This window comes from Narcine bancroftii, chromosome 2 (assembly GCF_036971445.1).
Source record: "Narcine bancroftii isolate sNarBan1 chromosome 2, sNarBan1.hap1, whole genome shotgun sequence".
NCBI lineage: Eukaryota > Metazoa > Chordata > Chondrichthyes > Torpediniformes > Narcinidae > Narcine > Narcine bancroftii.
This window is the reverse complement of record NC_091470.1, coordinates 369,873,765-370,438,860: the sequence shown is the minus strand read 5'-3', so window position 1 is coordinate 370,438,860 and position 565,096 is coordinate 369,873,765. Positions and strand designations below refer to the sequence as shown.

General features: G+C 48.0%; 2 protein-coding genes and 1 long non-coding RNA gene across 6 annotated transcripts in view; 2 read left to right on the top strand and 1 right to left on the bottom strand.

Moving 5' to 3' along the window:
- impact (impact RWD domain protein) overlaps positions 1–66,420 on the top strand; it is a 92,726-nt gene extending 26,306 nt beyond the window's left edge. The window contains exons 5-11 of one of the 2 annotated variants that reach the window (XM_069922588.1): positions 5,888–5,973; positions 9,876–9,995; positions 14,132–14,226; positions 47,341–47,414; positions 49,774–49,864; positions 52,838–52,972; positions 65,936–66,420. In XM_069922588.1, the coding sequence (XP_069778689.1) occupies positions 5,888–5,973; positions 9,876–9,995; positions 14,132–14,226; positions 47,341–47,414; positions 49,774–49,864; positions 52,838–52,972; positions 65,936–66,178 (844 nt within the window). In that variant the 3' untranslated portion in view covers positions 66,179–66,420. Of the gene's footprint in view, positions 1–5,887; positions 5,974–9,875; positions 9,996–14,131; positions 14,227–47,340; positions 47,415–49,773; positions 49,865–52,837; positions 52,973–54,792; positions 54,963–65,935 lie in introns of those variants that run through there. The other variant, XM_069922589.1, reaches the window with a different exon arrangement.
- Positions 66,421–128,531: 62,111 nt separating this feature from the next.
- Positions 128,532–550,193, bottom strand: LOC138755856 (zinc finger protein 521-like). Of its 3 annotated transcripts, XM_069922587.1 has the most exons (6): positions 550,137–550,193; positions 346,047–349,045; positions 310,763–310,847; positions 168,649–168,780; positions 159,609–159,724; positions 128,532–129,162 (listed from the first exon to the last, which is right to left on the bottom strand). In XM_069922587.1, the coding sequence occupies exons 2-6, from the start codon at positions 348,612–348,614 to the stop codon at positions 129,133–129,135; spliced, it is 2,931 nt and encodes a 976-aa protein (XP_069778688.1). In that variant the 5' UTR covers positions 348,615–349,045; positions 550,137–550,193; the 3' UTR covers positions 128,532–129,132. The 3 variants fall into 3 exon arrangements, with proteins under 3 accessions (XP_069778688.1, XP_069778686.1, XP_069778687.1); XM_069922585.1 differs by lacking the exon at positions 550,137–550,193 and having other exon boundaries at positions 310,763–310,844; positions 346,047–348,698; XM_069922586.1 differs by lacking the exons at positions 128,532–129,162; positions 159,609–159,724; positions 168,649–168,780; positions 310,763–310,847; positions 550,137–550,193 and adding an exon at positions 330,314–330,604 and having other exon boundaries at positions 346,047–348,698.
- Positions 160,928–187,813, top strand: LOC138755857 (uncharacterized). Its single transcript, XR_011352590.1, has 3 exons — positions 160,928–161,005; positions 163,930–164,036; positions 187,585–187,813. It is a non-coding gene; the product is annotated as an uncharacterized lncRNA (long non-coding RNA).
- Positions 550,194–565,096: the final 14,903 nt, after the last annotated feature.

The window sequence follows — 565,096 nt, the reverse complement described above, 5'->3', positions numbered from 1 at the left end:
TGGGTTAAGTTAGGTAAAGTGAGTTAATAGAGATAAGTTCAAGTTTGATTCTATTTTCATGTTTAAAAATAATTAAAGGTAACTTTTGTTTAAGTAACCATTTGTCTTGGTGAAGATCTATTGCTGCTGGGTTTTGGGGTCCTCTGGGCTCATTCATGCTAATCAAGAAGTTCCCGTAACTTACAAAATCTAAATCTTGTCACTGACACTGTGACAACGTTGTGCTAGTTACTAACACTAGTTGTGCCACTGACATAATTCACTCCCTCTCCCCCAAGTTTACAGATAAAGCCTCACCGCTATACTTAATAATATACTAATAAAGATAAAGACTCTTACCAGGCAGGGGATAGGGAGACACTTTGGGAGAGTTGCCCCAGCAGTGAACAGCATCAGCTAGTTCTTCATCCTGGGCACTGCCATTTTATACAAACACAACTTTATTCAAACACACATCCTCTCCCCTCCATCGACTTCATCGCACACCCCTCTCCCCTCCATCGACTCCCACACACACCTCCTCCCTTCCATCGACTCCCACACACACCTCCTCCCTTCCATCGACTCCCACACACACCTCCTCCCTTCCATCAACTCCCACACACACCCCCTCCCCTCCATCGACTCCTACACACCCCCCACCCCTCCATCGACTCCTACACACCCCCCACCCCTCCGTCGACTCCTACACACCCCCCACCCCTCCGTCGACTCCTACACACCCCCCACCCCTCCGTCGACTCCTACACACCCCCCACCCCTCCATCAACTCTCACACACCCCTCCCCTCCATTGACTCCATCACACACACCCCCTCCCCTCCATCGATTCCATTACACACACCCCCTCCCCTCCATCGACTCCATCACACACACCGCCTCCCCTCCATCGACTCCATCACACACACCCCCTCCCCTCCATCGACTCCATCACACACACCCCCTCCCTTCCATCGACTCCATCACACACACCCCCTCCCCTCCATCGACTCCATCACACACACCCCCTCCCCTCCATCGACTCCATCACACACACCCCCTCCCCTCCATCGACTCCATCACACACACCCCCTCCCCTCCATCGACTCCATCACACACACCCCCTCCCCTCCATTGACTCCATCACACACCCCCTCCCCTCCATCGACTCCATCACACACACCCCCTCCCCTCCATCGACTCCATCACACACACCCCCTCCCCTCCATCGACTCCATCACACACCCCCTCCCCTCCATCGACTCCATCACACACACCCCCTCCCCTCCATTGACTCCATCACACACACCCCCTCCCCTCCATCGACTCCATCACACACACCCCCTCCCCTCCATCGACTCCATCACACACACCCCCTCCCCTCCATCGACTCCATCACACACACCCCCTCCCCTCCATCGACTCCATCACACACACCCCCTCCCCTCCATTGACTCCATCACACACACCCCCTCCCCTCCATCGACTCCATCACACATACCCCCTCCCCTCCATCGACTCCATCACACACACCCCCTCCCCTCCATCGACTCCATCACACACACCCCCTCCCCTCCATTGACTCCATCACACACACCCCCTCCCCTCCATCGACTCCATCACACACACCCCCTCCCCTCCATCGACTCCATCACACACACCCCCTCCCCTCCATTGACTCCATCACACACCCCCTCCCCTCCATCGACTCCATCACACACACCCCCTCCCTCCATCGACTCCATCACACACACCCCCTCCCCCCATCGACTCCATCACACACACCCCCTCCCCTCCATGGACTCCATCACACACACCCCCTCCCCTCCATCGACTCCATCACACACACCCCCTCCCCTCCATCGACTCCATCACACACACCCCCTCCCCTCCATTGCTACCATGTATAACTCTGCTGCCTTAGTAAACAGCCAACATATTAAAAGACTCGTCACACCCCACTCACACTCTCAAAATGGCCAAATTCTGCTCCTGTCTCTTATGGCCCAGGACAGACATTCTCAACAGGAGGCACAACACATTAAAGTAGAAGCATTAGGTCCAAAGAGAGAGCATTTCAATTGGCCAAAAAAAGTACCACAACCGAAGACTGGGAGCAGTTCAAGATGCACCAAAGGAGGACAAAGGGATTAATCAAGAGAGCAAAAATAAATTACGAAAGTAAGCTTGCGGCAAATATAAAAACCGACTGCAAAAGTTTTTATAAATATGTCAAGAGGAAAAGACTGGTGAAATCCAGAGTAGGTCCTTTGCAGTCAGAATCAGGGGAATATATAATGGGGAATAAGGAAATGGCAGACCAATTAAATTCTTACTTTAGTTCTGTTTTCACAAGAGAGGATACAAATAACCTCCCAAGGATGTTGGGAAACATAGAGACTAATGCAAGGGAGGAACTGAAAGAAATCAGTATCTCTAAGGACATGGTCTTGGGGAAATTGATGGGATTGAAGGCAGATAAATCCCAAGGGCCTGATAATCTACATCCTAGGGTACTCAAGGAAGTGGCCATTCAGATAGCAGATGCTTTAAGAATTATTTTCCAGAACTTGATAGACTCAGGATCAGTACCCATGGATTGGAGGGTAGCTAATGTTATCCCACTATTTAAAAAGGGGGGTAGAGAAAAAGTGGGGAATTATCGGCCTGTGAGCCTTACATCAGTAGTGGGCAAAATGAGGGAATCCATTATTAAGGATGTAATAGCGGAGCATATGACTAGCAGAGAAGGGATCGGACGGAGTCAACATGGATTTACAAAAGGTAAATCGTGCTTGACAAATCTATTGGAATTCTTTGAGATGGTGACAGGTAAAATAGATGGGGGAGAGCCAGTGGATGTGGTGTATTACCCTGGACTTCCAAAAGGCCTTCGATAAGGACCCGCATAAACGACTGGCTTCCAAAATCAAGGCTCATGGGATTGGGGGCAAAGTATTGATGTGGATTGAAAACTGGCTGGCAGGTAGAAGACAGAGAGTTGGGATAAATGGCTCGTTTTCTGAGTGGCAGGCGGTGACCAGTGGGGTGCCGCAGGGATCTGTACTGGGACCACAGCTGTTCACAATGTACATTAATGATCTGGATGAGGGGATTGTATGTAATATCTCCAAATTTGCAGATGACACTAAGCTAGGAGGGGTTGTGTGCACGGAAGAGGGGGTCAGGAAGCTCCAGTGTGATTTGCATAAATTGAAGGACTGGGCAGATCCATGGCAAATGCACTACAATGTGGATCAATGTGAGGTTATCCACTTTGGTAATACAAACCGGAGGGCAGATTACTATTTGAATGGCAATAGATTAAGAGATGGAGAAATGCAGAGAGACCTAGGGATACTTGTACACCAGTCTCTGAAGGCGAGCATGCAGGTACAGCAGGCGGTTAAAAAGGCAAATGGTATGTTGGCCTTCATAGCAAGAGGGTTTGAGTCTAGGAACAAGGATACCTTACTGCAGCTGTACAGGGCCTTGGTGAGACAACACCTGGAGTATTGTGTGCAGTTTTGGTCACCTTATCTAAGGAAGGATGTTCTTGCAATGGAGGGAGTGCAGAGGCGATTCACCAGGCTGATACCTGGAATGGCAGGAATGACTTAGGAGGAAAGATTGCGCTAATTGGGATTGTACTCACTGGAGTTGAGAAGATTGAGAGGGGATCTCATAGAGACCTATAAAATTCAGGCAGGACTGGACAGAGTGGATGCAGATGGGATGTTTCCCATGATGGGAAAATCCAGAACCCGGGGCCATGGTTTGAGGATAATAGGCAAACCATTTAGGACCGAGATGAGGAGGAATTTCTTGACCCAGAGGGTGGTGAATCTGTAGAATTCATTGCCACAGAGGGCAGTAGAGGCAGGTTCATTAAATATATTTAAGAGAGAATTAGATCTATTTCTTCAGTATAAGTGTATTAAAGGTTACGGAGAGAAGGCGGGGACGGGGTACTGAACTTTAAGATCAGTCATGATCTCGTTGAATGGCGGAGCAGGCTCGAAGGGTTGAATGACCTACTCCTGCTCCTATCTTCTATGTTTCTATGTTAAGCCTTTTTTTTTTCATTTCGCGAAGTAGGGAAGAAACTAAAATGTGACTGCTTCACGGGGAAGGGGAGCCCATAAACTTTGAGCAGCATCCCAGAGATTGAGAATGCTCGTCCAGGAGACTGCAGATTTCGGAATTTGGAGTAAAAAGCACAGAAAATGCTGGAAAATTGAGGCTTGAATGGCAGCTCTGCCGCCAGAGGGTCGTGGAGTTACAGTGCTCACGTGGGGTCCAACTGTCCAGTCCGAGGGCCGTCGGTCACAACAGGCTTTAAAGGGCCTGTTAATGGAGCCGACGGTGGTTTTATTTGAAATACTGCGACCGTGGGGTCTACACTCAAGGTGGTGGTGCCTCAGCAGCCATAAGAGGTTGCAGAATCTGGGGAAGTGGAGGACTGGAGCAGGGCACCAGAAACCGAGGAGACCATCTCCCCCTTCTGAGAAGGGGAAGCAGAGGAGATGACCAGGGGACGATGACCACGGCGGCTGACCAGTGAGGGGGCTCTGCGGCTGAAGGGCGCACAGGCAGTGGGCTACTGGCTACTTAGGGCGAGGAAACACCACAGGCTGCTGGAGATGGGCTGGAGACTGGCTGAAGGGGTAGCAGGTATCGATACTGGGATACGAGAAGGGATCAAGGGCACTGAAGGGTTCCCAATTGTATCAGAGGTTTGGATCTGGAGCTCAGGTTACCAGTGGTTTGGACTAGACTCTGTGTGGCTGCAGAGGCTGTGGGAGCACTGGGGGCGATTCCACGGCAACTCGGTGATTTGGGGGGTGGGGGGAGCTCTCTTTTGCTCTCTTTCTCTGACTGTAAGATGCCTCAGGCAATTTCTGCCAATGGCGAATCTGTCTATTTTGTGTAATATCTCCCTGTTGTTATTACATGACAATAAATTGAATCGTGAATCAGAGTTGCTAGAGAAATTCAGTGTCTCAGAACCCTTGATTGGAACTGAACATGAAGGGGAAAGGTATCCAGTATAAAGAGGAGAGATGGTAAGGTCGGGTAGATGATTGATGGTCTGAGGAGAGGTGATGGATGATGAACATTGGATGCTATAGTAAGGTGGTGTGTGAGTGGTGAAATAAAAAGCTTTAGAATCACTGTTCCAGGGCAAGAGGGCACAATGACAGCATCAAAGCAATCCTTTTCCGCCATTGCTACATGATTCTACCACTAGACACATAATCCCCTCCCCTCCGTGACTCCCTCGTCCACTTCTCCCTCCCCACCAATTGCCCCATGTCACCTACCCCTGTGACCGCAGGAGATGCTCCATTTGTACCCACACCTCCTCCCTCACGAACCATTTGGAGCCCCAAACAGTCGTTCCAATTGAATCAACTTGTGAATTCACTTGTGAATCTGCAGGGGTCATCTACTGCATTCAGTGGTCCCATTGTAGTCTCCTCTACATCAGAGAGACTGGGTACAGACTGGGAGATCGCTTTGTTGAGCATCTTAGCTCTGTTTGATGTCAACCTCAATAGCGTGGATCTGCCAGTGGCCATCCATTCAATTCCCTGTCCCATTCCTTTGCCAACATATCTGTCCATGTTCTCATGGACATTGGCATAGATTCTGGATTACCCAATATAATACAATTGGTAAAAATTGCCTTTGTGGCAATGGGAATGGTTCCGATTTGGACCTGTGGCATGAATCTGTGCCAGCTGTAGATTCAAGGGCACCTTTCATTGGGAAGGGGTTTGTCAGGGGAAGAGGTTGGAGGGATATGGGATGGGATGCAGTGGCCCCAATTAGATTGCATAACAGAAGGGGCAGGGAATGAATAATGAGCACATGGCCATGTCTTTGATTCAATGCATCTGTTTAAGGAAAAATTCTGGAGATTGTATCCTGTTTCTTTGGGCCCAGAAGATCCAGGACTTCCTGCAAGTGAAATCCCAGTCTGTTGGAGCAGGTAATTCTGGTCTCCTTTGATGCTTTGCTGTTCAGATGTTATGATGATTGTTCCAGATTCATTATAGTGTTTTAGTTTACACAACTAAAATCTTCCTTTAATTTCATATCTCTTGCAATAGTGAAGAGGCCATTTGGCCCAACAAGTCAATGTCAACGAAATCCAATGCTCCCTCAAAATTCACTTGGTCCATCTCTGGCAGCATTCTTCCCTTCCTAGATCGCTCAGTCTCCATCTCAGACCAACTCTCTATCTCAACCCTTCTCAGCCTTTCTTTTTGGCTATGGCCCCCTTAGGGCCCAGCTTAAGGTTTATGGGCTCCCTTCCCTGTGAAGCAGTCAAGTTTTGGTTTCTTCTGTACTTCTCTCCTACCAACTACATAAAAAGAAAACAGTAAAAATGACTGTGGCCCCTTAATGTGTCGTGATCCCCATTGACAACGGCTGCGCTAGAGATATTTTCCACAAACCTACCAGCTCCCACTGTTACCTCGACTACACCTCTTCTATTCCTCTCTCTCAATTCCTCCTGCCTCCAATGCATCTGCTCCCAGGACAAGGCCTTACAGTTCAGAACATCTGAGATGCCCCCCTTCTAAAGTAAAAGCAGGCTTCCCCTCTACTGCCATTAACTCAGCCCTTTACCCTCATCTCCTCTATTTCCTGCACATCTGCCCTGGCCCCCTCCTCCCAAATCCACAGCAAGGTCAGGATTCCACTTGTCGTCACCTACCACCACCACACCCTCTGCATTCAACATATTAACCTTCGCAATTCCCGCCACCTACAATGTGATCCTACCACCAGACACATCATACCCTTTCCCCCTTTCACAGGGTCCACTCCCTCTGTCATTCCCTTGTCTGCATCCCTTCCCACCAATCACCCCCACCTTGTACCTTCCCCTGTGACCACAAGAAATACTACGCTTGTGCCATCATCTCCACCCTCACCACCACTTGAGGCCCCAGACAGTCCTTCCAAGTTCCACAACACTTCACTTGTGAATCTGCAGAGGTCATATACTGCATCCGTTGCTCCCATTATGGCCTTCTCTACTTTGGGGAGACTGGAAACAGGCTGGGAGAATGTTTTGTTGAGCACCTTTGCTCTGTTTGCTGAAATAACAGGGATCTCCCCAGTGACCAACCATTTCAATTCCACACCCCATTCCCACACCAACATGTCTGTCCATGGCTGGTGCCTTGCCAAACCGATGCCACCCACAAATTGAAGGAACTAATGTTCCTTCTGGGCACTATCCAACCAGATGGCATTAAGATGGGCTTCCCTTCCCTCTCCATTCAGAGAGCCTCTCCCTATCTCTTTCCAGCTTCCTTCTTCTTCTCCCCTCCCATCTATATCCACAGATTATACAGATATAGCCTTTTACCTGTTACCCCATACTCCTCTTCCTTTCCTCCCCTTGTGGTTTTATTTGGGCACCTGCCTGTGTTTTACTCACACCTTGACGAAGGGCACAGGCCCAAAACTTTGGATATCCTTTACTTCCTTGGATGCTGTGTGACCTGCTGAGTTTCTCCAGCACAGTTTGTGGCACCGTTTTCTGAGCCAAAATCAATGTGGAATGGTCAAACTATCTAGCAGGTCGGGAAGCAACTGAAGAGTGGAATAACGTTAGCATTCTGGGTAGATCATTGGTTTATAATCAGGAGTTTATTGTCATACACATGTACAAAGTACAGATGCACTGAAGTTACTGCAGCTGGGCAGATACTTTGTGAAGTAGTCAGAAGTAAATCACAAAATCCAGCAGACGTCGTGGTTGAAGTAAATAACACACAAAATGCTGGAGAAGCTCAACAGGTCAAACAGTGTCCTCATGTAGCAAAGGGAAAGACACCTAATCAATATTTGATTGGACAAGTACAACCTGATGAAACAGCGTTCTCTGGTCCTCGGTGCAAAACACACGGACACACAACCAGACATAACACTCATACAGACGAACAATACATATGTAGGACAAGTATTCATACTTCAAGTAAATATTGTTTCATGAGTATGAGAGTCTCGGAGGGTCAGTGGGAGCATTTCACCGTTCTCACTGCCCGTAGGAAGAAGCTGTTCCTCAGCCTGGTGGGGCTGGTTCTGATCCTCCTGGATCTTATCCCTGATGGGAGCAGCCATCAGGCTTCTCGAACCTCTGCCAGAAGGGAGCAGTGAGAAGCAGTTGTGACCAGGGAGATGGGGGTCCTTTATGATGTTGGCTGCCTTCTTGAGCAGTCTGTAATGGATGGGAGGTCAGAACCTGTGATGGATCTGGCTGTATTCACTCCCTCTGCGTTCTTTACCTGGTCTATAACAGGTTTGCGGTTAGCATGGCGCTATTACAATGCCAGTGACCCGAGTTCTAATCTGACGCTGTCTGTAAGGAATTTATATTTAGACATGCAGCACGGTAACAGGCCCTTCTGGCCCACAAGCCTGTGCTAATAACCCCTGTATGTTTTTGAAGGGAAGGGGGATATGGGAAGAATGTCCACTCCTTACAGATAGCACCAGATTCAAGATTTATTGTCATAGAAATAAAACAGTGTCGCATTACATGAAATTTTTTTTTCCCTGCTGCAAGGCAGACAGATTCACCTCCATCAGGAATTGCCTGTGCCCCTTACAGAGAGAGAGAGAAGAGAGAGAGAGAGAGGAGAGAGAGAAAGAGAGAGAGAGAGAGAAGAGAGAGAGAGAGAAGAGAGAGAGAGAGAAGAGAGAAAGAGAGAGAGGAGAGAGAGAAGAGAGAGAAGAGAGAGAGAAGAGAGAGAAGAGAGAGAGAAGAGAGAGAGGAGAGAAGAGAGAGAGGAGAGAAGAGAGAGAGGAGAGAGAGAGAGGAGAGAGAGAGGGGAGAGAGAGAGAGAGAGAGAAGCAAAAGAGAGCCGCCCCCCCACTCCCCCACAAGTCACTGAGTGTCCATAGATTCACCTCCAGCACTGCCGCAGTCCCCGCAGCCACAGAGTCCAGTCCAGATCATTGGAGACCTGAGCTCCAGATCTGAACCTCCGACACAGTCACGGACCCTCCAGTGCCCTCAGTACCTCCTCACATCCCAGTTCCGATACCAGTACCCCACCAGCCAGTTTGAGCCAGTCTCCAGCAGCCTAAAGCCTGGCGCGAGTCTCCTGACAGCGGTCTCCAGCAGCCCACACCTTCCACGGGTTCCTTGCCTCGAGTCACCAGCAGCCCACCGCATGCCTCGGCCACAGAACCCCCTCTCTGGTCACTGTCCCCGTGGGTCATCTCCACCTCTCCCTCTCAGGTGGTATGTGATCTTCCCGTCCTCTGGCTCCCTGCTCCAGTCCTCCACTTCTCCAGAATCTGCAGCCCCCTTGTGGCCTGCTTCTGATTAATAGGCACCGCTATCTGGCACAGACCCGCAGTCACGGGATTTCAAATAAAAACCCCGTCAGCTCCCTTAACAGGCCGATCAAAGACCACTCAGAGCAGATGGCAGTTGACTGGGTGGCCTGACCCCGTGGGAGCACTGCATCTCTACTCCCTCACTCCCCGCAGGTCAGCACCAGTGGCAGCGCTGCTGCTACACTGGCTCCATTAGGGCTGCCATCGAGCCCAAGTCACTGCCGCTCTAAGAATGTTGCACTAACCATTACACTCATCCCTTGTATGTCTGTAAGAATTTGTGCATTCTCCCCATGTTTCCTTGGGTTTCCTCCGGGTGCTCCAGTTTCCTCCCACGTCCAAACGGTGTATGGGGTTAGTAGGTTCATTGAGGGTATTTGGATGGCACAGGTTCGTGGCTGGAAGGGCCCTCTTATCATGCTGAATGTCGATATTTAAATTCTTAAGCAAATTAAGCACTGCAAGGCTGTGCTACTTAGGAGTCTTCCTTTAGTACGAGTTGTTTTAGATGCGATCTGTTTCCCTCAGCTCAAGATGCAGGGTGGGTAGCAGAGGAGCTTGAAGTGGATCATTTTGGATGCTCCCTTTCCAACCAGTCACCTCTTCAACAAGTTGCCCTGAAGGAGAGTTCTTCCAGAAATTCGGATGGTGAGTGTCCAAGAAGCCTTTGCTTCCAACGGCTTTGGGATAAGAAACTCCTGACTTTCAGTTGCAGTGCACTTGGAATGTAGTGTATCCGATCGGAGAAATGATCACGAACTCTGTGGTTAACAGGAGAGCAGGTTGTAAGAAGCAGTCCGAAGGAGGAATAGATCCTTCCTGCCTCTGTTACCATTGAAACACTGATCCAGGGCCTTGTTACAGCTGGATCTCACCACCCCACTGCACTCTTTAGTCATCTTTCTCCCTAAACTCATCGTAAAATCCCTCATCCCAGTATGCATTGATTATCTTTCTGCTGTGGACCACCCGGTGCTCACCGAATGGAGATGTCTGCTGTTTAGATCAGTTGTTCCCAAACTTGTTTAGGTTGCCACCTGGCTTCCAGGCCACATCCCTAGTGTCCACCCCCCCACCCACAACAACACACATACAACGAACACACATCTCTCTCTTGGTATTAGGTCAACCACAAATTTCAAATAGCAACTAATCTAACACTTTTTTTTCTTTTTTTCTTTGGCTTGGCTTCGCGGACGAAGATTTATGGAGGGGGTAAAAAGTCCACGTCAGCTGCAGGCTCGTTTGTGGCTGACGAGTCCGATGCGGGACAGGCAGACACGATTGCAGCGGTTGCAAGGGAAAATTGGTTGGTTGGGGTTGGGTGTTGGGTTTTTCCTCCTTTGCCTTTTGTCAGTGAGGTAGGCTCTGCGGTCTTCTTCAAAGGAGGCTGCTGCCCGCCAAACTGTGAGGCGCCAAGATGCACGGTTTGAGGCGTTATCAGCCCACTGGCGGTGGTCAATGTGGCAGGCACCAAGAGATTTCTTTAGGCAGTCCTTGTACCTTTTCTTTGGTGCACCTCTGTCACGGTGGCCAGTGGAGAGCTCGCCATATAATACGATCTTGGGAAGGCGATGGTCCTCCATTCTGGAGACGTGACCCATCCAGCGCAGCTGGATCTTCAGCAGCGTGGACTCGATGCTGTCGACCTCTGCCATCTCGAGTACCTCGACGTTAGGGGTGTGAGCGCTCCAATGGATGTTGAGGATGGAGCGGAGATAACGCTGGTGGAAGCGTTCTAGGAGATATATATAGAAGCAAATGTATTTCACAAATAAAACTTTTTGTAAACCAATATGAAAGGGTAAATTTACATCTCAACTGTAACTACATTGTCTTCGAGCCATCAGGTGCTCAATGGGCAAGTGGACGGGGCGAGGGACAGCTGTCGGGGGCTGAATGGGCAGACAGGGTGAGGATCAGCTGTTGGGACCTTAATGGGCGGGTTCTTGGGGTCAAAAATTGGGGGGGGGGGTGAATGTATTTATACGTCATTTAAATATACATTACAATCTGACTGCCTAAAGAAATCTCTTGGTGCCTGCCACATTGACCACCGCCAGTGGGCTGATAACGCCTCAAACCGTGCATCTTGGCGCCTCACAGTTTGGCGGGCAGCAACCTCCTTTGAAGAATACCGCAGAGCCCACCTCACTGACAAAAGGCAAAGGAGGAAAAACCCAACACCCAACCCCAACCCACCAATTTTCCCCTGCAACCTCTGCAACCGTGTCTGCCTGTCCCGCATCGGACTTGTCAGCCACAAACGAGCCTGCAGCTGACGTGGACTTTTTACCCCCTCCATAAATCTTCGTCCGCGAAGCCAAGCCAAAGAAAAGAAACAATCTGATATAATTTGACATCCTTACAAACCTGGAGCCTTGGCCCTCGCAGATGTGAATGTGGCGAGTGTCATGTACAGAGCATATCATCAAGAAACAAACAAACATTCACCGCCCCCTTTCTCCTCACTGCCCCCTTGGATCTTTCCCCTGCCCCCAGAGGGGCAGCAGAGCCCACTTTGGGAACTACTAGTTCAGATCAAACCTCAGCTTGAAGATTCTAATTGTGGTTTTCAAATTTCCTCGTGGTCTGGCCAAACTCTGCAACCTCCTCCCGCCCTGTCGGTAGGAAGAGAGCAGGAGGGTGGTGTCAAGATAATGCTGCAGCAGGTTCAAAGGGCTGAGTGCCCTTCTGCTCTCCATGTTTTCTAAGCCTTGTGTTGCCGCCCAAAGTCTCCGTGGACCTTTGGGGGTGCCCAGCTCCCGTACTCCACACTGGCAGCTGGGTCTTCAGCTCCAGGGTCTCCTCCCTCAACCATAGAATCATGGAACACTACAGCACAGAAAAAGGCCATTTGGCCCATCCTGTCTAAACCGGACTATTACTCTACCTAGTCCCACTGTCCTGCACCCAGTCCTTAGCCCTCCATACCCCTCCCATCCATGAACCTGTCCAAATCTTTCTTAATTATCAAAATCAAGTCCGCATTCACCACTTCAGCTGGCAACTCATTCCATACTCCCACTGCTCTATGTGAAGGAATTCAACAGAGACATTAGGGCCAAAGGCCCTGTCCTTGTACTGCACTGTTCTATGTTCCAGAACAAGTTGCAGGGATATGGGGCACGGGATCAATGGGACTTCTCTGAGCTGGCACTGACTGTGGTTCTCCAGAGGTGAAAGAAAATGTCAAATAAAATATGGTTAATTCTCCAGAACTACCTTCCAGATCTGACTCATCAACTGGATAGAACATTACAGCACCAAAACAGGCCCATTGACCCTTCTAGTCTATGCCAAATTATTATTAAGCCTAGTCCAACTGATCTGCTCCTAGACCATAATCCCTCCTCTCCCCCCATCCATCTACCTATTCAAATCTTTCTTCAATATCATAATCGAGCCCACATTCACCACTTCAGCTGGCAGCTCATTCCACACTCCCACCACTCTCTGTGTGAAGAAGTTCCCTCCAGTGTTCTCCCCAAACATCTCACCTTTCATCCTTCACCTATGTCCTTTGGTTCTTGTCTTACCCAACTTCAGTGAAAAAAGCTCTATCTATACCCATTATAATTTTAAATCCCTCAATCAAATCTCCCCTCATTCTTCTACGGTCCAGGGAGTAAAGTCCTAACCTGTTTAACCTTTCCATGTAACTCATTCCTCAAGTCCAGGTAGCATCTTTCTAAATCTACTCTACACTCTTTCATTTGTATTGATATCTTTCCCATAATTATGGATTGAAGGCCCCCATTTCCCTGCTGTGTTACTCTGTGACTCTATCAAGCCTCTGGCACCCTATCTAATTGTCTGCTTGTGATGTGAAGAACAAGTTCAATGGGTCTGAGAAGCAACGAGTGTGGACACCAATGGATTAAAACAAAAAATCCCTATTTACTCGTGAGGGAAAGTCACCATAGGGACCTCTTGGGCCCTCTCGCACACACACATTCTCATTTACACACACGCGCGCTCTCCCCTGCCCGCCCTCTCCCCCCCGCCCGCCCACCCTCTCTCCCCCCAGCTCGCACCATCTCTCCCCCGCCCGCCCTCTCCCCCACTCAGATACAGGTAGTGCAGCTGCACAGGCGATACAGACCCAGCAACCCCTGGGGCCGGTCAGTGCAGATATTGCACTCTGATTAACTCCTCTAATAGTTGGTTAGTAGGCAATGCAATAAGCCCCGCCCCCCAAACTAACTGGCACACAAACTGGGATTGATTGTCCATTGTCGTCTCTGGCTCATTACCTGGTGTGGAGCTTGGGTTCGTTCCATAGGAAGAAGAGACCAAGCTGCTCCCCCTGTTGGTCAGTGGGGCCAGTCCAGGTCAGTGGGGCCAGTCCAGGTCAGTGGGGCCAGTCCAGGTCAGTGGGGCCAGTCCAGGTCAGTGGGGCCAGTCCAGGTCAGTGGGGCCAGTCCAGGTCAGTGGGGCCAGTCCAGGTCAATGGGGCCAGTCCAGGTCAGTGGGGCCAGTCCAGGTATGCCCAAGCTAGGACAGGTGATTAAAGGAGCTAGTGGCGAGGGCAAGGTGAGCGGTCTCGACCTTGATTGACAGATGTGGAAGATTCCGACCAGGTTCCACCCGGAGGGTTCACATGACCCTCCACACTACACAACTACATCTGTATGTTTGCTTTAGTGACTTATACAAGGGCACCCAGGTTGCTTGGAATACTGTTCCCCAACCTTGTATCATTGAGGAAGTTTCCAGTGTTCCTGTTGTGATCTGCCAGCATGGTTGTATACCTGTGTCTCATCAGTTCTGTCCTCTTTCAGACATGGAACTCCCACCAATGGCTCACGGCGAGCCAATCACAGATCGGAGGAGTACGTTCCAAGCACACCTTGCTCCTGTGGTGACGGTGAACCAGGTTTGTCCTGGGGGATATTGGCCCCATGCATTTTCATAGAGTGGGAGGGACAAATTCCTTTTTGCCCCAGGCTCTTTGTCTTGGTAGACACACTTGGGTTATTTGGGGATAAATACTTTGAAAATTGGATTCGGACAAGAATACTGATGGGAAGGCAAATAATACTTGCGGGAACCATCATTTCAGGAATAAACTTCAGAAATGGCCAAAGTTTCAGCGTTTGAACATGTCTCACAGTTTTATAAATTGGACACATCTCTACACAAAAATGGGACAAATATCTAGGTTTCTTGTGGGGAGCTGATGAGAATGGTGGATTAATGAACAGCAGGTTTTTTCTCTTATTTAAATAGACTCAAGGTTATATATTGATTTTTTTTGCTGCCATATTTGTTTCTGTTTTATGGATAAGTTTATGTTTTGTAACCTTATGATTTACATAACTTTTAACACTGACTCAAGGGTTTGGGGAAACTTTTTAAGAACTCAATAAAATTTAAATCATTAAAAAATGGGAGGGAAATCTCGGTATCCAACAGGTCTGTTAGAGTTGAAGATTCAGCTGTACGAGGTGTCACTGGGACCACCCTTGGAGAAATGGGTGCAATTCCATAATTCAAAGTGCATTTTGGTCAGGAAGGGTTTGGAAAGAAGTGGACCAAAATGCAGGTGAATGAAACTAGCACAGAATGCCAACTGGGTTGCCATGGATGAGTTGGGCCGAAGGCCTATTAGAACACCCTGGCACAGAAAACTGGGCATTCGGCCCTTCTAGTCTGTGCTGACCATTATTCAGCTAATGCCATTAACCTCCAGGCGTCTCCCATCCTTGTATCTATCCAACTTATTCTTAAAATTCAAATTTGAGCCCGAATTCACCACACTAATGATCTGACACAAAGTTAGGAGTCCTTGTGGACAGAGAGGAAAATTTTCAACGCTTGCAAAGGGATCTGGACCCACTGAGAGAATGGGCCAAAAAATGGCAGATGGAGTTTAATGCAGACGAATGTGAGGTATTGCACTATGGAAGGGCAAACCAAGGTAGGGCATACATAGTAAATGGTCGGGCACTGAGGAGTGCAGAGGAGCAAAGAGACCTGAGGATACAGGTACATTGTTCCCTGAAGGTGGTGTCGCAGGTGGACAGGGTTGTAAAGAAAGCTTTTGGCATCTTAGCCTTTATAAATCGAAATATTGAGTACAGGAGGTGGGATGTTATGTTGAAGTTGTTTAAGATATTGGTGAGGCCAAATTTGGAATATCTGTGTGCAGTCCTGGTCACCTACGACAGGAAAGATGTCAATAAGAATAATTGGATGTTGCCAGGTCTTCACGACCTGAGTCACAGGGAAAGATTAAACAGGTTAGGACTTTATTATTTGGAGTGAAGAAGAATGAGGGGAGGTTTGATAGAGGTTTACAAGATTATGAGAGGTATAGACAGAGTGGGATGAGAGTAGGGAGAGTGATAAGAGAGTGGACAGGGTTGGATGGGGCTTTTGGGTGCTTTTCTGAGACAGTGGGAGGTGTAGATGGAGTTGATGGAAGGGAGGGGTGTGTGATAGAGTAGATGGAGGGGTGGAGTGTGTGTGATGGAGTGAATGGAGGGGAGGGGGGTGATGGAGGGGAGGGGGGTGATGGAGGGGAGGGGGGTGATGGAGGGGAAGGGGTGATGGGGGGAGGGGGGTGATGGAGAGGAGGGGGTGATGGAGGGGAGGGGGTGATGGAGGGGAGGGGGGTGATGGAGGGGAGGGGGGTGATGGAGGGGAGGGGGGTGATGGAGGGGAGGGGGGTGATGGAGGGGAGGGGGTATGATGATGGGGTGGAGTGTGTGTGATGGAGGGGAGGGGGGTGTGATGGAGGGGTGGAGTTTGTGATGGAGTGTATGGAGGGGAGGGGGATGTGATGGAGGGGTGGAGTGTGTGGTGGAGGGGGAGGGGGATGTGATGGAGGGGTGGAGTGTGTGGTGGAGGGGAGGGTGTGATGGAGGGGTGGAGGGTGTGATGGAGTGGATGGAGCAGAGGGGGTGTGATGGAAGGGGGAGTGTGATAGAGTGGATGGAGCGGAGGGGTTGTGATGGAGGGGAGGGGGTGTGAAACAAATACTTCATTTTTTTCTTAAAAATTAATTCAAACCACAGCCAGTTAATTTTAACTATTGTTTTCCTGTAGCCACAGTTTTCGAAAGTTGAAGAGCTTTGTTGACCAACAATTGGCCTATGACTGAATTCACACAGTAAAACACAAGGCATTTTCTGCTCTAGTTAAAAGACCAACTGAATAAATATTTAATTATAAATAAAAATTAAAAGAGTTTTTGAACCATTTGCTTCTTGCGGTCTTGCCAGCCACTTTTCTAATCTTATTTTAATTTTCTTTGCATGAATTCATGAAGGGGAAAAGGGAATATTTTATTTATTGCATTGAGTTGTGATTTGGGACGCACCTGCTTAAAAAAGGTAAGAGCTTCAGGGAAAGCTTTCAAAAGATCAAAAATCGAAGGGAAAAAAAAGCAGGCGGCTTGGGAGCAATTGGCAGGTACTCACGAAAGGGCAAGCACACAGACAGTGGGCTGAATGGCCTCTTCGGGTGCCATTTCAGCCACTGGCCTGGGACTCGAGGCTTTTGACCCCCTTCAATAAACTCATCAAAGCTTTCTGACAGCCTTAATGTTTTTCTGATGAGTTTAATAATAATGAGTTGTGAGATGCTGGAAAATATTTATTATGAAGAGAAGATCTTTGTTTATTAGCACATCTCCAAAGAGAATTTAATTGAAATTTTATGAGCTCTTTAAGAAATTTTTGATATGAAAAGAGGTTTTAATTTCTCTTCACTTAGCACAGCCCCCACTGCATTAACCTGACATTTGCATTTCTTGTCATCGTATTGATTGATAATTGGGCATAAGATCGAATGAAGCCTTGGAAATCAAAGGAGCAACATGATTAAATCGGATTTGAAGCTTCATGAATACTTTCATGTCCATTTAGAATTGAGACCCGTATATAATTTATTGTGAGCTGGCAACAAATTGCTTTGAAAAGTAAGGACAACAGCCAATTAAAAAGTCCACTGCAAAATATTTAATATTGGAGACTGGAAAGAAGACCGTGCCAAGTACAGTAAAACCCTCGGTATCCAGCATGTTTGGGGGGGTGGAATCATTAAATGCCGGATAAATGAATTTTCCAGTTGCTTGAGTTTGTGTGTGGCATGATTGGAGAACTAATGGCAAGGAGCGCCAATTTTAGACGCGTATTTTTAACTACGGTATTTATTTTCCGCAATTTTTTTTTGCCAGTTGCTTGAGGCTGAATTCCAGACATGGGTTTTTTACTGTATATGGTTAACTCTTTGTGGTGGTTTGATCACATGCAGGTGCAAATTTACAAAGACTTTCTTCTGAATTTGCCTTCCAGCAGATTGGTTGAGGTAATAGTGAAATTGGGTCATTTTTAACGCAAGGGCAGGACCATAGGACCCGGATGAGCCCCCAGGCGCCACTTTATTTTCCATTGCATGTCAATGAGTTGGATTGCAGAATAAAGCAGCTTTGTGGCTAAATTTGCACATGGTGCAAAGATAGGTGCAAGGTCAGGTAGTGATGAGGAAACGGAGACTTCAGAGAGCTAGGTAGATCAGGAGAATGGGAAGAGAAGTGACAAGTTAAATACCATGTGGGAAAGTATACGGTCATGCACTTTGGTAAAAGGCCAGACTATTATTTGGATGGGGAGAAAATTCAAAACTCGGAGTTGTGAAGGGACTTGGGAGTCCTGGTATAGGATATGCTAAAGGTTAACGTCCGGGTTGAGTAGGTGGTGAAGAAGGCGAATGCAATGTTGGGATACATATCTAGAGGAATAGGTATAAGAGCTGGGATGTGACATTGAGACTTTTTAAGGCACTGGTGAGGCCTCACTTGGAGTACAGGGTACACTTTTGGGCTCCTTATTTAAGAAAGGATGTGCTGGCATTGGACAAGATTCAGAGATGATTCACAAGAATGATTCCTGGAATGAAGGGATTAGCAAGTGAGGAACGTTTGACGGCTCTGGGACTGTACTCCTTGGAGTTGAGAATGAGGGGGGACCTCATAGAAGTATTTTGAATCTTTAAAGGCCTAGACAGAGTAGATGTGACAAACTTGTTTCCCATGGAAGGAGGTCAAGGAAAAGAAGGCACAACTTCAGGATTGAAGTGTACCCATTTAAATCAGATGCGGAAAAATTTCTTTAACCAAAGAGCCGTGAACCTCTGGAATTTGCTGCCACGGGCGGGTGTGGAGGTCAGGTCATTGGGTGTATTTGAGGCAGAGATTGACAGGGATCTGAGTATTCAAGGTATCAAATGATATGGGGAGAAGGCGGGGGAGTGGGGCTGAGTGGGAGAATGGATCAGCTCATGTTAAAATGGTGAGGCAGAGTCAATGGGCTGAATGGCCTAGTTCTGGAATTGTATCTTATGGTTAAGACATATTCAGATACCTGCCTCTCCCTTAAATGCACAGGGAGACATGGGATAGTGTGGCCCATACCAGATTTTCTGCTCAAGGTGAGCATCTTGCTGTCCACTCCTTCCATCCTCACAAACTCATCCAACTTCCTTTTAAATCCAGCTGTGTCCAAATAACTCCAGCTCCCTGTCCCATGGCAAGTTTGTGTAGATATATCTTGGGCCTTCCTTTTTGGCCTCCTTCCCACAATTGGAAAGGTGAGATGTGAGTTTATTGTCATATACCTAAGTACAATGTACCAATGCACTGACATTCTTACTTGGTGTTGTCATACTCGGGGTCGGAGGAGACAGTGAGTCAGTGCCTGGTGTTGGGTGAGAGGAGGAGGAGCCAAGAGACAGCATCAGAGGGTGAGTAGAATAAATAGCTGGAGTTACTAATTTGGTTAGTCCAATCTATATGTTAATTCAAGCTGGGAGTCGAAGGAGGAGAAGCTCGGAGAGAGTGATGTGGAGGTAAGCAGTTAAATACAAGGGCTTACTGGGGCTTGGGCCTACTCAAATTGGGCTGGGAGTCAGAGGAGGCAACAGCTGGAGTTTGAGCTGTGAGTCAGAGGAGCAGGAGCTTGGAGAGAGTGACTGGGTTAATTGGTCAAGGGGCCAGTAAAAGGAGTAAAAGGGGAGGGAGCGGCCAGCGAGGAGCGGCGCAATGAGTGAGTGGGGCACTGAAGGAGTGGGACTTCCAGCCTTTGGCTCAACAGGCTTAGGCAAAAGTGGGCGAGGAGAAGGGTAAGTGGCATTATTTTAGCTCAGTCATGCCTATGGGGTTAGTGCTTTGTACTGGATGTCAGATGTGGGAACCATGGGTGAGTCCCACCCTTCCAAATAGCCACATCTGCGTCAGGTGCACCGAGATGCAGTTCCTTAAGGACCGAGTTGGGGAACTGGAGCTGCAACTTGAGGACCTACGGCTGGTAAGGGAGAGTGAGGAGTTGATAGATTCAACTTTCAGGGACATAGTTACCCCAAGACCAGATGTGTCAGGTAAGTGGGTAACTGTCAGGGGAGGGAAGAAAAATACCAGGAAAATGGAGAGCACACCTGTGAATATCCCTCTCAGTAACACGTATATTTTGTTGGATGCTGTTGAGGGAGATGACCTGACAGAAGCTGGCAGCAGTGACCAGGTCGCTGGCACTGAGCCTGGCGTGGTGGACCAAAAGGTAAAGAGGAATGCAGTGGTCATTGGGGACTCCATTGTCAGAAATACAGACAGGAGATTCTGTGAGCCAGATAGGTATGCCCGCATGGTGTGCTGCCTCCCTGGTGCAAGGGTGCGAGATATCTCAAATGGGGTCCAGGGTATTCTAAAAGGGGAAGGTGAACAGCCTGATGTCTTGGTACATGTGGGTACCAATGACATAGATAAAAAGGAGGAAGTACTGAAAAAGGATTACAGAGAGCTAGGACAGAAACTAAGAAATAGGACAGCCAGGGTGGTCATCTCTGGTTTGCTACCTGTGCCAAGTGCAAATGAGGACAAAAATGGAAGGTTAAGAAAAATGAATGTGTGCCTGAGGGGCTGGTGTAAAGGACAGGGTTTTGGCTTCTTGGATCATTGGGATCTCTTTTGGGGAAGGCATGACCTTTACAAGAAGGATGGGTTACACCTAAACCCAAAAGGGGTCAATAAATTGGCAGCTAGGTTTGGTACAGCCGTCGCGTGCGGTTTAAACTAATTTGGCAGGGGGGTGGGAACCTGTATGATAGGGCAAAGGACAGAAAAGATAAAACAGGAAAAGTTAGGTTAGGCAGCGAATGTAAAAACTCAGAAAGAGCAAGGAGAGTGAGAAAAGCAAATCTAAAGGCTTTATATGTTAATGCAAGAAGCATTCGGAACAAGGTAGATGAATTGGCTGTGGAAATTGAGATAAACAAATATGATTTGATTGGGATTACAGAAACATGGCTGCAGGGTGGGCAAGCCTGGGAACTTAACATCCCGAGGTATACGATATTTAGGAGGGATCGGCAAGAAAGAAAAGGGGGTGGGGTAGTATTGATGGTGAGAGAAGGGACCGACATGATTGACAGGAAGGATATTAACTCATAAGATGCAGAATCTATATGGGTAGAACTGAGGAATAGCAAGGGGCGGAAAACGTTAGTGGGGGTGGTATATAGGCCTCCAAATAGTAGTGTAGAGGTGAGGGAAGGCATTAGAAAAGCGTGCAATAAGGGAACAGCTGTTATCATGGGAGACTTTAATTTACATATAGATTGGACTAGTCAAATTGGTAAAAATACAGAGGAGGAGGAATTCCTTGAATGTTTACGGGACGGTTATCTAGACCAATATGTCGAGGAACCAACTCGGGAGCAGGCCATTTTAGACTGGGTATTATGCAATGATAAGGGGCTAATCAACAATCTTGTTGTGCGAGGCTCTTTGGGTAGGAACGATCACAATATGATCGAATTCTCACTCGACATGGAGAGTGAAGAAATTAAAACCGAGACTAAGGTCCTGAATTTAAATAAAGGGAATTATGATGGTATGAGACGGGAGTTGAGTAAGATTGATTGGGTGGTGTTTATGGGGGAGTTGACTGTGGATAGACAATGGAAAGCATTCACAGATCTAATGGAGAAATTGCAAAAATCGTTTATACCGGTTTGGCATAAAAATAAACCAAAAAAGGTGACTCAACCGTGGATAACAAGGGAAATTAGAGACAGCATTAGGTCCAAAGAGAGAGCATATCAATTGGCCAAAAAAAGTACCACAACCGAAGACTGGGAGCAGTTCAAGATGCACCAAAGGAGGACAAAGGGATTAATCAAGAGAGCAAAAATAAATTACGAAAGTAAGCTTGCGGAAAATATAAAAACCAACTGCAAAAGCTTTTATAAATATGTCAAGAGGAAAAGATTGGTGAAATCCAGAGTAGGTCCCTTGCATTCGGAATCAGGGGAATATATAATGGGGAATAAGGAAATGGCAGACCTATTAAATTCTTACTTTAGTTCTGTTTTCACAAGAGAGGATACAAATAACCTCCCAAGGATGTTGGGAAACATAGAGACTAATGCAAGGGAGGAACTGAAAGAAATCAGTATCTCTAAGGACATGGTCTTGGGGAAATTGATGGGATTGAAGGCAGATAAATCCCAAGGGCCTGATAATCTACATCCTAGGGTACTCAAGGAAATGGCCATTCAGATAGCAGATGCTTTAAGAATTATTTTCCAGAACTTGATAGACTCAGGATCAGTACCCATGGATTGGAGGGTAGCTAATGTTATCCCACTATTTAAAAAGGGGGGTAGAGAAAAAGTGGGGAATTATAGGACGGTGAGCCTTACATCAGTAGTGGGCAAAATGATGGAATCCATTATTAAGGATGTAATAGCAGAGCATATGAGTAGCAGAGAAGGGATCAGACGGAGTCAACGTGGAATTTTAAATCGTGCTTGACAAATCTATTGGAATTCTTTGAGATGGTGACAGGTAAAATAGATGGGGGAGAGCCAGTGGATGTGGTGTACCTGGACTTCCAAAAGTCCTTTGATTAGTTCCCGCATAAACAACTGGCTTCCAAAATCAAGGCTCGTAGGATTGGGGTCAAAGTATTGATGTGGATTGAGAACTGGCTGGTAGGTAGTAGACAGAGAGTTGGGATAAATGGCTCGTTTTCTGAGTGGCAGGCGGTGACCAGTGGGGTGCCACAGGGATCTGTACTGGGACCCTAGCTGTTCACAATTTACATTAATGATTTGGATGAGGGGATTGTATGTAATATCTCCAAATTTGCAGATGACACTAAGCTAGGAGGGGTTGTGTGCACGGAAGAGGGGGTCAGGAAGCTCCATTGTGATTTGGATAAATTGAGGGACTGGGCAGATCCATGGCAAATGCACTACAATGTGGATAAATGTGAGGCTATCCACTTTGGTAATACAAACCGGAGGGCAGATTACTATTTGAATGGCAATAGATTAAGAGATGGAGAAATGCAGAGAGACCTAGGGATACTTGTACACCAGTCTCTGAAGGCGAGCATGCAGGTACAGCAGGCGGTTAAAAAGGCAAATGGTATGTTGGCCTTCATAGCAAGAGGGTTTGAGTCTAGGAACAAGGATACCTTACTGCAGCTGTACAGGGCCTTGGTGCGACCCCACCTGGAGTATTGTGTGCAGTTTTGGTCACCTTATCTAAGGAAGGATGTTCTTGCAATGGAGGGAGTGCAGAGGCGATTCACCAGGCTGATACCTGGAATGGCAGGAATTGGGATTGTACTCGCTGGAGTTTAGAAGATTGAGAGAGGATCTCATAGAGACCTATAAAATTATGGCAGGACTGGACAGAATGGATGCAGATGGGATGTTTCCAAGGATGGGAAAATCCAGAACCCGGGGCCATGGTTTGAGGATAATAGGCAAACCATTTAGAACTGAGATGAGGAGGAATTTCTTGACCCAGAGGATGGTGAATCTGTGGAAGTCATTGCCACAGAGGGCAGTAGAGGCAGGTTCATTAAATCTATTTAAGAGGGAATTAGATCTATTTCTTCAGTATAAGGGTATTAAAGGTTACGGAGAGAAGGCGGGGAAGGGGTACTGAACTTTAAGATCAGCAATTATCTCGTTGAATGGCGGAGCAGGCTCGAACGGTCGAATGACCTACTCCTGCTCCTATCTTCTATGTTTCTATGTTTCATACTGTGACTACAAATACTACAATATGTCCTAGAGTAGTTTATGGTTAGAGTTGAAAGAAGACGTTCAATGATAATTGGGTATAATTGAGCAGCATGGATCTAAAATGCCTGGAATCGGCTTATAAGTAAAATAAAATTTCCAAAAATTAAAGAGCCTGGGAGCTCTTGGATAAAACCTGTTCTTGAACCTGGAGGTGCTGGTTTTCAGGCTTCCGAAACTTTTGACCGAAGGCAGCAGTGAGAAGAGGTTGTGACCAGGGTGATGGGGGTCCTTTATGATGTTGGCTGCCTCCTTGAGGCAGCACCTCACAAAGATCCCAACATCTTCCAATCACATCTATGATCCATGGAACGTTGGCTTTGTGGATTCAGAATTAGGTTGCCTGCAGAAAGCAGAGGGTGGTAGCGGATGGAATGTATTCTGCCTGGAGGTCAGTGACTAGTGGACTTTCACAGAGATCTGTCCTGGGACCTTTTTGTCTTCATGATTTTTATAAACGACTTGGATGAAGAATTAGGATGGGTCATTAAGTTTGCGGTTAATACAAAGGTTGGAGGAGTTGTGGATAGGGTGAACAGTTGCTGACATTACCACAGGATCTAGACAGGATGCAGAGTTGGGCAGAGAAATGGCAGATGGAGTTCAATCCAGATAAGTGTGAACTGATATATTTTTGAAGGTCGAACCTGAAGGTGGAGTATATAGTCTATGGCAGGATTCTTAATAGTGTGGAAGAACAGAGGTATGAAAATCCACTAATCTTTTAGAGTTGCCGTGCAGGTTGATTGGGTAGTTAAGAAGGCTTATGGCTTTCTTAAGTGAGGGATTGAGTTCAAGCATTGAGAGGTAATGTTTGCTGCTCTGCAAATCTCTGGTTAGAGTAGACTTGGAATATTGGTCACCTCATTACAGAAGGATGTGGAAGCTTTAGAGAGGGTGCAGAGGAGATTCACCAGGATGTTGACTGGGTCGGAGAATGTGTCTTTGGAGCGAAGAAGAATGAGAGGTGGCTTAATAGAGTCTACAAGATTATGAGATGCATAGTTAGGGTGGGCAGCCAGTGGCTTTTTTTCCCAGGGCAACAATAGCAATGAGAATAATCTGTGTAAGGTGAACAGAGGAAAGTTTAGGGGAGATGTCAGAGCTAAGTTTTTTTTACACAGGGAATGATGGGTGCCTGGAATGCATTACTGGGGTTAGTCGTGGAGGCTGGTAAAATAGGGTCATTCAAAAGACTCTTGTTGGACAGGCATATGGATGCAAGAAAAATAGAAGGTTATGGGTGTGAGGTAGGGGAGGTTTAGATTGTTGAGTAGGTTTATATAGATTGTCGCAACATCATGGGCCAAAGGGCCTGTACTGCACTGGAATGTTCTATATTCTGTTTGACCCACTGTGTTCTTCCAGCATGGCGTTTGTTCTGAGTTCCAGCATCCGCGGTCTCTTTCGTCTTCTTCGTGTTTTCCTCTCCTTTCACACCCCGAGGACGTTTGAGTGGGTGGGTAAGTCTGCCAATGTAGACTACACCAAATGCTGGTGAGTGGAAGGCGAGTCGAAATGGGAAAGAATGGGTTGCTGGGAAAGGAATTGTTCCAAGAGATAGCAGAGGCTTGATGGGCCAAGCATCCTCCACTGCCTCGAAGGAAAGGAAACAGTAACATGATCATGACTAATTTGACAATAACGTTAATTAAAAAAAGTAAACCTGGACTATATTCAACAAACAGTCCAAATTTGTAGTCAGAAATGTGATTCAGAGGTTGTGTAAAACTTTCGCCAGGATGTTACCAGGACTGGAGGGCTTGAGTTATTGGGAGAGGTTAGGATTATTTAATTTTAATTTTAGACATATATCACAGTAACAGGCCTTTCTGGCCTATACACCCTTGCCACCAAGTACCCCAGTGACCTACAACCCCATACGTTTTGATTGGGTGGGAGGAAACTGAAGCGCCTGGAGGAAGAGTGTAAACATTCCTTACAGACAGCACAGGAATCGAACTTGGGACGCTGGCACTGTAGCATCGCACTAACCACTACACTAAGCATTGCCATCCCTATTCTCTGGAGCGAAGGAGATAAGGGGGTGGGCGGGGGGGGAGGGCAGCCTTGTAGAGGTTTATAAAAATCCATTAGGGACATGTAATAGTGCAACGCCCTTACAACGTCAGCAATCCAGGTTCAAATCCGGCACTGTCTGTAAGGAATTTATCCGTTGTCTGTGTTGGTTTCATCCTGATGCTCTGGATTCTTCCTACCGTTCAAAACGTGTGAGGGTTGGAGGTTAATTGGTGGTATTTGGGCAGCACGATCTCATGGGTCGGAAGGGCCTGTTACCCCTGTACATCTAAAAAAAATAAATTTAAAAGTAGATGGGTTGATAGTCACAGTTTTGATTCCAGAATAGAGCTTATTAAAAACTGGAGGGCATAGGTTTAGGGGTGGGGGGAGATTTAAAGGAGATCTGAAGGTCATTTCTCATGGAGGGTGGTGGGTGTGTGGAATGAGTATACCAGAAGAAGTAGTAGAGGCGGGAACAGATACAGTGCTTCAAAAATGTTGGCACGAAATTCATTCAGATTTATCGTCATGTCACAAGATGCAGGGATAGTGGTTGTTTTGCAGCAGGTCAAGCGAGACATCTCATACAGAGTACAATAAGTAAGGCATGGTGCAGAGTTACTGAGAGGGATCTGTTGGGATGGAGGAAAGGCAATGTCATTTTGCTTGTGAGGTTCATTCAGGAGTCTGATAACAGCGGGAATTAAACTGTCCTTGAATCTCGGGGTGTGTGATCCCGATCTAATGAATCCTCTTCCTACTGGGGGGGGGGGGCGCGGAGAGGGTGAAGCGAATGTGGCTGGGATGGGGATGAGTCTTATCCATGTTGGCTGCTTTTCCAAGGATGCAGGAGTTGTAGGCGGAGTTGATGGAAGGGAGAGGGGTGTGGGTGATGGTCTGAGTTGCATATCCAAGTTGGGCTGAACGGCCTGTTTCTGTGACTCTTGGTGCGGCCAAGCTGAGGTGGCTTTTCCAGTAACTTCCACCAGGAATCTGCTGAAAGACAAAGACCGTCCAAGTGTATGTTCAAACTCTTTATGTTGCCCTGGATGGAGCATGTTCTGCCAGAACTTCTGTAATGGCAGCTGGGCAGACTCGAGAGTAGGGAGCAGAGTTACAGCACTCCCACAGGGTCCAACTGCCCAGTCCTACTGCCGTCAGCTCTGTTCAGACTAATCAACCTGTTAATGGAGCTGACGATGGTTCTATTTAAAAATTCTGCAACCGCTGGGACCTGCGCCCAAGATGGCAGCACCTACAATGGGCAACAACCACGAGGGGTCGCAGACTCTGGGGAAGCAGAGGATTGGAGCAGGGCACCAGAAAAGGAGATCACCTACCCCACCCCTGTCCGAGAAGAAGCAACAGAGGAGACAACTTCTATGATGGTGACCACGGCAGTGGACCATTAGGGGTTTCTGCAGTGGAAGAACACACAGGTGGCGGGTTGTTAGCGACTCAAGGTGAGGAACCCACGGAGGTTGCGGACCGCTGGAGACTGTAGTTAAGGGTCTCACATCAGGTGGTGGACTGCTGGAGACTGACTCGAGCACCAGGTATCTGAACCGGGATTTGCTGAGGAGATCAGATCTGGAGCTCGGGCTGCTGATGGTTTGCACTGGACCCTGTGTGGCTGTGGGAGCGCTGGAGGCGAATCCATGGGTACTTGGGGACTCTCTCTTATTTCTCTTTCTCTGACTGTAGGAGGCCCTTCAGGCAATTTCTGCCGCTGGCAAATCTGTCTGCCTTACAGTAAATTAAAGCAAATTCAGTTTAATATTACACTGCTTTTATTTCAGGACAATAAAGGATTCTTGAATCTTAATTTTTAATTTTGAACATACAGCACAGTAACAGGCCATTTTGGCCCACAAGCCCATGTCGCCCAATTTAACCCAATTAATCTACACCCACTGTACATTTTGAACAGTGGGAGGAAACCGGAGCCTCCGGGGAAAACCCATGCAGACACGGGGAGAACGTACAAACTCCTTACAGACAGTGTGGGATTCAACCCCCAGTCTCGATTGTTGGGGCTGTAATGGCGCGCTAACCCCCACGCCAACCGTGCTGCCCAAATGAATCTTCTCCCAGGAGGAGATAATCAGGAAAGAACTGAGCTCCACAAAATTGTAAGGGTTGTTTTGGGATAAATTACAGGGAACTTTGCGCCACATCCCTGGAGTGTGGGGTGGAAGGTGGGACCTCAGATAAAAATACCTATCAATCTCTGCCTTAAAAACACCCAACTACCTGGCCCCCACAGCCACCCGTGGTAGCAAATTCCAGAGGTTCACCACTCTCTGGCTGTAGAAATTCCTCTGCATCTCAATTTTAAATGGACGCCCTTTAAACCTGAAGTTATGCCCTCTTGTCCTTATGTCTCCATTTCCTGTATAACCATTTGTCTCTAAAACACCACCATTGTATCTGCTTCCACCACCACCCTTGGCAGGCTCTTCCAGGCACCCACCACCACTCACTATATACAAAAAGAATATCTGCATATCTTCTTTAAAGCTCATTCCACTCTCACCACTTCACCTTTTGTTTTATTTTTTATTTTTCACACTATAAACCACATTGATCAAGATACATACATTTTCCTTCTTAAATATATACAGTGTCGTTTTCTCACCCCCCCTCCTCCCCTCCCTCCCTCACCTCCCCTCCCATTTATTTAAAGTTCAGAATCTAAGATACATTAAACCAGTCAAACAATGTTGTCACTCAATAAAAATAAACAAGAAATTCCACTGAGTCAATTCTTTTCATTTCCTTCTCCTTCTGTCATTTTAGGTGGTAGATGTCCATGGTAGGTTTTCTCTATTGTGTTTCATGTATGGCTCCCATATTTGTTCAAATATTGTAATGTTATTTCTTAAATTATAGGTTATTTTTTCTAATGGAATACATTTATTCATTTCTATATACCATTGTTGTATTCTCAAGTTATCTTCTAATTTCCAGGCTGACATAATACATTTTTTTGCTACGGCTAGGGCTATCCTAACAAATCTTTTTTGTGCACCATCCAAATCAAGTCCAAATTCTCTGTTTTTTATGTTACTTAGGAGGAAGATCTCTGGGTTTTTTGGTATATTGCTTTTTGTGATTTTATTTAATATCTAGTATAGATCTTCCCAAAATTTTTTCACTTTCTCACATGTCCAGATTGCATGAATTGTTGTCCCCATTTCCTTTTTTCAGCGAAAACATCTGTCAGATACTGTTGGGTTATCTATTGTAAAAGGGATTAGCTGATTTTGCGTCAGTATTAGTTTTGGTAGTTGGTAATTTGTTTTATTCCTTTCTACATGAATCTCTCTGAGCCCACCTCACTGACAAAAGGCAAAGGAGGAAAAACCCAACACCCAACCCCAACCAACCAATTTTCCCCTGCAACCGCTGCAATCGTGTCTGCCTGTCCCGCATCGGACTTGTCAGCCACAAACGAGCCTGCAGCTGACGTGGACTTTTTACCCCCTTCATAAATCTTCGTCCGCGAAGCCAAGCCAAAGAAAGACATGAATCTTCTTCCAAATGTTGAGCAGATGATGCAATACCGGAGAATTCCTACGTTGTACCAATTTTTCATCCCATTTATATAATATATGTTCAGGTATCTTCTCCCCTATTTTATCTAGTTCTAATCTAGTCCAATCTGGCTTTTCCCTTGTTTGATAAAAATCTGATAGGTATCTTAATTGTGCGGCTCTATACTAATTTTTAAAGTTTGGCAGTTATAAGCCTCCTTGTTTATACCATTCTGTTAATTTATCTAGTGCTATCCTCGGTTTCCCCCCTTTCCATAAAAATTTCCTTATTATTTTCTTTAACTCCTTGAAGAATTTCTCTGTTAAATGTATTGGTAATGCCTGAAATAGGTATAATATCCTTGGGAAAATGTTCATTTTAATACAGTTTATCCTTCCTATCAGTGTTAGTGGTAAGTCTTTCCAAAGCTCTAAGTCGTCTTGTAATTTTTTCATTAGTGGATAATAATTGAGTTTATATAGATGGCCGAGGTTTTTATTTATTTGTATACCTAGATATCGCATTGCTTGCGTTTGCCATCTGAATGGTGATTCTTTCTTAAATTTTGAGAAATCCGCATTATTCATTGGCATTGCTTCACTTTTATTTGCGTTAATCTTGTACCCCGACACTTCTCCATATTCCTTCAATTTCCTATGTAATTCTTTTATTGATATTTCTGGTTCTGCTAAGTATACTATAATGTCATCTGCAAATAGACTGATTTTATATTCCTTATCTTTTATTTTTATCCCTTTTATTTTATTTTCTGTTCTTATCAGTTCTGCTAGTGGTTCTATGACTAACGCGAACAATAGGGCGATAGTGGGCATCCCTGCCGTGTTGATCTGCTTAAGTTAAATTGTTTTGATATATATCCATTTACTGTCACTTTCACCAATGGTCCCTTATATAATGCTTTAATCCAATTAATATATTTCTCCTGGTGTTTTATTATTTGGTAGTTTTTTTATTATCTCTTGTATTTCTTCTATTTCAAATGGTTCTGTTAATTTATTTTGTTCCTCTGTTTGTAATTTCGGTAGTTCAATTTTAGTTAAAAATTCATCTATTTTGCCTTCTTTCCCTTCGTTTTCAGTTTGGTATAATTGTTCGTAGAATTCTCTGAAGTTTTCATTAATCTCCGTTGGATTATATGTGATTTGTTTGTCTTTTTTCCTTGATGCCAATACCATTTTCTTAGTTTGTTCTGTCTTAAGCTGCCATGCTAGAATTTTGTGCATTTTTTCCCCTAGTTCATAATATTTCTGTTTTGTCTTCATTATGTTCTTTTCCACCTTATATGTTTGTAATGTTTCATATTTTATTTTTTTATCTGCCAATTTTCTTCTTTTAGTTGTGTCTTCCTTCATTGCTAATTCTTTTTCTATATTTGCTATTTCCCTTTCCAACTGCTCTGTTTCCTGATTGTAGTCCTTCTTCATCTTGGTTACATAACTTATTATTTGCCCTCTGATGAACGCTTTCATTGCGTCCCATAGCATAAACTTATCTTTCATTGATTCCGTATTTATTTCAAAGTACATTTTAATTTGTCGTTCAATGAATTCTCTAAAATCCTGCCTTTTAAGTAGCATGGAGTTTAATCTCCATCTATACATTCTTGATGGGATGTCCTCTAACTTTATTGTCAATATCAGGGGTGAGTGGTCTGATAATAGTCTAGCTTTATATTCTGTTTTCCTAACTCTGTCTTGCATGCGAGCTGATAACAGGAATAGGTCTATTCTTGAGTATGTTTTATGTCTACCCGAATAATATGAATATTCCTTTTCCTTTGGGTGTTGTTTCCTCCATATATCCAAAAGTTGCATTTCTTGCATCGATTTAATTATAAATTTGGTTACTTTGTTCTTTCTGTTAATTTTTTTTCCCAGTTTTATCCATGTTTGAATCCAAATTAAGGTTGAAATCCCCTCCTATTAGTATGTTCCCTTGCGTGTCTGCTATCTTCAAAAAAAATCTTGCATAAATTTTTGATCTTCTTCGTTAGGTGAATATACATTGAGTAAATTCCAAAACTCCGAATATATCTGACATTTTATCATTTCATATCTCCCTGCTGGATCTATTATTTCCTCTTCTATTTTGATTGGTACATTTTTACTGATTAATATAGCTACTCCTCTAGCTTTTGAATTATATGACGCTGCTGTTACATGTCCTATCCAATCTCTCTTTAATTTCTTGTGTTCCACTTCAGTTAAATGTGTTTCTTGTACGAATGCTATATCAATTTTTTCTTTTTTCAGTAAATTTAGCAGTTTCTTCCTTTTGATTTGGTTATGTATTCCATTAATATTTAGTCATATAGTTAAACATAGCCATTTCATACTTTGTTTATCTTTCCTTTCTGTTTCCTCATCATCATCTTTCCTTCTTATCCATTTCTGCTTTCTTTTTTTGAACACTTTGTAAGACAACATTTCTAAAACATAAAACATTTCCCTTATTCTCCTATCTAAAGTTCCTTTAACCCCACTATCCCTTCCCCTTCCTGAGTTGCCCTTTGTCCCTTGTCGGGCAACCACATCTCCCCTCTCCATTTGAATTTGCGAATTCACTCGCAAGCGTCAACTGATTTCGCAGTGACCGTAACTCTTCCCCACCCAGCCCCCCCCAGAAAAGATTTTAATTTTCATATACCACAAAGGTTACTCTCTTAATTCCCCCCATACTTCCTTTCTTCCCTTTCTTTCCCTTCTTAGTTCTTACCTATATTCTATTTTTTTTTATATATACATACACACATTCACACATACATATGGTTTGTGGTCATTTTTGTTCTCGTTACATGTCTTCATCTCTCTGTCTGTTTTGTAGTTGTTCTGCAAATTTTCTTGCTTCCTCCGGATCCAAGAATAGTCTGTTTTGTTGCCCTGGAATAACTATTTTAAGTACCGCTGGATACTTTAGCATAAATTTATATCCTTTTTTCCATAGGATCGTTTTTGCTGCATTAAACTCCTTCCTCTTCTTCAGTTCAAAACTTATATCTGGATAGAAAAAAATTTTTTGACCTTTGTATTCCAGTGGTTTTTTATCTTCTCTTATTTTCCTCATTGTTTTCTCCAATATATTTTCTCTTGTTGTATATCTTAGGAATTTTACTAGAATGGATCTTGGTTTTTGTTGTAGTTGTGGTTTAGGGGCTAATGTTCTGTGTGCCCTTTCTATTTCCATTTCTTCCTGTAATTCTGGTCTTCCTAGGACCCTGGGGATCCATTCTTTTATAAATTCTCTCATATTCTTGCCTTCTTCATCTTCCTTAAGGCCCACTATCTTTATATTATTTCTTCTATTATAATTTTCCATTATATCTATCTTCTGAGCTAACAGCTCTTGTGTCTCTTTAACTTTTTTATTAGATTCTTCTAATTTCTTTTTTAAGTCCTCTACTTCCATTTCTACGGCTGTTTCTCGTTCTTCCACCTTGTCTACTCTTTTTCCTATATCTGACATGATCATCTCTAATCTATTCATTTTTTCTTCTGTACTTTTTATTCTTCTTTTTATTTCACTGAATTCTTGTGACTGCCATTCATTTACTGTTTCCATATATTCTTTAAAATATATATCCATGTATTTGCCCTTCCCTTCTTCTTCCATTTCTCTGTGTTCTTCCTCTTCTTCTTCTGAGTCCACTCCAGGATCTGTGTCCTTTACCTCTGTCTCTTCTGGTTTTCTTGTTGGGTTGTTTGTTTTATTTTGTTGGGTATTTTTGGTCTTCTTATTTTTACTAGAAGTGTCTTGCTACTGGTCTTTTTCCTCTGGGTTGGTCATCTGTTGTTTCTTTGATTTCTTTTTACTCTCTTCTTTCTTGTTCTCGTTATTTTCTATGTTCTCCTCTTGCTGCTTTGTTGTGGTTGTCAATTTCAGCTGTGGAGATCGACTCCTCAGCTGATCCCCCCTCCCGTCAGTGTTATTTTTGTCTTGCTCGGTTGCGCACTTTTGTTTGGCTTCGCGAGCCATTTTTGTAGTCCCGAGTTTGGGGCTTCCACTGACCTTAGGGAGCGGGCTTCTCTCTCCACGGCAGGCCTCCTCGTACAGGTAAGGCCTTCACCTTCTTCTTCCGACGTCTTTTCTTCTTCTCTTCTTCCCGTTGCTTTTGGCTTTTCTTATTTCGCTGCCATTTTCTCCACACCTTTACTTTCACTTTATTTTGGTTTTTGTGTTTGTGCCTTTGTTTTTTCACTGTCTTTTTTTTACTTTTCCGGAGGGGGCTGGAGTTCCGCGACCGGCCACTACTCCATCACATGACTCCTCCCTCCCCACTTCACCTTAAACGCATGTTCTATAGGACATTTTTAATCTGGGGAAAAGATTCTGACTCAGTTAGCACAACGCTATTACATCCGCAGCTGTCTGTAAGGAGTTTGCACATTCTCACCATGTCTACATGGAGTTCGTCCCACCCTCCAAAATGTACTTGGGTTGTAGGTTAATTGGGCGACATGGGCTGGAGGGCCAGAAGGGCCTGTTACTGTGCTGTATGTCTACAAAATAAACCCAGCCAATCTCCACCTTTTTTCGGCTATGATCCCCTCAGGACTATGGGCCCCTTCCCTGTGAAGCAGTCAAGTTTAGTTAGTTTCTTCTATACTTCTGTCGTACTGACTACATAAAATACTCTTTATGATTTCAGTCCGTGAGAGAGGCTGTATGGCCCTCCCCACTGAATATGACTGCTCTAACCTTTCAATGTCTGTCATGATTTTATCAGGTCTCCCCTCAGCCTCTGACATTCCAGAGAAAACAACCCATATTTCTCCAATCTCTCCCCTTTATCTTTGCGTCCTCTCATCCAGGCCACACCTTGATAAACCTCTTCTGGACCCTTTTCAAAGCCCCCACATCTGGAGCAAGTATTATGCAAGGTGTTAAGACAGTGCCGGCATCTGGGGTTCGAATCTGGCACGACCTGTAAGGAGTTTGTACATTCTCCCCGTGTCTGCTTGGGGTGTAAGTTAATTGGGGTATTTTGAATGGCACAGGCTCATGGGCCGGAAATGCTTGTACTGTGTTGCATCCCAAAATTAAATTTAAAAATTTTAATTAACTTAATATTTTGCAGATTCACAACTTATGAACAATTAAGAGAACCCGTTTGTCTGCTCACAGACTAACAGGTTATCTCTATTTTATCTGTTTCACGACAAATAAACTTAACACCTTATATCGTAAATTTAAGCTTTGACTGGCTGAACTGCTTGCAAAAGTAACTTTGTCACGTTGTACCGAGTTACAGTGAGAATAAACGAACTTTAAGTTTGTCCGGGTCAGTAGGAGGATATTGAGCACCGACACGCTCAGCACTGGCGCACCTCAGAGTTGTGGGCTCAGCCCACTCCTGTTCACGCTACTGACCCACGACTGCATCACCAGATCCAGCTCCAACAGGGTCATTAAGTTTGCAGATGATACGACAAGATGAAGGAGATGGTCGTGGGCTTCAGGAGGACCAGGAATGACCACCCTCCAATATCCATTAACAACTCTGTAGTAGAGAGTGGAGAGAACCAAGTTCCTTAACTAGTGACCTATCCTGGACCCTGAACACCTCCTCACTTGTCAGGAAGGCACTTCAGCGACTGCACTTCCTGAGAAGACTGAGACGGGCAAGGCTGCTGGCCAGCATCATGTCACCTTCTATAGGAGCTCTATCGAGAGTGTCCTGACTGGCTGCATCACAGTGTGATACGGTTGCTGCAGAGAAATGGATTGGAGGTCAATCCATAGGATAATAAGAGTGGCAGAGAGGATCGCTGGAGTCTCCCTCCCCCTCCATCGACATGATCTACCTGGATCGTTGTCTGAAGAGGGCACACAAAATCATTGAGGACCCCTTCCGCCCCGCACACAGCATCTTTCAGCTGCTCCTTTCGGGGAAGAGATACAGGAGGATCAGAGCCAGCCCCACCAGGCTGAGGAACAGCTTCTTCTCACAGACAGTGAGAATACTGAACGACCAAAGGAATTGCTCCCACTGACCCTCCGAGACTCTCATATTCATGAAACAAAATATACTTATTTATTTGAACAGATAAATACTTGTCCTGCATATGTATTATTTGTCAAGTTTATTGTCATCTGATTGCATGATGAAACAATGTTCTCTGGTCCTTGGTACAAAACACATACAGACAAACCATATAAGTGCAGTTCATGTGTACATAAAATTCCAGTAAATGAGTCTCAGAGGGTCAATGGGAGCACTTCCTTTGGTCGTTCACCGTTCTCACTGCCTGTTGGAAGAAGCTGTTCCTCAGCCTGGTGGGGCTGGCTCTGATCCTCCTGGATCTCTTCCCCGACGGGAGTAGCAGGGTGGTGGGGGGGTCCTCGACGATTTCAGTGCAAAGAGTCAATGCACAAAGGTGCTAGAGAAACACAGCCCAAAGGAGTTAAAGATATTTAGTGCAGTACTAGGAGGAGCCCTTGAGGTACTATATAAACGTAGGATCACTGCTTTTGAAGGTCACAATTGGTGGGTGGACGCTGACCTTTGCTTCTTTTTGGTCCTGGTTTTCTGGACTCACCCTGACACATGTCGGCAATAGGAAACATGAGGGGGAATTTCTTCACTCAGAGGGTGGTGGGAGTGTGGAATGAGCAGACAAAGATTCACCATCAGTAGAAATTGTCCAGGGTCCCTTATAGTCAGAGAAAGAGAAGAAAAAGAGAGCCCCCACCACCACCATTGAATCACCGAGTGTTCGTGGATTTGCCTCCAGCGCTCCCGCAGTCTCTGAAGTTGTCCAAACCGTTGGCAACCCGAGCTCCAGATCCAAACCTCCGATTGTGATCAGGGAGTCTTCAATACCCGAGGCCCTTCAGGAGTCCCTCGGCGCACTCTCACGTCCTGGTTCCGATACCTGCCGCCCCTTCAGCCAGTCCCAAGCCAGTCTCTAGCAGTCCCACAGCCCTCCAGTCGCAAGCGAGGGGTTCCTCATTGGATCTGTTCAAGACCCAAACCGTTTTACTCTTTGTGTTAATGGATAATGATTCCATTTTAGCACAAAGTAAATCGTGTTAACCAGACCTTATAAGTGTGATATTTGAATGTTATGCCATTTCTTGTAATTAACTACAATTGTTTCTCAAAGAAACTTGCTGTGGAAATATATCCTTGGGAATAATTCTGCCTGCATTCAGATAGCAGTGGTAAAATGCAGAAGCTTTAGGGAATGCGTTGAGCTCCATTTACGATTATCAGTCTGTAATTGCTCTGAAATATCTGTTGTTCTTGGTTTAAATTGACACATTAGAACATAACATGGCAAAAAGAACTCGTAATAACCTCCTCGGAGATCGACTTCATATGGTCTTCCGATACAGTTTAGGTTCTGGCTCGTTAAAATAGTTAATGCTAATGAGGCGAAAGCAATTTGTATCTAGAGGAATAGGATACAAGAGCAGGGATGTGACGTTGAGACTTTAAAAGGCACTGGTGAGGTCTCACGCGGAGTAGGGGGTAGAGTTGTAGGTTCCTTATTGAAGGAAGGATGTGCTGGCGTTGGGGAGGGTTCAGCGAAGATCCACAAGAACAATTCCTGGAATGAAGGGATTAGCAAATTAGCCCTTGGTCTGGACTCCTTGGAGTTCAGAAGAATGAAGGGGAAACCTCATAGAACCATTTTGAATGTTGAGAGGTCTGGACACGGTCAATGTGATAAAGTTGTTTCCCATGGTAGGGGAGTCGAGGACAAATGGGCACAACTTCAGGATTGAAGGGCGCCCGTTTAAAACAGATGTAGAGAAATTTCTTTAGCCAGAGAGCGGCAAACCTCTGGAATTTGTTACCACGGGTGGCTGTGGAGGCCAGGTCATTGGTTGTATATAAGGCAGGGATCAATAGGGATCTGAATAGTCAGGGCATCAAAGGTTGTGGGGAGAAGACCGGGGAATGGGGCTGAGTGGGAGAATGGATCAGCTCATGATGGAATGGCAGAGTGGACTCGACGGGCTGAATGGCCTATGTCTGCTCCTATAAATCATGATTTAATTTTTTTTTAAATTCAGACACAGCACAGTCATGGGGGTTTCTGGCCTACAAGCCTGTGCCACCCAAATACCCCAATTAACTCACACCTTGTTTGTCCCATGTACTGAGGTGCAGTAATAATAAACGTGACACGCAAAAATGCTGGAGAAACTCAGCAGGACATGAGGCAAAGATATTTATTCAAAATGCCTTTATTGTCAAGTAATAGAAGAGAACATATTATTGCCTTCTGCCTACCGTAAGGCAGACAAAGTGACGCCTAGCTCCCCTTAGAGTACGAGAGAAAGAGAAGCAAAAGAGGGTCCCTTCAGAAGGCCTTTGTAAAATGAAGATTCTCAGGAAATTTTCCCTGGAACCCTCCTGTGAACCTGCAGTGTGAAAAGGTGGGCCTGGGAATTTTAAACGGGCCCACCGCCCGACACCGACCTGAGTCACAAGGTGAAGAGGGAAATGGCCAAGCAGGAGAAGCCTCATGAAGTCAGTGGGCTGCTTCAGCCCATCGCGATAGCAGCACAATGTGGGATGAATGGCCGTCCTTGTTAAACATAATCCCTCACGCAGCTGGATTTCCCAGAGCGGTTCCAGCTGTATGAGGGATAATGGCAAAAGAAGCGCGGGCCAGGGTGAGGGAGATAGCAGGCTGGCAGGTGAGCGATCAACACATGGATGGAGGGGGGCAGGGTCAGCTTACTCTTACTCCCGTGAGTCCTGTCAGTTGGGAGAGGGACCCTCCTAAATTGACGAGGAGGGCAAGTTCTTGGGAATTTGGACTGCGGTATGAAATGCCCGGGAGATCCTGAATTCCTGGGAATTTCATTGCAACAAAGTAGGGTCACCGTTCGTCTGCGATGTGAAAATGGCTAGAGACACTAAGTGCCCGTGGATTCACTTCCAGCACTCCCGCGGCCTCACAAACCCCCGTTTGATCCATCAGCAACCCGAGCTCCAGATCCAAACCTCCGACACGATCAGGAAGCCTTCAGCACCCAAGGCCCTTCGGAAGCCTTTCTTGACCACAGCATCCTCTCGAATTCCAGCTCTGGTACCTGGTTCCCATGATCCAGTCTCCAGCAGCGGGTCCCCTGACCTCAAGTCTCCCACAGCCTGTGCAGATCCCTCAGCTGCTGAGCCCCTCTCTGGTCTGCTGCCATGATCACCTTCCCTGTGGGGTCGTCTCCTGCTTCTCTTTAATGGGGGATGTTCTCCCCATTTCCGATGCCCTGCACTGCTCCCTGGAGTCTGCAACCCCCTCAGCAGACAGAAGATGCTTTCCTGTAATGTTCTGCCTATTACATGACAGAAAGTCATCTTAAATCTTGAATATCAGTTGAAGGTTACAGGCACATGGAATAGACAACACTTTCTAAGTTCTAGTATTTCCCAACTTCAAAACGCGTCATCTTCAAAGAAACGTGCAGACGATATTCTGAGTTAACTATCTTATTAATCCAATAAATCAAACTTCGTAGATGCAGCTTTAAATAGCTTTAATTTGTTGATAAAACAGATAAACATATTGCATAACTTTGCATTGAGATTTTCATAATGATTATATTCAACTTTAAACAGATAGAAGAAATAGAAAAAAATAAGATGAATTCAAAGAAAAGTATCTCGAGCTAACGTCCCCTTCATAATTCTTCAAAGAATGAGATGCAAGCTCTAGGTCCGCTCAGATATTACAATATATGATGTCATAGTCACTATGGTAACACTACAAACAATACTTTTTTCTTTAGCAAACGGGCATAAAATTAACTACAAATCAAAAACACAAGGTTTTTGTTATTTTTATTATTGGACGACTATTTCAAACACAATATTTCGATCTCACACAATACTGTCCGAAGATTGTCATCATTCAGTATTTGACTGTTCAAAATGGAATTAAGAATTTTCTTGATTGATCTAATCATTCTTTCCCATACACCTCGATAATGTGATCCTGCAGATGGGTTAAATATCCAACTAATTTCTTTTTGAAGTAATGTGTCATGAATTTGATATTGATTCCAATTTTGAATTGCTTTTCGTAACTCTAATTGAGCTCCAGTAAAGTTAGATCCATTATCAGAACCCGTAACTCTTTTACTTGACCGTGTCTGGTAATAAAACTTTGAAGAACATTGATAAAACAGTCTGTATCAAGCCATGACCCTACTTCAATATGAATTGGTCTCGTAGTCAAACAGGTAAAATTAGCTCCGTATCGTTTTTCAACACTTCTTCCTCGTTTCACTTGCAAAGGACCAAAATAATCAATTCCCATGTATGTAAATGGGGGTTCATCAGGTGAAACTGTCTTGTGGCAAATCCGCCACTTGTTGTTGTCTAGGTTTAGGATTTGCACGTCAACAATTAACACATTTTGATATAATTCATTTGATCAATGTTGAAGCACCAAGTATCCAATATTTCTGGCGTAATTCTGATAACGCGTGATTACAACCACCATGACCTGTTTTTTTATGTATATGTCAAACAATCAATTCCAAAACATGAAATTCCTTCGCTAATATAATTGAATGTTTCACTTCTTCTGGCATTATTGCTTTTTCCAATCTTCCTCCTATTCTCAATACATCATTTACTAGAATAGGATTCAGCCTGTAAACACAACTTTCTTTTGTAACATTCAGATTCTTCTTCAATTTTGATATCTTATTACCAAACGCCTTTCTCCTGACAAAAACTAATTATCTCCAATTCAGCATTCACCAATTCATCAACTGTTAGGTAACGGCTCTTTCGAGACTTCAGATTCTCTTTCTTGATATGATGTAAAAACATAGTTTTTAATCTAAGAATCCATGCTACTGCTCTTTTCAAACAAAACCATGAATAATAGCAAATTAATTGAATGATAAGATCATTCTCATTAGATATTTTGATAATATTCACATTAGTGTTTTGGATTTCTGGATCCTCCATTGAAAATTCTTTTAACTCTTCTGGATTTTGAAGCCATTTTTCTTGAGATTGCGAAAGAAATGGAGGATTGAACACCCAAGTGTTGGTTCTTTTCAGAAACTATTAAACTTACGATCCTCGTGAAGCCATGTCACCTGGATTATCCACTGTTTTAATATATCTCCATTGATTAGCAGGCGAAACCTTCTCAATCTCATTAATTCTGTTGGTCACAAAGGTACAAAACCTCATGTATTATCACTCCAAAAAAAATCTGCGAACTCCACGTGGCAGTCAATTCCATTCGAGGTATGGTGACTGGCTTTAATGGAGCCACTCTGGCTTTTCCCATTATAAATCCACAATGATTCACTCTTGGTTATTCTGTAGTAATAAATAACTGACAGGACTAAACCCACCTTCGCTTGCATCAGGAAAATGGTGTAACTGAGCAAATGTGGCAATTCCAAAGTCTGTAGGTTTAAAACATCTGTTGACTTTAAAACTTTCTAACATTTCAAGTCTCTCAATCCAATTCATCCAATCTTGTGCAATGGAATTTGATATAGTTTCATCCCATCCAAATTTTCTTCTGCACAATTCCTGCAGAATTTTCTTGGCTATTAATACTACTGGTGCCAATATTCCCAAAGGATCATATATTGAGCTTATGATTGAAAGAATACTTCTTCTTGTCAAAGGCTGTTCTTTCAAAACAATTTTGAATTTGAAAACATTGCACCCCTAGAATTCTTTCAACAGGAAGAACGTCACAATCCAAGTCAAGATGTTTTATCTCCTTCTGGTAACTCATGCTCTTCAGTCACTTGTTGTAATACCTCCTCAGACACAGAAGATAAATTTTCATAAAAGGTTTTATTAAATTCCACTGAGAATCCGTCGTCGCCTGGTGACTTCCCATTTGGCATCTCCAACATAGCCATCTTAATCTCAAATTCTGTAAATGGAGCTTCCAAATCCATAACATCCTCCTCTCCTAATGCTGGTAACGTTAACTTAGATAAATAAGAATCAATAGAAACCACTATCCTGTTTCCCCTCTGAAGTATTTAATTTTTTATAAAACTGATCATTAATTTCCTGTGGTTTATAGGTAACTGTTGAATTCTTTTTTACAGCATTAATAGTCCGTGAAACCTGTTCCGTCTTTAACTGCCATGCAAGTACCTTATGTGCCCTATCACCCAACTCATAATAACGCTGCTTAGATCGATTAATTAAACGTTCAAATTGATAAGTCTGCAACGTATTATAACGCAATTTCAAATTAGCCAAAGCCACTTCCTTCTGAAATTCCTTCTCCAATTCATCAATTTGCTTTTATAATTCTAAACTTTCTGCCATATACTGCTTCCTAACTTTAGTAGTATAACTAATAATCTGTCCTCTTAAATAAGCTTTTAATGCATCCCATAACACAAAACGATTTTCTACTGAATTAACATTCTCAGTCAAGAACAAAGTAATCTGTTCTTTAACAAAGGTAACAAACACTGGATTTTTCAACGACATTGTGTTAATTCTCCATCTATAAGATGAACGTACCACTTCTGGACTTACATAAGAAAAAAATAAGAAAGAATGGTCTGTTATAACCCTGATTTTATATTCTGCCTGTAATACTCTTCCATGTAAAGGATACTAAAAAAAAATCTGTTCTAGAAAATAAATCATGTCAAAACAAATAAAAAGAGAAATCCTTCTCTGTAGGATTGACCCTTCTCCAAATATCCATCAAATTTAAATCCTTCATCAAGGCCCCAATTTGTGACACCATCTTTGATTTCTTTATACTTTTTGGAGATCTATCCAGCAAAGGGTCCAAGACACGATTAAAATCTCCCCCAACTAAAATATTTTCATTAGCTTGATTTAACAACAAAAAAGCATCTGAAATAAAACACTCATCGTCCACGTTAGGTGAGTAAATACTGAGCAAAGTCCAAGCAAAAATTTTACAATTCACCCTTCCAGCATTTCCTTCCGTAGTTTGCAATTCAAAAGGCAAATTTTTTATGAATTAAAATTGCTCCACCTCTTGCCTTAGAATTAAATGAAAAAAAAAATCACATGTCCAATCCAATCTCTCTTCAATTTCAAATGTTCTTTTTCAGTCAAATGTGGTTGTTGTAAAACGGCAATATCAATTTTCATTTTCTTGATATAAGCCAAAATTTACTTTCGCTTAATCAGATTATTTAACCCCTGAACATTAAAAGTTGTAAATTTCAAATTAGACATCCTTACAAACTAACAATATAATCACTTACTACAGAATGTCGCTCCCCTTCTAGTAACTTAAGACCACTAGGCCTCACCTAAATATTTTTAGAAAAAAATGTTGATTATCCCAAAAAAAAACTAACCAAAGGTTTTATGTCTGGGTGTGGTAAACCCCACTAGTGGCGGATGACTATCAAAGATTTCACTGCTATCCACCTTCCCCAGCCAGAAATACATTATTCACATCAACACAATCCAGTACTGTAAATATATTCAACCCAATGACTCCATTCCCAAAGATTATTCCGGATCTTCAATGTCAATAAGATTTTGTGTTAAAACTTCTTTCTTTCCATTCTTTCCATTTTTCCCGTACTTCCCATTCCCATGCCCATTTCCATTTCCTTTTGCCCTCTTTTTAGGCGACGGTGGCGAAGATCTTCCATGTCCTCGCAAATCCGTAATGAATTAGCAAAAATTAATGCATGATGGTCATTCCAAAAAAATTGAGATTGAAAGTTACCATAAAAGACTTTTAACATGGCAGGGTATCGAAAAGCAAATTTATAACCCTTCCGCCACAATACTTCTTTAGCTGAATTAAATTCCCGTCGTCGCCTAATAATCTCTTGACTCAGATCTGCGTAAAAAAAAATACTCTGTTATTTTGGATCATCATTGGAGATTGACTTTGTCACGCCTTCTGTCCCACCAACTGTAATATCATTTCCCTGTCCTGGTAGTTCAGACAACGAACTAAAACCGCCCATGGCGGTTGTCCCGGTAACGGTTTCTTTCGTAATGCTGTATGTGGCCTCTCCAGTACTAAATCTTCCAAAAAAAACTCCTTGCCTGACACCTCGGGAATCCAATTCTTGAAAAATTTTATTGGATCAGGCCCTTCAATGTCTTCTGGGAGACCCACAATTTTCACATTATTTCTCCGACTTTGATTTTCCAATGAATCAATTTTTTTCAGTAAGTCTTTCTTCTGGATTCCCCAATCCACAAAAGAATCGTCCACTTTCTCCATTTTTTCCTTATTAGGTTCAACTTGATTTTTGCATTCAAGAAAAGCTGTTTCAATTTTTTTTTAAATTTTCTTGCACTGTATCCACTGATTTAATACATTTATTAACATCACTCTTAACTGTAGATATATCTTCAGCCATATTAGATATTTTAGTTGTCACATCCAGAAATCCTTGAGTCATTTGTTTAAACATATTGTCCATTTGGTAAGCAATCCCTTCCAGGACTGTAGAAACAGACTCCATTCCAGATTCCAGTTCCACGTTTTGAGGCCTACCTTCTCTAATCTCCACCTCCAATTGTTTCTGTGAGCTGCTCGTTAAAGGTAAGTCTTCCTCTTCTTCCAGCGTTTTCGGGCCCCTCCCGGTGCGGCTGCGGGTTTGTACACCCGGCAGCAGCATCCCAACCATGTTGGGACACCGCTGCACGGGCCCCTCACAGCCCACACGCGATCCAATAACTCGCAGACCCTTAGAGCGCCGCGCATGCCCGGTAAGGCCAGGGACTGCACAGAGGCGACTTCCGACGCCATTCTGCGCGTCCCCAGCCCAACCGACGGCAGCCCAGGCTCAAGGGCTCTTCTCACAGCTGGGTCGCACACGCGACCGACATCGCGGACGCGGGGTTCGACCTCGGCCAAGCTCGTCATCATGCCGGCGCCATCTTGTGGAGGCAAGATCGGCGCCGGTGTAATACTTAGCCTAGCAGGAGTTCATTCACTGTGCCTTGGAGGTTCCAAACATCGAGTCCGTGGCTTCAGTTGAACAGGTAGGCCTCAATTCTTCAGCACTTTTAAAAGGTCATTTCTTCTGTAGTTGAGTTTTCATTTTTTTTTTACATGAGCAGCCATTATGACCCACTAATGTTCCCAAAAGTAAAAGTACAACTTTTAGTTACTTTTATAAACTTTAAAGATGGGTGCTTAAAAAATTGGCTGAGTCTGCCCTCTACGCAATCTTGCCACGCCCCCTGACTCCTTATTACTTCTAGAGGTTCGTGAGCTTATGGTACATCTAATCCGATTAACATCTCGATCTTAGTATCATTCTTGGGTAAGCAAATGTCTTTTAGATGATCCCACTGTTTGATATTATCCTGATAGGGAATATTCTCCTTATTCACAGGCATAGTCTTTTGAGTATAATACACTTGGAAGATCACAAAATTGATTGGTATTCAATCCAGCAATCTGTAAACCTGAAACTATATTAGTTTTGATCTTCTTTTCATCGTTCTTTGTCTTCAACAAGATCTGTGATCTTTTACTGTGAAGATTAAGTTTATTCATTAATTCAACAGTACCAAGCGATGCCTTACTTCCTGGATCAAGAAATGTGTAAGTCTTCAGTAAGAGGTTTTATTTTTTAGCTTTAATCTGCACAGGAACGATTGAGAGCTTTGTCACTGGCTCCAGTAAGACTGTTTGCCATTCCAAGAATTGTACAACATCCTCAAAAGTGGCGTCCCTTCCGGAAAGCATCTTAAGCTCTGCAGCTTTGGTTCTCCGTAATTCCCTCAGCTTACAAGGCGATTTATTGACAATAATCGACAAATTAGCAACCTAATTCAGCTCTCGCAAATGTACACTATTTCCTATTATGTTACAACATCCTCTCAGAAAGGGCGAAAATGCTTGTAAAGCCTTTGTGTCCTCTGGCCAAGAAAGAACCTTGTCTATGAGGGCCCTTGCGATTTTATGTTCATCGCCATAATGTTGATGTAATAATTCTTTTGCCCTTTTAAAGCCGTGCTATGGATCCATATATTGGCATCTTTTGACTAACTCTGTCACCTGTCCTCCAGTTAACTGTTCCAGGTAATACAGACAATCTTTGGAATTGTTGGTATTATTTTCAATGTGATGATCAAAGGATTTCATGAACGTCAGATATTGTAATGGATCTCCATTAAAATTGGAATTTCATTCTTAGGTAAACTGTATGAATCTTGTTGCTGCGCTAACATAGCAGAAATTTCATTTTGTTTTGCTAGAGTCTTGTCTCCGTGGCTTGCAATTGGTTGTCTTGTGAATGGAGCATATGAAACTTAAACTGGTGCCATAGGACCTTGAGTTGCAAGTGATGGCATTGGTGGGGATTCTTGACTTGTCGCTGGTACTTCAGCAACATGAAGAGACATCAATTGTTGAGTATAATCAACTCTCATGGTTGAACCTGGTTGAAATGCTCTCCTTTCGGGAAGGTCCATATATTGTGCGCTCAGAAGAGCTTGAATATTACAAGCCCTTTCCACAGGGTTGGCCATTGTCATTGGAGCACTAGCACTGCCACCCGTGGCTCCTTGCTCGCGTAGACTCATTTCTTGAGTTCTGCTGGAACGTTAGGGGCGGGCCCTTTGGGTACGTCACTCTGAGTGACAGATCTTACAGAAGCCTGAGCTAATGCTTTTGCATTAGCACGTTGTTCCTCAAGCTCTTGTCTTTTTTCTCTTCAATAATCTTTTTTGTTCTTCTTGCTGGAACTGTTGTTTCTTGATTTCATCTTCCATATCTTCTAGAGCATGTCTTTTCTCCAACCACTCACGTTGTGCACAGACAGTAGCTAAGTCTGCTTGTGCCTTAGCAAGCGTAGCTGATATGCTTGAAGCACACGAAGCTGTACTTGCTCTAGATGCCTTTGAGGACTTTGAAGATTTTCCTGCGCTCATAACCTATCTTCAGGATTCACATCTGAACTTTCAGATACTGCTGGTTGAGTCTCTATCTTCAATATTTCGCTCAGTACAGCACCAGTGGCCTTTGCAATGTACATTCATCCGTTCCAGTTCCACTAACCTTTAAGTCAGGTAGTGAGGTTTGCATGGTGCCTTGATGGTGTCCTCTTCTTGCTTGGTAGTTGAATCTGCTTCTTCTTTGGTGGCTGGCTCCAACCTCCTGCCAAGTGTTGTCAGTCCATCTTGCTGGCTCAACTCACAACCAAACAGTTCTTTAAGACGAGCTGTTTGCTTGAGGTCTTTAGCTCACCGCGACTTCTTCTTATCCATCTTGGATTCTTCCCACTGCAGCCTACCTTCTCCTGGCCTATCCTAGTTTCTGAGAACTGTAAACAAATTTGTAACTTGCTTGGTCCCTTTAAGAGGATTTCTTTGCTTGGCTTGGATCTGTGAATATGCACACAAACTTTCTTATCAGGTGTTTTTATAACTTTTCAAAACATTCTTCTGGGCTTCCTGTCAGATTCTGCAAACCAGAGCTCTATTTTATCTCTCCAAGGTCTCAGGTGTCTGGCCAGACCTTGGCTCAATTTCAAACTGCACAATCAGACATGCTCTCATAGAGACTTCTGCAATATTCTAACAGAAAACCAGACATTTTGTTAAAGATTAAATGCTTCTTGCTTTAAATCAAGTTGTAATTCTTTCAGACAACTTTTACGAGCCTTTCCTCAAAACAAAGTTCACAATTATTACTTTTCTTTGTATCAAAATATAGACGACACTTTCCAAGTTCTAGTATTTCCCACTTCAAAATGTGTCATCTTCAAAGAAACATGAAGACGACATTCCAAATTACTATCTTATTAATCCAATAAATCAAACTTTGTAGATCCAGCTTTATGTAGCTTTAACAGATAAACATTTTGCATAATAGACAAAATAAGATGAATTCAAAGAGAAGTATCTCAATCCTAATGTCCCCTTCATAATTCTTTGAAGCTTTCAGTCCCCTCGGAGATTACGACATATGACGTCATAGTCACCATGGGAACACTGCTAGCAATACTTTTTCTTAAAGGGACAGGCACAAAATTAACTACGAATCAAAAGCATAAGGTTTTAACCTTTACACATTTCTCTGCAAGTGGACGAGATGGTGAAAATCAGTGAATGCGGGCTCATTTTTAACATTCAAGAAACATTTAGACAGGTACGTGGATGGGAGGAATGTGGAGTGGATGCTGGTCAGTGGGACGAGTTCCGCATAGGCTAGAGGGGCTGAAGCGTCTTTCTGTGATGTAATGTTCCTTGGTTCTAAGAAGCCATTTGGCAAACTTGCACTCAACCCCAGCGTCTTCAGATTTTAACTGCAAATTTTGCCATTTTACTCTGATTTCTGCAGGGGAGCTGAGAATCAGTGGAGTTACTTGCTTTGTTGTTTCCCTTCAGGTGAAGCTGCATCTTCAAAAGTTTTATGAAAACAAGAAGATTGCCAATGCAACACATAACATCTACGCTTACCGGTAGGGCAAACCCAGTCAGAATGACATCATCATCACTCACCTCAACGGGGTGGACAAGGATCTGCCAGTGGCCACCCATTTCAACTCCCTGCGCCATTCCCATGCCGGCTTGTCTGGACATGTCTCATGCACTGCCAGACCGAGACCACGCTCCAACTCCTCATCTTCCGTCTGGGCACCCTCCAACCAGACGGCATTAACACCGTTTTCTCTGGTTTCCATTAAACCCCTCTCCCTCCCATCTTTCCCTAGGCCTCCTTTCTCCATCTCCCTCTCTCCTTTCACAGAGCCAAAAACAGCGACCCTCCCTATAGACGACACTTTCCTTATTCTAATATATCTTAATTTTAAAGTCTCATCTTCCAAAGCGTGAGCTGCGATATCCCAAATTTCAATCTCTTTAATCCAACAAATCAAACTCTGGCTGTTACCTTATGTAGTTTTAATTCGTTGATAGAACAGAAAAACGTTTTGCACAGCTTTGCGGCAAGGCTTTCATAATGATGAATAACAAAGCACTTACTGTATAATGATACAAAGATATATTGAGATATAAAATGTATATGAAGATACAAATGATATAAAAAGCTTTTAAAGAGATACACAAGTTTAAAGAAAAATTTCTCATGCTCACGCTTCCTTCACATCTTGTAGAATGAGAGCAAGCAGTTAGCCTGGGCGGATATTACGACATATTACATCTTAGTCACTATGGTAACACTACAAACAATAGTTCTCTTAAAGAGACAGCCACAATATTAACTAAGAATCAAAAGCGCAAGGTTTTAACTTTTACACTCCCTCACCTTTCTTTGAAGTTACAATGGTACGATAGCGATATGCATTCTAATGAAAATATCTATGCGTAGTCACTTGGTTCTGTAGTTTCTCAGTTCGCCGCGTGATGGTGTTGGTGCGACAGCTGATGGATGCTTCACTGGCACTATATTTTCTGTTTAAAAATTGTTTTTTTCAGTGTGGAATAAAAGGTATTCAACATTCATTTCTAAAATAGGCTTTATTTTAGATCAATTTGCCTAGCTGTAGGCTACGGTAGGTGGTCTGAACACATTTAAGGTAGTGTAGTCTATGATGTCCAGTCGGTATTCTTTTTTGACTTACGATTTTTCCACTTACAATAGGTTTATGAGAACACAACCCCATTGTAAGTGGAGAAGCATCTATACTCCTCTCCCTCCCAGTTGGCCCTTTTCACCAGCTTTTTTAATTCAGACACCTGGCTGCTCTTTGCTTGCACCTTGACGAAGGGCTTCAGGCCTGAAGCGTCGGTAATATACCTTTACCTCCTATGGACGCTGTGAGACCAGCGGAGTTCCTCCAGCATTCTGTGCATTTTTATTACAATCACAGCGTCTGTAAACTCTCGTGTTTCATTCCCAATTTTCTTCGATCGATTCCTGTAACCCTGGTCTTGCAGTACATTCGGCCCAACTTGTCTATTCTGACCAAGTTGCCCACATGAGCTTGTCCACTTTGCCAGCATTTGGCCCAGATCCCCCAGCATCCTGCCCAAGCAGCTTTTAAATGTTGTAATTCATAAAACATGTCTTATCAAGCAAGGTTGAGCAATCTATGCTTTTCCCTTTGCAGCAACGAAGAGCAAGAGGTGACAATAGAGATGTATAAGATAATGAGAGGCATAGATAGGGCGGACAGTCAGCAAATTTTTCTCAGGGCGGCCATAGCAAGTACCAGAGGACATCGGTTTAAGGTGAGGGAAGGAAAGTTTATGAGAGACATCAGGTCAATTTTCAACATTTCAAGATTTCTTTGTTGTCGTGTAATAGTACAAAACATGTAATATTCCCCAAAATTGCCGTAAGGCAGAGAAATGATCACTATTAGTGTTGCCTGGTGCCTCTTACACTGAGAGAGAGAAAAACAAGTGCCCATGGATTCACCTTCAGCGCTCCTGAAGCCTCTGCAGCCATACAATCTATCGACAAGCCAACCTCCAGATCCAAACCTTTGACACAATCAGGAAGCCTTCAGCGTCCGAGGCCCTTCAGAAGCCCTTCTTGCCCTCAGCATCCTCTCGAATCCCAATTCTGATTCCTGATTCCCAGTAGCCAGTCTCCACAGAGAGTGGTGGGTGGGAGGAATGTGTTGCTGGGAGGGGTGGTGGTGGAGGCTGGTATAATAGGGGCATTCAAAAGACTCTCAGACAAGCATATGGATGAAAGAGGAATAGAGGGTGTGAGGGAAGGAAGGGTTAGATTGTTGTGGGGTTGGTTTACATGGGCCAGCACAACATCAGGGGCTGAAGGGCCTGTTCTGTGCTGTAATGTTTGGTGCTGTGATTAAAGGATGACTTATAACAGGAGCATTATTTATTTAGGATTTATTGTGAAGACAAACAGACGTTCCTTCAGGACTGTGAGGACGATGGTGAGACTGCGGCTGGAGGTCGGTTGCTTCATCTCATGCAGGTAACAGAAGTTATCATTTGTACCTCTTTTCATAGGCCAATCTGTGGAGAGTGGCTTTGCCGATGGCCCTACCATTTTCTCACTCACTCCATAACAAAATGTTTGATCCTTGGGAGATTCCAATAAAAAAACTCCCTCTGTCCACAGTCTTGAGATCAATCCTGAAGTGTGGCACCCAGTATTCTGGATTTGGTCCATAACCCCCAAGACACTGTCCAGGTGTAAAGCACGAGAGTCTGCAGACTGTGTGGTTGAAGTAAAAGCATAACACAGGAGAAACTTAGCAGGTCACACAGTGTCCCTTATAGACCAAAGATAAAGATACACTTGTATAATCAACGTTTCAGGCTTGAAGAAATATAGCCAGGCACTCAAGTGAAAAGGTGGTGGAGGGGGGGCTGGGGGAAGAGCACAATCCCACAGGTGGGAGGTAATAGGTGGAGAAGGGAGGGAGGGCACACTAACAAACAGGGGAAGGAGGGATGGCTCTGTGAATGCTGAGGAAAGAGGATGGAGAGCTGGAAGAAAGAAGACAAGGGGAAAGGGAGGGAGAACGGGGAGTGGGCTAGCAGATGCCAGAGGAGTTGGTGTTAATGCCACCGAGTTGGAAAGTTGACCAGACAGAAAATCAGGTGTTGTTCCTCCAATTTACGGGTGGTCTTGGTGGGATAGCACATGAGCCATGGACAGACATGTGAGTATGGGAGTGGGACGCAGAATTGAAATGTTGGCCACTGGGAGATCCCTGTTACTGATGAAGACAGAGCAAAGGTGCTCAGCGAAGCCATCTCCCAGTCTATGGCCATGAGAAGAAATAGGAGGCCATGGACAGTCACTTCTCAGCACTTCACTTGTGTATCTGCAGGAGTAATCTGCTGCATCCAGTGCTCCTGCTGTGGCCTTCTCTACATCAGAGAGACTGGGCGCAGACTGGGAGATTGTCGGCAGAGCACCTTTGCGCTGACCTCATCAGTGACAGGGATCCCCCAGTGGCCAATCATTTCATTCGGCGCCACACTCCCATGCTCACATATCTGTCCATGGCCTCATGTATTGTCCCACCAAGACCACCCATAAGTTGGAGGAGCAACATTTAATTTTCCTTCTGGGCACTCTCCAACCAGATGGCATTAACATGGAACTCTCCGTTTTCTGCTGGCCCACTCCCTGTTCCCCCTCCCCCATCCCTCTCTTCTTTCCTCCAACTCTTCACCCTCTTCCCTCTTCATTCACTGAGCCATCCCCCTCCCTCTGCTTCTTGGTGTGCCCTCCCTCCCTTATCCACCTATTACCTCCTGCCTTGTGGGCCTGTGCTCCTCCCCTACACCCCTCCTCCCCTCCCGTTTTGTTCGGGCAACTGCCATCATTTTGCTCATACCTTGATGAAGGGCTCAAGCTCGAAATGTTGGTTATTTATCTTTATCTTTACCCTGCTTGACCTACTGAGTTTCTCCAGCCTTGTGCTTTTACTTTAACCACGATGTCTGCAGATTATTATGTTTTACATACTTTTAAAATCATTGATTGTCTCCATTTGATCTTCCACCCTCAAGAACAGCAGGTGCCACGTCTATTTCTGCATGGTTTTTCGTCTGTCATGGAGTCCCATGGAACAGAAACTGGCCCAACTTGCCTGTTACTGGCTGAGATGTCTGTCTGAGCAGGTCGCATTTGCCCCTGTCCCTCTAAACCAGTGGTTCTCAACCTTTTTCTTTCCACTCACATCCCACTTTAAGTAATCCCTATGCCATCAGTGCTCTGTGATTAGTAAGGGATTGCTTAAGGTGGGATGTGGGTGGAAAGAAAAAGTTTGAAAACCACTGTTTTAATCGTACCTCATTGACTCGTTATGTGCACGATTTCAGAGCTCCAAAGGAAATGGGCCACTGACAATTTTTCTCAAACAAAATATTTCAGTAACAATTGAGTCGAGAGCAGTGGTTCTCAACCTCCCCTTCCCACCCACATCCCACCCTAAGCAATCCCTTACTAATCACAGAGCACCGATGGCATAGGGATTACTTAAAGTGGGATGTGGGTGGGAAGGGAAGGTTGAGAACCTCTGCTCTAAACCTTTCCTATTCATGCACCCTGTCCAATGTCTTAAATGTTCCATTGTCCCCACCTCAATCATCTCCTCTGGCAGCTCATTCCACATACACCCACCACACTCAGTGTGAGAAACTTTCCCCCTCTGGTCCCTTTTAAATCTTTAAATCTTAAACCTGTGCCCTCTAGTTCTACTCTCCCCTGCCCTGTCTTCATCCACTTTATCCATACCCTTTATGATTGTATAAACTTCTATAAGGTCCCCTCTCAGCCTCCTACTACTACAGCATCAGTGACCTGGTTTCAAATCCCCCGCTGGCTGTAAGGAGTTTGTACCTTCTCGCCATGTCTACGAGGGTTTCCTCCAGGTGCTTAGGTTTCCTCCCACATTCCAAAGCTGTACGGGGTTAGTAGGTGTAACTGGGCACCACAGGCTGTGGGCCAGAAGGGCCTGTCACTGTGCTGTACATCTAAAAACCTTATGGGGAAAAAAACTGAAGCCCACCATTCCTGGTAACATCCTCCTGCACCACTTCCCTCTCCATTCACTGGGCACTTTCCAACTGATCCGCATTAACATCGATTTCTCCAGTTTCCATTTACCCCCTCCCACTCCCCGAGTCTCTCTCATTCCCCATCCCTCTGTCTCCTTTCCTCCAGCTCCCCTCCCCCTTCCCTGCCCTCTCCTTTCAGTGAAAAACTTACTCTGTCTGGACACTGCCTGCCCTGCCGAGTTTCTCCAGCACTTTTGTCTCCCTGCAGACTTTCCTGTTTCATTCTGGTTTAATGACCTCCTGTAGTCAGGTGACCAGAAACTACACACTGTACCACAGATAGGGCCTTCCCGACGTCCCAACTCGTGTCATTGTCATTTCTTCCCCGTTATCGGTGGGGTTTGAAGGAGTGTGTGCCTTGTTTTGACAGATATTGGATGTCTGTAATGTGATGGTGGTGGTCTCTCGTTGGTATGGTGGCATTCAGCTTGGCCCAGACCGATTCAAGCACATCAATAATTGTGCAAGGAACTTGCTCGTTGAACAAGGTTATCCCGGCATGAGGGTAAGACCAGCTCTTGAGTGTAGTAACGTAGAACCAGGATGAGGCCACCCAGCCGTACCCTACCTATATGGCTACTTTCAAGTAGTCATGGGTTTGTACCTCAAGGTTTAAGACTCCTTTTATTGTCCGTGATAATACATAAAAATGTAACATACATGATATACTTTAACTTCAGTTTGCCGTAAAGCAAACAGAGTCACCATGAGCATTTCCCAGCTCCCCAATAGGAGAAGCAAAAGAGAGTCCCTCAGAGTCACTGAGTGTCCATGGATTCTCCTCCAGCCCTCCCGCAGCCTCTGCAGCTGCACAGGTTCCTGTTCGATCCATCGACCACCTGATCAAAACCTCTGGCACAACCAAGAAGCCTTCAGTGCCCAAGGCCCTTTGGGAGCCCTTCTTTCCCTCAGCACCTTCTCAAATTCCAGTCTCCTGCAGCCTGTGTGGGTCCTTCAGCCACTAAGCCCCTCATGGGTCCACCACCATGGCCACTGTCCTGTAGGGTTGTCTCCTCTACTCCTTCTAAATGGGGAAGGGTGGGATCATTCTCCCTGTTTCTGGTGCCCTGCACTGGTCCGCTGCTCCCCCAGAGTCTGCAAACCCTCGAGGTTTGCTGCTGAGCACAGTCGCTGCCATCTTGGGCCCAGACCCTGTGGTTCCAGGGCTTTTACTTACAAACACCGTCAACTCTTCTATTAAGCTGTTTGATAGAGCTATATACAATTATGAGAGGGGACAGACAGAGTAAATGTCGATAGGTTTTTCCACTGAGGGTAGGTGAGATACAAGCCAGGGGACGTGAGTTAACATTGAAAGGGGAAAAGTTTATGGGAAACTTCTTCCACAGAGAATGGAGGGGGTGTGAAACGAGCTGCCAAGTGAACTTGGGCTCAATTTTAACATTGAAGAAGAATTTGGACAGGTACATGGATGGAAGGGGTACGGGGAGCAATGGACTGGGCGCAGGACCGTGGGACAAGGCAGAATAATAGTTTAGCACAGACTAGAAGGGCCAAAGGGGCTTGTTTCTGTGCTGTAGTATTCTATTAACTCTATCCAGTCAAATGTGGAAGGTAGAATTAACCAAATTTTATTCTCGAGAACACACAGTCAGTGCCTGCTCAGAGAAGTCCCATCAAACCCACGTCCTTTGTCACTGCAGCCTGTTCTGGAACGTAGAACAGTGCAGCACAGGAACAAGCCCTTTGCCCACGTGTCTGCATCAAGCGCAATGTCTGAATCAGACTAAAACTCTGCTGCTTTCCCTGTTGGATACCCTCCGCCCCGTTCACGTGGGCATGCTGGGTGTCATTGAGTATAAAACCTTGAGTATAAAACCTTGCAGCTATACAAAACATTGGTTCGGCTGCACTTGGCATACTATGCAATTCTGGTTGCCTCATCATAGGAGGTTGTGGAAAGGGTGCGGAAGAGGTTTGTCCGCATGTAGGCTGGATGAGGGTACCAGTCATGGCGAGAGGTCAGTCCCTTCCCCTTGTCAGCTGTCCCTTCACCCAGCCATCTCTCGTCCCCCTGATGGCTGCTGTGCCCTCCCTCCCTTCTCCATCTATTACCTCCCGTCTTTGCGACCGTGTTCCTCCCCATTTCCCCCCCCCCCCCGCCCTTTCTTTTAGTTTGGTGGCCTGCCGACATTTTTCCATACATTGATGAAGAGTTCAAGCCCGAAACGTTGGTTATGCATTTTTTATCTTTGCTGAGTTCCTCCAGCATTATGTTTTGACTTTATCGCACATCAACCTCTCTGACTGCAAGTGGGAATTAACCTGCACTCCTCACTCAAAACATTTGTGTCAATGTTGCAGAGGGAAATGTCCAAAACAACATCAAAGAGCAAAAAGCCAAAGAACAAAAAGGGGAAATGACTGGGCAGCAAACCATCGGGTGAGCGTGGAATCAACTAACGCGCCTGTGTCCAGCACGAACCAACTGAAAGCAGAGGAGTTTGACAAAATAAATGGACTGAATTCACTCACTCACTGCACTGTCGCACTTCAGGAACACCGCTCTTTGCTCTTGTGCAGTGAGACCCTGGGAGGGCTGGTGCATGAATCGCTAAAAGTTGGTTTGCAGGTGCCACAGGCAACTAAGGAGGCAAATGGGTCATTGGCCTTCATTGCTGGAGGGATTGGATGTAAGAGCAGGAAGATTCTGCTGTAACTGGTGGGTCCCACTTGGAGGACTGCGTGCAGTTGTGGTCTCCAGACTTGAGGAAGGATGTGCTGGCTTTGGAGGCGGGGCAGTGGAGGTTCACCAGGCTTGTGCCAGAGATTGGGGGAGTTAGTCTATGAGGAGAGATTGAGTAGCATGAGGCTATACTCGCTAGAGTTTAGAACAGGGGTCCCCAAACATTTTAGACCATTGACCCCTTCATGGAATACTGGTTCCCTCATCGACCTCCAAGCATGGAATTCCTGCACTGGACTGGGGGAGGGTGGTGTGGTGCTGAATGGGGGTGGTGGGGTGGCAGCGTTGGCAGCGCCCATACATACATCTTTTTCCTACCCTCGGTCTGTCCTCCCATTTGCTCTCAACGTATTCAATGGATGAAGCCAAATACAACATGGCAGGGATTCACCACATCCTGCTTTCCACCACAAAAGTTCAATTAACACCTCACCCCCTGGCGTTATCAGCCCCTTTCAGTCCTCTGGCATTTATTGACCCCTCGACCACTTTGGAGACCCCTAGTTAAGAAGGATGGTTGAGGGTTGGGGGGGTGGGGGGTTGGTGGGGAGTTAGGATAGAACTAGACATCATCTCCTCAAGGTTGAGGGGAGTAGATTTAGGACAGAGATGAGGAGGAACTGCTTCTCCCACATCTGTGGAATTCCCTGCCCAAGGAAGCAGCATAAGACATAGGAGCAGAAATAGCCCATTCAGCCCATTGCGTCCGCTCCACCATTCAATCATGAGCTGATCCATTCCTCCACTCAGCCCCACTACCCGGCTTTCTCCCCATAACCTATGATTCCCTGGTAGCAATCTCTGCCTTAAATCTACCCAATGACCTGGCCTCCACAACTGCCACCCTCTGGCTAAAGAATTTAAGAGCAGAAATTGGGAATTAAAGGTTCGAGGGAACAAGTGGGTAAGTGGAGGTGAGTCCACGGCTCGATTAGCCGTGATCACGTCGAATGGCGGAACAGGCTCAATGGGCCAGATGGCCAACTCCTGCTCCTCATTCTTACATTATTGGTGCAGTCATGCTCTCTGCAGGGGATTTGTTTTAGATGCCTAGAGCAAGCATCCATTTCCATGGAAGCGTTGCCCTTTAAAAAGAAGACATTATAAGTCTCGGGCAGCATTTTCATTTTAAGCTGCAGCATTTTGTTAGATTGCCACATCGAGGCTCATAGACCATGGGAAAAGTGGCTGTTTGACCCATCATGCCTGTGCCAGTTTTTTTTTCAAACTTTCCAATAAGTCCCATTTCCCTGTTCTTGTCCCACAACTTTGCCACTTTTCCTCGCTTCAGGAATTCTCAATTCCTTTTTGAACCTGCTTCCACTGCTCTGCACGGCCAGATATTCCAGACAACAGCTGGCTCCTCATCCCCCTGCTGTCCAGATGCCGATTGTCTTTGACAATGTTGCCTGCCGTCGACTGTTTCTTCACCAGAGGCTTTCTCCTTAGAGTTTCAGTGAAATTGAGTTGTTTGTTGCCAGGCCTGCTGAGGGAGAGACAAAAGCTCAGTGCTGCGTGCTACCCAGACAGCTCAGAAAAAGTCCAGCTCTATTTTTGATCCAGAAAACATATTCATAGAGAACAGTAATAATCATCCTAGAGGTGGCATTGACATTTTGAACTTTAGATTTAAATCACAAGTAAAACCAGTAACATCTCAGTGGGAATCTCCCATCGTTCCTGACCCGGAACAGGTCAGGTCTCCCCGTTGCTCTAGTCCCAGAACTTTGTCAATCTGGTTCGATAACGTCTTGATCTGGTCTGGTCCCCCCTCTCCCTGTCACTCCGGTCCTAGAACTGTTGCGATCCAGTTTGTTCTTGATCTGGTCTGTTCCCCTCTCCCTATCACTCTGGTCCTGGAACTATCCTGATCTGGTCTGGTTCCCCCCTCCCTGTTGCTCCAGTCCTGGAACTGTCCTGATCTGGTCTGGACCCTCCTCTCCTTGTCACTCCAGTCCCAGAGCTGTGTCGATCCAGTTCGGTCCCATCTTGATCCAGTCCAGTCCCCTCTCCCTGTTACTCCAGTCCTGGAACTGTCCTGATCTGGTCCGGACCCTCCTCTCCCTGTCACTCCAGTCCCAGAGCTGTGTCGATCCAGTTTGGTCCCATCTTGTTCCAGTCCAGTCCCCTCTCCCTGTTACTCCAGTCCTGGAACTGTCCTGATCTGGTCCGGACCCTCCTCTCCCTGTTACTCCAGTCCCAGAGCTGTGTCGATCCAGTTCAGTCCTCTCTCCCTGTCATTCTGGTCATAGTCCCAGTCTGGTCTCTTTCTCCCTGTCTTTGAGATCTTACTGTGCTCACAGGCATTCCACCCTCCCCCCCCAACAACCCTCTCCTCTTGCTCTCTGTATTTGCCCCCACTTCCCCCAGCACTCTTGCTGTGGACCCCTGGAGATACTCCCCTCTCACTACTCAGTGTGATTCCATCGATAGACCCAGCCTCCCCCAGCACTCTCGGGGTGTTCCCCTGGAGATTCTCTCCTCTCACCACTCAGTGAGGTTCCATCAGTAGAGCCCTCATCCCCAGCATTCTTGGAGTGGTCTCCTAGATACACACTCCCTCTGCCCATTACGCTGTAATCCCTGAGTGATACCCTAGAATCTATGTGGTCCCCTCAATTGATCCCCCTCCCGTGAAATCATGGAACAACGTGGGTGCTCCACATAGTCAACCTCAGAATCTGGTTTGAACTTGGGGGTCAAAGGGGCTCTGAGGCTCCTCAGGGAATATATTTCCACCACCTCTCTGTTCCAATGCAAACTATCACAGGCTGACTAGCCTCTTGTCTCCAGCGCGAGGTCTTGGTAGCACATGTTAGAAACGGTGACCATTTTCTTCCTCCCACTCTGCTGCTCAACCTGCTGACATTTTCCAGCAGACGGTGTTCAGCTCATTAGTACTGAAGAGGTCTTTTCTCTCTCTGACTGGAGAATGAACAATGACATTGACTTGATCCTATGAGGATCTGGATCAAGATGTGGTGTCCAGGTCATTACAACTGAAACAATTCACTTCCTGCCGCTGTATGACCAAGATGCCAATAATGTCCAAAGTGGAGGAGGTAGGCAGTCGAGAGCAGACGTGCTGGGTGCATCGCAGCATGGGAAGGGAGCTGCTCCACTCACGGTCGGAAGAATCTGCATAAGGTGGTGAATGCAGCACAGGGCAAACGCAAACTCCCCTCCCCTCCACGGACTCCCATCTACATATCCCGCTGCCCAGGAAAGGCAGCTGACACACTGAAGGGCCCATCACACCCCAGACACACTCTCTTCTCCCTCCTCCCATCAGGGAGAAGGTTCAAGAGGGTGAAAGTGCTCTCCAACAGGATCTTCCCTGCAGCCATCAGGCTCCTGAATGAGCCCCACACCAGTGCTCTCATGCTGCCCTCACTTGGTGTTAATTGATCGCCCTTTTCCATTATAATCCTAGAGTCTGTACACGACTATGTTCATGTAAGAGAAACATGCTGGATTGCTCGCAGAAGTACCCTCATTGTACTAGTTACAATATGTCAAATAAACTTAAAGTTAACATCTGAAGTTAAAAGTTCAAGTTTATAATCATCTGACTGTACAACTCGATAAGACAGCGGTTCTCTGGACCATGGTGTGAAACAAGAAAGTTTGTAGACACTGTGTATACAATAAAAACACACAGAAATGGTGGAGAAACTCAGCCGGCCTCATAAGTTGGGCCAAAGGGCCTGTTTCTGTGTGGGAGATCTCTGACTCTGAGATCCTGAGCAGTGATATCAAGGTTGGTGTGGGACGGATGTGGGAGAATCTAGAACTGGTGGGGGCGTGATTTATTGTCATATACACAAGTACAACATACAGAAGCGAAGATTTTGCCTGCAATGGAGAGCAAACTACAGGGGAATCACGTTGCTCTCCATTGCAGGCAAAATCTTCGCTAGGATTCTACTAAATAGAATAATACCTAGTGTCGCCGAGAATATTCTCCCAGAATCACAGTGCGGCTTTCGCGCAAACAGAGGAACCACTGACATGGTCTTTGCCCTCAGACAGCTCCAAGAAAAATGCAGAGAACAAAACAAAGGACTCTACATCACCTTTGTTGACCTCACCAAAGCCTTCGACACCGTGAGCAGGAAAGGGCTTTGGCAAATACTAGAGCGCATCGGATGTCCCCCAAAGTTCCTCAACATGATTATCCAACTGCACGAAAACCAACAAGGTCGGGTCAGATACAGCAATGAGCTCTCCGAACCCTTCTCCATTAACAATGGCGTGAAGCAAGGCTGTGTTCTCGCACCAACCCTCTTTTCAATCTTCTTCAGCATGATGCTGAACCAAGCCATGAAAGACCCCAACAATGAAGACGCTGTTTACATCCGGTACCGCACGGATGGCAGTCTCTTCAATCTGAGGCGCCTGCAAGCTCACACCAAGACACAAGAGAAACTTGTCCGTGAACTACTCTTTGCAGATGATGCCGCTTTAGTTGCCCATTCAGAGCCAGCTCTTCAGCGCTTGACGTCCTGCTTTGCGGAAACTGCCAAAATGTTTGGCCTGGAAGTCAGCCTGAAGAAAACTGAGGTCCTCCATCAGCCAGCTCCCCACCATGACTACCAGCCCCCCCACATCTCCATCGGGCACACAAAACTCAAAACGGTCAACCAGTTTACCTATCTCGGCTGCACCATTTCATCAGATGCAAGGATCGACAATGAGATAGACAACAGACTCGCCAAGGCAAATAGCGCCTTTGGAAGACTACACAAAAGAGTCTGGAAAAACAACCAACTGAAAAACCTCACAAAGATAAGCGTATACAGAGCCGTTGTCATACCCACACTCCTGTTCGGCTCCGAATCATGGGTCCTCTACCGGCACCACCTACGGCTCCTAGAACGCTTCCACCAGCGTTTTCTCCGCTCCATCCTCAACATCCATTGGAGCGCTTACACCCCTAACGTCGAAGTACTCGAGATGGCAGAGGTCGACAGCATCGAGTCCACGCTGCTGAAGATCCAGCTGCGCTGGATGGGTCACGTCTCCAGAATGGAGGACCATCGCCTTCCCAAGATCGTGTTATATGGCGAGCTCTCCACTGGCCACCGTGACAGAGGTGCACCAAAGAAAAGGTACAAGGACTGCCTAAAGAAATCTCTTGGTGCCTGCCACATTGACCACCGCCAGTGGGCTGATAACGCCTCAAACCGTGCATCTTGGCACCTCACAGTTTGGCGGGCAGCAACCTCCTTTGAAGAAGACCGCAGAGCCCACCTCACTGACAAAAGGCAAAGGAGGAAAAACCCAACACCCAACCCCAACCAACCAATTTTCCCTTGCAACCGCTGCAATCGTGTCTGCCTGTCCCGCATCGGACTTGTCAGCCACAAACGAGCCTGCAGCTGACGTGGACTTTTTACCCCCTCCATAAATCTTCGTCCGCGAAGCCAAGCCAAAGAAGACATACAGAAGCAGGGAACAAAACACAACAGCACAGTACAGGCCCTTGGGCACATGATGTTGTGCCCACCCATGTAAACTGGCTCCACAACATTCTAATATTTCCCTCCCTCATGCCCATAACTGTCTATTTTTCTTACATCCATGTGTCTGTCTCGAGAGTCTTTTGTAAAATCACGATGTGAGAGAAACTCAGCAGGTCAAACGGTGAAATCTATGCAGTAAAGATAAAGATACAGAATCAACGTTTTGGGCTTGAGCTCTTCAAGGTGTGAGCGAATTGTAGGCAGATGCCTGAATAAAATGGTGGGGGGAGGAGCACGGTCCCAAAGGTGGCCACCTGCCGACATATTGCTCATCCCTTGAAGGCCTCAAGCCCGAAACGTTGGTTCTGTATCTTTATCTTTGCTCTAAAATGGACACTGACCTGCTGAGTTTCTCCAGTGTCATGTTTTAACTTCAATCACAGTGTCTACAGACTTTTCAGTTTTACTTCGAGACTTTTGAATGTCTCAAGTGTTCCAGCCTCCACCACTACCCTCAGCCATGCATTCCAGGCACCCACCACCCACTGAGTAAGAAAAATGTACCCCTGATGTCTCCCCTGAACTTTCCTCCCCTCACCTTAAACAGATGTCCTCCGATATTTGTTACTGTCACCCCAGGAAGGACTTTTTTTAAATTTTTAAATTAAATTTTAAAATGTAGACATACACCACGATAACAGGCCATTTCGGCCAACGAGCCCATGCCGCCCAATTGACCTACTACCCCGGTACAGTTTCCCAGGTTCTGAGGGAAGGGTGGAGGATGGGGAAGAATCCCTGGTTCACCCATCCACTACTGGCCTGTGTCCACCTCTGCCCACCATGTCCACACCACACTGCCTGTCTCTGTCAGTCCGATGAAGGGTCCCAGCCCGAAACATCAACCGTTCGTTCCCTCGGATGCTGTTCGGCCTGCTGAGTTCCTCCAATGCGATGCGTTTAGTTTCACATTCCAGCGTCTGCAGTCTCTCCTGTGTGTCTCATGCTTAGAAGCCATTTGGGAAGGTACATGGATAGGAAAGCTCTCCCACTAGCCTGCTTTTGGCCTACGTCCATATATATGGGTCCACCCAGCTGTTGAAGTCACCCCACGCTGCAAAAATACCACAGAACCAAGTGAACGGCTTCTTTATTAACCCTTTGTTATGCTAGCGGGAGTGAGGAGGATTTCAGAAAGTGTTCCATGACTCTTCTCGACTCTGAGCCCAGCACTCAAAAGTACCAGAATGTTCGCCGTACATTTATGCAGAAGTTGGGCAGGGGTCCTTACACCAGCTGCATTTTGTGTTTACCATTACGTGTTACCTTGTAATGTCTAGAATTGTCTGGGAAGATAAGAGTGTACCTTATCTTGAGACATACATACTGATATTCTTGTTCTTCCACACAGCAACCTGGTCAGCATGGATGAGTTGCATTAAAGGGTCTTGCATGCTGTGAAACTATTAATGATTTTATATTTAAGTTTAGGCCATTTCAGCCCACGAGCCTGTGCCACCCAAATAACCAACACCACCCCAGTGTGTTTCGAGCGTTTGGAGGAAACTGGAGCCCCTGGAGTAAACTTGCGCAGACACAGTTTACAGACAGTGCGAGATTTGGACCCCAGTCGCTGGCACTGGAAAGGCATTGCGCTAAACATTATGCCAACTGTGTTGCCCTGTGACTACCTCCTCGCTCCCCATATCTCAAATCCCAACAAACCACCCCCATAACTCAGTTCTTCCACCCCCTCGCACCCCTGCCCCAATTGGTCACATCACCCAGGTCTGGTTTCCTCATCAGATGAGACGGTACAGTTGGCCTAGTGGATAGCACAATGTTGTTTCTGCCCCAGTGACCCAGGTTCAAATCCGCCGCTGTCCGCTGTTACGCCGCCAATGACCGGGTTCAAATTAGCCACTGTCCGCTGTTTCAGCCCCAGTGAGCCGGGTTCAAATCCTCCGCTGTTTCAGCCCCAGTGACCCGTGTTCAAATCCTCCGCTGTTTCAGCCCCAGTGACCCGGGTTCAAATCCTCCGCTGTTTCAGCCCCAGTGACCCGGGTTCAAATCCTCCGCTGTTTCAGCCCCAGTGACCCGGGTTCAAATCCACTGCTGTCTGTAAGGAGTTTGTACGTTCTTCCTGTGTCTGTGTGGGTTTCCTCCGGGTGCTCCAGTTTCCTCCCACCATTCAAAAACATACGTGGTTCATAGGTTAATTGAGGTATTTGGGCAGCATGGGCTCGTGGACCGGAAGGGCCTGTTACCGTGGGCCGGAAGGGCCTGTTACCGTGGGCCGGAAGGGCCTGTTACCGTGGGCCGGAAGGGCCTGTTACCGTGGGCCGGAAGGGCCTGTTACCGTGGGTCGGAAGGGCCTGTTACCGTGCTGTGACTGAATTTTAATTATTTTTAAAAACTCCAAACCTGCTGGAGGAATTCAACAGGGGGAGCAGCATGAGTGGGAGAGAAGGGTCAACATTTCAGGCTGGAACCCCTCACGGCTCTCACACCAACGCCGAGTTCCTCCAGCACCTGGTGTCTTGCTGCCAACTCCAGAATTACATCGTCTTGTGTCCAACCCCCTCCTCTGCCAGCAGGGCCACCCCCAGAGATGTCCAGGCCTTACGCTCCTGTGCCAACCTTAGCCACGAGGTTCTGTGTCCTGACAGGGTGGCGGGAGAAGATTGCTGGACTTTCCAAAGGGAATGGAGCAAATAGAATGAATAATTTCCAGAGGAAAGATGAAGGGATTGGTGCAGGGGCGTAGTGAACTGGGATTTACAAGAGATGTGCTGAACTCCAGTTCACTATAGGGGGGCTTTGCCACTGTCCTGTAATGTTCCAAAGCAAATCCCTGGAGTTCAGCAAAGTCTGTAGGCGCTGGGCTCGAGTGCAAAACACAAACATGCTGGAGAAACTCAGCAGGTCACACACACTGCGTCCATGGTCCAAGTAACAGGTCGCCATTTTGGGCTTGGGTCCTTTGTCCGGAAAACGTGGAATAACAGGCAGGTGCCTGAATAAAAAGATGAGGGAGAGGGGGAGGAGCGGAGGCTAAGAGGTAAGGGGAAATAGGAGAGGAGAAGCTGAGTAGTGTAAGGGGGAGAGGGCACAGGGCTAAGAAGGGTAGCACTCTGATTGGAGCAGGGAGGGAAGGGGTGGGGAGCCCACAACATCACCAGATGTAGCGGCAGAAGCAGGCCATTTGGCCCATCGAATCTTCTTTGCCATTCTAATCATGAGCTGATTGTAGAGCTCGTCGAAAGAATCAAAGACTCGTTGATCCAAACCAAGGATTTTATTAGCAAAAGACAGGAGCTGTTCACAGGTGGCCGACCAGTCCGGAATGATCCGACCTGGCTAGGGACACAACCCTTTAAGGCCCAGACAATAGGCGTGGCTTAGCTCTCAGCCAATCGCTGTAAGCACAGTCTAGATACTGTAACTATATACACTATATACATTGGTGATAGATCTGTACGATCACACTGATCCATCCTCCCACTCAGCCCCACTTCCTGGCCTCCCCATAACCCATGATGTCCTGACTTATCAAATAGCTGTCCATCTCTGCCTGTGGTTGCAAGTTCCCCAGAGCTGGAGTAAAGGAGATGGGCAGGGAAAGAGAGAGAGGATCAGAGGAAATCGCCCTCCAATTTTCCATTAAACTCCTCTCTGGGTCTCTCTCAGCCCCGAAACGTTGGTTACCCTTTCCTTCCTACGGACGCTGTGTGACCTGCTGAGTTTCTCCAGCACGTCTGTGTGTTGCATAAACCTCTCGCGGGAGGAACTCACCCAAACTTGCAGTGTCCATGGAGGATAATGATATATTGTGGACGTTTTGGCCCTTCGAGGAAGGGCTCAGGCCCAAAACGTCTGTTGTATGTCGTTACCTCCTGCGAGTCTGGCTGGGTTCCTCCAGCATTTTTACGCTTTTACTTCAACCACAGCGTCTGCAGACTATTGTGTTTCACTGGGTACTGGCTCCCCCAGGTGGATCAGTAAAATGTACCAGGCAGTAAATTCCCTTCAATGACCATCCTTGCTGTTATGGAGTTGACAGCAGAGATACAGGCCTAACTGCTTTCTAATAAAAGTTTACACAAAACAACATGACAGGACACAAAACAAACACTGAGCGACATCTAAAACCCATTAACAACGTTGGAAATTCTCGAGAAGTAATAAACCATCACTGTCTCTGCCACACACATTATTCACATTTTCAAATTAAAAGCCCATAGAACATCACAGCACAGAAACAGTCCCTTCTAGTCTGTGCTGAACCATTTTATTTGCCCGGTCCCGCTGACCTGCGCCCGGTCCTGCTGTCCTGCGCCCGGTCCGTGTTCCCCGCGCCCCTCCCACCTATGTGCCTGTCCAGGTTCCTCTCAGGTGTTGGAGTTGAGGCCGCATTCACCACTTCATCCGGCAGCTCGTTCCACACTCCCACCACTCTGTGAAGAGGTTCCCCCTCATGTTCCCCCTAAACTTTCACCCTTAATCCATGTCCTCTGGTTTGTATCTCACTGACCCTCAGAGGGAAAAGCCTGTCGACATTTACTCTGTCTGTCCCCCTCATACAGCAGGAGGTTTGAGCTAGTGGAGTTGTTCTAGTGAATCGGTGCGAACTTGAAAGGCCGACGTGGCCTGTTTCCGCTCTGTAAATGGTTATATGGTTATTTAGTTATAATTTTAAATCACTCTATCAAATCTCCCCTCATTCTTCTACGCTCCCGGGAATAAAGTCCTAACCTGTTTAACCTTTCCCTGTAACTCAGTTCCTGAAGTCCGGGCAACATCCCAGTAAAGCTTCTCTGCACTCTTTCTATCTATTGATATCTTTCCTAAGATACTCGATCTCCTGGGGAGTCCAGCCGTTTCCAGACCTCGCCCACCATCTTGTTGGATGCCATATGCTCTCATTCTAACAATACATGGGCCTGGACATAACCCCAAATGAAGGGCAGGCAGCCAGCTTGCCCCACCCCCTCAACCACCCACCTCCTCAACCCATGAAAGGCCAGCTTGGCCAGGCCCAGCAACAACCCCTCAAATAGATCCTTCCACCTCCTGATCCCCTCCACACCGGGCGGCTGTAGATCAGGAGCGTGGGGCCTGAACTTGAGGAGCAGTCTCTTCAGGTAGGCAAAGAGGGGCTATGACCTCTCACACTCCACATACATGTGGTATACAATCTCCTCCCGGCTGCAGAAGAGACGGGCGGATGGGGCATTGGTGAACTGATTCAGGAAGCAGTTACACAACACCAATCTGTGCAACCACTCCACCCCAGGTTCCCGATGTAAAAGGGGAGAAAGCCGGTGTACAGAGACCTCCGCTGGGGACCTCCCTCACAGCCAGTTGTAAAACAGAACTCCACCACATGTCTGGACGGCTGACGAGGGCGAGGAAGTGGAAAAGTGTGCAGGGGAAGCCCGTACAGGAACTGCTTTGGAGCGTCACAGAACAGCAAGGCATGAATCACCGCGAGGTGGCTTGCGTTGTGTCCTTGGGTCCAACAAGCAATTTTATCTGATGGGGGATCAGCACAGCTGGGCTCGCTCCACCCCCTCCCTGACACCCATCACTACAGGACGGGGTCCATCCCCTTCAACAGCAACTATGCCTCAGACCCATAACAGCTCCTGATAAAGCACCAGCAGCTCCCGTAGAGCATCAGAGCTGACGTTCGCCACCAGGAGCCCCATGCCCTCCAAAGCCAGCGTTCCCATTAAAAGAAGTAGATGACTAGTATGTCCCATCATGAAGGGTGCTCAGTGAATACGTACAGGGCCCTCCATAATGTTTGGGACAAAGACACTTTTTTCCTTTATTTCCCCCTGTGCCTCACAGTTTTAAATTTGTAATCAAACAATTCATGTGATTAAAGTGCTCATTCCAGATTTTATTCAAGGTTATTTGTCTACATTTTGGTTTGATCGTGTAGAAATTACAGCACTGTTTATACATAGTCCCTCATTTCAGGGCACCATGATGTTTGGGACATTTGGCTTCCCAGGTGTTTGTGATTCCTCAGGTATGTTTAATTGCTTCATTCGTGCAGGTATAAGAGAGCTGGGCTTGCTTCTAAACTTTTGATCACCTTCTGAGTCTGGAGTTGCCATTTTTCAACGTGAGGACCAGGGTTGTGCCCAATGAAAGTCAAAGAAACCTAAATGAGGCTGAAAAACAAGAATAGAACAGTAAGAGACATCGCCCAAAATCAACATTTTGGAACATCATTGAGAAGAAAGAGCGTCCTGGTGAGCTCAGTAATCGCAAAGGGACTGGTATTCCAAGGAAGACCTCCACTGCTGAACAGAAGAATTCTCATCATCTTGAAGAAAAATCCCCCAGCCGCCTGTCCGACCAATCTGAAACAGGTGGGGATGTGCAAGATGCCAACCCTGACCAAGGTGATCTGCTTTGGATCTTGGGCAGTTCCTTTACACTTCCATACTTTGCTCTTGCTGTCACTCTGGTACAGGTTCTTCTGTCCACAAGACCTTTCTCCAGAATTCTGCAGGCTCTTTTAAATACTTCTTGGCAAACTGTAATCTGGCCGTCCTTCCTGGGGTTGCATCTTGCAGTGTAGCCTCTGTATTTCTGCTCATTAAGTCTTCCGCGGACCTGCCTGTTGGATGGTGGCATAGCTCTTACCTTCGATGAAATTCAGAGCATCGCACAAACTTCCTTCCCTCCCACAGATTCCATTTACACTCCTGCTGCTTGGGAAAGGCACTGTCGGACCCATCACAGCCCAGACACACTCTCTCCTCCCTCCTCCCATCGGGAAGAAGGCTCACGAGTGTGAAAGCGGGCACTAACAGGCTTCACTCCCTTGGGGAAGGTCAAGGTAAAGGTTCCATGGTTGTCATGAGTCGCCACTTTGTCCAGTGCCCCTCACAGAAACCTACGGCACCTGGTGTTCCTAGGCGGTTTCCCCTCCAAGAGCTGACCAGTCCTGAATCCGCTTAGCTCTGAGATCAGACCATCTCATGCGTATTTAGGCTTCTGTACAGGAGAGAGAGAGAGGAGGGCGAAGCAGGAGAAACCGGCGGGGGCGAAAGGGATGGAGGGACACAGTGAGGGGGATGGGTGAAGACTGGGTTTGAGTGGAAAAACTCACACTCCCTTTACTGTTTAAATTCGCTGCCATGCAGTCTTTAAAATCGAGTTGGGACCTCCCAATGAGCGGTAAACGTGAGCTGTTGAAATCTGGGTCTATCTTTTCACCAGGACTGACGGCTGGTAGCATTGGGAACACTAAGAAATGTAAACTGTGCGGAATGCTTTAGCAGTTGTGATTTGTTTTGGAATTTTTTATGCAGACATTTAAATTGAAAGAAGGATGGACAGGTTTGTGAATTTACACAGTGATAAGTTATTGTCCCAGTATTTAACAAGTCTGGATCGAGTTCATTCACCTGATATTTTAATCTGCTTGAAATTAATGAGTAAGACATGCAGAAAAACGTAGCAGAACTGGAACCTGAGACCAATGCGTTCACCACATGTCTGAACACAATGCACAGAGTAAATTTCAGCCTCTCCCTCCTTCCTCTCCCATGTCTGAGACCCAACACCTCCCACCATACCTGCAAACTACACAAAAACCAACAAGGTCGGGTCAGATACAGCAATGAGCTCTCTGAACCCTTCTCCATTAACAATGGCGTGAAGCAAGGCTGCGTTCTCCCACCAACCCTCTTTTCAATCTTCTTCAGCATGATGCTGAACCAAGCCATGAAAGACCCCAACAATGAAGATGCTGTTTACATCCGGTACCGCACGGATGGCAGTCTCTTCAAGCTCACACCAAGACACAAGAGAAACTTGTCCGTGAACTACTCTTTGCAGACGATGCCGCTTTAGTTGCCCATTCAGAGCCAGCTCTTCAGCGCTTGACGTCCTGTTTTGCGGAAACTACCAAAATGTTTGGCCTGGAAGTCAGCCTGAAGAAAACTGAGGTCCCCACCATGACTACCAGCCCCCCCACGTCTCCATCGGGCACACAAAACTCAAAACGGTCAACCAGTTTACCTATCTCGGCTGCACCATTTCATCGGATGCAAGGATCGGCAATGAGATAGACAACAGACTCGCCAAGGCAAATAGCGCCTTTGGAAGACTACACAAAAGAATCTGGAAAAACAACCAACTGAAAAACCTCACAAAGATTAGCGTATACAGAGCTGTTGTCTTACCCACACTCCTGTTCGGCTCTGAATCATGGGTCCTCTACTGGCATCACCTACGGCTCCTAGAACGCTTCCACCAGCGTTGTCTCCGCTCCATCCTCAACATTCATTGGAGCGACTTCATCCCTAACATCAAAGTACTCGAGATGGCAGAGGTCGACAGCATCGAATCCACGCTGCTGAAGATCCAACTGCACTGGGTCGGTCACGTCTCCAGAATGGAGGACCATCGCCTTCCCAAGATCGTGTTATATGGCGAGCTCTCCACTGGCCACCGTGACAGAGGTGCACCAAAGAAGAGGTACAAGGACTGCCTAAAGAAATCTCTTGGTGCCTGCCACATTGACCACCACCAGTGGGCTGATATCGCCTCAAACCGTGCATCTTGGCGTCTCACAGTTCGGCGGGCAGCAATCTCCTTTGAAGAAGACCGCAGAGCCCACCTCACTGACAAAAGACAAAGGAGGAAAAACCCAACACCCAACCCCAACCAACCAAGTTTCCCTTGCAACCGCTGCAACCGTGTCTGCCTGTCCCGCATCGGACTTGTCAGCCACAAACGAGCCTGCAGCTGACGTGGACATTACCCCTCCATAAATCTTCATCCGCGAAGCCAAGCCAAAGAAGAAAGTGGAGCTGTGTCCATGGCCAGAGTAGCCGTGATTTTAGCACAGGAACTAGCACGACAGGCCAAATGGCCAATTCCTGCTCCTGTTCCTTGTAATTAAAAGAACAATAATTACCAAATCTGTCTGTCACAGTGGATTAGACCATAAGACATAGGAGCAGAAATAGGCTATTCAGCCCATCGAGTCTGCCCCACCATTCAATCATGAGCTGATCCATTTTTCCACTTAGCCCCACTGCCTGGCCTTGTCCCCATAACCTTTGATGGCCTGGCTAGAACCTATCAATCTCTGCCTTAAATACACCCAATGACCCGGCCTCCACAACCGCCCGTGGCAACAAATTCCACAGATTCACCACCTTCTGGCAGAAGAAATTCCTCCGCATCTCTGTTCTAAATGGACGCCCTTCAATCCTGTTGTGCCCTCTTGTCCTGGACTCTCCCACCATGGGAAACAACCTTTCTCTATCTGCTTTGTCCTTGCCTTTCAACATTCCAAATGAGATCCCCCCCCCCCCCCCATTCTCCTAAATTCCAACGAGTCCAGGCCAAGAGCCGTCAAACATATGATAAGCCTTTCATTCCCAAAATCATCCTTGTGAACCTCCTCTAAACCATCTCCAACATCACATCCCTGCTCTTCTATTCAATTCCTCACGAAATGAACGCCAGGGTTCCATTTGCCTTCTTCACCTCAGTTCGTTTAGAACAGTTGGAGGAAACCAGAGCCCCCGGGGAAAACCCACGCAGACAAGGGGAGAACGTACAAACTCCTTACAGACAGCGTGGGATTCGAACCCCAGCCCCGATCACTGGTGCTGAAACGATATTGCCGTAACCACTGCCCCAACCGTGCTGCCCTAAAGAGCCTTTTATTGTACCAGCCTTCACCACCACCACTGGCAATGCATTCCCGGCACCCACCACTCTATGGTGTAAGAAACCTATCTTGGACGTCTCCCCTAAGCTTTCTCCCACTCACCTTAAACACATGTCCTCTGGTATTTGCTATTGTCGCTCTGGGGAAAAGGTGCTGGCCGTCCACCCTATCGAAGCCCCTCATAATCTTATACAGCTCTATTTAGCCACCTCTCATCAGTCCAAAGGGAAAAAACCCTGCTCACTCAACCTTTCAGATAGGATTGATATCAATGTCTGTTTGATGGTTATTATGGGCTGAGGGGCCTGTTTCTGTGGTATCTTTCCTTTGACACAAAACACTATCATTTAACTTTGGAAGCTGAGTGGTTAATATTCTTTTCTCGTCCTCTCCAGTGGTCTGGGCTTTTATAACAAAGGTCTGGTCTAACATTTATTATTTGTGTCTGTTTTACGTACAGACTTTATTACGTCGTTGGGACATGCCTGGTACTCAGTCCAGGTATTGTAGAACTTGGCAAGACTGGCGACTGGCCCAGTTACATTCCCCAGTCTAGATGTTTTTAACCCCTTAACTCCCAACATTTCGAAGTCCTTTTGTTCGACTGCTTTGAGCTGAGTAACTCTTTTATGGCTCCACAATTGATGGAAGATAAAACACTCACAAAGGTTTCCAGACGACATGTCAACATTGGGATGGTGGGGGGGGAGGTGGAGGGGGGGGAGGAGTGACCAAAGTTGTCTTGGAGGCTGCAGTGGTTTGAAATAACTGTAATTTTTTTTCTTTACCGCGCAGTAGAAGCTGATTCCATGTCACCCAATGACACCTAAATTAACTTACAATTTCAAAGCTCGCAACTGGAAAAATGGGCCAGTAGGTGGCAGATGCAGTTTAATGGAGACAAGTGGGAGGTGTTGCATTTTGGAAGGAGAAACCAAGGTAGGACATACACAGTAAATGGTCGGGTGTGGAGGAACAAAGGGATCTGGGGGGGGGTGGGGGAATAGAGATACATAATTGCATGAAAGTGTTCACAGGTGGACAGGGTTGCAAAGAGAGCTTTTGGCATCTTAGCCTTTATAAATCAAAGTATTGAGTTTAGGAGTTGGGATGTTATGTTGAAGTTGTTTAAGACATTGGTGAGGCCAAATTTGGAATATTGTGTGCAGTTCTGGTTGCCTAACTGCAGAAAATAGCAGGAAGGCAGAAAGAGTGCAGAGAAGATTTACTAGGATGTTACCAGGTCTTCAGGAGTTGAGCTACAGGGTAAGATTAAACAGATTAGGACTTTATTCCTTGGAGTGAAGAAGAATGAGGGGAGATTTGATAGAGGTTTACAAGATTGTGAGGGGTAGAGATGCAAAAAGGCTTTTTCCACTTAGTTTAGGAGAGATGGATTAGGGTGAAAAGGGAAAGGTTTAGAGGGAACGTTAGGGGGATCTTTTTCACTTAGAGTGGTGGGAATGTGGAACGAGCTGTCATCTTACGTGGTAAATGGGGGCTCACTCATAAGTCTTATTTAAACTGGATAGATACATAGATGGGAGAGGTTTGGAGGATGATGGACTGGGACTAGTGGTGTGATGTTTTCAGCCCAGAATTGAATGGCCGAATGGCCTGTTTTCTGTGCTGTAGTGTTCTATGGTGGGAGGAAACTGGAGAACCATGAGGAAACCCACGCAGACACAGGGAGAACTTGCAAACTCCTTAGAGACAGCGCTGGATTTGAACACAGGTCGCTGGCGCTGTGATAGCAAGGTGCCAACTGCTACACTAGCCATTACTGAGGTACGAATGTGGTATCTTCCACGAGCTTGCATAATAATAAATTAAGCTGTCAAATTACAGCAAAGTTTCAGTAATTTAATTTAAAAATCCAGAAATTAAGGCAGTTATCTCTAAATACAAGAATGTCCTATTGTGGATTAGCAAAGACCCACAGAGCAGTGAAGTACACAGGACGGACAGGTCGATTGACTGATTGGGGAGCTGAGGGAGTCGCTATCATTTCTGTGACAACCATACATTTTTCTAACCATGGCATTTGTCTTGGATCCCCAGGACAATCTGCATCGCTTATACCAGATCCCCCAATGGATTTCACATTCCCAAAATGGCCAGCATTTATTGTCTATCCCTTCAGGAGGTTGGTGGCAGGTGAGGGTGGGGGGGTAGGGAGGTGAACCCCTCCGGCCTCTGGTGAAGGTGCTGCCACGGTGCCCTGGTGAGAAGGGAGTCACAAGGTTTAGACATCAACGCACGTCAAAGAGCCTCTTAAATGTCCCTAATGTTTCAGCCTCCACCACCACCCAGGCCCCCACAACTCTCTGTGTAAAATAAAACTTACCCTTGACGTCTCCCCTGAACTTCCCTCCCTTCACTTTGTACGTAAGGTGACTTAGCAGTTAATGCAATGACATTACAGCGCCAGTGGTCAGGAACGGGTTTCGAGACCCACACTGTCTGCAAGGAGTATGTACGTTCTCCCCACGTCTGCATGGGTTTTCCCCGGAGGCTCCGATTTCCTCCCACTGTTCAAAACATCTACAGATTTTTTTTGCACTTCTATTTAGTGGTCATTGTAGGTTGTAGGGCTAGTAGAGTCTGGGTGCCAAAGCATGACCAAAAGCTGTAGGAGCAGAATTAGGCTATGAGGCCCATCGAATTGAATGGAATTGAATATTTATTTATATAGCACATTTTAAACACAACGGAATGTTGCTCCCAGGTGCTGAACACCAATTAATAAAAGGATACATCATGGCTGATGTGTTTTCCCTTCAATCCTGGAACACTATAGCACAGAAACAGGCCCTTCTAGTCTGTGCCAAACTATTATTTTGCCTTGTCTCACTGACCTGCATCCAGTCCATATCCCTCCATACCCCTCCCATGTCCAAATTCTTCTTCAATGTTGAAATTGAGCCCCCATTCACCATCTCAGCTGGCAGCTCGTTCCACACCCCCACCACTCTCTGTATGAAGAAGTTCCCCCTAAACCTTTCCCCTTTCACCCTTAACCCATGTCCTCTGGTTTGTACCTCACCTACCCTCAGTGGAAGATGCCAATGTATTTACTCTCTCTACACCCCTCATACACATCCACAACTGTCCAACACTGGGAACACTTTGGAACATAGAACAATACACGTCAGTACAGGCCCTTCAGTGCACGATGTTGTGCCAAGCTATAGTAGTATGTAAACCTAATTCACAATCTAACCCAGTGGCTCCCAACCTTTTTCTTTCCGCTCACATCCCACTTTAAGTAATCCCTATGCCATCAGTGCTCTGTAATTAGTAAGGGATTGCTTAAGGTAGGATGTGGGTGGAAAGAAAAAGTTTGAAAACCACTGTTTTAATCGTCCATCATTAACTTGTTATGTGCACGGTTTCAGAACTCCAAAGGAAATGGGCCAATGACAATTTTTCCATATAACCATATAACCACTTACAGCACAGAACAGGCCAGTTCGGCCCTACTAGTCCATGCCGTAGCAAATCCCCACCCTCCTAGTCCTACTGACCAGCACCCGGTCCATACCCCTCTAGTCCCCTCCTATCCATGTAACGATCCAGTCTTTCCTTTAATGTAACCAATGATCCCGCCTCGACCACGTCTGCCGGAAGCTCATTCCACATCCCTACCACCCTCTGCGTAAAGAAATTTTCCCTCATGTTCCCCTTATAATTTTCCCCCTTCAATCTTAAACCATGCCCTCTAGTTTGAATCTCCCCCACTCTTAATTGAAAAAAGCCTATCCACATTTACTCTGTCTGTCCCTTTTAAAATCTTAAACACCTCTATCAAGTCTCCCCTCAATCTTCTACGCTCCAGAGAAAAAAAGCCCCAGTCTGCACAACCTTTCCCTGTAACTCAGACCCTGAAATCCTGTCAACATTCTCGTGAACCTTCTCTGCACTCTCACTATTTTGTTTATATCTTTCCTATAATTTGGTGACCAAAACTGTACACAGTACTCCAAAGTTGGCCTCACCAATGCCTTGTACAATTTCATCATAACCTCCCTACTCTTGAATTCAATACTCCGATTTATGAAGGCCAGCATTCCAAATGCCTTCTTCACCACACCATCTACCTGAGTATCAGCCTTGAGGGTACTATTTACCACAACTCCTAAATCCCTTTGTTGCTCTGCACTCCTCAATTGTCTACCATTTAATGTATATGACCTATTTAAATTTGCCTTTCCAAAATGTAACACCTCACACTTATCTGTATTAAATTCCATCAGCCTTTTCTCAGCCCACACCTCCAGCCTTCCTAAATCACCTTTTAATCTACGGTAATCTTCCTCACTGTCCACAACACCACCAATCTTTGTGTCATCCGCAAACTTGCTTATCCAATTCTCCACCCCTGCTTCCAGATCGTTAATATATATAACAAATAATAGTGGACCCAGGACCGATCCCTGAGGAACTCCACTAGTCACCGGCCTCCAATTGGACAAACAATTTTCTACCACTACTCTCTGACACCTCCCATCCAACCATTGCTGAATCCATTTCACTACCTCCTCATTTATACCCAAGCAAAATATTTCAGTAACAACTGGGTCTAGAGCAGAGATACTCAACCTTCCCTTTCCACTCACATCCCACTTTAAGCAACCCCTTACTAATCACAGAACACTGTTGGCATATCACTTAAAGTGGGATGTGAGTGGAAAGAAAAAGGTTGAGAACCACTGCCCCTCTATCCAATGCACCCATTAACCCTCAATTTTTCTTTCATTCACACCCCTGTCTCAGAGACTTTTAAGTGTTCTCTAATGTACCAGCCTCCACCACCACTCCTGGCAATGCACTGCAGACACCACCACTCTCATGTAAAAAAAAAATTACCCTGACATCTCCTTTAAACTTACCTCCCCTCACTTTAAACATATGTCCTCTGGTATTTGCTATTATCACTTTGAACATAAAGACACTGGCCGTCCACACTATGTATACCTCTCGTAATGTTATACCCCTCTGTTAAGTCATCTCTCACTCTTCTTTTCTTCAAAGAGAAAAGCCCTATTCTTGCCCAGCTTTCTCTGACACGTTGTGCTAGTTTGCAACCTCAAATTACATTTGCCTGAGACCCACTGCCTCCACAATTGATTCTTGCTGGCTGTAACCTGGCTGGTGAGTGAAGTTCATAGAGCAGACCAGTCTCCCAGTAAATCGCAAGTTCCTTTTGAGTAATTAGTCTTGGGGCCAGAAGTTTATAATTTTAATTTTACTGATATGTAACGCTAGAAGCTCCTTCCTGTGCATGAAACTCATGCCTCCCAATCACACTCGATTTGCCGGCCAGCCCCGAAAGTTTTTGGAGGGTGGAAGGAAACTGGAGCACCCGGAGGAAACCCACGCAGACACGGGGTAAAAACTCCTTACAGCACGGCATGAACAGAAAGGCAATGGGATTTCACCTGGTTGTATCCGCGACAAGCCTCTTCAAAACCAGATGTAGTGACAGGAGCAAGATCACAGCACCAGCAAGAAGCCTCCCAAAACAGCAACTTGAACACCACCCGAGAGAGTTGATCAAAGTCTTGCCACAGTGAGCGAGGGTTTGAAATTAGGTCTTAAGGCAGGAGAGAGGCTGAGGGGTTGGTGGGGCCTGAAGGCAGGAACTCCAGAACTCTGTCTTCAGGCTGTCAATGCGCCAACTTCAGCAGTGGTTGGATGGAAGGTGTCAGAGAGTAGTGGTAGACAATTGTTTGTCCAATTGGAGGCCGGTGACTAGTGGAGTTCCTCAGGGTTCGGTCCTGGGTCCACTATTATTTGTTATATATATTAACGATCTGGACGTAGGGGTAGAGAATTGGATAAGCAAGTTTGCGGTGACACAAAGATTGGTGGTGTTGTGGACAGTGAGGTAGATTACCGTAGATTAAAAGGTGATTTAGGAAGGCTGGAGGTGTGGGCTGAGAAATGGCTGATGGAATTTAATACAGAGAAATGTGAAGTGCTGCATTTTGGAAAGGCAAATTTAAATAGGTCATATGCATTGAATGGTAGACAATTGAGGAGTGCAGAGCAACAAAGGGATTTAGGAGTTGTGGTAAATAGTACCCTCAAGGCTGATACTCAGGTAGATGGTGTGGTGAAGAAGGCATTTGGAATGCTGGCCTTCATAAATCGGAGTATTGAATTCAAGAGTAGGGAGGTTATGATGAAATTGTACAAGGCATTGGTGAGGCCAAATTTGGAGTACTGTGTACAGTTTTGGTCACCAAATTATAGGAAAGATAGAAACAAAATAGAGAGAGTGCAGAGAAGGTTCACGAGAATGTTGACAGGATTTCAGGGTCTGAGTTACCGGGAAAGGTTGTGCAGACTGGGGCTTTTTTCTCTGGAGCGTAGAAGATTGAGAGGGGACTTGATAGAGGTGTTTAAGATTTTAAAAGGGACAGACAGAGTAAATGTGGATAGGCTTTTTCAATTAAGAAAGGGGGAGATTCAAACTAGAGGACATGGTTTAAGATTGAAGGGGGAAAATTATAAGGGGAACATGAGGGGAAATTTCTTTACGCAGAGGGTGGTGGGGATGTGGAATGAGCTTCCGGCAGACGTGGTCGAGGCGGGATCATTGGTTACATTTAAGGAAAGACTGGATCGTTACATGGAGAGGAGGGGACTAGAGGGGTATGGACCGGGTGCTGGTCAGTGGGACTAGGAGGGTGGGGATTTGTTACGGCATGGACTAGTAGGGCCGAACTGGCCTGTTCTGTGCTGTAAGTGGTTATATGGTTAAATTAGAAATCAAAGGTGACTCAAACATCTGAATGCCTAGACTTGGCCATTTTCCCCATAAACTGGCATGGGTCTGTAAAAATGTCAAATAAAATAAATTAGATAAAGATGTGTTTTCCACAGAGCTGCTTTTGACTTGGAAATATTGCTCCATCATTGCCTCTGTTGGGCCATGGCATGTTAAGCCTTTGACCGAAAAAGGTTGAGAACCACTGCCCTAAACCTTCACTATCAGTTCACCAGCTCAAATGTCTATTAAATGTTACATTGTCCCCACCTCTACCACCTCCTGTGGCAGCTTGTTCCACACACTCACCACCCTCTGTGTGAAGAAGGTCCCCCCTCAGGTCCCCTTTAAATCTCTCCCCTCTCACCTTAAACCAAGACCCTCCAGAGGAAAGTCCCGGTAACATCCTCGCGAATATTTCCCCCGCCCCAGTTTAATGCCATACTGAGCTGAACTGTGAGCTAGGTCTCTCTCTTCCTTCCTCCACAGTCACTGTTTGACCTGCTGAGTTTTACTGGCATAAAAGTCACCAGACCGACCCCTGGGACAGTAGGACTGACAGAGAAGGAAGACTGGATATACCAAGAGTATACTCACTGGGTAGAAGAATGAGAGGGAATCTCATTGAGGCACACAATTCTGACGGGTTAGGTGTAGGAAGAATGTTCTTGATTTAAATTTTTTTTAATTTTAATTTTTAGAAAATTTAGACACACGGCCCATGAGCCTGTGCCCCCCCAATTATACCCAATTGACCTACAGCCCCTCGGATATGTTTTGAATGGTGAGAAAACTCACACAGCCTTGAGGAGAACGTACAAACTCCTTACAGAGAGCGTGAGATTCGAACCACAGGCCAAATAGCTGGCGCTGTAACAATGTTGCGCTAACCACTACGCCACTGTGTCACCCTTGATGTTGGGGAAGTCCAGAACAATGAGGTCACAGTCTAAGGAGAAGGGAAAAGGCATTTTGGATTGACATGAGGAGAAATTTCTTCACTCAGAGAGTTTTGTGAACTTGTGGAACTCTCAGCCACAAGTTTGTTAGATGTATTGAGAAGGGAGTTGGATGTGGCCTTTATGGCTAAAGGAATCAAGGGGGCTGGAGAGAAAGCAGGAATAGGGGACTGAGGTCACATGATTATCCATAATGGTGTTGAATGGTGGGGCAGCCATGAAGGGCTGAATGGCCTCTTGCACCCATGTTCTTTGAGCCGATCTCTGCCTCTATCTCAGGTTAACTGGAGGGGTGATGGAAATAATGAGAATGACCCCAGGGGAGCATGGAGCAGAGACGCAGAGCTCCCCCACGGGGTTCTACCACCTAGTCCTACCATCAACGACCCCCTACAGCAGGGGTGTCAAACTCAAATTCACGGAGGGCCAAAATTAAAAACTTGGACTAAGTCGAGGGCCAAACTAAATATTTATTGAAAATTTTCAACAACATCTGCATGTTTTCTCTTCTTTCAACATATGTAATGTTAAACTTTTTCTTATTAAAATAAATGTTTAATAATAGTTTTGGATAAACTCTTTCATTGTCATTGTCACTGGCCCATTTCCTTTGGAGCTCTGAAACCGTGCATATGACGAGTCAATGAGGGATGATTAAAGCAGTGGTCTTCAAACTTTTTCTTTCCACCCACAGACCACCTTAAACAATCCCTTACTAATCACAGAGCACCAATGGCACAGGGACGCGAGTGGAAAGAAAAAGGTTGAGAACTGTTGTATTGTGGTAACTCCACATCTGATTAGGTTAATTGTTAGGCAAGTGGTCAGAGAAGGACCCCCCCCCCACCCCAAGAAAGGCTTAAATCACAGGAACAAAATAAGCTTCCGTCTAACTGCTCCCAATCTTACACACAGTCCTGATGTGGAATGAGGGGTCGCAGCTCCACGTTCACCCGAGTTCAGGTGTTGTCTGTGTGGAGTTTGTACGCTCTCCCCTTGTCTTGGACCAACAGGTCGGTCGCCTGATGAAGGTACCCGAACCCCCCGTTGAAACGCCGGCGTCCGGGGCGGTGGAGGAATTGGCTGAGAAGAGCACGTTGCTCCCACCCCCCTCCCATGGTTGGAGAGGGATTAAACTGCGATCTCACGGCGCCGGGCTCGTCTCCAGCAAAAGGAGCGGGAGGCAGGGTCCGCCGCGCACGGAGCGAGGGGGAAGGCATCGCCAACGAGACGTTCGGATCCGGCGTCGCTACTGAAGCGCAGACCCAGCGAGGATGGTCCCCAACTCCAGCTGCGTCTGTGTGTCCGGGAGCCGGGCGGTCTGAGTGCGGCGCTCCGATCCCCGGGATTCGGGACTCTGAGATCCCTCCACACCTCCGGCGTCTTCATTTTCACCTTCAGTGTGCATGCGCTATACTGGCGCGGCGGCCAGCGGGCCAACTCTAATATATATTTAATATGATCTTGCGGGCCAAATATAATTATATCGCAGGCCAAATTTGGCCCGCGGGCCAGAGTTTGACATGTGTGCCCTACAGGCTTTAAACAGCCTGATAAAGCACCGGAAGGGTCTGGGCCCAAGATGGCGGTGCCCGTGTTCAGCAGCGGCATCAAGACTCTGGTGAAGCAGTGGATATGATGTTTCTTTTTATTGTAATAAAGAAACTTGTTTTTTTTAAAAAAAAAACACAACTCTATTAACTATAGACTCAAGACCACTTTTACCCTGGGAAAAAGATTCTGACTGTCCCCCACTATCGATGCTGTTCATAATTTTACAAACCTCTATCAGTTCTCCCCCAGCCTCCGATGCTCCAAAGAAAACAAACCGATTTGTCCGTAAGCCTAAAACTGAAATCAGGAAACAGTTCCTCACTCTGAAATGTTACAGAGGGTCAAGGTTAATTGAAAATTGTACATCTGGGCCTTTTCATTTCCGACTTCACACAAGGAAGTGTTTCGTAAGCTGTGAAATCTTCTCTGAGCTAACCCCAACATCCTGGGGGTACCCACTAGCCAGACTCTGAGCTGGAGCAGCCAGGTGTTATGCTTGTTTCAAGAAGAACAACTTTGTGTGGGTTTAACACTTAACCAACTTTATTTTCCTTGAGCTGCTTCAACCCCCATCATATGTCACTTTTAATTTCACAGCACCACCCCCGTCCAGTGCAGGGATTCCATGCCTGGGGGTCGAAGGAGGATCCAGTGATGAAGGATCCAGTATTCCATGAAGTGGTCAATGGTCTAAAACATTTGGGGATCCCTGTTCTAAATAAATGTTGAATCACTGAAGCATTTCCAATTATGAGCTAAATTGCCGGTAAACTGCATCGGTGTTGGAGGACTTAACTTAACCATGCATATAAACTCAGACACTTCTGACACCATGTTATGCTTGTTCTTTCAAGAAGAACGACTTAACGTGGGTTTAACCCTGAACTGACTTTTGATCGTTGGGTCAATTGAAGCAGTGCAAGGAAAATAAAGTTCAGGGTTAAACCCACCTTGAAAGAACAAGCATAGCACCAGGTACACAGCATTGTTACCAGAGCAGGTATGAGGGTCTTGTAATCGTCCATAGATAAGAGATTCGCCTGGGATCCAGTGTCAAGCTTAAGTGGAATTATTGTCTCATTCACTGTCACTGGAACAATCCATTCCGGTTTGCCAGCAGTAGTCTGTAGTGAATCCACAAAGAATTCCTCCCTTTCTTTATCCATTGTGTTCACCTTTCTCTGGTTATCCCCTGCTTTGCTGCAAAATGATTCTTCTTCCCACATTTATAGCAGGACCTTCCAGAGTTAGGGCACATCTTTGGAATATGTCTGCCTCCGCACCTGCTGCATTTGCTATTTGACCCTACCACTTTGCTTCGTTATTGCTTTGGGAAGCTCCTGGTGTTCTGCTTCTCTGTTTTCACTATTGTGTCTATCCTGTGCAGCTCCTTAGCCTGTGCTCATGTGATCTCTGCTGCCCTACACATATTCACAGCCTTTTCCAGAGTCAAATCTTTTCCATGCAACAGCCTTTCTCTAAGCCAATTATCTGGGATTCTGCAAACTATTCTGTCTCTAATGAGTGAGTTTTTCAAATCTCCATATTCACAGGACTTACTCTGTGTGTGAAACTCGGCTAAGTATTGATAAAATCTCATACCTTGTTTCTGGTCACAGGAGAAAAAATTGAATCTCTCAAAAGTGATGTTTTTACTTGGAACAAAATACTCCTCAAATTTTGTCATCAGAGCGTCCAACATGTGTCTCATCAATTTGAAATCTGTTCTAGACGTCCAAGGCATCTCCACCCATCGCGTGCAGAAACATAGACTCTTTCCGTTTTCCATCTGTCTCTTCCATTCCACCAGCTTCTAAATCAGGGGTCTCCAAAGTGGTGGATAGGATTCTCCAAGGAGTCAATAAAGGGGGGTTGATAACACCAGGAGGTGGGGGTCGATTGAAGTTTTGCGGCGGAAAGCAGGGGCAGATCAACAGAAAATAGCATCTATGGCCATCTATGAGGATACCCATCCTCTCGCGAGAGCGGGCCTTGGTGGCCGCCGTGTTGTATATTGCTTTGCCCATTGAATAAGTTGAGAGCAAAGGGGAGGATGGACTAAGCGTAGAAGAAAGATATATGTATGGGCACTGTCCTCCATCCAATGCCGCCACCCACCACAATTTACTAACCTACAGCATCTGCACACTTTGTGTTTCACTGTGTAGAACATTCCAGCACTGTACCAGGCCCTTCGGACCACAATGTTGTGCTGACTCACTCCACAACAATCTAACCCTTCCCTCCTTCACATACCCCTCTATTTTTCTTACATCCACATGCCTAAGAATTTTTTTGGATGTCTCTATTGTACGAGCCTCCACCACCCAGGCCCCCACCACTCTCAGTGTAAAAAAACAAATACCCCTGATGTCTCCCCTAATCTTTCTTAAACTGATGTCTTCTGGTAGGAAGGTAGCTCCCCACTAACTTCTCAAGGGCAATTAGGGAGGGGTAATTAATTACTACCGAAGCCCACACCTCTTAAACCAGTGGTTCTCAGCCTTCTTCTTCCCACTCATGTCCCACTTTAAGTAATCCCTTTGCCATCGGTGCTCTGTGATTAGTAAGGGGTTGCTTAAGGTGGGATGTGGGTGGGAAGAAAAAGTTTGAAAACCATTGTATTAATCATCCCCTAATTGACTCGTTATGTGCACCGTTTCAGATCTCCAAAGGAAATGGGCCAATGACCATTTTTCTCTAGCTAAATATTTCAGTAATAATTAGATCTAGAGCAGGGATTGTCAACCTTCCCCTTCCCACCCACATCCTCCTTAATCATTCCCTTACTAATCACAGAGCACTGATGGCATACTGGGATGTGAGTGAAAAGAAAAAGGTTGAGAATGAATAAATTAAAAAAGGTGCTTTAAAACATTGTGGAATGGATGTAAAAGGTTTTACAGTAACATGCCTGGAAAAAGGGCTCAGGCCTGAAACGTTTACCCCCTATGGACGCTACGAGACCTGCTGAGTTCCTCCAGCATCTGGCCGTTTATACTCGTGCCACCCAATTACATCCAATTAACCTACAACCCCGTACGTTTTGAAGGACATGAGGAAACCTGAATGTCCAGGGAAAATCCATGCAGGACATGGGGAGAACGTACAAATTGCATGCAGACTGTGCCAGAATTGAACGTGGGATTGCTGGAGCTGTAACAGTGTTGCAGTCTCCACTAGTCTAACCGTGCTACCCGTGGTTTACTGTGTTTTTATTACGGTAACATAGGCCTAATTTGTTCTAACATGGCAAGTATGAGGGTAGGACCGGTTAATGGGACAGTGTCACGCATCAGACGTGACCTGTCTCCCAGGTGGAGGCTCCAAAGCCTCCTGTTCCTGCCACCAAGAAGCGGGAAGCAGCTGGACTCTCTATGGACAAGGCGGATATGAAGGGAGGAGGGGTGTGGGAAGAGGAGACATCCTGACTCTGTTAGAAGGAAGTGTGGATCAGGAAAATAAGGTTGCCTCACACTTATTGATAGCACCATAGAACACTACAGCACACAAACAGGCCCCTTCGGCCCTTCTAGTCTGTGCTGAATCATTTTTTTTGCCTAGTCCCACTGACCTGCACCCTCTAATCCCACTTGCTAGCACTCTGTCCATATCCCTCCATCCCCCTCCCATCCATATACTTACCCAACTCTTTCTTAAATGACAAAATTGACCTTGCCTCCACCACCTTTCCCAGAAGCCCATTCCACACAGTAACCACTCTCTGAGTAAAGAAGTTCCCCCTCATTTTACTCCTAAACCTTTACCTGTCAACTCTCAACCCATGACCTCCTGTATCCATCTCTCCTACTCTCAATGGGAAAAGCCTTTCCACATCAACTCTATCTATCCTTCTCATTATCTTAAACACCTCTATCAAATCCCCTCTCAGCCTTCTACGTTCCAAGGAATAAAGACCTAATTTGCTCAATCTCTCCTTGTATTCCAGATGCTGAAACCCAGGCAACATTTTTGTAAATCTTCTCTGCACTCTCTCCATCTTGTTAATATCCTTCCTATAAATCAGTGACCAGAACTGCACACAGTACTCTAAATTTGGCCTCACCAATGCCTTGTACAGTTTCATCATTACTTCCAAACTCCTAGATTCTATGCTCTGATTTATATAGGCAGGCATTCTAAAGGCCTTCTTCACCACCCTATCCACATGCGCTCCTACCTTCAGGGAACAATGCACCGTTATTCCTAGATCTTTCTGCTCCACTGCGTTCTTCAATGCCCTCCCATTTACCACATAGGTCTTGCTTTGGTTATTCTTGCAAAATGAAGCAACTCACACATTAAACTCCATCTGCCATCTTTCTGCCCACTCTCTAAGCAGTTTAAATCCCTCTGCAATCTTTGAAAACCCTCTTCATCATCCTCAATTCCCCCTATTTTAGTATCATCTGCATATTTACTAATCCAATTTACCACCCCATCCTCCAGATCATTAATATATATGACAAACAGCAATAGTCCCAATACTGAACCCTGAGGTACACCGCTTGTCACCGGCCTCCATCCTGACAAACAATTATCTACTACTACTCTCTGGCACCTTCCTTCCAGCCACTGTTGAATCCATTTGACTATCTCCAAATTAATACCCAAGGACTTAGCCTTCTTAACTAGCCTCCCATGCGGAACCTTATCGAAGGCCTTACTGAAGTCCATATAGACAACATCCATTGCTCTACCCTCATCAACATTCATAGTCACCTCTTCAAAAAATTCAACAAGATTGGTCAAACATGACCTTACACGCACAAATCCATGTTGAATGTCCCTGATCAGACCCTGTCCCTCCATATACTTATATATACTATCTCTAAGAATGTTTTCCATCAATTTACCTTCCACAGATGTCAAACTTACAGGCCGATAATTGCTAGACTTGCTCTTTGAACCCTTTTTAAACAAAAGAACCGCATGCTCAACACACCAATCCTCCGGCCTATACCCGTCTCTAATGACATTTGAAAAATCACTGCCAGAGCCTCCGCTATTTCCTCACTAATTCCTCTCAAGGTCCTGGGGAAAATCCTGTCAGGACCTAGAGATTTATCCTCCTTTATATGTTTCAAAAGCTCCAGAACTACCTCTTTCTTAAACACTATAGTCTCCATATTTACCCCCTTTGCTTCCTTTACCCTGCACAGTTCAATCTCCTTCTCCTCAGTAAATACTGAGGAAAAGAAATTGTTCAAGACCTCCCCCATCTCCTTTGGCTCCACACACATTTGTCCTTTCTGATTCTCTATTTACTGTGTCTGTCCCCCTCATAATTTTAAATACCTCGATCAAATCTCCCCTCATTCTTCTATGCTTCAGGGACTAAAGTCCTAACCTGTTGAACCTTTCCCTGTAACTCAGTTCCTGAAGTCCAAAATCTTCTCTGCACTCTTTCTACCTTATTGATATCATTCCTGTTGTTAGGCGACCAGAACTGCACACAATCCTCCAAATTTGGCCTCGCCAATGTCTTGTACAACCTTTTTAAAAAAATGTATTTATTCAAGTTAAAATTGCATTAGAGGAATACCATTTCAACACAAATTAGCTAACGGGAAACCAAACTTGAGAAAAGAGTGAGGGAATGCATCATTTCAATTTGGCAAAAAAGTAAAGGTTCTGTTATTGTCACATATATCATGACTCCGATTATCTGAAATCGGATTCTCCAAAATCCTCAGTTATCTGAAAGATTTTTAAAATTTCGGATAAACGAGGATATCTGAAATCCTCATTTATCTGAAGTTTTTTCGGAGCCGAGCTGACCAGGGAGGTCGGGCTCCCAGCGCCGGCAGCAGGGAATATCGGACTCCCGGTAGCGGCGGGGACCTCAAGGTCCCAGGCAGGAGCGGGACCCTCGGGCTCCCAGCACGAGCGGGGCCTCGGTGGGGAAGTGTCAGTGATCGGCGGTGACCAACAGTTTTTTTTGGTGAGAATTAAACTTTATTTTAACACTTAAAAAGCCTTCCCTTGTTTGTTGTGGTGTAAACACCGTTGCAGGTGATCTGTTGTTGCTACTGGGCAGTTTTTAAAAAATGACCGGTTCTCTGAAAAAAAAGTTTATCTGCAATGGGCCTGGCCCAGACCATTTCGAATAATCGGAGTTGCACTGTACATGAAATTCTTTAACTTTGTCTACTACAAAGAAGTCAGAGAGTCACCACTTTGTCCAGCGCCCCTCACAGAAACGAGGCCCCAGCGAAGATCAAACTCACGATTCCTGGTTTAAGGACCAGTGCTCTAACCACTGAGCCTAAAAGGCCTATGTGCTGCACCATGCCACACTGATACAATTTATTCATGATATTGAAATAAAAAATGGGTAAAATGGTAATTTTTTCCCCTTCAGCCCAGCACTGAACTCAGTAGATATTATAGCATCTTTATAAAAGAAAACTTGGGACTATTATTGTTAACACAGCTTTAGAGGAGCAACTTGCTTTCAAGGAACTGTTTGACTGATCAACCAATTGTTGAATATTTATGATCCACATGCATTAATAGTATATCATTCAAAAGATCCTGGAACTAAACGTTTTCTTTACAAACAAGAAATGCATTAAGAGCAACATTTAGATTTGTGTATTACACAGAGCCAGTGCAAGATAGAACCAATTCTTCATATATGGAAATCAACCGGTATTCTTTCTTCTTCTTTGGCTTGGCTTCGCGGACGAAGATTTATGGAGGAGTATCTCCACGCCTGCTGCAGGCTCGTTGATGCCTGACAAGTCCGATGCGTGACAGGCAGGCACGGTTGCAGCGGTTGCAAGGGAAAATTGGTGGATTGGGGTTGGGTGTTGGTTTTTTTCCTCCTTTGTCTTTTGTCAGTGAGGTGGGCTCTGCGGTCTTCTTCAAGGAGGTTGCTTCCAGCCGAACTGTGAGGCGCCAAGATGCACGGTTTGAGGCGATATCAGCCCACTGGCGGTGGTCAATGTGGCAGGCACCAAGAGATTTCATCAACATCTCATAGCCATGACCTACAACTAACGCACCATGGCCTAGGTTTGTGGAACTGCAGTCTTCTTTGTAGTAAATACCAGAGTCGTAGAACTGAATGACAACTAGCATCTGTGGCTACTGAACTGATCCCACAGTAGCAACAGCTTTCATCAGCGCTTTTTCTTCACCATTCCCAACTCCTATTCTCTGATTTATACGCCTAAAGCTCCCTTTAACCCTTTCTGCCAGTGATGTCACTTTCAAGGAATTATGGATGTGTGGTGGAGCACGGTAATGCAGGTGGGGGACCTCACTGGACGACATGCTTCTGGCCTGGATCCAAGGCTGGAATCAAGGGAGGACACTAGGGCTCTCAGTACGGGGAGGGGTTACCAAGTCAGAGGTGGGCCAGCCTGAGCAGCCCTGCGAGGTCCCCCCTCCTGCATTACTGTGTTCCACCACAGGGTCTGTGTTCCCAGATCCCTCTGTTCTACCTCAGTGCCAATCCTGCCCCTTTCCCTTGCAGTCCCCCTGCCCTCCTCAACCTCGGTGAGTTCCCTCCCAAGGCAGAGGCACACATCTGTGCTCTGTGCCTGGATACAAACAGTTGCAGGCACACTCTTAAAGCTTCTAATGCAAGAGCCACACGGAATGACCTCCTGTAGAGCGTGTTGAAAGAACCAAAGACTTGTTGATCCAAACCAAGACTTTTATCAACTAAAAGATTGGAGCGTATCGCAAGTAGGTCGACCAGTCCAGAATGACCTGGTCTGGCTAGGAGCAATTCTTTAAGACCTGCCAGTAGGTGGCAAGGCTTTTATTAACTAAGAGACTGGAGCATATCTATCACAAGTAGGTCGACCAGTCCAGAATGACCTGGTCTGGCTAGGAGCAATTCTTGAAGACCTGCCAGTAGGTGGCAAGGCTTTTATTAACTAAAAGACTGGAGCATATCACAAGTAGGTCGACCAGTCCAGAATGACCTGGTCTGGCTAGGAGCAATTATTGAAGACCTGCCAGTAGGTGGTGCTACACTCTCAGCCAATCACAGTCATCCTACACGACCATCTGTACATAGACACATTGGGGATAGAATCTGGACTATCTCACCTCTTGTTCACCCGTCACCCTGCCACTCTTTCATTCCCTGCCCCCTCCGTATATACTGGAAGTGATGGGAGAGAGTGGAGGAGCTGGGGCTTGTTCACCTCAGGGAAGGTTGCAGCACAGTGGGTTCAAGGTCATTGAGGACCCCAATCCAACAGCAGAAGTGGGACTTGGAGTTCAGGGTCTGGTCAAAACCAAGGGAGGTAGAGAGGAACAAAATTCTACTGTACCTTCAAGATTTAGACTTCCCGACCCTGGGGAAAGGCTGTGATAATTAATTTTATCCCTGTTCCTCGTATTTTATACATCTCCCTCAGTCTCCAGGGGGAAAGGTCCAAGCCTATTCAGTCACTCCATATAACCCAAGCCCTCCCGTCCTGGAAACATTCTCATGAATCTCTTCTGCTCCTTTTACAGCTGAGAACATAGAATAGGACCGGCCCTTCAGCCCACAATTTTGTGCTGACCTAGGTAAAACCCACTCCACATCAAACTAATCATTCCCTACCTCACACTCATGACTCTGTTTTTCTTACATCCATGGGCCTGTCTGAAAGATTTTTAAATGTCCCTGTTGTACCAGCCTCCACCACCTCCCTTGGTAATGCATTCCAGGCACCCACCACCCTCTGTCTAAAAAACTTAATTTAGACATATAGCATGATAACAGGCCATTTCGGCCCAAGAGTCCGTGCCGCCCAATTTAGATCCAATTAATCTACAACCTCTGGTACATTTCGAGCGGTGGGAAGAAACTGGATCCCCGGGGAAAACCCACGCAGACACGGGGAGAACGTACAAACTCCTTACAGACAGTGCGGGATTCGAACCCGGGTGCTGGTCTCTGGTGCTGTAATGGCATTGGGCTAACCTCTACACCCATCCGTGCTCACCTCTGACATCTCCCCTAAACTTTCCTCCACTCAGTTTAAGTAGATGTCCTCTGGCACTTGTTAATGGGAAAAAGGTTCCATCTATTTATGCCTCTCATAATCTTACACCCCTCTATGAAGTCACTGAGAGTTTAATGAAATCCTTTCTATAGCTGGCTGACCAGAACAGCAGACAACACTCCAAATGTGGCCATACCAACATCTCGTACAGTTGTTCCCTGACGCCCAACTCCTGTACTCGGTCTTCTTCTTCTTTGGCTTGGCTTCGCGGACGAAGATTTATGGAGGGGGTAAATGTCCACGTCAGCTGCAGGCTCGTTTGTGGCTGACAAGTCCGATGCGGGACAGGCAGACACGGTTGCAGCGGTTGCAGGGGAAAATTGGTGGGTTGGGGTTGGATGTTGACTGACTGATAAAGGCATGTGGCCAAATACTTCCTTTGCTGCCCTGTTTGCCTGCACTGCCCCTTTCAGTATGTACCAGTCCCCACAGGACTCTCTGTCCCACCACACTCTCCAGGGCCTGGCCAGTCACTGTCTAACCCCTGCAGGATGCTTCACCTCTCACTTGTCCAAGTTAAATTCCATCTGTTATTCCTTGATCCACTTTCCCCGTCCGTCGAGATCGTGTTGCAACCTGAGATAATCACCTTTTTGATCACTTCTGCCGCGATTCCCACATCATCCGATTACTCATTGATCTCCAGTCTGATAATCCGTCCAACACTTTATCTCGCTTGATCACCTGCTACTTTCTGAGATGTTGACTTTGGGATAAATCTGGTGCCCAGGGATAAACCTATCCTGGACCCACAACACCTCCTCATTTGTCAGGAAGGCAGAGCAGCACCTACACTTCCCAAGGACTTTGTGGAGGGCAAGGCTACTTGTCCCCAATCTTGACAACATTTTATAGGAGCCATCCTGTCCGGCTGCATCACTGTGTGGGACGGTCACTCCAAAGCATCAGACTGGAACTCAGTACAGTGGACCATCAAAACAGCCAAGAAGATCGCTGGGGTCTCCCTTCCTCTATTGGAGCATTGTGTATCTAGGAATCCAAGAATTACTGAGGACCCTTTCTATCCAGTACACAGGATCTTTGACCCACCACTATCAGGTACAAGAACATCAAAATCAGGATGGCCAGGCTGGGGAATAATTTCTTCCTGCAGGCTGTGAGATTGATGAACAGTATCCCATAACCAAGTAAATCATCCTAAAATATCTATCTATATATATATTTTAAATTGTATCTTTATGTACACATGTGATTACCATGTGTATTTTGCGTGAACTGTGGTCCAGAGAAGCGCAGTCTTGTCAGGTTGTGTACGTACAGTCAGATGGTAATACACTTGAACTTAAACTCGGGGGTGGAAGCTCTGGGGTCACCAATGTCCAACCGAAAGGACTGAAACGATTAGTGTCTCAGCTGGAGTTCAGCTCCATCCACAACCCCCTTCCCTTCACCCTGGTGTGATGTGGAGGCAGCTGGAATATTGGGCCCCTCATTTAAAAAAGCGTGCAATGACATTGGAGATGGTTCAGAGGGAGTTCCGGGAATTAAGGGTTATCATATGAGGAGTGTTTGATGGCTCTTGGCCTGCACATGTTGGAAGTTAGGAGAATGAGAGGGGAGGATTTGGTTGTTTCCTACGATGTGAGAGTCCAGGACAAGAGGGCACAACTTCAGGATTGAAGGGCGTCCACTTAGAGCAGAGATGTGGAGGAATTTCTTCAGCCAGAGGCTGGCGAATCTGTGGAATTTTGTTGCCACATGTGGTTGTGGAGGCCGGGTCATTGGGTGTATTCAAGAAAAGAGATTGATTAGCCAGGGCATCTAAAGTTAGGTGGAGAAGGCCGGGCAGTGGGGCTGAGAGGGAGAATGGATCAGCTCATGATTAAATGGCAGGGCAGACTCGATGAGCTGAATGGCTCCTATGGTCCTGATTCAGGTTTCTGGAGACTAGCAGCAGGAGGATTGACCATCTCCAGGTCCTGGGGCAGGAATCAGCCAGGACCCCAAGGCCAAAGCAAGACCCTTAAATTCAAGGCGCTTCTCATCTCTACGCGCTCTGGCTGATTTGAGCGCGATTAGTGAAATAAATGACTGACTTTATCAACTAAAGGATGCCAGTGGGACAGCGCCAAGAGAGCTGAGGTCCCTTAACGGAGATTTTTCTTTGATTGAATGCTAGATTTTGTCTTACTCAGCAGTGAAGCCCCACCAGAGGCTCCACAGCCCAGCAAGGGTGTTCCCTGTGCAGAAGAGTAAAGCATTCAATCAAAAAATTAATTGCAGGAAAGAGACACAAAGTCTCTCATAATTGTTTCATAATTATTGATCTGTGGATGAGGCAGTTTTTTTTAATTAGGGTTGGCCTATAAAATAATCAGCCCTACTGACAGCATGGATTTCGTCGTTAAGCTGAATAGATTTTCCTGGCACTTCATTGCAAAAAATCAGTGTTCTTCATACCTTTTTAGTGACCTTACGTGAACCTAAAGCAGAATGTATGAGTTTGGAAGTAGTTTTCTTAACTTCAGACACTCAGTGTGATAAACCACTGTTGTGTATAATGGTCTGGTCAGGCACATCTGCTGACCGATTGTACCTATGGTCACCTCCCCACAGGCTCCTGTATAAAGGTGGCTGTTCCACAGCCCCTCCTCAGTGCAGGACAGCCAAACACTACGGATGTGCCATTGTTCTTAAGTGAATAAAAGCCTATTGGATTCTCAACAACAGTTTTTCAAGTAATTGCTGGTGTATCACTCAGTGTCTCTGAAGGGTCTCTTTTTTGCTTCTCTTTCTCCTACAGTATTGTTAGGGGCACCGGGCAATGCTCATGGCAACTCTTTGTTTGGACAGAAGTTGAAGTGTGTGGTGAAGCATGAAAGTCTACTGAGTGAAAAAGGGCATACCATATAACCATATAACAATTACAGTACGGAAACAGGCCATCTCGGCCCCTCTAGTCCACACCAATTTAAGTGAACTCAACTAGTCCCACCTACCTGCTCCCTGCCCATAACCCTCCAATCCCCTCACATCCATGCACTCATCCAACCTCCTCTTAAATAACAAAACTGACCCCGCTGCAACCACCTCTTCCAGAAGGTCATTCCACTCTCTGAGTGAAGAAGCTCCCTCTTATGTTACTTCTAAATTTTTGCCCCCTAAACCTTAACTTATGACCCCTCGTCCCAATCTCACCTATCTGCAAGGGGAAGCGTCTATTCACATCTACTCTATCTATCCCCCTCATAATTTTAAATACCTCTATCAAATCCCCCCTCAACCTTCTACGCTCCAATGAATAAATCTTCTCTTCACCCTCTCTACCTTATTAATATCCCTCCTATAATTTGGAGACCAGAACTGCCCACAATAAATTCTAAATTTGGCCTCACCAATGCCTTGAACAGTCTCAACATCACCTCCCAGCTCCTATATTCTATGCTATGATTTATAAAGGCCAACATACCAAAAGCCTTCTTCACCACCGTATCTACATGAGATTCCACTTTCAAGGAACGATGAACCATTACTCCAAGATCTCTCTGCATTCCTCAATCCCCTCCCCTTCACTGCACATGTCCTGTTTTGATTATTCTTCCCAAAATGGAGCACTTCACACTTATCTACATTAAACTCCATCTGTCACCTTTCAGCCCATTCTTCTAAGCAGTCCATTCTTCTAAGCAGTCCAAATCCTTCTGTAGTCCATGAAAACCATCCTCACTATCCACAACTCCCCCTATTTTTGTATCGTCCGCATATTTACTCACCCAATTTACCACTCCATCATCCAAATCATTAATGTAAATGACGAACAACAAGGGACCCAACACTGATCCCTGAGGCACACCGCTAATCACTGGCCTCCATCCTGACAGAGAGTTGTCCACCATGATTCTCTGGCGCCTATCTTATAGCCATCATTGAACTCATCTGACATTCTTAACATTAATCCCTAGTGCCTGAACTTTCCTTACCAACCTTCCATGTGGAACCTTATCGAAAGCCTTATTGAAATCCAGATAGACTACATCTACTGCTCTACCCTCATCAACCTTTCTAGTCACTTCCTCAAAAAATTCAACAGGATTTTCCAAACATACCTTGAGGAACAGGTGAAACCTGAAAGTCTTCATTCACCATGGTTGAAGTAAAAACACAATGATGGAGAAACTCAGTGGGTCCATCTCTGACAACACTCTCCCCTTCCTGCTTTTCTTGGTCTCCATCTCGGGAGGCAAACTTTCCACTGACATATACTACAAACCCTCCAACTCCCACAACTACCTGGTCTACACATCCTCACACCCTCACATCAGTGTCCCCTGCAAGGATTCCATCCTCTTATCTCAAATTCATCGTCTCTGCCACATCTGTTCCTAAGATGAGGTCTTCCAGTCCAGATCTTCTGAAATGTCTGCCTTCTTCCACAAATGTGCTTCCCCTCCACCACCATTAACTGAGCCCTCACCCGCATCTCCTCCATCTCCCGCTCATCTGGCCTGCACACCCCACCACTATCCCCAGACATGACAAACACAGGATTCCCTTTATCCTCACCTACCACCCCACCAGCATCCAACAAGTTATCCTCTGGAATTTCCACCACCTTCAACATGATCCCACTGCTAGACACATCTTCCCCACTCCTCTCCTCTCTGCTTTCAGCAGGGACCGCTCCCTCCATGACACCCTCCTCCACTCATCCCTTCTCCCCACTAATCCCTCCTCCTCCCAGTGTGGCCGCAGGAGGTGCCACACTTGCATCCACACCTCCTCCCTCACCACAGTCTGGGCCCCAAACAATCCTTTCAAGTGAAGCAACACTAAACAATTTTTCATACCTTGATGCAAGGCTCAAGCCTGATTCATTGGTTCTGTATCTTTATCTTTATCTTTGCTGTTCTCGCACCAACCCTCTTTTCAATCTTCTTCAGCATGATGCTGAACCAAGCCATGAAAGACCAATGAAGACGCTGTTTACATCCGGTACCGCACGGATGGCAGTCTCTTCAATCTGAGGCGCCTGCAAGCTCACACCAAGACACAAGAGAAACTTGTCCGTGAACTACTCTTTGCAGACGATGCCACTTTAGTTGCCCATTCAGAGCCAGCTCTTCAGCGCTTGACGTCCTGTTTTGCGGAAACTGCCAAAATGTTTGGCCTGGAAGTCAGCCTGAAGAAAACTGAGGTCCTCCATCAGCCAGCTCCCCACCATGACTACCAGCCCCCCCCACATCTCCATCGGGCACACATACTCAAAACGGTCAACCAGTTTACCTATCTCGGCTGCACCATTTCATCGGATGCAAGGATCGACAACGAGATAGACAACAGACTCGCCAAGGCAAATAGCACCTTTGGAAGACTACACAAAAGAGTCTGGAAAAACAACCAACTGAAAAACCTCACAAAGATAAGCATATACAGAGCCGTTGTCATACCCACACTCCTGTTCGGCTCCGAATCATGGGTCCTCTACCGGCATCACCTACGGCTCCTAGAACGCTTTCACCAGCGTTGTCTCCGCTCCATCCTCAACATTCATTGGAGCGCATTCATCCCTAACGTCGAAGTACTCGAGATGGCAGAGGTCGACAGCATCGAGTCCACGCTGCTAAAGGTCCAGCTGCGTTGGGTGGGTCACGTCTCCAGAATGGAGGACCATCGCCTTCCCAAGATCGTGTTATATGGCGAGCTCTCCACTGGCCACCGTGACAGAGGTGCACCAAAGAAAAGGTACAAGAACTGCCTAAAGAAATCTCTTGGTGCCTGCCACATTGACCACCGCCAGTGGGCTGATATCGCCTCAAACCGTGCATCTTGGAGCCTCACAGTTCGGCGGGCAGCAACCTCCTTTGAAGAAGATCGCAGAGCCCACCTCACTGACAAAAGGCAAAGGAGGAAAAACCCAACACCCAATCCCAACCAACCAATTTTCCCCTGCAACCGCTGCAACCGTGTCTGCCTGTCCCGCATCGGACTTGTCAGCCACAAACGAGCCTGCAGCTGATGTAGATATTTACCCCCTCCATAAATCTTCGTCCGCGAAGCCAAGCCAAAGAAGAAGATAAAGTAACACTGTTTAACCTGTTGAGTTTCTCCAGCTTTGTTTTTTTTACCTTGAGGAAGGGTTCAGGCCCGAAATGTCAGATAGATAGCTATGGATAGCTATAGCTATCAGATGGATATCCTATGGATGTTGCGAGATCTGCTGAGTTCCTCCAGCATTTTTGTGTTTTTACTAAATGTTGAAGTTTATCATATACAAGACATTTTTCATGAATTATTACATGACAATAAAAGGATCCTTTGATCCTATATGAAAAATGCTAAACGTGGACATATAAAATTAGGTATTTGTGATTTTTCAATGTAAAACAAGCCGTGCATTTGAATTGCCCTTCAGGTAGAAAATCTTGTGAAATGGTGCGAGAGGAACAACCTGAGTCTCAACGTGGACAAGGTGAAGGAGATGATCGTAGGCTTCAGAAGGACCAGGAATGACCACCCTCCAATATCCATTAACAACTCTGTAGTAGAGAGAGTGGAGAGAACCAAGTTCCTTGGGGTTCACTTATCTAGTGACCTGTTCTGGACACTCAACATCTCCTCATTTGTCAGGAAGGTGCAACAGCGACTACACTTCCTGAGAAGACTGAGATGGGCAAGGCTGCCCCCCACCATCATGTCAACCTTCTATAGGAGCTCTATTGAGAGTGATCTGGCCAGCTGCATCACAGTGTGGTACGGTTGCTGCAGAGAAATGGATCGGAGATCAATCCACAGGACAATAAGAGTGGCAGAGAGGATCACTGGAGTCTCCCTCCCCCTCCATCGACATGATCTACTGGGATCATTGTCTGAAGAGGGCACACAAAATCGTTGAGGACCCCTTCCGTCCCCCACACAGCATCTTTCAGCTACTCCCGTCAGGGATGAGATCCAGGAGGATCAGAGCCAGCCCCACCAGGCTGAGGAACAGCTTCTTCCCACAGGCGGTGAGAATGCTGAACGATCGAAGGAACGGCTCACACTGACCGCCCGAGACCCTCATATTTACTTAACAAAATGTACTTTTATTTCTACATGCTTTGTGCATGTTTATCATTAGTCTATATGTCTATAATACAGAGGACAGCAAATGGGTTGTAGTTGTACAATCGGATTACAATAAACTACAAGAGAGCTCCAGATTTATTTAAATCGTCGAGCTGCTGTGGTGGGGTTTGAACTCACGTCACTGGGTCAGTGGTCGAGTCCTCTGGTTGCCAGTCCAGTACCTAACCACTGCACCAGTCTTTTTGACACCTGAACATCAAACCCAGGACCATCTTATTCTTATTATTTCAGAAAAGAACCAATAATCACAGAACTGTTCCAATTCCATCGTCAGATTCATGACGCTATCCCAGTAGTGGGCTGGGTATCATGTAACAATCAGATGGAATGTAGGAAAGAGATTGAATGTCTAGTCGCTATAAATCCGTTAGACCAAAAGACATCGGAGCAGAAATAAGCTGTTCAGTCTTCATGAACCTTCCTTACCAACCTTCCATGTGGAACCTTATCAAAAGCCTTATTGAAATCCAGATAGACTACATCTACTGCTCTACCCTCATCAACCTTTCTAGTCACTTCCTCAACTATTCCCTACCATTTAGTTATGGTCTGATCCATTTTCCCACTCAGCCCCACTGTCCGGCCTCCTCCCCATCACCTTAATCAAGAACCTATCAATCTCTGCCATAAATACCCCCAGCGACCCGGCCTCCACAACCTCCTGTGGCAACAAATTCCAGATTCATCACCTTCTGACTGAAGAAGTTCCTATGCATCTCTGTTCTCAGTCCTGAAGTTGAGTCCTCTTGTCCTGGACTCTCCCACCGTGGGAAACAACCTTTCTACATCTACGCTGTCCACGCCTTGCAACATTCAAAATGTTTCAATGGGTGTGTGGAGGAGACGTGGCCTCCCTGCTGTTGGTCACGTGACCTCCCCGCCTGAAACTACCTGTCACTACGTGATGAGCTTTTTGTTCTAATCAAAGTTACAAAGTTGGAGACAAAGTTACAGCTTGTAGGTGGAGGGTCAGTTAACATTGGGCTCTGGCCACTGGTCAGTGCACACCTTGCCATTGGCTGGTTCAAATCACCCAGCATCTTTATTGGCTACAGCCCTGTATTTAGCCACAGCGTGGAAGACATTCGCTCTCTCTGCCTTGTGGTTAAAGCCCCAGACACTGGTCCATGCCAGGTCGCTGTTGAAGATGTCGCTCGGAAGGGACGTGGGTAAGGTGCGCACTGCACTGAAGTTGAACTGTGGTACTGCTATAGATCAATACTGGCAGTAGAGCTGCCACTCTCAACTGATCAGGGGTCTGAGACCATGTATATACTCCTGTGGGTACAGGGGTCCCAGATCCACCCCCCAACTGATCAGGGGTCCAAGGGTGTGTGAATATCCCTGTGGGTACAGTGATACCCGATCCACCTCCCCTTATTCAGGGGTCCGAGTGCGTGGGTACATTGGCACCAGAACCACCTCTCATCTTATCAGGTATCCGAGAGCGTGTGCGAATGTCTGCATTGCCTGTGTGAATTAATAATTGTTTACTGTTTAACGTTCTCCCCTGTTTATTTCCCGTTACGATTTTTTCTCGCACTCCCTTATAAATTGTGTGCGTATGTTCCCACGCTCTCTTATTAATTGTTCTGTTAATAAAGTTACATTTGATTGCAGCCCCTTGTGTCCAGACTCATCTCTCTTTGAAGCCACCAAGCCTGACACTTTCTCAACCAAGCAATGGGATTCCCCCTCATTCTCCTAAATCCCAACGAGTACAAGCCAAGAGCCGTCAAACGCTCCTCGTGTGATAACCCTTTCATCCCCAGAATCATCCTTGTGAACCTCCTCTGAACCCTCTCCAACGTCAGCACACCCCTTCTTCAAAACAGCTCCCAATCCTCCAAGTAAGGTCTCACCATGATGCCAAGATAACAAGGTCATTAGAAGGTGAAAGAGATGATCATTGATTTCGGGAGAGGGAGCAGAGTCCACACCCCTGTCCATATCAATGTCTCTCAACTAAGACAGTGTGCAGCTTCAAGTTCTTTGGAAAAAACGTCTCCAGTGACCTGACTGGGACAAGCACATTGACGTGACAGTCAAGAAAGTCACCAAAGCCTCAATTATCCACCCTGACCCTCCATAACTTCTACAGGGACACCACCAAGAGCAGACTTGCTGGGTGCATCAAGGTCTGGGACAGGAGCTGCTCTGCCCAAGGTCAAGAAAAGCTGCAGAAGGTGACAGATGCGGCTCAACATATCACACAAACTCCCCTCCCCTCCACAGATAGGTCATATGCATTAAATGGTAGGCTATTGAGATGTGCAGAGCCACAAAGGGATTTAGGAGTTGTGGTAAATAGTACCCTCAAGGCTGATACTCAGGTAGATGGTGTGGTGAAGAAGGCATTTGGAATGTTGGCCTTCATAAATCGGAGTATTGAATTCAAGAGTAGGGAGGTCATGATGAAATTGTACAAGGCATTGGTGAGGCCAAATTTGGAGTACTGTGTACAGTTTTGGTCACCAAATTATAGGAAAGATATAAACAAAATAGAGAGAGTGCAGAGAAGGTTCACGAGAATGTTGACAGGATTTCAAGGTTTGAGTTACAGGGAAAGGTTGTGCAGACTGGGGCTTTTTTCTCTGGAGCTTAGAAGATTGAGAGGGGACTTGATAGAGGTGTTTAAGATTTTAAAAGGGACAGACAGAGTAAATGTGGATAGGCTTTTTCAATTAAGAAAGGGGGAGATTCAAACTAGAGGACATGGTTTAAGATTGAAGGGGGAAAATTATAAGGGGAACATGAGGGGAAATTTCTTTACGCAGAGGGTGGTGGGGATGTGGAATGAGCTTCCGGCAGACGTGGTCGAGGCAGGATCATTAGTTACATTTAAGGAAAGACTGGATCGTTACATGGATAGGAGGGGACTAGAGGGGTATGGACCGAGTGCTGGTCAGTGGGACTAGGAGGGTGGGGATTTGCTACGGCATGGACTAGTAGGGCTGAACTGGCCTGTTCTGTGCTGTAAGTGGTTATATGGTTATATGGTTATAGATCCTGTCCATATCTCCCGCTGCCCAGGAAAGGCAGCTAACACACTGAAGGACCTATCACACCCCAGGCACACTCCCTTCTCCCTCCTCCCATCAGGGAGAAGGCTCAAGAGTGTGAAAGCAAGCGCCAACTGTTTCATCCCTGCAGCCATCAGGCTCCTGAGTGAACCCCAGAACAGTGCTCTCAAGTTGCCCTTGCTTGGTGCTAGTCAATCTTTTCTCACTGTTACTCTACGCTCTATAAATCTACCTTATATGAATGTTAGAGATAATATGTTAGACTGCTCCAAGAAGAACCTTTCTCACTAATCCAGGAATATTATGACAAACAGATTAAATGTGAAACATTTGTTGGTGTGTGTGAAATAAAGTCCCAGTCTGAAAAGTCCATTTTAAAACTTCAGCATCATTTGGTCTTGCTTGATGATCTTAAATTTTCAGTTCAGAAATCATTATAAAGCACTTTTATACATCATATCTTCAGGCCTCTTTAAACTCACAATTCCTTCAATGAGTTGTCCTTGAGAGATATTCTTCAAACAGAAGTGACCTTCTTCTGAGCCATCAATATGCCTCCTGTGAAAAGGAGAATACAAATCCTGTCTTCCCAGGATCAAATCTTCTTTGGAATGAAGACTTTGCAATCAGTTTTCCAAACAAAGCTGCCTTCTTTATCTTAAAGAGACCGAAGTAGCTTCTCTTTTGAAATCCACTTATTCTGCGTCCCCCTTTTCTCTGAAGTAACACATAACAGCACCTATTCTGGTTACTATAATTCAACCCTGAGGTTCCAGCTCCAGTGTGTGTCACAGGGTCTTGACTTCTGAAACATCCAAAAATGATTGAACTCGATAATATATTTTTCCAAACCATGTGACAGTTGCATCATCAATGAGGTCATTCCAAGAAACTACATGGCTATCAGTTTTATTTCCACCAAACCTCTTGTCTTTTTCAAAACCACTCCATATCCATAACCACCTCTGACCTCATCCCTGTTCAAGAGGCTTAAGTGGTTTGTTCTAAACAGATGGCTTCCTTCAACCATTCTTATTGAATACTTAGATACTTCAGTTTTTAATGAAGCAAGCACTCCATTGTTCTTGAATAATTAAGACCCACTTCAGATCTTTCTAGATGTGGTGAATCCAAGAATGAACTCTCTAGTTCACTGTAAATGTGCTGTGACCTGTGTGTGATCCCGAACCCAACCCACAACTAACCTAAGACACATTTATAAGAAGTATAGCTTAACGTCAACCTAATCCACTTACTCTACTTCAAAGGCTCTCTGCTGTCACGTCATGTTTAAGTTTGGAGAAGATTAGGAGCCAGACATTCGAGACATCTTTTAAATCTGGAGAATTCTGGCGACCGTTTATTCCATATTTCCAGAGCGTTTGAGAATCATAATTTTATGCAGGGTTCCGAACTAGTTCCTTACGGTAAATTTGGTTTGAAGCAGGAAACCCATTGTTCTCCTCCTTTACTCTCTGAATACACTGCACAGTCCCATTTTCTTTTAGATTAGTTAGAGGGGATTTTGCTGTAAAAATTGTTTTTTCTCTCTCTTGGTTTTACAAGAGGAGAAGAAATTTATGGTTCATGTGTATTTGTTAAATACAAGTATGTTCTTTTTCTTACACACTTGTAAATACATGAATGTCCTGTAACTCTCCTCTTGTATATACAATATAACTCAATAAACTGATAGAAAAAAATACATGAACCTGAATGTTAATATTAACAAAGAACCATTATGGGGGGGGGCTTGGAGAAGCATTTTGAATGTTGAAAGACCTGGACAGTAGATGTGACAAAGTTGTTTCTCCTGGTAGGGGAGTCAAGGACACGAGGGCACAACTTCAGGATTGAAGGGGGCCCGTTTAAAACAGAGATGCGGAGGAATTTCTTTAGCCAGAGAGTGGTGAACCTCTGGAATTTGCTACCATGGGCGGCTGGGGAGACCAGGTGGTTGGGTGTATTTAAGGCAGAGATTGATAGGGATCTGAATAGTCAGGGTGTCAAAGGTTATGGGGAGAAGACTGGGGAGTGGGGCTGAGTGGGAGAATGGATCAGCTCTCGATGGGATGGTGGAATGGATTTGATGGGATGATTGGCCTACTGCTAGTCTTTTTTTAGATGTACAGCACGGTAACAGACCATTCCAGCCCATGCCGTTACACCCAATTGACCTACAACCCCTGGTGCATATTTGAATGTTGGGAGGTAATTGGAGCCCTCAGGAAAAACATGCAGACACAGGGAGAGTGTACAAATGCCCTACAGATAGTCTTATGGTCTAAGCTGCAGGAAACTAGGTAAAAGCAACTAAACCTTGTGTGATAAGGCAGATTGGCCCATTCCTGAACCAATTTCTTCAGTCACATTGATGTCCCTTCAATGGGCCTCTACTTTCTCGGGAGTTTGCGGAGTTTGGTATGACATTGGAAACTTTGACAAATTTCTACAGACATGTGATGGAAAATGTGCTGGCTGGTCAGGGACACCAAAACCCCAGAGCAGAAAGCCCTGCAAAAGGTAGTGGGCACAGCCCAGGACATCACAGGCAAAACCCACCTCACCATCGAGAACATCTACAGGGAACGCCACCGACGGAGAGCAGCGGCGATCATCGAGGATCCACACCACCCAGAACACGCTCTGTTCAGGAAAGAGGAGTAGGGGCCACAAGACTCGCACCCACCAGGTTCAGGAACAGCTGCTCCCCTCAACGACAAACTCAATCAGGGACTCATTTAAGGATTCTTACTTGTGGACTATATTGATTTTTGTTAATCTCTCTGTATTGCACAGTCAGTTTACATTCATTATCTGTTTACATGATGTATACATCTTTTTTTTTGGACTACAAATAAGTGGTAATTCTGCCTGGCCTGCAGAGAAAAGAATCTCAGGGTTGTATGTGATGCCATGTCTGTTCTCTGACAATAAATCTGAACTCTGGAATCTGCACTTCTCAGCCACACCAGCAGATGTCAGTGGAATGCCTCTCACAACTCCACTGCTCGTCAGAGCTGAGACCTTCTTAGAATGCACCTCAATGTCATCGACTCACCAGTTACAATTACTAAATGTAAATTACTTTATACATAATTATTTTAATATTAATGTATGCCAGACCAGCTGCATAAAAATCAGCATCTGGACTCAACTCATGAGGAACTAAATTAACTTGCATTCCTGTTAGACCATAGGGCCATTTAAAGTGGCTGACAGCTAATGAACAGTGTGGTCTCTCCTGCGGCGAAGGGGACCCAGTGTCCAATTTACGCACAGCAAGATCCCACAACCTGATCAGTCATCATTTTTATAAATGACCTGGATGAAGAGGCGGAAGGATGGGTCAGTAAGTTTGTGGATGACATGAATGTTGGAGGAGTGGTGGATGGAGCTGAAAGTTGTCGAAGGTTACAAGAGAATATAGACAGGATGCAGAGTTGGGCGGAGAAGTGGCAGATGGAGTTCAAACTGGGTAAATGTGAGGTGATGTATTTTGGAAGGACTAACTAGAAGGCTGAGTACAGGGTTAATGGTCAGTTATTTAAGAGTGTGGATGAACAGAGGGGATCTTGAGGTTCAAATCCATACATCCCTCAAGGTCACTGCCCAGGTTGATAGGATAGTTAAGAAGGTCTATGGGATACTGGGATTCATTAAAAGGGGGATTGAATTCAGGAGTTGAGAGGTCATGTTGCAATTCTACAAATCTCTAGTAAGACCACACTTAGAGCATTGTGTTCAGTTCTAGTCACCTCATTCCAGGAAGGATGTGGAAGCTGTGGAGAGGGGGCAGAGGAGATTTACCAGGATGTTGCCTGGATCAGGAAACAAGTCTTATGAAGCAAGGTTAACAGAGCTGGGACTTTTCACTTTGGGGCGTAGAAGGATGAGAGGAGACCTGATAGAGGTCTACAAGATTATGAGAGACATAGACAGAGTAGATAGCCAGCCCCTGTTTCCCAGGGCAGGATCAGAAAACCCAGAGGACGTGTGTGCAAAGTGAAGGGAGGGAAGTTTAGGGGAGACATCAGGGGTGTGTTTTACCCAGAGAGTGATAGGGGCCTGGAATGCCCTGCCAGGGGTGGTGGTGGAGGCCGAAACATCAGAGACATTTAAAAGACTCTTGGATAGACATGTGGATGGAAGGAAAATAGAGGGTTATAGGGTAGGGAGGATTTAATAATTTTATTTTCAGGAATATATGGGCCAGAACAACATCGAGGGCTGAAGGGCCTCTGTGCTGTAGTGTTCTATGATAGGAACTGATCAGGAGGGAAGTGTAGAACACATGCCCCAGTCCACATAAATGAGACAGTTGTAAAACACAAAAGTCTACAGACTTGAAGTAAAAACACGACACTGGAGAAACTCAGCAGGTCAAACAGTGTCCTTTATAGAGCAAAGATAACGAGACAGAACCAATGTTACAGGCTTGAGCCCTTCATTAAGATATGGACTCATCAATGAAGCAGTTGATAATTTCAGGTTCATGAAATTTAACGTCTCCAGTGACCTTACCAAGCTCATTGACGTGACGGTCAAGGAAGTACCAACGCCTCTACTATCTGAGAAGACTGAAGAAGTTTGGCATGTCTGCCCGTCCCACGGGCATTGAGAGCAGACCTGATGGGTACATCGTAGCGTGGTTCGGGAGCTTCTCTGCTGATGGTCGGGAGAAGCCTAAGAAGATGGTGAACGCAGCTCAGAACATCATGCAAACTCCCCTTCCATTCATCTACATCTCCCACTGCCCAGGAAAGGTAGTCGATGCACTGAAGGACCCGCCACCCACCCCGGACACATTCTCTTCTCACTACCCCCATCAGGGAGAAGTGTGTGAAATCATGCAGCAGAAAGGTTGAAACCATTTATTTCCGCCCCCCCCCCCCCCTTGCAGAGGTCAGGCTTCTACATGAACCCCACAACTGAGCCCTGGTGCCGCCATAACTGCGCACAAATTGACCTTTCCCCATCACTCCACACTCTCCAGCCCCTGGCCACCTCCCTGGATTCCCTCCCATCCATGTGGCAGGATATACTTGGTCACAGTGACACAGTGTTGTTCAGCATAGAAATAGACTTTTCAGCCCATCACATCCATGCTTACCCATCCCCATTGTCAAGTCAAGTTTACTGTCATCTTATTGTAGAAGTCTTTCTTCTTCTTCTCTTTGGCTTGGCTTCACGGACGAATATTTATGGAGGGGGTAAAAGTCCACGTCAGCTGCAGGCTCGTTTGTGGCTGACAAGTCCGATGCGGGACAGGCAGACACGGTTGCAGCGGCTGCAGGGGAAAATTGGTTGGTTGGGGTTGGGTGTTGGGTTTTTCCTCCTTTGCCTTTTGTCAGTGAGGTGGGCTCTGCGGTCTTCTTCAAAGGAGGTTGCTGCCCGCCAAACTGTGAGGCGCCAAGATGCACGGTTTGAGGCGATATCAGCCCACTGGCGGTGGTCAATGTGGCAGGCACCAAGAGATTTCTTTAGGCAGTCCTTGTACCTTTTCTTTGGTGCACCTCTGTCACGGTGGCCAGTGGAGAGCTCGCCATATAACACGATCTTGGGAAGGCGATGGTCCTCCATTCTGGAGACGTGACCCATCCAGCGCAGCTGGATCTTCAGCAGCGTGGACTCGATGCTGTCGACCTCTGCCATCTCGAGTACTTCGACGTTAGGGATGAAAGCGCTCCAATGGATGTTGAGGATGGAGCGGAGACAACGCTGGTGGAAGCGTTCTAGGAGCCGTAGGTGATGCCGGTAGAGGACCCATGATTCGGAGCCGAACAGGAGTGTGGGTATGACAACGACTCTGTATACGCTTATCTTTGTGAGGTTTTTCAGTTGGTTGTTTTTCCAGACTCTTTTGTGTAGTCTTCCAAAGGCGCTATTTGCCTTGGCGAGTCTGTTGTCTATCTCATTGTCGATCCTTGCATCTGATGAAATGGTGCAGCCGAGATAGGTAAACTGATTGACCGTTTTGAGTTTTGTGTGCCCGATGGAGATGTGGGGGGGCTGGTAGTCATGGTGGGGAGCTGGCTGATGGAGGACCTCAGTTTTCTTCAGGCTGACTTCCAGGCCAAACATTTTGGCAGTTTTCGCAAAGCAGGACGTCAAGCGCTGAAGAGCTGGCTCTGAATGGGCAACTAAAGCGGCATCGTCTGCAAAGAGTAGTTCACGGACAAGTTTCTCTTGTGTCTTGGTGTGAGCTTGCAGGCGCCTCAGATTGAAGAGACTGCCATCCGTGCGGTACCGGATGTAAACAGCGTCTTCATTGTTGGGGTCTTTCATGGCTTGGTTCAGCATCATGCTGAAGAAGATTGAAAAGAGGGTTGGTGCGAGAACACAGCCTTGCTTCACGCCATTGTTAATGGAGAAGGGTTCAGAGAGCTCATTGCTGTATCTGACCCGACCTTGTTGGTTTTCGTGCAGTTGGATAATCATGTTGAGGAACTTTGGGGGACATCCGATGCGCTCTAGTATTTGCCAAAGCCCTTTCCTGCTCACGGTGTCGAAGGCTTTGAAGTACAACCTGACAAAATAGCGCTCTCTGGTCCTCGGTGCAAAACACACAGATATATACACATACAGACAAACTATACATATCCAGGACAAATACTAAATTTATTAAAATAAATTTAAAAATTTGTGAGCATATAAGAGTCTTGGAGGGTCAGTGTGAGCAGTTCCTTTGGTCATTCAGCATTCTCACTGCCCGTGGGAAGAAGCTGTTCCTCAGCCTGGTGGGGCTGGCTCTGATCCTCCTGCATCTCTTCCCTGACGGGAGCAGGTGGAAGATGCTGTGTGCGGGGTGGAAGGGGTCCTCAACGATTTTGTGTGCCATCTTCAGAAAACGATCCTAGTAGATCACGTCGATGGAGGGAAGGGAGACTCCAGCGATCCTCTCTGCCACTCTTATGGTCCTGTGGTTATGTGTTATATTGACCTTCAAAGGGGGAGGTGGGACAGAGGTGGTGGTTTCAGAGGTCAGAGGGGGGAGTTGGAGGTTGGGGAGGTCAGAGAGGGGGAGGTGGGGGTTGGGGAGGTCAGAGAGGGGGAGGTGGGGGTTGGGGAGGTCAGAGAGGGGGAGGTGGTGGTTGGGGAGGTCAGAGAGGGCAGGTGGGGGGCAGAGGGAGATGGATGGTGGAAGAGAGTTGGGGAGGGTGACCCGTGGATCATTCCCTTGCATACCTTGCCCATCTCAGTCTTTCTTTCTAAATGCTTCAGAAACGTAGCCAGCATGTCTGATTCCACCAGCTCCTGTGGCAGTGAGTTCCACAAACCAACCACTCTCTGTGTTAGCAAACCTCCTCTCACATCCCCTTTAAATCACCTGCCTATTCCCTTAACCCTCTGCTGCCTGACTACCCTTTATATGTTTCATAATTTAAATGTAGACATAGAGCACGGTAACAGGCCCTACTGGCCCATGAGCCCATGACCTACAACCCCTGGTACGTTCCAAACGGTGGGAGGAAACCAGAGCCCCCGGAGAAAACCCACTCAGACACAGGGAGAATGTACAGACTCCTTATGGACAGCGTGGGATTCGAACTGGTTGCGTTGATTATGTTAACCATGCCGCCTTTCTGTCGCCTCCCCTCGGAGTCCTGAAGGAATCGTGGGGAAGGTTAACGATCTCTTGATGGATAGCTTTCAGAAGTACACTTGTGGAATCCTAATTTGGGAGCGGACAATTGCGAGGTCAGGAGGGGGTAATTCAGGAGTCCATAGCGCTGTAGAACATTGCAGCCAGAAAACAGACCCTCCAGCCCTTCGAGTCTGTGCCTAACTCATTTTGCCTAGTCCCACTGACACTGTCGGAGACCAGCAGCTGGGGAGCGAGGAAGTTGGAGGCTGGCAAAGTCCAAGGTGGAGGTGGAGGGGGATCATCAAGGATCCACACCACCCAGCACACGCTCTGTTCTCGCTGCTGCCATCAGGAAAGAGGTGTCGGTGCCACAAGACTCACACCAGCAGGTTCAGGAACAGCTGTTCCCCCTCCACCGTCAGACTAACTCAATCAGGGACTTGTTTAAGGACTCGTACTTGTGCACTGCATTGATTTTTTTCTATCTCTATATACAGTTTGTTTACATTTCTTTATTTGCTTATTTGTGTGCATTGAGTCAGGTTTTTTTTCCATTACCAATAAGTGGTAATTCTGCCTCTTCTGCAGGAAGAAGAATCTCAGGGTTGTATGTGATGTCATGTATGTACTCTGACAATAAATCGGAAATTTGACCTGCACTCAGTCCATATCCCTCCATCCATGGACCTGTCTAAATTCTTTTTAAATGTTAAAATTGAGCTCACATTCACCACTTCATCTGGCAGTTCGTTCCACACCCTCACCACTCTCTGTGTGAAGAGGTTCCCCCTAAACTTTTCCCCTTTCACCCTTAACCCATGTCCTCTGGTTTGTATCTCTCTGGCCCTCAGTGGAAAAAGCCTGTCCACATTTACTCTGCTTGAGTCTGCAATAATTCTGGCAATTACTGCGCAGTTAGCTCTATGCCCAGTTGGGGGTGTTGAGTTCCTGAGGGTGCCCAGCATGGGGACCTTAAAGGGCAGCGTAGAAAGGTCATGGTGAGCAACCAACATGGATATTCCAGTAATAGGTCACTACTCAGACCTGTGCTGAATCGTCAGGTAGTGCAGACGAGCCTTTGGAAGGGGAGCTGCCCACCATCCTTAGACCCCAGAGCAAATCTGCACTTGGCCATCGCTGCTGCAAGCCCGCACAGGCAAGGCTCCCCGACCTTTCCTCCGCCATGTTGACAGCCACATTGCTCCTGCACGCACGATGAGCTCGTCAACCTGGTCACCAACATCCACCCCCACCTCTGGCCCATCTTCGGTCTGTCTCTTTCCCCTTCTTCTTCTCTCTGGAAACATCCTTTACAAACTTATTGACCCCCACAGGCACCAGGCAAGTCCTCTACTCGAAGAGAGGAAGAGAGCTTCTTCAGGGTAGACCTCCCTCGAAGAGTTTGAAGAGAGCAGGAAGAAGAGCTCAGGCCCGAAACGTCAGTGATATATCATTACTTCCTATGTGCGCTGCGAGACCGGCCGAGTTCCTCCAGCATTTCTCCTCTCCTCACCCAATCTCTTGTAAAGATGTTTCTTTCAGCTCCTCCATTCCCACCCCATGAAGAGGCCCTTTCACTCCAGGACATCCAAGAGAATGAGAAGATTAAAACACGAATATCTGCAGACAACGTGGTTGAAGTACAAACATGACACTGGAGAAACTCAGCAGGTCAAACAGTGTCCTTCATACAGCAAAAATACAGATACAGAACCAACTTCCGGGCTTGAGCCCTTCATCAAGGAATGAGCAAAATGGCGTCAGGCGCCTGAACAAAATGGTGGGGAGGGGCAGGGGGAGGAGGACGGACCCTCAGGCACAAGGTCATTGGTGGATAAAACAAGGGAGGAGGATGATGGGGGAACAGGAAGTGGGAGGTTGGAGAAGCCAGAAGTGGGGGGGGGGGAAGGGGAGGACAGAGGAGGTGGAGGGTAGGAGAGGTCTGAGGGGGGAGGTAGGGGTTGAGAAAGTCAGAGGTGGGGGTAGGGGAGGGCAGAGAGGAAGGTGGGGGCAGAGGGGAGAAGGTGGGGTTTGGGGAGGTCAGAGAAGGGGAGGAGGTGGGGGAGTTAAGGGAAGTCAAAGGGGGAGGTGGGACAGAGGTGGTGGTTTCAGAGGTCAGAGGGGGGAGTTGGAGGTTGGGGAGGTCAGAGAGGGGGAGGTGGGGGTTGGGGAGGTCAGAGAGGGGGAGTTGGGCGTTGGGGAGGTCAGAGAGGGCAGGTGGGGGGCAGGGGGAGATGGATGGTGGAGGAGAGTTGGGGAGGGTGATGATATGAGTGTCTGAGGGCCAGGATGAGGAGTTTATTGTCATGCACACTGTACAATGTACACACATGCATCCGAATTCTTGCTGTAGCTGGACAGGAAGTTATAAAGAAATACGATTAAGAATAAATGATTTGAATAAGATTACAAGAGACATTTAACTCCAGCAAGGTTTAACCCATAGAAAGGCAAAATGAAAACCAATAATTACACACCTGCAGGTGTGGTTAGAATTTCTAATCAATGTGACGCAGAACGAGGCCGTTCACACCTTTGTTTCCAGCAAGGATCAACCGTAACTGTTCATTACCCACCAGTTTTGCAGTTATTTTCTCTTTTTAATTCAATTCCGTAAACTATTGTGGTTTTCAGTTGTTTTGTTTTAACAAAGTTCCCGTTTGGATGCAACAAGGAATTTCAGTGGGTCTGTACATTGTACAATGTGTATGACAATAAACTCATCATCGTCCGCTCGTCACACATCCCTGTGTGTTACGAAGGGTGGGAGGAAACCAGAGCACCCTAAGGAAGTCACAGGGAGAACGTACAAACTCCTCACAGACAGCATGGGATTCTAAGCCGGATCGCTGGCGCTCTAACAGCGTGGAGCTAACTGCTCACAATGACTCTTTCTCACCTCTGAACCTTGCCCTCATCTACATACTAGGGATAATTAATTCACCGACCCGCTTGTACTTGACATATGGGCGTAAGCCGGAGCATCCAGGCGAAACCCACCTGGTTACAGGGAAAACGTGCAACCCGGGTGAGGCAGCGAGTCACTTTGCTGAATTTCAGCTAATCCGAGGTGGGTGGGGGTGGGGGTGGGGGTAGTTGGAGAGACTGTGCCCAAATGTGCTGGAGAAACTCAGCAGGTCAGGCAGCGTCTGTAGGTAGTGAAGGGTAACCAACATTTTGTTTAGGTAAAAGCAAAAATCTGGTGGGAGCCTGAATAACATGGGGGGAGGGGAGGGAGGGAGGGACAGGGGGAGGCTAACAGGTAGGCGGTAGAAAGGAAAGAAGCTAAGGTGCGATGGGGAGGGAAGGGAACTGGGGTTGGGGAGCTGGAGGAGAGGCAGAGGGTGAGGGAAAAGGAAAGACTTGGGCAGAGAGTTAACTCTAGACGGTGATGTTGATGTCATCTGGTTGGAGAGTGTCCAAATGGAATATTGGATGCTGTTCCTCCAATGTGCGGCTGGCGTGCACGAGGCCGTGGATGGACATGGTTGGTGTGGGAACGGGTTGTGGAACTGAACACTGGGAGGTACCCACTATTGAAGCGGACAGAGCGAAGGGGCTCAACGAAATGATCTCCCAGTATGCGTCCAGACTCTCCGAGGTAGAGGCGACCACAGCGGGAGCACCGGATGCTGTGAATGGACCCCTACAGATCCACAGGTGAAATGCTGCTTCACTTGGAAGGACTGTTTGGGGCCCTGAGTGGTGGTGAGGGAGGAGGTGTGGGCACATGGAGTGTTTCAGAGGACTTTGGGCAGGGCTTACAGAGTGAGAGCTGGCAGAAGACAAACTGGAACGCAGATGTGTTCTGCCACAGAGGAGCTCATTTTTCTCCTTGATGAATCTCTTTCACAAAAGCTGAAGACGGTTTTGCAAGGGTTGAGGATCGGGCCCAAAGTCTGAACAGAAGCAGGTTGATGAAGAGTGAGCGCTTCACCACGAGACGGATTCCGTGGGAGGGTCCCAGGGGAGCGGAGGACTGGAGAGTTTCCAGGGCAGAATGGGGGCAGGGGAGGAGGGGGCTGGGTGGAGAGGCAGCAGAGAGAGTCAAGGGGGGGTGAAGGGAGAGGGTGGGGAAGAGGGTAGGAGGAGACCGGAGATGTCAGGAGAGGGCAGTAGGGTGGGGAAGAGGGGGTTGGTTGCAGACAGGGTTTTGGAGGGGCATGGGCAAATGGGAAGGGGGTGGGCGGTGCAGGGGGAGGGAGGGAGATGGGGGAGGGGAAGGGCTTGTGTTGTGGGGCTGGGGCATCCTGCTGGATCCCTGTTGCCTCCCAGGGCCTGATGCGTGCACACACACACACACACACACACACACACACACACACACACACACACACACACACACACACACACACAACTAAGCCCACACACATGCACACACACATACACTTGCTTGCACGCATGCACAACACACACATGCACGCTGACACACAACTCACACACACTCAGTTACACACATAAATAAGTGCATGCACACATGCCCGCACACAATTGCACACTCACACACCTACACACACAGTTGGCAGCACCTCTACTTCCTCAGGAGTTTGCGGAGATTTTGTATAACATCGGAAACCCTGCTAAATTTCTACAGAGGTGTGGTGGAAAGTGTGCTGACCGGCTGCATCACGGTCTGGTACGGGGACACCAACACCCCTGAGTGTAAAGCCCTCCAAAAGGTAGGGGACACAGCTCAGGACATCACAGGCAAAACCCTCCCCACCATCGAGAATGTCCACAGGGAACACTGCCATCAGAGAGCAGCCGCAATCATCAAGGATCCACACCACCCAGTACACGCTCTGTTCTCGCTGCTGCCATCAGGAAAGAGGTGTCGGTGCCACAAGACTCGCACCAGCAGGTTCAGGAACAGCTGCTCCCCCTCCACCATCAGACTCCTCAACGACAAACTCAATCAGGGACTCATTTAAATATTCTTACTTGTGAATTTTACTGATTTTTTTTATTCTCTCTGCATTGTTTACATTTGTTATCTGTTTACAGTTCTTTATCGGTTTTTTTTGCAATACCAGTAGGAGGTCATTTTGCCTGGCCCGCAGGAAGAAGCATCGCAGGGTTGCATGTGACATCATGTATGTACTGTTGCAATGCTATTTGAACTTTGGAAAACAACGTTTCCTGGAGATAAAATTCAAACGGACACCTCCTCACAAGCAAATAAAGGCTCAGAGTTGTCCACTGAGCCATGCCGACGCTTGTCCATGCCGACTTGCCTAAGCCAGTGCCAAATGCTTGTGTTTGGCCCATGTCCCTCTCCTCTCCTATCCACGTGTCTTTTAGATGGTGCAATTGTCCACCCAACTCCATCGCTTCCTCTTACAGCTTACTCTACATTCCTATCACCCTTGTGTGAAGAAGGTTCTCCCTCGGATCCTTTTTAAATCTTTCCCCTCTTAAACCAGGTTGTCATTCCCCGCCCCTGGGGAAGACACTGTGAACATTCACTTTCTCTGGATCCCTCAGGATTTCGTAAACCTCCATAAGGTCACACCTCAGCCTTGTACGATCCAGAGAGAACAGTCCCAGCCTATCCAATGTCTCCCCATAACTCAAGCCCTCCTGTCCCATCCACCTCCTTGTGACCCTTCCAACTCAGCAGCTTACTTCAATCCTTAGTAGTGTAGCTGTTTGCACAGCACCATTACAGCACCAGTGACCGGGGTTCGAATCCCGCGTTGTCTGTGAGGAGTTTGTTCAATCTCCCCCCTGTCTGTGTGGGTTTCTTCTGGTTGATCCAGGTTCCTCCCACCCTCCAAAACATACAGGAGTTGTAGGTTAATTGGGGCACTTGGATGGCACTGGCTCATTAGCCGGGAAGTGGACCATCAACAGTAATGAATTGGTACCCGGATCACTGTCGATCAGTGGATTCCTGAGATTGGCGAGGGGATCTTATTGAATCCTACTGGACATTGAAAGAGCTGGATAGAGTGGACTTGGAGAAGATGTTTCCTAGCAGTGGGAGAGTCCAGCACCAGAGGGCACGCCTCAGAATAAATGGATGTCCCTTTAGAAGAGAGATTACATTTAAGTTTTTTAAATTTAGACGTTACGCACGGTAACAGGCAGGGGAATGGAGTTGAGAGGAAAAATACATCAACCATGGTTCAAAAGGGGAGAAGACATGATGGGCCGAGTGGCCTGATTCTGCTTCTCAGTCTGATGGTCGCCCACACTAACGTGCTTATTAGTTGACCTGAGTATAGGGGTTGGGTGGGAGGTACTGGAACTGCTGAACGTAAAAGAAGAATTATACCCAGGATTAACATCGGTTGAAAGTAACGCAGAGAGGGTCAGTGGTAAAAACACGATGCTGGAGAAACAGCTGGTCCAAAAGTGTCCATGGAGAAACAGCTGGTCCAACAGCATGGAAATAGGCCATATCGGCCCCTATGAGTCCATGCTGGTTCACTTGAACAACTCCACTAGTTCCCCCCTCCCACTCTCCACCCATAACCTTCCAACCCCCTCACATCCATGTACACATCCAACCTTCTCTTAAATGACAGAAAGGACCCTGCCCCAGCTATCTCCTCTGACAAAGATGTAAGAACGAAAGGGTTATCATATGAAGAGTGTTTGACACCTCTTGGCCTGTTCTCATTGGAATTTAGGAGAATGAGGGGAGTATCTCACTGAAACATTCCGAATGTTGAAAGACATGGACAGAGTAGGTGTTGAAAGGTTGTGTCCCATGGTGGGAGACTCCAGGACAACTTCAGGAGTGAAGGGTATCCACTTTGAACAGAAACATGGAGGAATTTCTTTAGCTAGATGGCGGTGAATCTGTGGAATTTGTTGCCACATATGGTTGTGGACGCCAGGTCATTGGGTGTATTTACGGTAGAGATTGATGGGTTCTTGATTAGCCAGGGCATCAAAGATTAAGGGGAGAAGGCCAGGCAGTGGGGCTGAGTGGGGAAATGGATCAGCTTGTAGCGACTACTCCGGTGGAGCTACTAAAGCAACACACAGACACCGAGTTTATTTGGACTTTACAGGCTTCTTTTAGATCTCTCATGTCCAGGCTCCATTGGACGTGGTGGTGACATCACTATGGGTTTACCGCCGATCCGCGGGGTTGGCAGGTTTAAATTAAACACAGTGAAGGTCCCACGCCTTCTAGCAGGAGGCCCAGCAAACCAATGTGCCATTACTTGGCACGCAGCACCAAGCGTGTGCGGTCCATTAACCGGGTGAGTACCCAGCTGTCTGTCCTATGGCTCCACACACCGAAGAACCACACCGGCGATGGTTTACGATACTGTGCTGTGAGCCCACTTGGCTGGCTACATGGCACACCCCCCCCCCTCCAAATCATCGCCAGAAACCAATACACTGGCCACATGCACCTTAGGTGGATACCCTCACCGCCTGGACTGGGGACAATGAATGGTTGAAGTGGGATCCACATGGGCAGGCTTGAGTCCGTCCACACTGAACAACTGCGAATGTTCCTCAATGTCCGAAGTAAACACAACCCCAACCCTCTTAATCACAGGGAAAGGGCCCTCATACGGTTGTTGTAACTGCGGTCCTACAACCTGTCGGCGTTCAAAAATAAAGGCAGTATCAAGGAGCGGCGGGGGCTCATACCATTTAGGGGTTCCATGCCAGTTGTTTGGAATAGGTTTGCTCTCTGCGACACCACGTCAAAGTTGTTGAAAGACATTCAGGTCAGAGTTAGATGAGAAATGAATGTCCCCTGGAACCAAGACGACCAAACCATAAACCATCTCAGCGGAGGATGCAGACAGATCTTCCTTGGGAGCAGTGTGCTCTCCAATAGAACCTATGGTAACTCAGCTATGGGACTGGTGAGTTGGGCCTTAAGTGCGGACTTGAGTTGCCGGTGGAAACATTCCACAAGGCCGTTGGAATGTGGGTGGTACGTCGTGGTGTGGTGCAGGTGTGTGCCACAAAAGTGCACAAGGGCAGACCATAAGGCAGATGTGAATTGTGCTCCGCGATCTGACGATCTGAAGTTATGTGCTTTGGGACACCAAATCTAGTGATCCAATTAACAATGAATACTCTGGTGTATGTCTCACTGGATGGCAATGGGGTGGCCTCTGGCCAGCACCTGAAATGGTCTACGACTGTTAGAATGTATCTCAGGTTTTGAGATACTGGCAATGGTCCAACCAGGTCCACATGCACATGTTCAAACTGCCTGTGTACCGCCGGGAAAGGTTGGAGAGGTGCCTTGGTGTGCCACTGAATTTTTGAAGTCTGACTGGAGGTAAACATCTGGGCCCACTGCTCAATGTCTTTTTTCAGTCCATGCCATATGTATTTATTCGACAAGAGCTTGAGGGATGTTCTGATGGACGGATGAAACAAGCTGTGTACCTGGTCACAAAGGCATCACCTCCAAGATGCCGGAATCACCAGTCTAGGGTAGCCCAAAGACATGTCACAAAGCAAAGTTGGACCGCCCAGTTGTGGTGCCACCCGCTGTATGTCCAGGTCAGATATGGCAGTACTGTATACCTGAACATCAGGGTCCATGGCCTGTGCACTGGTCAATTCAAGAATATCAACGCTACCCTGAATATAATGTACCGTCGGTCTGGACAGCACGTCAGCAACGAGATTGTTTTTACCTGAGACATGCCACACATCCGTCGTGAGTTCAGAAATGTGTGACAAATGATGCTGCTGCCTGGTCGACCATGGATCCGTTATTTTACTGAAGGCAAAATCGAGTGGCTATGGTCTGTAAATGCAGTGAAATGCCGACCCTCCAAAACATATTGGAAGTGTCGTGCGGCTAGATACATAGGGTTTACTTAAGTGGGACGTGAGTGGAAAGAAAAAGGTTGAGAACCACTGGCTTAGATGGCGGAGTAGGTTTATATCATGGAGTAGCACAACATCATGGGTTGAAGGGCCTGCAGTCTGCTGGAATGTTCTATCTCCAACTTGTGAACCCACGTAGCTGCAGCAAAATCAGAATCAGGGTTATTGACGTGAAATTGTGTCACGAAGTGTGTGTTTTATGGGAGCAATGTTGTGTATTACAGATGTAAAATTAATATAAATTACAGTTCTGTAAATACAATATTTAAAAATAAATAATTAGTGCAAATAGAAAAAAATGTGAGGCCATGTCTGTCGTTCATTGTCCATTCAGAAATCTGATGGAGGAGGGGAAGAAGCTGTCCTTGTGCCGCTGAGTTCTCGTCTTCAGGCTTCTTCCTGATGGTAGCGGTGTGAAGAGGGCATGGTCTGGGTGGTGGGGGTCCTTGAGGATAGAGGCTGCTTTCCTGAGATGCCACCTCATGTGGATGTCTTCGACGGAGTGAAGTCAGGTGCCTATGATGTCGCAGGCCGAGTTCACTACCCTCTGGAGCCTGTTCCTGTCCTGTGCGTTGGCCACTCTGCACCAGACCGTGATGCAACCAGTCAGAATGCTCTCCACCGTAAGATTCTTAACCCATGGACATTGATTTTTCCAATTTTAGGTGACCGCCCACCCCCATCTGGTCCCATTGCTTCTTCACCTACTCCTGTACAGAATTATTTTTTGTGTTTTTAACATTACTCTCCCCTCCCCTTTCCTCAGGCCTCCCCCTCCACCCATCTCTCTCACACCTATCACCTCCCTCCACCCATCTCTCTCACACCTATCTCCTATCACCTCTGGGCCCATTCCCCAACCTCTTCCTCCCTTTGTACACAGGACATCAACCCCTTCCCACTCATCTTGATTAAAGGCCCCGACCCAAAACGTTGACTGATCATTTCTACCATGGGCGTGCCTGCAGCTCACTGTAGGCAGAAAGACTGAAGGAACTCGGCTGGCCTGGCTGCGTTCATAGGAGGTGAAAATAAATTCCCGACGTTTTGGCCCTGATCTCTTCCTCAAAGTATAAGTAAAAAGCAGACAGGCGCCTGAATTAAAAGGCTGGAGAGAAAGAACGGCCGGGGGAAGGAGCACAGCCCAACAGACGAGGATTATTTAAGCGAAACATGAAGTCTGCAGACACCGTGGTTGAAGTAAGAACACACGACGCTGGTGAAACTCAGCAGGTCAAACCGTGTCCTTTATACTGCAAAGATAAAGAAACAGAACCAAGGTTTTGGGCTTGAGTCCTTCATTAAGGTGTGAGCAAAACGGAGGTAGGTACCTGATTAAAATGGTGGGGTGGGGGGCACAGTCCCGAAGGAAGGGGGTAACAGGTGGAGAAGGGAGGAGGGGACACCAGCAAACAGGGGGAGGAGGGATGGCTCTGTGAATGGAGAGGGAAGGGTGTGGAGAGCTGGAGGAAAGAAGACAGGGGTGGGGAAGGGAAAGAGAACAGGGAGTGGGCCAGCAGAAACTGGAGAAGTCAATGTTAATGCCATCCGGTTGGAGAGGGTGCGGACGGAAAATCGGGCGTTGTTCCTTCAATTTACAAGTGGCCTTCGTTTGACAGCACACAGGGCTATGGACAGACCTGTCGGTGGGGGAGTGGGGCGCAGAATTGAAGTAGTCGGCCACTGGGAGATCCCTGTCCCTGATGCGGACAGAGCGAAGGTGGTCAGTGAAGCGATCTCCCAGTCTACGTCCGGGCTCTCCAAGGTAGAGGAGACCACAAAGGGAGCACCGGATGCGGTGGACGACCCATGAAGATTCACAAGTGAAGTGTGGAATTTTCAGAGCGAAGGGGCTTTTTATACAACCTTCTTTTGCTCCTCTTTGTATTATCTTCATCATTAACCCCCCTTTCAAAACCTTAAATCCCTACCTTGTGTTAATTAAATTGATGTAATGTCACAGTTCTTCCTACTGATACCTCGATGAAACGGACTTTGTGACCCAGCATTATTTTCCAAGTCAAGTCAAGTTTACTGTCATCTGAACAAGTACAATCCAACGAAACACCGTTCTCCGGTCCTCGGGTGCAAAACACGCAGACACACAACCAGACATTACACACATACAGACAAGTATTTTATCTTTCCAAATAGTTTTGTGACACGAGAGTCTCGGAGGGTCAGTGTGAGCAGTTCCTTTGTCGTTCTCACTGCCCCGTGGGAAGAAGCTGCTCCTCAGCCTGGTAGTGCGGGCTCTGTTCTGATCCTCCTGGATCTCTTCCCTGACGGGAGCAGCTGAAAGATGCTGTGAGCCCGGTGGAAGGGGTCCTCACTGATTTTGCGCACCCTCATCAGACAACGATCCCGATAGATATTCATCTATTTCCTTGGAATAGATGAACTGTTTTTGTGCAATTTATTAAATATTAGACAACAGCTCAGAGTATCTGTGTTGACATTTTAAAAAAGAAACACATTTTAGTTAAATGGGTCCCTTGAGATTGCAAGAAAAAAAATCCTGATAATTATATTAAATATACATAAACAGTGATTGTATGTTTACTCAAGTAGACTGTTATAAAAACCTGATTTAGTACTCATTGTTGTCGAACTCTTTTAAGGGCATTCCCTGCGGAATCTAATTTAATGACACGTTAGGATAAAAGATGTCACACAGTCTTTTCCATATTTAATTAACTTTCCTTTTCTTTGTAAGAAAGCAGAAGACAATAACAAATCGCTCAGGAAAGCAAGGGAAGTCTTCGAAACATCAGTGAGACCTTGTCATTTGTTGTGCAAGAGACACGATACAAGATAGGCACACCAGTGTTTGTTGTTTGGGGAATCTCAAAACCCACGAGATTCGGTTACCAGAATCTTCATCGCTCGCTAATAAAAATCAGAAACTGGAATTAGAAAAAAAACAAAGCAATTAAAGACCGCCAGAGAATTAAATAAAGGAATCCTGCTTTTTGTTCAGATTACAGAAGGTTCGGTTGAGAACCGTCGGAGTTGGGTGTGAGCCATTGGGTGAAGATTGTTAACCCTTTCCTCTACTCCAGAATCAGAATTTATTGCCAGGAAATTCGTTGTATTGTGGCAGCGCCACAGGTGCAAAATTACTATAAATTATATTTTAAATAAACTATTGCAAAAGGAGAGAAAGTGCCTGTGGGTCATTGTCTGTTCAGGAATCTGATGGCGGAGGGGAAGAAGCTGTTTTTGGACCACTGGCTGTTCGTCTTCAGGCTCCTGGACCTCCCTCCTGTGAAGAGGGTGTAACAGCACTAACTTACCACAGCTTACAAATAAAGAATACATTCACTCGTTTCTTCCAGCCCACCTTGAAATCGACTTTCTTTATTATTCACTAGACACAACACTGCATTCTTCGGCTCCACGAACACCACCCCGCTCAACTCCTTGTCGGCTCACTGCCACAGGGGTGATCCTGGCACTCTTACTCTCTTCCTTCTGTATCTGAGATTCATATACTGACGCGACCATGGCCTGGGTGGTGGGGGTCCTTGAGAATAGAAGTGGCTTTCTTAGACACCGCCTCTTGTAGACGTCCTCGATGGAGTGAAGACTGATGGCCTTGATGGCACTGGCTGAGTTCATAACCATCAGTAGCCTTTTCCTGTCCTGTGCATTGACAGCTCCATACCAGACAGTGCCGTAACTAGTCAGAATGCTCTTCGTGGTCCATCTGTAGAGATTGCCAAGAGTCTTTGGTGACATGCCGAATCTCCTCAAAGTCCTCATGAGGTACAGCCACTGGTAAGCCTTCTCCGTCATTGAACTGACGGAGGCTCCAGGACAGATCTTCTGGGTTGTTGACACCCAGGAATTTGAACTTCTCGGCCCTCTCCACCGCTGCCCCCTCAATGAGGACTGGGCCATTATATAACTTGTCTAGAGGTCAATGAGCATGAGGGAAGGAGCAGGAGAGGAGAAACAGGAGCAGGAATTTGCAGCTTATGCCCTGACTCTGTGACATTGTAGACACAGGCAACTCGGCCCTTTACTGAGCCAACGATTCTGGTCCAGACGAGCACCTCCCCCCCACCGTCTCTAACCCACGTACTTTTCTTTAAACCCATCACGGCTCTTCACCCATCTCTCCCTGTGGAAGTGAGCCCCACATTACCCCCCTCCTCCCTGTAGGATAAGCTCCACATAATCGTCCTCCCTATGGGAGTGACCCCACATCTCCCCTCCCCGTGGGAGTGAGCCCCACATTCTGGAAGAGGTTTCTCCAGAATTCTAACTGGGATTGAATGCCATGTGGGGAGATTTATTAAATTACAAGGAATCTGGCGAAGGTGAACGGTCGCAATCCGTTGACAAAGGTAGGGGAATCTAAAACTAGAGGGGAGAGAGAAAAAGGGTGCCCTGAGAGGTCAGGTTTTCACACAGAGTGGTGGTGGGTGTGTGGAACGAGGTGCCGGTGACGTGATAGAGGGAGGAACAATTCTAATGTGTAGATGGGTGCATGGATAGGAAGAGTACAGAGGGATATGGGCCTGACACAGGCAAATGGGACTTGGTCAGGGAGAGAACCTTGTCGGCACGGGCATTTGGGCCCTTGAATCTGTACTGTACATCTCTATGCATGGATGATCAGGGAAAAATAGAACTAAAGTGGATTGGTGATGACCCAGAGGAGTGAGACGGCTGAAGATATTATCAATATTTAAATTTATTAAAACTCAGGTCGCCGTTGATTCCTGGGATTGGAGAGCGGATCCTATTGAAACTTGCCGCATGTGCCATGGATAAGATGTTTCTTATGGGGGGGGGGGGAAGAGTCGGGGACCAGAGGGCACAGCCTCAGAATGAAAGGATGTCCCTTCAGAACAGAGATGCGGAGAAATTTCTTCAGCGGGGGTGGGGGGGGTGAATCTGTGGAATCCTTCGCCACAGACGCCAAGGAAATAGGTGGATTTAAAGCGGAGGTTGAGAGGTTCTGGATCAGGAAGGGTGTCAAAGGTTCTGGGGAGAATGCAGGAGAATGGGGTTGAGAGGAAAAATACTTCAGCTAAGTTTGAATGGTGGGGCAGACTCGATGGGCTGAATGGCCCAATTCTGCTCCTAAGATGAGAATGCAGGAAGTAGGTGGTGTTTCGGGCCAGTCTGCTCTCCCTGCCGTTCAATAAGGCCATGGCTGGGCTCTAATTCTTTCACGCAGGAACCATATTGTTGTTAATTCTCTCAAAAACCTACAAATGACCCAGTCGTCATGTTGAACACATTCAACAACGGTACCGGCAGAGGATTCACTCATGCACTTGGAAGGGCAGTGGAACCAGATTTGACAGGAACTTCCAGAAGCGAAGCAATAAAACGCTGGGTGAGGAGGAATTTACAAGTCAGTTGGGAGAAAAGAGAATGTGTGATGGAGCGGTTCTATCGAAGAGTTGGCACAGGGCACTGTGATCCAGATGGCTCGTATGTGCTGTCTGCAACCTTGATTTTATTTGACCAGGCTCCAGAGCTGCAGAAACCCTCATCCTTACATTCCCCAGCTCTGGACTGAACCACCCTGACCTGCCCAGATCGCTCTGTTCGATCGTTCCCCACCTTGGCTAATCTCGGTCCCCAAACTCGAGAGCCATTCCCATTCACCCACTGCTCCTCTTGCAAGAGGGCCCAACCCGCCTCCACCCCCAGAAACCCTGCGCTCTCTCCCAATTACTGGCAACTTGATCTTCAGCCAGAGGTTCCCACCAGCTTTGAAAGGGCATCAACCATCCCGCTACCCAAGTCGAGTAGTGTGGTCTGCCTCAACGACTTCTGCCCAGTAGCATTGACTTCTACTGTGACCAGAGTCTGGTTGTGGCCAGAATTAACACGCAGCTAAGCAAAGATCTGGACCCACCTATTGCCTATTGTCACAATCTCTCCACAGCAGATGCAATATCACTGGCTCCCCACTCAGCTCTGGATCACCTTGAAAACAGAAATTCATACATACGGCTACTCTTCATTGACTACAGCTCGGCCTTCAATACCAGTATTCCCTCAGTGCTGGTCAAAAAGTTCCAAACACTGGATCTCCACACCCCCTTCATTAACTGGATCCTTGACTTTCTCATCGGAAGACCACAGTCGGTACAAATTGGAAGCAACCTGCCCTCCTCACTGATTATCAATACAGGCGCACCCCAGGGATGTGGGCTTAGCCCACTGCTCTACTCATTATACACCCATAACTGTGGCCAGGCACAATTCCAAGGCCATCTACAAGTTTGTCGATGACACCACAGTCGTCGGCAGAATCACAAATGGCAATGAGGAAGTTAGGAGAGAGATGGATCAGCTCATTAAATGATGTAACGACAACAACCTGGCGCTCAACATTAGCAAATCCAAGGAGGTGATTGTGGATTTCAGGGGGAAGGCAGGGGAACACAACCCAGTCCTCATCGAGGGCTCAGTAGTGGAGAGGGTCAAGAGCTTCAAATTCCTGGGTGTCAACATCTTTGAAGATCTGTCCTGGAGCCTCCGTGTCGATGTAATCATGAAGAAGGCTCGCCAGCGGCTATACTTTGTGAGGTGTCTGAGGAGATTCGGTACGTCACAGGACTTTTGAAAACTTCTACAGGTGGACCATGGAGAGCATTCTGGCTGGTTGCCTCACTGCCTGGTTCGGAGGCACCAACTCTCAGGACAAGAATAAACTCCAGAGGGTTGTTAACAGGCACCAGGCCACTTCATCGAGGACACCTACATGAGGCAGAGTCTTAAAAATGTAGTCTCTATCCTCAAGGACCCCCCAGCACACCAGGCCATGCCCTCTTCACTCTGCTACCATCGGGGAAAAGCTACAGGAGTCTGAAGACGAGCACCCAGCGGCACAAGGACAGCTTCTTCCCCTCTGCCATCAGATTCCTGAATGATCATGAACCACAGACACGACCTTCATATAAGTTTACAGTGTGGAAACAGGCTATGTCAGCCCTTCGACTCCACACTGGTTCACTTGAACAACTCCACTAGTTTCTCCCACTCTCTCTCCGCCCATAACCCTCCAACTCCCTCACATCCATGTACACATCCAACCTTCTCTTAAATGTCAGGAGGGACCCTAATGCAACTATCTCCCCTGGAAGGTCATTCCATTCTGCCACCACTCGCTGAGTGAAGAAACATCTTCTAACATTTCTCCTAAAGATTTTCCCCCTTACCCTTAATTTATGTCCTCTTGTTCCAACCTCCCCTGCCCTTTGAGGAAAGAGTTTATTTATGTCTAGTCTATTCCTTTCATAATTTTAAATACCTCTATCAAATCCCTTCTCAACTGTCTATATTCCAATGAATAAAGTCCCAGTCTCCTTAACCTTTCTCTGTACTCTAGATGTTGTAGGCCAGGCAACATCCTTCACATTGACTTTCCCTGTACTATTTTTATTTATTGTTGTAAGGTGGTTTATAGAAATGTTTGCCCTGTGAAGCTGATCCAAAATGACGGCTTTTGTGACTTGCTCGTGACAATAAATTCTGATTCTGCTTCTGCCATTCCCGATCGCCATTCCTGATCAGATTCTGTGGCTCTGCAAGGCGTTGGTCAAACCACATTTGGAATATTCCCCTACATATAGAGAAGGTGCTGAGGAAATTTAGCAGCATGTGCTTGGATTGGAAAAGAAGTCTTAGGAGACAAGGTTAACAAAGATAGGAGTGAAGGATGAGAGGAGACTTAATGGAGGTCTACAAGATTATGAGAGGCAGAGATAGGGTGGATGGTGAATGTCTGTCTCCCAGGGCAGGATCAGCAAACACCAGAGGATAAATATAAAAACCGACTGCAAAAGCTTTTATAAATATGTCAAGAGGAAAAGATTGGTGAAATCCAGAGTAGGTCCTTTGCAGTCGGAATCAGGGGAATATATAATGGGGAATAAGGAAATGGCAGACCAATTAAATTCTTAGTTTAGTTCTGTTTTTACAAGAGAGGAATCAAATAACCTCCCAAGGATGTTGGGAAACATAGAGACTAATGCAAGGGAGGAACTGAAAGAAATCAGTATCTCTAAGGACATGGTCTTGGGGAAATTGATGGGATTGAAGGCAGATAAATCCCAAGGGCCTGATAATCTACATCCTAGGGTACTCAAGGAAGTGGCCATTCAGATAGCAGATGCTTTCAGAATTATTTTCCAGAACTCGATAGACTCAGGATCAGTACCCATGGATTGGAGGGTAGCTAATGTTACCCCACAATTTAAAAAGGGGAGTAGAGAAAAAGCGGGGAATTATCGGCCGGTGAGCCTTCCATCAGTAGTGGGCAAAATGATGGAATCCATTATTAAGGATGTCATAGCGGAGCATATGACTAGTAGAGAAGGGATGGGACAGAGTCAACATGGATTTACAAAAGGTAAATCGTGCTTGACAAATCTATTGGAATTCTTTGAGATGGTGACAGGTAAAATAGATGGGGGAGACCCAGTGGATGTGGTGTACCTGGACTTCCAAAAGGCCTTCGATAAGGTCCCGCATAAACGACTGGCTTCCAAAATCAAGGCTCATGGGATTGGGGGCAAAGTATTGATGTGGATTGAGAACTGGCTGGCAGGTAGAAGACAGAGAGTTGGGATAAATGGCTCGTTTTCTGAGTGGCGGGCGGTGACCAGTGGGGTGCCACAGGGATCTGTACTGGGACCCCAACTGTTCACAATTTACATTAATGATCTGGATGAGGGGATTGGATGTAATATCTCCAAATTTGCAGATGACACTAAGCTAGGAGGGGTTGTGTGCATGGAAGAGGGGGTCAGGAAGCTCCAGTGTGATTTGGATAAATTGAGGGACTAGGCAGATCCATGGCAAATGCACTACAATGTGGATCAATGTGAGGTTATCCACTTTGGTAATACAAACCGGAGGGCAAATTACTATTTGAATGGCAATAGATTAAGAGATGGGGAAGTGCAGAGAGACCTAGGGGTACTTGTACACCAGTCTCTCAAGGCGAGCATGCAGATACAGCAGGTGGTTCAAAAGGCAAATGGTATGTTGGCCTTCATAGCAAGAGGGTTTGAGTATAGGAACAAGGATACCTTCCTGCAGCTGTACAGAGCCTTGGTGAGACCCCACCTGGAATATTGTGTGCAGTTTTGGTCACCTTATCTAAGGAAGGATGTTCTTGCAATGGAGGGAGGGCAGAGGCGATTCACCAGGCTGATACCTGGAATGGCAGGAATGACTTAGGAGGAAAGATTGCGCAAATTGGGATTGTACAGGCTGGAATTTAGAAGATTGAGAGGGGATCTCATAGAGACCTATAAAATTCTGGCAGGACTGGACAGAATGGATGCAGATGGGATGTTTCCAGTGATGGGAAAATGCAGAACCCGGGGCCATGGTTTGAGGATAATAGGCAAACCATTTAGGACCGAGATGAGGAGGAATTTCTTGACCCAGAGGGTGGTGAATCTGTGGAATTCATTGCCACAGAGGGCAGTAGAGGCAGGTTCATTAAATCTATTTAAGAGGGAATTAGATCTATTTCTTCAGTATAAGGGTATTAAAGGTTACGGAGAGAAGGCGGGGACGGGGTACTGAACTTTAAGATCAGCCATGATCTCGTTGAATGGCGGAGCAGCCTCGAAGGGCCGAATGACCTACTCCTGCTCCTATCTTCTATGTTTCTATGATATAAGTTCAAAGTGAAGGGAGGGAAGTTTAGGGCAGACATCAGGGGTAAGTTTTTTACACAGAGAGTGGTGTGGGCCTGGAATGCCTTGTCCAGGGTGGTGGTGGAGGCTGGAACATTGGGGGAATTTAAGAGACTCTTAGGCCTATGGATGGAAGAAAAATAGAGGGTAACAGGGTAGGGAGGGTTTACATTTTTGAAAAGGTTTCATGCAGCCCGTTAACAGGCCACTTTGGCCCACGAGTCCATGCCACCCAATTAACTTACAAACTCCTTACGGACAGCGCGGGATTTGCACCCTGGTCCCATTTGCTGGGACTGTAAAGGCGTGGTGCTAACCGCTAGGCCAGCCATGCCATGTAGATATTTTGTTTTGGCAGGAATATATAGATGGGCACAACATCCGGGGCAAAAGGTTCTGGACTGTGCTGTATCCTCTATGTTCCTATCTAAGCAAGGATGAGCTGGTGTCAGAGACCGCCCAAAGGAGGTTTGTGAGAATGATCCCGGAGTTGGGAGGGTTAATACACGAGCTGCGTAGGATGGCTCTGGGACCATACTCTCTGGAGTTGAGAAGGATTAGAGGAGAACCTCATTGAAACCTAATCGAATATTGAAAGGGCTTGACAGTGCGGATGTTGTGAAGATATTTCCACTCGTGGGAGAGTCAGACCGGAGGTCACAGCCTCAGAATAAAAGGGTGTCCCTTTAGAACAGAGATTTCTTCGGTTGAAGGGTGGTAAATTTGTGGAATTTGTTGCCTCATTCAGCTATTGAGTCCCAGCCACTGGTTTAAAGTGGAGGTTGAGAGGTTCCTGATCAGCAAAGGAGTCGACGGTCATGGGGAGAAGGAAGGAGAATGGGGTTGAGAGGAAAAATACATCAGCTGTGATTAGAATGGCGGAGCAGACTTGATGGTACGAATGGTCCAATTCTGCTCCTACAGCTTATGGTCGTGCTTGGGACCTGTACTCTACTATCCCCTGCCTAAATATCTCATCCCCTCTCTCAACCGTGGAGATCTTCCCTCAAATCTTCCTGTCACTCAGCCTCTGTGCCCATGGCTTCACCCTGATGGGATTTTTGATGCTGCGGAGGCTGTGGGAACGGTGGGGGTGAATCTATGGACACTCAGTGATTCTGCTTCCCTTTCTCTGACTGGAAGGGGCGCCGGGCGATGCTACTGGAGAATCTTTGGCTCCCTAAGGCAGGCTAAAGGCAATTTCATGTAATATTACATTTCTGTTTCATTACATGAGAATAAATAGTATCTGAATCTGAAGAGACACAAAGTGGTAACTGGCCTTTCCGGCCCATGACTGTCCATTAAGCTACGTTTTTGAAGGGTGGGAGGAAACTGGAGCACACAGAGAACATCGATGTAGATACAGGAAGAATGTGCAAACTCCTAACAGACAGCAGGGCATTTGTGAAGCTGGGTGACTGGAACTCTACACAATACTCCAAGTGTGGACTAACCAACGTCCTGTACTGTTGTAACGTGGTGTGCCAGTTCCTCCGCTGACCAATGAAGGCAAATGAGCCAAACGCCTTCTTCACCACCCTCTCTACCCTGCTTTGCTTTTTCATGGACTATTGGTAAGACTGAGGAATTGAGGGTTATGGAGAACTCGGGGAGACCAGCACAGACCAGCAACAGTCCTGGTGCAATGCTGTGACAGCATCAGTGACCCAGGTTTGAATCCCACGCTGTCTGTGAGGAGTTTGTACGTTCTCCCCGTGTCTGTGTGGGTTTTCCCCGGGGGCTCCGGTTTCCTCCCACCCTCCAAAAAGTACGGCATTTAAGGGTGTAATTCGGCTGCACGGGGTTCATGGACTGCAATCGGCTTCTATTGTTTTAAATTTAATTTTAGACATATATCACGGAAACAGGCCATTTCGGCCCACGGGTCCGTACTGCCCATTTTACACCTATGATTCGAACAGTGGGAATACCCGGAGTTCCAGGGGAAAATCCACGCAGACACAGGGAGAATGTACCAACTCCTTACAGACAGCGCGGGATTTGAAACCCAGTCCCGATCCCTGGCGCTGAAACGGTGCTGCACAAACTGCTATGATCTCCATGTTGCCCTCAACTCAAGCAATGGAAATCAGGGTTCCTGTTGGCAAACTCATCATCTCCTTGTGTTGTAAGTAAATTCAATTTACTTTAAAATGTCACCATATTGAATAGTGGGGTAGCCTGGATGGGCTGACTGGTCTTCTGCTCCTATTCTCTGATGTTCTCGTGTCCAGTTGTATAGGAGACCATTTAGCCGATCAAGTCCACTCCATCAGGAGCTGATCCATTCCCCCACTCAGCCCCACTCCCTGACCTTCCTCCCCATAATCTTTGATTCCTTGAATATTCTGATCTCTATCAATCTCTGCCTTAAATACACCCAACGACGTGGCCTCCAGACCCGCCCCTGGTAGCAAATTCCACAGGTTCACTGCTCTTTGGCTAAAGAAATTCCTCCACATCTCTGATTTAAACGTGCTCCCTTGAATCCCGAAGCCATGCCCTCTTGACCTCGACTCTCCCACCATGGGAAACAACTTTGCCACATCTACTCTGTCCAGGCCTTTCAACATTCAAAATGAGATTTCACCCTCATTCTCCTCAACTCCAAGGAGTCCAATCCAAGAGCCTTCATTCCAGGAATCGTTCTTGTGAATCTTCTCTAAACCCTCTCCAATGCCAGCAGATCCTTCCTTAAGGAAACCAGAGCATTCGGATGAAACTGGACCTGAGAACGTGCAGACTCCACACGGACAGCAGCAGAGGTGAGGATTGAACTCAGGGTCTCCAGTGCTGTGAGACAGAGATTCTGCCCACTCAGCTACTGGGATGGCGGGAGGTGGAATATAGGAAAATGCTGGAGCTGCGGTAACGGTAGCGCCTGCCGCTGGTGCAGATCCATGGAGGGCAGGTAGCAGAGGCACAGCTTTCCCCTGTGGGGTCCAAATGCCCAATCCGCTTGCTGAAAGCTTTTTACAGGCTTTAAATGGCCCGTTAAAAATTCTGCAACTGTGGGGTCTGCGCCAAAGGTGGTGGCATTTATGATCGGCAGTGACCGCGAGGGGTTGCAGACTCCAGTGAAGCAGAGGGGTGGTGCAGGGCACCAGAAAATGGGGAGACCCCCCCCCCACTCGTCTGAGAAGGAGAAGCAGAGGAGATGGCTCACAGGACGGTGGACCAGTGAGGCATTCTGCGGCTGAGGAACACACAGGAGGCGGGGCTGTTGGTGACTCAAGGCGAGGGACCCACAGCACGCTGCAGGCTGCTGGAGACTGGCTGAAGGGGCACCAGGTATCGGAACTGGGATGTGAGGAGATGCCAAAGGAGCTGAAGGATTCCTGACTGTGTCGGAGGTTTGGATCTGGAGCTAAAGCACATTCCGCATAAAATTGCAGTTTTTAATTACATCAATAAAGGAATCTTGAACTTTGAATCTTGAGAGAGGGTGGGGAGAGAGAAAGCTTTACTACAGAGGTTCTCAACCTTTTTCTTTCCACCCACATCCCACCTTAAATATTCCTGATGCCATCGGTGCTCTGTGATTAGTAAGGGATTGTTTAAGGTGGGCTGTGAGTGGGAAGGGAAGGTTGAGAACCACTGGCCTCCTGCGTCCGAGACTTCCATGAACCCCTAATGTCACCAACTCACAGAGAAACAAAGAAAATAACATTTCTTGATGCATGGATTTATTTCTTAAAATGAACACAGTAATTCCAGTAAAATCCAGGTTCAGACAGCAGAATAAACACAAAGAACAGTTAAGGTTAAGCATCATTTAATTGACTGGAAAGTTGGTCGTACAGAATTCTTGCAAAGAAAGTGTGAACTCAAGAATTTCCTGATGGACTCGTTAGAAAGGCTGATACTTGTTATACATAAGACCAATCACATGAATGGCAATGTAACGGTCACTGTGGCGGGCGCCACGGTTAACATTCACGTTTCTTGTGGGAGGCCAGCTTCAGTCTGGCGCGAGGGAAGGGGGAGGTTCAGTGAGATAATGCATGTGTAACACTTTATACATATAGTACACATCTCCACACATACAATCACACTCAAACACGCGGAACCTGCTTGTTGCCTTTAACGGCATGAAAAAGAATATCGAATTTCGACAGACCGAGTTCTGTACGTTTCATCTTATGATACAATATGCGTTCTCTTCGCTCTAAAAATGTCCGTCTCTGAAATCTTCCTTGCAAGCAGGAGGAGGAAGGCGTCCAACTTCCAGGAATGCAGCTCTCCCCGAGTGTGGCGAAGTGGGCAGGCGTTAACTGCTGTGCTGTGACATTGCGTGATTCTGTAACGAAGGAAAGGGAAGGTTAACCCCTGTCCAGCAGCCTGCCCGGAGGTGTGCGATGGAGGAGTGACGGTGGGGGGGGGGGGGGGGGTGCCACGCTTGTACACGTAGCCAGAGTTCTGGACCCCTGACCCAGAGATGTGAGCTCAAATACCATCACGGCAGTTTGGCACTTTAATCTGAAGTCGTTAAATCAACCTGTAACTGTCCCAGAAACAATAAAGAATAAATATTTGTAAAAATCCACCTGGTTTATTGATGCCCTGACCCAGATGGACAGACGTCAATGTGAAAGATTCTTCACCACCCTCTGACCAGGGATGGACAATAAATACTGGCATTGTTAGAAGTATTCCATATACAGTAATCTAATAACCGTTATCAGTTTATATGAGTACCATGGTTAGTGTAGTGGTTGGACTGCACAGTTGGCGTAGCGGTTAGCACAACGCCGTTACAGCGCCAGCGACCTGGGTTCAAATCCCGCGTTGTCTGTAAGGAGTTTGTACGTTCTCCCGTGTCTGCGTGGGTTTCCCCCGGGGGCTCCAGTTTACTCCCACTGTTCAAAACGTACCGGGAGTTGTAGGTTCATTGCGTGTAATTGGGCAGCAAGGACTCGTGGGCCGAAAGGGCCGGTTACCGTGCTGTATGTCTACATTAAAAATTTTAATTTAAAAATGACCATGTTGCTTCTGTGTTATATCAGAGTTGACCCAGCATCCTTGTTTTAACCTTTTACTTAATACAATTTAAATCCGCTGACTCCAAATTATAACCAGCCCCCGCTCTGCACAAGTCGCTGACAGACGATTCAAACAATGAGTTCATTATTTGACTGTGTGAAATGTTTTACAAGGTTCAGAATCTAATCGTAAATAACCAACTTCAGGCAACAGCTTGTGATTCCCACTTAACCCTTGCAATTCTGGTGATAACGAGCCATCTTTGGGGCTGGCAGCAAAGTTCTGTCCACCGCACACACCGACCTCCCTCCATCAACTCTTCTACCTCCCGCTGCACAACATATTGAAGGACTTTCCCACCTCCGCCCAGTCTTATATTTGAATTGTTATATACGGCATCGTAGAAGTCTATTCCAGCCATTTAAACCCATGCCACCCGATTTCACCCAAATTAACCTGCAATTCCTGTACGTTTTGAATGGTGAGAAGAAACTGGAGCCCCCCCAGAGGAAACCCATTCAGACTCGGGGAGATCGTACAAACTCCTTACAGACAGCGCGGGATTCGAACCCCAGGTTGTTGGAGCTGAAATAGCGTTGTGCCAACGGTGTCATGTCCCTCTCTCATCAAGCTTGTAAACATGAACTTCCAGAGTCAAGTGAAGTTTCCTTCCTGCAACAATCAGGCTCTTAAACAGACCCCACACTGGTAAAGGATTTTAATCAGGAAAGTCTGCAGACTCTGTGATTGCACAAAAGTGCTGGAGAAACTCAGCAGGTCACGCAGGATCGATGGGAAGGGTAACCAACGTCCCCATACAAAGGGCTCAGGCCCTAAACCTTAGTTATATCCCCTAATTTACTGTACGTGCTGTGTGACCTGCTGGGTTTCTCCAGCTTGTTCATGCACTGTTGTTCTTAAGTGTAGGATGACTTAACATAAAACATAACAATTACAGCACGGAAACAGGCCATTAGGCCCTTCTAGTCCGCACCGAACCAAACACCCCTTTCTAGTCCCACCTCCCTGCACAATGCCCATAACCCTCCATCTTCTTCTCATCCATAGACCTGTCCAACCTTGCTTGGGCAGCACACAGAACAAGGCTATTCCTTGTAATGGAGATTGGAGCTTTGGCAGAACAGGGTGTAGACAGGTTGATGTTCCCATGAGTAAACCTCTCCAGTGACCTGTCCTGGTCCCACCCACATCGATGCAATGGCCAAGGAAGCGTACCCGACTCTGTACTTCTGCAGGTTAACAGTGAGAGCATCCTGTCAGGGTGTATCTCTGAGGGGGACGGGGATGGGGACTGTCTGCCCATGACCACAGGAAATTGCAGAGGGTTGTGAACGTGGGTCAATTCCTCACACCCCCTCCCCTCCATCAACTCCTTCACAAATCCCCCTCTGTCGATTCCATCACACACACCCCCTCGCATCCATCGACTCCATTGCACAACCTCCCCTCCATCGACTCCATCACACATCCCTCCCCTCCGTCGACTCCATCACACACCCTCCCCTCCATCGACTCCACACACACCCTCCCCTCCATCGACTCCATCACACCCCCTCCCTTCCATCGACTCCATCACACCCTCCCCTCTATCGACTCCATCACACCCCCACCCCTTCATCGACTCCATCACACCCCCTCCCCTCCATCGACTCCATCACACACCCCCTCCCCTCCATCGACTCCATCACACACCCCCTCCCCTCCATCGACTCCATCACACACCCCCCTCCATCACACACACAAGGAGACAAGGGATCACAGTCTAAGAAGAAGGGGGAAGGCATTTCGGACTAAGTTGAGGAGAAACGTCTTCGCTCAGGGAGTTGTGAACGTGTGGAACTCCCGGCCACACAAAGTTGTTGAGGCCGGTTCATTAGATATATTCAGATGGGAGTTGGGTGTGGCCCTGATAATTAGAGGGATCAAGGGGGATGGAGAGAAGCCAGGAATAGGGAACAGAGGTCACAGGATCACCCAGGATGGTGTTGAATGGTGGGGAAGGCTCAAAGGGGTGAATGGCCTTCTCCTGCTCCCATTTTCTATGATTCTACAATTTGCCACTGCTTCTCAGATACTGAAAGCAGACAAACATCCGGTTGCCTTGAGGCAGGATGAAATTTCCTGAATCTGGTACATTGTCTGGTCGAGGTTTACAAGCAGCCCAACTTTGTCCAGGCTGGAGGTCAAAGGCTCTGGATGTCTGCAGGGTCAGTCGGCTCAGTCTCAGGGTTCGGTGCCAGGTGTTGCAGCTGGGTACAACAAGCAAACCCCCCTTTCTACTGCTATACCTCGCCGCCCGGGAAATGGAAGTTGTCAATGTGTGTGTGTGTGTGTGTGTGTGTGTGTGTGTGTGTGTGTGTGTGTGTGTGTGTGTGTGTGTGTGTGTGTGTGTGTGTGTGTGTGTGTGTGTGAGAGAGAGGATGAGTGTGTGTGTGTGTGTGTGTGAGAGAGAGTGTGAGAGAGAGAGAAGGTGTGTGTGTGAGAGAGAGAGGGTGAGTGTGTGTGTGAATGGGTGTGTATGTGTGTGACTGCATGCATGTTGAGTAATTATGTGTGTGTATGTATGGCGTAGTGTGAATGTGCGTGTATGTGTGAGTGTGTGTGCGCGGGTGAGTGTGTGTGTGTGGGTGTGTGTACACACAGCATTTGGAGGCTGTCTCTGCAAGTTCCGTGTGTTATCTTTAGCCCGGCAGCAAAGGAAAAAGCTTCTTTCAATGTGTCTGCCTGTGTCCCTGAGCGAGAGAAAGCATCCCTGTGGTGGGCAATGGAAGGACAGAAGCAGTAGCCTTATTAATGAATGCGGACTATTATCAGACTGCCTGACTCCTGCAACGATCCCAGAAGCATAGTCAGTACGTGCCTAAAAATGCCAGAATATTGACACAAAGCAAGCCCTGCTCCTCTAAGGAGAATTACTCCTTGGATATAATGTAGGCTCATAACAGCTATTAGAGTACTAAATAAACTCCTTTGGGGTTAACACTGACATATACTGTATTCTGTCTTTCTCCAAACATTAGGAGAACTTCCTACTAAAGGCATTCTCAAGGACAGCATTTCAAAGGACTTTAGCAAGAAGTCGACACGCGTGGGATTGCTGTCAGCGTTTGGTACATTGTCGATAGTCTCTGGTTTCCAATCAATGCCATGAGATCTGTAGCAAGATTTATTTTATTTCCAGAATTCAGCTCGCTGGAGCTGTTCAATTAGGATGCCAGTTAACAATTACTGCACCGGAGGAGGAGAAACGGCTTTAAATGGGAAAGGTGGGTTAAAAATGGAATAAATCAGGAGGTTTAACATTGTGGCGTCCAGCAATGCAAGGCTGCAGACAAGTAAACACTGCAATACATTGCAAATAGGCAAGTCCCAGAGCTCGGCTTCCCTGAGCTAAAGGCTATTGTCATTGGGGACCCTCTGGTTTACAAGGTAGAAATTCCTGCATGTTGAAGAGGGATCAGTGGTACAACAGAGATGGTGACTGCACACGGCTGGATCAAGCTCCCCGCAACATCATTCAGTGCTTCCCGCTGACCTGTATTTTTGAAAAAAATGTTTCTCTCTTTCTTGGAGATTTCTGATCCTTTCCCCGCTGCACAGTCAACCCCTTTCCCCACACTGGGAGTTCCTGCCTCCCCAGCCACACACACACCACTCCCCCCCCTTGAATGTCAGGGACTAGGGGATCTGTTCTGGGACCGCTGCTCTTTATAAACGACTTGGATGGAGAGGTGGTGGGATGGGTCAGTAACTGTGCAGATGATTGGAGATGTGGACGTCGGAGGAGGTTAGAACAGTGCAGGCCCTTCAGCCCAACAATCGAAAGAGAAATGATCAAGTCTGAATCTTCCCGAACTCACACCCCTAACCCTCTGTTTTTCTTGCATCGATGCACTTGTCTCAGATACTTTTAAATGTCCCTAGTGTAGCAGGTTGCTGTAGGTTACTACAGGATACAGACAGGATGCAGAGTTGGGCGGAGAAGTGTGGCAGATGGAGTTCAATCCGGATAAGTGTGAATGGATGCATTTTGGAAGGTTGAACTTGAGGGTGGAGTACGTAATTAATGACAGGATTCTTATCAGTGCGGAGGTACAGAAAGATTTTAGTGTCCAGGTCCCTCAAGGTTGCTGCGCAGGTTGAGAGGGTGGTTAGGAAGGGCATAGTGCGCTGGCCTTCACTAGTTGGGGGCTTGAGTTCAAGAGCCGTGAGGTAATGTTGCAGCTGGTTCGATCACACTTGAGATATTGCATTCAGTTCTGGTCGCCTCATTACAGGGAGGATGTCGAGGCTTTGGATCATTACCCACAAGATGCTCTTGTCTTCCCTTTGAAGTGTGATTCAGGAGACACCCCCCCCCCCCCCCCACCGATTTTACTGCTCCCCCTCTGCCTTTTGCTTCCTGTAGATGCTACGTGACCTGCTGCATTTCTCCAGCACATTTGTGTCCCAGATCAGAAGATGGGGGCTGCCAGTGCCGGATTCTGATGAGGGTGGGGCGGTTAGTGCAGAGGGCAGCGCGACACTGTTACAGCGCCAACGACAGGGGTTCGAATCCCGTGCTGTCTGTAAGGAGTTTGTACGTTCTCCCCGTGTCTGCGTGGGTTTCCCCTGGGTGCTCCAGTTTCCTCCTACCCTTCAAAAACATATGTGGGGTGCAGGTCAGTTAGATGTAAATTGGGAGTCACGGGCCCATGGGCCAAAATGGCCTTTTATCGAGCTGTCTGTCTAAATTTTACATTTACATTTAGAAGGTGAGAATGGAGGTATAAAGAGAGATCAGGGGAGAGAGAAGGCTAGTAAATGAGAATGGTGCTGAGGAGTGGGAGGATTTCCTGGGTGTTGTTAGAACACAAAAGATAGGAGCAGGAGTCGGCCATGCGGCCCGTCGAGCCTGTTCTGCCATTCAATGAGATGAGAGGCTCATCTCCACTCACCTGCCTTTTCCCCATATCCCTTACCTTGTCTTAAGTATATTTACTGAGTTCATCTCCACTGCTACAACCGAATTCCACAGATTCACCACCCTCTGGGAAAATTAGTTCGTCCTCAGCTCCATCCTAAATCTACTCCCCTGAATCTTGAGACCATGTCCCCTAGTTCTGGTCTCCTCCACCAATGGAAACAACTTACCTACCTCTATCTTATCTCTGCCTTTCATAATTTTACATTTCTATAAGATCCCCTCTCATTCTTCTAAATTTCAACGACTACAGTCCCAGACGACTCGATCACTCCTCATAGGGCAAACTCCTCATCCCTGGAATCAGCCTGGTGAACCTCCTCTGCAACCCCACCGACCCCCCCCCCCCCCCCCCCCAAAGCCAGGACATCCTTGTTCAAGTAAGGATACCAGAACTGCACGCAGTTCTCCAGATGGGGCCTCGCCAGTACCTTGTATAGTCACAGCAGAACCTTCCTGCTCCTAAACTCAATACTTCAAACATTCACAACTTCCATCCTGGTTCAGTTGATGAAATGCTGTTTTGTTTTTTAATTTTAACAATACAGCATGGAGACAGGCCCTTCCTGCCCACGAGCCTGTGCTACCCAAATACATCAATTAACCTACAACCCCCAGTACATTTTAAAGGATGGGAGGAAACTGGATCCCTCGGGGAAAACCCACGCACACACAGGGAAAGCGTACACACTCCTTACAGACAGCGCGGGATTTGGACCCGGGTCACTGGCGCTGTAATAGTGTCGCGCTAAATGCTACACTAACGGTTCTGCCTTTATGCTATTATTGTCATTCTCTCTCTCCACAGATGCTGCCTGGCCTGCTGAGTGATTTTGAGAGCACCTTTTAGAGACTTTCAGAGTTTCCTCCCAATGGTTCCTTTGGAAGTCCATCACCACTACTTTTTTTCTTCTCTTCTTTGGCTTGGCTTCGCGGACGAAGATTTATGGAGGGGGTAAAAAGTCCACGTCAGCTGCAGGCTCGTTTGTGGCTGACAAGTCCGATGCGGGACAGGCAGACACGATTGCAGCGGTTGCAGGGGAAAATTGGTTGGTTGGGGTTGGGTGTTGGGTTTTTCCTCCTTTGCCTTTTGTCAGTGAGGTAGGCTCTGCGGTCTTCTTCAAAGGAGGTTGCTGCCCCCCAAACTGTGAGGCGCCAAGATGCACAGTTTGAGGCGTTATCAGCCCACTGGCGGTGGTCAATGTGGCAGGCACCAAGAGATTTCTTTAGGCAGTCCTTGTACCTTTTCTTTGGTGCACCTCTGTCACGGTGGCCAGTGGAGAGCTCGCCATATAACACGATCTTGGGAAGGCGATGGTCCTCCATTCTGGAGGACCATGTATTGTGGAAGGTAATACTGGCTGGTGGCCTCACGGACTGTTCGAATATCCAGGTGTGTGGAAGGCTGCAGAAAGTGGCCAACCTAGCCTCATCCATCCACTGCAGACACCTACGTGAGGCACTGTCTCCAGGATGCAGCCAACATCATAACGGAAACCCATCGCCCTGGTCACAACCTCTTCTCACTGCCTCCTTTGGCCAGAAAGTACAGAAGCCTGAAGAGCAGCACGTCTAGGTTCCATAGAACATTACAGCACAGACAGGCCCCTTCAGACCTTCCAGTTTGTGCTGAACAATTTCTTTTGCCTAGTCCCACTGACCTGCACACAAGTCCATATCCCTCCACATCCCTCCCATCCATGTACCTGTCCAAATTCTTCTTAAATGTTACCACTTCAGCTCATTCCACACTCCCACCACTCTCTGTGTTAAGACGTTCTCCCTAAACTTTTCCCCTTTCACGCTTAACCCTTGTCCTCTGGTTTCCATCTCACCCAGCCTCAGTGGAAAAAGCCTCTCTACATTTGCTCTGTCTATTCCCCTCATAATTTTAAATACCTCGATCAAATCTCCCCTCATTTTTCTATATTCCAGGGAATAAAGTCGTAACCTGTTTAACCTTTCCCTGTGGGCAACATCCTAGTAAATCTTCTCTGCCCTCCTTCTATCTTATTGATATCTTTCCTGTAGGTGACCAAAAACTGTACACAATCCTCCAACTTTGGCCGCACCAATGTCTTAAACAACTTTACCCTAACCTCCCAACTCCTGTACTCAAGAACAGTTACTTTCCAACAGCCATCAACCTCCCCTCACTGCTCCAACACCACAAAAGGACCGTCCGCACTGTTGCAAAGTCACTTTTTTTGCCCAAGGATAACTAAATATTTAATATCTACCTTTTTTTCTATTTATTTCCTATTTTTCATTCAATTCACGATTGTAATTGATTTTTAGTTGGTTTTGTAGCTCTTGTTATAAAGTCCCTGTTCGGCTGCAGCAAGTAAGAATTTTGATGCATATGCTCAGTCCAATGTGTACGACATTAAACTGGTTATCATTAGTATTTGTTCGGAGAACCCCAAGCAGGAGTGGAAAGTTCGACAACGTGGAACTTTCTGATCACTTCAGGAACGGGGCGGCTCCATTAACACAACGCTGTTCCAGCGCCAATGACGTGGGTTTGAATCCCGCGCTGTCTGTAAGGAGTTTGTACATTCTCCTCGTGTCTGTGAGGGGCTTCATCTGGGTGTCCCAGTTTCCTCTCACCCTCCAAGACGTACAGGAGGGGGTTTGTAGGTTAATTGGTGTATTTGGGTGTCACAGGCTCTTGGGCCGGAAGGACTTCTTACTGTACTGTTATGACTAAGTTTAATTTAAATTTAAACATTTAAAAATAGTTTCCAGCATTCCTGCCGATTAGAAGCGTTAACGATCTCCTGAACCGCATGATGTAAATTCTTTGATGCACCCTCTGGGGGATTTTACCCGCTCATCCCAAGGCTCCTGGTCATTGTTGCGGAGCTGTGCACACACCCGTCAAGATGTTGGTAACTCACAGACATTTTTAGTTCTAGGAGATCATGTGGCAGAGGTTGTCGGCAGAATTGCAAACAGCAATGAGGAAGTGTAAAGGAGGGAAATGGATCACACCATTGAATGATGTCACATCAACAACCTTGCACTCAACATCGGCAAAACCAAGGAGGTGATTGTGGACTTCAGGAGGAAGTCAGAGGAACACAACCCGGTCCTCATTGAGGGCTCAGTGGTGGAGAATGTCAAGAACTCCAAATTCCAGGGTGCCAACATCTCCAAGTTCCATTCTGGAGCCTCCGTATTGATGCAATCACAAAGAAGGCTCACCAGCGGCTATACTTTGAGGGGTGTTTGAGGAGATTTGGTACGTCACTGAAGACGCCTGCAAATTTCTACAGGTGCACTTTGGAGAGTATTCTGACTGGTTGCATCACTGCCTGGTACGGAGGTGCCAATGCTCAGGTCAGCAAAAGCTCCAGAGGGTTGTTAACTCAGCCTGCGACATCACAGGCACCAGACTTTACCCCATCGAGGATGTCTACAAGAGGTGGTGCCTTAAGAAAGCAGCCTCTTTCCTCAAAGACCCCCACCACCCAGGCCATGCCCTCTTCACTCTGCTACCATCGGGAAAAGGTACAGGAGCTCGAAGACGAGCACCCAGCGGCACAAGGGCAGCGTCTTCCCCTCCGCCATCAGATTCCTGAATGACCATGAACCAAAGACACTGCCTTAGTTTGACTTTTCTTCCACTATTTTTATTTATTGTTGTAAAGTGGTTTATATGAATGTTTACACTGTGATCCTGCCACAAAACAACTAATTTCATGACTTGTTCTTGACAATAAATTCTGATTCTGAGGTGTAAATTAGAGTGCGAAGGGCTCGGGATGGTGGGGGTAGAGGCAAACCCATCCTTCGTGAAGCAGCACTTTGCCTGTTTAAGAGGTCTGTGTGCAGTAATGGGTGTTGTAGAACTCATTAAACCTAATGGAGCCTGTTCTTTTTCTGTTCTGTAATGTGACTTAACAGTTCACCAGGGGGTTTCCGACTAGCAAATTTATGTAGTTTAATAGTCTTTACTGACATTAATCAACGAACTGTTTTGTGATGTTCCTGCAGCACTAAAGCTTCGAATGTTTGTATTGCTGCGATCAGAGAACTACCAAACCGTTGATATCTCAGAGAATTGGACAGATGCTGCTCATTTGGCTGTGGCAAAGGTTCAGAGTCCGAACAAAGGATTTCGAAGGAGGTTACAAAAGAAGTGGTGGATGATCCTTCTCTTTTTCCGGAGAGCCAAGCTTTAGAAAACCACGAGGGCCGCTGATAAGGTGAATGCTAGACACTGGCAGAGACCTACGGTATGGTGACAGGCCTTTCCAGCCCAGGAGTCCATGATGCCCAAATGCATCCAGTTGACCTACAACCCCCCGGTACGTCTTCTTCCCAGGGTATAGGGTAGGGGTTTAAGGTGAGAGGGGAGAGATTTAAGAGGGACTCAAAGGGCTTTTTTTTTCACTCACAGGAAGAGGAAAAAGCTTTCTGCCAGAGGAAGCTGCGGAAGTGGGCACGAAGCTCAAGACATTTGGGCGGAAAAGGATAGAGACCAAATGCAGGCAAAAGAGACAAGCCCAGCATGCCAATTGGGTGGGCATGTACGTGTTGGGCTGAAGGGCCTATTGGCTACATGACAAGAAACTGCAGATGCTGGAAACTGCGGCAAATTCCACCTGGGTAACCCAACCACCCCCTCGCCCACAAGTTCAGGTAATTCGCTGCCCCCTTGTCGCCCGATCTACACAGATCCTCCCACACACTTCCTTCTTTCCAACCACCTTTCCTAGCTCCCAGAACCATAGAACACTACAGCACAAAAGCAGGCCCTTTGGCCCATCTAGTTATAGGCAGAGCTATTATTCTGTCGAGTCGCACTGACCTGCACCCAGACCATATCCCTTCATACCCCTCCCATCCATGTACCTGTCCAAATTCTTCTTAAAATCGAGCCCACATTCACCACTTCAGCTGGCAGCTTGTTCCACACTCCCACCACTCTCTGTGTGAAGAAGTTCCCCCTAATGTTTCCCCCTAAACTTTTCCCCTTTCACCCTTAACCCATGTCCTCGCCTCACCCAAACTCAGTTCAAAAAGCCTCCTTGCAATTTACTCTACCTATACCCCTCATAATCCACCTCCCCTTATTCTTCTACACTCCAGGAAATAAAGTCCTAACTTAGTCAGCCCTGGGCAAAAAGCCTTTTGCCATCCATACAATCAATGCCTCTCATCATCTTGTCCACCTCTATCAGGACACCCCTCACCCTCCGTCACTCACCACGTTCACTCAACCGAACCTCAAAAGGCGTGCTCTCCATCCCAGGAAGCATCCTCGTAAATCTCCTCAGCCCCCTCTCTGAGGCAACTACATCCTTCCCGTTGTGAGGTGACTAGAACTGACTACAATATTCCTTGGGATATACGGTATAGCTGCCACATGACCTCACAGCTGTTAAGCTCATGAATGAATGCCAATACTATCAACCCGTGCAGCAGTTTTAGGTGTCCTGTGGACACCGACCCCAAGATCTCTCAGATCATCCATGCTGCTCAGACTCCTCCCATTAACACTGCGTTCTGCCTGCAGATTTGACCTACCGGAATTTACCATCGCACTTTTCTAGGTTAAACTCCAGCTGCCACTTCTCAGCCCAGCTCTACTTCATATCAATGCCCCTCCGTAACCTTTGGCAACCCTTCAGAATATCGACAACGCCACCAACCATCGTGTCATCTGTAAACGTACTGACCCACCCTTCCACTTCCCCCTCCAGGTCATTTATAAAAATCACAAAGAGGAGGGGGTCCCAGAACTGATCCCCATGGAACACCACTGGTCACTGACCTCCATGCAGAATACGAACCCTATTCCTTCTGTGGGCAAGTCAATTCCATATCCACAGAGCAAGGCCTCCTTGGATTTCACGCCTCCTTACTCTCTGAATGGGGGAGCTCATCAAATAGCTTCCTGGAATCCACGTATACTACACGCACCACTCTACCTTCACCGAAGTTCCTTGTTCCAGCCTCAAGGAATTCAATCAGGCTCGAGACACGACCCCCTGACGAAGCCAGACTGACTTATCCCTAATCAGATAATGCCTCTCGAAAAGCTGCCTCTCAGGACCTTCTCCAACAGCTTGCCCACCACTGCAGTAAAACTCACTGGTCTATAATTTCCTGGTTTATCACTGCTTCCTTTCTTGAATAGGGGAACAACAGTTGCATCCTTCCAGTCCTCTGGTTCTCCTCCTGCCCTCAGTGATGATGCGAAGATCATCGCCAGTGGCTCAGCCATCACCCCCCTCGCTTCCCACAGTAGCCTTGGGCAAATCTCGTCCAGTCCTGGAAGCTTATCTAACTTCATGCTTTTCAAAAATTCTCACATATCCTTCTTAATGTCAACATGCTCAAACGCCTCAGTCTACTTTAAGCCCGCTTTCACCAGGGCTTCACAGGTTATGGTGAGAAGGCCGGGCAGTGGGGCTGAGTGGGAAATTGGATCAGCTCATGATCGAATAGTGGGGCGGATTTGATGGGCAGAATGGCCTATTTCTGCTCCTATGTCTTCTGGTCTTATAATTGCCAAGGTCTGTATCTGGTGAATGCTGTAGCATGCTCTCCAGATGCTCTCCTTTCCTTGATACTTCACTGCTGCCCCTTCCTTGGCTCCTTCCTCCTGCCATTCCCGAGACTCTGCCATCCCTCCCCACCTTTCCCCGTCACACACATTGAAGAGAAATGTGTCCCAGGCCCAGAGGTGGACAGACAGAAGCAGGTGGAGACCTTGAACCTACTCCACCATACAATAAAGTAATGGCTGGTCAGTACTTGGCCTCAGCTCATTCCCAGCATCTGCCTCTTGTTCCCCACGATTCAGCTGCTCCACTGCAAAGTCTCATGAAAGGGTGCCACTCCTGAAGACATCCTCCTCCAGTCTCGGAAGCATGTTCTGTGCGAGTCTCACTCACTGCAACCCCTCTGTTATCCCCTCTGCTCCCAAGCTCTGTGACCATATGATCGCCCAGATTCCTCACCTGCACCTCTTACCTGTTAGTCTGTGCACCTCCCCATTCTAATTCCTTCCCCATGCACACCCCAACTTCATTTTATACCCAATTTTCCACATGATAGAAGAGGGGCTCAAAACGTTGACTGCCTTTTACACCCGACGTGACCTGCTGAGTTTCTCCATCACATTTTTGTTTTCGATTTCATTCTCCGATCAGTCCGTCGACATCCTTAACTCTCCGAATCCGAAACCTATCCAATCCCAAATCTTAACCCTATCCCTAACACTCTCAAACCGATCCCCTACTCTAAACCTGACCCCATCCACAACCAAATCCCTATCCCCAACTCCCTCCCTGACCCCATCCACAACCCAACTTCCTCTCTGACCCCATCCACAACCCAACTCTCTCCCTGACCCCATCCACAACCCAACTCTCTCCCTGACCCCATCCACAACCCAACTTCCTCCCTGACCCCATCCACAACCCAACTCTCTCCCTGACCCCATCCACAACCCAACTTCCTCTCTGACCCCATCCACAACCCAACTCTCTCCCTGACCCCATCCACAACCCAACTCTCTCCCTGACCCCATCCACAACCAAACTTCCTCCCTGACCCCATCCACAACCCAACTCTCTCCCTGACCCCATCCACAACCCAACTTCTTCCCTGACCCATCCACAACCCAACTCTCTCCCTGACCCCATCCACAACCCAACTTCCTCCCTGACCCCATCCACAACCCAACTCTCTCCCTGACCCCATCCACAACCCAACTCTCTCCCTGACCCCATCCACAACCCAACTCTCTCCCTGACCCCATCCACAACCCAACTCTCACCCTGACCCCATCCACAACCCAACTCCCTCCCTGACCTCATCCATGTTGGGTTGTGGATGGGGTCAGAGAGAAAGTTGGGTTGTGGATGGGGTCAGGGAGAGAGTTGGGTTGTGGATGGGGTCAGGGAGGAAGTTGGTTGTGGATGGGGTCAGGGAGAGAGTTGGGTTGTGGATGGGGTCAGGGAGAGAGTTGGGTTGTGGATGGGGTCAGGGAGAGAGTTGGGTTGTGGATGGGGTCAGGGAGAGAGTTGGGTTGTGGATGGGGTCAGGGAGAGAGTTGGGTTGTGGATGGGGTCAGAGAGAAAGTTGGGTTGTGGATGGGGTCAGGGAGGGAGTTGGGGATAGGGATTTGGTTGTGGATGGGGTCAGGGAGAGAGTTGGGTTGTGGATGGGGTCAGGGAGAGAGTTGGGTTGTGGATGGGGTCAGGGAGGAAGTTGGTTGTGGATGGGGTCAGGGAGAGAGTTGGGTTGTGGATGGGGTCAGGGAGAGAGTTGGGTTGTGGATGGGGTCAGGGAGAGAGTTGGGTTGTGGATGGGGTCAGGGAGAGAGTTGGGTTGTGGATGGGGTCAGGGAGAGAGTTGGGTTGTGGATGGGGTCAGGGAGAGAGTTGGGTTGTGGATGGGGTCAGGGAGAGAGTTGGGTTGTGGATGGAGTCAGGGAGGAAGTTGGTTGTGGATGGGGTCAGGGAGAGTGTTGGGTTGTGGATGGGGTCAGGGAGAGAGTTGGGTTGTGGATGGGGTCAGGGAGAGAGTTGGGTTGTGGATGGGGTCAGGGAGAGAGTTGGGTTGTGGATGGGGTCAGGGAGAGAGTTGGGTTGTGGATGGGGTCAGGGAGAGAGTTGGGTTGTGGATGGGGTCAGGGAGAGAGTTGGGTTGTGGATGGGGTCAGGGAGAGAGTTGGGTTGTGGATGGGGTCAGGGAGGAAGTTGGGTTGTGGATGGGGTCAGGGAGAGAGTTGGGTTGTGGATGGGGTCAGGGAGAGAGTTGGGTTGTGGATGGGGTCAGGGAGAGAGTTGGGTTGTGGATGGGGTCAGGGAGAGAGTTGGGTTGTGGATGGGGTCAGGGAGAGAGTTGGGTTGTGGATGGGGTCAGGGAGAGAGTTGGGTTGTGGATGGGGTCAGGGAGGAAGTTGGGTTGTGGATGGGGTCAGGGAGAGAGTTGGGTTGTGGATGGGGTCAGGGAGAGAGTTGGGTTGTGGATGGGGTCAGGGAGGAAGTTGGGTTGTGGATGGGGTCAGGGAGGGAGTTGGGGATAGGGATTTGGTTGTGAATGGGGTCAGGTTTAGAGTAAGGGATCGGTTTGAGAGTGTTAAGGTTTATATCAGATAGTACAACATCGTGGGCCAAAGGGCCTGTACTGCGCTGGAATGTTCTATGTTCTATGGATGGTAAATCTGTGAAATTTGTTGCCTCAGGCAGTAAGGAATTTCTTATGTGAAGGGATTATAAGGGATTAGTAAGGGATTGCTTAAGGTGATATGTGAGTGGGAAGGGAAGGTTGAGAACCATAGTTCTAGACCCAATTGTTACTGAAATATTTGGCTTGAGAAAAATTGTCATTGACCTATTTTCTTTGGTGTTCTGAAACCGTGCACATAACAAGTCAATGAGGGACGATTCAAACAGTGGTTTTCAAACTTTTTCTTTCCACCCACATCCCACCCTTAAGCAATCCCTCACTAATCACAGAGCACCGACGGCAGAGGGAATAATTAAGGTGGAATGTGAGTTTAGGGGGCAGTTTGAAAACCATTGATCTGGGGGATCATTAAGGGGAAGTTCTTCACTCAGAGAGTGGTGGGAGTGTGGAATGAGCTGCCATCTGATGTGGTGAATGTGAGCTTGATCATGTGTTTCAAGAATAAATTGGATAGATACATGGATGGGAGAGGCCTGGAGGATTGTGGAATGGGAGCAGGTTACTGGGACCTAGTGAAATAATTGTCAGCAGGGACTAGAAGGACTAAAAGACCTGTTTTTCTGCGCTGTTGTCCCGCATCGGACTTGTCAGCCACAAACGAGCCTGCAGCTGACGTGGACTTTTACCCCTCCATAAATCTTCGCCCGCGAAGCCAAGCCAAAGAAAAAGAAGAAAGAAGAAGTGTTCTATGGCTGGAATCCAAAGAGCTAATTCCTGACTTGGAGGCACCAATTCAAATCCCTCCACATCAACTCGGGAACTCAAGTATAAACTAAATTAAATGTAATTAATTCAATAAAACTGCAATTAAAAGTGAGGGAGCGTGAAACTATCAGGTTGTTGTAACAATACACACCTGGCTCACTAATGTCTGTGGGGGAAGGACATAGACAAAGGAGCAGAAATAGGTCATTCAGCCCATCAAGCCTCCCTGCCATTTAATCATGATCTGATTCATTTCCTCACTCAGGCCCAATGCCCGGCCTCCTCCCCATAACCTCTGACGCCCTGGCGAATCACGAACTTATCAGTCTCTGCCTAGATACACCCAATGAACTAGTCTTCAGAACCACCCGTGGAGACAAATTCCACAGATTCACCACCCTCTGGCTGAAGAAGTTCCTCCACGTCTCTGTTCTAAGTGAACGCCCTTCAATCTTGAAGTTGTCCCCTCTTGTCTGCAACTCTCCCAACGTGGGAAACAACCTTTCTACATCTACTCTGTCCACACCTTTCAACATGCAAAATGTTTCGATGAGACCCCCCCCCCCCCCACCCCCATTCTCCTAAATTCCAAGGAGTACAGGACAAGAGATGTGAAACACTCCTCATTTGATAACCCTTTCCTTTCCGGAATCATCCTTGTGAACCTCTTCTGAACCCTCTCCAACGTCAGCACATCCTTCCTTAAATGAGGTGCCCGAAATTGCCCACAATACTTCCCATGAGGCCCCACCAGGGACTTATAAACCCCAACATCACATCCCTGCTCTTCTATTCGATTCCTCTTGAAATGAATGCCAGTGTTGCATTTGCCTTCTTCACCACCAACTCAACCTACAGGTTCACCTTCAGGCGATCCTGCACGAGAATTCCCAGGTCCCTATGCAACTTGGAATTTTCAATTTTCTCCCCATTTGAAAAATAGTTTGTCCAATTGCTTTTTCCACCAAAGTGCATGACCGTATGCTTTCCAACATTTTATTTCATCTCTATCTATAAGTTTGCTCATGACGCCACATTTGTTGGCAGAATTACAAACGGCAATGAGGAAGAGTAGAGGAGGGAGATGGATCAGCTCATTAAGTGGTGTAATGACAAAACCTTGCGCTCAACGTCAGCAAAACCAAGGAGATCATTGTTGACTTGCGGACTCAGTAGTGGAGAGGGTCAAGAACTTCAAATTCTTGGGTACCAACACCTTCAAGGATCTATCCTGGAGCCTCCGTGTCGATGTAATCATGAAGAAGGCTCGCCAGCGGCTATACTTTGTGAGGTGTTTGAGGAGATTCGGTGCGTCACCAAAGACTCTCGGAAACTTCTACAGGTATACTGTGGAGAGCATTCTGGCTGGTTGCATCATTGCCTGGTATGGAGGCACCAACTCTCAGAACAAGAATAAACTCCAGAGGGTTGTTAACTTGGCCTGTGACATCACGGGCACCTTTGACTCCTTTGAGGATGTCTATATGAGGCGGTGTCTTAAGAAAGGAGCCTCTATCCTCAGAGACCCCCACCACCCAGGCCATGCCCTCTTCACTCTGCTACCATCAGGGAAAAGGTACAGGAGCCTGAAGACGAGCACCCAGCGGCACAGCTTCTTCCCCTCTGCCATCAGATTCCTGAATGATCAATAAACCACAGACACTGCCTCACTTTGACTTTATATTTTTCTTGTACTATTTTTATTTATTTTGAAGTTTTGTTTATAGAAATGATTGCTCTGTGATATTGCAGCAAAACAACAAATTTTGTGACAAGTTCATGATAATAAATTCTGATTTCTCACTTCTCTCCCCATTCCCCTTATCTGTCTAAGCCTTCGTCTTTCCTCAAACCTCCTGCTCCTCCACCTACCTTTGCAAACATGGCCACAAAATCATTTTTATCATTATCTAGTCTGATCTGTTGGTGATTGCAGAACTGGCAGTGTGGGAGTCCTTCAATTGCCTTCAGGATGGTTCCTCAGGTTTCTCAGTTCAGGGGCAACTAGGGATGGACCATAAATGATGACTTTACGGATGGGTCTGCTGGCTTTAGGGATGGGCCATAAGTGCTGGCTTTAGGGATGGACCATAAATGCTGGCTTTAGGGATGGGCCATAAATGCTGGCTTTAGGGATGGGCCATAAATGCTGGCTTTAGCGATGGGTCATAAATGCTACCTTTAGGGATGGACCATAGATGCTGGCTTTCCAGTGAAAACCATATCAAATATGATCAGATATTGAAAGGCCTGGACAGAGTAGATGTAGGAAGGTTGTTTCCCATGGTAGGAGAGTCTAGGACAAGAGAGCACATCTTCATGATTAAAGAAAAGAGATGCGGAGGAATTTCTTAAGCCGGAGGATGGTGGAATTATGGAATTTCTTGGCACAGGTGGTTGTGGAGGCTGGGTTATTGGGTGCACTTAAGGCAGAGATTTATAGGTTCTTGATTAGCCAGGGCATCAAAGGTTATGGGGAGAAGGCCAGGCAGTGGGGTTGAGTGGGAAAGTAGATCAGCTCATGATTAAATGGCAGGGCTGAATGGTGTATTTCTGTCCCTATGTCTTATGAACTCGGGCGCTGAAGGCTTCTTTGATCGTGCTGGAGGTTCGGATCAGGAGCTCCGGGTGGCTAATGGTTCAAACAGGAGTCTGAGTGGCAGCAGAGGCTGTGGGAGCACTAGAGACGAATCCACGATCACTCAGTGTCCCTGAAGGGGCTCCCTTTTGCCTCTCTTTTTCTCCTCTCCTTGCACTGTTAGGGCCACCGGGCGACACTAATGGCAACTCTTTGCCTTATGGCAGGCAGAGGCAGTTTTGTGCAATATTAGGGGCGGCAAGGTTGGTTTGTACATTCTTTCCGAGTCTGCGTGGGCTTTCCCCTGGGCCTCGGGTTTCCTCCCACCATTTGAAATGTACCGGGGTGGGGGGTTGTAGGTTAACGATGTAAATTGGGCAGAACAGACTCAATTTAATTTAATTTTAAATTAAATGTTCTGTACTAATACACAACAATAAAGAAATTTTCAATCTGTAAGATAGCCAATCATCCTTCTAAATCTGAGTGAATGTAGTCCGGCCGACTCAAACTCTCCTCATGGGCTAAGCCTTCATCTCTGGAATCAACCTAGTGAACCTCCTCCGCCCCTCCTCCAATCCAGTGCATCCTTTCTCCAATAAGGAGACCAGAACTGCACTCCTGCCACTGTGGGTTTAATTATAGACGTGCAGAGGAATTCTTGAGCCGGTGTTGCTGAGTGAGACTGATCCAGTCCTGTCCTTCGGGAAGCGCGGAGATGTGTCAACGAGTTTCATAAGCAGATGCTTTCATATTTGCACAAGAGGCTGGGTCTGCCAAGCTGAATCGCGACCTGATCCTCCCCCCCCCCCCCCCCCCACCAACCACCACTTCAAGGATCACCCAGAGAGCCCTGCGTTACCTCATCCCTTCAGCACCTCTCGATTTAAACTGCAAACATTTTCACATTGTGACTGAACGCGTTTCTGGCACATTCTACCATCTGGGCAGGTTCAACATCCCAGACTAATAAAGCAGAACAAAAGCAATTGCTCCAGAGGGTTTAGCACACTCTGCCAGCTGCCCTGGTCAGTGAAAGGCTCGCTCTCGTCCTGTGTCATGGAGAACATCATTCGCAGCTGTTCAAGTCCCAATTTCTGCCTTCAATCCGCCCTGCTTGATTTTTACCCAGAGAAAGATCTCTATTAGACAAGACAAAACTAATGATAGAACACGGTAGAAGACCCTTCCAGCCCACGAAACCTGTTCCGCCCAATTGCATCCTGCCAAACTCGACTCAATACAGGTGCACAAGCCAGCACTTTTGTTCCCGGATTGAGAGGTGCAAACACCAGAGGACATCTGTTTAAGGTTGAAGGGAGGGAAGTTTAGGGGCGACATCAGGGGGAGGCTTTTTTTTTTACTCAGAGGGTAGTGGGTACCTGGAACGCCTTGTCAGAGTTGGTGGCAGAGGGTGGGACAATAGGGACATTTAAAAGACTCTTCGACAGGTCCATGAATGTAAGGAAAACAGAGGGTTATAGGTGTGAGGGAGGGAAGGGTTAAGATTGTTGTGGCGTAGGTTTACACGGGTTAGCACAACATTGCAGGCCGAAGGGCCGGTACTGCGCTGGAATGTTCCATGTTCTTTTTTTTTGGAAACCAGAGCACCCAGAGGAAGCCCACATGGACACGGGCAGAATGTACAAAGCCCGGCTTGCTGGCGCTCTAACAGTGGCCTCTTGCTCTACAGCTGTGGGTTTTCAAGAGTTGCGCGGTTTTACTACACGTGATGTTCCAGCGGAGCTGGATATAGAGATTTGGAATGGCCTTAGTGTCAACTTAGCTCTCACCCGCATCTCCTCCAATATCCACCCCCCATCTGCCCTGGCCCACTCCATCCCCACGCAGCACAAGGAGGACAGGATTTCCCCTTGTCCTCACCTACCACCACCCTCTGTGTCCAACGCATCCTCCTCCACCATTTCCGTAACTTCTTCACGCAGGTGTATGGAACGGGCTGCCGGAGGAGGTGGTTGACCCAGGTACTATTGTAATGTGTCGGAAACATTTGGAGGGACACAAGGAGGTGGGGTGGGTTTAGAGGGGGATGGGTCAAATACAGGCAGGTGGGGCTAGTGTGGGTGGGACAGTTTGGCCAGCGTGGGCAAGTTGGGCTGAAGGGCCTGTTTCTACCTGTGTGATTCTGCAAGTGTTTGGCAGAGAAATGCGAGGTGCTGTAGCTTGGGAAATCTAACAAGGAGCCTTTGTAACCCAAACAAACCAGCAGGACCAAGCGATATACCTGGACGGGTGCTGAAGGACTGTGTGGCCCAGCTACAGACATCTGGATCCAGGACTTCCTAATGGAAATTGGCCTCGTTGGCAACAATGATGAGTCGGCTTTCAGAGAGGAGGTTTGAGGGCTCGTAAAATGGGGCGAGAACAGCAACCTGAGTCTCAATGAGGACAAAGGAGATGGTTGTGAAGTTCAGGAGGACGAAGGCTGACCTCTGTCCACATCACCGGAGAGGGAGGGGAGCACATTGGTCAGGAAGGCACAGCAGCCCTTACACTACCTAAGGAGGTTAAGGAGGGCAAAGCTTCTGGCCCCCATCCTGGCAACATTTTACAGGAGAAACACTGAGAGAGTTCTGCCTGGCTGCATCACTGCTTAAATAGGGCTGAAGGAATTTATCGAGGATCCTTTCCATCCAGCACACAGGATCTTTGACCCACTGCCATCAGGAAGGAGGTACAGGAGCATCAAAGTCAGGACGGCCAGGCTGGGGAATAGCTTCTTCTCGCAGGCTGTGAGACTGATGAATGATATCCTGTAACCGAGTAAATCATCCCATTTATACGTTTATTTGAAATGATATCTTTATGTAAATATGTGATTACTATGTGATAGAGAGTGAAGAGGATAGAGGGAGAGAGAGAGAGGGGGAGAGAGAGTCAGTGTTGGACAGTTTTACACCTCCTACTCTTTCCAACACGCTGCATTGTAATAACAGACTGCAGAGGTTTGACATTGCTGGAAAGATGTTAATGTATGTGGTGCTCAGCCTGTGAAGACTTCCTTCAGAGCTGCCATTTGACATCACTCGGAAAAGCCTACAGGGGAAGCTCTGATGGTTTTGATACAGCCATCAGGCAGAGAATGGGGTAATCAAAAAATCCGGTGGAGGTTGATTGGAAAATGCATCCTGCTTCTCCGCTCCCTCCGAAAGACGCCACAGAAAGTACAAAGGCTCAGAAGTGGGCCATAAATCACGACTTCACCAAGCGTGACTGGAGTGGAGTGCATTCTGTTCAGGAGCTGAGCAAACGGACTGTGAATATGGCTTCTGATCCCTGCTAACTGTGTGTGCTCCCTTCAGGGATCAGGGATCTTTCCTCCCTCATTGCGGTCTCCCAGAGGGCTGTGCTGGCTGTTCAGAACCGGGAGGCACTCAGTCGGTATGGGAGGAGGCTATTCGGCCCATAGTGTCTGTTCCAGCTCATCTGAAAGGCTAATCCAGTTAGGGTTGCTCTGTGGTTACTTCAGGAGTCCTGTATATCTCTTCTAATTTGGTAAAACACGAAGGTCTGCAGACACCGTGGTTGAAGCAAAAACACAGCGATGCAGAAACTCAGCAGGTCACACATTGAACTTTATAGAGTAAAGATAAAGATACAGAACCAACGTTTTGGGCTGGAGCCCTTCATCAAGGTGTGAGCAAACAAAATGGTGGTGGTGGGAGGGTAGGGGCAGGATGGGGGCATGGTCCCACTGGCAGGAGGTAATAGGTGGAGAAGGGAGGGAGGGCACAGCAACAAACAAGGGGGGGGTGGCTCCGTGAATGGGGAGGGAAAGGGGTTGGGGAGCTGGAGGAAGCAAGGTGAGAGGAGGGGAGGGAGAACAGGGAATGGGCTCACAGAAACTGGAGAAGTCCAAACAGATGGCATTAACATTGACCTCTGCTGGCCCACTCCCCGTTCTCCCTCCCTTTCCCATCCTTTGGTTTCCTTTCCTCTAGCTCTCTGCTCCCTTCCCTCCCCATTCACAGAACCATCCCACCCTCCCCCTGTTTGCTGCTGTGCCCTCCCTCCCTTCTCCACCTATTAGCCCCTGTCTGTGGGACCGTGCTCCTCTCCTGCCCCTTCCCAACCATTTTATTCAGGAGCCTGCCAACATTTTGCTCAGACCTTGTTGAAGGGTTCAGGCCCCAAACATTGGTTCTGTATCTTTATCTTTGCTACATAAAGTACAATTTGACCTGCTGAGTTTCTCCAGCATTAAGTTTTTACATCGTGGGACGGGAGCTGCTCTGCTCAAGGTTGGGAGTAGCTGCAGACGGTGGTCGATACAGCTCAGAGCATCACACAAAGTTCCCCTCCCCTCCACAGACTCCATCTACATCTCCCGCTGCCCAGGAAAGGCAGCCGACACAATGAAGGACCTGTCACACCCCTCCATACGCTTTCTTCTCCCTCCTCCCATCAGGGAGAAGGTTCAAGTGTGTGAAAGTGCACACCAACAGGATCAAACTCAGTTTCTTCCCCCAGCCATCAGGCTCCTGGACGATCCCCACAACAGTGCTCTCAGCTGCCTTTGCTTGGTGCTAATTAATCTTCCTTTGTTTGCTGCAAATTTTAAATTAATTTGATTTTGACATACAGCGTGGAAACAGGCCCTTCCGGCCCATGAATCTGTGCCGCCCAGTTACACCCAATTAACCTTCAACACCTGTACATTTTGAAGGGTGGGAGGAAACCCACAAAGACACGAGGAGAACGTACAAACTCCTTACAGACAGTGTGGGATTCGAACCCAGGCCGCTGGTGCTGTGAGAGCGTTGTGCTGACCACTACACTAACCGTGCCACCCCCTTTGATCTTCCTTTTCTTAGTGATCATACATTGTAAACTGTGCTCTTTACGCGGCTGAATGAATGTTAGAGATAACCTGTTAGACTGTTCGCTCAAGAACTCTCCTCACTCTACCAGGTATCATATGACAAATAAGCGTCTACTTAAACCTCATTTACTCCATTATTGCACCTGCTTCCACCACTACCCCCGGCAGCCCATTCCAGGCACCCACCAATCTCAGTGTAAAACAAATCTTTAAACTTTGCTCCCTCCCCAATTGCAAAGTCCTCTTATATTTGATATTTTTATCTAAGAGAAGAGGGGATGAATGCCCTCCTCCTGCACATTTCTTTAGACATACAGCACAGTAACAGAGTTCCATTCTGGAGCCTCCACGTTGATGCAATCACAAAAAAGGCTCACCAGTAGCTATACTTTGAGGGGCGTTTGAGGAGATTCGGTATGTCACCAAAGACTCTCATAATCTTCTACAGGTGGAGGGTGGAGAACATTCTGGCTGGTTGCATCACTGCCTGGCGTGGAGGCGCCAACTCTCAGGACAAGAATAAACTCCAGAGGGTTGTGAACTCGGCCTGCGACATCACGGGCATCAGACTTCACTCCATTGAGGGCATCTACATGAGGTGGAGTCTTAAAGAAGCAGCCTCTATCCTCAGAGACCCCCACCACCCATTCACTCTGCTACCATCGGGGAAAAGGTACAGGAGCCCGAAGACGAGCACTCAGCGGCACAAGGACGGCTTCTTCCCTGCTGCCATCAGATTTCTGAATGGACAATGAAGCAAAGACCCTGCCTTACTTTTTGTGCTCTGTTATTTTTATTTTTTATAGTAATGAGGTGAGATGGTTTGCACTGAATGTTCGCCCTGTGACGTCGCTGCAAAACACAGAATTTCATGACTTGTTCATGACGATAAATTCTGATTCTGACTGTAGTCCTGCCTGTGAACACAGACAGAGCTAACCAGCCAGTCAGCACGAGGTGACAGAACTGCGGCAGGAATGAGAGTGTGTGGCTCCTATTAACTTTTGCCCTCAGCATTTCTCCGAAGCATTGAACTACACTTCATGCAAATTTGCGAAGCCGTGGTAATGCGACTCATCACACAGATGGGAGACCAAATCTCTGACTGTAAATTATGCACCAAAACTGGAATGTTTTCCTTCCATTCAAACTCTGATTAAAACTTCCAAACTTTAGTTGCGGGCCCTGGAGGGTGTTGGAGAATGGAGACACTGTGCAGGGGTACAGTCTATGAATGTGGGGACAGGGTGGGGAAGGAGGTGTTTGGCACACTGGCCTTCATTGAAGCATTTCCAATGTTGAAAGGCTTGGATGGAGTAGATGTGCAAAGTTGTTTCCCATGGTGGGGGAGTCCAGGACAAGGGGACACAACTTCAGGCTTGAAGGGCGCCTGTTTAAATCAGAGCCACGCCCTCTTCCCTCTGCCATTTTCAGGAAAAAGGGAACAGGAGCCTGAAGATGAGCACCCAGTGGCACAAAGACAGCTTCTTCCCCTCCGCCATCAGATTCCAGAATGATCAATGAACCACAGGTACTGGAAATAAAACACGAAAATCTGCAGACGCCAAGACTGAAGTAAAAACACGACATTGGAGAAACTCAGCAGATCAAACAGTTTCCTTTATACAGCATTGGTCAAAATACATATCCGACATTTCGGTCACTGCCTCACTTTGACTTCTCCTGCACTATTTTTATTTATTGTTGTTAGGTGGTTTATATGAATATTTGCTCTGTGATGTCGCCGCAAGACAACAAATTTTGTGTCTTGTTTACGACAATAAATTCTGGTGAACCTCTGGAATTTGTTACCACGGGCGGCTGTGGAGGCCAGGTCGTCGGTACATTTAAGGCAGATATCGATGGGTATCTGAAGAGACAGGGTGTCAAAGGTTATGGGGAGAAGGCCGGGGGTTTGGGGCTGAGTGGGAGAATGGACCATCTCGTGGTGGAAAGGCGGAGTGGACTCGACGGGCCGAACGGACTACTCTTCTCCTATATCAGGACCAATGAGTACAGGAACAGTGACACCAGCTGTACAGGAGGTTGGTGGGGCTGCACTTGTGTGTGTTTCTGGTCAGTCAGAAGGCTGCAGATATTACTTGGAACATTTCAGCACAGTACAGGCCCTTCAGCCCATGATGTTGTGCTGACCCATATACACCTCCCAAAATAAAACCCTCCCTACCTCATAACCCTCTATTTTATCCATGTGCCTGTCTAAGAGTCTCTTAAATGCCCCTTTCATTGCAGCCTCCAGCACCACCCTCCGGCCACCCATTCCAGGCACCCACAATTATGTGTCAAAAACGTACCCCTGACGTCTCCCCTAGACTTTCCTCCCCTCCTCTTATACAGATGTCCTCTGGTACTGTTGTCCCTGGAGTAAAGGAAGGTGTGGAGTGGCCTTTATGAGGGACGTGCATCATGAGGGGCACGGAGAAAGTGGATGGTCACCTTTTCACAGGTTTCTTTGCCTTGGCTTCGCGGACGAAGATTTATGGAGGGGTAATGTCCACGTCAGCTGCAGGCCCGTTTGTGGCTGACAAGTCCGATGTGGGATAGGGTAGTTAAAAACACTTTTGGCATATTGGCATTTGTTACTCCAACTCCCGAGTGCAGACGTTGGGAGGTCACATCACGGTTGTAGTTTTGGTTTGATTTGGATATCATGTTCAGCACAGACATGCTGGCCAGTTCCTGGTCTGACCTGCTTGGTATTCTTAGCTGACTGCAGTGGGCTGTGGATAGGGTGGCCTATCTGTCTGATTTTAGGCTGGACAGTCCAACATTTGAGGACTCTGTCTGGCGCCACCTTTAGTTGGACATTAATTTGCCCTCCATTTGGGGGTGTAGGGGCAGAAAGGGCAAGGGAGAAGGTTGAATGTGATTTCCTGGGGTCCATAGGCTGTGCACGGCCATGTTTCTTCTTGGCGCATGTGCAAGTGCTGGCTGGCACATGCACGATGGATAGGACTATTGGTCCATCTGACCTGACCGAGTGTCCGACCCCGACCCAGTGTCTGACCCCGACCCAGTGTCTGACCTGACCCAGTGTCTCTGACCCTGACCCAGTGTCTGACCCCGACCCAGTGTCTGGCCTGACTCAGTGTCTCTGACCCTGACCCAGTGTCTAACCCCGACCCAGTGTCTCTGACCCTGACCCAGTGTCTGACCCCGACCCAGTGTCTGACCTGACCCAGTGTCTGACCCCGACCCAGTGTCTGACCCCGACCCAGTGTCTGACCTGACCCAGTGTCTCTGACCCTGACCCAGTGTCTAACCCCGACCCAGTGTCTGACCTGACCCAGTGTCTGACCCCGACCCAGTGTCCAACCCCGACCCAGTGTCTGACCCCGACCCAGTGTCTGACCTGACCCAGTGTCTCTGACCCTGACCCAGTGTCTGACCCCGACCCAGTGTCTGGCCTGACCCAGTGTCTCTGACCCTGACCCAGTGTCTAACCCCGACCCAGTGTCTGACCCCGACCCAGTGTCCGACCCCGACCCAGTGTCTGACCCCGACCCAGTGTCTGGCCTGACCCAGTGTCTCTGACCCTGACCCAGTGTCTGACCCCGACCCAGTGTCTGACCCCGACCCAGTGTCTGACCCCGACCCAGTGTCTGACCTGACCCAGTGTCTCTGACCCTGACCCAGTGTCTGACCTGACCCAGTGTCTCTGACCCTGACCCAGTGTCTGACCCCGACCCAGTGTCTGACCTGACCCAGTGTCTGACCCCGACCCAGTGTCTGACCCCGACTCAATGCTGTCTGACCCCGAGACCTAGTGCTGACTGAGTGAAACATGTGATGGTAGTAAAAACACACCAAAATGCGCAGAAGCATTTCAATTCCCCACCCCATTCTCTTGCTGATGCATCTGTCCACTCTCTTGTGCGGTGCCAGACAGAGACCACCCGTAAAATTGGAGGAACAACATCTCATCTTCTGACTGGACCCCCTCCAACCGGGTGGCATTAATATCGACCTCTGGCTTTAGTAAACCACCCCTCCCTCTCTTCTTCCCCACCGCCTTACCCCAGTGCTGTCTTCCTCCCTTTTCCCTGTCTCTTTTCACACAGCCAAAATCAATTCTCCCCTCTCCCCTTACCATGTTAACACTGTTTGTGGGTCTGGACCCCTCCCCCAGCCGGCACTGTCTGTATTCTGACATTTCCTGCTCTGGCTCATTCTGCTTATTCCTTGAAGAAGGAATCAGGGTGAAAGACACACCGAGTTCCTCCAACATTTCTGTGTGCTTTTACCAGCGCTATCTGACCCTGACCCAGAATAGTCCCGTGATGTCCAGTCCCCTGTCTCTGCGCTGTCTTGTATTGCATTAAGCATGGTAAAGGTCTTTCCAGATGCATCAGACACTGCACTGCTGTGTCCCTGAACCCAGACAGACCTTGCACTGCTGCAACACTGGACCCAGACTGACACCGCACTTCTGTATCCCTGCTGCATCACTGGACCCAGACCGACTCTGGACTGCTAATCCCCCTCCGTGGCTACAGCTCAGCCTCACGGAAGAGCGGGCTTTAAGAAAATGTCCCCTGTTCAGCCTGTGTTCCACAACGTGTTTGCGATTGTTTTATCTGCAATAACCTCCCAGCCCTAATACATGCTCTGATGCAATCACGCCTCCCCCCCCCACTTCTCTGCAGCATGAAGATTGTAAATACCATTCCCCGTGAGCCGAGGGCTCCCATGGTTCTGGTGTTTCCCCACCTGACAGTCTGATAAATGGTACAAACTGAGATAACACACAACCCCCCTACTCCCTGTGCCAGCTCATTCCCTCAAATCCAAACACTTGAAACAGAATTGCAAAACTGATTAGGTGGTGCTAAAATATATACAGACTCAATAACCGCCGGCAGCTTTCAGCTCGTGTCTTGGGAGCGTGTCTATCTTGTCAGCAGAATCCTCAACCTCATCCTTCACCCCTTCCCATACCCTGTGACCATCTCCGATCCCCACGTCCCCTCCCCCCTCATCCTTTGATTCTCACTACACCACCTTATCGTTTCATCTTCAGGATCGGGGAATAACATTCAGCTGTCGACCATACCGCTAACTCCCTTCCATTTGGAGGGGACTGCGTCCAGCTTTGATCACCGTGCATTGGGATTGAGGTTTGGCAGCACGGTTAGCGTGACGCTATTCCAGCGCCAGCGACTGGGGTTCCAATCTGCCGCTGTCTGTAAGGTGTTTGTATGTTCTCCCCTGTATCTGTATGGGGTTTACCCCGGGTGGTCCGGTTTCCTCTCACCCTCCAAAACATATAGGGGTTGCAGGTTAACTTGTGTGTAATAAAGCCTCTGGGGAAAACCCACGCAGACATGGGGAGAAGCGTACAAACTCCTTACAGACAGCGCGGGATTTGAACCCCGGTCATTGGTGCTATATGAGTTTTGTGCTAACCGTGACGGCTGAAAATAAGATTAAAAATTTAATTTAAAGCTGGAGAGCGTGCAGAGAAGGTTTACAAGGATGTTGCCCTGAGCCACAGGGAGAGGTTGATCAGGCTGGGCCTTTATTCCCTGGAGCGCAGGAGGGTGAGGGGAGCTCTCACAGGGGTGGACAAAGTCATGAGAGGATTAGGTCGAGTGAACACAGAGAGTCTTTTGCCCAGAGTAGGAGAATCGGTAACCAGAGGACACGGGTTTAAGGTGAGGGGGGGGAGAGATTTAACATGAACCTGAGGGGTAACTTTTTTTTACAGAGGGTGGTGGGTGCATGAAACAGATGCTGGAGGAGGGGGTTGACTGCAATGTTGAAGAAAATATTTGGACGGATGCCTGGATAGGATGGGTTTAGAGGGATATGGACCAAATGCAGACAGGTGGGATTAGTGTGGGTGGGACAGCAAAGACTAGATGGGCCAAAGGGTCTGTATGCATCTTTCTGTCAGGTCAGGAGTAGGGCAGGCAGGAAGGAATCACAGCGAGGCTTCTCCCACAGGCTCCAACCTGCGATCGCCAACCCAATGTCCCTGTGGTGTTTGGGGAATTTTCTCTGGAGTGTAAGGACATAACATTTAGGAGTAAGTTTTTAAAATTATGAGCAGATTTGGTGGAGTGGACAGTCAGTATCTTTTCGCCAAGGTAATCGCCACACACTAGAGGGGAAGGGAAGTTTAGGGGAGAGATGTGGGTGAATATCATACGCAGAGAGGGGTGGGTGCCTGGAACAGGGGTGCCAGGGGCAGTGGTGGAAGCAGGTACAATGGTAGAAGCATGTACCATGGTAACAATTAAAAGTCGATAAGATCTGCAGGGTAACCATGCTGGAGAAACTCAGCAGGTCACTTTGGGAGTAAAGGCTCGAAACGTGGGCTTGTGCGCGAGTGCAGCGGAAAGACCGAGACCACAGGCTTGAGCTTGTTTAGCACAAATGATTTACTTTGAAGTCTGCGCCGCAGCCTTTAAGGCCGACCTGAGCTGGCCCCTTGCATTCCGGAACTTAGGTCACGCTGACGTAAGCATGCAAACGCTCTTCCGGTCTGCACCGGAAGAGAAGAGCATGAGGTGCCATCTTTGCCACAGCTGACCTGCTGTCCATGCACGACATGAGGGGCTAGTTCACCGCTACAATCAGGAGCGTCGCCACAGGCCGCCTCTTACCCATGGATGCTGCATGATCTGCTGAGTTTCTCCAGCGCGTGTGTTTAAACCATTTAAGAGGCATCTAGAAAGACCATTCTCAACAATGTTTTTGCTATGGCTCCGTTAGGACTCTGCTCAAAGACATATGCTTCCCCCCACCCCCACACCGCCCCTGAGAAGCAGTCATGTTTAGTTGGTTTCTTCCGTACTTCTCTCCTGCCAACGACACACAAAACATAAAAAAAGTATTTATGTTACGTGAGGTGAAGAGAAAACAAAGCTTTTTCTCTCGGCCTAACATCTACGGTCTGTGATTCCAGAACAGACACAAATAAGAAATGAACATGTAGTTAAGATGAATTTCAGAACATGGCCCCCATTTAAAAGTGCTGTGGCCATCGGAGGGAGTGTTTGGCTTCCCCATTGAGAATGGTTGGTCTACATTCTATGTTGGCCGAGGTGAACACTGAAGCTAGAGCTGGTCCAAATGCCAACATTGCTCTTGTGGGATGGCAGCACAGGTTCGAGGGGTTGGATAATCTTCCCAGTACAGAATCCTAGAACTGTAGTTGCAGGAGGCTATTGAGCCCTTCTAACTTGTTCCACCATTCAAAAGGAGCATGGTGATCATGTGACATCAATTCCCATCCCTGCTTTCTCTCCACGGGCTTTTAGCCAGGATGGCCAAATCCAACTCCCTTTCAACACACTCTATTCTCGTCACAGGTCACGGGTCCGATCAAGGTCTCTGGGATGCCTTTGTGGCAGGTGGTAATGGGGTGATGGACAGACCAGGTCAGGTTGGGTGAAGTAAGATGGAAGGGCTTACCTGCAACTCTGTTTGGAAGAAGAATTTCTGTGGGCACTGTGAACAATCGTATATCTTGTCCTCCTGTCCATGCGCGGAGAAGATGTGTTGCTGCAGTTTATTTGCCTGGACAAAGGCTGGAGGGAGAGGAGAGGAAGAGAGGTCACTTACACAGGATACACACACACACACACACACACGTGCACGCACGCACACACACACACACACACACACACACACACACACACACACGCATGCATGCTCGCACGCACGCACGCATACACGCGCGCGCACGCACACACACATGCACGCATACACACGCACGCGCACACACACACATGCATGCACGCACGCACACACATACACGCGCGCGCACGCACACACACACGCGCGCGCATGCACACACACGCACGCACGCGCACGCACACACACGCGCGCGCGCACACACACACACACACACACACACACACACACACACACACACACACACACACACACACACACACTCTCTGGAACATGGCTCAACACTGTAAACTCCGTGGATGCGGCAGCGTCTGTGGTTGGGAGAGGAATTGTACTTTGCGTTGAATCTGAGCGGAATAGAAAGGTGCCATGCATCTTAACCTCCCTCCCCCCTCTGGAGCCGATCCTTCCAGTCTCACCCATTCAGGCAGATTTGCAGAGGGGTCGATGGCATCCCTTTAGAGTCAGAGAATGAGGGGAGATTTGATGGATGTGTCCAAAATGTAAGGATTATAGATAGGGTAAATGTAGAAAGGCTTTTCCCACTGAGAACCAGAGGACATGGGTTGAAGGTGAAAGGTGAAGTGTTTAAAGGGAACATGAGGGGGAACTTCTTCACAGAGAGTGATAGGGGTGTGGAACAAACTCCAGCTGAAGTGGTGAGTGGGGGCTGAATTTCGATATTTGGGAGAAGACGGGATAGTTACATCGATGGGAACGGTATGGAGAAATATGGTCTGGGAGCAGGTCAATGGGACTAGGTAGAAAAATAGCTTCTATACCGTACTATTTTATAGTTCTTATGGAGGGTGGGTGACGGGGAGAGGAGTGATAGATGGGGATGAAGTAGGTGATGGGAAGGGGTGGGCCTACATCAGTCAAGTTCCCCCACCCCACTCTCTGCCCCCCTCCCCCCACCGGCACTGTGAAAGACTGATGTACATAGCCACAATCGATGCAATGACGAAGAAGGCTCGCCAGTGGCTGTAATTAGTTGAGTGTTTGACGAGATTTGGTATGTAAACAAAGACTCTTGCAAATTTCTACAGATGTACATGGTGAGCATTCTGACTGGCTGCCTTTGGGGTCAATGCACAGGACCGAGCCACGGGCTACAGAGGGTTGCAAACTCGACCAGAGCTATCTATCCTCAAGGACCCCCACCCCCCAAAGAGGTAGGGAGGGTGGGATGGGAAGAGGGGGGGGGGGGGGGGGGGAGAAAACTACACTATATATTTGAAAAGAAAAATGTTTGTATCTTGATCAATGTGAAAAATAAAAAAATTTAAAAAAAGGACCCCCACCCCCCCAGGCCACGCCCTCCACTCCAACAGAAAGGCTCGAGTACCCAGAGGTTCAAAAACAGCTTCCCCTCTGCTGTCAGATTCCTGAACGGACAACGACCCACAGACACGGCCTCACTTCTTCTGCAGCCAGCTTTTTTTTAAAAAATAGGGTATTTCACCTGCAATGCACAATAACTATTGCCTCAAAACAATACATGTTCACTACAATAAATTCTGATTCGGAGGCAGAATCCGACGTTGATGGGAGAATTCTGAGCTGCATGGACGAACTGAGAGACCGTGGGGTCAGTGTGCACAGGGCACTGAAAACTGTCGCACATGCTGAAAGAATTGTTAAGAAGGGTTGAGGTGCGTTGGCCTTCGTTGACTGTGAAGTAATGGTACAGCCAGATAAATCCTTGATTGTTCTGGGCACCTCATGACATGTGGGTGCTGTGGAGACGGCAAGGACGCTGCCCGGATTGGAAGGATCAGTTGAGTGAACGTGGTATTTTCTCCACGGAGTGATGGAAGGCGAGGGGTGACCTGAAAGACGACGAGAGGCATTGACCGTGCGGACGGCCGGAGGCTTTTCCCCCAGGGTTGAGATGGCCAGCATGAGGGGACAGAGTTTTAAGGTGCTTGGGAGTAAGTACGGGGGGGGGGGGGTGTAAGAGAGGTTTTCGTAGAGAGTGGTGGGCGGGTGGAATGAGCTGCCGGCAACAGAGGTGGAGGCGGGGACCATAGGATCTTTTCAGAGATGATTAGACAGGTTCATGGAACTGAGAAAAATGGAGGGAAATTCTTGGCAGTTGTTGAAGTCAGCATAGCACTGTGGGCCGAAGGTCCTGCACTGTGCTGTGGATGTCTACGTTCTATGATTCAGAGAGGTAGATTTAGGAGAGAGATGAGGAGGAACCACTTCTCCCAGAAAGGAGTGAATCTGTGGCCTTCTCTGCCCTGGGAGCAACTAGAGACTGTATTTAAGACAAAACAAAATCAAATTTTGAATAGTAGGGGAATTAAGGACTTGGGGGGGAATGGAGCCGAGTCTACGGCCAGATCAGCCGTGATCTTATGGAACGGTGGAGCAGACTTGGCAGGCCTGAGTCCTGATCCTGTTTCTCATGCTCTTTTGACCTGATGGAGAGCGGATTACGGTACATTAATTTATTTGTAAGCCATGAGGTGTTGGGAAACCACCATCAGGGGATTTTCAGAGAGAGGGAGCTGGTAGCTCTGAGAGAGCAGGTGGAGATATATTAGAAAGGGAAAGATTTGCAGGGCTGATGGGAGAGCAGGGCTGGATGTGTAAGAGGGGGTGGGAATGCTTTCAATCAGGAAGGAAATGAAGTGTTAGGGGGAGAAGTCAGGAGAAATGGGGTTGAAAAGTATCGTAAATCAGCCACCATGGGAATGGCGGGCCAGACTCGATGGGCCGAATGGTCTAATTCTGCCGACAGCTGACCTTGTCAAAATGGTGGCCAGGCCAGAAGGGCCAAAAATGGTCTCCCCTGGTCTCAATGCCCTTAGGGTCAGATGTGGCCCCTCTCCCGGCACCAGCAGATCCACTAATGAGGAGAACAGAGGCGATGGAGGGCAGGGGATGGAGAACTTTGCATGGCTCCAGCCCCTGGGACAAACCTCTCCTTTGGCCCGGCTTTTGACAGTGAGCTCTCAAACAATGATGGTTTCAACTTTAATGAATGCGAGCAAGGCCTCAGAAAATGTGCAGAGATGTTTACCAGAGAGACACGCCATTAATAATTAAACAGTTATTGCCACAGGCAGTGTTTGGGCTGGGAAAAGGGATTTTATGAAGGATATTTGGTGCACTGTGACCTGCAAAGTTAGTACACACTGAATCATTATGAAAAGACGGATGAAGTTCTTTGGACTACGTCACACAGCAAAAAATAAACGTCATTAATTAAAGGCACATCCTCCTGACAAGCTCCGAAGAGAGTAGGATGCGGACGTCAGTCAGAATCGGGTTGACTGCTATGGACATGTCAAGGAAGTTGTCGTTTGTGGCATCAGTATTGGGCAAAACAAGGTGCAAAATGACTATAAATCATAATTCCGTAAACACAAGATGTGCAGAATATATCCGTGGGCGGCACGGTCAGAGCGACACAGTTACAGCACCAGCCACCCATCTTCGAATCTCGCGCTGTCCAAGAGGAGTTTGTACGTCCTCCCCATGTCTCGTAGATTTTCCCCGGGGGCTCCGGTTTCCTCCCACCATTCAAAATGTACCGGGGGCTGCAGGTCAATTGGGTGTAATTGGCCAGCACAGGCTCGTGGGCCAGGAGGGCCCTGTTAACTGTGCCGTGTGTCTAAATTTTTTAAGTAAAATTAAAGGGTAAAGAAAACAACATGGAAAAAAAGTGCTTAGAAGAATGAGGGGAGATTTGACGGAGGTCTTTAAAATTATGAAGGGACAGACAGAGTAAATGTAGGTCGGCCTTTTCCCCTGAAGGTGGGTGAGATACAAACCAGAGGACATAGGTTAAGGGTGAAAGGGGAAAGGTTTGGGGGGAGTGTGTGGGGGAACTTCTTCACACAGAGAGTGGTGGGGGTGCGGAACGAGCTGCACAGTGAAGTGGTGAATGTGCTCTCAATTTAACATTTAAGAGGAATTTGGACAGATACATGGATGGGAGACGTATGGAGGGACATGGACTGGATGCAGGTCAGTGGGACTGGGCAGAAAAATAGTTTGGCACAGACTAGTCAAAGGGGTCTGTTTGTGTGTAATGTTCTTTGGTTCTAAAAAGTGAGGTAGTCACTGTGGTTCAATGTCCATTCAGGAATCTGATGGCGGAGCAGAAGAAGCCGATTCTGCCCTGTTGGGTGTTCATCTTCAGACCCTCCTTCCTGATGATAGCAGTGAGAAAATTCGATTGAAAATGGACAAGTATGTTAAAATATATAGTTATCTCCAGTGGGGAGAGGTTGGAGGACGTTGCCACCAGTGGGGAGAGGTTGAGGGACGTTATCTCCAGCGGGGAGAGATTGGGGGACCTTATCTCCAGTGATGAGAGGTTGTGGGACATTGTCACCAGTGGGGAGAGGTTGGGGGATGTTATCTCCAGTGGAGAGAGGTTGGGGAACATTGTCTCCAGAGGGAAGAGGTTAGGGGCTGTTGTCTCCAGAGGGGAGAGGTTGGGGTAAGTTAACTCCAGTGGGGAGAGGTTGGGGAACGTTGTCTCCAGAGGGAAGAGGTTAGGGGCTGTTGTCTCCAGAGGGGAGAGGTTGGGATAAGTTAACTCCAGTGGGGAGAGGTTGGGGAATGTTAACCCCAGTAGAGAGAGGTTGGGGGATGTCATCTCCAGTAGGGGAAGGTTGGGTGGTCAGGCAGCATCTGCAGAAGGCAATGGATAGGCAGTACTTTTGGCTGAGACCCTTCATCAGGGCTGGGAAGGAAGTGGGGTGTTCTTTGTGGTGGTGGGGGGTTATGTGTGTGACGGAGGTATGGGTTAGATTGATGTGGAGTCACAAGACATCACAGGCAAAACCTTCTCCGCTACTGAGAACATCTACAGAAAACGTTGCTGTCGGAGGGCAGCAGCGATCATCAAGGATCCACCCCACCCAGTACATTCTCTGTTCTCGCTGCTGCCACCAGGAAAGAGGTGTCGGTGCCACAAGACTTGCACCAGCAGGTTCAGGAACAGCTGCTCCACCTCCACCATCAGACTCCTCAACGACAAACTCAATCAGGGGCTCATTTAAGGACTCTTACTTGTGCACTTTATTGATTTTATTTTTCTTCTCTCTGTAATGTACAGTCAGTTTGTTTACATTTGTTATCTATATACAGTTCTTTGTTTGTTGATGTGTTTACAGTACATACCATTTATTTTGCATCAATTAGAGGAAATTCTACCTCGCCTGTAGGAAAAAGAATCTCAAGGTTGTATGTGACCCCATGTACGATCTATCATGATAAATCTGAAATCTGAGTAGGTTTCCATAGGTCAAGGGCCAAATGGCCTGTACTGTGCTGAATGTTTTATTTAAACCAGAATAAGAGGGTGGGGGAGAACTCCACACTGGCAGGTGAGGAACTGAGTTACAGGGAAAAGTTAAACAGGTTAGGTTGGAGCGTCGAAGAATGAGGGAAGATTTGATTGAGGGATTTAAAATTATGAGGGGGTCAGACAGAATAAATGTAGGTCAGGTTTTTCCACTGAGGGTCAGTGAGATACAAACTAGAGGACATGGGTTAAGGGTGAAAGGGGAAAAGTTTTGGGGAAACATGAGGGGGAACTTCTTCACACAGAGGGTGGTGGGGGTGGGGAATGAGCTGCCAGATGAAGTGGTGAATGCGGGCTCAATTTTAACATTGAAGAAGAATTTGGACATGGGACGTGGATGGGAGAGGAATGGAGGGACATGGGCTGGTGCAGGTCACTTCAGAATAATAATTCAGCACAGACTAGATAGGCAGAATGGTCTGTTTCAGTGCTTTTGTATTCTGTGTTTCTATGAATACACATGGGAGGGGGTGAGGGAGGGGCTGGTTTATGTACCATGAATATTCCGGTAGCTTTGAGAGGGGCGGGTGGAAATGGAAATATTTGGGAAAGGGACTGGCTGTATTGCCCTTATACTGAGCTAGCACAGATTCAATGGGCTGAGTAGTACCCTCCAACGCTGTAATCTGTAATCCCATGTGCTGTGAAGCTTGGCCTGTGTAATTTGTGTAAAGTGGGTACTCCTGAAAAGAGGCAGGGTGTCTGTAACCAGCATCACTGAGCCCAGTGCAGTCTGTAGCTGTTCAAAACGTTTCCCATTTGGAACTGGAGGAGGTGTGAAGGTTGTGGGAATCATCAACGTCCCTGCCAGTTTTTTATTGGCATCCATGACGGATGCTTATCCCAGCATCAATTTATGGCACCATCTCCCCGTCTCAGCTCACGGACGGCTTGTACAGATCAATCAATATCACCTCTCACCGAAACCCCTCCACAGTTTATGGGTGAGTGTGAGTGAGTGTATGAATGAGAGTGTGTGTGTGTTGGTGTGAGTGTGTGTGTGCATGAATGTGCATGTGTGTGTGGGCTATGTATGTGTGTGTGTGTGTGTGGGGTATGTATGTGTATGTGTGGGGTATCTATGTGTGTGTGTATGTGTGTGTGGGGAAATGTGTGTGTGTGGTATGTATGTGTGTGGGGTAGGTGTGCGTGTGTGTGTGTGTGTGTGTGTGTGTGTGGGGTATGTATGTGTGTGTGTTGGTGTGAGTGTGTGTGTGTATAGGTGAGTGTGTGCGGTATGTCGGTGTGTGTGTGTGTGTGTGTGTGGTATGTATGTGTGTGTGTGTGTGGGGTATGTATGTATGTGTGTGTGTGTGGGATATGTCTGTGTGTGTGTGAGTGTGGGGTATGTATGTGTGTGTGTATGGGGTATGTATGTATGTGTGTGTGTGTGTGTGTGTGTGGGATGTATGTGTGTATGTGGGGGTATGTATGTTCGTGTGTGTTGGTGTGAGTGTGTGTGTGTGCATGAATGTGTATGTGTGTGGGGTATGTATGTGTGTGTGTGTGTGTGTGTGTATGTGTATGTGTGTGGGGTAATATGTGTGCATGTGTGTGGGGTATGTATGTGTATGTGTGGGGTATCTATGTGTGTGTGTATGTGTGTGTGGGGAAATGTGTGTGTGTGGTATGTATGTGTGTGGGGTAGGTGTGCGTGTGTGTGTGTGTGTGTGTGTGTGTGTGTGGGGTATGTATGTGTGTGTGTTGGTGTGAGTGTGTGTGTGCATGAATGTGCATGTGTGTGTGGGCTATGTATGTGTGTGTGTGTGTGGGGTATGTATGTGTGTGTGTGTGTATGTGTATGTGTGTGGGGTAATATGTGTGCATGTGTGTGGGGTATGTATGTGTATGTGTGGGGTATCTATGTGTGTGTGTATGTGTGTGTGGGGAAATGTGTGTGTGTGGTATGTATGTGTGTGGGGTAGGTGTGCGTGTGTGTGTGTGTGTGTGTGTGTGTGTGTGGGGTATGTATGTGTGTGTTGGTGTGAGTGTGTGTGTGTATAGGTGAGTGTGTGCGGTATGTCGGTGTGTGTGTGTGTGTGTGTGTGGTATGTATGTGTGTGTGTGTGTGGGGTATGTATGTATGTGTGTGTGTGTGGGATATGTCTGTGTGTGTGTGAGTGTGGGGTATGTATGTGTGTGTGTATGGGGTATGTATGTATGTGTGTGTGTGTGTGTGTGTGTGTGTGGGATGTATGTGTGTATGTGGGGGTATGTATGTTCGTGTGTGTTGGTGTGAGTGTGTGTGTGTGCATGAATGTGTATGTGTGTGTGTGTGTGTGTGTGTGTGTGTGTGTGGGGTATGTATGTGTGTGTGTTGGTGTGAGTGTGTGTGTGTATAGGTGAGTGTGTGCGGTATGTCAGTGTGTGTGTGTGTGTGTGTGTGTGGGGTATGTATGTGTGTGTGTTGGTGTGAGTGTGTGTGTGTATAGGTGAGTGTGTGCGGTATGTCGGTGTGTGTGTGTGTGTTGGTGTGAGTGTGTGTGTGTGCATGAATGTGTATGTGTGTGGGGTATGTATGTGTGTGTGTGTGGGGTATGTATGTGTGTGTGTGTGGGATGTCTGTGTGTGTGGGGTATGTATGTGTGTGTGTGTGTGTGTATGTGTGTGGTATGTATGTGTGTGTGTGTGTGTGTGGTATGTATGTGTGTGTGTGTGTGTGGGGTATGTATGTATGTGTGTGTGTGTGGGGTATGTATGTGTGTGTGTGTGTGTGTCTGCATTCGGGCGTATATGTGGGAGGTGGGGGGGTATGTGGATTGAGGTGTGATATTCCAGCAGTGACCATGCCCAACAGGCCACCTTGTGTGACTACACACCAGCTCCACACCTGATCACCACAGGCTCTGCATCTCGCAATTCGGAGCTCAGAGCAACATCGGACAGAATAAGAATGTGCATTTACATAGCGCCTTTCATAAAGGGGTCTTGTATCAGCGATTATAAAGCAAAAGCTCAAAGCAAATGATAGGTGGTATCAGGGCAGGGCTGGGAATGAGAATAGACCTAGATGTTTGAGGGTACTTTCGTTGCAGGGAGAGGGGGAAGAGGAGCTAGTGGGTAACTCTGCAGCCAGTTTGTGAATGGGAGGAGCAACTAGCTGTCTTAACACATGATCAATCTCATCCCTCAGTGAAGAGCCACAGGATTGAACACCTCCCCATTCTCAGTGGCATTGGTGAGGGGTATACAGGTTGGACAAACGCTGGAGTCCTGCCTCCTGTAACCCCTATAGCCCTGCCCCCTGTAGCCCTAGGACACCTGCCCCCTGTATCCTAACCCCTCCCCTACCCCCATTCCCCCTCCCCCTGATCTCTGTAACCCCTGCTCCCTTCTACCCTTGTAGCCCCTGACCTACTCCAAGGGGCCATTATCTACCTGCCCCTTACTGGGACGACAGAGGTAACGTGAGCACCCAGGTGAGTCCCACACCGTCACAGGGAGGACGGGCACACCCCACCCCTGACGTCATCCCCTTCCTGCCCCTACCTGTGAAGCAGACGGGGCATTTGAAGGTTCCCCCCATGCCCTCGAAGCTGTGCTCGATGAGGTGACATTGCAGTTTGGCCGGCGAGTCGAACGTCTGGCTGCAGAGCTTGCACTCGTGGCTCAGGCCTTCCTCTGCACGGGAGAGAGGGAAGCAAACACGTTAGTATTGTTCTGAGAAATCAGGGCCCAAGCCTTCAGTCCCCGAACACCCATTGCCCAAGGCAGGACAGAGACTCATAGCACGGAACTGGCCCTTCTTGCGGTAAGTGTGCAGACTGGAAGCATCGTGGCCTGGTGTGGGGACATCAATATCCCTGAGTGTAAAGCCTTCCATGAGGTAGTGGACACAGCCCAGGACATCACAGGCAAACTCTCCCCACTATCGAGAACATCCACAGGGAACGGTGCCATCAGAGGGCAGCAGCGGTCATTGAGGATCCACACCACCCAGCACACGCTCCGTTCTCGCTGCTGCCATCAGGAAAGAGGTGTCGGTGCCACAAGACTCGCACCAGCAGGTTCAGGAACAGCTGCTCCCCCTCCACCATCAGATGCCTGAACAATAGGAGATAACTACACCCATTTAGAGATTCATTTGACTGGTTATTCATTGCTATGTATATTTATAATTACATCCACATTTGCATAATTTGTTTATAGTTTACAATTACTGGTATGGAAATGGCAAAGGACAGCAGAAGGAAAAAAATCTCAGGGTTGTACGTTTGTAAATGTGAACTTTGAACTCTGACCAAGTTGACATTCTGGGCTTATCCCATTGGCCTGCAGTTCGTACATACCCTTCTAGGTAGCATCTACGGTTCATAGACATAGATGCAGAGCATTACAGCCCTTCGGCCCTTGAAGTTGTGCCAATCTATACAGACCTACGAAAAAAAACTTCTAAACCCTCCCTACCTCGTAACCCTCTATTTTTCTTCCATTCACGTGCCTGTCTAAGAAACTCTTAAATGCCTCCACCAGCCTCCACCACTGGCCGTGTTCCAAGCACCCACAGTGCTCTGTGTAAAATATTTAACCCTGATGTCTCCCTTCCTATCCATGAATCTGTCCATATATCTTCTGAGTGTCGAAATCATACCCACTTCTATAATCTCCTCTGGCACCTTGATCCAGATACAAATTGAACCTCAGATTTATTGTCACATGGACTAAGATGCAGTGGTTGAAATTATTCTGAGAGCAGACCAGTTTGACACCTCATACATAGAACAAGTCAGACACGGGTCAAAGTGCAGAGTTACAGAAAGAAATCAGTTGTACGGAGGAAAAGTAGCATTATTTTATGTGAGGTTCATTCAAGAGTTTGATAACAGCGTGAAAGAAACTGTCCCAGAATATGGAGGTGCTTGATCTCACACTCGTGAATCGTACTGACGGGAGAGGGGGTGAAGAGAGTGTGGCCAGGGTGGGATTAGTCTTTCAATATGTGGGCTGGTTTTCCAAGGCAACGGGTGTTACAAATGGAGTTGGTGGAGGGAAGAAGTTGCCCATGTCTCCCCTCTCCCCTTAAACCCATGGCCTCTAGTTCTAGAATAATCTACTCTGGAAAAAAGACTGTGTGCATTCACTTTATCTCTGCCCCTTACGATTTTATAAATCTCCATAAGGTCACCCCTCACCCTCCAGGGATTAAAGACCCTCCAGTCCCAGCAACATCCTGGTCAATCTCCTCTGCTCCCCTTTCAATGTATTGATGCCCTTTCTGCAGCTGGGTGACAAGAATTGCACACAATTACTGCCTCACCAATGCGCAAACTGGATTATGAGGTTCCAACTTTTGTACTCCGCACCCCACCCAATGAGGGTGCACATCAAAGTGGGTTCTACCCCATCTTGACCACCTGAGTTGCCATTTTCGGGGAACCATGCACCTGGCCCCCTTGGTCTCTCTGTTCTGCCACACTCTCCAGGGCCCTGCCAGTCACCCTGGTTTGACTTCCCAAAATGCAACACCTCACACTTGTCCAAGTTAAATTCCACTTGCTGCTCTTCGAGCCACCTCCCCAACTGATCTAGATCCTGACACAAGCACCGACAACTTTCCTCATTCTCCAGGGCATTGGGGTCAACTGCAAATTTTCCAATCTTAAAATACAAAAGTCTGCAGACACCGTGGTTGAAGTAACTTGATTGAAAAACAATGATGGAAAAACTCAGCTGGTCAAACAGTGTTGAGTGCATTGCCATCCAACAGCTAGAACATAGAATATTCCAGCACAGTACAGGCCCGACAGCCTGCAATATGACACCAACTTATGTAAACCTGCTCCACAACAATCTAACCCTCACATCCAGAATCTATTTTTCGTACATCCACGTGCCTGTCTAAGTGTCTTTAGAATGTCCCTATTGTACCAGCCTCCACCACCACTCCCTGCAATGCATTCCAGGCACCCACCACACTGTTAAAAAAAACTTACCCCTGGCGTCTCCTTAAACTTTCCTCCACTCACCTTAAACAGATGTCGTCTGGTATTTGCTATTGTCAACCTGGTTAAAAAAACAGGTGCTGGCCATCCACCTCATCTAAGCTCCTCTTAATCTTATTATGCCACCTCTCATCCTTCGTCACTGAAAACAAAAATGCTCCAGTTTTGTCACCGTTGCTTCATAAGACATGTTCTTCAAACCAAGAAAGATCCTGGTAAATTTCTTCTGCATCCTCTCCAAAATCTCAACATCCTTCCTGTAACGAGAGGCGACCAGAACTGAACGCAATAATCCAAGTGTGGTCTCACCAGAGTTTATAAAGCTGTAACATTACCTCATGGGTTCTTGGACGGAATCCTCCGACTAATGAAAGCCAACACACCGTAAGTCTTGTTATCCACCCTATGACCTTGTGTGGCAGCCTTGAGTGAGCTATGGATCCCTCTGTCCCTGCACACCGTTAAGGATCCTGCCATTATCCACGGACTCTGCCTTCAAGTTCGACCTTGCAAAATGCATCACATCACTCTGCACTCCATCTGCCACTTCTTCACCCAACTCCGCATCCTGTGTCTACCCTGCTGTAACCTCCTACAGCCTTCTACACGATCCACAACACCACCAACCTCCGTGTCATCTGTAAACTTACTGACCCATCCTTCCACTTCTTCATCCAGGTCATTTATGAAACTCACCGAGAGCAGGGGTCCCAGAACAGATCCATGCAGAACTCCACTCCACCCCACTCGTCACTCCCCGTTCCATCTCCTACTCTCCGCAGGCACCAATTCTCAATCCAAGCAGATAAGTTTCCGTGGACCCTGTGCCTCTTGACTTTTTCCGTGAGCCAGCCATGGAGGCAACGTGCAGGCCAAGGCAACAGTGGAGTCTGGAACTGAATGATCCCAGCCAAACTGAGCCTCATGGACCAGGTCCCTGGATGACCGAGGACACCATTCAACTGATGATCGACAGACTGGACAATATTTAAGCTGGATCAGGTGTGCATTTAAAAAAAAATCAGTGGAACAGCGCAGTCAGCGGAACCCTACAACAGTGCCGTCGATCCGGGTTCAAATCCCGCGCTGACCCTGAAGAGTTTGCACGTTCTCCCCGTGGGTTTCTTCCCGTTTCCTCCCACCCACATTCCAAAGATGTACGGGGTTAGTAGGTTGATTAGTCACCTGGTTTTATTTAGGGAGTGGGGGGAGCAGAAGGGTCTCTCACCGTTAAATGAATATTCCCATTAAACAACCGTTAACCAGTTCATTCCCAGCTTATGGAAATAGAAACAAAAGCATTAAAAATTAGTTAAAAATATTTGAGGGATCTTTGCTCAGTAAAAACAGAGCTGACAAAACATTTTTCTCTGTCTGGATAGAGTGTTAAACAACAAAGAGCTTGTGGCCATGGTGCCTATCGATTATAAAGTGTCTGATGGATTCACGTGGTGATCCTATTAACATAGTGAATCAAAGCTGCTTCAGATAGGAGCTGGTGCTTCGGGGCTTTTTCCCTCCGTCTGCCTTGATTTCCTTGGAACCACGGCCTCTGCAGAGAACTCTGTCTCCCTGCACCATCCAAGGCACAGAGAGCAGCTGCTTTACTGCCATTTACAATGGAGTCGCCAAATTGGACAGATAACAGATCACTTCACAATTGCTCTGCACAGGCTGGATATCAGAAATTAAATCTATTCAGGTTTCCTTATCAACTTGTGCCAGCTTTCTGAAGGAAAATGTCCCTCCCTCATCTTTGCTTCCTGGCAGCAACCCTCCTGAAACAAGTCTGTGAGCAATTTCCAATGCCCTTGGTGGCCAGGTTTATATTTGACATCAATCAGGACTGTGGCAAGAAAGTAAAAACATGCCACGCTGGAGAATCTCAGCAGGTCAAGCAGTGCCCTTTATCTTCTTGGCTTGGCTTCGCGGACGAAGATTTATGGAAGGGGTATGTCCACGTCAGCTGCAGGCTCGTTTGTGGCTGACAAGTCCGATGCGGGACAGGCAGACACGGTTGCAGCGGTTGCAGGGGAAAATTGGTTGGTTGGGCTAGAGCCCTTCAACAAGGTGTGGGAAATGTCGACAGGCATTGGAACAAAAGACTAGGTGGGGAGGAGGGGTGGTCGCAAAGGCAGGAGGTGATAGGTGGAGAAGGGAGGGAGGGGACAGCGGCGATCAAGGGGAGGAGGGATGGGTGGGTGTAGGGAGAAGTGGAGAGCAAGTTAGCAGAAACTGGAAAAGTTGACATTAATGCCATATGGCTAGAGAGTTGCCCTGATTTATGGGTGGTCTTGGTGGGACAGTACACAAGGCCATGAAAAGACATGGATTCACGGTTTCCTAATTCCAAAACAAGGCAGCTAAACTATTGTTTTAATGGTGCAGAATTTTTTATTTCTCTCCTGGTTTACCTTTGCGCCAAACCTTCCAAAGATAAATTGGCCAACAGGTTGAGTGAAGCCACACGAATATCCCTCCACCTGCAAAGACTCAGGCATTCTCCAGACCGGGCCTCTGACAGGACTAACAGTGTACAGTGTTCACTGTCAGGAAATACACCGAGCATATTTTGTTTTCCTTGACAGCATTAGGGGAAAGGGGAAGTCTGTCAGCTTCAGAAAATATCAAGTCAGCAATGGTCTGTACAGCTCAGAGCGTTTACACCCTTTTCTTTCTCAATTCACACTGCACCAGAGTTCGTAATGAGGGGTTGAGGAGAGAGGGGCACACCGTTTCTTCTATGTGAGTGAATCGAACTCATGTGTGGGTCTAGATATCCCGATAGCATCCCATCGATAATCTCCCCTTCGTATTCCCTCTCTTCTCCTGCCATGGTTCTCTCATTAAATAAAGGACCCCCATCCCCCTGGTCACAACCTCTTCTCACTGCTCCCTTCGGGCAGAGGGTACAGAAGCCTGAAGACCGGCTCCTCCAGGTTCAAGAACAGTATTTTTCTCCAGCAGCTATCAGGCTCTTGAACCTCCCTGTACTCCCCAAAGATCTATGTGTTTGGTGGACCTGTGTGGATGTAGCAAGTCATATTTTCAGTGCATTTGTACATTTTACTCATGTGTATGACAATAAACTCTTCATTCATTTATTTATTCAATCATTCATTCTATCATTCCTTCCTTTATTTATTCATTAATTCATTCATTCTTCATCCATTCATTGCTTCATTCTTTCTTCCATTCATTCATTCCTCTTTTCATTCACACATCCATCCATTCATTCTATTCATTCCTTCACTTATTCTTTCAGCTATGCATTTCATTCCTTTACACATTCATTTATCCTTCCATCCGGACTACATCCCTAATTTGATCCCGCTGCCATTGGTGACCATGACTCGTGCTGGAATTCCTTCCTGAATCCTCACTGCCTTTCTCCTCTCCCAACACATTCTTGCAACATATTTCTGGCCACCCTAACTGGGGTCAGATTGTAGTTACATTCATTGAAACAGACCCTTCAGCCCACAGAGCCTGTTCTAGGCCTCATCCACTCACCTACACTAATCCTGCACCCAGTGGAAGCTCATACAGGTCACGGGGAGATTGTACAAACACCTGGGATTCGAATGCAAGTCGCTGGCACTATAACAGCGTGACACTAAGCGCTAAACGTGCCACCCAAAGTGGTTCATTAAAGAATGTGTTTTATTTAATAAAACTTCTGGGAAATAATTCAAGAGATGATATGTGGCTACAGAAACTGCATAGGCAAATGCTGCTCTTGCATTGAGGCAGAAGACAGAGGGAGTTACCATGATACATACGTCCATTCATTGCAAGAGGAATAGAATATAAGAGCAGGGATGTGATGTTGGGATTTATTAAGGCCCTGGTGAGGCCTCACGTGGAGGAATGTGGGCAGTTTTGGGCTCCTCATTTAAGAAAAGATGTGCTGACTTTGGAAAGTGTTGAGAGGAGGTTCACAAGGATGTTTCTGGGAAAGGGTCATTACATGAGGAGCGTTTGACGGGTCTTGGCCTGTACTCTTTGGAATTTAGGAGAATGAGGGGGAATCTCATTGAAACACTTTGAATGTTGAAAGGCGTGGAGAAAGGTTGTTTCCCACAGTGGAAGAGTCCAGGACAAGAGGGCACATCTTCAGGATTGAAGAGCGTCCACTTAGAACAGAGATGCGGAGGAATTTCTTCAGCTAGAGGGAGGTGAATCTGTGGAATTTGTTGCCACAGATGGTTGTGGAGGCCGGGTCATTGGGGGTATTTAAGACAGAGCTTGATACTGTAGGTTCTTGATTAGCCAGGGCATCAAAGAACCATAGAACATTACAGCACAGAAACAGGCCCCTTTGTCCCTTCTGGTCTGTGTTGAACCATTCATTTTTATTAGTCCCACTGACCTGCACCCAGTCCATGTCCCTCCATTCTGCTTCCATCCACATACCTGTACAAATTTTTCTTAAATGTTCAAATTGAGCCTGTATTCACCAGCTCAACTGGCAGCTCGTTCCACACACCCACCACTGTGTGTGAAGAAGTTCCCCTTTCACCTTTAACCCATTTCCCCTGGTTTGTATCTCACCCACTCTCAGTGGAAAAAGCCGACTTACATTTACTCTGTCTGTCCCCCTCATCATTTTAAATACCTCCATCAAATCTCCCCTCATTCTTCTACACTCCAGGGAATAAAGTCCTAACATGTTCAACTTTTCCCTGTAACTCAGTTTCTGAAGTCCAGGCAACATCCTAGATTATGGGGAGAAGGTCGAGCAGTGGGGGTAATTGGAGAAAATGGATCAAACTCATGAATGAATGGCAGGGCAGACTCAATGGGCTGAATGGCCTATTTTTGCTCCTATGTCTTATGATGTGTGGGACCTGCAAAGAAATGGCAGATGAGATCCAATGTGGAGAAATGTACGGTTGGACATTTTGGAAGAGGAAATAAACAGGCAGATTATTATTTAGCTGGGGAGAAAATTCAAAATTCGAAAGTGCGAAGGGACTTGGGGATCCTCGTGCAGGATAACCCGAAAGGTTACCCACCAGGTTGGATCGGCAGTAAAGAAAGTGGATGCTGTGCTGGGATTCATTTCAAGGGGAATAGTGTATAAGAGAAAAGAGGTGTTGATGAGGCTCTATGGGGCACTGGTGAGACCTCATTTGGAGAACTTTGTGCATTTTGGGCCCCTGATGTTGGAGAGAGCCCAGAGAAGATTTACTAGGATGGTTCCTGGAATGCAGGGCTAACATATAACCATATAACCATTTACAGAGCGGAAACAGGCCACGTCGGCCTTTCAAGTCCGCACCGGTTCACTAGAAAAACTCCACTAGCTCAAACCTCCTGCTATTTGAGGGGGATAAACAGGCCAAATGTAGACAGGCCTTTCCCACTGAGGGTCAGCGAGACACAAACCAGAGAACATGGATCAAGGGTGAAAGTTTAGGGGGAACATGAGAGGGAATGAGGAATGTTTAACGGCTCTTGGATTGTACTCATTGGAGTATAGAAGAATGAGAGGGGATCTCAGAAACATTTCAAATGCTGAAAGGATTGGACAGAGTTGATGTGAATAAGATGTTTCCCTAGGTGGGTGAATCCAGGACAAGAGGGCACGGTCTCAGAATGAGAAGGTACTCATTTAAAACAGAGATGAGGAGAGATTTCTCTACCCAGAGGGTCATGGATTTGTGGAATTTGTTGCCACATACAGTCGTGGAGGCCCGATCATTGGGGGAGTTTAAGGGGGAGATTGACAGGGATCTAACTAGTCAGGGGATCAAGGGCTATGGGGAAAAGGCCAGAACTTGGAACTAGATGCAAGAACAGTTTAGCTCAGGGTGGAGTTGCAGAGAAGACTTGATGGGTTGATCTTGTGAGTGGGAATGCAACGCCACGGTGCCCTGCTTGGAATGAGTTAGTTGAAATTCATGGACTGTGCACATTGTCAATACTTGGCAATTGTTCTGTACAAGGCAAAAGGGATTAGAGCAGAGGGCTGAGGAAGGAATATCAATAAAGGAGATGATTTTCCTCTTACCATCTTAATCTGCTTTGGTAATCGGGTTTGGGAATTCGCAATGATTCCTGCTGCTTGCCGAGAGGTAGATTTATTTCCACCGCGCTGCACCGGGGGATACATCAGCATGAGGAGGGTTCAAGGATGTGCAGAAGGCCATTCAGGCCCTCAAGCTGGGCCCACCATTCAATGAGACCTCATCCCCAGGTGTCTGCTGCTGGTGCGGCCAGCATTGAAGGCTATCCCCTAAATGGGTCGGAGAAGTGGTTATGGTCCAAACCTCTTTTATTTGGACATCGGCCTGATTTTCCATATTCCCAACAAAGGGCCCAGGCCCGAAATTAGAACATGGCCAGAAGACACAGAAGCAGAAATAGGCCATTCAGCCCATCAACTGTGCCCTGCCATTCAATCATGAGCTGATCCATTTTCCCACTAAGCCCCACTGCCCGGCCTTCTCCCCATAACCTTTGTTGTCCTGGCTCATCAAGAACCTGTCAATCTCTGCCTTAAATACACCCAATGACCCGGCCTCCACAACCACCTGTGGCAACAAACCCCATAGATTTACCATCCACTGGCTGAAGACACAGCACAGTACAGGCCCTTCAGTCCATGATGCTGACCCATATATTCCTACCAAATAAAACAAAACCCTCCCTACCCCATAACCCTCTATTTTTCTTCCATCCACATGCCTGTCTAACAGTCTCTTAAATGTCTCTATTGTCCCAGCCTCCACCACAACCCCCGGCAAGGTATTCCAAGCCCCCACAACTCTCTTGAGTAAAAAACTTACCCCTGACGTCTCCCCTAAACTTCCCTCCCCTCACTTTATACAGATCTTTTCTTCTGCCGTGCTGGAAAACAGGGGCTGACTGCCCACCCTGTCTACGCCTCTCAAGACCGTGTAGACCTCTAGTAAGTCTCCTCTCATCCTTCGCTCCAAAGAGCAAAGTCCCAGCTCTGCTAACCTTGCCTCATGAGACAGGTTTTCCAATCCAGACCACATCCTGGTAAATCTCCATATCTTCCACATCCTTCCTATAATGAGTTGACCAGAACTGGACACAATAAGTGTGGTCTCACCAGAGATTTATAGAGTTGCACATGATCTCTTGACTCCTGAACTCAATCCCCCGACTAATGAAGCCCAGCGACCCATAGACCTTCTTAACTATCCCATCAACCTGCACGGCGACCTTGAGGGATGGATGGATTTGATCCCCAATATCCCTCTGTTCTTCCACACTGTGAAGAATCCTGCCATTAACCTTGTACTCAGCCTCCTGGTTTGTCCTTCCAAAGTGCATCACCTCACACTTATCTGGATTGAACTCCATCTGTCAGATTTCTGCCCATCTCTGCATTCTGTCCGTATCCTGTTATAACCTATGACAACTTTCAGTATGACCATAGCACCTCCAACCTTTGTATCATCTGCAAACCTACAGAAACCTACGGATGGTGCGGGAACTGTTGAGTTTCTCCAGCACGTTTGTGTGTTGCACTCGACCCTCTTACAGACCCTTTTGCTGACCAACACCTATCCATCTCCTTACCCTGGTCTGCAGCTTGCTGGCCCTCGGTGGTTCACGTGCACATCCAGATACTCCTTCAATGCCCCCAGCAACCTGCGTGCTCTGGATTCCAAACATCGTCTGGGGTAAAATCTTCTTCCTTGGAACCCCCAACCAGCCCACTTCTTCTAAACCTAATCCCTCCATAAGAGCAGTGGAGGAAAGTTTAGGGGAGATGTCAGAGGTATGTTTAGTTGCTGAGGTGGAAATAAACCAGAGATCGCCAATCCCAGGAATGTGAGGTGAAGTCTGTACAATGATGCGCGCAGGCCTGGCGAATGGGGATTCCACAGGTTCAGGACTGGGTAGAGGGCAGTTGTGGCCACCTGGAATGCCTTGCCAGGGGTGGAGGTGGAGGCTAAAACAATAGGGACATTGAAGAGACTCTTAGACAGACACGTGGATGAAAGAAAAATAGAGGGTTACGGGGTAGAGAGGGTTTAGGCTTTATTTGTAGGCTGGCACAACATCATGGGCTGAAGGGCCTGTACTGTGCTGTAGTGTTCAATGTTCTAAGAGTTAATACGAAACTTCCCCTAAGAACAAGAATCACAGGCAACACTGGCTCTCTGACCAAGGGCTAGAACCATTCTCTGTCCTTGAGGTAAACGGAAATCCAAGCAGTTACTTCCTCTCTTGGGCAGGTTGTGACAGTTTGTCCATCAGCGATGTGTGGGTTGCCAAGGACATATTGACATATTTTATGCACACAGGTTTCAACTCCTGCAACTTCCCTACTCCTCCGGTCCCCAACAGCCCTCCATGTCTCTGCGACCCTCTCCAGTCCCCTACACACCTCCCTATCCATGTTACCTCTCCAGTCCCCTACATCCCTCCCTGTCTCTGTAAACACCCCCTCCAGTCCCCCACCCCCTCCCTGTCTCTGTAACCCCCCTCCAGTCCCCTATATTCCTCCCTGTCCATGTTACCCCCCAAGTCCCCTACATCCCTCCCTGTCCATGTAACCTCTCCAGTCCTCGGCACCTCTCCGTGTCTCTGGAATCCCATTCCAGTCCCCCACAATCCTCCCTGTCCCTGTAACCTCTCCAGTCCCCTACATCCCTTCCTGTCTCTGTAAACCAACCCCTCTCCAATCCCCTACACCCCTCCATGTCTCTGTAACCTCTTGTTATTCCCAATACCTGTCAATAAGATTACAGTTGAACTTCAACCTCAGAGCCTTTCTCTTGCCCCACATCCCTTGATTCCCTCAAAATAAAGAGAGTTTGAGCTCATTTCAATCAAGATCTGCCACTTCCGATCAACGGACAGTGACCGTGCCTGCGCATTCCTCTCGAAATTTCCAAAGAAACACCACTCCAGGTGAAGGAAACTTTGCTTCCCTCTGTGGTCAATGGCCGACCCCTTCTGCTGAGACTGCATCTCCCAGCTGCTGACTCTCCAGGCAGCAGGAAGCAGCATCTCTGCTGTGAGAACGTCAGTGACGTCACCTCTCATTCTTATAAACTCTGGAGAGTACTGGCTCAGCCAGCTTTATCTGCTGGCACATTCCCCAGCGCACCACAGGAAGCAGTCTGGTCGACCTCCCCTGAATCTGTTGTAGGTAGGAGACCAGATGTGCCACCAGTGTTCCAGGTCCAGTTCCCCCCAGGACCTCAATTCCTGTCCCCAACTCCTCTTGCAGTTGGTGTGGTGGTTGGCGTAAAGCCGTTACAGTGCCAGCGACTGGTTCGAATCCGACGCTGTCGGAAAGGAATTTGTACTTTGTCCCTGGTGTCTGTGTGGGGTTTCCCCGCAGGCTTCGGTTTCCTCCCACCGTTCGAAACATACTGGGGGGTTGTAGCTTAATTGGGTGCAATTGGGTGGCATGGGCTCTTGGCCAGAAATGGCCTGTTAAATAAAATAAAAAAATTAAAAGACAGCTGTTTGCTAACTGTGGCTTTCAGCATTCTGTGTTCCCAGACACAAGTCTGAACACTAGTGTCTTGGAATCACGAAGATTGAGTGCAGGAAGAGGCCATTCGACCCTTCAAGCCTGCGCCACCATTCGATACCAGCACGACTGATCATGCAACCTTGCAGGTTCGGCAAACAGGGGGATGCTGGAGTGACGTAACGGGTCAGGCAGCATCTGTGGAGAGAAACGGTGAGTCGACGTTTCACATCGGGATCCTTTAAGAAACATGTACTGACCATCTCTCTCCACAGGTGCTGCCTGACCCATTGATTCCACCACCCTATCCTCCCCCCCCCCCCCCCACCCCACCCAGCTTCTCATTGTTTGCTCAAGATTCCAGCATCAACACTCTCCGTTTATCAGGTTAAGTTCAGGTTTATTGTTACATGCACTGAGGTAAAGTGAGAAAGTTAATTCTGCGAGCAATCCAGCAAGTCAACCCGTACATAGTCAAGCAAGAAAAACCAAGCCCAGGGTGCAGAGTTGCCGAGAGGGAACATAGAACATTACCAGCACAATAGAGTAAAGCCACAGGGCTGGAGAAACTCTGCAGGCCAAGCAGGGTACTTTCTATAGGAAAGGTACAAATACAGAACCATCGTTTCGGGCTTGAGCCCTTCAGCAAGGTGTGGAAAAATGTAGGCAAGCGTCCGAACAAAAGACTAAGGGGGAGAGGTGTGGTTGCAGAGGCAGGAGGTGATAGGAGGAAAAGGGACAGCAGTGATCAGGGGGAGGAGGGATGGCTGGGTGCAAAGGGGGGGAGGGTGGAGAGCTGAAGGTGGAAGGGGGGAAAAGGAAGGCAGAAACGAAACCCTCCCTACCTCGTAACCCTCTATTTTGCTTCCATCCATGGGCCTGTCAGTCTCTTAAATGCCCCTATTGTTCCAGCCTCCATCCACCACCTCCCACCCCTGGCAATGCATTCCAGGCATCCACAACTCACTCTGTGTGTAAATAAATGTACCCCTGATTTCGTCGCTAGACATTCCTCCCTTCACTTTGTGCAGATTACATTTTTATTTTAAATTTAGACATACCGCACGGTAACAGGCCATTTTGGCCCACGAGCCTGTTCCGCACAACTTACAGCTCATTAACCTACACCCCCAGTACGTTTCGAACGGTGAGAGAAAACCGGATTCTCCAGGGAAAACCCACACAGACATGGGGAGAACATACAAACTCCTCACAGACAGAATGCGGTTCAAATCCCATCCCGATCACTGTAAAAGCGTTACGTTAACCGCTACGCCCACCGTGCCACCCTCTGTCCTCTGGTATTTGCTACTGTCGACCCAGAAAAATGATGCTGGCTGTCCACCCTGTCCATGCCTCTCATAACCTTGGAGACCAATAGTTTTCAAACGTTTTCTTTCCACTCACATACCACCTTAACTAATCCTTCACAGAGTCCTATGGCTGTTGACCTCTATTAACTCTTAACCTTGCCTCAAAAGACTTATTGTCCAATCCAGGCAACATCCTGGTAAATCTCCTCTGCCCCCTCTCCAAAGCCTGTAATGCGGTGACCAAAACTGAACACAATATTCTTAATGTGGACTCACCAGATATTTATAGATCAGCTGGGATGCAGTCAAGGGGACAGCAGTTTACTTTGGGGCTCATTCAGAAGTTTGATAACAGCAGGAAAGAAACTCTTTGATTCTGGGGGTGCATGATCTCACAGGCATGAGTCTTCTTCATGATGGGAGAGTGGGAGTGAAGAGAGGGTGGCCGGGGTGGGATGGGTCTTTTAGTGTGTTGGATGCTACCCCAAGCAAAATGATGTGTAAGTGGAGTCGATGGGTGGGGGGGTTGGGGTTGGGGTGGGGGAGGAGGGTCTATGGTTATAACCCCTCCTGGTCCTTGCAGCTCTCCTTATGTCTGTATTTCTCTTCAGCTTCAACATTTCTACATCTGTAACATCCTCCAGTCACCACACCTCTCCCTATTTGTAAAACCCGCCTTCTGGACCCTACACCCCTTCCTATCTCTGGAATGCCCTTCGGTCTCCTATACCTCACCCAGTCTCGGTAACCCCCTCCAGTCCCTACACCCCCCCTTGTCTCTGTAACCCCCTCCGATCCCTGCACCCTTCCCAATCACTGTAACCCTCTCCAGTCCTTACCCCCTTCCCTATCTCTGCCACCCTCTCTGGTCCCTACACCTCTCCCTATCTCTGTATCCCCCCTCCTGAATCCTATACCCCGCCCTATCTTTGTAACCCCCTCTAGCCCTTACACCCCTCCCTGGCTCTGTAGCCCTTCTGCCCCCTACACCACTCCCTTTCTCTGGAATGCCCTCCAGTCCCTACACCTGACCCAATCTCTGTTACCCCCCTCTGGTCCCGACACCCCTCCTTTTCTCTGTAACGCCCTCCATCTCCCTGTACTTGCTCCCCTTCCAATGAGAACTCCTTCAGGTTTCAACTGGACACCCTTCGTAGAGATTCTGGCCTTTCTGATCTTTGCCACCCCATACCTATATCTCCAATCTCCAGGAGACTGGTGAGACGTGATCTAGCCCCCCAACATCACACCATCATACCACCCTCATGACTCCGATGTTCTCAACACTGATCCCTCAGCCCAAGACAGTGAGAAACCGCAGAGAGTTCAGGCTGTAGGACACATCAGCCTCTCCTGGATAGGAAAGGGCTGAGCACACGCAAACTGGTCAGCATGGATGTTGGGCCAAAGGGCCTGTTCCTTTTCAAAGATTAAAATAAATAATTTAGAGATGCAGCTTGGTATATTTTGGCACAGACTAGATGGGCCAAAGGACCTGTTTCAGTGCTGTTGTATTCTGATCTGAATCAGAACCAGGATCAGGATCAGGATTTATTGTCATGAACGTGTCACAAAATCTGTTGTTTTGCGGCAGCGTCACAAAGCAAACATTCATATAAATCGCCTTACAACAATAAATAAAAATAGTGCAGGAAAAGTCAAAGTGAGGCAGTGACTGGGGTTCATTGATCGTTCCGGAATCTGATGGCGGAGGGGAAGAAGCCGTCCTTGTGCCGCTGGGTGCTTGTCTTCAGGCTCCTGTACCTTTTCCACGATGGTAGAAGAGTGAAGAGGGCCTGGCCTGGATGGTGGGGGTCCTTGAGGATAGAGGCTGCTTTCCTAAGACACCGCCTGGTCACCCCAGGTGGAAGTCTTCTCTGAACAAGCATTGTGAGCCGAAGGGCCTTGTCCTGCACTGTACTGTTCTACGTTCTCACATTCACCCCATCGTGCAGCGGAGCCTCTCGTTCAGCGTCGCTGACAACCTCCCCTGTTATAATCAACTCAGTGTCAGGTTTTTGTATTCAACTGTCACTTCCCTGAACTTCCAACTCTCCATCAAAAGAAGCAGCCAGTGGCCTCGTACTCTGGAGACGCAATCAGCAATCAGGATAAATATCCTTTTATCTCATGCATGAAGACAGCTCAACATTTTACCAATAAAGAAAGCAAAATAATGCCAACGTGTTCCTGAATCATCACCGGCTCCGAATGGACGACTGCCTGCTAATTGTCAATTTAAAAGAAACATATCCACTTTGTATCATTGCAAATATCACAACATTAGAACGAGGAGCAGGAGTCGGCCACCCAGCCCATCGAGCCTGCTCCGCCATTCAACGTGATCATGGATGATCGGCTCATCTCCACCAACCTGCCTTTCCCCATATCCCTTAATTCCTCGACTGTGTACAAATCTATCCCACCTTGTCTTAAATATAGTTACTGAGGTCGCCTCCACTGCTTCAATGGGCAGTGAATTCCCCACCCTCTGGGAAAAGCAGTCCTTCTTCCTTTTCTTTGGCTTGGCTTCGCGGACGAAGATTTATGGAGGGGGTAAAAAGTCCACGTCAGCTGCAGGCTCGTTTGTGGCTGACCAGTCCGATGCGGGACAGGCAGACACGATTGCAGCGGTTGCAAGGGAAAATTGGTTGGTTGGGGTTGGGTGTTGGGTTTTTCCTCCTTTGCCTTTTGTCAGTGAGGTGGGCTCTGCGGTCTTCTTCTTATCTCCACCCCAAATCTACAACTTGAATCCAGAAATCATGCCGCCTAGACCCTGAGGGAGAGTGAGCATGCCAAGTTAGGACCACTCCTGTCATATTTTCTGCCTTTTTGCCACAACCTTCTGTGACTGCGGCTTGAGTGCCCACCTCCCTCCATGTCCCATCACCGTGAACCAGATGGGTCTGGCAAGAGGCTGTCTTGTTCTTATCCCAACCCTTGGGGTCGAAGATGACCAACTTCCGTTGACTCTCGTGAGGCCACTTTGGGAAAGGTGGATGTGCCTCAGGTGGAGCGGGAGAGGGTGAGTGTGTGTGAGTCGTTTGGGAGGCACCCCATCTGTCATTTCTGTGGGGCCCTGGGGTGTTTCTGATCATGGAGGCGGTTTGGAATGTTCCTTCTGTACTTGGTGGTGAGGCGGCATGGACCAGACATTCCCAGGAATAGCTGTCCAAGGAAGAAAGCTGCCAGCACAGCCTTCAAACCTTTCCACTGTTGCCCATTGAGTTGCTTCTCCACGTGGCAGAGGGTTGTAAATGTAGCTCAGAGCTTCACACACACCCTCCCCTCTATCGACTCCATCACACACCCTCCCTTCCATTGACTCCATCACACCCCCTCCCTTCCATTGACTCCATCACACCCTCCCCTCTATCGACTCCATCTCACACCCCTCCCCTCCATTGACTCCATTACACACCCCTCCCTCCATCACATCCCTCCCCTCCATCGACTCCATCACGCAAACCCCACTCCGCTCCATCAACTCCATCACGCTCACACCCCTCCCCTTCATCGACTCCATCACGCTCACCCCTCCCCTCCATCGACTCCATCCCGCTTATCCCCTCCCCTCCATCGACTCCATCACACACCCCCTCCCCTCCATCAACTCCATCATACACCCCCCTCCTCTATTAAGTCCATCATACACCCTCTTCCCTCCACTGACTCCATCTATAACTCCCGCTGCCTTGGAAAAGCAGCCAACACATTAAAAGCCGTATCGCACCCCGGCCACACACTTTTCACCCACCTCCAATCAGGAAGAAGGTTCACGCGAGTGAGATCACGCACCTCCAGATTCAAGGACAGTTTTTTTCCTGCTGTTATCAGACTCCTGAATGAACCCCACACCCGTAGGGACCTGCCCATTGTGGATTCACCAAGGTCCTAATTCTTGACCCATTTAGGGACACGAGCGCTGGTTCTCAAATTCAGAGAATTTTGGAGCTGTAGTTAGTTTGGATGTCACAAGATCAAGAGAAATAGGTGCAGGAGTCGGCCATCCGACCCGTCAAACCATGCTCCACCATTCAATGAGATCACGGCTCATCTCCATTGACCTGCCTTTTTTCCAATCTCATCTTAAATATATTTACTGAGGTCACCTCCACTGCTTCCACGGGCAGCAATCTCCACAGATATCCTCCCCCTCTGGGGAAGGCAGTTCCTCCTCATCTCCGTCCTAAATCTACTCTCCTGTTAGAAAGCTACAGGAGAACAGCGATTCCTGTTGCCTCGTAGACCCTGAGTTTTGTGCCAGTTGGGTCATAGAACATAAGACATAGGAGCAGAAGTAGGCTATTCAGCCCATCGAGCCTACCCCACCATTTAATCATGAACTGATCCGTCTTCCCACTCAGAGGACACTTGGAAAGTGATATGGATAGGAAGGACTTAGAAGATATCGATCAGATGCAAGCAAATGGGACCAGCCTACCCTGTCACTGGGTCAGCAAGGATGAGTTGGGCTGAAGGACCTGTTCAGCGCTGTGCAGCTTTATTACTCCACAGCGCTCCCTTGGAGAGGGGGGAGGGATGGGTGGGTCTCACTCCCACAGGGAGGGGGATGGATGGATGTGGTTCTCACTCCCATGGGGTGGGGGAAGAGGGGCTCAGTCCCACGGAGGGGTGGGTGGGAGAATATGGGTCTCACTTCCACAGTGGGAGGGGGAGGGAGAAATGTGGGTCTCACTCCCACAGGGTGGGGGGGGGGGGGTGATGTGGGTCTCACTCCCATGGGGGGGGAATGTGGGGCTCACTCCCACGGAGGGGGGGGGTTGAAGTGAACAGCAGTGGTGGGTTGAAGGGGGAGAGCTGGATAAACCCATGAGGAGGAATTAACAACACCTTCACAGAGCAGAGGATCCAGATGGCCCACTGCACGTTAAATAATCTCCAGGATTTAAGATAATTTCCTTTGCTGAGCTGAGCCTTGAAGACTGCTGAGGCAAGTTTAATGGGAGCTGTTAAACAGGAATTGGATATGTAGGGAAAAGCAGGTGTGGGGAAAGAGCAGTTCTTGAGATTAACAGGAGAATGCTTTCAAACTGACCCTGGAGGCCCAATACCCTTTTCCTATGTGATCTGACTCGATCTCACTTGATATTAAAAAGTTATATTAAAAGGGCCAGCAGCGATAATTCAGTCTCAAAGGGTTAACATAATAGTTCTTTAATTTAGCAGAATTAATGCTGCTGTGTGTAGCAAAGTGAAAAGCAATTGCTGCCCTTCTATTTCAGTTTTTTTGCCCAAAAGCAGAACTGATAGTTGCAGAATGGGGAACAAGTTGTCTTATTCCCAGGCAGAGACTGTGTTAAGCACTGCTTTGAAAGCACTAAGCATTCCCTGGGCGCCATGCAGTTGTAATGTTCCAGAACATGAAGGCTGCGGGGCCTCTCCGCAGGCTCATGTTGCAATGTGTGTGAGACGCTGCCTTGAGAGGATGCCACCCCCCCCCCCCCCACCCCATAGCCCTGGTCATAACCTCTTCTCACTGGTCCCCTTGGGCAGAAGGGGCAGAATCCTGAACCCAAGAACCCTCACCCCCACTTCAACAGGGATCAGGCTCTTGAACCTCCCCCTTGTTAAACTGATCTGACATCCCAAAAGGACAGTCCATACTCTTGCAAAGTCTCTTTTTTTTAATACCAAGGTAACGGAATATTTATTATCAATTTTCTGCATTTTTCTTTAGACATACAGCATTTCAGCTCACGAGCCCGTGTCACCCAATTTATATCCAATGAACCTACAACTCCCCCGGTACGTTTCGAACGGGGGGAGGAAACCTGAGCCCTCGGAGAAAACTCACGCAGACACAGAGGAGAACGTACAAACCCCTCACAGACAGTGCGGGATTCGAACCCCAGTGCACTCCTGATCACTGGCGCTGTAAAGGCGTTGCGCTAACCTCTACTCCAGTGCGTCGCCAATTTTAATTCATTAAATACATTACTGTAGTTATTAAGTGGCTCTTGCAGTTGCTTTATTTTACAAAGTTCCTGTCCAGCTGCAGTGAGCAGGAATGTCAGTGCATTTGTACATTGTACAATGTGTATGACAATAAACTCATCAAGAAGAATGAAAGAAGATTTGAGAGAGTTTTATAAAATTATGAGGGGAATAGACAGAGTAAATGTGAATCGGCTCTTTCCACTTAGAATGGGAGAGATAAATACGAGAGGATATGGCTTTAGGGTGAGAGGGGAAAGGTTTAGGGGGAACATAAGGGGGGACGAGCTGCCAGCTGACATGGTAAATGCGGGCCCACTCTTAAGTTTTAAGAATAAATTGAATAGATGGGAGAGATCTGGAGGGTTATGGACTGGGTGCAGGTCAATGGGACTGGCAGAATGATGTTTCAGAGTCTAGAAGGGCCAAATAGCCTGTTTTCTGTGCTGCAGTGTCTAATGGTAAGTTTTTTTTAACAGAATGGTGGGTGCTTTGAATGCTTTGCAGGGGGTGGGAGGTGAATAATAATGTATAATGAGGCGTGCAGGCCTGGCTAATGGGGAGTCCATAGGTTCAGGACTGGGTAGAGGGCAGTTGTGGGAGCCTGAAATGCCTTGCCAGGGTTGGTGGCTGGAACAATAGGGGCATTTGATAGACTCTTAGACAGGAACATGGATGAAAGAAAAATAGAGGGTTATGAGGTAGGGAGGATTTAGTTTTTTTTTTATATAGTTATATATGGGTCGGCACAACATTGTGGGACAAAAAGCCTGTACTTTGCTTGAATAGTCTATGTTCTGTGCAGATAAAAAGAGGAGGGAGAAGGGCATGATGGAATTTGAGTGGGTTCAATCATCCCACATGAGATATAAACCAGAGAAACACCTCACATTCCGCCTGAACAGACTACAGCCCTGCAAGTCCATAAGACAAAGGAGAAGAAAGAGGCCATTCAGCCCATTGAGTCTGCCCCACCGTTCAATCATGAGCTGATCCATTTCCCCATTCAGTCCCACTGCCCGGCCTTCTCCCCATAACCTCTGCTGCCCTGGCTCATCAAGAACCCATCAATCTCTGCCTTAAATACACCCAATGACCCGGCCTCCACAACCACCTGTGGCAACAAATCCCACACATTCACCTCCCTCTGGCTGAAGGTATGAACATAAATTTTTCTAAATTCTCTCTTGTTTTGAGCCAATTCTGTTTTTTCCCAATTTTGTCCCCCTTCCCACTCATCCCCGGCCCTTTTCACCCTCCTCCCTCTCTGGTTCTGCGCACGTGACCTTCCACACTAATTTAAATGTGGAGATACACCATAGTAAAAGCCCCTACCATCTCAAGGGCTCACGCCACCCAGATACACCAAGTAATCTCTGTACATCTTTGGGATGTGGTGGTGGGGGGAACCGGAACAGCTGGAGGAACCCACGCGTCAGGGGAAGAAAGTACAAACTCCTTACAGACAGAGGTAGATTTGAACTGTTCCCCTCCCTCCCTCCCCCTCCCCTCTCTAAGCAATATTCTTATTATCAATCCCCCATGTCCCACCTTCGCATTCCCCCTCCCCCGTAACCCATCTCCACATCACCCCCTCCCCCTAACCCACCTCCACATCACCCCCTCTCCCTATAACCCACCTCCACATCACCTCCTCCCCTATATCCCACCTCCACATCACCTCCTCCCCTATATCCCACCTCCACATCATCCCCCTCCCCTATAACCCGCCTCCACATCACCTCCTCCCCTATAACCCACCTCCACATCACCTCCTCCCCTATAACCCACCTCCACATCACCTCCTCCCCTATATCCCACCTCCACATCATTCCCCCTCCCCTATAACCCACCTCCACATCACCTCCTCCCCTATAACCCACCTCCACATCACCTCCTCCCCTATATCCCACCTCCACATCATCCCCCTCCCCTATAACCCACCTTCTCATCACCCCTTCCCCTACAACCCACCTCCACATCTCACCCTCTCCCTATAACCCACCTTCTCATCACCCCCCTCCCCTGTTACCCACCTCCACGTCCTCAACCCACCTTCCCATCATGCCCCCTCCTATGACTCATCTCCTCATCACTGCTTCCCCTCTCACGACCCATCTTCCACTTGACCTCCTTTTTTATTCTCTTTCCCACCCCTCTCCCTTTTTCTGGCACTGGCCAATAAACTGCCTCTATCACCCAACTCCTCCTCTCATCCTCCCCATCTCCTTCCCCCCCTCCTCAATCCACCACTCCCAACAGGCCCCAATCCAACCCCTCCCACCCGGCCCTCCTTATGGTCACCATCTCCCCTCTACTCTTGGAACATAGAACATTCCAGCACAGTACATGCCCGTCAGCCCACAATATTCTGCTATCCAATATAAACCTACTCAACAATCTAACCCTTCCCTCCCTCGCACCCATAACCCTCCAGTTTTCATACATTCACGCGCCTGTCTAAGAATCTTTTAAATCTCCCTATTATGCCAGGCTCCACCAAGCAATGCATTCCAGGCACCCACCACTCCCTATGTAAAAACTTTACCCCTGACGCCTTCCCTTCATCTTGTCCAGATGTCCTCTGGTGTTTTCTACTCCTGCCCCGGGAAAAACGTGCTGGCTGTCCACCCTATCGATGCCCCTCATAATGTTGTAGGAGATCTTTTTAAAAGGGTTCTGACTCAAAACACAGATTATTGCTTTTAAATTTAGACATACATCACGGCAACAGGCCCTTCTGACCTGTGCCGCCCAATTACGACCCGTGCGTTTTGGAGGGTGGGAGGAAACCCACGCAGACACGGGGAGAACGTACAAACACCTTATAGACAGTGGCGGATTCGAACCGGGATCGCTGGACCAGCCTTGTGCTAACCACTACACTAACCATACTGCCCACTACTGTAGCTCTGTGATCTGCTTGATGGTTTGTGTCCTTCCTGCCTTGCTCAAACCACTTCTCATCCTGAGTCAGTTCGATTCCCATTCACAACGCGTGAAATGAAAGCCTGGTCCTCATGGCAGGGTGGGATACACAAGGGCATTGCATCCCAGGTTGAATTTATAAAACCCAATGGCACCATTTTCTCAGAAGTGTTCAAGCTAATATTTTGCCCTCGAAGAACTGGCCTTATTGCTATCTAGGAGAGCTGGTTGGGCACCTTTGCTCTGTCCGCTGCAACAAGCCCTCCCAGAGGTCAGCCACATCAATTCTACACCCAATTCCCACACTAACATGTCCGTCCATGGCCTCACGCACAGCTAGGTTGGAACAGCACTTGATATTTCATCTTGGCGGTCTCCAACCAGACTCGCTGTTAACACCCTTTCCTTGGTCTCACTCCACCCTCACCCCCCGCCTCCTTTCCTCCAGCTCCCCACCCCCTTCCCTTCCAGTCAGGGAGCTATCCTTCTTAGCGCTTTGCCCTCTCCCCCATCACTTTTTTCTTCTGCCCCCCCACTTGTATCCTCTGATGACCTCTTACCTGTTAGCCTGTGCTCTTCCCCTTCCTCCTCTGCATCTCCCCCCCAACTTTTTATTCTCTCGCACCTTGACATAGGGTCAAGATCCGAAACGTTGGTTACCCTTGGAGGTACCACATGGTAACAGACCCTTCTGGCGCACGAGTCCGCGCTGCCCAATTATCCTACGGTGGGAGGAAACCAGAGCCCACGGGAAAAACCCATGCAGACACGGGGAGAATGTACAAACTCTTTACAGACAGCGTGGGATCTGAACCCCGGTCCCGATCGCTGGCGCTGGAATGGAGTTGCACTCACCGCAGGGATTCCATGGATGCTGTGTGACCTGCTGAGTTTCTCCAGCACACTTGTGTGCTGCGCCTGTAACCACGTACCCTGTCAGCCTGTACTCCCTGCCCTTCCGTACCCCCATCTTTTCATTCCGGCGTCTGCCTGATTTTCCATGCTCCTGACGAAGGGGCCCAGGCCCGATTTGCCGACCTGTGGATGCTACGTGACCTGCTGAGTTTCTCCAGCACGTTTGTGTGCTGCATGGCCACTGACCTTAAACTTGTTATCTTTCCTGCTAAAGGACAGGGTTCAAAATGACCTGGTGTTTGGTGGATCGTGGATGCTGTTGAGTGCTACAAGAATGTACAGTTCCCTTTCCTGCCCCTGTCCCAGCCCTGTATGCTTTCACTGCTCAGACCTGGAACTTGTCTCAATGAGTCTTTGCCAAGACATTTCTTTAAATGTAGCCTGAGTCTAGACACCACTAATTGCAATTTTCCTGTGTCAGAGAGGGTTGTCAGGCAACAATTAACATCGAACACATGCTTGAGGCTTACGTTCGCGTTTATCGATGCATCTCATCTTTCCTGGCTGGTGTAAGCTCAAGGCTATGTTTGTATGGAGCGAGCCCACCTCCATCTCCAAGGACAGCCAGTCGTGCAGTCGTACAGCATGAAACAGGCCATTCAGCCCAACTTTCCCATACTGACCAAGTAGGCATTCTGGGCTAGTCCCATTGGATAGTGAATAAGATCATTATTGTGGACTCAGCTCCTTTCAAATTTCAATTTTAAATTTAGAAGTACCGCACGGTAACAGGCCATTTCACCCTATGAGCCCATGCCGCCCAATTTACACCCAATTAAATACAGCCCTGGTATGTTTTGAACGGTGGGAGGAAACTGGAGCCTCCATGGGGAAAATCCATCAGAGACAGGGAGAAGGTACAAACTTCTTATAGACAACACGGGATTCGAACCCCATTCCCCATCGCTGGCACTGTAAAGCCTTTTCCTCATCACCCTGAATTTCCCTACTGTGATAAAAATCTATCTGTGCCTTAATATATTCAATGAGGCAGCCAATTCATTGGGCAGAGATTTCCATAGATTCACTACCCTCTGGGAGAAGCAGTTACATTTTAAATTTTATTCACAGCACGGTAGAAGCCGATTCCAGACATTTAACTCGTGCCGCCCAATTACACCCAAAATAACCTACAACCCCGTACGTTTTGGATGGTGCGAGGAAACTGGAGCACTGGGGGAAAACTCACACAAATCGGGGGGGGAGGGGGGGGGGGGGGGGGGGAGGACAGCGCCGGATTGGAACCCAGGTCACTGGCGCTGTAACAGCACAATATCAACCATTCCTCCTCATCATCTTAAATCTACTCCCATCATCACAAGATATAGGAGCAGAAATAGGCCATTCAGCCCATCGAGTCTGCCCTGCCATTCAATCAGGAGCTGATCCACATTCCCTCTCAGCCCCACTGCCCGGCCTTCTCCCCATAACCTATGATGCCCTGGCTAATCAATCTCTGCCTTAAATACCCCCAATGACCCGACCACCACACCGCCGGTGGAAATAAATTTCACAGATTTACCACCCTCTGACTGAAGAAATTCCTCCGCATCTCTGCTCTAAGCGGACCCCCTTCAATCCTGAAGTTGTGCCCTATAGAACCATAGAACACTATAGCACAAAAAAAGCCATTCAATCCTTGTAGTCTGTACTGAGACATCATTCCACTAGCCCCACTGACCTGCACCCATTCCATAACCCTCCAAATCTCTCCCATCCATGTAGCTATCCAATTTATTCTTAAACTTGTGTGAGCCCACATTTACCACGTCAGATGACAGCTCATTCCACACTCCCACCACTCTCTGAGCGAAGAATTCCCCCCTAATGTTCCCCCTAAACCGTTCCCCTCTCACTCTAAAGCCATGTCCTCTTGTATTTATCTCTTCTAACTTCAGAGGAAAGAGCCGACTCACATCCACTCTGTCTATACCCCTCATAATTTTGTAAACCTCTGTCAAATCTCCCCTCATTCTTCCATGCTTCAAGGAGTAAAATCCTAACCTGTTTAACTTTTCCCTGTAACTCAACTCCTAGTAAATCTTCTCTACACTCTTTTAATCTTAATGATACCTTTCCTGTAGTTAGGCGACCAGAACTACACTCTATACAGGTACACGATCCTTTATCGGGAATCCTTAGGGGAGATTGTGGTCTGAATTTCGGATTTCTCTGGATTTCAGAAAGCCCACCCGAATTGCGCTGTCATATCCAACCCCACCCCCTTCCAGTCGCCCAGCCGTCTCCCCCAAGTGCTGTCCCTCAGCTGCCTCCCGCAAGCGCTGGCCGCCCAGCCGCCTCCCCCAAGTGCCGACCTCCTCCCACAAGCGGCGATCCCTCGACTGCCTCCCCAAAGCGCCGGTCCCTCGGCCGCCTCCCCCAAGCGCCGGTCCCTTGGCCACCTCCCCCAACCGCCAACTGCCTCCCCCAAGCGCCGGTCCCTCGGCCGCCTCCCCAAGTGCTGGTCCCTTGGTTGCCTCCCCCAAGTGCCGGGCGCCTCTCTGCCCACTTTCTGACATATTTCAGATAATCCTCAGTGTGATTTTAAAAGAATGATTGATGATTTCTGGTTGGAACCGTTCATCAAAGACTACCCCTGGAAACCCTCTGTGTTTAAAAAAAGTCTCATAAAACCCTCTCTCACCTGGAGAGCACGGGAGAGTTTATTGTCTTCAACTTCAAAACGATATATACAGAAGCACCCTTTAAATTCTTGCTTGCTGCAGTAAAACCGATCAACAGCGAAATCCTGCCGGACCCGCAGGAAAGAGGATCTCGGAGTTGCATGTGATGTCATGTATGTACTCTGACAATAAACCTGATCTCTGAACTTTGAACATAAGACACACCAACTACAATAACGTTAACTACAAGGCACCATGAGATAGCAAATATAAAAGGATATAAATAAATCTTCACAGTAGCAATTAGTGATGTTTCAGTGGTTACATACATCAGAACAAGGAGCAGAGTCGGCCATCCGGCCTGTCGATCCTGCTCCGCCATTCAACAAGATCATGGCTGATCTGATGAGAGGCTCATCTCCACCCTCCTGCCTTTTCCCTTATCCTTAATTCCCCATCTATGTAAAAATCTGTCCAACCTTGTCACCTCCACTGCTTCAACGGGCAGTGAATTCCACAGATTCACTACCCTCTGGGAAAAGCAGTTCCTCCTCATCTCCGTCCTAAATCACCTCCCCTGGATCTTGAGGCCCTGTCCCCAAGTCCTAGCCTCAACTACCAGTGGAAACAACATGCTTATCTCAATCTTATCCATGACTTTCATAATTATATACAATCGCCTCTATTTCTTATAAATTCCAGTGAGTATAGCCCCAGAAGACCCAATCTCTCCTTACAGGCTGGCCTCCTCATCAGTGGAATCATTGCTGGAACATTCTGGTACAGTACAAGCCCTTCGGCTAACGATGTTGTTCTGACCGACGTAAACCTAATCCTTCAAACCTAACACTTCCCCCTCACCCATAACTTTCTATTTTTCTTACATCCCAAGTGCCTTTTAAGTGTCCCCTATTATTCCAACCTCTATCACCACACTGGTAATGGATTCCAGCATCCACCATTCTCTGTGTAAAAATCCTATCCCCGATATCTCCTCTAAAGTTTCCTCCCCTCACCTTGTGCAGCTTTCTCTGGTATTTGCTACTGTCACCCCAGGTAAAGGTGCTGGCTGCCCACCCTATCTAAGCCCATCATAATCTTGTAGGCCTCTATTAAGTCACCTCCCATCTTTCTTCGCTTCAAAGAGAAAAGCCCCAGCTCTGTCTTCCTTCCTTCCAATCAGACAACATCTGGGTAAATCTCCTCTGCACCCTCTCTAAAGCATCCACATCCTTCTTGCAATGAGGTGACCTGAACTGAACACAATATTCCACGTGTTGTCGAACCAGAGATTTCTAGAACTGCAGCATCACCTCATGACTCCTGAACCAATGAAAGCCAGGACACCATACACCTTCTTCACCACCTTGACGTATCTATGGACATGGAACCCAAGATCCCTTTGTGGCACCTGCCAGCAACCAGTTCAACCTTCCAAATTGCATCACTTTTCACTTATCCGGAATGAACTCCATCTGCCACTTCTCTGCCCAACTCTGCGTCCTGTTCTAACTGATGACAACCTTCTACTCTATCTGCAACTCCTCCAACCTTCATGTCATCTGCAGAAGTAGTGTGGACAGATCCCTCTCTCTCTTATTCTCTCTGTACCTGCCTCTCTCTGTCCCTCCACATCTCTCTCTATCTCTCTCCCCCTCTCTATGTACCTGCCTCTCTGTCCCTCTGCATAGGACAACATGCATATTTTCCCCTTCATCCCATCAACACCCACAGGGTTAATTAAAGGAAGCTTGGTGTAAAACTTGAAGGCAGAGTACATCGTTCTTAACAGTGTGGAAGAACAGAGGGACCTCGGGGTCCAAATGGTTAGCTCTCTCAAGGTTGGCGTGCAAGGTTGATAGGGTAGTTCAGAACACTTATGGCATGTGGCATGTTGGGCTTCATTAGTCAGGGCATTGAGTTCAAGAGTCGTGAGGTCATGTTGCAGCTCTACAAATCTCTGGTGAGACCACACTTTGAGTATTGCATTTAGTTCTGGTCACCTCATTACAGGAAAGATGTGGAAGCTATTGAAAGAGTGCGGAGAAGATTTACCAGGATGTTGCCTGGATCGGAGAATAAGTCTTATTAGACAATTCTGGCAGAGCTGGGACTTTTCTCTTTGGAGAGTAGAAGAATGAGAAGGGACCTAACAGAGGTCTACAAGATTTCTGAGAGGCACATATAGGGTGGACAGCCATCACCTTTTTCCTGGGGCGAGAGTAGCAAACACTAGAAGACATGAGTACATGGGGTGGGAAGGAAAGTTTAAGGGAATGGTCAGGGGTTATTCTTTTTACACTGAGAGTTGTGGGTGCCTGGGTATATTGCCAGGGGTGGTGGTAGAGGCTGGAACAATAGGGGGATTGAAAAGACTCTTTGACAGGCACATGGATGAAAGAAAAATAGAGGGCTATGAGGTAGGGAGGGCTTAGGTTTTTGAGTAGGCTGGCACCCCATCGTGGGCCATAATGTTCTGTGTAGTATGACCTCAGATGACATTACCAGTCAGAATATCTCTCAGTCTTCTAAACTCAACAGAATGCAGGAGCGATCCAGCCAGAAATGTCAACCATTCTTTTTCTCCCACTGATGCTACTCGATTCACTGAACTCCTCCAGCAGATTGGTTGTCGCTCTAGATTAGAACTCAGTCCCAGTCTATGCCATCTTGCTGCAGACATCCCTGGAAACAATCTGGCGAAGTATTGCTGCACTTATTTTGTCAAAAGTGCGTCCTCCTCGCAGGAAGGACACTAAAACTGCACCCAATACTCCATCATAGTCTTACCAAGGCGTTAATTAATTGCAGTAAGACTATTTCTATATTCAAATCCTCTTGCAATGCAGATCAACAGAACTTGGACCCCTCAGGTTGATAAGGTGGTTAGGAATGTGTGTGGTGTGTTGGCCTTCATCAGTCGGGGGGACCGTGAGGTAATATTGCCGCTCTATAAAACGGTACCAACTTAACCAACTTGTGTGGACGTGGACGCCAAGTCATTGGGTAGATTTAAAAGGGATGGCTGATACGTTCTGGATTAGTAAGGGAGTCAAAAGTTATGGGGAGAAGGCAGGAGAATGGAGTTGAGAGGAAAAGCACATCAGCCGTGACTCGAGTCTTGTGGGTGGGACATTTTGGTCAGTCTGAAAGGCCTGTTCCCACACTGTACAGCTATGAATTATAGAGCAGACTCGATGGGACAAATGGCCTAATTCTGTCTCATGGAGAGAGGGAAAGAGAGAGCAAGAATCACACAGAGAGACAGAGAGAGGCAGACAGAATGACAAGAAGCTGAGAGGGAGATGGTGGGGGAAATAGATATTTATATGCAGGTTTTTAAAAAAGTGTGAGAGGGACAGGATAACAGGGTGAGAGACGATCTGCTGATCAGGGCATTGAGGCAGCAGGAAAGGAGCTGGGTTTCAGGAGTGGTCTGAGATGGGAGACGCTGGGATTCCATTTATCCAACAGCAGCTCCTTGTTAATCCCAGGCTGACGGACGTGAGAGCAGCCGACCCATGGTCGCCGAGCAGCCACGATCTCCACGTCTGGCAGAAGTGGCTGGAGGGACTGAAGCGTCTCCCCTGTCCCTACTCCCGTGTGATCACCGGTGATGGTAACATTCTCCTGCCTTGAACCATCAGCAATGAGCCCGGGAAGTATCATTTTCAATTCTAATTCCCTCTAATTAAACTCGGCTCATCTGCTGCGTTAGTCATGAAGAGAGTTCGATTCTCCGCCGCACAGATTCCCCTAGCCACTGTGCCCTGCAACAATAACATTCAGTGCTTTGGGCCGGTCTCTTGTTTCACCAGAGAAACGTCCCTGCAGATGATTTCTGATCTAGTCCTCACTTAACGAAAATAGTCACACATTCCTTTTGTGTGGGCCTCATTATGTGGCGGCGTTTTAATGGGCATTCTTTTAATGAGCTTTAGGTGAGGAAGAAGGTCTGCTGCCTGCAGCAGCTTTGCGGAGACGTGGGTGACTAGCAAGAACTCTGGGATTTCCAGAGCCCCAAACCCTCTCCGCTCTGTGTGAGAGGTCAGAGCGAACACATTCGCTGGGAAGTATTTCAACACTGCTCAACAACGCTGCTGAAACGGATACGATTCTTCGAGGGTAGATGATCATCGGCTCATAGAATACTGGAGCAGAAGGCCATTCAGCCCCTTGCGAGCTCCTCCATTCAACACCATCATGGCTGATCATCTGTCCTCAGGTCCCTATTCCTCCATTCTCGCCACCCCACCTTGATCCCTATAGCCATAAGAAGCACATCCAACTCTCTTCCTGCCCCTACTCCTCCACCATTTTGTTTGAGCGCCTGCCCACATTTTGTCCATAACTTGATGAAGGTCTGAAACGTGGGTTCTGTATCCTTATCTTTGCTACATAAAGGACACTGTTTGACCTGCTGAGTTTCTTCCAGACAACCATGGTGTCTACAGTCTTTTGTGTTTTTCTTCCCTTCTCAATATATCTAACAAACCTGCAACTTTCTGTGGCCGGGAGTTCCGCAGATTCACAACTCTCTGAGTGAAGATGTTTCTCCTCATCTGTTCTAAATGCTTTCCCCCTTCTCCTTGGACTGTGACCCTTTGTTCTGGACTTCCCCAACATCAGGAACATTCTTCCTGCATCTAACCCGTCTGGTCCTGTCAGGTTTATGTGTCTCACTGAGATACTCTAATTATTTTGTAGAAAGTTTGCAGAGGGACATCGATTAGGATGCAGAGCTGGGCTGAGAAGTGGCAGATGGAGTTCAATCTGGAGAAGTGTGAGGCGGTCACTTTGGAAGGACAAACTCCAAGGCAGAATACAAAGCTAATGGCAGGGTTCTTGGTCGTGTGGTAGAGGAGAGGGATCTGGGGGTCCATGTCCACAGATCCCTGAACGTTGCCTCACGGTAGACAGGGTTGTTAAGAAAGCGTTAGCTTTCAGGAGTTGAGGGAACCGAGGTGAAGAGCCGCAAGGTAATGATGCAGCTCTGTAAAACTCTGTCAGACTACACTTGGATTACCGTGTCCAGTTCTGGGCGCCTCATTATAGGAAAGACATGGAAGTGTTGGAAAGGGGGCAGAGGAGATTCACCAGGATGCTACCTGGTTTTGAGAGTGTCCTTTATGAGCAGAGATTAAGGGAACTCGGGCTTTACTCTTTGGAGAGAAGGAGGACGAGTGGGGACACGTTGGACAAGGTATTAAGAGGAATAGATAGAGGGGATGGCCAGCAACTCCTTCCCAGGGCAATACTACTTAATACTAGAGGGCATGGCTTTAAGGTCACGGGTGGGAAGTTCCAGGGAGATATTAGAGGCAGGCTTTTTAAACCCAGAGAGGGGTTGGTGCGTGGAATGCACGAGCTGGGTCTGTGGTGGAGGCAGGTATATTGGGGAAATTCAAGAGACGTCTAGATGAGTATATGGAGGAATTTAAAGTGGAGGGTGATGGGGGAGGCAGGTCTAAAGGTCAGCAAAACATTGTGGGCCGAAGGGCCTGTACGTTCGATGTTATTCTTCACATTCTGATGAGTGTAACACTGGTCTATCCCATCTTTCTTCATCCACCAGTACTGCTGTCCCAGGGGTCAGCCTGGTGAAACTTCGTTGCACCCCCTCATTTGCAAGAATGCCCTTCCTCAGATGTAGAGACCAAAACTGCACACCATGCTCAAGGAGAGGACTCACACAGGCCCCGTATAACTGCACTGAGACTCTTCAAAACCTTGGACAATAAAGACCAAGGTGCCATTCATGTTCTTCACTGCCTGCTGGACCTTCGTTCCAACCTTGACCGACTGATGCTCCATGACCCCCTCCCCACCCAAGGTCTCGATGCACCTCCCCTTTTCCTAATTTGTCACCATTCAAATAATGATCTGTCTTCCTGCTATTGCCACCTTTTACCCACAGCAACAGCAGAAAACACCAGAAGACATTGTTTAAGGTGAGGGGAGGAAGGTTTAGGGGAGGCTTAGGGTTTTTTTTACCCAGAGAGGGGTGGGGTGCCTGGAATGCATTGCCGGGGAGGTGGTGGACATATAAAAGACTCTTAGACAGGCACATGCATGCAAGAAAGATGGAGGGTTATGGGTGTGAGGGAGGAAAGGGTTAGATCAGTGGTTTTTATCCTTTTCTTTCCACTCACACACCACCTTAAGTAATCCCTTACTAACCACACGAGGATCTATGGCATAGAGTGGTTAGTAAGGGATTAGTTATGGTGGCAGTGAATGTGAGTGGAAAAAAAGGTTGAGAACTACTGGGTTAGATTGTGGTGGAATAGGGAAGAAGCTATATAGGCCAGTGTGGGCTGAAGGGCCTGTTCTGTTTGGTAATGTGCTATTTTCTAAAATGGAGGATTACATTAGACTGTATCTGCCGCACAGTTCCCCACTCTGCTAATCTGTCCTGATCACACTGCAGCCTTTTGAAATCTTCCTCACAGCTCCCATTGTCACTCAGCAAATGTAGAGATGTTAGATTTAATTCCTCCTTGGTTCCTCTGGCTGGGGCATCTAGAGTTAGGGAAGTGTTGGCCAATCCAGAGAGAGATGAAATCAAATGGAAATCTCCACCCAAGCCTAGTGTTATTACAGAGCCAGCGACCCAGGTTTGAATCCTGCTCTGACTGTAAGGAGTTTATAGGTTCTCCCCCTGTCTGCGTGGGTTTCCTCCGGGTGCTCCGGTTTCCTCCCACCACTCAAAATGTACGAGACTGTAGGTTAGTTGGGTGTAATTGGGTGGCACGGGTATAAACAGCTGGAATTGGCTTTGACCGTGTTTGAAGTAAAATATTAAAGCAGAAAGTTCCAAGAGGCTGCAGATTCTGGAAGCTGGAGCATCAAAAAAATAAATTCTCAATGGGACAGGCAGCATCCGTGGAGGGAAATGGACAGTTTTCATGTGGAATGGATGTTATCTTTCATTGCTCAAGGACATGGAACTGAATAGTAGGAAGGTGAATCTTCAGGTATGCAGTGTGTGGGTGAGACCCTGTCGGGAATGCTGTGTAGTGGGGACACAATGGCTGCAGGTCGGAGAGACTGGGCACAGACTGGGAGATCACCTGCACTCTGTCCGCATCAGGGACAGGGATTTCCCAGTGGCCTGCCATTTCAATTCTGCGCCCCACTCCCACACCGACATGTCTGTCCACGGCATCATGCGGTGCCAAACCAAGGGCCACCCACAAATTGGAGGGGCAACAGCTAATGTTCTGTCTGGGCCCTCTCCAACCGGATGGCATTAACATTGACTTCTCCAGTTTCTGCTGGCCCACTCCCCTCTGTCTCCTTTCCTATGCTCTTCACCCCCTTCCCTCTCCATTCACAGAGCCATTCCCCCTCCCCCTGTTTGCTGGTGTGCCCTCCCTTCCTTCTCCACCTATTACCTCCTGCCAGTGGGACCGTGCTCCTCCCCCTGCCCCTCCATTTCATTCAAGCGCCTGCCGACATTTTGCTCACACCTTGACGAAGGGCTCAAGCCCGAAATGTTTGCTGTATAAAGGAACACAGTTTGACTGGCTGAGTTTCTCCAGCATTGTAGGAGTAAAAGAACCTCAGTCTCGATAAAGGGTTCCAACCCAAAATGCCAACCAGTCTTTCTCCTCCCTTTCAAAAGGCCGTTGACAGGGTGTCACACATGAGGCTGCTTCAGAAGATGAGAGCCCGTGGAATTACAGGAGGGATACTAGCGTGAGTAGAGCATTGGCTGATTGGCGGGAAACAGAGCGGGAATAAAGGGATCTATTCTGGTTGGCTACCAGTAATTAACAGTGTTTCACAGCAATCAGTGTTGGGGCCACCTCATTTTACATTTTATGTTAATGATTTGGATTGTGGAATAAATGGCTTTGTGGCAAAGTTTGCAGATACAGGGGCAGGTAGAGGGGAGAAAATGGAGAGGCTGCAGAGAGACCTGGACAGATGAGGAAAATGGGCAGAGAAGCAGCAAATGAACTACAAAGTCGGACAGAGTACGGTCGTGCACTTTGATAGAAGGAAGAAAAGGTCAGATTATTATTTGGATGGGGAGATAATTCAAAATTTGGAGTTGCAAAGGGACTTGGGAGTCCTGGTACAGGATATCCTAAACGTTAATGTCCAGGTTGAGTCGGTGGTGAAGAAGCCGAATGCAATGTTGGGATTTACATCTAGAGAAATAGGATACAAGAGCAAGGATAATGCACTGGTGAGGCCTCATGTGGAGCACAGTGTACACTTTTGGGCTCCTTATTTAAGGAAGGTTGTGCTGGCATTGGGGAGGGTTCAGAGAAGATTCATAAGAATAATTCCTGGAATGAAGGCATTAGCAAATGAGGAACATTTGACGGCTCTTGGACTGGACTCCTTTGAGTTCAGAAGAATGAGGGGGGACCTCATCAAACCATTTTGAATGTTGAAAGGCCTGGACAGAGTAGACATGGCAGAGTTGTTTCCACTGGTAGGGGAGACGAGGGAGCCCATTTAAAACAGAGATGCTGAGGAATTTCTTCAGCCAGAGAGGGGTGAACCTGTGGAATTTGCCACCACGGGCGGCTGTGGAGGCCAGGTCACGCGTATTTAAGGCAGAGATTGATAGGGATCTGAATAGTCAGGGTATCAAAGGTTATGGGGAGAAGATAAGGGAGTGGGCTGAGTGGGAGAATGGACCAGCTCATGATGGAATGGCGGGGCAGACAGTCTCATTGTCAAATGCGGCTTGAGCCGCTGAGTTCCTTTGGCAGATTTCTTTTTGTGCTGTGTTCAGATGTGTTCAGTATAAAACCCAGCTTCGAATCCGGCGCTGTCTGTAAGGAGTTTGTAACGTTCTCCCCATGGCTGCATGAATTTCCTCCGGGGGCTCTGGTTTCCTCCCACTGTTCAAAATGTATCAGGGTTTGTAGGTTAATTGGGCGGCAAGGGCTTGTGGGCCGGAAGGGCCTGTTACCGTGCTGTACGTCTAAATTTACAAATTAATTTTTAATAAATTTAGACGTATAGCATGGTAACAGGCCCTTTTGGCCCACGAGTCCGTGCCGTCCAATTTACACCTAATTAACTTACACCCCCAGTACGTTTCAAATGGTGGGAGGAAACCAGAACCCCCGGAGAAAACCCACACAGACACGGGGAGAGCATACAAACTGCTTACAGACAGCGCGGGATTCGAACCCAGATCGCAATCACTGGTACTGTAAAGGTGTTGCGCTAACAGCTACCATTAAATTAAATGTAAACATTCATAGAACATAGAACATTACAGCTCAGAACATGCCCTTGATATTGTACTGACTTCCTAAAAAAAGTACTAAATCTCCCCTTACCCCATAACCTTCTATTTTTCTTCCATCCATGTACCTGTCTGAGAGTCTATTAAATGCCCCTAATGTTTCACCCTCCACCACCATCCCCCCATCAAGGCCTTCCAAGACACCCACAACTTATCCCTGATGTCTCCCCTAAACTTCCCTCCGTTCACTTTGCACAGATGTTCTTTGGTGTTTGCTGATCCTGCCCTGGGAAACAGGCTGTCCACCTTGTCTATGCCTCTCATAATCTTGTGGACCTCTATGAAGTCTCTTCTCATCCTTTTACGCTCCAAAGTGAAAGGTCCCAGCTCTGCTAACCTTGCTTCATAAGACTTGTTTCCCAATCCAGGCAACATCCTGGTAAATCTCCTCTGCCCCCTCTCCACAGCTTCCACATCCTTCTTATAAAAGGGTGACCAGAAATGAACACAATACTCTAAGTGTGGTCTCACCAGAGATTTGTAGAGTTACAACAGGACCTCTCGACTCCTGAATCCAATCCCCCTATTAATGAATCCCAGCATCCCATAGGCCTTCTTAAGTATCCTATCAATCTGTGCGACGACCTTGAGGAATGTATGGATTTGGACCCCCTGTTCATCCACACTCTTAAGTTACCAACCATTAATCCTGTACTCATCCTTCTGGTTTGCCCTTCCAAAATGCATCACCTCACACTTATCCTGATTGAACTCCATCTGCCACTTTTCCACCCAACTCTGCATCTTGTCTATATCCTCTTGTAACCTTCAGCTCCATCCACAATTCCTCCAACCTTCGTATCATCTGCAAACTTACTGACCCATCCTTCCGCCTCTTCATCCAGGTCATTTATAAAAATCACAAAGAGTAGGGGTCCCAGAATAGATCTCTGCGGCCCCTCCACTAGTCACTGACCTCCAGGTAGAAAACTTTCCTTCCACTACTACTCTCTGCTTTTTTCCTACAAACCAATTTTTTATTCACACAGCCAAGGTTCCACTGATCCCGGGCCTCATGACTTTCTGGATGAGTCTCTCTTATTAAAATCCATGTAGACCACATCTACTGCCCTACCCTCATCAATCTCTTTTGTTACCTCCTCAAAAATCTCAATTAGACTTGAGAGGCACGACCTTCCCTTCACAAAGCCACGCTGACTATCCTTGAGTAGACTAGACTTCACCAAATGCTCATAGATCCTATTCTTAAGAATCCTCTCCAATAGTTTGCACACCACTGATGTAAGACTCGTTGGTCAATAATTTCCAGGATTGTCCCTGCTACCTTTTTTAAACGAGGCGACTACATTTGCCATTCTCCAATTCAGTGTAGACATTGTGGGTCAAAGTGCCTGTTCTTGCGCTATACATTCAATAACCTATGTCTGTTATTTTGCTGAGGGCAGGCATTCCAAAGTTTCTAGAAGTTTTAAAGTAAAACACAATGGTCTGCAGACACCATGGTTGAAGTAAAACTGGAGAAAATACTGGAGAAACTCAGCAATATATTTCATGTAGCAAAGATAAAGATACAGAACTAATGTTTCAGGCTTGCGCCCTTCATCAAGGTATGAACAAAAGGTAGGCAGGTGCCCGACCTTGATGACATTTATCAGAAATTGTCACGAAGCTGGAGAGGTGCAGAGAAGATTCACCTGGATGTCACCAAGAGTGTTGGGCTTGACTTACAGGGAGAGGTTGTGTCAGCCGGGACTTTTAATCCAGGGGCAGAGGAGGTTGACGGTGGTGGTAGGGGGATAGGTGAATGGTTACGGTCTTTGTCCTCCGGCAGGGGAGTCTAAAAGCTCGAGTCGAGTTCAGAAGAGCGGAGAACGATGTAAAAAAGGGGACAAGTTTTTCACACGGGGTGGGGGAGTGGGGGAGTGGGCGGGTGGGATGGGCTTCCAGAGGCGGGGATATTTGGGCAAGCATGAAGGTGGCACGGTTAGCTCGACCCTATTACAACACCAGAGACCAGGGTTCGAATCCTGCCACTGGCTGTAAGGAGTTCGTACGTTCTCCCCGCGACCTGCGTGGGATTTTCCCTGGGGGCTCCGGTTTCCTCCCGCCCTTCAAAACATATGGGGTTGTAGGTTAATAGGATGTATTTGGGCAGCAGGGTTAAAATGGCTGGAATCAGTTTCACAAAATCACAAGATATAGGAGTAGAAGTAGGCCCTTTGGTCCATCGTGTCTGTTCTGTCATTCTAATCATCCTTCCTCCCACTCAGCCCTACTTCCTGGACTTTACCCCGTGACCCTCGATGCCCTGATTGATCAAATACCTGTCAATCTCTGCCTCAAACACACCCAATGACCTCGCTTCCACAGCCAACCGTGGCAACAAGTTCCACAGACACGCAACCCTCTGGCTCAAGAAATTTCTCCGCATTTCTGTTTTGAAAGGACGCCCTAATATCCTGAAGTTGTCCTGGGAAACATCTTTGCCACATCTACTCTGTCCATGCCTTTCACATGAGAAATGCCTCTATGAAGCCCCCCCCCCCCCCGCCTCATTCTTCTGTTCTCCGAGAGGTGAGAAACATTCCTCCTATGCTAACCCTTGGTATCAATCTCTGAACCCTCTCCAACGGCAGCATGTGTTTTCTCAAGTAAGGCGCCCAAAACTGTACCCAGTTCTCCAGGTGAGGCCTCACCGGTGTCTCATCGAGTCTCAACGTCACATTCTACCGTGCTGCAAATCAAATTTAAAAAATCAAATTGTAGTACCGGAAAAGATCTGGGATGAGCGTGGCAAATGGAATGGTGGGTCAGCATGCGTGAGTGGGGCCAAAGGGCCTGTTTCCTGAGCTGTGGGGCGGACCGATCTGCAGAGACGGCGCTCCCCACTCCACCAATTCTGCCGATTTTTGCACCAAGGTGATTTTTCTCTTTGGGTAGCAGCACACCGCAGGATCTCGATTATGCAGAGAGTGTCTGAGGGCTGATTAAATAACGGCATTATTGAGGCTTTCTCTGGGGTAGCAGTGTGACCACCTCCCCTGCAGTGCTGCACATTCGAGCTCCATTGTTCTGTCTCCAGTAATTGTTCTCCATCTCAATCCCACCAGGGACAAAACTATTTTTTGATTAAATTAACTTATTCATGAGCAGAATGTCTCTGTTAAACTCGCACCACTGCTATAGCAATCATTATTTATTTACTTTAAAATTAGGCCCTTCTGAAGTTTACAACAGTGTGTGGAAAACGTCCACCGCCTGGCCTTCAGCACAAGCCCTGGTCCATGCCTCTGTCTCCTGCTGGTTGGTTATTCAGGTTCTCAGGAAGAAAGACCTCCACTGACCTGACCTGAGACAAAGGACGCTGATGCACTGGCCAAGCAATCGCAGCAACGCCTCGACTATTTTCGAAGACCGAGAAAGTTCGGCATGTTCGTCCCGTCCCTCAATATCTTCGACAAAGGCGCCTCCGCAATCATACGTGCCAGGTGTGTCGCAATGTGGGACAGGAGCTGCTCTGCCCACAGTCGAGAGAAGCTGCAGAAGGTCGTGGACGCAGCTCAGAACATCACTCAAACTCCCCTCCCCCTCCAAGGGACCGTCTACATCTCCCACTGTCCGGGAAAGGCAGCCGACACACTGAAGGACCCATCACATACCCCAGACACACTCCCATTGGTGAGAAGGTTCAAGAGTATGAAAGCGCACACCAACAGATTCTTCCCTGCAGCAATCAGGCTCCTGAATGAACCCCACCACAATGCTCTCGATCTGCCCTCGCTTGGTGCTAATTGATCTTCCTTTCCATTGCAATCCTACACTCTAAACTGTGCTCTTTACACAGCTGTATGAATGTTAGAGATAACCTGATAGACTGCTCACTGAAGAACCCTCCTCACTGTACTGGTATCTCAAGAAAGCAGCCTCTGTACTCAAAGACCCCCACTACCCAGGCCATGCCCTCTTCACTCTGCTACCAATGGGGAAAAGGAGCCTGAAGACGACCATCCACCATTACAGAAATAGCTTCTTCCCCTACGCCATAAGATTTCTGAACGGACAATGAATCACGAAAACCACCTCAGTTTCTCCCTTTTTTTTTGCACTATTTATTTTTAAAATTAATTTCTCACAATATTTACACGGTAATCTTATGTAAAAGAACAAATTTCACAACATGTTCATGAAAGAGATCCAGGAGGATCAGAGCCAGCCCCACCAGGGTGAAGAACAGCTTCTTCCCACGGGCAGTGAGAACGCTGAATGACCAAAGGAACTGATCACACTGACCACCCGAGATGCTCATATTCATGAAACATTTATTTATTTGTATATATGAATATTTGTCCTCCTTATGTGTTTTGTGTCTGGTTGTGTGTCTGCGTGTTTTGCACCGAGGACCGGAGAACGCTGTTTTGTCAGGTTCTACTTGTACAATCAGATTTCAATAAATTTGACCGGACAATAATAAATTCTGATTCTGAATATGTGACAAATACATTTAAATCGTTCCACTCTCTGGACTAACCATTCTCAGAGTTTAACTTCAACTCGAGGTACATTGTCTATTCATTCACTCCCACCAATCATCCCCTTTGGCACCAACTTTTGTTACCACAGGAGATGCTCCACTTGTGCCCACACCCCCTCCCTTCTCCACCGTTCAGGGCCCCAAACAGTCCAAGGGAAGCAACATTTCACCTGTGAAACTTCAGGGGTCATCGACTGCAGCCGGTGCTCCCACTGCGGTCTCTACATTGGAGAGACTAGACGCAGAATGGCGGAGTGCTTCATTGAGCACCTTCATTCTTCCTGGTGCGTAATGAGGACCTCCTAGTGGCCACACCTTTCCCACACTTGGCCTTGTGCACTGCCAAACCGAGACCACCCACAAACTGGAGGAACAGCTCCTAAATATTCCATCTGGACACTCTCCAACCAGATGACTTCTCCAGCTTCTGTTAACCTATTCCCCCCCACCCCTGAGTCTGTCTCTCTCTCTCTCTCTCTCTCTCTCTCTCTCTCTCTCTCTCTCTCTCTCTCTCTCTCTTTCTCCATCCCTCTGTCTCCTTTCCTCCAGGCCCCCCCTTCTCTTCCCTCTCCTATCTATTCCTTCCCACATCACCTCTCAGCTTCTACCATCCCACCCCCAGCCACTTATGGCCTCTCATCTGTGCTTCTTCCCCTGCCCCTTCCTCCCCCCTCCCCGTTCTTCCTTCCCGCACCTTGCTTGGGGCTAATTGGGCTTTCATTCTACTCCCACACTGTAAACTGTGCTCTTTACATGGCTATATGAATGTTGGGGATATCCTAAAGAACCCTCCTCACTGTCCCTGCCTGATTATTGCTCATACCTTGATCAAGGGCTCAGTCCCAAAACATTGGTCACCCTTCACTTCCCAGGGACGCTGTGTGACCTGCTGAGTTTCTCCGGTACGTTTGAGCATTGCACTCGATCCCAGCGTCTGCAAACTTTCCTGTTTAACTACTCTGCCTCGAACCAAGCCCTGGGCACTGATCGCTCTGGGGTTTGCTGGCCCACACTGGCTCATGGCCAATCAGAGAGCACCTTCTCACCCTCCGCAGCCTTGATTTCAAATCCCACCCTGGTCTCGACCTCATTCCCTCCTCACCCTCTTCCGCCTCTCATCGTCCCCCAATGTCCCGCAAGGGCAGCGCTGTGGTGGAACCGTGAACCACACAGCTGCAGAGAATGGGTTTGATCCTGACCTCGGGCGCTGTCTGTGTGGAGTTTTCACGTTCTCTCTGTGACTCCGTGGATTCCCACCCAGCCCCACCTCCCTGGGTGCTCTGGATTTGCCAGGGAGAAGCAAAAAGTAAATCTGACTTACAATATATCATATTCCTTCTGGACAGACCCAAACCAAATGGAATAAACATCAATAACCCTGGACAACAAGGATCTTTACTTCCTGAACACTTTTGGGTGCATTTTATGGATTTTGGACTGCTGTTCACAAAAATATTCCTATCATGTACCATTTTTTAAATATAAACCATGATTTCCTGTCATATTTTAAGTCGACTTCAAGCAGACAAAATCACGAACTGCAACATGTCGTTGAAAATTCATTTTCTGCCTTCGCGCTTGGACGTCTTCCCGGCTGATCCTGGTGCAGTCAGTGATGAACACGGGGAAAGGTTTCACCAGGACATTGCACCATGGGAAAGCGGTATCAGGGCAACAGGAATCCATCAACACTGGCCGACTATTGTTGTTCACTGACATGAGAGGCATCAGATGCTGAGTACAAACGAAAATCAGCACAGAAGCATTTTTCGGTCAGTTGAACTAACGCAACGTGTTAGTGTCATTATGCGATTAAACAGGCCAAATTCAATCAGAGTTAATTTAATTTCCTTCAACTCCCTTCATGACACAGCAAATCTGAAATTATCTTTGTGTTCAGCTTGAAGTTGTCCATCATAATCCCCAATTTTTTTTCAAGAAGCAAACCTTTTGAAAAGAACTTGTCCAGTGCTATTTTTGTAGTCTTAGGCAGCTGGTCCAGAACAGAGGGGTTGAATGGCATCCAGCAGAGTATTCCCGGACAACTGCATCGCGATACAATTCACTGCATTTCTCATTAATCTGGTGCTCACTCGCGGACCAGGAACTCGATTTACACCGCGTAATTTGGACTATTTCATTCATGCCACTGGCCTGCCAGCAACAAGAAGGTGTATTTATATAGCACTTCTGAGTAAACCAAATTTCATTGCTTTTCCACGAATGCTGACTGATCCATTGAGCCCCCTGCTTTGATCACTCAGATTCCAGTATCTGCAGTCTTGCATTTCTTATGCAGGGGATGGTCTACGTGCAAACCTTGTATCGCGTATGTAACGTGGTCCATTAGATCATAAGACCTGAAGACAGAGGAGCAGAAGTAGACCATCTGGCCCATCGAATTTGCCCTGCCATCCCATCATGAGCTGATCCAGTCTCCCACTCAGCCCCACTCCCCTGCCTTCTCCCTGTAACCTTCGATACTCTGACCATAGAGCCATAGAACATGACAGCACAGAAACTGGGCTCCTTGGCCCTTCTAGTTTGTGCCAAAACAACTTTTCTTGCATAGTCCCACTGACCTGCACCCAGTCCATAGCCGTTCACACCCCTCCCATCCATGTACCTGTCCAAAGTCCTCAAGCTTCCCGCATTCACCAGTTGAGCTGGCAGCTCGTTCCACACCCCCACCACTCTCTGTGTGAAGAAGTTCCCCCTCATGTTCCCCTAAACCTTTCCCCTTTCACTCTTAACCCACATCCTCTGGTTTGTATCTCACCCACCCTCAGTAGAAAAAGCCTGTCTATGTTTACTCTCTCTGTCCCCCTCATAATTTTAAATATCAAATCTCCCCTCATTCTTCCACGCTCCAGGGAATAAAGTCCTCACCTGTTTAACCTTTCCCTGTACAGGTAACTCAGTTCCTGAAGTCCAGACAACACCCTATGAAATATTCTCTACACTCTTTCAATCTTATTGATATCTTTCCTGTAGTATGGTGACCAAAACTGCACACAATCCTCCAAATTTGGCCTCACTAATGTCTTATGCAACTTTACCAACTTTACCCAACTCCTGTACTCAATACTTTGATTTATGAAGGCCAAGATGCCAAAAGCTCTCTTTACAACCCTATCCACCTGTGTATTTAATATATACATACAACACGATAAGTCACCCAATTTACCTACAACCCCTGGTAGGTTTTGAAGAGTGGTCAAAAACTGGAGCCCCCCGGGGAAGAACATACAAACTCCTCACAGAGAGTACAGAATTTGAACTCCGGTCCCGATGCGCTAACCAATACGTCAACTGTGCCATCCAGGGAATTATGTATCTGCATTCCCAGATCCCTCCGTTCTACCGCACTCCACAGTGCCCGACTGTTTTCCAACATTTCCTTGTTTGTCCCAGGGGATATTCTAGATTCATAGTGCTGACACCCATTTAGACCAATCCTCCCCAATCCCATTTTATTCCACCCACATTCTCGTAGATTCTCCAGATCTACCCAATAAGACTGCATCGAGTCTGCCCCACCATTTAATCATGAGCTGGTCCATTCTCCCACTCAGCCCCACTGTCCAGCCTTCTCCGCATAACCTTTGCTAATCAAGAACCTATCAATCTCTGCCTTAAATACACCCAACAATTTGGCCTCCACAATCGCCTGTGCCAACTAAATCCACAGATTCACCACCAGCATCTCTGTTCTAAGTGGACACCCTTCACTCCTGAAGTTGTGTCCCCATGTGTTAAGACTCTCCCATCATGGGACACAACCTTTCTACGTTTACTCTGTCCATGCCTTTCAACATTCAAAATGTTTCAATGAGATTCCCCTCATTTTCCTAAATTCCAACAAGTACAGGCAAAGAGATGTCAAATGCGCCTTACATGAGAGGGGATAGATCCTGCACCCTTCTCCACATGAATGGCACTGAAGTGGAGAGAGCAGAAAGCTTCAAGTTCTTTGGAATAAACATCTCCAATGACCTCGAAGAAACACAGAAATGCTGGAGGAACTTAGCAGCTCCCATAGTATCCATTTTAGGTAAAGATGCATTACCAATGTTTCGGGCCAGATGCCTTCCTCAAGGCCATATGGACTCTTTTTGAGTTCCTCCAGCATTTCTGTGTTTCTACTGCAATCACCGTCTCTGCAGACTTCATCTCCAGTGACCTGACCTGGGACGGTCAAGGAAGCACCTCTACTATATGAGAAGACCGAGGATGTTTGGCATGTTCACCCTGTCCTCCAACAATTTCTACAGAGGCACCGTTGAGAGCTACTCTGCCCAAGGTCGGGAGAAGCTGCAGAAGGTGGTGGACACAGCTCAGGACATCACGCAAACTCCCCTCCACGGACTCCATCTACTTCTCTCGCAGCTAACATACTGAAGGACCCATCATACCCCCACCCCCCGGACACACTCTCTACTCCCATCAGGGGAAGAAAGCTCAAGAGTATGAAAGCATACATGATCAGGATCTTCCCCACAGCCATCAGGCTCCTGAATGAACCCCACCACAGTGATCTCATGCTGCCCTTGCTTGGCGGTGATTGATCTTCCTTTTCACTGTAATCCCACACTCTGTAAATTGTGCTCCTATTCTTCTGTTGTATAAATATTAGAAATAACTTGTTGGACTGTTCAGAAGAATCCTTCTCACTGTGTCAAATATACTTAAAATTCTCTAAATTGTAGACAACAATGGAGAAGCCATTGTTGGAGGACTGTGCACAGTCCTGGTCGTTGTTGGAGCGATTGTCCTGGACACAGTCAGGTTGGGAAGCTAAGGAATTGAGAACGTGGAAGGGAGGGGTTGGAAGGAGGTTGAATTCATCATCCATCCTTATCTACAAGATAGCGCTGCACTGAGTTGGGAGCAACATATTAACTTGGATGGAGGATGGGTTAGAAGGCAGAGAGTTGGGATAAATGGGGGTTGGGAATTGGTGGTGAGCAGAGATCCGCAGGGATCGGTGCTAGGACACACCGTCAACCCCCTCATCCCTGGAACCCACCCGGTGAACCTCCTCTGGACCACCTCCAAAGCCAGTTCATCCTTCCTCAAGTCAGGAGAGCAGAACTGAGTGCAGTACGACAGATGGCACCTCACCTGTTCCCTGTACAGTTACAACAGAAACTCCCTGCTCTTAAATTCAATCCCTCCTGCAATGAAGGACAACATCCTGTTGGCCCTGAGGGAAGCAGGCAGGAGGGGCTGAATGGCTGTTGATCCTTTGCCACACAGTACCAGTGCTTTTATTGGCCTTCCTGGTTCACAAAGATGATTCCGGGAATGAAAGGGTTATCATATGAGGAGCTCTTGGTCTGAAATTGTCGAAATTTAGGAGAATGGGGGGTGGGGGGTGGAAATCTCATTGAAACATTTCAAATGTTGAAAGACATGGACAGAGTAGATGTAGAAAGGTTGTTTCCCATGGTGGGAGAGTCTAGGGAAAGAGGGTACAACTTCAGGATTGACGGGCATCCACTTATAACAGAGATGTAGAGGAATTTTTTCAGCCAGAGGGTGGTAAATTTGTGGAATTTGTTGCCACCAGCGGTTGTAGAGGTCGGGTCACTGGGTGTATTTAAGGCAGAGATAGCTATCAGGGCAATCAAGTTTATGGGGAGAAGGCCAGGCAGTGGGGCTGAGTGGGGAAAATGGATCAGCTCATGGGGCAGACTCAACAGGCTGAATGGCCTATTTCTGCTCCTTTGTCTTTGTCACTCAGCTCCAGCCACCACACTGCAAAGGCACAGCTCCCTGTCCCAATAGAGCGGACTCTATCTCTGAGCTCCTCCTCGTCACGGGGCATCATCAGTGCATGGTCCGACTCCTCCCACCATCCAAATGAAGCAAGCAGCAAGTACCATCACAGACCGCACAGAAAGTTCACCCATTACCGATGCAAAAGCAACTTAATTAATCTCAGGAGGCGGATTAATTCATCTCAGTCTCCCACAAATAATCAAACACGGAGAGGAGAATGTTAATTTAGCATTCGCGGCTACATGTAGAAACCATGCCATTGGCATTTTCCCGTTTGTAGCAAGGTGGTCTTCACCACTGGGAGGTAATGATCGTGAGACCTCCTTGGCATATTGGTCTCCTGTTCTCTTGTTAATTTCAACACCTCTGGAATTCTCGACATTTATTGCCCACCCTTAATTGCTCCCGAATTTGCGGAGTTAATTGAGAACCACATTGGTGGGTTTGGAGTCATGTCCGTGAAGACTGGAAGTGCAGTGGTTAGGTTAGTGCACTCGAGCCCAGATACCAGCCCACTGACCCACACAGGCTGTGGGCTGCTGGAGACTGGCTCGTGGGAAACAGGATTCGCGACGGGGCTGAGGGCAAGAAGGGATCCTGAAGGGCCTCGGGCGCTGACCGTGCTGGAGGTTCAGATTTGGAGCTCGGGGTGGCCGATGGATCGAACAGGAGTCTGTGCGGCTGCAGGAGACAAATTCACGGACACTCAGTGACTTTGAAGGGACTCTCTTTTGCTTCTCTACCTCCTGTTGTTAGGGGCATCGGGCAAAGCTCAAAGTGACTCTGTCTTACGACAGGCAGAAGTGTATATTAAATTTTTACCGTATTATTACAGAACTGAAACAGGCCCCTTTTGTCTGTGCCAAACCATTTTTTTTATTAGTTCCACTGACCTGCACCCAGACCATAGCCCTCCAAACCTCTCCCATCCATGTACCTGTCTAAATTCTTCTTAAATGTTAACATTGAGTCACCACTTCATCTGGCAGCTCGTTCCACACCCCCACCATTCTGTGTGAAAAAGTTCCCCCTCATGTTCCCCCTGATCTTTTCCCCTTTCAGCCTTCGCCCATGTCCTCCGGTTTGTATCTCACCTACCCTCAGTGGAAAACCCCTCTCTACGTTGACCCGGTCTATCCTCTTTGATCCGATGCTATGAGTTTGTATAAGTTCGCTTGGATTTAAACTGAAATTCAAACCAAATACGCACTCAAGCACGTGAAACTGCACACAGTTTGTTCCCTGCAGCCATCAGGCTCCTGATTGAACCCCATACCAATGCTCTCATGCTGCTTTCTCTTCTTGTAATGCTCTAACCTGCAAGCTGTGTTATTCTACTTTCTCTACAGCTGTGTGAATGCTGACGATAATCTGTTAGACTGCTCACAGAAGAACCTTTCTGCAATAGATATAATTTTTAATTTAATTTAGAGATACCGTAGGGTAACAGCCCCTTCTGGCCCATAACTTTAAATACACCCATGTGCCCAATTAATTTTTAAATTCACACAAACAGCACAGTAACACAACGCTGGAGAAACTCAGCAGGTCCAACAATGCTCTTTATATAGGAAAGGTAAAGATACAGAATGACGTTTCGGGCTTGAGCCCTTCATCAAGGTGTGGAAAAATGTCAGCAGGCATCCAGACAAAAGAGTAGGGGGAGGGGTGAATGCAAAGCCAGGAGGTGATAGTTGGAGAAGGGAGGGAGGGAACAGCAGTGATCAGGGGAGGAGGGATGGGTGGGTGAAGGGAGGGGAAGGGAAGGGAGAGCTGACAGGGGGAATGGAAGGGGGGGGGGGGTGGAAAGAAGGAGAGCAGGTTAGCAGAAGCTAAACCCTCCCTATCTTGTAACCCTCTATTTTTCTTCCATCCATGGACCTGTCAGAATCTCTTAAACACCCCTATTGTTCCAGCCTCCACCACCACCCACCTCTGGCAATGCATTCCAGGCACCCACAACTCTGTGTGTAAATAAACACAGAGATGTGTCCCCGCTAGACTTTCCTCCCTTCACAGTGCAGATTAAATTTTATATTTTAAATTTAGACATACCGCACAGTAACAGGCCATTTTGGCCCACGAGCCCGTGCCGCCCAATGACACCCCATTAACCTACACCCCCGGTACGTTTCGAATGGTGGGAGGAAACCCATGCAGACACAGGGAAAACGTACGAAACTCCTACAGACAGTGCGGGATTTGAACCCAGATTGCTGGCTCTGGAACAGCGTTGAGCTAACTGCTATACTAATCGTTCAAAGGTTCCTTTTATTGTCGTGTGATAATAGATTAAAAATATAATATACATGCTTCGCTTCAACTTCTGCCCGCCTAAAGACAGAGAGTCGCCACGAGCATTGCCCGGCGCCCCTAACAACAGGAGGAAGAGAAGCAAAATGAGTGTGCGTGGCCTCCAGTGCTCCCGCAGCCTCTGCAGTCGCACAGACCCCTGTTCGATTCGTCAGCCACCCGAGCTCCAGATCCAAATGTCCAACTCGGTCAGGAAGCCTTCAGGAGCCTTCAAGGCCCTTCGGGACCCCTTCTTGCCCTCAGCACCCTCTCAAATCCTGGCTCCGATATCAGGTAATGCAACAGACGAACCTATGACTAACATCCGTAACAGTGGCCATCAGCTTATTGCTGGTCTCTGAAGCCCCCCCCCCCCCAGGGCCAATTAAGCCACCAATCCACACATCTTTGGGATATGGGAGGAAACCGGAGCCCATGGAGGTCACAGAGAGAACGTGCAAACATAGACAGCACCGAAGGTCAGGATTGAACCTGGCCACTGGAGCAGTGAGGCAGTGGCTGTACTCGAGGCGTGACTGTGCTGTCACTTTGGACTTGATGTTTCTCCTGACTGGGGTGTTGAATCCAGAGGTCACAGTCGCAGAACGAGGGGTCAGTCATTTAGGGAAGAGGTGAAAAGGAATCCTGTCACCCAGACGCTGGTCAGTCTTTGCAGGTCCCTTCCCAGTGGCTAAAATTAACCATTTGAGACTCTCATAGTCATGAGACAATATTTATTTATTTATATGTACTTATGAATACTTCTCTTGCATGTGTATTGTCTGTTAGAGTGTCTGCGTGCTTTGCATCAAGGACCGGAAAACACTGTTTTGTTGGGTTGTACTTGTACAACCAGATAAACTTAACTTCACTAACCCATGTCAATAAGACCCTAAGACATTGGAGCAGAAATAGGTAATTCAGCCCATCAAGTCTGCCCCGCCATTCAATCATGAGCTAATCCATTTCCCCACGCAGCCCCACTGCCCAGCCTTCTCCCCATAACCTTTGATGCCCTGGCTAATCAAGAACCTATCAATCTCTTCCTTAAATACACCCAAAGGCCTGACCTCCACAACTGCCTGTGGCAACAAAATCCACAGATTCCCCACTCTCTGGATAAAGAAATTCCTCTGCATCTCTGTTCTAAGTGGATACCCTTCAATCCTGAAGTTGTGCCCTCTAGTCCCAGACCCTCCCACTGTGGGAAACAACCTTTCTACGTCTACTCTGTCCACGCCTTTCAACATTTGAAATGTTTCAATGAGATCCCCCCCTCATTCTCCTAAATTCCAACGAGTACAGGCCAAGTGCAGCCAAATGTTCTTCATTTGATAACCCTGGAATCTCACCTAACCTTGTGCACTCGAAACACTGGGAAAGATGAAAGACAGCAGAACAACTGCTGGGGCATGCAACAGGTCGAGCAGGATCAGTTGTTAATGTAAGAGAATGGAGAATATTTCAGGCTGGAACCATTCAACAAGGGGGATCCATCAAATGCTCTCTCCAAATTTGCTGATGACCTCGCAGTTGTCGGCAGAATCACAGACAGCAATGAGGAAGTGTACAGGAGGGAGATGGATCAGCTGGTTGAGTGGTGTCACAAGAATAAAATTGTCCTCAAGTTAGCAAAACCAAGGAGATGATTGTGGACTTTAGGAGGAAGTCAGGGGAACTCATCGAGGCCTCAGTAGTGGAGAGGGTCAAGAACATCAAATTCCTGGGTGTCAACATCTCCAAGGATCTGTCCTGGAGCCTCCGTGTCGATGTAATCATGAAGAAGACTGGCCAGTGGCTGTACTTCGTGAGGTGTTTGAGGAGATTCGGTGCGTCACCATAGACTCTCAGGACTTCTACAGGTGGACCGCAGGGAGCATTCTGGCTGGTGGCATCACTGTCTGGTATGGAGGCACCAACTCTCAGGACAAGAATAAACTCTAGAGGGTTGTTAACTCTGTAACACCAGATTTAACTCTGTCGAGGACGTCTATATGAGGCGGTGTCTTAAAAAAGCAGCCTCTATTCTTAAAGACCTCCACCACTCAGGCCAGGCCCTCTTCACTCTGCGACTATCGGGAAAGGTACAGGAGCCTGAAGACGAGCACTCAGCGGCACAAGGACAGTTTCTTCCTCTCTGCCATCAGATTCCTGAATGATCCATGAACCACAGACACAGCCTTACTTTGACTTCTCCTGCACTAGTTTTATTTATTGTTGTAAGGTGGTTTATATGAATGTTTGCCTTGTGACGCTGCCACAAAAGAACAAATTTTGTGACGTTCACCACAACAAATTCTGTACTGATTTTGAGCTCATGTATATCTATCATTCCCTCCCCCCCAGCCCCACCCCCCCCACTCCCATGCTGCCCTGTACACCCATCGCCTCCTCTGCACTCTGGACAAAGTGATCCTTCGTTCTTCTTCTCCCACTGTCACCGCAGATAGTTCCGGATTCCAGCATCAGTAGCCTCCTGTGCGTCTCCACTTGAAGGTTCTCTGGAGAAACCGTGCGGGGAGTAAATCCTTTCCCATTCCCGAGGATGGATTGTGCTGGCGGATTGGCTTCCCACGAACCAAACTGGCGGGTCCTCGTTTACCCCTCCCCTCTCACCCGAACGCTCCCGCTCCCCTCCCGTCTCTCTTTTGTCCAGTGGTCTTCTGGTCCTGGGGGGGGGGTCTCGCCTTCAGCCTGGGCACAGATGTGACTTTGGCTGATGAGAGAGTCAAGCATGAGCGATTCTGAAAGGACCAATTATCGGCCCTGCCGCTCCCCCCAAGCTCTGCAGAGAAGCTGGCAATGCCGAGGACCAGCGTGCCAACATCTAAGCTGGCAGGTGCCTCAGCTCCACTCCGTTAACCCTTTGCCGGCCAAGAACCCTCTCCAACCTCTGTCATTTAATCCTACACCCAGCTGGGCTATGCCTGAAGCGTGCTTCAGGCTTCAACACAGAAACATGGAAGACCAGAGTGGGCTGAGGCCATTCTGGCCACCAGTGGAATTCGTTGCCGCGGACGGCTGTGGAGGCCAAGCCACTGGGTCGATTTACGACAGAGGTCGGTAGGTTCTTGATCAGGAAGGGAATCAAGGGTTGTGGGAAGAAGGCAGGAGAATGGGACTGAAACGGATAATGAACCAGCCATAATGGAATGGTGCAGCAGATTCGATGGACCGAATAGCCTCACTCTGTCCCTATCTCTTATGGTAGGTTTCTGCCTGCGGGACTCTGCTCCTCCTCCTGCCCCTCCCCACCTCCACATCTTTATTTGAGTGCCCACCTAAATTTTGCTCGTAACTTGAAACCCAAATGATGAACTTTGGTTATGTATTAGAATTAGAATTCTACAGCACAGTACAGGCACTTTGCCCTAAATGTTGTGCCAACCTATATATACCTACCCAAAAAAAGTACTAACCCTTATAACCCTCTATTTCTCTTCTACCCTTGTGTCTGTCTAAGAGTCTCTTAGATGCCCCTAATGTTCCAGCCTCCACCACCATTCCTGGCAAGGCATTCCAGGCACCCACAACTCTCTCTGTAAAAAACTTACCCCTGGAGTCTCCCCTAAATTTCCTCCCTTCACTGGACCCCGCGGAACTCCACTAGTCATTGACCTCCAGGTGAAATATGCTATGTCCACTGCTCTCCGCTTTCTACCTGCAAGCCTACTTTTTATCCACATGGCCGTGCCTCATGACTTCCTGAACGAGTCTCTCAAGGGATTGGGGGGTGGGGGGGGGGGGGGGCCTCGTCAATTGCCTTACTAAAATCCCTTCAGACCACGTCGACCGCTCTACCCTCATCTTTATCTTAGGTACGATAATGTTTGACCTGCTGAGTTTCTCCAGCATTGTGTATTTTACTTCAATCACGGTGTCTCCAGACTTCCGTGTTTTACTCCAATCAAACTCCCCTTGCCGCAACTCGACCAGTCCACAAGATAGTGGGCGCCAGGAAAAATAAAGCTGAAGTCTTGGCAGAGAGAGAGAGATCTTGGGTTAGAGTCACAGCTCACGAGTGAGGCAGCTTGGCAGGTGGTTTTTGGGAATTGAGATTTTTTGCCATCAACCTGCGCATGCTCAGTTTTCACTGACTCAAACCTCCAGGCTCCTGACTTCACCTTCAGATTATGAGAGAACAATCGAGCTCCCTCTCTACTCTCAATTAAACCAAGAAAACAAGGAGCAGAAGTTTTCAGTAATTCAATCCCAGTGGAAGGTTCTTCACACTGCATTCCCTGCCGCAGTTGCTGACAACAGCTCTCTCAGCAGGCCGAGCGCGGCTGTCAGACACGTCTCTCGTGTGGCTTGTTGTGAACTGGCTCAGGGGGTATCTGGCATTCTGCTGTCGGGGCCTCTTCACTGCCAGGGCAGAAGGTGCCCCGGCAGAGGGGCGGTGGGGGGGTGGGGGGAGAGAGAGAGAGAGAGAGATAGAGGAGAAAGAGAGGTAAAAGGACAGAGAGTTAGCTAGTGTATATATATATATATATATAGAGAGAGAGAGAGAGAAAGAGAGAGAGACAGAGAGACAGAGAGACAGAGAGACAGACAGGTGGAGAGACAGATAGAGAGGCAGGAATGCAGAGAGATAGAGAAGTGGAGGGACAGAAAGAGAGACAGCTATGTAGATAGAAATAGAGAAGGGGCAGAGGGAGAGAGAGGCAGGCACGCAGAGAGAGGGGGGAGAGGGATGGAAGGAAAGATAGGCAGGTATGTAGAGGGGGCAGGGGGAGAGGAATAGGGTAAGGAGAGAGAGAGCCAGGTAGGTGGAGAGAGGGATGGAGGGACAGCGTAAGGCAAATATGTTGACAGAGGGGAGAGGGGGATTGGGTCAGAGAGAGGCAGGTGGGCAGAGAGAGGAGGAGAGGGGTGTTGAGACATAGAGAGGCAGGGGTGGTGGGATACAGAGATAGAGGGAGGTACATCAAGAGAGGGCTGGAGGGACAGAGAGACACAGAGGAGGGTACGTAGAGAGTGGGAGAGAGGGGACAGGGGAGGACAGAGGAATGTAGAGTCCATGGGACCGATAGAGAAAGACAGAGAGCAGCAGAGGGATAAGGAGAGAGGTTGAGAAACGGAAAGGAGAACGAGGGAGAGAGAAAGAAAAAGAGACGATAGATGTTGATTGATGAGAGAGGGAGAGTGATGAATGGATACAGATACAAATTGAGAGGGAGAGAGAGAGAGAGTGAGGGAGACAGATTCTGAAAGAGAGGGAGCAGATGGAGAGAACAAGGGACAGGCTGATGAAGAGAGAAAGAGTGAAATGGGAGGCAGAGTGCGAAAGGTAGAGTGAGAGAGAGAGACAGATAGAGAGAGAGAGAGCAGCAGGCAGAGAGAGAGGGGAACAGACCGACAGGGAGTGTGATTGACAGGGTGTCAATGAGACTGACATTGCAGAGAAAATGAACAAGCAAAGGTGGGGAGAGAGAACTGGAGAGAGGTGTGGCAGAGGGAGAGGGGATGACAGAGATCAGGGCAGTGGAAACATGTAGCAAGAGTGCGATTGGACAGAGGCAGAGAGAAAGAAAGAGAATAGGAAATATTAGCAGCTCAATATTATGACATGAGGAGGTTTTGGGTCTCAGCCCAACTGTACTCCTGCAATATACAACTCAATAAATTCTCCAGCAAACACCAACACTTGAAATCTGGCATTTGCTAGTAAAAATTTGTGCGTGTGAGTTCCCATGCAGTTTACAAGCAAAGGCTTAATATTCAACCCCTTTGATTTAATTTGGATTTATGGAGAACTCGGATTCCAGCACATGTACCGAGCAGAGTGACTGCTCTCTCTTGAGATGGAGGTGTCTTGCGATTGCACATTCATCACGCCCTTTCGTCCACCAGGTGATGTTCTACAATATAGAGCACTCACAGATTGAAACCTCGCTGCGCCGCAGTGTAGAACTAACAAGTAATACACTGTGTAAGGTTGGGCGATTTCCTTCTCTATAACACACAGTAATTATATCACCTCATACCTCTAATTAGGACTTCAAATCTTTCTTTCAGTTTTTTCTTCTGAAATATACTCCAGTTCCAAGTTAAGTCAAGTTTATTGTCATCTGATTGTACAAGTACAGCCCAACGAAACAGCGTTCTCCGGTCCTCAGTGCAAAACACGCAGACACACAACCAGACGTAACACACATACAGCAAACAATACACACGCTTTGTACAAATGAGAGTCTCGGAGGGTCAGTGCGAGCAGTTCCTTTGGTCATTCAGCGTTCTCACTGCCCGTGGAAGAAATTGTTCCTCAGCCAGGTGGGGCTGGCTCTGATCCTCCTGTACCTATTCCCTGACGGGTGTAGCTGAAAGATGCTGTGTGCAGGGTGGAAGGGGTTCGCAATGATTTTGTGAGCCCTGTTCAGACAACGATCCCGATAGACCACGTCGATGCAGTGGGGAGGGAGTGATCTTCTCTGCTGCTTTTATGGTCCTGTAGATTGACCTCAGATCCATTTCTCTGCAGCAACTGTACCACACTATGATGCAGCCGGCCAGGATGCTCTCGATAGAGCTCCTGTAGAAGGCTGGCATAATGGTGGTCGGTAGCAGTTTCCTTGAGTTAGATTGGCAAGATATCAATAAGGTAGAGAGAGTGCAGAGAAGATTTACTTGGATGTTGCCCGGACTTCAGGAACTGCGTTACAGGGAAAGGTTAAACAGATTAAGACTTTATTCCCTTAGAAGAATGAGGGGAGACTTGATAGAGGTATTTAAAATTATGAGGGGGACAGACAGAGTAAATGTAGGTCGGCTTTTTTCCACTGAGGGTTGGTGAGATACAAACCAGAGGACATGGGTTAAGGGCGAAAGGGGAAAGGCTTATGGGACATGAGGGGGAACTTCCTCACACAGAGAGCGGTGGGTGTGTGGAACGAGCTGAAGTGGTGAATGTGGGCTCAGTTTTAACATTTGAGAAGAGTTTGGACAGATACATGGATGGGAGGGATATGGACTGGGTGCAGGTCAGTGGGACGAGGGGAAAAAAATGGTTTGCTGTAGGGTTCTATGGTTTTATGGTTCTATTCCTTGAAGTGAAGGAGGCTGAGGGGTGACCTCATGGGAAGCTGGAGGTGGTGGTGGAGGCTTGAACAATAGGGACAATTCAAAGACTTTTAGACAGGCACGTGGATGTACGAAAAATAAAAGATCATAGGTGTGAGGGAAGGAAGGGGTAGATTGTTGTGGAGTAGGTTTCCACAGGTCAGAACAACATTGTGGACTGAAGGGCCTGTACTGAGCTGTCATGTTCTATGTTCTACACTCTTGTTTATTATTACACCTCCTCTGCTCAATGCCTTGACTGATGAAGGTAAATGTCCAAACATCTTGTTCCCCATCCCGTCTTCCTGTGTTGCCATTTTCTTACAACTGAAGCTCTCCGTTCTCTAGCACTCTCTGGGGCCCCACCATTCACTTAGCCCAGGACATCACAGGAAAAACCCTCCCCACCATCGAGAACATCTACTATGAACGCTGCCATCAGAGAGCAGCAATGATCATCAAGTATCCACGCCACCCAGCACACGCACTGTTCTCGCTGCTGCCATCAGGAAAGAGGTGTAGGGGGCCACAGGACACGCCCCATCAGGTTCAGGAACAGCTGCTCCCCCTCCACCATCAGACTCCTCGACGACAAACTCAATCAGGGGTCTTATTTTTACATTTATTGATTTTTTTTCCCTCTCTCTCTGTATTGCACAGTCAGTTTACATTTCTTTATTTGTTTACATGTGTATATTGTGTACAGATTTTTTTAAACTGCCAATAAGTGGTAATTCTGCCTCGCTCACAGGAAGTAGAAGGAATCTCAGGGTTGTATGTGACAATAAATCTGAAATTATTTTTCTGATGGGACAGACAGAATTTCTACTGAAGAGTAACTGTAAACTGTACTCAAGAAAAGATACGCACACAGAAGAGAGAAAGGTAAACAAAGAAATTCCATCTGCCACTCATTGGCTCGTCTTCCTAGTTCATCTCGATTTTCCTTCCACTTTCACTGCCCTGCATTCTGATAATGTCGGTCACATTCACAGGTATATTACCCAGGCTAACTGCCTTGCCATCCAAGTTGTGAACCTTGATGTCTCACAGCAGTGGACGCAGAGTTAATCCTTGCGGCACACCACCATCCCTGTGGTCCTGTTCTTTGCTATGTAACACTATGACTCGATTACTACGGTTTGCTCTGGTGAATACACAAGGCAATATCTTGTGTTAATATGCAGTGCTTTCTCTCCCTCTCGAAATTAGAGGAAATAATCGACTCTGCAGGGTGGTTATATATTTCACTAATCACTTGATGCAGGCATGTGCCAAAATCCAGAGATTATGCTGAGTACAGAAAGCCTGTGGTGAGAACCATCAGTGATTGTGTGCAGTTTTGGTCACCGAACTACAGGAAAGATATCAATAAGACAGAAAGAGCGCAGGGAAGATTTACTAGGATGTTGCCCGGACTTCAGGAACTGAGTTACAGGGAAAGGTTAAACAGGTTAAGACTTTATTCCCTGGAGCATGGAAGAACGAGGGGAGATTTGATCGAGGTTTTTAAAATTATGAGGGGGACAGACAGAGTAAATGTAGACAGGCTTTAAGTGAGATAAAGCCAGAGGACACAAGTTAAGGGTGAAAGGGGAAAAGTTGAGGGAGAACTTCTTCACACAGAGGGTGGTGGGAGTGTGGAACGACCTGCCAGCTAAAGTGGTGAATGCAGGCTCAATTTTAACATCCAAGAAGAATTTGGACAGGTACATGGATGGGAGGGATGTGGAGGGACATGGTGCAGGACAGTGGGACTAGGCAGAAAAATGGTTCGGGAGAGACCAGAAGGGGCAAAGAGGCCTGTTTTTCTGCTGTATCTGCTACCTTCCTGACCCAATGTAGTGAAATAGGCAACTGTTTCTGGTTCTCCCACCTCAGAGAAGAGGAAAGAATAGACATCTTCTAGTTCTTCTGAATAAATGTTTCCAGCGACCTGATCTGGGACAAGCATGTTGACATGTTGGTCAAGAAATCACACCGACACTGGTACTATCTGAGAAGACCAAGGAAGTTCGGCATGTCTGCCCTGTCCCTCAACAACTTCTACATTCTCACAGTTGAGAGCAGACTTGCTGGGTGCATCACAGCGTGGGACGGGAGCTGCTTTGCCCAAAGTTGGGAGAAGCTGCAGGAGGTGGTGGACACCGCTCAGAACATCACATAAACTCCCCTCCCCTCCACGGACTCCATCTACATCTCCCGCTGCCCGACACACTGAAGGACCCGTCACGCACCCCGGACACACTCTCTTCTCCCTCTTTAGAAGCCTCAAGAGCACATCCACAGGCTTTAAAAACAGTTTCTTCCCCGCAGACATCAGGCTCCTGAATGATCCCCACCACAGTGTTCTCGTGCCGCCCTTGCCTGGTGCTGATTGATCTTCCTTTCCCCTCTGTAAATTGTGCTCTTTACATGGCTGTACGAGAGATAATCTGTGAGACTGCTCATAGAAGAAGCCTTCTCACTGCACCAGGTATTATGTGACAAACACATTTAACTTGAACACCTCCTCCCTCTCTCTGGTGCCTCTGACATGCCCCATCCGTCTCCAAATTCTTTCCTCTGCTGTGGGGGAGGGGATGGCTTTGCTCTGCCTTCTGGACACTTCCCTTTGTTCTGAGTCCCATCTGTCTCACACTGAGGTGTCCACCTGACATTCCCTGCTCTTGGCCCACATCCCGTGAGCCCAAGTGGGGGAGGGAGAGTGGGCCAGAGCTGGCACCTGCCGCGCAGCGGACAGCTCGCTCGACGCAGACTGGAGCATGGTGTGCTGCCGAGGGTCCTCGGATCTGCTGCTTCTTTGAGATTCCACGTCAAGGAAGTGAGTGCTAACTGATCGCACAAAGGAGATTCAACAAAGGTCTGCAAGATAATGAGGCACAGATAGGGAGGAAAGCCACAGCTTTTCCCTCTCAGGTTCCCTTTAAATCTCACCCCAGCCCATCTCCTCACCTTAAATCTAGTCCCCTGGTTATCGATTCCACTACCCTGGACAAAAGAATCTGTCCGTCCACCTGATTTTTTCCTCTTCTGATTATCAGCCACTCTTTTATACTAATCTTATTCAAAGCCTTTCACCACATTGGACCTCCCTATATCTCTCTCCTTAAACGTGCCCACCCCCTCCCCATGGTTCTGCACAGAGCGGAGACCCCCCCGTCCCCAACTCTGGGAGGGATTCCAATAAATCTCTCCTCAAAACCAAAAATGAAATGCAGACGTTGGAGATCTGGATCGCCAAGTCAACAATTTGGGTCCAGCCGAAAGGTCCCAGACTAGACACGTTGACTCATTCTCTCTAAACATCCTGTAAAGAGTGCCCTCTTCTCACCACTACCATCGAGGAGGAGGTACGGGAGCCTGAAGACGAACATTCAACAGTACAAAAACATCTCCTTCCCCTCCGTCATTAGATTTCCTAGCAGACAACGAAACACAGACACTTTCTATTCTTTTGCACTAATTTATTTATGTTTAAATGTAATTTTACAGCAATATTTACTGTAAATAATGAATTTCCTGATGTGTTTATGACAATAAATTCTGATTCCCATTCTGATTTTTCCTTCTGTTCTTGGCTTAAATCTCTTTGGAACCATCTCCAGTTCCTTGACCCCCTCCCTCACCTGACCCACGCCCAAAGTTGAGGTTTGAGAATCACCTTGGATGGCCATGAGCCGCAGGTCTTCAGATTAAGATTTGGAAAGTGGGAGTAATCTACTGGCCTTGTCTAGCCAGCATGGAGTGATGGGCCAAATGGCCTCTCACATTGTAGATCCTACGATTCAAATTGGCAACTGAGGCATGAATGCTTGCGTGATTTCTCTGTAAGACCTACTCTGGGCGCCTCATTACAGGAAGGATGTGGAAGCTATGGAGAGGGTGCAGAGGAGATTTACCAGGATGTTGCCTGGATTATGAGGCAAGGTTTCTTTCTCTTTGGAGCGTAGAAGGACGAGAAGTGATTTAATAGAGATCTACAAGATCCTGAGAGGCTTAGTGTGGACAGCCAGTGCCTGTTTCCGAGGGCTGGAACAGCAAACAAAGTGAAGGGAAGGAAGTTTAGGGGAGACATCATGGTTAAGTCTTTTTACTCAGAGAGTTGTGGGTGGCTGGAATGTCTTGCCAGGGATGGTGGTGGAGGCTGAAACATTAGGGACATTTAAGAGACTCTTAGTCAGGCCCATGGATGGAAGAAAAATAGAGGGTTATGAGGTTGGAAAAGTTTCCTTTTTTTGGTAGGTACATATGGGTCGGAACAACATTGAGGGCTGAAGGGCCTGTACTGTGCTGTAGTGTTCTATGTTTATTTTCTAAACTTGACACATCCCACAGGTAATGGCCACGAGGAAGAGTACAATCAGATTTCTTTCTCAAACCCTTCCCTAAGGATTGCTGAGGTCATCCTTCTTGCTGGCCCAGTACTTCCCAACAGTCGGGAGGGATTCAGGAACCACAGAGGAAACTGGGCAACACCAGATGTTTGCGCTGGCCTCCCATTGCTGGCGACGGAATGTGTCACTGTGGGACCCAGATGTGTCTCTGACCGAAGGTTCTCGGTCACATGTAGCGGATGTGTCATTCTGCTTACTGAGGAGACTCTGGGTGTTGTTCCCAGAACACTTCCGCACAGCAACAGCACGTAATGGAGGGCAGCCAAGTCATAGGAACCCTTAGCTTTCCTCCTGTGAGATCCCGTCTCAATCATCTGGAGTTACCCAGGCGTGTCACTGAGTGTGTGTGTTAATCTGGCAGATGGTTACTGATGGGGACTTGCCTGTCTGTGAATCCCTAAACAACATTCTGGGGTACAGCGTAAACCTCTAAACACCATCCTGAGATACTGCGTAAACCCCAAAACATCAGCCTGGGGTACCGCGTAAACCTCCAAACCCCAGCCTGGGGTACTGCGTAAACCTCCAAACCTCAGCCTGGGGGTACTGTGCACATCTCCATACCCAGCTGGTCCACAGCCAGTGAACCCCAAAATTCAAGCCCTGGAGACTGCCTCAGAACCCCAAACCCCAACCCAGGGATCTGCGTGTGAACTCCAAACCCCCATTTCCCACACCCCAAATCTCAGCTTAGTGCACTTCCAATGAACCCCTGAACGCCAGCGGAGGCCCCTGCCTATCTCTGAACCCCAAATCTCCAGCCTAGTGAACATCAAGCCACAGCACTTGGCCCTTTCTCTGAAATTCTGATCTATTGGTGAGGGAAAGTGGGTCATAAAATGAAAATGAATCGTAAAGCGATGTTGCACTGGAGATTTATTACAATAAAGAGGATTAATTTGCGGATTAAAATGTCAGCGCTTTCATTCACTTTAAAACCTCGTTACATTTTGCATCTTGTTCGTCCCCGTCTCATCGTCACAGAGATCGTAAAGGAGCTTGCAGACACTGGCAGACCGTTCCACCTCACTTCATGTCACCTGCTCTCTGCACCTCTCGCAACCAACCACAGCAGAGGTCTGAGCCCACCACCAATCCCCAGCATATAGTCGGCACACACACACACTGTGAGAGCCACAGGCTACAACATGCAGCCATCGAGCTCAGACTGGCTGCATGTAAAAGCCATCCCCATTCCCCACAGCTCTCGAACTAATCCCCTCCGTGCACCCACGCTGCTCCATGTTGAATCCACCCACTCCCCCCTCCTCTCCCGGCAGAAATCACCTCACGCTCCTGCCAATTTCCATTCTCTGAACAATCACCATTACACTGGGTCCCATTAGGAAGAGTTCCTCCCTGGCTGTGTGCTCCCTGATTTGGTTGCATGGAGAGACAAGTTTGCAGATGACACGACAGCCGTTGGCCTCCATCAGGAACGACAAGTCACCTGACAGAGAAGGGGTGGGAAAACCTCGAGAAAAACAACCTGTGGCTCAACGTGGACAAAATGAAGGAGATGATTGTGGACGTCAAGAGGACCAGGAACGACCACCCTCCACTTCACATCAACAACTCTGTAGTAGGGAGAATGGAGAGAACCAAGTTCCTTGGAGTAGCTTAAGAAGTGACCTATCCTGGATAAACAAATCTCTTCACTTGTCATGGAGGCCCAACAGCGACTGCATTTGCTGAGAAGACTGAAGCGGGCAAGACGACCAGCCACTATCCTGTGGACTTTCGACAGGAGCCTCTATCGAGAGTGTCCTGGTCGGTTGAATCACAGAGTGGGTACAGTTGATGCAGAGAAATGGATCGGAGGTCAATCCACAGGACCGTCTGAGTGGCAGAGAGGATCACCAGCGACTCCCTACCTCCCATCGACATGATTTACCGGGATCGCTGTATGAAGAGGGAGCGCAAAATCATCGTGGACCCCTTACACCTCTGCACACAGCATCGTTCAGCTGCTCCCGTCGGGGAAGAGATCCAGGAGGATCAGAGCCAGCCCCACCAGGCTGAGAACAGCTTCTTCCCACGGGCAGTGAGAACGCTGAACGACCAAAGGAACTGCTCGCACTGACCCTCCGAACCTCTCATTTGTATGAAACAATATTTATTTGTATAAATATAATACTTGTCTTGCATACGTATTGTTTGGTTGTTTGTGCGTTGCCTGGCTGATTGTATGTTCTGCACTGTTGACCGGAGACACACCTTCGCCAGGTTGGACTTGAACGATCAGATGACAGTAAACTTGACCTGACTTGATCCTGCTAAATCTTCTCTGCACCCTCTCCAAAGCTTCCACATCTTTTCTGCAACGAGGTGACCAGAACCGAACACAATAATCCAAGTGAATGATTCCCAAATTCAGCGACTTCTCAGTTGCCTGCACATTCACGTGTCCACCGAGAACACAGCCATCGGATCTGCCGTGATCGTGACTGTCAGTAACCTCCTCGACAAACCCACCTCCCTCCCTCGCTCTCTGGGCTGTGTGAAGCCAGCGCCCAATCCTCTGTTCAGCTGTTCCTCCGAGACAGTGTGCTGGAGGAATGGAGGCTGAAGCCCCAGGGAGTACCACATTTGCATGATTGTTGTTAATCTCTGGTCCTGCTCCTGAGCTCCACAAGACATGCTGGCCATTAACCCTTAGGGGGGTTGATTTTGCCATGAATTAGAGCATCAAAACCCAGGTCTCCCACTGTGCAATTTAACTGCGCTGGAGGGTGCCACGTTCAGGATAGTTTAATTTTTTTTCTTCCCCAGGCAAGCGGAACCGCGTTCCTCTCCGACTGTAAACGAAGGAGGAGGACTGAGCCTGGCACGAACCAGCACAGAACTGTTGGCCAGACTGGTCCATGGCTGTGCTCTCACACCAGATGGCCATCTCACGGTTTCAGGAGCTGAGGTCATCACTGGCATCTCTTGCCCACCCTCACTTATCCCTGAAGATTTACTGGAATGGGCGGCACGCCAGCGATCGGAACAGGGGTGCAAATCGTGCATTGTCTGCAGGGAGTTTGTGCGTTCTCCCCAGGGCTTTCCCCAAATGGGCCCCAGTTTCTTGCCACCTTTTGAAATGTAGCCGAGGTTGTAGGTCATTTTGGGTGTAATTGGGTGACACGGACTCGTGGGCTGAAAAGGCCTGTTACTGTGCTGTACGTCTAAATTCAAATTTAAGATACCAGGAATGAAAAGGTTAGCATATCAGGAACGATTATCGGCCCTTAGACTGTACTTGGAGTTTAGATGAATGAGGGGGGCGCCTCATGGAGGCATTTCGAATGCTGAAAGGCCTGGACAGAGTAGATGTGGCAAGGATGCTTCCCTTGGTCGGGGAGTCTAGGACAAGAGGGCACAACTTCAGGATAAAAGGGCGTCGATTTAAAACAGAGATGTGGAAACATTTCTTTAGCCAGAGGGTTGCAACTAGGTGGAACTTGTTGCCACAGGCGGCTGTGGAAGTGAGGTCATTGGGTGTATTTAAGGCAGAGATTGACAGTTATGTGATCAGTCAGGGCATCAAGGGTTTCGGGGAGAAGGCCGGGGAGTGGGGCTGACTGAGTGGATGGATCACCTCGTGATTAATAGCAGGACAAAACTCGAATGGCCGAATGGCCCATTTCTGCTCCTCTACCTTGTGAAAGTGATCTTAAGAACTCTGTGGTCCATGGCAGAAGGCAGCAATGCATCGGCCATAGTGGTCAGTCTGGAGTCAGCATGCAGCCCAGATGGGAACAGAGGGGAGAAAAAGGCCCCTTGAACCGGTCCTGCTGTTCAATGTGATCCCAGCTGCTCTGCTGCAGGCTTCATCTCCTTTCTATGCCATCTCCCCAGGATCCCCAATCCCCTGATCTTTCCAAAACCTAAATATCCTCTATGATGGGACACGCCATTCCAGAGGTTCACCCACCCTCTGCAAGAGGTCATGTCATGAGGTCTCCTTCCACGAGGAATAAGCTGGAATTTAACAACAGTCCGAGCCGCCAACTTTACTTCCAGTTCTATCCAAAGTATTGTTAATGTTCTCAGGCTGCGATGGTGGGGTTCCAAGTCGCATCCTTGTACCAAGAAGGACGTGGAGGCTTCGTAATGGGGACAGAAGAGGTTTGCCTGGATTAGAGGGGATCAGTTGTGGGGAGAGGTTGGCCAAACCTGGATTGTTTTCCCTGGAATGTCAGAGGCTGAGGGGACCCCTGACAGAGGTTTATAAAATCATGAGATTCATCGATAGGGTGGACAGTCAGACTCTTTTCCCCAGGGTAAAAGTGATCTACCGGGATCGTTGTCTGAGGAGGGTGCGCAAAATCACTGAGAACCCCTTCCACTCCGCGCACAGCATCTTTCCGCTACTCCCATCGGGGAAGAGATGCAGGAGGATCAGAGCCCGCACCACCAGGCTGAGGAGCAGCTTCTTCCCACGGGCAGTGAGAACGCTGAGTGTCCAAAGGAACCGTTCACACTCACCCTCCGAGACTCTCATATTCATGAAACAATATCTATTTATTAATTTGCATCGATGAATACTTGTCCTGCATATGTATTGTTTGACTGTAGGTGTGTTATGTCTGGTTGTGTGTCTGCGTGTTTTGCACTGAGGACCGGAGAACACTGTTTCGCCAGGTTGTACTTGTCCAATCAGATGATGATAAACTTGTCTTGAAGCATCACACACTGGAGGAAATGCATTGAAGGAGAGGGGGAGGAAGTTTCGGGAGATGTGCGGGGAAATATTTAACACAGAGAGTGGTGGGTGCCTGGAACGGGTTGCGCGGGCTTGTGGTAGAAGCAGGTACAATAGTAGTGTTTAAGAAGTTTCCAGATGGACACATGGATATGAAGGGATGAAGGGATGTGGATTATATGCAAACAGCAACGTTTTACTTTGATTTGGACATTTAGCATTAATCTTAGTCAGTGACTTTAACCAGGCCTGTGTCATGAAAGCCCTGCATAAGAGGTCCAAGCACAACCCATCACTGCTACACCAAGGAAGGCCCACCGTTCTGTGCTCCATCTGCCTTCATACCAACAGAGCCTAAAAAGAGAGGCCCCAGAGATCAGGACAGCTGGAAGGTGGTCACAGGAGGCTGCAGAACGGTTACAGGACTTCCTCAGGTCAGCAGATCAGGCGGTGTACAAGGACTCCGCTGAGAATCTGGACAAGTACACTGAGGCTGTCACACACTTTATCAAAACAGCTGTAGACGAGTGAGTCCCCACCAAATCATTCAGGGGTTTCCCAACCAGAAGCCCTGGATGAACCTGCTGAGAGCCAGATCGCAGACATTTAAGTGCGGAGATCCAGATCAGCACAGCAGGTGCCTTCAGGAGAGCGAATCTGATATCTGATGAAGGCATCTGGCCCAGATGGTGTTCCATGCTGAGTATTGAAGATCTGTGCTGACCATCTTACCAAGGTATTCATGGATATCTTCAATATCTGACTCCAGCAGGGTGTGGTACCCATTTCAAACAGGCGCCAATCATACCGGTGCCCAAGAAGAGGGCAGTAACCTGCCTGAATGACTATCGACTAGTAGCACTTACATCACCAGTGATGAAGTGTTTTGAAAGGCCGGTGATGAAACACATCAACTCCTAGCTGAGCAGTGAGATGGATCTGTTCCAGTTCGCCTGTCGTAAAAACAGGTCCACGGCAGATGCCACCTCACTGGCTCTACCCAAAGCCCTGGAACACCTGGACAGTAAAGATGCATACATCAGGGTGCTCTTGATCGACTACAGTTCGGCATTTTAACACCATCATCCCCTCAAAACCGATCAGCAAACTCCAAGACCTGGGAGTTAACACCCCACTGTGTAATTGGATCATGGATTTTCTCACCTCCAGACCACAGTCAGTGAGGATGGGTAAAAACTTCTCCTCCACAATCTCCAAGAGTACCGGAGCACCACAGGGGTATGTTCTTAGCCCCTTGCTCTACTCACTTTACACCTATGATGGAGTGGCTCGGTACGATAATAACACCATCTACAAATTTACTGACGAAACCAAGGTAGTGGGTTGTATAAAGGAAGGGGATGAGCCAACAACAGGATGGAGATTGAAAATGTGCAACAACAACCTCACACTCAATGTCACCAAAACTTAAGGAGCTGATTGTTGACTTCAGGGAAGGAAAGTCAGAGGTTTATAATCCAGTGATCACTGGGGGTTCAGAGGTGGAGAGGGTGAGTGCATTTAAATTCTTAGGAGTCACTATCTCAGAGGATCTTTTCTGGACCCAACACACCAATGGCATCGTGCAGAAACCTTGTCAGTGCGCCTCTACTTCCTCAGGAGTTTGTGGAGATTTGGTAGGACACCAGAAACCCTGGCAAATTTTGACAGGGGTTGTGGAAAGTGTGCTGACCGGCTGCATCACGGTCTGCTATGGGAACACCAATACCCCTGAGCATAAACCCCTCCAAAAGGTAGTGGACACAGCCCAGGACATCACAGGCAAAACCCTCCCCACCATCGAGAACATCTACAGGGAATTGCTGCGATCAGAGAGCAGAAGTAATCATTGAGGATCCACACCACCCAGCATACACTCTGTTCTCGCTGCTGCCATCAGGAAAGAGGTGTCGGTGCCACAAGACTCACCACGCCAGGTTCAGGAACATCTGCTCCCCCTCCGCCATCAGACTCCTCAACGACACTCAGTCGGGGATTGGTTTAAGAAATCGTGCACCTTATTGATTTTTTAAGTTCTCCCTGTATCGCACAGTCAGTTTGTTTACATTTGTTATCTGTTTACATGTTTGCGCTGTGTACAGTTTATGTTTTGCACTACCAATTAGCAATAATTCTTCCTCACCTGCAGGAAAAAGGAATCACATGGTTGGATGTGACGTCACGTATATACTCTGACCATAAATCTGAAGTCACATGGGGAAGAGGGCCTGTTCTTATTCCATGCACCAACTCTCATTTCCTTGCGCAGTGCGACCACTGTGTTCCTATCACCCAGTGGGGAGAAGGCCCTCACCCACACTGCACCCCGTGATCTGTTTCACAGCCTTTGAGAACCAGGCAGTGCCAAAATGCAGATCTTCAGAATGCATCAACCCCTTGATACTGCATGCATTCCCTGTGCTTATGGGCTTCCACAGATGAAAGCTGGTAAACCATTCCAGGACCTCGTGGGATCTTCTCAGGATATCCTGGCGAGTGTCCAAGCAGACAACTCTTTCTGGAGCACAATGGTGTCTTTGGTTGGACTCCAATCATTACATTTTAAACACGGTCATAAAGAACCTGTCGACTTGGAAACACTCCATAACAATCCAATGAAAGGCTAATAAAATCTTACATTTTAGTTGGTGCTCACATCATATTTTAAAAAAACCAAAATCATTTCAGTGCTTCTCTGAGGGTCGGTGAGATACAAACCAGAGGACATGGGTTAAGGGTGAAAGGAGAAAAGTTTTAGGGGAAAATGAGGGGGATCTTCATACAAAGAGTGGTGGGGGTGTGGAACGAGCTGCCACCTGAGGTGGCGAATGCTGGCTCAATTTTAACATTTAAGAATAATTTGGACAGGTACATCGATGGGAGGGGTATGGGGGGGCTATGGATTGGGTGCAGGTCAGTGGGATTAGGCAAAAAAAATGGTCCAGCACAGACTAGAAGTGCTGTAGTGTTCAATGGCTCTATATATATTTTTAGCCACAAACGATGCAGGGTTGTCTGGGTTTAAAACATAGAAAATTCTAGCACAGTATAGGCCCTTCAGCCCATGATATTGTACCAACCTCTCTCAACCTACTCCACAACAATCTAACCCTTCCCTCCCTCACACCCAGAGCCCCCTATTTCCCTTACATCATATGTCTGTCTCAGAGTCATTTAAATGTCCCTGTTGTACCAGCTTCCACCACCACCCCCAGCAACGCATTCCATGCCCCCACCACTCTCTGTGTAAAAAACTTAGCTCAGACGTCTCCCCTAAACTTTCCTCCGCTCACCTTACATGGATCATCTCTAATTGCGATTGTTGCCCTGGGAAACAGTTGCTGGCTGTCCACCCTAACTAACTATGCCTCTCATAGACTCTATTAAGGTGGGCTCTGCGGTCTTCTTCAAAGGAGGTTGCTGCCCGCCGAACTGTGAGGCGCCAAGATGCACGGTTTGAGGCGTTATCAGCCCACTGGCGGTGGTCAATGTGGCAGGCACCAAGAGATTTCTTTAGGCAGTCCTTGTACCTCTTCTTTGGTGCACCTCTGTCACGGTGGCCAGTGGAGAGTTCGCCATAGAACACGATCTTGGGAAGGCGACGGTCCTCCATTCTGGAGACGTGACCCACCCAGCGCAGTTAGATCTTCAGCAGCATGGATTCGATGCTGTCGGTCTCTGCCATCTCGAGTACTTCGATATTAGGGCTCCCTGGTAAATCTCCTCTGCAGCCCCTCTAAAACATCTACATCCTTTCTGTAATGAGGTGACCAGAAATGAACATTCTATTCTAAGTGTGGTCGAACCAGAGGTTTAGAGAACTGTGACATTACCTCACGGCTCTTGAACTCAATCCCCTGACTGTGATGAAGGCCAGCACACTGTACCCTTCCTAACCTTGCACAACAATGTGGAGGGTTCCATGGACTTAGACCCAAAGGTCTCTCTGTTGCAACTCACTACGAAAAATCCTTCGTTTGGCCTTCCAAGCACATCTCTCTCTCTCTCTCTCACACACATTCTCACAAATACACACACAGACATACTCACACACACAGACAGACAGACTCACACGGACACAAACAGACACTCACAGGCAGACTCACTCACTCACACGGACACAAACAGACACTCACAGGCAGACTCACTCACTCACACGGACACAAACACACACAGACAGACTCAAACACACAGACTGACTCACACATTCACACAGATACACACAAACACCGTTTGAAGCTCGGACACAAATCAATGTCACCCACTTTCCGGAGTGCTTAGACAATAATGAACTCCGCGACGCAGTCATGGCTAATATTTGTGTGTGGCAGTTATAAGCGGAAAATGTGCTCACTGCCTTCAATTACAGCCCGACACATTTCCCCGAGTCTGTGTGTGCAGTTTTATTACTCCATTTATGTCAGTGTCCTGGTGTCAGCTGGTAATAAACTGGTTACAATTAGACCAGTCTAAAAGCCCAGAAGGGCAGAGACTCGTGGAATTGTGCGAGAGAAGCCCCCCTCCCAAAGTTCTGCAGACCACAGCCCCCCAAAAAGTCTATTTATCATCAGCGTTTCTTGTGTTTCCACAGACTAAAGAGGTCACTAATTAAGATGTATCTGGTGAACAAGTGGCTGTCTTTTTTTTTCAGTACGCTCTTTTAACAGATCATGTATGCGCTCGGCAATCTTCTCTGGGTTTTCATAATGAGAAAACTGTGATATGCAAAAAAAACTCTGTGAAATCTTTTACCGTCTCGGGGGAGCAGCCTTGATGCCAAGCATTCATCATCGAGATTCTAATATCAGTTATTTTGCGCCTCCTCTGCTTATAGCAGAATTAATTTTTTGCTTTAATTACTCTCTTTGCTGGAATGGTGATGAAGGAGAGGGACCCAGCATTCCGGGATTTGGGCACAGTTTCCCACTGGTTTAATTTGAATGAATTCCACCAGGAGACGCAGGCAGATACTGGCAGGAAAGATTGCTCAGTGTGGCAGGGGAACAGGCAAGGAGATGCAGACAGTAGCAGTCAGCCTCAGCTTTCTGGAAGGAAGCTGTGAGGGAACGAGAGTGGGAGTGAGCCAGAGATGGGGGGGGGGGGGGGAAGAGAGAGAGTGAGATAGAGCAAAACGGACAGAGAGTCAGAGAGAGTGACAGAGGGCCAGAGAGAGAGAAAAATGGATAGAGAGGGTGAGAGAGAGAGAGGGGAGAAAGAGAAAGAAAGGGACGGGGGGGGGGGGAGAGAGGAGGAAAAGATAGAGAGAGAGAGAGAGCAGGGTGAGAAACTGAGGGAAAGAAAAGGGAGAGAGATGGACAGAAAGAAAGAGATAGGAAACCAGAGGGAGAGACAGTCAAAGGGAGCAAATGAGGCAGAGGGATAGAAAGAGAGATGGGTGAGGTAAACAGAAAGTGATAGAGAAAGGGAGTGAGGTTGTTGATAGGGGAGAGAAAGAGAAAGGGGAAGAGATAGAAAGAGAAAGGGGAGAGATAAAGGGAGAGGGGAGAGGAAGGAAGAGAGGGGCAGATAGAGAGCCAAGGGAAGAGTGAGAGTTGAACAAAAGAGAGAGGATAGAGGGAAAGAGAGAAAATAACGGGTCAAAGAGAGAGAGGGGGAGATCGAGAGGGGAGACAGAGAGGGAGAGAGCGAGAGATAGAGTGAGGAGGGAGAGAGGATGGATGGATTGAGGAATGAGAGGAAGATAGATGGAGTGAGAGAGAGAGAGAGTGAGAGAGAGATCTATAACATCCTGCACTGTTCTTGGTGATGGAGTCATCACCCAGTCCTGGTATGCCTGTGTCCAGGCACACATTGCCCAGCTCCAGTGTCTAGACAGCTCCCTCCCCACCTGGTGCATCTGCTTCACATCTGAGCCCCCTGCCTCGGTTCAACATCTCCCACGCAGACCATCCTGATAATCCCTCTCAATGTGGACAGAGTCCAGAACACAAACAACAGCAGGGGAATAGGCGCTGGAATGGGAACTGTAAGGTTGAAGACCACTGCTCGCTATAGTTTGTGGTGGGGGAAGGAATGGGCCGTAAAATCCGAGCCTGGCGTTCCTGTTAAAATTTACGAGGGGATTTACGAGGCTCTGGCTGATGCTGGAGAACTACAGTGAGGAGCGGAGATTGGTCAGGGAGAGGTGCTTGCTTTGGGAGGATGGAGACGGAGAGGGGGTGGGGTGGGGTGCACCTAATGGAGGTCTTGAGTGATCGTGAAGAACCTCCCCCCCACAAACAGACCAGCAAAGGAAGGTGTAGTTGGAGGTCGTGTGAAACACTTGACCCCGGACTTATTCTCAAGCAGCTTAAAACTAGGCCCCCTCGTGTTGGCCATTTCAGCCCTGGGAAAAAAGCCCTCTGGCTATCCACACGTCATCTTGTCCACCTCTATCAGGACACCCCTCACCCTCTGTCACTCCAAGGAGAAAAGACCACGTTCACTCAACTGATCCTTGAAAGGTGTGCTCTCCAACCCAGGAAGCATCCTCGTAAATCTCCTCTGCATCCACATCCTTCCAGTAGTGAGGTGACTAGAACTGACCACAATATCCCATGTGGAGTCCAACTAAGGCCTTGTATAATTGCCACATTACCTCACGACTCTTGAACTTGTTCAGGGTGAATTTTAGGGAGAAGGGCCTGTATTAGTGTCCTACGACTCAATGACAGGACATAGAACATGGAAATCTACAGCACAGAACAGGCCCTTCAGCCCATTGTGTTATGCTGACCTCAATAACTGGCTGGAATTTCCCTACTACATAACCCTCCATTTTTCACAATTCCATGGACCTCTCTAATCGTCCTTTTAACGATCCGATGGTCCCTGCCTCCATCGCCCTTGCTGGCAGCACATTCCCTGCACCCACCGCTCTCTGTGTGAAGAACCTCCCTCTTACATTCCCCCCACTCCGTACATTCTCCCAAGCACCTTAAAACTAGGCCTCCTCGTGTTTTGCCATTTCAGCCCTGAGGAAAAAGCCTCCGGCTGTCCACATGATCAATGCCTCTCATCGTCTTGTCCACTTCTATCAGGTCACCCCTCACCCTCCGTCACTCCAAGCAGAAAAGACCACGTTCACTCAACCAATCGTGCTCTCCGATCCAGACAGCATCCTTGTGAATTCCTCTGCACTCTCTCCTTAGTATCCTCATCCTTCTTGAAGTAAGGTGACCATAAAACCATACAACATCACAGCACAGAAACAGGCTCTTCGGCCCTTCTGGTCTATACCGAACTATAGGCCACTATACCCCTCCCATCCACAGACCTGTCCAAATCTTAAGTGGCTTGGGACCTGATGGGGCAGTCAAAGCAGACAATCTCCCCTGGAAGGACAGTGACCTGCAGGGGCAGCACCAATGGGGAGTGCCTCTGCCTCCCGGCGCCAGTGGCCTGGGTTCATTCCCACCTAGACTGCTCCCCGTGTGGAGTTTCCATGCTATCTCCACCCCCCCCCCCATCTCCCATGCGAAGGGGTGGATGAAATGTTGTCTGTTAGTGGGTGAGGAGTAGAACTGGGGGTGAGGGGTGGGAGGAGAATAAAATGGGACAAGTATTGGATTAAACGGGTTAAGGGAGTGGTTCTCAACTTTTTTTTCCACTCACATACCTCTTCAAATAATCTCTCACTAACCACAGAGCACCTATGTCATAAGGTTAGAGGAACACCAGGGGGATCTTCTTCACACAGAGTGCAGTGGGGGTGTGGAACAAGCTGCCAGCTGAGGTGGTGAATGAGGACTCAATTTTAACATTTGGACAGGTACATGGATGGGAGGGGTATGGGGGGGGCTATGGACTGGGTGCAGGTCAGTAGGGCAAGGCAAAAAAAATGGTTTGGCACAGACTAGAAGGGCCGAAGGAGCCTGGTTTCTGTGCTGTTATGTTTCATAGTCCTTGGGGTGGCATGGTGATTAGTGCAATGTTATGACAATTAAGGAATTATTTCAATTTATTAGCACAGATGAGTCCTTTCATCTCACCAGCTCCGTCCTAGCTATCACAGATCACTCTGGGTCAACAGCCATAACAAGCCCTTCAGCCCATCATGTTCCTGGTGACCTCTGCCACATTGACCACCGCCAGTGGGCTGATATCGCCTCAAACTGTGCATCTTGGCGCCTCACAGTTTGGCGGGCAGCAACCTCCTTTGAAGAAGACCACAGAGCCCACCTCACTGACAAAAGACAAAGGAGGAAAAACCCAACACCCAACCCCAACCAAGCAATTTTCCCTTGCAACCGCTGCAACCGTGTCTGCCTGCCCCGCATCGGACTTGTCAGCCACAAACGAGCCTGCAGCTGACGTGGACATTACCCCTCCATAAATCTTCGTCCGCAAAGCCAAGCCAAAGAAGAATGACAATGCCAGCGACCGGGGTTCGAATTCGGTGCCATCTGTAAGTTTACATTCTCTCCCTGTCTGCGTGGAATCCCTCCGAGCACTCTGGATTCCTCCCACCGTTCAAAAATGTACCGGAGTTTGTAGGTCAATCGAGTGGAATTGGGCGGCATGGACTCGTGGGATGAAAGGGCCTGTTATCCTGCTGGATGTCTAAAATTAAAAATGAAAACATAGTGTTGCAGGGTGGCGGGGCAGAGGTCACCTGGAACATGATGGGCTGAAGGGCTTGTTATGGCTGTTGACCCAGAGTGATCTGTGATAGCTAGGACGGAGCTGGTGAGATGAAAGGCCTCATCTGTGCTAATAAATTGAAATAATTCCTTAAATCAGGGAAACAATCCAGTTCTGAATCTTCGACAACCTCCGCTGAAGTAAAACTGAAGTGCAACGAACACGGGGTACACTGATGGGGTGGGGAGATTGTGCACCGAGTCCAGCAACCTGATACGCTTAAAACCTGGAAAATGTTGATCAATAATTTAACAGCTCACCGGCGCTGTAAAGGCACAAAAAAAAAAATCCCTTCAAAATCCCAAACTGGATTTTTTTTGCAATTAGTACCGTCCCATACTGAAGCATTTGATTAAATTTAGCCACAGGATGCTGTGCCGTGCACTAATGAAGCAGTAATTACCAGCGAGGAGGGATTGGGACCTGGAGATGTACTCATCTAACCCTGATCCCCGTGCCTGACGCGTGCACACTTCCCCTCCACTGTTCAATGCTCCAAACAACTCTTCCTGGGGAGAAGAACCCGCTAGAAAATATACACACATACAATAAACTCACACTCACACACACAAAAAAACATTCACACAGACACACATACACACTCACAATGAACAGACACTCAAAATAAAAACACACTCTATAAAACACACGCACACACTCTCACACACAGATACAGACACATTAACATAGACTCACATTCTCCTTTACTCTTACACACTGTCACACACACGCACCCGCATCAGTAGGCGCGCCCACACACACCCACCCACACGCCATAAGGGTTCATCATATTAAACAGCAGAGTGGTCCAGGTAACGCAGACTGACCCCGATGCTGGAGAAAATCCTGGCAAAGTTTTCTGTCCACAGACGATGTGCGCTGCCTGGGTTATAATGAGTTTTCAGGTTGCAAATGCTGAACACATTAATATTCCTTGATGATAATTATCACAGTAGCAGCACCTTCCCCAATGTGTACAAGTGAAGCAGCATTTTTTTTTAATCGATTCAAAGCCAGACTGCTCGGAAAAAAAAAATCGCTCTATTTTTTAAGAAAAAGATTCTCGCTCACAGCCTCAGCTGACACACTTGTTGACCTCTTGATCCTTCTTTACTCCCTTCTCTCACGGAACACAGAACACTACAGCACAGTACAGGTCCTTCAGCCCAAGATATTGTGCTAACCCATCCAAACTCCACTACAATCTCCCTCACACCCATAACCTTTTATTTCTCTTACATCCACGTGCCTGTCTAAAAGACTGTTGAATGTCCCTTGTACCAGCCTCCACCACCACCCCTGGTAATGTATTCCAGGCACCCACCACTCTCTCCTTAACTCTCCTCCACTCACCTTAAACAGATGTCCTCTACTGTTGGCCATTGCTGCCCTGCGATGGCGATTCTGCCTGTCCACCCTGTCTAAGCCCCTCAAGTCTTATCAGGGTGAATTTATCGAGAGGTAGAGTGAATAGTCACAGTGTTTGGCCCAGGGTAGTGTCGAGGTTGAAGTGGAGAGAGGAAAGGTTTAAAGGGGACCTGAGGAGCAGTATTTTTACAGAGGATGGTGGGTGTGTGGAACGAGCTGCCAGAGAAAGTATAGAGATGATTTTACAAAGACATTTGGGCAGACATGCAGATCGGAAAAGGTGCTCGAGGGAAATGGGAAGAGCTCAGGGAGACAATGTGTTCTACGACTAAGTGACCGAACACTGAACACAGGAATCTACAGTGCAGGACTGGCCCTTTGGCCCGCAGTGGGGTACTGACCTACTCCCACTGCATAACCCTCCATTTTTCTCAATTCCAAGCACCTTTCTAATAGTCTCTTCAAAGATCCTCTTGTCCCTGTCTCCATCCCCATTGTCGGCAGCTATTCCATGCACCTACCACTCTCTGTGTAAAAAACTCTCTTACACCACCGCCCTGTACACACTCCCAAGCACCTTAAAACTCTGCCCCCTCATGTTATCCATTTCAGCCCTGCGGGAAAAGCGTATGCACGATCAATGCCTCTCATCGTCTTGTCCACCTCTATCAGGTCACCCCTCACCCTCCATTGCTCGAAGGTGAAGACCAGGTTCACTCAACCTATCATCGTAAGGCGTGCTCTCCAATCCAGGAAGCATCCTTGTAAATCTCCTCTGCACCCACATCCTTCCTGTAGCAAGGCAGCTATGAAACCATAAAACATTTCAGCACAGAAACAAGCCCCTTCAGCCCCTCTAGTCTGTGCCAAACATTTTTCTGCCTAGTCCAGTGGGAAGGAAAGGTTGAGAATCACTGCTCTAGACCCAATTGTTACTGAAATATTTTGCTTGAGAAAAATTGTCTTTGGCCCATTTCCTTTGGAGTTGTGAAACCGTGCACATAACGAGTCAATTAGGGACGATTAAAACAGTGATTTTCAAATTATCCACCCAAATCCCACCTTAAGCAATCCCTTACTGATCACAGAGTACCGATGGCAGAGGGATTACTTAAAGTGGTATGTGAGCAGAAAGAAAAAGGTTGAGAATCACCGGCCTAATCTCACTGACCTGCACCCGGTCCATATCCCTCCATACCTTTCCTATCCTTTGACCTGCCAATATCCTTCTCAAATGTTAAAATTGAGCCCTCATTCGTCACCTCAGCTGGCAGCTCGTTCCACATTCCCACCACTCTCTGTGTGAAGAAGTTCCCCCTCATGTTCCCCTAAACGTTTCCTCTTTCACCCTTAACCCACATCCTCTGGTTTGTATCTCACCGAACCTCAGTGGGAAAAGCCTGTCTCTCCCCCTCATAATTTTAAATACCTCTTACAAATCTCCCCTCATTCTTCTACGCCTCAGGGAATAAAGTCCTAACCTGTTTAACCTTTCCCTGTAACTCAGTTCCCGACCAAACACAGACCTGAACTCCGATGACTTATCTTGATAGTGTGGGTCACTGCAGGTGAGCGTACCATACAAAGTACAATTCAGGATATAAACGTATGGATTGAAGACATTAGAAGATAAAGATTCTCAGTAAAGGAGTCATCTTCAGATAAAAGGACGAAGCTAGTGGAGTGCCCCAAGGACGACTTCTTAATCCTAAATTATTTTCTAGTTATGTTCCTGGCCTGACGGGGGGGTGGGTGGCAGAGAGAGCAGAGAATGCAAGCTTACTGCTGACATGAGAATAGGTGAGAAGACATGCTGTGGTGCAGAGATTTGGACTCGAAAGCAGAATACACAGGACAGAGTGAGCGACCAATGGCCGAGAGACAAGAACCATCGCAGATGAGCAGGAGTTGGCAATCCAGCCTGCTTCACCATTCAATGAGATAGCCTGGCAATTCCCATCACCCTTAATACCCCAACTATCTCTCTTTCTGTGTCTAGAATCACAGAGTCACACAATGAGGAAACAGGCCCTTCAGCCCATCATGCCCACGCTGACCAAAATGTCCCACCCACATAATTGTATATCTGATCTCTTACAACACACCTTCAAATAATTTACCTACTACTGACGACAGCCTCACCGACACATATTTTCCTGGTTTACATTTGGAGCCTTTTTTAAACAATGGGACAATATGAGCTCCCCTCCAATCCTCCGGCACCTGTGGCTATGAACATTGTAAATATTTCTACACTAGCCTCCCTCAAGGCCCAAGGGAATAGCTTGTCAGGCCTTGGGGATTTATCCACCCTTATTTGCTTTAAGCCATCAAACACTTCCTCCTCTTTAATCTGTACAGGTTCCGTGACCTCACTGCTTGTTTTCCTTACTTCCCACGACTCTGTGCCCATTTCCTGAGTGAATACTGATGAAAAAAAATCATTTAAGATCTCCCATCTCTTTTGGCTCCGTACAAAGTCGAACACTCTAATCTTCATGGGGACCCATTTTGTCCCTCACTATTCTTTTGCTCTTTATATACCTGTAGAAACCCTTAGGATTTTCCTTCACATTAACCCCTTTCACATCACCAAGTGCACGTGGGTTGAACCGGCCAATTTATCACGTCTGTCGCGGGTAAGAAAGGTCCCAACCAGGCAGGGCAAGTAAAAATCAACCGGGCTCTGACTCTTGGTGGAGGCAAGTGTCGGAGCTCAGCCAAGTTAACTCGTTAATCCCTCTCTGGCCATGTGAATGGTCTACTTGACTTACCGGGTATCGTTAGTGACGTTAGTGCCTGAGTATATGCTTCAATCTGGCAGTGTGCCGTACGTAATATGTTACACGCCACATCGCCACTGGAGGCGGAGCCCACATTAAAATCATAGTGCGGTGGGAAAGGCTCCCCAGGTGCACAGGCCCAATACGGTTTCCCGCTCCCTAGGAGGGTTGGCGGAGTAATTGTCTGCCTAAAGCAACCTCATGTCTCCTTTTACCTTCCTGATTTATTTCTTGAGGTTTTTCTTGCATTTTTTAATACTCCTCAAGGACCTAATTTGCTACATGTTGTCTATACCTGTTATAACCCTCTCTCTCTTCCAAACTAGATCCCCAATATCCCTCAAAAACCAAGGTTCCTTATACCTGTCAACCTTGTCTATCCACCTGACAGGAACATACAAACTCTGACCTCTCAAAATGACTCCTTTGAAGATTCTCGCATATCCTTGCCCAAAAACAATTTATCCCAATCCACACATTTTCATTTTCTCAAAATTAGCCTTTCTCCAATTTAGAATCTCAACCTGAGGCCCAGACCTATCCTTCTCCATAATTAACGAAACTAATGGCGATTTCCTCATTGGAAGATCACAGTCAGTACGATTTGGAAACAACATCTCCTCCTCTCTGATCATCAACACAGGAGCATCCCCAAGGATGTGTGCTGAGCCCACTGGTCTATTCGTTATACACCCATGGCTGTGCGGCCAAGCACAATTCCAATGTTATCTACAAGTTTGCCCGACGATACCACAGTTGTCGGCAGAATCAGACAGCAATGAGGAAGTGTCCAGGAGAGAGAGAGATCAGCTCGTTGAATGGTGTCACAACAACAACCTTACACTCAACTTTAGCAAAACCAAGGAGATGATTGTGGACTGCAGAAGGAAGTCAGGGGAACATAACTCAGTCCTGATCGAGGGCTCTGTAGTGGAGAAGGTCAAGAACTTCAAATTCTTGGGTGTCAACATCTTTGAGGATCTGTCCTGGAGCCTCCGTGTCGATGTAATCACGAAGAAGACTCGCCAGCGGCTGTACTTTGTGAGGTATTTGAGGAGATTCGGTACGTCTCCAAAGATTCTCGTAAACTTCTACAGGTGTACCGTGGAGAGCATTCTGGCTGGTTGCATCACTGTCTGGTATGGAGGCCCCAACAGTCAGGACAAGAAAACACTCCAGAGGGTTGTCAACTCTGTGACATCACAGGCACCAGACTTCTCTCCACCGAGGACATCTACATGAGAAACTTCTATTCTAACTTATGTAAAGCTGCTCCGTGGTCCTGGAGAAACACCATCTCGTCTTTACCGTGTGAATATGGTATGAACAATAAATAAAGGTGACGACTTCTGTTTCCTGCAGCTGTCTGCTGTCTCTCTGCAGATTTGCTCCTCACTGACTATTGGAATCTACTGCTTCACTCCTCTCTGAGAGAAGCAGTACCTCCTCATCTCCAACCTAAATCTACTCCCCCAAGTCTGAGGCCACGTCCCCTTGTTCTCGTCTCACCCGCCTGTGGAGACAACCACCCTGCTTCCATCTTACCTCTTCCTTTCATCATTTTACACATAGCCATGCACTTTGCCTGGAGGAAGGTAAATCTAATCCTTGTAGAAGCAAAACAAGAAAACAAATAAAAGAAGAAGAGAGGGATCGAGATATTCCTGTACAGAAAATGCACAGTAATTCAGATGGTGGGTGCAACAAGTGGTTTCGATTTCAGATTTATTGTCAGAGAACAGACGTGACATCACGTACAACCCTGAGGTTCTTTTTCCCGCGGGACTGGGCAGAATTACCACTAATTCGTCATGAAACAAAAGTGTACACAGCATAATATGTAAACAAATAAAAGAAATGCAAACAGATAATAAATGTAAACAAACTGACTGTGCAATACAGAGAGAATAAAGAATATCAATACAGTGCATAAGTAAGAATATTTAAATGAGTCCCTGATTGAGTTTGTCGTTGAGGAGTCTGATGGTGGAGGGGGAGCCGCTGTTCCTGAACCTGCTGGTGTGAGTCTTGTAGCACCGACACCTCTTTCCTGATGGCAGCAGCGAGAACAGAGCGCGTGCTGGGTGGTGGGGATCCTTGATGATCACCGCTGCTCTCCGTTGGCGGTGTTCCCCGAAGATGTTCTCAATAGTGGGAAAGGTTTTAACTGTGATGCCCTGGGCTGTGTCCACTACCTTTTGGAGGGCTTTACGCTCAGGGGTATTGGTGTCCCCGTACCAGACCGTGATGCAGCCGGTCAGCACACTTTCCATCACCCCTCTGCAAAAATTAAGAGGGTAAATGGGATATTGCCTATATTATAAGAAGGTTGGAGTTTGCATTTAGTGAACCAGTGCCTCAGGGTGCACCGGATGTGGTGTGTGGATTTGATCCCCATATTTCAGAAAGGATGCATTGATATTGGAGGCATTTTAAACAAGATTCCCTGGCCAATTGCTGAGATGTGTTGGTTGTCCTATCAAACGCTGCTGAAGAAGGTCAGATCCATCTACTTTGACAGATATTGTCAAGGGGAAGAGATACAGGAGTATCAGAGCCAGTAGCACCAGGTTGAGGAACCACAGGCAGTGAGAATGACTAAAGGAACTGTTCACACTGACCCTCCGAGACTCTCATTTGTACAAAACAAGATTTACTTATTTTTATAGATGAAATATTTGTCCTGCATATGTAATATTTGTCTGTACGTGTGTTATGTCTGGTTGTGTGTCTGCATGTTTTGCACCGAGAACCAGTGAACGCTGTTTAGTCAGGTTGTACTTGTCCAATCAGATGACAATAAGCTTGACTTGAAGATAATCTTAATTTTGATTTTTTTAAAATTTCCATCACATTAGAAGCCAATTCAAATTTTAAATTTAAATTCAACACGGTAACAGGCTATTTCGGCCCATGAGTCCGTGCTGCCAATTACATCCAATTGACCTACACCCTGCATGTTTTGGAGGGTAGGAGGAAACCAGAGCCCCCGGGGAAAACCCGCACAGACACAGGGTGAACGTACAAACTCCTTACAGACTGTGTGGGATTTCAACGCGGGGCGCTGGAGCTGTAACAGCATTGTTAACCGCTACGCTAACTGTACCCAGCTTAATAACTGTTCCACCTTAATGCAGACCATCACGATTCTGGCCATTTAAACCCATGCTGTCCAATTACACATAAATTAAATTATGGAAGGGTAGGAGGAATCACCAAGAAGGCTCGCTAGCGGCTGTACTTTGTGAGGTGTTTGAGGAGATTCAGTACGTCACCAAAGACCCTTACAAACTTCTGCAGGTGGACCGTGGAGAGCGTTCTGGCTGGTTGCATCACTGTCTGGCACCAACAAGAAAAGAAATAAACTCCAGAGAGTTGTCAACTCTACGACAACACGGCCGCCAGACTTCATTCCCTCGAGGACGTCTACATGAGGCCATGACTTAAGAAAGCAGCCTCTATCCCAGGCCATGCCCTCTTCACTATGCTACCATCGGGGAAAGAGGTACAGGAGCCTGAAGACGAGCACTCAGCGGCACAAGGACGGCTTCTTCCCCTCCGCCATCAGATTCCTGAATGATGAATGAACCAAAGACACTGCCTCACTTTTTGTGCACGATTATTTTTATTTTTTATATTAATGTTGTGAGATGTTTATAATATGAAATTTTTCTCTAAGACGCGGCTACAAAACCCCGAATTCCATGACTTGTTCATAACAATAAATTCTAATTCTGAAGACAAGTTCTCAGTGGCACAAGGGCGGCTTCATCCCCTCTGCCTTCAGATTCCTGAACGGACAATGACCCCCAGACATGGCCTCACTTTCTCCTATTTTTCCACTAATTTATTTCCCCAAGTAACCCTTTTGCAAAACAATGAATTTTGTGTCATGTTTACGATGTAAATTCTGATTCTGAAATGGGGAAAACCCACACAGACATGGGAGAAGGTACAAACACCTTACAGGACAGTGCGGGATTTGAACCCGCGTCGCTGGCGCTGGAATCACTAAGCTAACTGTGCCACTCGAATGAAATATACAAGATGCTGAGGGGGCTTGACAGGGGAGCTAGTGAGATGCTTCCACCAGTTGGAGAGTCCTGTGCAATGGGTCACCATTACAAGACAGCAGAGCCGTCGTTAAAAACTGATAGCCCCCTCTTCTCCAGAACCAACCTGGGGTCCAAACTTGGAGGACGCCTCCAAATTCAGTACATCCTTTCTCAAATAGGAGACCAGATCAGTACGCAGTAGAGCAGATGGGGTCTCATCAGTACCTTACAGTTACAGCAGAATCTCCCTGCTCCAAAATACAATCTGTCTGGCAATGAAGGACAACATCCTGTTGGTCTTCCTGATAACCTGTTGTATCTGCATGTCACAATGTGACACCCCTCAGTCCACCCTCTCCACAGAACAATACCCTTCCCACAGTTCGATCCTCCTCTGTTGTCCACCTCCCACAATACGATCCCCCTCCCACAGTTCAATTCCCCTCTGTTGTTCCCCCCTCCCACAATACGATCCCCCCACAATTCGATCCCCCTCCCATATGATAATCCCCCTCCCACAGTACAATCCCCCTCCCACAGTTCGATCCCCCTCCCACAGTATGATCCCCCTCCGTCGTCCACCTCCCACAGTACGATCCCCTCCCACAGTTCGATCCCCCTCCCAAAGTATGATCCCCCTCTGTTGTCCCCTCCCACAATTCGATCCCCCTCCCAGTACAATCCCCCTCCCACACTTCGATTCCCCTCCCACAGTACGATCCCCCTCCCACAGTTCGATTCCCCTCCCACAGTTCGATCCCCATCCCACAGTTCGATCCCCCTCCCACATTACAATCCCCCTCTGTTGTCCCCCTCCCACAATTCAATCCCCCTCTCATATTATGATCCCCGTCCCACAGTACAATCCCCTCCGTTCTCCCACTCCCACAGTTCGATGCCCCTCCCATATTACGATCCCCCTCCATCGTCCACCTCCCACTGTTCAATCCCCCTCCCAGTTTGATCCTCCCCACAGTTCGATCCCCCTCGTCGCCCCACTCCCACAGTTCAACCCCTCTCATCGTCCCACTCCCACAGTTCAACCCCCCCACAATACGATCCCCCTTGACGTCCCCCTTCCACAGTTCAATCCCCCTTCCACAGTTCGGATCCCCCTCCTATAGTTCAACCCCCCCCCACCCCACAGTTCAATCCCTCTTCCACGGTATGATCCCCCTCCTACAGTACGATCCTCCTCACACAGTTCGATTCCCCCTCCCACAGTACGATCCCCCTCCGTCATCCTCCTCCCACAGTTCAATCCCCCTCCCACAATACATTCCCCTCCCACAGTACGATTCCCCTCGTCGTCGTCCCCCCACAGTACAATCCCCTTTCGTCATCCTTCTCCCATAGTTCAATCCCCCTCCCACAGTACGATCCCCCTCGTCCCCCTCCCACAGTTCGACCCCCTCCAACAGTACGATCCCCCTCGTCGTCCCCCTCCCAGTCGCCCCCCTCCCACAGTTCGACACCCCCTCCCACAGTACAATCCCCCTTGTCGTCCCCCTCCCACAGTACAATCCCCCTCTGTTGTCCCTCTCCCACAGTATGATCCCCTCCTACAGTATGATACCCCGCGTTATCCCTCTCCCACAGTTCAATCCCCCTCCCATAGTTTGATCCCCCTCCCACAGTTTGACACCCCCTCCCACAGTACAATCCCCCTTGTTGTCCCCCTCCCACAGTACAATCCCCTTCCGTTGTCCATCTCCCACAGTATGATCCCCTCCTACAGTACGATACCCCGCGTTATCCCTCTCCCACAGTTCAATCCCCCTCCCACAGTTTGATCCCCCTCCCATAGTACGACCCCCTCCATTGTTCCTCTCCCACAGTATGATCCCCCTCCTACAGTACGATCCCCCGCGTCGTCCCTCTCCCACAGTTCAATCCCCCTCCCACAGTACGATCCCCCCCATCGTCCCACTCCCACAGTTTGACCCCCCTCCTACAGTACGATCCCCCGCGTCGTCCCTCTCCCATAGTTCGACCCCCCCTCCCACAGTACGATCCCCCTCATCGTCCCACTCCCACAGTTCGACCCCCCCTCCTACAGTTCGATCCCCCCCACAGTACGATCCCCTCGTCTTCCTCTCCCACAGTTCGACCCCCCCTCCCACAGTACGATTCCCTCGTCTTCCCCTCCCACAGTTCAACCCCCCTACATCATCCTCCTCCCACCGTACGATCCCCCTCCCAGTCTGCTGCTCCCTTGATACGGGTCTCTGTGTCAGCCTGAGTTTCTGTTTCCGAGTGCAATAATGAACATCGCCACTATTTGTTTTCCGTTAATAAATGTGTGAATTTGATTATTGCATGTTTGAATAACATAATTACTTTATCTCGTGATAGCAAAGCACAAACCTTTTTCAATTAAGCAAGAATAAATGAGAATGATGCAAACATCGGGGAATATTGCACATCAGGATTAGTTTGGGCCCGAACCAGATCTTATTGCCTAAGCTAATCCAAAGGTGCATTATTCCCCAATAATGCATGCTTTTGAATTTGTAATTATGGGTGTGTAATACTCTCTAACGCACAGCTTAATTTATGAAATTCAGCCGCTGTTATCCCTCTGTCTAATGGGCCTGCTTGCCAATTAATTAATTAAAAATTAAACAGTCAGCATTTACAGTTTTGACGGACCTACAGTCTGAAATAAAAATCCACTTTGCTGTGAAAACAGACAGAAAGGTGTAAACTGGAGGGTTTCCCAATCGGAATGCTTCCCAGGCTCTGCAAGAGTCCGTGGGATGCACTGGGATCTCCTCTTCAAATGGACAAGTGACACACACTCTGGGTGGTGGGAGGGTGGATCGAGGGATTTTTTTAAAAAATCATTAACGAAATGGGTGTCACTGGCCAGCATTTCTGTCGCTCCTGAGGAGGGGGTGTTGAGATAAGACCATGAGGCACAGGAGCAGAAACAGGCCATTCAGCCCATCGAGTCTGCCCCACCATTCAATCAGGAGCTGATCCATTTTCTCACTCAACCCCACTGCCCGGACTTCTCCCCATAACCTTTGATGGCTAATCAATCTCTGCCTTAAATACACCCAACGACCTGGCCTCCATCACTGTCTGATTTGGAGGCGCTAACTCTCGGGACAAGAATAAACTCCAGAGGGTCGTCAACTCTGCGACATCACAGGCACCGGACTTCACTCCATCGAGGATGTCTACAAGAGGCAGTGTCTTAAAGAAGCAGCCTCTATCCTCAAGGACCCCCACCACCCAGGCCAGGCCCTCTTCACTCTGCTACCATCGGGGGAAAAGGTACAGGAGCCTGAAGACGAGCATCCAGCGGCACAAGGACAGCTTCTTTCCCTCTGCTATCAGATTCCTGAATGATCGATGAACCACAGACGCTGCCTTACTTTTGGTACACTGTTATTGTTAGTTTTTAAAGTAATATTGTAAGATGGCTATAATGAATGTTTGGACTACGATATTGCCCGCAAAACACCGAATTTCATAACTTGTTCACAACAATTAATTCTGAATCTCCATAACTGTCTGTGGCAACAAATTCCACAGATTCACTACCCTCTGGCTGAAGGAATACCCACATCTCTGTTGTAAGAGGACGCCCTTCAATCCTGAAGATGTGCCCTCGTCTCCCACCATGGGAAACAACCTTTCTACATCTATTCTGTCCATGTGTTTCAACGTTCTAAATGTTTCAATAAGATCCCTCCCCTCATTCACCTAAATTCCAATGAGTCCAGGCCAAGAGCTGTCAAACGCTCCTGATATGATAACTCCTTCATTCCCAGAATCATCCTTGTGAGCCTCCTCTGAACCCTCTCCATTATCCGCGCACCCTTTCTTCAACGAGGAGCCCAAAACTGCTCACACTACGCCCAGTGAGGTCTCACCAGGGCCTTAGTGAACAGCAGTGGGCAGGAGGTCAGTGTGTTTACGTGGGAGGTGGTGGATCTTGCGTACCTGCAGAAAATAAGAATTTTGGTGCATCTGAACTACTATAAACTCTCTCTGTCAATTTCTCCCCCTTTCTCTCTCTCTCTCAAACACACACACACACACACACACACACACACACACACACACACACACACACACACAGAGTACCTCTCTTTCCTTTTTCCTCCCTCTGTTCCCTCTCTCACACAATCTTCTTTTTTCTCTTTTCTCTCTCTCCCTTTCTCTTCTCTTCCTCTCCTTCTCTATACACACACACACACACACACACACACACACACACACACACACACACACACACACACACACACACATTATGTGTGTGTGTGTATATCTCCCTCTCTCCCTCTCAGAACTTCCACATGCTCTGCCAATATCTGCCCTAACATGACAGAGACCACCCCGATGCCTTGCTCCTTGCTGGGGTCAGCTCTCTGCCTCACTGTGGTCGTGGCCAGCCACATTTCCAACATCACAGTGAACTGCTATGGATGGATGTCTGATGGCAGGTGAACTCTGCCCCTCTCCCCACCAATGCCAGACCCTCTCGACAGAAATCCTCAATATGTCGTTGTGTTTGGGGTTCCAAACGGCCGTGTAGGAATGTGGGTCTTTCACCTTAAAATGCTGGCACAGCTGCATCAATGCTGCTGAGTGACTTGGCAGCAGGAACTGTTCTCATGCCTTCCCACCCGCGCGCGCACCCACCCACACCGCACACTCACAGACAGACACACACTCGTCACCTTCACACGTACGTCCCTTCTACAGAGCAATGTTGATCCAGAGGATCATTAATGAGCTCAACACTGATCCCACATCCCAAATCACAAGGGAGTCAGGACAAGGAATGGGAGTGGGGTGGGGGCAGGAGAAATAGAGAGAGAGAGAGGGAAGGGAGAGATTGAAAGAGAGATGGGGAGAGAGAGAGAGTCGGAGGGAGAGAAATAGAGGGAAAGAAATAGAGAGAGGGAGGAAGAGAGAAACGGAGAAAGGGAAAGAGAAGGAGAGAGGGATGGAGCGAGGTGGGGAGAGTTGAAGGGAGGGACTGAGAGAGCGCAAGAGAAAGAGGGTGAGAGATAGGGAGAAATATAAGGGGAGAGAGAGGGTGGGAGGGATTGAAAGTGAGAGAGAGTAGGAGGGAGAGTTGGGGTAGGAGTGGGGTTATAGAAAATGTGAGGGTGTAGGGGTTGGAGAGAGTAAAGTCAGGGAGGTAGAGGCCAGTGGGGGTTATAGAGATTGGGAGGGGTGTAGGGGCCAGTGGGGGTTACAGAGATCGGGAGGGGTGTAGGGGCCAGTGGGTAGTTTAGTTAGAGATCGGGAGGGGTTTAGGGGCCAGTGGGAAGTTACAGAGATCGGGAGGGGTGTAGGGGCTAGTGAGGGGGGGGGGGGTTTACAAAGATCGGGAGGGGTGTAAGGGTCAGTGGGGAGTTCAGGGATCGGGAGGGGAGTAGGGGCCAGTGGGTAGTTACAGAGATCGGGAGGGGTTTAGGGGCCAGTGGGGAGTTACAGAGATCGGGAGGTGTGTAGGGGCCAGTGGGGATTACAGAGATCAGGAAGGGTGTAGGGGCCAGTGGGAGGTATAGAAACAGGAGGATTTGTCGGAACCAGTGGATTAGAGAGACAGGAAGGGGTGTAAGGGCCAGTGGAGGTTAACATCAGGGAGGGGCGTAGGGGTTGGAGGGAGTTCAGTAAGATGAGGAACACCAGAGAAAGGTGAGAATTTGAATATCAAGGTTTAAGTCAGAGCTCGTTCATTCTCCAACAGTGGGGAGTTATCCAGAGATAGGGCTTTAGGCTCACTGCTTCTCAGTTTCAACACCGCCGTGTCACGTCTGACTGACCCTGCAATGGACTACAGAACTACACCAGCAAAGCTTTCAGGTCACAGTGAGGCCTCGAGTACGTGTTACACCATTTCCACCCTCCTCCCCAATTTGCCACAGTCACTTCCCGTCCCTCAGCTCCGTACAGGCTTTAAACAGCCCATAAAACGAGCCGAGGGTGGTTTTATTTAAAATCCCGCGGGGTCCGCGCTGAGGGTGGCAGCTCTTAGATCGGCAGCAGCCTCCGGGGAAGAGAACTGGTGCAGTGCACCAGAAAATGGGGATAACGTCTCCTCTCTCCCCCTGTCTGAGATAGAGGAGACAATCCATGGGATGGTGACTATGGTGGGGGATCAGCGAGCGGTTCTGCAGCTGAAGGGCCCACTCAGGTGACAGGCTGCTGGGAGACGGGGGTCGAGGGTTCCACACTGGGCTGCGGATTGATGGAGTCGGGCTCAAGACTGGCTGGAGGGGCACCAGGTATCGGAACCGGGATGCGAGGAGGTGCCGAGAGCACTGAAGGGTCCCTGACAGTGTCAGAGGTTCGGATCTGGAGCTCGGGTCGTTGGTGGTTTGGCTGGATTCTGTGCAGCTGCAGACGCTGCGGGAGCACATGGGCGAATCCACGGATGCTCGGTGACGGGGTCGCAGGGGCAAACCCACGGACGCTCGGTGACTAGGAGCACTGGGGCGAATCCAAGGACGCTCGGTGACTGGAAGCACTGGGGTGAATCCAAGGACGCTTGGTGACTGGGAGCGCTGGAGTAAATCCACGGATACTCGGTGACTAGGAGCGCTGGGACGAAGCCACGGATACTCAGTGACTGGGAGCGCTGGGGCGAATCCACGGATACTCAATGACTCTGGGGGGGCTCTCTTTTGCTTCTCATTCTCTGAATGTAAGAAGTGCTTCAGGCATTTTTCTGCTGAAGGTGAATCTATCTGCCTTACAACAGGCAAAAGGCAATTTCCTGTAAAACGACACTGTTTTTATTACATGACAATAAATTGAATCGTGATCCTAGAATCGTGAACGAAGCTCTGCTCCTGAGATGTTTGGCAGGGGGCGGGGGGGGGGGGGGGGGGTGTGGGGAAATGCCTGAATTGGCATTAACGAAGGACAGAAGCTGCCTTTGTGGAGCAGAGAATCATTCAGGAAACACAGGAGGTCTGGGAACATATTTGGCACCGATTTGCAGTTCATATGGTCCAACATTTTGTCAGCTCAATGCGCCGATAGGAAACACATACCACCCAGCCCCACAGACATCCACTCTGTTCAGAGGAACAAAATACTTTGGAAGGAGAGCAGGAGATGGAAAGATAATGTTTCCAAGGCATATTTGTGGTCAGGTTATCAAAGCCATAAGAAAATAATAGAAGAACATAAGAGATAGGAGCAGGAGCTGGACATCTGGCCTGTCGAGCCTGCTCCGCCTATCAATGTGATCACGGCTCATCTCATGAGAGGCTCATCTCCATCCACCTGCCTCTTCCCATATCCCTTAATGTCCCTACTGTAAAAATCTATCCAACCTTATATCAGTAAATATATTTACTGAGGTCACCTCCACTGCTTCAACAGGCAGTGAATTCCACAGATTCACCTCCCTCTGAGAAAAGCAGTTCCTCCCCATCTCCATCCTAAACCTTGGATCTTGAGGCCTTGTCCCCTACTTCTGGTCTCCTCCACCAATGGAGACAACTTGTCTACCTCTATCTTATCTATGCCTTTCATAATTTTAGATGTTTCTATAAGATCCCCTCTCATTCTTCTGAATTCCAAGTGTTGTTCCTCCAAATTTCAGGTGGTTTCAGCCTGGCAGTGCATGAGACCACAGGGAACTATGCCCCTCGTTCCAGACACTTCCTTGAGTGGACACATTCTCAGCATCCTGGTCGAGATTGAGTTTCACAACACAGAAACAGCCCCTTTGGCCAACTCCTCCAAGTGTGTCCCTGAGCTAGTCCCATTTTCCCACATTTGACTATTGCTTCTCTAAATCTTTCCCTGCTTGTCTACCTGTTTGTAAGTCCTTTACAGGTTGTAATCGTCCCCACCGCTACCACTTCCTCTGACAGCTTGTTCCACCCCCTCCCCCCTCCCACCCTCTGTGCAGAAATCCTGCCCTCATAAGGATCTTACAATAGCATTTTGAATGTTGAAAGGCCTGGATAGAGTAGATGTGGCCAAGTTGTTTTCCATGGTGGGGGAGTCAAGGTCTTTGGGATTGAAGGGCGCCCATTTAAATTAGAGATGTAGATGAATTTCTCTAGCCAGAGAGCGACGAACCTATGGAATTTGCTACCACGGGTGGCTGTGGAGGCCAGGTTGTTGGTTGTATTTAAGGCAGAGATTGGTAGGGATCTGAATAGTCAGGATATCAAAGCTCATGGGAAGAAGACTGAGGAGTGGAGCTATAGGAGAACAGATCAGCTCATGATGGAATTTTTAACCAACTTTATTCACAATAAATTATATCATAGTCTTTTCACACCTAAATATAACCATAGAACCATATAACCACTTACAGCACAGAACAGGCCAGTTCGGCCCTACTAGTCCATGCCGTAGGAAATCCCCACCCTCCTAGTCCTACTGACCAGCACCCGGTCCATACCCCTCTAGTCCCCTCCTATCCATGTAACGATCCAGTCTTTCCTTAAATGTAACCAATGATCCCGCCTCGACCACGTCTGCCGGAAGCTCATTCCACATCCCCACCACCCTCTGCGTAAAGAAATTTCCCCTCATGTTCCCCTTATAATTTTCCCCCTTCAATCTTAAACCATGTCCTCTAGTTTGAATCTCCCCCTTTCTTAATTGAAAAAGCCTATCCACATTTACTCTGTCTGTCCCTTTTAAAATCTTAAACACCTCTATCAAGTCCCCTCTCAATCTTCTACGCTCCAGAGAAAAAAGCCCCAGTCTGCACAACCTTTCCCTGTAACTCAGACCCTGAAATCCTGTAAATATTCTCGTGAACCTTCTGTTTGTTCAGGGACTTCCCCTCGGTCTCAGCCCCTCAGTGTCTGGTAATGGGAGGACTCGAGACTGTGGTCCTTCCCCAGACCTCCCTCTCATTGGCTGCGCCAAGCCTCAGTGTGTCCCTCAGCACGTACGCCTGCAGCCTGGAGCGTGCCAGTCGGCAGTGTTCCCTCACTGACATCTCCTTGTGCTGACAGACCAATAGGTTTTGGGCAGACCCAAGTGCGTCTTTCACCGAGTTGATGACTTCCCGAAATTCTGGATGTCTGACTGTGGGAATGAGCCGTGACAAGGACCCTCGCATCCTTCCCCACACACTTAGTGAATCTGCATTCAGCAAAGAGGTGGGCAACCTCTCCACCAGAGTCATCTTGGGGACAACGTACGTGGAGGATGATGTTCCGGTCGTACAGGAAGGTTCTGACTGGGAGGGCTCCTCTCACCGCCAGCCAGGCCATGTCCTGCTGCTTGTTGGTGAGCCCTGGCCATGAGGCATTTCCCCCAGGTGACCTGGATGGTCTGCTTAGGGAACCACATGTACAGAGCTAACAGTAGTTAGACTGGGCAGATGGACCCCACGGAGGAGCGCTGAGCCTTTGCAAATAACTATTGAGTCTGCCCCGCCATTCTATCATGAGCTGATCCATCCTCCCACTCAGCCCCACTCCCTGTCTTTCTCCCTGTAACCCTCGATGCCCTGATTGATCAAATACCTGCCAATCTCTGCCTTAAACACACCCAACGACCTCATAGCCACCCGTGGCTACAAGTTCTACAGACTCACGACCCTCTGACTAAAGAAATTTCTCCACATCTCTATATTAAATTGACACCCTTTTATCCTAACGTTGTGCCCTCTTGTCCTAGACTCTCCCACCATGGGAAACAACTTTGTCACGTCCACTCTGTCCAGGCCTTTCAGCATTCCGAACTGTCTCTATGAAGTCCCCCTCAACCTTCTGTTCTCCAAGGAGTCCAGGCCAAGAGCCAACAAACATTCTCATGAGCCAACCCTTTCATTCCTGGTATCATTCTAGTAAACCTTTTCTGAACCCTGTTTAATGCCAGGAAACCTTTCTCAAACAAGATGGCCATAAATGTATTCAGTTCTCCAAGTAAGAAGTGAAGGGAGAGCAGCAGGAGATGGTCTCTTGGTCTCTCGAACCAAGGCTACTGCTTCACAAGGTCCACCCCTTGCCTCAGCTTTCCGCTTTTCAAAGCAGGCTCCAGATCGTGCTCAAACGTCACACATCTGAAATGTCAGTGTTTCACACGGAGTGCCCTCAACGTTTCAAACTCCAAAGGTTATCAGGGTTAAGGAATCACTCCTCGTCCCTGCCTTCCAAGTGTCTATGCCCTGACTTGAGATACCAGACCACCACACATAGAACATGGAACTATACAGCACGGAGCAGGCCCTTCAATCCACGAAAACCAGTTGCCCAATTTAAACTAAATTCTCTTGCCCGCACATGATATGTATCCCACTCTTAAATTAAATTAAAGTGAATTAAATTAATTATTCCTTGTGTCTATAAAGATCAGTTATCCTCAAACAGGGACCCTATAGCCCCTCTCTCATCCCACGGTGGGAGGGGGGGGGCATAGCACATTTAAGTAAAAACATTGTTTTCTTTTCACCTCATGTAACATAACACACAACCCCCCCCCCCCCCCCCTCAATTGAGTTCATCTATAGGGAACGTTGCCGTCGGAGAGCATCAGCAATAATCAACGTTCCACACATTTAGACAAACACATACATACACAAACATATATATATAAAATAGTACACGCGTGCACGCATGCGTGCACACACACACACACACACACACACACACACACACACACACACACACACACACACACACACACACACACACACACACACCATGAACCAAATGACTGCAGGTGTGAAGTTCAGTTCTGTGGTCAGGAGTGGATAACAGATAAAGGAAAACTAAATAAAAACCAAAGCTCTCTCCGGTTGGCTGAGAATAATGACAATGGGCATCTCAGATCAGCCCTCTCACTGCCTCTCTCCCTCAACGTGTCGCCTAATGCTGCAGTGAGGGTTAGCACCTGTGCAGTGACGAGCGGATTGGTGGCAGGGTTCCCTATGGAATACAACCCAACAGAAGTGGACATATGGGCAGTCAGAAGGTGTGGGAAAGGCAGCGACAGTGTGTAAACCGACATCAAGCAAACGAAAGACAGGTGGACGATGGCAGGAAACCACAAAGGACTGTGAAGGAAGCTCAGGCCGTCAACACCTCCTCCTTCCCCCTCCACCTCATCACACCCCTCCCTTCCATCAACTCCATCTACACCTCCTCCCACCCCCTCGTCTCTATTAACCCCATCTACACCTCATCACACTCCCTCCCCTCCATCAATGTCTACACCTCATTGCACGCCCTCCAGTGATCTGTCTAAACCTCATCAAACCCTCTCCCCTCCATCGACTCCATCCACACCTTATCACACCCCCTCCCTTCCATTGAGCCTGTCTACACCTTATCACTTCTTCTCCATTAACCCTATCTACACCTCCACATCCCCTCTCCTCCATCGACCCTGTCTACATCTCATCACACTCCCTCCCCTCCATTGACCCTGTCTACATCTCATCACACTCCCTCCCCTCCATTGACCCTGTCTACATCTCCACATCCCCTCTCTCCTCCATTGACCCCATCTACATCTCCACATCCCCTCTCCTCCATTGATTCCATCACACCGCCTCCCTTCCATCGACCCCGACTACACCTCCGGGAATTGCTGTCCCTTGAAAACTATTTATGATGACCCTGAGAAGCCAGAAATGTGACTGTTGTTTTCAGCTCCATGAACACAAATGGCGTCACCAACCAACCTAAACCCTCGCTCCCTGGACCAGTGCACAGAGGCTGCAATGCACATCGTCTACAGAATGCACTGGGATCGTTGGATGGAGTGGACCTGGAGAAGATGATTCCAGAAGTGGGGGAGCCCAGGACCAGAGGGCACAGCCTCAGAACCCAAGGTTTAGAAAAGAGATAAGGAGAGAATTCTTCAGCCAGAGATTAGGACGTACAGTACATTAACAGGCCATTTCAGTCCATGAGTCACCCAATTAACCTACACCCCTGGTATATTTCAAACGGTAGGAGGAAACTGGAGCTCCTGGAGAAAACCCATGTGGACACAGGGAGAACGTACAACACTCCTTACAGATAGCGCAGCTGTGGTGCCCTCGTCATTAAGTAGATTTAATGTGGAGTTCAATAGGTTCTTGATCAGAGAGTGTGCGAAAAGTTATGGGGAGAATGGGGTTGAGAGGAAACTTACGTCACCCATGATTTGAACGGTGGATCAGACTCGATGGGCCGAATGGGTTACTTCTGCTCTTGCATCTTATTAAGTTACCATTGTTATGCACTCTCTGTGTTTGCCCAGATTACAAGAGGCAGGTGCTCAAGAAAACAGAATTTTAAAAACTGTAAAAAAGTTAATTGAAACTTTATTTTGCTCACAGATCAGCTCACCCCGGCAGTGCTTCATTAAATACAGAGAGCGCCATAATCAGGCCGGCTCACAGTTCAATTTGCCAATAATGTTCTTGCACCAAAGAATTACATCCCAGAGATTTATCAGTGATGCTCCTTTATCATGCACACACACACACACACACACACTAACGCACAACACATGCACACACACTAACACATGCATACATACTAATGCACAATCACACACTAACACACAAACACACACACACACTAAGCATGCATACATTTTTTCTTTGGCTTGGCTTCGCGGACGAAGATTTATGGAGGGGTAAATGTCCACGTCAGCTGCAGGCTCGTTTGTGGCTGACAAGTCCGATGCGGGACAGGCAGACACGGTTGCAGCGGTTGCAGGGGAAAATTGGTTGGTTGGGGTTGGGTGTTGGGTTTTTCCTCCTTTGTCTTTTGTCAGTGAGGTGGGCTCTGCGGTCTTCTTCAAAGGAGGTTGCTGCCCGCCGAACTGTGAGGCGCCAAGATGCACGGTTTGAGGCGAGATCAGCCCACTGGCGGTGGTCAATGGGGCAGGCACCAAGAGATTTCTTTAAGCAGTCCTTGTACCTCTTCTTTGGTGCACCTCTGTCTCGGTGGCCAGTGGAGAGCTCGCCATAGAACACGATCTTGGGAAGGCGATGGTCCTCCATTCTGGAGACGTGACCCACCCAGCGCAGCTGGATCTTCAGCAGCGTGGATTCGATGCTGTCGACCTCTGCCATCTCGAGTACTTCGACGTTAGGGATGAAAGCGCTCCAATGACTGTTGAGGATGGAGCGGAGACAGCGCTGGTGGAGCGTTCTAGGAGCCGTAGGTGATGCCAGTAGAGGACCCATGATTCGGAGCCGAACAGGAGTGTGGGTATGACAACGGCTCTGTATACGCTTATCTTTGTGAGGTTTTACACTAACACATGCATACATACTAACTCACACATACATATTCACACACAAATGCACACACTCACACATATTCACATATATGCACACATGCATAAACTCACACACAAACATACATGCATACACACTCACACACACCAACACACACATACACTCACACATGCACATACATGCATACACTCACACACACCCATACATGTACAACATATTCAATGAGAAAAGACACACAATCGCACAAACACATGTATGCACACACGCACATACACACACTCATACATACACACACAAACAAACATACACAAACTCAAAGACAATGCATGCATTTACAACAACAAAGACACTGAAAGAAACATTTCCATGGACTGTCATCACACCTACAATCCTGTTCCATGACATTTGAGCTACAGTGGGCACTTCATCTCCTTCTCCACTCAGAGGGAGTGAGACCTTACAGAAGAGTGGACCCAGACCAGGTCACTCTCTACTCTGTGGGATCAGTGCCCATCTGTGATTGGTCCATATCTTGCTTGAACCTCAGACCCTGTCTCCCGGTTGGTAACAGAGTCTATCAATCTCAGATTTAAATCAAATCCAACACCTGTGGGAGAAGATTCCAAGTCCTTCTTCCTCTCTAGGATGGCTGAGAAGGTGTATGGTGTGCTGGCCTTCACTCGTCAGGGGATTGAGTTCAAAAGCCATGAGGAAATGATGCAGCTCTATAAACCTCTAGTTAGGCCACATTTGGAGTATTGTGCCTGCTTCAGGCTTCTCAGGAAGTGCAGTCGCTGTTGCGCCTTCCTGACAAGTGAGGAGATGTTGAGTGTCCACGATAGGTCACTTGTTAAATGAACCCCAAGGAACTTGGTGCTCCCCACTTTCTCCTCTGTGTAACTGAACCACCCTCAGTAACACAGGAGAGACTGCAGATGCTGAATAGAACCAGAGAACATTACAGCACTGCAAAACAGGCCATTTGACCCTTCCAGTCTGTGCTAACCAATAAACTAACTAGTCCCACTGACCTGCTCCTATTCCATAACCCTCTAGACCCCTCATCCATGTATTTATTCCATTTATTCTTAAAACTCAAATTGAATCTGCATTCACCACATCAGATGGCAGCTCATTTCACACTCCTACCACTCTCTGAGAGAAAAACCTTCCCCTAATGTTCCCCTTTCAGCCTAAACCTTCCCCTATCTAAGTGGAAACATTCTACTCTGTCTATACCCCTCATAATTTTAAATACCTCTATCAAGTTTCCCCTCATTCTTCTTCGTTCCAAAGAGTATAGCCCTAACCTGTTTAATCTCTCCCGGTAACTCAACTCCTGAAGACCCAGCAACATCTTTGTAAATCTTCTCTGCGCTCCTTCAATTTTACTGATATCTTTCCTGCTGCTGGGCACACTCTGCTGGATGAGCAGTGTCCGTGAGGAAGAAAGACTGGCCGACCTGGCGAGCCAGGACCATTCCGGCTCATTCCAGACCTCAGCCCAGGAAACCCTTGCTGAATTGGTTTTTATAAAGGAACGTCAATCCTTCACCAAGGATCCCAGTATAAAACACAACGCACCAGATGTGATCTCACCTACTGAAGCGTGACTTTTGCATTCAAATCCCCAAATGATCAACAAAGATATTCCGTGAGGTTTTCAAATTGCGGGAGACCGGCCTTTGGAAATTCACTGATCCCTCTGCACCTCACAGCTCTGCAATCTCCCACCAGCAGGATAGCGGGCACCATTTAGATTATTTTGTCAGTTAAGAATAAACAATTTCATATTTTCTCACATACATTCTCACAAAGAAAGAGTGCAGAAAAGATTGACCATAATGTTGCCTGGTTTAAAAGGCATGAGTTGTGGGGCGAGGTCAGACAAACTTGGGTTGTTTTCTCTGAAGCGTTGGAGGGTGAGGGGAGACCCGATGGAGGCTTGTAAAATTAGCAGAGGGGGCAATAGAAGGGGAAAGTCGGACTCCTCTCCCCAGGGTAAAAACGCCACTCTGTGGAGTGATTCCCACCACTGTCTGGGGAAGCAAATTTCTCCTGAGAATGCTCCTAGGATTTACTAAGCGAGGTTTACGTTAAAGCCAAGTCTATCACTATATACAAAGTACCCGTTCAGCTCCAGCAAATCAGAATTCCAGTGAATCCGTACCTTACTGAGACCACCCAGAAAACTGGAGAAACAACCTTAGACCTTTCATGGGACGGCATTAACATCAACATGTTGGAGGAGCTCAGCACGTCACCCAGCATCCACAGGAGGTAACGACCAATGTTTCAGGCCTGAGCCTTTCTAGATTGGGTCAGGGGACCCGTGAACTTGGAAAATTCAACTGGTGGAATCCTGAGGAACTGCTGGAGGGTCAGACAGCATCTGTGGGCAGGAATAAAAACCCACAGAAATGCTGGAGGAACTTGGCTGGTCTCTCAGTGTCCATAGGAGGTAGAAATATACAACCAATGTTTCGGGCCTGAGCCCTTCGTAAAGGTTTAGAACATAAAACACTACAGCACAGTACAGGCCCTTCGGCCCTCAATGTTGTGCCACCCTATATATTCCTTAAAAAAATACTACCCTACCCCGTAACCCTCAATTTTTCTTTCATCCACGGGCCTGTCTTAAATGCCCCTAATATTCCAGCCTCCACCACCACCCCCGGAAAAGCATTCCAGGCCCCCACAACTCTCTGCGTAAAAACCTTACCCCTGATGTCTCCCCTAAACTTCCCTCCCTTCACTTTGTGTACAGACGTCCTCTGGTGTTTGCTGATCCTGCCCTGAGAAACAGGTGCTGTCCATCCGCCCTATCTATGCCGCTCATAACCTTGTAGCCCTCTATCAAGTCTCCTCCCATCCTTCTATGCTCCAAAGAGAAAAGTCCCAACTCTACTAACCTTGCCTCATAAGATTTATTTTCCAATCCAGGCAACATCCTGGTAAATCTCCTCTGCACCCTCTCCATAGCTTCCACATCCTTCCTGTAATGCGGTGACCAGAACTGAACACAGTACTCTAAGTGTGGTCTTACAACTCCTGAACCCAATCCCCCTATTAATGAAGCCCAGCATCCCACAGGCCTTCTTAACGATCCTATCAACCTGTCAGTGACCTTGCGAGGAATGTATGGATTTGGACCCCAAGGTCCCTCTGTTCATCCACACTCTGAAGTAACCGACCATTAATCCTGCACTCAGCCTTCTGGCTTGTCCTTCCAAATCGCATCACCTGCTGGAGAGTACCCAGGAAGGCAGGCAGCCTGGCCCCATGCGGGACTGCAGTGAGGAGTGTGATGTACGGTGTGGAGATGAAGGCATTATCTGATCGCTTGCCATTCACTCTGACTGGAAAGCACTCCACACCTGGCACTGGGCTTAATTGACTGACAGGGCAATCTCCTTTGTTCGGAAAAGTTTTGGCAGCCGAGAAGTCCACTGCATCATCAGCTGGTCTCCTGAGACCAGTAACAGGGGGAATATGTGTCAGGAATAAATAAATAATCTAATTATTGAGCCACTTCCTGTCAGGTTAACTCCAATTTGTTGGGCTTTGAAGGAACAAAATGAGGCATTTTTCCTCATTATTGTGGAGCTTTTCACACTGCTGGTAATTGTGGGCAGATTAAAGGGGGCCTGATTGGGGGTTTTGTCATGGGGTTGTGTGACAGCTGTAGGGGAGGGCAAAGGAAAAGGGAGCGAGCGAGCCAGAGAGTCAGAGAGGGAGGGAGGGGATGAAGGACACTGAGAGAGAGCAGGTCAGAGAGAGGGGGTGGAAGGAAGGAGTAAGAGGGGGAAGGAGAGGGAGGGGTGGGTGGGAGTGGGGAGGGGGAGAGAGAGAGAGAGAGAAAGAGAGAGAAAGGGAGAAGGAGAGGAGGAAGGGAAAGAAAAGGGCAAGGGAGAGAGGGAGAGAGAGCTGGGAAAGAGAGGGAGGAGGGAGAAGTAGAAAAGGAGAGAGATGGCAGGTTCAGGGAGTGAGGGAATGAGAGAGGGAGAGATAGTGAAGAAAAAGAAGGCAGAGGGAGGAGAGGGGAGAGAGAGGTAAGAGGGATAGAAAGAGAGAGAGGAGTGAGAGGAAAGGAAGGGGAGAGGATGAACAAAATAAAGAAGGAAGAGAGAAGGATGCGATTAGTGAGGGGAAGAGAGGGTGAGAAAGAGAGGATGGAGGGAACAGTAATGAGAAAGAGAGGGGAAAAGCAAGAAAGAGAATGAGAGAGAGAGAGAGAGAGAGCCAGCGACAGAAAGGAGGGTGAAGAGAGAGGGCGAGGGAGAGAACAAAGAAAAGAGGAATAAGGGACAGGGTAGAGCAGGAGGGAGTGAGAAAAGAGTAGGAGAGGGAGAGAATATGTAAGGAAGAGAGGAGAAATGGTGAGTCTGATAGGGAGAGAGGAGGAAGGAGGGTCAGACAGGAGGGAGGGAGGTTTGGTGAGAGAGATGGACAGAGGGATGGTACAAAAGGCAGAAGGGAATGAGAGATTGTAAAAGAGAGAGATAAATGGAGGGAGAGGGGGAGTGATGGAGCGATATGGACCGATGGTGGCTTCATGTCATGGCTGTGTAAGACAGCAGTGTCGACAGACAGAGAGAGAAGAAAAGAGCTTTGTGTTTAACACATCTCCAGCTCGGAAGCAGTTAACATCCTTGCCTCACATAGAGTGACCAGCTGTACAGCAAATGCTTGCCTCTGTGGTGGATTGTGGGACTGAGCTCACTGCTCCGCTCTCACAGGGCAGACCCCTAGAAGGTGGGTGGTTCTCACAAAGGCACAGTGAGCGCCACTCTGTTATAGCACCAGCAACCCAGCTTCGCTGTCTGTAAGGAGTTTGTACGTTCTCCCCGTGTCTGTGTGAGTTTCCTCCCACCCTTCAAAAACGAACCAGTTTGGAGGTCAGTTGGGTGTAGTTGGGCAGCATGGGCTTGTAGGCCGAAATGGCCTGTTACCGTGCTCTATGTCGACATTTAAACAGATCACCAGGGACCTGTTCCAGGAGAACCGGAGGAAGGGGAAAGGGGAGGAATGCAGCCCCATTCCCTCGATGAGGGTCCAGAAAACATCCTGAACAAAGTGCATGCAACCTTGTAAATGGTAAATGATCTTCCGGGAGAAATAGTGGCGGCGGAGTCAATTGTATTATTTAAAAAAAGGTTGGACAGGTCTATGGATGAGAAGAAGATGGAGGGTTATGGGCATTGTGCAGGGAGGTGGGACTAGAAAGGGGTGTTTGGTTCGGTGCGGACTAGAAGGGCCTAATGGCCTGTTTCCGTGCTGTAATTGTTATGTTATTATGTTATGTTATGTTATGTCCCAACCATGACTATGTTTGGAGTTTATTCACGCATTTTAATTTAAAAAAATTTAGACATACAACACGGTAATTGGCCATTTCAGCCCATGAGTCCGTGCCGCCCAATTACACCTAATGACCTACAACCCTCGGTATGTTTCGAAAGGTGGGAGAAAACCCCACACAGACATGGGGAGAACGTACAAACTCCTTACAGGCAGCGCGGGATTTGAACCCCTGTCCCAGTCACTGGCATTGTAAAGGCATTGCGCTAACCATGCCGCCCCCACGTAGCAGTCAGAGATTCACCACGCCACTGAGGTCAGGTGAGACAAGAGACAGAGGATGTAGCCTCAGGGTGAAAGGGAAGAAGTTTAGAGGGAACCTCTTCACACAGGGAGTGGTGGGGGTGTGGAACAAGCTGCCAGCTGAAGTGGTGAATGTGGGCTCAATTTTAACAAGAAGAATTTGGACAGGGACATAGATGGGAGGGGTATGGGGGGCTATGTACTGGGCGTAGGTCAGTGGGACTAGGCAAAAAAAATTGTTCAGCACAGACTAGAAGAGCCAAATGGGTCTGTTTCTTTGCTATAATGTTCTATGGCTCTATCTGTGGCCAGTAGGGTGGTCCCGAGGTCAAGAGGGATCTGCCTTGGGTCGTAGCAACACAAGCTCTACTATGGGTGCTGATGCTCTGGCAGGTGAGCCCGGGGGGCTAGCTGTCCCCTCGATTCACTAACCACCAGGAGCAAGAACGAATCAGGAGGTACAAACCATCAAAAGGCAACAACTGCAACGAGAAGAACAAGAAACAGGAACAGGAGTCGGCCATCCGGCCCATCGAGCCTGCTCCGCCATTCAATAAGGTCATGACTGATCTGGCTGTGGACTCCTCCACTTACTTACATTCCCCAGAACTCTTTATACCCCTTTCTTTAAAAATCGATCTATCTGGGTCCTAAATTCAGGCAGTCCCCGGGTTACGAAGATCTATTCTGAGGTCTGTCTTTAAGTCAAATTTGTAGGTAAATCGGAACTTGCTGCACGCTGTTAGGTCTGCTTTGTTCATGAATGAGTGAGACAAACACCAGACTGAGTCGAAATCAGGGTTCTTTGTTCTTTATTACCGGATTGTAACACTTGCGACTAACGATGTTAGCCGGAGAATGCATTCTGCCGTTATCAGCAAAATGGTGATTTTTTATACCCTTGGATATGTGCTTAGAACATCATCATATCATTACTTGTCCAATGACTAAAACTGTTGCTATCCTTTCCCTGCTAGCTTCCTGCCTCTCAATCCATCAATGTCTCTCTTATCTTGTAAATACAAGGATGCATTCACATCTTGTTACAGCCCTGCACATTCCCATCTCATGATGTTTTACCTAACAGGAGTACAAGGACACCTCCCCTTCTTGTTACAGCCCTGTACAGGGTAACTCCCTACACATTCCCATCTCATGATGTTTTACCTAACAGGAGTACAAGGACACCTCCCCTTCTTGTTACAGCCCTGTACAGGGTAACTCCCTACACATTCCCATCTCATGATGTTTTACCTTACAACGCGCAGCTTTTAAATCATTGCTGATTTTGATCATCAATGGCAACGTTAATGGCCATGGAATCTGAGTCAAAATGGCGGGCGGCGTTCTCCTTCCTGGAGCCAACGAACCACTGAAGCTGCGCCTGGCCTGTTTGTAAGTGCGAGCTGTAACCCGGGGACTGCCTGTACATTGAATGAGCCAGCCTCCGGTGCATCCTTGGGCAGAGAATTCCAGAGATTCACTCCTCTCTGGGAGAAGCAGCTCCTCCTCGTCTCCATACATCGCCACATTACAGGAAGGATGTGGACGCGATGGAGAGGGAACGGAGGAGATTTACCAGGATGTTGCCTGGTCTGGAGAACAGCCAGCACCTCTTTCCCAGGGTGAGAGAGGCAAACACCAGAGGACAAAGTGAGGGGAAGAAAGTTTAGGGGAGACGTCAGGGGTAAGTTTTTATGAAGAGAGTGAAATGCACTGCCGGGGGTGGTGGTGGAGCCCAGTACAATAGGGACATTTAAAAGACTCTCAGACAGGCACATGGATGTAAGATAAATCGAGGGTTATCGGTGTGGGGGAGGGGAGGGTTAGATTGTTCAGTAGGTTGATTTTGGTTGCCACAACAGTGTGGGCCAAATGGACTGTACTGTGTTGGAATGTTCTGTTTTAAATCTACTCCCCAGAATCTTGAAGCTGGAGAATCTCAGTAGGTCAGGTCAAGAGAAACGGTCTCGACCCAAAACGTTTCTCTCCGCTGATGCTGCCTGTCCTGTTGAGTCTCTCTACTTCTAATTGTTTGCAAAGGTTTACTGATGGTGTTGGAAAGATCTTACATTCTTTAACCCTTTGATGATGTTTTGGCTGTTACCAGTACTCACAGCAAGCTACTGATCTTCCTTATCTGAACCTGTGTTGGGGTGGATGCGATGTCACCTCTCAGCCCGAGGTGAGATAACCAACTGCAGGGATTACCCCACATCCCATCAGCTTTGGCTTTGAGCGGCACGGGGAGGTGTGATGGCTTTCAAATTCCCCAGCGTCACTTCCCACTGCTCAGCTGAGAGCATCTGCCACACACGCGCACTCACACACATACAATCACACTCACACAAACACACACACATACAACCACACTCAAACACCCACTCACCCACACACATACAGAGACACACGAGTGCAGACACACACACAAATGTGCACACACACAGAAGACAGACACACACACGCATACACTCACATACTCCTACATACACACACCCACACCCAGACATGTACAAACACACTCACACAAATGTACAAACACATAAGGCAGACACACATACTCCTACATACACGCACACAGAGACACATACTCAAAACACACAAATGTACTCATACATATACACACCATACAGGTGTGTGGCTGAAGGGCCCACACATGCAGCGAGCTGTTTGCGTCTTGCAGGCAAGGGGCACACACAAGCGGAGGACTGCTGACGACTTGACGTCAAAGGACTCACACCATACAGACACACACACACACACACACACACACACACACACACACTCAGTATGATGGCCGAGCTGCCTGTGACCTGAGCTCGGAGTGAAGCTTCCAGTCAGGAGACATGATGTCGCCACTGCTGTGTCATCAGTTATTGAGCTGTGCATGTTATCTCACTCTCTCATTTTCAATTCTCTCTGCCAGAAACACTCTTGGTTCACCTTGAAATGTCTGTCGATTACTGTCCAGGTCTGGTCGGGAGCCCAGATGCTGCGATTGTTCCTGCTGGATATGAGCTGATCATTAACGATAAAATAACCCGCTCAGTTCTCCACCCCAAAGCACTAGACAGCAAATCGACGAGGCCCTGTATCCAGGACTGTTGGCCAGACCCCAGGCTGACAGAGGTTCACACAGCACTGGGAGCCAGAGTGGAGCGGGAGAGGTTCAGGGAGGGAAGTCCAGATCTCAGGGGCTGGCAGAGGGACAGCGAGGGGAACTTCCAAAGTGAAACAGTGCAGTCGGGCTGCAGAGGTCACAGGGAGAGGGAGGCCATTCTATTTGAAGCACATCTTTCTGTGTGTGTGTGTGTGTGTGTGGGGTGGGGGGGGGGTGGGGGGGGTGGGGGGGGGGTGGGGGGAGAAACATTGTGAGACCTGCTGAGTTCCTCCAGCATTTCTATGTTTTTACTAAAATCACAGCGCCTGCAGACTTTTCGGTTTCACAACATCCCATAAAAAGGTTAGTTATACTCTGTTAAAAGAAAAATCCCTCAAATATTGTGGAATTTTCTTCCACTGAAGCCTGATGCACTTTCACAAGATCACAAGACAAAGGAAGAGAAGCAGGCCATTCGGCCCATCGAGTCTGATCTGCCTCTCCACCCTGAGCTAAACCATTCTCACATCTAGTTCCAAATTTCTACCATTTCCCCATAGCCCTTGATCCCCTGACCAATTAGAATCCGATCGATCTCTTCCTTATAAACTCCCCCAATGATCTGCCTCCACAACTGCATGTGGCGACGAATCCCACAAATCCACGACCCTCTGGCTAGAGAAATCTCTCCACGTCTCTGTTTTAAATGGGTCCCTTCTCATTCTGAGACCGTGCCCTCTTGCCCTGGATTCACCCACCAAGGGAAACATCTTATTCACATTGACTCTGTCCAATCCTTTCAGCATTCGAAATGTCTCTGAGATCCCCTCTCATTCTTCTATACTCCAATGTTGGAGTACAATCCAAGAGCTGCTAAACATTCCTCATGTTAGCCCCTGGATTCCAGGAACCATCCTGGTAAATCTTCTCTGGACTCTCTCCAACATCATTACATCCCTTCTAAGATCAGGGGCCCAAAACTCCCCACAGTTACTCCAAATGTGGCCTCACCAGTGCCCCCAGAGAGCCTCATCAACACCTCTTTTCTCTTATACACTATTCCCCTTGAAATGAATCCCAGCACAGCATCCACTTTCTTTACTGCCGATCCAACCTGGTGGGTAACCTTTCGGGTTATCCTGCACAAGGACCCCCAAGTCCCTTCGCACTTCCGAATTTTGAATTTTCTCCCCAGCTAAATAATAATCTGCCTGTTTATTTCCTCTTCCAAAATGTCCAACCATACATTTCTCCACATTGGATCTCATCTGCCATTTCTTTGCCCACTTTGTCAACAACCGAAGCACATCTCGTTATTTGTTCTAATAGAAGTACTACCAACATGGGTCTCTGTGGCTGAAGGGCCCACACATGCGGCGAGCTGTTTGCGTCTTGCAGGCAAGGGGCACACACAAGCGGCGGACTGCTGACGACTTGAGGTCAAAGGACTCACACCAAGCTGCGGGCTGCTGGAGAATGCTCATGGGTGCCAGGTGTATTGGAACCATGATTCAAGAGGGTGCTGAGGGCAAGAAGGGCCCCTGAAGGGCCTTGGGCGGACCTGGAATTTGGGGTGGCTGATTGATCGAACAGGAGTCTGTGCGGCTGCGGGAAGCGAATCCACGACACTCAGTGACTCCGGGGGTGGTCTCTCTTTTGCTTCTCTCTCTGTGACTGTAAGGGGCACTGTTTAATGCTAATGGAAAATCTTTAACTGCCTTTTGGTAGACTAAAGGCAATTTTGCATAATATGACATCTAGACCAGAAGACATAGAGGCTGAAATAGACCATTCAGCCCATCGAGTCTGCCCTGCTATTCAATCATGAGCTGATCCATTTCCCCATACAGCCCATCTGCCCAGTCTTGATGCCCTGGTTAATCACGAACCGATCAATCTCCGCCTTAATGCACCCAATGACCCGACCTCCACAACCACCTGTGGCAATAAATTCCACACATTCACCACCTTCTGGCTGAAGAAACAACTCGTGTCTCTGTTCTAAGTGGACGCCCTTCAGTCCTGAAGTTATGCCCCCTTATCCTGGACTCTCCCACCATGGGAAACAACCTTTCCACATCTACTCTGTCCACGCCTTTCAACAAATGTTTCAATGAGATCACCCCCTCATTCTTCTAAATTCCAACGACAGGCCAAAAGCTGTCAAACACTTTCATTCCCGGAATCATCCTTGTGAACCTCCTGTGAACCCTCCCCAGTGTCAGCACATCCTTCTTAAATGAGGAGCCAAAACTGCTCACTATCCTCCACGTGAGGTCTCGCCAGGGCTTTATAAAGCCTCAACATCACATCCCTGCTCCAGATATAAATGCCAGCATTGCATTTACCTTCTTCGCCACTGTTTTATTACGTGACAATAAATGGTATCTGATCCGATCTTGTCACACATTGGTTCGTAATTGTTGCAGTACACGGACCAGGGTTAGGATTCGGGGGAGTAGATTTAGGACAGAGATGAGGAAAAATAGTTTTTCCCAGAGAGTAGTGAATGTTTGGAATTCTCTAACCAGGGAAGTGGTTGAGGCTGCTTCATTAAACGTATTTAAAATTCAGTTAGATCAATTTTTACATGATAGAGGAATTAGGGGATATGGGGAGAAGACAGGTAGGTGGAGTTAGGTCCTAAATTAGATCAGCCATGATCGTATTGAATGGCGGAGCAGGCTCGATGGGCCATTTTTGGCCTACTCCTGTTCCTACTCCCTATGTTCCTATGAAAGGGATAAAGTCTGCCATAGCTGAAGTAAAAACACAATGCTGGTAAACTCCAAAAACAGGCCCTCTCCAACATCGACCTCTCTCTCCCTTCCCCAGCCCTCTGTCTCCTTTTCTCCAACTCTCCACCCCCTCCTAAACATTCACTACTCTCTGGGAAAAACAATTTTTCCTCATGTCTGTCCCGAATCTTGAGACTGTGTCCTCTCGTTTTAGTTTCCCCGGCCAGCTCAAAAAACCTTCCTACATCTATCCTATCCATACCCTTCATAATCCTCTATGTTTCTATAAGATCTCCTCTCAGTCTTCTGAACTCGAGTGAATACAATCCTAGACGATTTAATCTTTCATCATAAGTCAACCCCTTCATCCCAGGGATCAACCTAGTAAACCTCCTCTGGACCGTCTCCAAAGCCAGTATACACTTCCTCAAATATGGAGACCAGAACTGGACACAGTACTCCAGGTGCAGTCTCACCAGTACCTTATACAGTTGCCACATTACCTCCCTACTCCTGAATTCAATTCCTCTCGCGATGAAGGCCCACATTCCATTTGCCTTCTTAATAACCTGCTGCACCTGCAACCCAACTTTTTGCGATTTCAAGTGACTGATTTGGTGAAATTTCTGATTGAAGCTGCATCCACCATCTCTGGGGTCATAATTCCCTTTCCTGCCAGCTTTCTCCAAGCCATGACAACCTAGTATCAAATTCTGCCAGTAGAAACGCTTCCTTCTTGTTTATTCAGTCATGGCTCTTCCTGGTCATAAACATCTCCATTAGAGTTCCCCTTAACCTCTCTTTACAACACATAGAACATAGAGCACAGGGACAGGCCATTTGGCCCATCATATCCATACTGGCCACATCACCAATCGAATCCCATCTGTTTGCATATGGCCCATATCCCTTGACTCCCAGCCACCCCTACCTCATGAAGAGTTGGTTGGATAAGTGGCAAATCTATCTGGATATGTGGGAGGTGATGCTCTTTGGAAGGGCAGGAGTCTTAGCAATGTGGAGGAACAGAGGGACCTTGAGGTCCAGGTCCATAGATCCCTCAAGGTCACCACCCAGGTTGAAAGGATAGTTCAGGAGGCCTAAGGGATGTTGGGCTTCATTAATGGGGGATTGAGTTCAAGAGTCAAGAGGTCATGTTGGTGAGATCACACTTAGAGTATCGTGTTCAGTTCTGGTCATTTCATTATAGGAAGGATGTGGAAGCTCTGGAAAGGGTGCAGAGGAGATTCACCAGCATGTTGCCTGGATTGGAGAATGTGCCCTATGAACCAAGGTTTACAGAGCTGGGGCTTTTCTCTTTGGAGCAATGAATTAATAGAGGAAAATATGATTATGAGGGGCTTCGATAGGGTGGGCAAGCCAGCACTTCTGTACCCCGGGGTGACAGTAGCAAATACCAGTGGACATCTATTTGAGGTGAGCTGAGGAAAATGTACAAAATATCAGATGTTACACAGAGAGTGGTGGGAGCCTGGAATGCGACGCCTGGAGGTGGAGGTGGAGGCTGGTACAATAGGGGCATTCCAAAGACACTTAGGCACATGGATGCAAGAGAAATAGCGGGTTATGGGTGTGAGGGAGGGAAGGGTGAGATTGTTGTGGAGTGGGTTTACATAGTTGGCACATCATTATGGGCCGAAGGGCCTGGACTGTGATGTTCTACGGAAGGCAAACAAACAATTCAACAAAGTGTCATCGTGAACTCAGACCCCTCTACTTATAATGAAAATGAGTGCGGTGGAGCAGCTGTGTGATGAGCAGATGAGATTCTGAGCTGGTAGCCTTTGGGAGAAGGGGCACACGGCCAGAGATGTTAACTAACCCTCCAAAGACAGAATTCTGCCAGTGGTCACAGCGTTGCCGGTGTCCGACTTCGCCGGCAGACCATATAATTAACCCAACGATCACTTCGGCCAACATCGCCCGCATTGTGTATGTGTGTGTGGGGGGGGGTTACGTGAACTCGCACAGAATCCCGGATGTTGTTCCATGTCTTAGTGAGGGGGACGGTTCATGATGAAACAAACACAAGGCCTCCTCACTGGCCACAGCTGATAGTCTTTAAACCAGAAGAACACGCTTCACTTGTTGAAACACAGGAAGGTCAGAAATCTATGGCAGTGTTGTTATCTCAAACTTGGTAATGGCGATTAAAGTCAGATCCCAGTCTACAGTCAGACCCCAGTCTACATGCAGTCCCCGGTCTACAGTAAGACCTCCATCTACAGTCACCCACCTACAGTAACACTCCATCTATTGTTAAACTTGTTTACATCCAGATCATCTTCAATTAGACTCTCGTCTACAGTCAGACCCCTGTCTAAACTCAGACTCCTGTACACAGACCCCTGACTACAGTCATACTCCATCTAGTCAGACTCCTGCCTACAGTTAGATACTTGCACTGTCAGAACCTTGAATACAGTCAGACTCTTGTCTATAGTCAGACACCTGTCTATATTCAAACCCCAGTCTATAGTCAGACCCTCTTCTACAGTCAGATCTCTGCATACAGAAGACCCACATCTACAGTCAGACCCCTACATACAGACCTCTGTCTACACTCAGACCCCTGCATACAGACTCCTGTCTAGAGTCAGGTTCCCTGTCTGCAGTCATACTCCATTTACAGTCAGACCCCTATCTAGTTAGACCTCAGCATTCAGTCAGACTCCTGTGTACAGTTATACTTCTGTCTAGACATATCCGTGTCTACAGTCAGACTGTCTAAAATCAGACCCCTGTCTACAGTCAGATCCCCATGTGCAGTCAGACCCTGTCTACAATTAGACTCCCTCTACAGTCCCATGTCTTCAGTCAGACCCTGTCTACATTCAGGCCCCTGTCTACAGTCAGACCCCTGTCTACATTTTATGGTGCTATCTTGTTGCCATGTGTCAATAACGATAGATATTGAGTTGGAATTCATCATTACGACCTTTGTTGAGGGAGCCATGAATGGAGGTCCCATCTTCTTCATTGCAAGGTTAGCAGAGCTAGGGCTTTTCTCTTTGGAGACAGAGGAGGCCAGCACCTTTTCCCGGGGCGACAACAGCAAACACCAGAGGACATCTGTTGAAGTTGAGGGGAGGAAAGTTTTGGGGAGATGTCAGAGCTGTTTTTTGACACAGAATGTGGTCTGGAAGGCATTGCTGGGTGAGGTGGTGGAGATTTTTACACTCAGATACGTGGATGTAAGAAAAATATAGGGTTATGGGCGAGAAGTAGAGAACGGTTAGATGTATGTGAAGTAGGTTTATACAGGTTGGCACACCATCCATATGAATGCAAAACCATAAGACATAGGAGCAGAAACAGGCCATTCAGCCCATCGAGTCTGCCCGACCATTTAGTCATGAGCTGATCGATTTCCCCACTCAGCCCCACTGCCCGGCCTTCTCCCTATAACCTTTGATGCCCTGGCCAATCAACAACCTGTCCATCTCTGCCTTAAATACACCCAATGACCTGGCTCCCACAACTGCCCGTGGGAACAAATTCCCCAGATTCACCACCCTCTGGCTGAAGAAATTCCCTCCTCATCTCTGTTCTGAAGTTGCACCCTCTTATCCTGGGCTCTCCCACCGTGGGAAACAACCTTTCTACTCTGTCCAAGCTTTTCAGCATTCGAAATGTTTCACTGAGAATCCCCCCCCCCCCCCAATTCTCCTAAATCCTAACGAGTACAGGCCAAACAGCCGTCAAACACTCCTCGAGCGATAACCCTTTCATTCCCGTGATCATTGTGGGTTTTGCTGCAGTATTCCACGTAGATCAAGCCCTTCACCACAGGAACCAGTCCAGTGACTCTTTTCTCTATCACACGCCTCCAAAGCACGGAGACCAAAACTAAATGCACTTTAAAGATGATTTCGCGAAAAATTATCCACAGGAATAGAGAGAGCTAAAAGAGTCTGCTGCCGTGGTTTTGCAAGGCAGACACTTTCCAGCTAGCAACGCAAGATTTTCTGACGCCAGTTCCCTATAAGAAGTCGAATCGATATCCATTTTAATTACTCATTGATTACATTGCTCACCTCGATCATAACGCTTTCTGCCCAGTGAGAGAATGATGTTGAACAGGCACCTTGTGGAGCATTCAGTTGCGTTGCACACACTACACTGCAATTTAATGCCAGACGTGGGTTTTATTGAACAATCATAACACACATTTAACACAGAACATAGAACACTACAGCACATTACAGGCCCTTCAGCCCTCGATGTTATGCTGATTCATATATTTCTTAACAAAAATACTAAACCCTCCCTATCCCGTAACCCTCTATTTTTCTTCCATCCATTGGCCTAAGAGTCTCTCAAATTCCCCTAATGTTCCAGCCTCAGCAAGGCATTTCAGGCACCAGCTTTCTGGTTAAAAAAATTTAACCCTGATGTCTCCCCTAAACTTCCCTCCTTTCACTTTGTACACACGTCCTCTGGTGTTTGCTGATCCTGCCCTGGGAAACAGGAGCTGGCCGTCCACCCTATCTATGCCTCTCATAACCTTGTAGACCTCTATCAAGTCTCCTCTCATCCTTCTACACTCCAAAGAGAAAAGTCCCAGCTCTGCTCACCTTGCCTCTTAAGACTTGTTTCCAATCCAGGCAACATCCTGGTAAATCTCCTCTGCCCCCTCTCCATAGACTCCACATCCTTCCTATAATGAGATGACCAGAACTGATCACAATATTCCAAGTGGGGTCTCACCAGAGATTTGTAGAGTTGCAACATGACCCCTCAACTCTTGAACTCAATCCCCCTATTAATGAAGCCCAACATCCCCTAGGGCTTCTTAACTATCCTATTTACCTGTGCAGCGACTTGAGGGATATATGGATTTGAACCCCAAGGTCCCTCTGTTCATCCAAACTCTTAAGTAACCGACCATTAACCCTGTTCTTAGCCTTCTGGTTTGACCTTCCAAAATGCATCATCTCACACTTATCTGGATTGAAATCCTTCTGCAACTTTTCTGCCCAACTCTGCATCCTGTCTCTATCCTCTTGTAACCTTCAACAACCTTCAGCTCCATCCACAACTCCTACAACCTTCGTATCACCCGCAAACTTACTGACCCATCTTTCCAGTGCATTTATAAACATCACAATGAGCGGGGGGGTGGGGGGGGGGTGTCCCAGAACAGACCCCTGATGTATCTCCTAAACTTCCCTCCCTTCACTCTGGATGCCCCTCAGGAGCAAGGCAAGGAAAACTGAAGCCCAAAGGAAATTTTAGGGGAAAGGACATAAAAGAATGGGGAGACTTGGATAGAATCATAGAGGATGGCATCAATGGAAACAGGTCCTTCTGCCCAACATCTGTGCTGACAATGTTACCTAAGCAAGCCCCATTTGCCTGCTTTTGGTGAATTTCCCACTAAAGCTTTCCTAACCCAAGTTAACCCTTACCCCCCTCATACCCACCGCCCTCTATTTATCTTATACCCATGTACCTGTCCAAGAGGTCTATCATACCAGCCTCCACCACCACCCTTGGCAATGTATTCCTGGCATCCACTACACTGTGTAAAAAACATACCTGTGGAAGCTCTGGAGAGGGTGCAGAGGCAGGATGTTGCCTGGACTGAAAAATAAGTTTGTGAGGCAAGGTGAGCAGAGCAGGGACTTTTCTCTTTGGAGCGTAGAAGGATGAGAGGAGACTTGATAGAGGTCTACAAGGTTTATGAGAGGCATAGATAGGGTGGACAGACAGCATCTGTTTCCAGGGTGACAGTAGTAAATGTACAAGGTGAGGGGAGGAAAGTTTCGAGGAGACATTGGAGTAAGTTTTTTTTTAAACTTCGAGAGTTGTGGGTGCCTGGAATGCCTTGCCAGGGGAGGTGGTGGAGGTTGGAACAACAGGGGCATTTAATTGACTCTTAGACAGGCCAATGAATGAAAGGAAAACAGAGGGCTACGAGCTAGGAAAGGTTTAGTACATTATTGGTAGGAATATATAGGTCGACACAACATCAAGAGGCGATGGGCCTGTACTGACCTGTAGTGTTTGACGTTCTATCTCTTTTTTGTGTCTCATGGCACTTTGTGATTTATGTTATTGTAGTTGGTGTTATGCCCTGTAAGGGTCTTGGTACATCTGTACATTTCACTTAAGTACAGTATACGACAGTTAAAATCTCATCTCACCTGATGTTTCTCCGTAACAGATTTTGATTGATAACCACTCCTGTTGGGTCCTTGTGACATTTCACAATTTTGATGTCAATTGAAAAACTCATCTGATCCTATCACAGGAGAACGTGCAAACTCCTCATGGAGGTCGGGATTAAAAAACACAGTGGCAATGCTGCTGGTCCGAACCCAGGAGAGCAGGGAGTGGAGACGCTGTGCTGGTCTGTAGGGGCCTACTGCCTGACCATGATGCTGACGGTTAGGACAGGCTTTCAATGGCCGACAGAGTTTCTTTAAACATCCTGCCACCATGGAGGTCTGTGCACAAGATGGTGGCGCCGGTGCTGGACAGCGTACCACGCAGGGGAGCAGTGGATTGGCACAGGGTATCAGAAACAAGGAGAACACCCCCTCCCCACCCCCACTGTTGAAGAGGAGAAACCAGGGAGATGACCCTACAGGATGGCAACAACGTCAGCGGATCAGCGAGGCTGCGGGTTGCTGATCCGCCACTCATGGCCAGCCCATGGGAATCAGGGTCCGGAACTGGGACTTGAGAGCGTGCTGATGGCAAGGAGGGTTCCTGAAAGACTTTGGGCACCGAAGGCTTCCTGACTGTGTTGATGGTTTGGTTCTGGATCCCGGGTTGCAGAGGCTGTGGGAGCACTGGAGGTGAATGTACGGACACTCGGTGTCACTGAAGGGACTCTCTTTGGCTTCTCTTTCTCCTATTAGGGGCACCGGGCAAAGCTCACGGCAACTCCTTATTTGCCTTAAGTTCGAATTATATCATGTATGTTAAATTTTTTGTATTATGACATGACAATAAAAGGAACCTTGCACCTCGGGTAGAGACCCGAGGTGAGGCCTGTGAGGCTGATCCGCTGAGGACCTGGACATTTTGAAGGAGATCTATGGACAGAGAGGCTGCCCCATCAGTGATGCCCCTGGCCCCCGATCATTGAATGTAAAAGCAAACACTGATCTATCGATGTTGCATTAAGATGCACCAAGAGAGAGGGGGCAGGGACTTATTAGATGACAAGACAGCATGGTGAGCGAGAAGCCACAGAATTAACACAGCCACAGCTCACAATTTACACCTCGTCTCCCTTGTGTTTCACACCTGTTGCACTGGGACCTCCCGCGATCCGTTAGTGGGCTGCAGGAAGCAGTCCAGAAAACAAGGAAGGTTGTCCCAGTCAGGACAGGGGCACGGACGAAGTGAACACTCTGACTATTTCACGGGGCAGAAGACTCTAGTGTGGGCTTAAGGTGAGAGGAGGGAGCATTAATTTTTTAATTATAAAAATAATTTAGATGTACAGACCCCTTCCAGCACATGAGCCCAAGCTGCCCAAATATACTCAATTGCCTCCTGGCACTGTCTGTGTGAAAATCTTACCCCTGACGTCTCTTCTAAGTTTTCCTCAACTCACCTTAAACAGATTTCCTCTGGTATTTGCTACTGTCGTCCCGGGAAGAAGGTGCTGGCTGTCTAGAGACGTCGCTAAGAATATACTGCCTTTTTCCGGGGGTAGGAAAGTCTAAAACTAGAGGGCAAAAGATTTCAGGTGAGCAGGGGAAAATTTAAAGGAGACCTGAGGGGCTTTTTTTCTCACAGCCATCATTGTGGGGCTCAGAGGTGGAGAGGGAGTCACTGTCTCGGAGAATCTTTTGTGGACCTCGCAGACTAATGGCATTGTGAAGAAAGCCCGTCAGCATCTCAGGAGTTTGAGGAGGTTTGGTACGGCCCTGGCAAATTTCTACAGAGGTGTGGTGGAGAGTGCACTGACTGGCTGCATCACGGTCTGGAGTGGGGACACCAATAACCGCTGAGTGCAGGACATCCCAGGTAAAACCCTCCCCACCATCGAGAACCTCCACAGGGAACGTTGCCGTTGGAGATCAGCGGCGATCATTAAGGATCCGCTCTGTTCTCGCTGCTGTCATCAGGAAAGAGGTGTCAGTGCCACAAGACTCGCACCTACCAAGTTCAGGAACCCTCCACCATCAGACTCCTCAACGACAAACTCAGGACTCTCACTTGTGCACTTTATTGATTTTCTTTGCTCTCCCTGTATTGCAGTTTTTTTTGCACTACCCATAAGTGCAATTTTTCCTCACCCGCTAGAAAAAGAATCTCAGGGCTGTATGTGATGCCATGAATGTCCTCTGATAATACAGGCAGTCCCCGGGTTATGAACGAGATCTGTTGCGAGGTCTGTCTTTAAGTCGAATTTGTAGGTAAGTCAGAACTTGCTGCACGTGCAGCTTTTAAATCACTGATAAGTTCTCGGGCCTTCTCTTGCACCAAAATACGGACATTTTACGCTGACTTTGATGGTCAATGGCAACGTTAACAGTTGCGCGATCTGACTCAAAATGGCAGGCGGCGTCCTCATTCCTTGAACCACTGAAGCCGCGCATCGTCCGTTCGTAAGTAGGAGTTGTCTGTAAGTCAGGCGTTCGTAACACAGGGACTACCTGTACATCAGAGATCTGAGTGTGTGGAACGAGCTGCCAGAGGAAGTGGTAGAAGGCAAGGACGAGTACAATGTTGAAAAGACATGGTCAGGAAACATTTCGAGGGATATGGGCCGAATGCAGGCAAATGGGGCTAGCTTGGTCAGCACTAACTTGTTGGGCCGAAGGGCCTGTATCTGTGCTATAAAATTATTATTCTACGACTCGATGCCATAAATTTGTATCTCACTTTTATATTCCTCTTGATCTAGGGCAGAATCATTTTGCCTGCTTTACTATTCTGTGATTACCACAATATCTTCAGATCTGATCCCTACTTGTAAATCTCTTTCACCTTTCCCCCTGGGGCACTCTATCCTGTTGCTGGTGCAGAGACCAGGATTGTGCATTCAATCAATCATGTCTAAAGTGAAGCCCAAATGAAGGTCATTAGCTCTGGTCTGGAAGGCAAGGAAACAGCCAAGTTTGAGGGACTTGTGTTTTCTTGCCTTCTAACCCAGAGCTAACAAACTTCCTCTGAAGTAAACACACAACGCTGGAGAAACTCAGAGGGTCCAACAGTGTCCTTTATACAGAAAAGGTAGATGCAGAACTGACGTTTCAGGCTTGAGCCCTTCATCAAGGTGTGAACAAAAGGTCGGCAGGAGCCCGAACAAAATGGTGGGGTGGATGTGTAGGGGGGAGGAGCATGGTTTCAAGGCAGAGGGTAATAGGTGGAGAAGGGAGGAAGGGCACAGCAGCAAACAGAGGGAGGGGGGGGGATGGTTCTGTGAATGGGGAGGGAAGGGGGCCGAGAGCTGGAAGAAAGGAGGGATGGGGAAGGGAGGGAGAATGGGGAATGGGCCAGCAGAAATCGGAGAGGTCAATGCTAAGGCCATGCAGTGGCCACATGGAAAATTAAGTGTGGCTCTTGGCCATAAGTTGGAAGAACATTAACACCGACTTCTCCGGTCTCTGCTGACCCACTCCCCGTTCCTACTCCCTTCCCCATCCCTGTCTCCTTTCCTCCAGTTCTCCATCCCCTTCCCTCCCCATTCATAGAACCATCCCTGTTTGCTGCCGTGCCCTCCCTCCCTTCTCCACCTATTACCTCCTGCTTTTAGAGCCGTGCTCCTCCCCCTACACGTCCACCCCACCATTTTCGTTCGGATGCCTGCTGACATTTTGCTCATGCCTTGATGAAGGGCTCAAGCCCGAAACGTTGGTTCTGTATCTTTATCTTTGCTCTATAAAGGACACTGTTTGATCTGCTGGGTTTCTCCAGGGTTGTGTGTTTTTACTTCGACCGCGTTGACGCAGACTTTTGTGTTTTACTCCCTGTGAAGGGGACTCCCTTTTGCTTCTCTTTCTCCCGTGTTGCAAGGCGCGCCGGGCAATGCTCACGGTGACTCTATGTCTGCCTTACAGCAGGCAAAGGTTAAGGTATATCACGAATGTTACATTTTTAATATGTTATTACTCGACAATAAAAGGAATCTCGATGAACTATGAGAAAAAATAAACCCTGAACTTCGACTGCAAATGCTGCTCATTTCACAAGCCATGTTGGTTGTCTATTGTTGGGGAAACGTGCTGAATATTCTATAAGGGTGTAGAGCCCAGTCCTCTGCATTCTAACCATGAAAAATTGTAAGCGGCCAATGGCAGAATGTACACAGTGCAAAGACAACATTGGTTAAAGCAAAATCAATAGCACTGCAGTTAGAGCTGAAGAGATATATTATGCAATCAATAACAGGACAAGAAAAGACGGATCTGATTTACAAACAGACGTCTCATTGAAAAATCCATGGGATTTCAACCCAAAACTACCAAATTTGAAAATGAAAGCACGTTAACCATTTGTGAACTCTAGCTTTTCAACTGCCATTGGCGCTTCGCATCAGCAGGTCATCAAAATGGGAGTTGTTCATTCAACCCTTCAGGGGTGGCACGGTTGGCCTGGCGGTTGGCGCAATGCCTTTACAGTGTCAGCGATCAAATCCCATGCTGTCTGTAAGGCTTTTGTACGTTCTCCCTGTGTCTGTGTGGGTTTTCCCTCGGGGCTCCGGTTTCCTTGCACCGTTCGAAACATACCAGGCAGGTGAAGGGGTGGGGGGGGGGCCTGGGGGTATAGTTTAATTTGGGTGTAAATTCGGCGGCATGGGCTCGTGGGCTGAAATGCTGTATGTCTAAATTAAAAGTTAAATGTTGGCATAACTAAGGAGATGATTGTGGACTTCAGGAGCGTAGAAGATTGAGAGGGGACTTGATAGAGGTGTTTAAGATTTTAAAAGGGGCAGACAGAGTAAATATGGATAGGCTTTTTCAATTAAGAGTAGGGGAGATTCAAACCCGAGGGCATGGTTTAAGATTGAAGGGGGAAAATTATAAGGGGAACATGAGGGGAAATTTCTTTACGCAGAGGGTGGTGGGGATGTGGAATGAGCTTCCGGCAGACGTGGTCGAGGCGGGATCATTGGTTACATTTAAGGAAAGACTGGATCGTTACATGGATAGGAGGGAACTAGAGGGGTATGGACCGGGTGCTGGTCAGTGGGACTAGGAGGGTGGGGATTTGTTACGGCATGGACTAGTAGGGCCGAACTGGCCTGTTCTGTGCTATAAGTCGTTATATGGTTATATGGTTATATAGGAGGGGGAAATTAGGAAAAGACAAACCAGTGTTCATGGAGGGGTCAACAGTGGAAAGGGTCAAGAACTTCAAATTCTTGGGGGTCATTATCACTGAAGATCTGGCTGGGGCCTCCATGTCGATGCAATCGTGAAGAAGGCTGGCTGACGATTATAGTTTGTGAAAAGTTTGAGATTTATTACGTCACCAAAGACTCTTGCAAATTTCTACAGGTCTACAGTGGAGAGCATTCTGACTGGTTCCATCACTGCCTGGTACAGAGGGGCCAATGCACAGGACAAAAGAAGATGACAGAGGGTTGTGAACTCGCCCAGCACCATCACAGGCATCGGTCTTCACTCCATCAAGGACATATCCAAGAGGTGGTGTTTTAAGAAAGCAGCCTCTATCCTCAAAGACCCCCACCACTCTCTTCACTCTGCTACCACCGGGGGAAAAGGTACAGGAGCCTAAAGACGAGCACAAGGTCAGCATCTTCCAGTCTGCCATCAGATTCCTGAACGGACAATAAACCACAGACATTACCTCACCTTTTCTTCTTTTGCACTAATTTATTTATTTTAAAATGTACTTTATAGCAATATTTGCATTGGAATACTGCCGCAAAACAACAAACTTATGACATGTTCATGACAGTAAATTTCAATTCAAAATCAGTACATTTAACAATCTGGCTGACTGGATCATGACCTTAGATCGAAGATAATGAAGATATATGGTACGCTTGCACTCATTGGGCAAGGCATTGAGTAGAGGAGTAAGGAGGTCATGTTGCAGTGATATGAAATTGTTCAGGCCACACTTGGAGTGGAGGACTGCGTTCAGTTCTCGTTGTCCTATTACAGGAAGGATGTGGAGGCTTTGAAAAGGGGACAGAAGTAATTTCCATGGATTAGAGGGTATGAGCTATGGGGAGAGATTGGACAAACTTGGGCTGTTTTCTCTGGAGCGCCAGAGGCCGAGGGATTCATTTGATGGGTTTATAAATTTATGTGAGGCAGACAGACAGTCAGAATCTTTTCCCCAGGGTATAAATAGCACACAATAGATGACATGCATTTTAAATTTAAATGTAGATGTACAGCACAGTAACAGGCCATTTTGGCCCACGAGCCCGTGCCGCCCAATTACACCCAATTGACCTACAAGCTCTGGTACGTCTAAACGGTGGGAGGAAACTGGAGCGCCCGGGGAAAACCCACACAGACATGGGGAGAACGTACAAACTCCTTACAGACAGCGTGGGATTCGAACCCCAGTCCCGATCACTGGCGCTGTAACAGTGTTGCGCCAACCGTGCTGCCCAAGTTAGCGGTTGAAGTTAGAGGTTTAACCTTCAGCATATCCTGCATGAGGTCTCTAAAGCCCCTTGGCACCTCCAAAATTTTGCATTTTCTCCCCATCCAAATAATAATCTGGCCTTTTATTCCTTCTCCCAACGTGCACGACCCTATCCTTTCCAACATGGTGGTTCACTTATTACTTCTCTGTCCATTTTCCTCATCTACCCCAGTCTCTCTGCAGCCTACCCGTTTCCTTCCTCACTACCTGCCCCTCCACCTGTCTGTAGCATCTGCAAACTTTGCCCAAAGCCATTTATTCCACAATCATTAACATACAACGTAAAATGTAGCTCCCGCACTGGTCCCCGGTGGCCAACCAGATTAGGGTCCCTTTATTCCCACTCTCTGTTTCCTGCCAATCAGCCCATGCTCTACCCACACTAGTATCTTTCCTCTCATTCCACGGGTTCTCCTCATGTTAAAGGCCTCTTGAAAATCCAAATGTACAACACCCTCTGCATCTCCTTTGTTTAGCCTGCTTGAGGTTTCCTCAATTAGAACCATAGAGCATTACACCACAGGAACAGGCCTCTTTGGCCCTTCTAGTCTGTACTGAAACATTTATTTTTTTCCTTGTCCCACTGCTTGCACCCAAGTCCCTACCTCTCCCTGTCCAAATTCCTCTTAAATGTTAACATTGAGCCCACATTCACCACTTCAGCTGGCAGCTCGTTCCACACTCCCACCACTCTCTGTGTGAAGTCGTTCCTTTTAAATTTTTCCCCTTTCACCTTTAACCCATGTTCTCTGGTTTGTATCTCACCGACCCTTGGTGGAAAAGCCGACCTACGTTTACTCTAAGGCTTATTTTTATTTCTCTCCTTGGATACTGACTGACCTGCTGAGTCCAGCGTTTTGGTGTGTGCTCAGGATTTCAGCCTCAGTCTGTACATTTCTCTCGTTTATTTTCATTTGCTCAGATTTTAAAAGGATGCACATCCTTAGGATGTGAGCGGCACGGGGTTCGAATCCCGCATTTGTATGCCTTCCCCGTGCCTGCCTGGGGGCTCCAGCTTCCTCGACGCTTCGAAACGTACCAGGGGTTGCAACCCACAACCCACGGAATGTTTCAAAAGGTGGGAGGAAACCGGAGCCCCTGGGGAAAACTCACACAGTCACAGGGAGAACGAACAAACTCTTTACAGACTGCGCGGGATTCGAACCCCGGTCGCTGGCACTGTAAAGGCGTTGCACTAGCTGTGCCACTCCTTAATTGAATTATAGAGAGACAATATTTACAAAAGAAGATTGATAATAAATATTCACTGATCCTGCTGCATAAATGTGTCCGTAATCATGTGGACGGTCCTTTTGTGGTGTCGTTTGAGTCCCTGATCAGTGTAACAAGGGAAGGTTCAAGAGCCTGATGGCTGTTGGGAAAAAAACTGTTCCTGAACCTAGAGGTGCTGGTCTTCAGGCCTCTGTGACCAGGGCGATGAGGGTCCTTTATGACGTTGGCTGCCTTCTTGAGGCAGCGCCTCGCACCGAGGTGTACAGTGGATGGGAGGCCGGAGCCTGTCATGGACTTGGCGATGTGTGCTACCTTCTGCATTCCTGGGCCCTCCAATTCCCAAACCAGGCTGTGGTGCAACCACAGTGCACCTGCAGAGGTTTGAGGGAGAAGAGGATGATGTGCCAAATCTCCTAAAAAATCCTTTGATTGTGGAAAATAAGTAGGGGAGATGTGGGCTAAGTGTGTGGAGAGTTGGGCTATGGATCGGAAGTCAATCTGTAGGACCCTAAGAGTTGCAGAGAGGATTACTGGACTTACCCTCTCCCCATTGACTTGATCCACTAGGACATTTGTCTGAAGAGGGTGCGCAAAATCACTGCGGACCCCTTCCCCATATGCACAGCATCTTTCAGCTGCTCCCGTGGGGGAAGAGATCCAGGAGGATCAGAGCCAGCCCCACCAGGCTGTGGAGGAGCTTCTTCCCAGGGCAGTGAGAATGCTGAACAACCAAGGAACTGCTCACACTGACCACCCGAGCCTCTCATATTCACAAAACAATATGTATTTATTAGTATAGATGAATACTTGTCTTGCATGTGTAATGTTTGCCTGTATGCGTGGTATGTCTGGTTGTGTTTTGCATTGAGGACCGGACAGCACGGTTGTGTCGGGTTGTACCTGTGCAATTGGAGGATAATAAACTTGACATGACTTAACACAAGGGCTCTCTCAATAAATTGGTACGGGCACGATGGGCCAAAGGAACCTCCACCAGTTGCATGGTTCTGTGATCTCAAGGAACAATAAACAATCCCATGGTTGCATCTATACAAAATCACAAGGCTTTGTGCCGCACACACTTTAGTATTGTGTCCCATCTCAGCAATATCCTGGTGCATCTCCTCTCCAATCCTCACCCTGGTGTGGTGACCAGAACTGATCTGGTTCCCTTTTGGATACAATCACTCCTCTCCAATGCGAGTGCCCTGTACCTTCAAGGAAAGCAGCAACAAGTGTAGTTTGAACTTTCCCGGCAGATGTTTCGAAAGAGGGGTTAGCAAGCCTCAAATATCATGTGACTCATAGTGTTGACTTCGACCGATCACCTCTGTTATAAAACACGAGTTCCCTCTTAGTGAGAGACACCAAACAAGATGCGATTTCCAAGTGATTTTGTAAATTAATGAAGATCTATTGATAAACTTACTACGCCAATCAAACAGTTTTACTTTACGCAGCAAAGATAAGGATACAGAAGCACGTTTCGGTATGAGCAAAATGTCAGCAGGCGCCCGACAAAATGGAGGATATTGTTTCATCCCCTGATGAAGGGCTCAAGCCCAAAACGTTGTTTCAGTATCTTTATCTTTGCTGTTGAGTTTCTCCAGCCCTTGTGCTTTTACTTCAACCACCGTCTCTGCAGAACTTCGTGATTTACTTTCAAGATAAACCTGTGTTTTCTATCAGAACAGCTTGCAAATGAAAATATTTATCTTAAGTAAATGAAATCCTGCAAAGTGTGACAGGTTTAGCCTGGTTAATCTCTGATGGAACTAAACAAGGGAATATAATCTCCCCAGATTCTGACATTTTCCACATGATTTGCCAGTAAGAGAGGGCCACAGGCTTTGGAGATTGAATGCTACTGATATGTGGACAAAATAACGGATATCCTCCCTCAGCTTCAACGCGTGTCTCCTGGTTACCGATTCCCCTACTCTGGGAAAAACACTCTCTGCGTTCACCTGTGGTTAGCACAAAGCATTTACAGCGGCAGCGATCGGAACTGGGGTTCAAATCCCATGCTGTCTGTAAGGAGTTTGAATGTTCTCCCAGTGTCCACGTGGGTTTTCCCCGGGGAATCCAGTTTCCTCCCCCGTTCGAAATGTACGGGGAGTGGAGGTTAATTGGGTGTAAATTGGGCGGCACGGGCTCGTGGCCTGTGACCAAGATGCACGTCTCAAAGAAAAATCAATGCAAGTTGTTGACAGCAATGTTGTCAGTCTCTGATCTTGACTGACAGGAGCTTCCATCTTGGTCAGAATATTGTGGTCATAAGGTGAACTTCCGTGCCATTAGCGGAAAGCACTATACAGGCAGCACGGTTGGTGTAGCGGTTAGCGTAAGGTATTATTATAGCGCCAACAACCCGGGTTTGAATCCTGCGCTGTCTGTAAGGAGTTTGTACCGTCTCCCCGTGTCTGCGTGGGTTTCCCCCGGGGGCTACAGTTTCCTCCCGCCGTTCAAAATGTGTGGGGGGTGTAAGTTAATTGGGTGTAATTAGGTGGCACAGGCTCGTGGGATGGAAGGGCCTGTTACCCTGCTGTACGTCTAAATTTAATTTAAAAAAGGTCTTGTTTAGGAAGCAAAAGCATTGTCCGACACACAGCCAGATAAATGGCAAATGTTATTAGTGTAGAGAGGAACTGATGGCCAGCATGAGTGCTGTGGGCTGAATGGCCTGTCTCTGTGCAGTAAGACTCTATTCCCGGGCACACTCTTTTCTCCCTCCTCCTGTCAGGGAGAAGGATCAAGAAGGAGACAGCACCAACAGTGCTAATGTTGGAGAGGGTTCAGAGATCTATAAAGATGATTCCGAGTATGAAAGGCTTGTCATGAAGACGGCTCGTCAGTGGTTGTACTTTGTGATGAGATCGGGATGTCACCAAAGTTCTACAGGTGGACCGTGGAGAGTATTCTGACTGGTTGCATCACTGTCTAGTCTGGAGGTACCAATACACAGGACAGGAACAGACTACAGGGTTGTGAACTCGGCCAGTGCCATCACGGTCACCAGTCTTCACTCCGTCGAGGACATCTTCATGAGGTGGTGTCTTAAAAAAGCAGCCTCTATCCTCAAGGACTCCCACCACCCAGGCCATGCCCTTCACTCTGCTACTGTCGGAGAAAAGGGTCCAGGAGCCTGAAGACGAGCACTCAGTGGCACAAGGACTGCTTCTTCCCCTCCGCCATCAGATTCCTGAACGGACATTGACCCACTTCTTTTGCACTCATTTATTTATTTTTAATTTTGTAATTTGTAGCAATGTTTGCCACTGTCATGATACCACAGATTTTGTGACAAATTTTGTGACATGTTCATAACAATAATTTCTGATTCAGGTTTTGCAGTTCTGGTCACCTAACTATAGAACAATGTCATTAGTTTGGAAAGGGTGCAGAAAAGGTTCAGAATCAGGATTTAGTGTCAGGAATAAGCCTCGAAATTCTTTGTTTTGCGGCAGGATCACAGAGCAAACATTTATATAAACCATCTTACAACAATTTTATTTTACAATAAAAATAGTGCAGGAAAAGTCAAAGTGAGGCAGTTTCTGCGGTTCTTTGTCCATTCAGGAATCTGATGGTGGAGGGGAAGAAGCCGTCCTTGTGCCGCTGGGTGCTCATCTTCAGGCTCCTGTACCGTTTCCCCGATGGTAGCAGAGTGAAGAGGGCGTGGCCTGGGTGGTGGGGGGTCCTTGAGGGTAGAGGCTGCTTTTTTAAGATACAGCCTTGTGTAGATGTCCTCGATGGAGTGAAGTCTAGTGCCTGTGATGTTGCAGGCCGAGTTAACAACCCTCTGGAGTTTTTTTTTTGTCCTGAGAGTTGGTTTCTCCGTATCAGGCAGTGATGCAACCAGCCAGAATGTTCTCCACCGCCCACCTGTAGAAGATTATGAGAGTTTTTGGTGACGTACCAAATCTCCTCAAGCACCTCGCAAAGTATAGCCGCTGGCGAGCCTTCGTGACTGCATCGACATGGAAGTTCAAGGACAGATCCTTGGAGATGTTGCAGGGACTGGTGGGTTTGAGTTATAAGGAGAGACTGCGACATTTTTCCCCCATACGTGCAAAATATACAGATTTAACAATTTTAAAAATACAACACTGGAGAAGCTCATTCTGGCCTTTGTAACCTGTCTGGCCCAATTGCCCCCAATTAAACAACCAACCCCGTACATTTCTGGAAGGGGAGGAGAACTGGAGCACCCGGGGTAAACTCACGCAGACCTTGGGTAGAACGAGCAAAATCCTTACAGAGAGTGGCGGATTCGAAATTAAAATTTTTAAAATTTAGACATTCAGCACAGTAACAAGTCCTTTCGGCCCACAAGCCCGTGCCGCCCAATTACCCCCAATTAACTTACAACCCCCAGTACGTTTTGAAGGGTTGGAGCCCCTGGAGAAAACCCTCAGAGATGGGGAGAAGGTATAAACTCCTTACAGAATGCGCGGGATTGGAAATCCGGTCCTGATCACCGGTGCTGTAAAGGCATGGTGCTAACTGCTTCGCTAACGATGGCCCTACCTGCCCACGAACCTGGGTCGCTGGGGCTGTAACAGCATTGCGCCTGCCACTACGCTAATCTTGCCACCCAGATCCACCAGAACTCTTGCATGCTGCACCCACACAGGTACGCAAGATATACCACCTACAACATGACAATTCTGGAACTATTTTGGAAGGACTAACCAGGAGGCTGAGTCCAGGGTTAATGGTCGGTTACTGAAGAGTGTGGATGAACACAGGGACCTTGGTTTGCAAATCCATAGGTCGCCACACAGGTTGATAGGATAGTTAAAATGGCCTATAGGATGCTGGGCTTCATTAATAGGTGGGTAGAGTAGAAAGGTCATGTTGCAGCTCTACAAATCTCTGGTGAGATTCAGTGTTTCAGTTCTGGTCACCTCATTACAGGAAAGATGTGGAAGCTGTGGAGAGGGTGCAGAGGAGATTCACCAGGATGTTGCCTGGATTGGAAAATAAGTCTTAATGAGGCAAGGTTAGCAGAGCTGGGACTTTTCTCTTTGGACCGTAGAAGGATGTGAGGAGACTTAATAGATTCTGAGAGGCATCGATTGGGTGGACAGCCAGTGCCCATATAGGCAGGATTAGTAAACTCCAGAGCCCATCTGTACAAAGTGAGGGAGGGAAGTTTAGGAGAGACGTCAGGAGTAAGTTCTTTACGCAGAGAGTTGTGGGTGTCTGGAATGCCTTGCCAGGGATGGTGGTGGAGGCTGAAACATTAGGGCATTTAAGAGACTCTTAAACACATGGATGGAAGAAAAATAGAGGGTTACGGAGTGGGGAGGGTTTAGTACTTTTTTTTAAAGAACTATATGGGACGGCACAACATTGAGGGCTGAAGGGCCTGTGCTGTGCTGTAGTGTGCTATGTTCTAAAATGTTCTGGCACAGAAAAATAGATAATAAATATAAAATATAACAACAATCGATACAAATTTAAAAGGGTAGATCAATAAATATTCGCAGAGGAGGGTGAGTGGAAAAAAACAGTGAATGGGGAGAAAATGGATCATGAGGGAAGCTATCAGAAGATTAAAAACAGAGAGAGAGGAACTCTTCGAGTAGATAAAGAAGAAAAGAGTCATTAAAATAAATATTTATCCCCTAAAGGATGAGCTGGGGGAATTAATAATAGGAAACAAGGAAGTGGTGGAGACTTTGAATAAATATTTTGTGTCTGTCTTCATGGCAGCAGACTGTAAAAGCATCCCAATAATGACAAACTGTGGGTGTATGGAGGGCACTTTCAATGAATATCTGTCAACGGAGGCAAAATACTTGGCAAACTAATGGAGCTGACATGCCTGATGCTCCGCATGCCCACGTCTTCAAAGGACGTGGCGACAGAAAGAGTGGCTGTAACGTTCCAGGTATTCAGGTGAGGTCCAAGTGGGAGAGAGAACTCCAAGTGTGAAGTAAATCGGGAGGCAGAGAACACAGAGTGATGGTATCCCAGCAGAGAACAGTGCTTGAGCGCTGCCCTTCGTTGCTACTAATAGACATGTCTTTGTAAACCGCTCTCCCACCCCCCCCCCCTCCAACCCCTTCTGTAAATGATGCTCTTTACACGGCTGTGAGAATGTTGGACCTAACTTGTTAAGGCTGGTCATAAGTCTAGAAATAGAGGACATGGGGTTTAAGGGTGAAAGGTGAGATGTTTAGGGGGAACTTCTTCATGCAGACAGAGGTAGAACAAGCTGCCAGCTGAAATGATGAATGATGGTTTGACATTGAAAGAAAGATTTGGGCAGGTACATTGATGGGAGGAGTAGGGAAGGACACATATGGGCACACATCAACTCCTCACTTGTCAGGAAGGCAACTGCACTTCCTGAGAAGACTGAGATGGGCAAGGCTACCCCCCACCATCATGTCAACCTTCTACAGGAGCTCTATCCAGAGCTTCCTGGCCGGCTGCATCACAGTGCGGTACGGTTGCTGCAGAGAAATGGATCTGAGGTCAATCCACAGGACCGTAAAAGTGGCAGAGAGGATCACTGGGTCTCCCCTCCCCTCCTCGTCGACGTGATCTACTGGGATTGTTGTCTGAAGAGGGCGCACAAAATCATTGAGGACCCCTTCCATCCTCCCGCACACAGCGTCTTTCAGCTGCTCCCGTCGGGGAAGAGATCCAGGAGGATCAGAGCCAGCCCCACCAGGCTGAGGAACAGCTTCTTCCCATGGGCAGTGAGAATGCTAAAGGATCAAAGGAACTGCTCACACTGATCCTCCATTTATTCAACAGTTTTGGATAAATGAGGATATCCGAAACAAATCTGAAGTCCTCATTTATTCAAAAGATTTTTCGGAGCCAAGTCGAAAAAAAATTCACTCGAGGTGAATTGTCCTTGTTTCAGGTAACTCCCTCCCTCACTCATTCCATTTCTTATTTACCTACCACTATTGACTTTTTTCTCCAACTCTCCCTCACAAACTACGTGCCACTGTCTCCCAGCCGCAAGTGGTCGGAAGAATCCCTTGTCCCAGCGTCATCAAGGAGAGTGGCCTCTCCGGTGGGAGCGGGGATGTCGGGCACAATGGCATTCCCTCCCTCCCTGGCACAGCGGAGTTCCCCAACACTAACTCCGAATCCTCTCCTCGGCCTCCCCGGTATGCGCGTACGGTAGGCCTAGAGGGGAGGATTGGAGTCAGCACCCGGGCGTCAGGATCGGGAGCTCCGTTGACCGTGGAGATAGGTGCATAGGTGCCTGCCAACTAGCCATTGGTGTTCTGACGGCTTAGGAAGCCTCCCCAAGGATCAGCGGCACATACGTGTTGGGGATCGGCTGTGGTTGGGAGGTCTTGGTGATCGGTGGTGGCCAGCGTTTTTTTGGAGGGAATGAAACATTATTTTAATGCTTAAAAAGTTTTCCCTTGTTGTTTATTGTTGTTTAAACAGTGATAGACATGATGTTAAAAAATGAACAGTTCTCTGAAAAAAAAACCTTTTATCAGACATAGGCCCAGACCCGACCATTTTGGGTAATCGGAGTTGTACTGTACATACGACCTGCATATGTATGATTTGTCTGTAGGTATGTGTGTCTGCACGCTTTTGCATCAAGAAATGGAGAACCCTGTTTTTTTGGGTTGTACTTGTACAAATGGATGACAAGAAACTTGAACTTGGTCTGGCTGTAGGACAATGGGCCAAGATGTGGCAGATGCAATATAATGTGGATAAATGCGAGGCTATCCACTTTGGAGGTAAGAACAGGAGAGAGGACTATTATCTGAATGGTATCTGTTGAGGAAAAGGGGAGATGCAGAGAGACGTGGGTGTTGCTGTGCATCAGTCATTGAAAGTGGGGGTGCGGGTGCAGCAGGAGGTGAGGAAGGCGGATGCTATGTTGGCGTTCATAGCGAGAGGATTTGAGTCCAGGAGTACAGAGATCCTGCTACAGCTGTACAGAGCCTTGGTGAGACCACACCTGGAGTACTGCGTGCAGTTTTGGTCGCCTTATCTGTGGAAGGACATCCTCGCCATGGAGGAGGTGCAGAGAAGGTTCACTAGACTGATACCAGGGATGGAAGGACTTGCATATGAAGAAAGGTTGAATAGACTAGGCTTGTACTCTCTGGAATTTAGAAGATTGAGGGGGGGGATCTTATGGAAACATATAAAATTCTTAAGGGTTTAGACAGACTACATGCAGGAAGGTTGTTTCCAATGCTGGGAAAAACCAGGACCAGGGGTTACAGTTTAAGGATAAGGGGAAAGTTTTTTAGGACTGAGATGAGGAAAAACTTCTTCTTTCAGAGAGTGGTGGATCTGTGGAATTATTTGCCACGGGAAGTCGTTGAGGTTGGTTCCTTGTCAATATTTAAGGGTAGGTTAGATTTGGCCCTTGTGGTTAAGGGAATCAAGGGGTATGGGGGGGAGAAGGCAGGAACCGGGTACTGATCAGCCATGATCATATTGAATGGCGGGGTAGGCTTGAAGGGCCAAATGGCCTCCTCCTGCACCTGTGTTTCTATGAACTCTGCAGATTAATATGCTCTTTGGCCTGCCTCGCCTGCGCTGAACAGTTTCTGTGCTGTAGTGTTTCTATCGTTCAAAGTAGCTTTCTCACTGTACTTGGTATAATGTGACAAATAAACAGTTTATCCACTGAGGCATAGACAGGCTGGACAGCCAGCTCTTTTTTTCCCAGGGCAGGAACAGCAAACACCAGAGGATGTCTGAAGGTTAGGGGAGACATCAGGGGTAAGTATTTTTTACACCGCGAGTGCTGGGCACCTGGGATGCATTGCTGGGGGTGGTGGTGGGGGCTGGTACAACGGGGACATTCAAAAGACTCTTAGACAGGCACACGGATGTCAGAAAAATAGAGGGTTGTGGGTGCGAGGGAAGGAAGGGTTAGATTGTTCAGTAGGTTGACATAGGTCGGCACAACATCGTAGACTGAAGGGCCTGCGCTGTGCTGGAATGTTCTGTGCAATTGAGACTCGCCTTTATCTATTTCCAATAAAGCAAGCCCTGCCTCTCCCCATGGCTACAATATTCCAGCCTTGGCAACATCCCTCATAAATCTCCTCCGCAACCTCTCCAAAGCAATCACATCTTTCCTGTAATATGGTGACAGAAACTGTGCACAATGCTCCAGATGTAGCCTAACGAGTGATATACTCTCTTCCAGTGTCAGTTCCCTGCTCTTATATTCTGTAATAAGGGAAAACATCCTTCATACTTTCTAAACTACACCATTGAAGAATCGATAGATGCAGGATCCGAGGCCTCCAGTCTTCCTTCACACACCGCTCTCCATTTCTCATACATTCTCTTCCCTTGTTGCAAAAGCATAAGCCCACAATACATGAAGCAAGGCTGACAAAGCTAGGGCTTTTCTCGTTAGAGCAATGAGAAGTGACTTCAATGACCTGGATGAAGAGGCGGAAGGATGAAACAGTAAGTTTGTGGATGACACGAAGGTTGGAGGGGTTGTGGGTGGAGCTGAAGGTTGTTGAAGGTTGCAAGAGTTGGGCGGAAAAGTGGCAGATGGAATTCAATCCAGATAAATGTGAGGTGATGCATTTTGGAAGTACAAACCAGAAGGCTGAGTCCAGGGTTCATGGTCGGTTACTTAAGAGTGTGGATGAACAAAGGGACCTTGAGGTCCAAATCCATACATCCCTCAAGGTCGATGCACAGGTTGATCCGATAGTTAAGATGGCCTATGGGATTCTGGGCTTCATTAATAGGAGGATTGAGTTCAAAAGTCAAGAGGTCATGTGTCAACTCAACTAATCTCAGTATTGTTTTCAGTCCTGGTCACCTCATTACAGGAAGGATGTGGAAGCTATGGAGAGGGGACAGAGGAGATTTACCAGGATGTTGCTTGAACTGGAAAACAAGTCTTATGAGACAAGATTAGCAAGGCTGGGACTTTTCTCTTTGGACCGTAGAAGGATGGGAGGACCATAGATGGGATAGCTCCACTCCCCGGACTTCTTCCCATGAGCTTTGATACCCTGACTATTCAGATCCCTACCAATCTCTGCCTTAAATACAGCCAACAACCTGGCCTGCACAGCCACCCGTGGTAGCAAATTCCACAGGTTTGTCGCTCTCTGGCTGGAGAAATTCATCCACATCTCTGATTTAAACAGGCGCCCTTCAATCCCAAAGACCTTGACTCCCCCACCATGGAAAACAACTTGGCCACATCTACTCTGTCTAGGCCTTTCAACATTCAAAATGCTTCTGTAAGATCCCTATGAGGGGCAAGATAATCCCAGAGGGTGGGAGGGGGTGAAACGATCTGTCAGAGGAAGTGGTAGCGGTGGGGACGATTAAAACCTGTAAAGGATGTACAAACAGGTACACAAGCAGGGTACAATTTAGAGGAGCATTAGCCAAATGCGGGGAAACGGGACTAGCTCAGGAACACGCTTGGAGGAGATGGCCAAAGGGGCTGTTTCTGTGTTGTGAAACTCAATCTCTGCCTGGATGCCGAGAATGTGTCCTCTAGAGGAAGTGTCTGGAATGAGGGGGCACAGTTGCCTGTGGTCTCATGCACTATCAGGCTGAGACCACCTGCAATTTGGAGGAACAACACTTGGAATTCAGAAGAATGAGAAGGGATCTTATAGAAACGTCTAAAATTATGAAAGGCATAGATAAGATAGAGGTAGACAAGTTGTCTCCATTGGTGGGGGAGACCAGAAGTAGGGGACAAGGCCTCAAGATCCAAGGTTTAGGATGGAGATGGGGAGGAACTGCTTTTCCCAGAGGGGGATGAATCTCTGGAGTTTTCTGCCTGTTGAAGCAGTGGAGGTGACCTCAGTAAATATATGTAAGACAAGGTTGGATAAATATTTACATAGTAGGGGAATTAAGGGATGTGGAAGAGGCAGGTAGGTGAAGATGAGCTTCTCATCAAATCAGCCATGATCACATTGAAAGGCGGAGCAGGTTCGACGGGCCGGATGGCCAGCTCCTGCTCCTATGCCATGTTGTTATATTCTAGCACCTCCCATTTCTTCCGGGCACCCTCCAACCAGATGGCATGAACATCGACTTCTCTGGTTTACCTTTCCCACAACCCCTCCCCACCCGATCGCTCCCTTTCTCCTTTCCCTCTGTTGCCTTTCCTCCAACTCTACATTCACAAAGCCACCCATCTCTCCCAATCAATTCCCACCCTTCCTCTCCTGCCGTCCTATCCACATCCATTTGTGGCCTTTTGCCCATTGGCCTGTGCTACCCCCTTCCTTTTGAATCAGCCCCCTGCCTATTTCTTATTCATACTTTGAGGAAGGGCGCAGGCCCAAAACGTCGGTGATGTGTCTTTATCTCCTATGGGCGCCACGAGACCAGCCGAGTTCCTCTGGCATATCTGCGTTTTTACCTCAATCACAGCGCCTGCAGACTTTTGTTTCTTGCTGCAGAGCGAGGGGCTCTGAGGTGCAGAGCGAGGGGCAGTGAAGAGTGAGGGGTGTGCAGTGCAGAGGGTGGATGAGCTGGATTTACATCCCGCCTCCTTGTCATTCAGGTGCTTGCCTATTTTCTTTAGTACCCAACGACGGGCTCCAGCCCGAAATGTTGAATATCCTTCACATCCCCTGGATGCCATGTGACCTGCTGAGTGCCTCCAGGTGCATCTGTGAGATTCCCTTGCCCCACAGTCTCTCCCCCAACACTGAATATATTCAAGATGGAAAGAGGTAGGTTTTGGACCCTCGGTAATCTAAGGGTTCTGGGAAACAGGAGGCAAGGTCAGATCATTCATTTCTCGACGAATGGTGAACAACAGCAGAGTTGAGACTCTGCACGGCACTGGTAAGACCTCACTTGGAGAACTGTGTACAGTTTTGGGCACCTTATTTGAGAAAACATGTGCTGGGGTTGGAGAGGGTTCAGAGAAGATTTACTAGAATGATTCCAGGAACGAAAGGGTTGGCACAAGAGGAACGATTGTCAGCTCTTGGGCTGTACTCCTTGAAGAAGAGGATGAGGGGGGACCTCGTGGAGACCTTTCAGATACTGAAAGGCCTGGACAGAGTAGATGGGCAAGGATGTTTCCCATGGTCGGGGAGACTTGGACAAGAGGGCACAACTTCAGGATAAAAAGGGGCATCGATTTAAAACGAGAGACGCAGGAAATTTTCTTTAGCCAGAGGGTTGTGAGTCTGTGGAATTTTGTTACCATGGGTGGCGTGGAAGCGAGGTCGTTGGGTGTATTTAAGACAGACATTGATTACACAGGGCATCAAGGATTGTGGGGATAAGGCCGGGGAGCGGGGAAGAGTGGGTGGATGGATCGGCTCATGATTAGAATGGCGGGGGAAACTCGATGGGCCCACTTCTGCTCCTGCGTCTTGGGTGATTCCTTGGGGCAGCGAGAATGGCCTCAGGTGCAGCTGCAGTGAGTGACGAAAGACATTTCTTTGCCTAGATTCCACCCACAGTTCCTGACCACACAAGGTAAATTAAAAAAAATCTCTTTGAAACATCAGAAACATCTTTTTTTCATATTGAGCTCTGGGACATAAAGCTAATTTTCCACAGTTTTTTAAAGAAATTCTCCCTGTAGACACAGAGCAAATTTCACTATTTTCCTTTTTGCACCAGCTGTCAGACATTATGTTCTTTTGCCAGTAGCTGCATTTCATAAATTTACAAATTTCTTTTGGTAACTCCCTGAAGGTACCTACAGAGCAAACATCAATATTGTGAAATTATAATCCCATGGGTCAGCCTTTAATTAAGATTCCTAATAGCAACACGCTGCTTCTGATTAAAGCATCGCAGAAATTCGAGAATACTTCAGGGTTTTGCTTTCTCTCGCCATGTTTGTCTCACTTGGCATCGCAATGAGACTGGAAGTTAATGTCTCTGCGTCAGACCACACGACCAGAAGCAAGAAACTGCACCGGGGGTGTTGGCTGAATTAACTTTTACTTAGAAGCACCAAGCATCATTTACCACCCTTGCTGAAATCTCAGGAACAGCATCTGAGCCGAAACCAAAGCCTTCTTTCTCTTTATAAATGGGTTATTGAGATACATGGAACATAGCACAGTACAGGCTTTCAGCTCACAATGCTATACTGGCCTTTAGATCCTGTCTCCCCCCATAACCCTCCACTTTAAATTCCTCCATATGCTTGTCTAGTGCAGGTACTCCCTGACTTACAACCTATTTGACTTGTGTCCATCTGCAAATATGACCAAATTTTAAAATAAAAGAAAATAATATAAAATTTGCACAGTTTATGTTGTAGTTGACAAACTGTAACAGGGGTACAGGGCACTTAACAGCCAAAATGTGCGTACTTACCTTGTTACCAGGGTCCACAGGCTAGGCGTTGGTCCCCGTGTGCATGCGTGAGTCTTCAATTGGCACGTGCGGATGTATGCACATAGGAATCAAGATGGCCGCGCCCAGACTATGAATCCCAGAATGCCGGCTAACAAGGTGATTGCACACTTTTTGGCTCTTACACACTCTGTATCCCTGTTATAGTTAGTCAAAAACAACATAAATCTACAACGTAAAAATGATTTGATTATAAAGCTTGTTTTAAGGCTTCGGTATTCCATCTGTGCGGGCAAAATTCTAACTGACGTCCATTCTGAGATATGAACAATCCTTCGGTCATAAGTTGGGGACGACCTGTAGTCTCTTGAATTCCACAATGTATCTGCCACCACCATTGACCCAGGTCGTGCGCTCCACGCACCAACCACTCTCTGGGTGAAAAACCTTCCTCAATTTCAACTTCCCACTCATTACCTTAAGGCAGTGGTTCTCAACCTTTTTCCTTTCCACTTACATCCTATTTTAAGTAATCCCTACGCCATCGGGGCTCTGTGATTAGTAAAGGATTGCTTAAGGTGGGATGTGAGTGGGAAAGGAAGGTTGAGAATCACTGCTCCAGACCCAAATGTTACTGAAATATTTTGCTTGACAAAAATTGCCATTGGCCCATTTCCTTTGGAGTTCTGAAACCCTGCACATAATGAGTCAATGAGATACAATTAAAACATTGGTTTTCATATGTTTTCTTTCCACCCACATCCCACCTTAAGCAACCCCTTACTAATCACAGAGCCCTGATGGCATAGGGATTACTTAAAATGGGACATGTGTGGAAAGAAAAAGGTTGAGGACCACTGCCTTAAATCATGCCCTCTAGTATTGAGCAGATGGGGGGAAATGGGAAGCAACGCTGAAGGAACTCAGTGCTTCAGGCACCGTCCGTGGGAGGAGACGGAGAGTTATCGTTTCGGGACAGAAACCCCCAACAGGAATAGCGGACGATAGGGTTGTATCGGGAAGGGTTGTGGCTGTGACGTGACAGCTCTGTCGGAGGACACACCAGCTGCCAATCAATGTTTGGTTCCGTGCCACCTATTAGTGCACACCTTGCCATTGGTAAATTACCTGGACTGGACTCTCCAGCCTGCCTGTACTTGGCCTTGGGCCATTGGCTGCTGCAATCGGATTAACCCTCCAGCACTATAAAGATGCCATGTGTTCTTTGTCCTCCCTCTTTGCCAGCTTGGGACCACCCTGCTTCACTCCAGGCCTAGAAATGTGGAAGGGTGCTGGAGAAACTGTTGATAAGATGTGCCCTGTTAAAAGGGTTGGGAGCATTTAATTAGTGTCCCTTGTAGCACAGAGCTGTGTCTGCACTGAGTCGAAGGGTGGTGGGACATTGTAGTGATTTTCCCCTGATCTTTAAATCTACCAGTTCAATATGTGTGAGAGTATTTTGTTTCCACTCTATTTTCCCCACATTCATTATTAATTGACAACTATTTCTTTCCCGTGGCCTGCTGTCAACTGTGCGTGCGTGCGCATGTGTGTGGGCGTGGGCGTGGGTGTGTGTGTGTGTGAGCGAACATGCTGCATCAGTTACCATTTCCCACTGTGCCTTCTGTAAATAAAATCCTTCACTACAAAAAAACTGTGTTCAGGATCCTTGCCTTTAAGACTGATCAAGCCTGTTTCCTCACTCACAACAAGGGTCCCTCTATGCCTGTGTACACCTGTCAGCTGCCACCCCGTACTCCTCTCCCTCACCCCAACCCCTCACCTTTTTGTACTGGCAGATTGCCCCTTCCTTGCTATTCCTGACGGAGGGCCCCGGCCCGAAATGTCGGCTGTCTATTGCCTTCCACAGACGCTGCCGGGACCCAGTGAGTTCCTCCAATGTTCCCCATTAAGGGCAGCACACAAAGGTGCTGGGGAAACTCAGCAGGCCACGGAGCATCCAACATATCGGGCCTAAGCCCTCGTTCAGGAGCACCGACAGTCAGGCGGACGCCCAAAGAAGAAGATGGGGAAAGGGGAGGAACACGGGCGAGGAGTTGATAGGTGGGAGGGGAAAGAAAAAGGAAAAATGGTAAGAAGGTAGGAGATGATAGGAGAAAGAGGTTGAGGAAGGCACTCTCTGATAGGAGGGTCAGTAGAATGAAGGGAAGGGGAACTGAAGGAAGGAAGGTGTGGTATGATGGGCAGCTGGGGATGGAGAAGGGAAAGAGATGGAAGAATGGACATTTGGAGAAGTACAGACTACTCAAGGGTCTATCCTGCAGCTCTACAAATCTCTGGTGAGACCACACTTGGAATGTTATGTTCAGTTCTAGTCACCTTTTTGTTCAGTCAGGGTGAAGCAGGAAACCCTGCAGATGCGGTGATTATAGTTAAAAACTCAGAAATGCTGGAGGACCTCAGCTGGTCTCACAGAGGCAAAGATCAACGCTTCATGGCTGAGGGTACCCCTTGAAGAAGGCTCAGACCCGAAATGTCAGTGATATATCTTTCCCTCCCAGGGATGCTGCGAGAGCGGCTGGGTTCTTCCAGCGTTTGTGTGTGTTAGAATCAGAATTTATTATCATGAACACGTCACGAACTTCATTGCTTTCGTTTTGACTTTTTATTCAGCTGCCTGCCTGCTTTATGCTCTCAACTTGACGAGAGGCACAGTTGGCGTAGAGGTTAGCGCAACGCTGTGACAGCGCCAGCGATCGGGACCAGGGTTTGAATCCCGCCCTGTCTGTAAGGAGTTTGTACGCTCTCCACGTGTCTGCGTGGGGTTTTCCCCAGAGGCTCAGGTTCCTCCCACCGTTCGCAAGCATCGAATCCACACTGCTGAAGACCCAACTGCGCTGGGTGGGTCACGTCTCCAGAATGGAGGACCATCGCCTTCCCAAGATCGTGTTCTATGGTGAGCTCTCCACTGGCCACCGAGACAGAGGTGCACCAAAGAAGAGGTACAAGGACTGCTTAAAGAAATCTCTTGGTGCCTGCCACATTGACCACCGCCAGTGGGCTGATATCGCCTCCAACCGTGCATCTTGGCGCCTCACAGTTCGGCGGGCAGCAACCTCCTTTGAAGAAGACTGCAGAGCCTACCTCACTGACAAAAGACAAAGGAGGAAAAACCCAACACCCAACCCCAACCAACCAATTTTCCCTTGCAACCGCTGCAACCGTGTCTGCCTGTCCCACATCGGACTTGTCAGTCACCAACGAGCCTGCAGCAGACGTGGACATACCCCTCCATAAATCTTCGTCCGCGAAGCCAAGCCAAAGAAGAAGAGACAGATACATAGATGGAAGAAAAATAGATGGCTACGAGTTAGATTGGCACAATATTGAGGTCTGAAGGGCCTTTACTGTGCTGTAAAGCTCTCTGTTCTTTGTTCTAAAGAGCTGAGCCAATTATCCTCAGGGTCTACAGTACTCCAAGCCTACCATTACAAGGAGTTGTGGAACCAGAAGGCAAGAATCAATGGCTGGAATAGTGATCTTCCTTCTGCCTCTTCTTTCCTAAATATACTCCTTCCTCAACGTTAACTCCCCTGCTGCATCAGTTTCAATTCTCATGCAGAGTTTGACAGGATGGAAGTAGGCCCTTTGGCCCATCACTTCCATTCTAGTCAAGATCTGTTGATCTTTGCCAGTCCTATTTGCCTGTATTTGGTCCCTATCTCCCCTATCCTTGTCTTTTAACCATTGTCGCCGCATCTACCCCTCCTATAATGTTTCTGGTGCCCTGCGCCAGTCTGCTGCTCCCCCAGAGTCAGGAAACTACATTATCAATCTCTGCCTTAAATATACCCAATGACCCAGCCTCCACAACCACCTGTGGCAACAAATTCCACAGATTCACCACCCTCTGGCTGAAGAAATTCCTCCGCATCTCTGTTCTAAGCAGACGCCCTCTTGTCCTGGATTCTCCCACGATGGAAAACAACCTTTCCACATCTACTCTGTCCACGCCTTTCAACATTCAAAATGTTTCAATGAGATTCCTCCCCTCATTCTCCTAAATTCCAACAGGTACAGGCCAAGAGCTGCCGAAAGCTCCTCATGTGATAACTCTTTCAATCCCAGAATCATCCTAGTGAATCTCTTCTGAACCCTCTCCATTATCATGACATCCTTCCTTAAATGAGGAGCCCAAAACTGCCCACAATCCTCCACGTGGGATCTCAGCAGCGCCTTATAAACCCCAACATCACATCCCTGCTCCTGTTCCTCCTGAAATGAACACCAGCACTGCATTTGCCTTCTTCACCACCGGCTCACCCTGCAGGTTTACCTTCAGGCGATCCTGCCCGAGGTCTTCCTTTGCATATGGATATTTTCATTTTTCTCCCCATTTAGAAAATAGCCGACCTGTTTATTTTTTCTACCAAAGTGCATGACCCTGCACTTTCTGAAATTGTATTTTATTTGCCACTTCTCTGCCCATTTTCCAGCTTCAGGGAAAGTGCAGTTGCACCGTTAGGAGACAGATCTTTTTCACGACAAACACCCTGTTGACCTGCAATCTTTCCTGCTTCACGTTCCAAAATACCAGCAGCCAGTGCACAGCAGGAGCTGGTGAACAGCCAGTTGTGAAACATTGCCTTGCCAGGGCTACCCTGGGTAACTCACTGGTAATGAACACAAAGAGAATTTCAGATTTGCTGTCTCACGTAGGGAATTGGAGAAACATTAAATTAACTTTGATTGAACTTAGCCTGTTTAATCACAAAACGATACTGACAAATGGCATTAGTACAAATGACCTAAAATGCTTTCCCGCTGATTTTTGTTTGTACTCAGCATCTGATGCCTCTCACATGTCGGTGTCCAACAATAGTCGGCCAGCATTGATTCCAGTTGCCCTAATACTACTTTTCCATGTCCTGGTGAAACTTTACCCCGTGTTCGTCACTGACGGCACCAAGATCAGCAGGGAAGGCGGGAAGTGAATTTTCAATCTCATGTTGCACATCACGGAATCACAAAAATAAGTGAGATGTAAAGCGCAGTATGCAATAGGAAAATTTTATGGTGATTTTGTCAAATGCGCCCACAAGTGTTCAGGAAGAAAAAATCTTCATTGTTCAGTGTAATGAACTCCTTTTTTGGCAAAGACAGTAAAAGACTGTTGTTAACCATTGGGTAAGGTACACGACCTTGGTTAACGAATCACAAGAGAATTCTAAGAAACGTGCACTTGTATGGAAAAGTCTGTTTGAATGTTCTGGAAAACTGGAAATGTATCTGTATAAATATGCATCCTGTGCGTCAAAAGGCAGGTTCTCTTGGGGTGAGACTAGCTGCTTGTGGCAATGCTCCTTGCAGTAACTGAGTTCTTGTGCTTTGCAAAGCAGTGTGTTCATGTTTATCGAGCAACCTCAGGTCAACTTTAACACCCCTCAAGGTGCAGTTATGGATGGGCAATAAATGCTGGCCTTGTCTGCAGCACCCAGATTAACTCAAGTCCTTATCAAGTTGTATCATCATCTTTAGAACCATAGAACATTACAGCAGAGAAATAGGTCCCTTCAGCCCTTCTAGTTTGTGCTGAACCATTTTTCTGTCTAGACCATAGCCTCTCCCATCCATGTACCTGTCCAAATTCTTCTTAAATGTTAGAATTCACCATCTTATTCACCACCTCAGCTGGAAGCTCATTCCACACTCCCACCACTCTCTGAGTGAAGAAGTTTCCCCTCATGTTCCCATAAAATTTTCCCTTTAACCCATGTCTGCTGGTTTGTTTTTCACCTACCCTCAGTGGAAAAAGCTGAGCTATATTTACTCTGTCTGTCCCCCTCGTAATTTTGAATACCTCTATCAAATCTCCCCTCATCCTTCTACGCTCCAGGGAATAAAGTTCTAACCTGTTTAACCTTTCCCTGTAACTCAGTCCGGGCAACATCCTAGTAAATCTTCTCTGCACTCTTTCCATCTGACTGATATATTTCCTGCAGTTTTGAGTTTATTAATTTAACTTTCATTCTCACATTAAACCTGAGAAGTGTTCTTCTGCGAGCAGTCTATCGGGTCAATTCTAACATTCCTACAGCTGTAAAATTTAGGATTTAGGAAATGTAGAGAAGAGAGTTAAAGTGAAAACTTTGATTAGTTAGTGCAACGCAAGGGCAGGATGGAGGCTCTGTTGTGGGGTTCATTCATGAGCCTGATGCTTGCAGGGGAGAAAAAATCTCAGCTGGTTCAGGGAGAAATAATGGACAGAACAACTTGAATAGCTGTTTCTCGTAAACATCTGGAAATACAAGGTCCTAGTTGTCTCATCCTAAAGACTATGTGGCGTTCCCTCAATACTGTCCCTACCTTCTATCTCTTTTTGGTGGTAAATAAATACTGCCCCTTTATTATTCATTGACCAAACCTTTACAAGTACTAATATTAGTCTACAATTCAGGCTATTCAGACCAAACTTAAGTTCCGAATCGAAACATGATTATCTCCGTCGATACCTTAGAACCCTTGGGGAGCCGTCTTGGCCAGTTCCAGACTGACAAGGACAACCGTCCCTCCTCCGTACCGGGTGTCCAAAGACCAGGAGTGTGGGGCTGAAATGCATCTAGAACTTGAGGAGAAACCCCTTCAAGCCCACCAGCAGGGGCTGCACCCTTGTACACTCCACATCTCCGTAAAGCATGGTCTCAACCAAGCTGCTGAAGAAACAGACCATGAGTCCATGAACCGATCCAACTCCTGACTAGGCCCACTGCCTTTGCGTTTCGTTGGCACATCACGGATTTCCCCTTTCACACTCGCTGTAACGGCCGGGGTCCCATCCCTCCCCACCATTGCCTTTGTACAGTTTCCAACTGTGATAGTTGGGGACAAGTATCACGAACTCATTTTCATGAAAGAATTCCAGGCCACAGGGGTCGGTGATGTCGGTGGTCCAGCATGACTCCTGAAGGGTCTGGGTCTCTCAGAAGACGGGTCTGGTATATTTATGCAAACAAACTGACTGGATCACTATATAAAACAATTGTCCACATTTGGAGAGGGCGTCTCATGTTGACTGAAGTCATGCTAACTCAGTCCTCCTCAGGTCACACCATCCCCTATTCCCCACATCAAACCGCGAGTCTGAGATGTGAGTCCTTTATCCGGACGACGAGAGAGCAGAGCGATGAACAGAAATGCCCGGATGCTTCACGAACCAGCTCCCTGGCCATCCGCCAAAGCCTCCCCAACTCCTCGAAGGTGTGGCAGAGGCTCCAGGGCCTTCAAGACACCGTTGAAATGTCATGAACAACCAACCGCTGAGCTAATCAGTGATGAACCAGCAGTGGAATCACCGATGTTAAACTTACCGAGCAAATTAGGTGAAAGATAGTAGTTCTGCGGTGGAGTAAATCCACCCTGGCAAACTGCCAGCTAATTGTTGGAACAGTGTAGATAGAGGCAGAAGAGTTTTACTCACAAGCAGCGGACTTCATCTGAACAAGACGTTTGCCTGAATTCTCCCACACCACACACACAAATCCTCCTTTCAATTCAAATCCCATTGCAGCCGTTTAAATCATTTACCTTTCTCCATCTTCCCGGCAGTGCAGACCGTGACTTCTGCATTGAGGACCCCTTCCACCCTGGACCTTTCAGCTGCTCTCGTTGGGGAAGAGATACAGGAGGATCAGAGCCAGCGCCACCAGGCTGAGGAACTGCTTCTTCCCACAGGCAGTGAGAACGGTGAACGACCAAAGGAACTGCTCGCGCTGACCCTCCGAGACTCTTCACTAAACAACATTTATTGATGTATAGGTATGCTTGTCCTGCATGTCTGGTTGTATGTCTGTGTGCTTTGAACCGAGGACCGGAGTACACTGTTTCACTGAGTTGTACAATCTGATGATAATAAACTTGATTTGACAATTCCTTGACACCCTACCTCACTCTGAAACCCACCATATTTTGTTGATATCTGTTGGGGTAACACTTATTGCAATCACTGCCCCAAAATAAGATCAGTCATCATGAGTTTACAGTGAATTACACGCTCGATTAACTTACTAAACAGATCCGAGAATTAATCACTGCAAAATATAAGGCAGACTATTTTCTCACACAGTTCATCTAGACACATTAGGCAGGTTGAGTAACTTACCAACAACAGGGAAGCAATGGATTCAGTTCATTGGCCACATTTCCTCCCGTGATGTCCCCCAGGCCTGCAGCCTGAGCTGTGGTTTGAACATAAACGCAATTGTGGGGAGCACTCCGCATGTCAGACAGCTTCCGTGGAGAGGGAAACGTTTTAGGTCGACGTCCTTCCATCCAGATTGAAGGGCGTCCACTTAGAGCAGAAATGAGGAGGGATTTCCTCAGCCAGAGGGTGGTGAATCTGTGGAATTTGTTGCCACAGGCGGTTGTGGAGGCCAGTTCAATGGGTGTATTTAAGGCAGAGATTGACAGATTCTCGATGAGCCAGGGTATCAAAGGTTATGCGGAGAAGGCCAGGCAGTGGGGATGAGTGGGGAAATGGATCAGTTCATCAGACTTGATGGGTTGAATAGTCTATTTCTGCTCCCATGCCTTATGGTCTCCTTTCCTCCATTCAGAGAGCTATCCCCTCCCCTTATCATTCCCTCCCATCCGTATCCCCTATGACCTCTTGCCTGAGCCCTGTGCTCCTCTCCTTGCCCCCTCCTCCCCTGCCTTTTTACACACACATGCACACATAAACACACTCACACACACACTCACATAAACACAAACACACACTCACACACACACTCACACAGACATATTCACATGCACACATACACACACTTTCACACAAGAGCTCACAGATGCATGAACTAGAATCCTGTAACCTCTGGTCTCTTAAAAATGAACCAAGTAAATATTTATCTATATTTATTTTCTCTTCTATTTTCATGTATAGATGTGATTATTATGGGCTGTGCATTGTGTGTTCACTGTGGTTTCATCAGGTTGCCCACCTACAGTCAGATGATAATAACCTTGAACTTGAACAGGCAGGAAGTAATAGGTGGAGAAGAGAGGGAGGGCACAGCAGCAAACAGGGAGAGGGGGGATGGAGGAAAGGAGACAGAGGGATGGGGGCATCACCTCAAGATTCAGAGGAGTAGATTTCGGACGGGGATGAGGAGGAACTACTTCTCCCAGAGAGTGGAGAATCTGTAGAATTTGCTGCCCGAGAAAGCAGCGGAGGCTGCCTCCGAATGCATTAAACACAGACAGATTTTTGTGCATCAGTGGTTCTGGGAGTTGGTGGGAGAGTCAAATTGAATCCACGGGCAGATCATGATCTCATAAAATGGCGGAGCCGGATTGACGGGCCGGATGTCCGACTCCTGCTCCGATGATCTTACAAAAGGTACTCACAAAGCTGATGGCTTTCCGCACACACACAGACACAAGGGCAATCAAATGGATACGTGCATGTGCACTCACTCGCACGCACATGCAGGCACACAATCATACGATTTTTAATATTTTAAAAAATCTAGGCGGTAACAGGCCCTTCCGGCCCACGGGCCCATGCCGGCAAAATACACTCAATTAACCTACAACCCCCTTACATATTTGGAACATGGGAGGAAACTGGGGAAAACCCATGCAGATATGGGGAGAACGTACAAACTCTTAACAGACAGCGTTGGATCCAAACCTGGGTCATTGTCCCGATCATGCGAGCAGGAGTTATCCACGGATTTCCCAGTGAGAGAAGCAGGGAGCGAGAGGACCGCATCTCCTGCACCAGACACAGGCCATATTCCCGGCACTGCCTCACGCGGAGGTGAAATAACCCGATGCAAGTCCCAGGCAGAAGTCAAGGGTGAGAAGTACATATCACTTACCCAACATGTGATTGGCCACATGAACCTGGATGTCCCATTCACACTGAAAGATCATCTGACACTTTATGCACTGGTAAGTCTTCTTCTTGTGTGAGAGAGGGAGGGAGAAAAGGTGAAACACTGATAAGTTACGAGAAAACGTTCCTTAAAAAAACTTCACTCTTCATTTTCTGCTCTCTTATTTTTCTTTTTATCACATTTTTTCTCAAGATTCTTTTATTTGCCATGTAATAAAACAGAAAATATAATATTGCACGAAATGTCCTTTAGTCGGTTGTAAGACAGACAGATTCGCTATCAGCAAAAATTACCCAGTGCCCTTTACAGTCAGAGAACAAGAAACAAAAGGGAGTTAACCCCCCCCCCCCCCCACCCCTGACAGTCACTAGACCCTTTGACACTTGCATCCCACCACTAAATTAGCCGTACAGCGTCCCAGGATAGGAATGGGAGTTTGGCTTTTCACACTAGACCACTCCTAACTGCGACACTGAACGCTTTCACACATGCAAGGAGCCATCCCTGGGGTTAGGACTGTTCTACCTTCTACCGGTGATGTCATGACACAGTGAGTGACGATGGACTTGCCCCAAACCCTGATCTATGTATTATGATTTTATATTTGAACAAAATTAATCATGCCTAATTATAACATGATTAAGCTTTATGTACAGTACAATACAAGCCCTTCAGTGCCTGTTGTTGTTGTGCCGACCTATATAAATCTTTATAAGGGATCATGGGAAAGCGGCTGCAATAAATAGCAATGTCGGACAATTTTTAAACAGGGTAGGAAAGTTGGTAGCGCTATAATGCTCAATCTATACAGCAGTTTGTAGCTATCTCGTACAATTTATAGTGTGGGAAAGTTGGTAGCACTAACGCGTACAATTTATAAATACCATTGGAAAAAGTGATGGTGGACCTGCCCTCCCAGAATGCCATGCAGCAGAGAAAGGGCTGTGTGCACTGCTGCGTGCATGGAGCATTCATGGAGGGGTTTCTCTGCTGCACGGCATTCTGGGAAGTCAGGTCCACCATTGCCTTTTCCTATGGTCCTTATAAATTGTGCACTCTAGCGCTACCCATTTTCCCACACTGTTTAAAACTTGTCTGCTTTTGCTATTTGTGCTATTTCCTCTCTCTCTCTCTCTCTCTCCCACTGCAACTTTCCCTCGGCAAAGCTTAGACCTTTTTAATTTTTTCTTTCTTCACATTCCTGCACTCACGTAAAAACTTGGGTCATTTCAATCCCACAATGCAATTTCCTGTTTCACACTTGCCTGATTACATCTGCAGACACCAGGGATTGTACTAGGGGTCGAGGCCGTCAATCCCCGGCATTGATTTGATTTTGCTTTCACTCTAGACACTTTAAAGGCCGGTTGGCCGTTAATTCCTGGCATCACTTGCAAGTGTGAAAAGGGCTACCGAGTGTCCGTGGATTCACCTCCAGTGCTCCCTGAGCCTCCACCACCAGTCTACAGATCCAAACCTCCGGCATGATCAAGAAGTCCTCAGCACCTCTGTCACCTTCCCGCATCCCGATTCCGATATCCGGCACCCCTTCAGCCAGTCTCGAGCCAGTCGCCAGCGGCCCGCAGCCTGGCGTGAGAACCTTCTCTTTGAGGCGTCCCAGTTACAGTTATTTTGTGTTGCAGTAATTGGGGAGCTGCAGCAAGTTCCTGTGAGTCCATGCCTCAGGAGGCCAGGACTCTAAACATAAGGAGGTACACTGGCAGGTGGCCACACAGCTTGGTTTGGAAATTCAGGTGCTCAGGAGCGCAGAAGGCACAGCCAGATCCATGACAGGCTCCGACCTCCCATCCACTGAAGGCAGCCAACATCATAAAGGGCCTCCATCACCCTGATCACAACCTCTTCTCATGCTACCTTCGGGCAGAAGGAACAGAAGGTTGAAGACCAGCACCTCCAGGTTCAGGAACAGGTTCTAACCAACAGCCATCAGGCTCTTGAACTTCCCCTTGTTACAATAATCAGGGACTGCTCTGACACCACAAAAGGACCGTCCGCACTATTGCAGTAAAAGGCACAGCGCTGGAGAAACCCAGCCGGCCAAACAGTGTCCTTTATGTAGCAAAGATAAAGATACTGAACCAACGTTTCGGGTTGGAGCCCTTCAATCAAGGTGTGGACAAAATGTTGGCAGGCCCCTGAGCAAGATAGTAGGGGGTGGAGCACAGTCCCATGGGCAGGAGGTAATAGGTGGATGAGGGAGGGAGGGAGGGAGGGAGGGCACAGCAGTAAACGGGGAGGAGGGATGGCTCTATGAATGGAGAGGGAAGTGAGTGGAGAGCTGGAAGAAAGGAGGAAGAGGGATGGGAATGGGGAGTGGGCCAGCAGAAACCGGAGAATTCCATCCGATTGGAGAGTGCCCAGATAGAAAATCAGGTATTTCTTCTCCAATTCTATGTGAAGCCATGGACAGACAGACATGTCGGCGTGGGAGAGGGGGCGCGGAATTGAAAGGGATGGCCTTCTTCCATCTGCCCTGTTGAAAGCCATTTTATTTGCAGTGGGATCACTGTGAATATTTATTTTCTATTTATTCTCTCTTTTAATTTAATTCAATTTGTTTACTACAATAGTTTTTGTTGATAGCAAGTCAGAATTTCGGCACATACTGTTATGTACAATCAGGGACTCATTTAAAGACTCTTCTTCGATTTTTTTTCCTCTGCATTGCACACTCTGTTTGTTTACATTTCTTTATTTATTTACATGTGTATGTTGTGTACAGATTTTTTTTTGCACGACCAGTAAGTGGTAATTCTACCTGGCCCGAAGAGAAAAGAATCTCAGGGTTGTAGGTGATGTTATGTACGTACTCTGGCAATAAACCTGAACTCTGAATCTGAATCATCCTACAATGTATATGACAATAAACTTATTATCATGAAGTTAAACTAATATTGCATCTGTATGGAATATTTATATCATAACAAGGAAATCCTTCCTTCTCTCCCTCCCGTCCATCCTTCCCTCCCTCACTGTCCTTCCTTCTCTCCCTCCCTCCCCATCCCCTCTATCCTTCTTCCTTCCCTCTCCCCTCCTTTCCATCCTTCCTTCTCTCCCTCCCCTCTCTCCTTTTCCCTCTTCATCCATCCTTTCCTCTCTTTCCTTCCTCCCCTACCTCTTTCTCTCCCTCCCCTCCCTCTTTCCTTCCTCCCTTCCATCCATCCTTCCTTCCTCTCTTCCCATCCATCCTTCCTTCCCTCCCTCCCCTCCATCCTTCCCTCCCTCCCCTCCATCCTTCCCTTCCTCCTCCCCATCCTTCCTTCTCTCCCTCCTCCCCATCCTCCTTCCCTCTCTCCCCTTCCTCCCTCTCTCTCCATCCCCTCCATCCTTCCCTCCCTCCCCTCCATCCTTCCTTCCCACCCCTCCATCCCTTTCATCCTTCCTTCCCTCCTTCCCCATCCTTCCTTCCCTCCCTCCCTCCCCTCCATCCTTCCCACTCTCCCTCCCTCCTTCTCTCTCTTCTTTGGATCTTCTATCACCCTGAGAGCTACACCAATGTAACCATTCACCAACAACAGATCAAGAGGAGAGTGAAAAGGTGGAATGCTTTTGGAACGTTTATCCTTTTCCCAGGATCCAAAACCTGAGGGCACAGGGGTAAAGTAAGAGGGGAAAGGTTTTAAAGAGCACCTGTTTCCACAGAGAGTGGTGGGTGTGTGGAACGAGCTGCCTAAGGATGCTGAGGGGACCATTGCAACATTTAAATGACATTAGGCAGGCACAAGGACAGGAAATCTTTGGAGGGATTTGGACTAAACGCAGGCGAATGGGACTGGCTTGGAGATGTTGGCTGGCATAGACAGGTTGGGCTGAATGGCCTGTATCCCTATTGTGTAGAACTAAAGCAGTGGTTCTCATCCTTTTTCTTCCCACTCATGCACCACTTTAAGTAATCCCTACATCATGGGTAGCCCTTTTCATGTGGGTGGGAAGGGAAGATTGAGAACCTCTGCTCTCGACCCAATTGTTGCTTGAAAAAAATTGCCATTAACCCAATTCCTTTGGAGTTCTGAAACCGTGCACATAACAAGTCAATGAGGGACGATTCAAAGTGGTTTTCAAACTCCCGCCATTCAATGAGATCACGTCTGATCTGATGAGAGGCTCATCTCCACCCACCTGCCTTTTCCCCACATCTCTTAATTCTCCAACTATGTAGAAATCTATCCAACCTTTTCCTAACTATATTTACTGAGGTCGCCTCCACTGCTTCAACAGGCAGCGAATTCCACAGATTCACCACCCTCTGGGAATATCAGTTCCTCCTCATCTCTGTCCTAAATCTACTACCCTGAATCTTGAGGCTTCGTCCCCCTAGTTCTGGTCTCCCCCACCAATGGAAACAACTTACTTACCTCGATCTTACCAATGCCTTTCATAATTTTATGTTTCTATTAAGATCCCCTTTCATTCTTCTAAATTTCAGCAAATACAATCCCAGATGACTCAATCTCTCCCCATAGGCCAACCCCTTCATCTGTAGAATCAACCTTGTGAACCTCCTCTGGACCACCTCCAAGGCCAGGACATCCTTCAAGTAAGGAGACCAGAACTGCACGCAGTTCTCCAGATGCGGCCTCATCAGGACCTTGTACAGTTGCAGCAGAAACTCCCTGCTCCTAAATTCAACCCCTCCAGCAATGAAGGTCAACATCCATTTGCCTTCTTGACAGCCCGCTGCACCTGCAAACCAATCTTTTGTGATTCATGCAAAAGCCCTCCCATGTCCTTCTGCAGGGCTGCCTGCTGCAATAATTTCCATTTACATAATATTTTGATTTATCTTCCTTCTGAAGTTAATAACCTCATATTTATCAACATTGTACTCCATCTGCCAGACCCTTGCCCACTCATTTAACCTATCCATACCTCCCCACAGACTCTCCGTGTTCTCTGCACAATTTGCTTTTCCGCTCAATTTAATGTCAACAGCAAACCTAGAGACGTGACACTCTTGCAGATGATTAATGTTGATTTCTTTTCACCTCACGTAATAGAAATATTTTCATGTTTTTTTATCTAGTCGGCAGGAGGGGAGTACAGAAGAAACCAAAACCTGACTGCTTCACAGGGAAGGGAGCCCATAAACTTTGAGTAGACTCCTGGGGTGGCGGGGATGCATAGGCAATTAAAGGTTGGGAGTGGCTGGAACATTGCCTAGAGGAGGGGTGGAAACATGGCTAGCCCTTCAGAAGGGATTTGGATGGGGAACTGACAGGAGAGAGGCCAACGGAATGGGGACCGTTGGGATGGGTTTACAAGGTTGGCCTGGGCACGATGGGCCTTCTTGTGCCAAGACAACTTGATGACCCTGATGATTGTTGAAGATGTATCTGGACCCAGGTCGCACCTCGAGCCACCAGAAGATCAAGCGAGGGTGTTGTTGGTCCACCTCGCTGAGGTGAGCTGGCTACGCTCGGAGTGAAGTCGCGGCTGCACTGATTAGCACATACCCAAGGGGCCTATTTCTCAAAACCAAACTAAATGTATTCCTAATGGTGTGGAGGAACAGAGGGATCCTGGGGTCCAGGTCCACTGATCCCTCAAGGTTGCCAAGCAGGTTGACAGGTGTATGGCACTCTGGCCTTCATTAGTCGGGGGATTGAGTTCAAGAGCCGTGAGGTCATGTGGCAGCTCTATAAAACTCTTGGAATATTGTGTCCAGTTCTGGTCGCCTCATTACAGGAAGGATTTGGAAGCTTTGGACAAGGTGCAGAGGAGATTAACCCGAATGTGGCCTAGATTGCAGGATGTGTCTCATGAAGCAAGGTTGACTGAGCTGGGGCTTTTCTTTTTGGAATGAAGAAGGATAACCAGTGACTTAATAGAGGTCCACAAGATTATGAGAGGTATAGATAAGGTGAACGGCCAGTCCCTTTCTCCCAAGTTGAGAGTAGCAAATGCCAGAGGGCATCTGTTTAAGATGAGTGGAGGATAGCTTAGGGGAGATGTCATGGGTAAACAAGCCAAGGCATCAGAGGTTATGGGGAGAAGGCCGGGCAGTGGGACTGAGTGGAAAAACGGATCAGCTCATGATTAAATGGTGGGGCGGACTCGATGGGCTGAATAGCCTATTTCTGCTCCTCTGTCTTATAATTTTTTTTTAGATAATGAGGGGTGGGTGACTGGAAAGCATTGTCAGGGGTGCAATCGGGACATTCAAGAGACATAAGAAAAATAGAAGGTTCTGGATGTGAGGGAGGGAAGGGTTAAAGCAATAGTTTTCAAGCTTTTATGCCCCACTCACGTCCCACCTTAAGCAATCCCTTATTAACCACAGACCACCGATGGCATAGGGATTACTTGAAGTGGGATGTGAGTGGAAAGAAAAGGGTTGAGAACAACTGGTTAAAATTGTTAACCATATAACCATTACAGCACGGAAACAAGCCATCACGGACGGTCCTTCTTGTCCATGCTGAAACACTTATTGTTATGGAGTAGGTTTGCAGAGGTCGACACCACATGGTGGATGAAGGGCTTGTACTGTGCTGGAACGTTCTATGTAAAATTCCAGCCCCCTGTGCCTCCACTGGATTCCAGGGAAAACTTCCTTCCATGCTGAGTGAGATCCAACACAGAGAAAGGCTCTTCGACCCAACTCGTCCATGCTGACCAGGTTGTTTATCGAAGCCAGTCCCACCTGCCCTCTATCCCTTACATCTCCCCAACCAGGTACCCATCTAAACGACTGTTAAACATTGCAGTTGTGTGCACCTCTTCCCATTCCCCCAGAACCGTGTTCCTCACTCCCACCACCCTCTGTGGAGGCATTCCTTCAGGCAGAGGGAATTAATTGTCCGAGATGCCCTAACAGGCTTGGTTCTGTGTGCAATCCAGACAGGTCAACCCATTTTTAAGCACAGAATCAGAATTGATTGTCATGTACCAGTCATAGAATGTGCTGTTTTGCGGTTAGAGCAGGTTGTGAAGGCTGCAGAGTCACGGTGCAGGGTGTTGTGTTTCAAAATGCAAATCTCAGAAGAAGCAGAGTTAAACAGTGCAAGAGCATCAATGGGGGGCCCATGCACGAGTCCAATAACAGCAGGAAAGAAACTAGCCTTGAATCTGGAGCTCTGTCCTTTCAACCTCATGCACTTCTGCCCGACGATAGGGGGAAGAAGAGAGTACGACCGGGGTGGGGTGCAAAAGGACTTTGAATAGAGCATTACAGCACAGGACAGGCCCTTCAGCCCACAATGTTGAGCTGACCCATAGAAACGTAATCCCCTGGGGGAGATATGGCTGGTGGTGAGATCACATAGGAGCTGGTAGAAATGATGAAGGATAACGTGCTTGGTAAAAGATAAGGACCAGAACAACTCTCTGTTCTAGATGGAACGTAGAACATTACAGTGCAGGCCCTTCAGCCCATGATCTTGTACTGACCAATAAAATCTACTCCACAACAATCTAACCTTTCCTTCCCTCACACCCATCATTTATCCACATGCCTAACAATCTTTTGCATGTGCCAATTGTACCAGGCTCCACCACCACCCTGGTAACTTTCCCGAGACAGCAGGAGGCGCCGACGAATTTGGTGAAGGGGAGGTCAGTTTGTGAGACAGTCTGACCCGAGGTGTCCATCGCTTTAAGCACCGATTTCTCACCCCAGCAACTCTAACAGCACCTCCCAAACCCGCCATCTGTATCACTAAGGGTGGAGGCTCACGGAAATACCACCCCCTGCAGGCCTCTACCCACCCCCCTCCCCCAAGTTGTTCACCACCCTGATTTGGAATGGAATTGCCATTCATTTTCCAAGCCCGTTCCCTGACAGCACCCTAGGAGCTTCTCACTAGAGGGGTTACGTAGAGCAGCACAGGTATATAAGAACATCAGAGATAGGAGCAGGAGTCCATCGAGCCTGCTCCACCATTCAATGAGATCAGGGCTGATCTGACCATTGACTCAACTCCACCAACCTGCCTTTCCCCCATATCCCTTCATTCCTTTTTATGTAAAAATCTATCCAACTGAACCTTAAAGATGTTTAATGAAATCGCCTCAACCGCTTCCCTGGGCAGAGAATTCCACAGATTCGTGACTCTCTAGGAAAAACAATTTTTCCTCATCTCCATCTTAAATCTACTCCATTGAATCTTGAGGTTGTGTCCCCTAGTTCTGGTCTCACCTACCAGTGAAAATAATTTTCCTGCCTCTATCTTATCCATCCCTTTCATAATTTTATATGTTTCTATAAGATCTCCTCTCATTCTTCTGAATTTGAGTGAGTACAATCTCAGGTGATTTAGTCTCTCCTTGTAGGTCAACCCCCTCATCTCCAGGATCAACCTGGTGGACCTCCTCTGGACTGCCTCCAAGGCCAGTATATCCTTCCTCAAGTATGGAGACCAGAACTGCTCACCGGACTCCAGGTGCGGCTTCACCAGGACCTTGTACAGTCGCAGCATGACCTCCCTGCTCTTGAATTCAATTCCTCTAGCGATGAAGGCCAATATTCCATTTGCCTTCTTTATAATCTGTTGTACCCGCAACCCAACTTTTTGTGATTCATGCACGAGCCCTCCCAAGTCCTCTGCACTACAGCAAGCTGACGTTTTTCACCATTTAGTTAATAATCTGCTCTTCCATTTTTCCTGCCAAAGTGGATGACCTCGAATTTACTAACATTGTTCTCCATCTGCCAGACCTTTGCCCACTCATTTAACTTAACTATATCCTTCTGCAGCCTCTCCACATCCTCTGTACAATTCGGCCCGCCCTGTCTGCACTGACCCACTATGCCCAAATTAAACTCACACTTTGCTGCTTGCATGTGATAACCCTCTATTCCCTGCACGGTCACAGGTAAAAGAGGGAAGGCTGCAGACACCACGGTTGAAGTAAAAATACAATGCTGGAGAAACTCAGCAGGCCACACAGGGTCCAATAGTTCCCCCCCTTCCCTGTGGGAGATATGTTCCCAGACCCCCAGCAGATGCCTGAAGTCATGGATAGTACCAAACCCTATGTTTTTCCCTATACATACACACCGACAATAAAGTTTAATTTATAAGTCAGGTACAATAAGAGTATAAGAATAACCAATAGTCAAATAGAACAATTATAACAATATTTAAGACAAAGGGTTACAGTCGATCTGATAACCGAGACGACTAGTAAGTGACTAACGGACGGGTCGTGTGTACAGTTTGGATACGCTGGACAAAGGGATGATTCACGTCCTGGGTGGGCCGGTGCAAGAGCACTTCATGCTACTCAGACCAGTGTGCAATTTCAAACTTATTTCTGGGATTTCCCATCTAATATTTTCAGACAGTAACCGAAACCGCGGTAAGTGAAACCACCAATAAGGTGGGACCACTGTACTTTATGTAGGAGAGATAAAGATACAGAAGCAACATTTCAGGCTTGAGCCCTTCAAAAAGGTGTGGGAAAAAGTCACGGGCCACAACTAAATTCATCTGAACCCAAGGAGAGTGGGGACACATCGCTCCCCGTGGGGTCCTACTGCCAAGTCTGACTGATATCAGCTCCGTACAGGCTTGTTAAAGGAGCTGACGGTGTTTTATTTAAAATCCTGCGACCACAGGGCCTGGGCCCGAGAGGACGGCGCCTGTGTTCGGCAGCGGCCATGAGGGGAACAGTGGACTGGCGCAGGGCATCAGGAATGGGAGATCAGCCCATGCCCCCCGTTGAGAAGGAGAAGCAGAGGAGTTGTGGGGGCCTGGAGTGCCTTGCTGGGGATGGTGGTGGAAGCTGAAACATTGGGGGCATTTAAAACACTCTTAGACAGACACATGGATGAAAGACAAATAGAGGGTTTTAAATTTTTTTAAGGATGGTGACCACGGCGGCGGACCAGCGAAGGCCTCTGCGGTTGAAGGACACACACAGGCAGCGAGCTGTGGGCGAGGAGCCGCTGGTGACTTGAGATCAAAGAATTCACACCAGGCTGTGGGCACTGGAAACTGGGCGTGAGAGCCAGGTATCGGAACCTGGATACCAGAAGGTGCTGAGGGCAAGAAGGGCTCCTGAAGGCACTCGGGTGCCTGATCGTGTCGGAGATTTGGATCTGGAAATCGAACAGGAGTCTGTGGGGCTGCAGAGGCCGTGGGAGGCGCTGGAAGCAAATCCACGGACACTCAGTGACTCTGAAGGGATTCTCTTTTGCTTCTCTATCTCCGACTGTAAGGGGCATCGGGCAACGCTGATGGTGAATCTTGTCTTATGACAAGCTAAAGGCAACTTCTGTTTATTGTACAACAATAAACAGTATCTAGCTATTTATTTATTTTATTCACCAGCATGGTTAGCAACGCTGTTACAGCGCCAGGATCTGGGACTAGGGTTCAAATCTCACGCTGTCTGTAAGGAGTTAGTACGCTCTCTCCCTGTGTCTGTGTGGGTCTCCCCTGAGGGCTCTGTTTCCTCCCACCGTTCAAAAGATACTGGGGTGGTGTAGGTTAATTGGGTGGCTGGAATGGCCTGTTACTGTGCTATACGACTAAATTTAATTTTAAAAAAACACACTGTACATCACAGCTCATTAATATTCTGGGCCACTGGTCTGAATAGTTTCCCCCCACCTCAGGATTGTTAAAAATGTAACGTCTCACTCTGGTGCGGATTTAGGCAAAGTCTGCACCGAAACAACTTGCGCCCTGCCCCTTCCTCTTCAATCCAACCTGCTGAGATCTGGTGGAGCTCACTGTATTCCACCACCCCAGGGAGACTAGAACAGCAAGATATTTCAGGCATGACCCACCTGTGTAAATAGTATCCTGTCCCGCTGCCAGGACTCTCCTTAAGGGCAACAGAGACCTTTCTGTCCCGTGCACACAAGTTTTATTTAACCACCTCTCCGGTGAACATTTCACCAACACCCGAGCTGGCAGGCCAGACGGAATTTTAAATGAAAGATTCCATTTCACCTTTTCCTTCCCTCTGGCCCATGGAGCACTAATTCCCGAGTGAGGCTCAGATGCGCTGGCCTCTCCAGCGGAGGAGAAAGAGATGCTGAAACCCTCATGGGAGGCGAAGATTCAGGAAGAGGCCACTTAGGCCCTTTTGCAGTTCGTATAACACAATAAGATCAGGGTAGCTTTTGTACCTCAGTGCTGGTCAGCAAGCTTCAAACCCTGGGCCTCTGCACCTCCTTCTCCAACTGGATCCTCATCAGAAGACCACACTCAGTGCGGATCAGTGACGTCTCCTCCTCACTGACAATCAACACAGATACAAAGAACCAAATGCTGGAGAAACTCAGGAGGTCAAACATGGCAAAAGATACGAACATGGCCAACGTTTCGGGCTTTACACAGGAACACCTATAGGATGTGTGCTTAGCCCAATGCTCCACACTCTCTACATATCTACAAGAGGTGGTCAAGAAAGGAACCTCTATCCTCAAGGATCCCCCACCACCCAGGCCATGACCTCTTCACTCTGCTACCATCAGGAAGGAGGTACAGGAGCCTGAAGACGAGCACCAAGCGGCACAAGGACGGCTTCTTCCCCTCCGCCATCCGATTCCTGAATGGACAATGAACCGCAGAAACTGCCTCACTTTGACTTTTTCTGCATAAATTAACAACAGTAGTGGATGAACAGTAAGGCGGTGTCTTTGGTTCATTGACGTTCAGGAATCAGATGGCAGCAGGGAAGAAGCTGCGTGTGGCAACAAATTCCACAGATTCGCCTCTCTCCAGCTGAGGAAATGTCTCCTCTCCATTCTAAAGGAATGTCCTTTTATTCTGAGGCTGTTCCCTCTGGTCCTGGGCTCTCCCTCTACTGGAAACATCTTCTACACGTCCACTCAATCCTACCCTTTCAATATTCGGTCGTCTTCGATGAGATACCCCCCTTGTCCTTCCATCTCATCCCTGGTTTCGTTCTTGTACATCTTCTCTAGGCGCTCTCCAAAGCCAGCACACCCTTCCTCGGATATGGGACCCAAAACTCCAAATGACCAATCCCTTATAAGCTCCTCAGCATTACATCCTTGCCTTAATATTCGAGTTGTCTTGAAATGAATGCTCACATTGCATTTGCCTTCCTTACTATGGACTGCACATGCAAGTTATCCTTTTGGGAATCCTGCACTGGGGCTCCCAAATCCCTTTCCTCCACTCCACTCTCTGAACTCAGTCCCCATTTACAATATAGTGTATTTCTTCATTCCTTCCACCAAACTGCCTGACCATACATTCTCCACGCTCTATTCCATCTGTCATTTCTTTGCCCCTTCTCCCAACCTGTCCATGTCGTTCTGCAGACTCTCTGCTTCCTCAACCCCACCCACCCCTCCTCCTATCTTTGCATAATTTACAAACTTGGCCACAGTCATCTAAATCATTTATATACAGCGTGAAAAGTAGTGGACCCGATACCGTCCCCCACAGAACACCACTGGTCACCGGCAGCCAGCCAGAAAAGGCTCCCCTATATTCCCACACTACTTTCTGCCAGTCACCCAATCCTCTATCCATGCTGGTTCTGTTACTAAAGTACCATGGGGCCCTATCTTGTTTAGCAGCGTCATGGTGGCACCTCATCAAAGGCCTGCTGAAAGTCCAAGGGGTGGAACGGTTGATGTAGCGGTCAACGCAGCGCCGTTACAGCGCCTGCGATCGGGGCTGGGGTTCGAATTCTGCACCGTCTGTAAGGAGTTTGTACATTCTTCCCATGTCTGCGTGGGTTTTCCTCAGGGGCTCTGGCTTCCTCCCACCCTTCAAAACATACAGGGTTGTAGGTAAATCGGGCGGCATGGACTTGTGGGCCAAAAGGGCCTGACCGTGCTGTATATTAAAAAATTCCACTAACTCTCCTTTGCTTGTTTCTTCCGGAAAGAACTCCTGACAGATTTATCAGGCAAGATCTCCCTGAATTGAAACCATGGCCTATTTCACCGAGTAATTTCACATACCTTGAAACCTCATCCTACTTAATGGACTCTAGAATCTTGACAACCACTGAAGTCAGGCGAACTGGTCTATAATTTTCTCCCTTCTTAAAAAGTGTAGTGAAATTTGCAATATATCAGTCCACTGGAGCCATCTCCAACTCTTGCGATCCCTGAAAGATCACTACAAGGTGCTCCCCTACAATGGCACAATGTACAGTTTTTCAAAGTTATGATGGTACTTGTGAGTGTTGATATTTACTTTCAAGTAATACGTTAAAGTAAGATTCATCGCAAACATCTCAGTCAGTCAGTTCTTTTAGGGTTTTCAGTAAGAAAGCTTGCAGAGTCTGATAAAGAGCTATCAAGAGAGTGGGGCAGTGGGATCAGTGTGGGGACTGATACAGGGCAGAGGGGAGAGAGCGGGGCAGTAGGATCAGTGTGCGGACTGATACAGGGCAGAGGGGAGAGAGCGGGGCAGTGGGATAAGAGTGGGGACTGATACAGGGAAGAGGGGAGAGAGAGCGGGTAGTGGGATCAGTATGGGGACTGATACAGGGATGTGGGGAGAGAGCGGGGCAGTGGGATCAGAGTGGGGACTGATACAGGGCAGACGGGAAAGTGCGGGGCAGTGGGATCAGAGTGGACAGTGATACAGGGCAGAGAGGAAGGAGCGGGTCAGTGGGATCAGTGTGGGGACTGATACAGGGCAGAGAGGAGAGAGCGGGGCAGTGGGATCAGTGTGGGGACTGATACAGGGATGTGGGGAGAGAGCGGGGCAGTGGGATCAGTGTGGGGACTGATACAGGGCAGAGGGGAGAGAGTGGGGCAGTGGGATCAGTGTGGGGACTGATACAGGGCAGAGGGGAGAGAGCGGGGCAGTGGGATCAATGTGGGGACTGATACAGGGCAGAGAGGAGAGAGCGGGGCAGTGGGATCAGAGTGGGGACTGATACAGGACAGAGGGGAGAGAGTGAGGCAGTGGGATCTCTTTTTGATTAGTTAACTGTCCCCAATAAATTGCTCTATTAAGTAGGTGAGCAGTAGAATCTGGGAAGAGTTGAAGCACAAGGTGGGACTTCACATGGGACAACTGGTGAGCTGACGTTGGAGAGGGTCCAGAGGAGGTTCACAAGGATGATTCCAGCAATGAAAAGGTTATCAAATGAGGAGCTTTGGAATTTAGGACAATGAGGGGGGGTTCTCAATGAAACATTTTGAACATTGGAAGGCAGTGGAGAGAATAGATGCAGACACGTTGCTTCCAATGGTGGAAGAGTCTAGGACAAGTGGGCGTAACTTCAGGATCAAAGATCGTTTGCTTAGAACAAAGATGTGAAGGAATTTCTTTATCCAGAGGGTGGGGAAACCGTGGAATTTGTTGCCACAGGAGGTTGCAGAGGCCGGGTCATTGGGTTTAGGTTCTTGACAAGCCAGGGCATCAAAGGTTATGGGGAGAAGGCCAGGCAGTGGGGCTGAGTGGGGAAATGGATCAGCTCATGATTAAATGGTGGGGCAGACCCAATGGGCTGAATGGCCTATTTCTGCTCCTACGTCTTATGGTGACATGGATTAATATAGGAAAAGTACAAATGGGGTCATATTGTCATCAAATCACAGAACAGGGTCTTCAGTTCATCTCATCTATGCCGGCCAATGTGGCATTCTGGGTTAGTCCCATTTGTCTACATTTGGTCCATATCATCTAAACCCTTCGTATCCAGAAACGTGTCAGAATGTTAAAAAAATTTAGACGTTAGACATTTTGGCCCATGAATCTGTGCTGCTCAATTTACACCCCATTAACCTACACCCCCCTCCCCCCCACCCCGGTACATTTCAAACAGTGGAAGGAAACTGAAGGCCCAGGGAAAACCCATGCAGACATGGGGAGAACGTACAAACTCCTTTTGGAGAGCGCTGGATTTGAACCCCAGTCGCTGGCGCTGTAAAGGCGTTGCACCAACCACTACGCCAACCGTGCTGCCCTAATGTGAACATAGTATTCAGACCCACTTCTACAGCTTCCTCTGGCAGCTCGTTCCTGATACGAACTCCCCTTCTGAGTGAAATAAGTTTCCCTTCAGGCCCATCTCTGAACTCTCTCCCCTCACCTTAAACCCAGAACCATGAAACACTGCAGGACAGAAATAAGCCGGTCAGCCCATCTAGTCTGTGCCAAACTATTTATTCTGCTCTGTCCCACTGACCTGCCATAGCCCTCCATGCTCTGCCCAACCATGTTCCTGCCCCATTTCCTCTCAAAACCTTTGCCCTCTCATTCTAGAATGGTCTTATCTTGGGAAAAAGACAGAGTGTTCATCTGCTCTATGCCCCTCTCATGATCTAATAAACCCCTCAGCCTCTTTCACTCTGGGACACAAAGACCCAGCCTATCCACCTTCTCTCTGTACCTCAAACCCTCCAGTGCTGGTGACATCCTGGTGAATCTCCTCTGCAGTAAAAACACACAGAAATGCTGGAAGAACTCAGTCGTCCAGAGGAGGCAAAGATATATTACTGATGTTATGGGCTTGAGACCTTCTTCAAGGTATAAGGAAAAAGCAGGTTGGATATGTTAATAGGAAAGGTGAGAAATGATTTTAGCTCTGTGAAAGGAGACAGAGGGAAAAGGGGAGAGAGAGAGAGAGAGAGAAGAGAGAGAGTGAAACAGAGAGAGGAAAAGAGAGAGACAGACAGAACGAGAGAGAGGAAAAGAGAGAGACAGGGAAAGGAAAGATAGAAAAAGAAAGAGCGAGAGAAAGAGGAGAGACCGAGAGAGAGAGGAAAAGAGAGAGAGAGAGAATTAGAGGAAAGGAGAAGGGGAAGAGGGGGGGGGGTCTTAATGAAGACCGGAGAAGTCGATGTTGATGCCATTGGGTTGGGGGGTTGCTCAGACGGAAGCTGACATGTGTTGCTCCAATGTGCGAATTTCCTCAGCATTCCTTCCAATGGACTGATGTTCTTGCACTTGACAGTGATGTGGAATGGAGGGCCGTTATTTTGCTGTGATGCTGGGGTTGAGTGCAACACACAAATGTGCTGGAGAAACTCAACAGGTTGCGCAGGATCCAGAGGAAGAAAAGGGTCACCAACGTTTTGGGTTGTTTCCACCTGACGAAGGGCCCCAGCCTGAATCGTTGGTTACTCTTCACTTCCTTTGGTTGCCCGCTGAGTATCTCCAGCACGTTTGTGTCCAACCCACATCTTCATCTCATCCATCTAAATTCACGAGAAGGTGTGTGGAATCTCCTCACGCAACAAATCTACCCCCTCCTCCCTCCCCCCAACAATCTGTCTGTGAACCTTCCCTCACCCCCTCCTACTGGGAGATCCCTTCATACACAGGGTGACCGTGCCACAGAAACAGAGTATATTACAGCACAGAAACAGGCCCTTCGGCCCTTCTGGTCTTTACCAAACTATTTTTCTGCCTAGTCCCACTGACTTGATATCCCTCCATACCCTTCCCATCCACACCAGTCCAATTTTTTCTGAAATGTTAAAATTGTGCCCACGTTCACCACTTCAGCTGGCAGCTCGTTCCACACCCCCACCACCCTTTCTGTGTGAAAGGTTCCCCTTAAACTTTCCTCTTTCATCCTTAACCCATGTCCTCTGGTTTGTACCTCACCTCCCCTCAGTGGAAAAAGCCGACCTACATTTACTATACCCATGATAATTTTGTGTACCTCTATCAACTCTCATCTCATTCTTCTATGGTTCAGGGAATAAAGTCCTAACTTGTTTAACATTTCCCTGTAACTCAGTTCCTCAAAGCCTTGGAAAAATCCTAATTAATCTCAGTATACAACATTAGAGAGTGAGCACGTCTGGTTCCCAGGCAAGTTCAATAAGGTGTCTGCCTCTTTCGATGTTCTATGCCCCTCTATCAAGACAGGAGCTGTGGTCCCCAGGAATTCTGCTGCTTCTGCGTCTCACCCAGTCTCCTCTCCCATCTCCACACCCCTGGCTGTGTGAACGTCAGCCCTTCGTCTCCTCAGGGAGAGTCTCTTGGAAGGAGAATTGTGCCACAGGTCCCTGGAGTTGCCTCGGGGTTGCTCGAGTGTCTGGTACAGCACACAAACAGGCCCTTCGGCCCAATGTGTCCATGCTGAACCTCAAGCTTCCTACTACACTAATCCCGCTTACCAGCTCTCTGGTCCATATGGACGTGCGTGTGGGCATACATGAGTTTTCTCTGTGAGTGTGAATGAATTCCTGCGAGAGAGAGTGTGTCTGTGGGTGTGTGTGTCTCTGTAGGCATGTAAATGAATGTCTGTGTATACACAAGCTCTCTGTTGGTGTATGTGAATGCATGTGAATACAGTATAAGAATATCTGTGCATGTGAAGTTTCTATGTGAGGGTGAATGCCTGTGAGAGACTGTGTGAGTGTGAATATGTGCTTGTGTGTGCATATGTGTGCCAGATTGGCGTTGCAGACACAGGCACAGGTATTCATCCGCTGCCTCTGGAAGCAGAGAGGCAGAGAGTGTGAGAGAGAGAGAGAGAGAGAGAGAGAGAGAGAGAGAGAGAGAGAGAGAGAGAGAGAGAGAGAGCGCTCGATACCAACACTGACACAGCTCGAGTGACAGGCAGTCAGGAGACTCGAACTCTCCACCATCTGGCCCAGGGCTGCAAAGGCACTGCCTGCACTTCTGGACGGCCCCAGATGATGCATTTCTAATGAAGATGTTGTCCGGTTTCATTACCAATTCAAATGAACCCTTCCTTCAGACCAATTAGTAAATTAATTTGATAATAAATGTTCCAGGGGAGTGGACGAGTGGCTGCACCTCGGGCTGGTGACCACACCCTGCACCAACTGCTGGGGCTGAGAGGGAACACACAGCGTCTACCCCCGAACCAGCTCGGACACTCCAACAAATCCCCCTCCACTGTCCAGACCTCTCTCCCAAGCTGTTCATCTTCAACTACCCACCCCCCCCCCCACCCCTTTACTGCTTCATGCACTACATCAGTTGTGGCAATTTTCAGCATGGGAGAAGGCCATTCAGCCCACTGTAACTATGCTGTACTCAAACAGACTTTAGATTACTCCTGATTCCGAGCTCTTGGTCAGCAGCCCTGTACCCCACAGTTCCTCCAGGGCTAATCCAGGTGCTAGCTGAATGCGGAGAACACCAGTAGAGGAGTTCTGGACCCCCACCAGTGAAAATAGTTTTCTTTAAATTACCAATATTTTTAGACATACAGCAATTAGGAATATTCCAGAATGTCATATTGGCCAGCATGAATAAGTTGGGCCAAATGGCCCGTTCGGTGTTGTAAATTGTTTTTACAGAATGTAACAGGCCATTTCGGCCCACGAGTCCGTGCCACCCAATTTACACCCCTGGTACGTGTCGAACGGTGGGAGGAATCCGGAACCTGCGGGGAAAACCCACGCAGACACGGGGAGAACGTACAAACTCCTTACAGAGAGTGCAGGGTTTGAACCCCGGGTCGCTGGTGCTGTAAAAGCATTGCGCTGACCGCTACGCCAACCGTGCTGCCCAATATAATTTTCTTTTTAATTTAAAGAATTTATCCGGCTGATAGCTGGGACCAGGAATTCATGCCCTGAGTTGGTGGTGGTGGAGGCTGGTACAACAGGGAGAGTTAAAAGACTTTATGTATTGGAATGGAGGGAGCCCATTCAGCCCATTGAGTCTGATCTACCATTCTATCGAGACTGACACTGTCCTTTACAACCCCATTCTCCTGGCTTCTCCCCCAACCCTCGATTCCCCTTCCTGATCACCAACCGACTAACCTCCCCGTGACTAAGCCTCCAGAGCCATCAACGGCAACATATTCCAGAGATTCAACCCCTTCCAGATAAAGAAATTCCTCCTCATCTCTGTTCTAAAGCGATGTTTGGGTATTCTGAGACTGTGCCCTCTGGTCCCAAACCATGGGGAACATCCTCTTCACGTTCACTCTATCCAGGCCTTTCAGTGTCCGACACTTAGACACATGGATGTAAGAAAAATGAGGGGTTAAGGGTATGAGGAGTAGATGGTTGTGGACTTGGTTTAGGTAGGTCGGCAAAACGTTGTGGGCCGAAAGGCCTGCACTGTGCTGTCTGACAAAGGAGGGACAGGGGGGAGGGCTCGACAGAGTTGAGACTACAATGGAAGGGTCTGGCATAGGTGGGACGCACAGCCGACACCAGTGAACTGAGAGAGAGTGGCTGCTGGTCATTACTTTGAGCAGGGAAGGGGCGCCGTGCTCAGTCAGAAGATGAGGGGCTGGATAGCGTTGGAGGCAGAGGGAGGGAGGTCAGAGAGGGGGGTGGGGGGTGGAATAATAATGTGATGGTCAGAGCTGCGCTCATAACTCTGGACCTCAGGGTCTGGGCTAGGTCAAGGTTTCTTTTACTGTCACGTAATAATACATTAAACAGGTAACATTCATGATTTGCTTTAACTACTGCCCACCATAAGGATAACAAAGAGTCACCATGAGCATTTCCCAGCGCCCCTAACAATAGAAGCAAAATAGAGACCCTTCAGAGTCACCGAGTGTCCGTGGATTCGCCTCCAGCCCTCCCGCAGCCTCTGCAGCCGCACAGGCCTCCATTCGATCATCAACATCCTGAGCTCCAGATACAAATCAAGGACACGATCAGCGCCCGAGGTCCTTCTTGCCTCAGCAACCTCTCGAATCCTGGTTATCATGAGCCAGTCTCCAGCAGCCTGGAGTGGGCCACGTCTGCAAGTCAACAGCAGCCCGCAAGCGGCCCGTGTGGGTCCCACAGCCGCTGAGCCCCTCGTTGGTCCGCTGCCATGGTCGCCATCCTGTAGAGTTGTCTCCATTGCTTCTCCTCAGGGGGAAGGGAGAGGGGTGGGGTGTGTCCACCTGTTTCAGGTGTCCTGCTCCAGTCTGCTGCTCCCCACAGAGTCTGCACAGAAGAGGATCCACCATCTAAAAAAACCATCAGTGGCTCCTTTAGCAGGCTGTTTCAAGTCTGTACTGAGCCATCAGTATCAGTACCAGGCTGTAGGACCCTGTGGAGCAATGTTGTGAGTCTGCTCCCCAGCCCTCTGGGTCTACACAAGCACCTGGGGCAGTGGGATCAGTGAGGGGACTGATACAGGGCTGTGAGGAGAGAGCAGGGCAGTGGGATCAGTGAGGGGACTGATACAGGGCTGTGAGGAGAGAGCAGGGCAGTGGGATCAGTGTGGCGGACTGATACAGGGCTGAAAGCCATCATTAACGTGTGGCAAAAACTGGGAGGAGCAATTATCATGACCACTCTCTATTACACACCAAATTTAAACGTGATTTCACCGTCAACCTCCCACGCGATCCCCTGGGGGGCCCACCGTCCCCTCGGACACCACGTGTTCCTGCTCCAACACCACACGGACCCGGACGTAACCCCAAAAGACAGGCAGTCAATCAGCTTGCCCCACACTCTCGACTGCCCACCACCTCCACTAATTTTGCCAACCCCACAAGGTGATCCACTGAACACCTGGTCCCCTTCTGCACTGGGCAGCCGAAGATCAGGAGGGTGGGGCTGAAGGGCAACCAGAACGAGGAGCAGCCCCTCCAGGAGGGACCCCATCTCCTTCCGGCCGCAGAAGTGACAGGCGGCGGGGGTGTCGGTGAACCGACTCGGGAAGCAGTTACACTGTGACCCTCGTCTGGGCCCCCTCCAACTAGTTGGTATTAACATTGACATTTCCGGTCTCTGCCAGCCTGCTCCCCATTCTCCCTCCCTTCCCTTTGTTTCCTTTCCTCCAGCTCTCCACCCCCTTCCTTCTCCCCCTCCCCCTGTTTGCTGCCGTGCCCTCCCTCCCTTCTCCACCTGCCTTTGGGACCGTGCCCCTCAGCACTTTGTTCGGGTGCCTGCCTACATTTTTCTCACACCATGATGAAGGGCTGAAGCCCAGAACGTTGTTTCTGTATCGTTACCTTTACTGTATAAAGGACCATGTTTGACCTGATGAGTTTCTCCAGCATTGAGTTTTTACCCCTCCCACAGCGCAACATGGTCCAACAATCTCCACTTTGCAGCAGGAGTTGTCGAGTGTCGGGATCACCTGCAGGGTTCTCCTGCAAGTGGTGAGTTGGATGGCCCAGCCTGTGAGCACAAGGGGTTAAAATTTTTGGTGAGAGAACACTGCAGGTTACAAGCGGACAGTTCCATGCACGTCCGCCTCTAGTCAGAAAACCTGCAACTCACCGGCACCATAATTGCTTAAGGCAGATAATTCCATTTATCTTTATAATTGGGCACATTCTGCAGATTATCGTGTAGTTAATGGAAATTAAATCACATAATTTACGAACCTTAAAACTGGTGTAGCATGTGCTAAAGGTAAAGCACATCTCTGAAGCTGCCTTTTAATGACTGTCTTGAACTGAAATGATTGGCACATAACACAGGATAAATTACTTTCTTCTATAATATCTTAATTATGTTTCCTACTTGTCAATGAGCGTGGGTAATCACTGATACCTGATGCTACGCAGTCCTTGCAAACCTTTGATCAGAGATCTACAGCCTTGCTTTGAGCGGGGTGGGAGGGCTTGAATCTCACTGTGCACCCTGCCCGAGACCCCCGAGCGTGGAGCTCTTCGAGTGGAGTGCTGCCCGATCTCGTCTCCGTCACCGAGGGCACCCTAAACAGGGGCAGGGAGTCGGCCCCTCCTGCTGGTAGCCCGTTGGGATGGCGGAGGATTTCTTCCCGCCCTGCTCTCCTCGCGGTGAGGGGGGGGGTGGTGGATGTACGGCCGGAGGTCGCGGTTTCAATCCCGGCCGCCGGTGCTGACACAAGGTTCTGCGGGTGCCGGGGTCGAGTGCAGTACACGGATGTGCTGGAGAAACTCAGCAGGCCGCAGGAAGTTAAAGGCAGTCGACGTTTCGGGCCCGGGCCCTTTGCCAGGAGTGTCGGACAGCAGGCAGAGGCCTGACTAAGATGGAGGTGAGGAGGAGAAGAAGGGAGAGGAGTACGGACTAGCAGGTGATAGGTGGATACAGGGTGGGGAAAGAGAGAGAGTTGATGAGGGGGACAGAGGGCTGAGGGAGACAGCTTTTTAATGGGAGAACGAAGGAAAGGGAGTGAGTTGCTAGGGTCAGTAAATAGCCCTCTATTCCTTGCATGTTCACACGTCTATCCAGAACCCTCTAAAACCGTGCTGTTAAATTTAAAAACTTTAAATGTAAAATTTACAAATGAAAAGGGCTGTTTCTCTTCCCACAGACGCAGCCTGATCTGCTGAGTATTTACAATCTGAAGGGAGTTCGACTGCCTGGCCATTATAACAGAGTGGGAGAGTCACATACGGGGATTGGGTGGAGGAAATGGTGGGGGGGTGGGGGGGGGGGCAAAATTAGGAGCCCATTCATTTAAAACAGCACCTGCACAAATGCCTCCTCTCTGCGTCCTCCCCCACCCCGAGAGAGGTGGAGGCCGGAACTTTGTACAGACTGAACACAGAGATAGAGAAATAAAACCATAGAACATTACAGCACAGAAAAGGCCCTTCATCCCTTCTAGTCTGTGCTGAACTATTATTCTGCCTTGTCCCATTCACCTGCACCCAGTCCATGTCCCTCCATGCTCCTCCCATCCATGTACCTGTCCAAGTTCTTCTTACATGTTAAAATTGAGCCCACATTCACCACCTCAGCTGGCAGCTCATTACATGCCCCCACCGCTTTCTGAGTGAAAAAGTACCCCCGATATTCCCCCAACCCATGTCCTCTGGTTTGTACCCCACTTAACCTCAGTGGAAAAAGCCTACTTGTATTTACTCTGTCTACCCCCCTCATAATTTTAAATACCTCTATCAAATCTCCCCTCATTCTTCTACGCTCTAGGGATTAGAGTCCTAGCCTGTTTAACCTTTCCCTGTAACTCAGTACCTGAAGTCCGGGCAACATTCTAGTAAATCTTCTCTGCACTTTTTCTGCCTTATTGATATCTTTCCTGTAGTTTGGTGACCAAAACTGCACTCAGTACTCCAAATTTGGCCTCACCAATGTCTTATTCAACTTTACCATAAGAATCCAACTCCTGTACTCAATACTTTGATTTATGAAGGCCAAGATGCCAAAAGCTCCCTTTACAACCCTGTCCACCTGCTACTCCACTTTCAGGGAATGATGTATTTGAATTGCAAGATCCCTCTGTTCTACCCCACTCCTCAGTGCCCGACCATTTACCGTGTACGTCCTTTCTTGTTTTGTCCTTCCAAAATGCAACACCTCCCACTTGTCCATTAAATTCCATCGGCCATTTTTCAGCCCATTTTTCCATCTGGTCCAGATCCCTCTGCAGCTTTGAAAACCTTCCTCACTGTCCACAACATCTCCAATCCTAGTGTCATCTGCAAACTTCCTGATCCAATTTACCATGTTATCATCCAGATCACTGATATAGATGACAAACAACAATGGTCCCAGCACCGATCCCTGTGACACTAAGTCACAGGCCTCCAGTCTGAGAAGCATCATCCACCACTACTCTCTGGCTTCTCCCATCCAGCCATCGTTGAATCCAGTTCACTACTTCACCATGAATACCTGGTGTCTGAACCTTGCTGACTAACCTCCCTTGTGGGATTTTGTCAAAGGCCTTACTAAAGTCCACGTAGACAACATCCACAGCCTTTCTTTGTCAACTTTCCCAGTAACCTCCTTGAAAAACTCTATGATTGGTTAAACGCAACCTATCACGGACAAAGTCACGTTGACTATCCCGAATTAGTCCCTGGCCATCCAGATGCTTCCATATCTGATCTCTTTGACACTTTGCAATAATTTACCTACTATTGACGCAAGGCTCAGCAGCCTAACTCCATGGGCTGAAGGGCCTATTTCTGTGCTGTAGGGTTCTGTGTTTCCTGAATGAACATCACATGAGTCAAGTTCGGCAGCGTTTGTGCCGTACCAACTGATTTCTGTAACTCCGCACCTGGGCTGTGTCTTCCTTGTACTATGTCTGAGAACATGAGAACTAGGAGCAGGAGTAGGCCATCCGGCCCGTCGAGCCCTGCTCCACCATTCAATAAGATCACGGCTGATCTGACCATTGACTCCACTCCACCCACCTGCCTTTTCCCCCCATATCCCTTCATTCCTTTTTTATGTAAAAATCTGAACCTTAAAGATGTTTAATGAAGTCGCCTCAACTGCTTCCCTGGGCAGAGAATTCCACAGATTCACGACTCTTTGGGAAAAAGAGTTTTTCCTCATCTCCGTCTTAAATCAACTCCCCTGAATCTTGAGGCTGTGTCCCCTAGTTCTGGTCTCACCTACCAGTGTAAACAATTTTCCTGCTTCTATCTTATCCATCCCTTTCATAATTTTATATGTTTCTATGAGATCTCCCCTCATTCTTCTGAATTCGAGTGAGTATAATCCCAGGCGATTTAGTCTCTCCTCGTAGGACAGCCCCCTTATCTCCGGGATCAACCTGGTGAACCTCCTCTGGATTTCCTCCAGGGCCAGTATATCCTTCCTCAAGTAAGAAGACCAGAAGTGCACACAAGACTCCAAGTGCGGCCTCACCAGGACCTTGTACAGTTGTAGCATGACCTCCCTGCTCTTGAATTCAATTCCTCTAGTGACAAAGGCCAACGTTCCATTGGCCTTCTCAATAACCTGTTGTACCTGCAACCTCTATCACTTCATCTTGGTACCTGTGACAATAAACCTGAACCTGGATGGATGGGCCAAATGGCTCCTACTGTCCTGTGACCCTGCGGGCAGAGAGAGTGGGGCTCGCCAGAGGGCTGGGCCAGGTTTGAAGCATTAAACAGTGCCTTTGTCAGAGGCTCTTATTTCCCCTTGCACAGGGAAGTGAAATTTCATTTCAATCTTTCAAGCAATGGTACAGGACAGATGTGGAATGTTCCACTGATCTGGATCAGGCTCAAACTCCATATAATGAGGAGAGTTTGGGAGAGATGAAACAGGTCAGTCCTTGCACTGAGGCCCCGAGGCAGCTGCACATCGCCCACACCAAATTAAAAGCTGCGCCAAATATCCAGTTGCCCAGAATCGTCAAAGACTCCAGACCTTCTGGGAAACTTAAACGATTCAATTTAAGCACATTTTGCATTGCAGGAGAAAGCAGTTTATTTATGTTCAGTGGGGATGCACACAGTCATCTTGATGCGAGTGAGGTGGGGAGGAGGAAGTGGAAGGGGTGACCCATTTACGTGCGAACTCAGACCTTAGAGGGAACGTTGCCGTCGGAGAGCAGCAGCGATCATTAAAGTATCCACATCACCCCAGCACACGCTCTGTTCGCACTGCTGCCATCAGGCAAGACTCGCACCACCAGGTTCAGGAACAGCTGCTCCCCCTCCCCCATCAGACTCCTCAACGACAAACTCAATCAGGGACTCATTTAAGGACCCTAACTTGTGCGCTTTATTGATTTTCTTTTCTCGCTCTGTATTGCAGAGTCAGCTTGTTTACATTTGTTTATTTGAGAAGTTATATTTTGCACTTACAATAAGACGTAATTCTGCCTGGCCTGCAGGGTAAAAGAATCTCAGAGTTGTATGTGATGTCATGTATGTTCTCTGACAATAAATCAGAAATCTGAAGGTACAGAAGCTGTACAAACTGAAGGGAGGGAAGTTTAGGGGAAATTTTTTTTTATACAGAGAGTTGTGGGTGCCTGGAATGCATCATGTTCACCACAGGTATTGTGGGCCGAAGGGCCTGTTTATGCACTGCACTCCTTTTGATGTTAGATTTAGGGTGAAGAATTAGAGCAAATGTCATTTGGAACAGGAGGGGAGCCAGGGTCTCCATGCAGAAATTAATCTGGGATTACCGTCTTGGCGGTATGAGATTACCAAGCTTTAAGAAATACTATTGGGCAGCACAGCTGAGGTACATCGGTTCACACTTTGAGGGAGGAGGTTTACCATCCTGGACACAAATTGGTCTGCCCACGATAGGTGAGAAGATGGCAGAAGACTTTATTTATAAATGGGCCTCCAAATTGTAATTGGGCGACAGTCACCTCCTTATTAAAACATACTCTTCATATGTGGAACAAGATCAATCAATGCATTGGGCTTAAAGTAGGGCTGTCTTCAAAAACATCCCTGTCTCAGAATGGCTTAATACCATAGACAACAGATAACAAGATCCTGGACACCTGGTGCCGGAAAAGGATCAAGTGTATTGAGGACGGTTACGAGCAGGGGGAAGCTTATGTCATTTGAACAGCTTAAAAATAAATATGATTTGTCAGACAGGACATTCTTTTGCTATCTTCAGTTAGGGTCTTTCTTTAAGGGACAAATTAGGTCCAGCTCTGGTCCTACCGGAGTGCAGTGGCATGAAGGCCCTGATTCAAAAGGGGAACACGTTTACTGCGGCAATGCATTCCTCACTCGAAGCGGAAAGCCCAAAGCCGGGTCTTCACAGACCTAGGCAAAGATAGGAGTCAGACTTGGGTGTAATGATTGATGAACGGTGCTGGTCAGACCTGTGTCATGACAGTGTGACCTCAGTTATTAACACTCGATACAGGCTGGTGTAATATAATTTTCTACACCAGTTGTACTATACGCCACAGAAATTGAACAAGGCCAAGACAGAAATTTCAGATCAATGTTTTAGGTGTGGCATAGAGGCAGGAGGAACCTTACTGCACTCAACCAGGTCACGCTCCAAGGTGAGACACTTTTGGGTAGACCTAGGCCGAGTCCGAGAAAATCAGAGGTAAAGAGTTTCCACAGGACCCAGAGTTGTTCCTGTTGGGAAACATCATGGACATGAGACTTACGATGAAGTTGTCCAAATTTCAAATCCAATTTGTGTTGACTGCTTTGGCGGTGGCCAGGAAGTGTATAGTGGTCACTTGGAAGTTGGACTTTCATCCAGGCACTGCGTGTTGGAATGTGAAAATGCAGAGCTGTGTTCCCCTGGAGAACTTGAGGAGGAAATATGACACCTTCCTTAAAATTTTGCAACCATACCTGTGTTATATAGGGGCAAAGAAATAGTGCAGTTCCTTGTGCTTCGTTGCTCTGACTGTTCCCGTCTACCCTCTCCTTGGGAGGTGGGGGATCCATACATCTTAATCGGGTAGAGTAACAAAAATATAAAGACCTGGGGACCAGCGGTTGGGTCCCGACGAATCCTATGATTTCTGTTCTTCGTTGAGTTTGTTCTTCCTTTTCCATAAGAATTTTTGATGTGTAATTGTTTAGTTTTATTTTTTGGCTCTTGTGTCCCCTAATAGGTCTGGAAGGTCAAGGGACTCTGTAAAATGCTACAGGAACAGGGGACAAGGACTAACTTATTCTTGCTGTCTCTCTCTTTTCAGGGTAATTGTCTATTTAATTTTGTCTCTGGATATATTAGTTGGGATACGGGGGAGGGGGTGGGAATGAGAGGGGGGATAATTGGACTCGATGGGTGAAGCTTGTATATAATTGGAAAACGCAGTGTGCTTTTAGTATCATGGATTGTTGACACTGAGTTTGAATAATTATAAATAAAATATTCAAAAAAAAAATTAAAGGGGATGCAAGGGGAAAGTTCTTCACCCAGAGAGAGGGGAGGACCAGGAATACACTGCCGGACAGAGTGGTGGGAGCAGAGTCTTCGACAGTGGTTAAGTGTCTAGATCAGCCATTCTCAACCTTTCTTTCTCCTCAAGACTCTGCTCTACATTTATGGTGCCCCTTCCCCGTGAGGCAGTCAAGTTTTGGTTTCTTCTGTACTTCTCTCCTACCGACCACATAAAAAAATATTTATGATACGCTGGAGCTGCAGTAATTTACCGAGAATGAGTACAATTTAAAGAATACACTCACTCGTTTTTCAGCACAGTGGAGTCGACTCTCTTTATTCCTCTCAGACCCGACGTTGTGTTCATCTCCCCAAACACCACCCAGCCAAATTCTTCTGACCCTCTCATTGCAACAGGGGTGATCCTGACGCTGTCACTCTTCTCCTCCTGTGCCTGAGATCCATCACCCGTAAGCAGCCTTCTGAACCAACCTGCGCACGTGCTATCACTCCCGTGTGTCGCCTCGGATACCGGCAATGCTCCTGACACAGTTAAGTACCTGACCGCGACAGTGTGAGGAGGAAGTGATGGAGAGGGGGCAGAGGAGATTTATCAGGACGTTGCCTGGATTGGAAACAAGTCTTTATGAGGCAAGGTTAACAGAGCTGGGACTTTTCTCTTTGGAGCGTAGAAGGATGGGAGGAGACTTCATAGAGGTCTATAAGATTATGAAAGGCATAGATAGGGTGGACAGCCAGCACCTGTCTCCCAGGGCAGGAGTAGGAGAGGACATCTGTACAAAGTGAAGGGAGGGGAGACGTCAGGGGTACATTTTTTTACCTGGAGAGTTGTGGGTACCTGGAATACATTACTGGGGATGGCAGTGGAGGCTGAAACATTAAGGACATTTAAGAGACTCTTAGGCAGGCCCACAGATGGAAGAAAAATAGAGGTAGGGAGGGTTTGGTTGTGTTTTGGGTAGGTCTGTATAGGTCGGCACAACATCATGGACCGACGGGCCTGTACTGTGCTGTAATCTTCTATACCAGAGTCCTATACAAGCCACAAGTCCAGTACCTCGAGGTTCAAGAATAGTTTTATTTTGCCCACCCTAATATCAATTGTGTGAAACATGTAACTCTGCAGCCACGGAGATTGTAGTAAAAACACAGAAATGGTGGAGGAACTCAGCAGGTCTCACCGCATCCACAGGAGGTAACGATATAGAACCGTTTCGGGCCTCATATCTTGAAGAGCTCTGGGTCGAAAGGTCGGTTCTACGTATTTACCTCCTAGGAAGCCTAATAGCCTGATACGCCTGGGAAGCTAAGCAGGCTCAGGCCTGGTCAGTACTTGGAGGGGAGACCACCTGGGAACACCAGGTGCTGTCAGTTTCTGTGAGGGGCGCTGGACAAAGTGGCGACTCTGTCTGCCTTACGGTAGAGAAAAGTTAAAGAATTTCATGTATGGCACATTCTAAATGTAGCATTATGCGACAATAATGGAATTTTTACCTTTACTACGGACGCAGCGAGACCGGCTGAGTTCCTCCGTGATCTGTGTTTCAATTACTCAATATCAAGGTCAATCAGAGTTTAAACAGGGAATCTGCAGTCGGTGGGGTGGAGAGCAGTGCACAAACAAGCTGGAGAAACTCAGCAGGTCACGCAGCACCCATAGAAAATAAAGGGTAAACCCAAAACGTTGGCAACCCTTTCATTTCTGTGGATGCTCCGTGGCCTGCTGAGCTCCTCCAGGGTCTATTATCAATGAGAGTTTATTGTCCTATCCTTAAGTACAGATGCACTAAATTCCATATTTCAGATTTATTGTCAGAGTACGTTCATGACATCACATACAATCCTGAGATTCTTTTTTTCCTGCAAGCACAGCAGAATTACCACTAATTGGTCGTGCAAAGAATTAGCTGCATACAGCGTAAAGCATGAAAACAAAAACTGTAAACAGATAATGAATGTAAACGAACTGATTGTGCAATACAGAGAGAACAAAAGAAGGATCAAGAGTCCTTAAATGAGTCCCTGATTGAGTTTGTCGTTGAGGAATCTAATGGTGGAGGGGTAGTAACTGTTCCTGAACCCGGTGAAGTGAGTCTTGTCGCACCTACACCTCTTTCCTGATGGCAGCAGTGAGAACAGAGCGTGTGTTCGGTCCTTGATTGCGCTGCTCTCCGATGGCAGGCTTCCCTGTAGATATTCTCGATAGTGGGGAAGGTTTTGCCTGTGATGTCCTGGGCTGTCTCCATGACCTTCAGGAGGGCTTTACACTCAGGGGTATTGGGAGTTCCCATACCAGACTTTCTTTCTTCACGATGTCATTAGGGTGTTGGGTCCAGGAAAGATCCTCCGAGATGGTGACTCCCAAGAAACTAAATTTGCTCACAAGAACCTACTTGCTGTGTCAGGTACTCCAACTACAATGGTTTACATTAAATTACCTCAATCAGCATAGGGGTCAACGCAACTCAATTACACAGCACCAGTGACCGGGGTTCGAATCCCGCGCTGTCTGTGAGGAGTTTGTACGTTCTCCCGGGGTTCGAATCCCGCGCTGTCTGTGAGGAGTTTGTACGTTCTCCCAGTGTCTGCATGGGTTTTTCCGGGAGGCTCCAGTGTCCTCCCACTGTTCGAAACATACCAGTGGGGGGGGGATAAGTTAATTGGCTGTAACTGGGCTCATGGCCCATAAGGGCCTGTTATCAAGTGGTACATCTAATTTTAAAATTTTTAAAAAAAGGCAAGGCAGAAAAACAGATAATAAATATAAAATGACAGATTAAAAATACATTCATGGCTGCAAATTTCAAAGGGCAGACAGATCTTTTGGTGGTCCTGGAGTAGTTTATGAGTGGGTTTTGGAGATATATGGGGAACTTCAAGAGCCTGATAGCTGTTGGAAAGAAACTGTTCTTGAACCTACATAACTAATAGGAGCAGGAGTTGCCCATCCGGCCCTTCGAGCCTGATCAGCCATTCAATGAGATCGTGGCTGGTCTGATCATTGATTCAACTCCTTTTCCCCCATGTCCCTTCATTCCTTTTTTTTTAAGGGATCAAGGCTTCTGTTCCTTCTGCCCGAAGGGAGCAGTGAGAAGAGGTTGTGACCAGGGTGATGGGGGTCCTTTGTGATATTGGCTGCCTCCTTGAGGTCGTCTGGAGTGGGTGGGAGGTCGGAGCCTGTGACGGACCTGGCTAGGTTGGCTGCTTTCTAGTCTCAAGTCTCCAAACCAGATGCAGTTATTATCGAACATGTAACAATACAGGCCCTTCCCTGCACAATTGTTGCACTAAATCCATATAAGCCTATTCAACAATCTAACCTCATCCTACCTCGCTCCACAACCCGCTATTTTTCTTACATCCATGTCCATGCCTAAGAGAATTTTAAAGATCCCGATTGTGCGAGACTCCACCACTGTCCCCGGCAAGGCATTCCATTCACCCACCACTCTCTGTGTAAAAAACTTACCCCTGACGTCTCCCCTAAACTTTCCACCCTTATCTTTGTACACATGTCCTCTGTGTGTAAAAAAAAAATCCAACCCCGATGTCGCCTCTCCTACTCCCGCCTTGGGAAACAGGTGCTGGCTGTCTACCCTATCCATGCTTCTCACAATCGTGTAGACCTTCATCAAGTCCCTTACTAATCACAGAGCATTGATGGCAAAGGGATTACTTAAGGTGGGATGTGGGTGGGAAGGGAAGATCGAGAATCACTGCTCTAGACCCAATTGTTACTGAAATATTTTGCTTGAGAAAAACTGTCATCGGCCCATTTCCTTTGGGGTTCTGAGACCGTGCAAGTCAATGAGGGACGATTAAAACAGTGATTTTCAAACTTTTTCTTTCCACCCACATTAAGCAATCCTTTACTAATCACAGAGCACCGAGGGCATAAGGATTACTTAAAGTGGGATGTGAGTGGAAAGATAAAGGTCAAGAACCACTGGTCCAGAAGGAGACATGGAAATAGATGGGGAGTAAAGGGGGAGTTTTAATGGAAACTGGAGAAGTTGATGTTAATGCCAACCGGTTGGAGGGAGCCCAGTCGGAAGATGAGGTGTTGTTCCTCCAATTTGCGGGTGGTCTCAGTCAGGCAGTGCGTTAGACCAAGGGAATGGGATGGGGAATTGAAATGGTGGCCACTGGGAGACCCACACTATTATGGCAGACAGAGCCAAATGCTCAACAAAGTGATGTCCCAATCTGTGTCCAGACTCTCCGATGTAGATAAGACCAGGGTGGGAGTGCCGGAAGCAGTAGATAACCCCACAGATTCACAAATGAGGTGTTGCTTCACTTGGAAGGGCTGTTTAGGGCCCCGAATAGTGGTGAGGGAGGAGGTGTAGGTGCAAGTGGAGCATCTCCTGAGGACACGGGGTAGGTGCCAATCGGACGATTGGTGGGGAGGGAGGAGTGGACAAGAGAGTCATGGAGGGAGCGGTTCCTGAAAAAGTCTGGGAGGGGAGGAGAGGGGAATAGTGTGTCTGGTGGTGGGACCACGCAGTAGGTGGCAGAAATGGATGAGGAAGTTATGTTAGATGCAGAGGCTGGAGGCGTGGTAGATGAGGACAAGCGGAATCTTGTCCTTGTTGCACGAGGGGGGCAGGGCAGATGTGCATTTTAAAAAAAAAACTGGATGTCCCGAACAGTAACAGGACCTTTCGACCCATGAGTCCGTGCCGCCCAATTACACCTATAACCCCCAGAACATTTTGAAGGGAGGGAGGAAACCCATGCAGACATGGGGTGAATGTACAAAGTCCTTTCAGACAGCGTGGGATTCGAACCCCGGTCCCAATCGCTGGAGCAGTAACAGAGTTGCGCTAACTGCCACGTCCACCAGTTATGGAGGATATGCAGGTGCGGGCCACATTGATAGAGGTAGAGGGGGAGCCACGTTGTTTGAAGAAGGAGGACATCTCAGATGATCTGGCGTGGAAGGGTTCATCCTGGGAGCAGATGAGACGGAGACGGAGGAATTGAGAGAATGGAATGGAATCCTTACAGGGGACAGGGTGGGAAGAGGTGCTGTGGGAGATGGTAGGTTTGTAGAGGTTGTATGTCGAGAGTTTGTCTCCCAAGATGGGAGACAGAGAGATCGAGAAAGGGGAGAGAGATGCTAGAGATGGACCAAGTATATCTGAGGTTGGGTTGGGGTAAAAGTTGGCAGAAAAATAGATAAAGCCTGGAATGCGTTGCGGGGGATGGTGGTGGAGGACGGTACAATAGGGACGTTTAGAAGTCTCTCAGACAGGCACGTGGATGTAAGAAAAATAGAGGGTTATGGGTGTGAGGTAGAGAAGGGGTAGATTGTGGTGGATTCGGTTTACACGGGTCAACACAACATCGTGGGATGAAGGGTCTGTACTGTTCAATGTTCTAATGGGGCTGAGAGGGACAAGACATCAGTCACGATTGAAATGGCAAAGCAAACTTGATGGGCCTAGATACCCCTTGCCGGTCAGAGTGGGGAGAACTCTCCCTCCCAGGTCTTCTGCATGAATAAAAGAGTCTTTGGGTTGAGCAGAGAAGTCTGCAATGCCTGAGCACAAACCTAGAGAGCCCTGCAGGCAAGCTGCACACCTTCTAAGGCCAATATATACCTCACTCACACAAAGAGATCTTGCAGCTGGCTGAACTCTCAAGATGATGCATTGTAATTCCCCCAGAGAAAGTCACTTGACAGGGGAAGTCTGGAAGCTAATGGAAAGTTATCAACCCTCGTCTCTAGCTCCCTCTCTGCCCCGCCCTGCCCACCCCCCCCCCCCCAATCCCCGTTCAGCCGCCTCTCAGGTTCCAACAACGATCGTCCCTTTGAAAATTCTTCACAAGCGGAGAGAGTGCCCTGGGGCACGCTGAAAGGGATGTTGAAGACAGCTTGCAAATGTGTGTCTGCCTTTGGTTCCACTTTCAAAATAAACCTGATTGTTAAAGTAAAAATGCAGAGTTCCCTGCATTGTTCCTTGGCTGATGTGGCGGGAAGGGCTTGTGAGGAGAGATGGCAAAAATCTGGCATATCCAAAGACTATTTTTGTACATTATTGGGAGAGGTGGGGGAGCAGGTCACTGTGCATGAACCTTTTGGTATCGGTTCTGCTTTGAATACCTCTCCAAGCAAGTCCAGAATGCAAGCTATGCAAAATTAGAAGGGGTACAGATAGAGTAAATGCAAGCAAGCTTTTTCCACTGAGGTTGGGTGAGACAAGAACAAGGGAATAAGCATTAAGGGTGAAAGGGGAGGACATTAGGGAACAGCAGGCTCTCCACTCAGCTCTGGTTCACCTAGAAAATAGCCACACACACGGCTGCTCTTCATCGACTACAGCTCGGCCTTCAGCATCATATTCCCTCAGTGCTGGTCAACAAGCTCCAAACCCTGGCCCTCTGCACCCCGCCCCCCCCCCCACCCCCACCATTGGATCCTCATCGGAAGACCCCAGTCGGAAACAATGTCTCCTCCTCACTGATTATCAACACAGGGGCACCCCAAAGCCTGGAATGCCTTGCAGGAGTGATGGTGGAGTCTGGAACATCAGGGGCATTTAAGAGACTCTTAGACAGGCACATGGATGGAAGAAAAATAGAGGGTTACAAGGCAGGAAGAATTAATGTTTGTTTGGAAGGAATATATGGGTCTGCACAACATCGAGGGCTGAAAGGCCTGTACTGTGCTGTAGGGTTCTGTGTTCTCTTCTCCCCTCCCAACCTCCACCTCCTCCTAATCAGACAGAAAATACATCAGCTTGAAAACACGACCTTCTGATTCAAGGGCAGTTTTGTTCTTGCTGTAATCGGGCTCTTGAACAGACCTCCCATGAAGAAAACGTGATGATCTTTGCTGTTTAACTGCAATTTTCTCTTGAACAACGTACCCTGCGCTTGTCTTCCGTGACACAGTGCCCTGCACTTTATTAGACAACATGTTTTTATTCTTGAACCAGATGTTCCGCAATCTATGGGTTGACTTCTTTGGACAGCACCAAAACCAACATGGCAGATACTAGAATTTGGAGCAAACCTGGTGTGGCCTGACCAGGGGATACAAGACTAAGACAGTGTGCAGTGCTTCTGGTGTAGTCTGACCCAGGGATAGACTGGAACGGTGCCTGGTGCTCCCGGAAGTCTGACCATGGAATAGCGAGACCAGAGGACATGGTGTGGTCTTACCCAGGGATATGGAGACCAGGAATTGTGCCCGGTGCTCCTGGTCGGGGATATGGAGACAGGAACTGAGCTCCCTCCCATTGTGGTCTGACCCAGGGATAGGAAGACCAGAACTAGACGGTGCAGGATCTGACCCAAGAACATAATGACCAGCAACTGTGCACGATACTCCCAGGGCAGGATACAGAGACAGGAATTGTGCACGGTGCTCCCATGTGGGGCTACGGAGACAAAACTGGTGTATGGTGATCCCGGAGTGGTCTGACCCAGAGATGGAAACAGTGCTCACACCTCTCGGTATGGCCTGAAACAGGGTTCGGGTTCATGATTAGGGTGCTGAGCACCCAGTGGCCTGCACTGGATTGCACATAACCCCTCTGGGGCCATGTCAACACCAAAGTCTCACCTCCACCTCCCCGACCCTTCCCTCCTCCCTGACCCTCTCCTCCACCTACTCGACCTTCTCCTCATCCACTTCCCCTACCTCCTCCACTTCCCTGACACTCCCCTCCTCCTCCTCCCCGACCCTCTCCTCCTCCTCCTCCCCGACCCTCCCCTCCTCCCATCCACCTGCTCGACCTTCTCCTCGTCCACCTCCCCTAACTCCTCCACTTCCCCAACCCTCCCCTCCTCCCCGACCCCCCGTGCATCCCCCCCACCCACCGCCGGGAGACACCTCACCTCCTCCAGCTGCGCCGGGCTGATCTTGGGCACGGGTGAGACCTGGGGGGTGGCCGGCTTCCCTCCCTCGGGCTCAGGGTGCGCGGCCAGCGAGTGTCCCCGCAGCTCGCCCTCGCTCTCGAACTTGACGTTGCAGCGCAGGCAGCGGCTCCCTTCGGCGCCGGGCGGCGGCCGTCTCCCATTGGTGCCGGGCGCCGGCGGGGGGGGGCCGGCGGTGCGGCGGCGGGCGCAGGAAGCGCACAGGCCGCAGGGGAGGCCGTTGAGGTCGAGTTTGGCCAGATCATGGCCGGCACGGAACTCCTCCAGGCAGGATGCGCACCTGGAGAGCGGCGGCGGCGGTGGGGGCGGCGGCGGCGGTGGGGGGGGCGGGGGCGGGGGGTCGCCGCCCGTCTTCTGCATGTGGAAGGTGCCATGGATCTTGAGCTCCAGGGTGGAGGTAACTGTCTGCATGCAGACCACACAGCGGAAGCCGGTCAGGGAGTTCCTGAGGTCCGGGTGCAGCTGGCAGTGCTCCAGGAAGTCGCCCTCGCAGCGCAGCGGCGTGCGGCAGATGCGGCAGGTGCCGGTGTCCAGGCTCTTGCTGTGCGTCACCTTGTGTTCGGTGAGGGTGAGCAGCGAGGGGAAGCGCTCGCCACAGATGGGGCACAGGTAGTGCTTGACGGGGCCCCGGTGGGTGCGGGCGTGCTCGCTCAGGCCACCCGCCGAGAAGAAGGTGCGGCCGCACACACCGCACGGGTGGCTGCCCTCCATCAGGCCGGCCTGGCGCTGCAGTGAGGCGGCCTCACCTGGTCCGATGTGGTGGTCGCGAAGCCGGTGGTTGCGCAGCAGCGAGTCCATGGTGTAGGCGGCGCCGCAGATGTCGCAGGGGTACATGGTCTCCGCGGCGTCGGGCTCCTCGTCGCTGCTGCTGCGGCCGCGCGGCCCGTCCTCCTCCTCCTCCCCCTCCTCCTCCTCCTGGGACTCCGGGGCGCCGTTCGCGGCGGCGGCGGGTGCGGCAGCGCCGTGCTCTTCCCGCAGGTGCCGCTCCAGTGGCGCAGCGGCGCGGAAGGCACGGGCACACAGGCGGCAGCGGGGCCGCGGGCCATGACCGGCCACCACGTGGCACTGGAGCTCGACCTCGGTGCCGAAGGCGCCGCCGCAGAAGAGGCAGCCGTGCGTACCGCCGCGCCGCTCCAGGTGGTGTAGGCGGACGTGGAGCCGCAGGTCGGCCTCGGCGGCGAAGCGCCAGCCACAGGACGTGCAGCGGAAAGCCTTCTCCTCGCGGCTGTGCTTGACGGCCAGGTGCAGCTGCACCGACACCTTGGAGTCGAAGCCCTCCTGGCATAGGGCGCAGCGGAAGAAGACCAGGGTGTGCAGGTCGAGCAAGTGTTGCTGCAGCTCGTCGGCGGTCGGGAATGGCTTGGCGCAGCTCTCGCATGGGTAGTGGGTGGAGGCGGCGGCGAAGTGCGCTGTCAGGTGCTCCAGCAGCGCCTCAGGGCTCGCCAACTCCTGGCCGCACTGCGGACAGCCCGGCCGGCCATCAGCCGAGGGGCCCGGGGAGAGCGGGCTGGAGCGCCGGCTGCCATCGCTGGCCAGTGGCACGTTGCGGTGGTTCTCCTTGATGTGCCGGTTGAGCTTGGGCAGGTCACCGAAGGCCCGCGGCTGCGTGCAGTACGGGCAGGGGTAGAGGTCGGCGGGTGATGAGCCGCGACCTGCCTGGGGGTGAGCCCGCTGTACATGGTCCTCCAGGGAGGCATCGGTCAGGAAGCCCATCAGGCAGTGGGGGCAGAAGAAGGCATTGCTGGCCTTGGCGGCCCCGAAGCTGTGGCGGCTGCGGATGTGCTCCTGCAGGCTGTTCAGGTCGGCGGGCACCTCGGCGCAGAAGTTGCAGCGGTACCGGGGGGCCCGAAGCTCTTGACCGCCGCCATCCGGCAAGGTGCATGGGGACGGCCGCACCTCCAGGCCCAGGGGGCAGGTGGGCCTCGGCGCTGGCGGCTCGGCGTGTGCGCTCTTCAGGTGCGCCTGCAGCAGGGCCAGGCTGCAGAAGGCCTCCTGGCCGCAGTGCACGCAGGTGTAGGTGGCCCGCGGCTGCTTCGGGAGAGGCGGGCCCCCCTCCGGGGGCGGCTGCGGGCCCCTCTTCTTGGCGTCGCGCGGCAGGCCGCAGCTGCTGTCGGCAGACAGGTTGGAGTCCGGCGTGGTGCTGGACACCGAGGTGTAGCCCACCACCAGTGGGGAGGGGTCGCCGCCCCCCGGGTGCCGGTGTGACTCCATGTGGCCGAGCAGCTCGGCAGCGGAGAGGAAGCCCTCGGAGCAGACGGCGCAGCGGGCGGCCTTGTCCGCGCCGTGGGCCCTGGCGTGAGCCAGCAGCGCGCTCTCCTCGCCAAAGAGCTCGGAGCAGCAGAGGCACTGGAAGGCGGCCCCGTCCTCGGAGGGCGAGCGGTCGGCGTGGCACTCCCCGATGTGGCGCTGTAGCTCCTCGGGCAGGTCGAAGCCCTCCTCGCACCGGCTGCACTTGCGTGACTCCGGCAGCGTCCAGTCGGCCGGCCGGGCGGGGGGGGCAGCCTCCTTGGCCTTCTCGTGCACCTGCATGTGGCCGCCGAGCGAGCTGGAGGTCAGGAAGCCCCGGCGGCACACGCCGCACTTGTACGGCTTGCTGGAGGCGTGGGTCTTCAGGTGGATTTTCAGGTGGTCGCTGCGGGAAAAGGCGGCGTCGCAGTCACCGCACTGGTACTTCTTGTCACCCGTGTGCAGCTTGAGGTGGCGGTCCCGGCTGCGCTTGTGCTTGAAGAGGCGGCTGCAGAAGGTGCAGCGGAACGGGAGCTGGTCGCTGTGCGTCTGCTCGTGGTGCTTCAGGTAGCTGAGGCGGCTGAAGGACTTCGGGCAGAACTGGCAGGGGTATGGCAGGCCGGCGCCCCCTTCCTCCTCACCCCCGTCGACGTGGCTCGGTGAGCCCTGGCCCTTGCTGGATGGCGAAGAGGGGGGCCAGGAGCACAAAGGGTCATCCTCCACGTCCAGGCCGTCTGCAGGGAAACAGAGGAGAGAGTCAGCACCTGGGCCCTCCAGACAGGTAGCATCAACATCGACTGGGCCACCTTCCCTGCCTCTCTCGTCCTGATCCCTCCCTCTCCTTTTCTCCACCCTTTCTCTCCCGTGCATGCACACGCTCTCTCTATCTCGGGTTTTTGTCGCCGTCTCCCCATCTTTTCCTATATCTACTTCCTATATCTACTTTCCTCCAGCTCTCTCTCTTGGCTCTTTCAGGTGGCCAGAATACCCTGATGTAAAGCCGCATATTCTACCCCTATGCAGCTCTCGGGGTGCCTACCTGAAAGAGCAGGAGCTGCCGCCGAGGCACACTTTCCAACCCTCCTCTGGGAGGGCTCTTCGGCGGAGCACTCAAGTCCCTCTAGGCACCTGAATACAGCTGCCTGAAAGCTACAATGGACAGGAACCAGAGTGCGCTCCGAGGTGCCTCCCATGCGGCTGTCCCTTTCGGGTGGACAGCGCAGCACTTTCGGGGCTGCCACCTGAACGATGATGCCAAAGCTCTGTATCTGTTTCTGCAGGCAGATTCTTGGCGGAGAATGCACCCGAAAGCGGCTTCTCTTTCTTTCCCTCTCTCCGCCTCCATCTCGGCACCCCCTCCCCTGATCAATTCTCAACCCTTCTCTCCTGTTCACCTATCCATGACCACCTTTGGCCTCTTGGCTGTTGGTCTGATCTTTCTTTCACCCCCCCCCCCCCACCCATTCTTCCCTCCTCCCCTAGCCTTTTTATTCAGATACCTGCCACCTTTTGGCTCTACCTTCATGAAGGGCTCAGGCCCGAAACACTGGTAATATATCTTAACCTCCTCGCTCTTACCAGTGACCCCTGACCTTTCACTGAACCAGTTACTGGTAACAACCTGAGTCTCAATGTGGACAAGAAGAAGGAGATGATCGTGGGCTTCAGGAGGATCAGGAATGACCACCCTCCACTACACATCAACAACTCTGTAGTAGAGCGAGTGGAGAGAACCAAGTTCCTTGGGGTTCACTTATCTAGTGACCTATCATGGACACTCAACATCTCCTCATTTGTCAGGAAGGTGCAACAGCGACTGCACTTACTGAGAAGACTGAGATGGGCAAGGCTGCCCCCCACCATCTTGTCAACCTTCTACAGGAGCTCAATCAAGAGCGTCCTGGCCGGCTGCATCACAGAGTGGTACGGTTGCTGCAGAGAAATGGATCGGAGGGCAATCTACAGGACCATAAGAGTGGCAGAGAGGATAGTGGAGTCATTCCTTCCCCCCCACCCCCCCCCATTATCGACGTGATTTACCGGGATCATTGTCTGGAGATGGCGCGCAAAATCACTGAGGACACCTTGCACCCCGCACACAGCGTCTTTCAGCTGCTCTCATTGGGGAAGAGATCCAGGAGGATCAGAGCCAGCCCCACCAGGCTGAGGAACCGCTTCTTCTCACAGGCAGTGAGAACGGTGAACGATCAAAGGAACTGCTCACACTGACCCTCCGAGACTCTCATTCATACAAAATGTTTATTTATTTATTCTATAGATCTAATACTTGTCCTGTGTATGTATTATTTGTCTGCATGTGTGTTATGTCTGGTTGTGTGTCTGCGTGTTTTGCACCGAGGACTAGAGAACTGTTTCACCGGGTTGTACTTGTTCAATCAGATAAGGATAAACTTGACTTCTCACTTCTCCCTTGGGGCTGAAGGTACAGAAGCCTGAAGACCAGTACCTCTAGGTTCAAAGGCAATTTCTTTCCAACAGCCATCGGGCTCTTGTTACTCTCATCAGGGACTGCTCCGACACCACAATAGGACCATCCGGACCATTGCAAGCCATGTTACTTGCATGGGATAACAATGTGGTCTATTTAGATTTCAACAAGGCCTTTGCCAAGGTGGCACAAACGAGACTGCTTATGGGATCCATGGAATTACAGGGAAGATATGAGCATGGGTAGAACATTGGCTGATTGGGAGGGAACAGAGGGCATCAATCATCCTGGTGCCCAATTAGAGTAGGGCGAGCTGCCTCAACGACGACTGCCCAGTAGCACTGACTTCTACTGTGACGAAAAGCTTTGAGAGGCTGGTCGTGGCCAGAATGAACACGTAACTAAGCAAAGATCCGGACCCACTGCAGTTCGCCTCCATGGCAGATGCAATATCGCTGGCTCTCTACCCAGCTCAGGAGCACCTCAAAAACAGCAATTCATACATACGGTTGCTCTTCATCGATTACAGCTCAGCCTTCAACACCATTATTCCCTCCGTGCTGGTCAAGAAGCTCCAAGCACCCCCCCCCCCCCCCCTCACACAACTGGATCCTTGACTTTCTCATCGGAAGACCACAGTCAGTACGAGTTGGAAACAATGTGTCCTCCTCACTGATTATCAACACTGGCGCACCCCAAGGACGCCCGCTTAGCCCACTGGTCTACTCATTATACACCCGTGACTGTGTGGCCAGGCACAATTCCAATGCCATCGACAAATTTACCGATGACCCCACGGTTGTTGGCAGAATCTCAAAAGGCAACGAAGAAGCGTCCAGGAAGATCAGCTCGTTGAGTGGTGTCACATCAACAACCTTGTGCTCAATGTTAGCAAAATCAATAGATGATTGTGGACTTCAGGAGGACACAATGAATTGGTCCACGATAATGTAGACAAATAATAAATATGAGGCTGACATGGTTGGCGTAGTTGTTAACACGGCGCTGTTACAGCGCCAGTGACCCGGGTCCGAATCCGGTGCTATCTGTAATGAGCTTGTGTGTGTGGGGTTCCTCTGGGTGTTCTGGTTTCCTCCCACCCTCCTAAAATGCACCAGGATTAGAGGTTAATTGGGTGGCATGGGCTACGGTGCTGCTTGAAGTTTAACATTGGCGTGCCGTGCCAATCCACACACGATGGAATCTCAAGCAACCGGAAAATTCACTTATCCATCATCTACCAACCCCATAGGTGCCGGATACCAGGGGTTTTACTGTACATCCCACAGTAAATGAGGTTAACAGCGCTGGAGTGTAAGACCCTTCTATTTCATGAAGTTCAATTAATTAAGATTAATGGTTTTAATTGTTTCATGCTATATTGGAATTATTATCTTCAAATAAAATCCCAATTTCACTCAAAATGAAACACTTTTTAGTAGTTTCCATGATGCCAATGTCCTCAGTAATATGTAAAAGTAATCTCTCTCTCCAAAATTCAATTCAAAAATTTCCTCCCTTTATCAATTTCGAAAAACAACTGGCTAAACACACAATTTTTTTTTATCCACCGGTGGGTTTCCTGTTCAGTGACACCTATTCTTGACCCAAACTCATAAAAATTCCTTCCCCTCACAGATTTAATTTAAATTTCTGGACCCAACACGCTAACGGTATCGTGAAGAAAGCATGTCAGCGCCTCTACTTCCTCGGGAGTTTGCGGAAGTTTGGTACAACACCAGAAACTACGGCAAATTTCTAGAGGTGTTGTGGAAAGTGTGCTGACCGGCTGCATCACGGTCTGGTGCCGGGATACCAATACCCCTGAACTCAATGCCATGCAAAATGTAGTGGACACAGCCCAGGGCATCACAGGCAAAAAACCCTCCTCACCATTAAGAACATCTACAGGGAATGCTGCCGTCAGAGAGCAGCAGTGATCATCAAGGACCCTCACCACCCAGCACACGCTCTGTTCTCGCTGCTGCCATCAGGAAAGAGATGTAGGGACTACAATATTCGCACCACCAGGTTCAGGAACAGCTGCTCCCTCTCCACCATCAGACTCCTCAATGACAAACTCAATCAGGGGCTCGTTTAAGGACGTGGCACATTATTGATTTGTGAATGTTTCATTTTTTCTATATTGCACTCAGTTTGTATATTTCTTTCCTTGTTTTTTCTCGTGAGTACAGTTTTTTACACCACCGATAAGTAGAAATTCTGCCTGGCCCTCAGGAAAAAAGAATCTCAGGGAGCTGGAGTTGGATAAACTCTGGATCATTCTGGAGGCAGAGGGGGTGATAGAAGTGGGGGGGGGGGGTCACTAGGGGGCAGAGGGAGGGTTTAGGGGTGACAGTTAGGAGAGGGAAAGGGAACAGGCAGGCAGTGCAGGGCACCCCTGTGGCTGTTCCCCCTCAATAACAATAACAAGGGGTCGGTGCTGGGCCCGCAGCTGTTCACCATTCACATTGATGATGTAGAAGAGGGGACAGAGTGTCGTGTAGCCAAGTTTTCGGAAGATACTAAATTGAGTGGGAAAGCAAATTGGACAGAGGATGTCGAGAGGCTGCAGAAGGATATAATTAAGCTAGGTGAGTGGGCAAAGGTCTGGCAGAAGGAGAACAACGTTAGTAAATGTGAGGTCATCCACTTTGGCAGGAAAGGTAGAAGAGCAGATTATTAACTAAATGGTGAAAAACGTCAGCCTGCTGTAGTGCAGAAGGACTTGGGAGGGCTCGAGCATGAAACACAAAAAGTCGGGTTGCAGGTATAACAGGTTATTAAGAAGGCAAATGGAATGTTGGCCCTCATCGCTAGAGGAATTGAATCAAGAGCAGGGAGTCATGCTGCAACTGTACAAGGTCCTGGTGAGGCCGCACCTGGAGTCCAGTGTTCAGTTCTGGTCTCCATACTTGAGGAAGGATATATTGGCCTTGGAGGCAGTCCAGAGGAGGTTCACCAGATTGATCCCAGAGATGAGGGAGTTGACCTACGAGGAGAGACTAAATCGTCTGGAATTATACTCACTCAAATTCATAAGAATGAGAGGAGATCTTATAGAAACATAAAATTATGAAAGGGATAGATAAGATAGAGGCAGGAAAATTGTTTTCACTGGGAGATGAGACCAGAACTAGGGGATACAGCCTCAAGATTCAGGGGAGTAGATTTAAGATGGAGATGAGGAAAAACTGTTTTTCGCAGAGAGTTGTGAATCTATGGAATTCTTTGCCCAGGGAAGTGGTTGAGGCAACTTTATTAAACATATTTAAGGTTCAGTTGGATAGGTTTTTATATAAAAAAGGAATGAAGGGATATGGGGAAAAGGCAGATAGGTGGAGTTGATCAGATCAGCCTTGATCTTATTGAATGGTGGAGCAGGCTTGACAGGCTGGATGGCCAACTCATGCTCTTGCGTTCTCATGCTCTTATACTATTTTAGATTCTGTTGGGGGGGGGACGATCTACAAGGCACAAGTCACGGTGATCAAGTCTCTGGCATGGAGTCTGGTCCTGTGGCTAAGAAGGTAAGGGAGGAGAAGAGGTGAGCTGTTGTGATAAGAGATTCCATAGTTAGGGGAACAGATGAGAGGTTCTGTGGAAGAGATCGAGTATCCTGGATGCTATGTTGCCTCCCTGGTGCCAGGGTCCATGATATCTCAGATTGAGTTCATGACATTCTCAGGAGGGAGGGTGAGCAGCCAGATGTGGTTGTCCATAGAGGGACCATTGATGCGAGTAGAAAGGGCAAGTAAGTCCTGCAAGGAGAGTTCAGGGAGTTGGGCGCGAGGTTGAAGGACAGGACCTCCAGGGTAGTGATCTCTGGACTGTTAGCTGTGCCACATGATAGTGGGGTTAGAAATAGGAGGATAATGCAGCTTAACATGTGACTAAAGACATGGTGCAGGAGGGAGGGCTTCAAGTTTCTGGATCATTGGGCTCCCTTCCAGGGAAGGCTGGATCTGTTCCAACCATTGCATCTGAACTGGAGTGGTGAATGTGGGCTCAATTTTAATATTTAATAAGAATTTGGGCAGGTACATGGATGGGAGAAGTATGGAGGGCTATGGACTGGGTGCAGGTTAGTGGAATAGGCAAAAAAAATCGGTCAGCCGGTCCAGACTAAAAGGGCTGAAGGGGTCTGTTTCTGTGCTGTAATGTTCCATGTTTGTGACGTCATGCATGTACTCTGACCATAAATCTGAACCTTGATATGATGTTGGACCCACTGGGTTCATCTGGAAGTTTGTTAAGGATTGCTATGAAGAGGAGATTTACCCGGATGTTGCTTGGATCGAAGAATGTGTCTTTTGAGGCAAGGTTAGCAGAGCGAAGAAGGATGAGAGGAGACTTGATAGAGGTCTACAAGCTCATTAGAGCCATAGATAAGGTGGACAGCCAGTGCCTTTTAACCAGGGCAACAAACACCGGAGGACATGAGTACAAAGTGAAGGGAGGGAAGTTTATGGGGAGACATTGGGTAAGTTTTTTTATGCAGAGAGTTGAGGGGGCCTGGAATGTCTTGCCAGGGATGGTGGTGGAGGGCGAAACATTGGGGGCATTTGAGAGACTCTTAGGAACATGGGAACATAGGAAGTAGGAAGAGGAGTAGGCCAAAAATGGCCCATCGAGCCTGCTCTGCCATTCAATAAGATCATGGCTGATCTAATTTATGACCTAACTCCACCTACCTGCCTTCTCCCCATATCTTAATTAGATGGGCCCATGGATGAAAGAAAAATAAAGGGTTACGAGGTAAGGAAGGGTTTAGTACATTTTGTTTTCCTATCCAAGTACCTTTTTAAATGTCGTCCTAACGTCCCAGTTCTATTTACGTTATAGTCACAGTCTCCCTCCTCCCTCCCACGTATCGACATGATCTACCAGGATGAAAAAAACACAAATGCTGGAGAAACTCAGCAGGTCAAACAGTGCCTTTATGTAGCAAAGGTGAAGATACAGAACCAACATTTCGGGTTTGAGTCCTTCCTTGACGTGATCTACCGGGATCGTTGTCTGAAGAGGGCGCGCAAAATCATTGAGGTCCCCTTCCACCCCTGCACACGACATCTTTCAGCTGCTCCATCGGGGAAGAGATGCAGGAGTATCAGAGCCAGCCCCACCAGGCTGAGGAACAGCTGCTTCCCACGGGCAGGGAGAACACAGAACGACCAAAGGAACTGCTTAAACTGACCCTCCGAGACTCTCGTCCGCATGAAATAATATTTATTTACTTATTTGTATAGATGAAATACTTGCCCTGCCTGTGTTCTGTCTGTCTGAATGTGTGTTATGTCTAGTTGTGTGTCCGTGTGTTTTGCACCGAGGACCGGAGAATGCTGTTTCGTCGGGTGGTACTTGTACTATCAGACGTCAATGAACTTGACAAAGGAGCGGAAATAGGCCATTCAGCCCATTGAGTCTGCCCTGCCATTCACTCATGAGCCCCACTGCCCGGCTTTTTAAAGTAGACATAGAGGACGGTAACTGGGCTTCTGGCCCACGAGCCCCTGCGGCCCAATTACACCCAATTAACACATCCCGGTGTGATTTTGGAAGAGGGAGGAAACCGGAGCACCTGGAGGAAATCCACACAGACATGGGGAGAACGTACAAATTCCTTGCAGACAGCGCGGGATCCGAACCTAGGTCGGTTGGGCTGTAATAGCATTGAGCAAACCTCTACGGCAACCATTCTCCCCATGACCACTGATGCCCTGGCTAATCAAGAACCCTTCAATCCCTGCATTAAATACACCCAATGACCTGGCCTCCACAACCGCCTGTGGCAACAAATTCCACAGATTCACCACCCTCCACCACTTCCTCTGGCAGCTCGTTCCACACACACCCACCAGCCTCTCTGTGAAGAAGATGCCCCGCAGGTCCCTTATAAATCTTTCCTCCCTCACCCTAAATCTCTGCCCTCTCGTTTTAGATTCACTAACTCCGGGAAAAAGCCGAGTCTATCTATACCACATCTACGGAGGGAAATAAAATAATGAGGGACATAGATCAGGTGAATGCAGGAGAGTCTAATCCAGTGGTCCTCGCATACCACCTTAAGTAATCCCTTACTAACCACAGAGCACCTGTGACATCCTAAGCCATATTACTTAAGGGATTACTTAAGGTGGGAGGTGAGTGGGGGAAAAAATGGTTGTGAATGACGGTCTAAAACTACAGGGCATTGTTTTAGGGTGGAGAAGGAGAGAGAGGGAGGGAGATGGAGACTGACGGTATTCCGCATGGGTGGGGGTTGGTCCTATTAGGGGTCAGTGTTGGGTCTGAGAAGTGGTTGCTGTTGGGTCTGAGTAGGGGTCAATGTTGGGTCATAGCAGGGGTCAGTGTTGGGTCTGAATAGGGGTCAGTGTTGGGTCCTAGAAGGGGTTTGTGTTGGGTCCATGTAGGGGTCAGTGTTGGGTATGAGTAGGGGTTGGTGTTGAGTCCACTTCTTTTCATGATATATGTAAATGATTTAGATCAGCCATTCTTAATGGGGGCCAACGGTCCCTCTTTGGGGCCACAGCACATTTAACGAACAGCTTTGTTTTCTTTTTACCTCACGTAACATAAATGTCTTTTTATGCAGTCGGTAGGAGAGAAGTACAAAAGAAATGAACTAAACGACTGCTTCACAGAGAAGGGGCCCCATAAACCTGGGGGCTGGGGGCCAAAGCAGAGAATGGCTGAGTTAGATGAGGAAATTTATGGCTTTGTGGCCAGGTTTGGAGATGATATGAAGTAGGTGGTGGGGTGGGTAGTGTTGAGGAAACAGGGAGACTTGCAGAGGGATTTGGACAGGTTGGGAGAAGGTTCAAAAATGTTTCAGTGGGAATGCAGCACAGGGAAGGGTACGGTCAGAACTTTTGGCAGAAGGAATAAAGGCACAGATTATTTTCTAAATGGGGAGAGAATTCAGAAAGCGAAGAGGCAAATGGATTTGGGAGTCCTCCTGCAGGATTCCCTAAAGGTTAACCTAGTCGGTAGTCCGGGAGGAAAATGCCAAGTTAACCCAAATAATTGTGGAGCAGGATTGGCCTGTGTCAGAACCATGCTGACCGATTCAGGGGAGAAGCAATCTCTTCCCCTGGCAGTCAGCACTGTTGACATCCCAATATCTCTCCAGCCCACTGAACACATGGCACAGACTCAGTCTGCACACCAACCCCACAACCCAGCCCTTGTCTGTGACACGGATTTATGGGTGGCTAATTAAACTTAGAACATAGAACATCCTGGCACTGTACAGGCCTTTGGTGCATGATGTTGTGCCGATCCATATATACCCCCAAAAAATCTAAATCCTTCCTGACTTGTAACCCTCTATTTGTCTTGCATCCATGTGGCTGTCTAAGAATCTCTTAAATTCCCCTACTGGTTCAGCCTCCACCACCACCCCTGGCAAGGCATTCCAGGCCCCCACAACTCCCTGCATAAAAAACTTCCCTCCCTTCACCCAGTACAGATGACCTCTCGTGTTTGCTGATCCTGCCCTGTGGAAAAAAGTGTTGGCCGTCCACCCATAATCTTGTTGACCTCTATTAAGTCACCTCTTATCCTTTTCAATTTAAATTTTAGGCATACAGCAAGGGAACAGGCCATTTCGGGTCACGAGCCCATGCCACTAAATTATACCTAATTAACCTATAACCCCTGGTATGTTTCAAAGAGTGGGAGGAAACCAGAACCTCAGGAGAGGAAACCCACGCAGACACGGCGAGAATGTACAGACAGCACCAGATTCGAACCCCGGTCCCGATCACAAGCGCTGTAACAGCGTGGCGCTAACTGCTATGCCAACCGTGCCATCCGTCTCTCTTCGCTCCAGAGAGAAAAGCCCTTTGATAAGCTTTGTTAACCTTGCTTCATGTTCTCTGAAATCAACAATATAGAAGTGGCAACTGTATCAGGAATTCTGATACGTCACATTCCCATTAGACTCGTCCCCGAGCATCATCGAGATAAGGCATGTTCTCCAATCCAGGCAACATCCTGGTGAATCTCCTCTGCACCCTCTCCAAAGCTTCCACATCCTTCCTGTAATGAACCGAATACAACATGCCAAGTGTGGTCTCACCAGAGTTTTATAGAGCTGTAACATTCAACTTCAACCCTCTACAATCGGTAACCAACCAAAGCAAAGATTTCTGGAAGTATTTGAACAGGTGGATGGAGACGAAGGCTTCAGGGGGATATGAGTGGAATACAGTTGAACTTGGTGGAAATGCTCTCAGGTGCATCTATTTCAACGCAAGGAGTGTTGTAGGAAAGGCAGACGAGCTTAGAGCATGGATTGACATGTGGAATTATGACATTGTGGCCATCAGTGAAACTGGGTTGTAGGAGGGGCAGGACTGGCAGCTCAATGTTCTGGGCTTACAGCTTCAGCCATGATAGAACTGGGAGGATGAAAGGGGGAGGAGGGGCTCATCAGGGAAAACATCACAGCTGTGCTCAGGCAGGACAGACCTGAGGCTAAATGGGTGGAGCTGAGGAATGGGAAAGGTTTGACCACACTCATGGGATTGTATTGTAGCCCACCCAATAGTCAGCGAGAATTGGAGGAGTAAATCTGTAGAGAGATAGCAGACAGCTGCAGGAAACATAAGGTTGTGATAATAGGGGATTTTAGCTTTACACATATTGACTGGGATTCCCATACTGTTAAAGGTCTGGATGGCTTGGAGTTTGTCACATGTGTTCAGGAAAGTTTTCTTAATCAATACGTAGAGGTACCAACTAGAGAATGCAATACTGGATCTCCTATTAGGGAATGAGACAGGACAGGTGACAGAAGTGTGTGTGGGGGGAACATTTTGGGTCCAGTGATCATAATGCCATTAGTTTCAAGTTAATTATGGAGAAGGATGGGTGTAGGCCTCAGAATGAGATTATAAATTGGAAAAAGGCCAATTTTGAGGAAATTCAAAAGAATCTAGAATGTATGGATTGGGATAAGTTGTTTGTAGGCAAGGATGTATGCGGTACGTGGAAGACATCCAAAGGTGAAATTTTGAGAAGACAGAGAGTTTGTATGTTCCTGTCAGGATTAAAGTCAAGGTTAGAAGATATAGGGAACCTTTTGAAGGATATTGGGGATCTGGTTCGGAAGAAGAGAGAGGTGTATATCAGGTATAGGCAACATGGAGAAAATGAGGTCCTTGAGAAGTATAAAAAATGCAAGAAAACCCTCAAGAAATAAATCAGGAAGGTAAAAGAAGACACGAGGTTGCTTTGGCAGAGAATGTGAAGGAAAATCATCAGGGTTTCTACAGATATATTAAGAGAAAAAAGTTAGTAAGGGACAAAATTGGTCGCCTTGAAGATGTGGTCTTCAAGTGGTCAGTTTTGTATGGAGCCAAAAGAGATGGGGGAGATCTTAATTTTTTTTCCATCAGTTTTTATTCAGGAAACAGGTAGAGTTGTGGGAAGTAAGGAAAACAAGCAGTGAGGTCCTGGAACCTATACAGATTAAAGAGAAGGAAGTGCTTGGTGTCTTAAAGCAAATAAGGGTAGATAAATTCCCAGGGCCTGACCCAGATATTCCCTTGGACCTTGAGGGAGACTAGTGTAGAAATTGCAGGGGCTCTGGCAGAAATATTTAAAATGTCCTTCACCATGAGTGTGGTGCCAGAGGATTGGAGGGGAGCTCATGTTCTTCCATTGTTTAAAAAAGACTCCAAAAGTAACCCATGAAATTATAGGCTGGTGAGCCTGACGTCAGTAGTAGTTAAATTATTGGAAAGTGTTCTAAAAGATCAGATATACAATTATTTGGATAACCAGGGACTGATTTGGGATGGTCAATATGGCTTTGTGCGTGGTAGGTCATGTTTAACCAATCTTGTAGAGGTTTTCAAGGAGGTTACCTGGAAAGTAGATGAACGAAAGGCTGTGGATGTTGTCTACATGGACACTTTGACAAGGCCCCACAAAGGAGGTTAGTCAGGAAGATTTAAGACACTTGGTATTCATGGTGAAGTAGTGAACTAGATTCGACAATGGCTGGACAGGAGAAGCCAGAGAGTAGTGGTGGATGATGCTTCTCAGACTGGAGGATGTGACTAGTGGGGCCTCAGGGATCGGTGTTGGGACCATTGTTGTTTGTCATCTGTATCAATGATCTGAATGATAATGTGGTAAATTAGATCAGCAAGTTTGCAGATGACACTAAGATTGGAGGCGTTGTGGACAGTGAAGAAGGTTTTCAAAGCTGCAGAGGGATCTGGACCAGTTGGAAAAATGGGCTGAAAAATGGCAGATGGAATTTAATGCAAACATTAAGGTGTTGCATTTTGGAAGGACAAACCAAGAAAGGACGTACACAGTGAATGGTCGGGCACTGAGGAGTGCAGTAAAATAGAGAGATCTGGGAATATAGATACATAATTCCCTGAAAGTGTCGTCACAGTTGGATAGGGTTGTAAAGAGAGCTTTTGGAATAATGGCCTTCATAAATCAAAGTATTGAGTACAGGAGTTGGGACGTTATGGTCAAGCTGTACAAGACATTGGTGAGGTCATATTTGGAGGATTGTGTGTAGTTTTGGTCACCGAACTATAGGAAAGATATCAATAAGATAGAGTGAGTGCAGAGAAGATTTACTAGGATGTTGCCCGGACTTCAGGAACGGAGTTACAGCGAAAGGTTAAACAGGTTAGAACTTTATTCCCTGGAACGTGGAAGAATGAGGGGAGATTTGATCGAGGTATTTAAAATTATGAGGGGGACAGACAGAGTAAATGTAGGTCGGCTTTTTCCACTGAGGGTCAGTGAGATACAAACTAGAGGACATGGGTTAAGGGTGAAAGGGGAAAAGTTTTGGGGGAACATGAGGGGAAACTTCTTCACACAGAGAGTGGTGGGAGTGTGGAATGAGCTGCCAGCTGAAGTGGTGAATGCGGGCTCAATTTTAATATTTAAGAAGAATTTGGACAGGTACATGGATGGGAGGGGTATGGACTGGGTACTGGTCAGTGGGACTAGGTAAAAAATGGTTCGGCACAGACCAGAAGGCTGAAGGGCCTGTTTCTACGCTGTAATGTTCTATGGCTCCATCTTCATTCCAATCAGATACAAGCTGCTCCCCGCTCCAGTGAACACACCATGCCATAGCTTTCACCGACTTCCCAGGAGTCCCTTCAAGTGAATGGCAGGGAGACAGAGGCCAGAGGAGGTGATGGGGGCAGTGGGAATCAAAGGGGCTGCCCCTGTGGGACCAATTCCAGAATTCAGTCTCACAAGTGGGGGGTGGGAGAGGGGTGTGCATGGTGGAGTAAGGGGTGAGACTCCACGGTGGGGGTCAGGGGTGAGATTACACGGTGGGGTCAGGGAGGGTGTGAGAGTGCATTTTGGGGTCATGGGTAAGGGTGCACAGTGTGGATGGCGGGGTGAAAGTGCACTGTATGGTCAGAAAGGGAGTAGGAGTGCACAGTGGGGTCAAGCGGATGAGAGTTCACTCTTGGGTGGGGTCAGGAAGGGATGGCATCTCTTTCTCCCACCCCAGGGTTGAGGAGTAGACTCTCACTGAAATGAAGGCTTGCAAACAGGACAGAAAGACAATGGAGAACAGGAGATCTACAAACACCTACACACACACACACCCACACGCGTACACTTGCAAGTGCAGATGTTGTGATTGTAAAAAACACAGAAATGCTGGAGTAACTCAGCCGGTCTCACAGCACCCACAGAAGGGTTCGGGCCTGAAACTTTGGCAAAGTATCTTTACCTCCTATGGACAGTGCGAGACCGGCCAAGTTCCTCCCGCATTTCTACTTTTACACACACACACACACACACACACACACACACACACACACACACACACACACACACACACTCAAGAATAGAGACACATGCACGCATAAACACATATGAACACGCACAGGGTTTGCACAGTCACCCACACGTGCACAGACATGCACACACACACACACACGCATGTGCACACACACGGACACACAAACACACACTCACGCATAATACATACGCCTGCACTCACCAACACCTGAATATGCACCTAATGACATGAATTTCCACATAAATTCAATTTTATGAAGGAAATCACACTTGTAATGTTAAATGTGCAAATGGAGAGTGTGACAGATTTGCACACACAGTGTGACCAGCATGTGACCTGTTAACAAACGCGCTCACACAAAAACAATGATGAATCTCCTGCCACACACACACTCATCGACGGTACACAGAACACGTAGATCGAGACTCCCCCCCCCCCCACTTTCTACAATGAGAGAGACATAGAGACCTCTAAACCTCTGTGTCCACAGAAACCCCATCCACCCTGACAACAACTGCCCCTTGAGTAAACAAGGTCCGCGCAGAGACAGACACGAGTACACTTGCCACTTCCCTGTCAACCACACTCTGTCCCAGACACGCACCGGCTCCACGGACAGAGGTGTAGCAGGGCTGCAACCAACGCCTCGAGGTCTGCATCTGCAAGATATGCCTCAGCGGCCATATGAACAGCCCTGTCCACTGGCAGGGAGTTTCAGTGACTCTCCGTATTCACACACGCGTGCGCGCACACTCACACACAGGCACACGCACATGCACAATCACACACATACATTCACTGAAAGACATGCACACATACATATACTCACACACATACATGCACTTACAAACTCACATTCAGAGTTGCACAAAAACTCACATACACGAATATTCTCATACACACTCACACAGACACACACTTAAACACACATTCACACTCACCCACTTCGACACAGTCACACACTGACACACCCGCACACTCTCACACGCACACATGCACACTTAGTTACACACACATGCGTACACTCACACACTTTTACGCACTCTCTCGCCTCATGCCAGCTACCTGAAGCCTTGTCAAAGCTTATCGGCAGGAGGGCGGATAAGATTTCGACTCTGCGCTAGGCTCAGGAAGCCACTGACCACATCTAGCTCCTCACAGAGACGTCCTGGAACACAGAGCAAAGGGGAGTGGCATTGTGGACGAAGAACCGTTAACTGTGAGGCCCAGGTGTGCTGTGAGGTCCATCGCCTGACACTGCCGACATTATGATATCAGTGCTCAGTGCAGCTGTGTGGAGACCAAGCCTGCCTAATGGTTTCCAGCAATTTCACGCCAACGCTTCGAGCTAAGTGTGTGAACACTCATAGGATAAAAGTAACAAACACTCTGGAGAAATCAGTGGACAGCAGCTTTTGACTCCTGTCCAAGTAGACAGGATTGCCCAGGCTCTGCAAATAAAAGAGCTCCTTATTTCCTTTCTCTGTTGACTACACCAGACTCGATGCCTCTGCCAGAGAGGGTTGGAGCACCTTCAGCCAGCAGTGAAGGCCGCCTTTGTCTGCTCAGTCAACTCTCCTCTGGCATCGCTGGGACACATCCTGGAAGGAAGAGCACTCCATCTCATGCCTGAACAGCCCCCTTCACCCGAGCGACAGAGAAACAACAGAGAAACACCACACCCCCTCCCCCTCCTTCTATAGAACCATAGAACACTACAGCACAGAAAACAGGCTCTTCAGCCCTTCTAGTCTGGGCCAAAATATTTTTCTGCCTCATCCCACTGACCTGCACCCACTCCACACCCCTCCCATTCATGTATCTGTCCAAATTCCTCTTAAGTGTTAAAATTGAGCCCGCATTCACCACTTCAGCTCTTTCCACACTCCCACCGCTCCCTGTGTGAAGAAGTTCCCCCTAAACTTTTCCCTTTCACCCTTAACCCATGTTCCCTGGTTTGTTTCTCGCCTACCCTCAGGGGAAAAAGCCTGCTTACTTGGGGTGGAACGGCTGGCGTAGCGGTTAGTTCAACGCTGTTACAGCGCCAGCAATCGGGGCCGGGGTTCGAATTCCCATGCGCTCTCTGCAAGGAGTTTGTACGTTCTCCCCGTGTCTGCGTGGATTTTCTCCGGGGTGGTTCTAGTTTCCTCCCATCCTTCAAAACGTATCGGAGAATGTTGGTCAATTGGGTGTAAATTTGGCAGCACGGGCTTGTGGGCCGAAAGGGCCTGTTACCGTGCTGTACGTCTAAACTTTAAAATGTAAAGAATTTTAAAAAATCATGGAGGACCCCTTCCACCCCGCACACAGCATCGTTCAGCTGTTCCTGTTGGGGAAGAGATACGGGAGGATCAGAGCCAGCGCCACCAGGCTGAGGAACAGCTTCTTCCCACAGGCAGTGAGAATACTGAACGACCAAAGGTATGTATGTATGTATGTATGAATACTTGTCCTGCATGTGTACTGTTTGTCTGTACGTGTGTTACGTCTGGTTGTGTGTCTCTGTGTTTTGTACCTATCACAGAGTATAGAGATATGTTTTTGGGAGATAAATTGGGAAAGGTTTGTTAGTGTAGGTCACACATACAAACACTTTCCCAACTTATCTCCCAAAAACATATCTCTATATCTCTGTCACACACCGAGGACTGGAGAACACTGTTTTGTTGGGTTGTACTTGTACAATTAGATGATGATAGACTTGACTTGACAATATTAACCTCCAATGTCCATGCTCTATCACTTTCCCTCCTCCCTCTGTCCCCTTCTCTATCTCCTGCCTGACACCCATACCTTCCCTCCTCCACCTCCCACCTCATCCCCCGTTGGACAGTCCCTTTGCCTTATCACCGCAGCTCCTTCCCCCACCCACCTGCTAGTCTCTGCTCCTCCCCTGTCCCCTCCTCCCCACCTGATTCTTGACTCTTCTGAAGAAGGGCTCAGGACGAGGTGCGTCTTGCTGCCCGCAGACGCTGCTTAACCTGCTGTGTTCCTCCAGCAAGTTTGTGGGCTGCATTTGATCCCAGAGACTGTAGACTCTTTGTCCACAAGCACCCCCAGTGCTGTTCCTGTCCCTGCCTCCAATACCCCCTCTGGCAGTTCATTCCACACACCACAGACTTGTCATGAGAAACCCCACCCCCGCTTATCTCCTTTATATACCCTCTCCTCTTAACACTTTTCCCTCTTTCTTTTCATTCCCCTACGAATTGCAGAAAGAGTTTGACAATCTACCCAATCTGTGAGGGCCTTAGATAGTGTGGATGGCCAACATCTTTTTCCCAGGGCAGCATGGCCAATACCAGAAGACATCTGTTTAAGGTAAGGGGTGGAAAGCTTTTTTACACAGAGAGTGATGGGTGCCTGGAATGCTGGGAGTGGTGGTGGAGGCTGGTACAATAGGGACATTTAAAGGACTTTGAGACAGGCCCATGGATGTAAGAAAATTAGAGGGTTATGGGTGTGAGGGAGGGAAGGGCTAGACCAGTGGTTTTCAACCTTTTTCACATCCCACTTTGTAATCCCTATGCCATCAGTGCTCTGTGATTAGTAACGAATTGCTTAAGGTGGGATGAGGGGAAGGTCGAGAATCACTGCTTTAGACCCAAACTGTTCCTGAAATATTTTACTTGAGAAAAATGGTCATTGGGCCATTTCCTTTGGAGTTCTGAAACCGTGCACATAACGAGTCAGTGAGGGATGATCTTCTTTCCACCCACATCCCACCTTACGCAATCCCTTACTAATCACAGAGCACTGATGGCATAGGGATTATTTAAAGTGGGATGTAAGTGGAAAGAAAAAGGTTGAGAACCGCTGGGTTAGATAGTTGTGATGTAGGTTTACATGGGTCAGCACAGCATCATGGGCTGAAAGGTCGGTACTGTGCTGGAATGCTCTATATTAATAAGATCATATGACATAGGAGTAGAAATAGGCTATTCAGCCCATCGAGTCGGCCCGTCATTCAATCATGAGCTGATCCACTTCCCCATTCAGCCCCACTGCCCGGCCTTCTCCCCATAACCTTTGATGCCTTGGCTAATCAAGAACCTATCAATCTCTGCCTTAAATACACCCAATGACCCAGCCTTAACAACCGCCTGCGATGATTTACCACTCTCTGGCTGAAGAATTTCCTTCGCATCTCTGCTTTAAGTGGACGCCCCTCATTCCTAAAGTTGGGCCATCTGGTCCAAGACCCTCCCACCTTGGGAATCAACCTTTCTACATCTACTCTATCCATGGCTTTTGAAACTCAAGATGTTTCAATGAGATCCCCCCCCCCCCCCCATTCTCCTGAATTCCAATAAATCAGTCCAACGCTGAGAAATGCTCTTCATATGATAACCCTTTCATTCCCTGGAACCTTCCTTGGGAACTTCCATGGAACCTTCTCCATCATCAATGCCCCTCATGATTTTAGATCCATCCCTCTTGTCACCTCAGCTTTCTTCATAGCAGGGACATCAGACCCAGTCTATCAAGACTCTCTTGATAACCCAAACACTTCAATCCAGGCACCATCCTTGCACAGTTAAACAGGCACATGGGCAGACGCTGGGGTTGGGTGCAACACACAAACGTGCTGGAGAAACTCCATGGGAAGTGAAGGGCGACCAAAGGTTCAGGCCTGGGCTCTTCGACAAGGCAAAAGCAAATTCAGGCAAGTGTCTGAATAAAAAGGAGGTGCAGGGAGGAAGTGGGTAAGGGTCAGAGGTCACACAGGAGGGAGGGGAGAAGGGATAAGGGGAGGAGAAGGAAAAGAAGGGGGAGTGGAACTGAGTGGGTAGACGGATGGGAAGAGAGAGACAGAAGGGAGGGGGTAAATGGAAATTGAAGAACTCGATGTTAATGCAGTGCAAACTACTCAAGAGGATTCTTAAAGATAGGATCTATGAGGATTTGGAGAATTTGAAACATGGAGCGGCACGGTTAGTGTGGGGTGGCATGAATAACGTAGTGGTTAGCGCAACTTTGTTACAGCACCAGCGACTGGGGTTCGAAACCCCCACAGTCTGTACGTTCTCCTCGAGTCTCCGTACGATTTCCCTGGGCACTCCAGCTTCCTCCCACCGTTCAAAATGTAACAGAGTTTGTAGGTCAATTTGGTGTAATTGGACAGCATGAGCTCGTGGGCTGAAATGGCCTGTCACTGTGCTATACGTCTAAATCTAAAATTTAAATTTCAAGTCAAGTCTACTCAAGGATAGTCACCATGGCTTTGTGAAGGGAAGGCTGTGCCTCACTAGACTTATTGAGTTTTTTGAGGAGGTAACAAAAGAAATTGAGGAGGGTAGGGCAGTAGTTGTGGTCGACATGGATTTTAGTAAGGTATTTGACAAGGAGCCCATGAGAAATTCATTCAGAAAGTCGAGGATCATGGGATCAGTGGAACCTTGGCTGTGTGGATAAAAAAATTGGCTTGTAGGAAGAAAGCAGAGAGTAGGAGTGGAAGGAAAGTTTTCTACCTGGAGGTCGGTGACTAGTGGAGGGTTGCAGAGATCTATTCTGGGACCCCTGCTCTTTGTGATGTTTATAAATGACCTGGATAAAGAGGCAGAAGGATGGGTCAGTAAGTTTGCAGATGATACGAAAGTTGGAGGAGTTGTGGATGGAGCTGAAGGTTGTCGAAGGATACAAGAGGATAGAGACAGGATGCAGAGTTGGGTGGAAAAGTGGCAGATGGAGTTCAATCTGGATAAGTGTGAGGTGACGCATTTTGGAAGGTCAAACCAGAAGGCTGAGTACAGGGTTAATGGTTGGTGCGGATGAACAGAGGGACCTTGGGATCCAAATCCATACAGCCCTCAAGGTCACTGCACAGGTTGATAGGATATTTAAAAAGGCCTATGGGACATCTGGGATTCATTAATAGGGGATTGAGTTCAGGAGTAGAGAGGTCATGTTGCAGCTCTACAAATCTCTGGTGAGACCACACTTGGAGTATTGTGTTCAGTTCTGGTCACCTCATTATAGGAAGGATGTGGAAGTTATGGAGAGGTTATAGAGGAAATTAACCAGGATGTTGCCTGGATTGGAAAATGAATCTTATGAGGCAAGGTTAACAGAGCTGGAACATTTCTCTTTGGGGCGTAGATGGATGAGAAGAGATTTAATGGAAGTCTACAAGATTATGAGAGAAATAAATAGGGTGGACGGCCAGCGACAGAGGACATGTGTACAAAGTGAAGGGAGGGAAGTTTAGGGGAGACGTCAGGGGGAAGATTTTTACACAGAGAGTTGTGGGGGCCTGGAATGTCTTGCCAGGGATGGTGGTGGAGGCTGGAACATTAGGGGGATGAAAGGAAAACAGAGGGTGATGGGTTCGGGAGGGTTTAGTACTTTTATTTTGAAAGGGTATATATGGGTCATCACAACATCGAGGGCCGAAGGGCCTGTACTGTGCTGTAGTGTTCTATGCTCTAGTTAGAGTGCCAAAACAGAATATAAGATGCTTGTGAATCTTTCCTGCTCCCTGCCCGGCTACATCACATCCTTCCAAAAGTGAGGTGACCAGACCTGCTCAACATTCCAAGTGATATCTCCCCAACTCACTGCCCAAGTGTGATGCCATGTCCCAACTCTTGTCGTCAATGAAGAAGCACGAGGAATGCTGGAATCTTGAGCCCAAAGTGCGCACCTGGTGGGACTGAACAGTTTGGGCAGCATCCATGGAGGCCGATGAGTAGTCAACGCCCGTCCCATCCCCTTGTCGACATATCTGTCCATTGTCTTGTGAAAAAAAAGAGACTGGACGCAGACTGCTTCGTTGAGCACATTGGCACTGTCTGCCGGAATAGCGTGGATCTCCCAGTGGCCACTGTGACAGTTTATGCTATATTTTATATTGTATATAGATATGTTTTAAAGGAAATAAATTGTGGCAGGGTTTTTAGTTTAGGTCACATACAGATTCAAACACTTCAAAACTGATCTCATTTAAAATGCCAGAGCTCTGCTAAAGCCAAACAGTCCAGGCTCCGGGTGGCTTTGCAAATACTTTGAAGGATGCCTATAAGGACTTCTCAAGTAGGTGTTAATTGGACCTGCCGTGGAGTAATGGATTATTGTTTTGGAAAGCAACAGGTGAACGAACTTAGAAGATTAGGTCCGGAATTGAAGTCTATCTGAGTGCAGTTGGCTGTTCTAAGAAGGTCATGTGGTTTTCTCTGAGTGAGAGAGAGAGAGAATATGTGTGTGTGTGTGTGTGTGTGTGTGTGTGTGTGTGTGTGTGTGTGTGTGTGTGTGTGTGTGAGAGAGAGAGAGAGAGAGAGACAGAGACAGAGAGAGACAGAGACAGAGAGAGATAGAGAATTAAGCTCTGCAGTGCATAGCAGCAGCTGGGACTGGAACAGGACAAACTGGCAAGCTTGTGGAAAACCCCATTTTGAAGACGGGTTGTGAGTTCTTAGTTCAACCTGGTCAAAGTCCTTGTGGTCCATACAAGAGGAGAGGACTGGCTGCCTAATGTTTCACTTGAAAGAAGAGAAACAAAAAGGAACTCTGTGGTGACCTGAAAGAAAGAGGTTATCATCTGGAGAACCCTGATGGGGCAAGTTTCTTTGGCAAGACACTGAAGTGGGTGGTTACAAGGAATCAGTTGTGGGTGTCCAGCGAACAACAAATCTCTCTCTGAAAACCGACAAGAACCTTCCTGAGTGGTAGCCATTTACCTTTCAAGCAACAAAGCCTGGTGAACTTCATAAATGTTAAATTCTGTGCACAGTAAAAGAATTGCCTGCAACCAGTGAACTTGGAGGAGTGAGAAGTGAGATTGGACTGTGAATCAAAGATCTTTCTGAACTTATGCACACATTACATACACGTGTGCTTAGAATTAGAAAGGGGTTAAGTTTGTAGTAATAAGTTAAAGTTTGATCCTGTTTTCATGTTTAAAGATAATTAAAAGCAACTTTTGCTTAAGTAACCATTTGTCTTGGTGAATATCTATTGTTGTTGGGTTTTGGGGTCCTCTGGGCTCACAACACCACTCATTTCAATTCCCTGTCCCATTCCCTTGCTGACATGTCTGTCCATGGTCTCATTCACTGCCAGAGAGAGATCTCCTGCAAATTGGAGGAAGAACATCTCTGGGCACCCTCCAACCAGATGGCATTAACATCAATTTCTCCGGTTTCTGCTGGCCTGCCCTCTCCCCCATCTTTTCCTATTTCTCCTTTCCTCTCGTTATGTCTCTCTCTCTCTCTATTCCTTTTTCTCTCGGTCTCCTTTCCCCCAGTTCTGCATTCACACAACCTTCCCTCCTCCAATCAATTCTCACCTTTCCTCTCTCCTGTGTCCCATCCATATCCAATTGACACTTTTTTATCTGATGGCCTGTACTCCAGCCCTTGCCCTTTCTTCCCTGCTCTCCAGCCTTTTAATTCAGACACCTGCCTGCTTTTTACTTGAACAATGAATAGGGGCTGAGGCCCGAAAGGTCAGTTATACATCTTTCCCTCGTGTGGAAGTTGCGAGACCAGCTGAGTTCCTCTAGCATATCTGTGTTTGTAGTACATTCACAGCGACAACAGGCTTTCATGTCTCAGTCAACCCATTAAACCTGGATAAAGGGTCCCGTCTCAAACGGGACTGACCATTTCTCTCCACGGATGCTCTCTGACCCCTTGAGTTCCTCCAGCCTTTCGGTGGGTTCATACTACAACCAGAGCAACTGCAGACTTTCGTGATTCCCTTGAGCCCCTCTGCCCTCTTCTCCTCAAAACCTATTGGGTCAGGCCTGTAAACACTTTCCTCGCCACTCTGCCCACCAGGGAACTGTGTACCTGCTCTGCAAGGCCAGGGGCTGCCTGAAGAAGTGGTCAGGACGGGGATGAGAAAAAAGCCTTAGGTCAAGTACGTGGGTGGGAAAGATTTAATGAAGTGGTTTTCAAATATTTCCTTTCCACTCACGTCCCTCTCTAAGTAATCCCTCTGCCACCGGTGCTTTGTGATTAGTAAGGGATTGCTTAAAGTGGGATGTGGGTAGAAAGAAAAAGTTTGAAAACCACTGTTTGAATCGTCCTTCAATGACTCGTTATGTGCACGGTTTCAGATCTCCAAAGGAAATGGGCCAATGACAATTTTTCTCAAACAAAATATTTCAGTAACAATTTGGGTCTAGAGCAGTGATTCTCAACCTTCCCCTCCCACCCACATCCCACCTTAAGCAATCCCTTACTAACCACAGAGCCATGGCCCAACAGTGGCAATGACGGGGCAATATCTTCAAGTCAAAGGCAGCTCTATAAGAAACACATCTTTATCCAATTTAAAGTGTTTTATTTAACATTTTTAAGATCCACGTGGCAACATGCTGTGGCCCACAGGCCATTGTTTGAGAACCACTGATTTCTAATCATTCCAAGTAAACATTATAGATGGAGCTTAAAGTTGTCGAAGGTTACAAGAGGATACAGAGTTGGGCGGAGAAGTGGCAGATGGAGTTCAATCAGGATAAGTGTGAGGTTATGCATTTTGGAAGGTCAAACCAGAAGGCTGAGTACAGGGTTAATAGTCGGTTACATAAGAGTGTGGATTAACCTTGGGGTCTAAATCCATACATTCCTCAAGGTCGCTGCATAGGTTGATAGGATAGTTTAAGAAGGCCTATGGGATATTGGGCTTCATTAATAAGGGGATTGAGTTCAGGAATATAGAGGTCATGTTAACTCTACATATCTCTGGTGAGACCACAGTTAGAGGATTGTGTTCAGTTCTGGCCACCTCATTACAGGAAGGATGTGGAAGCTATGGAGAGGGTGCAGAAGAGATTTACCAGGATGTTACCTGGATCAGTAACAAGTCTTGTGAGGCAAGAGCTGGAACTTTTCTCTTTGGAGCATAGAAGGATGGGAGGAGACTTGATAGAGATCTACAAGATTCTGAGAGGCATAGATAGGGTGGACGGCCAGCACCTGTTTCCCAAGGCAAGAGCAGAAAACACCAGAGGACATCTGTACAAAGTGAAGGAAGGAAAGTTTATGGGAGACATCAAGAGTAAGTTTTTTTACCCAAAATGTTGGTGCCTGGAATGCCTTGCTGAGGATTGTGGTGGAGTCTGAAACATTAGGGGCATTTAAGAGACTTGCTGAGGATTGTGGTGGAGTCTGAAACATTAGGGGCATTTAAGAGACTTCATCCATATGGATGGAAGAAATATAGAGGGTTATGGGGTAGGGTGGGTTTAGTGGTATTTTTTTTAAGGAATATATGGGTCAGCCCAACATTTAGGGCCGATGGGCCTGTACTGTGCTGTAGTGTTCTTTGATCTAAGTTCCACTCCTGGCACACAATCCCGATCTGGAGATACATTGCTGGGCCTGTGTAATCAATGTTGGTGTACATGTCCCGTGAAAGGATGAAGCTCCCCTGCCCTAGTTTTGTCAAGCTGCCAAGAAAAGACCTTGTAGTTTCTGAGTTTCGAGACATACTCTGCTCAATTTAAAAATAGAAAAAAAAAACAGGAGAATCACTTAACCCATTTCTTTGCCGAAATGCCAAGGATGGCATTGTTTGGACGACAGCAGAAATGCGCACAGAGAAGGGATGTGATTGGTTCATGAACATAAACCATCTCTGCGTGGAGACCACTCCCTGCAGGCTGAGGGCTGACCTTATTGGCTGTTGCATTAACATGGAGCATAGAATATTCCAGCACATTACAGGCCCTTCAGCCCATGATGTTGTTCCCACTCATATAAACCTACTCAGCAATCTGACCCTTTACCACCTCACACCCATGACCCTCAGTTTTTCATCCATCCATGTCTTCTGAATGTCCCTATTGTACCAGCCCACACCACCACCCTGGAAATGCATCCAGACACCCACCACTCTCTGTATAGTAAAACTTACCCTTGACCTCTCCCCTAATCTTTCCTCCCCTCAGCTTCTACAGATGTCCTCTGGTTTCTGCTGCTGTTGTCCCAGTAAATGGCATTGGCTCTCCACCCTATCTATGTCTCTCATGATCTTGTTGACCTCTATTAAGTCACTTCTCATCCTTCTTTGATCCAAAGCGAAGTTCTGTGAACCTTGCCTCATGGGACATGTTCTCCAATCGAGGCAACATCCTGGTAGATCTCCTCTGCACCCCCTCCATAGCTTCCATGTCCTTCCCGTAATGAGGCGACCAGAATTGAACACAATATTTCAAGTGTGATCTGTCAGAGTTTTATAGAACTGCAACATTACCTCATGACTCAATCCCTGACTAATAAAGTCCAGCCTTCAATACCATCAGCCTTCTTAACTACCCTATCAACCTTGAGAGATCTCTGGTTTTGAACCTCAATGTCCTTCGGTTCTTCTACATTGTGAAGAATTCTGCTATTAACCATGTAATCTGCTTTCAGGTTTGACCTTCCAAAATGCATCACCTCACACTTATCCAGATTGAAATCCATCTGCCAGTTATCTGCCCAATTCTGCATCCTGTTGTAATCTACGACAACCTTCTCCAATCTCCACAACACCTTCAATCTTCATGTCAGCTGCAGACTTACTAACCTAGCCCTCTACTTCATCCATGTCATTTACATGTATATATATATATATATATATATATATATATATAAAAAATCACAAAGAGCAGGGTCCCAGAACAGATCCCTGCGATACTCCACTAGTCACCGTCCTCCAGGCAGGGTACTTTCCATCCACTACTACTCTCTGCTTTCTACAAGCAAGCCAATTCTGAATCTACGCAGACAAGGTTCCCTTGAATCCCATCCTTCCTGGATTTCTAAACGAATCTACCATGTCAAATGCCTTAATAAAATCCATAAATGCCACATCTACCTCCCCACCACGGAGAGCATTCTGACTGGTTGCATCACTGTCTGGTATGGAGGTGCCGACCCACAGGTCAGGAAGAGGCTACAGAGGGTTGTGAACTCGGCCTGCAACATCACAGGCACTAGACTTCGCCCCATCAAGGACGAATACAGAGAGCGGTGTTTTAAGAAAGCAGCTACTATCCTCAAGGACCCCCACCACCCAGGCCATACCCTCTTCACACCGCTACCATCAGGAAGGAGTCTGAAGACGAGCACTCAGCGGCACATTCTGGAATGATCAATGAACCACAGATACTGCCTCATTTTCTCTTATTTTTCCACTAATTTATTTATTTTTAACCATATACCAATAATAGCACAGTGACAGGCCAACAGCAACAGGCCAACTTGGCCTTTCCACTCCAAGCCGAACACTTACTCCCACCGACTTACACCCACCCTCATAATTTTATAGAATGTTTGCACCGTGAAGCTGCCGCAGAACAATTAATTTCGTAACAGGTTCAAGACAATAAATTCTGATTCTAATTCTATATGGGTGCCCTTCAATCCTGTCGTCCTCAACTCCCCTACCATCCTTGCCACCTGTAATACCTGGGGTCTGATAACCAGCCAGTGCATACAGGGGACTTGGGTTTGCAACAAGGATGAACCTCTCAGCTGTTGATAGTTGGGAGAACTGCCCGGATCCCACTGCTCATGCATTCCCGTTCGTATCTGGCTCCGACAGAACCTCAGCTGCACAGACCGTCTGTTGGCCTCCACATCCCGTCACCCCCCCCCCCCCCCCACTCCCAGAGGAAGCCCCTTCCTGCTGAACAATTGCATCGCTTGGCAATGTCAGGAAGAGAGGTTGCTAGGGGAGCCAGGTGAGGATCTCAGTGACAGCAGGAATCTCGCCGTCTCCACTCAGGATTCCCAAAACAGGGCAATGGGGAGGAGGTTGGGAGGGATTTAGAGAAAAAGAGCGAGAGAGAGAAAGAGAGGGGGGAAGAGAGAGTGGTGGAGGGAGGGAGGGAGAGGGGAGAAAGGCAGTGAAAAGAAGAGGTGGGAGAGATTTTAAAAAAGGGTAAAAATAGAGGGAATGGTAAACAATGAGAGAAAGAAAAAAAGGAGATGGAAAGAAAAAATGAAAAAGGGAGAGAGAAAAAGAAAGGGGGAGTGAGGGAGGAAAGAAAATAGGGAGGGAGAGAGGAAAGAAAGAGTGAGTGAGTGAGGGAGGAAAGAAAGAAAGGATGGAGGAATGAAGGAAAGAAAGTGGGTAACTTTTCAGCGACACCCGACGATATTGTCAGAGAGCCAGTGCAGTAATGTGGAGCATCTCCAGGGTGAAGTTGGGGCAGAGGCAGATAAACGAGCCGGTCACACCATGCCTCTCACCAGCAATGTCTGCTCCTCAGAGACCCATCTCTCCATTCTAAATCGGAACACATCTGAGATGCGCAAAAATAGTCCGGGCAGCTGGGGAGTTGGATGCCGTGCAGTCCCTGGGGAACCACAGGCACGATAGCCTGACTCAAGGACGTTTGCCTTTCTAAACAAGATGAGCTAACATTAACCTCTCTGAGTAACGCGCGAGGAACTGCTGGCTTCATTGGGGGGATCTGGTGAGGCGGGAGAGGGGAGGAGTGCAGGTGGCAGGAAGGGGATGCAGTGGACAAAGTCAAAAGATCCACGGTAATCCAGAGGAGGTTGAACAAACTCCAAGCAGGTTGGCCTAAACACACAATGGTGATGTCAGGTCAAGTCAAGTTTATTATCATCTGTTAGGACCAGTACAACCCGAGGAAACAAGAGTTCTCCGGTCCTCAGTGCAAAACACGCGGATGCAGAACATTCACACCGTTGTATAGACTAACAAGAGCATAATGACAGGATATTAAAGATTCCTTTATTGTCACGCAATAAAACAAGTGTAATATTACATGAAATCTCCTTTAATTTGCCATAAGGCAGACAGCTTCACCATCAGCAAACAAATATCAGGTGCCTCTTACAGTCAGAGAAAGAAAAGCAAAAGAGAGTCTCCCCAGAGTGACTGAGTGTATGTGGATTCGCCTCCAGCCCTCCCGCGACCTCCACAGCCACACAGACTCCAGTTCCTTTGGCTGTTCAGCATTCTCACTGCCCGTGGGAAGAAGCTGTTCCTCAGCCTGGTGGGGCTGGCTCTGATCCTCCTGGATCTCTTTCCCAACGATGTTGCTGCCAGCTGTAATCGTACATCCTCAGCAGACCTTACCGGTCAGCCTCCCAGCTGCAGTGACCTGCTCACCATCTTGGCGATTTCCAGTGGCAGGTGCTGGGATTGGTGTTATCGGGAGAGGTGGGATAGGCTGGGGCAGGGTCTCAGATCCCTGGAGCGTTGGAGGCAGAGGGGTGACCTCAGAGATGCTTATAAACTCGGGGGTGGGGGGGGGGGGGGTGGTAGAGGAAAATTAATATATGAATGCTCACAGTCTTGATCCAACGTGAAATGATTCCGGAACTGGAGGCTACAGATATGAGAGAAGAGATTTAAGAGGGACTTGCAGGGCGTCTTTTTCTCTCAGAGGGAGTTCCATATCTGGAATGAGCTGCCAGAGGAAGCTGTGGAAATGGGCCATAGGACCCACACAGGCGCGGGCTACCGGAGACGGGCTCGTGGGAACTAGGTTTCGGAACTGGGACTCGAGAGGGGGTAAGAAGGACTCCTGCAGGGCCTTAGGCGCTGATCGTGTCGGAGGTTTGGACCTCGGATCAAGCAGATGAATGTGCGGCCGCAGAGGTGGCAGGAGGCAAATCCATGGGCACTCAGTGACTCTGAAGGGACTCTCTTTTGCTTCTCTTTCTCTTACTGGAGGGGGGGCTGGGCTAGTGACAACTTCTTGTGTGTCTTCACGGCAGGTAAAGGCTGATTAATCTTTTATTACATGACAAGGAAGGGATTTTGAATCTGAAGGAAATGGCCAAATGCAGATAGGAGGTAGAGAAGGTTGAAGACCAGCACCTCCAGGTTCAGGAACAGTTTCTATCCAACAGCTGTAAACAAACTGGAAAACAGGAAAGTCTGCAGACGCCGCGGTTGAAGTAAAAACACATGACGCTGGAGAAACCCAGCAGGTCAAACAGAGTCCTTTATACAGCAAAGATACAGAAGCGACATTTCGGGCCGGAGCCCTTCGACACGGTATGGAAAGGTATCACACCTTGATTCAGGGCTTCGGCCCGAAACCTCGGTTCTGTAACTTTCCTTTCCTGTATAAAGGACACTGTTCGACCTGCTGGGTTTCTCCAGTGTTGTGTTTTACTCTATCCCAGTGATCAGGCTGACAGAGGTGACAGAGGTGCACCAAAGAAAAGGTACAAGGACTGCCTAAAGAAATCTCTTGGTGCCTGCCACATTGACCACCGCCAGTGGGCTGATAACGCCTCAAACCGTGCATCTTGGCGCCTCACAGTTTGGCGGGCAGCAACCTCCTTTGAAGAAGACCGCAGAGCCCACCTCACTGACAAAAGGCAAAGGAGGAAAAACCCAACACCCAACCCCAACCAACCAATTTTCCCCTGCAACCGCTGCAATCGTGTCTGCCTGTCCCGCATCGGACTTGTCAGCCACAAACGAGCCTGCAGCTGACGTGGACTTTTTACCCCCTCCATAAATCTTCGTCCGCGAAGCCAAGCCAAAGATAAAGGACACTGTTCGACCTGCTGGGTTTCTCCAGTGTTGTGTTTTACTCTATCCCAGTGATCAGGCTCCTGAACCTCTGACTTAGTCTGACTTAGTCCCTCACCACAAAAGGACCGTCCACACTGTTCTGAAGTCACTTTGCCATTTGCCATCAGGGCAACTGTGAACATTTATTATATATCGATCTTTTCTCTTTTTAATTCAAGTTAATGTATGCTACTGTAGTTCTTTTTCCACAGTATTGGTCGGCTGGAGCAAGTAGGAATTTTGGTGCCTATGTACATTGTACAATAAACTTATTGTTAGCCCAGAATGAAAACATGGCCAGGATGGTCATGTTGGGCTGAAGAGCCTGTTTCCGGCTGCACGGCTACATCTTCCTGTAAGCACGCCAAACTCCCCAGTCTGGACAGCTCTGCTACTTTTCACATCTCGACACAGCACAGACAAGGCAGGCCATTATGAAGCGTTGGAACTGCAGGACCCTACAGGACGGTGACCTACGGAGAGGGGCGGGGTCAGCAGCTGAAGGTCCCCTGTAGGTCGGGCTGCTGGAGACTGACTCGTGGGAACCAGGTGTTGGAGCCGGGATTCGAGAGGGTGCTGAGAACAAGAGGAACCTCTGGGGCTGATGGTTTCCTGACCGTGTTGTTGCTGGATGGAACAAGAATCTGTGGGGCTGCAGAGGCTGCGGGAGCTCTGGAGGCGAATCCACAGACACTCAGTGAACTCATTGTTAGAAGCATTGGGTAATGCTCATGGCGAATCTTTCTTTGACTTATGGAAGACAGAAGTTGAAAACTGTATCATGTATATTGCATTTTTTTAGAACATAGGACATTCCAGCACAGTACATGCCCTTTGGCCCATGACGTTATGCTGTCGTAAATGTACCTACCCCCCAAAAAACTAAACCCTCCCTCTCTCATAACCTTCAATTTTTCTTTCATCCAGGGGCCTGCCTAAGAATCTCTTAAATGCCCCTAATGTTTCAGCCTCTACCAACACCCCAGGAAAGGCATTCCGGCCCCCACCACTCCCTAAACCTCCCTCCCTTCACTTTGTACGGACGCCCTCTGGTGTCTGCTGATCCTGCCCTGGAAAACAAGCACTGGCTGTCCACCCTATCAATGCCTCTCAGAATCTTGTAAACTTTTATCAAGACTCCTCTCATCCTTCTACGCTCCAAAAAGAAAAGCCCCAGTTCTGCTAACCTTGTTTCCCAATCCACGCAACATCCAGGTAAATCTTTGATCAAATAACTTGATGAACGGCTCAAGCTCGAAAAGTCGGTTCTGTATCCCTACCTTTGCTATATAAAGAACACCATTTGACCTGCTGAGTTTCTCCAGCATTTTGTGTTTTTAGACTTCAACCACAGTGTCTACAGATTTTTGTGTTTTACTCCTGTAAATCTCCTCTGCTTCTTAGCTTCCACATCCTTCCTGTAATGAGGTGACCAGAACTGAACACAATACTCTAAGTGGGGTCTTACCAGAGACTTGTAGAGCTGCAACATCGCCTCACGGCTCCTGAACTCAATCCCCCGATTAATAAAGCCAGCAATGAATTGGCCTTCTTAACTATCCATCAACCTGTGCAGCAACCCTAAGTGATCTACAGATTTGGACTCCAAGGTCCCTCTGTTGCTCCACACTGTTAAGCATCCGACCATTACCCCTGTACTCAGCTTCTGGTTTGTCCTTCCAAAATGCATCACCTCACACTTATCCAGATTGAACTTCATCTGCCACTTCTCCGCCCAACTCTGCATCCTGTCTAGATCCTCTTGCAACTTACGACAACCTTCAGCTCCATCCACAACTCCTCCAATCATCCACATGTTTGTAATTATTACATGCCAATAAAAGGAACTTTGAACCTCAAGTCAAGTCAGGTTTATCGTCATCTGATTGTACAAGTACAGCTCGACGAAACAGTGTTCTCCGGTTTTCAGTGCAAAACACGCAGACACACAACCAGACATAACACACCTACAGACAAACAATACCTGTGCTCGACAAATATTTTAACCCTGCAAATAAATAAATAAATATCGCTTTGCGCAGACGAGATTCTTGGGCGGTTAGTACGAGCTGTTCCTTTGGTCCTTGTTGAAAGGCTCACCCTGGTAATCTGTGTCAACCAGGGACGGGTCTTGTTGGATCTCCTGCCAGAAGTGAGCTGAGTTGGCAACTCCCCCACCCTCGAGCCCCCTTTCCCCTGTCGATCTTTCTCCCGGACTGGATTGCTCTTGGAAAAGGGACCTTTCTCACCGCACCAGACGCATGCGACTTCAAACGTAAACTTGTATGTCCGCTTTGGAGCACAGAAACCTGAGCATTGTACAAGTTCATACTCTGGAATTATCCCTCGACAACAGTGAGGCAAGAAAATAAACCAATCAAAACACAGATGCCAGAAATCTAAAATCAGGATATTTCCAGCAATATCTGTTTTTATTTTTGACATCTATCCTGCTTTACTTAACAGATATACAGCAACTTGGACCAGGAACTCTGCAGATAAAAATGTCTTTTTAAAAATTTACAACACAGTAGAAGGCCCTTCTGTCCCACGAGTCCGCACCGCTCCAAGCAACCCAATGAACCTATATCCCTCGTATTCTTTTGGAGGGAGGGAGGAAACCGGAGCACCCGGGAGCAAACCCAAGCAGGTCACAGGGGGAACGTACAAACACCTCACAGACAGCAGCAGATTTGAAACCGGGTCACCGGCCGGCGCTGTAACAGCGCTGTGCTAACCATGACGTCCACTTGCTTTGTTGGGATTAGTTCACCCCTGGCCTGTGGAGTCTGCGGGGACTCCCATTTCCTTCTCTTTCTCTCGTACTGTAAGGGGCGCCGGGCAACGCTAATGGAAATTCTTCATCTGCCTTATGGCAGGCAGAGTAAAAATATATCAAGCAGGTTACATTTTTAATGTATTAGTATGTAAGCATCCCTTCCCTGTTTCTGGGGCTGTACCTGAACATTGATGCAGGTTCCCTTCCCTGGACACTGACAAAACAGATCGGCAGAAGGTGGGGAAGGAGCTCAGGACCAAGGCAAACATCCCCTCCCGCTGCCTGGAAAAGGCAGCACCGGAACTGTAGGGCCCTACAGCACAGAAACAGGCCCTTCATCCCACTGAGTTCATGCCAAACTACTCCGCCTTGTCCCATCGACCTGCACTCAGAGCATATACCCCTCCCGTCCATGTAGCCCTCAAATCTTCCCTTAAATGTTGAAATTGAGCCTACGTTCACCAATTCAGCTGGCAGCTTGTTCCACATTTCCATAACTCCCTGCATGACGAAGCTCCCCCTCACGATCACCTTAACCACTTCACCTTTCACCCTTAACCCATGTCTTCTAGTTCTGGTCTCACCCAACCCCAGTGGGAAAAGACCTGCTTGCATTTAATCGATATAAACCCCTCATAATTTTGTAAACCTCTATCAAATCTCCCCTCATTCTTCTACATTCCAGGGAATTAAGTCCAGGTCACCTTCCCCTCAGCTTCTCAAGTCCTGGGAACACCCTTGTAAAAATCATCTCTGCATGCTTCAGACAACACACTGATGGAGCTATCGCAGCCCGGACACCCTCTCTTCTCCCTCCTCCCATGAGGGAGAAAACCTAGGAGTGTGAGAGTGCACACTAACAGGCAGAAAGACAATTTCTTCCCCGCAGCCATCAGGATCCTGAATGAACCCCACCACAGCGCTCTCACACTCCCCTTTGCTTGATGATATTTTCTTTTGACTGATACTGTATTCTGAAGAACACACAGGCAGTGACCAGCTGGTGACTCGAGGTGAGGAACCCACGCAGGCTGCGGGCACAGCTGGCGACTCGAGGTGAGGAACCCACGCAGGCTGCGGGCACAGCTGGCGACTCGAGGTGAGGAACCCACGCAGGCTGCGGGCACAGCTGGCGACTGCAGTGAAAGGACTCTCACTGGACTGCTGGAAATTGGCTGAGGGGGCACCAGGCATCGGAGCTCGAGATGCGAGTAGCTGCCTCGGGCGCTGAAGGCTTCCTGGCCATGTCTGGGCCTGGAGCTCCGGGTAGCTAATGGATCGAACAGGAGTCTGTGTGACTGCAGAGGCCACGGGAGCGCTGGAGGCGAATCCACGGATACTGGGTGACCCCGAGGGAACTCTGTTTTGCTTCTTTCTCTGACTGTATCTGTCGGCCTTATGGCAGGTTAAAGCAAGTTCCATGTAATATTACGTCTGTTTTATCACACGATGAGAGTAATCTTCAATTTCCTGTAATTATGCCCTCGTTTGTCTATACAACTGTATGAATGTTAGAGATAGTCTGTTAAGCTGCTTGTAGAAGAACCCTTCTCACTGGACCAAAGGTAATGAGACTGATAAACGAACTGCTTTTTTTTTTAACTAAAATCTGCTACTTCCATGGGCATTGTTAGCAAGGGCAGGCCTTTATTCCAATTTAATTGATTGCTTTTGGAGTTCTCAAAGATTGGAATGGGCTTTGAACTTGTGTCTTTGATAGAGTAAAGCAGGCAACGGAATTAAAACCAAAAAATGCCGGAAATATTTCGTAGGTCATGCAACATCTGTGGATTCGGTCCCTTGAGATCACGCTTACTCTTTGAGAGAGAGAGAGAGAGAGAGAGAGAGAGAGTCCAGTCAATGCCATCAACTCCCTCCCTTCCTGACTCTCCCCACAGCCCTGCAGAGTTTTCTGAATGTCTACTGTAAATAAACCTCTGATAATCTGCTATCCGGTTGTTCACAAATCTCCCTGGTTTACCACTGGACTCACAGTGGCCCTGTTGCCCTCTGTGAACTGGTGTGTTCACTGGAAAATGTATTCCATCATTGTGTTACATCCCAACGAATGACTTTTGAGTATGTTGAGGTATTGAGGAATAGCATTGACGTGGATTCCCCTCAACTGCCATTAACTTAGCCCTCACCCGCATAGCCTCCATTTCCCGCACATCTGCCCTGGCCCCTGCCACCCCCAGACGCAACAAATGATAGGATTCCCTTTGTTAAAAACACAGAAACGCTGGTGGAACTCAGTCGGTCTTGTAGCGCCCGTAGGAGGGGAAGATACATTAGAAACATTTTTTTAGACATACAGCACAGTAACAGGTTCTTCTGGCCCACAAGCTCCAGCCGCCCAATTGACCCACAACCCCTGGTACATTTTGAAGGGTGGGAAGAAATCAGAGTCCCTGGGGAAAACCCACGCAGGCATGGGGAGAACATATGAACTCCTCACAGACAGCGCGGGATTTGAACCACTCCAGCCCCAATTGTAATTGCTGTATCAATGTTGTCTTAATCGCCATACCAACTGGGCCGCCCATAACTGAAGTTTCAGGCTTAAGTAGGGATGAGTGAAAAGGTGAAAAGAAAAAGGTTATATCCTTTTGGATATGGATAGGATTATCACCTTTTACCTGTTGTCGGTGATATATCTTTTCCTCCTGTGGACGCTGTGAGACTGGCTGAGTTCCTCCAGTGCTCCTGTGTGTTTACTACAATCACAGCACCTGCAGATTTCCCTGTTTCACAGGATTCCCCTTGTCCTCACCACCCCCCCCACCCCACTAGCCTCTGCATTCAATATTCAACCTCCGCAATTCCAACCACCTCCAATGTGATCCAACCACCAGACGCATCTTCCCCCTCCACTCCTCCACTCCCCCTCTCCTCTTCATGCAGAGTCCACTCCCTCACCCACTCCTCCCTTCCCACCAATTGCCCGCTTGGCACCTTCAGCGCCTGAAGGAAAGGCTACATTGTGCCCACACCTCCTCCCTCACTATCATTTGGGGCCCCAAACACTCCTCCCAACTGGGGTGTAGTCGGTTGGCATAGCCACAAAGATCAGGTCCTTGGGACGGAGTCTGGTCCTGTGGCTAAGAAGGGAAGGGAGGAGAACAGGCGAGCTGTAGTGATGGGGGGATTCCATAGTTAGGGGGACAGATAAGAGGTTCTGTGGAAGGAATCGCATATCCTGGATGGTCTGCTGCCTCCCTGGTGCAAGGGTCCATGATATCTCAGATTGAGTTCACAATGTTCTCAGGAGGGAGGGTGAGCAGCCAGATGTGGTGGTCCATGTGTGGACCAAGGACATGGGTAGGAAGGGTGAGGAGGTCCTGCAAGGAGAGTTCAGGGAGTTAGGCACTAGATTGAAAGACAGGATCTTCAGGGTAGTGATCTCAGGACTGTTACCTGTGCCACATGCAAGTGAGGGTAGAAATAGGTGTATAAAGCAGCTTAACGCATGACTAAAGACCTGGTACAGGAGAGAGGGCTTTAGGTTTCTGGATCATTGGGCTCCTTTCCAGGGAAGGTGGGACCTGTTCCGATGGGACGGTTTACATCTGAACTGGAGGGGGACTAATATCCTTTGGAGAAGGTTTGCAAGTGCTGCTCTGGTGGGTTTAAACTAGATTTGCAGAGGGAGGGGGAACCAGAGGGTCAGAGCAGATAGAGGAGTGAAGGAGGGAAAAGATGATGTGAAAATTACATGCACCGTTAGAGTCATTGGTTGAACGTGGTGGAAATGCTCTCAGGTGCATCTATTTCAACGCAAGGAGTGTTATCGGAAAGGGAGACGAGCTTAGAGTGTGGATTGGCACGTGGAATTATGACATCGTGGTCATTAGTGAAACTGGGTTGCAGGAGGGGCAGGATTGGCAGCTCAATGTTGATTTAGACGTGATAGAATGGGGGGGGGAGGGAAGAAAGGGGGAGGAGTGGCATTGCTCGTCAGGGAAAATATCACAGTTGTGCTTGGGCAGGACAGACCAGAGGGCTCATCTGCTGAGACTATATAGGTGGAGCTGAGGAACGGGAAAGGTATCACCACACTCATGGGGTTGTATTGTGGACCGTACAATAATCAGCGAGAATTGGAAGAGCAAATCTGTAGAGAGATAGCAGACAGTTGGAGGAAACATAAGGTTGTGATGTAGGAGATTTTAACTTTCCACATATTGACTGAGATTCCCATACTGTAAAAGGGCTGGATGGCTTGGAGTTTGTCAAATGTGTTCAGGAAAGTTTTCTAAATCAATATATAGAGGTACAAGCTAGAGAGAATGCAATACTGGATCTCCTTTTAGGGAACGAAACAGGACAGGTGACAAAAGTGTGTGTAGGAGAACATTTTGGGTCCAGTGATCATAATACCATTAGTTACAAGTTAATTACAAGTTAATCTCAGGATGAGATTCTGAATTGGAAAAAGGCCCAATTGTGATGAAATGAGAAAGAATCTAGAATGCGTGGATTGGGATAAGTGACACGCGAGGTACATGGAGGACCTTCAAAGGTGAAATTTTGAGAGTTCAGAATTTGTATGTTCCTGTCAAGATTAAAGGTTAGAAGGCAGAGGGGACCTTGGTTTTGAGGGATATTGAGGATGTGGTTCGGAAGAAGAGAGAGGTATCGGCAACATGAAGAAAATGAAGTCCTTGAAGAGGATAAAAAAGGCAAGAATACCTCAAGAAATAAATCAGGAAGGTAAAAGAAGACACGAGATTGCTTTGACAGAGAATGTGAAGGAGTGAAGGAAAATCCTCAGGGTTTCTACAGGTTACTAAGAGCAAAAGTTTAGTAAGGGACAAAATTGGTCCCCTTGAAGATCAGAGTGGTCAGCTTTGTATGGAGCCAAAAGAGATCTTAAATGGGAGGGCATTGAAAGATGCAGTGGAGCAGAAAGATCTAGGAATTACGGTGCATTGTTCCCTGAAGGTAGGGGCACATGTGGATCGGGTGGTGAAGAAGGACTTTAGTATGCTGGCCTATATAAATCAGTGCATAGAATCTAGGAGTTGGGAAGTAATAATGAAACTGTACAAGGCATTGGTGAGGCCAAATTTAGAGGACTGTGTGCAGTTCTGGTCACCGATTTATAGGAAGGATATTAACAAGTGCAGAGAAGATTTACAAAAATGTTGCCTGGGTTTCGACATCTGGAATACAAGGAGAGATTGAGCAAATTAGGTCTTTATTCCTTGGAATGTAGAAGGCTGAGAGGGGATTTGATAGAGGTGTTTAAGATAATGAGAAGGATAGATAGAGTTGATGTGGGAAGGCTTTTCCCACTGAGAGTAGGAGAGATGGATACACTAGGTCATGGGTTGAGAGTTGACGGGCTAAGGTTTAGGAGTAACATGAGGGGGAACTTCTTTACTCAGAGAGTGGTTATGATGTGGAATGGGCTTCTGGGAAAGGTGGTGGAGGCAGGGTCAATTTTGCCATTTAAGAAAGAGTTGGATAAGTATATGGATGGGAGGGGGATGGAGGGATATGGGCAGAGTGCTGGTAAATGGGATTAGAGAAGGGTACTTGGATTAGTGTGGACTAGAAGGGCCAAATTGGCCTGTTTTCGTGCTGTAATTGTTATATGGTTATATGGTTAAATGTTTTTTTAAAAAATCAGTATTCACTCAGGAAATGAGCGCGGATTCGTGGGAAGGAAGGAAAACTAGCAGTGAGGTCATGGAACCTACACAGATTAAAGAGGAGGAAGTGCTTGCTGCCTTAAAGCAAATAAGGGTGGATAAATCCCCATGGCCTGACAAGATATTCACTCGGTCCTTGAGGGAGACTAGTGTAGAAATTACAAGGTCTCTAGCAGAAATATTTAAAATGTGCTTAGCCAAGGGTGTGGTGTCAGAGGATTGGAGGTTAGATCACATTGTTCTGTTGTTTAAAAAAGGTTCCAATAGTAACCCAGAAAATTATAGGCCAGTGAGCCTGATGCATTGTAGGTAAATTATTGGAAGGTGTTCTAAGAGATCAGATATAAAATTATTTGAATAGCCATGGACTAATTAGGGATGGTCAACATGTCTTTGAGCATGGTAGGTTGTTTTTAACCAATTTTTTAGAGTTTTTCGAGGAGGTTACCGGGAAAGTTGACAAAGGAAAGGTGGTGGACATTGTCTATATGGACTTTAGTTAGGACTTTGACAAGGCTCAGACCCGAAACATTGGTTGCACTGTAAAATCCGCATTATCCGGCATTCAATCAATCAGAAACTTGAACAAACAGGAAAGAAAAAATTTGAGGAAATATTTAAATGATCACAAAGAAAATAAATAAGAACAAATAAAAGTTTAAAATTATAAAAGTAAATTTTCTCCAAAGCAACACACAACCCCTTGGTTTAGACGGGAACAAACTTTCAGCCAGCGGAGCGCCCCAGTCATGTCCCGTCTGCAGTGGCTGTCTGAATAAAGTTGTGTTTGAACAAAATGGCGGTGCCCAGGATAAAGAGCCGGCCGCTGCCACTCGCCGCTGGGGCGACTCTCCCAAAGTGTCTCCCTATTCCTGCCTGATAAGAGTCTTTATATTAGTAAAGGTCTATCTGTAAACCTGGTGGGGAGGTGGTAATTATGATGGCAGCACGATTAGCGTCGCGGTAAGCGCAACACTGTTACAGCGGCAGCGACTGGCATTTGAATTTAAATTTTGTAAATTGCGTGATTAAAATGAACTGTACATAATTAAGGATTAAATACTGATTCTTTCAAATTACTTTACATCTTGCACAGTCTTTTAAACAGCGTAGTCTTAATACAGATACATTAGTTGGACATTGTAATAGTGAGCCTCAGTCAACCAGAAAATTCGCATATCCGGCATCCACTATCCCCAGAGGTGCCAGGTAATGAGGATTTGACTGTATATTTTTACTCCATTGGACGCTGTGAGACGGGCTGAGCTCTCCAGCATTTCTGTGTTTCCACCTGAGACCCCCTGACCACCTGAAATAACGTCTGTCTCTCTTCCTGCTACATTAGTTCTGGTCAATATCTTGAGAGCATCAATCAAATTCTCCCTTTGCTTTCTAAAAACAGGCAAACACAATCCCAGTTTGTGTCATCTTTTCTTGAAACCTCAGACTTCAGGCATCATTCGAAAAAATCTGGAAAATACTGCCTCCCAGGTCAATACAACCTCCCGAAGGAAGGGGCTCACAGTATCCAGGTGTGATAAAGAAAAGGCTTTGTACATCTGTGACATAAATTTCACCCTGCTATACTCCAGCCCTCAAGAGGCAAACATTCTTACAGCAATTCTGACATTTTTAAAAGAAGAAACACAACGTTTTTTTGAACCGCTGTGCGTGGCCTCCGGAATTTCAAAACATTTTACGGACTTCTCCTCGAGTCATGGCTGGAATGTAGACAAGGTACAGAGAAGGATCTAACAACCTGAAGCCTGAGAGGGATGGGAGCACAGAACCTTAGCACGACAGCACAGAAAACATGTGGCCCTTCTGTTCAGTGCGAAACTATTATTCTACCTTGTCCCTCTGACCTGAACCCAGTCCATATCCCTCCCATCCTGTCCAGATTTTTCTTCAGTGTTAAAATTGAACCCTAAATTTTTATTTATTTTGTAAGGTGGTTTATATGAATGTTTAACTCTGTGACGCTGCCGCAAAACAACGAACTTTGTGACTTGTTCAACAGATTTTGATTCTGATATTCACCGTTTCAGCTGGCAGCTTGTTCCACACTACCGCCACTCTCTATGGGAAGAAGCTCCCCCTAAAGTCCCCCCCCCCCCCAAAGCTCTTCCCCTTTCGCCATGTCCTCTGGTTTCTATCTCACCCAACCTCAGTGGAAAAAGCAGACTTGCATTTACAACGTTACAAAAACAGCTTCTTCCCCTCCGTCATCAGGTGACGAATGGACACGATCAGATTTTCAGATTTCAGATTTATTGTCAGAGTACATACATGACATCACATACAACCCTGAGATTCTTTTTTCCTGCGGGCGAGGAAGAATTATCACTAATTGGTAGTGCAAAAAATAAATTGTACAGTGTAAACATGCAAATAAATAAAATAACTGTACACAGATAACGAATATAAACAAACTGACTGTGCAATATAGAGAGAACAAATAGAAAATCAAGAAAATCCTTAAATGAGTCCCTGATTGAGTTTGTCGTTGAGGAGTCTGATGGTGGAGGGGGAGCAGCTGTTCCTGAACCTGGTGGTGCGAGTCTTGTGGCACCGACTCCTCTTTCCTGATGGCAGCAGTGGGAACAGAGTGTGTGCTGGGTGGTGAAGGGAGAAAGGTGAGATGTTTGGGGAGAACATTGGAGGGAACTTCTTCACACAGAGAGTGGTGGGGTTGTGGAACAAGCTTCCAGCTGAAGTGGGGAATGCGGGCTCAATTTTAACATTTAAGAGGAATTTGGACAGGTACATGGATGGGAGGGGTATGGAGGGATATGGACTGGGTGCAGGTCAGTGGGACTAGGCAAAAAAAAATGGTTCAACACAGACTAGAAGGGCCAAAGGAGCCTGTTTCTGTGCTGTGATATTTTATGGTTCTAAATACTTTATCCTACCTCTGCCTCAAGCCCATAGTGACACAAGAAATTTACCCGCTGTGGAACTGTTTCCAGAACATTCCTTCAACAATTTCTCTTTGAAGACTTTACAAGGGATAACAGCCTCCCAAGTGGTTCTTTGAATCCTCACCCAACTCGAAATATCTTGGATACGAATCATAGACAACGCGATCTCTCAGCAATGAACTTTACCTGGTCATTTGGTTCTCAGGAGACACTGACCAACACCATCCCATATGGGACAACGCAGCTCACTTCAAAACCAGTGCCAGTTTCCATCCTCTTTAATCAAAACTGCTACATATGTGTGTTATCTGCTTCTTCACTGCCTTTAGCGATCAACGAGCTGAAGTTCCGCCAACAATAGAATGCACTTCTTCAGGATGTCTGAGCTACCCCATCAGACCCCTGGACTTGGATCAGTGCAGATTGTGCTTTCAACACACACCTCTGAGATGCCTCAAGACAGATGTGGTGGGCTTCAGAGGGGGTGCAGAGGAGGTTCACCAGGTCGATTCCAGGGATGAAGGGGTTGGCCTATGAGGAGAGATCGAGTCATCTGGGACTGTACTCACTGGAATTTAGAAGAACGAGAGGGGATCTTAAAGAAACATAAATTTATGAAAGGCAGAGAGGGATGGGGGAGACCAGAACTAGGGGACATGGTCTCAAGATTCAGGGGAGTAGATTTAGGATGGAGATGAGGAGGAACCGCTTTTCCCAGAGGCTGGTGAATCTGTGGAATTCGCTGCCTGTTGAAGCAGTGGAGGCGACCTCAGTAAATGTATTTACTGATATAAGGTTGGATTGATTTTTACATGGAAGGGAGTTAAGGGATATGGGGAAAAGGCAGAAAAGGGTGGAGATGAGCCTCTCATCAGATCAGATGTGATCATGTTGAATGGAGGAGCAGGCTCGACAGGCAGGATGGCCGACTCCTGCTCCTCACCTTCGAGGAGATGGGGAGGCTTTGGCGGATTGCCAGGGAGCCAGTTTGTGAAGCATCCGGGGATTTCTGTTCATCTCTCTCTGGTTTCTCATCGTCCAGACAAAGGGCTCACATCTCAGACTCTCGTTTCGATGTGGGGAATGTGAGATTAGGCTTCAAGGAGGACTGAGTTAGCACAAGTTCAATCAACATCAGACACCCTCTCCTGTTGTGGACGATTGTTTCATACAGTGGTCCCATCTGTTTGTTTTTTGTAAATATGCCAAACCCGTCCTCTGAAGGACCTGAGCCCTACAAGTCGTGCTGGGCCAGAAACCAATGATCCCCTGTGGCCTGGAATTCTTCAGCATCACTGGATGAAGAGTATGAGGTCATGATACTTGTCCCCAACTATCAGAGTTGGGAAATGCACAAAGGCAGTGGTGGGGAGCGATGGGAGCCCGGCTTTCAATGTCTAACGTGTGTGAATGGCCTGAATTGTAAACTAATGGAACTTCTGGATTAAGAATAATAAAGCGGTGGGATTGATTTACCCCCACAAGGGGCAAAAAAGGGGGCAGTTCTGGGGGAGTCTACTCCGTGGGAGGGGCAGAACTGAGGGGGAGGGTCCACACTGTTGTGCAGCATTACTGTGGGATCCCCACGCAGTCCTGGGATGAGGCTAAATACTGAACAGTGAGCCTGCATGACCAATATATATATTAACACTACAAAGGAGGTCACATCGCCCAAACTGAACACCGTGTCCTTGAGAACGGCATCAAGTCCTGGTCCCAAACCAGAGTCGTACTGTGTGTCTGAGGATGACGGCTTGCAGCAGGGCAGCGTGACATCAAAGGAGATAATTGTGAAGTCTTTTTAATGGGCTTGCCAGTAGATAAAGGTTGAGAATAACCTTCATTGATCGTCTGAGACAAAACGAGGGTGAACAGGCCTCTTCACTCTGCTCCCTTTGGGTAGAATGCACAGAAGCTGGAAGAGCAGCACCTTGCAGCCATCCTCAACCTTAGTTTTGGGCTGTGGTTCCCCCCCAGGACCCCGCTCGAGGTTTATGGGCCCCCTTCCTCGTGAAGCAGTCACGTTTAGCTGGTTTGTTCCATACTTCTCTCCTACCAACCGCAGGAAAATAACATTAGATATATTTTGTGATTTCAGTCCGTGGCCCCCCTTAAATGAGCTGTGGCCCCCAGGGAGGGAGATGTATGGTCTCTGTTGAGAATGGCTGAAGGATCGATTACTTGGAGTGCAGGAGGGCGAGGAGTGATTTCATGGAAGTGTAGAAAAATCATGAGACGAATAGATCGGGTGAACGCAGAGTAGGTTTAAGTCGAGGGAGGGGAGATCTCGCGGGAACATGAGGGGTAGCTTTTTTTACCCATAGGGCGGTGGGTGCGTGGAATGGGGCTGCTGGAAGAGATGGTTGAGGCAGGAACTACTGCAATGTTTAAGGGAAAAATGAATGGGGACATGGATAGGATGTGTTTAGCAAAGGTGGGACAATTTGGTCGGCATGGGAAAGTTGGGCCAAAGGGCCACTTTCCACGCTGTGTGACTCAATGTTTCTTTCCAGCAGCTATCAGGCTCTCACACCTCCCCTTGCTGCTCTGATCAGGAACAACACAAGGGGACTTCTCTGCCCTACTGTAAGGCCTCTTATTTCTTGCACTATGGTATCTGTCAACATTCATTATCTATCTTTTGTTTAGTCTCTCTTTTAAATTGAATTTTCAGCTGTTTCATGAAGTATCTGTTCAGCTGCAGCAAGTAGGAATTTTGATGCACATGCACATTGTACAATGTGCATGATAATAAACTCGCCACCTGCCACTGCTCCCTCGATCAGCATTCGCAGTGTAGCAGCACATGAGTGAACCCTCCCCACGTCACCCTGATCCACCATTGTTGACTTACGCGGGTCTCTAGGCAACAGGAGTGCCCATTTAACTCTTTCTTGAATCCCTCTAAACCTCGCCCTCTTCATCTGTCATCAAGACCAAAGAGCTGATTGTTGACTTCAGGAAGGCAAAACCAGACATGTACAAACCAGAGATCATTGGTGGGGGTGGGTGGGGGGGGGGGGGGGGGGGGGTCAGAGGTGGAGGAGGCGAGCTAATTTAAATTCTGGGAGCAATCATCAAGGATCCACACCACCCAGCACACCCTCTGTTCTTGGTGCTGCCACTAGGAAAGAGTTGTCGTGCCACAATACTCGGACCACCAAGTTCAGGAACAGCTGCTCCCCCTCTACCATCAGACTCCTCAACGATAAACTCAATCAGGGTCTCGTTTATGGACTCTGACTTGTGCACGTTATTGAAGATTTATTTTCTTTATTGCAGTTTGTTTGCACTGACTGCTTGTTAACATTTCTCTCATTTGTATATGTATCTTTTCTTAAGTACAGTTTTTTTTGGCACTTCTGATAAGTAGAAATTCTGCCTGGCCCACAGGATAAAGAATCTCAAGGTTGTATGAGATTTTAAAATCTAAATTGTAAATATATTTGAACATTTAATGTAGACATACAGCACATTAACAGGTCCTTTTGACCCACAAGGCCATGCTGCCCAAGGAAAATGGAGGTCCCGGGGAAAACCCACACAGACATGGGGATAATGTACAAACTCCTGATAGACAGTGCGAGATTTGAACCCCGGTCCTAATCGTTGGCACTGTCACAGTGTTGCGTTAACCGGTTTGCCAACCGTGCCACCCTGACCTTGCCGTGTATGCACGCTGACAATAAATTTGAACTTTGACCAGACTTTCCCGTTTTAATCATTTCGTTATTGATGGCCTCTCTCAGCATGGGGCTTGAGCTCTGGAGTTTCCTCCTTGCTCCATGTCCCCTCTCTCAACCAATCAAACACTCCCTTACAAACATCCTATTGTCTGCTTAAGGGCCTCACTTGTTTCTTTCTTCATGTTTTCTCTGTTAAGAACCTTGAGATTCAAGGACAGTTTCCTTCCTGCTGTTATCAGACTCTTGACTGGACCTCTCTGGTAAAAGATGGTCAGACCATGATTCTTTGCAGCAATATTAGGCCGTTCAGCCCATCAAGTCTGCTCCACTCTATAAATCACGGCTGCTGTATTTTTCCTCTCAACCCCATCTCCGACCTCCTGCCTATAGCCTTGACACCCTTACTAATCAAGAACCTATCCACTTCCACTTTTCAACGCCTTATGCTCTGGGCACTCTCCCTCCAGAGTAAACCTCCAATTTCCATTAACCACTGCTCCCCCCGAGTCTCTCTCTTTCCCTGTCCCTCTTTCTCCTTTCCCCCAGCTCCCCGTGTCCTTCCCTCTCCATTCAGAAAACAACCATCCCACATCACTTCTCAGCTTTTTTTTCTCTTCTACACTCCCACCCTTCTCAATCTGTGACCTTTTACCTGTATGCCTGTGCTCCTCCCCATACCTCTTCCTCCCTCCTCTCCTCCTTCTCCCTCCAAACACCTTTTGTTCAGGCATATCCCACACCTGACTCAATGGGCCGATGGGCCTACTGTTACATCGCAGACTAGCAGCAATAGAAATTTGCAAGACTGTTATTTTTAAAAAACTACAAATACTAGTACACCTTACGTAAATTATCTAAACCCCGAACTATGCACAAATGTACGTGTGTGTATGTGTGTGAGTGAGAGAGAGAGAGAGAGAGAGAGAGAGAGAGAGAGAGAGAGAAATCCAAAACCATTACAGCTTAGGCACAATTCTGGAACATCATTCCAAAGTCAGTGTTGAAACCAAAACTCTTAAACTGATGCAAAGAAGTAATTAGAAAGAAGATTAGAGAAATTGAGTGACCAGACTGTCAAAAGCTCACAAATCCTTGCCGAGTTGCTTCCAGAGAAATGTCCCTTCTCTTGAACAATTGTCATAACTCTCCTTTTCCTCTCGAGGGGGAACTGAAACTGAAATGTGTGACTTCCACAATACTTCCAAAACCCTGGCACATGTCAGTTCGAAATGACCTTCACAAGGGTCATGATCCAAATGCAGTAATTCTCCTACTTCCTTTACCCAGATATGGGCCAATCAAAGTGACCTTTCCTTTGTTCATGGTGTGGATCAATAATACCCCTTCAAAATGACCTTTCTTTTGGTCACTGTGGGGTTCAATAATTATTCCCCTGACAGGGAGAATCAGTCCAATTGTCCAGTACCACACGAGTCTCTCCAATTCGGGGCTCATGAGAGTGTTTGCTGATCACAAAAGGAGCTGGTCTTTTAATGTTGGCCACACAAATCTCTCCACCTGTGGGCCTGGAACACTTCCTGTCTTCTCTTCACAGTATTAACTTTGGTGCATGCTGTACGAACTGTTGCCACCCCTGTCTCTGCAGGTGGGCAACTTGATTTGTTAACTCTTCTGGTAATACCACCTCCTGCTCCTTTACCTTGTCATGAAGGCCCCAGGCCCAAAACGCTGGTTACCTTTTATTCCCAGGACGCTGCGTGACCTGCTGAGTTTCTCCAACATGTTTGTGTAGTGAACGGTAAGTCTAACCCAATGACTTAGCCTCCACAGACGTCTTGCATAGATTCACTGCCCTTAAGATGTGCCTGCGCTATTTAACTGCACTCTTCTATCCACGTGCACTCTGCCTTTGTAACCCTGCACTCAGGACTAACACTGAACCTTGTCCTTTGTCGTTATCATTGCACTACCTCTGCTGTACTGAAATATGGGCTGCATTGCCCAGAGAGCATACAAAACAAAACTTTTCACTGAATTGCGGTACACATACACCACTACAGCACGGTACAGGCTCTTCAACCAACCCCTATATTCCTACCAAAATAAAAAACAAAACCCTTCCTATCTTGTGACGCTCTATCATCCATGGGCCTTTCTAAGGGTCTCTAAAATGCCCCTATTGTTCCAGCCTCCAGCACCACTCCTGGCAAGGCATTCCAGGCACCCACAGCTCTTTGTGTATAAAAACATACCCCTGATGTCTCCACTAAACTTCCCTCCCTTCACTTTGTATAGACTAGGGTTTGCTATTTCTGCCCTGGGAATCAGGCGTTGCCTGTCCACCCTATCAATGCCTCATAATCTTGTAGATCTATTAACTCTCCTCTCATCCTTCTACGCTCCAAAGAGAAAAGTCCCAGCTCTGCTAACCTTGCCTCATGAGACTTGTTTCCCAATCCAGGCAACATCCTGGTGAATCTCCTCTGCACCTTCTCCATAGCTTCTACATCCTTCCTGCAATGAGATGACCAGAACTGAACACAATACTCTAAGTGTGGTCTCACCAGAGATTTATAGATCTGCAACATGACCTCTCTACTCCTGAACGTGGCAACAATGAATTCAAATCAAATTAGATTTGAGAAAGGGTTTTACTCCAATGATAGTACTCCAAGGAGCTGTCGTACTTCACAAAGATAGCATGAATTCACCCTACACAAACAAAAGTCAAACTGACAACATATCCTGTTCCAAAACATGTAGGATGAAGCTGATCTTAGCGATCTGGTTAACTGAACTGAGCTCACCATATCAATGAGGGCCCCTTCCACCCGCACAAAGCATCTTCCATCTGCTCCCATCGGGGAAGAGATACAGGAGTATCAGATCCAGCACCACCAGGCTGAGGAACAGCTTCTTCCCGCGGGACCGCTGACAACTGCTGAAACAACTCTCTGTGACTCAACTATTTATTAACAATATTTATTTTAATTATATGTCCATGTGTATGTGTATCATTTGCCTCTCTGTGTGTTGGCTGTGTATGTGTGTTTGCACTGTCTTGCACTGTGGACTGGAAAATGCTGTTTCTACAAGATCATAATTCATTGGTACAGAAACAGGCCATTCAGCCCATCGAGTCCATTTAATCATGAGCTGATCCATTTCCCCACTCAGCCCCACTGCCCGGCCTTCTCCCCATAACCTTTGATGCCCTGGCTAATCAAGAACCTGTCAATCTCCCCCTTAAATACACCCAATGACCCAGCCTCCACAGCCACACCTTCCCCACCCTCTGGTTGAAGAACCTTCCTCACCTCTGTTCTAAGTGGATGCCCTTCAATCCTGAAATTGTGCCCTCTTGTCCTCGACTCTCCCACTATGGGAAGCAGTGGTTTCATCAGGTTGTACTGGTACAATCGGGTGACAAACTTCAACTGATTATCGAGGCATTAAACAGAAATTCTATGATTAAAGGTTTAAAAAAAGCCTTTAGTTTGCAGTCGTGGATTCTCAATAATATTCCTTTATTTGACAAGCCTTGGGAACATTGGGAATAGTACCATTTACCATTTTACAGTGAGGTTCCTGTTACTGCCCAGACACGTGGAGCTAATTACCACCACCCAGGCCATGGCCTCTTCACTCTGCTACCATTGGGAAAAAGGTACAGGAGCCTGAAGACGAGCACCCAGCGGCACAAGGACAACTTCTTCCCCTCCGCACTAGGACGTGGAACAAATGGACCGGGATATTACTTGGCAGAAATGCAAGGGAGAACTTATAAATTAAAGAAAAGAGCCCATTTAACAATTTCCCTCCATTTCTACCACTGTGATCTTTGGAATATTTTTCCTCTCTTTCTCCACCACTGCATTAAGGAGACTTTGATTTATCACAACACCTTTCACAGCCTTCTGATGTCCCAGGGCACTTTACAGCCAATAAAAGTCATTCTTTTCTTGTAGTAGTCATGTCAAATGTTGAAAGGTAGGAAACTCAGTAGCTCACCAGTGCACAGAAAGCTCCCACTAAAGGGGATGGACAGTCCATTAGACATTGGGCAAGTATTGGTCAGGCCATGAGGTAACTTCACTGCCTTGTTACTTTAGAGAAGGGCTTCGTAGAACATAGGGGAGAACAAAAGTATACAGACGCTGTGATTGTAGTAAAACCGCACAGAAATACTGGAGGAACTCAGCCAGTCTCGTAACATCCATAGGAGATACGGACATTTCAGACCTGAGCCCTTCTCCCAACTCTTGAATGATCTGAATGTTAAGAAAATAATGCTGACCTTGTCCTACTCTAACATCTCTCTCTCTGCAACTCTCTACTATGTTTGTAACTGCTGTACTATGGATGGGTTGATGCGCTGGACTGCTCTCATTGCACCTAGGTGCACATGACAATATACTTGAACTCAAGGAACAGATAGGACTTGATTGAACAAGAAAGGGGAGGAGAATTGGTGGTGCGAAATGTCTGGGCAGAAGTACATGGAACCAGGAGGGAAATAAAAATTGGTAGGTCGCCCTTTTCCCACTGAGGGGAGATAAGTTAAGGGTAAAGGGGGAAAGTTTAGGGGTAACTTCTTCACACAGAGAGTGGTGGGGGTGTGGAATGAGCTGTCAGCTGAATGTGGGCTCAATTTTAACATTTAAGAAGAATTTACACAGATGGGAGGGGGTATGGAGGGATATGGACTGGGTGCAGGTCAGCGGGTCTAGGCAAAATAAATGGTTTGACACAGTCTAGAAGGGCCGCAGGGTCAGTTGCTCTCATTGGGCGGGAGAGTGGTAGACGTTGGGAGGAGTTGATGGGAGTGTGGAGAGTACGAAATGGAGATTGGCAGAGGATTAGTGTACAGGAGCTGGCACAGAGTCAATGGGCTGAAGGGCCTGTTTCTGGGCTGTGAAGCCATTTAAGTGGCAGTCGATGACAGAAAGCTGCAATGCAGAAGGATCAGGTCCTTGTACATTAAGCCCACAACGTTAGCACAGCAATCAGGAGGTGAAATGGGATACTGGCCTCTATTAAAATTCAAGGTTATAATCCTCTGCCTGTATACATACAACTAGATGAAAAAATGTTCCTCTGGACCACGGTGCACACACAGACACACATAAGATACAGCACATAATAATCACTCATATACATAAAGGAACAATGCAAAATTACACAAGACTATGAGAGGCATCGACAGGGTGGACGGCCGGCACCTGTTTCCCAGGGCAAGAATAGCAAACACCAGGGAACATGTGTACAAAGTGAAGGGAGGGAAGTTTAGGGGAGACGTCAGGGGTAAGTATTTTTACACAGAGAGTGGTGGGGGCCTGGAATGCCTTACCGGGGGCATAGTGGAGGCTGGAACATTGGGTGCATTTAAGAGACTCTTAGACAGGCACATGGATGAAAGAAAAATAGAGGGATACGGGGTAGAGAGGGTTTAGTACTCTTTTTGGTAGGAATATGCGGATCAGCACAGAATCAAAGGCCAAAGGGCCTGTACCGTGCTGTACCGTGATCTATATTACAATAAACGTTTTGTTGGGTTGTACTTGTACAACCAGGTGACAATAAACCTGAGTTGACTTGTTCCTGCCACCCACCACCCCCCCCAACTCCCTCCACCTTTCCACCGCTTCCTCTGCAGCTCATTCCATACACCCACCACATCCTCTGTGTGAAGAATGTGCCCCCTCAGAGAGAGAGAGCTGTGTGAAGTTGAAGGGGGAAGAAGAAGTTGGGAGGGGGTGGTTAACAGAAATAGGAGCAGTCCATGTTGAAGCCATCCGGTTAGACGGCGCCCAGACAGAGGATGAGGCGTTATTCCTCCACTCCGTAGCTGGTCTCAGTTTGGCAGTGCATGGACAGACACTCCCGCAAGGGAATGAGATGGAGAATTGAAATGGGTGGGCTCTGGGAGATCCAGTCCATTGAGGTGGACAGAGCCAAGGTTCTCAACAAAGCGATCTCCCAGTCCCACGCCGTGTCTCTCTGATGAGAGAGGCTTGGGCACACAGATACATAGGCCATGAAATGCCAACGTAGGTAGATAGGGCAATGAAGAAGCTGCTTGCCTTCAATGGTCATGACATTGAGTTCAGAAGCCAGATTGAGTTCTCGACAGCATTGAGAACATGATGCTACTCCACAAGACGTTGGTGAGACTGCATTTGTAGCATTTTGTGACTTTTTATCACCCAGCAAGAGGTAAGATAATTTGCTGAAAATGGCATCACAGCTGGACATGGTTGTAAAGAGGGCTTTTGGCATATTGACCTTCACAAATAAACATATTGAGTAGAGAAGTTGGGATGTTATGGTAAAGTTGTATAAGATATTGGTGAGGTCAAATTTGGAGGATTGTGTGCAGTTTTGGTCACCGAACTACAGGAAAGATATCAATAAGATAGAAAGAGGGCAGAGAAGATTTACCAGGATGTTGCCCGGACTTCAGGAACGGAGTTACAGGGAAAGGTTAAACAGGTTAGGACTTTATTCCCTGGAGTTTAGAAGAATGAGGGGAGATGTGATCGAGGTATTTAAAATTATGAGGGGTCAGACAGAGTAAATGTTGACAGGGTTTTTCCACTGAGGGGAGGTGAGATACAAACCAGAGGACAGGGGTTAAGGGTGAAAGGAGAAAGGTTTAGGGGGAACATTGAGGTAACATTGAGTGGTGGGAGTGTGGAACGAGCTGTCAGCTGAAGTGGTGAATGCGGACAGGACGTGGTACAGAAAAGATTCCTGAGGATGTTGGGGCTGGGGGGGAGGGGTTGTGATTTGAATTATACAGCAAGATTGGACAGGTACATGGATGGGAGGGGTATGGAGGAATATGGACTGGGTGCAGGTCAGTGGGACTCGGAAGAATAATAGTTTGGCACAGACTAGATGGGCTGAAGGGACTGTTTTCCCTGCTGTAATGTTCTATGGTTCGATGGATCTAGGCCAGGACCTTACTTCCTGAAGTGTAGAAGGCTGAAGGAGAATCCAACAGAGGTTTAAAAATCCTGAGGGGCGTAGATATGGTAAATGATTGGAGACTTTTATGTAGGTGAATCTAAAGCTAGAGGGCATAGATTGAAGCAGAAGGAAAACGATTTATAAGGGACCTGTGAGGGCCCCTTCTTCACACAGAGGATGGTGGGTGTGTGTGTGGAACGAGCTGCCAGAGGAAGTGGTGGAGGGTGGGACAACTGTAACACGTAAAGGACATACAGACAGGTACATGGATAGGAAAGGTTCTTGCAAATCTCTCTGGGTGGAGGGCATTCTGACTGACTGCATCTCTGTCTGGTACGGAGGTGCCAAGGCACAGGACAGGAACAGGCTGCAGAGGGCTGTGAACTCGGCCAGCGCCATCACGGGCACCAGACTTCACTCCATCGAGGACATCTACATGAGGTGGTGTCTTAAAAAAGCGGCTTCTATCCTCAAAGACCCCCAGCACACCAGGCCATGTCCTCTTCACTCTGCTACCATCAGGGAAAAGGTACAGGAGCCTGATGACAAGCACTCAGTGGCACAAGGACAGCTTCTTCCCCTCCACCATCAGATTCCTGAATGATCAATGAACCCCAGACACTGCCTCACATTTTCCCTTTTCTTTTTGCACAAATTATTTATTTGTTTAAATCTTGATTTATAGCAATTTTACACCTGTAAACGCTGCCGCAAAACAACAAATTTTGTGACACGTGTTCATGACAATAAACCTAAATCCGATTCCTAAAGTATGAGCTGGCTCTTTCATTCATCGAGATATTGAACCATAGACCATAAAAGCACAGAAACAGACCCCTTCGGCCCTTCTAGTCTGTGCTGAACCATTTTTCCTCGTCCCACTGACCTGCACCTTGTCCATACCCCTCCGATCCATGGACCTGTCCAAATTCCATGTGAACTTCAACTGAGCACCATATTCCAAAGCATCCCCTATCTCTCAGTTCCTTCAATAACCAGGCATCTACCAATCCCTGTGTGGATCGAGCACCAGGTCTACGTTCCTTCAATAACCAGGCATCTACCAATCCCTGTGTGGATCGAGCACCAGGTCTACGTTCCTTCAATAACCAGGCATCTACCAATCCCTGTGTGGATCGAGCACCAGGTCTACGTTCCTTCAATAACCAGGCATCTACCAATCCCTGTGTGGATCGAGCACCAGGTCTACGTTCCTTCAATAACCAGGCATCTACCAATCCCTGTGTGGATCGAGCACCAGTCTACGTTCCTTCAATAACCAGGCATCTACCAATCCCTGTGTGGATCGAGCACCAGGTCTACGTTCCTTCAGTAACCAGGCATCTACCAATCCCTGTGTGAATCAAGCACCAGGTCTACGTTCCTTCAAGGACCAGGCATCTACCAATCCCTGTGTGGATCGAGCACCAGGTCTACACGCCAACTCCAGAACTGTCCCCTTTGAATAGTTAACTGTTCTCTATATGTTAGAGTAAAATATCCTTTTTTTGCAATATGGAGGCCAGAAAATTAAACCAGATGGTGCAGGAAAAGTTTGCAAGGTGGAAGAGCTCTCGAGTGTTCGATGTGGTGTCCCAATGTGTTGGAGAGGAAGCCAAGACAAACAGAACGCTTGCGTGTCCAGGCAGTTTTTCTGAGTCCTATTGTAGGAATTGGCATCACACACACCCACCCACCCACCCACCCACCCACACACCCACACACACCCCCACCCACATCCACTCACACACACACCCACACACACCCACTCACATTCACACACTCACACCCAGACTCACACACCCAGACCCACACACTCTCACACCCACACACACCCACCTACACCCAGACTCACACTCCGTGGGACAAACCTATCCTTCAACATCCTCCACACTACTTCTGTGCTTTTTCCCTGAGAGCATCTGTTCCCAATTTACTCTTCCCTAGTTCCTGCCTCATGCCATCATAATTAGCCCTTCCCCAATTAAAAACGTTCCCATTTTGCCTTCTCCTATCCTTCTCCAGAGCAAGGCTAAAGGTCAGGGAGTTACGATTACTGTCACCGAAATGCTCCGCCACCGAGAGGTCCGCCACCTGACCAAGTTCGTTCCCCAGAAACAGATCCAGTCTGGCCTCTCCTCTAGTCGGCCGGTCCACATACTGTGTCAGGAATCTTTCTTGGACACTCCTGACAAATTCTGCTCCATCTTGCAGTAAGAAGGTGCCAAAAATATTTGAGAAGTTAAAGTATCCCATATGATGTTTGTACACCATTCCAAAATCTGCCTACTTCTCTGCTATTTGGGGGTTTATGGACTACTCCCAATAGAGTGAGTGTTCCCTTTCTGTTTCTGACTACCACCCACAATGACTCAGGAAACAATTCCTCGACAGCGTCTTCACTTACTGCAGCTATGACACTATCCCTGACCGGTAATGCTACTCCCCTCCTCTCTTACCACCCATACGGTTAGCGCAACGCCATTACAGCACCAGCGATCAGAACTGGGATTCAAATCCCACACTATCTGTAAGGAGTTTGTACGCTCTCCTGGTGGGTTTTCCCCGGGGGCTCTGGTTTCCTCCCACCCTACAAAACGTAGGCCAATTGGGTTTAATTGGGCAGCAAAAGCTTGTGGGCCAAAAGAACTGAACACCATACTAAGTGTGGTCTCACCAGAGATTTGTAGAGTTGCAACCTCTCTACTCCTGAATTCATCCCCTATTAATGAAGCCCAGCATCCCATAGGCCTTAACTATCCAACTACCTGCGTGGTGACCTCGAGGGATGTTATGGATTTGGACCCCAAAGTCCCTCTGTTCATCCCTACTCTTAAGTAACCAACCATTAACCCTGGACTCAGCCTTCTGGTTTGGCCTTCCAAAATGCATCACCTCACACTTATCCGGATTGAACTCCATCTGTCACTTCTGCGCCCAGCTCTGCATTCTGTCTTTATCCTCTTGTAACCTTCAACAACCTTCAGCTCCATCCACAACTCCTCCGACCTTCGTGTCAGCCACAAACCTACTGACCCATCCTTCCAACAATGCATCAACCTTTCCACCATCTGCTCTCTTCTCTGCCCTATCATTCTGGTTCCCGACCGATATTCACAATTACCATAGTGCAAGAAAAGAGTGGCGTTACGATAGTGCAGACTGTCCTTTTGTGGTGTCAGAGCAGTCCCTGATTAGTGTCACGAGGGGGAGGTTCAAGAGACCGATCACTGTTGGGAAGAAACTATTCTTGACCCAAGAGGTGCTGGCCTTCAGGCTTCTGTCCCTCCTGCACAGAGATGTAAGACCAGAAAACCATAAGACATAGGAGCAGAAATAGGCCATTCAGCCCATCGAGTCCGCATGAGCTGAATTCTTTCCCCAACTCAGTCTGGCCTTCTCCCCATAACCTTTGACGCCCTGGAGTAGTAGGGATACTAGGAACAGTGGAAGCCTGATTGGACGTGTGAAGAGGCTTCTTGACTGACACACAAGAAGTGGAGGGATAGCATCAGGTGCGGGCAGTGGTTCAACTTTAATTTGGGAAGCATGATTGGTAGAGACAGATGGGCTGAAGGGCCTGTTCCTGTGCTGCACTGTAATATGATTCACCCCAGCTTTAAGCACATTCAATGATTCATCCTTCCACAGCTCTCCACAAACCTCGGAGCGGAGAATTCCCTCCACATCCACATGAAAAATATCAGGCCCGCAATCCTCTCCCTGGTCCCCAACCCCAAGTACAAACAGGTCCGGGACCACCAAAAGATTTGTCTTCTCTATTGAAACATCATTATTTTTCTTGCGCAAACGGCAACTGCGAATAATTATTTATCTATCTTTTGATGTTTATTGTGTATTTTTCTGTCTTGACTTATTGTGGTTATTTAAATTAAACAAAGTTCATAACTCGCTGCAGTTTCTTGTTGTGTTGGGCAAAGTAGTTCCCATCCCACGCAGTGATGCACCCTGTATGATGGAGTGGATGGAGGGGATGGGGTGTGTGATGGAGTTGATGGAGGGGAGGGGGTGTGTGAAGGAGTTGATGGAGGGGAGGGGGTGTGCGATGGAGTTGATGGAGGGGAGGGGGTGTGTGAAGGAGTTGATGGAGGGGAGGGGGTGTGTGATGGAGTTGATGGAGGGGAGGGGGTGTGTGATGGAGTTGATGGAGGGGAGGGGGTGTGCGATGGACTTGATGGAGGGGACGGGGTGTGTGAAGGAGTGGATGGAGGGGACGGGGTGTGTGAAGGAGTTGATGGAGGGGAGGGGGTGTGTGAAGGAGTTGATGGAGGGGAGGGGGTGTGTGATGGAGCTGATGGAGGGGAGGAGGTGTGTGATGGAGTTGATGGAGGGGAGGGGGTGTGCGATGGACTTGATGGAGGGGACGGGGTGTGTGAAGGAGTGGATGGAGGGGACGGGGTGTGTGAAGGAGTGGATGGAGGGGAGGGGGGTGTGTGATGGAGCTGATGGAGGGGAGGGGGTGTGTGATGGACTTGATGGAGGGGACGGGGTGTGTGAAGGAGTTGATGGAGGGGAGGGGGTGTGTGATGGAGTTGATGGAGGGGAGGGAGTGTGCAATGGACCTGATGGAGGGGAGGGGGTGCATGATGGAGTTGATGGAGGGGAGGGGGTGTGTGATGGAGTTGATGGAGGGGACGGGGTATGTGAAGGAGTTGATGGAGGGGAGGGAGTGTGTAATGGAGTTGATGGAGGGAAGGGGGGTGCGATGGAGTTGATAGGGGTGGGGGGTGTGGGGGTCTGAGCCACGTTTACAACCCTCTGAGGTTTCTTGTGATCTTGGGCAGACAGATCCCATCCCCCTGACTGGACGCTCTCACTGTTGACCTGTAGACATTGTTGAGGGATGCCGGAGCCTTGGCAAATGACCTCCCATTGATGTGGACAGGTCCCTGGAGAGGTTTAACCATGGGAATCTATACTTCTCGACTATCCCCGCCTCAGTGCCAGGGACGGAACACCACCCTTCCACCAGAAGTCCATCAGCAAGTTTAATTTTAAGCTGCGGAGATGGAATGTGTTAAATTACTGAGATGTGAGTGCGTTGAGGAAAGTGGAAAATCCCAAATCTGGAGGAAAGCTGATTCAACCACTAAGAGAGAAGAAAGGACATTCGCTGAACATTTCAAAAGCCAGAAGCACCGAAGCTTCAAAGAGACAAGGGAGTGCAGTAACAGATCATTCCAACATTGTGGAAGTTTGACTGGTTAAAGTCCAATCACAGGAAGCCTTTGTTAGACCACACACCTGGAGACTTCATATACCAAGCCCATGAGTCGAGGAAGGCGATCAGACTCAGCTGGAATGATTGACCAGATTGTCATCTGCTTTCTCGGGCCTGAATTGCAGGGGGAGGAATATGCTCCGAGTAATTTGGAAAGTAAATTGGTTAAAGCTGTCAAGGGATTATTTTGAACCTGATTGGGATGGAGAGGAAGACAAGTGATTTCCACTGGTCAGGCAGCTGAGGACATGGGAAGGTTCAACGTCCAGGAATTCAGATTCAGGAGCAGGTCTTGCACAGAAAAGTTGAGAGAAGGTTGGAACTCTCTCCTACAGATGGTAATTATTGACAAATTAATCAATAACTTTAAACTCTGAGATTGGGATACGTATAGACCAATGGTTTTCAAACCTTTTCTTTCCACTCACAGACCACTTTAAGTAATCCCTTTGCCATCAGTCTCTGTGATTAGTAAGGGATTGCTTACGATGGGATGTGGGTGGAAAGAAAAAGTTTGAAAACCACTGTTTTAATTGTCCCTCATTGACTCGTTATGTGCACGGTTTCAGAGCTCCAAAGGAAATGGGCCAATGACCATTTTTCTCAAGCAAAATATTTTAGTAACAATTGGGCCTAGAGCAGTGATTCTCAACCTTCCCTTCCCACCCACATCTCACCTTAAGCAATCCCTTACTAATCTCAGAGCACCGATGGCTTAGGGATCACTTAAAAGGAAGAAAAAGGTTAAGAACCACTGCTCTGGGGGGTAGGGGAGACCCTTTTGCTTCTCTCTCTCTCTCTGACTGTAAGAGGTGTTTAGGCAATTCCTGCCGGTGGCGAATCTGTCTGCCTTGCAGCAGCCAAAAGGAATTTCATGTCATACGACACTGTTTTATTACTGTGGCAATAAATTGAATCTTGAATCTTGGTACGTAACACGAACAAACATGAAAGAATCTCTGACATGGCCTGGACAGTCTCCCCCCTTGCTTGTCCCAGAGTCATGGACAGATTCCATCCTACCCTGGGGACTTATCAAGTTCAAGTATATTGTCATCTGATTGTACACACATATATACCCAATGAAACAGTGTATCTCCAGCCCATAGTGTATACACACAGACACCCTGTACACCCTGCACATCAATGACATACATACATAATGATCTAAAATAAATATATACGATTACAGGTATGTAGTAGATTTGGGAAGGAGATGAGGAGGAATCGCTTTTCCCAGAGGCTGGTGAATCTGTGGAATTTGCTGCCCATTGAAGCAGTGGAGGTGACCTCAGTAAATATATTTAAGACAAGGTTGAATGGATTTTCGCATGGAAGGGGAATTAAGGGATATGGGAAAAGGCAGGTAGGTGGAGATGAGCCGATCATCAGATTAGCTATGACCTCATTGAATGGCTCAATGGGCCGGATGGCCGACTCCTGCTCCTATTTCTTATGCTCTTATAAAAATAATTTATGGGTTTCCAGGACTGTTCAACAGTCTCTCCACCTGTGGGACGAAGCTGTTTCCCAGCCGGGCTGTCGTGGTCTTTCTGTTCCTGTACCTCTTCCTTGAAGGCACTGTCTCAAAGGTACTGCAGGCAGGGTGGTGAGGGTCCTCAGTGATTCTCTGAGCCCTCTTTAAGCACTGGTCCCTGCAGATATCATCGATAGAGGGAAAGGAGATGCCAGAGATCTTCTCACCCTCTTCTGTCCTTCGATCTGATGGTTTGCAGCTACTGCCCCACACCGTGAGGCAGCCGGCCTTCACCATCCACCTAATAGCTCCAGAATTTCTAACATTTCCTCCTTCACTTACCAACGGTCTGCCCATTAAAAACTATCCATTCCATGTTAATTAAGAAGTTTTGAAAAATTAAGCACGGTAAAAAAATTAGCATAAATTTTAATCGCAATAATGGAATATCAATATTTTACTTTTTTTCCAGTTAATTGATTTTGCTTAAAGACTTTTAACTATTGTTTTAATTTTATTTACATTTCAAGAGTTTTTAAATTGTTACGGGTTTAATTCATTATTTTAATGGATTTTGAATGTTTCCCAATGTTAGAGTCAATGTTATTTCCACTCAATGCTGCCAGCTTTAATTAGACCGGAGAGTCAAAGTTATAACACACTGAAACAGTTCCTTCTGGTCATCCGATCTGAACCAGTCACTAGGAACCTGTTTCCATCAATGTGCGTCAATCCCATTTTTTTTTTAACAGCTGTAAAGCAGTTTGGGAGTTTGCACCAGTTATAAAACATCCCACGTACCATTACTTCCAGAGGAAGTAATGGCTGGACAACTTTTCGGGCTATGGTAAAAACGCAATGCTGGGGAAACTCAGCTGGTCAAACAGTGTATGTAGCCATGGTAAAGATACAGGACCAGCGTTGTGGCCTTGAGCTCTTCAACAAGGCATGACGAAGGCCTATAGATGCCATGTGACCTGCTGAGTTTCTCCAGCACTGCTGCAACTCAGTCCTGATGTGGGGGCAGGTGAAGGAGAACTGGGGGAAGCTATTTCGGACTGAGATGAGGTGAAATATTTTCACTTGGAGTTGTGAACGCCAAAATGACGCCAACATTAAACTAAATCTGTAGTGCCTGAACACGTTCCATATCCCTCCATACACCAACATGCTGGGGAATCTCAGCAGGTCTTGCAGCACCCATAGGAAGAAAGGGGTAACGAATAGGCTCTTCGTCAGGGATAAAAAGAAAAGCAGACATTTTTCATTCACGCACCTGCCCGTTTTCTTCTTCTACCTGAAGGACCCGTCCCACCTTGGTCACTCTTTCTGCTTCCACCCTTCCGTCCAGCAGAGCGCGCAGACCTGGTCATGTCCCCGTGACTGTTTCCTTCATTCCCTTCCTGCTGAATGACATCCTTCCTAGAGTTGGATGCCCACAACTGCAGACAGGCTTTGAAGAGGGTGACGAGATGCCCATCACCCCAACATGTCCATGCTCTCCTTCCTTCCCATCTATAATTGATCCTCTCATCCATCTCATGGCCCATGCCTTGTGTTTACAATTCAGGTGGTCACTCAGGTAAATAACGAGTCAATGAGGTACAATAGGAACAGTGGTTTTCACACTTTTTCTATCCGCCCACATCTAACCTTAAGCAACCCCTTACTAATCACAGAGCACTGATTCCAGGTTCGTCTTGCAGAGAGACAAGACCTATTAGTGTACATATTAGTTTATTAAAGCTGTCTTATACTTGCACTGCTGGTGTGGTTATTTTCAGAACAATTTAATAGACTAATATCATAGCTACTATGATGGAAGCTGCTTCTGCTCCAACACGCATTCCTGACCACCTGGAGACTCTTCCTGAGTTATGGAATCCAGGGACAACCAGCACGCACGTGCATCCGAGGACAGAGATGGCGAGGGACTGCTGTACTGGAATCGCGGTGGAATGCGGTGAAGACCACAGAAGTACGATAGGGCAGATAAGAAACGACCAAGAGCCCTGCCTGCCTGTGAGTTTGCCGGTACAAGTGCTGCCGACCCTAAACCCTGGTCCGATCAGAAAGGGGCCACTACAAGCGCAGGTAGAAGGATCTCTACAAGTTATGCTCCCGATCGCCACGTATGTGCAGAAATCCCAACCACTCCAGAGCCAGGGAAGTACCGTCACTCCCCCAGCAGCAGTTTCTCCAGTACCATGGAAACCTGACGCTACCCCTGGGATCCCCCCTAAGGCAGTTGCAAACGTCCCAAAGCCAGAGACTCAGCCAACAGCCCCAAGCACCTAGGTAACTCCTCCAGCAGACACACGCCCCTGAAGAGACTGGTTACTTAAGAGATTACTTAAAGTGGAATGTGAGTAGAAAGGAAAAAGTTTGAAACTCACAACTCTAAACCTACCGCCCCCATCTGAGAGAGAAAATCAGGGCGAACATTTCGTTTGATGACTCCCCATCTCTGGACCATCCACACACACAGCATGTCTACTAGAACAAGTCTGGGGCTGAGAACCCTGCCCTGAGTAATTCAACCCCTCACTCCTTGATGCCTGTGCATCATCTCCAACTGTCAGTAGAGTGAGAGGACAGTCGTGACACCACCTCAGATCCTTTTTTTCTGTGGACCAGGAAGAATTACCACTTATCGCTGTGTAAAATCTGTACTCAAGAAGATGTGCACACACGTAAATGGATAAAGAAATGCAAGCAAACTGTGTAATTCAGAGTGAGAAGAAAATCAATGCAGTGCACAAGTACGGGCCCTTAAACGAGTCCCTGATTGAGGAGCCTAATGATGGAGGGGGAACAGCTGTTCCTGAACCTGGTGGGGCGAGACCTGAGGGTTTTACTTGCTCCAACACTCCCGAGGCTTGGCACGACCCAGGGCAGGGCAGCCCTCACCTCGTCCTCAACCATTCATTCATTCCCCCAGCCACGCACAGTACCAGCAGTTTGCACTGCCCACGGGGCACATTGTAGCAACTCTCCGAGACTCCTTCGACCACACCTTCCAAAACCCATCACCTCCACGGCCTAGAAGGACAAGGGCAGCGAAGGCAGAGGTCCACCACCCCCATCCCCCGGCCCCCGAAAGATTCCCTCCAAACCACACACCGTCACGAGGGAACATGTCGCCATCTCTTCACTGTCATTGGGTCCAAATGCTGGAACCCACTCCCTCATAGTATTGAGGGCCCACCTTCTCCTCAAGGACTGCAGCAGTCCAAGCCCCACCACCTTCTCAAGGGCAATTAGATCCTGGCTCAGTCTGTGAAACTCACACCCCTTGGATGAATATTTTTAAAAAACTTCTCTTTCAAAGACTCTTTAATTTGCAATGTCTACTTAATCTCACCTTTCTCAGAAAATACCTGACCTGCAGAGAATTTTTATATTTAGACATAAAGCACGGTAACAGGCCATTTCAGCCCACGAGCCCGTGCCGCCCAATTGACCTACAACCCCCCCCCCACCCCAGTACGTTTCAAACGGTGGGAGAAAACCGGAGCCCCCGTGGAAAACCCACGCAGACACAGGGAGAATGTACAAACTTTTCACGGACAGCGCGGGATTTGAACCCCGGTCCCGATCGCTGGCGCTGTAACGGCGTTGCGCTAACCGCTGCCCCATGCAAACAGTTGTTTTTGGGAATTAACAAAAAGACTTCACACACTTACCGCAGTTACTGAAAATCTGCGCAGTCAATATCAACCACAGGTTAAGATCAAAGGAGATGTCCAACAACATCTATCATGCAGTTGGCCTAGATTCAGCCCAACATTCTTGGAAGTGGAACTCATCTTATCATAAAAGCACTAGTTTTTCAGTCTTTCACAGGAAGCACAAACAGTCCCAGTGGAGACTTGCCAAGGTTAAAGCTCGGTGGGAATTAAAAGGGAATGGTCTCTTTTAAACTGATCGAGGTCTCTGCACTGCAGTACTCAATCTATATGACTGACCTAGCATCCCTGGTAACCAAAACTTAATCTCCGGCACTGCACTGCAAGGGAAGCCCTGGGGAAGATATAATCACAGCGTCAAAGAAATTTCTAATAAAAACAGAAAGGGAAAGATTGCAAGGTGAACGAGCCTTGATTTTAGAGGAAGGGGAGGGGCAGAGAAGAGAAAAGGGGTGGAGAAGAGGAGAGAGTGTAACAGTGAGAAATAGGGGCAACAACACAGAATTCCCTTTGTCTTCCAGCCTCTGCATCCAACTCCGGAATTTCCACCATGATCCCACCACCCTCTGCCTTCCGCAGGGACCGCTTCCTCCGTGACTCCCTGGTGCACTCAACCCTCCCCACCGATCGCTCGCCCGGCACCTTCCCCTGTGGCCGCAGGAGGTGCCACACTTGCGCCCACACCTCCTCCCTCACCACCATTCGGGATCCCAAACAGTCCTTCCAACACTTCACTCGTGCACCCGCGGAAGTGATCTATCGCATCCAGTGCTCCCCGTTGTGGCCTTTTCGACATCAGAGAGACCGGACGCAGACTGGGAGTTCGCTTCGCTGAGCACCTCCGCTCTGTCCGCATGAGTCACAGGGAGGGACCATTCACTTCAATTCCATGCTCCACTCCCATGCTGACCTGTCTGCCCATGGCCTCAGGAACTGTCCCATCAAGACAACCTGTAAATTGGAGGAGCAACATTTGATTTTCCATCTGGGCATGAACGTGGACTTCTCCAGTGTCTGCTGGCTTACTCCCCGTTCTTCTCCCTCCCTTCCCCATCCCTCTGTCTTCTTTCCCTTAGTTCTCCACCCCCTTCCCTCTCCATTTACAGATCCACCCCCCTTCCCCTGTTTGCTACTGTGCTCTCCCTCCCTTATCCACCTATTACCTCTTGCCTGTGGGATCGTGCTCCTTCCCCTGCTGCCCCCCCCACCATTTTGTTTGGACACCTGCCGACATTTTTCCAGTCCTTGAAGGGCTCAAGCCTGAAACATCAGTTCTGTACCTTTACCTTTGCTGTATAAAGGGCAATGACCTGCTGAGTTTCTCCAGTGTTGTGTTTTCACTTCAACCATGGTGTCCGTAGACTTTACCCCAGGAATAGGAGCTAGCCAAACAACCAATGAGGAGCTCAAAGGGTCGAGCAACATCAATAGGAGAGACAGAAAGGTTGGCCTTTCGGACGGAGCCCTTGATTGGGAATTGATGAAGGGTTGAGTCCAATCCCAAAATGTCGAACATTTATTTTCTCCCGCTGAAGCTTTTCCACATGCTGAGTTCCTACAGTGCATTGATTGCAGCTCCACATTCCAGCAAGTGGAGTCTCCTGTGGTCCTCCAGGAGTTGGCCATTCCTTCCCATCGGGCCTGCTCTGCCATCCAGTAAGGTCATGGCTGATCTGGCTGTGCATGCAGCTCCACTTACCCGCCTGTTCCCCATAACCATCAATCCCCCTACCTGTGCTTGAAATGCACTCAATGAGGCAACCTCCAGTGTTTCCTTGGGCAGAGAACTCCACAAATTCACTCCCCTCTGGGAGAAGCAGTTCCTCCTCGTCTCCGTCCTAAATCTACCCCTGAATCTTGAGGCTATGGGTTGTGTTTGGAAAGTATCAGGTTCAGTGGGTTCACAGAGAGATGAGTCTGAGCACAAGGGTTATGATAACACGTAACTTTATTGAACACACGGGAGACTAACGGGGAAATCGTCAAACATCATTTAATTACGCTGCTGAAGATCCAGCTGCGCTGGATGGGTCACGTCTCCAGAATGGAGGACCATCGCCTTCCCAAGATCGTATTATATGGCGAGCTCTCCACTGGCCACCGTGACAGAGGTGCACCAAAGAAAAGGTACAAGGACTGCCTAAAGAAATCTCTTGGTGCCTGCCACATTGACCACTGCCAGTGGGCTGATAACGCCTCAAACCGTGCATCTTGGCGCCTCACAGTTTGGCGGGCAGCAGCCTCCTTTGAAGAAGACCGCAGAGCCCACCTCACTGACAAAAGGCAAAGGAGGAAAAACCCAACACCCAACCCCAACCAACCAATTTTCCATTACAACCGCTGCAATCGTGTCTGCCTGTCCCGCATCGGACTGGTCAGCCACAAACGAGCCTGCAGCTGACGTGGACTTTTTTACCCCCTCCATAAATCTTCGTCCGCGAAGCCAAGCCAAAGATTAAATAACAATATAGACATTCACATTGGACCCAGATGGACTCCAATACCAGTGGCCACCAATCTTCCACACGGTACAAGACAAAAACTCTAAAGATGCAAGCAAACACATCAGGCACAAAGGACTCCGATACTGGTGGCTGTTTACCCTACCACACTCTCCCGCACATGTACACACTTCATACACAGGGACTTTCAAGCACACTCCTAATTCCCTGTACCAATGAGGGTGCGGCTCTCTGCAATACTACGGCTCAACTCAGTGTAATGCACACCTTACCCACGACCCCTCTAGCGACGTCCATGGTAGTGACTTGGGACATGGGCCAAGAGGCAGAGAGAAAGAAATGTGGTATCCACGATGTTTTATACTGTTCTGACCTGGGCATCTGGCTAATGATGACACTGAGTCATTTAAATGAGCCAATGGTAAGGTGTGCACTAATGAGTGGCCGGAGTCCAACCTTGATTAGTGGGTGATGTGACTTCCGAATGGGTTTCAGATAGAGAGGTCACATGACCCTCCACAATCCCCAAGGTTCCAGACAGGGAGGTCTCGTGTCCTTCCACAATACACATATAACAATATGTTCCCCAATTCTAGTCTCACTGGCCAGTGGAAACAACAACTCCTCTGCTTCTATCTTACCCGTGTCTTTCATGTTACTATTCTGTGCAGTTTTAAATTTTTAAAAAAATTTAAGACATACAGCACAGCAACAGGCCCTTTCGGCCCACGAGTCCGTGCCACCCAATTTACATCCCACTAACCTACACCCCCAGTGCATTTTGAATGGTGGGAGGAAACTGGAGCCCCTGGGGAAAACTCACACAGACATGGGGAGAATGTACAAACTCCTTAAAGACAGAGCAGGATTCGAACCCCGATCCGGTCCCGATCACTGGCAGCTGTAAATGTGTTGTGATAACCGCTGCACTGAGAAACTACATTAAGATAGAAAGAGAGCAGAGAAGATTAACTAGGATGTTGTTCAGTCTCCAGGAACTGAGTTATCTTCTTCTTTCTTTCTTTGGCTTAGCTTCGCGGACGAAGATTTATGGAGGGGTATGTCCACGTCTGCTGCAGGCTCGTTGGTGACTGACAAGTCCGATGCGGGACAGGCAGGCACGGTTGCAAGGGAAAATTGGTGGGTTGGGGTTGGGTGTTGGGTTTTTCCTCCTTTGTCTTTTGTCAGTGAGGTGGGCTCTGTGGTCTTCCTCAAAGGAGGTTGCTGCCCGCCGAACTGTGAGGCGCAAAAATGCACGGTTGGAGGCGATATCAGCCCACAGGCGGTGGTCAATGTGCGTAGAGAAGATTAACTAGGATGTTGTCCAGTCTCCAGGAACTGAGTTATAGGGAAAGGTTAAACAGGTTAGGACTTTATTCCCTGGAATGTAGAAGAATGAGGGCAGATTTGATAGAGGGATTTAAAATTATGAGGGGGAGGGACAGAATAAATGTAGTTCAGCTTTTTCCACTGAGGGCAGGTGAGATACAAACCAGAGGACATGGGTTAAGGGCAAAAGAGGAGATGTTTAAGGGGAACCTTGGGGGAACTTCTTCACGCAGAGTGTGATGGGAGTGTGGAACGAGTACCTGGGGAAAGCCCACCCAGACACAGGGAGAGCCTACAAAATCGACACAGATAGTGCCAGAGTGCAAGATCCTGCTGTGAGACAGTGGATCCATCCACCGGGTGACACTTCATGCCCATTCCAAGCAAGGGTTGAGTGAGTTTCTGTGGCATTTTCAGTTCCTTTACTCTCTACCTCCAACTGAATGTAGATTTCAATCAAGGATCCTTTTATCGGCTCATAATAACACATAAAATGTAATAGACAAGGAAAGGTTCCATTATTGGAATGTGATACTACATTTAGAATGTACATTTCAGCCTTTGCTTACCGTAAGGCCAAGAGTTGCCTTGAGCATTGCCGTGAGTCAGTGGTGAAACTAGGGTTGGTGTCACCCAGTGTGGTAACTTATGGTGTCACCACCACCCACCATTGACCTCCTCCAGTACCAAATCATATGCGACGCTGGTCGGGGGTGGGGAGGAGCGTGGTACTGGACGGTAGTGATGGGGGAGGAGGTGGCAGGGGCACTGGAAGGAGGGGTGTCAGGCCGTCTATGACAAATCAAGCGTCCGTCTACACTAATCGGGTTGTAGGCCGGATGGTGTCACCTGGTTTATCCGCAGCCCCCAGTGACGTTAGTGTCTGGTGCCCCTGCGAGAGGAGATAAAGAAGCAAAAGATAGTCCCTTCAGAGATACTGAGTCGTCGTGGATTCGCCTCCAGTGCCTCCCGTAGCCTCTGCAGCCATGCAAACCCCTGTTCGATCCATCGGCTACCCCGAGCTCCAGATCCGAACCTCCACCATGACCAGGAAGCCTTCAGCCCCCAAGGCCCCTTCGGGAGCACCTCTCGCCCTCAGCCCCCTCTCGAATCCCAGTTCTAATACCTGGTTCCCACAAGCCAGTCTCCAGCAGCCCACAGCCTGTGTGGGTCCCCCAGCCTCTGAGCCTCTCACTGGTCTGCTGCCATGGTCACCTTACTGGAGGGTCATCTCGCATGCTTCTCCTCAGTGTGGGGGAGAGGGGGTTCTCACTGTTTCTGGTACTCTGCACCGACCGGTGCGGTGCTTCCCTGGAGTCTGCAACCCCCTGTGGTACACTGCTCAGCACAGACGCAGCCAACTTGGGCACACACTTCCTTGGTTGCAGGATTCCCATTTCTTCCCATTAACGCCCAATGTATCTCCCTCCTTCCCCCCCCCCCCCACAACGAGACACATCTACTGTCTATCTCCAGCCCTTTCCTCTCCCTCCAACACCACTGCCTGTGCCATTCTCAAAATGAAGGGACTGATCACAATAAGGGATTAGCCTGGGGCGTAAACTCACAGGAGCTGAAAGGGACAAGAGGGGAAGTTAAGGAAACATAAAAGAGATCCAGAGAACAGTGCAGCCCAGAAACAGGCCCTTTGGCCCATCTGGTCTGTGCTGATCTCGTCCCACTGACCTGCCCCTAGGCCATAGCCCTCCATACCCCTCCCATCCATGTAACTGCCCAAATTCTCCTTAAATGTCCAAACTGAGCCCACATTCACCACCTCAGCCGGCAGTTCATTCCACACCCCCACCGCTCTCTGTGTGTGAAGAGGTCCCCTCTCACGTTCCCTTGTAGTATTTCCCCCTTTTCCCCATAAACTCTAGTGGAAAATCCCCAGACGCATTTGCTCTATCTACAATCAGCAGTATTTTATTTGCTCAGATGAGACATAGAAGCAGAATTAAGTAATTTGGCCCATCAGGTCTGCTCTGCTATTCCAATCTAAAGGATCAACAATGTTCTGGACATCCCTAAGGAACACCTGATATTACTGCAGCCCAATATTTGGGCAGCTGAAGCCCCCCACCCCCCCCCCTCACCCCTGTTGTCACCACCTTTTGCTCATCTCTGCAACTTGCCTGTTAAGTTGCTTTCGACATCCTTCCTCGTTGGTGGCCAATAAAAGAGTCCCAGCGGTGTCATCACACCTCTTTTGTTGTTTAACTGAACAGATGGATTCTGCCCCTGGATGTGACAGGCCACGCTCTCTCTCCAGCCTAAAAATTTCCCTTAATCACTGCTGGTGCAGCCAAACTGACAGGACTGCCTTGGTTTGGTCCCTGTGTTAACAGGCCGATGTCCTGACAATGGAGACCGCCTAAAAGCAATTCACTGCTGAGATGGTTGTTCTTTCACAGGTGGAAAACAAGATTATGCCCATGACTATTGGCCAACCTTTGCAGTTTAGAACAAGGGGTGATCTTAATGAGCACTGACCGTGCCGGAGGTTCAGATCTGGAGCTCGGGGTGGCCGATGGAGCGAACAAGAGTTTGTGCGGCTGCAGAGGCTGAGGGAGCGGCTGGAGGCGAATCCATGGACGCTCAGTGACTCTGAAGCGACCCTCTTTTGATTCTCTTTCTCTCGTACTGTAAGGGGTGCCGGGCGACGCTAACGGCAACTACGCAATTTTGTGTAATATGACATGTTCTGGCAATAAAGGAATCTTGAATCTTAAATCTTGAATTGAAGTACATGAGATCCTTGGGGTGAATGATTCAAGATTCTTTTATTGTTATGTAATAAAACATGAAAATGCCTTTAGTCTGCCATAACACAGACCAAGATTCGCCTTCAGCAGGAATTGCCCAGCGCCCTTTGAGAAAGAAAAGCAAGAGAGAGTCCCTTCAGAGTCACTCTGAACAGGACAACACGGGAACAGGCCTTTCGGCCCATATGTCTGTGTGGGAGCCAACATCCAATTCAAACTAAAATCTGCTGCTTGCACCTGATCCATATCCCTCCATTCCCTACGTATTCGTGTGTATTTCTAGAATCTTCTTGAGCACTACTATTGCATCTGCTCTTCTGGCAGCCCGTTCCAGGCCGTCACCGCTCTCTAAGTTAGAAATTTACTCTGGACGTGTCCCTGGAACATTCTCAACGTTTAGAGCATGACATTTTTATGCTGGGAAAAGATTCCATAAATGCCCCTTGTGATTTTATAAACTTCCATCAGGTCTGTCCTCGCCCTCTGACGCTCCAGAGAAAACCAGAGTTTGTCCAACCTTTCCCCGTAACTTATAGCCTGACCCTAACAATAAAGTACTCCAGAACCACAATAAGATCTGTCCACACCAGACTTTCTTTGGCTAAAGAAAACTTTGGACCCTGCTCAAAGTTTATGGGCCCCCTTCCCTGTGAAGCAGTCACGTCTAACTGGTTTCTTCTGTACTTCTCTCCTACTGACCAAATTTTTAAAAAAATTATGATTTCAGTAGATGCTCTGCTTCAATATGCTGCCCCCCCCCCCCCCCCCCCCCCCCCCGGGATCAATACAACCTCTGTTGAGAATGCTGGTTGAAACTCTACCTTCTTTGCTTGCACTAATTGCAATATTCTCCCCTTTTATATTTATTATACATTTGTCTGTCTTGGTATGTCGTGGTCATTTAATTTATGCTCTTTAGTGAACTGTGCTTAAGTATATGACAATAAACTCTCATTTACCATGAACAGCCTCCACACCAGGCAACATTTTGGCCGCAGCTGAGATCGTTCCATGCTACAAAAGGATACAGAGTTGGGCGGAGAAGTGGGAGATAAGTGTCAGGTGATGCATTTTGGAAGGCCAAACCAGAAGGGTGAGTACAGGGTTAATCCACACAGAGTGTGGATGAACAGAGGGACCTTGGGGTCCAAATCCATACATCTCTCAAGGTCGCCTCACAGGTTGATAGGATAGTTAAGAAGGCCTAAGGGATGCTGGGATTCATTAATAGAGGGATTGAATTCAGGAGTAGAGAGGTCATGTTCCAAGACCACACTTGGAGTTTTGTGTTCAGTTCTGGTCACCTCATTATGGGAAGGATGTGGAAGCTGTGGAGAGGGGGCAGAGGAGATTTACCAGGATGTTGCCTGGATTAGGAAACAAGTCTTATGAGGCAAGGTTAGCAGAGCTGGGACTTTTCTCTTTAGAGTTTAGAAGGATGAGAGGAGACTTGATAGAGGTCTATAAGATTATGAAAGACATCGATAGGGTGGACGGCCAGCTCCTGTTTCCCAGGGCAGGATCAGCAAACACCAGAGGACATGTGTGCAAAGTGAAGGGAGGGAAGTTTAGGGGAGACATCAGGCGTAGGTTTTTTACCCAGAAAGCTGGTTCCTGACATGCCTTGGTGGGGATGATGGTTGAGGCTGGAACATTAGGACCATTTAAGAGACTCTTAGACAGGTATATGATGGAGGAAAAGTGGAGGGTTACAGGGTAGGGAGGGTTTAGTTTTTTTAAAGGAATATATGGGTCGGCACAACATCGAGGGTCAAAAGGCCTGTACTGTGCTGTAGTGTTCTATGAATCCTGACAAGTGTTACAGATGAGGGGGCCAGTGGTTTAAAACTGAGGTGTGTTGGGACCTCTTGGAAGAGGGTTGTGGAGGCCAGATCATTTGTGGCATTGAAAGGGGAGGTGGACATATCATTGGGAGATCAGGTAACTGAGGGGGATAGGGAACTGGCATGCGAGGGCAGGATGAGGCCTGAGGGAGTTAAGCCTTAATCACTTTGAATGATGGGCCAGGCTAGTGGTACTGCGGCAGAGTCAGGGAGAGGGTGAATGGGGAGTGAGGGGCTGTCGGGGAGACAAAGTGCTGAAGAGGAGAAAAGAAGTAGGTCGGGGTAAATAGGAACACAAGAGAATGCAAGCAGGCCATTCAGCCCCTCAAACCTGTCCCAGCATTTACTATCCGCCCAAGTCCTCAATTCCTCCCCTGAGCCTGTCCTCAGTCTTTTCCTGTGCCTAAGTTTACATTTAAATTTACAGAACGGTAACAGGCCATTTTGGCCCACGGGCCCATGCCGCCCAATTACACCCAAATGACCTACACCCCTGATACATTTTCAATAATGGGAGGAAACCCACACAGAACACGGGGAGAACGTACAAACTCCTTACAGACAGCGCGGGATTCGAACCCTAATTGCTGGTGCATTAACGGCGTTACGCCAACGCTACACCCTTTTATACTTCAATCCTCTCCTATGTCACTCACTTACATCTTCAAAATTATATCTTGTTGATCTTTTTACCAAGAGTCATCTGATCATACAGCACAGAACAGGCCTTTTGGCCCCACCTGCCCATGCTAACCAAGCTAGCCCCATTTGGTAGCATCGTGCCCTCTAAACCTGTCTAATTGCCTTTTGGACATTACAATTGTCCCTGCTCCTGCTAGCTGGGTCCCCACATCCACCACCCTCTGTGTGAAGAAGGTGCCCCGCAAGGCCATTTTAAATCTTTCCCCTAGCACCTTCTAGTTTTCGATTTCCCTCCCGGGAAGGGAGCAGGGAAATGTGAAACAACCCTCCTGTGGGGTCCAACCACCCAGTCTGGCGGCCGTCAGCTTCGTCCAGGCTTTAAATGGCCTGTAAATGAGGCTGACAATGGGTTTATTTAAAAATTCAGAAACCAGGGGGTCTGTGTGCCAGATGGCGGCTCGGAGAAGCAGAGGACTGGCGCAGGGCGCCAGAAGATGGGGACGCTGCCACTAGTTTGAGAAGGAAAAGCAGAGGAGATGACCCATGGGAAGGTGATCACTGAGGAGTTTTGCTGATGAAGAAACAGACAGGCTGTTGGTGACTCAAGGTGAGGAGCCCATATAGGCTGGGGGCTGGGGTGTGGACTGCTGGAGACTGGCTGAGAGGGAACCAGGTATCGGATCCGGGACGTGAGAGGGTGCCATGGGCATGAAGGCTCCCTGATTGTGATGGAGATTGAGATCTGAACCTCGGGTTTGGACTGGACTCTGTGACTGTGGGGGCTGAGGAAGAGCTGGAGGTGAATCTATGGGCACTCGGTGACTCTGAGGGGGACTCTCTTTGACTTCCCTACATCGGAGAGACTAGGAGCAGACAGGGAGATGGCTTCGCTGAGCACCTCCGCTCCATCCGCACCAGGGACAGGGACCATTTCTGTTCTGTATCACGTCTATCCATGGCCTCGTGGACTATCCCACCAATTGGAGGAACAACACCTGATTTTCCATCTGGGCAACTCTCCAGCTGGATGGCATTAACATCGACTTCCCCAGTTTCTGCTCACCTGCTCTCCTCCCACTTCCCCCTTTCCAGTTCTCCTCCTTCCCTTCACCCACCCATTCCTCCTGATCGCTCCTGTCCCTTCCCTCCCTTCTCCACCTATCACCTCCTGCCTTTGTGACCACCCCTCCCGTTACTCTTTTGTTCGGACGCCTGATGACATTTTCCCACACCTTGATGAAGGGCTGAAGCCCGAAACGTCGGTTCTGTATTATTACCATTGCAGTGTGAAGGACACTGTTCGACCTGCTGAGATTCTCCAGCCTGCGTTTTCACTTTTCTCTGTTGCTTCTCTCTGATGGTAAGAGGCGCTTCAGGCAATTTCTGCCGATGGCGAATCTGTCTGCCTTACGACAGACGAACACAAATTGCACTGTCTATTACATGACAATAAATTGAATCTTGAATTATGAATCTGAATAGACTGCAGCGAAGTTTTCTACACTGAGCTACTATAGACATCGGTGAACACGTTGTGGAGTTGCTGTACATGCTGTCGAGTTGATGTATATGCGGTGAAGTCGACGTACATGCTGTGGAGTCCCATGCAAGAGGCTTTCATGCTGGGCTTATATACACGACTGTTCCTGTCACATGGCCAGGAAGTGCCGCCATCAGTGATGTCATCGGCCCTGATAAAAACCTGTGCTGGATGCCGGTCAATTTCCCGTGTTTTCCACAGCACGTCAGCCACTTTGGGAGCCGGTTCACTTGCTGGCAAGTGGGCCGACACAAGACAATGATAATTTAGCGTGTCTGTGATCTTATGTAAACCCCTCTAATGTCACCACTCTGCCTTCCACTCTCCAGTAGGAGGTGAAGGGGGAACCTGAGAAAGGTTAAGATAAACCAGTGGTTCCCAATCTTTTACTTCCAACTCACATCCCACTTTAAGTAACCCCTCTGCCATCGGTGCTCTGAGATTAGTAAGGGACTGCTTAAGGTGGGATGCGAGTGGGAAGGGAAGGTTGAGAATCACTGCTCTAGACCCAATTGTTACTGAAAAAATTTGCTTGAGAAAAATGGTGTTTGGCCCATTTTCTTTGGAGTTCTGAAACCGTGCACATGACGAGTCAATGAGGGACAATTAAAACAGTGGTTTTCAAACTTTTTCTTTCCACCCCACATCCCACCTTAATCAATCCCTCACTAATCACAGAGCACTGATGGCAGTGGGATTACTTAAAGTGGGATGTGATTGGAAAGAAAAAGATTGAGAACCACTTGACAAAATAACAAATTGTTACAAAATACCGAGTACAGTGGGAAGGGTTCTTCTGTGAGCAGTCTAACAGGTTATCTCTAACATTCATACAGACGAGTAAAGAACAACATTTTCAGAGGGTGGGATTACAGTGTAAAGGAAGCACCAGGCAAGGCCACTGTTGTGGGGTTCATTCAGGAGCCTGATGGCTGCGGGGAAGAAATTGTCTTCAACACTCCTGATGTGTGCTTTGAAATTCTTGAACATGAGAACTAGGAGCAGGAGACAGCCATCCGGCCCGTCGAGCTTGCTCCGCCATTCAATGAGATCGTGGCTGATCTGATGATCAGGTAGTCTCCATCCACCTGCCTTTTCCCCATATCCCTTAATTCTATGTAAAAATCTATCCAAACTTATATTTAATATATTTACTGAGGTCGCCTCCAATGGACAGCAAATTCCATAGATTCACCTCCCTCTGGGAAAAGCAGTTCCTCCTCATCTCTGTCCTAAATCACCTCCCCTGGATCTTGAGGCCCTGACCCCTAATTCTAGTTCAACCTTCTCTCCCTTGGGAGCAAGGAGAAGATTCATGAGGGCCATTGATTTTGGTTTTTTTAAATTTTGATGATAGAACATGGTAGAAGGCCCTTCCAGCCCATAAAACCTGTGTGACCCAATTACACCCAATTAACCTACCAACTCCATTCGTTTTGGATAAGGTCCCAGCCTGTCCAGTTCTCCTTATAACCCAAGCCTCGGAGGAGGTAAATGCAATCCGAACTTACGAGAGGCGGAGGGAGAAGTAAATAGAACCCTGGAAATGTGAGAGCGGTGGTTGGAAAGGCAGCTTATCTGAAATTGTAGAACTGTGTTTTGAGGGGAAGTTGAAATTCCAGGCCTTAACACATCAGGGAGTTGAGTCACCGCTCTGGGTTATTTCCTGCAGTCCCGGAATGATCAGGAAGCAGCCAGTGTTAGCACACGATGTGGAAAAACACAATCCCGGCCTAACTCCACATGTGCTGCGTCAGGCCGGCAGGGGAATTGCTAACCCCTTGAGACACACCCAGCCCAGATTCCCAGAAAACAATCTCTCCCCCTGCACGGTAGGACTGACCTCACGCAGGGTCCCCCAGGGGAGGGAGTGGGGGGAGGGGAAACACCGCTCGGAGAGTTTCTGAGCAGGGATTTTCCATCTACTGCGATGCCACTCAGGAGCAAGGCCGTCTCATCCCCTCTGCCACAACTTGAAAGCAAAGGGATGCTGGATTTCCCCGCCACCACAGACTTTACATCGTTTGTTGGACCTGCTCAGGCCATTTGCAGAGTATTTTTAAAAAATAAACTTCTCATTCAACATTTAACTCTTTAAATTGCAGATGTTTCTTCTACCAAGCACAACACAACCCCCCTGGGTGTCTCCACTTCTCCCAGTAAAACTAGTTGTTCAGTAGTTAAATCAACAGTTTGGCATTATATATTATCCTCTGGGACAATGGAAAGTCTGCAGGGTAATGCATACACATGGGCACACACACACACACTCATGGGCACACACACAGACACACACGCACGCGCGCTCTGTTCTCGCTGCTGCCATCAGGAAAGAGGTGTCGGTGCCACAAGACTCGCACCACCAGGTTCAGGAATAGCTGCTACCCCTCCACCATCAGTCTCCTCAACAACAAACTCAATCAGGGCCTCATTTAAGGACCCTTTATTTGATTTTCTTTGTTCTCTCTGCATTGCACAGTCAGTTTGTTTGCATTTGATTACATTTCTCTCTTTTTTATACGTACCTTTACTTGAGTACAGTTTTTTGCACCACTGATACTAGAAATTCTGTCTGGCCCACAGGGAAAAGAATCTCAGGGTTGTACGTGAAGCCATGTATGTACTCTGACAATAAATCTAAAACTTGAACTTGTTGGCGAGACCTCACTAGGAGCACAGTCAGCAGTTCTAGTCGCCCAGCTGTAGGAAAGACATTTTTAAACTGGAAATACTGGCATGTAGGAGGCTGAGGAGTGACCTTCACTCAGTAAATAAGATCAAGAGGGGAAGTGATAAGGCGGATGGACACAGTTACAGGGTAGGGGAGTCAAAAACTAGAGGCCATGGATTAAAGGTGAGAAGAGAAATGTTTAAAATGGAATGTTCCCGATGCAGTGTCAAAATAAAGCCTAGAACATTCCAATACAGTGAAGGCCCTTCAGCCCACGATCATTATACGTACTCCATAATCTAACCCAGTGGTTCTCAACCCTTTCCTTTCCACTTACGTCCCACTTTAAGTATTCCCTTTGCCATCGGTGCTCTGTGATTAGTAAGGGATTGTTTAAGGTGGGATGCAGGTGGAAAGAAAAAGTTTGAAAACCACTGTTTTAATCGTCCCTCATTGACTCGTTATGTGCACGGTTTCAGAGCTCCAGAGGAAATGGGCCAGTGACCATTTTTCTCAAGCCAAATATTTCAGGAATAATTGGGTCTAGAGCAGTGATTCTCAACCTTCCCTTCCCACTCACATCCCACCTTAAGCAATCCCGTACTAATCACAGAGCACCGAGGACATATAGATTACTTAAAGTGGGACGTGAGTGGAAAGAAAAAGGTTGAGAATCACTGGGTTAGATTAAGGAGGAGGTATACTGATCGTGGGCTGAAGGGCCTTCACTGTATTGGAATGTTCTACCCCTTCCCTCCCTCACACCCATAACCTTCTACTTTCCCTCCATCGAAGTGCCCTCCTTTTATATGTCCCTATTGTACCAGCCTCCAGCACCACCCAGGCCAGGCAATGCATTCCAGGCCCCCACCACTCTCTGTGGAAGAAACCTACTCCTGACGTCTCCCCTGAACTTTCCTCCCCTCACCTTGTACGGATGTCCTCGGTCATTTGCTACTATCGTTCCAGGAAAAAGCTGCTGGCCCTTCATAACCTTGAACACCACTTTTCATCCTTCTTCGCTCCAAAGGGAAAGGGCCCAGCTCTGTCAACTTGGCCTCCTGAGTCACGTTATCCAATCCAGGCAACATCCTGGAAAATCTCCTCTGTCCCCTAACCTTTTTTCCCCACCTTAAGTAGTCCTTTACTAATCACCTTTATCTGCTCGGACGCTGGGTTTTTCCCCCACCTTAAGTAGTCCTTTACTAATCACCTTTATCTGCTCGGACGCTGGGTTTTTTCCCCACCTTAAATAGTCCTTTACTAATCACCTTTATCTGCTCGGACGTTGGGTTTTTCCCCCACAAGTAGTCCTTTACTAATCACCTTTATCTGCTCGGACGCTGGGTTTTTTCCCCACCTTAAGTAGTCCTTTACTAATCACCTTTATCTGCTCGGACGCTGGGAGACCTGCTGAGTTCCTCCAGCATTTCTGTGTCCCTGCTCGATGTGATGTTGGAGTTATTACCCTGGATGTTTAAAGACCTGACCACCACAACACAGTGCGTATTTGTCGTGTTTGATTAGGAAAGATTGTAATATAAATCAGTGACATAATTAGTGCTGGGATATTTAATTATGAGTTAAAAATAAATTAATATAAAAAGATGAAAGAAATGATCCTGTCTTATCACATTAAGGCGACCTAATTGGAGGAAAGTGCTCTGGAACTGGAGAGTACATCAGCCTATTGAGCTGGTCCCACAATGTATAAATGTCTTGGTGACGAGGGAATCAGGCAGCTCACACCTCCTTACTCCCCCGAGGACTGGCCCCCATCGACAGGGCACAAGTCAGGAGTGTGATTGCATCCTCTCCGCTTGGAGGCAGCTCCAACAAAGAAGGTCAACCCATCCAGAATCGGAGCACAAAGGTCAATCCAGCTCATGAAGAACCTCAACTCCATGAAGAACCTCAACTCCATCCAGAACCACAGACCAAATTTAAGTTCTTGGGAGTCACGATCTCAGAGGATCTTTCCAGGATCCAACACACTAATGTAAATATGAAATCTTAAGAACCTCAATGAACCCCATCCCAGAACCAGAGGTCAAGAGAGTCAATTCCATAGTTTGGGGCGGTACGGTTGGCATAGCGGTTAGCGCAACGCATTTACAGCGGCAGCGATCGGGACCTGGGTTCTAATCCTGCGTTGTCTGTAAAGAGTTTGTACATTCGCCTTGTGCATGCGTGGGTTTTCCCCGGAGGCTCCAGTTTCCTCCCTCCGTTCAACGATGTGGATCCAACACATCACGAAGATAGGATGTCAGTGCTTCAACTTCCTCAAATTTCTACAGAGGTGTGGTGGAAAGTGTGCTGACTGGCTGCATGATGGTCTGGTACGGGGACACCAATACCTCCGAGTGTAAAGCCCTGCAACAGGTAGTGGATGTGATAGTACAGATTCTATCACCAATGTGTCTATGTACAGATGGTTGTGTAGGACGACTGTGATTGGCTGAGAGTGTGGCCACACCTACTGGCCGGTCTACCTACTTGTGATATATATGCTCCAATCTTTTAGTTAATAAAAGCCTTGGTTTGGATCAACAAGTCTTTGGTTCTTTCGACGCACACTACAGTGGACACAGCCCAGGACATCACAGGTAAAACCCTTCCCAACATTAAGATCTTCTACAAGGAACGCTGCTGTCGATCCACATCACCCAGCACACGCTCTGTTCTCGCTGCTGCCGTCAGGAAAGAGATGTCGGTGCCACAAGACTTGCACCATCAGGTTCAGGAACAGCTTTTCCCCCTCCACCAACAGACTCCTCAACGACAAACTCCATCAGGACTTGTTTAAGGACTCTTACTGTGCACTTTATTGATTTTCTTTTTCTTCTCTCTGTATTGCACAGTCAATTTGTTTACATTTATTTATTTGTTTACATGTGTACGTTGTGCACAGTTTTTTTTTTGCACTACCAATAACTGGTGATTCTGCCTGGCTAGAAGGTTAACGAATCTCAGGGTTGTATATGGTGTTGTGTATGTTCTCTGACAGTAAATCTGAAATGTTTAAACAAGATGATGGATTGTTGGTTTTTTACATCAATTGGACAATTGAGGAGTTGTTCAAACTTCCCTCTGGAGTAATTGCACTTCAGGCTTCAATTAGAGACCGGGGTTCAGGATATAACTCCATCCAGAACCAGAGGTGACTTGATTGCCTTCCTCTCCACCTCCCTTCATCACCGCCACATGGGTCGGGGGCAGCTGCAGAAGGTGGTGGGTGCAGCTCAGAACATCACGCAAACAAACTCCCCTCCCCTCCACAGACTCCATCTACATCTCCCACTACCCAGGAAAGGGAGCCGACACACTGAAGGACCCCTCACACACCCCGGACATGCTCTCTTCTCCCTCCTCCCATTGGGTGAAAGGCTCAAGAGTGGGAAAGCATTTGCCAAAAGGATCAAAGAGAGTTTCATCCTCGCAGCCATCAGGCTCCTGAATGAACCCCACCACAGTGCTCTCATACTGTCCTTGCTTGGTGCTGACTGATTTTCCTTTTCTCTGTGTAACTGCATACACTGTAATTTTTACTTGCTCTTCTATTTGACAGCAAAACCACAGAGTCGCTGGAGAACTCAGCAAGTCACACAGCATCCATAGGAGATAGATCGTAGAACACTCCAGCACAGTACAGGCTCTTCGGCCCACAATGTATATATAACCAACGTTTGGGGCCTGAGCCCTTCTTCAATGTATCCTTACATTTGTCTTTATATCTTTCCCTCCTGTGGACGCTGCGAGACCTGCTGAGTTCCTCCAGCATTTCTGGGTTTTTACTACAATCTCCGCATCTGCAGCCTTTCATGTTTCATTCTCTTCTGCTACAACTGTCTGAATATTAGAATTGCCCTGTTAGACTGCTCACACCTGGTTCACCTACAGAAGTCAAGTTCCCATCTGACGGGGCTTACACAACCCAACGGAAGTGCATTTTAAAACAATTTTATTTCCAGCAATGTCGAAGCTCATTCTGGCCATTTACACCCAACAACCCCTGCTTCGTTTTGGAGGGTGGGAGGAAACCAGAGTCCCCGGGGAAAACCCACGCGGACACAGGGAGAACGTACAAACTCCTCACAGACAGCATGGGATTCGAACCCCGGTCCTGATCGCTGACAATGTCACACACTGCATCAATGGCTCCGGCAACCGGGCCGCCCTCAACAGCACCATCAGATTCCATGGAGCAGATGGGTCGTTGTCCAAGACACAGCACCTACGAGCATATCTTCCCACCATTCCCTGTGAGTCCTGGCCAAGAATTCAAATAAGCAATCTTGGATTCCTCCTGACTCGTTATACACCCATGACTGTGGGGCCAGGCTCAATTCCAATTATATCTACAAGTTTGTCGATGACACCATGGTTGTCGGCAGAATCACAAACGGCAATGAGGAAGCGTAGAGGAGGGAGAGAGATCAGCTCGTTGAGTGGTGTCACATCAACAACCTGGCACTCAACATTAGCAAATCCAAGGAGATGATGGTGGACTTCAGGAGGGAGTCAGGAGAACACAACCCAGTCCTCATCGGGGGTTCAGTAGTGGAGAGGGTCAAGAATTTCAAATTCTTGGGTGTCAACATCTTTGAGGATCTGTTCTGGAGCCTCCGTGTCGATGTAATCATGAAGAAGGCTCGGCAGCGGCTATACTTTGTGAAGTGTTTGAGGGGATTCGGTACGTCACCAAAGACTCTCGTAAACTTCTACGTAAACTTCTACAGGTGTACCGTGGAGAGCATTCTGGCTGGTTGCATCACTGTCTGGTACGGATGCGCCAACTCTCAGGTCATGAATACTCTCAGGTCCAGAAGGTTGTTAACTCTGCCTGCGACATCACAGGCACCAGACTTCACTCCATCGAGGACATCTACAAGAGGCGGCATCTTAAAAAAGCAGCCTCTATCCTCAAAGACCCCCACAATCTAGGCCAGGCCCCCTTCACTCTGCTACCATCAGGGAAAAGGTACAGGAGCCTGAAGACGAGCACCCAGCGGCACAAGGTCAGCGTCTTCCCCTCCATCATCAGATTCCTGAACGGACAATGAAGCAAAGACACTGCCTCACTTTTCATGCACTTTTTTAAATTTATTGTTGTAAGGTGGTTTATATGAATATTTAAACTGTGACGCTGCTACAAAACGACGAATTTCGTGACTTGCTCATGACAATAAATTGTGGATCTCATTCTGATACGCTAACCCTGCCAATTGGGTGAGGATACGACAGCGTTTGTAAGTTGGGGGAGAGAGGGCTGAATGGCTGGGAACTAGGGTAGGATTCCGGGAAGAGGTGAGGTGAAGGGGAGGCTCCCGAGGTGCGGAATTATTGGGGATCCGAACCCGTACCCTGAGCCAGGAGAGTGTGTGAGTCGCACTACTAGAAAATCGCACAGCTGGATATCCAGTGTAGTTTGCAAAAAGAGTGTTAAAAATAATGAACGTTTAAGCACCAACATGTTCCTGCTTCAATAATTGGAGAGAACATCTGATTGAGTGTTTGTGGACATGAATGAGAGTCACTGGGCCCACACAGCGGTGGGTCAGGATACAAATATATCAGTTCCTAATTAATGCTACTAGCTGTCCATGCCGAATCACGTCCCTCGCTCTCTGACTCCTCTCTCAAACACTTCCAGAGGTCTGTGCAATGATTTTATCGATACATGGATGGGAAGGGGAGTGGAGGGCTAAGATCTGGGTGCAGGTCAACGGGACTGGGTAGAATAATAGCTCGGAACTCAAAGGTCTGATACGGATCTGGCACTGAAACGCCGGCATGCTGAAGTCTAGAGTTGTATACCACTTAAGAAAATTACTTATAATTTCAGAAACAAATATATATTTTGGAAGATACGGAGCCCTTGTTTTACAAAATATGGGTGTTAATTTTTAAATGAAGCTCTGACACTCCCTTCTCCTTAAGGTCTCAATCTATAATGAGGCTTTAAAGTAAAAGGATCCCACTCCTGTTGAGGGTCTCTTTTCCCGTTCTTACCCCTTTTCGTTTTTCTTTTGTAGGGGGGATAGAGAGGGGGTGGGGTGGTATATGGGAGGAGAGGGTGGGTGGTATATGGGGGGAGGGGGGCTTATTATTTTTCTTTTATACTCCACATGTATTTGCATTGTTTTGAATTATTTTTATGGGTTTTATTGTGTGGTTTTAAATTAGTAAAATAATTTTTAGAAATATAATAGCAGATGGGCCAAAGGGCCTTTTTCGGCGCTGTGGTGGGTGATCTTGGTATTTGACTCTGCTATTTAGTTAACAACATTTATGGATGTACTGCATCTAAATCACCTGTAAATATGCATGTATTTACGCCGAGGACGAAAGAACGCTGTTTCACCCAGTTGGATGACAAGAATAAAGTTGAACTTGATCTCCTCTTTTCTGCGAACACCCCTCCCTCAAACGCTGTCGCAGATTCCAACAAGCCTGCCCCCCAACCTCACCAGGAAGGCTTTGCCTTGCAAGTGAGACTAGAACCAGGGGACATCACCTCGAGATTCGGGAAAGTAGATGAGGAGGAAATGCTTCACCCCAGATAGCAGTGAACCTGTGGAATGCACTGCCCATGAAACCATTGGAAACTCTCTCATTCAATGTATGTAAAACATGGATCCAGATTTGAAGACCGGGCGGGCAGGAGGAGCTGAGTCGGGATCTCACTGAATGACGGAACAGGCTCGACGGGCCGGATGGCCGACTCCTATGCCTGTTTCTCATGCTGTATTTAGCACTAGTGACTTTCTGTCTGTGTGGCGTTCCACATCCTGCACTTCTCCCTTACCTCTACCAAGCAGTGACCCTGGTTCAATCCTGTGCTGTCTGTGTGGAGTTTGCATGTCCTCCCTGTGACTATGTGGGTTTCCCCACCCCCTTGGGCCCTCCCACATGCGGATTGATGGGTTAATTCTCCTCTACTGTCCAGGTGTCCAGGTGAAGAGAGTGAAGAGAATAAAATGGTACAGGGTTACTGCTGGTTGATGGTGAGCAGGGAATTGATGGGACAAAGGGTCAGCTTCTGTGCTGTACAACACAAGGTCATGTTTCTGACCATGGGCAGTGGTGACATTTGGGATGGTGTTGACAGCAGTATGCCACGTAAAGGCTGACTCAAACTTAGACCCTCATACCAGCAGTGCCCAGCAGTCAGAGGTGATGTCCTAAGCTATGGTTTGAAAAGGCCAACAAGAGTGGTGGGAAACCCTCTACAAGCTATGCTGTACTCCGAGCATATCCTAGGCCCAAACATTGTAATAGCTGTAAAAGGTATTAGTACAGGAGTAGGGATGTTATGGTAAAGTTGTTTAAGACACTGGTGAGGCCAGATTTGGAGGATTGTGTGCAGTTTTGGTCACCGAACTACAGGAAAGATATCAATATGATAGAAAGAGTTCAGAGATTTACTACGATGTTGCCCGGACTTCAGGAACGGAGTTACAGGGAAAGGTTAAACAGGTTGGGACTTTATTCCCTGGAGCGTAGAAGAATGAGGGGAGATTTGATATTTAAAATTACAAGGGGGACAGAGAGGGTAAACGTAGAGAGGCTTTTTCCACTGAGGGTAGGAGAGATACAAACCAGAGGAAAGGGGTTAAGGGTGAAAGGGGAAATGTTTAGGGGGAACTTCTTCACACTGAGAGCAGTGGGAGTGTGGAACGAGCTGCCAGCTGAGGTGGTGAATGTAGGCTCGGTTTTGGCATTTAAGAAAAATGTGGACAGGTACACAGATGGGCAGAGGCGTGGACTGGATACAAGTAAGTGGGACCTGGCGGAATAATAGTTCACCGCGGACCAGAAGGGCCGAAGGGCCTGCTTCTGTGCTGCTGTGCCCCATGGTTCTAGCTCCTCTGCAGAACGCTTGCCAAGATTTAGTTGTTGAGGTTAAAAACATTCCCTGCCCTCCATTCCCCCACAAGGTCTCACGGACGATAACTCCTGCCTGACCTCCATTCCCCCACAAAGTCTCACAGACGGTAACTCCTGCCCGCCCTCCATTCCCCCACAATGTCTCACGGACGGTAACTCCTGCAGGCCCTCCATTGCCCCACAATGTCTCATGGACGGTAACTCTTGCCCTACCTCCCTTCCCCCACAATGTCTCATGAACAGTAACTCCTGCCGGCCCTCCATTCCCCCACAATGTCTCATGGACGGTAACTCCTGCAGGCCCTCCATTGCCCCACAATGTCTCATGGACGGTAACTCTTGCCCTACCTCCCTTCCCCCACAATGTCTCACGGACGGTAACTCCTGCAGGCCCTCCATTGCCCCACAATGTCTCATGGACGGTAACTCTTGCCCTACCTCCCTTCCCCCACAATGTATCATGGACGTTAACTCCTGCCGGCCCTCCATTGCCCCACAATGTCTCATGGACGGTAACTCTTGCCCTACCTCCCTTCCCCCACAATGTCTCATGGACGTTAACTCCTGCCGGCCCTCCATTGCCCCACAAGGTCTCATGGACGGTAACTCTTGCCCTACCTCTCTTCCCCCACAATGTTTCACGGACGGTAACTCCTGCTGGCCCTCCATTCCCCCACAATGTCTCACGGACGATAACTCCTGCCTGCCCTCCATTCCCCCACAAGTAGCCACTGTAAGCTTCACACGGTAGCAATGGACGTTAATTAAGTTTTAAATTCCCTTTTTTTCTCTCTCTCTTGCTTTCTGCGGCAATTTGCCACTCGGCAATGATGAAATAAGACTGTAATTACCTTCCTTGATCTGCAGTTGAGACCAGCAGTGAATTGATTTTCTGCCCTTTGAGCTCACTATTCAGCTTGCAAACCACAGCCAGTCCTTTTTTTTAATCTCAAGTTGGCCTACAAGAAAATGTCATGTGCTTCAACGTTCTGCATTCAACATTTATTCAGTCCAATTCATTAATAACTTGGTGGAAGTAGGAACAGAAATGACAGGATCCAACTCACAGCTATTGGCATTTGAGGTTTTCAATTACAACTGCCAACAAAGGGAACTCAAAAAGGCAGACACTCTGTAAAAGAGCAGATGTCTCCACATCATTAATCACATTGCTAATACATTCCAGATGAATAAACACTTCTAAGATTACAATAGTGAGCGCTCTGTCTTAAATGTGCAATTTATACATCTTGCAGGTCCTCGATTTCGGGAGCACTGTTCAGGTTTGTCGTCCTGCTGACTTTACAACAGAAGGATGAGAAGATGCTGTGAAAAATGAGGCATTTAACAGTTTGGGCCTCAATTAAATGATCTCTTTCTTCCGTGCTGATTGGCCATCTCGGATCATGGGGCAGCTCTTTGGTTTTCCGGTATTCGACCTGCTATTAAGGAACCTGCAGTCTCTCCGTCTGAGAACTTAGCAGGAAGAGCGTTTTAACGTGCTGGACTTTCAAATGAAGACCGGTGTGAAAGCCATGAGAGTCGAATTTTGCTTCGCATGGAATTTTACCCTGTCTGAGACGTCAGCCAAGCTGTGTGGGGCTGACTAGGAGAGTTGGAAAACAACTGTTCATCCATTCGGTTCTGAGCAGTTGGTTCCTCAGACTCCCTACTCCTCGTCTCCGCTCCAGCTGACACAGTGGCACGATAGATCTGGAAGGTGAGGGGGGGGGGAGCACCAGATCCTCTGCACAAGCCCTGGGTGCGTGGGATGGGGGGGGGGGGAGTAGAGAGGTGGAGCTCTCGAGTAAAAGTCCCAGCCCTCTAGGAGTTTTCCTGAGCTTTAGTGCAGGGATTCTCTGGAGCCCAAAGGCTGAAGTCTAAAAGTTCACGCAGACACACACACACACACATCACGCAAGAGAACAACAGTACTTCCCACTGAGTCCAGGAGGGATCTAAAGTTTCCTCAGCTGCATGGGACTAACGTGGGCCAGTTATCACAAGTGGAGACATTGCGATCAAAAGAAGTGTGGGAGTTCCAGGGGATGGGGATGGAATCTACACCTCAGAGGGGGTTGGAGGGACCTTCTGCTGAGTTCAGAGGTGGAGATAAAACTGCAGTGACAAATTGGCCCAAAAGCAGAGCACTGAGTGGTCTTCCCCCCCTCCACCCCCCCCCCCCCCCCCCCCCCGTGGTTAGGCTGCATCTGGTTCGTGGGAGAGCAGGTTTGGGAATGGAAAGAAGGCCTGTCCAGGGGGGCATCATCAGGAAGCCAAGCCTGTATGGAAACTACCCTGAATGATCACGTGTTTGTGACTCCTGAAAGGAGTTAATCCCTGAGCAAGACCATAGAACCACTCAAGAAACAGGCCCTTCCGATCTTCTAATCCATGCTAAACTATTTGCCTGGTCCTACTGACCTTCACCCAGTCCATAACCCTCCAGATACCTCCCATCCATGTACCTGTCCAAATTTAAATGTTAAAACTGAGCCCACATTCACCACTTCAGCAGGCAACTCGCTCCACACTCCCACCACTCTCTGTGTGAAGAAGTTCCCCCGAATTTTCCTCAAACTTTTCCCCTTTCACCCTTAACCCATGTCCTCTGGTTTGTATCTCACCGACCCTCAGAGTTTCTCTGGACACATCCATCATGAAACCATGTGGAATTGACATACTTTTCTGATTAACTCATTGCAGGAAAGATGTGGAAGCTTTGGAGAGGATGCAGAGGAGATTTATCAGGATGTTGCATGGATTTGAAAGTTTGAAAACCACTGTTTTAATTGACCCTCATTGACTCGTAATGTCCACAGTTTCAGAACTCCAAAGGAAATGGGATAATGACAATTTTTCTCAAGCAAAATATTTCAATAACAATTGGGTCTGGAGCAGTGATTCTCAACCTTCCCTTCCCAACCACATCGTACCTTAAGCAATCCCTTACTAACCACAGAGCACCAATGGCAAAGGGATTACTTAAAGTGGGATGTCAGTGGAAAGAAAAAGGTTGAGAATCACTGGTATATAACATCAACACACAGTACATTCTTCCTCTCGGCCTCGTGGTCTAAGCCTTGGACATCACTCCACGCCAGGTCGCTTCTGTGGACGGCGCTGGAAATGTTGCAGGTAAGGCGTGGACTACACTGAAGCTGAGCCATTAGTCCTGGAACAGGTCGGTGCTCGCAGAGAGCCGCAACCCCTTTGGACAGGGAACCGCGTGGGTGTGTAAGGGTCCCTGTTTGTAGTGTGTGAGCAGGTAAAGGATAGGTTTACTGCTGTCGGAGTCCAACCGAAGTCCAAGGTGAACGTCTATATCGTTGTTGAAGTGAAATAGTGATCGAGTACCGTTGGACGTTCTCCCCTGTTTGTCTCCTGTGTGTTAATTAAAGTTAGGTGTGATTGAAACGCTTGTGTCCAGACTCCTCTCTCTGTGAACCCACCGAACCTGATCCTCTTCCCAACACATCGTACACCCAACCGGGGGGCAATGGGCAGCCATTGCAGAAGAGAGGAGAAGAAACTGGAAGGAGCACACGTTCTGGGACTCACTGCCTTTTAGACAAGGGGAATCTGGACCAGCATTCTAGCAGAGCTCTGGGAAAAGAGCAAGACATTTGGGAATTAATTTCTCCGCAGAAATTACCCGTAATGTGCTTCTGAGGGTAATTACTCAGAGCTGAATATTGCACTGAGAAGTTGAAGGGACTGAACAGGTCAGGCAGCTTCCGTGGGTAGAAGCGGTCAGTCAACGTTCCGGGTTGGGATCCTTTATCGAGACTAAATATTTAAAATTTAGACATTCAGCATAGTATCTGGCAGGGGCGCAGTGCCGTCAGAGCTCACAGGAGTGTCGGTCCGGCACGGCAGGGGGCAGATCGGGCACGGCAGGGGCAGCTCCGGCCCCGCAGGGGGCAGATCGGGCACCGCAGGGGGCCAGTCTGGCTCCACAGGGGGCAACTAGAGCACCTCAACGGGCAGCTCTGGGACTTCAGGGGGCAGCTCTGGGCACCTCAGGGGCCAGCTCACCACAGGGGGCAGATCGGGCACCGCAGGGGGCCAGTCTGGCTCCGCAGGGGGCAACTAGAGCACCTCAACGGGCAGCTCTGGGACTTCAGGGGGCAGCTCTGGGACTTCAGGGGGCAGCTCTGGGCACTTCAGGGGCCAGCTCACCACAGGGGGAAGATTGGGCACCGCAGGGGGGCAGATCTGGCTTTGCAGGGGGCAACTAGGGCACCTCAAGGGGCAGCTCCAGGACCTCAGGGAGCAGTTCTGGGTGCCGCAGGGGGCAGATTAGGCACCGCAGGTAGCAACTCAGGCACGGCAGGGGGCAGCTCCGGGCACCGCATGGGGCCAGTCTGGTACAGCAGGGGTTAATGTGGGCACATCAAGGGGCAGCTCCGGGCACATCAGGGGGTGTCTCCAGCATCCAACAAATTAGCACTGCACCCCTGGTAATAGGCCATTCTGGCCCACAAATCCATGCCGCCCAATTACACCCAATTAACCTACACCCCGATACGTTTTTGAAGGGTGGGAATGAAGGCCTCATAAGAAGTAGCCAGGAAGGAGCTCAAAAAAGAGCTTAAAGTGGGCACGAGAAGGCCATGGCAGGTAGGGAAAAGGAGAACCCCAAGGCGTTCAGCCTAATCCTGCACGCCAAGGCCTGTAAAACGAGAATGTGGGTTGGGCCGCTAAAGATTAAAGGGGGCAACATGTGCCGGAAGGAGGAGGAGGTTAGGGAGATCCGAAATGAATACTTTGTGTCAGTGTTCACAAGAGAAAAGCCAGCTCCTTGTCTATTTTTAAGAAGGAGTTAGATTTGGCCCTATTGGCTAAGGGGATTAGGGGTATGGGGAGAAGGCAGGTACTGGCAACTGAGTAGATGATCAGCCATGATCAAAATGAATGGCAGTATAAGTTTGAAGGGCCAAATGGCCAACTCCTGCACCTAGTTTCTATCAGGGAGAGGTGGGAATAGAACGGGCCTGTGGGCTGGACAATGTGGAGATTAAGGAAGAGGAAGTGTTGGATCTTCTTAAGAACATCAAAATTGATAGGTCCCCAGGGCCAGATGCGATCTACCCCAGGCTGCTGTGGGAAGTGAAAAGCCACCACTTTGTCCAGCGCCCCTCACAGAAATAAGGCCCTAGCAAAGAATGAACTCACGACCCCTGGTTTATGAGACCAATGCTCTAACCACTGAGCTATTGGTCTTTTGGAAAAATCCTGGGAATTATCAACCAGAGAGTCTTACGTCAGTGGTGTGCAAACTATTGGAGAGGATTCGTTCTATGAGCATTTGGAGAAGTCCAGTCTACTCAAGGATAGTCAACATGGCTTTGTGAAGGGAAGGTCGTGCTTCACGAGTGTAATTGAGTTTCTTGAGGAGGTAACAATAGAAATTAATGAGGGTTGGGCGGTAGATGTGGTCTACATGGATTTTAGCAAGGCATTTGACAAGGTTCCCCATGAGAAACTTGTCCAGATAGTCCTGGGTCAAGGGATCAGTGGAACCTTGGCTGTGTGGATAAAAAATTGGCTTGTAGGTAGAAAGCAGAGAGTAGTAGTGGTAGGAAAGGATTCTGTCTGGAGGTCAGTGAATAGTGGAGTTCCACAGGGATCTGTTCTGGGACCCCTGCTCTTTGTGATGTTTATAAATGCCCTGGATGAAGAGGTGGAAGGATGGGTCAGTAAGTTTGTGGATGACACAAAAGTTGTGGAAGCTGAAGATTGTTGAAGGTTACAAGAAGATGTAGATAGGATGCAGAGTTGGGTGGAGAAGTGGCAGATGGAGTTCAATCTGGGTAAGAGTGAGATGATGCATTTTGGAAAGACAAACCAGAAGGCTGAGTACAGGGTTAATGGTCAGTTACTTAACAGTGTGGATCAACAGAGGTGAACATCCCTCAAGGTCGCCTCATAGGTTGATAGAATAGTTAAGAAGGCCTATGGGATGCTGGGATTCATTAATAGGGGATTGAGTTCAGGAGTAGAGAGATCATGTGGCAACTCTACAATTCTCTAGTAAGACCATATCTAAAGGATTGTGTTCAGTTCTGGTCACCTCATTACAGGAAGGATGTGGAAGCTATGGAGAAGGGGCAGAGGAGATTTACCAGGATGATGCCTGGATTGGGAAACAAGTCTTATGAGGCAAGGTTAGCAGAGCTGGGACTTTTCTCTTTGGAGCGTAGAAGGATGGGAGGAGACTTGATAGAGGTTAACAAGATTCCGAGATAAAAACCACGAAGTGCTGGAGAAGCTCAGCAGGTCAATCAATTTCCTTTATGTAGCAACGGTAAAGATACGGAACCGACGTTTCAGAGTTGATCTCTTTGTGAGAGAATGCCGTCAGGCATAAAGCCTGAAAGGTCAGTTATGTATCTTTACTGTTTGACCTGCTGAGCTTTTCCAGCATTTTGTGTGATTCAACTACGGAGTCTACTGAATTCTGTGATTTACCACCAGATTCTAAGAGGCCTCGACAGGGTGGATGGCCAGCGCCTGTTTCCCAGGGCGGGATCAGCAAACACCAGAGGACGTGTGTCCAAAGTGAAGGGAGAGAAGTTTAGGGGAGACATCAGGGGTAAGTTTTTTACACAGAGAGTTGTGGGGGCCTGGAATGTCTTGTCCAGGATGGTGGTGGAGGCTGGAACATTAGGGGGATTTAAAGGACTCTTTGACAGACACATGGATGGAAGAAAAATAGAGAGTTATGGGGTAGGGAGGATTTAGTACTTTTTTTAAGGACTAAATGGGATGGTACAACATCAAGGGCCGAAGGGCCTGAACTGTGCCATATTGTTCTATGGAACTGGAGACCCTGGGGAAAACCCACTCAGACATGGGGAGAAGGTACAAACTTCTTACAGACAGCACGGGATTCAAACCCAAGTCGCTGGGGCAGTAAAAGCGTGGTGCTAACCATTATGTCAAACTTGCCGCCCTTTTACCTGTTACCCATATGAAGTGGGACAGCTGGGTAGAGGGCTTCATGGTGATCGGGTATTGGAGTAAAGGTGGGAGAGACAGGTAGAGGGATAGACCACATGGGTGGGGTGGGGAGGTGGATGGGGGTGAGTTAGAAGAACGGGAGTAGATAAAGATGGAAATTGTGGAACCAGGTCGAGAGGGGAAATTAGAAAAATTGTTGCTCATGCTGTTGGGATTATGGCTGTTCCAGAAAAAGATCCTCGGGTTTATGTTTGACCTCACCCTAACTGTGGATGTGACCGAGGACAGATGATTCTGCGTGGGAATGGCATGGGGAGTTGAAGTGATCGGCTCCAGGGAGTTCTACACATCTGCGAAGCGGTCAGCCTATCTGTGTTTGGTCTCTCCGAGGTAGAGGAGACATCTCCCTCCTTCTGCCCAATTCCCTCCCTTCTCTCAGCTCCTTTCCCTTACTTCATGCATGTGGTTCGTATCTTTCTTCTTGAGTACAGTTTACAATTTCAGCTGGGCATCACGGTTAGCATAGCGGTTAGCTGACGCTGTTCCAGCGCCAGCAAACGGGTCTGTATCCAGTGCTGTCTGTAAGGTCTTTGTATGTTCTCCCCGTGTCTGCGTGGGTTTTCTCCAGGGGTTCCGGTTTCCTCTCGCCCTTCAAAATGTACCAGGGGTTGTCAATTGGGTGTAACTGAGTAGCACGGGCTCGTGGGCCAATGTAATGTCATGTATGTAGTCAAAGCACAGAAATGCTGGAGGAACTCAGCCAATCTCACAGCGTCCACAGGACTTAAAGTTATATCACCAATGTTTGGCCCTGAGCCTGTACCTGAGATCCCAGTGGGGGCCAAACTAGGAGGCCTGGAACCAGAGCTGGAATCCACAGGCACCAGATGGCGGCGGAGACAAGTGGCCAGGAAGGCCACGTGGCCGTGGAAGCGAATCTGGGCGGGTACACAGTCGTAGATGGTTAAGGGCAGCAGGGAGTGCAGTTGGGGAGCAGTGAGAGAGACTCTCGCAGAACTCCCTTCGAAGAGACGGGGATAACTTTCACAGGGTAGGTATCCCTCGCAGTGGAGGAAGGGCACAGGCCCAAAACTTCGGCAATATATCTTTCCCTCCTGTGGACGCTGCGAGGCCGACTGAGTTCCTCCAGTGTTTTGACTACAATCACAGGGTCTGCAGACGTTTGTGTTTCACTGTCATGTGTGTGCTTTTGTAAATTAAAATTGAGACATAAGGCACAGTAACAGGTCATTTCAGCTCACGAGTCCGTGCTGCCCAATTACACCCAAATGACCTACAACCCCCAGTACATTTCGAATGGTGGGTGAAAACCGGAGCCCCCGGGGGAAGCCCACGTAGACAGTGGGAGAATGTACTAACTCCTTACAGACAGAGAGGGATTCGAATGCCGGTCGCTGGCGCTGGAAAAGCTAACAGCCACGCTAACCTTGTCGCACACTCTTGACAATAAATCTGAACTTTGAACTTTAATATCACCCACTTTTTACTTTAGTTTCGAAAGGATCCCAATTCTGAAACACTGCACCCACGGGATCCCTCCCAGCAGCTCCTCGTTTGGTCAAGATTCCAGCTGAGGGCAGTTGTCTTTGTGTTTCCTACATATCCCTCTGCTCAATCAACAGCCATAGGTTCGAGTTTACAAGGACAAAGCTTCCCCTATTCATCCCCCCCCACCACCACCACCACCACCACTGACAAGGAGACAGTTTCTGCCTCACTAACTTTCTTTTTTCATTGCCTGCCTTGGCTTTGAATGCTCAGAGGTCACTTTGTAAGTGATAAAAATGGCTTTTGAGCAACAGTTTTACAATTATTTACGGCCACAGCGCTGACCTCCTTCAGCAGAGAAGCCACCTCTTTGAAGTTCGATCCTCGGTAGAAAATTGAAGGCAGCCTAATGTCCAGGGCTGCAGCTCGGAGTCTGGATTACAATTCCTAATGGCTTTTGCAAGGCCCAGGATAGAACCAATTTGTGCAATGAGGTCAATATGTATTGCTGTAACAGTGGGCTGCACCAGAGACACACAGCCCCAGAGGATTAATAAGGATCCTTCAATGCGTGTCTGCAAACTATTGTCTAATTCCACTTTAAAAGCATCTGAAGGCAACACAATGAATGGATAGTGGGCTGGCATATGACTGGAGGCACACAGAAGAGGGCACATGCTAGAATCTGGAGTCGGCTTACAAGGAGGAGATTGAAAACCTGGCTGAATGGTGCACCAACAAACGAGCAGCACGGTTGATGTAGCGGTCATTGCAACACCTTTTCAGCGCCAGCGATCGGGGCCAGGGTCCGAATCCCACACTGTCTGTAAGGAGCTTGTATCTTTTCCCCATGTCTGCGTGGGTTTTCCCCAGGGGCTCCGGTTTCCTTCAACCGTTCAAAACGTACCGGGGTGGGGGGGGGGGGGGGGCGCGGTTATAGGTTAATTGGGTGTAATTTGGGCTGCACAGACTCCTGGACCAAAATGGCCTGTTACCATGTTGTATGTTTAAATTTAAATACCTCGCACTCAATGTCACCAAAACCAAGGAGCTGATTGTTGACTTCAGGAAAGGAAAGCCAGAGGGGTATGATCCAGTGATCACTGCGGGATCAGAGGTGGAGAGGGTGTGCACATTTAAGTCACTATCTCAGAGGATCTTTTCTGGACCAAACACACTAATGGAATCATGAAAAAAGCACTTCACCACCTCTACTTCCTCACAAGTTTGCAGGGGCTTTGGTATGACACCAAAAACCCTGGCAAATTTCTACAGAGGTGTGGTAGAAAGTGTGCTGGCCGGCTGCACCACGGTCTGGTATGGGGACACCATACCCCTGAGCGTAAATCCCTGAAAAAGGTAGTGGACACAGCCCAGGACATCACAGGCAAAACCCTCCTCACCATTGAGAACGTCTACAGGGAACGCTGCCATCGGAGAGCAGCAGCGATCATCGAGGATCCACACCACCCAGCACATGCTCTGTTCTCACTGCTGCCATCAGGTAAGAGGTCTTGGTGCCACAAGACTCGCCCCACCAGGTTCAGGAACAGCTGCTACCCCTCCACCATCAGACTCCTCAACGACAAACTCAATCAGGGACTCTTACTTGTGCACTTCATTGATTTTTTAATATTCTCTCTGTATTGCAGTTTGCTTCCATTTAATTATCCGTTTACAGTTCTTTATTTGCTTACATGTATACATGGTGTATAGTACCTTTTGCACAACCAGTGAGTGGTAATTCTGCCTGGCCCACAGGCCTCCAGTCTGAGACCCAATCATCCACCACTACTCTCTGGCTTCTCCCATCCAGCCATTGTCGAATCCAGTTCACTACTTCACCATGAATACTAAGCGTCTTAAATCTTCCTGACTAACCTCCCATATAGGACCTTGTCAAAGGCCTTACTAAAGTCCATATAGACAACATCCACAGCCTTTCCTTCATCTACCTTCCTGATAACCTCCTCGAAAAGCTCTATAAAGTTGGTTAAACATGACCTACCACGCAAGAAGCCATGCTGAGTATCCCTGATCAGTATCTGGTTATCCAAATAACTGAACATCTGATCTCTTAGAACACCTTCCAATAATTCACCTACTACTAACGTCAGACACACCAGCCTATAATTTGTAGAGTTTCTATGAGAGCAATGGAACAATGAGCTACCCTCCAGTCCTCTGGCATCACAACCTTGCCTCAGGACATTTTAAATATTTCTGCGAGACCCTGTAATTTCTACACTAGTCTTCCTCAAAGTCCGAGGGAATATCTGGTCAGGCTTTGGTGATTTATCCACCCTTATTTGCTTTAAGACAGCAAGCACTTCCTTCTCTTTAATCTGTGTAGGTTCCAGGACCTCACTGCTTGTTTTCCTTACTTCCCACATCTGTGTTTGTTTCCTGAATAAATACTGATGGAAAAAAAAAACATTTATGATTAAGGATGATAGACTGAAGGTGAGTGCAAGGGCTGAAGCTGAGAGCCTGGTCGGGGGAAGGGGTAGTTGACTGGAAAGTGCCAGTCAAAGGGTGAGAGAAGGGGGAGAGAGAGAGAGAGAGAGAGAGAAAGAGGCAAGGAGTCCGGGTGAAGGAAGATTGGTCACACTGGAAGGGGGGGGGGGGCAAGTGGAGAGAAAAGGTGCGTGCTTGAATCTAATAAGGTGTCAATGGAGGCATTATGAAGGCTGTAGGGGAGAGGTGAAGGACAGATGCAAAGAAGGGGGTGGGCAGGTGAGGAACGGGGAAGAATCCTATGAGATCGAGTAGATGTGGCAAGGTTGGGAGTCGAGGCCAAGAGGGACAGCTTCAGATCAAAGTTTATCATCTTATATACAAGTCTGTTGGATAGATGCACAGAAATCCTTACTTGCTGAAGCCACACATGTACATGAGGTGCACCAAAGACAATAAGTGTTATGTGGTCAGCACAGGTGTGTGGGCCGAAGGGCCTATTTCTGAGTTGTGCGACTGTCAGGTTTAGTGAAGAATTGGGCGGAGAATTGGCAGATGGAGTTCAATCTGGACGAGTGTGAAGTGATTGGATTTGGAAGGTTGAACTTGAAGATGGAGTATGTGGTTAATGGCAGGATTCTTGACAGCATGGAGGAATACCTTGGGCTTCAGGTCCAGAGACCTCTTGGGGTTGCTACGAAGTTGATCGGATGGTTAAGAAAGCATATGGTTCGTTGGCATTCATTATCCAGGATTCAGGAGCCGTGAGGCGATGCTGCAGCTCTATAAATCTCTGGTGAGACCACACTTGGAGTACTGTGTTCAATTCTGCTCACCTCATTACAGGAAGGGGAGAGGGGGCAGAGGAGATTCACCAGGATGTTGCCTGGATCGGAGAAAGTGTCTTATGAGACAAGGTGGGGCAGATTGAAGTCTTTTCTCTTTGGAGAGACGGAGGATGAGAGGTGGCTTTAATTAGAGGTGCATAAGATTATGAGATAGTTTGGATACCCAGGATCCTTTTCCTGAGACCACAACAGCAAACACCAGAGGGCATTTATTTAAGAAGAAGGGAGGAAAGTTTAGGGGAGATGTCAGAGTTTAGTTTTTTCACCTAAGAGAGTGCTGGGTGGCTGGAATGCATTGCCAGGGGTGGTAGCAGAGGCTGGTAACACAGGCACATTCAAAAGCCTCTTAGACAGAGATGTGGGTGTAATATAAACAGAGGGTTACGGGCATGCTGGAGGGAAGTGTCATATTGAAGTGGAGGGGTTTTTATATATATATGGTAGGTCGGCACAGCTTCGTGAGCCGAAGGGCCTGCACCTGCCAGAATGTTCTAATACAAAGAAAACGGGATTAAGGATTCCAAATAACTTGGCTCAAGCTTGAAAAGGTAGCTTGTTCTTTCCTGGAGGCTACAAAAGTGCGCAGACAGCAGTGCGACCCACCTCTGAGACTACTGATGCCACATAAGCTGCCTACCCCGTGAGATGCCTTGATTATCACAGAGATATAAAAGGCTGTAGCAAGATGCTAGAACTGTGAATTCTTCTTCTCAATTAAGGTAATGATTTAGAAGAGATGTACAAACTGCTGGCTAGGCAGCACTTAGATGCCTCAGCTACCCCTGAAGATTAATAAACCCAAACTTAACATAAAATGTTGTTTCCTTGTGTAATATTTCCACCCTGCAATTGTTAGCAGTTTAATGTGATAAATTAGCCACGGCAGAGATAGAAAGCCTATCACCAAAACATATGGGGCAATTATTTCCTCAGTGCCGACAAGGTTATAATATACAATTTTACACTCACATCTCTCCACACATCGGTAGTTAATATATTCCACTGAGTGCAGAGGTGCTCGAAAGGCTTTTCCCCCCCTGTGTACAAACTGACAGATTTCAATTACTTTTCTGGAGTAGGCGGGAGGACCCACAGTCTTCGAACATTCAGCTGAAGATGCGCCCGAATCTTCACTTGGATGATGAAGAGGCAGATGTTACTGAACAGCTGCTCCATTTGCATCCGGCAGCGTCCACTGTGGTGGGTGTACGGCAAGAAGAACCACTCTCACCTCTCCTCCTCTCTTCCTGCCACAAAACCCTGCCTCCGCCCGTTTTGTCGAGCCCCTTCGCTCAGTCCGCCGTCACAGCAAGGACCTCCCTGCGGCCAGTACTTTCATTCCGCACCCCATTCCCGCACTGACGTACCTGTCCATGGCCTGAGCCAGACCGAGACCAGCTGCAAATTGGAAGAACCATGCCTTATGTTCTACCTCAGCACTCGCCAAGCAGATGGCATTAACATAACAGAACCATGAATCATTGCAGCACAGAAAACAGGCCATTCGGCCCTTCTAGTCTGTGCCAACCATTGCTCAGCTAGCCCCAATAACCTGCTCCCATTCCATAACCCTGCAGACCTCTCCCAGTCAGGTATCTATCCAATTTATTCTGAAAACAAGATTGAGTTCGCACCCACCACATCAGAGGGCAGATCGTTCCACACTCCCACTACTCTCTGAGTGAAGAAATTCCCCCTAATGTTCCGCATAAATCTTTCCCCTTTCACCCTAAAGCCATGTCCTCTCATATTTATCTCTCCTAATCTCCCCTCCTTATTCTTCGTTCCAAGGAATAAAGTCCTAACATGTTTAATCTTTCCCTGTAACTCAACTCCTGAAGACCTGGCCACATCCTAGTAAATCTTCTCTACACTCTTTCAATCTCACTGATATCCTTCCTGTAGTTCGGTGACCAGAACTGCACACAATATTCCAAATTTGGCCTCACCAATATCTTAAAGAACTTCAACATAACATCCCAACTCCTGTACTCAATACTTTGATTTATAAAGGCTAAGATGCCAAAAGCTTTCTTTACAACCCTGTCCACCTGTGATGCCACCTTCAAGGAACAATGTACCTGTATCCTCAGGTCTCACTGCTCTCCGCACTCCTCAGTACCCGACCATTTACTGTGTACGTCCTTCCTTGATTTGCTCTTTCAAAATTCCACACCTCACACACGTCTGCATAAACTCCATATGCCATTTTTTTGGCCCAGTCTCCCAGTTCCCTCCGTAACTTCAAAAATCTTCCTCACTGTCCACAACGCCTCCTATCTTTGTGTCATCTGCAAACTTGTGATCCAATTCACCACATTATCATCCAGATCATTGATATAGATGACAAACAACAATGGTCCCAGCACTGATCTCTGAGGCACATCACTAGTCACAGGCCTCCAGTCTGAGAAGCATCATCCACTACCACTCTCTGTCTTCTCCCACACAGTCAATTTCGAATCCAGCTTATAACTTCTCCTTGGATACATAATGTCTGAACCTTCTAAACTAACTTCCCATGTAGGACCCTGTCCACGTAGACAACATCCACAGCCATTTCTTCATCCACCTTCTTGGTAACCGAAAAACTCTACAAGATTCATTAAACACGATCTACCACACACAAAGCCATGCTGACTGTCCTTAATCAGCCCATAGCTGTCCAAATACCTATATATCATGTCACTCAGAACTCCTTCCAATAATTTGCCACCGACATCAAACTCACTGGCCGATACACCAGGTTTACTTTTGGATCCTTTTTTGAACAGTGGAACATGAGCCACCCTCCAGTTCTCCGGCCCTTCCCCCGTGGCCAGTGACATTTTAAATATTTCTGTCAATGCCCCACTATTTGTTCACTAACCTCCCTCAGGATCCTAGGGAATATTTTGTCAGGACCTGGAGATTTATCCCCCTTGATCTTTTTCAATATAGCCAACACTACCTCCTCATTAATCCTTATATTATCCATGAGCTCCCGACCATGTTTCTTCACTTCATCTGGCTCATCTTGGAAATCTCCGCCAGCTTCATATTGGGACAAAGGCAGAGCAGGGAGATATTGTGATCACACTCTCTTCATCAGCTCCTGCAGGCAGGTGGGACCAGCTCAAGCTAGTCAAATGAGCCTGTATGGACAAGTTAGGCCGAAGGGCCTGTGTCGGCGCTGTACAACTGTGGATCATGGTGTCCCAGCACATAAACAATGCAGCCACAGGGGAAGGATTGGTCAATGGGTGTCATGCCTCCCTCACCTCATTACAGGAAGGATGTGGAAGCTTTCGAGAGGGTGCAGAGATTTACCAGGATGTTGCCTGGATTGCAGAAGATGTCATATGAAGCAAGGTTGAGAGCTGGGGCAATGAAGGATGACAGATGACTTAATAGGGGTGTGAGGGGCACAGTTAGGGTGGACAGCCAGCACCTTTCTCCTAGTGCGGCAATGGCCAACAGCAGATGACATCTAAGTAAACACACAATGCTGGAGAATCTCAGCAGGTCAAACAGTGTCCTTTATACAGCAAAGATAAAGAGAAAGAACTCAAGCTCAGGCTTGAGCTCTTCATCAAGGTGTGGAAAAATGTGGGCCATCAGAAACCAGAGTTGTTTATGTTAATGCCATCCTATTGGAGGGTGGCCCAGATGATATATTGGGTGTGGCTCCTCCAAATTATGGGTGGCCTTGGTTTGACAGTACGAGGCCATGGCCAGACACGTCAGCGCAGGAGTGAGGCACAGAATTGAAGTGGTTGGCCACTTTGAGGTCCATGTCACTGACACGGACAGAGCGAAGGTGCTCTGCCAATATTAGAGGACATCTGATTAAGGTGAGGGGAGGAACATTCAGGGGAGACATTAGTTGTCGCCTTTTTGAACAGAGCCCAGTGGGTTACCGCAAATGGACCTCGCACACTGTGAGACACTTGTGGTCGTGCCCTTACATTCTAAAAAGGTGCTACAGAAATGCAGGCCTCCCTTTACTTCCTGCCAGTGGGCAAGTCTGGGGGGAGGAAATTATGAACAATTCCGGGCTTCGCAGAAATGTCAAGAAAATGTCACCCTGAGACTAACTGTTGTAAGCAGAGATTTTAAACAAAAATTGTCAAAATAAATATGTGATTTATTCCCCAAGTGCCTAATGGAGGTTTTGATGGGCAAACTTTTCCTAAATGCTGGTTGTAAAGGAAGTGATTGGGCCTTTAAACCTCTTTATTCATGAATCCATCTCATGGTCTACAGCAGGCCATGCCAGTCCCTGCTTCAGGAAGGATTCATGCAGCCTTGACCTGAATTAATGAATTTAAATTGTATATTAAAAAACCAAATTAAAATTTACATTTTAAATTTTAAATTTAAAAATACAGGTCCACGAGTCCGTGGCACCCAATGACACAGTTTTGAACGGTGGGAGGAAACTGGAGCCCCCGTGGAAAACCCATGCAGACACAGGGAGAACGGACAAACTCTTTACAGACAGCGCGGGATTCGAACCGGGTCCCGATTGAGGTAAAGACATTGCGCTAACTGCTATGCTAAGCATTCCACCCCTGCATTCTCTCCACAAGTTCCTCGTTGCAGGAAGAAGACTCCTTTCTTTTATAAAAGGTGTTTAATGTAGTGAACCTCTGCCGTTTACAAACAAATATCGCAACCAGAGCACAGTTGAACGGGTTCAAGGCATTGGCCAGACTGCACTTGGAGCATTGCGAGCAGCTTTGGGCTCCTTATGTAAGTGAAGGATGTCCAGGGAGAAGGAGAAGCCGAGGAGACAACCCGACAGGATGTGTTGGTTCCCTGGACACGGTAAACTGTGACCACGGCGGCTGATGGACCCACACAGGCTGCGGGCGACTTGCGGTTGAACGCATCAGCACGGGCTGCTGGAGACTGACTTGTGGGAATCGGAGCTGGGATTTGAGAGAGGGCTGAGGCCAAGAAGGGCTCCCGAAGAGCCCCGGGCGCAGAAGGCTTCCTGATCGTGTGGATCTGGAGGAAAATGTTGACGGGCGCCCAAACTGTAGCAAAGATAAAGACACCAACGTTCTGGGCTTTATCAAGGTATGACCTGCTCAACCCTTGATGAAGGGCTCAAGCCCGAAACGTTGGTTCTGTATCTTTACCTTTACTATGTAAAGGACCCTGTTTGACCTGCTGAGTTTCTCCAGCATCATGTTTATACAGACAATGACAGCACCATATTAGCTGGAGAAGCTAGTTCCCAGTTTAAAATAAGAACCGTAGAACATTCCAGCACAGAAACAGGCCCCTTCGGCCCTTCTAGTCTGTGGTGAGCATTTTTTTTGCCTCGTTCCACTGACCTGCACCCAGTCGTCTGAATGACTGGTAACGCTTCAGAAAATCACATCACAGTGTGGGTACAGTTGCGGCAGAGAAATGGATTGGAGGTCAACCGCAGGACTACGAGAGCGGCGGAGAGGATCACTGGAGTCTCCCTTCACCCCCCATTGACACGATCTACCGGGATCGCTGTCCGAAGAGGGCGCGCAAAATCGTTGAGGACCCCTTCCACCCTGCACACCGCATCTTTCAGCTGCTCCATCAGGGAAGAGATGCAGGAGGATCAGAGCCAGCCCCACCGGGCTGAGGTAGAAACTCAATACTGGAGAATCACAGCAAGTCAAACACGAGATACTCCAGCATTTCAAGCACGGTGTCTGCAGACTTTTGTATCTTCCCTTTGAAACTCACATGTCTGCCCTGCTACTCAATATTCAGAATCAGAATTTATTGTTATGAACGAGTCATGGAATTCGTGGTTTTGCAGCCGCGTCACAGGGCAAACACCTTACAACAATAAATAAAAATAGGGCATGAGAAGTCAAAGTCAGACAGTGTCTATGGTTCATGGATTATTCCGGAATCTGACGGCGGAGGGGAAGAAACAGTCCTTGTGCCCCTGAGTGCTCGTCTTCAGGGTTCTGTACCTTTTTCCCGATGGTAGTAGAGTGAAGAGGGCATGGCCTGGGGGGGTGGGGGGGGGGGGAGTGAAATGGGGGTCTTTGAGGGTAGAGGCTGCTTTTCTAAGACACCGCCTTGTGTAGATGTCACAGGCTGAGTTAACATCCCTTTGGAGTTTTATCTTGCCCTGAATGTTGGCATCTCCGCACCAGACAGTGATGCAACCAGCCAGAACCTCCTTGTCTTTCGTAGTGTAGTGGACCCAGAAGAGCTCTAAATGTGGATAAGTTCTTGGGAGGCAGATTGCAGCCCAAGGATTGCCTTGATTATTTATTAAACATGAATAAATACCGATATTCAATATTTAATAAATCTCAGATTGCTTATTGCAGACTTTGAAATTAAGGACTCACTGGCAATTTCCATCAAAATCTGTTGAAGTTCTCGAATATTTGGTTCATTTTAATGAATTTTGCTTGATGCAGGCTTTATCTGAATGGGATTATGGAGATTTTTAATATAAACTTCAGCTAACTTCATTGGGACAGACACAGTGGGATGGCAACCACACACTGTTGTCTGGGAAATATAAATGCACCACACCTTTGTAATAAAAGGAAATGTCTGTGAGGGATCAGACCGTAAGAAATAAAAGAAATAGGCCTTTTGGCCCGTCAAGACTGTTCCACCATTCCATCCATTCTCCCACTCAGCCCCACTCCTTTGATACCCCAACTATTCAGACCCCTCTCAATCTCTGCCTTAAATGCACCCAACGACCTGGCTTCTGCAGCCGCCTGTGGTCACAAGTTGCAAAGGTTCACCGCTCTCTGGCTGAAGAAATTCCTTTACCAGAGAACTTCCAAAGTAGCAGAAGTTTTAGGAAAGGTGTGTCATTTGAAAATAGGACCGAGATGAGAATTATATATATATATATTTTTTTTAATTAAGAACGCAACAGGATGAAAGACTCTTCCGTGAGCCCCGTGCTGTCCAAATACGCCGCGTGACCAATTAACTGACAAACCCTGTACACGTTTGGAACATGGGAGGACTGGAGCACACGGAGGAAATCCTCGTGGTAATTGCAGACAGTGGCGGATTCGATCCCTGGTCGCTGGCGCTTTCATAGCTAACCGTGGCACCAAGTAAAGGAGGGGAATCTTCGGCTGGGAAGGTTTCATTTGTTGAGACAATTTCTATCGGCCGGCACAACATCGTGGGCTGAAGGGTCTGTGCTGTAATGTTCTATGAGGGGATATCATTAATTATAGCCACGAAAGTGAACACATGCTCAGAGTCAAGGAAATTTGAAACCCACGGTCTTAACCTACTCCACATCAATCTAAACCCTCCCTCCCTCACACCTACAACCCTCTATTTTCCATCCATGTGCCTGTATGAGTCTTTTAAATATCAGAAGTAGGCCCATTGAGTCTGCTCCTCCATTCTAATCATGAGCTGATCCATCCTCCCACCCACTCCCTGTCTTTCTCCCCGTAATCCTTAATGTCCTGACTAATCAAATACCTGCCAATCTCTGCCTAAAACACACCCAACGACTTCACTTCCACAGCCGCCCTTGGCAACAAGTTCCACAGACACGCTACCTTCTGGCTGAAGAAATTTCTCCACATCTCTGTTTTAAATTGACGCCCTTTTATCCTGAAGTTGTGCCCTCTTGCCTCCACCATAGGAAACAACTTTGTCACATCTACCAGGCCTTTCACAGCCTCATTCTTCTGAACTCCAACGGGTCCAGTCCAAGAGCCAACGAACATTCCTCCTATACTAACCTTTTTATTCCTGGCATCATTCTAATAAGTTTTACTCAACCCTCCCCAATGCCAGCACATCCTTCCTTAAATAAGGAGCCCAAAACTGTACACAATTTCCAAGTGAGGCCTCACCAGTGCCTTCTAAAGCCTCAACATCACATCCCTGCTCTTGTATCCTATTTCTCTAGATATGAATCCCAACACTGCATTCGCCTTCTTCACCACCGACTCAACCTGGACATTAACCTTTAGGGGATCCTGCACCAGGACTCCCATTTCCACTTTGGAATTTTGAATTTTCTCCCCATCTAAATTATAGTCTCCCCATCTATTTCTTGTACAAAGTGTATGACCGTGCAATTCCCAACACTGCCTGTCCCGCGTCGGATTTGTCAGCCACAAACGAGCCTGCAGCTGACGTGGACATACCCCTCCATAAATCTTCGTCCGCGAAGCCAAGCCAAAGAAGAAGAAGATTCTCTATTGTTCCTATCGTACCAGCCTCTACCACCACCCCTGGCAATGCCTTCCAAAAACCCACCACTCTCTTTGCAAAAACTTACCCTAAACTTTCCCGTGTACTCTACTGTAATGTTCTAGTGCTCTCTGCTCAATTCACTGATGATCGTGTTCATGGTAAAGGAAAAGTTTCCATTATTGCCACGTAATACACATTTGGAATGTAGCATACAGGATCAACGTTGAACTGGGTGAGGACAGTGTTGTGGGGTGTCGAGGGACTGAAGGAGGCACTAGCCCATTGACACTGGGCCCTCGAACCACTTCCAGGAGCTTCCAAGGAGCTCGGCGAGCACAGCAGCAGTGAGCTGGGTTCAATCCTGGCCTCAGGCGGAGTTTGCACGTTCTCCCCATGACCGCACAGGTTCCCCCCCCCCCCCACTGCGCCCCCCCCAACACTAGGTACATTATTTCTTCCCCACCAGTATGAGATACACGTGGACATTCTACAAATCCACAGTTAACCGGTCTGGATGAAGGGCTTTGTCCTGAAAAGTAAACTGTTCCTTTTTCTCCTACGGATGCTGCCCAACCTGCTGATATACCCCCAGCGGCTTACATTTGTCTCCCGATTCCAGCATCTGCCATCTCCTGTGCATCGACGTGACTGTGCCTTGCCTTGTGAGGTATTATCACTATGGTAACACCAGAATTGCAGCACATAATCAGGTGCAGGAAGGCCTTATGAAAAACAATGAGATGGGGTGATGAAGACAAATGGTACCACAAGATTTAAGGCAAGTCAAAGACTTCAATCCCCAAGGAACAGAGGCTGCAGGTGAAATGTGAATGCATTCTTACGCTTACATTGTTTAAGTAAGTTTCTTGGCCACATTACACGTGGGACAGAGAGAAAGTTGGTGCAATCGTGAAGACGGCTGTACTTTGTGAAGAGTTTGAGGAGATTCAGTACATCACCAAAGACTCTCGGAAACTTCTACAGGTGGACGGAGGAAAGCCTTCTGGCGGGACGCATCACTGCCCGGTACGGAGGTGCCAGCGCACAGGACAGGAACAGGCTACAGAGGGTGGGGAACTCGGCCAGCGTCATCATGGTCACCAGACTTCACTCCATCGAGGACGTCTACAAGAGGCAGTGTCTTAAGAAAGCAGCCTCTATCCTCAAGGACCTCCCCCCCCCCCACCACCACCCAGGCCAAGATTTTCACAATTAGGAAGGAGGTACAGGTGCCTGGAGCTTCTTCCCCTCCACCTTCAGATTTCTGAATGGACAATGAACCACAGACACGGCCTCACTTTCTCCCATTTTTTACACTAATGCATTTATTTTTTCCCCCAATGTTATTTATAGCAACATTTGCTCAGTAAAATTTCTGCTGCAAAGCAACAAATTTTGTTTCAAGTTAGTCAAGGTTATTATCATCCAATTGTAGATTCCGCAGAGTCTAACAGGTCAACTCTAACATTCACACAGATGTCTTTTGTAAAAGAACGAGCACAATTTCAGAGTGTTGAGTTACAGTGGAGAAAAGCCATGGGGAACATGAGAGCACTGGTGTGGGGTTCATTCAGGAGCCTGATGGCTGTGGGGAAGAAGCTGTCTTTAAGCCAGTTGGTACGCACTTTCACCCTCCAGAACCTTCTCCCTGATGTGAGGTAGGAGAAGAGAAGGTGCACAGAAGAGTCGTTCGGTGTGTCAGCTGCTTTTCCTAGGCAGCAGGAGATGAGGACAGAGTCAATGTAGAAAGGTCGTTCCCCATGGTGGGAGAGTCTAGGACAAGAGGGCACAACTTCAGGACTGAACGTTCTCTTATAACAGAGGCACGGAGGAATTTCTTCAACCAGAGGGTGATGAACCTGTGGAATTTGCTGCCAGAGGCGATTATGGAAGCCAAGTTATTGGGTATATTTAAGGCCAAGACCCCTCAAAAAGTGATGCCTTTGCACCATTTTAACTTTTCTCTCTACCTGCAGGTAAAATGAAGCTTCAGTATTTTGCTATACATAAAAAGAAGATATTTCAACTTTGTAACCCCCTGCACTCTTTGTGTTATCAACAACCCAACCAAACTAAGTTCTTCACAACTGTATAGCTAGCCGCAAAGAAATCACACCAATGCCTTTATTTCCTAAGACATCTGAAGAAATTATCAAGTCCTCTCTCGAACTTTTACAAGTGAAGCATCACAACCTGGATTGGGAATTTGAGTGCCCAGGAATGCAGAAGGCTGCAGAAAGTAACAAAAACCGCCAGGTCCATCACAGGCTCTGACCTCCCCTCCACTGCAGATATCTGCATGAGGCGCTGCCTCAAGAAGGCATCACTAAGGACCCCCCTCACCCGGGACGCAACCTCTTCTCACTGCTCCCTTCAGGCAGAAGGCACAGAAGCCTGAAGACCAGCACCTCCAGGTTCAGGAGCACTTTTTAATCCAACAGATATCAGGCTCTTGAACCCCCTCCACCCCTGTACTCCCTAACCATAAATAACTCCAGAACTGGTCTGTCTGCACTACTGAAACACCAGTTTCTTCTCTTGTATCAGAACCAGAATTTATCGACATGAAGAAGTCATGAAATTCATTGTTTTGTGGCAGGATCACAGTGTAAACATTCATCTAAACCACCTTACAACAATAAATAAAAACAGTACAGGAAAAATCAAAGAAAGGTTATATTTGGGTCATTGATGACGGCGGAGGGGAAGAACCTGTCCTTGTGCCGCTGGATGCTCATCTTCAAGGTCCTGTACCTTTTTCCTGATAGTAGCAGAGTGAAGAGGGCCTGGCCTGGGTGGTGGGGGTCCTTGAGGATAGAGGCTGCTTTCTTAAGACACTGCTTCTCTGCCTTGTCCCAGTCCATATCCCTCCACACCCCTCCCTCCCATGTACCTGTCCAAATTCTTCTTAACTGTTAAGATCGAGCCCGCATTCACCACTTCAGCTGGCAGCTTGTTCCACATCCCCCCCCCCCCGCCCACTCTCTGTGTGAAGAAGTTCCCCCTAAACTTTTTCCCTTTCACCCTTAACTCATGACCTCTGGTTCGTATCTCACCCACCCTCAGTGGAGAAAGCCGACATTTACTCTGTCTGTCCCCCCCATAATTTTAAATACCTCCATCAAATCTCCCCTCATTCTTCTACACTCCAGGGAATAAAGTCCTAACCTGTTTATTCTTTCCCTGGAACTCAGTCCGGGCAAAGTCCTAGTAAATCTTCGCTGCAGTATTCTATCTTACTGATATCTTTCCTGCAGTTAGGTGACTTCATAGACAGTTTCTATCCTGCAGCCATAAGGCTCTTGAATGACCCCCTCCACAGTATTCTCACGCTGGTGCTAACTGTAATCCCACTCTGCAAATTGTGCCCTTTGCACGGTGGTATGTATGTTGGAGATAAGCTGTTAGATTGCTCGCAGATGAACCCTTCCCACTGGACTAAGTATTTGGTGACACATTTAAACTTAAAATTGAGTCCCTCCAGCTGCTTTACATGCAATATCAGTGGGGAGTCAATGCTATTGTTCACACAAAAATGCTGGAGCGACCCAGTAAGTCTCGCCATGTTCTTTATACGTCCTCCCAGTCCACAAGCCCGTGCTACCCAATTACTCCCAATGGACCTTCAACTCCCGTACCCTTTGAAGGGTAGGAAGAGGACAGAGCATCTTGTGGAAATCTATGCAGCCACAGGGAGAACGTACGTACTCCTTGCAGACAGTGGCAGATTCGAAACCGGGTTGCTGGCGCTGGAACAGCGTCGCGTTACGCTAACTGTGCTGCCCTTTACGTGGCAAAGATACGGATAAACGCCCACTAATCAATAATGTGCCACGTCCTTAAATGAGCCCCTGATTGAGTTTGTCGTTGAGGAGTCTGATGGCGGAGGGGGGAGCAGCTGTTCCTAAACCTGGTGGTGGGAGTCTTGTGGCACCGATTTAAGAAGAATTTGGGCAGATACATGGATGGGAGAGGTATGGAGGGCTATGGACTGGGTGCAGGTCAGTGGGAGTAGGCAGAAAAATAATTCAGCACAGATTAGAAGGGCTGAAGGGGCCTGTTTCTATGCTGTAATGTTCTATACTTGATATGTCTGTCATCCCAATGGCAGCTGTGGATAAGAGGAGGCGGCTGGCAGGGGCGATCCCAAAGTGGCCTGTACCTTCAGAGAGTGGGCCAGTGTGAGCCTAACATTCACACAGGCCACGTACATCATCAAGATCCACCCTAAACAGAACCCACACAGACCCCTTTTGTGACCCCACTCTCCCACACAGTCAGAATGCAGCAAAGACACAGTCGCAGCCCGCAGAGTCGATTGAGGTCAAGGTTCCTTTCATTGTCACAACAACATATTAAAAATGGAACGTGCGTGATATACTTTAACTTCTGGCCGCCGTACGCAGAGTCGCTGTGAGCATTGCCCGGAGCCCCTCACCATAGGAGAAAGAGAAGCTCCAGAGACATTCAGTGTCCGTGGAATACCAATACTCGACCGGCCGATGAGACTACCAAGTATGCTCATACCGCGGGTCTGATCCTGACCCCTGTGCGGAGTCTGCACGTTCTTCCTGTTCCCCCTTCCCTCCCCCCACTTCCCAGATTCCATCAGGAAAGAGGTGAAGGTGCCAAAAGACACCCACCACCACTCCTCCACCATCAGGCCCCTCAACGACAAACTCAATCAGGGACTCGTTTAAGCACTCGTACTTTGCACGTTATTGATTCCTGAGTATTTATTTTCTGCATGCAGTCAGTGTGCTTACCATTCTCCCTTTTGTATATCTATCTTTACTTGAATACAGTGTTTTGCACCACTGATAAGTAGAAATTCTGCCTGGCCCGCAGGAAAAAGAACCTCAGGGTGGTATGTGTATGTACTCTGACAATAAATGTGAATTTTTAATGGCATGAGAACCCATCCCTTGTCTGCCCATTACGTTCAGATTTATTGTCATGATATCACATACAACCCTGGCAGAATTACCACTTATTGGCAGTGCCCAAAAAATCATGTAAACAAATAAAGAACTGTAAACAGATAATAAATGTAAACAAATTGACTGTGCAATGCAGAGAGAATTAAAAAAAAATTCAATAAAGTGCACAAGTGTGAGTCCTGAAGCGAGGTCTTAATTGAGTTTGTCATGCAGGGGGAGCAACTGTTCCTGAACCTGGTGGGGCGAGTCCTGTGGCACCTACACCTCTTTCCTGATGGCAGCAGCGAGAACAGAATGTGTGCTGGGTGATGTGGATCTTTGATGATCGCTGCTGCTCTCCAACGGAAGCGTTCCCTGTAAATGTTCTCGATGGTGGGGGGGTGGGGTTTACCTACATCCTGGGCTGGGCCCACTATATTATCCAGGGCTTTACACTCAGGGGTATTGGTGTCCCCATACCTGATTGTGATGCAGCCAGTCAGCACACTTTCCACCACACCTCTGTAGAAATTGCCAGGGTTTCTGGTGTCATACCAAACCTCCACAAACTCCTAAGGAAGTAGAGGCGCTGACGAGCTTTCTTCACGATGCCATTGGTGTGTTGGGTCCAGGAAAGATCCTCCAAGATAGTGACTCCCAAAAACTTAAGTTTGCTCGCCACCTCCTCCCTATGCTACCCTCTGTTACAACACAGAGTTCAAGCCGAAACTCATATATGCCAAGATTTGTTTTGTGAGCAGTTGAGCAGTTCATCTCATTTGTAAGTAAGAGGAAGGATGCAGTTAGAGAGAGAGAGAGAGAGAGAGAGAGAGAGAGAGAGAGAGAGAGAGAGAGAGAGAGAGAGATCAGTTGGTAAGGAGGAAAAGCAGCGGAATTTTACTCTTCTCTGCTTCAATCAGGAAAGAAACTGTTCTAGAATCTGGTGCTGTGTGATCTCACTCTCGTGAATCGTACTGTTTTTTAGACCATGAGCATGGGCCGACAATTTACAGCAATTGACCTGCAACCCTTTTACGTTTCGAATGGTTGGATAAAACCGGACCCCCGGGGAAAACCCACGCAGACAGGGGAAGAACATACAAACTCCTTACGGACGGGTGCTTGATTCGAAGCTGAGTCGCTGGCACTGCAATAGCATTGCGCTAACTGCTACGCCAACCTCGCCACCCCTTCCTCTTGACGGGTGGGAGGTGAAGAGTGAGGCTGGGTTGGGATGGGTCTTTTGATATATTGACAGCTCTTCCAAGCTGCAGGAGATATAGAGTTGATGGATGGGAGTGTGCATCATGGACCTGATGGAGGGGAGGGGGTGTGTGTGATGGAGTCGATGGAGGGGAGGGAGTGTGTGATGGAGTCGATGGGTGTGTGATGGAATCGATGGAGGGGAGGGGGTATTTGATGGAGTTGATGGAGAAAAGGGGGTGTGTGTGTGATGGAATTGATGGAGGGGAGGGGGTGTGTTATGGAGTTGATGAAGGGGAGGAGGGTGTGTGTGAGGATCTGAGGTAACACCCCCTGCAGTTTCCTGCAGTTTGGGGCGAAGCGATTCCCGAGCTCCGCAGTGATGCACCCTGATAGGATGCTGTCAATGGGGCTCCTGCAGAGGTTATTATTTTTAATTTAGAAAAATAGCACGACAACAGGCCCTCTGCCTCATGACACTAAACTCTCTACCCAGTGAACTAACTGCTCAGGGCTACCTCCTCAATCTCAGCTGACAATAAACATCATTCATCCTGGACTTGTTCCCTAACCAGAACAACGGTGGTGGTCCAAGGCGGCTCCTCGCCTCCTTCCCAAGGGCAGTTACAGATGGGAAATTAATGTAAAAAATATTTAAAACTTTTAATTTAAAAACAAAATTAAATTTAGACACCCAGCACAGTTACAGGCCCTTTCGGCCCACGAGTCCGTGCTGCCCAATAACACCCAATTGACCTACAACCCAAAGTATATTTTGAACGGTGGGAGGAAACCAGAGCCCCCTGAAGGAAACCCACGCAGACACGGGGAGAATGTCCAAACTCCTTACAGACAGCATGGGATTTGAACCCTGGTCCCAATAGCTGGCACTGTAATGGCATTTCGCTAACCTCTGCACCAACCGTGCCACCCCCTTTTAAAAGTTAAGTAAGTTGTTAAGAAAATGGAGTATCATAGATGATGAGGGAGAGAAGGATGAATCTGATGTGGAGTTCGTTTCCATAGGTCAGCACAACATTGTGGGCTGAAGGGCCTGTACTGGGCGGGAACGTTGTGCGTTCCAAATGCTCTGTGTCCTAATTGTTTCCCTTAATGCAACAACCTAAGCCACCCTGCAGGAATCATCTCCACGTTCAGACAGAAGAGATCAGCTGAACACAGAATCTTCTGTGCAGAGTAGGGGAATTGGTAACCAGAGGACAGAGGGGAGGGGAGCAGGAGATTTACTGGAAACCTCTCATGATGAAGGAAAACTGGGCAAATATGTGGATAGGATGGGTTTAGAGGGATACGGGATGAATGAAGGCAGGTGGGAGAAGAGTGAGTAGGTAATTTTGGCCGGCATGGACAAGTTAGGCCGAAGGATCTATCTGTGTATTTATTTATTTTATTTAAATTTTATTTATGTTCTAATAAATATGGGGCAGTACGGTGGAGTAGCGGGTAGCGCAATGCCATTACAGTGCCACCGATCGGGGTTTGAATACCGCGCTGTCTGTGAGAAGGTTGTAGGTTCTCCCCATGTCAGTGTGGGTTTTTCCTGGGGGGGGGGACTCCGGTTTCCTTCTGCCATTCGAAAGGTACTGGGGGTTGTAGGTTAAATAGGTGTAAATTGGGCAGGATGGACTCGTGGACCGAAATGGCCTGTAGCTGTGCTATATGTACGTATGTAGCTGTCAGCTAAAGGGGTGAACGTGGGCTCAATTTTAACTTTTTTTGAAGGGTGAAAAGGAAATAGTTTAGGGGGAACTTCACACAGAGAGTGGTGGGGAGCGGAATGTGGAATGACCTGTAGTGGTGAATGTGGGCTCAATTTTAACATTTACGAAGAATTTGGACAGGTACATGGATGGGAGGGGTAAGGAGGGCTGTTGGACTGGGTGCAGGTCACTGGGACGAGCCAGAAAAATAGTTCAGCTCAAACCAGAAGGGATGAAGGGCCTGCTTCTGTGCTTTATGGACTGCTTCCACACTGGGGACTCGTAAGAGTCTCTGTTCCCTGGGGATGGAGATTTCTCTGAATCCCCTCATGAACCTATCAGAAGCCGTGGTATAATTAACAGTGCCTCGTCCTGGCCTCCCCTTGCTCTCGGAGGTAATGTGAGGTTGTGATTGGGATACAGTGGGTGACGTGATCAGTGTAGTGTTTTTAGCTGTTACAGTATCAGCGACCAGTGGTTCGAATCCCGCACTATCTGTAGAGAGTTTGTACGTTCTCCCCGTGTCTGAGTGCGTTTCATCCAGGAGCTCCGATTTCCTCCCACCCTTCAAAAACATACCGGGGGTGTTGGTTAACTGAGGTATTTTGGTAGCACAGCATCGTGGGCTGGCAGGATCTATTACGTGCTGTACAGCTAAAGAATTATGAGGGATGTAGGCTCCTCTTCTCCCGATCAAAGGTGGATAAAACTAGAGGGGGAGAGGCGTAGAGGGGGATCTGAAGTGGGGGGGGGGGGGATTTCTTCACCCCGAGAGTGGGGACCAATTGCCGGAGAAGAGACCCTGTCAGCGTTGAAGAAGCGTCTGGACGAGCACTGGATCACGTAGGCAGGGATGGAAGATGGGATTCATAGGGGTGGGTGTCAGCATGAATGTCTTGGGCTGAGTGGCCTGTTCCCCTGCTGTAGGGTGCTTTGTTGGAGGAAGCAGACCTGAAATGTTAGCTGCTTCCACAAACATTGACTGATCTGCTGAGATTTTCTGGCACGGACTTTCTTTTTTCCCTTCAACGCTCTTCATTGCATTTATCTGAGAACTTGAGAGAGCAGAAAATTCCATCTGTGGCTCCTACAATTGTGTTGAGCCATGTAAGGTTCCAGGCTCACGATCAGAGACATCCTTCATGAGCTCGTGTCGTTTAGCATGTCATAGCAATTCTCCCACCGTCACATGCTGAATATGACAGCTCTGTTTGTACCTGCATCAGGTCCCGATACATTCTGCGGAGCTTTATACTCTGCAAAAGACCACTAAACAGCCAAGAGATGTGTCGAGATATAAACAGCAGCGCGCTTTGCCAAAATAAGGAAGTTAAGGGGAACATCCGCCAATTACTGGTTAGGTCTCAGAGGAAGTATTGTGGTCAGTTCTGGGCACGACTCTTCAGGGAAGGAAGCAAGACTTTGGGGTGGGAGCAGAGAGTCACTAGGGAAAAATACTTTGGTTACAAGGAAACAGGGCTTGATCGGTTCATAGTAGAGAAGGTTGAGTTAAACGTGAAAAATCTGCAGGCACTGTGGTTAAAGTAAACACCCAACGCTGGAGAAACTCAGCGGATCAAACAGTGTCCTTTAAACAGCAAAGATAAAGATGCAGAACCGACGTTTCAGGTTTGACACCTTCATTGGGGTGTGAGCAAAATGTCAGTAGGTGCCCAAACAAAATGGTGGGGTGAGGGGCAGGGAGAGGAGCACTGAGCCCATAGACAATACGTCAGTGGTTGTCAAACTGCCCCTCCAAACTCACATCCCACTTTAAGTAATCCCTATGCCATCGGTGCTTAGTCAGGGATTGCTTAAGATGGGATGTGGGTGGAAATAAAAAGCTTGAAAACCACTGTTTTAATCGTCCCTCATTGACTCGTTATGTGCACGGTTTCAGAACTCCAAAGGAAATGGGCCGATGACAATTTTTCTCAAGCAAAATATTTCAGTTAACAATTGGGTCTAGAGCAGAGATTCTCAACCTTCCCTACCCATTTACATCCCACCTTAAGCAGTCCCTTACTCATCACAGAGCACTGAAGGCATAGGGATTATTTAAAGTGGGATTTGAGTTTAGGGGGGCACTTTGAAAACCTCTGCACTAGGTGAACAAGGGAGAGAAGGCACACCAGAAAATGGGGGAGGGGGACGGCTCCGCGAATGGGGAAGGAAGGGGGTGGAGAGCTGGAGGAAGGGAGACAGAGGGATAGGGAAGGGAGGGAGAACGGGGAGTGGGCCAGCAGAGACCGGAGAGGTCGGTGTTAATGTCGTCCGGTTGGAGAGGGCCCAGACGGAAAATTAAGTGTTGCTTCTGCAATTTACGGGTGGCCCTGGTTTGGCGGTGCACGAGGCTGAGGACAGACATGTTGGTGCGGGAGTGGGGCACAGAATTGAAATGGTTGGCCACTGGGCCTAAGGTTAAGAGGAACTTTGAAAGAGGAGACCAGAGTGAAAACCTAGAGGCAAGGTAACAACCTATCTCTCAACAACAATATGATGTGGGAGATGATCACTGACTTCAGCAGGAGGGCCAGAGTCCACACCCCTGGCCACATCGATGGCACTGAGGTGATAAGGCTAGATAACTTCATGATGTTAAGAATAAACATCTGCAGTGACCTCAAGCACAATGACGCGACGGTCAAGGAAGCACCGACACCTCTACTATCTGAGAAGACTGAGGAAGTTCAGCATGTCCATCCTGTCCTTCAACAACTTCTACAGGGGCACCACCGAGAGCAGGCGTGCCGGGAGCATCACTGCGTGGGATGGGAGCTGCTCTGCCCACGGTCGAGAGAAGCTGCAGAAGGTGGCAGATGCAGCTCAGCACATCACGCAAACTCCCCTCTCACTCCACAGACTCCATTTACATCTCCTGCTGCCCGGGAAAGGCAGCCAACCCACTGAAGGACCCGTCGCACATCCCGGACACACTCTCTTCTCCCTCCTCCCATCGGGGAGAAGGTTCAAGTGTGTGAAGGCACTCATCAACAGGCAGTTTCTTCTCCACAAGCTTCGGAACCCCACAACGGTCAAGTTTACTGTCATCTGATCGTACAAGTACAACCCGATGAAACAGCGTTCTCTGGTCCTCAGGGCAAAAACACGCAGACACACAACCAGACAAATAATACACACGCAGGACAAGTATTCATATATGAAAATAAATAAATGTCATTTTGTGAATATGAGAGTCTCAGAGGGTCAATGGGAGCACTTCCTTTGGTCTTTCAGCGTTCTCACTGCCCGTTGGAAGAAGCTGTTCCTCAGCCTGGTGGGGCTGGCTCTGATCCTCCTGCATCTCTTCCCCAACAGGAACAGCTGGAAAATACAGGGTGGAAGGGGTCCTCACTAATTCTGAATGTCCTCTTCAGATGCCCTCATGTTTCTCCTGCTTAGATCTTCCTTTCCATTGTAACTCACTACTCTGAACTCGTGCTGTCTGAACGTCAGAGTTAACCTGCCAGACCTCTTGCAGAAGAACCCTTCTGAACATACTAGAAGTGGGGTGCAAATAAACTTTTCGAACTCTTTGCTCCTGAACTACATGGACCACATTGGTGAGCGTGAACCATCATCAAGCTCCTGTGAATGTCACGCAAGTAAAATGACGCTGTTGTACTTGTCCACCTGATCTCTCTGACTGTACTATGTATTGGTTGACTGTCTAGACTGCCCACAAAGCAAACTTTCTCACCGTACCTCAGTACATGTCACAATAAGTGTGAACTGGTCACACAGAAGCCAGAATGGGTATGGACAGCAGATTTCCTTCCTTACAGGATATGAGTGAACCAGGTGGTGAACATCATTATTGAGACTGGATTTCCTTTGGACTTGGAGATTTATTTAAAAACTTGATGTGATTTACCGGGATTGTTGATTAAAGAGGACCCCTTCCACCCTGCACGCAGCCTCTTTCAGCTGCTCTCATTGGGGAAGAGATCCAGGAGGATCAGAGCCAGCCCCACCAGGCTGAGGAACAGTTTCTTCCCACTGACAGTGAGAACGGCGAACGACTGCTAAAACAACTCTCCGTGACTCCACTATTTATTAAGAAGATTTATTTTACTGTATGTACTGTGTATATGTATTGTTTGTCTATACGTGTGTGGTGTCTGGTTGTGTGTTTTGAACTGTGGACCGGAGAACGCGGTTTCGTCAGATTGCACTGGTACAATCGGATGACAAATGAACTTGAATTCAAATTTCCTGGGTGCCGTAGTGGGATTCAACCCCATCTCCCTGCATCAATGGTCCACCACAATGTAATCTTATCCCCCCTCACACAACCAGAGTCACCAAACACAATTGCAAATTTCGACAGGTGTACCGTGGAGTAATACAGAGGTGCCGATGCACAAGACTCCGTTGAGGTATTCCATCAAGGAATTCTGCCTTCACCCCATAACCCTTGATTCCCTTCCTAATCAAGAACCTTAATACCTCCAATAACACGACCTCCTCAGTAATGAATTCCACTAATTCACCAGCAGGTTGATTCTACGGATGAGGGGGCTTGACCGACGAGGAGAGCTCGAGTTGTCTGGGACTGTACTCGCTGGAATTTAGAAGAGGGTTGTGAATTTGGCCAGCCCCATCACGGGCATCAGTCTTCACTCCAGCAAGGACTTCTACAAGAGGCGGTGTCTTAAAAAAACAGCCTCTATCTTCAGGACCCCCACCACTCAGGCTCTGCCTTCTTCTCACTCCTACAGTCGGGAAGGAGGTCCAGGAGCCTGAAGGCGAACACCCAGCGGCACAGAAACAGCTTCCTCCCCTCCGCCATCAGATTCCTGAATGGACAATGGATCTATTTATTCTTAAGAGTATTTTACAGCACTGGTAATGCTATAAAATATTTTAAATTCTGGATCACCTTGAAAACAGCAATTCATACATACAGCTGCTCTTCATCGACTACAGCTCGGCCTTCAGTACCATATTCCCTCAGTGCTGGTCAAGAAGCTCCAAACCTTGGCCCTCTGTACCCCGCCCCTGCAACTGAATCCTTGACTTTCTCATCAGAAGACGACAGTCAGTACGAATTAGTAACGCCTCCTCACTGATCATCAATACAGGCGCACACCAAGGACGCGTGCTTAGCCCACTGCTCCAATCGTTATACACCCAGGCACAATTCCAATGCTATCCATAAGTTTGCTGAATACACCACAGTTGTCGGCAGAATCACAAACGGTAACGAGGATGTGTACAGGAGGGAGATAGATCACACCGTTGAGTGGTGTCACATCAACAACCAGGCACTCAACATTAGCAAAATCAAGGAGATGATGGTGGACTTCAGGAGGGAGTCAGGAGAACACAACCCAGTCCTCATCGGGGGTTCAGTAGTGGAGAGGGTCAAGAACTTCAAATTCCTGGGTGCCAACACCTCCAAGGATCTGTCCTGGAGCCTCCACGTTGACGCAATCAGGAAGAAGGCTCGCCAGTAGCTATACTTTGAGGAGATTCAGTAGGTCATCGAAGACTCTCATAAACTTCTACAGGTGAACCATGGGAAGCATTCTGGCTGATTGTATCACTGTCTGGTATGGAGGTACCAACTCACAGGACAAGAACCCTCCAGAGGGTTGTTAACTTGGCCTGCGACATCACAGGCACCAGACTTCAGTCCATCGAGGACGTCTACATGATGCAGTGTCGTTAAAAAGCAGCCTCTATCCTCAAGGAACTCCCACCACCCAGGCCAGGCCCGCTTCACTCTGTGACCATTGGGAAAAGGTCCAGGAGCCTGAAGACGAGCACCCAATGGCACAAGGACAGTTTCTTCCCCTCCGCCATCCGATTCCTGAATGATCAGTGAACCACGGACACTGCCTGACGTTTCGGGCCCTATTATTTTTAATTTTATTTATAGTAATCTTGTACGATGATTATGATATGAATGTTTGCCCTGTGATGCAGCCGCAAAACGCGACTTGTAAATTCTGATTCTGAGTGACAAGTGTTGGCGATAACCCTTCTGAAGCAAACTCAATGGGACCAGAGTGGAAACATTGCAAGGTTATGGGGTAAAACCAAGGCAGGTCGTCTATCTGGAAGACAAGCAGAGGCTCGATCGTCTGACTCATCTCTGCCTCCTGCACTGAATCATTTCCTAGCGAGGAAAGGGATGGGGAGTGATTCCCAGATCAGCTCCTTCCCACTGTCTCAGGAAAGCAGCAAACATATTAAAGGTCACACCCCCCCCCCACCTCCCTGACCTCTTGCCTTCCCTCATCCCTCTGACTTCCTTCCTCCAGCTCCCCACCCCTTTCCCTTCCTTCTCTCACAGAGCATTTCTCCCTTTGCTCTCTTCCCCCATCACCTTACCACCTCTCAGCTCCTTCTCCTCCCACTTATATCTTCCTATGTCCTGTCAGCCAGCGTTCCTCTCCCACACCAACCAACCACGCCCCCCCCGATCTTATTATCCTGAAGAAGGGCTCAGGCCTGAAATGTCGACTGCCCTTTACGTTCCATGGATGCTGCGCGACTCGCTGAGTTTACGGAGAACATATCGACGGACCCATCCTATTCTGGGTCACATCCTCCTCTTCTCCACTCCCCCCCCACCTTCCCCCACACTACCTTTCATCAAACAGAAGTTTAAAAACGATCCTCCGGATTCAAGGACATGTTCTTTCCAGCTGTTATCGGACACATGAATGAACCACCCACTGGTGAAAGGTAATGCCTTCAGCTCACTAACCTACTTCATTATGACCCTTGCCCTATTTGAACTGCACCTCTCTCTGTAATCCCACACTCTGCACGTTTACCTGCTGAACACAAACCAAGAAGGGCTGGTTTGCAGGTGCTACTGGTGATCAATGAGGCAAATGCAATGTCGTTCTTCATCACTGGACCGATTAAATTCAAGAGCAGAGAGGTCCTGCTGCCACTGGGGTGGCATGGTTGGTGTGGCGGTTAGCGTAACGCCTTTATAGAGCCAGCGATCAGGACCAGGGATTGAATCCCATGGCTGTCTGTAAGGAGTTTGTACGTTCTCCCTGTGCCTGCATGGGTGTTCCCCGGGGGCTCCGGTTTCATCCCACCATTCAAAACGTATTGGGGGGGTTGTAGGTTAATTGGGTGTAAATTGGGCGGCACGACCTCGTGGGCCGAAAGGGCCTGTTACCATGCTTTAGGTCTCCATTAAAAAAGTTTTATAACTGTTCAAGGTACTGGTGAGGCCACATTTGGAGAACTGCGTGCAGTCCTGGCCTCCTTGCTCGAGAGGGGATTTCCTGGCTTTGGAGGCGGTGCAGAGGAGGTTGATTCTGGAAATGGGGGGAGGTTGTTAGACAATGGGGAGAAATTTAATTTAATATAAGATACAGTACAGCTCAGTAAAAGGCTCTTCCAGCTCATGACCCTGCAGTGCCCAAATACACCCATGTGACCAATTAACCCTCTAACCCTGTACGTCTTTGGAACGTGGGAGTAAACTGGATCATCCGGAGGAGAACGTACACGGGAAGAACGTACATACACCTTACAGGTTGCTTCCGCTGTAATGGTGATCCACTGTTACGCTAAACGTGCTGCCTGTGATAACATAACATATAACATAACAATTACAGCACGGAAACAGGCCATTAGGCCCTTCTAGTCCGCACCGAACCCAACACCCCTCTCTAGTCCCACCTCCCTGCACAATGCCCATAACCCTCCATCTTCTTCTCATCCATATACCTGTCCAACCTTTTCTTAAATAATACAATTGACTCCGCCGCCACTATTTCTCCCGGAAGCTCATTCCACACGGCTACCACTCTCTGAGTAAAGAAGTTCCCCCTCATGTTACCTCTAAACCTCTGCCCCTTAATTCTTAACTCATGTCCTCTTGTTTTAATCTTTCCTCCTCTTAACGGAAATAGTCTATCCACATCCACTCTGTCTATCCCTTTCATAATCTTAAATACTTCTATCGAATCCCCTCTCAACCTTCTACGCTCCAAAGAATAAAGACCCAATCTGTCCAATCTCTCCCCATACTCCAGATGCTGATTGAGTGGCCTTGAACTATGCACTGGAGTTTTGAAGGGCGAGGATGATCCAGCCTCCACAATTCTCTGAGGCAGAGAAATCCAGGCACTCACCGCCCTCTGTGAAAGGTTCCTACATCTCTTGCTCAGGAGGTCAACAGAGTCCATAGGACCATGAGAAATCGGAGTGGCACTTGGCTAGTCACCCCATCAAGCCTGCCCCGCCATTCCATCAAGGAATTCTGCCTTCACCCCATAACCCTTGATTCCCTTCCTAATTAAGAACCTAAATACCTCCAATAACACGACCTCCACAGTAATGAATTCCACCAATTCACCAGCAGGTTGATTCTACGGATGAGGGGATTTGGCCCACGAGGAGAGATCGAGTTGTCTGGGACTGTACTCGCTGGAATTTAGAAGAATGAGAGGGGATCTTGTAGAAACGTAAAAGATTATGAAAGGCAGAGATAAGATAGAGGTAGGTAAGTTGATTCCATTGGTGGGGGAGACCAGAACTAGGGGGCAGGGCCTCAAGATTCAGGGGAGTAGATTTGGGACAGAGATGAGGAGGAACTGCTTTTCCCAGAGGGAGGTGAATCTGTGGAATTCGCTGCCCATTGAAGTAGTGGAGGTGACCTCAGTAAATATATTTAAGACAAGGTTGGATAGATTTCTACATAGATGGGGAATTAAGGGATATGGGAGAAAGGCTGGTAAGTGGAGATGAGCCGATCACAGAGCAGCCATTAATTTGCAGAGCAGGCTTGACAGGCCGGATGGCCGACTCCTGCTCCTATTACTTATGTTCTTGGGTGAAGAAATTCCTCCTAATCTCTGTTTTTGCATGCTGGGGCTGTGCCCTCTGGTCGTGGGCTCCCCCAACACGGGAAACATCCTCTCCACGTTGTGCAGCCTGGAAATGAGCCCAAGCTGACTTGCGTTGCCTATCCACACTGATCCCCCGTACCTTCAACAGGGCTTGAGCCCTCTCCTCCCTGCCTGTCTTGTCCAACTACCTCCACATTGCAGTGATTGCCTCTGACCACCACCTCCTTTGGCAGTGAGAACCAGGTAACAACCATTCCCCGTGTGACGAAACCTACCCGTCACGTCTTCTTTCACACCTCTCACCTTAAACTGATGATCTCTCGGCTTCAAATTTATTATCATCTGACTGTATATGTCTTCTTTGGCTTGGCTTCGCGGACGAAGATTTATGGAGGGGGTAAAAAGTCCACGTCAGCTGCAGGCTCGTTTGTGGCTGACAAGTCCGATGCGGGACAGGCAGACACGATTGCAGCGGTTGCAAGGGAAAATTGGTTGGTTGGGGTTGGGTGTTGGGTTTTTCCTCCTTTGCCTTTTGTCAGTGAGGTGGGCTCTGCGGTATTCTTCAAAGGAGGCTGCTGCCCGCCAAACTGTGAGGCGCCAAGATGCACGGTTTGAGGCGTTATCAGCCCACTGGCAGTGGTCAATGTGGCAGGCACCAAGAGATTTCTTTAGGCAGTCCTTGTACCTTTTCTTTGGTGCACCTCTGTCACGGTGGCCAGTGGAGAGCTCGCCATATAATACGATCTTGGGAAGGCGATGGTCCTCCATTCTGGAGACGTGACCCATCCAGCGCAGCTGGATCTTCAGCAGCGTGGACTCGATGCTGTCGACCTCTGCCATCTCGAGTACCTCGATGTTAGGGGTGTGAGCGCTCCAATGGATGTTGAGGATGGAGCGGAGACAACGCTGGTGGAAGCGTTCTAGGAGCCGTAGGTGGTGCCGGTAGAGGACCCATGATTCGGAGCCGAACAGGAGTGTGGGTATGACAACGGCTCTGTATACGCTTATCTTTGTGAGGTTTTTCAGTTGGTTGTTTTTCCAGACTCTTTTGTGTAGTCTTCCAAAGGCGCTATTTGCCTTGGCGAGTCTGTTGTCTATCTCATTGTCGATCCTTGCATCTGATGAAATGGTGCAGCCGAGATAGGTAAACTGGTTGACCGTTTTGAGTTTTGTGTGCCCGATGGAGATGTGGGGGGGCTGGTAGTCATGGTGGGGAGCTGGCTGATGGAGGACCTCAGTTTTCTTCAGGCTGACTTCCAGGCCAAACATTTTGGCAGTTTCCGCAAAGCAGGACGTCAAGCGCTGAAGAGCTGGCTCTGAATGGGCAACTAAAGCGGCATCATCTGCAAAGAGTAGTTCACGGACAAGTTTCTCTTGTGTCTTGGTGTGAGCTTGCAGGCGCCTCAGATTGAAGAGACTGCCATCCGTGCGGTACCGGATGTAAACAGTGTCTTCATTGTTGGGGTCTTTCATGGCTTGGTTCAGCATCATGCTGAAGAAGATTGAAAAGAGGGTTGGTGCGAGAACACAGCCTTGCTTCACGCCATTGTTAATGGAGAAGGGTTCAGAGAGCTCATTGCTGTATCTGACCCGACCTTGTTGGTTTTCGTGCAGTTGGATAATCATGTTGAGGAACTTTGGGGGACATCCGATGCGCTCTAGTATTTGCCAAAGCCCTTTCCTGCTCACGGTGTCGAAGGCTTTGGTGAGGTCAACAAAGGTGATGTAGAGTCCTTTGTTTTGTTCTCTGCACTTTTCTTGGAGCTGTCTGAGGGCAAAGACCATGTCAGTAGTTCCTCTGTTTGCGCGAAAGCCGCACTGTGATTCTGGGAGAATATTCTCGGCGACACTAGGTATTATTCTATTTAGTAGAATCCTAGCGAAGATTTTGCCTGCAATGGAGAGCAACGTGATTCCCCTGTAGTTTGAGCAGTCTGATTTCTCGCCTTTGTTTTTGTACAGGGTGATGATGGTGGCATCACGAAGATCCTGAGGCAGTTTACCTTGGTCCCAACAAAGCTTGAAAAACTCATGCAGTTTGGCATGCAGAGTTTTGCCGCCAGCCTTCCAGACTTCTGGGGGGATTCCATCCATACCTGCTGCTTTGCCACTTTTCAGTTGTTCGATTGCCTTATATGTCTCATCCAGGGTGGGAATCTCATCCCACCCATTGGGCTGTATATGTACAGCCCAATGAAACAGCGTCTCTCCAGACCAGGGTGCACATATACACACAATCAAAATAAATATGTATAAATATTTGGGATGATTGCCACGGTTACAGCCTGCAGGAAGAAGCTATTTCCCAGCCCGGCAGCCCTGATTTTGTTACGCCTGTACCTCCTTCTTGTTGGGAGTGGTTCAAAGAGACTGTCTGCTGGATAGAAAGAGTCCTCTATAATTCATTGCTTTTGGCACATTAGCCTTCATAAATCAAAGTATTGAGTACAGGAGTTGGGATGTTATGGTAAAGTTGTTTAAGACACTGATGAGGCCAGATTTGGAGGATTGTGTGCAGTTTTGGTCACTGAACTACAGTGAAGATATCAATAAGATAGAAAGAATGCAGAGAAGATTTACCAGGATGTTGCCCGGACTGAGTTACAGGGAAAGGTTAAACGGGCTAGAACTTTATTCCCTGGAGCGTAGAAGAATGAAGGTCAGTGCCACAAGGCAGAATACTATCTTGGCACAGAGTAGAAGGATCAAAGGTCCTGCTTCAGTGCTGCAATGTATTCTGATTCCATTTAGTTCCTCATCCTAATGATAAAATAGGCATCTACCTGTCCTAACTGTGTCTCTCGCAATCTTATAAACTTCCACTGTATGAAAAGTACAATAAATGTGGGATATAAGAACAGTGGCAATAAATTTTATTCATCACTTATATTTAACACCATATAAATTAAAAAGATTGAATCAGATTCGTTTGGATTTAGGTTTTAGATGTGGACAAGAAGTTGGTACATTTTTGCACTCTACTTGGCAGTGTCCTAGAGTTAAACCTTCTTGGTTAGAAATGGGGTAATTATTGGAACAAAAGTTCCCACAGGATCCAATGTTATTTTTATTGGGTGATTTTAAGAATATTGAACCCCTGAAATTGAATATGTGTCAAAAGAAGTTTGTCCAAATTGCTTCAGCTATAGCGAGAAAATATATTGTCATAACTTGGAAATCTGACATGGATCTGGGTCTGGAACGATGGCTGCTGAAGTCCGGAGTTGTATATTACTTATAATTTAAGAAACAAATATTATATATTGTGGAAGATATGGAGACCTTATTTACAATATATGGCTTTTAATATTAAAATGAAGCTCCCTTCTCTTTAAGGTCTCAGTATAAGAAGCTTTAAAGTAATAGGATCCCACCACTGTTGAGGGTCTCTTTTCCTGTTCCTACTCCTTTTCTTTTTTTCTTTTGTAGGGGCTTGGGGGGGGAATGGATGCTATATGGGGAGGAGGGGGGTGGTACATGGGAGGGGGGGTTCATATTTTTTGTTTACATACCACATGTATTTGTATTGATCTGAATGATATTTAATTATGTGTTTAATTGTGTGATTTTAAACTAATAAATAAAATATGCATTCCATGCATTACTTTGCCAACAGTGAACCCTGTGAGTTCATGTGTTTGGACCAGTCCAACAGGTCTCGTTTAAATAACCCCCTCATGTCCCCCCTAAACTTCTCCCCTTTAACCCTTAACCCTTGTCCTCTGGTTTGTATCTCACCTACCCTCAGTGGAAAGAAGCCTCTTTGCATTGACTCTCTCGATACCCCTCATAATCCTGGGTGTTTCTTATTAAATATCCCTTCATCCTTCTACACTCCAATCCTAACCTGTTTAACCTTTCCCTGTAACTCTGTTCCTGAAGTCCCGGCAACATCTATCTTTCCTGTAGTTAGGTGACCAACACTGTACACAGTACAAGCTCAGGTAGAAAGGATCGGCATGGATGAAAAGTCTGATCTATGCTGTAACACCGTAGCCCCACCCACCACCAATGACAGACTGAGCCCAGTGGTGGAACACGATCCCAGCGAAGATCAGAAATATTAAAACCTGAGATCATCACTGCAGAGAAGGAAATGAGAGACAGAATAACTGCTAACCAATTTTCACCTCTCCTCCAGGAGACATAATCGATCTCACACAATGGCCGGGAGGTGTAAATGGGATCCTAGCTCAGGATTTGGACTTTACTCTTTGTCTGCGGGCAGTTTCCAGATTAAAGTTGAAGGCCACTTGCACTGTGGCTCCCGAGAGCTCGGCCATTTATTCCCATGGATGCTAAAACAGCTCTGGAGAATTGTTCATGGAACGTGCTCCGTGGAGGTCAAATGTCATCCACCTGAAAATGTACGCAAACTCGTTCCGCATCAGACAGGTTGGGCAGACGCACAATGTGACAACTGTCGAGGCCCATTAGGCCAAGGAGCAAGATGGGGAAGTGCACTTGCTCTCATTTATCAGAGCCAGCCCCACTAGGCTGAGGAACAGCTTCTTCCCACAGACAGTGAGAACGCTGAACGACCAAAGGAACTGCTCACACCGACCCTCTGAGACGCTCATATACGTGAAACCATATTTGTTTATTTGTATCTATGAAAATTTGTCCTGTGTGTGTACAGTTTGTCTGTATGTGTGTTATGTCTGGTTGTGTGTCTGTAGGTTTTGCACCGAGGACTGGAGAACGCTGTTTCCTCGGGTTGTACACGTACAATCAAGTGACAATAACCCGGCTTGACTTGATTTAAGGTTTAAGTTTATCATATCTAGTAGAGTGAGATGGGTTCACCTCCGAGTAGTCTAGCAGGTTATCTCCAACATTCATACAGCACAATTTACAAAGAGTGGGGTTAAAATTAAAAGGAAGATCCATCAGCACCAGGCAAGGGCAGCACAAGAGCACTGTGGTGGGAATCATTCAGGAGCCTGATGCTTGTGGAGAAGAAACTGTCTTTAAGCCTGTTGGTGAGTGCTTTCACACTCTTGAGCCTTCACCCCGATGGGGGGAGTAAGAAGAGAGTGCGTCTGGGGTGTGACGGGTCCTTCAGCGTGTTGGCTGCCTTTCCCGGGCAGCAGGAGATATAGATGGAGCCCGTGGAGGGGGAGGGGAGTTTGCGTGATGTTCTGAGCTGTATCCACCACCTTCTGCAGCTTCTCCCAACCTTGGGCAGAGACGCTCCCGGACTGCCCCAAAATAGACATGATGGGGCACATGGCTTGCTTCTGTGTCTGTTCTTTCTGGAATAGGTGATCACATTGGAAATACAAAATTCTCATTACTACCACTACCCCTGAGCGTAAAGCCCTGCAAAAGCTAACAGACACATACCCATACATCACAGCCAAAACCTTCCCCAACATCAAGAACATCTATGGGGAAAGTTGCCATCGGAGAGCAGCAGCAATTGTCAAGGATTCACACCAACCATGGAACCATACAACATTACAGCACAGAAACAGGCTCATTCGGCCCTTCTCGCCTGTGCCAAACCATTTTTTCTTGCCGAGTCACATTGACCTGCACCCAGTCCATATCCCTCCATACCTCTACAATGTTCCTTGCATTGAAATAGATTCACCTGAGAACATTTCCACCACATACAGCCCGTTGACTTCTAACGGTGCATGTAATTTTCACATCATCTTTTCCCTCCTCCACTCCTCTATCTGCTCTAACACTGGTTCCCCTCCCCCTGCAAATCTAGTTTAATCGCACCGGAGCAGCACTTGCAAACCTTCCCGCAAGGATATTAGTTCCCCTCCAGTTCAGGTGCAAACCATCCCATTGCAACAGTTCCCCACCTTCCCAGGAAGGGAGACCAATGATCCAGAAACCTGAAGCCCTCCCTCCTGCACGATGTCTTTAGTCACGTGTAAAGCTGCATTATCCTCTTATTTCTACCCTCACTACCACGTGGCACAGGTAACAGTCCTGAGATCACTACCCTGGAGATCCTGTCCTTCAACCTAGTGCCCAATTCCCTGAACTCTCCTTGCAGGACCTCCTCACCCTTCCTACCCACGTCAATGGTCCCTACGTGGACCACAACATCTGGCTGCTCACCCTCCCTCCTGAGAACACTGTGAACTCGATCTGAGATATTTCTGACCCAGGGAGGCAACAGACCATCCGGGATACACAATCACTTCCACAGAACCTCTCATCTGTCCCCATAACTGTGGAATCCCCTATCACTCGCCTTTTCTCCTCCCTTCCCTTCTTAGCCACAGGACCAGACTCCGTGCCAGAGACCTGATCGCCGTGGCACACGCTCTGTTCTCGCTGCTGCCATCAGGAAAGAGGTGTCGGTGCCACAAGTCTTGTATCAGCAGGTTCAGGAACAGCTGCTCCCCCTCCACCATCAGACTCCTCAACGACAAACTCAATCAGGGACTCATTTAAGGATTCTCACTTTGCACATTATCTATTACTGGATATTTATTTTCTGTATTGCACAGTCAGTTTGTTTGTATTTCTTTCTTTTGTAAAAGTATCTTTACTTGTGTACAGTTTTTCTTTGCATGACCAATAAGTGGTAATGATAAGAAAGCACCTGTGATAGCAGCCCTCGTGAAACCTGTAGGTGGAGCGAAGAAGGAAGGGAGGTGACTTAATAGAGGTCTACAAGAGGCATTGATAAGGGAGAGAGCCAGTGTGTCTTTCTTGGGGTGAGAGTAGAAAACACCAAAGGATACCTGTACAAGGTGAGGCGAGGAAAGTCTAGGGGAGACATCAGGGATATCTTTTTTACACAGAGAGTGGTGGGTGCCTGAAATGCATGGCTGAGGGTGGTGGTGGAGGCTGGTACAATAGGGACACTCAGACAAGCACATACGGGATACAGGAAAAATCAAGGCTTATGGGTGTGAGGTAGGGAAAGATTAGATTGCTGAGTAGGTCCACAGCAATGTGGGCAAAGGGCCTGTACTGTGCTGGAATGTTCTATATGTTCTATGAAGGTTCCAAGGGTTATCTACAAACACAGGCAAGTGGCACTAGCTCAGGTCGATGGTCGGCATTGATGAGCTGGGCTGTTTCTGTGCTGAATAACTGCCTGGAATTGTTGGATACCTGCAGTCGGAAAATGGGGAGTTTGTTCTTAATTCCTGTGTTTGTCATCACAGCAGGATCTCTCCGAATGTCACACCTTCTGCTCTTCTCTGATTTATTTCCACTCTGGGCGCTCAGCTACTGGAGTTGGCCCTGCAGAAAGATTCAGCAGCCAGACAGAAAGGAATTTCTGTCAAATGTTCACTCTGTTTCCTCTGGAATGGTTTTGAAGCGCAAGGATCATTCCTTGCCCAGCTCGGACACCCAGACCCAGTACGGAGTCAGTTGGAGGTCAGAGACAACCCCCGTGCAGGCCAGTCAGGGATCTGTGACCAGGATCCAGTGGAGGATGTCCAGGGACAAGGCGAGTAGGGTAGGATGGGAATAAAAAAGTGTAAACCCTTCCTGAAATATTTTAAAGTTGCAGAGAAAGGGGGAGGGGGAGGAGAGAGCAGAAAGTTTGATGATTGGGTGGAGGGCATGGAGATCAAGTAGTGAAAGAGAGTGTGGCCGGGCTGGGATGAGTCTTTTAATGTAAAAACGCGCTGGAAGAACTCAGCCAGTCTAACAGCGGCCAAAGGAGAAAAGATCTGTTAGTGACGTTTTGGGCCTGAGCCCTTCTTCAAGGTATAAGCAAAGAGCAGGAAAGCATCAGTATAAACTCTGAAGAATGGCCGGGGGAGGAGTGCAGATTGGATACGATGAGAAGAGAAATGAGGATTGAGTTTTGGCTGTGAGGGAGAGGGGGAGAGAGAGAGAGAGAGAGAGAGAGAAATTTTAATGGAAATAAACATGAATGTCTGTAGAAACTCAGCAGGTCAAAGAGTGTCCTTTCTGTAGGCCAAGCCCAAAACAGTAGGTACTTTTATGCAGACACTGAACAACAGAAAAATTCAGGAACATTTCTGCTCCGATGGCAGTGTAAAATTGTTGAGACGGAATTTATTTATTATAATTTTTCCACTGGGACCCCTACACATTTTTATGGAGCGGGCTGCAGTGTAAAATGGCCGCAGACACTCCGTAAGAAACAGTCCTAAAGTGCACGACGTTCACCCTTCCGACAAACTCTGCATCACAGGAAGGCTGTGTAAAAGTGCCCCTGTATAAATGACCACACCGGGACTCACCAGAGATAAGTCTGCTAATTTTTTTTGGAATCATTCCGAATTTTCTGTGTAAAAATGCCAATTAGTTAACCAAACCTTAATGAAGGGCTCAAGCCTGAAACAATGGTTATGTGTCTTTATCTTTGCTACATAAAGGACTGTTTGTCCAGCTGAGTTTCTCCAGCATTAATTTTACTTTTTAAGTCAATGTTAAGGCCATCTGGTTGGACGATGCCCAGATGGAAGATGAGGTGCTGTTCCTCCAATTTAGGGGTGATCTCAGTCTGGTCGTGCTTGAGACCGTGGACAGACACGTCAGCAAGGGAATAGGGTGGGGAAATAAAATCTTTTTTATGTGTTGGCTGCTTTTTCCAGGCAGCAGGAGTTATAGATGAAGTCAATGGAGGGGAAGGAAGGTGTGTGTGATAGAGTCGATGGGGGGAGTGTGTGGTTGAGGGGAAAGTGGTGTGTGTGGTGGAGGGGAGGAGTCACGTGTGATGGAGCCGATGGAGGGGGGGGGTGTGTGGTGGAGGGGAGAGGGTGTGTGGTGGAGGGGAAGAAGCATGTGTGAGGCAGCCAATGGAGGGGAAGGGGGTGTGTGGTGGAGGGAGGGGGATGTTTGATGGAGCTGATGGAGGGGAGGGGAGGTGTGTGAAGACCTGAACCACATTCACAACCCTCTGCAGTTTCGAGTGGTCTTGGGTGGAGCAGTTCCTGTCCCACGCAGTGACGCACCCTGACAGGATCTTTCAATGGTGCGCCTGTAGAGGTTGTTAAGGGATGAAGGCAGCGTGACAAATTATCTCAGGCTTCTGAGGAGGTAGGAAACACTGGTGCCCTTCCTTGGCCAATGTGTCAACGCAGGTGTTACCAGGACAGGTCACTGGATATGTTTATCCGCAGGAACTTAAACCATCTCCACCTCAGACTAAGTAATTCAGTCACACCCACATAATCTATGAAAACAGAAACAAAGTCCCATCAACCTGAAAACTTCACTGCTCTTCTCTCCACAGATGCTGCCCGATCTGGTGAGTATTTTCCAGCAGTATTTTTTTTGATTTTTCAGTTGCAGTAGAAGAACCGCAAATCACTAAGTTCTGACCATTCTATTACGCTCAAAGTCCATGGGACAATAAAAGATCTGAGCTCCCCCATCTACAAGCAATCTGACCTGGGGAGCACAATGAAGGGGGCTGAAAGCATTACGTATGTTTTGTGTAATCGGTGGGAGAGAAGTACAGAAGAAACCGACTGAACGTGACAGGCTTCTCAGGGAAGGGAGCCCATAAACTTTGAACAGAGCCCTAAGGGGGCCGTAGCCAAAAAGACGTTGAGAATGGCTGCTCGAGATCAAAGCTGAATTTTTGTAGCCATCCTGAGTCTCTTCCGAGGGGTACCAAGTCACACGCTGTGACTGGGTCCGTATGAGATGTCTTTAACAGCTATATTACGGTTTAAGGTTGGGAATTCTGGAGTCTTTGAATTTCACAGCACAGAGATAGGCCCTTCGGTCCAACTTATCATTACTGACCAAGTGATCTACGTCAGCTAGTCCCATTTGACTGCATAGGGGACATTTCCCTCTAAAACTCCCTATCAATATCTCCATCCAACTAGCTTTCAAATGTTATCATTTGTTAAAAGTTAAGATTTATTCATGAATGACATCATGTACGATCCTGAGATTCTTTTTCCTGTGAACCAGGCAGAATTACCACTTATTGGCAGTATGAAAAATAAACTGTACACAAGAAAAAATGCATATACAGAAGAGGGAAATGTAGTAAACAAATTGTGCAATATTGAAAATAAATATTCAATAATCAATAAATATTCAATAATCAATAAAATACACAAGTGTGAGTCCTTAAATGAGGCCCTGATTGAGTTTGTCGTTGAGGTGTCTGATGGTGGAGGGGAGCAGCTGTTCCTGAACCTGGTGGGTGCGAGTCTTGTGGCACCGACACCTCTTTCCTGATGGCAGCAGCGAGAACAGAGCGTGTGCTGGGTGGTGTGGATCTTTGATGATCGCTGCTGCTCTCTGACAGCAGCGTTCCCTGTAGATGTTCTCAATGGTCGGGAGAGTTCTGCATGTTATATACAGGTACGTGTCTATGACCTTCTGTCAGGCTTTCCGCTCAGAGGTATGGGTGCCTCCATGCAAGGCCATGATGCAGCTGGCCAGCACACCTTCCACTACACATCTGTAGAAGTTTGCCAAGGTTTTCAATACCATACTGAAACACCACAGGAAATAGAATCTCTGGTGTACTTTCTTCACGATGACATCAGTGTGTTGGGTCCAAGGAAAGGACATCTGAGATGGTGACTCCCAGGAATTTAAATTTGCTCACCCTTTCCACCTTTGAGCCCCCAGTGATCACTGGATCGTACCCCTCTGGCTTTCTGAGTATCCCCGCCTCGGCCCCTTCCTCTGACAGTTCATTCCACAGGTGGAGCTTGTGGCCCTGGGTTCGAACAGGCACGGTGACAACCTAGGAAAGCATGAGCTCAGATAAAGGGGCTTCAATCAGAACCATTTCTCCCTTCACAGATGCTGCCCAACTTGCTGAGTATTGCCACATTGTCCAGATTTCCAACCCTGGAGTTTCATTTTACCGATTTATTTTTGCAGGACTGTTGAAATTGTTAACTATTATCCCCAGTAAAGGCATCTCATAAGGGCAGGCGGCTCATTGTTAAACACCAAACGCACAAAATTCACAACAGGTCGTCGAAGAAATTGGATCCAAAAATGACTGACAGGTTTACACTGACATTCCCAAATCACAGCCATTATAACAGGTAAACACACAAACGATCGGATAATTAAGTCATTCCAAGGAAGCGTTCTCAGATAATGACAGGATTAATGAAATAATGCAGCTGCCAGGTCACTAATGTATCTGGAAACAACCCATAATGATTGGAGCTGAGAAGATGACATCCCAGGTCCTATATGCAATGAAGCTGGCAATGCTGACATTCACCTGGAGCAGGCATTTAACTCCGGGGGCTAGCTGCAGTTCGGAAGATCTGCTTCCAAATGAATTCATTCCCAGAATCATTCTTTGCAAATTACATTGTGGTTCAGTGCTGCAAGATGAGCATCTCCTCACTTCCAGGTTTCTGTCTGTATCCCCACCCTCCTCTCCCCTTCAACTGCGCACACAGACCGCAGGCTCAAACGCAGTCGAAGGGCTCACACCGATCAGGGCGGCAGGCTGCCGAGGGACGGAAGGGCTCCCGAGGGGTTTTGGGCGCTTGATTGAACTCGGGTTGCCGATGGATTGAACAAGAGTCTGTGCGGCTGTGAGGCAAATGTCTCTGAAGGTACTCTCCGTTGCTTTTCTTTCCCTTATAACAGGGGCGCCAGGCAATACTCATGGCAACCTTGTTTGCCGTTAGGCAAAAGTTGAAGTATACCAGGACATATTCTGTTCTGGCAGCTGGCATCAGGAAGGAGGTGCAGGGCTTGTATTTATACCAACCCACTTCAGATCTGCGCCCCACTCCCATGCTGACACGTCTGTCCATGGCCTCATGAACTATCCCACCAAGACCAGCCATAAATTGGAGGAACACTTGATTTTCTGTCTGGTAGCAGGCCCTTTGGCCCATGAGCCCAAGGCACCCAATTAACTTACAATCCCCGGTACGTTTTGAACAGTGGGTGGAAACTGGAGCACTCATAGGAAACCAATGCAGAACATACAACCTCCTTACAGACAGCGCAGGATTCAAACCCTGGTCCCTGACATTGTAATAGTGTTGTGCTATGCTTGGAACCAAAGGAAAAGAGTCCCTGAGTTCAGATCAGGGACAGCGCCAGAACGAATGTTGGGGGGGGGGGGGCATTAGCGTGTTGGGGGGGGAACAGTGGAACACTCGTACACTCGTTCAGCGGGGGGGGGGAGGGGGAGGCTATTGGATACCAGATACCGGGGGTGGGGTTGCTATTGGACGCTGGGACCTACCTGTTGACCATCTGCCCCTCTGATGTAGGAGATGAGGGCACTGCTTTTATTGCGTCAAGCATCACTAGACAATCCTGACACTTGGCACACGCTAGTGACGGGGGCGGGTGGAGAGTAGCCTGCGTCAAACTAGACACTAGTGAAGCGGGAGGGGGTGGGGGCGTGTGTGATGGCTACGATCGTATGTGGGGTGCACAGCACCTCATTTTGGGGGGGCAATGCCCGCAATTGCCCCCCTCCTTGGCGCTGACCCTGGTTCAGATTCATTGTCAGATTACATACATGACACCACATATAACCCAGAGGTTCTTTTCCCCGAGGGCTAGGCAGAAACTCTATTGAATGAGCTCATCGGTTGAGAAAGGACCTCGATGATGGTGAGATCGGGGAGGTGCACGCACGTAGTCCAGATCAAGTGAAGAAGGAGGATGCCCTGAGAAGCCTTAAGTCCCCAGTGCCCAACGGGATCTATCCCTGGATATTCAGAGGAGAAGGATGAGAGGAGAAGGATGGGGCTTTGACAGGGTTGGTGTAGCGTTTAGCGCTGGCCTTTACAGCACCAGTGATCGGGACTGGGGTTCGATTCCCGCGCTGTCTGTAAGGAGTTTGTATGTTCTCCCCGCGTCTGCGTGGGTTTTCTCCGGGGACTCATGTTTCCTCCCACCGTTCAAAACATAACAGGGGTGTAGATTAATTGGGTGTAAATTGGGCGGCACAGACCTATAGGCCGAAATGGCCCGTTACTCGGCTCTACGTCTAAATTTTAAAAAAACTAAATTGAAAAATTATGTACATTTTTTAAAAAATTTAAAAGAAAATGAAATTTAAGTTAATTTTAGATCCTTTGCATCTTCTTTAGCCACAGGTGAGACCGCAGAAGACGAGCACAGCCAACATTGTCCATTTGTTTTGAAAGAAACCAGGAAATTAGAGAGAGTAAACCTGACAGAGGACCAAAGATATCTTTCCGGAACCAGACAGGACCGAAACATATGGGCCCATGAAGCCACTTGCAAATTACACCTGGCACAGACTGGATTAACCAAATCCCTTCACTGCCCCTTTTGGAGCTTTAGGAGCCGACGTCGGTCATTGTCCGGCTTCTACTCAGCGGATGATTGCTTTTACCACCCTGTTGCTCGAAAAGCAATTCTTCTTAAGTGGAAGGACCCCACTCCGCGTAACTAGAGCCCAATGGTTTTCTCAAACCATTTCCTGTTTGAAAATTAGAAGTGCTACCTTTGACCCCTCTGTTAAATTTGAAGAAACTTCAATATTTTCGTATGATATAATTTTTTACATTTTCTTTGATTTATTGCCCCTTCCTGATACTGTTAAGTTTCTCTTTTGGATGAGGACCAAGTCAAGTCACCTTTATTTATCATTCATACCCTGCTCACACGGTAGGATGAGACAGTGTTTCTCCAGGACCATAGAGGAGATTTACTTAGATATAAGTCAGGAAAGCAGTTAACACATTAAATATTAAGGTCATAAGATATATGCACTGAAAGTCCACATCTGCACTGGGAGTTCAGGAACTTGCTCGGGGGGAAATGTTGTTTCTCCACTCTGGACATAAGGACCCAAGTGGTACGGTGCCTCCTGCCAGATGGCAGAAAGGAGAACAGGTTACACGTGGATGTGTGGCATCGAGTGTTGTCGATGTCCTCTGGGCTAGGAAGAGGTTCCCCAATGGTCTTTTCCGTTGACTTCACTCTCCTCTTCAGGGTCTTGCGGTTCGAGGTGGTACAGCTTCCAAACCAGGCGGGGATGCAGTTGCACAAGATACTCTCGATACATCATCTCTAGGATGTAGTGAGGGTGGAGGGTGGGAGATGGACTTTCCTCAGCCTTTGCAGGGAGTAGAGACGCTGCTGGGCTTTCTTGTCTACGGAGCTGGTGTTAAGGCACCAGGTGAGATTCTCCACCAGGTGCACGAGAAACTTGATCCTCTTGACGATCTCGACAGTAGAGTGGACAATGGTTAGGGGAGCGTGGTCCCACCCCCCAGGCCCTCCTGAAGTCGACAGGCTTGATGAACACTGATCCAAGTTTGTTTTCTCTTCTTCATTAGATTAGTACAAGAATGTAAATTTTGTCTTTGCTTTTTTTCTCTATGATTGAGTGTGGGAAGATGGATACTGTAATTATGTCCTGACTGTTGTATATTGTAGTTTCGAATCCTTATTCTCTCCGTCCATTGTCTATTGTATATTAAAATCAATCAAAAGATTGAAGAAGAGAGTGAACCTTACAGCAGTAGTGGGGACAGTGTTGGAGAAGATTCTCACGGACAGGATCTGCTCACATTGGGGAAAGCATGGGCTTGTGACGGAACATCACCATGGCTTTGTGCAAGGGGTGCCCTGTCTCACAAATGTGATTGAATGCCTCAGATAGGAGCAGAAGTGGGCCATTTAGGCCTGTCAAGTCCATCATGAGCTGATCCATTCTTCCCCTCAGCCTCACTCCCCGGCCTTCTCCCCATAACCTTTGGTACCCTGACTATTCAGATTCCTATCAATCTCTCCCTTAAATAAACCCAACGACCTGGCCTCCACAGCTGCCCGTGGTAGCAAATTCCAGAGGTTCGCCCCTCTCTGGCTAAAGAAATTCCTCCGCATCTCTGATTTAAACGGGCACCCTTCAATCCTGAAATTGTTTCCGCTTGTCCTCGACTCCCCTACCAGGAGAAGCAACTTTGCCACATCTACTCTCTCCATGCTTTTCAACGTTTGAAATGCTTCTATGAGGTTCCTCCCTCATTCTGAAATCTGAATCTCTTCTGAACTCCAAGGAGTCCAGTCCAAGAGCCGTCAAATGTTCCTTACATCCTAATCCCTTCATTCCAGGAATCATTCTTGTAAATCTTCTCTGAACCGTCTCCAATGCCAGCACATTCTTTCTTAAAAAAAGGATCCCAAAACTGTACACCGTGCTCCAAGTGAGGCCTCACCAGTGCCTTATAAAGCCTCAACATCACATCCTTGCTCTTGTATCCTATTTCCCTCGATATGAATGCCAACACTGCATTCGCCTTCTTCACAACCTGACAGAAGTGACAATGATGTTTGACGTTATCTTCCTGCACTTTAGTGAAGTGTTCGACAAGGTGCCTCGTTACAGACTTGCTTCGAAGATGGACTGATATTGGATCTGTGGTGAGCATGTCTAGAGGTCAAGTTGAGTGATCACTGGGGCTCCACAGGCATCAGTGCTGGGACCTCTTTTCTTTCCGATACACACACATAAGAAATTGAGATGAAATAGGGTGTCAAGTGATGCGGTAGAAACAGGAAAGAGGAACTCAACCCTCCCAGTGATTTGATTAAAAAGAGTAACTTAAACTAAATTTTAAAAGTCTACTGTGAAGAAAAATAATATTTAAACAATTTATACATGTCATCAAAGAAAGATAAAAAATAATTGCAGGAACCTCTGGAGTCCAGCGAACAAATGAGGAAGATCGGGGACAGAGGCCTCTTGCATAACGGAAGCCTGGGGCTGGAGTTCGATCCGCCACCTCTCCCCCCCAACCCCTGTGAGTAGCTCGCCTGTTGGCGCAGTTAGAGGCGCTGGAGTCAAAGAAGAAGAGAACGGGCGCGATACAGAAGAGCCCTCAATGAGTAACTAGTGCCTCTGTCAGCTGCTGCAACACGACTCGGAGGAGGAGGAACAAGGCATAGACAGTGATGGTGACAGCATGGAAGAACATGAAATACCTGCTGAAGGTAGAAAGTCAACAGAATTAAAACAAAGACACTGGAAGACTTTAGGAAAGAATTGAAGAACACAGATAAATGAATGGAAACATATTATACTGTTGTGAAAAGTTTGCAAGTTTCTATGGGTAACATAGATGAAAGAGTTAGGACCATAGAAGAAGTGGAAAATGTAAAGGAAAGAGAGGGAAAAGTAGAGATGGATACAGACTTGTGGGCTTCAAGAAAGACAAAATGTGGGAAAAAATGGATGCTCTGGAAAATGCGAGCAGAAGAAACAATATTAAAATTGTTGGGCTCAAGGAAGGCACAGAAGGTCAAGATCCTATTTGTTTTATTCCAAGAATGGATACCTAAATTCCTGGGAGAGGATAAGGTTGGGCAGAATATTGAAATTGAAAGGGCAGGTACCGCGACCAGCATCAGATCAAAAGCCATGGTCTATGCTGCTTACGTTCCTAAGACATCAAGGATAGGGAAGAGATATTCAAGGCAGCCGTGGAAGGAGCAAGAGATAGAGGTGGCCCGCTTGAGTTTGAAGGCAGACGAGTATTGTTTTATCCAGATATATGTGCGGCTTTACTGAAACGAAGATGAGAATCTAATCCGGTTAAGAACTCCCCCGGCAGAGAGGGTGCGGATTCGTGTTGCATCATCCAGCAACTTTAAAGATTATTTTGCCAAATAATGTTAGAACATTCTTTCCTGACTATAAGTATACAGAACCATTTGAGGAAACATTGCCAAATATTAATCCTCAAGATTCCTATTCTTTTCATCTTCAGATACAACACTTGTAAAAAAAGAATGATTAATGACTATATAGTGAATATCCCAGGGGTGGGGGGGGAATGAGGGACTGATTTCTCTCGTACCATGCATACTTATGTGGCAATTGCCATGACCTGTACAAGGGGGGGGGGAGGGGGGTAGTGTTGGATTCTATATTAACAATGCAGGGAGGGGATTGTTAATTTTGACATGCGTTATGTATGCTATATGATATATGTTTCAACTATATTCTTTTACTTTCTTTTCTTCTTGGACTGCTGGAAGGGCATGTGCCTCCTCACGGAAGATAAAGATTGAGAAACCTATTGGCGGAGACGTGCCGGGAGAGGCAAAAGGGGAACACAAAGATGTTGCGAAATACCTCTGTAGAGATTAATAACGCAGTGAAATACCTTAGTTTTAATGTTAATGGGCTAAATGGAACAGTGAAGAGAAAGAGGGCACAGTCATATATTTTAAAAATGAGAGTGGCCTTGGCCTTCTGACAGGAAACTCATTTCACTGAGAAAGAACATCAGAAATTAAACAGAGATTGGATGGGGCAGGTCTTTGCTTCCTCATTTAATTCAAAAGCAAGAGGAGGGGTGCAAGAATCTTCCAGACTGAGTACGATGTGGTAATAGATCCTGCAGGAGATAAGCACAACATATTTTGACAAGTTTGAACGTCCCTATTTACAATTTTCAGGTGTAAGTTTGTAGCTGTGTTCTTCCTAACCCTCGAGATCTCCTCCAAAGAAAACCAAATAAATACGAATTTAAGGTCCGTGGAGTGTTCTCATTCAGCATTTCTTTTCCTTCCTTCTTTTATCTTTTTCTTGCTTTTCTTTCCATATCTGTCTTTTTCTTGGGCGGCTGGGGGTTGGATAAGATACTCAACCTACTACTACATTTGTATTTTTTTTTCACTTTGTAATTGTATGGTCAAAAATTTTTAATTAACTGTTTAAAAAAATGTGGATGGACTGATTAGTAAGTTGGTAGATGGCAGAGAAATTAGTTGTGTGGGAAGATTGTCAAAGGATACAGCAGGATATTGATCAGCCGGAAATGTTTGCAGAGGGTGTTTAATCCGGACAAGGGTGAGATGGTGCACATTAGGAGATCAGGTGTTTGAAGAGAGTATACAGCAAATGTCAGCATTGATGGACAAGAGGGGTCTTGAAGTGCAAGTCCCCCAAAATACATTGGCCGTGCTGTGATGGCAGCGCTGCCGCTGGTGCGGACCTAGGAGAGTGGAGACACAGCGCTGCTCCAAAGGGTACAACTGCTCCGGTCCTAATGCCAGTGGCTCTGTCCAGCCATCAAATGGCCTGCTCAAGGAGCCAGCCAGTGTTTGTAAGTAAACTCCTGCAACCGTGTAGTCTGTGCCCAAGATGGCGGCGCCTGGGCTCAGCAGCAGTCAGGAGGGGGTTGCAGGCTCCCTGGGGAGCAGTGGACCAGCGTAGGGCCACCAGAAATGGGGGAAGCCATCTCCTGAACAGAGGAGACAAATCTCCAGGACGGCGACCGTGGCGGCGGTCCGACGAGGGGTTCAGCAGCTGAGGAACTCGCACAGGCTATGGAGACTGGTTCGTGGAAACCAGGTGACGGAGCTGGAAGTCGAGAGGGTGCTGAGGGAAAGAAGGGCTCGGATGCACCGTCAATAATCACGAAAGGCTGAAGCTGTGAAACTATCAGGCTCTTATTAACTGAAGACATCATTGACCGATCGAAGCAAAGAGAAAGGGGAACATGCAAGGGTCTATGGGTAGGATCAGTCTTGGGAGACACGTCCAGTCGGCACATACCACAGGCTCCTGAAGGGCCTCGGGTGCCGAAGGCTTCCTGACCGTGTCGGTTTGGATCTGGAGCTCGGGGCGGCCAATGCATCGAACAGGAACCTGTGCAGCTGCAGAGGTTGCGGGAGTGCTGGGGGCGAAGCCACAGACCCTTGGTGTCTCTGAAGGGACTCAGTTTTGCTTCTCTTTCTCTCGTACTGTAAGGGGTGCCGGGCGACGCTAATGGTGACTCTCTCTTTGCCTTACGGCCGGCAGCGGGCAATTTCATGTAATATTACATTCTGTACTATAAAGGAACCTTAAAACTCCCTAAAGGTGGCAACATGAGTGGAGAGGGTGGGAAAGAATGTGTTCATCTTCCTACTGAGGAGAAAGGCTGGGACATCACGTTACAGCTGTATAAAACTTTGGTTCGGCCACATTTAGAGGACTGTGAGCAGTTCTGGTGCATGAAAGTGTGGAGGGCATCAGTAGAGATTCACCAGGATGTTGTCTGGATTAGAGGATAAGAGCTGTGGGAAGAGGTCGGACAAACTTGTTTTTTTTCTCTGGAGAGTAGAGGCTGAGGGAGACCTGAAGAGAAGTTTATAAAACCACAAGATGCATAGAGAAGGTGGACAATGTTTTGGAGGCCAGAGGTTAAAGGTGAGAGGGAAGAAGCTTAGAACATAGAACATTCCAGCACAGTACAGGCCCTTCGGCCCATGATGTTGCGTCGACCTATATAAATCTATTCAACAATCCATACACTGACCCACCAAGACCCCCCCGCAGATTGGAGGAAGGGCACCTGATTTTCTGTCTGGGCAACTCTCCAGTCAGGTGGCATTAACATCAACTTCTCTGGTTTCTGCTACCCTGCTCTCCTCTCCCCCCTTCCCAGTTCTCATCCCTCCCCTTCCCCTCCCTTCACCTAGCCATTCCTTCTCCCCTCGATTGCTGCTGTCCCCTCCCTCCCTTCTCCACCTATCACTTCCTGCCTTTGCGAACCCCCCCTCCTCCCCCCGTACTCTTTTGTCCGGACACCTGCCGACATTCTCTCACACCTTGAAGGGCTCTAGCCCGAAACATCGGTTCTGTATTTTCACCTTTCCTGCATAAGGGTGCTGCTCGACCTGCTGAGATTCTCCAGCGTTGTGCATTTTTACTTCAACCACAGTGTCTACGGATTTTCATGTTTTACCTCAACCGAGAGACCTCGAGATTTCTGCATCCGAGAGTCTTTGAAATGTCCCTGTTGCGCCAGCTTCCACCTCCCCCAGTGATGCATTCCAGCCACCCACCACTCTCTGTGCAAAAAAACTTAACCCCGATGTCTCTCCCAAACATTCCTCCCCTTAACTTGGCACAGGCAGTGACGACCAAAGGAACTGCGCACATTGACGATCCAAGACTTTCATATTTCCAAAGCTCTATTTATTTGTATAGATGACTACTTGTCCTGCGTGTGTATTGTGTGTCTGTACGTGTGCTATGTCTGGTTGTGCGTCTGCGTGTTTTGCACTGAGCACCGGAGAACGCTGTTCCATTGGGTTGTATAATCAGATGACAATAGACTTGACTTGATCAGGGAAAAGTGCTCAGGTTGTCCACCTCTCAGAATCTAGTAGACCTCTATTCTCCTCTCATCCTTCTTTGCTCCAAAAAATCCCAGCTCTGCTAACCTTGCCTCACGAGGCACTTTCTCCAATCCAGTCAACATCCAGGCAAATCTCCTCTGAATCCTATTTAAAGCTTCCACATCCTTCCTGAAACGAGGCGACCAGAACAGAACACAATATTCCAAGTATGGTCCAGCGAGAGTTTTTTAATAGAGTTGCAATATTACCTCATAACTCTTGAACTCAATCCCCTGATTAATGAAGCCCAGCATATCATACCCCTTCTTAACAACCCCTTCAACCTGCATGGAAATCTTGAGAGATCTATGGTTTTGGACCCCAAAGCCACTCCTTTTCACACTGGACACAGCCTTCTGGTTTGTCCTTCCAAAAAGCCACACCTCACACTTATCTGGATTGAACTCCATCTGCCACTTTTCCGTCCAACTCTGCATCCTGCCTATATGCTCTTATAAACAGGTCACTGTGCAAGTCATTGCTTCAACGGCAGTGAATTGCACAGATTCACCTCCCTCTGGGAAAAGCAGTTCCTCCTCATCTCTGTCCCAGATCTACCACCCTGGATCTTAAGGCCATGTCACTGAAATGCAGAATCCAACCGGCCTTTTCATCATTGATGGGAGATAAAGAGATACTGCTGACGTTTCGGGCCTGAGCCCTTCTATCAAGGAAAAGATTGAAGAAGGTGAAGGAAAAGATGTTTTCCTTGAAGAACGTTGGTTACGTATCTTTGTTACATCAAGTACACTGACCTGCTGAGTTTCTCCAGCACTGTAATTTTACCAAACTCAATCTTGTTTCTATAAGATCCCCGCTCATCCTTCTAAATTCCAGTGAGTCCAGTCCAAGACGACTCAATCTCTCCTTGTGGGCCAACCTCCTCATCTCTGGAATCAGCCTGATGAACCTCCTCTGCACCCCTTCCAAACCCAGTACATCCTTCCTCAAGTAAGGAGACCAGAACTGCACGCATGTGGCCTCACCAGCACCTTGCACAGTTACAGAAGAACCTCCCTCCCTGCTCCTAAATTCAGCCCCTTGAGCAACGAAGCCCAACGTGCCATCAGCCTTCTTGACAGCCCGCTGCACCTGCAAGCTAACCTTTAGCGATTCATGCACCAGCCCTCTCGGGTCCTTCTGCACGGCAGCCTGCTGCAATCGCTTGCCATTTAAATAACCCAGGATTTAACCTCAGGAGAAATTAGTGAAATGTTCTACTGGTTGTGGAAGCAGGTCTGTGGGGAGAGAAAGTAGAGCCGATTCAAGAGCTGGCTCCGGCAGTTATCGTGCGGGCAGAGCCCTTGCTGTAGCGTGGGGCGTGCACAACTACACAGCTTCAATCCCGACCCCCACAGTCAATATAACAATTATAGCACAGAGACAGGCCAGTTTGGCCCTTCTCGTCCATGCCAATCACCTTCTCCCACCTAGTCGCACCTGGCCCATAACCATCCATATCTCTCTCGTCCATGTCGAGTCTGCACGTTCTCCCTATGACAGTTTGGGTCCTCCCACCCCCGCCAGATGCACCAGTTTCCCTCCCCCCACACACCAAAAGGTTGGCTGGCTGCTGTTAATTTTGTCCCCAGTGTGTAGTTGAAATAGGAACATCATCAGAATGGGTAGAGGTTTAAATTGGACCCACAGAAAAAGAGCAAATGGAGGGCTAGCACAGTCATGGTGGGCTGAAAGGCATGTAGGCTCAGTTCCTGACTCTTCTAACCTAGAACAGCACAGCAAAGCAACAGGCACTTCAGCCCATAGTCTGTATTGACCATGGTCAACCTACCGAATTCCACCTGCCTCAACATTGTCGCTGTCCCCTGCCTGTACACATAAATCCCACCTTAAACCACACGATTGCATCTGCTTCCACCCCGATCTCTGGCAGCCCCTTTCAGGCACCCACCAAGCTGGTTGGACTCCTCCAGCATTTCAGTGACATGACCTCAAGATCCAGGGTGATAGATCTGGGACAGAGATGAGGAGGAACTGCTTTTCCCAGAGGGAGGTGAATCTGTGCAATTCACTGCCCGTTGAAGCAGTGGAGGTGACCTCAGTAAATATACCTAAGACCACGCTGGATGGATTTCCACACAGCTGGGGAATTAAGGGATACGGGGAAAAGGCAGGTGGGTGGAGATGAGCCGATCATCCAATCAGCCACGATCTCATTGAATGGTGGAGCAGGATTGACGGGCCGAATGGCCGACTCCTGCTCCTGTGTCTTATGTTCTTGTGTTGGCATCCTTTAGACCAGTGGTTCTCAACTTTTTTCTTTCCACTCACATTCCAATTTAAGTAATCCCTCTGCCATCGGTCTCCGTGATTAGTAAGGGATGGCTTAAGGTGGGATGTGGGTGGAAAGAATAAGTTTGAAAGCCACTGTTTTAATCGTCCCTCACTGACTCGTTATGTGCATGGTTTCAGAGCTCCAAAGGAAATGGGCCAAAGACCATTTTTCTCAAGCAAAATGTTTCAGTAACAATTGGGTCTAGAGCAGTGATCCCTTACTAATCTCAGAGCACCGATGGCAGAGGGATTATTTAGAGTGGGATGTGAGTGGGAAGATAAAGGTTGAAAAACACTGACAGCTGAGCAAGGGTTAAGCTGGGTAAACTTCAGATTTCAGATTTATTGTCAGAGTACGTACAAGACATCCCATACAACCCTGAGATTCTTTAACCTTCGGGCCAGGAAGAATTACCACTTACTGGAAGTGCAAAAAATATCTGTACACAACGCACACATGTAAACAAATAACGAACTGTAAACAGATAGTGAATGCAAACACAATACAGAGAATGAAATGAAAAATCAATAAATTCCTAAAGTGAGAGTCCTTAAATGAGTCCCTGATTAAATTTGTCGTTGAGGAGTCTGATGGTGGAGGGGTAGCAGCTGTTCCTGAACCTGGTGTCTTGTGGCATCGACACCTCTTGCCTGATGGCAGCAGTGAGAACAGACCGTGTGGTGGGTGGTGTGGAATAAAGCATTGTAAAATCCCATACTATGTCCATTTTGCCTGCAGTTTTTTTTAGTCCTTTCGAGGTGCATGAATTTTTCAAAAGAGTGGCTCTCAGCATTGCCTGGTAGAATGTCTTCACTCTCTCTCTCTCTCTCTCTCTCTCCCTCCCCGGCCACCACAACCTCCCCCTCCACCCTACCCCGAGGACCTCTCCTGTAGGGCCCAGGTCGTTCTGACTGCAGATGTATTATCATCCCAATCTCCATCCAGTTGCCAAGGCAGCGCACTTGGAGCCACTGGGGTTTATTAAGTCGTACATCACTAATGCCCAGATAAAGCAAAACTTGGATTTAATATCAGATTTTGATCAGATTTCCTCTGGAACGAGCAGCAGGCCAAAAAAATCCCATGCAGGTCAAGCCTGACGTGGAAGAGAAAGCACTTGTTGGTGTGTGTTTACGCAGCACTGGGAGATCAGACGCAGTCCCACTGTGTGCATGTAGCACCGGGAGGTCATACACAGTCCCTCAGTGTGTACGCAGCACTGGGAAAACACACACAGTCCCTCTGTGTATACACAGCACCAGACGGTCACACACTGTCCCTGTGTTTACGCAGCACTGATGCGCGCGCACATGTGTTTGTACCTCCCCTAATATCTTTCTCCCCCTCTTTGTGTGTTTCTCTCCCTCTCTCCCTCTCTCTCTCGCTCCCTCTCTCTCTCTACATATGTGTCTTTTTCTTTTTACTTGAGTATGTCTCGCTCCTTCTTTGTCTCTCTCCCTCCCTCTCTCTGAATCCACCGGTGCACGTGTGTGCCTGAAGCTGTGTGTTTATTGGTGTGTGGTTGCCTGCTGGTGTGCCTGTGTGTAGACACCTCTGTGTGTGTGTATGTGTTACTGTGTGTACATGTGTGTGTGTGTGTGTGTGTGTGTATGTGAGAGAGAGAGTGTGTGTGTGTGTGTGTGTGTGTGTGTGAGAGAGTGTGAGAGAGAGAGAAGGTGTGTGTGTGAGAGAGAGAGTGTGAGTGTGTGTGTGAATGGGTGTGTATGTGTGTGACTGCATGCATGTTGAGTAATTATGTGTGTGTATGTATGGCGTAGTGTGAATGTGCGTGTATGTGTGAGTGAGGTGTGTGTGTGTGGGTGTATGTGTGAGAGTGTGTGTGCGGGTGTGGGTGAGTGAGGTTATGTGTGTGTGTGTGTGTGTGTGTGTGTGTGTGTGTGTGTGTGTGTATCTGAGAGTTGTGCCCATGTGTATGTGTGGGTGTGTGTGAGAGAGTGTGTGGGTGAGTACATGTGTGGGTGTGTGTCTGTGGGTGGCTACGTGTGTGTTTCTGTGTGTGAGTGTCTGCATGTTTGTGCGGATGGGTGGGTGGGGGATCTGTGTGTGTGTGTGTGTGTGTGTATGTGTCTGTGTTTATATGTGTGTGGCTTGTGTTTCTCAATGTGTGTGTGTCTGTGTATGTGTGAGTGGGTGGGGGTTTATGTGTGTGTGTATGTGTGGGTGGGTGGGGGTCTATGTGTGTGTATGTGTGGGTGGGTGGGCTCTATATGTGTGTGTGGGGTGTGTGTCTGTGTGCGTGTGTGGAGCCTGTATGTCTGTGTGTGTGTGTGGTGTGTATGTGTATGTGTGTGTGCGTGGGGTGTGTGGGGTATGTGTCTGTGTGTGTGGGGTGTGTGGGGGGTGTGTCTGTGTGTGTGTGGGTTATGTATCTGTATGTCTGTGTCTGTGGGGGTGTGGGGTGTGTGTGTGGAGTGTGTGTGTGGGGGGGTGTGTGGTGTGTGTGTGTGGAGTGTGTGTCTGTGTGTGTGTGGGGTGTGTGTCTGTGTGTGTGGGGTGTGTGTCTGAGGTGTGTGTTGAGTGTATGTCTGTGTGTGTGTGGGGTGCGTGCGTGTGTATGTGTGTGCATGTGTGTGTGTATGTGTGTGTGTGTGGGGTGTGTGTGTGTGTGTGGGGTGTGTGTGCATGTGTGTGTGTGTGTATGTGTGTGTGTGTGGGGTGTGTGTGTGTGTGTGGGGTGTGTGCGTGTGTGTGTGTGTGTGTGGGGTGTGGGGGGTGTGTGTGTGTGTGTGCGTGTGTCCCTTCCACCTCCTCTAAATGGTCAGGCTTGTGCAGGCACCTAACGCTTCACTGAGCAAATCTGTCAACATGTCAGCAACACATGTTTTTCTAAAAAGCTTCCAATGGGAGTTGAAACGCTCCTGCCAGGGTTAGGAAATGCTTTGAATTCAGCGGATTTCTATTGCGAGAATCCCCAGAGACAGCTTTTACAATGCCTACATTTCAGAAATTTGAACCCAGGACCCTTAGGGGGTTCTTTCAGAATGCCTGAAAATGTAGAGTTATATTGTTGCTGTCTCCCCCAGCGGTCTTTACTAATACCTGAATCTCGAGAAGCTCGAAATTACAGAGTTCCCCAGGGGCAGGCTTTATCCACACTAGGAAGAGGAGAATAACTCTGCAGGGAGATTGCTTAATGCATCAGTGAAATAAAAGAATCTGTGAGCGATGGGATGAAGTGGTTTGTAGGTTCTTCCTCAGACCTCTCCGGCTCAGCCCCGGCTGGTAAACAGTGTAGGTTCTTCCTCAGACCTCTCCGGCTCAGCCTCGGCTGGTAAACAGCCCCACTCTCTTATTTGTTTCAAGGAAATGTGAGTGGAGGGCCTTTGTGTGACAATCTCCCTCTGCCCTCTCCTTTTCAAACAAAACCTTCAATGTGCTCCTTCCTTTTTTGCCTGCGGACCCTCTTCATTCAATGCCCTCCCCCTCGTACACTTCCAAATCCGGACCACATCCCTCTTCGCACAGCGGTCCTGGATTGTCTTCAACTCTGACCTGATGCTTATTTTCACGCACATCCAGCTTTTCCAGAACTTGACCCTTTTTTTATATATCTATATATAAAAAGCTGTATATCTGGAGCGCACCACCACCACCAGCCTTGTTGCAACCCCACCCCCACCGCCTCCCCCGCACCTCCCCAATCTCCAGCCCCAGCTTCTCCACAACATTCCACACCAGGAAAATCTCAGCAATCCTCCAATCCCATTCCTGATTCCTGTCTTTGATGGCTGTGCCTTCAATTGTCTTCTGTAAACTCCCAATCTCTCTCTCTCTCCCTCCCTCCACCCCCCACTCTATCCCTCTCCTCTCTCCTTCCCTCCATCTCCCTCACTCTCTTTCTACCTCTCCCTGTCTCTTCTTACCATCTCCCTCCCTCCATCTCTATTCTCTCCCTCACTTTTTCTCTCTCCCCTTTCTCCTTTCCCCTCTCCCTCCCAACTCTCTCTCTCCATCTTCCTCTCTATCCCTCTCCCTCCCTCTTCTTACTGCCTCCCTCCCTCCATCTTTCTCTATTCTCTCCCTCTCTTTCTCCCTCACTCAATTCTCTCTCCTTCCTTCCATCCATTCTCCATCTCTCTCCCTCTTTCTCCCTCTCCTACACTCCCTTCTCCCCTCCCTCCATTTCCTCTATCCCCCTCTCCTCTCTCCTTCTCTCCACCTCTCTCCTTCCCTCCATCCTCTCTCCATCTCTCTCCCTCTCTCCCACTCCCTCCTCTCTCTCTCTTTCCCTCCCTCCCTCCATCTCTCTCTCTCCCTCTCCCCCCCTCCCTCTCTTTCTCTCTCTCCCACCCACTCCCCCAACTGCATGAAACACTTCCCAAAATCAAATACTTTCCCAAGGTACTCTTTTGATAGCAAAATGTTTTATTTGGTCGCCCTTTTGTAAAGCAGTTTGTGATAAAGGTGCTATATGAATGCAAGCTAGAACACAGGTTCAGGCCTTTCAGCCCACCATGGCTGTGCTGACCATAATGTCAAAGAAAGCCCATTCCATTTCCCTCCCTTCCTGGCCTGCTCATGTGTCTTTCTAAATGGATTGCTAATATTGCTGTTGTATCACCACCTCCCCCAGCAGCCCATTCCAGGCTCCCACCTCCATCTGAGTGAAACCACTCACCCCACACATCTCCTTTAAACTTTCACCCTTTCACCTTAAATCTATGCCAAGTGGTATTTGACATTTTTCACCCTGGGAACTATTTATCCCATCAATGCCTCTGGTCTCAGCCTCTGACACTCCAGGGCAAACAACCCAAGTTCGTCCGACCTCTTCCCATTCCTCGTAACTTCTATTCCAGGCCATACCCTGGTGAATCTTGAAAGGACTATTTTCTGAGACCCCACTCCCCCATTCAGACATTTGATGAGACATGGAACAGACCCTTCATCCTTTTGAGATATTACACCCATTTAGTCCATACATACTGACTTATCACCAAAAGCCATAAGAGCAGAAAAAGGCCATTCAGCCCATCGAATCTGCCTCACCATGCAATCATGAGCTGAACCACTTTACCTACTCAGCCCCACTGCCCGACCTTCTCCCCATTACGTTCGAAGCCTTGGCTAATTAATCTCTGCCTTAAATACCCCCAATGACCCGGCCTCCACAACCACCTGTGGCAACAAATTCCACAGATTCACCACCCTCTGGCTGAAGAAATTCCTCCGCATCTCTTTTCTAAGTGAACGCCCTTCAATCCTGAAGTTGTTGCCTCTTGTCCTCGACTCTCCCACTGTGGGAAACAACCTTTCTGCATCTACTCTGTCCATGCCTTTCAACATTCAGAACGTTTCAATGAGATTCACCCCCCCCCCCCTCCCATTCTCCTAAATTCTAACAAGTACAGGCCAAGAGCTGTCAAACACTCCTGGCATGGTAACCCTTTCGTTCCTGGAATCATCCTAGTGAACCTTCTTTGAACCTTCTCCAATTACAGCACATCTTTTCTTAAATGAGGAGCCCGAAACTGCCCACAATCCTCCACGTGAGATCTCCCCAGGGCCTTATAAACCCCAACATCACATCCCTGCTCTTCTATTCTATTCCTCATTTGCCTTCTTCACTGCCAACTCAACCTACAGGTTCACTTTCAGGCGATCCTGCACGAGGACTCCCATCTGGTGACTTTGAATGTTTAGAAAATAGTCAGGCCATCTATTTTTTTTTAACCTTCATGACACAGAAGAGAAAAACCTCACAAAGATAAGCGTATACAGAGCCGTTGTCATACCCACACTCCTGTTCGGCTCCGAATCATGGGTCCTCTACCGGCACCACCTACGGCTCCTAGAACGCTTCCACCAGCGTAGTCTCCGCTCCATCCTCAACATCCATTGGAGCGCTTACATCCCTAACGTCGAAGTACTCGAGATGGCAGAGGTCGACAGCATCGAGTCCACGCTGCTGAAGATCCAGCTGCGCTGGATGGGTCACGTCTCCAGAATGGAGGACCATCGCCTTCCCAAGATCGTGTTATATGGCGAGCTCTCCACTGGCCACCGTGACAGAGGTGCACCAAAGAAAAGGTACAAGGACTGCCTAAAGAAATCTCTTGGTGCCTGCCACATTGACCACCGCCAGTGGGCTGATAACGCCTCAAACCGTGCATCTTGGCGCCTCACAGTTTGGCGGGCAGCAACCTCCTTTGAAGAAGACCGCAGAGCCCACCTCACTGACAAAAGGCAAAGGAGGAAAAACCCAACACCCAACCACAACCCACCAATTTTCCCCTGCAGCCGCTGCAACCGTGTCTGCCTGTCCCGCATCGGACTTGTCAGCCACAAACGAGCCTGCAGCTGACGTGGACATACCCCTCTATAAATCTTCGTCCGCGAAGCCAAGCCAAAGAAGAAGAAGAAGAAGAATGGACAATCCCAGCATTTCCCTGAGCACCTTTACCTTATTGTCTTTCACAAAGTTCTTGGCCTTTTGCCTCTTGCCTACACTAGACCAGGGGTGGGGGGGCGCGGGTTGTAATTTATCGCAGCCAATTAACCTACAGGCACCTTTTTGAAATAAGAGATAGCAAGTTTATTTTCATACACGTTGTACAATATACATAGACACCCAAAATACTTAATTACTTTAGTTGCTGCAGCTGAACAGGTAACTTTGTAAAAATAAACTGCAATAATATACATTAAATTAAATTAAGAAGAGAAAATAAACATTCAGAGTATCTTTAGAGCAAAAAAAGTAACTGCAGCAGTCCTTTTGTGGTATCAGCGCCGTCCCTGAGCAGTGTAACCAGGGCTTTGGGGAAGGATGCGTTCTTAAAGCTAGAAGTGCTGGCTTCTGTACCTTCTGCCTAAAGGGATGAAGGAGGAAGCCGGAGCTCCCGGGGAGGACGTGCAAACTCCACGCAGATGGCGCTGGAGGTCGGGATCAAACCCTGGGTCACTGTGGCTGCACGGCAGCACTGACATCGTGCCGCGCTGCTGCTCGGAGGATGATTGTTAAAATCACCAGCCATTCCTGATGGAGGGCTCAGGCCCTTTCTCCCCGGGGGCCACAGCAGCACACACCAGAGGGCGTCCGATGAAGGTGAGTGGAGGAAGGTTTAAGGGAGACCTCGGGGGGGTTTTTACACACCGAGAGTGGTGGATGTCCAGAATGCCTTGGTGGTGGAAGCTGGTGCAATAGGGGCATTCAAAGGACAGGCACATCGATGTCAGAAAAATAGAGGGTCATGGGTGGGAGGGAGGGAAGGGTTGGACCAGTGGTTCTCAACCTTTTACTTCTCACTCACGTCCCACTTTAAGTAATCCCTACACCATTGCTACTCTGTGGTTAGTAAGGGATTGCTTAAGTTGGGATGTGGGTGGGAAGGGAAGGTTGAGAATCACTGCTCTAGACCCAATTGCTACTGAAATATTTTGCTTGAGAAAAATTGTCATCGGCCCATTTCCTTTGGAGTTCTGAAACCGTGCACATAACGAGTCAATGAAGGACGATTAAAACAGTGGTTTTCAAACTTTTTCTTTCTACCCACATCCCACCTTAAGCAATCCCTCACTAATCACAGAGAACTGATGACACAGGGAATACTTAAAATGGGATGTGAGTGGAAAGAAAAAGGTTGAGAACTATTGGGTTAGATTGTGGTGGAGTAGGTTTACATGGAGTCAGCACAACATCGTGGGCTGAAGGGCCTGTACTGTGCTGTAATGTTCTATGTTCTATGAAACGTTGACCATCTACTGCCTTTCACGGAGGCTGCCTGATCCGCTGACCTCTTCCCACTGTCCTGGTCGTAGAATGAAGAAACAGGCCCTCAGCCCATCCATTTAACCGAGACAAACCAGTTGCATTCAGGAGGGCCTGAGTTATAAGGAGAGAGGCTAGAGAGGCTGAGACTGTTTGCCCCGGAGAGAAGGAGGCCAAGTTGGGCATATAGCAGCCATGCCGTCTCACCAATGTAGAGGAGGCCAGGCCGGGAGCACCGAATGCAGTGGATGAGGGTGGAGGTGGTGCAGATGAATCTCTGTCCGGGGATGTTTAGGTCCCTGAGAAGTAGCAAGAGAAGTGATGCAAGAGCGAGTGTTGACCTCCTGCGGGTTGAGGAGGGAGATTGCCCAGGATCAGAGAGCGGGGAGAGGGATGAACGGACAAGGGAGTCACGGAGGGAGTGGACGGGGCAAAAGTGTGGGGAAGGGTAGATGCGGCTGGCAGAACCTGGCAGAAATCAATGAAGGATAACGTGCTGGGTCAAAGGACCTGGGCAACTCTTTCCCTATTCTGCATGGAACATAGAACATTTCAGCCCAGTACAAACCCTTCTGCCCACAATGCTGTCCAGACCCATGTAAACCCACTCCACAACAATCTAACCCTCCCCTCCTCCACACCCATAACCCTCTATTTTTCTTACATCCATGTGCCTGTCTGAGAGTCTTTAAATGTCCCTATTGTACCGGCCTCCACCACCACCCTGGGCAGCGCATTCCAGGCACCCACCACTCTCTCTGTAAAAAAAACTTAACCCTGACGTCTCCCTAAAATTTCCTCCCTTCACCTTTACAGATGTCCTCTGACGTTTGCTACTCTCACCCCGGGAAAAACAGGCACTGGCTGTCCACCCTAGCTACGCTTCTCATAATCTTGGAGCCCTCTATCAGGTCGCCATTCCTCAGCCCAAAGAGAAAAGAAGGAAGTTCAGTTTGAGGGAGAGCAGAAGTGCAGGAAGAGGAGGACGCGGGTGAGGGCTCCGTCGACCACGAGATTCGTGGGAGCCGCGTTTCCAGACTTCGGACATGCCGGAGCCTCCTCCCGAGGACAGATACAGGAGAGGCGGAGAGATGTAGAAGAAGGATGGTGTCCTTACAAAAGACAGGGCAGGAGGAGGTAGCTGTGGGTTTGTAGTCAACGTCAGTGGATTGTTTGCCTCCCGTGAATGTTCTTTTTGTTTTGCCACGGATTACTTTGCTCACTGAGAAAGCCTCCTGGCTCTCCCGTGACCAGGCTACATCAGCAGGCTCCCTCCAGCTAAGCCGGTGTACCAACGCCCCAGACTCCAGTCCACAAGAAGAGTCTCGGACAAGCGCTCCTGCTTTAATTGCCTGCCTCAGACAGAATGTCATGTTCCTCCAAGAGCACACTCGGCTCTGGGTTTGAAAGCTCCTGCTCCCAGGCCAAAGAGCGGGAGGGAGGGAGGGAGCAAAACCCCTCCAGCTTGAAGTCCATCTCCTTCTAATACTGCGTAGGTTGTCAGAGTACAATCCAGGGAGCCAAAAAAGCAATTTTCATTGTCTTGCAACGCAAATAATAAGAAGAGAAAGAAGAGGATTTAATAATTTTCCTTTGGCACCTCATGAGACTTGCTCTGCCAATCAGAATTTATTGTGTTTTTTCCACTTTTGAATATTGCAGCCTCTGTTTCCTGTGAGACGCTCTCGGCTAGAGCTGTGGGCAGCAGGGACACTTGCAATATCAGTCTGAGGCATGAAGTGTAAACACGACAAAAGATCACCCTCATTCCAACGGCTGCAGGCTAACTCTCTTGTGAAGGTGTGCAAATCTCGCAGCGAGGAGACTGGACCTGCTCAGCCGCCTGTCCCCAGGCGAAATCCAGGTTAGGGGAGGGGGCTGCAATGGCACAAGGGGAACAAATGCTGGGGAAATGACCTAGAAGAGGTATGGACTGGGTGCAGGTCAGTGGGGCTAGGCAAAAAAAAGAATGGCTCGGCACAGACTAGAAGGGCCGGAGGGGCCCGTTTCTGGGCTGTAATGGTCTATGGTTCTAAGGTCTACAAGATTCTGAGAGGCGTGGATAAGGTGGACAGCCAGGGGCAGGAGTAGCCAACACCAGAGGACAAAGTGAGGGGAGGAAAGTTTAGGGGAGACATCAGGGGTAAATCTTTTATATAGAGAGTAGTGGAGGCTGTACTGTGCGGGAATGCTCTCTGGTCCTCACTGTCGATGAGGCTTGACTCTACTATATTGTGATCTTGCTACCAACACTGAGTGACTGCACCTTGCAAGGGGTGTCATTGGCTGGAAAAGCACCGAGCTCATGAAAGGTGCTATAGAAAGTCTACCCTTCTGCCCATTACTGGTTCCAACCCCCTTCTCCTGCCTCCAAGCTACACTGTCGAAACACATGGATGAGTCGGATAACAATTAGGTGACTGGACCAGGGACCAGGAGATCTGAATCACTGTCTCCGTGGCATGGGTTCCAATCCCTCTCAACACGGGTTCCAATCCCTCTCAACACGGGTTCCAATCCCCCTCAACACGGGTTCCAATCCCCCTCAACACGGGTTCCAATCCCCCTCAACACGGGTTCCAATCCCCCTCAACACGGGTTCCAATCCCCCTAAACACGGGTTCCAATCCCCTTCAACACGGGTTCCAATCCACCTCAACACGAGTTCCAATCCCCCTCAGCCATGAGGAAATTTTAATAATTACATCTGGAATTGAGCCCTGCTCAGAAAAGGTGAGCGCGAACCAAATGGCTGGTTGTAAGGCCTAACTGAGTTGCCTATGGCCCTCAGGAGAAGATATCTGCTATCTATACAGAATCTGGTCTGCACCTGACTCCAGTAAAAACACAGCAAAGCTGGAGGAGCCCAGCCGGTCTCGCAGCGCATAGGATTAAAGACTTCTCAGGCCAGAGCCCCTCTTCAAGGTGAAAAGCAGGCAGGGGGCTAAATGAAAAGACAGGGCGGGCCGGAGTATGGACCAATGGACAAAGGGTGATAATTGGATATAGAGAAGAGGGCTGGAGAGAGGAAAGGTAAGAGTTGATCGGGGGAGGGGGTGTTTGGCTCTGAATGCAGGGCTGGGGTAAAGGAGAAGAGGGAAAAGGGTGGGGGGGAGAGAGAGAGAGAGAGAGAGAGAGAGAGAGAGAGAGACAGAGAGAGAGAGAGACAGAGAGACAGAGAGACAGAGCCAGAGGAAACGAGACATAGGGATACATAGAGGAGCTCACGGAGACCGGACCATGTGTTGTTCCTCCAACTTGCGGGTGGTCTCAGTCTGGCAGAGCACGAGGCCACGGACACACTTTTTGGCAAGGGAATGGGGGAGGGTGGAGAATTCTAACTGATGGCCACTGGGAGATCCACGCTATTGCAGTGGGCAGAGTCGAGGTGCTCAATGAAGTGATCTCCCAGTCTGCGTCCAGTCTCTCCGATGTAGAGGAGACCACAACAGGAGCAGTGGACTCCAGCCTGTCCCTTGACTGTCCTCAGATCTCAGTGACTGTCAGGGAAGCGTAACAAAAAATGTTGACATATCCTGTGATGAAGTATATCCAACGCCCGTCTGAGCAGTGAGATGGATCTGTTCCAGTTCGCCTGTCGTAGAAAAAGGTCCACGGCAGATCCATCTCACTAGCTCTACATAAAGCCCTGGAACACCTGGACAGTAAAGATGCATACATCAGGGTGCTCTTGATTGACTACAGTTCGGCATTTTCACACCATCAACCCCTCAAAACTGATCAGCAAACTCCAAGACCTGGGAGTTAACACCCCACTGTGTAATTGGATCATGGATTTCCTCACCCCCAGACCACAGTCAGTGAGGATGGGTAAAAACTTCTCCTCCACAATCTCCATCAGTACCGGAGCACCAGAGGGCTGTGTTCTTAGCCCCCTGCTCTACTCACTTCACACCTACAACTCTGTATCTCAGTACAACAATAACATCATCTACAAATTTGCCGATGATTCCACGGGAGTGGATTGTATAAAGGAAGGGGATGAGTCAGCGAACAGGATGGAGATTGAAAACGTGGCTGAATGGTGAACCAACAACAACCTCGCACTCAATGTCACCAAAACTAAGGAGCTGATTGTTGATCAGGAAAGGAAAACCAGAGGTTTACAATCCAGTGATCACTGGGGGATCTGAACAAATTTAAGTTCTTGTCATCAATATTTTGGAGGATCTTTCCTGGAACCAACAGGCCAACGGCTTTGTGAAGAAAACACATCAGCGCCTCTACTTCCTCAGGAGTTTGCTGAGGTTTGGTATGACATTGGAAACCCTGGCAAATTTCTACTGATGTGTGGTGGAAAGTGGCTGCATCATGGCCTGGTACAGGGTCACCAATAAACCTAAGCATAAAGCCGTCCAAAAAGTAGTGGACACAGCCCAGGATATCTCAGGAAAAACCCTCCCCACCATTGAGGACATCTACCATGAACACTGCCGTCAGAGAGCAGCAGTGATCATCAAAGACCCACACCACCCAGCACACGCTCTGTTCTCGCTGCTGCCGTCAGGGAAGAGATATCGGTGCCACAAGACTCGCACCAGCAGGTTCAGGAATAGCTGCTCCACCCCCACCATCAGACTCCTCAATGGCAAACTCAATCAGGGACTCGTTTAAGGACTCTTATTTGTGCACTGTATTGATTTTTAAAATGTTCTCTGTATTCCAGTCAGTTTGTTTACATTTGTTATCTGTTAACAGTTCTTTGTTTGTTTACATGTTTATGCTGGGTACAATTTTTTATCATTACCAATAAGTGGTCATTCTGCCTGGCCTATAGGAAAAAGGAATCTCAGGGTTATATGTGATGCCATGTATGTACTCTGACAATAAATCTGAAATAGAAAGATTCACAGATCCGTAGAAACCAGGCCATTCAGCTCAACCCACCCATACAGACCAAGATGGCTTTTTGGGCAACTTGTGGCCCAAATTCTCCTGTGTTGTCCATAAATCTGTCCGAACGCCTTCTCAACGCTGTAATTGTACCTATTTCTGCTGATTCCCCTGTCAGCTCATTCAAGATATGGAGCATGCTCTCAGTGAAAAAGTTTTGCTTTATTGCCCCAGTACGGTTAGAGTAGTGGTTAGCGCAACGCTATCACAGTGGAAGCGACCTGGGTTCGAAATTCGTGCTCTTGCAACAAGGTTGCACATTCTCCCCGTGACTCTGTGAGTTTTCTCCGGTGGGCTCCAATTTTTTCACCCCCTTCTGAAACGTAGCGGGTTAATGGATTAGTTGGTCACGGGGGTGTATTTGGGGCAGCACCGGGAGTCATGAGCTGGAAAGGCCTATTACCATGCTGTATCTCTACGTTACAATTAAGTCCCTCTTAAATCTCATCCCGGCCGCCGAGAGACTGAGCTGGCTGAGAGACCCACACAGGCTGCGGGGGGGCTTAGCCAGGGGACCTTCACGTTGCTGGTCTCATGAGAACCAGAGCCGGGATTCGGGAGGGGGCTGAGGGCAAGAAGGGCTCCCAAAGGACCTTGGGCTTCCTGATCGTGTCGGAGGTCTGGACCTAGAGCTCGGGGTGGCCGATGAATCGAACAGGAGTCTGTGCGGCTGCAGAGGCCGCGGGAGTACTGACGTCTCTGAGAAAATATCCTTTTGCTTCTCTTTCTCCTACTGTTAGAGGGGTCGGGCGATGTTCTGTCGACTCTTTGCTTTACAGCAGACAACAATTAAATTATATCATGTACGTTACATTTCTAATATTTTATTACCTGACAATCAAAGGAACCTTGAACTTTAATCCTATGACCTACAATTCTACGATCATCTATCCTGGGAAAAAGACTGGGAATTCCCTTTGTCTGTGCGTCCCATTGTTTTATAAACTCTGCAGTGGTTCTCAACCTTTTTCTTTCCACTCACATCCCACTTTAAGTAATCCCTATGTCATCGGTGTTCTGTGATTAGTAAGGGATTGCTTAAGGTGGGATGAGGGTGGAAAGAAAAAGGTTGAAAACCACTGTTTTAATCGTTCCTAATTGACTTGTTATGTGGACGGTTTCAGAACTCCAAAGGAAATGGGCCAGTGACAATTCTTCTTGAGCAAAATATTTCATTAACAATTGGGCCTAGAGCAGAGGTTCTCAACCTTCCCTTCCCACTCACGTCCCACCTTAAACAATCCCTTACTAATCACAGAGCATTGATGGCATAGGGAATACTTACAGTGGGATGTGAGTGGAAAGAAAAAGGTTGAGACCCTCTGGTCTATAAGATCACCCCTCAGCCTCCTTTGCTCTCCAACCTCTCTGGACAACCCAAGCCCTGCAGTCTCAGCAACAGGGTTAACAGTGCAATATTCTGATGGCAGGCAAAACCGTGAGACAACAGCCAGGGTGGGCAGCCAGCACATTTCCCCCCCCCAGGGCTGCAATGGCCAATACCAGAGGACATCTGTGCAAGGCCAAGTGGAGGAGAGTTTAGGGGAGATGTCAGAGGTAGGATTTTCACTCAAGAGGGGTGGGAGCCTGAGAAAGTTCAGATTCATTCTCGGAGGACATGCAAGACATCACATACAACCCTGAGATTCTTATTTTCTGCGGTGCAGAAAGCTGTACTTGTTAGGTGTACAAAAGAGAGAATTGTAAACAAACCGACTGTACAAACAGAGAAAATAAATATTCAATAATGTGTACAGTAAGAGTCTCTTTTTCCACTGGTATCCCAGTTAATTGGCCGTGCTGTGTCCCGGGATAGGAAGCCCTTTGTGCCATTTCCACTGGGCCGCCCTTAACTGGGACACTAATTGGTTTTCCACTGGACACATTCATCCCTGGGGATTAGAGTGTTTGGCCTTCAACTGGAAACGGGTGACTTTCTGCTGTCCCTTTTCCACTGGTTTTAATCAGCAAACTCCAGGGATGAGTGACGTCATTTGATGCTGGCGTTCAGAGAGTGTTCCTTTTCCACTGGACCCCGTCCCTGTCTTTGTCTTTGGCTTGGCTTCGCGGACGAAGATTTATGGAGGGGGTAAAAGTCCACGTCAGCTGCAGGCCCGTTTGTGGCTGACAAGTCCGATGCGGGACAGGCAGACACGGTTGCAGCGGTTGCAGGGTAAAATTGGTGGGTTGGGGTTGGGTGTTGGGTTTTTCCTCCTTTGTCTTTTGTCAGTGAGGTGGGCTCTGCGGTCTTCTTCAAAGGAGGTTGCTGCCCGCCGAACTGTGAGGTGCCAAGATGCGCGGTTTGAGGCGAGATCAGCCCACTGGCGGGGGTCAATGGGGCAGGCACCAAGAGATTTCTTTAAGCAGTCCTTGTACCTCTTCTTTGGTACACCTCTGTCTCGGTGGCCAGTGGAGAGCTCGCCATAGAACACGATCTTGGGAAGGCGATGGTCCTCCATTCTGGAGACGTGACCCACCCAGTGCAGCTGGATCTTCAGCAGCGTGGACTCGATGCTGTCGACCTCTGCCATCTCGAGTACTTCGACGTTAGGGATGAAAGCGCTCCAATGAATGTTGAGGATGGAGCGGAGACAACGCTGGTGGAAGCGTTCCTGTACATTCCACTTAATTCCTGGGACAGAGTGCCAGTGGAAAAGAGGCTTCGGAGTGAGTTTGTGGTTGAGAAATCTGATGGCGGTGGGGTAACAGCTGTTCCTGAACCTGGTGTCTTGTGGCACCGACACCTCTCCCATTGACCCGGTGAGGTTTTAAAATTTTATTTACAACACGCCGATTCCGGCCATTTAAAGCCGTGCCGCACGCTTCCACCCAAGTTAACCAACAACCCCGTACTTTAGAGGGTGGGAGGAAACTGAAGCGCCCAGGGAAGATTCACGCAACAAAGGGAAAACGTACAAACTCCTTACAGACAGCGCAGGATTCGAACCTGTGTCGCTGGCTCTGTAATAGAGGTTACGCTAACCATACCACCTTACAGGGTGTGGTTATCAACCTAGTGAATCGTCTCTCTCTTGTCACGAATGGCAGACATTTCTATGTGGTGCAAAGCCAGAGGGTCATGGATCTGTGGAACTCACTGCCACATACAGCGGTGGAGGCCAGATCACTGGGAGAGTTTAAACAGGAAATGGATGAGTACCTCATTAGTCAGGGTATCAAGGGATATGGGGAAAAGGCTGGTAATTGGAACTAGGTGTGAGCATAGTTCAACTTAGTGTAGAGTCATGGAACAGACTCGATGGGCCTAGTGGCCTGCTTCTGCTCCTTTATCTTGTGATCTTGTGAAGTAATTTTTTTTTCTCCCTGATTTTGTTCCTAGGTTCCAAGTCTCCAGCTGCCCGAGAGATTAACCTAAAATTCCTGGAGATTCCAGGAAAGTGTGGATTGGCAAAGTGTTTGTTTCACCCAGCCTTGAAAATGTTATCTCAGTCATTGCGTGGTGGGGAATGCAGACTAACCTAGCCAAGGTTGATTGGATGGTGAATCATACCCAGCATTGAATGTGCAGATCTCCCCTTAATGGCCGGAGCCGTGGCCAGAGCAGCCAAATCCCATAGTCGAGACGTAGCTTTTCATTACGGGGAATTCTCCTTCTCCAATAACGCTGTGAAACCTGAGATGCTGCATTAGGAAAATCACAAAGCAAGCAATTCGTCCCACTCTCTGCCGGCACTCGGGAGGGACACGCTCACGTCTCATGCAGACAGTGAAGCAGGCTTCTCGGCCCATCGAGCCCATGCTGTTGATGGAACGGACATCCGTGCTGGTCCCATTTCCCAGCGTTTGCGCGCTTGCCTTCGCAGCCTTGGTGATTCAAATGCTCATAAGATATAAGAGCAGAAGTAGACCACTCAGCCTCTCAAGTCCACCCTCTTGTCCTAGAATCATGGGAAACAATTGTGGCACATCTACTCTGTCCAGGCCTTTCAACATTCAAAATGCTTCTATGAGGTCTCCCTCGTTCTTCTGAACTCCAAGGAGTCCAGTTCAAGAGCCGTCAAACGTTCCTCATATGCTAATCCCTTCATTCCAGGAATCGTTCTTGTGAATCTTCTCTGAACCGTCTCCAACACCAGCACATCCTTCCTTAAATAAGGAGCCCAAAACTCTACCCTGTGCCCCACGTGGGGCCTCACCAGTGCCTTATAAAGCCTCAACATCCTCCAGATTCCTCCACCCCTCTCAGGGAAAAGAATTCTTCAGATACCCTCAACTCTTCAGATTCCCACGGCCGATGTAGCAGTTAGTGCAGCCCTAACCAGGGTACAAATCCGGATCTGTCTGAAAGGAGCTTGTGTCTTGTATAGTGTACACATGCACCGAAATTCTTACTTGCTGCAGCCAATGAGGTAACGTAACCTGTAATACTGTGTAATAGTTGAATTTTGAGGACCAATTTTTAGGATAAAATTTAGGGGATTGATTAGTACACGCATACTACTTTGGACCACGGTAAGTACCTGTGTCATTTGAGGTGTCAGGAGCTGGGTGATAAGTCCTCGTTTGGGGCGTTGGGGACTTGGATGGGTGGGCAGTTGAGGCAAGAGTCCATGATCAGGGCGTCGGGAGTTTGGATGGATGGGCAGACAAAGCCTAGATGAGAGTCCGCAGTCAGGGTGTCAAGATCTTGGATGGGCGGAGGAGAAGGTTTGTGGCCGGGGCGTCAGGAGCTCAGGTGAGCAGGAGACTGGGGCTAAATATAGAGGGGGGGTGGGGTCAACTTTTACACAGTGTTGACTATTACACACCATATATATTCGGTAATTAAATAAAGTAAAGCAGCGGTTCTCAACCTTTTTCTTTCGACTCGCATCCCACTTTAAGTAATCCCTATGCCATTGGTGCTCTCGGATTAGTAAGAGATTGCTTAAGGTGGGATGTGAGTAGGAAGGGAAGGTTGAAAACCACAGCTTTAATCGTACCCAATTGACTCGTTATGTGCACGGTTTCAGAACTCCGAAGGAAATGGGGTGAATGGCAATTTTTCTCAAGCAAAATATTTCAGGAACAATCGGGTCTAGAGCAGTGATTCTCAACCTTCCCTTCCCACTCACATCCCACCTTAAGCAATCCCTTTCTAATCACAGAGCACCGATGGCGTAGTGATTACTTAAAGTAGAATGAGGGTGGGAAGAAAAAGGTTGAGAAACACTGAAATAAAGAGACAATAAATTCATAAGTTTGGTAATAAATATTCACGATGATCCTAGAGTGCAAACAAGTGACTTTGCAACCGTGCGGGAGGTCCCTAATTAGAGTGACAAGAACCTGATCCCTGTTGGAAAGAATCTGTTCTTGAACCTGGAGGAGCTGGTCTTCAAGTGGGAGAAGAGGTTGTGTCCAGGGGGAAGGGGGTCCTTTATGATGTGGGCTGCCTTCTCAAGGCATCATCTCACAGAGATGTCTGTAGAGGGTGGGAAGTCGGAGTCTGTGATGGACATGGCAATGTGTTTGCTGCCTTCTGCACCCTTCTGGATTAGAATTTCCAAACCAGTCAGGGTACTTTCCATAGTGCACCTGTGGAAGTTTGATGGAGTATCCAATGACACACCAAGTCTCCTCAGGCTCCTTAGAAAGTGGAGGTCTTGCTGCGCCTTTTCCATGGTTACCTCCAGGAGAAGTCTTCCGAGATATGGACTACCGGGAACTTGCAGGTACTGATCATCTCCACCTTCTCATCACACCTGGGTACACTCTTTTAACCCATTCCTGACCCCTCCCCAACCCTATGCAGGAAGGAGGTTCATGGGTGAGAGACCAAGGACCACCAGATTCAAGGGCGGTTTCTTTCCCGCTGTTATCTAACTCCTGAATGAACCCCACACCAGTAAAACAATGGAGACGCTGGAATCTGGAGCGAGTAAACACTCTGCTGGTGGAACTGAGTGGGTCAAACTGCATCCATGGGAGAAAAATAATGGTTACCGTTTCGGGCCAGAACCCTTCATCAAGATCCAAACCACTGTACAATGACAAATACCCAATCACCATTATCCTCAGCCTCCAACGCTCCAGGGAACACAACCCATGTTTGTGTGGCCTCTCCCCATAACTTATATCTTCTAATCCAGGCAACATTCTGCTAAACCTCTTCTGTACCCTCGCCAAAGGCTCCACCTCCTTCCCGAAATGGGGCCACCAGAACTGCACACAGTGTGGCCTTAATACAACCCCGATAGGTAACGACCTTCAAGGGACAAAGTGGGATAAGGTAGCGGCTTTCAATGGATTACCCAAGATAAGGAACTGACCTTGATAATGAGGCCCTCATCCTGTGAATTAGTCCTCTCAGTCTGACTGTGGTTCGAGGCACTGTTTCCACTCCATTGATTTGACTGACTTTCTGATACTTTCTCTTTTCATTAAACAATGACAGAGATGATTGATAAAATCATAGATGTTTTACGGCACAGGAGCCCTTTTAGTCGATCCAAACCAAAGGCCGATCTAGCTGAAACCCAACTCCCAGCTCCGGGTCAGTAGCCCTAAAGATTATGGCTTTTCAATGGTTAATGTGAGGAGGGTCCTCATCTCCCCCCACACGTACATGCAGTGAATCCCTGACACCCCCTGTCCTGCGAGGGGAATTTCTCCTCAGTAGTTCCTACCCCACCTAGGTCAGCAAAGTTAGTGGCCACTTGGTCTCTCTCCAGTCAGAAGCTGGTGATACCAGCTCAATAACTGAGCTGCAACTCCAGAAAACTCTGGTGAGACCGCACTTGGAGTATCGCGTTCAGTTCTGGTCACCTTATTACGGGAAGGATGCGGAAGTTGTGGAGAGGGTCCAGAGGAAATTTACCAGGATGCTGCTTGGACTGGAGAAGGTGTCTTATGAGGTAAAGTTAACCGAGCTGGGACTTTTCTCTTTGGAGTGAAGGAGGACGAGAGGTGAGATCTACAAAATTATGAGGGACATGGATAGGATGGACAGCCAACAACTTTTTCCCAGGGCATGAGTAGCAAATACCAGAAGTCATCTGGTGAGTGGAGGAAAGTTTTGGGGAGACATCAGGAGAAGGCTTTTTAACATTGGTAACAGCATCGAGGGCTGAAGGGCCTGTACTGTACTGTGCTGTAGGGTTGGAGGAACTTAGCAGGACTTGCAGCGATCATAGGTGGTAAAGATAATATAACGAAATACCAGAAGTCATCTGGTGAGTGGAGGAAAGTTTTGGGGAGACATCAGGAGAAGGCTTTTTAACATTGGCACAACATCGAGGGCTGAAGGGCCCGTACTGTACTGTGCTGTAGGGTTGGAGGACCTTAGCGGGACTTGCAGCGATCATAGGTGGTAAAGATAATATAACGAAATACCAGAAGTCATCTGGTGAGTGGAAGAAAGTTTTGGGGAGACATCAGGAGAAGGCTTTTTAACATTGGCACAACATCGAGGGCTGAAGGGCCTGTACTGTACTGTACTGTAGGGTTGGAGGAACTTAGCAGGACTTGCAGCGATCATAGGTGGTAAAGATAATATAACGAAATACCAGAAGTCATCTGGTGAGTGGAGGAAAGTTTTGGGGAGACATCAGGAGAAGGCTTTTTAACATTGGCACAACATCGAGGGCTGAAGGGCCTGTACTGTGCTGTGCTGTAGGGTTGGAGGAACTTAGCAGGACTTGCAGCGATCATAGGTGGTAAAGATAATATAACGAAATACCAGAAGTCATCTGGTGAGTGGAGGAAAGTTTTGGGGAGACATCAGGAGAAGGCTTTTTAACATTGGCACAACATCGAGGGCTGAAGGGCCTGTACTGTACTGTGCTGTAGGGTTGGAGGAACTTAGCAGGACTTGCAGCGATCATAGGTGGTAAAGATAATATAACGGACGTTTCAGGCCTGAGCTTATACCTTGAAGAAGGGCTCAGGCCCAAAACATCCGTTATGTATCTTGACCTGCTATGGATGATGCAAAACCTGTGGATTTCCACCAGCATTGTGCTGGAATTTCAGTTTAAAATTTCAATGCAAATTTAAAATTAAATTTTGAAAGATAGCAAAGTAACAGGCCATTTCGGCCCACAAGCCCATGCCGCCCAATTTATGCCCCATTAACCTACACCCCCGATACGTTTTGAACAGTGGGAGGAAACCTGAGCCCCCAGGGAAACCCATGCAGACACGGGGAGAACGTACAAACTCCTTACAGACAGGGTGGGATTCGAACCCCGGTCCCGATCACTGGCTGTAACAGCATTGCACAAACCGCTATGCCGACCCTGCTGTACATTGTACTTATGTGTATGACAATAAACTCATCTCATCTCATGGGGTGGAACTCCAAAGAACTCAAATAGCAAAAGCCTTGGGCACATCCGTGAACCTCTCTCAGTCCACCCAGTCCATTCCTCCGAAATCCAAGCTTGGAATTCAGCATCTCTTTCAGGGGTCACGCTATGGATGTGGAAGCTTCTGAGAGGGTGCAGAGGATATTTCCCAGGATGGTGCCTGGATGCAAGAATTTGTCTAAAGGGGAAAGGTTGAGTGAGTTAGGGCTTTTCTCTTCGGAGCGACGAAGGGTGATAGGGGTCCCAAAGATTATGAGAGGCGTAGACAAGGTGGACAGCCAGCACCTTTTTCCCAGGCCCTCACCAGAGGATATCTGGTTAAAGTGAGGGGAGGAAAGTTTAGGGGAGATGTCTCCCCTAAACTTTAGAGGTTAAGTATTTTTACACAGAGAGTGGTGAGTGCCTGGAAGGCATTGCCAGGGGTGGTGTTGGAGACTGGTTCAATCAAGTGACCTCTTTTAGACAGGTACATGGATGTGAGAAGACTAGAAAGTTATGGGTGTGAGGGAGGGAAGGGTTAGACTGTTGTAGAGTAGGTTTATATGGGTTGGCACAACATTCGTGGCCTGAAGGGCCTGTACTGTGTTGGAATGTTCTATGATTCACCCCAGTGCAACAAAGGCTTAATGTTGGGCCAGGGGTGGAACAGCAGGGGCAACATCGTCCTGCCAGGATTTTGGTCCACTGAGGAATCCACAGCCATGGGGAGATGAGGCCAAGGTCAGATCAGCCAAGATCTTGACGGGCCGAACGGCCAACTCCTGCTCCATTAGAATCAGAATTTATTGTCATGAATATCGCCAAGTTTGCTATAAAGTTACATTGAAAAAAATTAATAAATGTGCAAGAGAAAGTGAGGCCGTGTCTGTGGGTCATTGTCTGTTCAGGAACCTGATGGCGGAGGGGAAAAAGCTGCTTCTGTAACGATGGATGGTCGTCTTCAGGCTCCTGTCCCTCCTTCCCGATGGTAGCAGTGAGAAGAGGGCATGGCATGGCTGCTTTGTTTAAGAGAATCAGCCATTCTTCCACACAAATCCACACCAATTTAATTTGTTTTTGTTTTAAGTCGAAAAGACAACCTCGCCCAACTTAAGTCACCACAATTTTACAACCAACTGTCTTGAGTACAGAGAAATGTATCATAACTTTTAATTCAGCAGGGATCGCGCACTCTTGAAAATCTCAAATCTCAAAACTAGAACCAGGGGACATCACCTCAAGATTTGGAGAGTGCATTTCTTGTCATGTAATAGTTCAGAACATGTACCATTACACGAAATTGCCTTCTGCCTGCTGTAAGGCAGATAACGAGCCGCTATCAGTGTTGCCCGGCGCCCCTTACGGTACGAGAGAAAGAGAAGCAAAAGAGAGTCCCTTCAGAGTCATTGAGAGTCTGTGGATTCACCTCCAGTGTCTCCCACAGCCTCTGCAGCCGTACAGGGTCCTGTTCGATCCATCGGCCACCCCGAGCTCCAGATCCGAACCTCTGACACGGTCAGTGCCCATGGCCCTTCGGAGCCATTCTTGCCCTCAGCACCCTTTAGAATCCCAGCTCCGATACCTGGTCCCCAGTCTCCAGCAGCCCATGTGGGTCCCCTGACCGCAAGTCGCCCGCCGCCTGTGTGGGTCCCTCAGCCCCTGAGCCCCTTGCTGGCCCACCATTGTGGTCACTATCCTGAAGGGTCTCCTCTGCTTCTCCCTCTCAATGGTGGAGGGTTGATGGGGGGTGGGGTGGGGGTGGGTGGCCCTGCTGCGGTCCGCTGCTCCCCCTGAAACCTGAAACCCCTTGTGGTCGCTGCCAAGCATAGGTGCCTCATCTTGGGCACAGACCCCGCGGTCGCAGGATTCTACTTACAAAGCCTGCACGGCGCCACCAGCATTAAGTCAGGGCGGTTGAACCCTTCGAAGCAGCGCTGTGTCTCCGCTCCCTGTTCTCCACCCGGGGTCCACCCCAGCGGGAGTGCTGCCATTACACGATCGAGGATGGGGATGAAGAGGAGCTGCTTCTCCCAGAGACGAGTGAAGGTGTGGAAACCCCCAGCCAGGGCAGCAGCAGAAGCTGGCTCGTTGAATGTGTTTCAGACACAGAAAGACTTGAGCAGCAGAGGGGTTAAGGGTTATGGGAGGTGGGTGGAGCTGAGTCCATGGACAGATCAGCCTCGATCTTATTGAATTGTGGAGCCGGCTGGAGGAGCTCTTATTTTGCATGTAAATCTTCACAATCTAATCTGCAGTCATGGTACCAACATACACCACTTAATAAAAAACACATTTCCTGTCGATTCAAACTTATTTTCCTTTTGCAGAGATGTAAATATGCTCCTCTTCATTGATAAACCTTGATATACATTTAAAGAAAATAAATTTGACATCAAATACTTGTTAAAAATGTACATAAGATTAAAAAAGCCCACAATGACAGCAGGGTCCCAAGAGAGTCCTCAATACACCACAGAACATTCCAGCACTATCTAGGCACACTTTCAGATTCAGTAAGTGAAGTAAACATTTCCATAATTGCTCATTTTGAAGCGTTGCATCCAGCTTCTCAGTGTAGGTACTGCTGAGAATCAATGAGGAATAAAGACGTCCCTTAAAACATGTGCATAGCCTGACCAGAAGCAATGCCGTGATCTCCTCCCAGTAGCCGACCATTTAGGACTGATTTACTGCATCCAGTGCTCCCTCTGTGGCCTTCTCTACATCGGAGAGACTGGCCGCAGACTGGGAGATGGCTTCGCTGAGCACCTCCGCTCCGTCCGCACCAGTCAGAGGCATCCCAGCAGCCAACCATTTCAGTTCTGTGTCGCACTCCCATGCTCACATGTCTGTCCCATGGCCTTATGCACTCTCCCACCACGTCCACCCGAAAATTGGGGGAACAATGCCTGATTTTCCACCTGGGCACCTCTCCAGTCGGATGGCATTAACATCAACTTTTCTGGTTTCTGCTAACCTGCTCTCCTCTTCCCCCTCCCTCCCTTCCAGCTCTCCACTCCCTTCCCCTCTATTCACCCAGCCATTCCTCCTCCGCTGTCTCCCCTCCCTCCCTCCCTTCTCCACCTATCACCTCCTGCCTTTGTGACCACACACCTCCCCTCTACTCTTTTCTTCGGATGCCTGCTGACATTTTCCCACACTTTGATGAAGTGCTCAAGCCTGAAATGTCAGTTCTGTATTATTACCATTGCTGTATAAAATACACTGTTTGACCTGCTGAGTTTTCCCAGCGTTGTGTTTTTACTTAACGGTGTGATCTTCAGTCCAGGAATCTAATGGGAATAAGGTCAAATTTCGACAGCACTTTCTTAAATAAAGCAGAACTGGATGTTTTGGGTGGGTATTTTTAGTGCAACAGGATTTCAGATCTCTGCATGGATGGAGATACGATGGGAATATACTTGGACACTAACCTGGAAGCAGCTTCTTCTGATTACACCGGACAATAAGAATTTTTCTTCCTGGACACGATCAGGTGTATTTTATGGCTCTGGGCCGCTGATCACAAAAATCACCTTAAAATTTTCCTATCATGCACCGTTTTTTTTAGATCTAACCTAATTATTTGTGATTTGCTGTCATATTTTAAGTCGACTAGTATATTGCCCACAAAGCAAGCTGTTTTACTTGGATTACCAATGCCCGGGCATGCCCTCAGTGCAGGAACTATGCAAATGTTTTCTTAGGCCTGGGCATGCTTAGTCAGGATAGATGCAGATGGGCTATAAAAGCAGCTCACATATACAGACGCTGTGCACTACATTGATACAAACTGAATGCATGTTGACGCACATGTTCTTCAGGCAATAGCATCTACTTAACAATAGAATTTATAGTCTTCAGGAAGACTTAATGAAGCAGAAATGTCCTGTTAATGGAGCAACATCTGCGATACGTTCTGTTACATTTGTGGCAAGTATACGGTTAAGGCTCAAAGATGCACCGCGACTGCACTTATTAAGAAAGCCTATGAGCTCTTCATCAGTTGTAAAATTGGTGACCAAGACAAACCCTGGGCTCCTCACATTGCTTGTGCAACATGTGCAGTCAACCCAAGAGCTTGGCTCAGGGGTACATTATGTGATTAAACATGCTGAATTCAATGAATGACAACAGACTCGCCAAGGCAAATAGCGCCTTTGGAAGACTACACAAGAGTCTGGAAAAACAACCACCTGAAGAAACACACAAAGATCAGTGTGTACAGAGCCGTTGTCATATCCACATTCCTGTTCGGCTCCGAATCATGGGTCCTCTACCGGCATCACCTATGGCTCCTAGAACGCTTCCATCACCGCTGTCTCCGCTCCATCTTCAACATTCATTGGAATTACTTCATCACCAACATCGAAGTACTCGACCTGGCAGAGTCCACAAACATCAAATCCATGCTGCTGAAGACCCAACTGCGCTGGGTGGGTCACGCGTCCAGAATGGAGGACCATCGCCTTCCCAAGATCGTGTTCTATGGCGAGCTCTCCACTGGCCACTGAGACAGAGGTGCACCAAAGAAGAGGTACAAGGACTGCTTAAAGAAATTTCTTGGTGCCTGCCACATTGACCACCGTCAGTGGGCTGATATCGCCTCCAACCGTGCATCTTGGCGCCTCACAGTTCGGCGGGCAGCAACCTCCTTTAAAGAAGACCGCAGAGCCCACCTCACTGACAAAAGACAAAGGAGGAAAAACCCGACATCCAACCCTAACCAACCAATTTTCCCTTGCAACCGCTGCAACCGTACCTGCCTGTCCCGCATCGGACTTGTCAGTCACTATCGAGCCTGCAGCAGACGTGGACATACCCCTCCATAAATCTTTGTCCGCGAAGCCAAGCCAAAGAATTTAATGTTTCTCCAAATTCCAATGTATTATAGCAAATCTGAAATGATCATTGCATTCAGCTTGAAGTTGTCTATCGTAATCCCCCCCCCAGTGTTTTTCAAGAAGCAAAGCTTTTGAAAAAAATTAGTTGTCAAGTGTTATCACATCTAAACGACTTAGAAATATATCACTGGCCCTCCATGCATGCTTGGAATAGCGAGGTCAACCAGCCTTTGGAGGGACGGCGCTGAGCTGGAAGGGTACGGAAAGGAATCCTGAGGACTTGATTTGTAAGGAGAGATTTGATAGGTGGGGACATTTCTCCTCGGAGCGAGGGTGGCTGATGGGGTGACCTTATAGAGGCTTTTTTTTTTAATTTAGAGGTATGGCATGATAACAGGTCCTTCCGGCCCACGAGCCTGCACTGCCCAAATACACCCATGTGGCCAATTAACCTACAAACCCGTGTACGTCTTTGGATCATGAGGGGCATGGACAAGGTGGGTGGTGATGGACTTTTTCCCCACAGGTTAAGGTGAGGGTTTGTGTTTGAGGTGAGAGGAGCCATGTTCCATGCAGAGGATGGTGGGTATATGGAACGAGAGTGGCGTGGAGGTGAAAGATCGACCATGGGAAAGGCACAGAAGGCTCTGAGAGTTGACTAGTCCAACATCTCACATTGAATATGATGAAAGAGACAGGTTTTACATTTACAATTCACAAATTTTTAGACATACAGCACAGTAACAGGCCCTTCTGGTCCACACATTACACCCTATTATTCTACAACACCCAGTACGTTTTGAATGGTGGGAGCGTCCGGAGGAAACCCACATAGACCCGGGGAGAATATACCAACTCCTTACAGACAGCATCGGATTGGAACCCCGGTCAAGTCAAGTTTATTGTCATCTGACTGCACAAGTATGAAACCGCATTCTCCGGCCCTCAGTGCAAAAACACAACCAGCCATAACACACTTACAGACAAATAATGTAGGACAAGTATTATATCTACAAAAATAAATATCATTTTTGACAAATGAGATTTTTTGGAGGGTCAGTGTGGATGGGTCACGTCTCCAGAATGGAGGACCATCGCCTTCCCAAGATTGTATTATATGGCGAGCTCTCCACTGGCCACCGTGACAGAGGTGCACCAAAGAAAAGGTACAAGGACTGCCTAAAGAAATCTCTTGGTGCCTGCCACATTGACCACCGCCAGTGGGCTGATAACGCCTCAAACCGTGCATCTTGGCGCCTCACAGTTTGGCGGGCAGCAACCTCCTTTGAAGAAGACTGCAGAGCCCACCTCACTGACAAAAGGCAAAGGAGGAAAAACCCAACACCCAACCCCAACCAACCAATTTTCCCTTGCAACCGCTGCAATCGTGTCTGCCTGTCCCGCATCGGACTTGTCAGCCACAAACAAGCCTGCAGCTGACGTGGACTTTTTACCCCCTCCATAAATCTTCGTCCGCGAAGCCAAGCCAAAGAAGAAGTGTGAGCAGTTCCTTTGGTCGTTCAGCGTTCTCACTGCCTGTGGGAAGAAGCTGTTCCTCAGCCTGGTGGGGCTGGCTCTGATCCTCCTGGATCTCTTCCCTGACCGGAGCAGCTGGAAGATGCTGTGCGCGGGGTGGAAGGGGTGCTCAGTGATTTTGCTCGCCCTTTTCAGACAATGATCCTAGTAGATCATGTTGATGGTGGGGAAGGAGACCCCAGTGATCCTCTCTACCGCTCTTATGGTCCTGTCGATTGACCTCTGATCCATTTCTCTGCAATCCCAGTTGCTGGTGCATGGCGCTAACCACCATGCTAAATGTGCTGCCTCTACACTAACCATGTTGAACTTTAGAATCTTCTTTGGCTTGGCTTCGCGGACGAAGATTTATGGAGGGGTATGTCCACGTCAGCTGCAGGCTCGTTTGTGGCTGACAAGTCCGATGCAGGACAGGCAGACACGGTTGCAGCGGAAAATTGGTTGGTTGGGGTTGGATGTCGGGTTTTTCCTCCTTTGTCTTTTGTCAGTGAGGTGGGCTCTGCGGTCTTCTTCAAAGGAGGTTGCTGCCCTCCAAACTGTGAGGCGCCAAGATGCACGGTTGGAGGCGAGATCAGCCCACTGGAGGTGGTCAATGTGGCAGACACCAAGAGATTTCTTTAAGCAGTCCTTGCACCTCTTCTTTGGTGCACCTCTGACACGATGGAGAGCTCGCCATAGGACACGATCTTGGGAAGGCGAACTTTAGAATATTTATATTCTAAATAGCAAAGTCAATTCATTTACGTTTCTTTCATTGTTTAATTTTTCTCTTTTGTTTTTTTGAGCTACTGATAGGTAAAATATTCTGCCTGGCCCACAGGATAAAAGAATCTTTGGGTTGTATGTGAGGTACTCTGACAAAAAAAAAATCTTAACTTTGAACTTTGAGCCCATAACCCTTTATTTTTTGTACATCCATGAGGCTATCGAGGAGTCTTTAGAATGTCCCTGCTGTACCAGCCTTCACCACCACCCCCGGCAATGCATTCCAGGCCCCCACCACTCTCTTGAGTAAAACTCCTGCTTTTTCCGTCCCCCTTAAACTTTCCTCCCCTCACCTTAAAGTTGAACTGGAACTGATGACCGGCTCCTCCCTCACCTTCCCTGATATGAACCCTGGTTCCCCCGCCTTCCCTCAGATTCACCCGAGGTCTATTGTGTCTACTGGCCTTCGATTGTAAGCTATTAAAAGCGTATTTGTACTCCTCACTTGTCCCCAAATGCATTCAGTTCTGATACACAGATGTCCGACGACTGTCCATCCTATCTGTGCCTTTCACAATATTGACGGTGGCAGAGAGATTGAAAGAGGCAATTTCAGAGCCACGTATAAGGTGATTGAGGAACGTGTTGGTCAAACTCATCTGCCAAAACACCATCAAATATAAAGGGCTTCAAACTGAAGCCTGCAACATCCCGAGTGTTCATTCAGCGCTGGAGGCAAATCCACGGACCCTCAGTCTCTCAAGGGACTCACTTTTGCTTCTCTTTTTCTCTTTCAGTAAGGAGCACCAGGGAATACTAATTCTTTTAAAAATCTAGAGATACAGTACGGTAACAGGCCCTTTCAACCCATTAGCCCGTGCCGCCCAATTACACCCAATTAACCTACACCCACCCCCCCCACCTCCACAGCAGGTTAAATGGTGGGAGGAAACTGGAGCCCCCGGGGAAAACCCACGCAGACACGGGGAGAACGTCCAAACTCCTTAAAAACAGCGCGAGATTCGAACCCCAGTCCCGATCGCTGGCGCTGTAACAGCGTCGTGCTAACCGTGCCTCCCCACGCAGACTTTTTACCTCAACGGCAGGCAGAAGGGAATTTTGTGTAATATTTACACTTTCTGTATTTTACAGGACAATAAATGAACAGACTCGCCAAGGCAAATAGCGCCTTTGGAAGACTACACAAAAGAGTCTGGAAAAACAACCAACTGAAAAACCTCACAAAGATAAGCGTATACAGAGCCGTTGTCATACCCACACTCCTGTTCGGCTCCGAATCATGGGTCCTCTACCGGCACCACCTACGGCTCCTAGAACGCTTCCACCAGCGTTGTCTCCGCTCCATCCTCAACATCCATTGGAGCGCTTTCATCCCTAACGTCGAAGTACTCGAGATGGCAGAGGTCGACAGCATCGAGTCCACGCTGCTGAAGATCCAGCTGCGCTGGATGGGTCACGTCTCCAGAATGGAGGACCATCGCCTTCCCAAGATCGTGTTATATGGCGAGCTCTCCACTGGCCACCGTGACAGAGGTGCACCAAAGAAAAGGTACAAGGACTGCCTAAAGAAATCTCTTGGTGCCTGCCACATTGACCACCGCCAGTGGGCTGATATCGCCTCAAACCGTGCATCTTGGCGCCTCACAGTTTGGCGGGCAGCAACCTCCTTTGAAGAAGACCGCAGAGCCCACCTCACCCAACCCCAACCCACCAATTTTCCCCTGCAACCGCTGCAATCGTGTCTGCCTGTCCCGCATCGGACTTGTCAGCCACAAACGAGCCTGCAGCTGACGTGGACTTTTTACCCCCTCCATAAATCTTCGTCCGCGAAGCCAAGCCAAAGAAATGAATCTTGAATCTTTCAGATTCTGAACCTGGTCTGAATAAAGGAACAATTGGAAAGAGGGTGTAACATTGGATCGGACACGCGCTGGAAGGATCAGGGCTCCATCAGAGACACAATGACTCACTACCTCCTTTCCCGAGCTGCCAGACACTTAGTTCATCTCCTGCCTCAATCAAGAACATTCAGCGAGTGTTGAGTAAAACATCTCCGGGGAACTTCATGGGAGCACTGACAAGCCGCATTTCTCAGTGACCCACACAAGGAGATTGGGCCAGGCAACCAAAAGCTTGGACGGGGGGTAGGTGCAAAGGAATACAGTAAAACCCTTGGTATCTGGCACCTACAGCAATTGGTTGATGCCGGATGAGCAAGTATTCCGTTCGCTTGAGGCCTAAAATAATACATTTGCATTAAGAATAAACAGTTTAAAAGAGAAATACCTGCACTGAACAAACTACACCTGCATGAATATATAAATCTTAAAGCATTTTATTTTATTTTCAGACACATTTTTCAAAAACATTTGCAGGTTCCTCCCCCCTCCACGGAGCTGCCCGAAAGATGAACGACAGCATTAGAGTGTGGTGTCTCGCCCAAGCTGCAAGCGAACTGGGTTACGGAACTGAGGACTGGCAGGGAGCTGAGAGGCCCTAATGTGCCGGGCATGGTTCCAGCCCTCGAAACTGACGTCACAAAGGTCCCAGGAGTCACAGGGATTTAAGTAGACTTGAGAGTTCTATTAAAAACAGTTGGCTCCACTCACCTTCCACTCTGCGTGGTTTCTCGGTAGCTGCATGGCTTCAATAGATAATTCCCGCTCCCCCCAAGTTTACAGATAAAACCTTACTAATATAGTTAATAATATACTATTAAAGATAAAGACTCTCACTAAGCAGGGATAAGGAGTCACTTTAAGAGAGTTACCCCAGTGGTGAGCGGCGTCAACCTGGGCTACGCCATTTTATTCAAACAGCTGCCATGAGCAAAGCGCGACCAGGGCTCTGCGCTGGACAAATATTTGTTCCCACCTTCACCAAAGGTTGAGGTGTTATTTGCTTTTACAATTTAAAACTTTTACTTACATTTTTATTCATTATATTTATTTACTTATTTTCCTAAAAAAAATTTGTTGCCGGTTGCTTGAATTCCGGATAACAGGGGTTTTACTGTAGTGGTTTAGAGAAGTGATCCCAAAGCCACAGTGTGCCAGCCCTGAGGGTTATGAAGCCACGTTACCAAAGGAAGCAGCACGATCTTGATCAGTTGGCTCTCTGGGCAGATTATGGCAATGGAATTTAATTTGGACAAACGTGAGGTGATGCATGGGGAAGTCCAATTCAAGAAGACAGCTCACAGTTAAAGCCAAGGAGCATTCTCAAGGGGTCCTCACTGAGGGGCCAGCAGTAGAAAGGGGATCTCTGAGGATCTGTCCTGGGACTTCATGTTGCTGCAATCATGAAGAAGGCTCGCCAGTGGCTATATTTCTAGAGGAGTTTGAAGAGATTTAGTCACCAAAGACTCTTGCAAATTTCTACAGGGGAACTGTGGAGAACATTCTGACTGGTTACATCCCTGTCTGGTACGGAGGTGCCAATGCACAGGACAGGGGAAGACTAGAGGGTTGTGAACTCAGCCAGCCCCATCAAGGGCTCCATCAAGGATGCCGACAAGAGATGGTGTCTTAAGGATGCCGACAAGAGATGGTGTCTTAAGAAAGCAGCCTCTATCCTCAAGGACCTTCATCATCCCAGACGGCAGCAGAAGGATGGCATTTTCCACGCTCCCATCAAATTCCGGAACAGGCAATGACCCCCAGACACGGCCTCGCTTTCTCTTCTTTTGCACTTATTTTTTTATTTTTTAAATAGAATTCATAGCTTTAATATTTGTCCCTGTAATGAATATTTGCTCCTGTAACATTGCCGTGAACAATGAATTTCGTGACGTTCACACCAATCAATTCTGATTCCAATTGACATGCAGAGGAAACTTGGGATGGAAGAGTGCATGGTTCCCTGAAAGTGGTTGAGAGGGTAGTAAAGAAAGGGGGACAGGAGGCCTTCTTCAGTTGGGGTGTTGAGTATAAACACCAGGAAGTCCTGCTGCAGCCATATAAAACTCGATTCGGGCCACATGTGGGGTATCCACACGTTGTGTTTCTCACTGCTACGGATGCCATGGAGAGGTTCACCAGAACGTTGCCTGGATTGGAGGGCATGAGCTGTGGGGAGAGGTTGCACAAACTTGGGTAACAAATCGGGTCAGTTGACAGATCTCTCTGTGGGCAAGCAGTGACCTGAACTCCATAACTTTTAGCATAGCTCTGGAAAAGGATAGGGTGAATTCCAATGAGAGGAACTCACGTGGGTGGGTGGTGGGGGTGGGGGGGGGGGGGTGTGAATTGGGAACGGGTGCTCTCAGGGAATTGCAGAACAAGAATGTGGAAAATGTTGAGGGGCCACATGCATGGGGCACTGGTAGGTTTGTCCCCCAAGACAGGGAAAGGGTAAAGGAGCTATGGTTGAGAAGAGAAGTGGGACAACTAGACAAGAGAAAGAAAGAATCAGACACAAGATCTGGGAAGCAAAGGTCAGGAAGGGCTCGTGAGAATTATATAGTAGCAAGGAGCTTAAGAAAGGACCTGGGAGAGCTCGAAAGGGACATGAGAAGTCGGATCAAGGAAAATCCTAAGGTGCTCTACAAAGACATGAGGAACAGAAGGGTAGCCTGAATGAGGATAGGACCAATTAGAAGAAAGGGGAACATGTGCCTGGAGGCAGAGGTGGTAGGGGAGGCCCTAAATGAATCCTTTGCTTCAGATTTCACCAGAGAGGGGGGGCCTTGCTCAATGTGGGGTCAGTTCAGAACAAGCTTATGTGCTGGAACATGTTGAGGTTAAGAAACAGGAAGTGCTGGATCTTCTTGGAACTATTTGGATGGCCAAGTCCCCAGGACCTGGTGAGATCTACCCCAGGTTACTGCAAGAAGCGAGGAAAGAGTGAGGGAAAAGATTGCTGGGGCATTGGCGATGATCTTTCAGTCTTCCCTGGCCACAGAAGAGGTACCGGAGGATTGGAGAATGGAAAGTGTGATCTCCTTGTGCAGAATGGTAAGAGAGATAATCCAAGTTGGCAGGGTGGACCCCTTAGGGCTCTGTTCAAAGTTTACGGGCCCCCTTCCCCGTGAAGTATTCAAGTTTCATTGGGCTTCTTCCCTCCTACTGACTACATAAGAGACATTAAAAATATTTTATGATTTCAGTCTGTGGCCCCCATTGAGAATAGCTGGTCTAAAGGACCATGCATCGCACCATCAAACTTGCTTATTGACCAAGCAATTATTGCTTTACGGGGTGGAAAAGGGAGGGGAGAATTCCAAAATTAAATTCCTTCCCATCGGAATACCCTTCCTGCACACTCAGTCTGTAGCTGTGGGGAGTCATTGTAAAAGAGCATCGATCCTATCAAGCCATGATGCGACCAGAAGATGATATCGGGTGAACTAACAACACCTCTGGCATTGCTAGTCCCAGACCCACAACAAAATTCTATGACCAAAGAATCACAGAACATACTGAAATGGACCCCTCAGCCCATCTAGTCTGTGCTGAACTATTATTCTACCCAGTCCCATTGACCTGCAACTGAACCATATCCCTCTGTACCCCTCCCCTCCATGTACCAGTCCAAATCTTTCTTAAAAGTCAACCCCGCATTCACAAATTCAGCTGGTAGCTCGTTCCTCACTCCCACCGGTCTTTTTGTGAAGTTCTCCCTAAACTTTGCTGCTTTCATCCTTAACCCGTGTTCTCAGGTTTGTATCTCACTGAACATCAGTGGAAAAAGCCTGTCTACATTTACTCTGTCTGTCCCCCTCATAATGTTGTACACTTCTATCAAATCTCTTGTCATTTTTCTAAGCTCCAGGGAATAAACTCCTAACCTACTTAACCTTTCCCTGAAACTCAGTTCATGAAGACCCAACATCTTCCCCTACACTCTTTCAATCTTAAAATTCCTGTGACTAAAATGGCGGTGCCTGTATTTGACAGCAGCCACGAGGGGTTACAGACTCCAGGGAAGCGAGGCAGCGAGGAGTCAAGACGACCCACTGGACGGTGACCAGTGAGGAGTTCCGAGGCTGAAGAACGCACAGGAGTCGATGTCTCGAGGCAAGAAACCCATGGAAGACTGCAGGATGCTGGTGACTGCGGTCGAAGGACTCGCACCGGGCTGTGGGCTGCTGGAGGGGTACCGTGTATCGGAACGGGGATGTGAGACAGCTTCCTGATCAGGTCAGAGGAGCTCGGGTTGTTGATGGTTCGAACTGAAGGTTGGGCAGCTGCGGTGGGCTGCAGGAGCACTAGAGGCAAAGCCATGGACATTTGGTGACTCTGGGGGGGGATTCTCATTTGCTATCTTTCTCTGGCTGGAAGAGGCGCTGGACAATTTTTGTTGATAGTGAATCTTTGCCTTACGGTCGACTAAAGGATATTTCGTGCAATATGGTTTCTGTTTTATTACATGACAATAAAAGAATCTTGAATCAACACCTGTCTGCACGGCTAAAATATCTTTATTTATATATCCTTTGACATTTATTATCTCTTTTTCCATCTCTCTTTCATAGTAATTTAATTTGTACTGTTGTACTTGATGATCCTTATGAACCTCTATGGCTGCACCAAGAATTTCAGAGCACTGGAACATTGTACTTGTGTATATGACAGTATAAGAGCTCTATCGCGATATCGATAGAATATCCTTTCACTGGAGCTCTATCGAGCGTGCCCTGGCTGGCTGTGTCACAGTGTGATACTGAATAATGGATCGGAGGTCAATCCACAGGATTATAAGAGCAGCAGAGAGGATCACTGGAGTCTCCCTTCCTCCCCATCCATCGACATAATTTACCGGGATCGTTGTCTGAAGAGGGTGCACAAAATCATTGAGGACCCCTTCCACCCCCGTACGTGGCATCTTTCAGCTGTTCCCGTCGGGGAAGAGATACAGGAGGATCCGATCCAGCACCACCAGGTTGAGGAACAGCTTCGTCTCGCGGGCAGTGAGAATGCTGAACGACCAAAGGAACGCTGTTTCATCAGATTGCACTTGTTCAATCGGATGACGATAAACTTGACTTGAGTTGACGACGAACTCATAGCGAACATTTGAGACAATACTTGGTGATCTTTTTTCTTGCCATCTCCTGGGATTTAAGTTTGGGTCAAGGGGAGTGGGGTGGAACGTAGCAAAGTCTCATGAGAACAGCAATCATTTCCTTTGCATTAAAAGATACACGCACGATTCAAAGGGGTTCACAAGGCGAGGAATACATTTCCTGCAGATTTCAAATAAATATTGGTCACTTCCCCCACTCGCCAGCCTGTTTCAAGTGCTGGAACTGTTTACATTAACGCTGATCTGAAACAAAATCGTGACAAGTGGTGAGCCGCTCTTATCGCACAGGTCCAATAAATTTCCTCCGAGGAATTTGGAAAGTTTGCTTGCTAAAATGGTTTCAGGTCAAGTTTGTTGTCATCTGATTGCACAGCGTTCTCCGGTCTTCAGGGCAGAACACACAACCAGGCGCTCAGGCAAGCAATTCCGTGTTCCAATAGCTCGGTGGTTAGAGCACTGGTCTTGTAAACCAGGGATTGCGAGTTTGTTCATTGCTGGGGCCTCCATCACTGGACACAGTGGCGACTATCTGTCTTCCTTATGGTAGACAAAGTTAAAGATTCCCATGTACGTTACATTCTAAACTTTTGCCTTCACATGCAGTACCAGTATTTAGATAAACAAATAAATAAACTAACCAGCCTGGCTAACCCTCTCCCTATAATTCAAGCCCTCCAGTTCAGACAAGGTACTGATGAATCTATTCAGCACCCTTGATGTTCTTCTAGACTGGATGTCCTGAACTGCACGCAGCTCTACAAGATAACAATTCATGGCGCAGGTCAACACATGATAAGACTCAAAATAAAAAATCCCGGGGCAATATTTGCCCCTTGTTCATTAGCCCCAGGAAACTGAGAGGGCGAGTAAACAAGTTATCTGGGAGGTCCTTGTTGCTGCCGTCTCCAGTCACCAGTTCAACACCCCATTGCTTCCTTGACAGGTCCATCCATGGTCTCATGCACTGCCAGGTTGAGGCCACCCATAAAATGGAGAAATCAAACATCTGATTTTCAGTCTGGGCACTCTCGGACGGCAAGCACATTGGCTCCCCCAGTTTCACTTTTCCAACTCCCTTCCCACCCCCTAACGTTCTTAGCCCTCTGCCCCCTTCCCCAACACCTCAGCTCCTTCTCCCTCTCACCTATATCCGCACATCACCCATCATCAACTTCCCCCTCCCTTCCTCCCTCCTGTATCCACCGATCACCCCCATTTCCTTTCTCTTCCCCCTCCCTGCTCACACTAACCATCCGAGACTCTCATATGTACAAAACCATATTTATTTGTACAGATGAAATACTTGTCCTGCGTATGTATTGTGTGTCGGTATGTGTCTTATATTTGATTGTGTGTCGGTATGTGTGCTATGCCTGGTTGTGAGCCTGTATTTGTCATATCTGGTTGCATGTTTGTATGTATCTTGGGTCTGGTTGTGTGTCGGTATGTGTGTTGTGTCTGGTTGTGTGTCTGTGAGTTTTGCACTGAGGACCGGAGAAAGCTGTTTCGTTGGGTTGTATTTGTACAATCAGATGACAGTGGACAAGACTTCCACCCTCATCCATCCATCACCCCTCAACTCCATTCTCCTCTTCCCCCTCCTATCTGTATTTACCTATCACCTACTCCCTTGCGCTCCTTCCACTTCCCCCCCCATCCCTCCTTCTTATCCAGGAGCCTGTCTGATTGTCGACACTCCTGAAGAAGGGCTCAGACTCGACTATCTGGTGCTCCCCACGGATGCTACCTGACCTGCTGAGTTCCTCTACCACCTTTGAGTAAATATTGCTGCTTGTGGGAACTTAATGGGGGCGAACTGATTGGCACTTTTCTCACATGACAACGGGCTACGTTACAGAAGTGGAGCCGCGCAGGAGGCGCCCGATGCAGGACTCTGGAACGAAGCATTGGAGAAATTCATCTGGCTTTGATGAAGCTTTACAGCCCAAAACATCGGCCGTTCTATTTCTCCCACCAATGAGAAAAATGGGCAGTCGTTAGAGCAGGTATTGGGTCAGCACAACACTACAGGCTGAAGGGCCTGTACTGCACTGTCGATTTCCGTTCTATGATGCTGCTTGACCCCTTGAGTTCCTTCAGCAGATTGCATTTGGCTGCATTTTAGTCACTATAAACTATTTTGGGATACCTCACGTCGTAAAAGATGTCACTCCTGAAGACTCTCGAAAATTTCAAAAGATGGACGGTGGAGAGCATTCTGGCTGATTGCATCACTGCCTGGTACAGAGGCGTCAAGACTCAGGACCAGAATAAACTCCAGAGGGTTGTAAACTTGGCCTGCAACATCACAGGCACCAGAATTCACTCCATCGAGGACGTCTATATGAGGGGCAGTCTTAAGAAAGCAGCCTCTATCCTCAAGGACCCCCCACCACCCAGGCCCTGCCCTCTTTTCTCTGCTACCATCAGGAAAGAGGTACAGGAGCCTGAAGACGAGCACCCAGCGGCACAAGGACGGCTTCTTCCCCTCCGCCATCAGATTCCTGAATGGATAATGACCCCCAGACACGGCCTGACTTTTTGTGCTCTGTTCTGGTTCTGACATTTCTGAGATTCTTTTAAACCACTGCACATTAACCAACTGTAAATTAACATGCACATGGATATTGAATTCAATAAGCAGCCGACAAATAAAAGCTTGAGTAATCCAATTTGCAATTCAGATTCATTACTTTGAAAGCATGCTTTAAATGTAAGTGAACGTGGTACAGGCTGGCGGACAAGAAGGGTAAGAATTGAGAGGTTTCCAGGGCAAACCCAAAGAGGAGGTTTGCTCCATCCAGGAATGGTCACAGAAGGCAAGAACACCGAGAGCCCTTCTTCAGAAGGTTGAGGCGGGCAACGCTACCGGCCACCATCGAGTCAACCTTGTACAGAGTGCCCCGGCTGGCTGTATCACAGTGGTTGCTGTCCACCATCAGATCTGAGCTCAATCCACAGTGCCATAAAAATGGCAGAAAGGATCCCCTCCCCCCCCCCCCCATTGACATGATCTGCCAGGATATTTGTCTGAAGAGGGCGCACAAAATCATCGAAGACCCCTTCTGCCCCGCACACAGCATATTTCAGCTGCTCCCATCAGGGAAGGGATCCAGGAGGATCAGAGCCAGCCCCATCGGGCTGAGGAACAGCTTCTTCCCACGGGCAGTGAGAACGCTGAACGACTGCTACAACAACTCTCCTTGACGCTACTATTTTTTAAAGAATATTTATTTTAATATATGTAGTGTCCATATGTATTGTTTGAACGTGTGTTTTATAGAGTTCTGCATCGTGGACCGGAAACGCCATTTCGTCAGGTTGTACCGATACAATAGGATGACAAATAAATGAACTTATTTGAAATGAAGGATTTCAAAGCATCTTCAATAAAACAAAGCTGCTTTTTAATGATCACGGCCAGGCCAAATTTGACTCCGTGTTGCATCTGGAGTTATTGGGGCATTGATAAAGCCTGGGGAGATGAGGGAGACATTTACCTTCAACTAAGCCTACCTGGTATCCAAGTCTTTAACTGCCCATCTTCCACTGCAGAAAGCTCGGTGGGCCCTTCAGTCCATTGTGTCAATACTAGCATATTTTTTGGACAGCAAGCACTTTTCTGCTCTTTAATCCAGTGAGTTATGGAGCACAGACGCAAACAGGGCCTTCCATGGTGTGGGTCATAAGGAAGGAAGGCAAATGGAAAGCTGGCGTTCAGTTCCAGAGGGAGAGGAAATCAAAGCAGGGGTGCGATTTGAGGCCTTATATTGGTCAGACTGCACTTGGAGGATTGTGAGCACTTGTGATCTATTTTCTCCAAAGAAAGATGTGTTGGCATTGGGGAGGGTCCAGAGGAAGTTCACGAGAACAATCCCCGGAATGAAAAGGTTTTTATTATGAGGAGTGTTTGGGGTTTCTGGGGCTGTACGCACTGGAGTTTCGAAGAATAAGGGGGGGACATCATTAAAACCTGCCGAACACTGAAAGGCGTGGATGGAGAGGACGTGGAGAGAATGTTTCCCACGGTGGGGAGACCAGGACCAGAGGTCACAGCCTCAGGTAACAAGAGTCCCGTTAGAACAGAGATGCAGAGGAATTTCTTTACCGGGGGAGGGGGGTGGTGGTGAACCTGTGCAAGTCGTTGCTGCAGACGGCTGTGGAGGCCACGTCATTGGAAGGGAATCAAGGGTTGCAGGGTGACAGCAGGAGAATGGGGTTGGAAAGTATTGTACAATGGAATGGTGGGGTAGACTCAATGGGCTCATTCCACTCCTATGTCTTATGGTCCAGAGCAGCAGCTGCCTCCATGTTCACCCGCGTGTCTCCCCACCCAGCTCCATTCCCCCACCATCTCTGTTCATCTGCCAACCACCCCTGCGTCACCCAACACTACCCCCCCACCCCTCCTCCCTTCTCTCCTCATCCCTCCTCACTTCATCCCTCCTCTCCTCATCCCCTCCTCCCTCCACTCCTTATCCCTCCTCCTCCCTCTTCTCCTCCTCCCTCCACTCCTCATCCACCCCTCCTCCCTCCCCCTCCTCTCCTCATTCTTCCTCACCTCCTCCTCCCTCCACTCCTCATCCCCTCCTCCCTCCACTCCTTATCCTTCTAGCCTCTCCCTCCTCTTCTCATTCCTCCTCACCCCCCTCCTCACTTTTTAATTCAGTCACCCACCCATTTTTCCACATTACTAGTGAAGGACTGGGGCCTGAAAAGTTAACCTCCTTTTGCTCCTACGGGGTTTAAAATGTATTTTCCACATGTTAGAAACTGATTCCACCCAATCGCACCCAATTAACCTACAAACCCTGTAATGTTTTGAGGGTGGGAGGAAACTGGAGCACCCGTAGGGTGGCATGGTCAGCGCGTCGGCTTTACAGCGCCAGGGATCGGGACCGGGGTTCGAAACCCACGCTGTCTGTAAGGAGTTTATACGTTCTCCCTGCGTCTCTGTGTGGGTTTTCCCCGGGGGCTCTGATTTCCTCTCACCATTCAAAACGTACTGGGGTATAGGTTAATTGGGTGTAAATTGGACTCGTAGGGTGAAATGGCCTGTAACCGTGCTGTATCTCTAAAAAATAAAGTCCATGGGGTCACGTACTCCTTGCACTCAGCGCCAGATTCGAACCAGGGATGCTGGCGCTGTGATAGCGTTGCACTAACGGCTACGCTAACCATGCTGCCCACCTTCCTGTGCAGTCTGCGTGACCTGCTGAGATTCTCCAGCACCTTTGGGTCCTGACCATTTGCCTTATTCTCCTCTTGAACCTTCCACAAGCTCGCGCTCCAGAATTGGACAAAACACACCACTTTTCAATCCAGTGTTTTCTCTAGGTTCAAGCTTTCAGGTCCCGTGTTTCCATTCCTGAAGCCCAGAACATTATATTCCTTATTAAACACTTTCTTAACCTGTTTTACCTCTTATCAAGATTTATGGACACTTCCATCCAGGTCCCTGTGTTCCCGCACACACTGGAATTGTGACATTTGGCCTATATTGTTCTTTCTGCCAAACTGTATCACTTCACACGTCCCTGTTTTTTTATAAAGTTAATAGATTTCAAATCTGCATCAAATATATTGGGAATTGGAACTATAATTGATTTTGCAGCTTGCTTTGGCTGTGTGTGACTGAACACAAGAGCCAACTCAAAGTGTCACACACATGCAAAAAGCCCTTCCAGTGAACGGTCAAGTTTATCGTCACCTGATTGCACAAGTACAACTCGACGGAACAGCGTTCTCCGGTCCTCGGCGCAGACACACAACCAGACATAACACACATATAGACAAACAATACATAGGCAGGACAAGTATTCACACATACAAATAAATATGGTTTCGTGAATACGAGAGGCTCGAAGGGTCAGTGGGAGCAGTTCCTTTGGTCGTTCAGCGTTCTCACTGCCCGTGGGAAGAAACTGTTCCTCAGCCTGGTGGGGCTGGCTCTGATCTTCCTGGATCTCCTCAGCTGAAAGATGCTGCGTGCGGTGTGGAAGGGGTCTTCACTGATTTTGTGCGCCTTCTTTAGACACGTCGATGGGAGGGAGGGAGGATCCAGTGACCCTCTCTGCCTCTCTTATGATCTTGTGGATTGACGTCCGACAGAAACTCCAAGGTTAAGGAACAGACGTACAGATAGGACGCTACAATTGGTGAATGATCTGTGAGGAGAAAACCTGACTGGATGTACGCCATTAAGGCGAACATTTTACCCTCAAGCAAGCCACGGTTGCAGTACAGTTATTGTAGCGGTTAGCACGGCGCTGTGACAGCGCCAGTGACTCGGGTTCGAATCCCTCACTGTCTGTTAGGAGTTTGTACGTTCTCTCTGTGTCTGCGTGGGTTTCCTCCAGGTGCTCCGGTTTCCTCCCACCCTCCAAAAACGTACGGGAGTTGTAGGGTTACTACCATCACAGTGTCGCACACTTGCGTGTTTCACTTGGGGTTGTAGGTTCATTGGGTGTAACTGGGCGGCATGGGTTTAGATGGCCAGAATTGGCTTCTATAGTGTTGTAGATAACATTTAAAAGCCTGTGTGGGCATGGTTGTTCAGACATTGGCCTGGACTCTGCTACACTTTGGGACCTCCAAGATAAGAAAAAAAATTCCTGCTATCCTACACCGCTATCATCTGACGGAGAGGCCGTTCTGCCCACCGTGTCAGCGTTTGCTCGCTGATGCAATTGTCTCCCTTCCCTTTCTCTCAGTAGGCACCCACCTGCTTGAGGAGGGGTTCAGGTCTGAAATGTCGGTGATATATCTTTACCTCCCATGGGCGCTGCTGAGTTCCTCTCCTATATTTCTGCGTTTTTACTCCAAGCACATCGTCTGCAGACTGTCGGCTTTCGCACGCCTCCTTGTAGGTCTGCTGTATATAGATGCTGTTCGTGTGTAGTTGGCACTATGGTCCATAGATAGGCTGTTTCGTCTGGTTCTAAGTGACAATAAACTTGAACTTTATGGTTTCTACAATTCTTTGATCTTTGAGAGCTTTAATTGAATTGGGACCTATCAGGCATGAGGTCCCAAATCACAACCACTCTCTGTGCAACATCTGGCTTTCTTGCCAATTTCCTTAAGCCATTGTCCTCCTGCCACTGAGAGTATGTCCTCCCTGAAGGTGAATGAGATCAGCAGTTTTTTTAAACCTTCACAACACGGTCAAAGCCGATTCCAGTCACTTAAACCCGTGCTAACCAATCACACCGAGTTAATCTCCAAACCCCGCACCTTTTGGAACGTGGGAGGAAACCCACACAGACACGGGGAGATAAAGACAGGGGATAGGATTGAAGGATTCATGCTCCAAGATCTCATCCATCAAGAATAGGGTTGAGGGTTTCCCATTCCTTAAAGCTTAAATATATTTGTCACAAAATGCCTCGTAGTGACAAGGGTTCGACTCCGAACGGGCCCACAGTTTATCTCTAACATTCATACAGCTGTCTGTATAAAGCCAGACAGGGCTTAGTGCATGGAGCAACACATGGGGTTTTGGCACGGATGGCGTGACAGTTAGCGCCACGCCGTTATGTCACCAGCGATCGGGACCAGGGTTCGAATCCAGCACTGTCTGTCAGGAGTTTGTACATTCTCCCACCTCCCGTGCCTGCGTGGGTTCTCCCCGGGGGCTCCAGTTTCCTCCCACCATTCAAAACGTTTCCAAGTGTGAAGATGATTGGGTGTAATTGGGCGGCACGGAACTGAGGGCCAAAATGGCCTGTATGTCTACATTTAAAATAAATTGTGGCCATTCATGAGACTTGGTTACAGGAGGGGCAGGACCGGCAGCTCAATGTTCCATGCTTCTGTTATTTCAGACACGATAGAACAGGGATGGGGGGCGGGGGAGGGGGAATGAAAGGGGAAAAGTGGCATTGCTCATCAGGGAAAATATCACAGCTGTGCTCAGGCATAACAGACCAGAGGGCTCGACCACTGAGGCTAATATGGGTGGAGCTGAGGAACGGGAAGGGCATAACCACACTCATGGGGCTGTGTTAGACAGCCCAATAGTCAGCAAGGATTGGAGGAGCAAATCTGTAGAGTGATAGCAGACAGCTGCAGGAAATAAAGTTGAGATAGTCGGGGATTTTAACTTTCCACATATTGACTGGGACTCCCATCCTGTGAAAGGGCTGGATGAATTAGAGTTCATCAAATAGAAGACCCACTTAGGGAACAAGACCGGGCAGGCGACGGGATTGGGTACAACGAAACACTGGGTCCAGTGATCATAATGCCATAAGTTTCCAGACACTATATTTTGGCAGCTAAGACGACACTTGAAGGACCCCAAAAAACACCTCCAAAAAAGGGGTCGTCCTATAGGCCAGGATACAAAAATTGACCTGAAAATTCTACTCAAAATACCACTTGATTGGTTTCATAACCTAGACCCCATCCAGGATGCAGTGCTAATTTTTTTTTGGTGCTAACCAAGGAGATGCCAGAGCCACCCCATGAGGTGCCTGAAGCTGCCCCCTGAGGTGTCGGAGTGGCCCCCTTGAATTGTCTGAAGATGCCCCCTGAGGTGTCGGAGGGGCGCTCCGGTGAGCACTGCACCCCTGGACGCCACCCTATCACAAATTTTTAAGCTGCTGTAGTGAGCATAATTTTTATTTTGCAATAAGATCCATGACCAATGTGGTGTTAAACCAATAAGAGGTTTGTAAAATCAAAAAGAAACCACATCATAGGCATTGAAAACTACTAGCTTCATCGTCTGAGGCAAAGAGCTCGGCGAGCACACCCAGAGTCTCACCGCTTACACTGTCGTCAAGGAGAAGGATAGGTCTGGTCCTCGGGTTGAGACTCTAACTCAGAGAAAGGCCAAGTTTGATCGGATCAGAAAGGATCTGGCAAGTGTGGATCGGGAAAGGTTGTCTTCAGGTAAGGATGCGCTTGAGAAGTAGAAGGACTTCAAATGTAAAATTTTGAGAGGACAGAGTTTGTGTATTGCTGTCAGGATTAAAAGCAAGACTCATAGGTACAGGGGACCTGGATTTAAGAAATATTGAGGCCTTGGGTCAGAAGAAGAAGGAGGTGAAAAGTAGCTTTGGGCAACAGTGGACAAACAAGGAACTTCAGTGCAAGAAATGCAAGAAAATACTTAAGGAGGAAATCATGAGGGATAAAAGCAGACATGAGGTTGCTTTGGCAGTCAAGGTAAAGGACATCCCAAGGGGTTGCCCAGATATATTAAGAGTAAAAGGATAGCAAGGGACAAAATTGGTCCTCTTGAAGAGTAGAGTGGCTGGCTATATATGGAGCCAAAAGAGATCAGGGAGATCTTAAACATTTTTTTTTACATCTGTATTTACTCAGGAAACTGGCACAGAGTCTCTGGAAGTGAGGCAAACAAGCTGTGAGCTCATGGACCCTGTAAGATTACAGAGGAGGAGGTGCTTGCGGTCTTGAGGCAAATAAGGGTGGGATAAACCCCCCCAGGGCCTGACAAGATATTCCCTTGGACTCAGAGGGAGACTAGTGTAGAAAGTGCAGGGGCCCTGGCTGATATATTTAAAACATCCTTTTAGCCACGAGGGAGATGCTAGAGGATTGGAGGGTAGCTCATGTTGTTCTGCTGTTTAAAAAAAGCTCTATGAACAATTTGGGAAATGATAGGCCGGTGAGCCTGACATCAGAAGTGTGTAAGCTATTGGAAGATATCTAAGCATTTGGGTTGACAGGAATTATCAGGGATGGTCAACATGTCTTTGGGCATGTAGATCATGACCAACCAATCTTCTAGAGTTTTTCCAAGGAGATTATCAGGAAAGCTGATGAAGGAAAGGCAGCGAATATTGTCTACGTGGACTTTAGTGAGGCCTTTGACAAACTCCCACATGGGAGGTTGGCCAAGAGGTTCTATCACTCAGAGGTAGTGAATTGGATGAGACATTGGCTTTTCAGAAGAAGCCAAAGAATGGTAGCAGATGATTGCCTCTCAGACTAGAGGTGTGCCTCAAGGATTGGCATTTTGGCCCTTGATGTTTGTCATCCATATGGATGGTAATGTGGTAAATTGGATCAGCAAATTTTGACACAAAGATCGGAGGCGTTGTGGACAGCGAGGAAGACTTTCAAAGTTTGCAGAGGGATCTGGACCAGCTGGTAAAATAGGCTGCAAAATGGCAGATGGAAGGGAGTGGGGAAAAGTGTGAGGCGTTGCATTTTTGGGAGGACAGGGCTTAGACAATAAGCAGTATGCAACTACAGAGAGTGGCAGAACAGAGGGATATGGAAATAGATGCATAATTCCCTGACAGAGGCGTCACGGGTAGATGGGGTCAGAAGAGAGCTTTAGACACATCGGCCTTCATAAATCAAAGTATTGGGTACTGCAGTTGGGATGCTATTGAGAAATTGTATGTCAATGGTAAGGTGAAATTTGGAGTATTGTGTGCAGATTTGTCACCTCTATAGAAAAGATATCAAGAAGATTGAAAGCATGCAGAAAAAAATGATAAGGATGTTGACAGGACTTGTGCTTCTCATTGAAAAAAGGATGTGATGACATTACAAAGGGTTTAGAGGAGGTTCACAAGAATGATTCGAGGAATGAAAGGAACGCTTGAAAGCTCTTGGTCTGCACTCATTGGGATTTAGGAGAATGAGGAGGGGGGATCACATTGAAACATTTTGAATGTTGAAAGGCGTGGACAGAGTAGATGGAGAAAGGTTGTTTCCCACGGTGGAAGAGTTCAGGACAAGAGGGCACAACTTCAGGATTGAAGGGCATCCACTTAGAGCAGAGATGCGGAGGAACTTCTTCAGCCGGGGGCGGGGGGGGGGGTGAATCTGTGGAATTTGTTGCCACAGGCGGTTGTGGAGGCCGGGGCATTGGGTGTATTTAAGTCAGAGGTTGATAGGTTCTTGATTAGCCAGGGTATCAATGGTTATGGGGAGGAGGCTGGGCTGAGTGGGGAAAATGGATCAGTTCATGATTAAATGACAGGACAGACTCGATGGGCTGAATGGCCTATTTCTGCACCTATGTCTTGTGGACTTGTATTACTCCATTCCCTCCATATTCCTGTGTCTCAAGCATCACCATCAGATCTGCTTCCACCACTACTCCTGGCAGCCCATTCCAGGTGCAAAAAAAAACCTCATTCCACACATCTGCTGCAAATTCCAACCCCCCCCCCCCCCTTTTCTCCTTAAACACCCTACTTCTAACGTGTGATATTTGTACCCTGGGGAAAAGATTATGACCATCAGCCAAGGCCTCTCAGGATTTTATAAACCTCCATCAGGTCCCCCCTCAGCCTCCAACACTCCAGAAACAAAAACAACCCAAGTTTGTTCCACCTTTCAGAATCAGAATTTATTGCCGTGAACATTTAAATTTAATTGAAATGTAGGCCTACAGCACTGTAACAGGGCCATTCCAGCTCACGAGCCCAAGACACCCAATTACCCCCAATTAACCTACAACCCTTGGTACGTCTCAAACATGTGTCTCTGCGGTAGATTTACAGGTGCACGTATTGCTCCAAATTACATTCCATAAATACACTTAGGCAGTGTCTATGGCTCACTGTCTGTTCAGGAATCTGATGGTGGAGGGGAAGAAGCTGTTTTTATACCGCTGGGTGCTCGTCTTCAGGCTCCTTTACCTTTTTCCCGATGGTAGCAGAGTGAAGAAGGCATGGCCTGGGTGGTGGGGGTCTTTGAGGATAGAGGCTGCTTTCTTAAGGCACCACATCTTGTAGACGTCCTCAATGGAGTGACATCTGGTGCCTGTGATGTCGCAGGCCAAATTAACAACCTTGGGAGCTTTTCCTGACCTGAGCATTGGCACCTCCGTACCAGGCAGTGATGCAACCAGACAGAATGCTCTCCATGGTACATCTGTAGAAATTTGCAAGAGTCTCCTGCGGTGTACCGAATCTCCTCAAATACCTCACAAAGTCTGGCCGCTAGCGAGCCTTCTTTGTGATTGCATCAATGTGGAGGCTCCAGGACAGATCCTCGGAGATGTTGACACGCAGGAATTTGAAGTTCTTGACCCTCTCCACTACTGAGCCCTCGTTGAGGACCGGAACATGTTCCCCAGACTTCCTCCCTACAACTCCAGACAAAATCCATTAAACCTCTTCTGTATCCCTTTCCAAAGCCTCAACCACCTTCCCATAAATGGAATGGCCAGAATCGCACACAATACTCCAAGTGCGACCTCACCAGAGTTCGGTATCGCTACAAACGACCTTCTCACTTTTATACTCAGTGTCCTGACCAATGAAAGGAAACATGTCACACCACAAGACATAGGCTGTTAGCCCGTTGACTCTACCCTGCTGGTTAATCATGAGCTGAACCATTTTTCCACTCAGTCCCACTCCCCGCCTTCTCCCCAGAACCAAAACCTTTCTTGACAATCATATCTCCTTGAGAGACCTCTTTCAGGGAGCTGTGCACCTGGATCCCCAGATCCCCCCATACATCAATGGTTTGAAAAGATCCCACCGTTGACTTTGATCACCAAAGGTGCAGCACCTCATACACCCGGCCCAAAAATAGGAAGCCTGCCACGTGTCTTCTTCACCACCCTATCTGCGTGGACACTTTTAGAGAGCTATGGATCCTTTGAAACTGGGAAGAGTTGATGAGAATGCAAGAAAGGACAAGAGGCCACGAGACGGAGGAGCTTGCTCTGCGAGCCACCAAAGACTAGATGGGCTGAATGGTCCACAGGAAATATAATTTGGTAGCACTGAATTACAGAACAGCAATAGATGGCAGAAAATGAAGACAATCTGAATATCCTCCCTCTCTAGACGTTTCCTGATGATGAGCGTTTCCACCATGTTCAGATTTTATTTCAGGTTTCTGGCACCTGCAGGCTATTATTTGTTCTCAAACAATGGAGGCAACTCAGCCCATCTTGCGCAGATCAATGCGTCTCACCAATTGGCCAATCAACGTTCATGCCGCTCCCAGCAGTCCCATTCCCCATCTTACTCCCCTACTGCTCACCTGACACCACTCGTCAGCTCTCTCACCATTACCCTACTGTTCCTATGACCATAAGAAAGGGCATTGGAACTTCCGCCAAGAACCACTCGGCATAAACTCTTACCCGCACAGTTGATCACCTGACAATGCGAGTTGTAATTCACGTTCAAAATTCGAGTTCAAATTTGTCAGAACACAAAATATTCAAGATTCTTTTAAACTTTATTTATTCATTCAAAATACAGATAATAAGTAACATTCTTTTCTTTGGCTTGGCTTCGCGGACGAAGATTTATGGAGGGATATGTCCATGTCTGCTGCAGGCTCGTTTGTGGCTGACAAGTCCGATGCGGGACAGGCAGACACGGTTGCAGGAGAAAATTTGTTGGTTGGGGTTGGGTGTTGGGTTTTTCCTCCTTTGTCTTTTGTCAGTGAGGTGGGCTCTGCGGTCTTCTTCAAAGGAGGTTGCTGCCCGCCGAACTGTGAGGCGTCAAGATGCATGGTTGGAGGCGAGATCAGCCCACTGGCGGGGGTCAATGTAGCAGGCACCAAGAGATTTCTTTAAGCAGTCCTTGCACCTCTGTCTTGGTGGCCAGTGGAACATGAACGATATATTTTATATATATATAAAAGAAAAAAAAAGAAAAATAAAGAGAACCTCCCCCCCCCCCCCCCCCCCTTCAGCCAACCAAGATTCTTTTATTGTCGGGTAATAAAATCAACTTAATATTACACAAAATTGACTCTAGTCTGCTGTAACGTCAACAAAGGTTCACCACCATCAGAAATTGCCCTGTGCCCCTAACAATGAGAGACAGTCCCTTCAGGGGCATTGAGTGTCCATGGTTTTTCCTCCAGTTCTCCTGCAGCCACACTGACTCCTGTTTGATCCACTGACAACCTGAGCTGCAGATCCGAACCTCCGACACGATCAGGAAGCCTTCAGCGCCCAAGGCCCCTCACGACCCACTCCCGTCCTCAGAACCCTCTCACATCCCGGTTCAGATACCTGATTCCCCTTCAGCTTGTCTGAACCAGTCTCCGGAAGTCCGCCGTCTGGGGTGAGTTTGACATCACATGCACTCAAGATATTTTTTCTGCAGAATTTTCTAAGTCTTTAAATGAGTCCCCGATTGAGTTTGTGGTTGAGGAGTCTGATGGTGGAGGGGGGAGCACCTGTTCCTGAACCTGGTGGGTGCGAGTCTTATGGCACTGACACCTCTTTCCTGATGGCAGCAGCGAGAACAGAGCATGTGCTGGGTGGTGTGGATCCTTGACGATCACTGCTGCTCTCCGACGGCAGCGTTCCCTGTAGATGGGATCTCAATGGTGGGGAGGGTTTTGCCTGTGATGTACTGTCAGTGTCCACTACCTTATGAAGGGCTTTACAATCAAGGGTATTGGTGCCCCCATACCAGACCATGACGCAGCCGGTCAGCACATTTTCCACCACACCTCTGTAGAAGGTTTCCAATATCATACCGAACCTCCGCAAACACTTGAGGAAGTCGACATGCTGACGTGCTTTCTTCACGATGACATTAGTGCGGTGGGACCAAGAAAGGTCTCCTGAGACAGCGACTCCCAGAAATTTAAAGTTGCTTCCTATCTCCCCTTCTGATCCCCCTAATGATACAACTGATGTTAAAACTTGCAACATATTTTTCTTAGCTACGAAAACCTCCTAACAGCAGAACTGTAGCCACGTGTTTTGGTGGCGCGGTTAGCCGAGACGATGCCCCTCAATTCCTTTGCTCTTTGACCTAGTTTTGCTGCCCTTGGCATTTGCTCTTTGAGAGTACAGAGATTTTACAGGATTGGAGTTTCCATATGCAGACGACCTTTTACCTCTTTATTTCAAATCCTGAGGTTTCAATAACAAATATATTAACTTTATTTGCTCAATTTAGTCAGTTCTCGGGCTACAAATTATATTTGCATAAGAGTGAACTATTACCCCTTAAAGGAATCTTTTCCAAGATACTTTAATTTTCCTTTCGAGGTAGTGAAAGGCCAGTTTAGATATTTGGGGATTACCATCATTAGGAGTTACATACATTTATTGGAAGAATTTTTTTGGTATTAGTTAATGATATAGGGATGGTCACCTTTATCTATGTCAAGAATTGGGCACATCAAAACAGTTAAAATGAACATTTTACCTAAATTTTTGGATCTTTATTCCTTCTTTGATCTACCAGATTCCATGATCTCGTCGTATATGACGGCAAAGAAGAGAATCTCGTGCTGTGCTGATACAACCACTGGACTGTCAGTGACTACCTGCGTCTGTCCGCACTCCTGCACTGCCTACTGCAGGGGGGGCGACCCACTGAACCTGCAGGGAGGTAACCAAGCTCCACCTACTCCCTGCCATTCCCTGGCCCCATATAAAGGCTCACGCCGGCTCTTGGTACGTGCAGGGAGGTAACCAGGCTCCACCTACTCCCTGCCAATCCCCGGCCCCCTATAAAGGCTCACGCCGGCTCTTGGGCAGGAGTAAGGTGCACGGAGCCAGAAAGGATCCAGAACCTCGAGTGCAGGTTTTAATCTAATTAAATTTCATTCTTTGATCGCACTGCAGCACACCACAATTTAATTTGTTTAATTTTAAAGAGCCACCGAGAAGTTTTTCAGCATGGAGAAGCTGGATATTGATCCCCAACACCCAGAAGCTTCAGCTCACTTCGAGATCTGGAAGCACACGATCAGCCACACTCAGGCTGAGGTCATCAATTCAGACCAGAAATAACTCATGGTACTGCGCACGAAACTGGGCCCGTTCGTGTTCCAGGCAAACCGTGACTGTACCGAGTAAAAACTGGCAATGGCCATCCTGGAAAACATCTATTGTCCCCCAGTGAATGTACACCAGTCCAGGTACCTGCTTAGGACCAGGCTACAGCAGCTTACCTTGGGGCACTGCGTGAACTGGCGCGCCCGTGCATGGCCGAACCTCAGGGTGACCGCTGGGGAAGTGGAAGGACTCATCTGGGTGTGCGTGTGTGCGAGGCCTGAGATCGAGGGCAACCTGACAGAGACTGCCGGAAGAAAGCAATGCTTCCCTCACGAGGGTCATCAATGTGGTCCGTTCCCTGGAGGCCGCGGCCCACCACGCAAAACCTTCCATGCCCCCCTGCCGCCCCCTTCAGCTTGGCCGACGCAGACTACTGCTGCCGTCGAGGGCCCCTTCTGTGAAGACGCGATCGCCGCAGCCGATGCATCCTGCTGCTGGAAGGTACTGCGGGACCTAGTGTGGATCTGACAGACGCTCCCGGAAGAAATATCTAGCGAGGAACTTGCATTACTCCTGATGCGGTATAAATAGAGCTGATAGAAGATAGGAGCAGGAGCAGGTCATTCGACCCTTCGAGCCTTCTCCGCCATTCAACGAGATCATGGCTGATCTTAAAGTTCAGTACCCCGTCCCCGCCTTCTCTCCGTAACCTTTAATACCCTTATACTGAAGAAATAGATCTAATTCCCTCTTAAATAGATTTAATGAACCTGCCTCTACTGCCCTCTGTGGCAATGAATTCCACAGATTCACCACCCTCTGGGTCAAGAAATTCCTCCTCATCTCGGTCCTAAATGGTTTGCCCATTATCCTCAAACCATGGCCCCGGGTTCTGGATTTTCCCACCATTGGAAACATCCCATTTGCATCCATTCTGTCCAGTCCTGCCAGAATTTTATAGGTCTCTATGAGATCCCCTCTCAATCTTCTCAACTCCAGCGAGTACAATCCCAATTAGCGCAATCTTTCCTCCTAAGTCATTCCTGCCATTCCAGGTTTCAGCCTGGTGAATCGCCTCTGCACTCCCTCCATTGCAAGAACATCCTTCCTTAGATAAGGTGACCAAAACTGCACACAATACTCCAGGTGGGGTCTCACTAAGGCCCTGTACAGCTGCAGTAAGGTATCCTTGTTCCTAGACTCAAACCCTCTTGCTATGAAGGCCAACATACCATTTGCCTTTTTAACCGCCTGCTGTACCTGCATGCTCGCCTTCAGAGACTGGTGTACAAGTACCCCTAGGTCTCTCTGCACTTCCCCATCTCTTAATCTATTGCCATTCAAATAGTAATCTGCCCTCCGGTTTGTATTACCAAAGTGGATAGCCTCACATTTATCCACATTGTGATCTCCAAAAGACTAAAACAAATGGGGGATTATCATGACCAAACTTTCCATTCTGTTATTGGGCGGCCAATATCCTTATGGCCAATATCCTTATGCTCTTCATGGGTAGAAATGGAATTGAATTTTTCTCAAAACATATCGATATTGACTACTTTTGGTTCAATTTTACGTTTCTGTTTCTCTAAATTGACTAAGAACCCAATACCGAGGCAGAGACGGAGGATATGGACACAGTTCAGGATTTTGTTTTTTGGTTTTTAGTTTTCCTATTGTAACTAATCATCTTTTCCAACCCTCTTTGTTAGAAACTGGTTTTAAGAAACAGTGTAGATTGGAAGTTTTAAAGATCTTTTAATTCAAGATAATTTTGCTTCTTTTGAAGAAACTAACAGCAAAATTTAATCTTTCCAATAGACACTTTTTTTTTAGATATTACAAATTGGGCATCTTGTTCAGTCCAAACTTTCTGATTTCCCTCGAATTTCTGAAGCGAATATTCTTGATGTATTTTTTGATTTGTAATGTTCTCACGGAGGATTCATATCAAATATTTATAATAATTTAATGGATTTAAGAATGGCCAGGATTAAGAATGATTGGGAGCGTGATTTGAATAGAGGATTGGGACACATCTCTTAATTTGATCAATGAGTCTTTATTTTGTGCACGACCTTGTTTGTTGCAATTTAAGGTGATGCACAGAAGATGTGTCGAAAGTGAAATGATCTTGTTTATATCCATTATTTGGATCCATTATGTGATAAGTGTAAAATATATGAAGCTTCGTATGTTTTGGGAGTGTCCGAACTTGGAACATTTTTGGAAAGAGATTTTCCAAACTTTATCAATGATTCTTAAGACTAAAGTTCGAACCATGCCCTTTGCTGGCTTTATCTGGTTTTACTCTAGAAGAGGAGATATCTCTATCCTTAACCTAGAAGTGAATCTGACCTTTTGCTTCGTTGATAGCAAATTTGATGAAGTGGAAAGATAAGGTTTCACCCACTTACCCTTCCTTCACTGGTCACATGATGCCACATCTTATTTAAGTTTCTAAAATTTTAGATCTAATATTAAAGATGCAAAGTGTGTATTTGATAAGATGTGGGGCCCGTTCAGGGATTATTATCATCGCCTGTGGATTGAAGTCGGGTGGATGATCCGAAGATTCCCCGTCTGGTGTCTGGGGGTGTTATTCGATTCATATTTACAATATATGCAGATAAACCTTGTTTAGGGGGGGGAAGATTAGTGGGGATAAAAAAATCCTTGTGTTTTCCTTTTTTTGATTAAGACACAAGTAAAAGGGGGGGGGGGTTTAACTAAAGATCACGGATCACATCACAGAACAATATGATCACATCAGAGAACTAAAGATATCTTGTAGAAGAGAATCTTGCGTGTATTGTCTGTATAATGTTTATGTTCAATGTTATTTTTGGACATAGCACGAGTCAGGATTTAATTGTTTAATTATTATAATTATAGAAGTTGACGTCCTGAATGAAAGGAGTTATGTAATCATGGTCCTGCTTCTAATTTACATTTGATGTGTGATATGTATATGATACAATTTGATTTACGTTATCGTTAGTTTACCTTGTGTAAAGGGCTTTTGCTAAACTCAATAACAATACTTTAAAAAGCAGAGAGCTTAGCCCAACCCTGTTACATTCCCGCGCGGTCTGCATAGGCTTCCTTCGGGGGCTCTGGTTTCCTCCCGCCATTAGCGTGCCCGGGGGTGTAGGTTAATTGGGTGGCTCGGGCTTGTGGGCCAGAAGGGCCTGTTACCGTACTGCATGTCTAAATTTAAATGCATCCCTTTCGTTCACCAGAGTGACCTACTGTTTGAAATTCTGCACCATTGCAGTGCAGTTTAAGCAACGAGTTCTTCCCCCCACCCCACCCCCCAGAAATCATGTTGAAAGAATAGGTTTGAAGAGAGAGAGAAAAAAAAGAATCAGGATTTAAGGTTGCCAAGAGACACATTTTACTGAGCATTGTTTACCCGTCAGCTGGAATTGATTAATCTTGTGTTCGGTGAGATCAGCGGATGAATCCAACACCTGGAATGCCCGACGATTCCCTCCATCCTTGATCCTTCCCCCTCATGTGACGGCAAATGACACACAAGTTTGTGCCAAGGCAGGTAACAAAGCGCATGGTCCGCGCGCGCAGGAGCAGGAGGCGGCCAACTGGCCCATCAAACCGGCTCCACCATTCCCGGCTGATCCATTCCTGGACTCTGCATCACCTACCCGGCTCTCCCCAGTAATTCCCCCACTATGCAAAGATTTATTTATTTGTGTCTTAAATATGTAACTTTGTATTTGATACATACGCACTTTGACTTTTTCTTGCATTATATTTTTCATTTAATTTTTAAGGTAGTTTACATGAACGTTTTCGCTGAGACGCTGCCACAAAACAACAAATTTCGTGACTTGTTCACTACAATAAATTCTCATTCTGACACTGCTTCCTTGGGCGGGATTACAACTGAGTGTAGATAGGATGTGCAAAGCACAGGGTGCTACAGCTTGAGGATTGGAGTTCTACGGATGAATGGAACCAGCAGAATCAAATGAGGAGCATTTGACGGCTCTTGGCCTATACCCGTTGGAATTTGGTGGGATGGGGGTGGATCTCATTGAAGCATTTTGGATGTTGGAAGGCCATGGACAGAGTAGGTGTAGAAAGGTTGTTTCCCACGGTGGGAGGCAAGGGGTCACAACTTCAGGATTCAGGGGCATCTGCTTAGAGCAGAGACGCAGAGGGATTTCTTCAGCCAGACGGAGGTGAAGGTGTGGAATTTGTTGCCACGGGCGGTTGTGGATGACGTGTCATTGGGTGCATTTAAGACAGAGATTGACGGGCCAGGGCATCAAAGGTTACGGGGAGAAGGTCGGGCAGTGGGATTGAGTGGGAAAATGGATCAGCTCATGATTAAATGGCTGGGCAGACTCGATGGGCTGAATGGCCTCTTTTTGCCCCTATGTCTCATGGTCTTATTGTGGTCATTTAATTTATACTGTTGCAGTTTGTACCTGCAAGAATGTCTTAAGGCCTTACGACACCGTTCCCCTGTACCTTCCGGAAGGACCCTCAGAATGTACCCCAGATGCGGTCTCACCCACGGGGTACTGAGGCTGAAGAGCTTTTTACCATGCATGTCCCAGGCACCCACCACTCCGTGTAAAAAAAACTTGCCCTGCTCGAACCTTAAACCAGCCATTCTCAACCGAGTATGACTCCCTATCTCTCTTCCCCCACCCCAAGGACGCTGCTCACAGTTCATGGGCCCCCTTCCCCGTGAAGCGGTCAAGTTTTGGTTTCTTCCGTACTTCTCTCCCATCGACTACAATGAAGTGAAAAGAAAGCAAGGCTTTTTACCAGAATGTGCTGTGGCCTCCGTGGAGGTCGCAGGCACTCACCCCCCCCCCCCCCCCACCCCGGTGAGAACAGCTACTGGCCTGAACCCACGTTCTCTAATCAGGAGGCCATTCGAGCCATCTTGCCTGTGCCAACTCGTAGCCAGGACCCTCCCATCTCTCCTATGCTCCTGGGTTGATGCCATTGGAGATTCCTGTTGAATCTTACTGCCCTCCTCTTTCAGAGAGAATTCTGGCCACCGCTCTCCAGGCTAATGGTTCCAATATCTTTTCAGAGTTTAAAATAAATCCACTTATACTATACCCTTTTTCCAAAGGCATTGAGAAATGACCACACACATTTCCCCCCTCCCACTTATAACCCCACAACAATATTTTCTTAATCTATAAAAACAAGTACTTGATTGAGTCACTGAAGTCATGTTGTTTATTGAAAGGAATCATTAACAATTTCCAGCTGGTGAACCAGGGACACAGTTTTTTCTTCATAGAGTCATACGCAAGAGAAACAGGTCCCTCTGTCCGAAGTCCCCACCAACCAGCCTTTCACACCCTCTGCACTCACCCCATTTTATTCTATCTTGAAGAATGGTTCAGGCCTGAAACGTTAGGTATAGATCTCTAGCTCCTATGGACACTGCAAGACCTGCTAAAAATGTGGCTGAACGGTCCACCAACCACAACCTCGCACTCAACGTCACCAAAACTAAGGAGCTGATTGTTGACTTCAAGAAGAGAAATCCAGGGGGGGTACGATCCAGTGATCATGGAGGGGGGGGGGGTTAGAGGTGGAGAGGGTGAGCAAATTTAAGTGCTTGGGAGTCACTATCTCGGAGGATCTTTCCTGGACCCAACACACCAATGGCATCATGAAGAAAGCACGTCAGCACCTCTACTTCCTCAGGAGTTTACGAGGATTTGATACGACACCAGAAACCCTGGTAAATTTCTAAAGAGGTGTAGTAGAGAGCGCTGACTGGCTCTATGGGGACACTAATATCCCCAAGGTAGTGGATACATCCCAGCAAATTACAGTTAAAACCCTACCCAAAATCGAGAGCATCTTTTAAAAAAATATTTAGACATACATCACATTAACAGGCCATTTTGGCCCATGAGCCCATGCTGCCAAATTTACATCCAATTAACCTACACCCCCTCCCAGTACGTTTCGAGCGGTGGGAGGAAACCGGAGCCCCCAGGGAAAACCCACACAGACACGGGGGGAATGTACAAACTCCTTACAGACAATGCAGGATTTAAACCCCAGCCCTGATCGTTGGCGCTGTAACAGCGTTGCACTGACTGCTACACCAACCATGCCACCCTACAGGGAATGCTGGGATCAAGAGTCAGTCACGATCATCAAGGATCCCTACTACCCAGCACACGCTCTGTTCTCGCTGCTGCCTTCAGGAAAGAGGTGTCGGTGCCACAAGACTTACACCACTAGGTTCAGGAACAGCTGCTCCCCTCCACCATCAGACTCCTCAATGACAAACTCAATCAGGGACTCACTTATGGTCCCATACTTGTGCACTGTATTGATTTTCTTTGTTTTCCCTGCTTTGCAGAGTCAGTTTGTTTACATTTGTTATCCATTTACAGATCTTTGTTTGCATGTTTACACTGTGTACAGTTTTATTTTGCACCACCAGTTAGTGGTAACTCCACCGTGCCCACCAGGAAAAGGAATCTCAGGGTTGTATGTGATGTCATGTCTGTACTCTGACCATAAATCTGAACTCTGAATGCCAACATTGCATTTGCCTACTTCACCATTGACTCAACCTGGATGTTATCCTGTACCAAAACTCCCAAGTCCCTTTGCAACTCCGAATTTTGAATCTTCTTCCCATCCAAATAATAATCTGACCTTTTCTTCCTTCTACCAAAGTGCACGTCCGTCCACTTTCCAACATTGTATTTAATTTGCCACTTCTTGCCCATTCTCCTCATCTGTCCAGGTCTCTTTGCAACCTGCCTTTGTATTTTGTCTGCATCTATCTAGGCTTTTATCTCCTTATTTGAAGACTTTTCAAGCGACACCTTTCCTCTTGCATTAACTGCAACTGCAAATCTTAATTTGTCTGTCCTTCAATATTTATTCGCTCTTTCTCGCTCCAGATGTCGTGAGGGTCACAAGGATGATTCTGGGAATGAAAGGATTATCACGTGAGGAGTGTTTGGCTGCTATTGGCCCGTACTCGTTGGAATTTAGGAGAATGAGGGGGGATCGGATTGAAACGTTTTGAAGGCGTGGGCAGAGTAGATGTAGAAAGGTTGTTTCCCATGGTGGGAGTTCCGGGACAAGAGGGCACAGCTTCAGGATTGAGGGGAGCCCGCTTAGAACAGAGATGCGGAGAAATCTCTTCAGCCTCCACAGGCGGTTGTGGAGGCTGGGTCGTTATGGCAGAGATTGATCGGTTCTTGATTAGCCAGGGTTATGGGGAGACGGCCAGCCAGTGGGGCTGAGTGGGAAAATGGATCAGCTCACGATTAAATGCAGGGCAGACTCGATGGGCTGAATGGCCTATTTCTGCTCCTATGTCTTATTGCAGTCATTTAGTTTTGCAACTGGTGTTCCTTCTGTACCTGAGTGAATGCTGTAAGCAAGAATTTCAGCGCATCTGTACTTATGGATATGACAATCAATGTTCATGGCCTCGATGATCCAGCGGCCAACTTGGCTGTATAATCAGTCCCAGAGAGGTTGGGATCTACCAAAAGCTGTCTTGTCAGCATTAACCGAGCAAGACAACACACACTTCCACAGGAAATCTGCACACAGTCATTCTCCCTTTCCTGTGCTGGAATTTTATTTATTTTTCCTGTTTTTCCTCTTTCTGGATTTGGCACATTGTCTCCCAAGTGGCCACATTGCGAGGTCGGGGCCCTCTTTGCCAACTTCCTCCCTCTCTCGTCCTCAACAATCAAGGCCGGTTCTAGCATTCCCATTCCCTGCAGGGGGGTGGTGGTGGTGGGGGGGGGGGGGGGGGAGTGTCAAGATCTGGAATGGCTCACTGGGACCATGGGAATACCAGGAGTCCATTCAGCCCTTCAAACCTGCTCCTTGCTCAATTATGCTGCGGTTGGTTCTTCCTGCCTTGAGGTTAGAAATGTCCACTCTGACCTGCCCTTCCTGGTGGTAGTGAGACAGCCTTCGTGATCACTGAATTTTCACACAACCAACCTGCTAAAATAGACGTTTGAACAACCCACGTTGAAAAACCAGGCAGGCCTCCTGGGTTGTATCAGTCCTGGGTTGATTTATACCCCCTCCCCAACACCACGTTCGGAGCATTCACACTGGCAGGTGGACCGCTAAATTCCAGGTACATTGCCTAGTTCAACACACGTTCAATTGACAGTGTGAAATAAAGTTTAGCTCAGGTGCTCCAGAGGGTACGCAAGGGTATAATACTGAGCTTTCTGTCTGGAGACGCATTACCCAGTCCCAAATTCCCTCGCCCAGAGACTGCTAAAAACAATTCCACAGCTCATAATCTTGCAACCCCAGTAACAAGTTAATTTTAGAGGCAGTTTAACACGGTAACAGATTTCTCCTGCAAAGGTGAGATATGACTCCATTTCAGGTACACACACATGCATTCAAACACTAGCAGATGGGGAGAGAGAGAGAAGCATCATTACCCACTCTTCAGAAAGACCACGGGTAAAAAACACTGCCACAGCTTCCCAACCAACTCTGCAATTTCTTGCTGCTTATATTCCAATCGAAAGGATTCAATCCGCAGTCCGAAATTTAAAAACAATGCGCTCCTGGCAAGAAGCAGCGGCTCATTCGACAATTTCTCAGAATTCAAGTTAGGGGAAGGATTACCCAGATCCACCAATCTCAAAATTCACTGTCTCGGGAAACAAAGACAATTTTTCCCAAATAGTCACCGCAACCTTGCCAAATCCATTTCAATGATAAATGCCGGTAAATTAGAGCGGAGGACATTACCACTTTGAGGAGCCGTCTGTCCCACGGGCGGCTGTAGATCTTCTGTCGCATTTTCTTCAACTAGGGAAGAAAGAGGCAAAACAAAAAGGTTAGCGTCAGGAGAGCCAAAACTCCTCAGTCTGTCTCCATTTACAAAAGACATTTCTTGCAAAACAAAGCTCAACCCCAACAAGTGAGCGACGTGGCATTTGGTAAGTCATGGCAGGATGAGGCTTGGAGGGTAAATGGAGATTGTTGTAGAATAGAGGGACACAATTCTCACAGGGGTTTGGAAGGCCACAGTGGTTACAGAATGGTGACCACTTTGTGGATGCACTGTCGCATTTAATAGATCAAAAATTGATGGAGAGGGACAGAAGGGCGAGTGGTTTGGTGGCAGGACAGCAACCTCTCCCTCAGTGCCAGGGAGATCAAGAAGCTGGTTGGTCACGCTCCACATCACCGGGACTGAGGCGGGGGTAACCAACAGCTTGAGGATTGTAAGGGTTAACGACTTCAAGAATGCGCACCAGCACTTACGTCCTCAGAAGCCTGAGGAGGTTTGGCCTTCCACCAGCGTTCCTTAACAACTTCTACAGGTGCACGACTGGCAACATCCTGACAGGGTGCGTCACTGCATGGGACGTGGTCAGTAAGAAGCTGCAGAGGGTTGTGAACGTGGCGAGACCATTGCAGGACCCCCCTCCATCGACTCCATCACACACCCCCCTCCCCTCCACCGACTCCATCACACACCCCCCTCCCCTCCACCAACTCCATCACACACCCCCCTCCCCTCCACCGACTCCATCACACACCCCCCTCCCCTCCACCATCACACACCCCCCTCCCCTCCACCGACTCCATCACACACCCCCCTCCCCTCCACCGACTCCATCACACACCCCCCTCCCCTCCACCGACTCCATCACACACCCCCCTCCCCTCCACCGACTCCATCACACACCCCCCTCCCCTCCACCGACTCCATCACACACCCCCCTCCCCTCCACCGACTCCATCACACACCCCCCTCCCCTCCACCGACTCCATCACACACCCCCCTCCCCTCCACCGACTCCATCACACACCCCCCTCCCCTCCACCGACTCCATCACACACCCCCCTCCTCTCCATCACCTCCATCATACATACCCCCTCCACGGACTCCATCACATGCTCCCCTCCTTCGACTCCATCACACAACCCTCCCCTTCATCGTCTCCATCACACACACTCCCTCCCCTCCACCGACTCCATCACACACCCCCCTCCCCTCCACCGACTCCATTACACACCCCCCTCCCCTCCACCGACTCCATCACACACCCCCCTCCCCTCCACCGACTCCATCACACACCCCCCTCCTCTCCATCACCTCCATCATACATACCCACTCCACAGACTCCATCACATGCTCCCCTCCTTCGACTCCATCACACAACCCTCCCCTTCATCGTCTCCATCACACAACCCTCCCCTTCATCGTCTCCATCACACACACTCCCTCCCCTCCGTCAACTCCATCTATACCTCCTGTTACTTTAGAAAAGCAGACAAGACATAAAAGACCCATCCACCCCCCCCACCACTCTCTCCATCCTCCTTCCCCTCAAGAAGAAGATTCATGAGCATGAGATCACATCCCCGCCCAGCCCCCTCCCACAGATTCAAGGACAGTTTCTTCCCTGCTGTTCTCAGGCTCCTGAATGAACCCCACACCCATAAAACTGCTCTGCCTTTGCTCCGTTGCAACTGATCTCTCTCCGTAACTCTGCACTCCTGTGCTGTTCTTCTTAAAAACTGCTGTACTATGTATGGGTTTACCAGCTGGATTGCTGGCAAAGCGAAGTTTATCACTGTATCTCAGGGCACGTGACAATACCCTTGAACAGGGTCAGCAATGAGAGACTGTACAAATGGGAGGGAAGCTTCTGCGCTGCAGTCAAGCCACTTCTTTTGCTGGTCCAAACAGGTTGATTCTCCTCAAATACATCAGAGAGGTGTGGAGGGCAGCGCTGTTCAACAGCAGCCCTGCAGAACACGCTCCTGCCTTTGTGTTGGGACACATATCCATGCCACAGTGCTGTGACCAATGCCTGGCACCAACGAGGGTGCCATTTAAAAGGGGGCCAACACCCTGCCCCAAACTGCTGTGAAAGATCCCAAGGGCTCCATGTCATGGGAGGGTGGGAGACAGGAAGGTGACCCCCTCGCGTCCCAAGGTTAAAAGCCCATCCCTTGGTCAACTTCAGACCCCAACTGTGGGATGAAACACGAAAGTCTGCAGATGCTGTGATTGCAATGAATACACTAAAGTTAGAAGCATAGGACATCACAGCACAGAAAGTAGGCCCTTCGGCCCCATTAGTCTGTGCTGAACCTAGTCCCACTGACCTGCACCCAGTCCGCATCCCTCCATACCCCTCCCATCCATGTACCCGCCCAAATTCTTCTTAAATGTTAAAAATGAGCCCACATTCACCACCTCAGCTAGCAGCTCATTCCCCACCCCCACCACTCTCCGTATGAAGAAGATCCCCCTCATGTTCCCCTAAAACCTTTCCCCTTTCACCCTTAACCCATGTTCCCTGGTTTGTATCTCACCCACCCTCAGTGGAAAAAGCCGAACTAGATTTACTCTGTCCATCTCCCTCAATTTTAATCCCTCTCTCAAATCTCCCCTCATTCTTCTACACTCCAGGGAATAAAGTCCTAACCTGTTTAACCTTTCCCTGTAACTCAGTTCCTGAAGTCTGGGCAACATCCTAGTAAATCTTCTCTGCCCTCTTTCTACCTTACTGATATCTTTCCTGTGACCAAAACTTAAGACACAAAACACAATAGTGCTGGAGAAACTCAGCAGGTTGGGCAGCTTGACGAAGAGCTCAGGCCCAAGATGTTGGTTAGATACTGTTGCCTCCTTATGGACGTTGCAAGACCTGCTGAGTTTCTCCAGCCCTTTTGTGCATTTAACCCCAATTGCTTTGATCTTGCTTTGCACAGCGTGCCTGCAGCAGTTTATAAATTTATTATTTCAAAATTTAAATTTAGACATACAGCACGGTAACAGGCCCTTCCAGCCCACAAGCCCGTGTCATCCAATTACACCTCCCGGTGCACTTTGGAGGGTGGGAGGAAACTGGAGCCCCCGGGAAAATCCATGCTGACAGGGGAGAACGTACAAACTCCTCACAGACACCGCGGGATTCGAATCCAGGACACTGGTGCTGTAACAGCGTCGCGCTAACTGCTGCCCCAGGACAACACAGTAGCCAGCAGGGCTCCTTGAAACTTGTGAAGCAAGTAGGTAGGGTGGTTAAGAAGGCATTTGGTAGATTTAGCTTCATTGAGTGGAACATTGAGAATAAAAGTAAGGAGGTCATGTTGCAGCTCCAGGAAACGGTGACACAAGATTGCAAGACAAAGGATCAGAAGCAGGCCATTAGGCCCATTGAGTCTGTTCTGTAAATCTACAGAAGCTGCTCTGCACTAGTTCCAATTTCTGGCCTTTTCCCCTTAATCCCTTGATGCCCTCATAATGAGATACTTCTCTTTTCCTTGTTTAAATAGTCCCAATGATCTGGCTTCCACTGCTGTATACAGCAGATCCACGACCCTCTGGCTAAAGTTCTTCCTAATCTGTTTTATATGGATAACTTCTAATTTTCAGACTATGACCCCTTGTCCTCGATTCACCCACCAAGGGAAACATCTTGCCCACATCCACCCTAATCTAAACCTTTCAAAATACGAAATGCCTCTATGAGATCTCCTCTCATTCTCCTCTACTCCAATGAATACAACCCAAGAATGCCAAACGCTCCTCGTACGTTAGCCCTTACATTCCAGGAATCATCCTGGTAAATCTCCTCTGCACCCTCTCCAACAACATCACATCCTTTCTAAGAGAGGGGCCCCAAGACTGCACAAAGTTCTCCAAATGAGGTCGCACCAGTGCCCCATAGAGCCTCATCAACACCTCTTAACTCTTGTACACGATTCCTCTTGAAATGAATGCCAACGTAGCATTCTCACCTGGAAGTATTCTGGTCAGCCCGTTACAGAAAGGACGCGGAAGGTTCAGAAACATATCAGATGCAGTTCTCCAGGATTAGAGGGCAAAAGCTCTAGGGGGAGGCCAGACAAACTTGGGCTGTTTTCTCCGGAGCGCGGAGGCTGAGGGGAGACCCAATACAGGTTTATAAAGTCATAATAAGCATCGACAGTCAGAATCTTTTCCCCAGGGTAAAAAGGGTCACACCCAAGAGGACACGTGTTAAAGGGGAGGGGGAGGAAGTTTAAGGGAGAAGCGTGGGGCTGATTTTTTTTTTTTTTTTTACACAGAGAGCGGTGGGGGCTTGTAACAGGCTGGTGGAACCAGGTGCAATGGTAATGTTAAGAGGCTCCTGGATAGACAGATGGGTATGAAGGGGGCCGAGGGGTGTGGACCATGCGCAAGCAGCAGAGGTTTCGTATAACGGAGTGGCATAGGATGGGTGTTTGCAATCAGCACAGCTGTAACAGCCCCAGCAACCTGAGTTCGAATCTGCCGCTCTCTGACAGGACCTTCTCCCTGTGTCTGAATGGGTTTCCTCCGGGGACTCCGGTTTCCTCCCACTGGTTTGGGGTATTTGAGTGGCACGGGCTTGAGGGCCAGAAGGGCCTGCTTCCGTACTGGATGGCTAAATTTAAATTCAGAGCTGGTCTGGTTGGCGGAGCGATTAGCGGTTCGAGTCCCGCACTGTCTGTAAGGAGGTTGTTCGTTCTCCCCGTGCCTGCGTGGATTTTCCCTGGGGGATCCGGTTTCCTTCCACCGTCCAAACATACTGGGGACGTAGGTTAATTGGGTGGCACGGACTCTAGGGCTGGAATGGCCTGTTACCGTGCTGTATGTCTAATTTTTTTTTTAATGTAAAAAAAAAGAACCAACTAGACTGTTTTGCAGGGAAGGGAGCAGAGTCCCATATGCTATTAATGGCTGATCTAAACTTTCCCTATGACACACCCTCTATATTTCTTGCATCCAGATGCCCGAGTTCAGCACAGGCGCTCTGGTCGAATGGCCTGTACTGTTCTATGCTCCAGGATGCGAGAGGGGACGACAGGGTCACAACCTGCTCTTGTCCAGCTGCAGCCTTGTCCTCAGGACCCCGGTCCGATCTCATCCTGAGCGCGAGGGGGACAGGGATTGGAAGGGAAGGCTGCCGGTCATTGGCGGCGAACTCAGTTCAACGCTGAGGCAATTTTCATTTCGGAAAGAACAGGTGCACAGCACCAATCAGCTGTCCACAACTCTGGAGACTCGAGACCCATCGTTCAGGGCGGGTTCACAGTGAGCGGCTGAGAGGGGCTGGCCGATAATTCACAAACCCTCATTTTTCTTCTGCAGTGAGCTGGGGTTTCAAGACACAGCCAAAAATCACACACAAGGAAAATAAAAATCATAGTGCACCCACATTACAGAGGAGGCCCACAGAGTGGTTTCGAGGACACAGTGCTGTTTCCACTAGGCTTTGACCATCTGTCTAGCGTGGCGAACCAGTCTCTCTTATTTATTAAGCCCTGCACCAGGTGTGGCTGCGTCTCAGCTGCGACCAGGAGCTGACGGATTCTGCTGTGGAGGGGGTTTGGGGGAATCTGGGAAGGCAGATCCCAGGTCAGGGAGAATGAGCAGGGAGCGGGGGAGCTGTTAGGAGGGGTGGGGTGGGGCAGCGGAAGCAGGATGTCTTTGCCTTCTTGTGCTCGAACTCACAAAGCACCATCGATGCCGGCTGCAGAGTCCGGCCTATTGGTTCGGAAGTGGTGTCTGGAATGGGACTGGAATACTGCACATCAAACAGGAGTTAATGGAAGGTCCTCAGAGCCTGGTTATCAAAACCGGAAAAGACGGTCCGTGCGAGGCAACTTCCCTGCCCCCTATCAAATTCAACCCCAGCTAAGTTCAGCCCCTGTGGCAAGCAGCTTCAGTGGATAGTGCAGACTCCTGACCCCAAATCGCTCAGACCTTTACTCTTCCCCTCACCTGGCCCAGGTACTTTCGACTCCCCAGCTGCCGCCTGACAAAGAGCAGACAAAACTATTTCAGAGGAGTTGAAGAAAAGGGCCCCATTCCAATCTCCCGTGCAGAAATACAGCCTTACTCCAACGATTCGCGCCCGATCGAGTAATGTTCGATCGCAGACAATTCTGAGGTCACCATAAGGGCTTCAAAAAATTTTTAATTAACACCGGCATGGGCGTTAGCAGACATTAAGTCACGCATTCGACATGTGGGCTCAAAAGCCAAAAAACGATTCCACTGCCAGCCGTATAATGGTAGAGTTTAGTAACGTGCAGTACAGTGCATGTATTATGGATTTCAATTACATATATGTCCATGTGTATGTACAATATAGAGGTTTAGGTAAATATGTCATGGTAACTTATGTTGTACAGTATATTTCATCTATAATGATCAACTTACACCCAAATCGATTTGTGTCCCCCACTTCCAGATCATAACCTGGACACAAGTCGATGCCTGGCTAAACAGGGGCCAAACCTCTTATCCAGGATCATTAGGACCGGACACCGCCCATTGCTCGGAATCTTCCAGATTTCGGAATCATTTTAAAATGGCTGTCCCTTTAAGCCCGCCTGCGCGGGTCATGCCGCCTTCTCTCCCCCCCTCACCTGCCTGAGTTGCACTGCTGTCTCTCCTCCTCACCCGCCCAAGTCCCCCAGAGGTAACCCACGCAGACACGGGAGAACGTTACAAACTCCTTATAAACAGTACCGGATTCGATACTGTTGCCGGTGCTGTAACAGTATGGCGCTAAACCGCTAGACCAACCGTGCCACCTTATTGTAGTTTTACAGCAAGTCAAAAAGTGTTGGGTGAACCGGGCGATTAACCCTACCCCCCCCCCCCCCCCCGCCCACCCGAGTCACATTGCTGTCTCTCTCACCCCCCCCTCCCCACCACTGCTGCACCAGTGCCAAGGGAATGGCCCCCCTCTCAGTTCCCCTACGCTGGCACTGATACAGCAGTTTCAGCTCCGTGGGGGATTATGGGTAGTGACGACGGCCATTGACCCTGCATTGAGCCACTGCTGGTGGGGGTGGGGGGGGGACTGAAAGTGCCACAGCACTGGACATGTGTCAATATCCAGTGATTCGGAGGCGCTTAGTGAACAGCACGGGATATTCCAACGTGAGTTGTGCAAGGCTCATGCTCGACGGGTAGGGTACTTATAAAGTAACGATACCACTAATTAGTGATGCGGACCGCCACGGGATACACAGGAGTTGAGCGAGGGTCATGTCGGGTCATGTTTGACCCCAAACCCCATCTTTGATGAGCAGCTGTCCTCTACCGAGAAAAGTGCCGGTTTTTGGAATCCCAGATAAAAGGTGAGGCACCTGTACCAGCAAGTTAAAAGGAATGTATCGTGAGCCAAGGACCTAGTCTTGAGTGCTGGGAGAGCGAGGTGGAGAAGCAAAACCTCCCCCAGGGAGTGTTAGCAGGGGCACACAACTTCAGGGGGAGGTGCCCTACTGCTATTTAGGCTGCATTTCCATTGGAACTATACCAGAAATTAGTCTGGATTAACTTGATCCCTGTGTTATGGCAAGTAGTTTAGAAATGGCCAAATATTAAAACAAGTGATTAGTGTTTCTTGCCTTCTATGAAATGTGGCCAGTCCCCTTTGTAATCTATGGTTTTGTTATAATTTAGACGTACAACACGGTAACAGGCCCTTCTGGCCCACATGCCAGTTCTGCCCAAATACACTCAATTGACAACCCCCGGTACATTTAGAAGGGTGGGAGGAAACCAGAGTCCCCAGAGGAATCCCACGCAGACACGGGGAGAATGTTACAAACTCCTTATAAACAGTACCGGATTCGAACCCCGGTCCCAGTTGCGGCTCTGTAACAGTATGGCGCTAACCGCTAAGCCAACCGTGCCACCCTTATTGTAGTTTTACAGCAAGTCAAAAAGTGTTGGGTGTACCGGGCAATTAACTCTACTAACCCCATAGGTCTTTGGAACATCGAACATTGCAACACATTTCAGCCATTTGGCCCACAATATTGTGCCAAACCAAATATTCCTACCAAAAAATATTAAACCCTCCCTACCCTGTTACCCTCTATTTTTCTTCCATCCATGGGCCTGTCTAAGAGTCTGTTAAATGCCCCTATATTTCAGCCTCCACCACCATCCCCTGGCAAGGCATTCCAGCCCCCACAACTCTGTGTTTAAAAACTTACCCCTGATGTCTCCCCTAAACTTCCCTCCCTTCACTTTGTACAGATGTCCCACCCTGGGAAACAAGTGCTGTCTGTCCACCCTATCGATGCCTCTCAGAATCTTGTAGACCACTATTAAGTCACCTCTCATCCTTCTACGTTGAGAGGGTTAGGGTTAGGGTTAGCCTTGCCTAACCTTGCCTCATAAGACTTGCTCTCAAATCCAGGCAACATCCTGGTACATCTCCTCTGCACCATTTCCATAGCTTCCACGTCCTTCCTATAATGAGGTGACCAGAATTGAACACGATACCCCAAGTGTGGTCTCACCAGAAAGATGGGAGGAAACCAGAGACCCCGGGGAAAACCCACGCAGGCACGGGGAGAACGTACAAACTCTGGATTCGAACTCTTGGTCACCGGTGCGGTAACAGCCTGGTGCGAATTGTGTTGAAACTCCCCAATTCTCTGCAGCTCAAGATTCAACCCATTTAATAGACGAAGTTGTTTACACCAACAGAGACCAGACGCAGACTGGGAGATCGCTTCTCTGAGCGCCTCTGCTTCCACTACAGAAACCAGGCGCAGACTGGGAGATCGCTTCTCTGAGCGCCTCCGCTTCCACTACAGACACCGGACGCAGACTGGGAGATCGCTTCTCTGAGCGCCTCCGCTTCTACTACAGAGGCCGGCACAGACTGGGAGATCGCTTCTCTGAGCACCTCCGCTCTGTCTGCGGCAACAGAAAGGATCTCCCAGTAGCCGACCACTTCAGTTCTACATCCCCATTCCCACATTGACATGCCTGTCTGCGGCACTCCGCACCGCCAGGTTGAAGCCACCAGTAAAATGGAGGAACAACACCTCGTATTCTGTCTTGGCGGTCTCCAACCAGACGGCGTCCATCTCCAATTTCTGGTTACTCTGTCCTCCTGCTCCCGCACTTTCCCTCAGCTCTCTCACTCCTTTATTTCCCCTCCTTCTCCTCCCCAACACCCACACCTTCCTTCCTTCCTCCTTCTCTCCGCCCCCTTCCCTTCTCCTATTGGAGAGCATGTCTCAGCCCTCTTCCCCCCCCCATCAACTTTCCCGCCCACCTGCATCCACCGATCACCTGTTAGCCCATGCCCCCTCCTTCAACCCTTCAACTGCAGGGAAAGAAAATGTACCCTGTTGCGGCATGCACTAGGCAGGCAAACCGACCGGCCCCACGTAATCCACACGGCGGGGCAGCCAGCCAAAATGGCGCCGTCGGGGGTTTCCCCTTCTTCACAGCACTGGGCTCAGAAGCCCGCGCTGGGGGACTACGTGACGCCCGAGTGATGTCGGCGCCCCCTAGCGCGGTTCTCAGCCAGGTCCAGGCTGGGAGTACAAGTTCAGCCCAGCAGCCAGCAATAAACCAGTTTTTTCTGCTCACTGAGCTCAACCCGTCTGGTTGTGTATTCTTTCAGTAGCAGTGTAGCTGCCGCTACAACCCCTTGGGTTCCTGTTAGATCCTCCCCTCCCCTCCCCCCACTTTAAAGAGGCAGGGCGGTTACTGCAGAGAAATGATCGGGGGCCAATCCAGAGAAAAGGATCACTGCAGTCTCCCCCACCTCCATCGACGTGATCTACTGGGATCTTTGTCTGAAGAGGGCGCACAAAATCACCCCTTCCACCCCACACACACCATCTTTCAGCTGCTCCCGTCGGGGAAGAGATACAGGAGGATCAGAGCCAGCCCCAGCAGGTGAGAATGCTGAACGACCAGAGGAACCGCTCACACTAACCATTATGTATTTACTTGTACAGATGAACACCTGTCCTGTATATGTACTGTCTGTCTGTATGTGTGTTATGTCTGGTTGTGTGTCTGCGTGTTTTGCACCGAGGACCGGAGAACGCTGTTTCATCGGGTTGTTACTTGTACAATCAGAGACAATAAACTTGACTTAAACCTATGATCTCTGGTTACCAATTCCCCGACTCTGGACAAAAGACTCTCTGCATTCACCAAACCTATTCCCCGTCATGATTTTGTCCACCCCTGTGAGATTCCCCCCCTCACCCTCTTGCACTCCAGGGAATAAAGTCCCAGCCTGGTCAACCTCTCCCCCTGTGGCTCAGGCCACCCCCACCGCATCCTGGCATCATCCCCGTACATCTTCCCTGCTCCCTCTCCAGCTCGACGACATCTTTTCTGCAGCACCGTGACCAGAACTGAACCCGGCGCTTCAAATGGGGCCTCACCCATGTCTATTGCAGCTGCCCACACAATCTGCTGGAGGAACTCAGCGGGTCGACCGCATCAAACGTCAATGTTTCGAGCCAAAACCCTTCATCAGGGCTGAGGGTGGGTGTAAAGACCCACACAATCTGCTGGAGGAACTCAGCGGGTTAACCAGCATCAGTGGGAGAACGGTTAACGTTTCGAGCCAAAACCCTTCATCAGGGCTGAGGGTGGATGTAAAGACCCATACAATCTGTTGGAGGAACTCAGCCAGTCTTATTGTTTGACTGGGCACCCATAACGTCGTCTTCTCTGGCTTTAGTGAACCAACCCACCTCCCCATTTCTTCACCCATCTCCGTCTCTCCCTGCCCCGTCCCCTTTCGCACCGACATAATCAATTCTGTCTCCCCTTATTGTAACCAATTAACACCTTCTGTTGGTCTGGACCCCTCCCCCATACAGCATTTAAGTTTTTTTTATCCACATAGAATTTAGGGTTTTCTCCTACTTTCCGGAATGGCTGTTCATGCATGAAATCTTTGTTTCCTTACGCAAGTTTACTCTGAAGTATGGTAAGTGAAGACTTACACATATTCCACTGTCACGGAATGCCTGCACAGTTCAGTTTAGACTGCAGACAGTACACAATAATGTCCCAGGGGGTCCCTTGAAAAATTTCAGAACAGGAATGAGTCACTCATTTCCACTCGATCTTTTTACAAACTGTGTTCTGGGATTTTGGGAATAATTTCTTGGAACGCAGTGGCAAACATTATGGTCTGTATCCTGAGATTTCCTGCTCCTGGCTCATTCTGCTTCTTCCCTGAAGAAGGGCTCAGGCCCGAAACGTCGGAAGTAGATCTTTGTCTCCTATGGAAACTGAAAAGACTGGCTGAGTTCCTCCAGCATCTAGATGTGTTTTAAATCACAGTGTCCAGAGGAGGGTAAAGAGGGGGGACCAAGGGCTTGGTGAACCAAGCAGCGGTGAGACATGGCAGGCAGAGGCAGGGGATCAGCAGGTGGGGGGGGGGCAGCGGAGGATTCCAGAATGAGGGGCGAAATGGCAGCAACCGGGAGCTCAGGAGGGTCATTGCAGACAGAGCGTAGATGCTCTGTGAAACGGACCCCAGGCCTGCATTCGGTCTCACCGACGTGGAGAGGCCCAACGCATGCAGTCAATGAGGTTGGAGGAAGTGAAATGGAAGGGCTGCCAGTGGAGGGATCTGATCAGCAGAGAAGGTGAGAATGGTGGCGGAAAGGGTGATCAGATGAAATGGAGGAGATGGGGGTAGGGAGGGGGAGAGCAGAAAAATCCAGTGGGAGGAAGGGGGGGGGGGGGAAGTGCCAAGGGGATGGAGAGAGTGGAAGAGAACAGAAGATGAGAGAAGGGTCATACTGACTGAAATAAAATATGTCATGCATATACCATTCAGCTGTAGACTGCCCAGGCGGGATATTTAATTTTTTTAAAAAATATTTAAGCATTTTTAAATTTAGATATATAGCACGGTAACAGGCCATTCAGCCCATGTGTCCATGCCATCCATTTAACCTATGTTTTGGAGGGTGGGAGGAAACCGGAGATCCCAGGGAAAATTCAGTAGACACGGGGAGAACGTACAAACTCCTTACAGACAGTGCGGGATTCGAACTCAATTCCTGATCGCTGGCGCTGTAACGGCATTGTGCTGACCGCTACGCCAACCGTGCCACTAGAAGGAGCTCTTTCACAATGGGCCTCTTTCTGGCAGGGCAGGCAGACCAGGACAGATAGGGTCGGGTGGGAATGAGCAAGGGAGGCGAAATGGCAGCAACCAGGAGCTCGGGAGGGTCATTGCGGACAGAGCGTAGATGCTCTGTGAAACAAACCCCAGGCCTTTGTTCGGTCTCACCTACATGGAGGGGCCCACTGCATGCGGTCAATGAGGTTGGAGGAGGTGAATCGGAAGGGCTGTTGGGAACACTGGATGGAGGTGAGGGAGTGAGAGCCAGTACATCCTTCCTCAAGTTAGGAACTGCACACAGTCCTCCAGACCGGACCCCTGTACATTTGCCACGTAACCTCCCTGCTCCGAAATTCCAACGTTCCATTTGCCTTCCTGACAGCCCTGCTGCATCTGCAAACCAACCTTTTGCAATTCATGGAAATGATAATAATGAGAGGTTTATTGTCGTACACATTGTACAGTGTACACACACACACCAACATTCTGCAGCTGAACAGGTACTTGCAAAGAAAAACTACCACAGTCGGGCAGCACGGTTATTGCAGCAGTTAGTGCAACGCCGTTACAGTGCCAGTGGCCCTGGTTCAAATCCCGCGCTGTCTGTAAGGTGTTTGTACATTTTCCCCGTGTCTGCGTGGGTTTTCCCCCAAGGGGGGCTCCGGTTTCCTCCCACCCTCCAAAATGTACCGGGGGTGTAGGTTAATTTAAGTGTAATTGGGCGGCACGGGTTTAAATGGTCGGAACCGGCTTCTACTGCGCTGTGAATAAAATTTAAACTAATTGAATTAATTAAAAGGGACAATAAATACATGAGATAAATATTCACAATAATCCTGGTGCATAACAGTAACTTTGGAACAGTGCGGATGGTCCTTTTGTGGTGTGGGACCAAGTAGAGGTTCAGGAGCCTGATCACTGGGATAGAGTAAACACGACACTGGAGAAACCCAGCAGGTCGAACAGTGACCTTTATACAGGAAAGGAAAGATAGAGAACCGACGTTTCGGGCCGAAGCCCTGAATCAAGGTGTGATACCTTTCCATACCGTGACGAAGGGCTCCAGCCCGAAATGTCAGTTCTGTATCTTTCCTTTCCTGTATAAAGGACACTGTTTGACCTGCTGGGTTTCTCCAGCGTCATGTGTTTTTACTTCAACCGTGGTGTCTGTAGACTTTTTGTATTTTACATTCTTTTTACAGCTGTTGGGAGAGAGGGAAGGGGGAGGGGGGGAGCGAGGAAGGAGCAAGAGATGAGAGAGGAAAGGAGAAAGAGAGAAATAAAGAGAAAGAGATAAATTGGAGAGAGAGGAGGGGAGGGAGAGGAGGAGAAAAAGAAAAATTGGAGAGAGAGAGATGATACAGCAAGAATGTGTATGGGTTATGGAGGGGTGGAAAGAAGAGGGGAGAAGGAGGTGAGAAGGGGGTGAATGTTGGGAAGGGTGGAATCCCGAAGCAGTGTTGACAGAAGAAAGGGGCAAGTCGAAAACTGGGTCCTGAATATGGAGCACTTTATTTAAGGGAACGTGTAAGAGTGTACAAGTGAACAGACTTGTAGTAATCTGGGTATCTCCCTCGCGTTGTCAGCCCTCTGTCTTTCTCCCTTCCACCAAGATGCTCATTAAAAATAAACAAATCTGCCCATCCCTCCGATCGCCTCTCCCCGGATCCCTCACGGCCTTTGCTTTTTGTTGGTTTACACTTCTGCGAAGCAATTTACTGTGTAAAATATGCTGGATAAATGCTGGTGTTAACAAAGTCTTTTTTCTCTATTAACACAATCCATCAACACCCAGGCGTTCTAACAGCGGCTCCCCATCAATTCAACGCTGAGTGGGAAATTTAAATCAAAGGTTTAGAATTTTTGACACGTGTCCTGGAACTGCTCAACACTAAAAATATGATCACTGCAAATCTCGTGTCAAGGATTCCAACTCTTTAGTGCAGACCTTTCAGTTGGAGTTGTGTGACTGGCATTGTCTCGGATTAGAAAATTGTAAACCAGACGCAGCATTACCCGAGCAGCATCCAAAACTCGACTTTTAACTCATTCTTTGTTGCGACTTGACAGAAAGGAAGAAATCTCCCAACTCTCCTTGTTCAAAAATCATTCCACGTCTCGGCCAACACATTCCAATGTCCACCTTTACAATCTGTCTGCTTACCCATTATTATTATGCCTGAGTGATGGCCAGCCTGAATCTCAATGTTGGCCGTGAAAATACGCACACAAATTAGACCCGTCCCTGTGCTGCATAATTCAACAAAAGGCCCCAGAACTGGTGGGCTTGACACCGTACTGATAGTAGGGATTTCACAGAACGGAGAATACCCTTCGGTAAAGGATGCCCACCGGCTCAACGGTGCAGGCAGATTTTTATCAACAATTAATGCACCAATGGGGGAGTGGGGGCACCAGATATTTGTCGCAATAATCAGTCATAACTATTGGCTGATTTTTTTAAAACTGCCCCCTCGACATTGGACCACCGAACTCCAAACCCAACCTCAGGATACGAATCTTGTTAATATTATTTTAGAAAAAGGTCAAGGTAGATCCTTAATATCCATTGATCAACTCCACAGAAGCTTCAGATAAATGATGACATTATAACCCCAATTTTTAAAGAAAAACTTAAAACACATGCCGAAACATCTCAAGCAACTCTCCTGTATCCTCATGGTGCATGGGGGAGCTTAACGCACCCGCCCCCACCCCAGTCTTGAGAGATTAAAATCTCCAAATGTAAGCTCAGCACGATCTAGATCAACTGCATTCCTACATGACAACAGCTATATGTTATCTGGA

Excerpts from the sequence above, each read along its gene's own strand:
- LOC138755856 (XM_069922587.1), bottom strand. The coding sequence starts at position 348,614 with ATGCAGGTGCACGAGAAGGCCAAGGAGGCTGCCCCCCCCGCCCGGCCG. Across the intron at positions 310,848-346,046 it reads GCCCGGCGCAGCTGGAGGAG|AAGAAGACTTACCAGTGCAT; the intron begins GTGAGGTGTCTC and ends CTCTCACACAAG. Across the intron at positions 168,781-310,762 it reads TGTGGCCAATCACATGTTGG|AGGAAGGCCTGAGCCACGAG; the intron begins GTAAGTGATATG and ends TCTCCCGTGCAG.